The sequence below is a fragment of the Scyliorhinus canicula genome, chromosome 9 (genome assembly GCF_902713615.1).
Source record: "Scyliorhinus canicula chromosome 9, sScyCan1.1, whole genome shotgun sequence".
In the NCBI taxonomy this organism is placed as follows: Eukaryota; Metazoa; Chordata; class Chondrichthyes; order Carcharhiniformes; family Scyliorhinidae; genus Scyliorhinus; species Scyliorhinus canicula.
The window spans coordinates 71,693,390-72,259,295 of NC_052154.1; the positions used below are offsets into that span (position 1 = coordinate 71,693,390).

The 565,906-nt window shown below is 47.2% G+C and overlaps 2 protein-coding genes across 3 annotated transcripts; one reads left to right on the top strand and one right to left on the bottom strand.

Annotated features, from left to right (window-relative positions):
• The first annotated feature begins 6,759 nt into the window (after window positions 1-6,759).
• On the top strand, window positions 6,760-85,512 carry LOC119971414 (probable D-lactate dehydrogenase, mitochondrial). 2 transcript variants are annotated; one of them, XM_038806900.1, is made up of 11 exons: window positions 6,760-6,914; window positions 10,438-10,550; window positions 13,241-13,382; window positions 19,347-19,488; window positions 29,578-29,737; window positions 40,038-40,237; window positions 48,381-48,509; window positions 72,374-72,501; window positions 72,591-72,681; window positions 75,406-75,517; window positions 84,852-85,512. In XM_038806900.1, exons 1-11 carry the CDS (start codon window positions 6,840-6,842, stop codon window positions 85,015-85,017), a joined length of 1,458 nt encoding a protein of 485 aa, XP_038662828.1. In that variant the 5' UTR covers window positions 6,760-6,839; the 3' UTR covers window positions 85,018-85,512. The 2 variants fall into 2 exon arrangements, with proteins under 2 accessions (XP_038662828.1, XP_038662830.1); XM_038806902.1 differs by lacking the exon at window positions 6,760-6,914 and adding an exon at window positions 6,971-6,990.
• A 35,988-nt stretch (window positions 85,513-121,500) lies between these two features.
• znrf1 (zinc and ring finger 1) lies at window positions 121,501-455,103 on the bottom strand. Its single transcript, XM_038806903.1, has 5 exons — window positions 454,511-455,103; window positions 295,033-295,128; window positions 175,715-175,820; window positions 144,128-144,226; window positions 121,501-124,553 (listed from the first exon to the last, which is right to left on the bottom strand). The coding sequence occupies exons 1-4, from the start codon at window positions 454,953-454,955 to the stop codon at window positions 144,169-144,171; spliced, it is 705 nt and encodes a 234-aa protein (XP_038662831.1). The 5' UTR covers window positions 454,956-455,103; the 3' UTR covers window positions 121,501-124,553; window positions 144,128-144,168.
• Between the last annotated feature and the right edge of the window lie 110,803 nt (window positions 455,104-565,906).

Genomic DNA, 565,906 nt, shown 5'->3' on the forward strand with positions numbered 1-565,906 from the left:
CACCACATCAACTGCTCTACCCTCGTCTACCTGTTCAGTCACCTTCTCAAAGAACTCGATAAGGTTTGTGAGGCATGACCTACCCTTCACAAAACCATGCTGACTATCCCTAATCATATTATTCCTATCTAGATGATTATAAATCGTATCTTTTATAATCCTCTCCAAGACCTTACCCACCACAGACGTTAGGCTCACCGGCCTATAGTTACCGGGGTTATCTCTACTCCCCTTCTTGAACAAAGGGACCACATTTGCTATCCTCGTGTCCCCGTTATGTTTGTCTTCATCGCAAGGGCATTGGAGTAAGAGATTAAGGACGACTTGCCGCAGTTGTACGGAGCCTTGGTGAAATTGCACCTGGAGTATTCACCCACTGAAACTGCTCTGACGCTCTGAAAGAGCACTCCACCCAACTCACTGCCTTGCCCTATCTCTGTAACGCTATCTAACCTGCACATCTTTGGACACTAAGGGGCAATTTAGCCTGGCCAATCCACCTACCCTAAACATCTTTGGACACTAAGGGGCAATTTAGTATGGCAAATCTACCTACCCTGCACATCTTGGAACACTAAGAGGCAATTTAGCATAGCCAATCCTCCTAACCTGCACATCTTTGGACTATGGGAGGAAACCAGACACGGAAAGAAAGTGCAAACTCCACCCAGACAATCATCCAAGGCCGTAATTGAACTGCTGTGACGCAGCAGTGCCAAGGGGCCGAATGATCTACTCCTATTTCCTATGTTCCTCTAAGCAAAGATGTTGGAAATTAATGCTCAGCAGGTCCGGGAGAACCTGTGGAGCCAGAAACAGGTAATGTTCCAGTTCAATCACCTTTCATGAGAACATTCATCAGACCCGAAACATTCATTGCTTCTCTCTCCATTGATGCTATCTGACCTACTGAGCACTTGGAACATTTCTGCTCATTCCTTACCATAACTCCAATCAATGGCTTACTTAAAAGCCCATCTCAAAAAGCTACACCATGATGTGCAAGGATTTGGCCAGAGGAAAGGTTCCCTTTGAAGCACTGCTCTTCTCAGGGGTTCTCCAAGTGGCACTGTGGCTCAAGAGGGTGTTAATGTAGGCATTGATGGGGCATTGATATGGGTAGTGTGGGGGTCACCAGGTCAGATGGGAGCAATGGAAAGGCACCAGTAGGAAGGCGACTGGTACGGAGGTGACGCACCAGGTCAGATCGAGGCGTGAGGAAGGGGAACCAGTTTGGGGTGGGGGGGGGGGGGAGGGGTTAATCGCAGGCGTGGTAATGTTAGGAGTATGGTCATCTGCTCCAAGGGCGTTAGTTCCCTAGAGAGGATCAGTGTTAAAACTGGAATCTCCAAGTCCTAAGGGGATCCATTCAGCCACGTGACTTATATATCTATTCAATTCCTAGAATGTCACTAATAAGTATAAATGTTCTCCACTCTGCTTCCATCTGGATAGCTGGTTAATATATCTCAGAAATATATTAGCCAATTCAGTACATTTCACCATGATATCAGTGAACAACTCAGCATACTGAATACGACATTGGCCACCAGTCCTGATCACAATATGGCTGAACACTTGTGCTCCAGAACTATCTAAATTGCTCGTCAAGCTAATACAGTACTGCTACCACACTGGCATGTATCTGATAACGTGGAATAATGCCCAGATATGTCTGTCCACAAAAAACAGTACAAATCTAATCCAACCAATTACTGCCCAATTCCTTTCAATCATCAGCAAAGTGATGGAAGATCTCATTGACGTTGCTATCAAGCAACACTTATGCAGCGATAATCTGCTCACTGGTGCCCAGTTTGGGATCTGCCGGGGCCACTAAGCTCCTGACACTACCTTGATCTAAACATGAACAAAATTGCTGAATTTGAGAGGTGAGGTGAGAGTCACTGCCCTTGACATCAAGGCCTCCGCCGGCCGGTCCGAATTGCAGCATGCACGGGAGCGCCAGCGTGTGCTGGCGTCATCCCAGCGCATGCGCAGGTGGGTTCTTCTCCGCACCGGCCATGGCGGAGGTTGACAGCGGCCGATGCAGAGGGAAAGAGTGCCCCCACGGCCTATATGAGCATCACCATTTTTTTGTTTCATACATACCACGGAATTTATCCTATTGGTAGGTTCTTCTATCATCGTGATAACTTGTGGTTTTGTATCTGCTATAGGTGGTAGGGTAGAAATGAGAATGACATGCAGATCTACGTCTTAAGCAATTTTTACTACTAATAGTTTGTATCGGTGCTTTAGATAATGCATCTTCTTGGAGGTGGGCCAAGCAGACACGAGAGGTGATGTGGGAAGGCACTGATATTCGTATGTACCAGGATTTTATAGTGGACCTGGCTAAGAGGCAGGGCAAAGACGGCACTGTACAAGAGTGGAGTATGCTTCGCAGTGGTCTACCTGGCGAAATTAGGGCTACGTACAACTTGAAGGACCATTTCTTTGATACAGCGGAGGAGACAGAGGCCTTCATAAAGGCAGAAGGACTGGGACTGGATTGGGTATGGTGGAAGAGAGATATTGTTGCTGTTGGGGTGGCTGAGGACAAATGTTTGGTAAAGTCACATTTTCCTTTATTTTTCTGTTAGTCGAGGTGTTTTGATGCCCTTGCTCTGAATAGGGGCATTTGGTGGGGGTGGAGGAGTGTGGGGACAGTGAGGTGCATCGTGGCGGCAGGGTAGTTGGGTGGGGTGGAGAAGTTGTGATGTTTTTGTTTGAGTGGGGGGAGGACTCTGGTGGCTAACAAGCTGCAGTTCTCTAGTGAATGGGAGCGATGTAGGGGGAGGCTTGCTGAACATGTTCAGGAAGATTTTGGCATGCTGAGGAGATATGAATGGGGGGGGGGGGGGGTGAGGTGATTGTGGCGCATGAGATGATTTCAAGAGGGAATGGTTGGGAGATTTCTGACAAGGGGAGTGGAGGGAGCAGTGGGCTGACAGTGACTGGGGGCCAGGGATGAGTCCACCTGTTGGGTGAGGCCCGGCGCCATCCTGTGTGGACTTCAGACTGCGGAATTCAGGGTGGTGGAAGGGGTGGGAGCATCCCCCGGAGGGTTGATGACAGAGCAGGATGAACCGGGGGGGTGGGTGCGGTGAAATCCTCCCGATCTGGCTGGTGACATGGAACGTTCAAGAATTGGGAGGCACGGTGAAATGGGTGAGCACATTTAAAGAATCTGAGGGCTGATGTGGTGCTGTTGCAGAAGACCCATTTGCGAGTGACGGACCAGGTAAGGCTCCTTTAAATTGGCTACGTCTATCAAGATTTGGTAGTAGGGCCGGGAGGTGGCATTCTTGATTAATAAATTAATTTGGCTCCAGACGAAGAAGGTGGTGGTAGACTAGGGGGGGGGGGGGGGGGTATGTTATGGTTAAGGGGGTATTGGAGGGTAAGTAAATGGTTTTGGCCCAAACTGGGATGACATATATTTTATGAAGAGGATCATGGCGGCAATCCTGAGCATGGATACAAGTTGATCTTAGGGGAAGGGGACGGGAACATGAATATGGTCTTGTACCCGAAAGTGGACCGTTCCAAGCATTTTAAGGTGGGGGGGGAGGTCGAAGATGACTGATTAGGGACAATCATATGTTTGAACCAACTAGATTGGATGCCAAGTTTAGGAGGATATAGGGGATACAGTAATGGGCGATTTATTCCTGGGGGAGGTGGTTTACGAGTCTGGAATTAGTGGAGAATTATTGGTTGGTCTTTCAGATACTTGCAGGCTCGGAATTTTGCTAGGATATTTCCAGCCTTCCTGGTGTTTCCGCCATTGTCGTTGGTGGAGAGGGAACTGTCGTTGGCAGGGGCGGAAGAGGGGAGTACTTCTGAAATTTGTGGGAGGATTTTGGCGGGGGACACCATGATACTGGAGGGAATTAAGGCCAAGTGGGAGGAAGAACTGGGGGGGGGGGGGGGTGGGAAGTGGAGTGGGGGCTGTGTTGTGAAACCCCGCGGAGGGTGAATGTCACCTCTTCATATGCAAGGCTCGGGCTCATACAATTAAAGGTGGTGCATGGGCACATTTAACGAGGGCTAGAATGAGTTGAGTGTTTGAGGGGGTAGAAGATAGTTGTGTGCGGTGTGGGAGAGACCCAGCCAATCACATACAAATGTCCTGGGCATGTCCTAAGCTACTGAACCTCTGGAGTTCCTTCTTCAGCACCATGTTGGCGATCTTACAAAGGGAATTGGAGCCAGGTCCACTAAAAGCCATTTCCGAGATGTTGGACCGGCCGGAATTGCAGACGGATGTGAGGGCAGATGTTTTAGGTTTCACCTCGCTGATTACTCGCAGGGGGGTTCTGTTGGAGTGGAGGCAAGCTTCTCCATCCAGTGCCTTGGCGTGGTTGAGAGATCTCTGAGTTTTTGTACCTTGATAAAATTAAATATACGTTGAGAGGTTTCATTGGGAGGTTTTACATAAGATGGCATCCATTTGTCATGTCTGTCAAAGAACTGGTCATCATCAAATGCTAGTAGGAGTGGGACAGAGGTGGGGCATGTTTGTTTCGGGGTTGTTTATTTGTTTCATATTCTTATATTTATATATTCAGAAAATGTTCAATAAAAATTTTTTTTTTGAAAAGAATTCCAGGTGGCAGAAAGACTATAATGTAGGTAAATGTGAAGCTATGCACTTTGATAGGAAGAATAAAGGAACTGAATATTATTTAAATGGAAACAGACTGCAGAAAATGGCATCACAGGGATTTGGGGATCCTCGAGCGTAATCAGAAAAAGCTAGTTTGAAAGTTCAGCAGGTAATAGTAGCACAAGTGGGTAACACTGTGGCTTCACAGTGCCAGGGTCCAAGGTTCAATTCCCCGCTGCATCACTGCCTGTGCGGAGACTGCACGTTCTCCCCGTGTCTGCGTGGGTTTCCTCTGGGTGCTCCGGTTTCCTCCCACAGTCCAAAGACGTGCAGGTAAGGTGGATTGGCCATGATAAATTGCCCTTAGTGACCAAAAAGATTAGGAAGGGTTATTGGGTTACGGGGATAGGGTGGAAGTGAGGGCTTAAGTGGGTCGGTGCAGACTCAATGGGCCGAATGGTCTCCTGCACTGTATGTTCTATGTAATAGGGAAGGCAAATGGAATTTTGGCCTCTATTACAAAGGGAATGGAGTATAAAAATAGGGAAATCCCTCTAATATGGCACAAGGCACCAGTTAGACTACACCTGGAATACTGTGAGGAGTTTTGGTCCCCTTATCTAAGTAAAGATATACTGGCATTGGAGGCAGTCCAGAGAAGGTTCACTCTGTTCATCCTGGGTAAGAGAGATTTTCTTATGAGGAGAGGTTGAGTAGGTTGTGCCCATATTCATTAGAGTTTAGAAGAATGAGAGATGACCTTATTGAGACATACAGGATTCTCAGGGGGCTTCACAGGGTAGATGCTGAGAGGATGTTTCCTCTTGTGGGAGAGTCTAGGACCAGAGGGCATCATCTCAGAGTAAGGGGTCACCCATTTAAGACAGAGATGAGGAGGAATTTCTTTTCTCAAAGGATACTGAATCAGTGGAATTTTTTACCACAGAGCTCAGGAGGCTGGGTCATTAAATATGTTCAAAGCTAAGATAGACACATTTGTAATCAGTAAGGAAATGAAGGGTTATGGCTATAAGGCAGGAAAGTGTAGTTGAGAATTACCATGTAAACCATTATAATGTAAACCATTAAACCAGGGGCTGGTTTAGCACACTGGACTAAATCACTGGCTTTTAAAGCAGACCAAAGCAGGCCAGCAGCATGGTTCAATTCCCATACCAGCCTCCCTGAACAGGTGCTGGAATGTGGCGACTAGGGGCTTTTCACAGTAACTTCATTGAAGCCTACTCATGACAATAAGTGATTTTCATTTCATTTTTTCATGTCAGGTCAGTCACAATCTCATTGAATAGTGGAGCGGCCTCGATGGGCTGGATGGCATATTGTTGCTATATCTTATGGATCCTGGGGTTCAGAAACCGAACTGGATCAGTCATGTAAACACTGTGGCTATTACAGCAGGTCAGAGATTGGCAGCTCTGGGGTGAGTAACTCGCTTCCTGACTCCCCAATGCTTTTCCACCAGGCACAAGTTAGCAGTGAGGGTGGCACGGTGGCGCAGTGGTGAGCACTGCTGCCTCACAGCACGAGGTTCCAGGTTTGATCCCAGTCCTGGGTCACTGTCCGTGTGGAGTTTGCACATTCTCCCCGTGTTTGCGTGTGTCTTACCCCAACAACCCAAAATATGTGCAGGGTAGGCCATGCTAAATTGGCCCTTAATTGGATACTCAAATTTTTTAAAAAAGTCAGCAGTGTGATGGGGGAGTGCTCCCCATTTAGATGAATGCAGCTCCCACAACACATGTCATGTGGTACCATCCAGGACAAAACGGCCCACTTGATTGGCACCTCTTCCACCACATTAACGTTCATTCCCTCCACCACTGGCACAGTTGGAAACAGTGTCCCACCTACAAGATGCACTGCAGCACCTCGCCAACCTGGGACTTAATTCCAATTGTTCTAAGGAACATGTGGACATCATCATGGCCAGGTATCCACTCCAAATCATATTCAATCCTGACCTGATAATGTGTCTCATAGTTCCTTCATGTTTGCTGGCTCAAAACCCTGAAACTCCCCTCCCCCTCCCAACTGGACAGTAAAAGATTGGGGGGGGGGGGGGGGGGTGGTGGTGAGGCAGCTCCCGTTCCCTGGATGTCGGTTCTTCCTCCAGGGGCGCTGCAGTCTCCTCTCCGCACCCAGTGGATTGTAATTTGTTACATGGTGGCGTGAAGTGTATCCATCTGCCCTAGGATCTAGTTCCATGGCTCTGCGCAGCGCTCTTCACTGGCAGCTCCCGGCTCTCAAATACTCCACAACCTGCTGGAGAAAACCCCAGGTACAGGGTGGATGAGAATTCAGTCCCGACAGTATGTAGCTGGCTATCGCGGTGCTTTATTTCCGAGGGACATTAAGTACGTTCTTCCGGGTGACAGACACCGAAACCCCCCCCAGGCCACAACAAATATCTCTAATCTCCTTAAATCCGGCAGATTCTGAGGCTACTGTTTTGTAATTAATGCAAGTTTAGTCGGTTCATTTGACTTGTAATCCTTCATTTACAATTAAAATCACAATTGTTTCCTTTGCGACCTGGCGAGCCAAGGTTAAAGTAATCGTGCAATACTGCCAGGTTAACTAAGTGGCATTCAACCTCCAAAAAGTCCCTCCTTGGTCGCTGCAAACCGGTTCACATTGAGTAGGTACAGAATAGTCCGGAGATAGAGCTGGACTAAACATTAAATCGAGTTAGACTTTCGTGCTTTTAAGTTCAGATGTTGACATCCGAATTCTACTGACTGCCAGTTTGAAAGTGATACTACTTTGCGTCGAATCTCAACTTAGATGACATTTAGTTATTTTTAGGTTCACTCAAAAAGAAACACAGTTCGCTCTGAGTAAATAGGTTTGCGACGTGTCCCTTTATTGCAAATCATAAATGCCCCCCTCACATGTCCAGTCCTCCTTCATTATACCCCTTGGTTCACCAGCGGCGAGGACAGCATTGATTGGTCAGTACGAACACATCAATCATGCTCACTGCAACATGACAGCAGCATAAACAAGCGGCTCATAGTTACATTGCAACTCTTGGCTTCTAATTTTCTAAATCAAAGTCTGGGATTCATCCAACCCAACATAAAAACAGACACAAGGAGTAATAAAAACAACACTTTAAACGTTTAACTGATCACACCCACCATAAATTCCTAAAATATTCTCCTTACTTGCTTTTCATCTCTTTAAATATATTACAGTGTCTGAATATATTTGTTAATTGTCCCTTGCTGATTTAGTCTGTCTCTCTTCCTCATCATTCTTTCTATGCTACTTTTTCCTCCTTTGCTATATTCTTTCTACTCTATTATGTCTCAGTCTGTTTTGTTTACTGGTCTCTCTGTAAAAAAAAACCACACACTAGGGTGGCACGGTGGTGCAGTTAGCGCTGCTGCCTCATGGTGCCAAGGACCTGGGTTCGATCATGGCCCCAAGTCATTGTGTAGAGTTTGCACATTCTCCCTGTGTCTGCGTGGGTTTCACCCCCACAACCCAAAGATGTGCAGGGTAGGTGGATTGGCCCTTAATTGAAATTGCCCCTTAATTGAAAAATATAATTGGGTACTCCAAATTATTTTTTAAAAACACACACTGAGCTTCAATCAGCGTCTTGCAGCTCTAGGCACAGGCTCCCCATGGCTCTTCTGTGCCACAGTTCTTCAATATAGTGATGAATTGTATTTAATTAGGACCCGGTAATCTCGCTCTCTCTCTCTCACCCCAACCCCCCCATAGCTCCGCATATTTTGGATCACTGAGTACCTGCACTGCCAATGTGACAATGAGACCTGCTGCAGTCCCTTTATCATTTTAATAAGGTTACACTTAATTCTCTTGGATTCAGTGAAGTCAATGACAGCCCTTCCTCATATCTGTGCCACCTTCGGGCCTAGAAACATTCTGGTGAATCTATGCTGTATATTTCCCATTGTTTTTATACCCCATACTGTCATGGGACATGTAAATCTGCAATTAATAGCACAAATTCGGACGAAATAAGATCTTGTTTAAATTCAACATTTCCTTCCTGTTTTTGTATGCGACCTCTGGACAATAAACAAAGGATCCCGTTTGTTTTATTTGGTGGCCTTATCAGTTGAATTTAAAACCATTGTAAAGGTTACTCCCTTAATTTGCCTCTGGCACATAGGCCTCCCATCCTTTGAGCCTGGATGTACCCTCCTGCAGTCCTCGTTATAATTTGCTGGACTTCTCAATTGTCACCTTCACAAAACCAACACTTCCCTCAATTCCTGAACCCAGATTATTTATCTTTTCCACAAGTAAGTGGGGTCACACAGACGCTGAGAAATGCTATTCGCCACATTGCTCCAGTTAGAGAAACTTGCCTTTTGTCCCATCAGGCATTTCTCTATCTGTGTTGTCACATTCCCTGTAATTCCATGCGCCATCATCTTTACCATAAGTATTTCATGTGCTACCTGAGTAATCCCTACAGTGCAGAAGGAGGCCAATCTGCCCATCGAGTTGGCATTGACCGTCTGAAAGAGCACCCTACCTAGGCGCAATCCCCTGCCCTATCCCCGTAACCCCACCTAGCCTTTGTACACTATGGGGGCAATTTGGCATGGCCAATCCACATACCCCTCACATCTTTGGACTGTGGGAGAAAACCGGAGCACCTGGAGGAAATCCACACTGACACGGGGAGAATGTGAAAACTCCACACAGTCACCCGAGATCAGAATCAAACCCGTATCCCAGGCACTGTGAGGCAGCAGTTCTAACCACTGTGCCACCCCTTATCAAATGTTTTTTTCAAAATCCATGGATATCATATTCATTGTATTTTATTTCGCTTCAAAAGATTGCCAGGAACAGCCAAGCTGCGAGGGATCTAATTTACACATTCTATGTTAGGTGATTTGGACACTCTAAATTCTCCTCTGTGTACCTGAACAGGCTCCGGAATGTGACGACTAGGGACTTATCACAGTAACTTAATTGCAGTGTTAATGTAAGCCTACTTGTGACAATAAAGATTATTATTATTAACTCACTAACCTGGGTAATGGTATCACACTCCCATTTCCCTTTGTGACTGAATGCCCCCTCACCTTGGAGTACCTTAGCAGTGAGCCAGTGTGTGTAGGGGAGATGAGAGAGTGGCTTTGCTCTCACAACTTCTGGAAGATAACTCAGGAAATATTGGTGTAAGATGTAAGATATCTATCTCCAGTAAACACTGTGCATTTAATTGGCAACAGTCAGGAGATAGTAGAAGGGGGGGGGGGGGGGGGGGGTGAAGATATTTGTGTTGTGCTGTTTAAAATGAGTGGACTGTATCAAGTTCAACATCTGGAAAGTATGGAGTTGGAACTGTTACTTTTAAAGGTTTTTTTTGTTCTCCTGAAGGTGCTGACTGGATTATGGTTCAACAATGCCAGTTCATGTTCTGTACCTTTGCCAAGGTGCCATTTGTCACATGAGCACAGACAATGGCTGTTCAGCTTGGGACCATCACAGCTGTCCCTGATGCAGACTTGTGAACCACTGTTTAGAGAACCAAACATTTGGTGCTCAGGGGTCATTTATTTGATGGCCATCAACTAAATGAGCACAGTCTGCACATCACATCAGTTTCAAAGTGGACAGTGCATTTACCAACTGTTACATTGGAGCATTGGTGTTTTGAAATTGCAGTGACAGTTCCAGATACAGAAGCTTACCTCAGGAAAGAATATTGTGAATCAGTTGAGGAAATAGTGGGAAAAAAATATATGCACTGTCAACTAATGATTTTTGAAAGTGATTTGACCAAATGTTTTGTTCTCACTCCTCAGAGGGGATTGCATCGTAATATAATTGAGGCTCTGCAAGCAGCAGCAGGGTCTGAAAACGTTTCCACGACAACAGCTGTCCGGGAACAGCATGGAAAAGATGAATCATACCATAGGTATGAACTTTGATTTTAATGTTGAAGAATATTGTAGTTTTGATTCCCTCTAAGGTCACCTTAACATGATTTGAACATCAGAGCAGTACAATGGTGCAGTGGTTAGCACTGTTGCCTCACAAAGCTGGGGTCCTAGTTTGATCCCGGCCCCGGATCACTGTCCGTATGGGGCTTGCACATTCTCCCCGTGTCTGTGTGGGTCTCACCCCACAACCCAAAAAGATGTGCAGGGTAGGTGGATTGGCCATACTAAATTGCCCCTTAATTGGAAAAAATATGAATTGGTACTTTAAATTTTTTTTTTAATGACTTGGACATTAAAAGGCTTCCATTGGGATCTTGCCTCATTTCCTTACGATGCTCCGGAAGATCCTGTAGAGGAAAGGGCCAGAAAATCCAGCCTGTGGTGTTATACAGAGATTCACAACATATTGTAATAAATTTTTATTTTGCAATGTACTATATATTCCTTAAATCTAACCTGTATTAGACTGTAAGGAAATTAATTATGCATATATTTTTATTTCTATTGTACTATATTGCTTTTCAATTGTGTTCTGGGACTAGAGACAAGATTTGTTTATACGGCGAGTGGTTGAGATCTGAATGCACAGATGGAAATGGTTTTGGAAGGTTCAATCATAACTTTCAAAAGAAAATTGGATAAATATTTGGAGTGGAAAATTTGAAAGCCTATGGGGAATGATCAGAGAAATGGGACTTCTTAAAGTTTGTTTCACAGGATGTGGGTGTTGCTGGCTAGGCTAGCATTTTTATTACCTACGTCTATCTGGATAAGGCTACCAAACAACAGCACAGGCATGATGGGCTGAAATACCTCCTGCAGTATTGTATAATTTTATGATCTTCATGGGGAAAATTAGACTCACTCTGACAGGGGCTTCTGTGTTCATTATATTTATTTCATGTCACACATTAGGATGAGTCCTTTGATAGTCACTAGAGTCAGGTCACAAGCTGTGCGCCTTTCAACTCTTGACATTAAATATGACATCAGGGCTTTGTATGTTTCCCTTTATCATCTCCCATTGACATAGGTTGCAAAGTTTGCAGTGGTCAGTGAGTGACCTTGATGAAGCCAGGCTTGAGGTGCCAATCATTTGACCAAAATGCTGCAAGTGTACCAATATCAAGAGTGTGAGCTCCATGGCTCGTTGTTTCAGTTAAGTGTTATGGGAGTGGCGTTTTCAGAACCCCATAATGTATCATGGAGTTCAACCAACCTCTCCCTTTAATATATTGTTGCTTTTGAAGCACACGGCTTGGTCTCCAGGTGTGGTATTACAATTATGGACACAGGGGTTTTTAAACACAAAACAATGTTTATTCCATGAATTCAACTTAACCTTTTTAAATAAACATTGGATCCTTTAACACCCCTTACTTCAAAGATAAAAATACAACACTAAATAATCCCTCAAAATGTTCCTTCAAACCTTCAAAAGACTTAACACCTTTAAACAGAAACACATCAGGTTAAAGGCATTACTATTATGAGTTTAGATCACCCAAATAATTCAGAGATAGTCTTTCCTGGCAGAGATCACCGCAGACCCAGCTTACTGCAAACACAGACACACCCAAGCTCTTTTCCTCAAAACTGGCTTTTCCTTTCAAACAGCTCACAGCAAACCAGCCAGGCACTTTTCAGCTGCTCTCTCTCAAACTGAAACTAAACACTGCAAAATGGCTAAGCTAAAAACCCAGCTCCACCCACACTCTGACATCACTTCAGTTCGTATGAGCTGCTCATTTCTTAAAGGTACATTGCTTAAACATCCATTTCTTAAAGGTACTCTCACATGACATAAGGAAATAGGCCCTCATCTGTTCAAATCAAAGCTCACATTGACCAGGTTAAAGCTGGTTTTACCTTGCACCAGACCTACAATTGGGGTACCAGTTCCTTGCAACAAAAGCAAACTTGGTGCAATTCATTCAAGTAGGTGACCAGAGTGTTTTCTCCAGACCATATTTGTTGCTCAACCAACTAAAACAGATTATCTGGTATTTCTCTGTTTTGTTAGTGAGTTCCTGCTCTATACAAATTGGTTTGGGACATTCTGAGGTCATTAAAGGCACTAACTAATTGTAATTCCTTCTCATGCCTTCACAACTGTTTTAACAGGCTGCCCTGTAACTTGAAAAATGGCCTCCGCTGATTTTGCGTTTGATACATTTCAGGCATTCCTGAGGTTCAGGGCATCAGTTCCTGAAATTGCATCTCACTGCCCTCGTTTAAACCCTTCCAAATGGGCGCAATGAGGGCCTGTGCCTGTAGCTTCTGGACCATCTTTCTTATGGTTTAAAGGGTCTTTACAACAACATCTTGCCATTATAAAACACCTTTAATACGAGTAGACATCCGAAGGACACTGAGCCAAAGGAGATATCGGAATAATTAAGTGATGCCTTCAAAGAGAAGAGATTTAGGGGGGTTTTCAGATTGAGGTTTAGCCTGCGAATTCTGTAATATCTATACTGGGACTAACCACATAAGGGCATATCAGGTTGTGTTTCCCTGAAGGCAAAATTATTTTATTTCCTCCTGAAATGTAATATCTGTCAATATATTAAATTGGATTGACAAGATAGCTTTGATTAGTATTTGAAGTATTGATCTGCAGAAGCCACGCAACATAATCCACGATATTCCATTCTGTGTGAAGGTGCAAACCTCCTGACGCAGTCGTGTGGCCACAGAATGTGGAGCAAGTGAGTAGAATGGCTCGGATCTGCTTCGAGAACAATGTCCCCATCGTCCCTTTTGGTACAAGCACAGGGCTGGAAGGAGGAATCCTCGCCATGAAGGTAGGTGCAGCTATGTTGTTCTCAAAAACAAAAATCCTTTCCCCTTTTTCAGGTTCATGGTAGCTCATAAAGCCCTGATGTGGCATTATGTGATAGGTAAACATTGAGGTTTTGTTTTCTCTGGGTTGTTTAGGTGCTAAAGAGCCTCCAAGAGAAGTCAAGCTGGGTCTGGGTCTCCAATGTTGGCTTGCCTGGGTTTGGTTGATGAACGCCATTTTGGTAAAGGAGTTAAAGCTAGTGCTAGGAATGGCCTCCCAGAGAATTGATAAGAGGTCTGATTGCCACTGAGCTCGCCAGCTGGCTTTCATTAAAGAGGCTGCATTGCATTTTGCTAGATAGTACATGAACTATTGCCCTCAATGACCAGCTAAATGGGTCTTTTGCTGAGGATTTTGAGTCCGGATGTAACTTTCAGTGTTCACTTGATAACACTCCGATACTACCTTCTCTGATACTTTGCCAAAACCTCCCCAATATTCTGTCAATGTTTATTCCAGAAATTCCATGTGAGGAGAAAGAGCATGTGCTGTATGACTTTAACTTGTTGGACATCCTGTAGGAATCAGTAGGCAAATGCCTCCATCATGGCCATCCTGCTAGGGATCACTTTGGGTCTGCAGGAGGAATAGGAGGAGGGCAGGCAGAGCAGACCATGATGCTGTAGAGCAGGGGGAGGAAGCAAGAATCTCCTCTGGACTTCCACCACCAAGATCTCCAGTGCTGCCTCTGAGAACCCGTGTGGGTGCGTTGGTCCCTGAGCAATTCTGAAACATGCCATTATACATTCCAGTGGAAATGGTGCGTGCAATCCATGTATATTGGTGTGTGGAAATTGCTTTAACTCAGGGCCTGAGCACTAAACTTGCAGCCGCCTGCTTTAGTGCCTCCAGGAAGAATTAAATTTAAGGTAAACAGCAATCAGGCCCAAAATTGTGTTAAAACCAGACTTTCAAACAGACATGTCTTATTCACATAGCCTCCATTTCACCCTTTCAACAAAAGAAGGCATTAACCAAAGGTATAATTTCATTACAGCATTCCATAGAATCACCTGAGCTCCATTACTGATCCTTAATTGTTGAATTGTAGGAATTGTTACCATTTCTATGAGTTTTCTAACATTAATGAGCGCAGTAGTATAGCGGTTATGTTACTGAGCTAGTGATCCAGAGAACATGGGTTGAATTCTACAGGTCCTTGCCCAGGAGAGGGCTGCCAAGCCAGATTGGTTGGGGGGGGGGGGGGGGGGGGGGGGGGGGGGGGGTTGGAGGTTGTCGAAATTGGGTGCCATGGTGGTAGTACCTGCCCGTCGCCAACCCACCTCCATTGGTATTTTACTAATGGCCACTCGTGCTTCCAATGGGCTTTTGTCAGCAGAATGAGGTGTTAACGGGCTGAAAGGATAGTCCCGTCCATGTCCGGGTACCCTGTGCCCAGTGGAGTATCCCATGGCTCTCCGTGGCTCTCTCCCTCCATCTGTTTCCAATCGCTGTTGCTATTAACTTCCCAATGGTCATAAAATCAGCTGGGGTGACCCAGCCAAGTGGAGGTGGGCTCCACCTCAACATAGAATTCAACTCCGTGGGTTTGAATCCCATCATTGCTGTATGAAAATTGGAATTCAATGGATATTTGGAATTGAAATAAAAATGAGTATCTGTAAAAGTCACCCTGAAGCTGTCAGAATGTTGTAAAAAGCCAACTGGTTGATTAATGTTCTTCGGGGAGGGAAACCGCCATCCTTAATCAGACTACCCAATATATGTTAGTTACTGTGTTTCCTATTTAACACCGTAAAACGTTCTGGCTATGAGGTGCTCTGGGATGTCCAGAAGTTATGAAAGTTGTTACGTAAATGCATGGAGTTTCTTGTTTGTCCCAGAGCTTCCTGGCTTTGGAGCACTGCTGGATAATTGATGACTTGTACATCAGGCCAGTTGTCTAATCGACCTCTTCCTTTCAGAGGGCATGCACACTTTATCTTACTGCATACTTTAAACTTCTGAAAGGAGATGCTTCTCTGACTATTCTTCTCAGAGTAATCAAAGCAAACCTGTCAGTACAAAACTAATGACTATATAGACACAGGACTGAGGAACTTACAGACCGAGGACTGAGGTCCGTACAGACACAGGACTGAGGACCATACAGACACAGGACTGAGGACCATACAGAAGCAGGACTGAGGAACGTAGAGACGCAGGACTGAGGACCGTACGGATGCAGTGCTGATGACCATACAGAAGCAGGATTGAGGAATGTAGAGACGTAGGACTGAAGACCGTATAGATGCAGGACTGAGGAACATACAGACCCAAGATTGAGGACTGTAGAGAGGCAGGATTCAGGAACACAAGGACGCAGAACTGGGAAAGCACAGATGCAGGATAGAGGCCTATATAGATGCATCACATCACAGAGGCCCATAGAGATGTAGGACTGAGGGCCTTACAGACGCAGGACTGAGGGCAGTACGGACGAAGGACAGATCTCCATAAAGTCAGGACCATACAGTCGCAGGACAGAGACCTGTACGGACTCCTCATGGAGGCCCATATGGACGCAGGACTGAGGGCCGTACAGCTGCTGGACTGAGGGTAATACGGACGCAGGACTGAGGCCTGTACAGATGTATGACTGAGGCCAGCACAGACGCACGACTGAGGCCCGTATAGACACAGGACAGAAGCCCGTATGGACGCAGGACTGAGGACCATACGGACACAGGTCTGAGGGCCGTACTGATGCAGGACTGAGGGCTGTACGTATGCAGGACTGAGGCCCATATGGACGCAGGACATAGACCTTTACAGATGCATCACAGAGAACCATACAAATGCAGGACTGTGGAACATACAGATGCAGAACTGAGAAACGTACAGACACAGGACAGTGGTCCTTACAGATGTATTACAGAGAACCATAAAGACGCAGGACTGAGGAACATACAGGTGCAGAATTGAGGACCATACAGAAGCAGAACTGAGGAATGTACAGACGCAGGATTGAGGAAAGTACAGATGCAGGACTGAGGAACATACAGATGCAGGACTGAGGACCATACAGACACTGGATTGAGGAATATACAGACCCAAGATTGACAACTGTATAAACACAGGACTGAGGAACTTACAGATGCAGGACTGAGAACTGTACAGACGCCGACTGAGGAATATACAGATGCAGGACTGAGGAATGTACAGACCCAAGATTGAGCTGGCGAGTGTATTCGCAGACATCTTCCATACCTCACTCCTCCGCTCCGAGGTCCCCACCTCCTTCAAGAAGACTACCATAATACCAGTACCAAAGAAGAACAAGGTAGCGTGCCTCAACGACTACCGACCGGTGGCCGTGCCGTCTGTTATCATGAAATGCTTTGAGCGGTTAGTCATGAGTCGGATCAACACCAGCCTCCCTGACGGTCTCGATCCACTGCAGTTTGCCTATCACCGCAACCGTCCACAGCAGATGCTATCTCCCTGGCTCTACAATCAGCCCTGGAACATCTCAACAACAAGGACACCTACGTGAGACTGCTGTTCATAGACTACAGCTCTGCCTTCAACACCATTATCCTGACTAGACTTATAACCAAACTCAGCAATCTTGGACTTGACCCCTCCTTGTGCAGCTCGATCCTTGACTTCCTCACCAACAGACCGCAATCTGTCAGAATAGGCAACAGCACCTCCTCCACAATAGTCCTCAACACCGGGGCCCCACAAGTATGTGTGTTCAGCCCTCTACTGTACTCCTTTACACACACAACTGTGTGGCAAAGATTTAACTCCAACTCAACCTATAAGTTTGCAGGTGACACGACTGTGGTGGGTCTTGTCTCAAACAACGATGAATCAGACTACAGAAGGGAGATACCCATATTCATGGCTCCGAAGTGGAGATGGTCGATAGCTTTAAGTTCCTGGGCGTCACCTTCACCAACAGTTTGTCCTGGTCCACTCTTGTTGATGCTACAGTCAAGAAAGTCCAATAATTTCTCTACTTCCTACGGAAGCTAAATAATTCAGCATGTCCGCATCGGCCCTCACAAACCTCTACAGATGTGCCATAGAGAGCATCCTATCTGGCTGCATCACAGTTTGGTATGGCAACTGCTCGGCTCAAGAACGCCGCTGAACTCAGCCCAGTGCATCACACAAGCTTCCCACCCTCACATTGATTCTGTATACACCTCACGCTGCCTCAGGATGACACAGCATTATCAGAGACCCCTCCCACCCAGGCTTTGCCTTCTTCCAGACCCTTCCATCAGGCAGAAGGTACAGAAGCCTGAAGATCTGCACATCGAGACATAGGAACAGCTTCTTCCCCACAGCTACTCTCCCTCAATGACTCTCCCTCGGACTGATCTTTTCACTATAAGAACACTATTCACGATGCCCGATGGTGCTCTTGCTCATGTATTTGCTTTGTTTGGCCCCTTGTTCCGCACTGTAACCAATCACTGTTTGTCGATGTACCATTTGTCAATGTACTCTGTTGATTGTTCTTTCTTTGTCTACTATGTACGTACTGTGTACATTCCCTTGGCCGCACAAAAATACTTTTCACTGTACTTCAGTGCATGTGACAATAAATCAAATTGAATCAACTAGCAAAGAGAGATTGATGACCGGGTTTGGGATTTAACACAGATTAATTTCTCCTTTGTAGGCAGGGTTTTGTGGCTGCCCATCTTATGCCTTCATTAGCTGCATGCCATGAATGTAGGGCATGTAAGGAACCCTCTTGTGAATCCTCATTGGACTCTTGTTTCTGTTTTAATTCCTGTTCTTTTGGCTGTTATAATTCCTGCACCTGGGCATTGTTGGGGCCTACACCTTTAATTTAAAAAAGCAGTAGCTGTATATGCTGACATCAGTGGTTACACGTCTTGACAGACTTGGCTGACAGCTAATCGGCTCCTTTCATTTCCCAGAACGTGGCAGATTCTCGATGTGGATCGGTCTGGATTATTCTAGAATGTCCTGCTAGTGACTGTTTTTGCTTTCAGTTTGTTTGGGAACTGCAGAGCTCCTTTTTAAGCAGAATCCTTTTTAAGTCTCTCTCCCAGAAGAGAGGAATTATCTCTGAAATCTTAGCTAGAACTTCCTACAGATTCACAGAGCAGTTAGTGAGTACTCAAAACCTGAAGAGAAAGCTGGGGAAGGGGAACTTTCCAGAATACTGTCCCATTAAAAGTACCAGACCACTCAAAGATCTCCCGATAACTGCCGCTCTGATATTTTGTTTAACTGATACAAGCTGCTGATGAGTCTGCTGAAGCTGACCACATATCAAGAACTGAGCAGTCCTGACGTGTATCTTTCAAGGGTAAGGCTCAGCTCAACACAAATTAGAGTGTGCCCCAAAGGAGATCCCATAGCCTGAGAGTCCGGCCTGAGTGGTCCAACGTGAAGATCCAAACCAACCAATGGTTCAAACCTCACATTCTGAAGGCATCATCGCTTCCAAGGACATCAACCCCAGCAGCAAAGATCCTCAAATCTTACAAACCTCTTATCCCTGTTATATTTGAACCATTCCTACCCCTTCTGTGTGTCTGTCTTCTGTGTGTCTCGGTGGAGGCTTTGACAGGGTTTTGGGAATAGTTAGACTAGTAGACCATTGTTTCCATTATATGTTCATCTTTTACTCTTGTTATAAATAAACAGTTAATGTTTTATCTATACGTCTGGTGCCTGTAACTCATTGGAGAAGTCAAAGGTTAGAGACCTCAGGAAAACACACAAATTATTGGTCAATTCCCCTGTGTTGGGACTCCAGGGTCTGTGAGGCTGGAACTGACCATGCACTCAGCCAGGGTGTATGCAATATAAACCACTCTTGCTTCTGAATGCAGCAGTGACAACAGGCTCTAGGAGGTGGATAACTGAAGGTTAATGGAGTTAATCTGACCATTACTTTCTGGGTTCTTATGAGTGTTTACTTTCTCATCAGGGAGGCGTGTGCTTCGACCTCACAAAAATGGATAAAATTGTGGAGCTGAACACGGTAGACTTTGATGTGACTGTTGAACCAGGTGTCACCAGAAAAGGCCTTAATGACTACCTTCGAGGCAGCGGCCTCTGGTTTCCAGTTGGTAAGTTTGGTGAAACTGGTTCCAAGACACTAGCAGAGGACACTTGACCTCACTGCCTTGTGCAGTTCATAGCAATCTGTAGAACTATAGAACTGATAATGCTCCAATGACCGGTCTCACTAACCCCCCCCCCCCCCCCCCCCCCCCCCCCGCCCCAATCAAGCCTCCTACCCGGCTCAGGCTTGGAGGGCCGAAGGACCTGTTCCTGTGCTGTACTGTTGATTGTTCTCCCTAGATTAAGGAGTAGTCCCTCTGGATTGGAAAATTGCATTTTTAAGACAGTTGAAAGGTTGAAACCAGGGAATTACAGACCGGTTAGCTTAACATCTGTGGTGGGCAAATTGCTGGAGTCTATAATCAAGGATAGGGAAACTGAACACAATTAAACATTTTGGTTTCAGCATGGATTCATGAAGGGAAGGCCATGCCTGACAAATCTCATTGAAATTTTTGAAGAAGTAGTGGACAGGGGAATGTCTTTGGATGTTATTTAAATGGACTTCCAGAAGGCATTTGATAAAGTCCCCCAGAACAGATTGTTAACTAAGGTGGAAACACACAGAGTTGAGGGCAAATTATTGACATGGTTAGGAAATTGGTTGAATGGCAGGCGACCGAGAATGGGGATAATGGGTAAGTACTCTAATTGGCAGTATGTGATGAGTGGTGTATCACTGTCTGTGGGGAGTCTGCATGTTCTCCCCATGTCTGCGTGGGTTTCCTCCGGGTACTCCAGAAAGACGTGCTGTTAGGTAATTTGGGCATTCTGAATTCTCCCTCTGTGTACCAGGCGCCGGAATGTGACAACTAGGGGCTTTTCACAGGAACTTCATTGCAGTGTTAATGTAAGCCTACTTGTGACAATAATAACATAGAACATATGGTGCAGAAGGATGCCACTCGGCACCGACCCACTTAAGCCCTCACTTCCACCCCATCCCCGCAACCCAACAACCCCTCCCAACCCTTTTGGACACTAAGGGCAATTTAGCATGGTCAATCCACCTAACCTGCACATCTTTGGACTGTGGGAGGAAACCGGAGCACCCGGAGGAAACCCACGCAGACACAGGGAGAACGTGCAGACTCCGCACAGTGACCTAGCAGGGAATCGAACCTGGGACCCTGGCGCTGTGAACCACAGTGCTAGCCACTGTGCTATTGTGCTGCCTGCAGCTTATCCTCACCAGTCTCCAATGTTCACTGTATTGGCACTTTGAATTCAGAATCCTTTAACAAAACACACCATGGTCTTTCCCAGATATCTGATTCCTTCTCCTTCACATTCCTGTGCAAACCCTCTTCTCCTCTCCATCTGGTCTTCCCTTCCCACTCCAACTGTTTTACTATTGGTGCCAGAGCCTCCAGTCATCTAGGACCTGTGCTATGATGCACCAGCCCAGGGTGGCAATCCCGTCTCTGAATCAGGACGTTTTTGGTTCAAGTCCCACTCATAACACGAGTGTGCAAGCTTGGCTAACACTCATACAGTACTGGTGGAATGCCGCACTGTTGGAGAGGTACTACCTTCAGATTCAATGTTAAACCAAATATCTGATCTCTCAAAGGATATATCAGATTTCACAACACTACTCAAAGATGACTCAAAGATGGAGGAGCTGCCCCAGTGTTCTGAGCAATAGTTATCCCTCCACAACTGTAAAAAGAAGTTATTGCTATCTCATCTTATAATAATCTTCATTGTCACAAGTAGGCTGCAATGAAGTTACTGTGAAAAGCCCCTAGTTGCCATATTCCAGTGCCTGTTCAGGTACTCAGAGGGAGAATTCAGAGGGAGAACAGCGCATCTTTGGACTGTGGGAGGAAACATGAGCACCCAGAGGAAACCCACGCAGACACAGGGTGAACGTGCAGACTCCGCACAGACAGTGACCCAAGCCAGAAATTGAACCTGGGACCCTGGAGCTGTAAAGCAACAGTGCTAATCACTGTGCTACCTTCTGCAGAACTAGGAAAGGGGAGTATTTGAATAGCTCTTTTAAGACTCAGCACAAGCATGATGGGCTGAATGGCCTCCTGAGCTGTCAGAGTCTATGATCTCATTGCTGTGTGAACTGCAGTATTTTCCCACATTATAATGGTGGCTGCAGTTCAAGGAGCACTTCATCATACAGTATCTTCGGACATATTTGATTGTGAAAGGCATGAATTCAAGTTCTTTCTCGATATGGTACAGTGGGCCAGTCCTTACAAATGACCACAGTCCTGTCCTACACTGTGCACTGATACAGGAGACAGGGCAGTGATTAGAAAAACATTCCAAAGTACACCTGACACACTACACTTTGTACAAAAATGCCAGTAAACTATAGTTCAACTATTTTAAGCAAGGATACAGCAAGCCAGCAATCTGCCTTTAATCGACCTCAGGATATACATGTGGACTTTGGGGACTTAAAAGAGACAGATAACATTACACGGAGCATTAGCTAAATAGCAGTATAATATACTGTGTGTTACCTGTTGTGATGTCCCTTTCATGTCCCAGTGTCAGCCCTGGATTAGTTTGTAGTGCTCTCACCCCAAATCAAAAGTATGACGCCCTTCAGAAAACAAAATCGAGACTGATGTTCTAGGAGAGTTTTGAGAGAGCCAGTTTCAGATGAGATGTTAAACAAGGTCCCCATTGCCCTCTCGGGCGAATGCAAAAAACCTCATGGGACTAGTTCAAAGAATCATAGAATCCCAACAGTGTAGAAGGAAGCCATTCAGCCCATCGCGTCTGCACCGACTCTCTGTAAGAGCACCTACCTATCCCTGTAACCCAGTAACCATGCCTAACCTTTTGGACACCAAGGAGCAATTTAGCATGGCAAGTCCACCAAAATTACACATCTTTGGTCTGTGGGAGGAAACGGGAGTACCCGGTGGAAATACACGCAGACACAGAGAGAAAATGCAAACTCCACTTAGTCACCTGAGACTGGAATTGAACCCGGGTCCTTAGTGCTGTGAGGCAGCAGTGCTAGCCACTGTGCTACACTGCCGCCCAGAATGAGCATTACCTTGCCCATTATCACCATCCTGTTTGTGGAAGCTTGCTGTGCACAAATTGGCTGCTTTGCCTCCTACATTACAATAGTCACAACACTTGGAGAAATATTTCATTCTGAAGTGCTTTGAGGTGTCCTGAGGCACTACATCAATGCAAGTCTTTTATTCAAACAAATTATCATCCCACTTACAATGGGTAGAACTACAGAAGATTTTTTAATACAGTCACAAAAGCAAGTCTAATTTAACACAAAACAAAACAAATTTATTTGCAAATGCACCCTCCTGTCATTACTGGAAAAGCTACTAAATTATCTTGTTTGTGAGATTTTTCCAAATACTGATCGGATAGTTTGCAGTCATTGGGTATTTACACAACGTATGGCTTTGGTCTGCTTAGTGTCCAAAGATTTACACTAACTAATCTCATTTGTCATAATAATATAGAGACATTTACAGCAGAGATTAATGGCTGCTTCTTTTTTCTAAAAAATAAACAAACTAGTAACTCTTCTTTGGCATTTCCTTCTCGTTTATTTCCTTGACTCAATCTCAACCAGCATTAAATTATCATCAAACTTGTAGTCCTTTGAGAAATAAAAATGCAAAAGTCCTTCTAACTGTCAGCTGTTCTGTGTCAAGACGGGTAAACAATCTGTGGCCCACCTCTGGCCTCGGAAGTTCATGCAGAGGTCAAACTCAATACTGCCTGGGTAATAAGTACAGAAAATGCTGGATAAACTCAATAAACGGGTGGAGGAGTGAGCTTATATAGGGTGTTCTTTCAGAGAGCCGGTGCAGACTCGATGGGCTAAATGGCCTCCTTCTCCACTCTAGAAATTCTATGCTTCTAAGCCTGGCAGCATTTGTGGAGAGAGACCTGCTTGGTTTATCCAGCAGTTTCTGTTTCCATTTCAGATTTCCAACATACGCTGAATTTTGCAAGAAGCAAAATATTTAAGAAGCAAGTGAAGTATAATTTATAAATTTGTACTGATGCACTTTCAGAGATTTCATTTGTGAGCAACAAATCATTTATTTACAAGGATCTACAGGAGCAGCAGCATGCCTCTGCCAGAGAGAATCCTCCTCCTGGGTCATATAGGTGAGATGACCCTTACTCTGCTGTGTTGCCCTTAAAGGGACAATCACCACAAGTTTGTTTGAGAATTAATATAAGAACTAGGAACAAGGAGCAGAAGGAGGCAATTCAGCTCTTCAATCCTGCTCCGCCATTCAATCAGATCATGGCTGATCTCTTCCTGGTCTCAAATCCTCCTCACCACGTGTTGCCCATTTCGCTTCAACCCGTTTGTTATCAAAAATATATCTATCTCTTTCGTTAAAACATTTAAATAACTCAGATCCCACCATACTATGGGGCATCAGTTCAACAAATGCACCACCCTCTGCGAGAAGTAATTCCTCCTCAGCTCAGTTTAAATATATTAAATATATAAGGGTACACTCAGTCTCCTGGCGAAGAAGGCAATGTTCTGCTATTGTACAAATGGCAGTGAGACTGTCATATAATTCGATGTAAAAATAGAGAGGTCTGCAGTTGTTTTAAGTGCTGCAGACTGGATCTGTCAGCAGCAATTGGAATAAACTTACCAGACTCACCCTGCAACAGTTTAACGGCAATCCTTTATAATTATGATGTCTAGTTTTTGGCTAATGACGTTAAAACTCCAGGAATAATCAATTCAAGGCCAAACAGTGCACATAGAACACTAACACGTTGACCGTTGATAGCTCAACGGTAGCACCAGCGGCAACTTGCATTTATACAGTGCCTTTAATTGCCCGAAATACTTCACAGGAGTGTTATAAAACAATAATTGATGCTGGATCACATGCGGAGGTTTAAGCGCAGGTGACCAAAAGCTTCATCAGAGAGGTAGGTTTTAAGAAGCATCAAAAATTAAAGTGAGGAGACTTCCAGTAACAGCGATGTGCTGAGCGGACACACATCAGGTGGCTCTCCTCCAAACCAGAACCAAAAAGGGCACTTTTAGTCGCATTTTGCCCAAAATTCGAAGACCGATCTATCTCAACGGCAAACGAGAGCTCGAGGGGCCCCAAAGATAGCAGAAGTGGCGGAAAAAGCCATGGGCAGCAGAAGGGCGAGGCGGCAGACCAACGAAGCAAAGGAGCCCCAGCCGCCCAGGAGAGAGAGACCAACTACCCGAGCATCAGCTCACCCGCACCACCTGGAGGCGGATGGAAGAACTTCCTCATGAAGGAGCTGACTGCCATGAAAGAGACGATCAGGACAGAAATCAGGTGGCAGTCAAGGTTGTGGCGGCAGAGGCGATGGCCACCATGCCAAAGGCTACGATGGGCTGGGGGAGAAAGTGGAGACACAGGCAAAGACAATCCCTGACCTTGAGACGGTCAACGATGGACCAGAGCGACAAAATCGTCGCCCTGAAAGATGGAGTGAAAAGGTTGGTGGCGGCCCAGGGAAACTTAAGGGGAAAGTTGAAGACCAAGAGAACAGGTCCCGACGACAGAACATTCAGATCGTGAGCCTGCCGGAAGATCTCAAGAGCAGGGATCCGACGGGCTATGTTGCCCAAATGCTGGGCGACTTAGTCGGTAGGAACAACCTCCCCAACCCCCTAGAGCTCGGATCGCTTAGGTTGAAACCCAAAGCCTGGGGAGCAGCCGAGCGATCATCGCAAAGCTCCAACGATACCAGGACCGTGAGAGGATCCTGCGGTCGGCGTGTCAGACAAAAGCAAGCAACTGGGTGTGATGATATGTATGAAGCAATTCTGTGCAATTGTACATGACCTCCGACCACCGGATGGCAGTGTAAACCCACCACGTGACCCTGTGTCTGGGGAGTTGAGAGTAAGTCGTGTTGGTGGATAGACGTATTTTGCAGTAGCTCTATAATAGTTAGTATTAGTATTTTGTTATTTTATTTATTCTGGTTATCTTTACCACGCAGTTTTATAATAAATTATTTAAACTAGATGTTCTGCAGTGCATCATTCATATCGGCCAGTCTACAGAACATGACACTGGGAAGGACATAAAATCCGTATCTACCAGGACATTGAGGCAGACCTAGCAAAATGAAGGGCCGAGTTCAATCAGGCAGCGGTGAGGATTGTGCAGAGAAGGACTGTGAGAGGGAAAATCAAAGACTCATAGGACTGTAAGCATGTTTGCGCGGGATTATGCTGCCTCGCTCTGATAGTAAGGGGAAGACTGAATCGCAGAAGGAAGCGAGGACATGAAGGCAGGTGAGAGGTTTGGCAGGGAAAACGGGCAATCAGCGGGCATAAGGTAGGGGCTAGCCCAGCCCTGGGAGGGGAGCCACCATACTAGCAGAAATAGCTAGCACAGGAAGACCGAAAGCAAGGGGGACCGCAACACACCTCCCGGCGGGGAGGGAACGCCTGGTCAGGGGGAGGGGAAAGCACAGGGGAAGACAGGGAGATGGCAACCTAGGAAGGGGGTTGGGGGGCGGGGAGAATAGCACAAAAGAAATAGAACTGGGAAAATGAGTTGATTTTCGCACGGGTTTTGGCTGGTGAGGAACGGGCTGAGGAAACAAGACTTTGGAGGGTCCCTGGGCAAAGGGAAACCCCGAAGTGCAGGTGCACACCCACGTGGCGTACACACAGTTGGCAACCATGTTGGGTGCCCCCTGGACAAAGGGAAATCCCGGAGCGCAGGGGCCCGATCTCATGATGAGAATGGTGACCGCAACTATTCTGGACAGCCCCTAACAAAGGGAAATCCCGGAGTGCAGGGGCGCATCCACCAGGTATGTATGGTTAATCCCACATGAGCGGGGGGACTGAAACTGGGATTTAATTACCCTGTGAAAAGATCCAGAGTCATCGCCCACCTAAGAAGTTTGAAGGCCGACAGTCTTCCTGCCCAAGACACACCTGACGGAGAAGTCCGACTGCGGGTAAGAAAGGGCTGGGTGAGACAGATGTACCATTCATGCTATGGGATGAGGGCTAAGGGAGTAGCCATACTGATTAATGTCGACCAGGATGGTTACAGACCAAAGGGGACGGTACCTTATGGTCAGCGGTGTCCTGGTCGGGATACCGGTAGTCCTGGTAAATGTGTACGTACCCAGCTGGGATGACACAGATTTCATTAAAAAAACCATGGTGGAAATCCCCGACACTGATACGCACCAACTAATCATGGGGGTGGGGGCGACTTTAACTGTGTACAGGACCCGCTGACGGACCGATCGAAACCCAGATCGGGGAAAAGGACGGGTATGACTAGGGACGGGCAGCACGGTGGCGCAGTGGGTTCGCCCTGCTACCTCACAGCGCCGCGGTCCCAGGTTCGATCCCGGCTCTGTGTCACTAGTTATAGAATATATATATAGAATATATATATATTCTATAACTAGTCACACAGAGCCGGGTTGTGGAATTTGCATGTCCTCCCCGTTTTTGCATGGGTTTCACTTCCCCCAACCCAAAGATGTGCAGGCTAGGCGGATTGGCCACGCTGAATTTCCTCTTAACTTGAAAAAATGAATTGTGTACTCTAAATTTATAGGGGCTGTTTAGCACAGGGCTAAATCGCTGGCTTTGAAAGCAGGCCAAGCAGGCCAGCAACACGGTTCGATTCCCGTAACAACCTCCCTGAACAGTCGCCGGAATGTGGCGACTAGGGGCTTTTCACAAAGCCCCTAGTCATTTGAAGCCCCAAGCAACAACTGATCGACTTCATTTGAAGCCTACTTGTGACAATAAGCGATTTTCATTTTTCAGGGAGCTGGGACCATCCATGGAGCAGATGGGGGCGGTGGACCTTTGGCGGTTCTTACACCCCGTTGAGAAGGAATTCCCATTCTTTTCACTGGTCCACAAAGCGTACAAGGATAGACTTCTTTGCAGTGGGGAAAGAGCAGAATATTCCACGATAGTTATCTTCGACCACGCTACACACTGCATGGACGTGAGGTTGGAGACAGGCCGTGCCCAACGCCCCATGTGGAGGTTGGACACGGACCTACTGACCGATAAGGGCTTCTGCCAGAAAATATCACAAGCTATAGGTGAGTATATCATAAATAACCAGAACGAGGAGATCTCACCTTCCACATTCTGGGAGACACTGTAGGCGGTGATTACAGGAGAGAGTATAGCCAACAAGGCACATAGAGACATGGAAGAGAGGGTGGCCAAGCAACAACTGATCGACTTCATTCTGGAAGTCGACAGAAAGTACTCCGAGACCCCAGCCATAGAGATTCTGGGTTCCTTCTATAAGAAATTTGCCGATTACAATATCGGTGTCGTGCAACAGAGAATTCCGCCCGGGATGCACTCATGGTTTCCCTGGCGGAGTGGATGCAGACGATCAAAATTAATGGACTGCCGAAGTTCCTGTGCCTGTTTAGATCCATACCAATCTTCATCCCCAAGGCTTTTTTCCACAAAGTTTGTGTGTTGGGGGGGGGGGGCAGGAACCCAAGAATCCCCAAGACAACATTTCAAAGGAGGAAAAACATGGGCGGCTTGGCCCTGCCGAACCTACAGTATTACCATTAGGCAGCCACAGCCGAGAGGGTGAAGGGATGGATACGAGAGCTAAAACTGGAATGGGTAAGACTGGAGGAATCCTCCTGCAAGGGAGCGACCCTCCAAGCCCTTGCCACGGCGACACCCCCCCCCCCCCAACAAAGTACACATCCTGTCCAGTGGTGGCTGCCACTCTGTAAACATGGAACTAAATGAGGCAGCATTTCGGATTAACCGGGATGGCCCCCATGGCCCCCATCTGCGGCAATCACAGATTCCCACCACCCATGCTTGACACCACATTTTAAAAATGGATCGGAGGGACACTAGTTGTCAGAGACTTTTACATAGGGTAGAGACTCATGACCTTGGATCTGCCGACAGGACAGAAACTCAGACACCTCCAAGTTAAACACTTTCTCTGCAAGGAGACAGCAAGTGCTCCAAGAGACCTACAACTGGAGAAACTAATAAACACGGACTGTAACGAGGGGGGAAACTGCGGGAACGTATACGGACGGTTACTAGATAGGGAAAGACTACCACTGGATGAAGCCAGACGAATATGGGAGGACGAATTGGGGACGGAAGTGGGTTGGGGACTCTGGAGCAAAGCACTGAATGAGGCCAACTCCATCTCCTCCTGTGCCAGACTAAGTCTCATGCAGTTTAAAGTGGTGCACAGAGACCACCTAACCAGAAATCGAATGAGCAGGTTCTTCACAGAGGTGGAAGACATGTGAATGTAATGGGGGAAACCATATGTAAAAAGTGGTGTAAATAAGAAACAAATTTATTTGTAATTATCAGACACACTTGAGCCGTTACTCTATCCAAATTGGAAAATACCAATAAAAACACTTTTTAAAAAAAAAATGTAAGTGAGAAGGATGAGTTTAGCTAGGGAACTCTGGAGCAAATGGCCTGAGCAGCTCAAGGCATTGCCACCAATGGTGGAACGATGAAAATTGGAGTAGCACAGAAGGCCAGAACTGGAGGAGCACAGAGACGTTGGGGTATTGTCAGGCTGGAGCAAGTCATAGAGAAGGGAGGGGCGAGGCTATGGAGGTATTTGAAAACTGCTTTAAATTTTAAAATCCAATACCACTCGGGTGTCATTCTTTTTTAAAATGAGTACCCAATTCATTTTTTCCAATTAAGGGACAATTTAGCGTGGCAAATCCACCTAGCCTGCACATCTTTGGGTTGCGGGGATGAAACCCACGCAAACACGGGGAGAATGTGCAAACTCCACACAGACAATAGCCCAGAGCCAGGATCGAACCTGGGACCTTGGCTCCGTGAGGCAGTGGTGCTAACCACTGCACCACCTTGCAGCCCTCTTTTGGTGTCATTCTTGGCTCAGCTGCTGAAGCTGCAGCCAATGTAGGACAATGGGTACGGGCCTGGTGGGTGAAGGGGACTTGGTAAACATCCCGACTGGGATGTTGCTCTGAATACTGGAACTTCATACAAGAGGAGGGATAAAATTAAAATGATTGGATGATGAGGGTTCTTCAGGTGACTCCAGAGAAGACTCTGATTTGTTTTACAGATCCAGGTGCTGATGCCTCTCTGTGTGGAATGGCTGCCACCAGTGCCTCGGGTACAAATGCGGTGCGATACGGGACCATGAGGGAAAATGTGATAAACCTGGAGGTGGTGCTTGCAGATGGCAGGATAATGTATACAGCAGGACAGCAGCGAAGGTTTAGGTATCAAACACGGTGTATCCCTCTAATACCAGTTCTTATTATGACTTTCAAAATATAATTTTACATTATATTTTATAACATTAAATGACATTCCTGCAGTTCATCTCTGAGAACTTTGGAACATTTTTATTTTATTTATTTTTCAAAAATGTGTTTTTGTTGGTTTTCAAATTTTTATGTCACACATTTCAGCTCATACAATAAATTGCAAGTGTCATAACCATGCATAATATCAAACAAAAGCAACCCAAGGAGAAATTTAAATTTCAAAATAATGATAGACCAAAACAAGAGAAAAGCAATGTACACACAAACAATGATCACTATAACTGTTTGTATCTACATTTCCTGCCCCCCCACACCCCCATGGCTGCGGGCTCCATTTGGTCAATCTGCCTCAGTTGCACTGCCCAGTGTTAACTCTAGTGTGTATTACCTAGCGTGTTGCTGCTCCCTCTGGTTTTCCGCTTGCCCTCCGGCCTGTCCCCTGTGGCTGTGCCTCTTCTACAAACAGGTCTTGGAACAAGTTGGTGAACGGCTTCCCCGTCTTGTCTGGTCGGACAACCAGTCTGCAGCTTTGTGTGTTGCTGCTGATCGCCAGCCAAGCAGGATTCTTCGGCAGGTGATTAGGGAGGCTAGGGCGTCAGCCCCCCTTCCCATAAAGAGTTCAGGCTGATTTGAGACCCTGAAGACCGCCACTTTTGGGCATGGCTCCACCCTCGCCCTCCACAATCTTGGACATTGCCTCAAAGAAGGTCATCCAGAACCTGACAAGTCTGAGGTGTGGTTGGCTGGGCCTCCCTGGCACTGTTCACATTTTCCCTCCACCCCAGGGAAGAACCTGCTCTTACCGGTTCTGGTTAGATGCACTCTACGCGCCACCTTTAGCTGCATTAGGCTCAGCCCTGTGTATGTGAAGTTGGAGTTCGACCTGTGTAGTTCTTCGATCCAGAGTCCATCCACCCCCCCCCCCCCCCCCACCCCACCCCCCAGTTCTGTGTCCAGTTCCCCCCCCTCCCCCACCGCCAGTCCTGTGTCCAGTTCTTCCTCCCATTTTTCCCTTGTCTCATTCAGCGGGGAGTGTCCCTTTTCCAACAGTCGCCCGTATAGGTCCCCACAATCCCCCTACCCTAGGTCGCCCGCGTCCAACAGTTCCTCAACTGGTAAATGTCCTGGTGTCTGAGGATACTTTGTTGTTTCCCTACGGAGGAGGTTCTTGACCTGTATATACCTCAGTTTGTTCCCTTTCGGTAGTTGGAATCTCTCCATGAGTTCTTCCAGGGTTGCTATTCTGTCTTCTGTATACATGTCGTTAATCGCCAGGGCCCTATCGTCCTGTCTCCACCTTTTGTAGGTGGCGTCCATTGTGCGGTCGTGAACCTGTAGTTGTTGCAGTTGGGAGCCATTTGGGACATTTCTGTTAGGCCAAGATGTTGTCTCATTTGATACCACATTCAGAGCGTGGCTACTACCACTGGGCTTCTTGAGTGTTTCGTCGGAGAGCATGGGAGTGCGGTCGTGACTAGGACTCGGAGGGAAGACCCTATGCAGAAACTCCCCTCCATCCTCACCCATTCTGCTCCTAGTTCCTTCACCCATCCTCTCACTCTTTCTGCTGTGGACGTCCAGTAGTAAAATTGTAGTTTGGGCTGGACCTCCCATACATCTTCTCCTTTGTAGGACCCTTTTTTGTATCCTTCCTCCCATCCCCACCTAAACGGCATGATTAGTTTATCGATCGTGTTGAAGAAATCCTTTGGGATGTACATCGAAAGGGATCTAAAGAGAAAGAGGAACCTGGTCAGCACGGTCATTGTGATCGCTTGTACTTGGGGCAGCACGGTGGCGCAGTGTTTTGCACTGCTGCCTCATGCCGCTGAGGAACCGGGTTCGATCCCGATCCTGGGTCATTGTCCGTGTGGATTTGCACATTCTCCCCGAGTTTGCATGGGTCTCATTCTCACAACCCAAAGATGTGCAGGCCAGATGGATTGGTCATACTAAATTGCTTCTTAATTGGAAAAAAATAATTGGGTACTCTAAATTTATTTTTTTTAAAGTGATCGTCTGCACTCTGCGCGTTCCCTGCCATTGAGAGTGGGAGTGTGTTCCACCTCTGCAGGTCCTTTTTTACTTCCTCCACCAGACTCGTCAGGTTCCATTTGTGGATCCGTTTCCAGTCATGGGCTCCTTGGATCTCCAGGTAACAGAATTTGTTTTGGGCTTGTTTGAACGGTAGTCCCTCCAGCTCTGTCCCTCTCCCTAACGGGTTCATTGGGAAGACTTCGCTCTTGCTCAAGTTGAGTTTGTTTGCCAAAAAGGTTCCAAACTCCTTTAAGAGTGTCATGATCCTTTCCAATACTGACTTGGGGGTCCGAGATGTCGAGGAGCAGGTCATCTGCATAGAATGAGACTCTATGCTCTCTGCCCCCCCCCTCTGGATACCTCTCCAGCCTTTTGCCATTCTGTGGCTTGATTGCCAGGGCTAACAGCAGCAGCGACAGTGGGCATCCCTGCCTCGTGCCTCTGTGTAGCTGAGTATATAGAGCTGGTGGTGTTTGTCCATCTGCTCGCCATGGGAGCACTGTACAGTAGTTTCACCCAGGAAGTGAACCCTGGTCCATGCCCGAACCACTCCAGTATCTCTATGATGTACTTCCACTCGGCTCTGTTGAAGGCCTTTTCTGCGTCCAGGGAGACGATCACTTCTGGTCTTCTCTCCCCGGATGGAGTCATTATCACATTCAGCAGGCGCCTGACATTCATTCTTAGCTGCCTGCCCCTTGACAAAGCCCGCCTAGTCTCCTGCGGCTACCTCTGGTACACAGCGCTCCAGCCGCCTAGCCAGAGCTTTTGCCAGGACTTTCACATTGAGCATCGAGATGGGTCTGTAGGACCCGCATTCAGTTAGGTCTTTGTCCTTTTAGAGTATCAGCGATAAGTAGCTTGTGCCAGTGTCGGTGGCAGGATTCCCCTTACCAGCGAGTCTGTGAACATCTCCCTCAGGTGTGGGGTCCATGGTGGCACTGATCTTTTGCAGAAGTCCGCCAGGAATCGGACCGGCCCTGGCACCTTCCCCGCTTGCATGGAGTTAATACTGTCCATGTGTGCCCCAGTTCTAATGGTGCCCTGTCTTCTATCTTCCTCCAAGACTGGCATTTCCAGTCCGCTGAGGAACTGCTTCAGCCCCGAGTTCCCCTCGAAGGCCTCATTGACCCTTTCTGGCTCAGCGACTAGCCTGCCACAGCCGCCCCTAACCTGGGTTATTTCCTTCGTGGCTGCCCGTCTTCAACCTCACATCCACGTAGTGTGGAGCGTGGTCAGAGATTACAATCGCGGAATATTCCTCTCCTACTACTGCTGGAGGCACCGCTTTCCTCACTGTAAAGAGGTTGATCCTAGTGTAGACTCCGTGTACCTGAGAGAAAAAGGAGAACTCGGTCTCCTCTGGGTGCGTGAACCTCCATCTGTACCGCCATGTTAGATTTGGGGTATGATCCATCTGTCCATGAGTCCTGTACACAATTAAAGTCATCGTCGTCCCCCATGGTGAGTCGGTGTGTGTCTATGTCAGGGATGTCCTCCATGATCCTTTTCATGAATTTTGCATCGCCGCAGTTGGGAGCATACACATTAACAAGGCCCACTGGTGCCCCTTCCAGGATACCGCTGACCATGACGTACCATCCCCCTTAGTCTGTAACCGTCCTCGTCGTTGTGAATGCTGTCCTCTTGATGTGCAGTATGGCCACCCCGCTAGCTCTCGACCCGTAGGAAGAATGGCACATTTGTCCCACCCAGCCCTTTCTTACCCGCAGTCGGTCCTCTCTCAGGTGTGTCTCTTTGAAGACTATGTCAGCCTTCATACTTTTCAGGTGGGCGAAGATTCTGGATCTTTTCATTGGGCCATTAAGTCCCCTGACGTTCGAGGTGACTATTCTGGTGGGGGGTTTCTGTCCCCCCACTTCTGCAGGATCAACCATACTTACCTTGAGGATGTGCCCCTGCACTCTGACGTTTCCCTTTGTTAGGGGGCCATCCAAGATGGCCAACAACTATGTGTACGCCAGAACTTTGGAGCTTGGCGGTAGGAGTGATGTGAGTAGGTTGTAGCAAAGGTTCATTTTTTGACAATGAATACCTTTACCTCTTTCCTCCTCACCAAAGCATAGAACATCTTGGACACGAGCTATCGGCTGCACCCCCAAACGAGGGAGCTGCGCGGGTGGTAGATGCTTGGAGATCCCTCTTTGGGGATCTACCCGGCTTGCCATGCCTAGCGAAATCTTTGTTTTAAAATCTTTTAATTGGTATTTTCAAGAATTATAAACAATTATGTACATTGCTGGTCGTGTTCATTCACTGCAGGATACAGAAAGGTTTGTATTTTCCTTCCCTTGAGTTTTCCTACATGCAGCCTGCCACCATCTGGCTCCCCCACCCAACCCTCCTTCTCCCCCCCATCCCCCTCCTTTCTTCCCCCGTCGGCTTCGGCCGTGTTTCTCCAGTGTTTGGGGGGAGGGGGGTTTGCCCTCTCCCTCCCACATTGTCTCTTTTATGTCTCTCCAGCCCTTTCTCCTCTTTCCTCTCCCCCCGGATTGCGCGTTCCTATGGTTCCCGCTTGTCTTTCTTTTCTTTTTCCTCTCTTCTTTCTATGTTTCCCGTATCCCAGTCTATTCATTGTTGCTGGCCTCAAACAGGTTCTGGAACAGGCTGGACAAACTGCCCCATGCATTTAGGAAGCCTTCCTCCAACCCTCGGATGGCATATTTAATCTTCTCCAGGTGGAGAAATTCCGAAGGGCCAGCGAGGCAGTCTGCAGCTGTGGGTGGTGCTGCGGATCGCCAGTCGAGCAGGATTCTCCGGCGTGCGATTAGGAAAGTGAAAGCGAGGGTGTCGGCCCTCTTCCCCAGGTGTAGCTCTGGCTGGTCCAATACTCCGAAGATTGGCACTTTTGGGCATGGCTTCACCCTCACCCCACAACCTTGGACATTGCCTGAAGGCTGTCCAGAACCCAGTCAGTTTGGAACAAGCCCAGAACATGTGGGTGTGGTTGGCCGGGCCTCTCTGGCACCGTTCACATTTATCCTCCACCTCTGGGAAGAACCTGCTCATTCAGGTTCTGGTCAGGTGCGCTCTGTGCATCACTTTGAACTGCATGAGGCTGAACCATGCACAGGAATCGGTGGAGTTGGCCTTGCTCAGTGCTTTGCTCCAGAGTCCCCACCCCACTTCTGTCCCCAGTTCATTCTCCCATTTCCAGTGGTGTTCGGGCTCTGTCCAGTTGCTGTCCATACATTTTCCCACAGAATCCCCCTTCTTTACTGTCTGTGTTTATCAAGTCCTCTAATAGTGTGATCTCCAGGGCCCAGGGGTACCTGACTGTCTCTTTGCAGTGAAAGTGCTTTATTTGCAGGTCTCTCATTTCCTGTCCTGTCGGCAGTTCCCATTTCTCCGTCAGTTGGTCCAGTGTCGCCAGTCTGTGCCCTACGTAAAAGTCCCCAACTGTCAGCGTGTCCCTGTCCCGTCTCCATTTCTTAAAGGTGGTGTCTAGCATGGCTGTGGGGGAATCTGTGGTTGCTGCAGATGGAGGCCATGGGGGACATCCTAGTCAGCCTAAAGTGCTGTCTTAATTGGGCCCACGTTTTCAGTGTAGCTGCTACCAGTGGGCTTGATGTGTATTTTGCCGAAGTGGATGGGAGTGCTACTGTAGCCAAGGCCTGGAGGGTTGTCCCCTTGCAGGATGCCTCCTCCATCCGCACCAACTCTGAATTGGGTTCGTTTACCCATCCCCTCACTCTTTCCACCATTGCTGCCCAGTGGTAGTACTGCAGGTTTGGTAATGTCAGGCCACCTTTGATTTTCCTCCTTTGCAGTGTTGATATGGGAACTCTCGGATTCTTACCCCGCCACGCAAATGCCATGATTAAGCTGTCTACGTTTTGGAAGAAGTCCTTGGCGATGAAGATCGGAATGGATCTAAACAGGAAGAGGAACCTCGGCAGCATGTTCACCTTGATCATCTGCACTCTCCCCGCCAGGGAGAGTGGGAGTGAGTCCCACCTCTGTAGGTCCTTTTTAGCTTCCACCACCAGGCTAGTCAGGTTCCACTTGTGGATCTGTGTCCAGTCTCTGTCTATTTGGATCCCCAGTATCGGAATCTGTTTTGGGCTATTTTAAATGGGCATGCCCCTCCCCCATTTGGGTTCACTGGGAATGCTTCATTTTTGCCCAGGTTGAGTTTGTAACCCTTGAAGGTTCCAAACTCTTTCAGGATCTGCATGATTGCCTTCAGTCCTTTCTGTTCATTTGAGACATACAAGAGCAGGTCATCCGCATAGAGTGAGACTCTGTGCTCCCTGACTCCTCACGGTAGCATGGTGGTTAGCATCAATGCTTCACAGCTCCAGGGTCCCAGGTTCGATTCCCGGCTGGGTCACTGTCTGTGTGGAGTCTGCACGTCCTCCCCGTGTGTGCGTGGGTTTCCTCCGGGTGCTCCGGTTTCCTCCCACAGTCCAAAGATGTGCGGGTTAGGTGGATTGGCCATGCTAAATTGCCCGTAGTGTAAGGTTAATGGGGGGATTGTTGGGTTACGGGTATGCGGGTTACGTGGGTTAAGTGGGGTGATCATGGCTCGGCACAACATTGAGGGCCGAAGGGCCTGTTCTGTGCTGTACTGTTCTATGTTCTATGTTCCTCTCCGGATGCCCTTCCAGCTTTTCACCACTGCAGGGTTATCACCAGGGGTTCAATTGCTAGCGCGAACAAGAGTGGGGACAACGGGCATCCTTGCCTTGCGCCTCTTTGTAGCTGGAAGTATTCAGAGCTGGTAGTGTTGGTTCGAACGCTCGCCTTGGGAGCATTGTATATGAGCCTCACCCAGGCGGTGAATCCCGCTCCTAGCCCAAACCGTTCCAGTACCTCGAGGAGGTACTTCTGTTCGACTCTGTCGAAAGCCTTTTCTGCATCCTGGGAGACATTCATCTCTGGTGTTCTCTCCCCAGGGAGGGTCATTATCAATTTCAGCAGCCGCCTGACTGACACCTTCCAGGACACCTCTGACCATGACGTATCGTCCCCCTGGGTGCATAACCGTCCTGGTCTCAGTAAATCTCGTTGTCTTGCTGATCAGTATGGCTATTACCAGCACTCAACATGGCTGCCAACTATGTGTATACCAAGTGGGTGCGTCCCTGCACTCCAGGGTCTCCCTTTGCCCAGGTGCCCTCCTGAGTGATTGGTTGTGGTGCCATCTTAGTTCCTTGCCCTGTTCCATGCCTGCCGAGGCCTGTGTCTGTCTTGTTGCCTAGCCATTCCTGTCTCTTTGTTCCTTTTCTGTTCTGCGCGTCTTCCCCGTCCCCGTTCCCCCCTTCCCCTCCCTGCCCCCCCCCCCCCGCCCCGCCCTGTGTTCTCCCCTGCCTTCTGCCCTGCCCCCCACCCCCTTTGGCCAAATGCTCCATTTCCCCTGAGAGGTGCGCCGCTGCCTCCCTTGCTGCCTGTCTTCCCGTGCTAGCCTTCCTCGCTAGCACCATGGCTCCCCTCCCAGTGCTGACCTAGTCCTGGCCCCATTCTGCCTCCCCGTCTCTATCCCGCACCTCGCCCCCTTAACTGCTTCCCCTGTTCTCACTCCCTTCTCCCTGTTTCCCAACTTCAAACTGAAAACAAAGGCGAATACGAGGCAGCATAGTCCCGCGCAAAAACATTGTCCACATTACAGTACTTGTTTTCGGTCCGATCTGCACTTTCGTTCCCTTTCTTCTGTTTTTTTTCCTGCCCCTGCTGCTTTCTCCACTGCCGTGTCTGTTCTCCCTCCATGTTGTTCGTTTTTACGACCTCGCGGCCTCCGCCGGGGTGCCAAAGTAATGTTCCTTCCCCTGGTTTGTTATCCAGAGTCTGGCCAGGAACAGCATGCCAAATCTCACTCTTTTTTGTAGAGCGCCGATTTCACTCTGTTAAATTCAGCCCTCTTTTTTGCCAGGTCCGCCCCATGTCTTGATAGACCCTGATTCTGTGCCCTTCCCCATGAGCACGACTTTGTCTGTCGGGCCCACCTCAGGATCTTTTCCTGGTCCTGGTATTGGTGCAGCTTTGCAATTATGGCTCTCAGCTGCTCCCCAGTTTTGTGTTTAGGCCGGAGCCCAGTGTGCTCTGTCGTGTTCTGGGGGGTTTGGAAAGCTTTCCCTCCCAACTAAGTTGCCCAGTATTTGGGCGATGTAACTTGTTGGGTCCCTTCCCTCAATCCCTTCTGGCAGACCCACGATGCGGACATTTTGCCGCGTTGACCTGTTCACCTGATCCTCGACCTTCCCCTTTAAGTTCCCCTGGGCCGACACCAACCTCTTCACCTCAGCCTCCAGCAGAGCCACAATCCTGTCACTCTGGTCCGTTGACGCATTCTCCAGGTCCAGGATTGTCTTCTCCTGGGCTTCCACCTTCCGTCCCAGGTCCCCTATCGTGCGCTGAAGGGTGGCTATCACTTCCGACACCACTACCTGGAACTCCATTTTAATCGCTTCCTTCATAGCGGTCAGTTCCTGTTTTTTTAAACGCTCCTCCATCCGTCCCCCTGTATAAGGGGGGGGGGGGGGGGGGGGGGAATGTCGTCTGCTCCTGCTCTGCTGTGTTCGGGTCGCCGATTTTCCCCTCTCCTGTTCGGCTGGGCCTCTGCCTCGCCTCATGGGGCCGCTGGTCTCTCTGCCCGTTGCTCCTGCACCTTTCCTCCACTTCTGCCTTCTCGTCGTCTCTTCGAGCTGCTGTTTGCCTGCACGTTCCCTCACCCTTGTCGCTGTTTGTGCCTTTTATGCTTGGGGGAGTTTTAGGTGGCTTTTTGGGGTAAGAATGCAAAGAAATTCGCGATGTTGGATCACGTGATGTGCGCCCGCTCAGCACATCGCCGCCAGTGGAACATGCCTCGCAAAATCTAATGGGATCTTGTGAGATGTCGCAGTCGGAATCCTGTGCCTGGCTGGCAGTTCCCCCTGGATGCGAGCCTGACACTACCAAGGTGCCCAGGTGGCACTGCCAACTGGCTGGTCATTGCCAGGTCAGCAGTGCCAAGGTGCCAGGCTGGCATTTTCCCGTGCTGGGGATCGTTCCCGGGGGTGCCCTGCCCATGTGAGATTGGAAGCAGGTGAGCTGAGGACCCCCTTATAGATGAGTTGGGGCTTTAGGGGGATCCAGTGGTCATCTTGTGGGGTCCAGAGATCGGGAAACCATTCAAAAATGGGGTCCCAATCTCCTCCTCCAATGAGGAGTGCCAGCGAGCGCAGCTCCTCAGTGCAGGAAATGGGACGGCTCAGTAGCACAGTGGTTAGCATAGTTGCTTCACAGCTCCAGGATCCCAGGTTGGATTCCCAGCTTGGGTCACTGTCTGTGCAGTGTCTGCACGTTCTCCCTGTGTCTGCGTGGGTTTCCTACGGGTGCTCCGATTTTCTCCCACAGTCCAAAGATGTGCAGGTTAGGTTGGGTTACGGGGATAGGGTGGCAGTGTGGGCTTGGGTCGGGTGCTGTTGCCAAGGGCCGGTGCAGACCCGATGGGCCGAATGGCCTCCTGTACTGTCCATTCTATTGTAAGTGCGACCTCAGTCGGGCATTCCCTGCTGGACGTTAGATAGCGTGGTATTTCTCGGCACTGTGAGCGCAGGGAAAGGAACTCGACATGGTACTCTGTTGCAATTTGGTTAGAAGTATCGAAGTATCACTTGGACATCAACCGTGGCTAAGTTGGTGGTTCACGCTCCACTCCAGAGACCTGAGCATGTGCTGTAGGTCAACACGTCAGTGCAGTACTGAGGGAGTGCTGCACTATCTTTTGCACGCGGCACTAAACCAAGGCCCCATCTACTCACTCAGGTGAACCTAAAACATCCCAATCTGATGAGGAATAGGGGAGTTCCTCCCTCAATGTCTTGGCCTATACTTATCTCACAAACAGTAACTAAAATCAGTTCACCCCATTGTTATTGCATTCCAGTTAGCCTGGCTTGGCTATACCATCCTGTCTTTACTACATTACACTCTTGCTGCACTTTAAAAGTACCTCATTGGCTGTGAAGTGGTTTGGGATCCGCTGAAAGTTGCTTTATAAATTCAGGTGTTTACTTGTTCTACTTCAGTCAGTGACTGATCTCAGAGTGTAACAAACTCAGGTAAATGAAGCAAGTGAGTCTTCACGGTGAGCACTCGCACGACTCAAAGCCTTGACTTTCCCAGTGTTCAATCTGTCAACATGTTTGCCAGCGCGGAGAAACGTGACATTGAGTTAATGAAGGATAAAACATGATAATACTCTCTGCTACAGGAAGACGTCTGCTGGTTACAACCTGACCAACCTCTTTGTTGGCTCTGAAGGAACTCTGGGAATAATCACCAAGACCACCTTGCGTCTCTATGGAATCCCAGAAGCTGTGGTGTCTGCAGTCTGCTCATTCCCAACAGTACAAGCAGCTGTGGATTGCACTGTGCAAATATTACAGTGTGGCATCCCCATAGCAAGGATAGGTAAGCTTAATATTTAAAATATAATGTTCTACCTAAAGTACTAATAAAAAGAGTGAGAATCAGAAGATGTGAATGAGTGAGATTTCTGTCATTTTCAAATTGCAAAATAAGTAGGATGGATAAAGCCACCAATGAGTTACCATGGGCGGAATTCCCGGGTCGGTGACGCCGAAATCGCGTTTGGCTATGGGCTCGAGAATCCTCGCTTGTGCTGAAATCAGGGGTGGCGCCGCTTTTGCGATGCTCCGCCCCCTCGAAAACGAGCATGCCGTATGGACGGCCTCAGGACGTCACATGAGGTGCTCCCCGATGCTCCGCCCCTGATGGGCCGAATTCCTGACGGCGGGGTCACTCATGCTATTTCTTTTCGTGAACCCGACGTGGCGGCTGCGGACTGGTTCCAGCACTGCCACAGTAGGGGGGAAGCCGTTCCACGGGCTGGGGGGCTTTGGCGGGGGCTGGGGGTATTGGTGGGGGGTGGTCCGGGGATGGTGAGAGGGGTTACTGGGGGACAGTATGTGGCAGGCCGCCGCCGTGCGCATGCGCTGCCATGGACTCGGAAATTCTCTGGCCGTATCTGCAGGTAAAGCTGGGGGCTTTATGCAGCGTGTCTGCTAGCCCCATACCAGATGGAGAATCGGTGCAGCTTTTATGACATTTCTTCTGGCGTAAAATCCACTGTTCCCATGCTGGCGTCAGCACTTAGTCTTCAAATCGGAGAATCCAACCTTTTGTCTTTCCTGCTGGAGTGGTTTGACCCATCCATGGTCTGTATGTGGTGAGGCACGACCTTTACATGAGCATAATGCGGTTTATACACTTGTACACAGGCGACGTATGACATGTATACAGGTATGGGATGACTTATACGCAGATGTGTTGTGGCTTGTATGTGGGTGCGATTCAACTTTTACACGGGTGAGATATAACTTGTGCATGGGCGCACTATGACCTGTATGTGGGTGCAGGATGGGTGGTGTTCTCAGGAGCCTCTACAATGCACAATTTTAATGGTCCACCTGACAAATAGATTGGATTTTGAGTTGAATGGAGCTATGTGTCTCTTGCTTTTCAATCTAAGATGTTAGTTACCGATGTAAAATGGAATCTACAATCAATGTGATAGGGGAGGCAGTGGCATAGTGGTATTGTCACTGGACGAGCAAACCAAAGCCCAAAGGTAACGCTCTGGGGAGCCAGGTTCAAATCCTACCACAGCAGATGGTGAAATCTAAATTAATAAAAGTCTGGAATTGAAGTCTCTAACGAAGACCATTAAATCACCATTGATTATCGTAAAAACCCATCCGGTTCATTGATGTCCTTCAAGGAAGGAAATCTGCTGTCCTCACCTAGTCTGTCTTATATGTGATACCAGAGCCAAAGCAATGTGGTTAATTCTTAAAATGCACTCTTAGTTCAAGGGACAAACAATAAATTGTTTGGCCCAGCCAATGATGCCCACATCCCATGAACAAATGAAAAAACAATTCTCCATCCACTCTTCCTTTGGTGATGTACCACCTCAATTTTTAAAAATAAGACGGCAGGCAATTGAGGCGTCTTCATTTCTGTTTGCTACACTGGTTCAAATTGGGCCCTTCATTAAGTTAAGAACTAAGCCTGTGGGCGCGATCTTCCCAAAAGGGAACAGTGTTCCCGAGCGAGCTCATTTATCTGTGTTTATCGACACTCGTAGTGCCGAGAACACATGGCTATTCAAGGCGACTCGCTTTGAATGAGGGGCCTAAACGGGAACGCGCGGCCAAGGCCGCTGGAACTCCCCATTGTAACGAGAGATCGGGGCGCTATTTTTGAATGACATCCTGATCTCCGAGGCCCAGAAATAAAACATTCGACGACTTCGGGTGGCGGCCATGGAGTGAGTGGTTGTACATTTGGTGGCTCCCATTCATGGTGGTATTGTTGGACCTTTTCCCCGGTTATCGGTGGATGTGTTGAGCAAAAAATGTGCAGGAGTGGAAAGAGAGGGTGTCCCACTGGTGGATGAATTCGTAGACCAGTCGTGTTCTTTAAAGAAAGAAGCAGCTGGAGCGAGTAGCTGTACCTGCAACAGGGGAAGATGGCGGAGAGTCCGGGATCAACCCTACCATCTGAATGGTCGACGGCTTCTTGAATGAGAAGTTCACCCAGCAGAGGAAGGAGAATCTGGAAGACCTGGCGAAGGTGGTGGATCCGATTAAGGCAGGGATCAACTTCCTGGAAATGAGGTTGGAGGCCCAGAGCCAGGCGATGCAGAAGGTGGAGGAGACGGTGGGGGAGCGCAAGGAGCAGCTTACCTCGATGGCGGCCGAGTTGGGGATGATGCCGGATACTCAGAGGCGGCGGCAGAAGATGGAGGACTTGGGGAACCGGTCCCGGAGGCAGAACCTGAGGATGCCAGGGCTGCTGGAAGGCAGCGAGGGAGTGGGCGCCGGCTCGGATGTTCAAGAAGTTGCTGGGAGAGGGGGGGTCTTTGAATGACCCTAGAGGTGGACCGGGTGCATAGGGAACCGATGAGGAAGCTGCAGGGGGACAAGCCGCACGAGAGCGATGGTGGTGCTGCTGCACCGGTTCCTGGATAAGGAGCGCATCCTGAGGTGGGTCAGGCAGACGAGGCGATGTACCTGGGAGGGTAATGAGCTGCGAGTGTACCAGACCTGGTTGCAGAGCCGGCCAAGAGGAGAGTGGGTTTAAATAAGATGACGGCCGCCCTCTTTAAGAAGGAGGTGAAATTCAGAATGCTGTACCCAGCACACCTATAGATGTTTTGTGGTGGTGGTGGTGGGGGGGGGGGGGACTGCTGACAGAGGGGGTCGTTTGAAATGTGGTATGGAGAAGGGCAGGCCTGAGGAGGTGCGGGCTGGAGGCTGGCCAGGAGGGGATATGGTTGATTGGCCTGGGGGGGGAAAGGGGGGCTGGTGGGTGGGGGGCGACCAGGCTGATCACATGGAATGGGAGTGCGTTGAATGGGCCGGTCAAGAGGGCTCGCACAGTGGGAGGAAGAGTTGTATTCACACATCTGAGAAGTTTAAAGGCGGATGTGGCTTTTTTACATGAAATACACTTGACGATTGGGGATCATACTTGGCTTCGGAAATTTAATAATAATCTTTATTGTCTCAAGTAGGCTTATATTAACACTGCAATAAAGTTACTGTGAAAAGCCCCTAGTCGCCACATTCCGGCGCCTGTTCGGGTGCACAGAGGGAGAATTCAGAATGTCCAAATTACCTAACAGCACGTCTTTCGGGACTTGTGGGAGGAAACCGGAGCTCCCGGAGGAAACCCACGAAGACACAGGGAGAACATGCAGACTCTGCACAGACAGTGACCCAAGCCAGGAATCGAACCTGGGACCCTGGCATTTTGAAGCAACAATGCTAACCACTGTGCTACCATGCTGAACGGGTGGGTAGGACAGGTATTTCATTCTGGATTAGACTCAAAGACGAGGGGGGTAGCAATATTGATCAATAAACGGGTAGCTTTTGAAGTGGGGAGTGATGTACCATCAATTGGACGCGAGACACGATGAAGATCCAGACTGCGGCTTTAATCAGCTAGTTGTTAGTTGGTCGACTACAGAGAAAGGCCGACCGCCGGGAAACCTGGGTACTTATACCCCGCCTCGGAGGCGGGGTGTACTTGCCTCTCGACGAATTGGTGAGCAGTCACATGACTAGTCCCAGCCAATCAGATGAGAGGCACATGACCAGCCAGAGCCAATGGGAAACCAATGCTCTGCATCAATGGCAGTGCTCCCACTCATATCACCACAGGGAGTATATCATAGACTCTGGGGGGAGGTATGTTATGATGGTGGGAAATTGGAAGGGATGTCCATGGTATTGGTGAATATTTATGTACTGAACTGGGACGATGTGGAGTTCATGAGGCATGTGTGGGGAAGATCCCGGACCAAGACTCACATCAGTTGATAATGGAAGGGGACTTTAATACGGTTCTGGATCCAAGGTTGGATTGGTCGAGTCTGAGGTCAGGGTGGTAGCGAAGGAGCTGAGGGGGTTTATGAAGCACATGGTGGGGGGAGGGATCCTTGGAGGTTTGATAGGCCACGGGCGAGGGATTTTCGATTTCTTCCATGTGCACAGGGTGTACTCCCGAATTGACTTTTTCTTGATGGATAGGACGCTGTTGGCAGGGGTGGTTGGTTCAAAATACTTGGCAAGTGTAGTGTCGGACCATGCGCCGCACTGGGTGGACTTGCGGGTAAACAGAGGAGTGGGTCAGCACCCGCAGTGGAGGTTGGATGTGGGGCTTTTCCGGGTGAGGGCGGCCATTCGGGGATATGTGGAGCTGAACGACATGGAAGAGATTTCAGCGGCCACGTTGTGGGAGGCATTGAAGGCAGTGGTATGGGGAGAGTTTAGTTCCATACGGGCGCACAGGGAGAAGGCGGAGCGGGCGGAGATGGAGAGGCTAGTGGAGGAGATTTTGCAGATGAACAGGAGGTATTCAGAGGCCCCAGAGGTGAGGCTGTTTAGGGAGCGGCAGAAGTTGCAGGTGGAGTTTGGGCTTTTATCCATGGGGAAGGTGGTAGGGCAGTTGAGGAGGGTGAAGGGGTTGGTCTACGAATATGGGGAGAAGGTGAGCAGGATGCTGGCGCATCAATTGATGAAACAGAAGACAGCAAGGGAGATTGGGAAGGTGAAGGACAGGTGGGGGGGATCACGGTCTTGGACCCGGTGGGGGTGAATGGGGTATTTGGGGATTTCTTCAAGAGGCTGTATGAGTCGAAACCTCTGGCCGGGGTGGAAGGAATGAGGCATTTTTTGGAGGGGTTGTAGTTTCCGAGGGTGGAGGATGACCTGGTGGAGCGGCTTGGGGCCCCCATTGGGCTGGTAGAGGTGATGGAGGGGCTTGAGACGTTGCAGACGGGCATGGCCCCGGGCCCGGATTAGTTTCCAGTGGAGTTTTACAAAGGTTTTTGGAGGTCCGGGGGCCTCTGCTGGTGGGGGCGTTTAACGAGGCGAGGGAGCTGGGGGTGCTCCCCCCGACATTATCACAGGCCTCAATCTCCTTGATTTTAAAGAGGGACAAGAATCCGGAGCAGTGTGTGTCCTACAGGCCGATCTCGCTATTAAATGTGGACACCAAGTTATTGGCCAAGCTCTTGGCTTCGAGGATTGAGGATTGTGTGCCAAGGGTGATAGGGGAAGACCAAGCGGGGTTCATGAAGGGTAGGCATCTGTCGGCCAACATTAGAAAATTAATTACTGTGATAATGATGCCCCCGAGGGACGGGAGGTGGAGATGGTGGTTGCCATGGACAGGGAGAAGGCCTTCGATTTGGTGGAGTGGGACTATCTGTGGGAGGTTCTGAGGCGGTTTGGGTTTGGACAGGGATTGTTACTGTACCAAGCACTGGTAGCGAGTATGAGGACAGACCGGGTGAGCTTGGATTATTTCAGCCTGCATCAGGGGATGTGGCAGGGATGTCTGATCTTCCCATTGCATTTTGCCTTGGCTATAGAGCCATTGGCGATGGCGCTGAGAGCGTCAATGGACTGGCAGGGGATAGTACAGGGGTGGGTTGGGGGGGTGGCGGTGGAGCACAGAGTCTCGTTTTATGCGGACGACTTTATGCTGTACATTTCGGACCCGCTGGAATGTATTGGGGGATTATGGGGATCTTAGAGGAATTTGGCCGGTTCTCGGGGTATAAATTGAACATGGGGAAGAGCGATGTTTTTCCGAACCAGACGAGGGGGCAGTAGAAGAGATTGGGGGAGATGCTGTTTTAGGTGGTGAGGGGGAGCTTTTGGTACTTGGGCATTCAGGTGGCGCGGGGGTGGGATCAGCTGCAGAAGTTGAATTTGGCTCGGCTGGTAGAGCAGACGAAGGGACACTTTAGGAGGTGGGATGCATTCCTGCTGTCACTGGCGGGGAGGGTTCAAACAGTGAAGACGATGCTCCCTCCCGAGGCTCTTGTTTGTGTTCCAGAACCTCCCGATTTTTATTCCCAAGGCCTTTTTTAGGAGGGTGAATGCTGTGATTTCAGGATTTGTGTGGGCGGGTAAAACCCCACCGATGAAGAAGCGGGGATGAGTGGAGGGGGGGGCTCTTCCGAACTTCATGGATTACTACTGGGTGGCAAATATAGTGATGGTCAGGAAATGGATTGTGGGGATGGATCGGAATGGGAGCAGATGGAGGCAGCCTCATGTAAGGACACGAGTTTGGGGGCATTGTTAACAGCGCCTCTGCCTTTCCCGCCCGCCAGGCACTCCACAAGCCTGGTAGTGGTGGCGGCCCAGAAGATGTGGGGGCAGTGGCGGGAGTACCTGGGCTGGAGGGGGCTTCAGTTTGGACACCGATATATGGCAATCATCGGTTTGTTCTGGGGGATGGGCTGAATGGGGGCTTCGGGAGTGGCAGCCGGCGGGGATCAAGCGGTTTGGGGATTTGGTCATCGACGGCAACTTTCTGTGCTTGGAAGAGTTGAAGGAGGAATTTGAGCTGCCCGTCGGGAATGGGTTTCGGTATTTGCCAAGTGAGGGACTTTGTGCGGAGGCAGGTATCAACCTTTCCGCACCTGCCACCGCAGGGGCTACAAGATAAGGTGGTGTCAAGAACGCAGGGAGGGGAAGGTGTCGTAAATTTCTAAGGAACTGATGGACTGGGAGGGAGCACCGATAGGGGAAGCGAAGCGTAAGTGGGAGGAAGAGTTGGGTACGGAGTTGGAGGCTGGGCTGGGCCACAGCTGGGCTGGGTTGCGGGAGAAGGCCCTGAGGAGAGTTAATGCATATTCATTGTGCAATATGCTCAGCCTTATCCAGTTTAAGGTGGTCCACAAGGCACATATGATTGTGGCCAGGTTGAGCAGGTATTTTTGAAGGGGTGGAGGATAGGTGTGGGCGGTGCGCGGGTGGACCTGCGAACCATGTCCACATGTCCTGGGCGTGTCCAAAGCTTGGGGGATTCTAGCAAGGGGTTATGTCGGAGGTTCTGAAGGTGAAGGTGGTCCCGAGTCCAGAGGTGGCATTTTTTGGGGTGTCGGAAGACCCGCGAGTCCAGGGGGCGAGAGAGGCCGATGTCTTGGCCTTTGCCTCCCTGGTAGCCCAGAGATGGATCTTGTTAGAATGGAGGGTATTTGAAAAGGCAAAGCTCAAGACGCGATCCTCCGGCCACGCTGCGCTGGAAAAGCAGCTCGCCTCGGCACAGCATGGCCGGTGAAAGCCAGGAAACCTGGAAGGGTTTCTCAGGCTAGAGAAAATAAAGTTCGCCTTATCACACAGGTGAAAAAAAATGCCAGCCTGGCACCATGGCAGTGCCAACCTTGCAATGCCGCTGCCATGTGGCAGTGCCACCTGGGCATCTCAGTATCAGGCTGGCATCCAGGTGACACTGCCAGGGTGCCTGGATGGCACCAGCAGTGCCAGGACACCACCCCGCCCAAAGGGCATGTAGCTGGTGCCTCTGAGCCCCGTGGATACCCTCAGGAGTGCCGATCCGTCTGGTCCTCATTTGTGGGCGAAGGGGTTGAATCCCAAAGCCTCAGGTACCTCGGGAAGCTGCACGTTAGAGTAAGGCCTACTGCCTCGCTCTAATATGCAGATTTGCCCAAAAGTGATCCCATCCATTGCGGGCGGGATCCCCTTGCAACATCTTGTGAGATTGTATTAAATCTTGCGAGACGAGTAGATCCTGGGAACGGGGTTTCCTAGCTTTCACCGGCCATGCTGCATCGAGGCGAGCTGATGTTCCAGCGCAGCGTGGCCGGAGGAGGCCTTGAGCTTTGTCTTTTCAAATACCGTCTTCTGTGCCAGTGTTTCTCTATCTCCCCCCATTAACTCCTTTGCCAACTTGTTTGGATATCAATTCACTTTTTATGTGAAACATTATTTACAACAATGTCACCAAATTAATATCTTCTATTTTGATGATATATTATCTTAACAAAAAAGCAGCAGCATCGCTTTACTGTAGATAAAATAGAACAGGAATGGAAAAGGACCCCAGGCACAGCGAATGATCTTCACAAGGTCGGTTTTTGTTTGGAAATGACTGCTGCATTGTTGAATATGCTGGTTAGGTCTGGCATACAGAACAGTAACTGTGTTCAAACAATTGGACCACAACAACAACTTACATTGGTGTACAAACATCTATTCCTCAGAGTTTCTGGACGATGTGATGATGGATGCCTTCAACAAATACAGCAAACTGAGTTATACTGTCTCATCAACATTATTCCTGGAATTTCATGGCACTGAAAAAGGTGTGGAAGAACAGATCGAGGCCGCAGGTAGGCTCCCAGTCTCTTTTAGAAACTTTCTTCTCTCTATTTCTTTCCACACCCACCCCACCCCATTTGCACAGGTTGGATTTTGGTTTGCAGCCGCTGACTCTGACCCATCATTTTATCTCACTGACAAATCAGACAAGATCAGAAAAACATGTCAGCAACATTAAAGGGAAGTGATGTGAGATGAGCGACCATAAATGGCCTTTGTACACAAGGCAGAAATGGAATCCATTGTCTCGACTATAAGAACAGAAAATGGAATTGGAAAAGGTTCAGACTTCCCCTTTCTACCAAGCACCTTACCAGAATCTCTGCCCTTTCATTGTGCATTTACACTGCATGTTTTCACACTGCTGTGAAGTGAGTTGCACTTAACATCAGTGCTAAAATGCAGTGTAAATTCAGCGTGTGGACCCTTTGGAAAGAGATTCCTGAATATATTAGTCTCGTATCACTTTTGCTGACATTGTGGGTGTTTCGTGACCACCTTTTGAAACCTTATTATCTTGATCCTAAGGTTATAGAGCACCAAACTCTAAAAATTTCCATTTCTAACATTGTTCTGTCATTCATAGGAACATAGGACCAGCTCCTCAAGCCTGTTTGTCAATCAATTAATCGTGGCTGATCTGTACCTTAATCTCATCTGCCTGCTTTGGTTCTGTAACCCTTGATATCTTTGTTTAACAATAATATATCTTTTTTTAAAATTTCAATTGTCCCAAATCCAACAGCTTTTTGGGGAAGAGAGAGTTCCAAATTTCCGTTACCCTTTGCATGAAGAGTAGCTCTCATTTGGAGATTATGCCTCTTTGTCTGGATTTTTCCATTAAAGGAAATAGTTTGAATTTAAATCTTAAAATTATCTTAAACACTTCAATTAAATCATTTGTAATATTCCATGCAGGCTGCACTTGTATTTGTAATCTTTTTTAGTCACGGTGCAATACTGGTAAATCTGCACTGCATCCTGTTCAAGGCTAACATATCCTTGCGTAGGTGTGATTCCCAGATCTGAATGTAATACTCCAGCTGGGGTCTAACCAGAGATTTGCACTGCTCAATCATAATTTTCATCCCTTTATATTTCAGCTTTATTGAGATAAAGGCAAACTTCCTATTCATCGTTTAAAAAATATATTTTATTAAGGCATTTATATAAACAACGAACACAACAAATAAGAGCAGAAGCAAAATTGTACAACGTAATAAATAACCAGCACCCACACTCCCTGTCCTTTCCCATCTGCTGCCATCTGCTGACACCTCAATCCTCCTTAAAGAAGTCAATAAACGGCTTCCCCTTTCGTGTGAACCTATCAACTGACCCTCTCAAGATGTACTTGACCTTCTCCAAACTCAGGAATTCCACCAGGTCACTCACCCACACCCCCGCTTTCGGCAACTCTTGAGTCCCTCCACCCAAGCAAAATCTGTCTCTGGGCTAACAGGGAGGCAAAGACCAAGACATCGGCCTCCCTCGCCACCTGGACTCTCGGGTCTTCCGACATCCCAAATCGTTACCTCTGGACTCAAGGCCACCTTTACCCCAACACCTCGGACATTATGTCCGCAAACCCCTGCCAGAATCCCTTCAGTTTCGGACATGCCCAGAAAATGTGGACATGGTTCACAGACCTCTCGGCGCACTTGCCACCATCATATGCATCCTGTGAACTACTTTATACTGAGCCTCGCACACGACAAGGATGCATTAATCCTCTGCAGGGCCTCTTCCCACGTCCTGGCCTCCACCTGGTCCCGTAGGTCCTCCTCCCACTTCCTTTAATATCTCCTATCTTGCAACCCCAAAGGCCGCTCCTGCCTCCTCACAAAATCCATGACCTGTAAGTACCTGAACCCATTCCCACTGGGCAGCTCATATCCCTCCTCCACGTCCTCTAAGCTTGCAGAGCTGCCCTCTATGAACAGATCCCCAAACCGCTCAATCCCCACCTGCCGCCATCCCCAAAAACTCGCATCCAACCCCCCCCCCCCCCCCCCCCCCCCCCCCCCCCCGGGTGAAAACCTGTGGTTATCACAAATCGGTGCCAAACCGAGGCACCCTCCAGTCCCAAGTGCTGCCTCCACTGCCCCCATACCCTCAAGGCCGACACCACCACTGGGCTCGCGGAGTACTTGGCCGGTGAGAACGGCAGAGGCGCAGTCAACAATGTCCCTAAACTCTTTCGCCTGCAAGAACCTGCCTCTATCCACCTCAATACCGACCCACCCCCACATTACCCATTGCCTAACCATAGCGAGGTTAGCCGCCCAGTAATAATTCATTATATTCAGCAACGCCAACCCTCCCCCTCCTCGCCCCCATTCCAAAAGCGTCCCCTTGACCCATGGGGCGTTCCATGCCCACAGAAACTTTGAGATATGGCGACGCGGTGGCACAGTGATTAGCACTGCTGCCTCATAGCTCCAGGGTCCCAGGTTCAATTCCGGCCTTCGGTGGCTGTCTGTATGGAGTTTGCACTTTCTCCCCATGTCTGCGTGGGTTTTCTCTGGGTGCTCCGGTTTCCTCCCACAGTACTAAGATATGCATGTTAGGTGGATTGACCATGCTAAATTTTCCCTTAGTGTCCAAAAAAGGTTAGGTCGGGTTACTGGATTATGGGGATAGGGCGGAGGCTTGGGCTTGGGTAGGGTGCTCTTTCCAAGGGCCGGTGCAGACTATGGACTGAATGGCCTCCTGCACTGTAAATTCTTTGATTCTATGATCAATGCATTGACCTTTTTGAAAAATGACTTTGGAACAATGATCGGGAGGTTCTGAAATACAAACAAGAACCTTGGGAGCACCGTCATCTTCACTGTCTTCACCCATCCTGCAAACGACAATAGCAGCACATCCCATCTCTTAAAATCCCCCTTCATCTGCTCCACCAACCGAGCCAAATTCAACTAATGCAGCTGTGCCCAGCCCCGCGCCACCTGAATGTCCAAATACCTGAAACTCGCCCCTACCATCTTAAATGGTAGCTCCCCCAAACCTCCTGTCCTGCCCCCTGGTTTCAATTGGGAACACCTCGGTCTTTTCCATGTTTAGCTTGTATTCGGAAAACTGGCTAAAGTCCTTCAAAATCCCCATAATTCTGCCAATGCCCCCCAATGGGTCTGAAATATATAGCAACAGGTCGTCCGCAAACGGCGAAACCCTGTACCCAACCCCGCCCCGCACAATCCCTTTCCAGCCTCTCGACGCTCTAAGCGCCATTGCCAATGGCTCTATTGCCAAGGCAAGAAGTAACGAGAAGAGTCAGCACCCCTACGTGTCCCATGGTGCAACCCAAAATATCCCGAACTCACCCGGTTCGTCTGTACACTTGCTACCTGCGCCTTACACGGCAACCAGACCCAATCCACAAAGTCCTGCCCATACCCAAACCGTCCCAACACCTCCCACAGATATTCCCACTCCACCCGGTTGAAAGCCTTCTCTGTATCCATTGCCACTACCACCTCTACTTCCTGCCCCTCCGAATGGCATCATAATCACGTTAAGTAACCCCCTCACATTTGCCGACAACTGCGTCCCCTTCACAAAGCCTGTTTGGTCCTCACCTATCACTGCCGGGACACAGTCCTCGATTCGCGAAGCCAACACCTTCGTCAGCAACCTGTCATCCACATTTAACGATGATGTTGGACGGTAGGATCTGCACTGCTCCGGATCCTTATCTTTCTTCAGTATCAGTAAGATGGACGCCTGTGATAGTGTAGGGGGATCGCCCTACACTATGCCCTCACCAGCAGAAGCCCCAGATCCCCCCCAAACTCTTTATAAAACTCTGTACTGGGAATCCGTACGGGCTCGAGGCCTTCCCTGCCTGCATCGCCCCCATACTTTCCATCACCCCCCCTCAACCCAATGGGGGCCCCCCAGTCCCTCCACCAGGCCCTCGTCCACCTTGGGAAGCTCCAAACCATCCAGGAACAGCCGCATTCTCTCTCCCCCGGCCTTGGTCTCCAACTCATATGGCTTCCTTTAAAACTCCTCGAACACCCCATTCACCCCACTGGGTCTCGTACCACCCTTTCCACCCCAGCCTTCACTCTTCCAATCTCCCTCACCGCCTCCTGCTTCCTCAGTTGGTGGGCCAGCACCCTGCTTGCTTTCTCCCCTTACTCGTACATTGTCCCCTGGCCCTCCACAACTGCCCGCTTATTCACCAGCACCTCCACCCCCTCGTCTTCATGTCCCATCCCGATTGGAACACCTGCCCCGCTCATCTTTTCATCAACCTTGTCTGATCGCCGATCATTAAATGCGTCTCTGGCAAAAAAAAGTCACGTCCGTCTTCAGACTCATCAGGCACGCGAACATGCATGACCGTTTGATTGGCCCATTCAGGCCCCTCATGTTCCAAGTGACGAGCCTGGTTGGGGGGCTCCCCGCCCTCTTCCCCTGCCGATCAACCATATCCCTTTTTGGGCCAGCCCCCGGCCCATGTCATGCGACCCTCCAGGCCTACCCTCGGATGTTCACCATCATCACTCCCTTTGTTCCTATTCACCTTTGTAACTATTTTTTATACAAGCACCCTTAGCTTTTAGTGATTTCTTTAGTTGAATCCCTAAATCACTTTTCCCATCCATAGGTCTTAGCTTCCCACCATTAAATACAATCTGTGGTCAATCTCTCAGATGTGAAGTGGATGCCGTTACACTTATCCACATTGAAATCTATCTGTCACAGTTCTGCCCACCCACTTGTGCTGTTAATAGTCATTTACAACCTGCTGCTTTCATTTACATTATTTACTGCACCACCTAACTCATATATACTGCGGTAACATGAAAGCACAATACTGCGGAGGTTGGAATACCCAGCAAGTCAGGCAGCGTGTGTGGAGAGTGAAACAGTTAACGGTTCAGGTTGGTGAACCTTTGTCAGAGCTGGAGGAAGTTAGAGCTGTAACAGGTCTTAAACAGGTACAGAGGCAGGAAAAGGGAGAGGGGCAGAAAGATCAAAAGGGGAGGTCTCTGATAGGGTGGAAGGCAGGAGAGATTAAGCGACAAAAAGGATGATGGTGCAAGGGAAAAGAAGATGGTATTGGAACAGGAAAAAAAAACAAGTGATGGGTGGAGAGGAAGTGTGAATAGGAAAGTACAAAATCCTCACTATTTAAAAAAAAATTGAGAGTATCCAATTCTTTTTTTCTCCAATGAAGGGACAATTTAGCGTGGGCAATCCACCTCTTTTTGGGTTGTGGGGTGAGACCCATGCAGACGGGGAGAATGTGAAAACTCCACACGGACAGTGACCCAGGGCCAGGATCGAACCTGGGTCCTCAACACCATGAGTCAGCAGTGCTCCCACTGCACCACCGTGCCACCCAGAATCCTCACTAATAGCTACAGTGTTGTCTGAAAAAATTAAGATGTGGAGATGCCGGCGTTGGACTGGGGTAGGCACAGTAAGAAGTCTTACAACACCAGGTTAAAGTTCAACATGAATCATTCACCTGAGGAAGGAGCAGTGCTCCGAAAGCTAGTGTTTGAAACAAACATGTTGAACTTTAACCTGGTGTTGTAAGACTTCTTACCGTGAAAAAATGAAGCCAGAGGTTAAAATGTGAAATTGTTGAACTGAATGTTGAGTTCTGTAAAGTATTGTAAAGTAGTGAATGCATTCGATATATGGCTCTCTGTTCCTTCATCTGTGTCATTTATGCAGTGAAATGTTATGGCCCTGGAGAAACCTACTGGACCCATCCTGCCAATCTGATTTCATACCCATTCTCCCATCTCTATCTCCCAATCCAAGCTAATCGTTTGCCTCCATTTCCATGTACTGTGATTTTAGTTCACAGTTTCTTAATGTGGAGCCTTGTCGAATGTCTTCTGAGATTCCATACAAATAACATGCACTGACACACTGTTACCTATCATGCTAATTACCTCCTGAAAACATTCAACTTAGTACATTAGATATGACTTAATTATTATAAAATCCACGCTAGCTTATTCCAATCAGCTCATAATTGTCCAAGTGTTCAGTCACTCTGAGCCTAATAACAGGTTTTAGTAATTTTTCCAGAACTTTTGTTAGAATAATATACCAAAATGTTCCTAATTTGTCTCTTGTATCCATCTTAAGCAATCGAGTGGCATCTAAGTGAGCAATGTTTGAATTGAGAGTTTTGGAAGATCATGACGAACCCAGCAAAAGTTTTCTGACCTATTTCTTTCAGTATGGTCTTTAATAACATTAGCTTCTCCATCACCATTACAAAACATATTTGGCGCGATTCTCCGGAAAAATTTCCAAGTGATATAGCGAGTGGGAATTGGCACAAGTTTCCCGGCGCTCAGCCCAGCGAGACCAGCAATACTATTCAACGTTATTTGGTCCACTTAACAAGGCCTCACTGGCTTCTCACCCTGAATGGCAGCTCGCCAGCTGATTAGCCGGGACCGTGCTCGCCAGCCCCCGCTAACAAGGCCGAGCAGCACTTAGGCTGCACCTGCTCATCCAACCCAAACCAGCTCGCAACAATGGCGCCGAGGAGACCGGACCCAAGATTCAGCGATGCTGACCTGGGGAGCTCCTGGATGCAGTGGAAGCCAGTAGGGATGTCCTGTTCCCCCGAGGCTCCCGGAGGGTGAGCCACAGGGCAGCTACCGCTGCCTGGACAAGGTAGGCAGCTGGCTGCCTCCACCTCTGATGTACATCTTGGGGACACAACAAGACGTAGTGGTAGAAGCTAGGATGGCAAAGCGAGGATCACTGAGGGCTGGGGGGTGGGTGGGTAGGTAGGTGGGGTGGGGGGGGAGTTGGGGGGTGCACCATCAGGAGAGTGGGGCCATATGTTGAACAATAAACACCCTTGTGCACAACCAGTAGGGAGCTTCTGTCACTTTCTCCTTCAATGCATTGCCGCGTGCAGGTGATGTGTGTGAGCGAGCACTCTGCAAACAGACAGGGGTCAGATTATAGCATAGATTGAGGAGCATTAGTGCCCATCTCTCTGCAGGTTATCATTACCCTCCTGCCCTTGACAGTGACCTGCGGACAGTGCCGACACAATCTCACCACCCTGGAGTGATGTGACACACACCCTGGGAGGGTGGGAAATGGGAGTGATAGGTGGGTAAGAATTTGACGATGGACCAGGCCACATCCTAGGTGAATCGGGCCAGTATGAGGGCCATCCTGGCCCTCAGCAGTGCCTCCTGCCTTGCAGTCTCCAGCTGGGCCTCAGGTTCCTCCCCGGCCTCGTCCTCCAGCTCCTCCTCAACCCCTCGTCATCCTCATCCTCCGAGGTGGCCACATGTTTCTCATCAGCAACCTTCAGCTCGTCGCCCCGCTGCTGTGCGAGGTTGTGGAGGACACAGCAGACCACAACAAAGCGGGTGATGATCCGGGCTGTGCACCTCCGGAGCACTTGAGGCATCGGAAACGCATCTTGAGGATGCACCGCTCAGTGACAGTCCGGGTGGCTGCATGGGCCTCGTTGTAGCGGGTCTCCGTTTCGGTCTACGGCCTCCATACTGGCGTCATTAGCCAGGTCCTCAGCGAATATCCCTTATCCTCCAAGAACCAGCCGGCCATCCTGGGGTGCTCCTGAAAGAGGGCAGAGATGTCTTAGGATGTAGCTGTCATGCACACTCCCCGGTAAGTAGGCACACACGTGCATTATCTGCATCTGCTGGTCACACACAAGTTGTATGTTGAGTGAGTAGAAATCTTTTCGATTAACATAGGACACCCCAGGGCAGCACGGTGGCGCAGTGGTTAGCATTGCTTCCTATGGCACTGACCCGGGTTCGAATCCTGGCTCTGGGTCACTGTCCGTGAGGAGTTTGCACATTCTCCCCGTGTCTGCGTGGGTTTCACCCCCACAACCCAAAGATGTGGAGGATAGGTGGATTGGCCACGCTAAATTGCCCCTTAATTGGAAAAAATAATTCGGTACTCTAAATTTAAAAAAAAACATAGGACACCCCCAGATGGACCAGTGAGCGCAGGGAAGCATGCGTGGCATCTATTACCCCCTGGACCTGGGGCATCCCAGCGATGGTGGAGAAACCTGCTGCCTTGGCATCCTTTTGGGCCTGTTCCATGTCAAAAATGATGTAGTCTTTCGCCCGGGCATACAGGGCATTCGTGACCTGCCGGATGCTTGTGCAATACCACACAGGTCCTCACTCGAGCCCTGGAATGATACCGTGGCATAAAGTTCAGAGCTGCAGTGACCTTGACGGCCACTGGGAGCGGGTGTCCTCCTCTTCCACGTGGTGCCAAGTCCTTGAGGATATGGCACAGATGTTGCACCTTCTCCTTGAGGCAGAGCCTCGTGCGGTATGCGCTGTCCGTCATTTGTTCGAAAGACCAGCTGTGGCTGTACAACCTGGGCCATCGCGGGACTACGCCTCTGGGTCCCTCCCTTGCCTGATGGGCGGTCGGGTCCTCAGGGTATGGGGCGGAGTCCGGCACATGGGCCACTGCCTCCAGCATCTGCAGATGCTGCTGCTGCGCCTTCTCCGGCATCTGGCCACATCGCGTAGCACCAGCATCACTCGGGCAACTTCTGCGTTCAACATCTCTACCATAGCGTTCACTATCTATAAGGCATTGGGAGAGGGTGTTCAACTGACAAACAGCTGTGGCTCCCACCCCGGGATCCTCCATTCCCTCATTCATTTCCCCCCACACCACCCTACTCCGAATGCCCTCCCCACGTACCCAGACCGCAGCGGGCCTACTCACCGGGTCCCAGAACCTGTATCCCAGTCACCCGCTCACAACTACCCGGACCAGGTGATGGCCCCCTCCCTGTGGCACTCACCCACCCTCCGGCCGTGGACACGTCGCTGGAGCTGTGCCCCATCCACTGGGTGGTCAGATGTTGACTGCTGCATGTGTGGTGTTGCCTCCCACAGTGTTCAAGTATACTGTCCAGGCAAATTGGTCTGTTTGGGATGCCAGGCAATGACTCCCGCAAGGGATGGGACAAGGAGGTGGTGCCTCCTTTTTGGGCACCTTGTGCCCATCAGAGACCCCAACATAATTCTTTCCTCTGAGTTCCCCCTTCCTCTCCTTCTGCTTCCGCCTGGACAATCATATCCCCTCTCCCCCACCGCTCTTGCCAATGCCTGTCAGCCTGACCCCAGAGAGACCCTGGACTTACCTTTAAGCCCAGGCTCCATTGGTGTCTTTTCTTTGGAGATGCTTGCAGTTCCAGCAGTGGCCACTGCTCCGTGTGGCACTGCTGGGCCAACAGATCTGCCAGCCTTCTGATTGACCAGCAGTTCATGGAGGCGGCACTTCTTCTCCAGTAGCGTTGTGGCTATGATGACATGTATCTTAAATTACTGTCAGTCATTACACATTGAATCGTCCCTTGACATCACTGAATCCATAGAACCATAGAATCCCTGGTTTGCAGAAGGAGGCCATTTGCCCATTTAGTCTGCACCGACCCTCGGAAAGAACACCTCACCTAGGCACACTCCTCCACCCTGTCCCTGTAAACCCACCTAACCTGCACATCTTTGGATACTAGGAGGCAATTTTGTACAGTGGCCAATCCACCTAACCTGCACATCTTTGGACTTTGGGAGGAAACCGGAGCACCCGGAAAAAACCCACACAGACACGGGGAGAACATGTAAACTCCACACAGTCACGTAAGTCTGGAATTAAACCCGGATCCCTGGTGCTGTGAGGCAACAGTGCTAACTACTGTGAACCGTGACACTCCATCCACAAACATTCACTCCTCCACTGACACACAGTGGCAGCAGTGTGTACCATTGTGGATGATGCACTCCTTCAATGCTCCTTAGGCAGCACCTTCCAAACCCACGCCCGCTTACATTTAGAAGGACAGGGGCAGCCAGCAAACACATGGGAACACCACTATCTGGAAGTTCCCCTCCAAGCCATTCACCAGCCTGTCTTGGAAATATATCGCCGTTCCTTCAATCCCGCTTGGACAATATCCTCTCGAACAGCACTGTGGATGTACTTACACCACATGGACTCCAGCAGTTCAAAAATACAGCTCAACAACACCTTCTCAAGGGCATTTAAGGATGGGCACTAAATGCTGGTCTGGCCAACAACGCCGACATCCCAGGAATGAATAAAGAAAAAGTCCTCACTTTGACCGGATGTGATGTATTAGTCACATGACTTGTAGTCAATCTGCAAGCAGCAGTGTTAGAAATCAGATATACAAAACAGTGTCAACACTATATTTTTCTGTTTATAAAGAACCCACATTATTGTTTTACCAATCCTTGTGTACAATTGGTATGTTCCTGTTGAAGAGACAAAGAACATAACATACAGGTGAGAAAAGCCCATCCCAGGCCGTGTAGTGGCCTGACAGCTGCTGCAGGTGAGGTGACCAATCAGAGGTGAGCTCACCACTGGGGGCTTCCACCCCCAGTGTATAATTCAGCCTTTCTTCCAGAAAACTGACCCGAATTCTCTCAATTCACTGCTTTTGTGACTTGAGCTGTTCTGCTTCTCCTAGTCTCTATGAAAATGAAAGTCTCTCATTATAACGACTCTGTTTTGGAACAAGCTTCTCTGAGTTCTATGTTTATTTATCCACTATTTCATCCAAGATCTCTGGACAGCTATAAACAACTCCCATCAATGTCCGGCCTCCTTTTCCATTCCTCAATTCTGTTCATAGGGCCTATGATTCTATATTTACTACCCTGTGAGAAAAAAATAATACTGATGCTCTTTACTCCGGCTTGAGGCTTCTTAATATAAACATGCAGAGATGTTTTTGTTTTTGTGTCCTCGTACTCTCTAATTGGAGAATAGTGACAGGACTTAGAGGCTGGTTCAAAGTTTTGCAAACGGCATTGTGAATCCTCCTTCCGTGTCTGTAGCGTCTTCATATCAATCGATAGCGTGATTAGTCCTACACAACAGGAGGGATTTATACGCTCCTACGATCAGCACGGTAGCATTGTGGATAGCACAATTGCTTCAGAGCTCCAGGGTCCCAGGTTCGATTCCGGATGGGTCACTGTCTGTGCAGAGTCTGCACATCCTCCCCGTGTGTGCGTGGGTTTCCTCCGGGTGCTCCGGTTTCCTCCCACAGTCCAAAGATGTGCAGGTTAGGTGGATTGGCCATGCTAAATTGCCCTTAGTGGCCAAAATTGCCCTTTGTGTTGGGTGGCGTTACTGGGTTATAGGGATAGGGTGGTGGTGTTGACCTTGGGTAGGGTGCTCTTTCCAGGAGCCGGTGCAGACTCGATGGGCTGAATGGCCTCCTTCTGCACTGTAAATTCTATGATAATCTGATCTGTGTGATGAAGAGTTGCCACATCTATCCATCAGACGCAGGTATCCCAGAGAATGTCAACCTCGCATTCAGATCTTTTAATTCTAGGTTGTCCTCCCAGATATATGTCACTTTTTTAAAAAGTATTTTTATTCAAATTTCTACATTTAACACACATAGTATTGCAAAACAAAATAAACCCAGCACCAACCCCTGAATCCACACCCAACCAACCTCCCCACCACGCCCCCTCCCCTCCGCCTAGCAGTTGGCGGTAACCAGCTCTGTGAAAATGTGGTATAAATAAACCCCACCTTTATGGAACCCCTCTCGAGCAAATGTCACCTTTTCTAAGTGCGAGAACTCCATTGAATTCCCCAGCCATACCGAGGCACAGGGTGGAGAAGCTGACCTCCACGCTAACAGAATCCACCTGTGAGAGATCAACGAGGCAAAGGCTAAAACATCTGCCCCGCTCCCATCTCTGCACATCCGGCAAGTCTGACACCCCGAATATGGCCTTCACCTGGCCAGCCAACGATGAGGGAAGACTGTCCCACCTCAATAACTCCGCCTTGAATCTGCCCACCAGACTCCAAAAGTTCAACTTACGGTACCGGGCCCAATTCTGAGCCACCTGCACTCCCAAAGACCTAAAGTAGGTTGTTGCCACCCGAAATGGCACTCCAACCCCTGCCACTGGAGAAGACACCACAAAACGCTCACTTTTTCCCAAATTTAACTTATAGTCTGAAAAAGCCCCAAATGTCCCTACTGAAGAGCCTGGGTTAGAGATATACATCAACAAATCATCCGCATACAGGGACACCCTATGCTTCACCCCCCCCCCCCCCCCCCCCCCCTCACTATCCCCCTTCATTTATCTGAGCACCTGAGAGCAATGGCCAAGGACTCTGTGGCCAGCGCCAGGGGGGGGACAAGGGACACCGCTGCCTCTTTCCCCGATGCAATGGAAAGTACCCTGGATTCATCTAATTTGTCCGCACCAAGCCATCGGATCCATATCCAGCAATTTCACCCATGTCACAAACTTAGGCCCAATCTCAAACCTCTCCAACACCACAAATAAATAGCTCCACTCGACACGCCTTCTCCTCATCCAGTGCAACCACCACCTCCAACTCTTCCTTTCTGCCGGAGAAATCACCACATTCAACAGACATTGCACATTTGACAACAACTGCCTGACCTTTATGAACCCCATCTGATCCTCCCCAATCACCTTCGGGAGGCACTCCTCCAACCTAAACTATATCTTTTTTTTTTTAAAATAATTTTTATTGAAAGAGTTTTTCCATACAGACATTTACCCCTACTAATTTTTAAATTATTTACAACACAATCCCTCTAGGCAAATGTCCCCTCCCTCGCCCGCCCTCTCGCGCGCACCAGTCCTCCCCCCCACCCCCCCCCCCCCCCCCCCCAGGCAACCTTAACAACCAAGGCAGCCTACAGTTTCAGACATGAGCAGCGAGCAGGCTTGCCCGCGTTACAGTCGTGCGTGTCCCCCCACGACCCTTGCTGCCCCCCCCTCCCCTCCCCTCCCCCCCTCCCTCCCCCCCCCCCTCCCCCCCCCCTCCCCCCCCCCTCCCCCCCCCCGGGTTGCTGCTGCCACGACCCCGAACGTCTATCTATCTAAAAAGTCAAGGAAAGGTTGCCACCCGCCTGGCGAATCCCTGTACCGACCCTCTCAGGGCAAATTTGATCCTTTCTAGCTGAATATAGCTAGCCATATCGTTAATCCAAGTTTCAACGCTTGGAGGCCTCGCGTCCTTCCATTGAATTAATATCCTTCGTCGAGCCACTAGGGACGCAAAGGCCAGTATTCCGGCCTCCCTAGCCTCCTGTACCCCCGGTTCTACCCCGACCCCAAAGATCGCAAGCCCCCATCCTGGTTTGACCCTGGACCCCACCACCTTCGACACCGTCCTTGCCACCCCCTTCCAGAACCCTTCCAGCACCGGACATGCCCAGAACATATGCACATGGTTCGCTGGGCTTCCCAGACATCTGACACACCTGTCCTCACCCCCAAAGAACCGGCTCATCCTTGTCCCCGTCATGTGAGCTCTATGCAGCACCTTAAATTGAATGAGGCTCAGTCTCGCACACGAGGAGGAAGAGTTGACCTTCTCCAGTGCATCCGCCCACGTCCCGTCTTCTATCTGCTCTCCCAGCTCCCCTTCCCACTTGGCTTTCAGCTCCTCCCCCGATGCTGCTTCCGCCTCCTGCATTATCTTGTAGATGTCTGATATCTTCCCCCCTCCGACCCAGACCCCCGAGAGCACCCTATCACTCGCCCCCTTACTGGGGAGCAGGGGAAACCCCTCCACCTGCCGCCTAGCAAATGCCTTCACTTGTAAATATCTGAACATGTTTCCCGGGGGGAGCTCAAACTTCTCCTCCAGCCCTCCCAGGCTCGCAAACCTCCCCTCTATAAACAGGTCCTTCAGCTGCCGTATGCCCACCCTGTACCAGCTCTGAAATCCCCCGTCGATGTTCCCCGGGATGAATCTATGGTTCCCTCTTATTGGCGCCGCCAACAGACCTCCCATTTCACCCCTATGTCGCCTCCACTGCCCCCATATCTTGAGGGTGGCCGCCACCACCGGGCTCGTGGTGTACCTCGTGGGGGGGAGCGGCCATGGTGCCGTTACTAGGGCCCCCAGGCTTGTGTTGCCACAGGACGCCCTCTCCATTCGTTTCCAAGCTGCCCCCTCCCCTTCCATCATCCACTTGCGCACCATTGACACATTTGCCGCCCAGTAGTACCCCGAGAGATTGGGCAGTGCCAGCCCTCCACTGTCCCTACTCCGCTCCAAAAAGACCCTCCTCACCCTTGGGGTGCCATGCGCCCACACGTAGCTCATGATGCTACTCGTCACCTTTTTGAAGAAGGCCCTAGGGAGGAAGATGGGCAAGCACTGAAATAAAAACAAGAACCTTGGGAGGACCGTCATTTTGATTGACTGCACCCTCCCCGCCAGCGACAACGGTACCATGTCCCACCTCTTAAACTCCTCCTCCATCTGTTCCACCAGCCTGGAAAAGTTCAACTTGTGGAGGGTCCCCCAGTTCCTTGCCACCTGCACCCCTAAGTACCTAAAGCTCTTTCCTGCTCGCTTGAAGGGGAGTCTCCCAATACCCTCTCCCTGGTCCCCCGGGTGTATCACAAAAACCTCGCTTTTGCCCAAATTTAATTTGTACCCCGAAAAGTCCCCAAACTCTGCTAATAGTTCCATTATCTCCGGCATTCCCCCTTCTGGGTCTGCCACGTACAGCAGTAGATCATCCGCATACAGCGATACTCGATGTTCCTCCCCTCCCCTAGTCAGTCCTCTCCACCCCCCTGAACCCCTCAGTGCCATCGCCAACGGTTCAATCGCCAGTGCGAAAAGTAGGGGGGATAGGGGACATCCCTGCCTGGTCCCTCGGTGGAGCCCGAAATACTCCGACCTCCTCCCGTTTGTCACTACACTCGCCGTCGGGGCCGAGTAGAGCAACTTCACCCACTTAATAAACCCTTCCCCAAACCCAAACCGTTTCAACGTCTCCCACAGGTACTCCCACTCCACCCTATCGAATGCCTTCTCCGCGTCCAGCGCTACCACTATCTCAGCCTCCCCCTCCACTGCCGGCATCATAATTACATTCAGCAATCTCCGCACGTTTGTGTTGAGCTGCCGCCCCTTCACGAACCCCGTCTGGTCCTCATGGATTACCCCTGGCACACAATCCTCTATTCTAGCTGCCAGGATCTTGCCAGCAACTTGGCATCCACGTTCAGAAGCGAGATAGGCCTGTAGGACCCGCACTGCACGGGGTCTTTATCCCGCTTCAATATCAGGGAGATCAGAGCCTGCGACATTGTCGGGGGCAGAACCCCCCCCTCTCCGCGCCTCATTAAAGGCTCGTACCAGTACCGGTCCCACCAAGTCCACATTTTTCTTATAGAATTCCACCGGGAACCCATCTGGCCCCGGCGCCTTCCCCGCTTGCATCTGACCTATTCCCTTGACTAGCTCCTCTAGCCCTATTGGCGCCCCCAGCCCTTCTACCAGCCCCTCCTGGACCCTTGGGAACCTCAATTTGTTTAGGAAGTCCTCCATTCCCCCTCTCCTTGTCGGCGGCTCAGACCGATACAACTCCTTGTAAAAATCCCTGAAGACCCCGTTCACTTCTTGCCCCTTCTGCACTACCTTCCCGCCCCTCTCCTTCACTCCCCCAATCTCCCTAGCCGCATCTCGTTTGCGAAGCTGGTGTGCCAGCATCCTGCTCGCCTTTTCCCCATACTCATAGACCGCGCCCTGTGCCCTTCTCCACTGCGTCTCTGCCTTCCTGGTGGTCAGCAGGTCGAACTTGACCTGCAGGCTGCGCCGTTCTTCCAGCAGCCCCTCCTCTGGTGCCTCCGCATATCTCCTATCCACTTCCAATAGCTCCCCCACCAGCCTCTCCCTCTCCTGCCTCTCCTTTCTTTCTCTATGCGCCCTTATGGAGATCAGCTCTCCCCTGATCACTGCCTTCAGGGCCTCCCAGACCATCCCCACCTGCACCTCACCCGTGTCATTCAAGTCCAGATAGCTCTCAATGCTCTTCCGGACCCTTTTACACACCTCGTCGTCCGCTAACAGCCCCACATCCAGCCGCCACAGCGGGCGCTGGTCCCGCGCCTCCCCCATTTCCACATCCACCCAATGCGGTGCATGATCAGAGATCGCAATGGCCGAGTACTCAGCTTCCCGTACCCTCGGGATCAGCCCCCTGCTCAACACGAAGAAATCGATTCTGGAGTACACTCTATGGACGTGGGAGAAAAAGGAATACTCCCTCGCCCTCGGCCTACCAAACCTCCATGGGTCTACTCCTCCCATCTGCTCCATGTACCCCCTCAGCACTTCTGCCGCTGCCGGCCTCCTATTGGTCCTTGCGCTCGATCTGTCTAGCCCGGGGTCCAGCACTGTGTTAAAGTCCCCCCCCATGATCAAGCCCCCTGCCTCCAGTCCCGGAATGAGGCCCAATAGGCGCCTCATAAAACCCGCGTCATCCCAGTTCGGGGCATATACGTTGACCATCACCACTTTCTCCCCCTGCAGCTTACCCTTCACCATCACATACCTACCCTCCTTATCCGCCACCACCTCCTCCGCCACGAACGACACCCTCTTTCCCACCAGAATCGCCACCCCCCCGGTTCTTTGCGTCCAATCCAGAGTGGAACACCTGTCCCACCCACCCCCTTCTCAGGCGAACCTGGTCCACTACCTTCAAATGGGTCTCCTGTAACATTGCTACATCAGCCTTCAGTCCCTTCAGGTGTGAGAATACCCTTGATCTCTTGACCGGCCCATTCAACCCCCTCACGTTCCAAGTGATCAGCCGGGTCGCGGGACGACCCGCCCCCTTCCCCTGCCGATTAGCCATGTCCTGTTCCCTGCTCGCCCCGGGTCGACCCTCCCCTTCTGACCCGCTCCCCATGGCGATGTCCCCCTCCCCCCACCTCTCCAGTCCTCCACTTCCCGTTTCTGGTCTTTTCAGCAGCAACCCGGTGTCCCTCCCTAACCCCCCTCCCCCCCCCCCAGGCTAGGACCCCTCCTAGCCGCGATGTACCCTCCATCGTACTCCCGTAAGTCAGCTGGTTCACGCTGACCCGGCTGCTCCTGCCCCACTCCGACTCCCCCCGGCTCGGGGGGGGGCCTCCCCCCCCCTTGCCACTCCTCCCTGGCCCCGCTCCAGCGCGGGAAAGGTCGCCATTGCTAGCCACGCCCCGCACTCCTCCCCTCCCCCCTCCTCTGCCCCGCGCGCGGGAAAACAGAGGAAAGCCCGTGCTTTCGCCCTGCCACACCCCACCCCGCCATCTTCAGTTCCACCCCCGTCCCCGTCCATGCCTGTAAAAGAACCCCCCCTAGGAGCCCATATCCCCGGTCTGCTCTCCCCCCCGTCCCACCTCCCCAACTTAACATTATAAATAACAGATAAATAACAAATAACAATGTACTTAACAGTCGCCCTCTACCAAACAGCATAAATAACCATAAATAACCATGAATAACCACAATAACAATAACTAAGGGAAGTTGGCAAAGGGGGAAAAAACATCAGAAGAAATACCACAGCAAGAGTTCAAAATCCAAACAAAGAATTCAGCTGAAAGTACCCGAGCGGCTACGGCCGCCAAGTATCCCCTGGGTCTAATTCGAGTCCAGTTTCTCTTCCTGTACAAAGGCCCACGCCTCCTCTGGGGACTCAAAATAGTGGTGTTGGTTCCTGTAGGTGACCCACAAGCGCGCTGGCTGCAGCATTCCGAACCTGATCCGTTTTGCATGTAGCACCGCCTTCGTCCGGTTGTACCGGGCCCGCCGCTTTGCCACCTCCGCACTCCAGTCCTGGTAGACCCTCACCGTCGAATTCTCCCACTTGCTGCTCCTTTCCCTCTTGGCCCACTCCAGCACTCTCTCACGGTCGCTGAGTCGCTGGAACCGCACCAGCACCGCCCTCGGGGCTCATTTGCTCTTGGCCTCCTAGCCATGACCCTGTAGGCCTCTTCCAGCTCCAGGGGCGAAGGGACGGCCCCTGCCCCCATCAGGGAGCTCAGCATTTCTGCTACATATCCCGGGAGGTCTGACCCCTCCAGGCCTTCTGCCAGGCCCAAGATCCTCAGGTTCTTCCGCCTCATTCGGGTATCCAGCTCCTCAAAACGGCTCTGCCATTTCAGGTGGAGTGCCTCGTGCACCTCTACCTTTCCCACGAGGACCGTGGCCTCCTCCTCCCTCACAGTCATCTCCTGTTGCAGCTCCCGAATCGACGCCTCTTGGGTCGCCTGGGCTCCCATCAGCCTGGTGGTCGTCGCATTCATTGACTCCAAGAGCTCCATTTTCAGCTCCGTAAAGAAGCGCAGGAGAGCGGCCTGCTGCTCCTCCGCCCATTTCCTCCATTCCTCGGGTGCTCCACCGGCCGCCATTTTGGTCTTCTTCCCCCGCTTTTTTTTGGGAGCTGCTGTTGCTTTCTTTACCACCCCACTCCGGGTACCGACCATAAAGTTGGTCTGGTTCTCTTCAGGGAGCCTTCCCCCACCGGGATTTGTCCTTACAGCGCCGTTGGGGCCCTCCAATCGGCCCGAAAACACCTTTGTAGCAGGAGCAGCCAAACGTGCGACTTAGCTGGTCATAGCCGCAACCGGAAGTCCAACCTAAACTATATCTTGGCATCCACATTCAACTAAGATATACGATCCACACTTCACCGGGTCCTTGCCCTTCTTAAGCAGCAATGAAATGGATGCCTGTCCCATTGTCTCTGGCAGTGCCCCCCTTAGCCACCATTTCCACAAACATCTCCACCAACAATGGCGGCAACGTATCCATAAACTTTCTATAAAACACTACCAGGAAACCATCCGGCCCCGGTGGCTTACCTGTCTGCATTTTCCCTCTTGCCACCTGTACTTCTTCCACCCCCACTGGCTCCTCCAATCCTGCCCTCTCCTACTTCTGGACACTCCAATCCCCCCAAAATCTCTCTTATGTCTGACTCAATCCGGAGGCTCTGATGTATACTAGTTCTTATAGAACTCTTCAAATGCCTTGTTCACCTGCTCCGGTGCCACCACGAGCTCTGCTGTCCCATTCCGGACCCGAACAAGGGGCTGCCCTTCTCCCCATTTTCATACACGGCCCCCTTGCCCGCCTCAACTCCAAACCGCCTTTCCCGTGGATGCAATGTCAAACCTCCTTCCTCCTCACCAGAAGATCCGGAGTCGGATCCTCGGCAAACCTTCCCATCCACCTCCAAAATCTTCTCTAACAACTGCTGCCGCTCCTCTCTTGCCTCTCTGCCCACCTGAGCCTTAAATGAGATGGCCTCGCCCCTCACTACTGCTTTCAACACTTCCCATACCACTGATGGCGAAACCTCCCCATTCCTACAGAAATTTGACTCCGCCAACAACCCCACGTCCAACTTCCACGCAGGCCTCTGTGCCTGCCCCTTCTCCAGGACCACATCCACCCAATGTGGAGCATGGTCCGAGGTAACGATCGCAGACTATTCTGCCTTCCTCACCCTGGTTAACAGTGCCTTCCCTCTCAAAACAAAAATCAATCCTTGAATACACATTGTGTACTGGCAAAAAGAATGAGTACTCCCTATCCCCTAGGTGCAGAAACCTCCATGGGTTCACCCATCCCATCTCCCTCATAAACGCAGCCAACACCTTCACCTCTCCTGAGGGGCTCAGCAAACACGACCTGGACCTATTCACCTTAGGGTCCATCACTGTATTCAAGTACCCCCCTCGGTATTAACTGGTGCATATGCAGATTTGGTATGGCAGCCAACATCTTCTTCATAAATCCTACGACTTCCCAATTCGGGCCGTATACGCTAACCAACACCACCAACCTCCAAAGCACCTGTTACTATAACATACCCAGATGCCCCCCCTCCCGATCGGCCAACACCTTCGCCATCTGGAACCTCAACCTCTTACCCATCAGAATCACTCCCCCCCCCCCCCCCCCCCCCCCCCCCCATGTCGGCTTTCAAGCTCTTCAAATACGAGAAAACTCCTTCTCACTTCATACCGGTTCCCCCAGCCCTCACACGATCCACGTCGCCACTTGAGCTGGGGGGTCTGACGTCTCCACCACCACCCCCCCCCCCCCCAGCCCCTCGCATCAGTCATAACCACTACTCCTGGCCTCGTCCAACAGGCGGGACTCAGCCCTACCCATAGTCACCATCCGCCCCTATCCCTCCCCTCCTTCTAATAAACCTCCAGCCACTTCCGCTCGAACCCCCTCACCCAGTATCATCCTCATTCCCGCACACCAAACCTTCCAAACTCCCAGCACAGTAATCTCTCAAACCCAAAAGAAGCAAATCCCAACCAATCACTCCAAAGCCCCCAACCATCCCTTCCCAAATACAAGTTAAGCAGAGGATAAACAAACAAAAAGAAAAATTAGAAGAAAAATAAAAAAAAGATTAACAGCATCAAAGTCTAAACTTTAATGGGTGGAACGGTAACAGAGTGGTTAGCACTGTCGCTTCTCAGCTACAGGATCCCAGGTTCGATTCCTGGCTTGGGTCACTGTCTTTGCAGAGTCTGCACGTTCTCCCCGTGTCTGCGTGGGTTTCCTCCGGATGCTCCGGTTTCCTCCCGCAGTCCAAAGATGTGCAGGTTAGGTGGATTGGCCATGCTAAATTGCCCTTAGTGACCAAAAAGGGGGTGGGTGGAGTTGCTGGGGTGCTCTTTCCAAGGGCCGAAGACTCGATGGGCCAAATGGCCTCCTTGTGCACTGTAAATTCTATGATTCTATGAAATTCATTTCAGTTCCAGTCCTTCAGCTTTCACGAACTCCTCCGCCGTCCTTGCAGTTGAGTGTGACTCCCAGCTTTGCCAAGTAGACTACCCCAAACCTCAAGTTGCTTCTTTACACCGCCACTTTCGCCCGACCAAATGCCAACCGCCTTCTCACCAGCTACGCTGTAAGATCCCGGTATATATGAATACCATGGCCTCTCCATCTCACCTCTCGATTGAGCTCCACCCATCTTAGCACCATTTGTGTCACCTGATAGCAGTGGAAGAATACTAGCTCTCGGTGGCTCAATCGCGTTTAGTTTCAGCCGGAGCGACCTGTGAGGCCTGTCCAACTCATAGAGGGAAGGGTCCTCCTCCTCCCCCATCAACTTGCCGAACAACTCCGCAAAATACTCCATCGGTCTCCAGCCCCTCAGGCAGTCCCACAATCCTTAAATTCAGCCTTTGTGACCTGTTCTCCAGGTTCTCCACTTGGATTCTAAGCCCTTTGTTACTCTCCACCGCCCTCCGCAACTCCTCACCCATTGAGGTGAACTGGTCGTTGTGCTGCGACAATGCCTCCTCCACTCCCTCCAACACCTCTCCTTGCTCCCACACCTCTGTTGACATCTTTGCCAAGCCTCCTTCATCTCCATGCGACGCTTGTCAAAGTGCTTAAAAAACAACCGCTCCAACTCCCCGCCTTCACTTTGGCCACCATATCCACTGTAATGGGCGCTTGATAAACCTGCACCCACCATCTTTCCTCCCGCTGGACTCCCCACCAAACTTGCCGGCAGACTTTTGTGCGTCCTCTTTTTTTAAATAAATTTAGGGTATCCAATTATTTTTTTTCCAATTAAGGGGCAATTTAGCATGGCCAATCTACCTAACATGCACATCTTTGGGTTGTGGGGGTGAAACCCACGCAGACACACGGAGAATGTGCAATCTCCACATGGACATTGACCCAAGGCCAGGATTCAAACCTGGGTCCTCAGCGCCACAGGCAGCAATGCTAACCATTGTGCCATGCGCCACCCTTCTCGCCCTCTTTTTCCCCTGTTTCTTTTTCTGGATTTTCAACATCCTTTGGTTGCCTTAGACTTGCCCACAAATAATCACACCAAATTCTCCCCAAAACTGGATGCAAAGAGCCAAAAACCAAAAGCTCCAGCAGGAGCCACCCAACGTGTGACCTCCACCCACTTGTCGCCACTGGAAGCCCGGCATATGTCACTTGAAGGTTTTTTCTATGTGCTTATTTTAGCAGTGATGGGCTCCTTGAGATTTAATTGATAGCTGCACTCCATGGAGTCATTTGCTTGCAGAAGATACAGAACCAGAACATGAAGGGCAGAATTGTGAGTTATGAGGAAGGTGCAATGAGGCTTCAAGGTGATTTAGACAAGTTGAGTGAGTAGGAAAATGCATGACAAATGCAGTACAATGCAACTAAATGTGAAGTTAGGTGTGAAAAACAGAAAGGAAGAGTATTATTTAAATGGTATATATTGAGAAGTGTGGATGCACTTAGGGATTTAGATATCCTTGTACACTAGTCAATGAAAGTGGAGAGACAGGTTCAGCAAACAATTATGAAGGCAAATGGTATGTTGGCCTTCATTGAAAGAGTATTTGAGTTCAGAAGTAGGAATGCCTTCCTGCAGTTATACAGGGCCTTGATGAGACCACACTGGGAGTATTGCATGCAATTATGGTCACTACCCGAGAAACACTATCCCTACCATAGAGGGAGTGCAGCTGAGATTCACAAGGCTGATATCAGGGTTGGCGGGACTGTCCTCTGAGGAGAGATTGCTTCTACTGGACCAATATTCACTAAAGTTTATAAGGATGGGCTGAGAGCTGATTGAAATATATAAAAGTTTTATAGGGATGGACGGACTGGATACAGGGAGAATGTTTTCCCTGATTGGGGAACCAGGGGACACAATCTCAGAATACGGGCTAGACCTTTTAGGACTGAGATAAGGAAAGATTGTTTCACTCAAAGAGTAGTGAACCTGTGGAAATATTTATCATAGAAGGTTGTGGAGGCCAAGTCACCGAATGTATTCAAGAAAGAGATAGATTTTTAAAAAATGTTAATAACATCGAGGGGTTTGTGGGGAAAGCGGGAATATGGCATTGAGATCGAGGATCAGCCATGATCGTATTGAATGGCAGAGCAAGCTCGAAGGGTCGCCTGGCCTACTCCTCCTAATTTCCATGTCTCCTGACAATGGAACACTCCAAAACGTTTGAATTATTCCATTGGAATTTCTGATCTAAATCTTGTAAAACAATTTTTGTCAACCATTGTAAGCATGGACAATCCTTTTTCTTTGAAAATGCTATGAAGGAAACCTGGAATGTTTTGTTCCGATTTCATCCACTTTTCATTAGAAAAGTTATACAACCTTAGCCATAGCCATATCTCTGTTATATTTGTACCTCCTCAATGTCACATAAACACACTCGCCATTCAAACGAGGTCACGATTTTTAAGCATACATCACCACCTGCTCCTACAAAATAATTGAAGAATGAATCACTGAAGTGAATGTGGGATAATGCTGAAATAAAACTTTTCCTACATCCTTTTTCATTTGATTTCTGTCTCCACAATGTTTCCTTCACTTGAGCTGAGTTGCAGAAGGCTTTGTCACACTTTTAATATTCAGTTATACGAAGCCCCACCATAATATTCATCGTTGGTAAACGGGATTTCTTTACATTATGTTGATAAGCATTGAGAGGAAGTGGGGGTGAGCCGATGGGTAAAATAGATTTTTAAAAACACACCTATTTTCCTAGCAAGTCAAACTGCAGCGACACAGGAAGGGATAATACCAGCGGCACTAAGTCACCACACTGCCATCTGTTGCTGCTTACAAATATAGAGCAAAATAAAATATTTGCTTTGGTACTGATCCAGTGTCCACATCCATTGTACCAGCGGCTTTATTGTTCAATGTAACCCCCTTCTGAGCTGACAAAGACTGTTCAAACTGTCTGAGGCAGGTTTACACTGGAGACTGCCACCAACAGGAGACTTCCTGTCCCATTAATGGGACTTTTACAAGGGTTTGTAAATTTATCTAAAGCTGTGATTAGGGGTCTGGATGTATTTAATGTTTTTGCTTTTTCTTCTATTAATATAAAGTCAAATAGGGCAATAAAACTACTCTTCATCCCTTCATCCAGTTTGGTATTTCTGCCCATATTTCTTTGTTGGATTGCCACCCTGATTGATTTTGGTTCCCTTACAGAGGAAATAGTGAAGATGAACAGTGGCTCCGAATTTGCTTGGGCAAAGGATCAAGAAACCCGGAACAAACTGTGGCAAGCACGACACAGTGCGTGGTACGCTGCTCGGGCCCTGTACCCAGGCTATGAGGTAAAGTGGCTCTGGCCTTTATTTCAAGAACTTCAAACAATCTTTTCAAACTAGTTGCACTAAGAGACAAAATCTCCTTTATTCCGAAGGGTTATTCCACAGATGTGTGTGTCCCACTATCTAAACTACCTGAAATCATCGTGGCTACAAAAGAAGACTTGGTGAGGTCAAATCTTGCAGGTTAGCTGTAACAAACGATAGGATTTACCTGTACTAACCATTGTGATTCCCGCATCTGTTGCTGCAGTTTACATCTCAGCTGGGATCAGTTTGAGCTACTACTGGGCCGCACAGTGGGACAGTGGTTAGCACTGCTGCCTCATAGTGCCAGGGACATAGGTTTGATTTTGACATTGGGTGATTGTGTAGAGCTTGTACGCTCTCCCCGTGTCTGCGTGGGTTTCCTCTGGTTTCCTCTCACATTCAAAGATGTGCAGGTTAGCTGGATTGGTCATGCTAAATTGCCACTTAGTGTCGAAGGGTTGGGTGGGATTACAGGGATGGGACAGGGGAGTAGGCCGGGGTCGGGTGCTCTTTCAGAGGGTCGTTGCAGACTCAATGGGCCAAATGGCCTCTTTCTGCACTGTAAGGATTCTATGATTCTATGTTGGTACTCAATGTCACATTGGGTGCTGCATGTTTTATCTCCTGGGTCATCTGTGACTTTATTTCAGCAGATAATCTGTTAAATAGACTGACTGACGACTCTCAGTACAGTGCAGAATAAGGGAACACACTTCTGTTTCTCAGATTGTTGCTGATTCTTACCAGACATTTGCACATATCTGTCAGGTACTCACATAATGGCATTGGTGATGAAACATGCAGTACAGACTATCTCACTAGCTCAGGAGTGGGAGGCAGTATAGCCACAATTGCACATTAGAATGTGTGAAACCTAACGTTGGGCAGCATGGTGGCACAGTGCTTAAGCACTGCTGCTTCACAGCACCAGGGACCCATGTTCAATTCCAGCCTTGAGTGACTCTGTGGAATTTGCACATTCGCCCATATTCACCTTCTGTGTGGGTTTCCTCTGGGTTCTCCGGTTTCGTCCGACAGTCCAAAGATGTGCAGGTTAGGTGGATTGGCCATGCTAATATTGCCCAAGGGTTGGGTGGGGTTGCGGGGACAAGAGCGGGGAATTGGGCCTAGGTAGGGTGCTCTATCGGAGCAAGGGCCCGTGCAGACCCGGTGGGCCGAATGGCCTCCTTCTACACTGTAGGGATTCTATGATTCTAATACCTGTTTCATTTTTTAAAAAGAAACTTACATTGATCAATGTTGTAATAAAAAGAGGGGGGAAACATAGAAAGTAGCAACTTCCCCATCATTTTATTGATATTTTGAGAGTTGATCAAATTGAGGTCTTTAAAATGATGAAAGGATTTTCTAGAGCAGGTACACTGAAACTATTTCCTCTGGTGTGGAAATCCGGAACAAGAGGGCTTTATTTTAAAATTAGAGCTGGGCCCTTTGTGACCAAAATCAGGAAGCACATTTTCCACAAATAGGATATTGGAAACCTGGAATGTATTCTTCAAAAAAGGATAATGAAGGCTTCAAGAGTGAGATGGGTAGACTTCTGTTCGTTAAGTAATTTCAATAGATAGATAGAAAAACAGTAAGAAACCTTGAGGTAATTTTCATGATATAACTGAATGCTAGAGTGAACTCGAGGGGAATGTTTCTGTGTTTTAAGGGAATAGCAAAGGGAAGAGAAGTGCTTAGACTTCCGACCGCCATGGTTTCAACTGTGGCTCCTTTCGGTAACTTTTATTCTAATTGGATTTTTATTCTTATTGGATATGATTGCATGTGGTTAGGGGCGGAATTCTCCGCTCCTGCGATAAATCGGGAAGGCTGTCGTGAACTCGGCCGAGTTTCACGACGGCCTCGGAGGCCACTCCTCTCACCTTATTCAACCCCACCTGGGGGGCTAGGAGCGGCGCTCTGTAACTCTCGGCCGCCGGGCCTTGATGCTTGCGTCAAGGCGGCGCGCCGAGAATGACGCGACGGCGGCACCTAAATGACGTCAGCTGCGCAGGTTGGCTGGCTCCAACCTGTGCATGCGCGGCTGACGTCACGACGGCTGATGGCTCAAACCCGCGCATGCGCGGTTGCCGTCTTCCCCTCCACTGCCCCGCAAGACGTGGCGGCTTAATCCTGCGGGGCGGCGGAGGGGAAAGAGTGTGTCGCTTTGAGACGCCGGCCCGGCGATCGATGGGCACCGATCGCGGGCCAGTCCCCTCCCGAGCATGGCCGTGGTGCTCACTCCCCTCTCCACCCCCCACAAGCTTCAAACGAGCATTTGGCGCCCATGTTCACGACGGCAGCGACCAGGTGTGGTTGCCGCTGTCGTGAACCGTTCGCGAACGGCAGGCCGCTCGGCCCATCCGGGCTGGAGAATCGGCGGTTGCCGTGAAAAACGCGAGCGGCGATTCTTCCGAGCAGGGGGTGGGAGAATCGCGGGGGGCGCCAGGGGGGCGTGTCGTGAGTCGCCCGGCCCTCCCGCGATTCTCCCAACCGGCGTGAGGAGCGGAGAATCGCGCCCTAGGTCTTCAAATGGCCAATGTTTTAAATGCATAATAAAAACAGGAAATGCTGAGAAAACGTAGCAGATCAGGAAACGTCTGTGGAGAGAGAAACAGAGTTAATGTTTCGAGTCTATATGACTGCTCTTCAGAACTTCTTCAGTTTCATACGGACTCGAAATTTTAATACTCCACAGATTCTCTCTCCACAGATGCTGTCAGACCTGCTGAGTTTTCCCAGCATTTTCCGTTTTTATTTCAGATTTGCAGCATCCGCAGTATTTTGCTTTTATAATTAAATGCATTCTTGTTTTCTAGAATCTGTTCATTACATCTGTTCTGAAACACCATTTGTTTTGTTCAACTCAAGGACCTATTGTCGGCCACGTAGGAGATGGCAACTTCCACTGCTTCATGTTTATGAACCCAGAGAGTGAGGATGAAGGGAGGAGAGTGAAAGAGTTCACGGATAGATTAGCCAGGTACAGTGATATTGTCTTCCAACATATGCAACAATAGTATCGGCAAGGTCGAATCTAAATACAAGCGGCAGATGTCATTGGCCTATTTATCTCAATCATTTTTAGCAATAATAAAAACTTTGCAATTCTGTCAGGTCATACAACTGGCCCTTAAATTTATCAAAGCTTTTTGCCTCTTACCCTCCCTGGGAGCCCATTTCAAATATTGGTCACTTTTTGCAGAAAAAGTCATTTATAAATTAATCTTTCACGTGTTTTAAGCTATGCGTCCTATCCAACTGTCATAATTAAGTATCTTGTACTAACAGTTGACCTTATCTGTACTATTTAGATCTTTCTCTCACACGCAACTTACATTTATACAGCATCTTGAAGGTAGTAAAACATCTTGAGGCACTTCACAAATAAATTGGCAAAGAGCTAGAGAAGGAGATCTTAGAACAGATAGCTAAAGCTTGATCAAAGGTGCAGGTGAAGGAGGTAGGAGAGGTGGAATGCAGAGATATTTAGAGAGGGAATTTCAGAGCTTAGGGCCTAGACAATTAAAGGCATAGCAGGTGGGGCAAAGACAATCAGAGACAACTAGAGGCTAGCGCTGGAAGAGTGCAAGGTTTTCGGAGTATTGTGATACTCTGGACCAGCATCCTGGTTCTATACGCTATCTAAAACAGGACACAGCACTTAAGGTGATTAGAGCACTGTTTATATTCTATTTATTTAGCAATAACTCTCTTTGCTTTGTTTATTGATGAACCTGTGATTTCACAATTTGCACCGATTCGATTAACACCCCAAATCTAATGGTTGGAGTATATAGAATGATCATCGGCCCTTCTAACTTTTCAATGCCATTAATTTACTTATTGAATTTTATCTGCCACTGTTGGGCCCATTTATGGATTTTACTCAACCGCTCACACTCAAGGTGCCACTGGAAGCACTTTCCTGACCTCATCCTTAGTCCAACCTCCTAAAATGGGAGTTGCACATTCGCAAATAATTTGTTTTCATCATTTCAACCCTGCTTAGAAATCTCTGTTTCATTGATGTCAAAACTAGCATGTCTGCTCGGATCGTCTCTGTTAATGTAGAGCCCGATATCATAGTAATAGTCCCCTCCATCAAAGGAGAGGATCCAATCAGATTCTCTTAGTGGATGCTGAAAGAAGATTGAGTCGGTACTGTAGCCATGCTGGCCACGCAAAATGGACACTGAGCCAAACTAAAATGGATGACTGCAGGGAAAGCCTGTTTAGTGAGAACAGACAGCCTGCTCTCAACTAATTAGCATTTTGCAAGCAGCAAACCATTTTTCTGGCCAGGTGCAGATCTCCAAGCCAAAGGTGTTAATGGCAAAGCGCTTAACATCCTGATGAGGCGGCCCAGATCCAGGCACACACACAATGGCAACATTTCCATCTCAATGTAGCACTTAATTGGTGGAGCAGACAGGATGGCACCAGAGTAACAAATATCGAAACCACCCCCCAACATCGAGGAAAGCCCCGCATTGGAGGATTTCGAAGGTAGCCGTTTGGAAACGTTCCAATCGGTACCGAAAGGTAGAGCCCGCCTAGAAGGGGGCAAGGACATGAGAGAGGGGTATAAAAGCAAATCCCCCACAGAGCCCCGGTCTGTTAAACCCGTGCTCCGGCTCTGACTGACATCTTGCATCCTGACTCCAGCCGTTGAGCACCAGCCGCCGAAACCGTAAGTTCAACGCTCGCTACGCGATCCAAGCCCACTAGACTCCCAAGTACCAGAACGCTTGCTGAAGGCTGCAGACAAAACCAGGACGAAGGCCTCGTTCTCTGACCTTGCCTGTTCCTGTTAGATAAGTATTCTGTTCACTTAAGTTTAGTTATAGCTTAGTCTCTTAGTGTGCGCATGAGTATTTATTATAACTGTATAATAAATATTGATCGTTTGAACTTTACTAATCGGTGTATCGTCTTTATTACTTTGAACTTGACCTTGGAATACTTGTGACGTTGCCTATACGGCAACTGGCGACTCCAGAGCTAAATAATTACATAGAACAGAGCCTAGTAGTGTTAAGCACACGTCGAACTCGGAGGCGTGTTAATACACTCCAATAAACGCGTTTTACGCCCATAGTAAAACGTGCAACAGTACACAATAAGTCACCTTGTCTCTGATGTTGCAGTACTTGATTCCCCTCAAGAGAACAAAATTGCATTTTCCAAAGTGTGTTATGATCTGTTGAACTGTGATCTCAGTGTTGAAGTGGATTACTCCAGTTCAGCAATGGACACAGTGGCGGAAAGTAATGGTTTGTAAAAATAATCCCAAATAATCATAGGTTGAATTTCACAAGATGATCTGTGCTTCAGCTGCTTGGAGCTGGGATGAAAAGACTTATACAATGCCAATGATGCAGATTGTTGGGCTCTGCTACATGCAATTTCAGTTTGACTTTCCCCCAAGACGCTTACAATATGAAATGTGCATATTGGCTGTAGAGGTGCCCAGGTTTGCCAATTCCCGAAATCTGTGTGCTTTGATAGTTATTAGTTTTTTTTCATAAATTTAGTGTACCTAATTTTTTTCCATTTCAGGGGTAATTTAGCGTGGCCAAACCACCTTCCATGCACATCTTTGGGCTGTGGGATGAAACCCATGCATACACGGGGAGAATGTGCAAACTCCACACAGACAGAGACCCAGGGCCGGGATCCAACCTGGGTTCTCAGCACCTTAGGCAGCAGTGCTTGCCACTGTGCCATCCATTTGATATATATTAGCGTGTGACAGGGGAGTGACCACATGTAATGATGCACTTTCACAAACTTCATCAGAAACGCAGAGGGATTTTTTTATTTAGAGTATCCAATTCATTTTTCCAATTAGGGGACAATTTAGCGTGGCCAATTCACTTAGCTTGCACATTTTTGGGTTGTGGGGGCGAACCCCATGCAAACACGGGGAGAAGGTGCAAACTCCACACAGACAGTGACCCAGAGCCGGGATCGGCGCCGTGAGGCAGCAGGGCTACCCACTGTGCCACCGTGCTGCCCTGCAGAGGGATTTATTAATAAGAAGAATTATACAGCAGTACAACAGCCATATGGCTGCACCTATTCCCCTACGTATCTCCTGCCTAGGAGCAGAATGTGGGGGTATGATTAGCATAGCTGCCTGCCATTGGTGCAGAACACCGGCTTACCATTGGCCCTGGTCGATCATGTGCCTCTCGACCGATTGGTTGAGACCAGTCATGTGACGGCTCCCCGATTGGTCGAGAGGCTGAGTTAACCCCGCCTCCAGGGCGGGGTATAAATACCCAGTACTCCCGGCGGTCGTCCATATACTGTAATCGACCGCAGGGCTAACATCTAGCTGATTAAAGCCATACTTTTGTACAGCAACTCGTCTCGCGTTCAATTGATGGTACATCAATTTAATCAGCTAGAATTTTGAAGATGGAGCTCCGGATCAACCCCGAATGCCTCCGCATCAGCCCGCAAACTCAGAACGCATCGGAAATCTTCAAACATTGGCTGGCGTGTTTCGATGGTTACCTGGCGTCCGCAAGCAGCCCCCCCACCATGGCACAGAAGCTTCATATTCTCCATTCCAGCATGGGCATGGCGGCCTACGCGATGATAGGGGAAGAAAAAGATTACGGCGCGGCCATGGATAAGCTGAAAGGACCGTTTCTTAAGCCGGTAAACCGAGTGTTCGCCCGACATCTGCTGGCTACCAGACAACAGCTCCCCGGTGAGTCCTTAGACGATTTTTACCAGGCCCTCGCTGTCCTGGGGAGGAATTGCACCTGCCTCCAAGTTTCAGCCACTGAGCACATGGAACTTTTGATTAGAGATGCTTACGTGGCTGGGATGCAGTCTGCCGCTATCCGCCAGCGGATGCTGGAAAAAGACGACCTCAGCCTAACTGAGGAACGGACTCTCTCCACCTCCCTGGAGGTCGCCGACTTAAACGCCCGCGCCTATGTCCCCAGCCATGCTGCAACGCCCTGTGCCTCCTGGCACGCTTCCCCACTGCCATCCGCCGCTCCCGACCCCCCTCAGGCCTATGCCGCGGGACGCCCCGACAAGTCCGTGGGGCCCCGCTGCTACTTCCGTGGGTTCGCCAAACACCCTCGCCCGCGCTGCCCGGCCCGCTCCGCCCTTTGTAAGAGTTGTGGGAAGACGGGCCATTTATCATCGGTCTATCAGGCCAAATCGGTCGCTGCTGTGCTGCGCAGCGACCGGGGATCCCCCCCTCCGGGCCTTTCCGGGCCCTTCCAGCGCACCGCGCCACTCCCCCCCCCCCCCCCCCCCCCCCCCCCCCCGGGCGCCTCTCCTCCTCCTCCAAGCCCTTCCAGCGCACCGCGCCAATCTCTACCCCCGGGCCCCTGCGCCCGGCCTGCGTGCCTCTCTGCCCCCGCTCTCAGCCGCTCCGATTGGCCCGCTGGCACAGCTATCCCCGCCCCCAGCAACCACGAGGGTCCCACGGGCGCCGCCATCTTGGGCCCCGGACGCCACGTGCGGGTCCTGGGCGCCGCCATCTTGGGGCCCCGACTCCACGTGCGGGTCCTGGGCGCCGCCATCTTGGGGCCCCGACTCCATGTGCGGATCCTGGGCACCGCCATCCTGGACTGGCACACAAGGTCCTGCCAGCACCTACTCGGCCGACGACGACTACGACAATGGATCTTCTCCACGGCTCGCGGCCATTCAACTCGACCAGTCACGTCCACGCACGCTCGCCAAAACGACAACGCTAATCCACCTCAACGGCCACGAGGCGGGCTGCCTGCTGGACTCCGGGAGCACGGGAAGCTTCGTACACCCTGACACGGTAAGACGCTGCGCGCTCCCTGTCCACCCTGTAAAACACAAAATCGGGTTAGCCTCAGGTTCGCACTCCGTCCGCATCACCGGGTGCTGCATCGCGGACCTCACGGTCCAAGGGAAGGTTTTTAAACATTATAAACTCCTTGTCCTCCCCGACCTTTGCGCACTGGCACTCCTAGGACTGGACTTCCAGTGCAACCTGCAGAGCTTGACCTTCCAATTCGGCGGCCCTATACCCCCCCTCACTGTCTGCAGCCTCGCGTCCCTCAAAGTGGACCCCCCCGTCTTTGTTTGCTAATCTCACCCCCGATTGCAAACCCGTCGCGACCCGGAGCAGACGGTACAGCGCCCAGGACCGGACCTTCATCAGGTCCGAGGTCCAGAGGTTGCTGAAGGAAGGGGTCATCGAGGCCAGCAACAGTCCCTGGCGCGCCCAAGTGCTGGTGGTCCGGACTGGGGAGAAAAACCGGATGGTCATCGACTATAGCCAGACCATCAATCGGTTTACGCAACTGGACGCGTATCCTCTCCCCGGTATTTCCGCCATGGTAAACGAGATTGCGAAATACAAAGTCTTCTCCTGGACCTCAAGTCCGCCTATCATCAGCTCCCCATCCGTGTGAGTGACCGCAAGTACACCGCGTTCGAGGCTGATGGGCGCCTCTACCACTTCCTCAGGGTTCCATTTGGTGTCACAAATGGGGTCTCGGTCTTCCAACGGGAGATGGACCGAATGGTCGACAAGTATGGATTGCGGGCTACCTTCTCGTACCTCGATAATGTCACCATCTGCGGCCACGACCAGCAGGACCATGACACCAACCTCCGAAAATTCCTCCAAACCACAAAACTCCTTAACCTAACTTACAATAAGGATAAGTGCGTGTTTAGCACCGACCGTCTAGCCATCCTCGGCTACGTAGTGCGTAACGGAGTGATAGGCCCCGACCCTGAACGCATGCGCCCCCTGATGAAACTCCCTCTCCCCAATACCCTCAAATCCCTCAAACGCTGCCTGGGTTTCTTCGCTTACTACGCCCAATGGGTTCCCAATTACGCCGACAAGGCCCATCTCCTCATTCAGTCCACGACCTTCCCGCTGTCGTCAGAGGCCTGCCAAGCCTTTAGCCTCATCAAAGCGGACATCGCAAAGGCCATGATGCGCGCCATCGACGAGTCCCTCCCCTTCCAGGTCGAGAGCGACGCATCAGAAGTAGCTCTGGCGGCCACCCTGAACCAAGCGGGCAGACCCGTGGCCTTCTTCTCCAGAACCCTCCAGGCTTCCGAACTCCGCCACTCCTCAGTGGAAAAGGAAGCCCAGGCCATAGTCGAAGCTGTGCGACATTGGAGGCACTGTTTGGCCGGCAGGAAGTTTACCCTCCTCACAGACCAACGGTCAGTGGCCTTCATGTTCGATAATGCACAGAGGGGCAAGATTAAGAACGACAAGATCTTACGGTGGCGGATTGAGTTGTCCACGTACAACTACGATATCTTGTATCGTCCTGGGAAGCTCAATGAGCCTCCTGATGCCCTGCCTCGCGGTACCTGCGCCAGCGCGCAGATAGACCGCCTCTGCTCCCTCCACGCGGACCTCTGCCATCCAGGGGTGACCCGTTTCTACCATTTCATAAAGGCCCGCAACCTGCCCTTCTCCATCGAGGAAGTCAGGACAGTAACCCGTGACTGCCACATCTGCGCAGAGTGCAAATCGCACTTCTACCGCCCCGAGCGTGCACATCTGATCAAAGCATCCCGCCCCTTCGAACGTCTCAGCATTGACTTCAAGGGGCCCCTTCCCTCTAGCAACCGCAACATTTACTTCCTGACGGTAATCGATGAATACTCCCGCTTCCCCTTCGCCATTCCCTGCCCCGACATGACCACATCGACCGTCATTAAGGCCCTCCTCTCCATCTTCTCCCTGTTCGGCTACCCCGCGTACAAACATAGCGATCGGGGGTCCTCATTTATGAGCGACGAGCTGCGTCAATTCCTGCTCAACAGGGGCATTGCCTCTAGCAGGACGACCAGCTATAACCCTCGGGGTAACGGACAGGTCGAGCGGGAGAATGGTACCATCTGAAAGACCATACTACTGGCCCTCCGGTCCAGAGATCTCCCGATGGCAAGAGGTTATCCCCGATGCCCTACATTCTATCCGCTCACTCCTCTGTACCACAACAAATCAGACACCTCATGAACGTCTTCTTGTTTTCCCCAGGAAGTCGTCCTCCGGATCCCCTCTCCCGACGTGGCTGGCCGCCCCCGGACCCATCTTGCTCCGGAAGCATGTGCGGGTGCACAAGTCCGACCCGTTGGTGGAACAAGTCCAGTTACTCCACGCTAACCGGCAGTATGCGTACGTGGAGTACCCCGACGGTCGGCAGGACACGGTCTCCCTCCGGGACCTGGCACCCGCCGGCGTGCGGCCCTCCCCCCCTTCACCACAGACCCCCTCCCTGTTCTTTTTCCCCCAGCGCCCCACCCAGGCCACCCCTCCCCCAACCATCGCGTCTCCATCACCAGCCTGGGTTATGGAGACAGTTCAAGACCATCGCCCCCGGAGTCCAGGACATCAGCGGAACCACCACCATCGGCTGAACCAACGTCACCAACTCCACTGTGGCCGTCTGCCAGGACGTCACGGGCAACGAAAAGGCTGATCGAGTCCATTTAACTTTCAACACCACCATGGACCTTGTATGGACAGTATGTACTGTTGTTAAATGTCTGGGCCAGTGGGAAGCCAAGGATACTTTTTTTTTTCCTTCTCCCACTACTACTTATACTACCAGTTCTCCCCCCCCCCCCCCCCAGCTCTCGTTGACCCCCCCCCCCCCCCCCCCCCCAGCTTCTTTCTCCGCAAGGGGTGAATGTGGTGGTATGATTAGCATAGCTGCCTGCCATTGATGCAGAACACCGGCTTACCATTGGCCCTGGTCAATCATGTGCCTCTCGACCGATTGGTTGAGACCAGTCACGTGACGGCTCCCCGATTGGTCGAGAGGCTGAGTTAACCCCGCCTCCAGGGCGGGGTATAAATACCCAGTACTCCCGGCGGTCGTCCATATACTGTAATTGACCGCAGGGCTAACATCTAGCTGATTAAAGCCATACTTTTGTACAGCAACTCGTCTCGCGTTCAATTGATGGTACATCACAGAAGCCACTCCCTGGGGTGATTACCTACTCTCCAACTCAGTTGGTTACCCAAGCCTGGTGACCCTTACTCTGCTGTGTTGCCCTTAAAGGGACAATCACCACAAATCACCACACCACTTGTTGGCAAAACAAGGAGATTGTGGCCTATTGATTAGCAGATGCTCTGGGCCCTAAGCAGCCTCAGTATTATCCATCCCTACACTTGCTCTGCCTTTCTCGCTATATAAGCTAGAACATGTTCAGAGGAGCAGATCGTTCTGTCCTCTCTATTGCTCCCAGCATTGAGAAGTGAGTGCCACCGCTGTATGCGCAGGTAGGAACTTCAGTTCTTGGAAAAGTTCTCCACAGCATGATGTGAGGAGCATTGAGAAGATAGAGCCACAGTTCTGATGCATTGGATGTGAGAAGAAATGCCATTGCAGAATTGCCCTGGCTTTTGTCTGCAAACACAGACACACTGATCAAGCTCTCTAAAGACACTGCCAACTGGCAAGGATACATATCCAAGGACGCATTGGAAGGAAGAAACAGAGTGTCAAATATGTTGAACCAACTTGTTGGGCCGAAACTAAAGGAAATCTGGTCTGGGACTGGTGACAATTAACGTGTCCAGTCTTGGCAGGGCACTGAAAAATACCAACATTGAACTCTGCCAAACCAAGGAAAATATAACTTTGAGACTGAAGCTGCACAATGCACGAGTCACAATGCATCTCCAGATTAGAGAGTCATAAGGCGGAATATTTTGAAAAAATGGCAAAGTGTCAGGTTCTGTCTGAAAAGAGGCATGTTTCCCCCAGGAACAGAGTATGGTAATCTTCCCAGATATTCTGACACTTTGTCAGAAAAATAATTGGTAGGTGTGTTTAGCACCATTCCTCTGGTGGGGAGGGGCCTCATACAGCCAGCTTCATTGCAACTTGTTGTCAAAGCTCACCTGGTCTGGTTGTGAAAGAGAACCTACTTTGGACCTAAATAGTAGAGAATATTTTTCAGAATCCAGCAATCTAAGCAAAATGAGATGTGGAGGTATTTTTTAGAGACTTCTAAACAAATGCTCTTGTGAGTCTTATGCATTGCTATGCCAGTTGGAAGGATGGGAACAGTGTGTAGCCAATCCACTGTTTGGTAAGAAATCTTGATACGTTGTTGATTTGTCCCCTGTTTCTCAGTCCATGGGTCTGTTGGGAACTGACAAAGTTGCCTTACTAAAGATTCAAATAGATTTGTGTGAAAGTTAATGCTTTACCCTTAAGCTACTTAAGCTGCAGCACCAGACAGAATGGGGAAATACTGTACTGTAATAGGTTAGCTGGCTAATTGGACTCTTCCCCTTCTTTCTCCCACAGAAGAGCTCTGGCCATGCACGGTACCTGTACTGGGGAACACGGCATAGGCGTGGGTAAGCGACATCTCCTGACTGAAGAAATTGGTGCTGTCGGCATGCAAGTAATGAGGGAAATTAAGGCTGCGTTAGACCCGAAAGACATCATGAATCCTGGCAAAGTGGTGTAGAGCACTCGAGTGAGGGTATGCATGCCCCTTTTTCTGTCCAAAGATCTCCACTTCCCTATAATTTGCAAGTATGCGTATGTCATTGGGAACAATGAACTGAAGTTTAAAATCTCCTTTGAAAGGAAATACGTGAGGAAGTTTTACAAGGTAGTGTTACACATCAAGAATGTACTGGACATTAGATTTGAAAGAAAACACATGTGCATGACAGATAAAGGTTACACCAGTTTTAACTTAAGTAATTTATCAATTGATTTGCTGAAAATTATCTGACTCCTTACAAATGGTAGGCTTGTTGGATAAAATTATAAAATACACATGAATCATAAAATAGCAAGGAGCACTTGAAAATGAACAAAGTAAAGTACAGCACAGGAACAGGCCCTTCGGCCCTCCAAGCCTCTGTCGACCATCCTGCCCGTCTAAACTAAAATCTTTTACACTTCCGGGGTCCGAATCCCTCTATTCCCATCCTATTCATGTATTTGTCAAGATGCCCCTTAAACGTCACTATTGTCCCTGCTTCCATCAGCTCCTCCGGCAGCGAGTTCCAGACACCCACTACCCTCTGTGTAAAAAAACTTACCTCGTACATCTCCTCTAAACCTTGCCCCTCGCACCAGAATTCTGGTGACCAGAATTGAACACTATACGCCAAGTGTGGCCTAACTCAGGTTCTATACAGCTGCAACATGACTTGATAATTTTTATACTCAATGCCCCGGCCAATGAAGGCAAGCAAGCCGTATGCCTTCTTGACTACCTTCTGCACCTGCGTTGCCCCTTTCAGTGACCTGTGGACCTGTACACTTAGATCACCCTGACTGTCAATACTCTTGAGGGTTCTACTATTCACTGTATATTCCCTCCCTGTATTAGGCCTTCCAAAATGCATTACCTCACATTTGTAGAATCCATTGAACATTTTACAAAAAGATGAAATGAATCATGATGTTTTTATCCTCAGATGTTACTATTTAATTTTTTTAAATTTAAAATTTCCTTCAGTGAGGAGGATGTATTATGTGTGTCACGTAATGATTATATTGTGATAAATGTGACTAAGAAAACTGTTATCTCCAGTGCAGTGTCTTTCTTATTTCTTTGGTGAAATTGCAGCGTCCAAATGCAAATAGGAACCATCAGACCCTATCATGGGGAAGAATATTACTCCGGGAACACTCTCCCTTTAAAGAACATCTTGGCCAAGTTGAGTTCCACCTTCCTTCCCTCCCATCTCATAGAAAAGCTTTTGTTCTGAAATGCAACCAGAATTCCTAAAAAATCAAGAGACAGATAAGAGTACAGCATGGGTTCAAGCACTACCATGTCAGGAAGAGGATTGAGGATTGGACTATTGGACTGGACAGGAGCATTTATAACTGGAGTTTGAGTTTCACACTGAAATTAGTCCAACATTCTTCCTAATTTGCCGAACATTCACTTGCAATTGGAAATATACCAAACTAAGGCAAATAATCGAGATGGCAACACTTAGGAGCTACACCTTTGGGCTGTTTTGGAACAGGTAAAGAGTAAATTGCCAAGTGAAAGCAAAGGGTTTGATCAGGAATAATGCGCTGTATGTGACCCATGAGGCCGTCACTACATTAAACGGTCATTACTGATTTCCCCTGGTAAGACCTGCTTTATCATAGACGAAAATACTTCACAATCTATGTCATTCCTTCTACTTCTTACTCATGGGTAAATGTGCTTTTATGACTTGTTTTTCCTTATAGTTCATTCCCATAAGAAACAATTACTAATGTTGGTGCAATATTTCAGTCGTGCGTACAGAGAAATCCAGGGCGGTATTCTAGGTTGCCCGATGCCAAAATCAGGAACGGCGATCGGGTGGAGAATGGCTCCCAACGGCAAAATCGTGGAAGATGCTGGTTTGACGCTGGATCGCGATGCTCCGCGCGCCCCCCCCCCCAAATCAGTGTCATCGGGATGCGCACCGCGCGCAGTCGCAACCCCGTTGGAATGTTATTAGCGGGCCCACCGCAATGCTATACCTCTGATGGGCCGATTTCCCGATAGTGCGTGCCACGTGTGGTCTCAGTGGTTGTGAGCTTGGTGTGGCGGCTATGGAGAGAGAGAGGGCATGCTGACAGTGTCCATCACCGCCACAATCGGCCGGGATCCGTGCCGCTGGCTGAGGGGCTTCTGCCAGGCTGGGGAGGGAGTGGTGGCGGGGGCCAGGAACCGGGCTGTGGGGTCAGGATGGGTGGGTATGCAGTCCAGCACAGCCACGCCATCTTTATCGTGCACATGTGCAGGGTGTAGGCTTACACGTGGCTGCAGATTGTCAGCCCTGCGCATATGCAGCATGGATCCGGCGATTCTCCAACTGTTTTCCATGCATTTCACGAGTGTTTCACGCAGCGCCGGTGCTAGCCCCTCACTGGTAGCGGAATCGGTGCAGGTTTCGCGGCGATTTTTCAGTCGTGGAACACCACGGATCCTCCGTTGACGTCAGCATTTAGATACAGTAACGGAGAAGCTAGTCCCCAGTATGCCCCGCACATCCATCGCGAGAATCTTTGAATGTAAAAATGGCGGACTATAATCTTCAGTGCCATGATTCACAAAGAAAACTCTGATCCAAAAAGATATGAGGAAAAAAGGAATGTTGAGAACAATTTGAATATTTTCTAGAATATTCCTGAGTGTAGTTTAAATTGTGGTTTGCAAAAAATACAGCCCGGGGTCTCTCTGCAGCTCAAGAAGCCAAGCTGGGACAAAACTGTATTCTGGATGATATCATATCATAGAATTTACAGTGCAGAAGGAGGCCATTCAGCCCATCGAGTCTGCACCGGCTCCTGGAAAGAGCACCCTACCCACGGTCAACACCTCCACCGTATCCCCATAACCCAGTAACCCCACCCAACACTAAGGGCAATTTTGGACACTAAGGGGTATTTATCATGGCCAATCCACCTAACCTGCACATCTTTGGACTGCGGGAGGAAACCGGAGCACCCGGAGGAAACTCACGCACACACAGGGAGGATGTGCAGACGCCACACAGACAGTGACCCAAGCCGGAATCGAACACGGGACCCTGGAGCTGTGAAGCAATTGTGCTATCCACAAGGCTACCGTGCTGCCCGTGCTGATCTTAGTACAAAAATGAATTCATTTATTTGAAAGCCAATACCTTATCTGCAATTGGAATGGCAGTGATTGACTTCAGTCCAATACAAAAATATCTCAAAAATCACATGGAAATATACAACATTTTGTTTAATGTAAAATCTTGCGCAATAACTGCAGTGGTGAAGGCTCATGCTGCTTTTATGTCACAGGACTACTTGCTATTGAAGCTGCCATATAATTAATTTGTTTCCTGTTGTGGGAGCTCCATTTTATTTTTCCTTAACAGCCTTTTTACTGCCAAACCTGCACTGCTAAATGAAGGGAAACCGCCCAGACTCAGGGCCTGCTTCATCAATCATCTTCGTCACTTCCTCGAAAAACTCGATCAAGTTAGTGATACACGATCTTCCCTTCATAAAACCATGCTGCCTCTCGCTAATACATCCATTTGCTTCCGAATGGGAGTAAATCGTATCTCGAAGAATCCTCTCCAATAATTTCCCAACCACAGATGTAAGGCTCACCTGCCTGTAATTTCCTGGATTATCCTTACTACTCTTCTTAAACAAAGGAACACCATTAGCTATTCTTCAGTCTCTTGGACCTCACTTGTAGCTAGTGAGGATGCAAAGATTTCTGTCAAGGCCTCAGCAATTTACTCCCTCGCCTCCCTCAGTATTCTGATGTAAATCCGATTAGGCCCAAGGATTTACCTACCGTAATGTTTTTCAAGACGTCTAACACCACCTCCTTTTTGATCTCGATGTGACCCAGACTGTCTACACAACCCTTCCCCAGTCTCATCATCCACCAACTTCTCTTTTGTGAATACTAATGCAAAGTACTCATTCAATACCTCACTCATTTCCTCTGCTTCCACGCATAGATTCCTTTCCCTGTCCTTGAGTAGGCCAACCCTTTACCTGGCTACCCTCTTGCTCTTTATATACATTTAAAAGCCTTGAGATTTTCAGTATTCCTGTTTGCCAATGACTTTCCATGATCCCTTTTAGTCCTCCTGACATCTTGCTTAAGTACCTTCTTATTTCCTTATATTCCTCACGGGATTCGACTGATCCCAGCCTTCTAGCCCTTATAAATGCTTCCTTATTCTTTTGGACCTGGCTCACAATATCCCTCGTTATCCAAGGTTCTCAAAATGTGCCATACGTATCCTTCTTCCTCACAGAAACATGCCGCTCCTGAATTCCTACCAACTGGCACTTGAAGGCCTCCCACATGCCAGATGTTGATTTACCCTCAAATACCTGCCTCCAATTTAGTTTCTTCAGTTCCTGACAAATATTGGTATAATTTGCCTTCCCCCAATTTAGCACCTTCACCTGAGGACTACTCTTATCTTTGTCCAACAGTACCTTAAAACGTACTGAATTATGGTCACTGTTCCCGAAATGATGCCCTACTGAAACTTCGACCATCTGGCGGGGCTCATTCCCTAATGCACGATCCAGTATGGCCCCTTCCCTAGTTGGACTGTACATATTGTTTCAAGAAGCCCTCCTGGTTGCTCCTTATAAACTCTGCTCATCCAAGCCCCTAGCACAAAGTGAGTACCAGTCAATTTAGTGGAAGTTAAAATTACCCACCACAACAATCCTTTTGCTTCTACACCTTTTCAAAAATTGCCTACGTATCTGCTCCTCTATCTCCTGCTGGCTGTTGGGAGGCCTGTAGTAAACCCCCAACATTGTGACTACACCCTTCCTATTCCTGAGCTCTACCCATACTGCCTCACTGAATGAGCCCTCTGAGGTGTCCTCCCGCAGTACAGCTGTGATATTCTCCTTAACCAGGAGTGCAACTCCCCCACACCTTTCACTTCCCCCTCTATATCGCCTGAAACATCTGTATCCTGGAACGTTTAGCTGCCAATCCTGTCCCTCCCTCAACCAAGTCTCTGTAATGGCAACAACATCATAGTTCCAAGGACTAATCCAAGCTCTAAGATCATCTGCCTTACCTGTTACACTTCTCACATTGAAACAAATGCACTTCAGTCCACCAGACCCCCTGTGTTTGCCAACATCTCCCTGTCTGCTCTTCCTCTGAATCATACTGGCCCTGTTCTCTTTCAGTTGTTTCACTTCTGGCAAACAAAATCCTGCCACTGTGAGGAACACCCAATCTGGATGTCCCAAGACGTTGTGGCAGACGCGGCCAAGTGCTGGGCAGAGTTTAACAGGGCCAAGGCAGCCCTTTATATGAACAGTGTAAAATCTGGAATGCTGTACCCAGCCAGGCTCTGGGTGACTTTCCAGGGCAGGGAATGCTATTTCACTGCACTGACGGACGCAGACAAATTTGTCCACAAACACAGACTGGGAAGACAGCAACAAAACCGTCAATGAACCGAATGCCCCAAAGACTGGGACAATGTGAAACTGTTTTGCGTGGGACTGTACCGCCTGGCTTGGAATGTTAGAGCCAAGACTCAGAGAGGAGGGGCCAGAACAGCAGAGTGCAGGAGGGGGTGGAGCAAAGAAAAGAGGAGGGATAAAGAAACACAGCGATCGGGGGGGGGGGGGGGGGGGGGGGGGCATCACACTAGCGGTAAGCTAGCTCCAGGAAGTATGAGCGAAGTGGTGACTGGGGGTGGGGGGAGAAGGACTGGGGGGCACTCGCAGGGACAGGGAGGGAGGGGAGAAGGGAGAAAAACTCATGGGGATAACAGAGGCACAGGAGGGGGTAGGGTGCAAGGCTGGCTACGACGGATCGCACATGGCAGCAAGGGACACAGGGCCACCGCATGCAGCCACTTTGGAGTGTCCCCATACAAAGGGAAACCCGGGAGTGCAGAGGCTCACCCACAGGGTGTGCACATAGTTGGTGGCCATCTTGGGCATTTCCTAGACAAAGGGAAACCCCAGAACGCAGGGGCCCGGCCTCATGGTGGGTACGGAGACCGCATCCATTTTGAATGGCCCCCTAACAAAGGGAAATCCCAGAGTGCAGGGACTCATCCACAAGGTAAGTAAGGTTGATCCCACGGGGGGGGGGGGGGGGGGGGGGGGTACAGAAACCCCATCAGAATAGTCACCTAGAACTTCAGGGTCTCAACAGCCCAGTGAAAATATCCAGAGTCCTCACCCAGGGGTAGGGATGGGGGGGAAGGGGGACAAGAGCCCGGGAAAATGGCCACGGTCATGACTGCAGGGAACGGGGTCCGAGGGCAAGCAGAGAGCTAAGGGAAACAGCAACAAGCGAGGCAACTCATGCTGGGGCCAGCGTCAGGAAGAGTAGCCAAGGCAGAACAACCGTATGGGGCAACAGTGGTGGCGGGCACAAGGAGCTCCTGGGCCAGGTACAGCATCATCCCGCGGTCCACCCCAGTCTTTGGCGGGCACACAGAGCTCCTGGGCCGGGTGCAGCCTTGACCCACGGTCCCTTTGGTCTTTGGCGGACACAGGGAGTTCCTGAGCCAGGTGCAGCCTCGACCCACGGCCTCCTCGGGCACAGGGAGTGATCTGTGATTGTTTGTATGTTTTCTCATTGTACTTTAGTCGATATCATTTGTGTAACATCAGTCTTAGTTGTCTTCCCAAACACTAGGTGTGGCTATGAAACCAGTAAACTAATCGTACAAACTGAAATATGTGACATTAAAATTGTGAAAACCAATAAAAACATTTTTAAAAACAAAGAAGCTGAAATCTGGAACAAAGCAATATCAAGGTGATTTTTAAGGTATGGCTTTATTAATTGTGCTAATGCAAATCTCATTGCAAAGCCTATGTGTGTTATATGCAGGGAAGCACTGGCAAATTAAAGTTCAAAACCCTCAAAACTTCAAAGACATGGCATGGCGAGCTTGAGGACAAACCTCTTGATTTTTTTCAATGGGTGCAGTGAGATCTTAAATCATCAGCTGAAGTCCTTAGCAGAAATGTAACATTGAAAGACAAAGCAAGTGAGATTGTGAAGACAAGCAAGCTTTCCTGTTACATTAAAGGTAAGTGAGAATGGTGGGTCGTGAAGTTGGGGTGGCATGGGTCGCGAAGGTCAGCCGCCGCGGGTCATGAAGGTCAGCAAGCATGGGTCCCGAAGGATGGCCGGTTGGTAAAAATGGCTCCCGGGCACAAAAGGTTTTAAAAAGACTGGTCTAGCCCGTTCTGTGCACAAACCAGCTACTTACCTTATCTCACATAAGACAATGGGTGCGGTTTAATGGTTGCCTTGAGCAAGAGCGCAATAATGGCATTAGATTGTGGAGGGGCCAAAATCGGGATCCTCTCTGGGCGCCTATCGGTTTGTGATCTTACTGGCCTGCTCCCTTTGCTGAAATCAGGATCCCGCCATGGCAGCGAGAAACCAATAATCACCACTTCAGGCCAACCTCCATACAATTAACAGGAGTAACCCTACCTAATAGCCACTCCAGCAAGTGGTCACAAAGACGCAGATTAGTACTCCTTTTTAAAACCGCCAAGCTGGCGTAATGCCTGCTGCGGGGACCCCTGGAGTTGAATAGCCATCTTCGCTCCCAGGCAATGAGCCTGGGGCACTGGGGTTGCTGCCCTGGTGCCTGTGTGGGGGGGGGGGGGGGGGGGGCATAGGGGTGGGGTAGAGTGGTGGGAGAGCTCCTGGGGGGCCAGCCTCGGTTGGGATGGGCCACCAATGGTGGGGATGGGGTGGAGCCCATGGGCTAGGGAGGGTGGATGTCTCAGCGCCCACGGGTCTGCCATACCACCCCCTGGGGGCAACTTCAGCCTGTCTGCCCCACTGCCAACCACAACTCCCACTGACCGTGGAGGCCTCTGGCCATGTAGCTCAGGTTATTACTAATTGAAAATTGGCAATCGTAGTTAAGTGAGTACTTAAGTGAGTAAACGTGCCATGCAGCATGTGGGAGTTATTGCCTGGCATCCTAATCAGACCGTGATGCCTGAACACTGCAGAAAGCAACTCCACAGACGCAGCGGCCAATATCCGAACACGCAGGGGTTAGGCCCCAGCACCGAGGATATATTCGCGACCAGAGGGTGGGTGTGTGCACCGGGGAGGGGACCAGCGCCTGGTACAGGTGTACCAGGTGAACTACATGTGGGTAGTTCTCTGGGATATTGGGGCCGCTGTTGATGAGGACATTCAATGAGGCAAGGGAGCGTGAGGTGCTTCCACCGACGATGTCACAGGCCACAATCTCATTGATCCTGAAGCGGGACAAGGACCTGGAGCTACGTGGGTCCTACAGGCCGATATCCCTATTGAATGTGGACGCCAAACTGTGGCCAAAATCTTGTCCTCTAGGATTGAAGACTGTGTTCCGGACGTGATTGGGGAGGACCAGACGGGGCTTGTTAAGGGTAGGCAGTTGGTGGCTATGCTCGATCAATGACTCCAGAAGCGAGATTGGACGGCAATTGAAGGCTTTATTGTACTAGATGTTTCCCCCAGCAGCGCAGGTACAGAATGCAGCTGCTGGGGGGACACAGGCTCTTATACTCCACCTTACTGGGCGGAACCAGCAGGCAGGCTTCACCAATGATACAGCAGTCTCAGACACCTCCCACACCAATGGTCTTACAGCATTGTCCCAGTGTACTGTAATACCCCAAATATTAGTATATTAGGGGTATACCCCTAATATTATACCCAATATTAGTGGCCAATGTAAGAAGGTTGTTAAATGTGATCATGATGCCCCCAGAAGCTAGGGAGGTGGAGGTAGTGGTCACAATGGATGCAGAGAAGACTTTTGATCGGGCGGAATGAGAATATCTGTGGGAGGTACTGGGACAGTTTGGATTTGGGCGGGGCTTTATCGACTGGGTCAGGTTGTTGTATCAGGCTTCTGTCCCGAGCGTACAGACGAACAGGACAACATCAGACTATTTCATGCTGCAACGGGGGACGAGACAGGGATGCCCCCTCTCCCCATTGTTATTCGCGTTAGCTATAGAGCCACTGGCAATTGCGCTGAGAGCCTCAAGGGGCTGATCCGGGGGGGTGAGTGGAGCACAGAGTCTCGCTTTACGCAGACGAACTGCTCCTGTATGTATCGGACCCACTGGAGGGGATGGAAGAAATTATGAGGATTTTAGGGGAATTTGGCCGGTTTTCAGGGTATAAACTAAATATGGGGAAAAGTGAGATGTTCACAGTCCAGGCAAGGGGGCAGGAGAGGCGATTGGGGGAGTTGCCATTTAGAGTTGTAGGGGGAAGCTTTCGGTACCTAGGTATCCAGGTGGCATGGGAATGGGACCGGCTACACAAGTTAAATTTGGCCTGATTAGTAGACCAAATGAAGGACGATTTTCGGAGGTGGGACGCACTCCCGTTGTCACTAGCTGGGAGGGTGCAGACAGTAAAAATGACGGTCCTCCCGCGATTCCTGTTTGTGTTTCAGTGTCTCCCCATCTTTATTCCAAGGTCCTTTTTTAACGGGCCAATAAGGTGATCACTGGCTTTGTATGGGCAGGCAAGACCCCGCGAGTAAGAAAGGGGATGCTTGAGCGGAGCCGGGGGAGGGGGGGGGGGGGGGGGGTGGCGGGCTGGTGCTGCCGAACTTTAGCAATTATTATTGGGCGGCGAATATAACCATGATCAGGAAATGGGTGATGGGGGAGGGTTGGTATGGGAGTGTGTGGAGGCGGCTTCATGCAAGGGGACCAGTTTGGGGGTATTGGTAACGGCGCCTCTGCTGTTCTCCTCTGGTGGTGGAGGCCCTGAGAGTCTGGGGGCAATGGAGGAACATGTGGGGGCGGAGGGAGCATCGGTCTGGTCTCCAATCTGTAATAATCACCGATTCACCCCAGGAAGGATGGATGGAGGGTTCCGGAGATGGCAGAGAGCAGGGATTGAGAGGATGGGGGATGTTTATGGAGGGGAGCTTTTCTAGCCTGAGGGAGCTGGAGGAGAATCTCAACCTCGCTCCTACCACCAAGGGGGATACAGGTCAGGGTAATTTCTAGACTGTGGGTGGGAGAAAGGAGGGTTTCTGACATTTACAAGGAACTCATGGGGTCAGAGGAGATGCAGACCGAGAAGTTGAAACACAAATGGGAAGAGGAGTTAGGAGGAGAGATAGAGGATGGTCTCTGGGCGGATGCATTGAGTAGAGTCAACCCGTCCACAACATGTGCCAGACTCAGCCTGATACAATTTAAGGTCGTTCACCGGGCCCACAGACAGTGGCCCGGATGAGCAGGTTCTTTGGAGTAGAAGATAGGTGCGCAAGATGTGCGGGAAGCTCAGCAAACCATGTCCATATGTTCTGGGCATGCCTGAAGCTCAGGGGATTGTGGCAGGGGTTTGCGGACTCTCCAAGGTGTTAAAAACAAGGGTGGCACTGAGTCCAGAGGTGGCGATTTTCAGGGTTTCGGAAGACCCGGGAATCCAGGAGGAGAAAGAGGCAGAAAGAGAAGCCTTTGCTTCCCTGGTAGCCCGGAGACAGATTCTATTCGCTTGTAGGGACTCAAAACCCCCGAAGTCAGAGACCTGGCAATCGGACATGGCTAGCTTTCTCCGTCTGGAGAAAATCAAGTTCTCCGTGAGAGGGTCACTGTTGGGGTTCATCCGGAGGTGGCAGCCGTTCGTTGACTTTTTGCGGAACATTAACCGTCAGCAGAAGGAGGGGGGGGGGGGGGTGCTGGGGGTTAGCTTAGTTTAGAGTAGGGGTTAGTAAAGGTGGGACATGTAAGGGAGGAAGACGGCTTTTGCACTATGTTTATAATTTCATGTATATTGTTTATTTTGTTGTTGTAAATCCATAAATACCTCAATAAAATGTTTATTTTTAAAAAACTTTACGTGTGGGTGTCTGGGGTGCAGGCTGTGGGAACTGGTGACCAGGAGCCCCCACTGCGGGCCGGGTGTGCCTGGGCAGGGCGTGTCGGATGGCAGGGGATGTGAGGGAGGGGGGAGCATTGGGGGAATTGTTATGGACCAGAGTTTAGAGAACCCCAAAGTGTATTATGGAGTTTACCTGTCCCACAACGTTTAATTGATTGTGGTATGGGGAACACACGGCCCACTCTACAGGTGTGGTACAGCAGAAATGGAAAAGTATTTTTTAAAACAGAACAATGTTTATTCTATGAACTCAAGTTAACCTTTTTAAAACATACTTGAACATCTTAGCAACCATTAATTCAAATATAACCCCCAAAGAATACAACACTAAGTAATTCTTAAGCTGTCCTTTTAACACCCAGAAGACTTTTTAAAAAACCTTTCAGCAGAAGCACAAAGTCACTACTAAGAGCAGTTATTAGTTTTAAATCACCAAAGGATCGATTTACAGTTTTTAGATTACAGAGAGAGAGACTAATACCCCTTCTGGCTGTGACTGCAGCTATCCAGCTCTGAAAACGAAACTAAAACACACCCTGCAATAAACAGCCTAAAACGAAAGTAAAAAGCTGACAGACAGCCCAGCTCCACCCACACTGACATCACTTCAGTAATAAACACCCATTTCTTAAAGGTACTCTCGCTACAGATACTTATATACACACCCATTTATAAACACCCATTTCTTAAAGGTACTCTCACATGACAGAATGGCTTGTTGTCAGTCTCACACCCTCTCTAATTTCTTGCAGATATTACATTGGATGGATGATATCTTGGACCCCGCGGTGCTGGCCGGTTAGACACTGGAGAAGGTGGCGGCAGCAGCGTGACAGAGGCACGAAGCGGTGGCCCATGTGCAGGGCCCCGCCAGGTGTGTGCCGCAGGAGTCTCCCCCTCAACAAGGGGACAATGCAGCATCTGTGCCATGTCCTGTCAGACTTGGCACCACGTGGAGAAGGAGAATACCCGCTCCAGGTGACCGTCAAGGTCACTACAGTCCTGAACGTTTACACCTCAGAATCATTCCAAGGTTCGAGCGAGGACTTGTGTGGCATCTCACAAGCTGCAGCCCCAAGTGCATCCGTGACGTCACGGGTACCCTGTTTGCCCGTGTAGCGAACTACATAAGCTTTGACATAGACCAGGCCCAACAGGATGCCAGGGCAGCATGATTCTCCACCATTGCCTGGATGTCCCTGGTCCAGGGGCTAATAGATGGCATGCACTCACCAGGCCATCAGGGAGTGCCCAACATCAACAGTAAGGGGTTCCACTCCCTGAACATCCAACTTGTGTGTGCCCACGACATGAAGATCATGCATGTGTTTGCACGCTTCCCAGGGAGTGTGCACGACAGTTACATCCTGGGGCAGTCTGGACATCCCTGGTGTCTTTGAGGACCACCCCAGAATGGCCGGTTGGTTCTTGGGGGATAAGGGGCACCCGCTGAGGACCTGGCCAATGACACCGGTGTGGAGGCCGGTGACCGACGTAGAAATCCGATACAACAAAGCCCACGAGGCTGTAATTGAGCAGTGCATCCGACTCCTCAAAATGTGGTTCCAATGCCTCGCCCACTCTGAGGGTTTCAGAGGGGCGCCCCCTTCGTGCTGGTCTGCTGTGCCCTGCACAACCTGGCACGGCAACAGGGCGACGTGCTGGAGGTGGAGGAATATATGGCCACCTCAACGAAGATTGACGAGGAGGCGCCAGACCAGGAAGGGCTGGAGGACGAGCCGGTGTGGACCCATAGGACCAGCCAGACGGTGGAGGACAGGCGGCTGCGGCGATGGTCCAGCAACCCAGAAGATGAGGGAGGCCCTCATCGTCGCCTGCTTCACATAAGACATGCCCTCGCCTGTCATCCCTCCCCCTCCCCTCATCTCCCCCTCTCCAACTCCTTCCCATCCCTTGCATCCTTCCCTCCCCCTCCCCTCCCACCTCACTCCCTCCCTCCCCTTCCCACTCCCACACTCCCCTCCCTATCCTCCCCCCCCTCCTCATCTCCCCCTCCCCCATCCCTCTTCCTCCCCCTCTCTTCCCCTACCATTTACTTTCCCGACCCACCCTGTTCAACGTTCCCAGGGTCTGTGTAACATCACTCCAGGGTGATGGGGCTGTGTCAACACTGTCAGTGGGTCAATGTTGAGGGCAGCGGGCCGCTGATAACCCGCAGAGAGCTAAACTCTGTTGCTCCTCAATCTATGTCATAGTCTGACTCCTGCCTGTCTGCTGAGTGCTCGCTCACACCCATCACCTGCATGTTGTGTACCTGGGGTGGGAGGGACATCCAGGCCCTCCATGCCTGGCGGGCTGGGCAGGGGTTTGGTGCTCAGCTGCATTGCGGAAGGAAGTGCCAGAGACTTATATTTTTCGAGTGCAACGTTTTTTAATGCTGTACATATGTGTCCCCCATCTGCTCCTGTTCCCCAATGGAGCCACCCTACATTTCCCACTCCTCCCAGCCCCTCCACCCACTCCTTTCCCCCCTCATCGCACGATCGCACACTCCCCGCCTTAGCCTCTACCCCCTCCCAGAGCCCTCTCACTCATCATTGACCTGCTTAGCCTTCCGTTGTGCGAGATGTGTACCCAGGATGCACATCAGAGATGAAGGCGGTCTGCTGTTCATTCGTGGCCTTCATTGCCTCTAGACAGCATTCTCTGGGGGCCCTGGGGCCGGAGGGCGCCGGTCCACTTGCTGTTGGCACTTGCGCCGCCGTACCATCCTGTTCCGAGTGTTGACTCTGAGATGCACCATTGTCAGGGGTGGGTCTCAGGGGAGCCAGTGGCCGCCGTCGCCACTCCATAGGGTGGCTCTGGGTTGGCACCCAGCGCCCCTTCCACCCTGTCTGAGGTTCACCTCGCGACAGAGGGGCAGCTGGTTCGAGTCCCGGCTGCCCCTGCGACATCTGGCTCTGCCAGCCCTGGTGGCTCCCCAATTTCTGAAGCATGGTGTCGCCACCCTCAGTGATGCTCTTCAGCAGTGCCTACCTGCGACTGGGATATATTCCCCAGCGACCAGGACATGCACTGGATGGCTCAGCAATTCCCATGGGGCGTATGGGTGGTTGGGGAGTAAGGTGGGGGGATGGGCTGGCCGTAGGCGTGGGCAGCCCTGTTGGACATGAGTGGGCTGGGGCATGGTATGATGCTAGGCAGGGGCAGTGCCAGGCATATGCTCATGTGGGGGTGGGCAGGGTAGTGCCAGGGGGCTGGTGTCAACCCACTTGTGCAGCCCAGTGGAGATCGTTGATCTTCTTACGCCACTAGATGCCAGTCCTCCTGGTCACGCTCCCCAAGCTGATGCCCACTGCCACTTTCTCCCAGGTGGCATTGGCTGCCCTGTGGCTGACCCTCTGAGATCCTCAGGGGAACAGGGCATCCCGTCTGATCTCGACCGCGTCCAACAACCTGGCCAGGTCGGCATCCCCAAATCGTGGGGCTGGTCTCCTCGGTGGCATGGCTGTGAATGTGAGGTTTGATCTGCAGGGTCGGTTTAAGTGCTGCTCCTCCTTGTTAACGGAGCTGGTGGGCACAGTCCTGGTGAATCAGCCGGCAGGACTATCATTTGCCGTGGGGCCTCGTTAAGAGGTCAAAATAACGTTTGATAGCGATGACAGCATTGCTGGGCTGAGCATCAGGAAGCTCGCGGCAGTTCCCGCTCGCAACCAGACTTAAAAACTTTTCCATTAAATTGTGCCCAATGGGTGGTATTTTCCGGCTGTTCACATCGACGGGATGTTCCGTCCCATCGACGGTGCACCCCTGCCTCAGGTTTCCCAGTCAGGAGGGGTGCATTCAACAGGAAATCCCGCTGACAATGGCAGGACCAGAATATGTCGCTGGTGGCCCGCCTCCACCGCCAAAAGACACTTTGGTCAGAAAATCCCGTCCACTGGCTATATTTTAAAATATTTTTTAAAAATAAATTTAGAGTACCCAATTCATTTTGTTCCAATTAAGCGTGGCCAATCCACTTATCCTGTTCATTTTTGGGTTGTGGAGGCGAAACCCATGCAAACACGGGAAGAATGTGCAAACTCCACATGAACAGTGACCCAGAGCCGGGATCGAACCTGGGACCTCGGTGCCGTGAGGCATCAGTGATGCCTTTTTAAAATAAATTGATGATTTGCGATTTGCTTTGGGGGTGTCATGAGGATCTGAAAGACAAATAAATGCATATTATTTCTCATGAAGGTTACATACTTGTGAACACAGCATATTTAACTCACATTACCCCAGAAACTGTGAATCTTGCCAAACGGTTTAGTCTAACTATGCATGTGCGGAATTTCTCTGTCTCGAAGTTCCTATTTCACTCAGAAACGGAGAATCCAGACGATTATATTCGAAAGACACTCATTTAATGCTACCAATCAGAGGATGAATCAATTCAGTGATATCAATCACTGATCAATCAACTGATATTGAACCAGGGAAGTGGAGGAGGAGGTGACCTTCGCCTCTCTGATTGCACAGCGGCACATTTTGCTGGAGTGGCGGTCAGCATCACTACCGGGGGTAGCGGCTTGGTTGGGTGATCTGTAAGACAGCCTGCGATTGGAGAAGATACAATATGAGTTCAGGGGAGAGGTTGAGAAAAGGTGGGTGACGTTTTTGACTGTGAGGAGCTGTTCATCATGCCGGGGGGGGGGTGAAAAAGGGGAAACAAATTTGCACAGACTGTAGTTGATTGCTGGAAAGTATGTTTCCCGGGGTGTTTATGGGTTTCAACCTGTTTTGATACATGTCTGTAATAACATACATTAAAAAAAAAATTTTTTGTGCTGTCATGTGGGGGTGGATGGGGGCAGAGGAGGTGAGCCAGCACTTAACCGCCCGCAGGCCATTTTCCCAGGGACAGGATCAGGGGCAAAAAGCTATCCGTTCGCAAGAGTTAGGTAGTCAATTAAGGTTAGATAAATGGCCAAATAAGGCCAATTTCCAACGGTCGACTTGGATTTACCAGTGAGCGCCTCTGTGCCCCTGACGATATCGGGGACTAAGCCAGAGGCCTGCAGGCAGCCTCCTGATGGGAGACCAGGTGGTCAGTGCTTCAGGCAGACTTCGATGTCCTTTCCATTTACCTAATAACAGCTGCAGCTGCAGTCCATCCTGTTGGGAGGCCCCCATCCAAAAATGGCACCATTCTAGCTACTGCCATAAATGGAAAGATTTTAAACTTTACTGGGGAAGGACTCAAGCTGCAGGCACACTCTCTTTCTCTTACCTGAAAGGGCAAGCTACAGCCCCAGGTTGTTCCCTTCCATTAGCCTCCTATTGACCCTCCAGTATCAAGAGCTAAGATGACGAAAATGCCTTCATGGAATCACAGAATTTACAGTGTAGAAGGAGGCCATTCAGCCCATCGAGTCTGCACCGGGTCTTGGAAAGAGCACCCTACTTAACCCCACATCTCCTTCCCCGTAACCTTGCAACCCCATCTGACCCAAGGACAATTTAACATGGCCAATCCACCTAACCTGCACATCTTTGGACTGTGGGAGGAAACCGGAGCACCCGGAGGAAACCCACGCACACACGGGGAGGATGTGCAGACTCCACACAGACAGTGACCCAGCCGGTAATCGAACCTGGGACCCTGGAGCTGTGAAGCAATTGTTCTAACCACTATGCTACCGTGCTGCCTCTGGCCAGTATTTGGCTATTTCAGGAAATTCACTGCCAGCCGACTGTTTCCAGTGCACGTGGGCCCCCTATTTGCCCCTGATGTTAGGATCCTGACCCAACCTCAAAATCCTGCCCCACACCTCTCCTCCACCCAATCAGGACCTCTCCCTATTTTTTAAGTTGCCCCTTTTGCCCTGGCTTTGTATTTGTTTAAGAATTGTTTATCTCTAACATCTTCCACTTCTGATGAGAAGTCACCAACCTGAAACGTTAATTCTATTTCTCTGTCCACTGATGCTGTCTGGCTTGCTGAGTATTTCCAGAGCTCTCTGGGGTTTTTTATTCACTCCACCCAAAGGTGTTTGTGGTCTGTTGGGCCCACAGTTTGGAATGGTTCAATCCTGCAAGCTTTGTAATAGTGCTGTGATATGTCTGCTGTCTTGTTATGCTCTCGGCGTAGCATAAGCGGCTTCCTTGATGTGCACTCTGACAAAGGGAGGTTCAGACGTTTGGGACAGTTCAGCGCCGACGTTTCAGCGCCGCCGTTTCAGCGCCGCCATTTCAGCGCCAGGACGTTTCAGCGCCAAATATTTCAGCGCCAAATATTTCAGCGCCAGGACGTTTCAGCGCTCATTCATTCAGAAATCATTCTTGAGTATGGTCACAGGTATGACACAGATATACCAGCTTTTACACTTAGTTATTTGGTTGTTTCATCGTTCTAACTGTCTTTAGATTTTGTTGGAGTTTTATTATGATTACTGTTTAGATAAAGTTAGAGTTTTGTTAACAAGTTTTTATACTTACTTAGTTATTTGGTAAATTTCTTTTGGTAAATTTGGTAAGTTCCATATCTTTAAACCCATGGCTGAATCAGTGAAAAGCAAGCGAGGCAGAGAGAAGTTCTGTCATGAAGGTTTTATATATCGTTTTGACAAAGAAAGCAAGAAACAAAAGCAAGTTAAGTTTTGGCGATGCCATGAGGATGGTAGGTACAAGGCCCGCATTCACACGTTAGAAAGAGAGGTGATCGAAAAGATCAACGAACATACTCATCCCCCATCTGCAGTTGCTATCGAAGTGGGAAAGGTCATAACTGATGCGAGAAACCGGGCTGAAAAGACTTGTGAGCCTCCAAGTACGATTATCAACAAGTGCATTGAAAAAAATGTCCGTGGCAGGTATGGCACAGTTACCAAACAGGCAGGCAATGCGAAAAATTATTCGTAGAAAACGAGACGAAGTTAATCAGGTCCCCAATAATCCAAGATCGATTCAAGAGCTTCAGTTACCTCATCAATACATGATCTATAAACCCACCACAGAAACCGAGGAAAATTTCTGTTTAAAGGATAGTGGTACGAACAACGAACGGATTATTATATTTGGGAGAGAGAGTTGGTTAGAACACATGGCAACTTCCACGACTTGGTATGCTGACGGAACATTTGCGGTAGCACCACACCTATTTTATCAAGTTTATATCATCATGGTTAGGAAAAATAACGGAGTTCACCCTGTATTGTACGCGCTGTTACAAAACAAACAGTATGCGACCTATATGATGTTATTTGCGATGGTAAAAGAGATGATTACAAATGCAGGACCTGCCATTATCAATTGTGATTTTGAACGCGCTGCTTTTACTGCCATGAAAGACTCCTTCCCCAACATAGAAGTAAGAGGCTGCCTTTTTCATCTGTCTCAAAATATACTGAGGCAGATAACTGGTTTTGGTCTCATGCGTTTATATAAGAGCAATCCCGATTTTGCATTACATTCGAAAATGATAACTGCCCTATGTTTTGTGCCAGTTGCCGACCTTGACAGTCACGTGGATTCTTTAGCAGATAATTTACCGGAGGAGTTAATTCCGGTTTTAAACTATTTCGAAGACAATTATATCGGCCGTCCTAATCGCCGAGGAGCAGGCAGACAAAGTCCTTTATTTCCTACCGAGATGTGGAATATGTATCAAAGAACATTAGATGGGGATGACAGAACAAATAACTATGCTGAGGCGGCCAACAGGAGATTGAAAAGTGAACTGTTAATGTCACACCCAACTATCTGGAAGTTCATTGATGTCCTTAAGCATGTTCAAAAGGGAAGAGACGAGCACTTCGAGAAACTTTTAGCTGGCAATGAACCTCAATTAAAATTACTTAAATATAGAAACGCTGATGAGAGGATATTGAGAATTGTTTCCGAATATGGTAGCAGGAATGAAATTGACTACCTTCGTTCAATAGGGCACAATTTAACAAACTAAATGCGTTTTTTCCAATGAATATCCAATGAATGTCCAATGAACTTTCCTTTTAATGATTGATTTTATGAACTTACAGATTTGTAAATTGTTTTAATGTACTGTTTTTGGATCTTTATAAGTGGATCTTTTACAATAAAAACATTTAGTTAACACTTGAGTTTTATTTCATTTTATGAACTTACAGATTTGTAAATTGCTTTGTGCCAAAAAAGTTCTGTCATAACTATATGACAACATTGGAGAATTTTTTTTTTCTGGCGCTGAAATGTCCTAGCGCTGAAAAGTCCTGGCGCTGAAACGGCGGCGCTGAAACGTACCGCACCCCCGCCTGTGGTAGTGTCACCTCTGTGTGTATCGTGAATGCCCATTGGTCGTGTCCTATCTTACTGACCTATTGGTTGAGTGTCTGTGTGTCATGTCTCTGGTGCTCCCTCTAGTGTCTAGCTAGTTTATGTGTACTTACATTAACCCCTTGTGTATCTATAGTGATGCATATCACCACATCCGCAACCATAGCACATTTCTGCTTTTCATGCTGTTACAACCCTCACAGGGGTCACAGGGTGTGAACTATTAGGTTCCCCCTGACCTTGGCAGAATATGAACCTCCCCGCTAAGCATTCTGGGCTTTCCTTAACAAGGGAATATGTTTCTATGGATATAAAAATTCCAACCCGGATGTGGGGTTTGACCCGGAGTTTGTATACTGCGTGTAAAATTAAACCTTTTTGTTTTGCCTCCATCACTTCCTGTGGTTGCTCTGTCCAGATTCAACACTGGCAACAAGGATAAAGTGGAGCTGCTGACGGCTCCAACTTCTTCAACCTCCGCCTACTTTTCATAGGCCTCAAGAGGCCGTTTTACTGACGGCACACATGCCACACACAGGGAAGCTACAAAATATTGATGCAGGTAATGAGAACTGTTCCAATACTTGGAGCGAATGCAGTATTTATTTTCGTACTAATACCATTATCAGGGCCGAGCGGCAGATGAAACACCCCGACGCACCTCATACACCCCGACGCACCACATACACCCCGACGCACCTCATACACCCCGACGCACCTCATACACCCCGACGCACCTCATACACCCCGACGCACCACATACACCCCGACGCACCTCATACACCCCGACGCACCTCATACACCCCGACGCACCTCATACACCCCGACGCACCTCATACACCCCGACGCACCTCATACACCCCGACGCACCTCATACACCCCGACGCACCACATACACCCCGACGCACCACATACACCCCGACGCACCTCATACACCCCGACGCACCTCATACACCCCGACGCACCTCATACACCCCGACGCACCACATACACCCCGACGCACCACATACACCCCGACGCACCTCATACACCCCGACGCACCTCATACACCCCGACGCACCTCATACACCCCGACGCACCTCATACACCCCGACGCACCTCATACACCCCGACGCACCTCATACACCCCGACGCACCACATACACCCCGACTCACCTCATACACCCCGACGCACCACATACACCCCGACGCACCTCATACACCCCGACGCACCTCATACACCCCGACGCACCACATACACCCCGACGCACCACATACACCCCGACGCACCTCATACACCCCGACGCACCTCATACACCCCGACGCACCTCATACACCCCGACGCACCACATACACCCCGACGCACCTCATACACCCCGACGCACCTCATACACCCCGACGCACCTCATACACCCCGACGCACCTCATACACCCCGACGCACCTCATACACCCCGACGCACCTCATACACCCCGACGCACCTCATACACCCCGACGCACCTCATACACCCCGACGCACCTCATACACCCCGACGCACCTCATACACCCCGACGCACCTCATACACCCCGACGCACCTCATACACCCCGACGCACCTCATACACCCCGACGCACCTCATACACCCCGACGCACCACATACACCCCGACGCACCTCATACACCCCGACGCACCTCATACACCCCGACGCACCTCATACACCCCGACGCACCTCATACACCCCGACGCACCTCATACACCCCGACGCACCTCATACACCCCGACGCACCACATACACAGTCCTTCACTGACTTGGTTAAATCGCATATTGTCACAAATAGGCTTCAAATGACGTTACTGTGAAAAGCCCCTAGTCGCCTGTTCGGGGAGGCTGGTATGGGAACCGTGCTGCTGGCCTGCTTTGGTCTGCTTTCAAAGCAAGCTCTCTAGCCCTGTGTTAAACCCCTTTGGGCAAGCATTTTAACCTCAGGCTACCCATCATAGTTAGGAGCTCCAATTTCCATACTCGGGGGAGTCCGTGACCAAATTCTTGGCCCAGCTAAGGAAGCTTGTGGAGATCTGTGAATTCAGGGCATCATTGTCCAAAACATTGCGAGATAGGCTGGTTTTCGGTTTCCGCAATGCAGTGACGCAGAGAAACCGGCTGAATATTTGGACCTACACAGGCCGTTGAAATAATCATTTCCCACTAGAGCGGGGATCAAGGAGAACAGCAGGTGCAGGGCATGGAGGTCCTCAACCTGGGACACCCGACCACCCATCGCCTAAATCCAATTATTCAGGCCCACGACCCTGGGGGCGCTACTGCAGAGTGCCGGACCGACATTGGCGAGGCCAGGGAGCCTGCCGAGTGTTTTCCCCCAAACCAGAAGACCGGATGGCAGGGGCCGGTATGCATATGGTGCAAGGACCGTGGTGAATGGCGCCCATAAAAACAGGGCCTGCCATCCTACTGTTAAGCCAGGCATGACACACCACCCCTCCACCCACCCGGAACAGACATAGTTTTTGTATGCAGATGTTGACGACCGCCAGCGACTAAATTGCATCGCTGTGCTGATACACTTCATGCTCCGCATAAAATGGACACCCAATCCTGATGGCTGCTATCTCTGTCATCAGTTCGCACAATTTCGACTGCATAAATTCTGGGATCCAAACTTTGGGATTAAAGGACATGGATGCTCAATTCGCCATATAAATGGTAGAGCAGTTAGCGATTGCGGGTACCTTGGTGGTTCCTGTCAAATACAGGCAGCAGTAAGGGCAGCACGGTGGCGCAGTGGGTTAGCCCTGCTGCCTCATGGCGCCGAGGTTCCAGGTTCGATCCTGGCTCTGGGTCACTGTCCGTGTGGAGTTTGCACATTCTCCCCGTGTTTGCATGGGTTTCGCCCCCACAACCCAAAGATGTGCAGGTTAGGTGGATTGGCCATGCTAAATTGCCCCTTAATTTGAAAAAATGAATTGGGTACTCTAAATTTGTAAAAACAAATACAGGCAGCAATCCGCTTGTTTACCACTGGCTGTGGTACATGGAGGAAACCCTAGTTTGCCGGGGCGAGATTAGTTGAAGTGTCTCCGCCTTGACTGGCAGTGAACTTGCCAAATGTGCCTGGAAGGGCTGAATGCCGTACTGCCAAAATTCCAGTAGGTCTTCCAGAAAGGTTTAGCCACGATCCAGGGTCGCCACGGCCAGGATCTGGGTTGAACTGTTGGTACAGCCACGTATCTCCGTGCCCAGCCGGCCAAAGGTAGTCGCTGAGCTCGACCGTTTGGAGAATTTGGACATTGTTCGCCCTGTGCAATTCACGGATTGGGCGGCGCCAGTTGTACCCATGCTGAAACCCAATGGCACCATATGTTAACTGCGTTTCCATTTTGACGCTACCCCGTACCTCGGATAAAGGACCTTTATGCAAAATACAGCAGAGATCACACCTTCACGAAGCTCGACATGAGCCATGTGTATCTTCAGCTGATTTTGGACCCAGGCTCCCAGCGATCCATGACGGGTTTACCGTGCATCGTGGTTTACCTTGACGACATGTTGATTACTGGGATGTCGGTCCAGGGGTATTTAAGAAACCTCGATGAGCTGCTCCGATGTTTTTTTGGCCACTGGTGTTCGGCGTCACAGGGAAAAGTGAGTGTTCCATGCCTGGGAAGTCACATACCTTGATTGCCTTGTGGACCTCAATGGACTTCACCTGGTCAAGGACAAGGGCGATCCAGAAGGCCATTGTTCCAGACAGACAAATGCAGCTCGTTCTTTTCTCGGGCTGGTCAACTATAATGGGAAGTTCAGTCTGAACCTCACAACCCTGCTGGCCCCCTTGCACCGGTTCCTGAAAACGGGCCAAGTGTGGACATGGGTCAACTACAGCGGGCAGCCTTCGCCAAGGTAAAAAGGCAGCTCTCCTCCTCACAGCTCCATGATAACATACTCTGTATCAGATTATCTTACCACACGAGGCTCAATAAAAGATTCTGGTTTGGACAAGTTGAAGTGTTTGGTGAGTTCATTCATGAAGTACAAAGGACCAAACACAACATGGTACCACGAGTGCTGAAGATTTAAAGATAGCGACGGCAGTGACAATGTTGGGCATTTGACTTGAAGACCTGTCTGGTGAACTGCAGCCTGAGGATACCCAACGCATACAGAAGTGCTGAAGCTTCAGATGTTCGGTAACGTAGGTGAGAACTGACGGCTGTTCAAACTTTATATTGCGACCACGGGCCTGCAGGCCCAGCCTGATGAAAGGTGAATCATGTTGCTAACAGTGGCAGGTCTACAAGCGCTCGAACTGTAAAGTCACTTGTGTTTTATAGTGAGGAGGATCACAAGAACTTTGATGAAGTGATGAAGCACTTCGATCAGCATTGTTCCCCTAAGAAGAATAAAACGTTTGAGCGCTACATGTTCTATATGCGTACCCAGAGACCTGGTGAATCATTTGACAGTACTGTCACGGACTTGAGGCTGAAGAACCAGTCTTGCAGCTTCAGTGACCTGAAATCTTCATTAATCCGTGAACAAATTGTCTTTGATTTATTTGATGACAAACTTCGGATGATATTATTGTGAGAGGAAAATTTGGTACCGGTAAAGGCAGTGAAGACTTGCTTTGCGAGCGAGATTGCTGCATCAAGAATAGGCGCACTCTGCTCAAAAAATGTTGGTGGCAACATGGATGAAGAAGCCATCGCCATTAGTGCTATGACACACGCCATGACGAAACGTGGTCTCAGTGTGGGCGGGCATTTTAAGCAGCCAACAGGAGCCGCCACTGCTATGTTGTGCCAAAAATGTGGCACTTGACATGCCCCATGGCAATGTCTGGCCTATGGAGAAGTTTGTTCCAGGCACGGCCATGTTGGAAACCTTTCAAAACAATGTTTTCCGCGTTCCACCATGGATCATGCATGAGTGATGCATGCAGATGAGATAACACGGTAGAACAGTTTTTAAAAATACATTTAGAGTACCCAATTCAGTTTTTCCAATGAAGGGGCAATTTAGCATGTACAATCAGTTAGGGCACTTGAGAGTTACAAGTTAGCCAGGAAGGACCTAAAGGGAGAGTTAAGAAGAGCGAGGAGAGGACACGAAAAGTCGTTGGCGGATAGGATCAAGGAAAACCCTAAGGCTTTCTATAGGTATATCAGGAACAAAAGAATGACTCGAGTAAGATTAGGGCCAATCAAGGATAGTAGTGGAAAGTTGTGTGTGGAATCAGAGGAGATAGGGGAAGCATTAAATGGATATTTTTCGTCAGTGTTTACACTGGAGAAAGACAATGTTGTCGAGGAGAACACTCAGGTTCAGTCGACCAGGCTAGATGGAATTGAGGTTCAAAAGGAGGAGGTGTTAGCAATTTTAGAAAATGTCAAAATAGATAAGTTCCCTGGGCCAGATGGGATTTATCCTAGGATTCTCTGGGAAGCCAGGGAGGAGATTGCAGAGCCTTTGTCCTTGATATTTATGTCGTCTTTGTCGACAGGAATAGTGCCGGAAGACTGGAGGATAGCAAATGTTGTCCCCTTGTTCAAGAAGGGGAGTAGAGACAACCCTGGTAATTATAGACCTGTGAGCCTTACTTCGGTTGTGGGTAAAATGTTGGAAAAGGTTATAAGAGATAGGGTTTATAATCATCTTGAAAAGAACAAGTTGATTAGCGATACTCAACACGGTTTTGTGAAGGGTAGGTCATGTCTCACAAACCTTATTGAGTTTTTTGAGAAGGTGACCAAACAGGTGGATCAGGGTAAAGCTGTTGATGTGGTGTATATGGATTTCAGTAAGGCGTTTGATAAGGTTCCCCACGGTAGGCTATTGCAGAAAATAAGGAAGTATGGAATTGAAGGTGATTTAGCGGTTTGGATCAGTAATTGGCTAGCTGAAAGAAGACAGAGGGTGGTGGTTGATGGCAAATGTTCATCCTGGAGTTCAGTTACTAGTGGTGTACCGCAAGGATCTGTTTTGGGGCCACTGCTGTTTGTCATTTTTATAAATGACCTGGAAGAGGGTGTAGAAGGATGGGTTAGTAAATTTGCAGATGACACGAAGGTCGGTGGAGTTGTGGATAGTGCTGAAGGATGTTATAGGATACAGAGGGACATAGATAAGCTGCAGAGCTGGGCTGAGAGGTGGCAGATGGAGTTTAATGCGGAAAAGTGTGAGGTGGTTCACTTTGGAAGGAGTAACAGGAATGCAGAGTACTGGGCTAATGGCAAGATTCTTGGTAGTGTAGATGAACAGAGAGATCTCGGCATCCAGGTACATAAATCCTTGAAAGTTGCCACCCAGGTTAATAGGGCTGTTAAGAAGGCATATGGTGTGCTAGCCTTTATAAGCAGGGGGATTGAGTTTCGGAACCACAGGGTCATGCTGCAGCTGTACATAACTCTGGTGCGGCCACACCTGGAGTACTGCGTGCAGTTCTGGTCACCACATTATAGGAAGGATGTGGAAGCTTTGGAAAGGGTTCAGAGGAGATTTACTAGGATGTTGCCTGGTATGGAGGGAAGGTCTTACGAGGAAAGGCTCAGGGAATTGAGGTTGTTTTCGTTAGAGAGGAGAAGGCTGAGAGGTGACTTAATAGAGACATATAAGATAGTCAGAGGGTTAGATAGGGTGGACAGTGAGAGTCTTTTTCCTCGGATGGTGATGACCAACACGAGGGGACATAGCTTTAAATTGAGGGGTGAGAGATATAGGACAGATGTCAGAGGCAGTTTCTTTACTCAGAGAGTAGTAGGGGTGTGGAACGCCCTGCCTGCAACAGTAGTAGACTCGCCAACTTTAAGGGCATTTAAGTGGTCACTGGATAGACATATGGATGAAAATGGAATAGTGTAGGTCAGATAGGCTTCAGATGGTTTCACAGGTCGGCGCAACATCGAGGGCCGAAGGGCCCGTACTGCGCTGTAGTGTTCTATGTTCTATGTTCTATGTTCTAATCCACCTGATTTGCACATCTTTGGGTTGTGGGAGTGAAACCCACGCAGACACAGGGAAAATGTGCAAATGCCACAGACAGTGACCCAGAGATGGGATCAAACCCGGGTCCTCAGCACCATAGGCAGCTAACCATTGCACCACCGTGCCGCCCTAGAAGAACAGTTTTTCATCGATGTCATTGTGGCGAGTACCCAGACACCTCTCAGAAACAAAGATGAAAGGAAAATCGAAACAAAGAATGAAGATAATAAGAACGCTCCGAAAACCTTTATGTCCGTATGGAAATCGAAGGTAATGCTGAATTATGCTTTCGCTCGTTGTGACTTTGACCTTAAAGCAACAGCCAATCTCGTGAGTCGACATGCTTTGCAAAAGCTAAACGTGCAGCGAGAGTTTGCTGATCAGCCTGGGCTGATGATAGACTTCGGAATAAGAACTCTGGAGCCCTTTGATGTTTGTGAACGAGTGCTCTCAGTGGCAGGCATGAAGCACTCACTACTCTTTCACAATGTAGGCATGGGTGTGGACTCAGTACTTGGGATAAAATCGTGTGAATCCTTGAATGTAGTCGAGCGGCGAAATATCCTAGAAGATGACTGGTCACCTGAGCACAGTGAATCACTGCAAGGCATTACGGTGTGCACGGTGTATGAGGATTCAGAAGAAATCACACAAGACAGTGTGATGTGAATCCTGCCCATTGTGGGCGGGATCACATTTGAGCAAATCTGCATATTAGAGTGGGACAGCTAGTCTCACTCTAATACCACTCGCTCAAATGCCCAAAGCATAGGATCTGACCACTTTACCTTGGAAATCTGAGGTGAGTGCTGTACGGTACTGGTCTGTACATATGGGGACCAGATGGAATGTACTCATGGGATTGCAGGCCCCAAGGTGTTTGCCCTCTGGGCAGAGTGGCACCCTGGCACTGCTGGTGCCACCCAGGCAGTGCCAAATGGATGCCAGCCTGAAGACCTGCACTGATAGGTGAGTTGGGGTTTGGGGGGGGGGGGGGGGGGGGGGTGTTTAGGGTCACGTTGGGGGGGAGGGGGGGGTTGAGAGATCGGAATTCCATTTTAAAATGGTGCCCTGGTCAACTTCTGCATCAAGGTGTTCTGGTAAGTGGAACCCCTCAGTACAGAAAACGGAACTAAGTGCGGCCTCGTTTGGGTGTTCCTCGCTGAGGCCCGTATCTACCCGGCATTCAATAGCATGGTGTTTCATGGAACTCCGAGTGTCTGGAAATATCCAACTAAACGTGCTCGCTCCTGGTTCCTACTCAGGTAAATCACACCCAGAAAACAGCAAGTCAGCTTACTTGTTTGGAAAATTAGATTAAAGATTGATTTGAGGATAGCCTGGAGTGGCTACATTGTCATGGAGGTGGGTAGAGTTTAGGAATGTTCATTTGTTTCAATTTATCTTGATGTTTGCTGGGAGAGGTTTTTAGTTGTGGTTTGGACCTCGTGTGGTTTGCAGCTCCCCGAGAGAAGTTAGCCAAAGTAAATGACAGTTAGAAAGAATCTGCAATTTAACCAGAGTAAAACACTAACTTCACCATTACCCATGTGGAAGGCGGTTGAGGCGTAATCTCAGCTGGAAGTGTTCCTCATTTGAAGGTTGAAGGTAGTGCGTAAATCTAAAGCGAGCCTCACAGTGTTTTATTGCAAAAGAAAGTAATCAACTGAATTAGCTTGGAAGTATTGAAATGTAACTAGAAGAAGAGACTGAAGCATCCAATCAAGAGATGGTAAATTAAAGTTTTACCTCGAGAATAGCTAGAGCTATTCTAGGGGATTGCGTCATAATATTGGTGGCCCCTGCAGATATAAATAACTTTAAGATTGATGTCCTACAAGAGAATTCTTTGCGTTGGGGGTGGGGGGAATGGGAGTAGGAAGTATGTCCGAGTGCATAACATGACTGTCTGCGTGGAGTTTGCACTTTCTCCCCTTGTCTGCTTGGGTGTCCTCCGGGTGCTCTACTTTCCTCCCACAGTCCAAAGATGTGTAAATTAAGTGGATTGGCCATGCTAAATTGCCTTGCAATTGGGAAGGGGCCATATCGGACCTGGTATTGGGGAATGAGCCCAGCCAGGTGGTCGATGTTTCAGTAGGGGGGCAATTTGGGAATAGTGACCACAATTCAGTAAGCTTTAAGGTACTGATGGATAAAGATAAGTGTTGTCCTAAGGTGAAGGTGTTGAATTGGAGGAAGGCTAATTACAACAATATTAGGCAGGAACTGAAGAATGTAGATTGGGGGCAGATGTTTGAGGGCAAATCAACTTCCGGCATGTGGGAGGTTTTCAAGTGTAAATTGATAGGAATTCAGGGCCAGCAGGATTAAGGAAAACCTCAAGGCTTTTTATACATATATAAAGAGCAAGAGGGTAGCCAGGGAGAGGGTTGGCACACTCAAGGACAGGGGAGGAATCTATGTGTGGAGCCAGAGGAAATAGACGAGGTATTAAATGTGTACTTTGCGTCAGTATTCACCAAAGAGAGGGACTTGATGGATGATGAGTCTTGGAAGGGTGTGTAGATAGTTTGGGTCAGGTTGAGATAAAAAAAGAGGAGGTATTGGAAGCCTTGAAAAGCATTAAGGTAGACAAGTCCCCAGGGCTGATGGGATATACCCCAGAATTCTGAGAAATAACAATGATTAACTCCCTGCCTCAACATTTTATAAGCCTTGATGATCTCAGCTTCAGGTAATCAAACATCCAGATATTCCTGGTCAAACCAAGGAACAGTGCAAAGAGATGCAAAGTGTAAAACACACACAACACCCCATTGTGATAAGTTCACAACAGTCAGATACACCGCCCCTGTTTTACAGATTCTTGACCCTCATACACATCATGCCCATCTCAAGGATGAAAATAAAACTTAGAAATGAACTGAAGATAGGGTGGTGGAATGTTGTGTAGATTTTATTTTCCATAATTTTGAAATACATACTATACATCAACATACAGGGTAGTCATTTAAAATGAGCTTTTTTTGGTGTTAATCTCAGATCAACTTCTACTCAGTAAGTTTAATATAAAAAGCATAATGTGCCTGTAAACATTTAACATTTTTCAAGAAACTGCATTACAAACAAATTCCATCTGTTCCCACTGGAACCTGGTGAAAGCCTGCTGATGGTACAGTGTAAAATACACTAGGACAGCTGCAAGATTACCCCCTTTAATTCAAGTCTTTAAAAAAATTGACTTGTAAATTAATGACACATCAACGGTACAGTATTTCTTTCATCTTTGAAAAGTCTGATTTTGTTTAGCTGTGCTGATTTCTTTTCAAATACTGATTACTGCTTTAAAGTTCCAAGGGTCCATGCCATAGTTTATTTATTCACTTACTGAAAAAAGCTAGGATTTACATTATAATCAGATGCAGACAATCACATTGGGTCATTCCCTCCAACCACCTACAGTAGCTCCGTCCATTTTATGGCAATGTCAAGACAACCCATCACATAAGGCAACATCCCAGTCACATAGAAATATTGAACAGAGAAAGTAATATCCACACCATTTGTACTTCTATTTATTCAGCCAGATAAAGGCCAACGTGCACACCTTCTCTTCCCCCACCCGCGGCTCCGACCAACTAACTGGTGTCCCAGCTGTGCCGTCACAATAGAGGATTTGGATTTACCTGACAAACTTGCATATATACAGTGCCGCCATCAAGACAAGCTTTCTGAATGTACACAACGCCTATAAGATAAGCTGATTAGATAATATGCTTTCATTTTCTTCACTGTAACTGAAAGCCAAGTATATTGTGTCGGAAGGGTGGGGTAAGGAAGAAGAGGAGAGACAGCTGTTTACAGCTGCATATATCCACTGTTATACAAAAGGAATTATTTATTCAAATATCAAAGCACCAGGACAAAGAAATTACAAGCTGCAAAGAAATACAAAAATAAAACCTGCAACAAACATAAAAGCTTCATACTAAGAGCAAGAGTGTCTAAGGGAAATGTGGACCCATTAATGACAGACACATTTGGTACTGTCATAGACACTAAAGAAATAACCGATTTATTAAATGAATATAGATATAGATTTTTTATAGATTTTCACATTAGAGGAGAGGAGGAGGACCAGTGATCAGAAAGGAAACAAAAAATAAATTCAGAAAAGAATCTTATTGGATTCATACAAGAAACAAACAAAAAAGGTAATGAAGAAAATAGGACAGATAAACATCCAAAGCCTAATGGTTTCCACCCCAGTGTGTTAAAAGAATTGTTGAATTATATAAGTGTTATCTTTCAAATCTCTCTTATTTTGGTAACTGGGCAGTTATATTGGAAATGTGCCAATTTTAGTCCATTATTTAATTGGGAAACAGGAACCAGGTAAACACAGGGCCTGTCACTTTAATGTTAGTTACAGGGAAGTTACTGCTCTGTCATTGAGGATACGATGACTAAACAATTTAATACATATAAGCTGATCAGGAATCTAAAATAGCTTCAAGGACAAGTCATTTCTGACTAAGATAAAAGTGAGTCTATGGATGTAACCCGTGGACTTTCAGAAGACATTTTGATAAGATTGCACAAAAAAGAAAGAGTACGCAGAATGGGAAGCAGCCTTTTAACTGGTGTTGGAGAATGGTTGGGAGATTAGTGGGGTAAAGGGAAGGTACTCGGAGAGGATGTGACCAGTGGGAATTCTCAGACTAGTCTATCTATACCTAACGATAGATGCAGCAGCTTGGATCAGTACTGCAGCTCCATGTTTTCACCATACCTATTAATGACTTGAAAGAAGGATCAGAGTTGTAAGTCAAGTTGATAGATAACATTACATTAGGAGGGTCAGCAATGCATGTAAATGGGACAAGGAAGTTAAAATGGGACATGGAATGATTGAGTAACCAAAACTATGCAAATGGAGTTCGATATGGGCAAGGGTGAAATTATTACCTTTCGGCCCGAGAACCATAAATTGTGGTATTTCAAGTTCAAGGGTGTTCAAGAACACAGGTCATTAAAAGGTAGTAGATGGATACAAAATGCAGTCAAAAGTGGTAATATAATGTTTGCCTCTATCACTAGAGAGTTGGAGGATAAATAGAAGAGTTTATTTTTCAGTTGTATACAGCCTTGGTCAAAATCCCATCGGAGTACTGCATGCGTTTCGGAGGTATTCCATTACAGCAACTTATTTTCTTTTTTAAAAGCATATTTTTCAAACTTGTTTCAAAGTAGGTTACAGCAAATTAACACCCTGGGAAACATTCTTCCCAACAATCAACTATACAGTTTGCACAGATTTTTATCCTTTTTCACCCCCCCCTCCACATCCCCCCCCCCCCCCCCCCCCCCCATCCACACCCTGCGACGAACAAATCCTCAAACACGGTCACAAACATGATTCACTGGCCCCCACCCACACCTCTCACACTCATCTGCTACCCCCTGAAAGAATCCCCTCATTCTCGCCCGTGTCATACGCACCCTGTGCACCACCTTAAACTGTATCAGGCTCAACCTTGCACAAGAGGAGGAACCATTTACCCTTCACAGTGCCTCACTTCATACTTCCCAATTGATCTCCATTCCCAACTACGCTTCCCATTTCTCCTTTATCACCACCCGCTGGCTTCCCTGCTCCCCCAGCCACTTATATATATCCCCACTTCTTCCCTTCCCTTCCACATCCGGAAGCAGCAGTTGCTACAGCAGGGTATATCCCAGCAATCTAGGGAACTCCTTCCAGACCTTTTGTGCAAAGTCCCTAAACTGTAGATACCTGAACTCACTACCCCTCGGCAGCTCTACCCTCTCCCGAAGTTCCTCCAGACTGGTGAACCCTTCCTCCAAAAACAAATCCCTCACCTTGACCAGCCCCACTTCCCTCCACCTCCTGTATACACTATCCATCCCCACCTGGCTCAAACCCATTATTCTCGCACAGCGGCGTTAGCACCGACATCCCTTCCACCCTAAAATGCCTCCTCAGCTGATTCCATATCTTCACCGTGGACTGCACCACTGGGCTCCCCGAATACCTACTCGGAGCCATAGGCAATGCTGCCGTCACCATAGCCCTCAAACTAGACCCTTTACAAGATTCCTCCTCCATCCTAACCCACTCTACCTCTTCTACTCACCACTGCCGCACCTTGTCCACATTCGCCGGCCAATAATAATGAAGCAAGTTTAGCAATGCCTCTGTAGCGGGGTCCTCCCCACCCTCTGCACCTTCCCCGCCAATACAAAGTCAGAAATGATCATGTCCACTTTCCGAAAAAAGGCCTTTGGTATAAAGAACGGGAGAGCCTGAAAGATAAACAAGAACCTCGGCAGAATATTCATTTTCACCAATTGGACCCTCCCCGCCAACGTTAGTGCAATGTATCCCACCTCTTAAGATCCTCCTTGGCCTGTTCCACCAGCTTTGTTAAGTTCCACTTATGGAGCCCCGTCCATTCCCTCGCTACCTGAATCCCCAAGTACCTAAACCTATCCCACGCTACCGTAAATGGCACCCCCCCTAAATTAGCCCGCTGTGCCAGCTCATTCACCGGGAATGCCTCCCTTTTCCCTACATTCAGCTTGTATCCCGAGAATCCTCCAAACCTCCCCAACAGGCCCACAATCCTTCCCATTCTCTCCAACAGATCTGAAACATACAGCAGGAGGTCATCGGCATAGACTGACACTTGATGCTGCCTCTGTCCCCATATTATCCCCCGCCACTCTGCCGATCCCCTGAGAATCATCGCCAACGGCTCTATGGCCAGCGCAAACAGCAGCGGCGACAGCGAGCACCCCTGCCTCGTACCCGTGTAAGTCAAAGCTTTGTCAGCTCATATCATTCGTCCTCACCCTCGCTCTTGGCACCACATACAGCAACAACACCCATGCCACAAATCACGGCCCAAACCCAAGCCTTCCCAAAACTTCGAACAAGTACCGTCACTCCATCCGATCAAATGCTTTCTCCGCTTCCATGGACACCACCACCTCCGGTACCAGAGCTCTCGACGGATTCATCACCACATTCAACAGCAGTCTTATATTACTCGCGAGCTGCTTGCCCTTCACGAAGACTGTTTGATCTTCTGCAACCACCCCCGGGACACAATCCTCCATCCTCCCCGCCAACAGCTTAGCCAATACTTTCACATCCGTGTTCAATAGTGATATGGGTCTATACGATCCACATTCCACTGGATCCTTCCCTTTTTTCGGGATTAGTGTGATTACTACCTGCTTCATCGTCTCTGGCAACTCCTCCTTCTCCAGTGGTTCATTAAACACCCCCAACAGATGTGGTGCCAGGTCCGCTGCAAATTCCTTGTAAAATACTGCCGGGTACCCATCCGGCCCAGGGGCCTTCCCCGACTTCATACCCCTGATACTATCCAGCACCTCCCTCTGCCCCAGGGGCTCGTCCAGCACCTGCCTCTTTGCTCCCTCCACCTGGGGAAATTCCACTCGTCCAGAAACCGCCCCATGGCCCCCTCCTCTCCTCCTGGGTCTGCCTCATAAAGTCCCTGGTAATACTCTCTAAATGCCTCATTTATCTTCCCTGGCTCTGACACCACATCCCGGATCTTCAATATTTCCCTGGACGCAGACTGCCTCTGCAGCTGGTGTGCCAGCATGCAGCTCGCCTTCTCCCCATACTCGTATTGCACCCCTCTTGCCCTACGCAGTTTCCCTACCGCCCTCCCCATTGTTAGCCTGTCAAATTGCCCCTGAAACATTTTCCTCCTCGCCACTCCCTCCACGGTGGGCACCCTCGAATACTCCCTGTCCACTTCCATTATCTCGCTCACCAGACGGTCATGTTCCGCCTTTCCTTATTCGCATAAACCGTAAATGAGATAATTTCTCCCCGGACCACTGCCTTCAGTGCTTCCCAAAAAATGCCCGCCGACACCTCCCCATTCTGATTCAACTCCACGTATTCCCTAATCGCCAACCGCACCTCATCACAAAAACCTCCATCAGCCAACAACCCCGAGTCAAACCTCGACCCTGGCCTCCGCTCTCGTCCCGTACTGAACCGAATAGCCAGCCAGTGGGATGCATGGTCCGAGATAACTCTCCCCGCATACTCTGCCCCCTCCACCGCAATCAAAATCTCCCGACTCACTACGAAGTAATCAATCCTCTAATACACCTTATAGATGTGTGAAAAGAAGGAATACTCCCTTCCTCGTGGATTCTGAAAGCGCCATGGATCCACCATACCCATCCTCTCCATAAACGCCCCCAACTCCCTTGCCATTCGTACCCTACCCATCGACCTGGGGCTCGATCTATCCATCCTCAGCTCCAGGACACAGTTAAAATCTCCTCCCATGATCAACTGGTACGTGGCCAAATCCGGGATTGCTGCCAGGAACCCCCTCATAAAACCCACATCATCTCAATTTGGGGCATACACATTTACCAACACTACCAGTGCCCCTTCCAATACCCCACTCACAATCACATATCTCCCACCTCGATCCCTCACCTCCTTCGCACTTACGAATCCCATTTTTTTGCTCACTAAAATCGCCACACCCCTCGATTTCGAATCAAATCCCGAAAATCCTGCCCAACCCACCCCTTCCTTAACCCCTGGTCTTTCACACGGAGGTGTGTCTCCTGCAAAAAGACCACCCCCGCTTTCAAGCTCCTGAGGTGAGCGAACACCCGCGACCTTTTAACCGGCCCATTCAGTCCCCGGACGTTCCACGTGACCACCTTTACCGGAGGCGCTCGTCTCCAATCCCCTCTACCGTCCGCCACCTTCCCCACTTAACTCCTGACACTTTAATTCCACTCTGTACCTAGCCCACCCCAGATGGGCCCTTTCTTCGCCCTTGACCATGTATTTCAGCAACTTATAATGGCTTTAGAGGAGTTGCAATAAAAATTCCCAGAGGTTTAAAGAGTCAAATTATGTAAACCTGGCTTGTATTTCCTGGAGTATAAAAAAGTTAAGTGCTGATCCAATTGAGGAGCTTAAAAAGCTAAAAGGGTTTGATGGTTTCTCTACAGCTATTGTTTCCTCTGGGGATGTCAAATTTTTTTAAAAATCTTTAAATTAGAGTGAGGTTATTATACAAAAATATCAGGATATGGAGCAAAGACAAATGCTTGATATTGAGGAAAGATCAGCCATGCTCTATCTGAATGGAGGAGAAGGCTTGAGGATCTGAATCATCTTCTAATGGAATCAATATTCAACAAAGTAACTGCAATAATCAGAAATGTAACATTTGTAGTGCCTGTACTTTGCTTTGAAAAATGTTTTGAATTGTACCATATTAATCTCCTGAGTGGAGGTCTTGTGGTGCAGTAAATAGCACCCCTATCTTTGAACCAGCTCTGGGTTCAAATCCCACTCCAAAGCCATGGAAGGTGCATTCATAACATGGCCAAACAGGTTGATTCTCAACCTGAAAATCCTTTCAATATGTCAGTAAGAACAGGAGAGTCTCCTGGTCAGTGAGAACCATGTTGTAGCTGCAGCGCAACAGTATCTCCACATTAAAAGCCACCACTTGCAGATTTTCACCATGTGTTGTACTCTTGGACAAGCATCCTCCTTACTTTGAGGGACAACCAGAGAGGGAGAGTTCCCTGAGTGCAATGTGTATATGTAGTTTGGACCAAGATTGCGATGTTCAGCTGTTAAAGTGGAGCAGTATTAATGAGACACAATTCCTTTAAATCATTGCTCTTATACTCCCTGTGGAAATGTAGACCTATGGCAAAATCAATTGGCGGATATGGCATCTGAAGACATACATGTCAACACAAGTATATAAATTCCATTGATAGGATACTGGCATGGGAAGCTAATAATCTGGATCTTGCTTGCCCTTCAGATCGACAATCAGAACATCTTCACTTTTAAACTAACATGAGACATTATAGAATTATTTTGCAATCTCCATTAGCAAATAAATGTAGTGTTGTACATTATATTGGGGGTAAATGTTTGAGCAACAATACATCTTAATTATTTAGGAAGAGATTGTCCTTTCCCAATTTAACTGATCTTTCCTCTCCACATGCCATATACCATTCATCACTCAAGGCTGTCAAAATAATCAGTTACTCCCAGGCCTCTCCACTGAAGCAGTTGCTTAACTGTGTGAGTCATCGTGATCTGCAACAGCTCACCTGCTACCTGCTGAGCTGCACTTCCTGCCCGAGGGGAAACGATCAACGCCTGCCTCAGTGAAAACAACCTCGGTCAACTGCATGAGAAATAACAGGCGCTAACCCACATCCTGCAGGACAGCATCTGGTGACTACCCTGTCTGATAGTAATTTTAATCAAAACAAGGAGAGAAAAAAACAGGCACAACTGTGGAATCATGCAGCTTTAGGATAACTTCCTTTTTATTGCAGCCATTTGTAAGGATCAACAATTGCACAAATGCCCCCAAATTCTTTATCATCTTAAGAATTGAGTAGGTTTTTCATACTACAATGTTACGGTTAAAATGTTTTCAGATATGGATGAAACAGCTGAGTATTTTCAACATTTTCCTTTCATTTTCAAAAAATGCATTTAAGTTTTATGCAATATTTGTTGAATTAGGCTGCTTAGTACTGAGCCACTAGGTGGCATCCATGCTTGACACAAGCAGTGAAACACTGCATGCAGCCACAACTGGACTAGGTACAAACTGGATAGTGCCCTAAACCACAGTTGTACTGTTGAGAAGTGGGAACAGCAGTCAAACATCGATCACAGATCAGGTGCTCAGCTAGCGAGCAGAAATGGGACTCAGAATTTTATGAGAATGGGGAAGAGAGTGTCGATGTAGTTTTAATGTAGATACGAGGCTCCATAATTCCTTCAAACACATTTGAAGGAAAAAGTATTTTTCAGAATTATTACTGGATATGGGATTTGTGAGGAAAGAAGAAAATATAGCTGCGCTGTTAATTTCCTCAGGTTCCTCACAACTACCAAGAAAAAAGGCTGAAAACTGGTCAGCTCAATGGGAGCATGAAAAATGGTTTAAACTCAAGGCACTATGACAGGATAACGCAAAGTAAAAATTACACAAGAGGCATTCAAAATTAAGTAAATAAGCTTTGACTTTGATATACTTTTTACAATGCTCGACTTGAAAAATAGGACAACAGTCCAGGTGAGAATCTGTATCAGATTAAAGCAGTGCAAAAGCATCCAGTAAACTAAAAAAAATACATACATACACAGAAAACAAAAAGTGCATTACTTGAAGTCATTATGAATGTGCTGTGTATCGTGCAACATCTTTAAACCAAACTTTTTTTTAAAATAAAAAGCGCAAGTTCGTGTGTCACTGGCTCTCTGTACCCAAAGTGTGAACAACTTTAAATCCTTTAGATTACTTTATGAGGACCTTATCATTGACCTCTGTCAACTCATTTAAAGAATCAGAGCGCACAGTGAAACCATTACAAAAGTAGAAGGGAAACGTAAAGCTGATGCTGGAACTAAATGCACAGTAAAAACAGCAGCAACACAATCCTTCTATGCAAGTCAATCGCTGTACACATGGGAAAGCCCGTAACCCACCACATCAAAACATTAATTTCACAATGACTGTACACAGTTCCAGGAAGTGCCAAGCCTACTCACATTTCTGGGAAAAGCACAATTTTCTCGCAGTAATATATCTTACGCTCAAACTCAATACCCGTCATGCAGTAACTTGAAGTACCCAAAACTGCTAGCAGCATGGTTTCAAATGGTTTTTTTGACCACTAGTGCAATTTGTCTTGATTCCGAAAGTCGCCAGCAAACACCAATTTTAATGTAAAAGCTGGTGTGCGTGGTCCTCATTTTCCTTTTGAACACTCATTTTCCAGATGTAACGTTCATTCCTTGTAAAATATCATCTCTGGCCTCTTTCTCATTTGTCTTGACTGTTCGTCAACAATAAAACACTAGCTTTCGGTTGGAAAAAAAATGACCATTTAATTTACTAGTAAATGCTACAGCAGGAAATCAACTCCCTGATATTCTGACTGCCTGCGCCCAGCAAATTCAGCTTCCTCGTAATGTTTACAGTGATCAGCGTACTGGCTCTGCTTGGGAGTTCTGAATGGCCAGAGAACGAAGGGCTATGAATCCTAGTTTAAGTTACTCCTGCCAACTTACAGTTGCTGTAAACACATCACTGAATAGTCCATAGCTCTGGGCAAACATCACAATGCCCTTGCTGCTATAAACTGGCCTTCCAATGTAATTACAGTCCCCAAAGAAAGTGGAAAACTACTCACATCTGGGTCACATGCAGGTCCATTGCATTTCCTGAGACTTACTAGAAGCCTACTTCAACCAAATTAGTAAAAATATCTTTATACCATGCTGTCAATTTTTGTGTGTGACGATATTTGTCAAAATTAGAAAAGGGAAGTCTTAACTTTCGGTTTATCTAGCACAAATTATTGTAAATGTTCATTCAATAGTTTATTGAACATCGTGATGGTACACCATATCAAAACACCTTGACAAACAAAAAGGAGCATCTTTCTCCAGCTGTTATAAATACAACAGCCTGATCATTCAGGCTACAGAATAAGCTGAAGTAAAATTGATATCTTTAACAGCAGGACAGATTCACTAGTCTCTAGAGGAAATTGCAGCCATAAAAAATCCCACAAGGGCCTTGGGTGGAGGGCAAAAAAGAGATTCAACTGTCTCTTTAGAATGCCTGTGTCATTTTGTAGCACTGACCTGAAGAGCTCGAGAAGGCAGAATTCCAGGTTTAAATGTTAGTGCAGAGAACGCTTCTGGCAGAAAATTGTCGACAAGGAACAGATCCTTTCGATACAAGAGGGAGGTCTGTTTATGTGTTAAATTTTTGGCAACATTTGTCACAAAGTGGGATGGGAAAAAACCAGGAGTGCTCGTGTCTGTACACACATTATCAAGAACACGCTGGCTACACTGGACACTGTGTAAACACATCATGGACACAACTACAAGCCCACGGACACTCAACGCTTTACATTCTGGCATTTTCAGAACTTGGTCAATATACGTGAATTTCCACTCTCCTTTGCTTTTATAACCTGTTGTGGTTGTCACCTTGAAATCACATCCCAGAGACAAGACTTTTGCACAGCATTTTCAAACCTAAAAAGCAATCGTGCTCTGTTTGGCTAGTCCTTTTCCCCCTTTTTTTCCATAGTCTTTTCAAATAGAATCAGTCGTTCCATTATTCTGGGGCTGATGTGATCGATCTACCAGCTGGCGATCTTCCCATACTTCCTTCTTTATCCAAGTTTGCGATGCAGAAATTTCATTTGGTGCTTTAGTTTCTCTTGTTCCAAAACTGGTTGCTGGAATTCAGTTTAAGGGTAAACGTCCGAGTGTATCAGATTCTTAACCTCCAGGTAAGGGTTTAGCCAAAGTGAGCAAAGTGCCCTTTAGGGGAAAAAAAACAGAAAGTCAAAGTTTACTACTCAGAAACTGTGGCCCACGTAAAATTAACAAACATGCTTCCTCTTAGAGACATTTTGCTGTTTGTTTTCTTTAAAATAGCTAAAAAGTACAATTTAAAATACATTTGTTAAAGTTACAATTTTACCAACTTATTGCATAATTCAAAAATAGTTTGAGAATATTAGAACAGGTTTTAAAGGCACGGTAATATAGGAGATTGTTGTGCCTTCAGTCAATATATTGGCCCAGATTCTCCTGCAACTACGAGATTGATGATGAAGACAGCAAATGTAGCCGTTTAGTTAGCCAATCTCATTGTAGATAGTGAGTGCACTCTTTACTTTGATGCTTCAATTGGATAACAGGAGTTTTTGTGGCGCGGTGGATAGCATCCTGACCTCTGGGCTAGAAGCTCCGGAGTTCAAGTCCCACTTCAGGACTTGATGACCATGGAAAGAGAATGCGTAATGTGGCCAAACAGAGCAATCAGCCTGTAAATCCATCCAGTATGCTTCATGATAGACTGTAAAGTGCGGGAGAGTTTCCTGGTCAGTTATACTGCAGAAGACAACGGCAAATCACTGCAGTACTTTGCCAAACATAATGATGGACCAATCAAATGGATGTCCATGACCGTCAATAACATCTCAGGGCATGAAACTTGGAGGAGGAGGACTTGGGTAACACGCAGCAAACATACAGGCACATTAGAAGGGGTGCATCCAATAGTCAATGCAAAAATGTATTGATTTTCTTTTCTTTTTTTTTTAAATTTAGATTAGCCAATTATTTTTTTCCAATTAAGGGGCAATTTAGTGTGGCCAATCCACCTACTTTGCACATTTTTGGGTTGTGGGGGCGAAACCCACGCAGACACAGGGAGAACGTGCAAACTCCACACGGACAGTGACCCAGAGCCGGGATCGAACCTGGGACCTCAGCGCCGTGAGGCGGTTGTGCTAACCACTAGGCCACCATGCTGCCCTAAAAATGTATTGATTTGATGTTCAGTCTTGCTATCCATCTCTTAGCAGTCACTAATTGTTCATTGCTAGGTGTTTAGTACATTCAAAAATATAGATCTTGGTGTCTCCAATACAGAAAATAAGTAAAATAACCTAGATTTACAGCCATCTTGAGAAAATAAGTTATTTTTTATTGTCACTTGTAACAGTGATACCAGCACCATCTGAAACTCCATTGCAGTTGAGGCAGAATTGTTTATTTCCAACACAAAATGTAATAGGGACAATAATAGTAACCTTTATAATCTTTATTATTGTCACAAGTAGGCTTACATCAACACTGCAATGAAGTTACTGTGAAAATCCCGTAGTCACCACACTCCGGCACCTGTTCGGATACACCGAGGGAGAATTCAGAATTTCCAATTCACCTAGCAAGCACGGCTTTTGGGACTTGTGGGAAGAAACCGGAGCGCCCGGAGGAAACCCGCATAGACACAGGAAGAACATGCAGACTCCGCACAGACAGTGACCCAAGACGGGAATCAAACCTGGGTCCCTGGAGCTGTAAAGCAACAGAGCTAACCACCGTACTACTGTGCCACCCACAAAGATAAATAATTACAAAAAATTAGAGCTGGAATGACAAGGTTAGGAATTTTAAATATTAATTTAACACATAATGGGCGGTATTCTCCAATAATGGCGCTATCCCCACGCGAGCATCAAAACGCGGGCGTTTCACCCTGGTCTTTCCTTAAGAAAGTCCAGAGTGATTCTCCTACCTGCAGGGAGCTGGCAGGGCCCCGGAGTGCTCCTCGCAGCTCTGGCTGCGGATACGGGGCCCTGCATTTCCATCCGGATTCTGCGCATGAGCGCGGCGGTGACCGCCCAGTCCAACATGGCGGACTCCTGTTGAACAAAGTAGGTCCCCCCCGAGATTGCGCGTCCCTGCGGATCGGTGCCGCCCGATCGCTTGCCTGGCCGTCTGTGAGCCCCCCCCCCCCCCCCCCACCCCCGGAAGGATTCCCTCGCCCCCCCCATCCCCCACCAGGGCGGCCGTTCTTGACAGGCAAAGCGTGGTTAGAGCCACACCGTCGGGAACTCGGCCAGGTTTCCTGGGAGAATCGCCACGGGGGCCTCTGTCAATGGCCCCCTACCCGCGCCGCGTAGACCGCATGCGTGATTCTCCGGGGACCGGCGAATCATGGGAGTAGCATCGGACCGGATTTCGTCATTGTCGCCCATGCTCCGCCGCCCCGCCGATCGCAATTTCGATACAGAGGCTCGGAGAATCCAGCCCCATGTCCAGATTCTAAAATTATTGTACTAGAGATTAGTATTTCCGTCTCATCTTTTGTTGTAACATCCTCATTGTTCCCTTAACAATCGAAAGAGGGCATCCATTGTTAAGCAGATTAAAGCTTCTTCTTTGACCCTCATCAAACATGGAATCTGCTGTTGAAAGCCATGGTTTGATAATAATCATGATTACGCACACATAGAGGCCGTTCAGACGTTGTGCCCATGCTGGCACTGGTAATTCAGCCAGTCCCACTATCCTATCCTTTCCCTGTAGCCCTGCAATATGATCACTCTTCAGGGGCGAAATTCTCCGACCCCCAGCAGGGTCGGAGAATCGCCTGGGGGCGCCTAAAATCCCGCCCCCACCGTGGCAGAGATTCTCCGCCACCCGGGAAGTGGCGGTGGCAGGAATCTCGCAACTCCGATCGGAGATGCCCCTGCGGTGATTCTCCGGCCCGGATGGGACGAAGTCCCGCCGCTGGGAGGCCTCTCCTGCCGCCGAGGTTTAAACAACCTCTGGAACGGCGGGCTCAGCGGCGCGAGCAGGCCCCCGGGGTCCTGGGGGGGGGCGGGGGGCGATCAAACCCCGGGGGGTGCCCCCACGGTGGCCTGGCCCGCGATCGGGACCGTCCGCCCAGACTCCACCATGGCGGAGGCGGAAGAGAACCCCATATCGCGCATGCGCCGGCAGTGACGTCAGCGGCCACTTGCCGCTGACATCACTGACGGCGCATGCGCGGACCGGCAAAAGTCTTTCGGCCAGCCCGGCTGCCGGGGGCGCCGGGTTTTTGCTCCGGTCTTCTGGTCGCAACCGCTCCGGCGCGGGGCTGGCCCCCAAAGGTGGGGAGAATTCCCCACCTTTGGGGAGGCGCGACCCCTGAGTGCTTGGCGCCACTCCCCTACTCCAGGACCCTCCGTCACGCCGGGTAGGGGAGAATGCCGCCCCAGGTGTTTAGCCAAATCCCTTTTGAAAGCCATAACTGAATCTGTCTCCATCACACTCTCAGGCAATGCATTCCAGGTGTTGCTTATTTTTCCTCAAGTTACTAGTCACAGGTCAATGAAAGTTTGGATGTTGTGCAGGGATTTTGGCAAATATTTTTATTAGTTTCACCAAGTTGAGGCAATGGAAACCAAAGTAATAAATCACACGAGACCCAGGGCACTGGGGCTGCACTGGGCCATGTTTTACTGTGAGCGATGGAGGAAGACCACCATTACATTTACTATAGATATGCTTTGGGATTTTCCACAACACGTACCTTCAACAGTGAAGCCTGAGACATTAACTTGTCTTTCTCCTTTACATACTGTCTGACATAGTCTGCATTTTATTTTTTATTACAAATTTAAAAAACAGCAACAGGCCTTTGCATGCGTGACTGACTGCAGATTATATGTTGTGAATTGCAAATTAAATATGGATAATTAATAACTACGTACTAACCATTTGACAGACACGACTTATTTAGGAAAAATCAGTTGAGTGCTGAAATGTTTCTCATTTTTTTAACAGTTTCATTTTGAGTGCACAGGAAAAATATGTTCAGATTCTTACATTTACCCAGCACTCCTCTGAGCAGAATGTCTCTTTACAGAGGGAAAGGTAGATACTGAACAGAAAATGAAGGGAGTAACATTTGAAGAGAAGGTACATTGGAAAAAAGAATATCAAGAAGGTTATTTGAAGCAGACGAGATGAAGAAGTCTTGAGAATAGAATTGCAGTGGGCAAAGATACAGTGCAGAGGATGGATCTGATAGAGGAGCAGAATAAGTGGGAAGCAACCAATAATTCAACCCTGGAGGAATGGAGAGTGGGGGTCAGCACGTGATTTGGCAGATAGGGTGAACTGTTGAAAGGATTTGAAAATGAGAACTGAATCCAAGTTTACTGGCGCCCAAGGAGCTTGAGGAAGAAAAATATTTTGTCCAAAAATGTAAATCATAATTTAGGGAAGAGAAGAATGAGGCTCATTAATTCCATTTAGTCAAATCCCTCCACCGCCCCCCCCACCCCCAAAGTTAACTGCATTCAAAAATCAACAGAAGTACACCCTTAAAGAATGATGAGGTTTCTTTGTAAAGTGAGATTTCTTCCACTTAAATGTGGTTTTCTAGCCCTTTTCTCCGCAAAGTTGACAGAATGGGTTGCTGACTCACATAGCTCAAATCAAAAGGATGAGAGTGACTATTCCAATGTTTATCCATCACCCACTCACAAACGAGCTGTTAACTGCTGAGTGCCACCTCAAGGTGTCAGCATTTAAATTCACATTTCAGTATGTGGAGACGCTGCCCTCAGCTGAAGCAGCGCACGGTGAAACAGTGATTAGCACTGCTGCTTCAGGGACCCGGGTTCAATTCCGAACTCGGGTGACTGTAGAGTTTGCACTTTCTCCCTGTGCCTGCGTGGGTTTCCTCCGGGTGTTCCAGTGTCCTCCCACAGTCGAAAAGTGGATTGGCCATACTAAATTGCCCCTTAGTGTCCAAAAGGTTAGGCGGGGTTACTGGGTTAGAGGGATAGGGTGGAGGCATGGGGTTATGTAGGGTGCTCTTTCCAAAGGCCGGTGCAGACTCAGACCGAATGGCCTTCTTCGCACTGTAAGTTCTAAGATTCAACCAGCAGAGCATACCAGAGTTCTTTTCAACTAGTCAAATTTGGAAGGACAGTAATGAAGAACCCTTTCAAAATGGCCAGCAAAAGTGAAGGAGAAATAAATGGGGATTCAAACACAATGGTATGGAAAAATATGACTCACAGGCTTCTGCATGTAAATTCTATGTAAAATTTAAAATGTGCTAAATACTGCAGCTCTGTAATCACCCATGTGCTTTTAATCTATCAATATTGATTTCCCATGAGCAATTCACAAAGTGATCCATCCAGATACAATGTAGACAGCACTTATACCAAGTAGGTCATCTACTTTTGCAGGAATCTAACCAGATAGGAATACTGTGAGAAATAATGTTCTAAAATATATTAAATTTAGCTAATTCACATTAGTCACAATTCACAAAATGGAAAATGTTATTTAATTCTATGTGTTCCCTCCAAGTTGTGCAGCACAAAGGCTCCCAAACAGGCTGCACACAAGTTGGCCGTTGAAAGTTAACTGTGCACGCAGCTGCACAATCCTTTTAAAGGATCTGTTCACCTAAACAAATTGGCCATGCACTACAATGAATATTCGGGGGTACATTATCGTGTGCATCTCTTTTGCCCCTCATTATATCATTTTGTGTAAGCTGACACTACTCTGAGCTGCGCAAGGAATACCAAGCAATCAAAAAAGCAGGCCAGTAGCGGACTGACCTCACCGAATGCTGCACATAGCCTATTAAGTTTCAAATGCTGCAGCAAACATTGTGGGGTTTGATGATTCATTGTAATTTGTTTCACCAAGTGTTACATTGATTTAAGACACACATTCATGAGACAAAACTAATTTCTGCTCGGATAAAAATGGTGGAAATTGATACGAAAGGCATTATGAATCACCAAAAAAGCCAAGAGCCATTGCAAAAAATCCATTTAGATATACTTAAAAGTCAGATATCCCTTTAGGTCCTATCTCCCCACTCCACCCCCAGATTTTGATCATTTTAAATTACTTTGTCAAGATAAAAAACAGGGCTGGTTTGGTTTTAGAGTCAGAGTAGAGTTATTAGATTATTTCTAACATTGGGAATAATTTTAACCACAAAATTGGTTGAGCTGGAACTGGGTGGGATGTTAAAAGTCCCAAACATGACCCCAGCCGACCTACTTCCAGTTTTAATGAAGGTGGGACAGGATAAACAGGTGGGTGGTTTATTTAAATACAATAATGGGGATGCCCCATATTAACATGTCTTCCCAATTTAACCCTGGCTGCCCATTATTCCCTGGCCTCAGGGAAACCCAGCAGCTGAAACGAGACTGGACAGCTTTGGGGAAAAGAACAATGAATTTCTAGCACTGCATTTGGGGGACCAGCCCACAAAATTTATCTTCTTTCACCATGAGATATATCTGCCACTGTCACTGAGATCAAGGAGGGGAAGAGGGGAGAGGAGACGAGAAGGGGAGCAGAGGAGAGGAGGGGAGGAGAGGGGAGCCAAGGAGAGGGCAATGTAATCTCAGATCAAATATGTGGAAATTAGTCAAGGTGTGCTAAAAGAAAAAATGGACTGGATTTAAACTAAATGATCTGTTTGAGTTGCTCGCAGAAGCATACACTGTACCTCGGAGCACATGACAATAAACAAATTGTTCTGGAAAATACAGAAAAGGTGTCATTTGAAACATTGAAGTCTGGCAATATCTGGTCTGAGAGGGTACAGGGAAAGAATAAACATTTTAAATAAGACACTTTCCCTGCCCTTGGCGCCTGTCTGTCTCCCGCCCCAGCGCTCAGGTTTTAACAGAAGAGGAAAGTACCCGAGCCACAACAGACATATTTGAGAATAGATTGAATAAATTATTGGAAGAAAAGGAGACCATTTTACATAGAACTGCTGCACCAAATTTGAGAGCTGTTGAAAAACTGCAAAATGTGTGGGATAAGTTTCAAGAGTCAGTATATGCATTTGAATCAAGCAGAAAGAAAGCTAGGATAAGCAGACAGGATTTTGAATATGTCAAAAGAAGAAGATATGGTTTGTTTAACCAGTGCTTTGAGCATATCTCAGTGAAAATTGATCAGATCTACAAGATGATCTGTCAAAATACCAGCGCTCAGGCCCTCCCCCCACCATGCCCCTTTAAGCCCCGTAGCCCATCCCCTATCGGAGGTCCCGATCTTTCCCGCCAAAAAGGTATCAAGTGCGGGCTCCTCCTTCCCCCCACCCACGAGGCAGCAGCAACGAGGAGAGCAGAACGCGAGGGAGCAGCAGCTGGAGAGGTCAGAACGGAGCACAGAGGAAGGAGGACAGAAAACAGAGAACCAGCATCAGGAGAGAAGAGGAGGAGAGAGAGAGAGAGAGAGAACTCGGTCATGGGAAAGGCAAGGCAAGCAGCCGAGTGTAAACTGTAATAGATCTAAAGAAGGCTAGGATTTAAAGTTAAAATGTTAAGGTGGGTCTGAAGGTCCCTACAACCAACCAGACAGCATCCAGAATCACTAATCTTTTTACCTTTCTGTAAAGAGAGTGTTTGCAACTTTAAAAAAAAGTATAATAATAAAATAACAACCTGAAAAAGTGGTTTCTAGTGCTCTGCTGATTGGCTGAGAAACTTCCCTGTTTTTAAAAAAGGGGCAGCACGGTAGCATGGTGGTTAGCGTCAATGCTTCACAGCTCCAGGGTCCCAGGTTCAGTTCCCGGCTGGGTCACTGTCTGTGCGGAGTCTGCACATCCTCCCCGTGTGTGCGTGGGTTTCCTCCGGGTGCTCCGGTTTCCTCCCACAGTCCAAAGATGTGCGGGTTAGGTGGATTGGCCATGCTAAATTGCCCGTAGTGTCCTAAAAAGTAAGGTTAAGGGGGGGATTGTTGGGTTACGGGTATAGGGTGGATACGTGGGTTTGAGTAGGGTGATCATTGCTCGGCACAACATCGAGGGCCGAAGGGCCTGTTCTGTGCTGTACTGTTCTATGAAGCTTACTTCACTTCCTTAATAACGCAGGACCCAGGATATCGATGCTATTAAGGGGTAAGTAGGTAAAATTCTTCGGTGAAGGTATGGGTTATACCGGGGGATAACTTGAAAAGATAGTTTGACCTGAATAGCACCCACCGAAGCCTGCATCGGAGTCAGGGAGTGAGAATCCCTGTTCACCATTTAGAATATTTGCCCTTTTTGGTATAGGGTTAATTTTAAGAAGAGTGGTGAATTTGCAAAAACAAAATCCAAATCTCATATATTACCCTTTCCATCAGACTTTCTTTGCGACTTTGGATTGGGATGTACTGTGATTAATGGGTCAAAACAGCACAGCATACCACTCTCTACAACACATTTGTATGAACATGGCAGGAAACTGCACGTTCTCCTTAACCAATCACCTTGAAAATCATTAGTGAGCAGCATAGAGTCCGAACCAGGAAGTATCAGTTGGAATATCGAATTCAATGTCAAATCAGGCAAAGAAAGCAATCTATGAGGTGGAAGCAAAAATTGGTTTGTGAAAGAGGGAGATAAATGGGACAGATTGGAAGGAAGGAATTGGAAACACTTTTAACTTTAATTTTCAGTGTCAGAGAAGTTGTTTGGCAGTAATTAAGATTTTTCACATCATTAAAGATTTAATTATATTGGAATAGACAATCCCAACCTTTTGGTAGGTTACAGATCACTAGCACAGTAATGTCATATTGGATTGGATTAGTTTGTCACGTGTACCGAGGTACAGTGAAAAATATTTTCCAGCGTGCAGCTCAAACAGATCATTTAGTACATTAAAAGAAAATACTTAAGTGGGCAACACAAGGTTTACATCGGGTGAAGTATATAGGAGTGCAGTATTAATCAAGTAAGATAAAAGAGAAAGGTTAGTGTTAGTGTTAGAATTAAGTTTTAAGAGATTAGTATGGTTATACGAGATGTAAGAGGATCTGTGTGAGAGAGCTTGCAGAGAGTCGCCACGCTCCGGCGCCATCTTTGATCTGCGTTTGTTGCAAGTATTTCAATACGGAGTCTCTCAGCGAGATACCATTCTTGTACTTAAGGAGGAGCAAAAGGCAGCTTGGACAGCAACTTCCCAATTTTTGCATTTTAATTGGGTTATGTGATAGCTGGAAGTTTTTGCCTAATTTACAATTTACCATAAAATCGAGGTCAATAAACAGAATGTTTTAAAGAGTGAACATGAGAATAGGAGTTCAGAAGAATGAGGGGAGATCTCAAAAAAACCTATAAGATTCTAAGAGGATTATACTGAGTAGATGCAAGAAGGATGTTCCCGATGGTGGGGTATCAAAACTAGAGGTCACAGTCTGAGGATACGGGGTAGACCATTTAGGACAGAGAGTGGTCAGCCTGGGGAATTCATTACCAGAGGAAGTAGTTGAGACCAAAATATTGTGGGAGCGGTCGAATGGCCATGCTGTGCCCGAAAATCAGCGTGGCTGATAGAAGCTGGGAGACCCTGCTCCCGGGATCTACCCGGCTCACAACGCCTCGCGACAGCTAACACAATCTCATAAGACGTTGTGATGTAAACCCTTCCCATTGTGGGCGGGATAACTTTTTGGCAAATCTGCATATCTAGCGAGACAGCTAGTCTCACTTCAATATGCAGCTTCCCAAGGTATCCGAGGCATTGGGATCTACTCCCTTCGCCTCGGAGACCTCAGCGAGTGCCATTCAGTACTGGTCTCTACAAATAGGGACCAGATGGAACGGCATGTGAGGGTTTCCCATGGGATCTGAGGTCCACAGGTGCATGCAGGGTGGTGCCCTGGCAATGTCACCTGGGTGCCAGCTTGGCACTGCCAAGGTGCTCAGGTGGCACTAAGCTGGCTGGGTCACTGCCAGGGTGCCAAGCTGGCATTTTTTGCGCAGTGTCAATCGAGCCAGGGGTGCCCTGCACGGATGTTTCGGGAGGACGGGGATCCTCCCATAGTCTGTTGGGGATTGGGGGTTGTGCCATTTAAAAATGGCGTCCCAATCTCTAGCTACACTGAGGAGTTCTGGCGAGCGGAGCTCCTAACTGCAGATTGCGGGGCTACCGGCGGCCTTGGCCGCGCATTCCCTGTTGAGGCCCCGTATCGAACCCGAGTGCTATTTACTTGGTGTTTCTTGGCGCTGCGAGTGCCGGGAAACGCGGGGTTAAAGATGCTTGCTATGGGACTTGGTTCTCATTTAGTAAAATTGTGTCCTATATGTTTTCAAGAAGCAGTTAGATACAGCACTTGGGGCAAAGCGGATCAAAGGATGGGGGGGTTTGGGGGAGAGGAAATATTGGGAGTAGGCTATTGAGTTACATGATTAGCCATGATCGTAATGAATGGTGGAGCAGGCTTGAAGGGCCGAATGGCCTCCTCCTGCTCCTATTTTCTATGTTTCTATTCACAGCTGTAACACATGTTCATACCTTATTCCATAACAATATCCACGGTGTCAATTCACATCTACTTTAATATATTGTATTTGTTATTCTGGATTCATTCTCTTGGACAGATTGGGTTGGCACTTTGCTGAACATCTGCTCTGACTACAACTTCTACCTCCCCTCACATTAACTCTCCCAGTCATTCCCACTCTGACCTACCTGCACTGCTCCAATGAAGTTTAATGCATGCTGTAAGAACAGCACAGACTTCATGAAATTCAGATTTTTACTGTAACCATGATTTTTTTCCCACAGCAGTGTGAGGGTCTTGTCACAGGTCAGGGTAAAGAGGATGGAGCAAACTGCGTTTGGGTAGGAGCTACCTTCGTTAGAGTAAATGGGAGGAGTTTCAGTCTATGGTGTGGCTTTGTACTTCTGCTCATCTCATGACTGGTGAATCTATTTTGTTGCTAGCATTTTAAAAAATTTATATCTGCTGCCGTTGCAATTTGGATTTTTTTTGTTTATTCTCCCTTATTTTCTCTCAATAGTGCCAACCAACAATTTATAGAGCGTTTTGTCCTTATATCACGGCAGCATTTCACTGACAATCTTTTTTATCATTTGAATTTTTCTATTAAAACAACTGCAGATTATTTAACTCAATCCCCTCCAACTTTACCAAAGTGCCCATCCAGCTTGCAGTCTTCAGTGCTGCCCCTCTGTTCACACAACTAACTGGTCATTTCTCTTTCCAGGTCCCACTGGTCTGTTGGGTATTTCTAACATTTTTGGATATCGGAGTTTTGACTTATTTGTTCAGCAGCTACCTTGGTTGTTTGCTCGGATCCAGTCGAATACCCAATGTGTCATATCCATGAAGCTCCACTATATACAAAGTGCACTACACTGGACTCAGAATACGCTACATTTTCTGCTGCCAGAATAAAAGCTTGCAGGATAATCAGGTCTTTCCTTTTTAAAAAAAATATATTTATTCAAGTTTTCAGTCGATTTTCAACAAATCCCCCTACAGGAAAAAAGAAACAAGAACACAACGTGCAAGAATTATACATAGGGATTTCCCCAAAATACAATAGCCCCCATATAAGAACAGGAAACACCCCAACGCTACCCCACGAGGAAGCCAAACTCCCCCCCCCCCCCCGGTTGCTGCTGCTGCTGACCTCCTCCTAACACTCCGCGAGAAAGTCTAGGAACGGTTACCACCGCCTGAAGAACCTCTGCACAGACCCTTCAGGGTATAAACGCTGATATACCCCCAAACTCCCTAAGGATCCGCATGACCTCCGTCATCCCCTCCACTGGGTCCGCAACATATAACAACAGGTCATCGGCATACAACGACACCCGGTGTTCCTCTCCCCCCCCGAACCAATCCTCTCCAGTTCCTGGACCCCCTCAGTGCCATGGCCAATGGCTCAATTGCCAGTGCAAACAAGGGGGATAAGGGACACCCCTGCCTCGTCCCCCGGTACAACCGAAAGGACTCCGACCTCCGCCGGTTCGTAGTCAAACTCGCCACAGGGGCTTTGTATAGTAGCCTAACCCAACCTATGAATCCTTCCCCGAACCCAAACCTCCGCAGCACTTCCCAGAGATACTCCCACTCCACCCGATCGAAGGCCTTCTCCACATCCATAGCCGCCACTACCTCAGCTTCCCCCTCCACCGAGGGCATCATAATCACATTGAGGAGCCTCCGCACATTAGTATTCAGCTGCCTACCCTTCACAAATCCCGTCTGGACCTCATGAATCACCCCCAGGACACAGCACTCAATTCTTGTGGCCAAAACCTTCACCAGCAACTTAGCATCAACATTGAGGAATGAGATCGGTCTATACAACCCACATTGCAATGAATCCTTGCCCCGCTTCAAAATCAAAGAAATCAGCGCCCTGGACATTGTCGGGGGCAAGATCCCCTCCTCCCTCGCCTCGTTAAAAGTTCTCACTAGCAACGGGCACAGCAGGTCCACGTATTTCCTGTAAAATTCAACCGGGAACCCATCGGCCCCGCGGCCTTCCCAATCCTTTAACCAGCTCCTCCAGCCCAATCGGTGCCCCCAGCCCAACCACCTGCTCCTCCACCCTTGGGAACCTCAGCTGATCTCGGAATCGTCACATCCCCTCCTCCCCAACCGGGGGCTCAGACATATACAGAGCCTCATAGAAGTCCCTAAATACTTTGTTTATTTTCACCGCACTCCGCACCGTGTTCCCCCTTTGTCTCTAACTCCACCAATCTCCCTCGCCGCCTCCCTCTTACGAAGCTGATGTGCCAGAATCCGACTCGCCTTCTCCCCATACTCATGTGCCGCCCCTTGCGCTTTTCTCCACAGTGCCTCTACTTTCTCCGTAGTCAGTAAGTCGAATTCCGTTTGGGAGTTCCGTCGCTTCCTAAGTAGCCCTTCCTCGGGGCCTCTCCATAGTTCCTGTCCACCCTTAATATCTCCCTCACCATTCCCTCTCTCTCCCTCCTCTCTCTCTTCTCCCTATGGGCCTTAATGGAAATGAGCTCTCCCCTAACCACCGCCATCAATGCCTCCCAGACTACCCCCACCTGCACCTCCCCATTGTCATTGGCCTCCAAGTATCTTTCGATACACCCCAGAACCTGCCCGCACACCTCCTCATCCGCCAACATTCCCACATCGAGGCGCCACAACGGGCGCTGGTCCCTCTCCTCCCCCAGCTCCAGCTCCACCCAATGCGGGGCATGGTCCGAGATGGCTATGGCCGAATATTCCGTTCCCTCCACTTTCGGGATTAGTGCCCTACTCATGATGAAAAAAATCTATCCGGGAGTAGGCTTTATGAACGTGGGAAGAAAAGGAAAATTCTCTGGCCACCGGCCTAGCAAACCTCCATGGATCCACTCCCCTCCATCTGGTCCATAAACCCCCTAGGCACCCTGGCCGCAGCCGGCCTCCTACGCATCCTGGACCTAGAACAGTCCAGTGCTGGGTCCAGCACCGTATTGAAGTCTCCCCTCCCCCCCCCCCCCCCCCCCCCCTCCCATTATCAAGCTTCCTATCTCCAGATCCGGAATCCGACCCAACATGCGTTTCATAAATCCGGCATCATCCCAGTTCGGGGCATATACATTCACCAGCACCACCCACACCCCCTACAACCTACCACTCACCATCACATACCGACCTCCATTATCCGCCACGATATTCAGTGCCTCAAACGACACTCGCTTCCCCACCAGAATCGCCACCCCTCTATTCTTCGCATCTAACCCCGAGTGAAAGACCTGCCCAACCCACCCCTTTCCCAGCCTAACCTGATCTGCCACCTTCAGATGCATCTCCTGGAGCATAACCACGTCTGCCTTCAGTCCCTTTAAGTGCGCGAACACCCAGGCCCTCTTGACCGGCCCGTTCAGGCCTCTCACATTCCAAGTTATCAGCCAGAGCAGGGGGCTTCCACCCCCCCCCCCCCCCCCCCCCCCCCCCCCCCCAACTAGCCATCTCCTTTTTTAGGCCAGCCACGTGCCCGCGCCTCCCGCGCCCTCCAGTCTCCCAGGCGGCGGACCCCCGCCCCGACTCCCTCTCCTACCTCCAGCTCTCCTTTGGCCAATGCAGCAGCAACCCAGTTCTCCCCCCCCAGCTAGATCCTCATCTAGCCATTTTGCTCCCCGCATGGCACTCCCGTAAGTCAGCTGACTCCTGCTGACCCCGGCCTTTCCTGCCATTCCAACGACCTTCCCAGTGTGAGAATCCCCCCACCTCCCCCTGCGCTCCTCTCCAGCGCCGCCCTTCCCCCCCGGCCCCGCCCCCTTTCTTCCCTAGCGCGGGAAAGAGCCCGCGCTTTCCACCCAAGTCGGCCACGCCCCCTCTGGCGCAGCTCCCTTTTTTGCGGCCTATCCCCAACTCCCCATCCCCGGGCCTCCAACCCCACTCTTCCTCCGCGGGGCCCTGCCCCTCCAACTCCGACGCCCACCCTCTCACACAGCACTCACATCAAATCCATTCATCCCACCCCACCCAGCACCAAACAAAGATAGAACATTCCCAAAACACAGTAAACCCCATAAGCCCCCCCCCCCCCCCCCCCCCCCACGACAAACCCTCAGTTCAGTTCAAGTCCAACTTTTCAGACTGAATAAAGGTCTATGCCCCATCTAGCGTCTCAAAGTAGTGGTGTCGATCCTGAAATGTGACCCACAATCGTGCTGGCTGCAGCATCCCGAACTTCACCCCCTTCCGATGGAGAACCGCCTTAGCCCGATTGAAACCAGCTCTCCGCACTCCAGTCCTGGTAGATTCGGATCTCCGTATTCTCCCACCTGTTGCTCCGTTCTTTTTTGGCCCATCTGAGGACGCACTCCCTGTCCATGAAGCGGTGGAACCTCACCACTACAGCCCTTGGCGGCTCCTTGGCTTTGGGTCTCCTTGCCAGGACTCGATGAGCCCCCGTCCAGCTCCAGGGGCCTTGGGAGAGCTCCCGCGCCCATCAGCGAGTTGAGCGTCGTGACCACATATGCCCCGGCATCGGACCAATCCATTCCCTCAGGGAGACCCAGAATCCGAAGGTTCTTCCTCCTTGACCGATTCTCCAGGTCCTCAATTTTTCTTGCCACTTCTTGTGTAGCGCCTCGTGCACCTCCACCTTCACCGCCAAGCCCAAGATCTCGTCCTCGTTCTCTGAGACTTTTTGCCGCACCTCCCGGATCGCCGCCCCTTGGGCCTTCTGGGTCTCCACAAGCTTCTCGAACAACGCCTTCATTGGCGCTAGCATTTCTGCCTTCAGCTCCGCAAAGCAGCGTTTGAGGAACTCTTGCTGCTCCTGTGACCATTGCGCCCACGCTGCCTGGTCTCCTCCCGCCGCCATCTTGCTTCTCCTCCCTCGCACTTTTCGCTGCACTGAAATCACTTTCTTGACTGCTCCACTCATGGTCCAATCCATAGTGCCAGGGGAACCATACCGTCACCTTCCCACACTGGGAACCATCGAACAAATGCCGTTGGGGCCCCTCAAAAGAGCCCAAAAGTGCGTTCCTGGCGGGAACTGCCGAACGTGCGACCTACCTCGGCATAGCCGCAACCGGAAGTTCCGATAATCAGGTCTTTTCAACAACCAGACTCTGAAAACCTCTTTGAGCTTCTGTTCCACAAATGGGCGTGGACTTTGCACTTGCAGCGATACTGCCAGCGCAATCAGATGCTATTTTCTTTCCTCGGGCGGGATTCTCCGACCCACCGCCGGGTCGGAGAATTGACAGGGGGCGGCATGAAACCCGCCCCGCCACCGCCCCCCCCCCCAGCGCTTCTCCGCTCCGCAATGGGCCGAGCGGCCGCCCGTTTTCAGCCAGTCCCACTGACGTAAATTACACAAGGTTCTTACCGGTGGGACCTGGCTCTGCGAGTGGCCTGTGGAGTCCTCGGGGGGATCTGGCCCCCGGGGGGGGGGCACGGTGGCCTGGCCCGCGACCGGGGCCCACTGATCTGCCGGCGGGCCTGTGCCGTGGGAGCACTCTTTCCCTCCGCGCCGGCTGCTGTAAAGCTCCGCCATTGCCGGCGCGGAGAACACCCCCCGCACATGCGCTGGGATCACGCCAGCGGTTCTGGGAACACGCTGGCGTTCCTGCGCATGCGCCAACTTTCACCGGCAGGCGGAGGCCCTTCGGCGCCGATTGGCGCGGCGCCAATCACTCCAATCAGCGCCGGCCAAGTCCCTGAAGGTGCGGAGGATTCCGCATTTTCCGGGCGGCCCGATACCGGAGTGGTTCTCACCACTCTTAGGCACCGGTACGGCCCGCCCGCCGGATTCCGGAGAATCCCGGCCCTCGTTTATTCATGGGACGTGGGCTTCACTGGCTGGGCCAGTGTTTACTGCCCTCTGAACGGAGTGGCTTGCTGGGCCATTTCAGAGGGTATTTAAGAGTCGACCACATTGCTGTGGATCTGGAGTAACATGTAGGACAGACCAGGCAAGGATGGCAAATTTCCTTCCCTAAAGGACATTAGTGAACCAGATGGGTTTTTACAACAATCAGCATGGTCATCCTCAGACTTTTTTAATTTCAGATTTTTTTATTGATTTCAAATTTCACCATCTTGCTTGGTAGGATTTGAACCCGGTCCTCCCCAGAGTATTACCCTGGATTGATGGATTACTAGTCTAATGACAATACCACAACACCACCTCCTCCCCCAAAGTAATCGCTCATAGGTTGTCTGCATGACTTTTGATGTAAGCTGGCATTTTTGGTAGAGGGCTACTGAAAACCATAGTGCCAATATTGAATGTGCAGCACTGCAACCGCTGGAGACATGGTACATTTGTTGAGCTGGCTGTCCAATACATCTTAGAAGTCAAATAATTAGCCATATGTTTTCTGGTCAGTGCTTTTCTCATTTTACACTGTAAGACTGAAGAATTATTACAATAAACGGTTAAGAGATTACATGTTTCCGTTTACATGAGGTATGATACCGTCTAAATGTTTTAAGTCTATTGCAATATTCTGCACTTTGAGCACAATTTCTCAGACTGTAGTTATTAAACTGGATTGTCATCACTGATTAATGCAACACCATTTTCTTGGATTTCACTGCCATTTTATGGCCATTTCATAGCACATGGCTGTATCTCACAGTGAAGTTCAATAACATTAAACCAATTTGAGTGACAAACACATAATAAACAATTAAAACAAATGGCATTTAAATTGAGGCCTCTGAGGTAATCAGATTTGTGTCGGTCTACAGCCAGTAATCCTCCATATCACAAATGCCTTGCCTTTTCACTAACATGTTACATCGGCTGCTGTGCATATTTTTCTTTTGATTGTAATGTATCGTTAGGCATTTGCACTTGTGTAAAACCCGTAGTACCACAGTGCTGAATGTAGGTTAAACGCGAAAGAGTAGGGATATGCCAAGACTGGCTATGGGAGGGGGGTGGAGGGGTCTATTTTTGACAAACTATCCTGGCAGCCCAGGCATTTTTATGTTTGTCTGAAAGCCCATGTAAATCCCATGGTAACACTAGCTCAGTATGAGAGAACACCTAGGTACTGACATGGTCATATCAAAGCTAAGGGTCCGTAGCAGCTCTTACCCACAAGATGTTGTTTGAGGACCACTATTGTAAAGCAAATAAATGAACCCACTGCTGTTGATACATTGTACATTGTGCAGCACGGTAGCATGGTGGTTAGCATAAATGCTTCACAGCTCCAGGGTCCCAGGTTCGATTACCGGCTGGGTCACTGTCTGTGTGGTGTCTGCACGTCCTCCCCGTGTGTGCGTGGGTTTCCTCCGGTTTCCTCCCACAGTCCAAAGATGTGCGGGTTAGGTGGATTGGCCATGCTAAATTGCCCATAGTGTCCTAAAAAAGTAAGGTGGGGGTTGTTGGGTTACGGGTATAGGGTGGATACGTGGGTTTGAGTAGGGTGATCATGGCTCGGCACAACATCGAGGGCCGAAGGGCCTGTTCTGTGCTGTACTGTTCTATGTTCTATATACTGCTGGCAAGCATGAACTTTCTTTTCCATGTTTTGCCCATCATAACTAATCTCATGTCAGTTATAATCTAGCAGTTAAATTAGAAACCTAGGGCGTGATTCTGCCAAAATATTTCAAAGTTAATCAGTGGCGGTTTTTTCAGGGAGTTTAGCCCACAAGTAGAGGGTGCGATTCTCCAGAAGCGTTGGGCTCTCGCTTGAGTGCAATGCAGCCAGAGAATGCTGGGAGGGCCCTCCAGCGAGCCTTCCAACAGGCTCCGCGCCTCCCAGAAGATCCGCAAGACGTTGGAGTCGGGCGGGACCAAATGACGCTTGTGGAAGTAGGTCGTAAACAAAGTACGACCTACCTGCGCGACATCCACCGGCCTCCTCAGTGAGCCTGCAGCCGGGCACTGATCAGTGCTGGTCCACATAAACGTGGACGATGCAGAATGGCACCCGGGGATCTCCTGGGCCACTGGAAACCTCTAAGTGCAGAGTTGCTCTCTGGCCCCTCTTCAGGTCCCCAAGCCCCCTTACAGCATCTCCCTCCTCCCATCTAGGACCCCCACCCATCACTCCCCTAACCTCCCGGTGGCCCCTACTTACCTTCCCTGCACTCCTCCACCATTCAAATCCTCCCATTCACCCTTGTTTCATGGGCATGGCACCCCCTCGCCCACTGACCCTTGGCAATGCCACCTTGGCACCTTTCACTGCCACCCAGAGTGTGCTCCTACCAGGGTGGCAGTGCCCAAGGTGCCAGCTGGGCAGTGCCAAGGGGGACTTGCACTTACCCCGATCACCCAGGGGCCTCCGATAACCCGGGAGCTGTTCCACCTGGTCCACGTCTGTGTGGACCAGCAATGATTGGCGCCTGGCTGCAGCTTCCCTGGGGAGGCCAGGAAATCAAGGGAGACCGGTGGATGCCAGGCAGATAGGTTGTAAGTAGGTTTACGACCTACTTCCGCGAGCGTCATTCGGTCCCACCCATTTGGAGCAGAGTTCCGACTCTGACATCTCGCGGGACTCCGGTGAATCTTGCGAGGCGTGGAGCCTATCGAGAAGCTCGCTGCAGGGCTCCAGGATTCTCTGGTACTTTGTGCTCTCGCTTGAGAATCACGCCATAGAAAATAGGGGCAGGAGGAGGCCATTTGGCCCTTAAAGCCCGCTCCACTATTCATTATGATCATGGCTGATCATCCAACTCAATGGCCTAATCCTGCTTTCCCCCCATATCCGTTGATCCTCTTCGCCCTAAGTGCTATATTTAACTGCTTCTTCAAAACATGTAATGTTTTGGCCTCAACTACTTCCTGTGGTAATAAATGCCACAGGCTCACCAATCTCTGGGCCAGCATGGTAGCACAGTGGTTATCACTGTTGTTTTACAGCTCCAGGGTCCCAGGTTCGATTTCTGGCTTGGGTCACTGTCTGTGTGGAGTCTGCGCATTCTCCCAGTGTCTGCGTGGGTTTCCTCTGGTTGCTCCGGTCTCCTCCCACAAATCCCGAAAGACGTGCTGTTAGGTAAATTGGACTTTCTGAATTCTCCCTCTGTGTGCCCGAACAGGCGCCGGAATGTGGTGACTAGGGGCTTTTCACAGTAACGTCATTGCAGTGTTAATGTAAGCCTACTTGTGACAATAAAGATTATTATTATCTCCGGGTGAAAACGTTTCTCATCTCTGTCCTAAGCTTGCTCGAATATCACCTTCGGGAAAACATCCTTTCACATTCACTGGGCTGTATGGGAAAAATATTGGCAAACTGAACAGTTTTTTTGCTATGTCATGATAATGGAAAGATTAATTTACAAATCTATCTTCTTACCTTTTAACAGAAGGCTATAAGCAGCTGCAGGCCAGGAGGGGTCAGTCTGAAGGGTGTTCTGGACATGATCTGTTCACTTCAAACCATGAATCTATACAGCTGAGGGGAGGAAAGAAAACTTGAATAACTTAAAATGTACAGGTTTAACAAATAAGCCATGCTCACAAATGTCTTCAGTAATGGAGAATGCGCAATATGCTGCAACAAATATTAGAATTAGCATTTAACACTTATTTCCAGATACAAACTGAATTGCAAAGAGCTTGAAACCAAAACCTAAACTGGTGCCACAAAGTATATTTAACCAGCATTATCTGATTATTTAAAATACATTTCCACTGTCCTTCAGCACAACCATTTAAACGGATAACATGTTGGAAATTGTCACGTAACAGTTTTATGTATGTACACATAAGGCGATTTTAAAATTTTCTTGGGACTGTACATAAAAGTCACAGAAAGATAACTATTCTGAGGTGGGGGCTGCCGGGTGGTCAATGAGGGATGGGGGGGGGGGGGGGGGGGGAACGACAATGGGGACTGGAAGGGTGCTCAGTACTACAGTTGAATGTGGTTTTAATTCTCGTAACATTTTCTGGGTTACTTTTACTGTAAGATCACCCGAAAGTTGGTGATTTTAATCTTTTTGGAAGGTTCTCATTGCAGGAAAATTGCCCAAAGGAAGTTTGCATTTCCCAGGCAATCGTTACCTGGAGAAGGAGCCTGGAAGTTACAGGTTGTTATTCCAATACGGATCATTGATCCTTCTGGTCAGGACTGTCACCTTTTGCAAGATTTGGAAACCAGGGTGGGGTATGACAGAATTGGAACCTTGGCTTCAGGGCTGAGACTTACTTTGTTGCCAATGAAAAGTCACGTTAAACTTTAACACGTTAATGTCGCCACGTCACGCAAGAGAACATCTTGTCTGATTTTGACGAATGCGAGTCTGACTGAGATAACTAAACACTGCTATGGAATTGTTTGTAGCATATCTCTTTATATGCTACACTCACTCCTCCAAATTCTTCAATAGGGCAGGAGATACAAAAGTATGAGAATACGCATGAACAGACGCAAAAACAGCTTCTTCCCCGCTGTTACCAGACTCCTAAACAACCCTCTTATGAACTGACCTGATTAATACCACACTCCTGTATGCTTCACCTGATGCCAGTGTCTATGTATTTACATTATGTACCTTATGTTGCCCCATTATGTATTTTCTTTTCTTTTCATGTACTTAACGATCTGTTTGAGCTACTCGCCGAAAAATACTTTTCACTGTACCTCGGTAGACGTGACAATAAACAAATCTAAATATATTTCTTTTTTTTAAGTAAATTTAGAGTATCCAATTATTTTTTTCCAATTAAGGGGCAATTTAGTGTGGCCAATCTACCTATCCTGCACATCTTTGGTTTATGGGGCGAAACCCACGCAAACGGGGAGAATGTGCAAACTCCACATGGACAGTGACCCAGAGCTGGGATCGAACCTGGGACCTCGGTGGCGTGAGGCAGCAGTGCTAACTACTGTCCCACTGTGCTCTAAATCCAAATATTTTTCTTACAAAGGTTCAACAGCAGAAGAAAATCACTTTTTCCACAACCATGTACAATACACAATCACAGATTTGACTTAATTTATTCTGAGAGGGGAAGTCTATAGAAATATCACTGATGGCTGTCCAGTGACACTTCAGAATATTTGTTCATACCCAATGCTTGCATTCTTCAATCCCAGCCTGTTTTTCAGACAGTTGTTACAGGCACTCAAGTCTCATGCAGTGACCGATCCTCTCAATCTACACATTTCACTACAACCTATCGACTTGACAACCTGATATGTACGCAGCTCCTTTCAAGAAGTTAAATTAACACAGTAGTAACATCTTTTATAGGAAAGTACACCTTAAATAGTAAGATGTCAAATGGAGTAGAGGAATAGAAGGACGTTGGGCATATTGCAATGGATCTGATCTAGTATGACAAAAATGGTTGTTCATGATGGCAGATGGTTATTAATAACTAAACGCTGCATCAATGCATTCCACACATTACATCTGAAACTTCAATTTGAAAACAGGAAGCCAGGTCACAATGCTAATTTAGATTTTATTTTACAAAGTGCTGGATAAGCTCAGTAGATCTGGCAGCATCTGTGGGGAGAAACAGAGTTAGTGTTTTGAGTCCAATACGACACTTCTTTGGAACAATGCTAATTTCCTGATTTTAAATTACACACTCAGTTTCTCCAAGATATTTGGTAAAAAAACATTCATCTATGTTGTGGCCCGGACTGGACATCTGCAGTGCAGTACTACCTGGATACATTGCATCAGTGTTAGTTTACAGATTTAGCACATTATTACGCAGGGGAGTTGTACCAACAGAGTGGTATATTACATAATGAGGCATATGGGCAAAACCATTGATCACAGCTACTTATTGACCTATATAAGCAATCTTTTAAGATTAAATGTGCAAATCAGGCTAACAGATAGTGAATCACAGTTGCAAAATAATATGGTGCTTTGGTAGAACATTCACATAAACACAGTGCATTGAAACTTGGCTGTGACAAAGGTTTGGAATAAAGATTTCTGATACTGTACCTATAATGTATTAAACAATTTACAATATTTGGCTTCCACAAGGTCCAACTTTAACAGGAAAAGGGTGCGGTGGCAGATGTTGTAGCCTTCGCCTCATTGATCGCCCAAAGGCGGATCCTGTTAGGGTGGAGATCAACCTCTTCACCCTGTGCCCTGGCGTGGCGGGGGGGCCTGCTGGAATTCTTGACTCTTGAAAGGGTCAAATTTGAACTGATGGGAAGGATGGAGGGGTTCTACAATTCATGGGCGTTATTCATTATGCACTTTCGAGAATTGTATCACATCGAACATTAAGGGGGCTGGGAGTCCAAGGTGTACAGGAGTTGGTGGTCTTTTGAACAGATGACAGACAGCATGTGCTTCTGGAGGTTCCACCTCAACAAGTGGGCCATATGCACCTTGTGCCACGACCTCGCAGACTGGGCACCACGTGGAGGAGGAGGATATCTGCCCCGGGTGGATGTCAATGTCACCGCAACACTGAACTTCTACACCTCAGGATCATTCCAGGGCTCGAGCGGGGCTTGTAGAATCTCACAAGCTGCAACCCACAAGTGCATCCATGGAGTCATGGATGCTCCGTTTGTTCTGGCAGCGAACTATATAAACTTTGACATGAACCATGCCCAACAAGATGCCTGGGCAGCAGGATTCTCCGTCATTGACAGCTATATCCTGGGGCAGTCGGACGTCCCCAGCCTCTTTGAGGACCACCCCAGGATGGACGATTGGCTCTTGGGGGAGAAGGGGTACCCGATGAGGACCTGGCTAATCACGCCAATATGGGGGCTGGTGACCGATGCAGAGACTCAATATAACAAGGCCCATCCGGCCACCCAGGCTGTCATTGAGCAGTGCATCGGACTCCTCGAGATGGAGTTCTGATGTCTCAACCGCTCCGATGGTGCTCAGCAGTACACATTTCAGAGGGTCTCCTGATTTGTGGTGGTCCGCTATGTCCGCCACAATCTGGCACAGGAACCGGGCGACGTGCTGGAGGGCGGAGGAGAAGTAACATGTGGCCACCTCGGAAGAGGAAGTCGCGAACGTGCAGGACCGTGATGGGCTGGAGGACAAGCCCGGGGAGGACCCACAGCATATGCCAGTGGATGGAGGGCATGCGGCAGCTGTGAGGGTCTGACAAGGTTGGAGGACCAGGGAGGCCTTCACCCTCACCCGCTCCACATAGACATGGCCTCATCCCCTCATCCCCCCCCCGCCCATCCCACCATGATGTAACTGCACTTCAGGGAGTGTGTTGGTACTGTCAGTGGGTCACTGCTCCTCAATCTGTGCCATAGTCTAACTGTCTGCTGAGTGCTCGTTCACACCTATCACATGCACATGATGTCCCGGGAGGGTGGGGGCATCAGGACCTCCAGGTCCGGCGAGCTGGAGCATGGGATTGGTGCTCAGCCTGTATTACGGATGAAAGTGTCAGAGGCGTCATGTTGATTGAGGTCAACTTTTTAAAATTGTATACACGTGTCCCCCAACTGCCCCAAACCCGATGGTGCCGCCCCACCTTCCCAACCCCTTCCCCCATCCTTCCCAGTGCCCTCTCAGTGATCCTTGACCTGCTTAGCCTTCCGTGCTAGGTGTAGCCACAGGATGCAAATCAGAGGTGGAGACAGCCTGCTGCCTACCCCGTCCCGTGGCCTTCGATGCCCCTGGCAGGCGTCTTCTGGGGGGCCTGGATGGGACATGCCTTGCTGTGCCATCCTGATCCGGATGCTGACACCAAGACGTGCCGTTGTCAGGGAGGGGTTGATCTCTGGGGAGTTGGTGGCCACCATCGTAACTCCCTGGGGTGGCTCCGTATTGGCACCCAGTAACCCCATCTCCCGGTCAATGCCCATAGGGCCCTGGGGTTCACCTCGGGGCCCTGGGGTTCACCTCGGGGCGGAGGGGCAGCTGGATCGAGACCTGGCTGCGGGGATATCAACCTACACAAGCCTGAATCCTGCATATCTCCGCATGATCAAGGAACAGTGATTTCTTCCCACCATTCAACAACCCACCACATCCCACAACCCACAAAAAGAAAAAGTTTTGTTTAAAACCAATGAAAATAACGAATATTGTTGCGACACCCTGGGTAAGTGTGCGGTCAATTCCAGCCCCATTTGACCCGGAGTCACAACACTAGTGAATTAACCAATAATTCTTAGAAAAATACCCAAAGTCTTTGGCCCTTGATTGCCCAATAATTATAGTCACCAGGTTTGTAAATGTAAACACAACTACTTTTCATTAATAACAAGAACTGTAATGAAATATGCAGCAAATACAACTGGTTAATTGTTACCTAATTCCCCACTCTAACTTTCCCCCTACACTCTACAGACACATACAAAGCACAGGTGGGAAAGAAGGGGTAAAAAAAAAACACAAGTTATAGCAGGAAAAAATATCTTTGTTTCAGATGGTGGTTTCTAGCACTGTACTCCTCTTTAAATTTTGCTTTCAGTTCGAGGTTTTATAGTAGATTCAATCAGCTCTCTGTAGTGTCAGAGATATAGCACTCGCAGCCTTGCTGGAGAGAACATGGAGGATAAAGAGTAGATCCTTGTCTTAGTTTGTAGCCTGCAATGGTTTCATTCACGTTCTCTGCAGCTTCAGAAATACAGCACTCACAGCCTTTCTGGTGAGAACACGGAGGAGAGAGAGTGGGCCTTTGCCCCGGTATGCTTCCACCAGTCAAACTGAGCTCCTTGGGCCTCAAAATCATTGCACTGAGATAAGAGCAAATCTCCACCTGTTATCAGGCAGAGTGTAGCCACCTGGGGTGGCCATGTCCCGATTCCAAAATGGACACTCGCAAAGAGTGCAGGGAAAAATGGACAGCACTAGAAAAACAAGCAGGTGCAAGGTTTTCTGTGGATTAGGACTTGCAGAACCCAGACAGAACTGAAACTACTAGCCATTAGCCTAGTAATGAGCTATCTCCGGGGACAAAAAGAAACACTGAAACAATCGGTGCCAGGACAGACTTCCCGGCGCCAGTGGAAGCTAAAACAAAGGCAGGCCAACGGTTACATTGGGCCCGCCCAACGATCAGGGAACAACCCCGTTATTGGAGAGAATCAATACGAACAATTGGGACATGGTCCAATTAATTGGGACCAAGTCCAGGGTCCGTCCCGAAGGGCGCGAAAACCCTGGGGGCTATAAAACAGAGTCCTCAAGGTCAGTTCGCTCTCTTGGAAGATGTCTTACTCCTCTTCGTCACCTTCACCTTGGCATTTGGCTCTCAGCGACGAGAGGCCGCCAAGCACCAGCCAAGTAAATCTACGGTCAATGCACGCTACGAGATAGGCGCTCCTAGCTACTATTCTATACCAGTTCGAAGCCAGCAGTATCAGAACCGGACAATGGCCATTGTTCCTCTGACTGAGTGGGCCACTCGAAGCTAAGTATAGGCTTTTAGTAGTAGTTGTAGTTTAGCGAGTAGAGTTTATGCATGAGTAATAATTGACTGTGTGTGTAAATAAATGTGTATTGATTTCAAACTTATTAACTGGTGTATCGAGTCATGGATCAGTATTCGGCTTTGAACCCTGTGGTGGTATCAGAAAGATACCTGGCGACTCTTGAGCAAAGGTAATTAAAACAGAGCAAATTAAGGGAAAGCATAACGAGCAACAAGAGTATGACCTGTTGGCCAATTCATTGGCCACCAGCCAATCAATCAAACAAGAGTCCTACGCCACGTCTCTCTCTGTGGCCGAAATGTCTGAAACTAGCAGAAACTAGCACAGTGTTCTCTCCTGTAACTTCGGAATTCCTCGCTCCTCTTGCTGCTTGACTTAAAGACACATGTCCATTAATCATCCATGGATCAAAAATGATAACAGCAAAATAAAAGAAAGGGGGAAATAAGGAATAAACAGGAAGGATCCTTACAATATACACATCGTCAGATGCAATCGTACTTACATTCCCTATTTATACAGAGCAATCTTTCTCCAGTCGCATTGTCAAAACGTAAAAGTTACAGAATTATCTACAAAAATCCTCTCTCTATTACTGATTTACCTCACGAAGCACTCGGACAGAAAGAAAGGCAAATTCATGTGTGAACATATATAATTAAGAAAGTGTTAAAATGTTAGAACTGCCAAGCTCTCCTTTATGTGCCACATAGCACGTAACTCTATGCCATGTCAACATTCAGAACCCTTAAGTATTTGCTCATTTTAAGTATTTTATTCATTTCAATTCCCTGAGAAGCACAGTAGAATTTAATTTGGCAATAAAAACATACAAGGAGAATGACATTTCTATCTATTCCTATCTGCCACATTTATGAATTTATATACAGTCCAAAGATGTGCGGGTTAGGTGGATTGGCCATGATAAATTGCCCTTAGTGTCCAAAATTCCCCTTAGTGTTGGGTGGGGTTACTGAGTTATGGGGATAGGGTGGAGGTGTTGACCTTGGGTAGGGGGTAGGGTGCTCTTTCCAAGAGCCGGTGCAGACTCGATGGGCCGAATGGCCTCCTTCTGCACTGTAAATTCTATGTAATTCTATGTAATAATCAGTGACATATGTTGACATACCCAAATCTCCAGGACTTTGTGGATTTAAAAAAAATTACAAACCTGAAATTCCAGGGGGATTTTCCTGAATACTGCAGTTACTTTGGCAGCAGACTGGGAGAACTCCCACAAAACAAGTCACTTTAAATGAACTGTGAAGTTCACCATTTCATTCTTTTAATCTCACTTTCAGTTTTACATACTTTAACCTCTTCAGTCAGGAATCCACAAACACCAGTTATCTGGAGTTTTTCAGCTGAGGAGCGCCAGAGATGTTTTTTGGGGTCGCAGGTTCCCTCTCCTCCTGCATGAATGAAACTACAGTCAGGACGCTACCCAGTCTGGAGGCACTGGTGGGACATCCTTGGATCCACTGGATTGATGTCGCTGCCAAACAGCAATTGGTGGATGATGAGATCAGGGTACTCTAACTTTGCAAATTCCTTCTCTGAATGAGTGCCGAGCGAGCGAGCCTGACATGTTTGTGTACTGACTTGGTGCAGGTAGAATTGGCAAGTGTAACCTAGTGGTTGACTGATGTGTCTGAGTGCAGGACAAACTGGAGGTCATGAGGCTGAGCCGGAGGCTTTGAACATTACTTTGTTTCTGCCAACGTCTGTCTGTTGTACAGGCTCCTTAGCTCAGACTGGAGACTCCAAATCATAGGCACTTGTTTTGAATTGGGGTGAGGCGGCGTTCAATCACATGTGCATAGAAACAGTGAAAAGCACTACTCTTGTACAGCGTCATAGAAGATGGAGCCAGATACCTCAGCTAGTCAGTACTTGATGGAAGTAGGCAAGCATATAAAAATACAAGTTTTAGAGATTAAAAATAAAACTTGAAGGCAATAATACTCCTCAACCTGATTTAAACCCGAGGCAACTGAGGTACTTCAGAAGAATTGCTTTTCTATTCATTTTGGGTCATCAGCTTGATTTGTAAAAACACTGTTAGCTAGTCCTCATTCAGCTTGCATGTCCAACCTCTTTTAGTTCCTGTGAATACAGGGAGCAGCTGCATGACTCAGACATTTCCCAGTGGCCAGAAGTCAATATGCTACGTTACGATCCAAGCTGATCTTACTGGACAGCTCAGATCCCAGAGTGAACCCTGGCTTGATAGATCCTAACGTTTATTTTATTAATTGCAGACCTGTAGTAGGTCAACTGTCAGCTTAACCAAGTTGGTAGCATTCTCCTTTCCAAGTCAGAAGTTCATGTCTTCAAGCCCCATTCCAGGACTTGAGTCAATGCAGACAGAGTGCCGCATTGTCACAGCTGATCTTCAGATGAGATGTTATTATATTGAGGCACCAAGTGCCTGTATCAGTGGATCAGGCGAATACTAAAATATTCAAAGAATAGAAAGCTTTCATAGTGGTCTGAATAACATTCTTCCATCAATCAACATCACTGAAAAATCTGGCTTGTCATCTCATTACCATTTGTGCATTGGTGTGAACAAAATGGCTTGCGTGCTCATGTTCGTAACTTTTTCAAATTAACTACTATATGTGGGAATATTCTGAGATTATAAAGAACACTACAATGTTTTTCTTTTTAACTGCTCAGAACAGTGTTTTCCTTAGAATGACAGCAGATGGCAGTATACAACACATTTTCTGACAACTTCAAGTGATCCACTTTGACCAACACTCTGATGCAAGAGCATTGGGAAATAAATCACTTACTCTCAATTGCCACTTTAATCTTTTATAGAAAGTAACTAGATTGCCCAGAGATTCAGAGATTACCTTCCTCCACCTAATATCGTGACCCAAATTTCCCAAAAGTGTTATAAACTCACTGTGTCTATTTATCTTTTCATCCATTAGTTTTCCTGTTTTGTCTTAATTCTTCCCATTGTGGTTTCTTCTTTACTGTAAACTGATTCTGTCCCATCATTCTCAATCCATTTATTAATTTTCACTCACATACTTTACATCTTTATTCATGGCTCATATTGCCCGAGACGCTGGCCGTTTGAGAATTCAGCAATTGTCCCTAATTACAGGTAGCTGTATCACGTCATTACATCATTTAGTGGTCCTATTTGATAGTAAATCAGATGCCTTGGCTCCAGATTCATTACACCCTCGGTCCAACCATGAACACAATAGCGGAAACCCAGAACTGTTGTGAGTGACTGCTCTTGATATTAAGGTAGGATTCAACCAAGCGTGGCACCAGGCAGCTCTACTAAAAGCAAAATCAATGGGATCAAGTGGAAAACCTCTCCAGTGACTGAGTCATATACTTCACAAAAAGTAAGATAGTTATGGTTGTCGGACGCCAATCATTTCAGCCCCAGAAAATTGCTGTGGGAGTTTTTCCAGGGAAGTGGCCTAGGCACAGCCATCTTCAGCTGCCGCATCAATGGCCTTCCTTGCAGTATTGTGTCAGAAGTGGGGTTGTTCGCTGATGACTACACAATGTTCAGCTACACTCTCAATTCCTCAGAGAATGAAGCAGTTCATGGCTGCATGAAGCAAGACCAGGAGAAAGGTCAAGCCTGATCTGATAATTGGAAAATGGCAGTCAATGACCATCTCCAACAAGATGCTTAAGCACCTCCCCATGATATTCTCATTACCAAACCCCCTCAGCAAAACCCCGAGTGTCACCACTTACCAGAAGGTGAACTGGTCCAGCGGCTATCAGGCAGGTCACACTCAGTATTTTGCACTGAGTGGCTCACCACCTGACTCCTTAACACCTTTCCATAATCTATGTGGCACAAGTCAGGAGTCTGGTGGGATGTTCTCCACTTGCCTGGATGGTTGCAACTGCATCAACAGAAGTTCAGGATCATCCAGGACAAAGCATACCACTTGATTAGCATCTCTTTCAGTAGGGTGAACATTCACTTTCTCCACCACCAGCCTACAAACCATGCATGTATTATCTACAGGAGGTACTGCTGCAAGTGGCCAAGGCTTCTTTGGCAGCAGCTCAGAAATCTAAGGCCTCCAGCACATAGATGGACTAGGGCAGCAGGTGCATGTGCCAGCACCATGTCCAAGTTCCCTTCCAAGTCACATAGCATTCAGACTGGAAAATATATGGCTGTCCCTTCATGGTCATCCTACCTAAGAACATTAGAACATTATGGGAGACCCTTCACCATATCGGCTGCTGTGGTTCAATGAGGACTATAACACCTTCCCAAGGGCAACACAGTCTTCTTTTCAATGTAGGTTTAAATTATACCTCATCAAAAATGCACACGAGGGCTGGAATCTTCTATTCAAGCTTAGTGGCAGCATGCAAGTGGGAGTGATTGGGCAGGGTGGTGGGTGGGGTTGGAGTGCAGTGTGGGTCAGCTGACCATGTGCAGTCTTGCACTGTTCAGTTCATCAATATGCATTCGCTAGGAGCTTGCCGATTCTTGAAGCAGGGTCAGGCAGGAGTAGCCCTCGTGCCGTTGCCTTACGGGGTCAAAGATTCGGGCATCATATTTAAAGGGCATCCAGACAGTCTGCATTATCCCTTCCACATTTGCCCGATTACCAGGCTCACCATCCTCATTAATCCTTCCTTCCTTGGTCATCCTCCACACACACTGCCATCACCATTCTCAAGAATAAACTAACATTTATAGATGCTCCCTAAAGAGGACAGGTGCATGCTGCTGAGGTGCGGTTGCAAAAGTCAAGAATTTTTTGCTGCCGAGGAAACTTAATTCTGGCGAGGTAGCCGTTTAATAAGCATGTCGATTTGCTAATGCATGCAAAAGAGCTACATGACATTGTTCATCAGGAAGCTGAACTGTAACCTACCTTTAAAGCCCAATAAATTCACTCCTAAAGCTTATTCCACCATTTAGATCCGGTTTTTGGCCTTGTGCCAAATGAGGGCTTCCTGCCTACCAAGCTTCTGTTGCTGGTGGGACTGGAAGATTCTGTCCTGACTACCACTGCAAACAACGTTGGTGCAGTTTAAAAATCAACCATTCTTCAGGCTCTGGGCATTGCCGGCAAAGCCAGCATTTATTGAACCTCCCTAATTGCACTAAAGGGGATTTGATAGAGATTCAAAATCATAATGGGTCGGGATGGAGTTGATAGGGAAAACCTACCCCCACTACTGGAGGGATTGAGAATGAGAGAGCGCAGATTGAAGATAATTAGCAAAATAAGTGACAGAATCATGAGAAGAAACGTTTTCACACAGCAAGTGGCTAAGATCTGGAATGTATTGTCTGAGAGCGTGGTGAAGGCAGGTTCAATCAGGACTTTCAAGAGGATTATTATCCGGAAAGGAAGAATAGGAAAGGTATGGGGAGACACGGTGTCACAGTGCTTAGCACTGCTGCCTCACAGTTCCAGGGACTCAGGTTCAATTCCGGCCTCTGTGGAGTTTGCACTTTCTCCCTGTGTCTGCATGGGTTTCCTACGGGTGCACTGGGCCGGGCTTCTCCCCTACCCGGCGGGGCGGTGGGTCTCGGGGTAGCGGAATGGCGCCAACCACTCCGGCGTCGGGCCTCCCCAATGGTGCGGAATTTTCCGCACCTTTAGGGGCGAGGCCCGCTCCGGAGTGGTTGGCGCCACACCGACTGGCGGCAAAAAAGGCGCCAACGGCCTTTTTCGCTGTCGGCCGGTGTCGGGGCTGGCCGAAAGGCCTTCGCCGGTTCGCGCATGCACCAGCGGCCGCTGACGTCACCACTGGTGCATGCGCGGTAGGGGGGTCTTCCGCCTCAGCCATGGTGGAGGCCGTGGCGTCGGCAGAAGAAAAATAGTGCCCCCACGGCACAGGCCCGCCCACCGATCGGTGGGCCCCGATCCCAGGCCAGGCCACCGTGGGGGCACCCCTTGGGGTCCGATCGCCCCGCGCCCCCCCCCCAGAACCCCGGCGGCCCGCTCGCACCACCAATCCCGCCGCCACCAGAGGTGGTTGAAACCACGTCGGCGGGATTGGCCTGTCAGCGGCAGGACTTCGGCCCATCGCAGGCTGGAGAATCGCCGCGGGGGGCACGCCGATCGGCAGGGTGCGATTCACGCTCCCGCCGATTCTTGGGTGGCGGAGAATTCCAGCCACGGCGGGGGCGGGATTTACGCCGGCCCTGGGCGATTCTCCGACCCTGGTTTCCTCCCACAAACCAAAGATTTGCAAGTTAGGTGGATTGGCCACACTAATTGGCCCTTATTGTCCAAAGGATTAGGTGTGGTTACTGGGTTATGGGGATAGGATGGAGGTGTGGGCTTAAGTAGGGTACTCTTTCAAAGGGCCAGTGCAGACCTGATGGGCCGAATGGCCTCTATGTGCACTGTAAATTCTAGGGACTGGCACTAGGTGAATTGCTCATTTGGAGAGCAGACATAGACATGATAGGCCTAATGGCCTCCTTCTGTGCTGGAACAATTCTGTGATTCAGGGCTTGGCTGGTGTGGTAATGTGGCAGAGTGCACAGAGCGATGGTATTCATCATCCTCCCTTGTATAGAATTAATTTATTTGAATAATTTAAATAATTTGCACTTGCCTAGTAGTTGTTGAGCCTTGCCGCTATTACACTGGTGACAAGGTAAATCAAGACCGTAGTTGCCAGCTCCTGGAATCGGGGGGGGGGGGGGGGGGGGGGGGGGGGGGAAATCTGCCTTCAAATTTATATTTAAAAAAATCTCTGCAGCAACAATAGGTAAAAAAAATGTAATATCCCAAGAAATTCCAGATACTAAGGGCAGGATTCTCTGCCCGTTCATGACAGCGGTATTCTCTGGTCCCGCTTCAGTGAAGGGGAGGTTTGGCTGAGCTTCAAATTCTCTGTCTTCAGTAGCAGCGGTTGCGGGGTGCACTAGGATCCCGGCCCAGTCTTTTGACCACCTTGTAACATTGGTAAAGAATGATTATAACCCCAGACTGTCTATGATCATGCAGTGGTTGAAATTTAACTCTGCTGTAAGGGATCCGGGGAAATGCCATACGAATTTGGATCATTGCTGAGTGACATGCTGCAAGACAGATTAATTTGTGGCATGAATAACATAAACACGCGGAAAAAGCTGCCATCAGAGAACATTTCCCCGTATAAAGCCATGGGAACAGCTCAGGTGAGAGTACGGACAAACAGTGCAGGCAGTGCAGGCAGACAGGTGTGGTGAATCAGCTATGGCCCAAAACTTTTGCAAGTCGGGAGAGCAGAGTCGAGTGTGTAGAAAAGACAGAGAATTTCAAAGAGCAAGGGAGGGGACAGAAAAAAAACACACATCAACAATCCAGAAATTCTGATGGATGTTATAGGCGCGGTGGAGAAGACCCCGAGGAAAAATGTAAATTCCGGGGTTCTATCTGTTCTGGCTGCATCAGAGGCCACATCCAAATTAAATGAAGAGCCAGAATGAACCTGGCTTAAATAAAAAAAATCTCGACTCCAGTGCATATTCTGGAACATGATTCAGAACAGGAATCTGACATGTATCAATTGAATGTCAAGATGAATACATTGGTTCCTATCGTAATAGTACCCCAGGTAAATGGGCAGCCATTATGCATAGAAGATACCAGTGCTTCTGCCACCATTGTCGAGTCAAGGTCAAGTTTATCCCCTTAAGTTATTTATACATCTAAATTGGCCACATATACAGGGAAACCCAAAACATTTTGGGAACTACATCCATGTCAGTGACTTATCAGCACCAGTCTGCCCAACTACCGGTCGTTGTTGGAGCCTAGTCTTGTGGAATGAGATTGATAACGTCAAATAAAACTGGATTGGCTAGAGATCTTCAGTATAACCGCTGGCAGTTTACAAGAAGTTTTAAAAAATATCCCGAGGCCTTTCAAAATGAATTAGGCAGAATTTGAGGCGTCCAGGTTAAAATCCACATAAATTTGGGTGCTACCCCCAAATTCCATGGAGCTCGCCCAGTGCCATATGCCTCACATCAAAAAGCAGAGGCTGAACGTAAGCATTTGGAAAATTAGAGAAGTCATGAGGCCAGTACAGGGCAGCACAGTGGCTACTACTGCTGCCTCACAATGCTAGGAACCCGGGTTAAACTCTGACCTCGAGTGACTGTCTGTGTGGAGTTTGCACTTTTTCCCCGTGTCTGCGTGGGTTTCCTCCGTGTACTCCGGTTTCCTCCCACAGTCGAAATATGTGCAGGTTAGGTGGATTGGCCATGCTAAATTGCCCCAAAATAGGTTAGGCGGGATTATTGGGTTATGGGGATGGGGAGGGGGGCATGGGCCTCGATGGAGTGCTCTTTCAGAGGGTTGGTGCAGGCTCAATGGGCCGAATGGCCTCCTTCTGCACTATAGGGATTCTATGATTCTTGTATGATAGTTTTCTGACTGGCAGCCTCCAATGCACCCACACTGAAATCGGACCAAACAGTCTGCATTTGTGGGGGGTACAAATTGACAATCAATCAAGCAGCCAACCTAGAGAGGTATAGAATTCCAAAGATTGAGGCTCTTTATGCGAAGCTAGTGAGAGGCCTAATGTACACAAACCCAGACAATGGGAATTGGATGAGAATTCAAGATCATTTGTAATGATGAATACCCACAAGGGTTTGTTTCAATACACCTTATTATGCTTTGGTGTGTCTTCAGCACGTGCTATTTTTCAGTGCACCATGGAAAGCTTATTGCAAGATATACCCAAAGCAGTGGTATACCTAGATGATGTCTTACTCACAGGATATTTCAAGAAGAGCATTTGGCAAACCTCACTCACAGGATATTTCAAGAAGAGCATTTGGCAAACCTCAAAGAGGTGCTTAAGAGATTCAAAGAGGCTGGGGTGCGGCTTAAAAGAGGGAAGTGTACCTTTCAGGCCTACAAAGTCACTTACTTTGGATTTAAAGTCAGCATTAAATGGCTACACCCTCTAGAAGTAAAAACTATCAAGGAAACACCAGCACCTAGGAACATGTCAGAACTAAAATATTTTTTGAGTATGGGTAGTTACTAAGGCCGGTCTATACAAAGTCTCTCAACATTACTGGCACCGTTAAATCTGCTTTTAAAGCCCCTAAAAGAAACCTTTGAGAATGTCAAACTTGCTTTGCACTTTTCAGACTTGCTAGTCTGTTTTGTCCAAAGAGAGGAATAATCCTAAACTGCGATTCTTCACCCTTATCGTAGGAGTAGTGTTATCTTAGAATAGAAGATGACATAGAATAGCCAGTGGCTTTAACGTCACAAACCTTATTAACTGATGCCGAGACAAAATACTCCCAAATTGAGAAAGATGGCCTCATCATCACTTACAGGATTAAAAAATTCTACCATTGTGTGTATGGGCGTAAATTCATGATCATCAACAATCACAAGCCATTATTAGGGTTATTTCATGAGGACAGGTCTAATCCTCCTTTTGCAGCAGAGTCCAGTGGTGGGATTTACGTCTCGAAGCTTGCATCTATGTGTTCCAACACTGATCAAGTGCCCAAATGTCAAATGCAAATGCCCTGAGTCACCTTGCAGTGCCTTGAGCCATACCACCACCCACAAGAAATAGTGTTAGCCCTCAATCTCTTGGATATGCTGCCAGCATCATTGAAGAAAATTCAAAATTGGACTCGGGACACCCAGCACTAATCCGAAGTAAAGCATATGTTCCTCCACGGATGGCCCTTTGACAATTTGGACTAATTCAAGCCATTCCACAGAGTATTACTGTAGGGATCTAAAGTAGTGGTTCCAGGCCCAGCAAGAGAAATATTGCTGCAGGAATTACACAATGCTCACCCAGGCATTAATTAGGATATTGAAAATCTAGTCAGTTGTTCTGATCAATGCCAATTGCTATGGGCCAGGGTTTAGAAGACTCCAAAGTGTATCATGGAGTTCACCTGACGCACGACTTTTAATAGATTGTGGCTATGGGGTACACAAGGACCTACCTTACAAGTGTGATGCAACAGAGAGCTAAAGTACTTTTAAAACAGAACCATGGGCGGGACTCTCCCATCTGAAGGCAGAGTGTTGATGCCGTCGTAAAAACTGGAAAGTTTAACGACAGCATCATCGAACCGCTATGTGTAGCAATCCTCTGCCCTACTGGCAGCCAGCACAGCACTGGTGTGACCCACGCTGCTCCAGCTGCTGATACCGGCGTCAAATGGGCGGCGCGGGTCTGCGCATGCGCACTGCGACTGGCACGAATGCGCGCAGCGAGCGCCGCAAAAGCTCCCATCTCCACGCCGGCCCCGACGCATCGTGGCGTAGAGCTACAGGGGCCGGCGTGGAGCAAAAGAGGCCACCACCACGAGAGGCCGGCACGCCGATCGGTAGGCCACGAAGCGGGCCAGGGAATGGTGGAGTCCCCGCCCCAGACAGGATGAATGCCGAGGTCCCGCCGGGTAAGACCAGATCTGAATGGCGTGGCGGTACTCTGTCTTTTTTGGGCGGCCACTCGGCCCATCCCGGGCAGAGAATCGCTGGGGGGACTGCGTAGAGCTGCCCCCGACCGGCGCCGCGCTGGCGCCAATTCTCCAGTGATCAGAGAAACGGTGGACCGGCGTCGAGGCGTCGACCCGCGAATCGCGCCCGGCCCGGCGATTCTCCGACCCGGTGTGGGCTGAGAGAATCCCACCCCATGTTTATTTATGAATACAGTTAACACTTTATAAACACACACTAAACATCTTAACAACTATCTATACCAATAATCCCCACAGATACAATATTCTATAAGTAACCCTTCATAATTTTCCTAACATCCATAAGTCCAAAAGACCCTTTTTACAGAAAGTCAACAGGTTTAAATTCTCTCCAGAAACAGGTATTACTTTGAAATCACCCAAATTAATATTCTTTAGCTTGTAGAGGTATCCACACACATCTGCTTGCTTTCACTGCAGCTCTCCACTCTGAAAACAAAACTAAAACACACAGACACACACCAGCTTTTTCCTCAAAGCTAAAGTAAAAGCAGTGTCACAGCTCAGCTCCACCTACACACCAACATCACTGCAGCTATTTGATAAACACCCATTTCTTAAAGGTACATCCACTACAGCTATTTGATAAACATCCACTTCTTAAATGGACTCTCACATGACACAATTGCAATAAACATTGCCTCCTTCGGCTCACTTGCACCCATGGAGGTGGCTTGGCCAACCTTGGGCATGGTTACTGTGGATTCCGCAGGTTCTTATATGGGCAGGTGGGTTAGGTGGATTGGCCAGGCTAAATTGTCCTTAGTGTCCAAAAAAGGTCAGATGGGGTTATTGGGTTACCGGGATGTGGTAGAAGTGAGGACTTAAGTGGGTCGGTGCAGACTCGATTGGCCAAATGGCCTCCTTCTGCACTGTATGTTCTATGTTCACTATGCTCTTAATTATTGTTGATGCCCATTCCAAGTGCTTGATATTCATCAATTGAGAACAACGTCGTCGTCCGAAACAATCATAAAATTCTGACAACTCTTCACTACGCATGGCCTGCCAGAAGGTTTACTCTCCGATAACAGCACTGCCTTTACTGGGGCAGAGTTTCAGCATTTTATTTTATTATTTATTTATTTTTGTAATTTAGAGTACTCAATACTTTTTTTTTTTCCAATTAAGGGCAACGTAGCGTGGCCAATCCACCTAGCCTGCACATCTTTGGTGTCGTGAGGGTGAGACCCCCGCATACACGGGGAGAATGTGCAAACTCCACACGGACAGTGACCTGGGGCTTGGATCGAATCCGGGTCCTCGCCGCCGTGAGGCATCAGTGCTAATCACTGTGTCACCGTGCTGCTCCGAGTTTCAGCATTTTCTCCAAATTAACAGAATAAAATGTTTGCACAGCGCCCTATTCTCCAACCTTGTAAGAGCTGTCCAGACATTAACGACAGCGATGAACAAACAGCCAGCTACACGCTTATGAATGAAGCATGCTAGATTCCTCCTAACGTACAGAACTACACCTCACATTACTGCAGGAGTATCCCCGCAGTGCAGACTTGACTTTTTGTTCCCCAATTTAGCAGGGAAGGTGGAGGCGAAACAAGGTACAGAAAAGAGATATCACAATTTGGTTAAAGGTGATATGTCTTTTGAGGTGAACGGCTTAGTATTCGTCTGGAACTTCAAGGTTGGCCCAACCTGGGTCCCCGGGAAAATCATCACAAAAACAGGCTCCATTACCGATCTGGTTGACCTCCAACAAAGGAAAGCAAGGAAACATGTAGATTACATAAGGAAGACAGAAACTAATATAACATAAGCAGAACAGGCTGATCCAGCAGCATCTACTTGCCTTCCTCCAATTGTGCCAAGTTCAGTGGGACGTGTTACACCAGACAAAAGGCCTTGTGTTGTTCCAATGAGAACTGAAGCCGATGTCTGCACTATCACACCTCCTGAAACTGCAAACCACCCCCCTCCCACATGGACATTGCCCAGACACCCCCCCCCCCCCCCCGACCAAGTGATGGCACCCCGTTATGGGGCCACTGAGGGCCCCCCTTTGGTCCCCTCTTCCAGGACACCCACCCATCATACTCCCCCTCCACCCTCCTTTCATGGGCACAGCCCCCCTCAGGACTGACCCTTGGTAATACCAACCTGCGAGTGGTCCTACCAACTCTGTGATGCCACCTGGGCAGTGCGAAGGTTCATGTTCCAGAGGGAGGGCCAGGGGGCCACGCTGCCCTATCCCTGACCACCCTGGGGCCTCCGATGGCCTGGGAGATCCACCAGGTGCCATGATGGCCACATGACAGCTCACTGGGGAACTGGCTAGATGATTGGAGTCCGTTAGATAGGGCATCCTTCCCGTTAATGGGATGGAGGTTGGCCGTAACTGGTTATTATTGGTTTCTCATCAATAATTGCCTATTCATAAATAGGGTAATAAAGAACTTGAAGGGGGAGGGAGATGTGGTACCGTGGCAGAGCACACAGAGCGGCAGTTGTGCACATGTCCAGGCTCGGAGGTTGAGCGCTGGTCAGTTGACGGCCAGGGAATCAAGGAGTAAGATGGCATTCATCGTCCTCTCCCGTCTCTAGTTTAATTCAAATAAACTGTCACCTTCCGTGTAGTTGTTGAGCCTCGCAGCTATTACAACTGGTAGATACTTGGAGGGTGTTTCACCTGCTGAGCTGTCTAGAACTGCATGTCATTGTGTCAGGATAAGGGTTCTGGCATTATCACACCTCAATTGATTTACCTAGCACTGACACCACGGGGCTGAATTTTGCAGTATATTTTAAATGGAGGATATAGAAAGCACTTCCTAATAGGACAATGGACACTGATTTAAACATAGCCTTCAAAAAGAAACTGAATAAATACTCACCCAAGAAAAATTCAAAGCAGATGGGGAAAGAATGGGTGGAGTGAGACTAACGTGAATTGGCCAGTATTTACTTGATGGGCCAAATGGCCTCCTTCTGTGTGTGCTCTATTATTCTACTTGGCTCTATCAGAGCAGGCTTGGGTGGCAGAAGGATCTATTTTCTGCTCTGAAATTTTTATTTTAATGTAAAATAGATTTTATATTTCCATAGCCTCTTCCTGATTATCTTACTTCAACCAGAGCTGAAAAGGATAAGTAAGTTGTGGTGAGCCCTTCAAAGGCATAAACCAGGCTGTAATTCCACACCTGCTTCAATTTATTTTAATTCTCCTCTAACCTGTGTTGGCAGCTACACAGAGCATGAAGAAGTCCCCACTGACTTACACTGTAGCGCTAACAACATATCCAAAACCAGCACCGGTTCACCTAGAAGACTTATAATCACAGCCGAATAAAAATTTTCCGTAAGCTTTAGTTCCATTTTTGTTGTGTACTAGGCCTTTAATTCACCTCATTATTGCTGTGCAGAAGCACCTTAAGAGTCTGCTGTAGGGGACTTTAGGCATGGGGTCACTGCACCCACTGTACGGAATGAAATGGCTACTTTTAACAGTTTTCACGTTCTGTATATTTCTAATTGATTTTCAAGGTAACTCCATTAGGTACACCATTAAAACCAAATTGCATCATTACATATGGCAAGAAATAGAAGGAATTTGTGGGATACCACTTTCGGCACTTTTTATATTTAACATACATTTGTAATATAACTTTTCTCACACACAAGGCTCTTATTTCATGATTAATGCTGCCATTGCTTGGAGAAAAATCTTTAAAGGGAACACAGGACTGCAGGTCTCTGATTTCATCTAGTCTTCAGAAGTTATCCAACCTTATACGACCTGCCTGGCATCCTCAATATTAAAGTGGCTCCTCATTTTTACAAGAGCATAGGAAACACTGCTGCAGGTTTACATTTTTAGAATTTGAGGGAGACGTTGGCAGGATCCAGAGGTTTAAAAAAATAATCACAGATGGTCCCTTGTTTTATTAATGCTTCATTTTACGGACAATAATGGCTAATCCACAATAGTTAATGGTTGCACATTCCATTTACTATTAAACAAGTCTTAATTGAAAAGGTAGAAAATTTAGAGGTGCAACTAAAAGGCTGGGATTTATTTTAAATTTCACCTCTCTTTCCTCCTTGAAGACTCTTTAAAACTCAACCTCTTTGACCAAGCTTTTGGTCACCTGACCCAACATCTCCTTCTTTGGCTTTGCGCCAATGCTTGCCTCACTACGCTTTTGTGAAGCGTCTTGAGGTTTTTCAGTTAAATATGCTACATATTTATTTGTGGGATTCTTGTTAAATTAATAATTAAAGTCAATGATACTGCATGAATAAAATTTTGAAAAAAATACTCAGCCAAATCTAAATGATGTTGGTCCAAATTTCCTGTTTAAATGAGGAATTGGTTCACTATTCCAACACATTCTGCTTCCATGCTGAGAAGGTAGCACAATTTTTGGTTCAAAACTGCACTTTTGTGCTTGCATCAATTGTTTCAATTATGAACAATACCAATGGAAAGCTCCCTCTGAAGCAAGTTAATTGGGCACTGCTAATATGTACAATTCAACTTCATTATAAATCTGAGATTAATCTGATATGTATATGGAAGAGCTGTCTAGCAGTGATTAGAAGGTAATAATCCAATTGAGGGATTTGGAGGACATGAACCCAGGCAGTGAAACACGAGTAACTTAACTTGCAAGCTTGAAATTATTCTCAGATACCCATTGTTCATGTCATATCTCCAATTTTATAGTGAGGTTTATCTGATTTTTTTGTGCTGTTTTCATGTCAGCAGCAGCACCTTCTCATGGAAGGTGCTGTCACTGAATTAAGTCTTCTTACTGTATCATGACATTCGCATGAGAGGATTAACTAATGTGACGGCATTGCTGTATGTTTAAAATTGATAGGTTGGAGAGGTCAAGTGAGCGGGAGGAATGGAACAAAGAGAGGATGTAGAAATGCAAATAGAAATCACAATTCATCAATTATGATTCAGCTTCTTTGAAAAGTGTTATTACATGAATATTACATTTAAAAAGGTAAAGAACAAAAAAACAAAGAACAAAGAAAATTACAGCACAGGAACAGGCCCTTCGGCCTTCCCAGCCTGCGCCGATCCAGATCCTTTATCTAAACCCGTCTCCTATTTTCCAAGGTCTACTTCCCTTTGTTCCCGCCCATTCATATACCTGTCTAGATGCTTCTTAAATGATGCTATCGTGCCCGCCTCTACCACCTCCGCTGGTAAAGCGTTCCAGGCACCCACTACCCTCTGCGTAAAAAACTTTCCACGCACATCTCCCTTAAACTTTCCCCCTCTCACCTTGAAATCGTGACCCCTTGTAACTGACACCCCCACTCTTGGGAAAAGCTTGTTGCTATCCACCCTGTCCATACCTCTCATAATTTTGTAGACTTCAATCAGGTCCCCCCTCAACCTCCGTCTTTCCAACGAAAACAATCCTAATCTACTCAACCTTTCTTCATAGCTAGCACCCTCCATACCAGGCAACATCCTGGTGAACCTCCTCTGCACCCTCTCCAAGGCATCCACATCCTTCTGGTAATGTGGCGACCAGAACTGCACGCAGTATTCCAAATGTGGCCGAAGTAAAGTCCTATACAACTGTAACATGACCTGCCAACTCTTGTACTCAATACCCCGTCCGATGAAGGCAAGCATGCTGTATGCCTTCTTGACCACTCTATCAACCTGTGTTGCCACCTTCAGGGTACAATGGACCTGAACTCCCAGATCTCTCTGCACATCAATTTCCCCAAGACCCTTCCATTGACCATATAGTCCGCTCTTGAATTTGATCTTCCAAAATGCATCACCTCGCATTTGCCTGGATTGAACTCCATCTGCCATTTCTCTGCCCAACTCTCCAATCTATCTATATTTTGTTGTATTCTCTGACAGTCCTCCTCGCTATCTGCAACTCCACCAATCTTAGTATCATCTGAAAACTTGCTAATCAGACCACCTATACCTTCCTCCAGGTCATTTATGTAGATCACAAACATCAGTGGTCCGAGCACGGATCCCTGTGGAACACCACTAGTCACCCTTCTCCATTTTGAGACACTCCCTTCCACCACTACTCTCTGTCTCCTGTTGCCCAGCCAGTTCTTTATCCACCTAGCTAGTACACCCTGAACCCCATACAACTTCACTTTTTCCATCAACCTGCCATGGGAAACCTTATCAAACGCCTTACTAAAGTCCATGTATACGACATCTACAGCCCTTCCCTCATCAATTAACTTTGTCACTTCCTCAAAGAATTCTATTAGGTTTGTAAGACATGACCTTCCCTGCACAAAGCCATGCTGCCTATCACTGATAAGTCTATTTTCTTCCAGATGTGAATAGATCCTATCCCTCAGTATCTTCTCCAACAGTTTGCCTACCACTGACGTCAAGCTCACAGGTCTATAATTCCCTGGATTATCCCTGCTACCCTTCTTAAACAAAGGGACAACATTAGCAATTCTCCAGTCCTCCGGGACCTCACCCGTGCTCAAGGATGCTGCAAAGATATCTGTTAAGGCCCCAGCTATTTCGACCCTCGCTTCCCTCAGCAACCTGGGATAGATCCCATCCGGTCCTGGGGACTTGTCCACCTTAATGTCTTTCAGAATACCCAAAACTTCCCCCTTCCGTATGACAACTTGACCGAGAGTATTTAAACATCCATCCCTAGCCTCAACATCCATCTTGTCCCTCTCCTTTGTGAATACCGATGCAAAGTACTCATTAAGAATCTCACCCATTCCCTTTGAGTCCACGCATAAATTCCCTCTTTTGTCTTTAAGTGGGCCAATCCTTTCTCTAGTTACCCTCTTGCTCCTTACATACGAATAAAATGCTTTGGGATTTTCCTTAACCCTGTTAGCCAATGATATTTCATGACCCCTTTTAGCCCTCTTTATTGCGCGTTTGAGATTCGTCCTACTTTCCCGATATTCCTCCAAAGCTTCATCAGTTTTGAGTTGCCTCGATCCTATGTATGCTTCCTTTTTCATCTTAGCTAGTCTCACAATTTCACCCGTCATCCATGGTTCCTTAATCTTGCCATTTCTATCTTTCATTTTCACAGGAACATGTCTGTCCTGCACTCTAATCAACCTTTCCTTAAAAGACTTCCACATTTCAAATGTGGATTTAACCTTAAACAGCTGCTTCCAATCCACATTCCCTAGCTCCTGCCGAATTTTGTTATACTCTGCCTTTCCCCAATTTAGTACTCTTCCTTTCGGACCCCTCTTGTCCTTGTCCATGAGTATTCTAAAACTTACGGAATTGTGATCGCTATTCCCAAAGTAATCACCGACTGAAACATCAACCACCTGGCCGGGATCATTCCCCAATACCAGGTCCAGTATGGCCCCTTCCCGAGTTGGACTATTTACATACTGCTCTAAAAAAACTCTCCTGGATGCTCCTTACAAACTCTGCTCCATCTACGCCTCCAACACTACACAAATCCCATTCAATGTTGGGGAAGTTAAATTCTCCCATCACAACCACCCTATTGCTCCTACATTTTTCTATAATCTGTCTGCATATTTGTACCTCTACTTCATGCTCGCTTTTGGGAGGCCTGTAGTAAAGTCCCAACAATGTTACTGCACCCCTTCCTATTTCTCAGCTCCACCCATATTGCCTCAGTGCTCGAATCCTCCATCGTGCCCTCCTTAATCACAGCTGTGATATCATCTCTGACGAGTAATGCAACTCCTCCACCCCTTCTACCTCCCTCTCTATCCCTCCTGAAGCATCTATACCCTGGGATATTCAGTTGCCAGTCCTGCCCTTCCCTCAACCAAGTCTCAGTAATACCAATAACATCATATTCCCAGGTACTGATCCAAGCCCTTACCTGCTACACTTCTCGCATTAAAACAAATGCACCTCAGACCACCTTTGCGTTCATCATCTCTTCCCTGTTTACTCTTCCCCTTAGTGACATTGAGTTTATTGTCTCGTACCTTACTGGCTTTAGTTGCTGCTTCTTTACTGACCTCTAACTTCCTAACCTGGTTCCCATCCCCCTGCCACATTAGTTTAAAACCTCCCCAACAGTGTTAGCAAAAGCTAACCCCCTAGGACATTGGTTCCAGTCCTGCTGGGAAAGTTGACCTGGCTACATGCAGTGCCATAAAAAGTCAAATTACTTCACACAGGTGGTCAAAGTTAGCAAATGTAATCTTGAAAGCATTTTCCTCTGCTGGAACTTGACATGTCAAACATGTTTAGACTCAAATTCTTCATATATACTGGGTGCTTATCTGCACGCCACCAATCTGTCACTGCTCAGTGTGTCACTGCCCACCAGTTACCCGACAGCAAAAGGGAATCATGCCTGACATTCAGACACTCCATCTCATCCTCACATTCTTAACACTTTGCTAACCTCACATACCCGATAATACCCAATTCCGGCGTAAACGGGTATTCTCCGGCTGACCGCCAAATGCGATTTCGGCATCGGCAATTGGCGATTCACGCCCAAATGCTCTGCTTTGTCAGACAGTGCAGCCTCACTATGAAGAGTGATGAAGGTGCGCTATCAGCTGATCGGACACTCACAACCATTAGCTCAGTTACAGACATTGCACATAGTTTAGAGGACAATATAGAATTGGGAAGAGCACGTGGTGAGTAATGAGGCATTAGTTGGCCAGAGCACGGCCAAGGTGAAAGAATAGCACATGTATCAGCTCTCCAGACGGTGAGGTCGCTGACAAGTTTTGCTGTAGAGGGCTCAGCTATTTTATGCCACCATTCACTCAGTCTTCATGTTTTTAGCACAAGCATAGTTTGCTTGCACTAATACCCTTACAGTCAGGACATGTTACAAGTGGGAAGTAGCAGTGCCACTGAAATTTTTTAAGTTTCAGGCTTCTATAATAGTGGCACTATGGAGACAATTTTTTGCCAAAAACGGTTTAAACTACCAAGTAAATTGGTGCTCTTTTGAAACCAAGCGTGTAATCTTGAAAGCATTTTCCTCTGCTGGACATGTCAAACATGTTTAGACTCAAATTCTTCATATATACCGGGTTCTTCGTATATACTGGGTGCTATTTGGAAGTGGATCTTGATCTCACCAATCCGACTGCAAGATTTGTGTACATTTGTAGTTTATTCTCACCCACGACTTAAACTAATCAAAACTTCATCCAGATTTCAGAAGAGGTCAAGGGAAAATGGCTAAAGTTTAGTTACAAGGAGTTGAACAGTTTGGTACAGTTTCAAATGTGACATTAATCAGGAGTAAGCAAGGTTCAATTTTGAGACCGTATCTGCCTCAAAGAGACTTCAGGAACGTGAAATTGATCAATGCCCAGAAACGTTACGGGCAGGAGTGAAAATAACCTAAATTACGTACTGGAGTGGTCATATAAGGAATCCCAAATTTGATTAATTATAATTTAACTTGTGGAAGGTTGTTTCTTTGACCAGTAGCCTTTTCTAATATAGAATTTGTGGCTTCCCTAAGCCGTACACATTCTGCTGTCTATGAGCAGAGTATCCAGGTGACTGCAGCCAGATGGACAAGATGGACAGCGATTCTGGAAGCTCCCAATCTCCACATTATCTGAGTTAGCCCCGTGAACCATCATCTGTGCTCCCGCTTCCCGAGGAGCAAGAGAGGAGAGGTGAGGGGCATGACTGGAGAAATTTAAAAAAATATATAAATTTAGACTATCCAATTCATTTCTTTCCCAATTAAGGGGCAATTGAGCATGGCCAATCACCCTACCCTGCAGACTGTGTGGAAACCTTGAACGGAATGGAAAAATCGAGATTCGCGGCTGAGGAACCATTGCACAACTCGGACCTGATCCTGTTTACAGACGGCTCCTCCTTTGTTGACAATGGCATCTGAAAATCAGGATGGGTGGTCACAAGCCTACACTCAAACGTCAGTCCAACATCCTGAGTTATGGGCCCTGGTTAACATCTATACAGACTCAAGATACAGCTTTGGAGTTGCTCACGACTTTGGCCAGTTATGGCAGAGAAGAGAATTTCTCACTGCCGCCGGTACACCTGTCCGAAATGGGAAGGAGGTACGAGGCTTTCTAGAGGCCACACAACTACCCCGTGAAGTGTCCATTTTGAAGTGTAAGGCTCATACAAAGGAAAATACCACAGAAGCACAAGGAAATGCCTCAGCCAAAGCCTCAGCCTATAAGGCAGTCAAAGTAGCAGCCTCATAATTCCCTTCTCCAGAGGAATTAACTCAAACAAGCGAACAATCTGTCTGACTTGAGACCTACAGACAATGCAAGGCAACTGCTCGAGAGGAAATGTGGACATGGATTGAAGCAGGAATGAAGCTAGACGATGAAGGCATCTGGAGACAGAGGTACCGAAAAGCCAGTTGTGCCACAAGCACTGATGTCCTATTTAGTCCAACAAATCCATTCAGAGGGACACTTGCCCCAGCAACAAATGACGGCACGTTTCCAGAAAAGCTGGTGGGGTCAGGAATTCAAGAAACATGCCCAGTTGGTAGCAGACCGCTGTGTGGTTTGCCAGACAAATAATCGTGGACCTGTCATGGTAATGCCCCTGTAGCCATCTGAGATGGCCACTTTCAGTATACAAAATGGACATTCGCAGAGCTTATAGGGAAATATGGACACTACAAAGCAACAAGCAGGCACAGAGCCTGAATGTATATTTGGAAGGCAGTTTGCAGACGGAATGGAAACTCTGGGCCGATTTACGTATTGATGGCCCATCTCTGGGAAACAAAGGACGAGTGCTCAGGGAGCCGATACTGTTTCAGACAGACCGGCGCCACCACCCCAACCAAACGACACAAACAAAGCAAGGCCAATGGCCACCTAGGACACGCCCAGCCATCAAGGCATCCACCCCTTTATTGGTTTAGAGCGATGACAATGATCAAGAAGCTGCCCAATTAATTGGGACCAAGTTTAAGGCCTGCCTAAAAGCGCGCAAAGCCCCTCCAAGTATAAGAAGGAACGCCCGACAAAGATTCAGCCTCTTGGATTCGTTAGGTATAGGTGTTAGTGATAGAGATAGTTTAGCTTGTAGTGTTATTGTGCATGAGTAGATCTTACTGTGTGTAAATAAAGTAGTATTGACTTTGAACTAACTAACTGGTGTATTGGCTCTTTGATCGGTATTCGGGTTGAACCTTGTGGCGGTATCGAGAGATACCTGACGACTCTGAAGTGTATACTCATAATTAGGATTAAGAAAGGCGACTTTATTAACCACCATATTTCTAGCAAGTAAACAGAGCAACACCCCAACTGAGGTCTCCTGCCGGACCATTCCAACATTTGCAGTTCGACTATATCTCTCTTCCTCCATCTCACAGAGACACCAATGTTCTTGTGGTGGTCGACAAGTTCTCAAGGTGGGTGGAAGCCGTTCCAACTAGAAGGGCACAGTCAATCAGACGGCTAAGGTCCTGTACAAGGACCACATTCCCCGATGGGAAGTCCCAACCAAGGAACCCACTTTACAAATGCTGTCTGCCAAGAAGTCTGTAGATTACTAAACATTGCTGGGACTAACATTGTCCTCATCATCCATAATCGTCAGGGCAAGTGGAATGAATGAGCAGAACTCTGAAACAACGACTTGCCAAACATCATCAGGGAGGAATGCCGTGGCCCCACGCACTACCAATAGTCCTGTGCTGTCTTAGAATCCTAGAGATGTACAGCATGAAACCAGGCCCTTCGGCAGAACTTCTCCATGCTGCCCAGTTTTTAAACCACTCAGCTCATCCCAATTGCCGGCATTTGGCCCATATGCCTCTGTAAAGTCTTTCCATTTAACTGTCTAAATGCTTTTTAAAAGACAAAATTGTACCCGCCTCTCCTACTGCCTTTGGCAGCTCATTCCAGACACTCACCACCCTCTGTGCGAAAAATTGCCCCTCTGGACCCTGTTGTATCTCACCCCCCCTCACCTTAAACCTATGCCGTCTAGATTTATTATCCATTACCTCTGGGAAAATATGTTAACTATCTACCTCATCTATGCCTCTCATTATTTTATTGACCTCTAAAAGATCACCCCAAGCCTCCTAACGCTTCTGGTCTCACCTTATAATTCAAACTATCAAGTCCCGGAGGAATCCTAGTTGAATAATATCCTTTCCATAATAGGGTGACCAGAACTGCACACAGTATTCCAGGTGTGGCCTTACTAATGTCTTTTATAACTTCAATAAGACATCCCAACTCCTATATTCAATGTTCTGACCAATGAAACCAAGCATGCCGAATGCCCTCTTCACCACCCTTTCCACCTGTGACTCCACATACAATAGTAATAATAATCTTTCTTATCACAAGTAGGCTTACATTAACACTGCAATGAAGTTACTGTGAAAAACCCTTAGTCGCCTCATTCCGGCGCCTGTTTGGGTACACGGAGGGAGAATTCAGAATGTCCAATTCACCTAATAGCACATCTTTCGGGACTTGTGGGAGGAAACTGGAGCATCCGGAGGAAACCCATGCAGACACAGGGAGAACATGCAGACACGGTAGCATAAGTGCTCCGGTTTCCTCCGACAGCTCAAAGACGTGCAGGTTAGGTGGATTGGCCATTATAAATTGCCCTGAGTAATCAAAAAGGTTAGGAGGGGTTATTGGGTTACGGGTTAGGGTGGAAGTGAGGGCTTAAGTGGGTCGGTGCAGATTCGATGGGCCGAATGGCCTCCTTCTGCACTTTACGTTCTATTTTCTATGATAGTGGCACAAGCCGGGAATCGAACCTGGGATCCGGGCATTGTGAAGCAACAGTGCTAACCACTGTGCTACCGTGCAGGAGCTATGAACCTCTACTCCTAGATCTCTTTGTTCTATAACTCTCCCCAACTCCCTACCATTAACTGAGTAGGTCCTGCCACAATTTGATCTACCAAAATGCATCACCTCACATTTATCTAAATTAAACTTCATCTGCCATTCATCGGCCCACTGTCCCAATTGATCAACATCCCGTTGCAATCCTAGATAACCTTCTTCACTGTCCACTATGCCACCAAATGTGGTGCCACTGCAAACTTACTAACCGTGTCTTCTAAATTCTCATCCAAATCATTAATATAAATAACAAATAACAGTGGACCCAGCACTGATCCCTGAGGCACTTCGATGGTCACAGGCCTCCAGTTTGAAAAACAACCCTCTACAATCACCCTTTGTCTTCTGCTGTCAAGCCAATTTTGTATCCAATTGGCTACCTCACCCTGGATCCCGTGAGATTTAACCTTATGCAACAACCTACCATGAGGTACCTTGTCAAAGGCCTTGCTAAAGTCCATGTAGACAACGTCAACTGCACTGCCCTGCCCTCATCTACCTTCTTGGTCACCCCTTCACAAAACTCAATCAAATTAATGAGACATCCCTGCGCCTCAGCGATTCCATTTCCTCGCCCGTACATCGTACTAGACCGTACCATCTTACTTTCACCGTTGGTTACTGGATCAAGGTTACGAGGTGATAAATCCAAAATTCCAATGGGGAGGAAATGAGCAATGGCCTGACTCCATTTATATTGCCCAATTATTTTAAGTATGTTCTTTTGTTTTATGCCTCGTTTCCTCCTAATCACTTCACCAGATGCTAGACGTTTGAGAAAGATACACAGAAAAATGAGGGTTCACCCCCAAGTTTTATTCTTGTCTCGTCATCATTCTGATTGCTTTTTCTGTGTCCAATTTCACTCATTGCATGTTTTAAGGCTGGACTTTGCTGCTTTATGCACGTAAGGTGCCTATCTTGGGAGAATCTATGTTCTTCGACCTCTATATAAAAACAAACTTTCGATTGCCCCTTGGTACCAATTTCTTGAACTGTAGTCCATCCACGGTTATGCCCATGATCTCACATAGTAAATAGCTCTTTTAAACAATCAACCCAGAGACAAGGAGGCAATACTGGATAAAAATGGCTAGCTCCACAACCTGCCAGTTTACTTGCCTTCATTCTTCTCTCCTAATATTTAACAAAAGAAATAGGAGCAGAAGGCGATATGGCCCTTGAGCTTGCTCTGACATTCCTGCAATAAGATCATGCGCTGAACTTACTACTTCAACTCCACTTTCATGCCCTATCTCTATTTTTCTTTATTCCCTCAGTGCCCAGAAATCTAGCAATCTCAGTCTAGAATGTCTTCAATTCCATAGCCCTATGGGGCAGTGAATTCCAAAGATTCACAAACGCCTGACTGCAGAAATATCCCCAGTACTAAATGGCTGACTTCCTATCTTGAGACTATGACCCTAAATGCTAGATTCTACAGCCAGGGGAAATAGCCTCTCAACATAAGACCATAAAATACATGAGCAGAATTAGGCCATTTGGCCCACTGAGTCTGCTACGCCATTCGATCATGGCTGATGTTTCTCGTCCCCATTCTCCTGCCTTCTCCCCGTACCCCTGATCCCCTTATTAATCAAGAACCTACCTGTCTTAAAGACGCTCAGTGTCTTGGCCTCCACAGCCTTCTGCAGCAATGAGTTCCACAGATACACAACTTTATCATAATTAAATTCATAGCTTCATCATGGCTCTGTTGTTTCAACTAACCTATGCCCAAGTAAGGAAGAGTCAGTGGCTTCACAAACAGATTCTGCTAAAGGCATAAAAAATAAATTCTGTCCTGACCCACAAAATAAGTCTTTTAGCTGGTAATTGTGTGTTCTATGTTTGAAGTAGATAAAAATTAATCTGCTTGCCTAATAGGATTTATTTGGAAGATCGTCACACCTCAACAGTGATCAATATTCAGAACTCATTTCTCACACACATTTGCCTTTCGCCCTCGTTTGGGATTCTGTGATTCACAAGAAGTAGAACCCTCAATATTGAAGCTCAACTTTGGAAATATAAACAAAAGAATCAATTGCCCTTGTTGAATATCTTCAGAAAGAATGTTGATTGTGAGAGCTTATGAAATCTTTTATCTTAGTTTATCCATCCAGCAAGATACAATTATTTAGCAGTGCAACGGTGTAGAATAGAATGATAAGAGAGAAACATTTCAAAGTCCAACCAATGCGTATTGCTTTTGAGTGTCTACATACCTTTTATGGTAGATACAAAGACAAGGAAGTCGAGCTATTGTGTCTCCTTGCAGAAGTTCCTCCAAACAGATTACACATTCTCCGGCATCTTTACTCAGCACATCATCTGTAAAGCAAAATTTAGTTTTACAAATTTAAAAGAAATTTCTCGTGTACATCTTTGTTTCTATATCACACTGAATGGATCACACATGCAGAGCTCCTTTAATTTTCAGAGGTTTACACATCCAACAGCAACTCAAATGGATGGTTGTATTTGGAAAAATTAATTATCAAAAAGCAAAAAGCTTTCAGGGCTATGGGGAAAGGGTGGGAGTGATGGAGTGGAACTAGCCGAGTTGATTTTGCAGAGATGGCACAGGCATGACAGGTCTCCTCCTCTGCTGTAACCATTCAAGAGTCAAGGCAAACTGCTTCCTTAAACAAAAATTTTTTTATAAATGTTTTTTATTGGGTTTTTCAACATAGTATATTTACCGTATGTACACAGGATAAGAGATATATATTACACACACATATATAGAAGAGAAGGTCACACCCAAACATACCAAAGAAAAGAAAATAGTATTTTTAACTAACAGATTAATTACATGAGATTGTTGTGTCCAATCGCTCAATGCGTTTATTGAGTAAGCAGCTGTAATACACAGCTAAGGAAATCTTGCAGATTTAATTCTTTGTCCTACAGAGTTAGCTACCCGATGGCTCCAAAGCAAACATGTATGAATGCCCATGAAGGGAAGATTAGGTTAGGATGCAATGCTATCCCAAATTAGTGAAACAACCTTCTCCTGATCTAAGAAATTAGCATTCCCAGTGAAGAAAACTGGCCTCAAAGCATCCTTGAGATTCACCCTATTTGACTGACCTGGACATGAGTCACGTTACAGGGGCTTTGTCCTCGGTACTAACTAATTTACTTGCAGCTAACCCATTAACAGATGATAAAGACCTAAGTAATCTGAGCATCTTCACACTGTGGCATGCCTAGTATTTTCTACCTTTATCGAAGAATCAAGCACCTTAGCAACCATGTGATGCCTTGCAATCAATACCAAAATCAGGGGGACATTTGTCAATCCAGAGCATTTCATAATTTTCACAGCAAATAAATATAAAGCAGGCTTCAGTTGATTAGAATCCCAGATCTTGAGCAACAATTCACTCCCCACCCTCACCTATGTGGCTTGGAGGGGAACTTGCAGATGGTGGTGTTCACATGTATCCTCTGCCCTAACCCTTCAAGGTGGTAGAGGTCACGGGTTTGGAAGCTGCTGTCAAAGTTGCTGCAATGCATCTTGTAGATGGTACATATTACTAGCACTGTACGTCAGTAACAGAGGGAGTGAATGCTTTAAGTTGGTGGATGGGGTGCCAAGCTGTTTTGGCCTGAATGGCAAAAAGCTTTTTGGAATTTGTTTGAGCTGCACTCATCCAGGTAATTGGACTTGTGTCTTGTGGATGGTGGAGAGCCTTTGAGGAGTCAGGAAGTGAGTTACTCTCCACAGGATTGCCAGCCTCTGACTTGCTATTGCAGCCACAGTATTTATATGGCTAGTCCAGTTCAGCTTTTTGTCAACAGCATCTCCAGGGTGTTGATAGTGGAAGATTCAGTGATGGTAATGCCACTGAATGTCAAGAGGCGATGGTTAGATTCTCTCTTCTTGGAGACAGTCATTGCCTGGCACTTGCATGACATAAGTGTCACTTGCCATTTATCAACCCAAGCCTGAATGTTGTCCAGGGCGTAGTGCATACGGACACAGTCTGCTTTAGTATCTGAGGAGTCACAAATGGTATTGAACATTGTGTTATCAGTGAACATCCCTACTTCTGACCATTATGATGGGAGGAAGATCTTTGATGAAGCACCTGACGATGATTGGGTCTGGGATGATTGGCTTCCAGCAACCACAACTATCTTCTTTGTGCTAGATATAACTGCAACTGGAGGTGGCACGGTGGTGCAGTGGTTAGTACTGCTGCCTCCCAGTGTCGAGCACCCAGGTTTAATCCCAGTTCTGGGTCACTGTCCGTGTGGAGTTTGCACAATTTCCCAGTGTTTGCGTGGGTCTCACCTCCACAACCCAAAGATGTAAAGGCTAGGTGGATTGGCCACGCTAAATTGCCCCTGAATTGGAAACAAAGTAGTCAAGTACTCTAAATTTATTTTTAAAAAGATATGACTGCAACCATTTGAGAGTTTCCCCCTCCTGATTCCCATTGACTTCAATTTTTCCAGGGCTCCTTGATGCCATACACAGTCAAATGCTGTCTAAATGCCAAGGGCAGTCATTCTCATCTCCCCATTTGAGTTCAGCTCTTCTATCTGAGAGATCAGGAACAGAGTGGACCTGATGGAACCCAAACAAAGCATCAGTGAGCAGCTGTGTAAGTGCCTGCTTGACAGCACTGTTGATAACACTAACCATTACTTTGCTGATGACCAAGAGGAGACTTGATTGGGTAATAATTGGCCAGACTGGATTTCTCCTGATTTTTATGAACAGGACACTGTTGGGTAGATGCCAGTGTTATTGCTGCTCTGGGACAGCTTGGGCATGGCTACTTCTGGAGCACAGGTCCAATAGCCTGGATGTTGTCCGGGTCCAAAGCGTTTGCAAAGTGCTTCATATAACGTGGAATTAATTGAATTAGCTAAAGATTGGCATCAGTAATGACAGAGACCACAGGAGGAGGCAGATCCATTTGTGCTTTGGGCTGAAGCTGGTTGCAAATGCTTCAGCTCTTACTTTTGCTGACCTGTTGGGCTTCACCAACTTTGGGGATGGAAATGTTCCTGAAGCCTCTTCCGCCTGTTGTTTAATTATCACCATTTACTAGTAAATGCAGCAGGACAACAATGCTTTGGTCTGATCCATTGGTTGTGGAATCATCCAGTTTAATCACATCTGGCATCATTCTTATATTGCAACGTCACCAGGTTGACAACTCATTTTTAGATATGCCTGATGCTGCTCCTGGCATGTCCTCCTGCACTCTTCATTGAATCAGGGCTGATCCCTCGGCTTGATAGTAATGGCAGAATGGGGCATATGCCAGGCCAAGGTCACTGATTGTGGTTAAAAACAATTTTGATACTGGTGATGGCACACTTCATGGTGCTCAGTTTTGGGCTGCTAGGTTCTGAATCAACACCATTTAACAAACTGCTAATACCACACAACATGCTTAATGTGAAGATGGAACTTTTTCTTCACAAGGATTGTATGGTGATCACTCTGATGCATCTGCTACAAGTAGATGGACATGGTCTAGGAGGGTTTCTCTTGTCAGTTCACCACAAGACATATGAGCAGAATTAGGACACTCGGTCCATCGAGTCTGCTCCACCATTCAATCATGGCTAATATTTTTCTCATCCCCATTCTCCTGCCTTTTCGCCCATAACCACCTGCTGCAGGCCCAGTCTGGCAGATATCTACTGCAGGACTCAACCAGCTCAGGCAGTCGTGGTGCTATGGAGGACAATGAAGACCACACCCAGAGTATATTCTGTGCCCTTGTCACCATTAGCTTCTTCCTCCTCCAAGTGATGTTCAACATGGAAGAGTGTTGATTCAACAGCTGAGGGAGGGCAGTATGTGATAATCAGTAGGTTTCCTTCCCAAGTTTAACCTGGTGCCATGAAATTACATTGGGTCCAGCGTCCATGTTGAGGATTCCCAGGACAACTCTCTCCTGCCTGGGACAGGAAATACCCAGGGATGATGGTGATGGTGTCTGGAATATTGGTTGGGAACTATGACCTACTGGCTGTGTCAGGTTTTTAAAAAATAAATTTAGAGTATCCAATTTTCTTTTCCAATTAAGGGGCAATTTAGTGTGCCCAATCCACCTACCTTGCGCATCTTTTTGGGTTGTGGGGGTGAGACCCATGCAGACACGAGAAGAATGTGCAAACTCCACATGGACAGTGACTTGGGGCCGGGATTGAACCCATGAGGCAGCGGTGCTAACCACTGCTCCATCCTTACTGTGTCAGGCTTTTGCTAGACAAATATGTGGGACAGCTCTTCCATTTTTGGCAAAGCCCCCAGATGCTAGCAAGGAGGACTTTGGAGGGTCAACAGGGCTCTTTCTCAATTTGCCACAGTCTCTCGATGCCGGGTTTTATTCCACATGGACTTCTTTGAAGCGATGTGGTACAACCAAAAGACTTGCTCTGCCTTTTCAGAGTGCTGTTGCTGTGGAATCACATATAGGCCAGATCAGGCAAGGAGGGCAGATTTATTTCCCTAAAGGACATTTAATAACAATTGGTAATAGTTTCATGGCAGCATTACGGAGATTAGTGTCCAATTCCAATTTTGTTTTATCAATCAACTTAATTAATTAAATTTAAATTCCATCAGCTGCTATGGTGGATTTCGACCCAAGTCTCCAAAGCATTGGGCCTCTGGTTTCCCACTCCAATGACATCACCACTACGTCACTGTTCCCCCAGCTGTATGCAATCAGCACAGGACAAAAGTGTACGGAGAAAGTTGAACTGTAACAGCACAAAATCAAAACCTTCAGGAAAAGGAAAAACACAAGAATATTTGCAGACATACAGTACCCATCACCTTCCAAGTCTTTGGGACATCTAAATTGCTTCACATAGATTACTCCTGAAATGTAGGCACCGTGACATAGACAAACTGAAACTAATTGGCGTACAAGGTTCCACACTCCAAACACAGGAATAAGATGAATAACCAGGCCATCTGTTTTTTGTTGATACTATTTGTGGAATGGATGGGCTGAATGGCCTTCTTCGGCACTGTAGGGATCCTATTCTATTCTATTCTCTTCTAATGAACGTATCCAGGATACCAGAAAATTTACCTGTTCATCTTGAGTGCCATTGGGATTCTTAATATCACCTGATTTGTGGCCTTGGTCCAATGTCTCACCATTAAGCATTACCTAACCAGCTAGAGTACCAAAGCAGGCTGATTCAGCAGAAGTACACTCAGGAACTGTTAAAGCTTATATACTTTTAGGAAATAAGCGACAACTTGACAAGATAGTTTTGCTTATTGACCTCAAATGCCTGACGTTTCGATTTAATATTACTGCCTTACAGCAACCTTGGCGAGAATTTCGCTGACAGATACAAGTAGTTCATCATGCTTATCATAATGTCACTGAATTGATGAGGAACTTGGCCTTTGATATCATGTCTGGTGGAGTAACAGGAATTTGAAAACAGACATCTAGGACTTTAAAAATAAAAATCAATGCTGTTTTGCACACTGGAAGTAAAATTCAACAAACCAAACCACGGCAATTAGCTTTTCTCACTTATCAGGGCCATTTGCCCAAGCAAACAGATTACAGGGCAGGGTTTGATCACTTGAAGACAGTGCCAACTTGACATTGGCCTTGAATCAAGGTATAACATAGTATCACTGAATGGAAACAGTGTGCAGATACTAAAAACAACAAGCGATATAATCCTACTTGCAAAATTTAGTCAAATAATGAAAATGTTGCTCATTTTGAACACTTGACAGGTTAATGTTTTTAGAACTCTCTCTTTTTGGAAGATAACATTCTTATATTGAAGGCAAAGGCCAAAAATTTCCACCTTGCGTTGCCGCCAGCGGAGTTACCCATGTGGCAGAGAATCCAGTGCCGCCAACGGAGTTACCCATGTGGCAGAGAATCCAGTGCCACCAGCGGAGGTACCCATGTGGCAGAGAATCCAGTGCCACCAGCGGAGGTACCCATGTGGCAGAGAATCCAGTGCCACCAGCGGAGGTACCGATGCAACGGAGAGTCCAGTGCCGTCAGCGGAGGTACCGATGCAACGGAGAGTCCAGTGCCGCCAGCGGAGGTACCGATGCAACGGAGAATCCAGTGCCACCAGCGGAGGTACCCATGTGGCAGAGAATCCAGTGCCGCCAGCGGAGGTACCCATGTGGCAGAGAATCCAGTGCCACCAGCGGAGGTACCGATGCAACGGAGAGTCCAGTGCCGCCAGCGGAGGTACCGATGCAACGGAAAGTCCAGTGCCGCCAGCGGAGGTACCGATGCAATGGAGAATCCAGTGCCACCAGCGGAGTTACCGATGCAACGGAGAGTCCAGTGCCGCCAGCGGAGGTACCGATGCAACGGAGAGTCCAGTGCCGCCAGCAGAGGTACTGATGCAACGGAGAGTCCAGTGCCGCCAGGGGAGTTACCGTTACGACGGAGAATCCAGTGCTACCAGCGGAGTTACCGATGCAGCGGAGAATCCAGTGCCGCCAGCGGAATCCAGTGTTGTGAAGAAAATGGAATTAGCGGCGGGGCCCATCCGTTTCTGATGCTCCAGCCCCCGCTAGCGTCAGGATCGAGGTTCGCGCCCCGCGCCAGTGGGACAATGCAAATGGGTTATTCAGATCCATTTGCAACCACTTAGCGGGCTGGGCACCACATTCTCCAGGATCGCGTGATTCTCCGGTCCTCTGGGCCGGGGATCATGTGGGCGAGAATCACTACAGGTATAAGTACATAAGAACTAGGAGCAGGAGTAGACCATCTGGCCCTTCAAGCCTGCTCCACCATTCAATGAGATCATGGCTGATCTTTTTTGAACTCAGCTCCACTTTACCGCCCAAAAACCATATTCCTTAATTCTTCAAAAAACTATCTATCTTTATCTTGAAAACATTTAATGATGGAGCCTCAACTGTTGCACTTGGCAGGGAATTCCATAGATTCACAACCCTTTGGGTGAAGCAGTTCCTCCTAAACTCAATCCTAAATCTACTTCCCCTTATTTTGAGGCTTTGCCCCCTAGTTCTGCTTTCACCCGCCATTGGAAACAACCTCCCCACATCTATCCTATCTATTCCATTCATAATTTTATATATTTCTATAAGATCCCCCCACATCCTTCTAAATTCCAACGGGTACAGTCCCAGTCTACTCAACCTCTTCTCGTAATCCAACCGCCTCAACTCTGGGATTAACCCAGTGAATTTCCTCTGCACACCCTCCAGTGCCAATAGGTCCTTTCTCAGGTAAGGAGACCAAAACTGAACACAATACTCCAGATGTGGCCTCACTAACACCTTATACAGTTGCAGCATAACCTCCCTAGTCGTAAACTCCATCCCTTTAGCAATGAAGGACAAAACTCCATTCGCCGCCTTAATCACCTGTTGCACCTGTATAACAACTTTTTGCGACTCATGCACTAGGTCCCTCTGCACAGCAGCATGCATTAATATTTTATCATTTAAATAATAATCCCTTTTGCGGTTATTCCTACCAAAATGGATAACCCCATATTTGTTAACATTGTATTCCATCTGCCAAACTCTAGCTCATTCACTTAAACTATCCAAATCCCTCTGCAGACTTCCAGTGTCCTCTGCACTTCACCACTCATCTTAGTGTTGTCTGCAAACTTGGACATTGCATTTGGTCCCCAACTCCAAATCATCGGTGTAAATTGTGAACAATTGTGGGCCCAACACTGATCCCTGAGGGACACCACTAGCTACCGATTGCCAACCAGAGAAACACCCATTAATCCCCACTCTGCTTTCTGTTAATTAATCAATCCTCTATTCATGTTACTACTTTACCTTTAACGCCATGCATCTTTATCTTATGCAGCAACCTTTTGTGTGGCACATTGTCAAAAGCTTTCTGGAAATCCAGATATACCACATCCATTGGCTCCCCGTTGTCTACCACGCTGGTAATATCCTCAAAAAATTCCCCTAAATTAGTTAGGCACGACCTGCCCTATATGAACCCATGCTGTGTCTGCCCAATGGGACAATTTCCATCCAGATGCCTCGTTATTTCTTCCTTGATGATGGATTTCAGCATCTTTCCTACTACCGAAGTTAAGCTAACTGGCCTATAATTACCCGCTTTCTGCCGACCTTTTTTAAATAGTGGTGTCACATTTGCTAATTTCCAATCCGCCGGGGACCTCCCCAGAGTCTAGTAAAGTTTGGTAAATTATGGACAAGAGTGGCCCTGATGTGGTGGATCTTGCGGTGGGCCAAGAGGGCAACTCTTGGAGAGAGTTGCCCCCAAAGTCCATCTGAGGTCCACCTCCCCCTCATAATGCAAGACCTGCCCACTCCACCCCCACCAGACTCCCCCCCTCCTCCAGAAAAGTGACGCCCGGTCAGGAAGCCCCCCCCCCCCCCCCCCAAAATTGAGACCCCTGTCAGGAAGCTGCCCCCAGAGGAGAGACTCCTGTCTGGAAGCTGGACAGCAGTCCAGACAGAGGCAGTGAAAAAATATACTGCCTTAACACTCACCTGGACAATATGCCTGCTGGCTCAGACACAGGAAGCAGCAACTGTCAATTTATGGAAAGACAAAACCAGCATGGCTGAGGATTGGCAATTGCTTCCTGATTTGCACTCCCAGTGTGAGCACAAATCAGGTGCAATTCAGCTCCAGCAGGAGAACATAGTCTCCCAAACGGTTAATTTTGTCCAGAATCTAACCAAAGGTCACAAGCTGCTGTGTCACTGATAAACAAAAGCAATGTGACTTGGAAGAAGATGGGAGTAAAAGGAAAATAAGACATTTAACAGAATGCACCCTGTACAATCTAACCCCATCGCGGAATATATCATTCATTTAATCTTGAGGGGAAGTACACTATCCTACAAAAGAATGGATACAGTTCACACTTGAATGGGAATTTGTCTCTCTGCCCCCAATATTCAGAATCTGGCTGTTCTTAAATAGAATTATGCATGACTCTAGTTACAGATCTATATGTATTTAAGTGCAGCACTAGAAATGGTCATCACCTGCATATCAATTAGGAGTAAATTTTATTCAAGTGATGGACATTAACTAAGGATTCCCTATGATCATAGCATATAAGTGCAGGCCAAAGCTTCTTGTTGGATTGGAGGTGCAGGTTATGTAATGCGCGCGACCGTAAAGAAAACCTTGTAAGCCTATAGACTTACCTCCTGTCTTCTATCCTTCCCCGTCTGGTTATGTGTCTGCTAACAATAGCAGCTGAATAGTATAGAATATCACAATGTAAGGACAATCATCCGAAAAACTTTGGAATGGTTCAAAATGCATCAACAATCTAAGAGCAGAGTTTGCAATACTGAAGAGGCAGGGAATGAATGGACGAAAAGGAAGACGCGGGTGTGGGTTTTAAAAAATAAAACAGCAGGCCAACACCTGGCTCCCCATTTGGAGGGCTGTGGAATTAAAGGTGACACAAGAGGTAGAAATTGGAGTAGGCCTTTGAGGTTGCTTGACTTAAATAAGACACTCTTCTACTTCAACTTCACTTATTGGGGGCGGCACGGTGGCGCAGTGGTTAGCACTGCTGCCTCACGGCACCGAGTACCCGGGTTCAATCCCAGCCCTGGGTCACTGTCCGTGTGGAGTTTGCACATTTTCCCTGTGTCTGCGTGGGCATTACCCCACAACACAAGGTGTGCAGGATCAGTGGAATGGCCAAGCTAAATGTCCTCTCAATTGGGAAAAAAATAATTGGGCATTTTAAATTAAACAAAAACTCCACTTACTGTACCTGCCTATCCTCTTATCCCTTAGGTTGCATTCCCTCTATCCTTCCTTGTTAAAGAGACCAGAACTGTGTTCAGTCCACCAGGTGAGATTTGCCCAAGCTCCTACATAACTGCATCAGGATTTCTTTATGTTTATACTCCATCCTTTGGAGTAAATGTTAACATATAATTTGATTTTCTATTTGCTTGCTGTACCTGCATGTTAAGTTTCTGTAATTTATGTACAAGGATCCCTAAGTCGCCCTGAATACCTGCATTTTCTTGTCTCTCACATTAAATAATTAAGGTGGATAATTTAACAATTCTCTGCATTATATTCCTTCTGCCACATTCTTGCCCACGTTTAACTTATCAATGTCCCTCTGAAGCTTCTTTGTGCCCTCCTCACAATTTAGGTTTCCCACCTAGTTTAATATTAGTAAACATGGATACCTTACATTTGGTCTCGTCATCCAAGTCATTGATGGTAAAATGCTCCGATGGCAGGCTGGCAATTCTCCGGAGAATCGCCGGCGCGGTGCTGGTCGGGGGCCGCTCAATGCGCCCCCCCCCCCCCCCCCCCCGGCGATTCTCCGCACTTGACGAATGCCCGAGTTTGGCTGCGTGAAGCGCTCCAGTGTCCTGCTGGCCCCCTGTGCGGCACAGGATTGCTGCTCTTAGCGGCCAGATGACGCCGTCATAAAACGCTCCGGCGTTTACGGCGGCGTCAACACGTAGCCCCATTATTGGAGAATCCCGCCCCTGATCTTTACACACGCCACTAGTTACAGCCTGCTAACCTGAAAAAGTGGTACAATATGCAAAGTGGTTGGGGAAAGGGGTTCCCTGTGCGTCACTCCACAACACCAGCATACTTACAAAAAGATGGAGCTAAAATTGAGGTTGTGGCTGACCATGACAGTCATTAAATATACCAGTTTCAATTACTTTTGCAGCAGATGGCACCGTTTTGCATCTGGCACACTGACTACACAGGTTCTGTTTATTCAGTTCCCCATGGTAACTGCCACAGTCTGCTATTGGTAGTATTTTAATGAGACAGGGCCAATCAGAGCCTCCAAGCTGTTCCTGGCATGTCTTCTTTCATGTGGTGCCGCTAAAATAAAACATACTGTGACTGGGCTGCTTCTCAGTATGAATAGTCAGATATTTACGTAGGCAAGTCTGCTGACTCAGATTTCTCTGGCAACAGATGTCAAGGTATGTATTAATTGACTATGAAAGCGAAGTATTTTCATGTCTGTGGCAGACATGGACATGCTGATACCTGTGATTGGGTACAGCACCACTCGGAGCCTGAACTATCAGACATTCCTTGGTCCCCATCTCCTCTGGACCTCCTCCAAAACCAAAACGAAAAACAAAGAACATCTCAAAGTGCTATGCAGCCAATAATGAAGTGGATGTAGGAAACACAGCAGCCAACGTCCCTAGAGCAAGCTCCCTCAAACAGCAACATGATAATAGAACATAGAACATTACAGCGCAGTACGGGCCCTTCGGCCCTCGATGTTGCGCCGACCTGTGAAACCATCTGAAGCCTATCTGACCTACACTATTCCATTTTCATCCATATGTCTATCCAGTGACCACTTAAATGCCCTTAAAGTTGATGAGTCTACTACTGTTGCAGGCAGGGCGTTGCACACTCCTACTACTCTCTGAGTAAAGAAACTGCCTCTGACATCTGTCCTATATCTACCACCCCTCAATTTAAAGCTATGTCCCCTCGTGTTGGTCATCACCATCAGAGGAAAGAGACTCTCACTGTCCACCCTATCTAACCCTCTGACTATCTTATATGTCTCTATTAAGTCACCTCTCAGCCTTCTCCTCTCTAACGAAAACAACCTCAAGTCCCTGAGCCTTTCCTCATAAGACCTTCCCTCCATACCAGGCAACATCCTAGTTAATCTCCTCTGAACCCTTTCCAAAGCTTCCACATCCTTCCTATAATGTGGTGACCAGAACTGCACGCAGTACTCCAGGAGCGGCCGCACCAGAGTTATGTACAGCTGCAGCATGGCCTTGTGGCTCCGAAACTCAATCCCCCTACTGATAAAGGCTAGCACACCATATGCCTTCTTAACAGCCCTATTAACCTGGGTGGCAACTTTTAGGGATTTCTGTACCTGGATGCCGAGATCTCTCTGTTCATCTACACTACCAAGAATCTTGCCATTAGCCCAGTACTCTGCATTCCTGTTACTCCTTCCAAAGTGAACCACCTCAAACTTTTCTGCATTAAACTCCATCTGCCACTTCTCAGCCCAGCTCTGCAGCTTATCTATTTCCTTCTGTATCCTATAACATCCTTCAGCACTATCCACAACTCCACCGACCTTCGTGTCATCTGCAAATTTACTAACCCATCCTTCTACCTCTTCTGACCTCTTGCAGGTCATTTATAAAAATGACAAACAGCAGTGGCCCCAAAACAGATCCTTGCGGTACACCACTCGTAACTGAACTCCAGGATGAACATTTGCCATCAACCACCACCCTCTGTCTTCTTTCAGCTAGCCAATTACTGATCCAAACCGCTAAATCACCTCCAATTCCATACTTCCTTATTTTCTGCAATAGCCTACCGTGGGGAACCTTATCAAACGCCTTACTGAAATCCATATACACCACATCAACCGCTTTACCCTCATCCACCTGTTTGGTCACCTTCTCAAAAAACTCAATAAGGTTTGTGAGGCATGACCTACCCTTCACAAAACCGTGTTGACTATCGCTAATCAACTTGTTCTTTTCAAGATGATTATAAACCCTATCTCTTATAACCTTTTCCAACATTTTACCCACAACCAAAGTAAGGCTCACAGGTCTATAATTACCAGGGTTGTCTCTACTCCCCTTCTTGAACAAGGGGACAACATTTGCTATCCTCCAGTCTTCCGGCACTATTCCTGTCGACAAAGATGACAGAAAGATCAAGGACAAAGGCTCTGTAATCTCCTCCCTGGCTTCCCAGAGACCCCTAGGATAAATCCCATCTGGCCCAGGGGACTTATCTATTTTGACATTTTCCAAAATTGCTAACACCTCCTCCTTGTGAACCTCAATTCCATCTAGCCTGGTCGACTGAACCCGAGTATTCTCCTCGACAACATTGTCTTTCTCCAGTGTAAACACTGACGAAAAATATCCATTTAACGCTTCCCCTATCTCCTCTGATTCCACACACAACTTTCCACTACTATCCTTGATTGGCCCTAATCTTACTCGAGTCATTCTTTTGTTCCTGATATACCTATAGAAAGCCTTAGGGTTTTCCATGATCCTATCCGCCAACGACTTTTCGTGTCCTCTCCTCGCTCTTCATAACTCTCCCTTTAGGTCCTTCCTGGCTAATTTGTAACTCTCAAGTGCCCTAACTGAGCCTTCATGTCTCATACTAACATAAGCCTTCTTCTTCCTCTTGACAAGTGCTTCAACTTCCTTAGTAAACCACGGTTCCCTTGCTCGACAACTTCCTCCCTGCCTGACAGATACATACTTATCAAGGACACGCAGTAGCTGTTCCTTGAAAAAGCTCCACATTTCGATTGTACCCATCCCCTGCAGTTTCCTTCCCCATCGTATACATCCTAAATCTTGCCGAATAGCATCATAATTGCCTTTCCCCCAGCTATAATTCTTGCCTTGCGGTATATACCTATCCCTGCCCATTGCTAAAGTAAACATAACTGAATTATGATCACTATCACCAAAGTGCTCACCTACATCTAAATCTAACACCTGGCCGGGTTCATTACCCAGTACCAAATCCAATGTGGCCTCGCCCCTTGTTGGTCTGTCTACATACTGTGTCAGAAAACCCTCCTGCACACACTGCACAAAAACTGACCCATCTATAGTACTCGAACTATAGTATTTCCAGTTAATATTTGGAAAGTTAAAGTCCCCCGTAACAACTACCCTGTTACTCTCGCTCCTGTCGAGAATCATCTTTGCAATCCTTTCCTCTATATCTCTGGAACTATTCGGAGGTCTATAGACAACTCCCAACAGGGTGACCTCTCCTCTCCTGTTCCTAACCTCGGCCCATACTACCTCAGTAGACGAGTCCTCAAACGTCCTTTCTACCGCCGTAATACTTTCCTTGATTAACAATGCCACACCCCCCCCTCTTTTACCATCTTCTCAGTTCTTACAGAAACATCTAAATCCTGGAACCTGCAACAACCATTCCTGTCCCTGCTCTACCCATGTCTCCGAAATCGCCACAACATTGAGATCCCAGGTACCATCCCATGCTGCAAGCTCACCCACCTTATTCCGGATGCTCCTGGCGTTGAAGTAGACACACTTCAAACCAGCGTCTTGCTTGCCGGTGCTCTCTTTCGAACTTTTAACCCTATCCCTGACCTCCCTACTCTCAACATCCTGTACACTGGGACTACAATTTAGGTTCCCATCCCCCTGCTGAATTAGTTTAAACCCCCCCCGAAGAGAACTAGCAAATCTCCCCCCCCAGGATATTGGTACCCCTCTGGTTCAGGTGAAGACCATCCTGTTTGTAGAGGTCCCACCTACCCCAGAATGAGCCCCAATTATCCAGGAAACCAAAACGCTCCCTCCTGCACCATCCCTGTAGCCACGTGTTCAACTCCTCTCTCTCCTTATTTCTCACTTCGCTAACACGTGGCACGGGTAACAACCCAGAGATAACAACTCTGTTTGTTCTAGCTCTCAGTTTCCACCCTAGCTCCCTGAATTTCTGTCTCAAATCCCCATCTCTCTTCCTACCTATGTCGTTGGTACCTATGTGGACCACGACTTGGGGCTGCTCCCCCTCCCCCTTAAGGATCCCAAAAACACGATCAGAGACATCACGAACCCCGGCACCTGGGAGGCAACACACCAACCGTGAGTCTTTTTCGTTCCCACAGAACCTCCTGTCTGTTCCTCTAACTATGGAGTCCCCAATGACAAGTGCTCTGTTCCTCTTCTCCCTTCCTTTCTGAGCAACAGGGACAGACTCTGTGCCAGAGACCTGTGCCCCATTGCTTACCCCTGGTAAGTCGTCCCCCGCAACAGTATCCAAAACGGTATACTTGTTATAGAGGGGAACGACCACAGGGGATCCTTGCACTGCCTGCCGGTTCCCTCTCCCTCCCCTGACGGTAACCCATCTACCAGGGGCTGATTTAGCTCACTGGGCTAAATCGCTGGCTTTTAAAGCAGACCAAGCAGGCCAGCAGCACGGTTCGATTCCCGTATCAGTCTCCCCGGACAGGTGCCGGAATGTGGCGACTAGGGGCTTTTCACAGTAACTTCATTGAAGCCTACTCGTGACAATAAGCGATTTACCTGAGGTGTGACTACCTCCCTATAACTCCTCTCAATAACCCCCTCCGCCTCCCGAATGATCCAAAGTTAATCCAGCTCCAGCTCCAGGTCCCTAACACGGTTCTCGAGGTGCTGGAGTTGGGTGCGCTTCCCGCAGATATAGTCAGCAGGGACACTCGAGGTGATCAGGAAAACTGCGTTTGTGATGTTGAGGAATAAATATTGGCTAGAACTGGGGACAACACCCTTGCTTCCCTTTGAAATAGTGCCATAGAATCTCTTACAGAAGTGCAGTCCTCAGATTAACATTTCACCTGAAAGCCGGCACCTCCAACAGTATAGGGCCACCTCAATACCAGGCTTGAGTGTCCGCCTTGATATTTGGGTACTTGACCCCACAACCTGACTCAGATGCGAGAATGCTATCAACTGAGCCATAGCTGAAAAGCAAAGAAAAAGGGACTGCCGAATGGGAAACTTAACTCTGTCTCATTGGATACCGTTGGAACGAGTGGGGTAGGGAAAGATGAGAAAATTGCCTGACAACAAATTACACAAAGCACAGGGACTTGGCTTCAGAAAAATCTTTTCCAAAAAAAAAGTCAGAAATGACATAGCAGCTGTTACTATGAGTATAACTGCTAGGTTCTTGACAGGCTTTCACTTTCTACAATGTGCTTAGAAACGCTGAATGCCAGTTCTATATGCCAAGAACAGGAAAAAATGCAAATTAAGTAGAAATGACAGAAAATGAAGCACACCATGTAATTTTCATCTTATTTACATATTACCACTTTAAAAATGTCTGGGTACATCCTGCAGTCTTTTGAAATTATGGCGGACCACAAAGGTGGCAGAGACCAGTTAACGCTCAGTCTCGACCTCATTTTCCACTTTAGGCACAAATGTGACAAACCCAGTTAGAAACTTAGAATTCACCTTTTCTAAAAATAAAAAAAAAATCACATATACTAAGCATATTGTAATTATAATAAAATAAAATGTGCAAATTTTGACATGTTTCTTGCTCATAAACACCAGAGGATCCCAATTAGTTTTGAAACTCTCTCTATCTTACACATTCCAACCGGTTTAAAAATATATTACTTGAGAAGATCTTGAAGATTATTTTATTCTAGGCTTGTCCTTTGTCTAACTTTTGTTAGTCATTGATGCCAGAAGGCCATAGGTCCTATTTTCACCCATGATGTAAACACTGCGCCCTGTGTTTGAAATGAAGTAATGAGAGATTTAATTTTTATTCCTCAGTATTTTGAATGTAGAAACGGCATCTGAATTTCAATGGAATCCCAACATGAAGAGATGAACAAGCAAATCCTAATAGATTTGCTTCCAGTCGCTTAAGTTAAAAACAGTCCTGGAATTCAGCAGTAAAGGTACCACAGCTTCACTTTGTGATTAAACCACGGTGGCGCAGTAGTTAGCACTGCAGCTCATGGCGCCGAAGTCCTGGGTTTGATCCCGGCCCTGGGTCACTGTCCGTGTGGAGCTTGCACACTCTCCTCGTGTTTGCGTGGGTTTCGCCTCCACAACCAAAAAGATGTGCAGGGTCAGTGGATTGGCCACGTTAAATTGCTCCTTAATTGGAAAAAATGAATTGGGTACTCTAAATTTATATTTAAAAAAAACACCATTACTCCGGCATGAATTTCAATCTGCATTCTACTACATATGTTTGTGTGGCATTTAGAAATAACTGTTCTACATTTGGGACAGAATTCATACATTATCCCTTTTTTTAAACAATAATGTTTTTGAAATCACCGGTACATAATCGTGAAAGTGAATCAGGGGCATGTGGATGAATGATGAAGGTATATTTCTCCCCTCCGGTATCATTAGGAGCCCTGAGAAATTATAAACTATCATATCATATGATCACGGCACAAAGAGTGTTATCCAATTGGATGATTAAAAAAATATAGTAAGAAGTCTTACAACACCAGGTTAAAGTCCAACAGGTTTATTTCAAATCACTAGCTTTCGGAGCATTGCTCCTTCCGCGGGTGAATGAAGAGGTAGGTTCCAGAAACATATATATAGAAGGTTCCAGAAACATATATATAGACAAAGTCAAAGATGCCTGACAATGCTTTGAATGCGAGCATTTGCAGGTAATTAAGTCTTTACAGATCATTAAAAAATATAGAAAGCAAAGACTGCTTCATCCAAAATAGTAATAAACTAAAGAAAAAGTTAAATCTGCTGACTTTCCATATATTTTAATTCAAATTCAATCTTTTTTTAAACAAAAAAGACTGAATTATCAGTGGCAATCATTATCACATGGCCTGACTATGCTTATTTATTACCGGAGTATGCTCTAATTTATTACCATAACGTCAAGGTAAACAAATCAAGACATTGACTGTTCAATGAAGTTAAATTACTTTGATTAATCAGTTCCACTTCAAAAATGCTAATTGAATCATTTGTTTTCATGAACACTACTAACATGTATGTTTTGTTATTTAGTTTGAATTAAAACAAACATTACATCACGCATACCAGAGGATAAACACAAGAATTTGTGAAAATTCAACATGTGCAACTGAGCTAAACTGTCATTTCAACAATTGACTCACTCGTCCATGAATGCTTCCTCCAAATAGATCCAAAGTATCTACCTCTGGATACAACAGCTGTCTAGCCATATCTTATTTTAGCCTGACCACTTGACAGATTCCATTCCCCCTTCACATAACTTGTTCTTGAAAGTCTTCAAGGCTAGACAGCCACCTTCCCACCCATCCTAGGAAGTCAGGAACAGAAGCCTGTCAGTTCCCATCAGGATTGCTAATGGTTCAGTGCTAATTTGTTACATTACCCACTTGTAGATGTGATCTGAAGTGATTAGTGTTAGACATTACGACCAGATATATGTCTGATATACTCTTTGGATTACCAAGGTCACTGAGCTGTTGGGCTGTAAACAGCTCTGCTTTCCTAATTGAAAGCTTGCAATGGGTTACAGCTTTTTTCACTTAAGGTAATGATTATTTTTTTTAAACCAGGAGCCATTATTGTTGCCTTTATGCTTTGAGTCTAACGGGAAGCCTAGCGTCAGTAAGATCAAATACCACAGGTGACAGGGGAGTTTTGGCCCAAGTAATTCAATCACATTATAATTAATAACATTTAAATATATCAGTACTATCATTAGAACAACCTAACCATTGTTATTGTATGGTAACACTGTTCCCTTGGAGAATTGTGTGAAGTAGTGGAAGGTTTCACAGGTAGGTTAACAATCTGAAAGGCACTTCCATGGCAGAACATAATGGTGAAGCACCTTTATTGGAAATATTTGTATACCAATATTTTCACAATTGTACTGATTAAAAAGTTTTTAAAAACTAGTATACAGTAAAGACGACATGACATCCTTGTGCCTAAACATTGATACTGCTGGCAAGAAAATGCAATTTTGCAAACAATATACATTACACCCACATGATACAAGAATAAACAAAACTTCGTCCACAAACAGCAACTGATGCAACTGATGGTAGGTTAATTATTAATTTTAATTCTCACATTTATAGATTTTGTTGGTCATAGTATTAAGGTTTATGGGCAGCGATGGGTAAGTGCAGTTAGCTCACAGAGCAGTCATGACCTCACTAAATGATAGAACAAGTGTAACGGGCTAAAGGTCCTATGAAACTTACCTTTAACGTGAAAAACAATTGCAAGTGTGATGAATGTAGAAATGGTTATATATCATATTTTATATTCTGTTTCAATAATGTTATTTAAAAACCCCGATTTAAAATACATACAGGCAGTGTGTCTATTAAAGCTGTAATTTAGAAGTCCTAAAAGGTAAGGTAATTATTGAATTTAACCAGTTACTTGGTTATAGATAAAAGGCTAATGGAATCTTGTTTTGATTGCTGGAGATTCCCTGGAGTGTAGATAATTTGAGGGAGTAGTGTATCCTAGCTAAGCAGGTCATGGAACTTACTGGGGTACAGATGATATAAATAATAGAGGGATCCAGATTTGTCTGTCGGTTTGCAGTATTTTATAGGAGGTTGAACAGCAGTTTTGCCAAATGCTGCTAGGCTCAGCTGAAGTGTACTGGATCTGCTCCTAAAAGGAACTCTCTCCAAATGTCTGCACAGCTAAACAAGTAGCCTGTTTTGTTAGCTTTATTTATTAGAGGCATTTGAACTGTAATGGGTTGCTTAATTGGAATTAGTGGTAAAGGTAGATAGTACGTTCAAGTTTTTCCCTTTATTTAAAAAACTGTTTCGCTGATAATTGGAAAGCCATTTCTTTGATGTTAATGTGGTTAATTCAGTGTTTCTTTTAATAGAATCATTACAGTGCAGAAGGAGGCCATTTGGCCCAACGAGTCCACACTGACACTCCGAAAGAGTAACCTACCTCGGCCCACACCCCTGCCCTATCCCCGTAACCCCAATTAACCTTCTGGATACTAAGGGACAATTTAGCATAGCCAATCCACCTAATCTGCACATCTTTGGACTGTGGGAGGAATGGGAGCACCCAGAGGAAACCCACGTGGACACAGGAAGAAAGTGCAAATTCCACACAGTCACCCAAGGTCGTAATCGAACCTGGGTCCCTGCACTGTGATGCAGCAGCGCTAACCATTGTGCCGCACTCTTTACATTAAAGTTTGTTTTAACATAAAAGATTCCTATTGGTCAGAGTCATCACTCCTGGGGTGTAATATCTTTGCCTCTCAGTTTTACAAATTGAAAAATGTTGTGTGCTATTCTAACAAAGGCTGGGGTCTGGTTTGGTACCCGAACAAAGGTGCTTCACAAATAGAAGTAAATTAGAGAACACACATTATGTCACAAGTGAAATTAAACTTCTTAAAACAAAAATCATTTGTTTTAAGAATTTTTCTTTCAATGTGAAAGTGGAGAGGCCAAGTGTTTCGGCAAGGAGAATGCACAAAGGCCAAATAAAAATAATTCAGTCTTGAACGGAGAAAGGGTTTTGGCAGCAGACAGGCTTAAGAAGAGGTGGAGGTTGATAATGAATGTCACTAGAGTTGGAATTGTCTTGGTGACATATCGAATGCAACGTTTTAAGTTCAGCTCTGGGTCTAACTGATACAAAGCTTTGCACAATTTTGTTAAGTGGCATGATGCCAAAGTGGTTAGCATTGCTGCCTCACAGCATCAGGGACCCAGGTTCGATTATTGCCTTGGGTGACTGTCTGTGTGGAGGTTGCACAATTGCCCCGTGTCTGTGTGGATTTCTTCCGGGTGCTTTGTTTCCCTCCCACAGTCCAAAGATATGCCGGTTAGGTGGATTGGCCATGCTAAATTGCCCCTTAAGTGTCCAGCGTTGTGCAGATTAGGTTACGGGGATAGGGTGGGGTGGCCAGGCAAGTGGATCTGGGTAGAGTGTTCTTTTGGAGGGTCGGTGCAGACTCGATGGGCCGAATGGCCTCCTTTTGCACAGGAGGGATTCTATGAAGCCTTAATGATGATGGTGACAATCAATGGAGTTCACGCAGGTGATTACAAACTGAGGCTTTGGTCTTATGTTTAGCTGGGAGAGGTTGCAACTCATCTATGACTTGAATGTTGGATACACACAGCATAGCATTTCTGTGCTCAAGACCAGTGGTTGAGAATTACAGTTGATAGTCATTGGCAGACATAAGGAAACATATATGCCTGCACATGAAGTTACAAAGGACAGTATGCCAATGTGGAAGCAGGATCTATCCAACGTGACAATGTGGAAGTGGGAAAAGAAGCCGTAGATGTGTTCAGATAGACAGGAGTGCAACCATTTGGGGGCAGTCTCACAGAATTGGGCAATGGAGCAGAATGGTATGGTCAGCCACATCAAACACAGCAGAGAAATTGAGTATGAGGAGGAACAATATACCATAGCCAATATCAGAAAATGTCATTCATAACTTTGACCAAGGTCAATGCTATGGGAAGGATGCAAGTTGGACTAGAGGCAACCAGGCATGGATTTGAGAGGTAATGTTACAATCATCCACGTTAACTTTGGGATAGATGCAGGGGTTGAATAGATCAAAAATACTTTAGGTTGAATTATTCCATGTTGAAGAAGGGGGAAGTGATGACAGTTTTGTCATGGAGAAGAATGGTTGCTGAGTGAGCCATAGGCAATATCAGATAGCACAAAGGGTATGGTGGTGGTGGTGGTGGGGGTCGGGGTGGGAGCAGGAGAGAGAGTGGGTTATGAGTTGAATGGGAAGGCTATTAAGAACACAGGAAATAATATTTCTGGGAGAATTTTGTGGGACCAGAATGAGCTGAAATCTGACAGGTTCCAAAGAATAGTGCTGGCTACTGCCAATTCATGTTTGGTCCGCAGTGGGAATGAGACCCACTGCGCCAGCCGCCAACTAGTTCAGTGTTGGTGCCAGCTAATTTCCTTCCTCCCACAACTACCCAGCAGCAGAGGTTTGGTACCTAAAGCTCACGAACAAAGTTCGTGGTTCGAGCCTCTCGACACTGATTTTGATTGGTGAGTATTCGGTTTTACACTGAAGTAGAAAATCACCCCAATATTTTTAAGGGTCAGGAAGAAAATTGGCGAGAAGCAGAAATAAATAACTGTTGCAGCACAGGGTAAAGAAATACAACTTCCGTCCTGCACTCATTTAAAAATAATAATTTATTCAGGCATGGGATGTAATATTTGCTGGCTAGGCCAGAATTTATTACCCATCCCTAATTACCCTTCGGAAAGTGCTGGTGATCTGCCATCTTGAATCACTGCAATCTAAGTGGTGTAGGTACACCGACTGCGCTGTTAGGGAGTTCCAGGTCTCTTGACTCAGTGACAGTAAGGAACGGCGATACTTTTCAAGTCCAAATGGTGTTTAGCTTGGATGGGTATTTCCAGATGGTGGTGTTCCTATGTCAGCTGCCCATATCGCTCTAGATGGTAGTGGTCATGGGCGTGGAAGGTGCTACCTAAGCAGTCTTTGTAAGTTCCTCAGGCCAGCATCCCCACCATTGACTGTTTGATGAGCTCCACTGGGCGGACCACAACATCCACATGCCTGACAAAAGAATCCCGAAACAAGCTCTCTATTTGGAGCTTCGACATGGCAAGAAAGCTCCAGGAGGGCAGAGGAAGTGCTTCAATGACACCCTCAAAGCTTCCTTGAAAAAGTGCAACATCTCCACCAAAACCTGGGAATCCCTGGTCCAAGACGGCCCGAAGTGGAGGAAAAGCATCCAGGAGGGAGCTAAACACCTCGAGTTTCATCACCAAGAGCAAGCTGAAGCCGAGTGTAGACAGCGAAAGGAGTGCATGGCAACCCCGGACACCCAACACACCCGCTCCTCCAGCCACTGTCTGTCCTGCCTGTGACAAAGACTGTAGGCTGTGCATTGGACTCCTCAGCTATGCGAGGGCAGCAGGGTAGCATGGTGGTTAGCATAAATGCTTCACAGCTCCAGGGTCCCAGGTTCGATTCCCGGCTGGGTCACTGTCTGTGTGGAGTCTGCACGTCCTCCCCCTGTGTGCGTGGGTTTCCTCCGGGTGCTCCGGTTTCCTCCCACAGTCCAAAGATGTGCGGGTTAGGTGGATTGGCCGTGATAAATTGCCCGTAGTGTCCTAATAAAAAAAGTAAGGGGGGGGGGGTTGTTGGGTTACGGGTATAGGGTGGATATGTGGGTTTGAGTAGGGTGATCATGGCTCGGCACAACATTGAGGGCCGAAGGGCCTGTTCTGTGCTGTACTGTTCTATGTTCTCTATGTTCTAACTCATTTTTAGTGTGGAAGAAAGTCATCCTTGGCTCCGAGGGACTTCCCAAGAAGGTGAGTTCCTGTAGTGCATCTTATAGATGGTACACACTGCTGCTACTGTGCAGTGGTGGAGGGAGCGAATGTTTGTGGATGGGGTACCAACGTATGGGGTGCTTGTCCTGGATGGTGTCCAGCTTCTTGAATGTTGTCAGAGCTACATTCACTCTGGGCAAGTGGAGAATATTCCATCACACTCCTGACTTGTACCTTGTAGACAGTGGTGGACAGGCTTCAGGGAGTCAGGAGGTGAATCACTCACCAAAGGATTCCGAGCCTCTGACCTGCCCTTTGTAGCCACAATATTTATATGGCTAGTCCAGTTCAGTTTCTGGTCAATGATAGCCCCCAGGATATTGTTAATGGGGGAGGCAGTGATTGTAATGCCATTGAATGTCAAGAGGAGATAGTTGGATTATCTCTTGTGCCAGGCAATGACCATCTCCAGTTGTTACTTGCTACTAATCAGCCCAAATCTGGATGTGGGTCTTGCTGCATTTGGACATGGACTGCTTCAGTATCTGAGTTGTCACGAACATTCTGCAGTCATCAGCGGGGCAGCACAATAGCACAGTGGTTAGCACTGTTGCTTCACAGTGCTAGGGTCCCAGGTTTGATTCCTGGCTTGGGTCACTGTCTGGCGGAGTCTGAACGTTCTCCCCATATCTGCGCGGGTTTCCTCCGGGTGCTCCGGTTTCCTTCCACAAGTCCCGAAAGACGTGCTGTTAAGTAATTTGGACATTCAGAATTCTCCCTCTGTGTACCCGAACAGGCATCGGAATGTGGTGATTCGGGGCTTTTCACAGTAACTACATTGCAGTGTTAATGCAAGCCTACTTGTGACAATAAAGATTATTATTAATAATAAATATCTCCATTTCTGACCTTATGATGGAAGGAAGCTCATTAATGAAGCAGCTGAAGATGGTTGGGCCTAGGACACTACCCTGAGGAACGCCTGGAGTGATGTTCTGGAGCTGAAAAGATTGATCTCCAAGCACGGTAGCATTGTGGATAGCACAATCGCTTCACAGCTCCAGGGTCCCAGGTTCGATTCCAGCTTGGGTCACTGTCTGTGCGGAGTCTGCACATCCTCCCCATGTGTGCGTGGGTTTCCTCCGGGTGCTCCGGTTTCCTCCCACAGTCCAAAGATATGCGGGTTAGGTGGATTGGCCATGATAAATTGCCCTTAGTGTCCAAAATTGCCCTTAGTGTTGGGTGGGGTGACTAAGTTATGGGGATAGGGTGGAGGTGTTGACCTTGGGTAGGGGTGCTCTTTCCCAGAGTCGGTGCAGACTCGATGGGCCGAATGGTCTCCTTCTGCACTGTAAATTCTATGTAAACCACAAGCATTTTCCTTTGGGATAGGTAGGACTCCAACCAATGGACAGTTTTCGCTCTGATTTCCATTGACATGAATGTTGCTAGGCTCCTTGATGTCACAGTCAGTCAAGTGGAGTCACTCTCACCCTATGCCTTGATTTGCTGATAATATGAACACCATACCTGGTTGTTAGCCAAGAGTGGGGAGGGAGACCTGTCTCCATTAGATGGCTCCTATGCATTTCCTAAAGGTTGATGCATTGCTGTAAAGAGTTTTGCTTTTCTAAACCCAGTGATTCAGCTGTATTCCAGCTACATTTGCATCGGAAAAACTCACTCAAAAAAATAATTGACAAGATCACTATGCAGCGTAGCTGTCAGCTTCACAAAATAGACAAGGAAAAGATAGGAACATTTTGACATTAAAATTCCATCCTATTATCTATTCAAGTACTCTAAATCAACAGAATGACTCCTGCCACTGACAGATAAACTGGGGGAAATGTAATCTGGGTGAGCTGTGGGATTGAGTGCAGTGGGGGTTTAAATAGGCAAAATCTCCGAGTGCATCAGGAAGCCAGCTTCACTCCACCCACTATTGGGTTTTACTGAAGTGGGATCAATGAAGAGGAAGATTGGCAGCTAAATATGTTGATGAGGCTAGCAAATTCCAATTCATCCTATTTTTCAGATTTAACTGTGGCCGGCTTGACATGGCATGCTCTGCCGTCAAACCATACTCCCATTCCCACCCTAAATGAGGGATTCCGGATCCCATGTGGTATCAGACTTCAACTCCCACCCCACTGGATTTGAAATGGGAACCGTCACCAAGGTTGGGGATCAGACCTACCTGGTCCTGTGGCCTCCTCCAGGGTCCTCTCAAACCAACTAGAACTTGACAATCATGCTGGCTTCTGGGTGGAAAACCTCGCAGAACCATATGCTCTTATTCCAGACCTCTCGGTTTCCCAGGCACTCAGATTCCACCCACAGCCAATGTGGCAGCAAGAACTCCCTGCACTAGTTGTAGTTGGAGATTTTTACCTGCTCTTATTTATATGAACATAGGAAAAGCATTAGACCAGTTAGGTCCTTAAACACATTCCTCCATTCAATCTGATCATGATTTGTAACTCCATTTTCTCACAGTTTCATAATATCCCTTAATTCCCTTAGTAAACAAAAGCCTATTGATCTCAAGTTTTGAAAATGTCAATTGACTCAGTACCCACAGCTTTTTAGGGACGGCGTTCCAAATTTCTATTAGCCTTTGAATTAAAAAAGTACTTCCTTATTTCAGTCCTCAATGGCTTTGCTCTAGTTTAAAGATCATGTCCCATTGTTAAGGATTCCCCCACCAGAGAAAGTTTATTCATTAATAACTTTATCATTGTAAACACTATGATTAGATTACTCCTCAATGTTCACAATTCAGTGGAATGTGATGCATGTTTCAAACGAAAAGGAAGATTTGCATTTACATGTCCTCGAGCCTGCTCTGCCATTCACCAAGATCATGGCTGTTCTGCTTGTAAACAGCCCCACATTCCTGCCTACAACCGAGAGCCTTGTCATGCCCTTGTTAATGAAGTATCTATCTAGCTCTGCCGTAGAAATATTCAAAGACTCTACTTCTGCTGCTCCTGCCTTTTGAGGAAGAGAGATCCAGAGACTCTCAACCCGCAGAGAAAAGATTTCTCCTCATGGTCTTAACTTTTTGTGGGGATTTTGTGGGGAACCCGGGTTTGATCACAGCCCTGCGTCATTGTCCATGTGGAGTTTGCACATCTCCCCTGCGTGGGTCTCATCCCCACAACCCAAAATGATGTGCAGGGTAGGTGAATTGGCCAGTTTAAATTGGCCTTTAATTGGAAGAAAATAATTGGATACTCTTCAATTTATATTAAAAAATAATCAGTAAAAGATATGGGGCGGGATTTTCCGAGCCCACGCCGGGTCGGAATATCTTGGGGGAGGGGGGGGGGGGGGCGTGGGCGTGAATCCCGCCACGCCGCTCCAACGCCAAGCCGCTGATTCTCCGGCATTGGTGCCCTCAGAGCCCCGCCGCCGTCATTCGCTTATGGTCCTACGTTCTGGCTGTAGGGCCCTTCCTGGTGGTGGTGGGGATGACTTGGGGGGGGGGGGGCACGGTTGGCAGGCCCGCGATCGGGGGCAGCCGATCGGCGGGCGCGCTCGTTCCAAGGGGTGGCTATGTTCATCCGTGCCGGGCCCCTGTAGGGCTCCGCCATGTTGCCCGAAAGTCAACACGGGGACGTGCCCTGTAGGGCCAGCTTTTGGCTCTGGAGCAGCGCACAGCACTCCGGCACCGTGCGAGCCCCCGAGGAAGAGAGGAATAACGGCCTGGAGGCTCGGAATACAGCTGCTTTTCTGGAGAAAACGCGAGAAAGGGAGAGGGAGAGGAGAGACTCTGCTTTTCTGGAGTCTCTGCAAATTATCCCACTCAGGCTGGGTCCAATCACCACCTGTTACTGGGCAGAATATTGCCTATAGGCCAATTTATTGGCCACCAGCCAACCAATCGAACCGAGTCCCACCCCATCTCTCGGGTGCCACAAAGTCTGAATTCTGTTATTCGGAAAGCAGCATCAATATTATGTTGCAACTTTTTGAATTCTTCATTCTCTCTGCTGATTGACTTAAAGATACATGTTCATTAATCACCCATGGACGAAAATAACTTGCCATATGAGGAGTGCTTGAGGACTCTAGGTCTGTACTCAATGGAGTTTGGAAGGGGCAGCACGGTGGCGCAGTGGGTTGGCCCTGCTGCCTCACGGCGTCGAGGTCCCAGGTTCGATCCTGGCTCTGGATCACTGTCCGTGTGGAGTTTGCACATTCTCCCCGTGTTGCGTGGATTTCACCCCCACAACCCAAAGATGTGCAGGTTAGGTGGATTGGCCACGCTAAATTGCCCCTTAATTGGAAAAAATGAATTGGGTACTCTAAATTTATATTTTAAAAAATGGAGTTTGGAAGGATGAGGGGGATCTCAATGAAACTTCCAGAATACCGAGAGGCCTAGATAGAGTGAAAATGGAGAGGATGTTTCCACCATTAGGAAAAACTATAACCCGAGGGCACAGCCTCAGACTGAAGGAATGATCCTTTAAAACAGAATGAGGAGGAATTTGTTTCTTGAGCCAGACGGTGCTAAATCTGTGGAACACATTGCTGCAGAGGCTGTATCAAATTACTGAGTGTCTTTAAGACAGAGATAGATTGGTTCTTGATTAATAAGGGCATCAGAGATTATGGGGAGAAGGTGGGAGAATTGGGATGAGAAACATATCAGCCATGACTGAAAGACGAAGAAGACTCGATGGGCCTAATGGGCTAATTCTGCTCCTATGTCTTATGGGCAACAGTAAAAATAAAGAAAGGGGAAATAAGAGATTAATCAGGAAGGAACTTTACACATGATTCTGATAAATCAGCTCTGCATCCCTTCCAAAGCCAATAATATCTCGCTTGAGGTTTGGTGTCCAAAACTAAACTGGAGTGTCATCAAGATTCTGTACTGAACTGAAGGATCACATCTTCCTTTTTATATTCCAACCTCTTTGAGATAAAGGCCAATATTCCATTAGCCTTTTTAAATTTCTTCATGTAACTGCATAATAGCTTTTATCAATTTGTGAACATTGACACCTGAATTCCTCTCCTCGTCCATAGATGGTCTCCCTTCATTCAGAAAATATTCCCTGTAGATACTAGTTTCCATCAATTGTCAGCCAACACGAATTGATAAACTCTTCAGAACACAGAAAAAGGGAAATTTAAAAAAAGGTAATTCAAATCAATTACAAGTTGAAAGGAAGTAAAGACCCATTTCATCCTGAAACCACCAGGTAACACAGCAGAGAAAGTTAGTTTGAAATTCCCAGTTGAAAATTGGTTCCTTTTATTAATCTTCATGATTTATTTTGGTTATACATGTTTATAATAAAAAGCACACATTAAGTGCAATTTAATCTGAAAAATATCCATTTTCGTTCTACTAGACTCAAAAGAACAGAATCAGCTGAGGCGAATAGACACTAAATACAAATATGATCTATGTGACAAGAAATATCGCAGCTGATAAGTGTATATATCCACTCTGTGAGTATATTTCAATTAATTGTTAGACGTAATGTACATCCCACCCTTTTCTCCAACACCATCCCCTCTCCTCCACCACCACCCCCTGACGACTTTGCATTTTTGACATGTACAAAAAAATTGCATTTCTCTTCATCATACTTTCCATCTTGCTTTACCCCCTGCCCCAGTCTAATTTACGATTCCATAATCAAAGGGTGATTTTCAGCCCTTGCATAATCTAGAATGTGCACACTAAGTAGCCACAGGCAATTCAACTGTGATTTTAGTTTTCTCCCAAGGAGCCTTGGCAAAAACAACTCAGTTAACCCAACAGCAAAAAGGAGATTAAAAGGTTACTTCTGTAGAGACAGCAGCAGGTGATCAGAGTCCATTATGTTACAACACTGCATAGCATCTCAGAGTCATCAAGATAGAACCTTATTAAACTTCACAGAAGCTGAGTGCCAACCTTCCTGCCTTCCCAGGACCGTGACCCCCACCACCGAGCATCAAGGTATCGTTTCCAAGACTGTCACTAACCTCATCTCCTCTGGAAATCTTCCATCCACATATTCAAACCTAATAGCCTCCCAAGCCCAGACCGTCCGCTCCTCTCTAAAATCCATAAATAGGACTGTCCCGGTAGACCCATCGTGTCAGTCTGTTCCTGCCCCACTGAACTTATTTCTTCTCATTTTGACCATATTCTCCTCTTGTCCAGTTCCTCCCCATCTATATCTGCGATTCCTCTGATGCCCTCCATCAGATCAACATCCTCCAGTTCCCCGGCCCAAACCGCCTCCTGTTTACCATGAATGTCCAATCCCTCTATATCTCCATTCCCCACCAGGGTAGTCTGTGGGTTCTCCATTCTTCCTTGAACAAAGGGCTGAACAATCCCCATCCACCACCACTCTCCTCTGCCTGGCTCAACTTGTCCTCTCACTGAACAATTTCTCCTTTAACTTGTCTCACTTCCTCCAAACAATTGGTGTAGCGATGGGTATTCCTATGGGTGCCAGCTTTGCCCGTCACTTTATGGGGTTTGTGGAACATTCCTTGTTCCAGTCCTACTCTGGCCCCGTCCCACAATTCTTTTATCAGTATCTCGACAACTGTTTTGGTGCCGCTTTCTGTTCCCATCGGACCTGGAAAAATTTATCAATTTGCTTCCAATTTCCACCCTTCTATCATCAGCACATGGTCCATGTCCGACAATTCCCTCCCTTTACCTCCCTATCTCTATTTCTAGGGGATAGATTGTCCACTAGTATCCATTACAAGATCACTGACTCCCACAACTACAGCTCTTCGCACCCCACGGGCGGGATTCTCCGACCCCTTGGCGGGTCGGAGAATCGCCGGGGGAGGGGGGGGGGCAGCGTGAATACCGTCTCCACCGGCTGCCGAATTCTCCGGCGCCGGGGTTTTGGCGGGGTCGGGAATTGCGTTGGCAGCGGCCCCCCCGGCATTTCTCCGGCCCGCGATGGGCCGAGAGGCCACACGTTATCGGCCGGTCCCGCCGCCTTAAATCACAACACGTCCTTACCAGTGGGACCTGGCTCCACGGGCGGCCTGCAGAGTCCTTGAGGGGGCGCGGGGGGATCTGGCTCCGGGGGGTGCCCCCAAGGTGGCCTGGCCCGCGATCGGGGCCCACTGATCCACGGGCGGGCCTGTGCCGTGAGTGCACTCTTTCCCTGCGCAACAGCCGCTGTCAACCTATGCCATGGACGGTGCGGAGAAGAACCACCCTGCGTATGCGCTGGGATGACGCCAGCACATGCCAACTTGCATTGTCCGGCGGAGACCCTTCGGCGCTGGTTGGCATGGCGCCAAGCCCTTCCGCGCCGTCTGGTGCAGCGCCAAACACGCTCACCTTCGGGGCGGCCTGAAGCCGTAGTGTTTCATTTCACTCCTTGGCACCAGAGTGGCCTGCCCCGCCGGTTCGCGGAGAATCCCGAACCACATCTTGTAAGGACTCCATCCCATTCTCCCAGTTCCTTCGCCTCTGTTTGGATATCACTTTCCAAAATGGTGCTGCTGACATGTCTTCCTTAATCGTAGTTTCCCACACACTGTGGTTGACAGGGCTCTCAACCATGCAACCTCTGTATTCACCTCATCACCTCCCTCCCAGAGCCAGGATAGGGTCCCCCAAGTCCTCTCTTTTCACCCTGCCAGCCTCCATATTCTTCTTTTTTTTTTAAATTTAGAGTACCCGATGAAGGGGCAATTAAACGTGACCAATAAAGCTAACCTTCAACTCACCGTCCTGCTCTCATGTCCATATGTCTGTCTTTGGCATGCTGCACTGTTCCAGTGAAACCCAACGCAAACTGGAGGATCAGCACCTCATCTTCCGATTAGGGACGTTTCAGCCTTCCAGACTTAACATTGAATTCAACAACTTCAGACTGTGAATTCTCTCCTCCATCTTCACCCCATTTTTATTTCCATTTCTTCTATCGATCCGCTTTTCCCTCACCATTGCCTCTTCTTCCTCCCCCATCCTAACCCACTATGGCCATCTGTTCCCTGCTCCAAGTTGTCCTTTGACACACTGCTTACCTCTGTTCTGCCATTAGCACATTCTGATTTCTTAATGCGCTACTATCAGCACCTTTCTTAGTCAATATCACCACCATTTACATTCCCTCTAGACCTCTCTCCAGCCCCACTGCTCCATGCACACCACCCCCCTCCCCATCACAATAGTTTTAATCTCATCTTATTTCCAGCTCTCTTTAGCTTTGACAAAGAGTCATCCAGACTCAAATAGTTTACGCCGTGCTCTCTCCACAAATGCAGTCAGACCTGAGATTGTTCAGCATTTTGTTTCAGATTCCAACACTCGCAGTAATCTGTCTTTTTCTCAAATAACTATATATGGGCTCGATTCTCTGCAAATGCGGCGAGTCGTAAAGGCTGCCGTGAAACTGCCCATGTTTCACGGCAGCCTCCGTGCCCCCTCCCGGGACCCGATTCTCCCCCCCCCCGGGCGAGGCTAGCAGCGGGGCCCCGTGAAGCACGGCATCGCGGCCTTAGCGACCGTCGCTAGGTCCGCGCGCCAAACGTCACGCCGGCTGACGCGCACGATGACGTCAGCCGCGCGTGTGCGGATTGGACGGCTCCAACTCGCGCATGCGCGAGGCCGTCATCTCCCTCGGCCGCCCCGCGGACTGATCCTGCGGGGCGACGGAGGGAGATCGCGGGCCCATGCCCCCCTTGGCATGGCCGTGGTACAGCCGTGCCAAAAGGGGCCCTGGATGCCCAGAACGGGCATGTTGCGGCCGTTTTTACGACGGCAGCAAGCACAACGGCCGTAAATGCCTGTGAACTCGGCCCATCGGCCTGGGGAGAATCGCTGTTCGCCGTAAAAACCGGCGAGCAGCGATCCGTGTCGTTGGGGGGGGGGGGGGGGGGGGGGGGAATAGCGGGAGGGCGTGAAAAATGTCAGGGACGCCCTCCCGCTATTCTCCGATCCATCGTGGACAGCGGAGCATCGCGCCCATAGTCTTTATTGTTCAAGATTACCATTAACCTAGCATTCTATTTGTAATTCACAACATTGATGAATCTCTAAACTGCCACTGAGGACATCAGGAACATGAGCTAGTTTGTTGCAAATTCCTGCATAAAAGCACACAGGCACACTGTTGTATTTGTATATACTTCCCTGACCAATCCCATCATCTACATCAACAGGTAAGCTTTCCACTCTCTCAATGTCTACCTCATCTGCAACTAGCAGCAACACCACATCATGAAAGTAAATGTGGCAACTGCCTAGAAAAGAATGGCTTAATTTTAATGCAATCCAATATGGAAGCCCTTTATGACCTAAAAAAGCAAATATCAGAGTGAATCCTGGGGCATTCTGTATGCTGTACAACCTTCGCCATTGGAGCCCACGAGTTTTCCCTAAACATTAACTGACCACCATTACAATAAGTGCCATTCTTCTGATCAGAGTTACGATAGAGGATGCATCCGTTTGAGGGTCTCCTCCCACAACTACTGCTATATTACTAGCAGCAGAAAGTGCCCACGCCATGTGGCCAACAGTTATATCTTGGTAGCCTGAATATATGTTGGTAGATGGATGAAGTGGTCCCTCCTGTTCACCCTTTTCCCTGCTCTCTACCCCCCCCCCAATATAGAGGGGGCCTACTTCAGAAAGAGCCACACAACTTAATCATCACCATCCCCTCCCTCACCAGACTCCGCTCTATTGGCCTCAACGAATCCAGCCTACTAACCTGTTTCTCCTGCCTCCATCGCTCCTCCTGTTCAGGGACCAGATACAGTCCAAGCAACATTCACTGGTGGACATCTGATTGGCAAAAAAGCTCTTGGAGGCAGAATACCCTGCCGTTTGGGAAGGAAGAGCGGGGGGGGGGGGGGGGGGGGGGGGGGGGTCAGAGCCACAACCTCAGGCAATTGTTTGATGACCATAAAATCTGTGGCTTGTGGAGGCCTACTTGCCCCAACCCTCCAGTCCACTGTCTCCGTATTAAATCCTAGCCACCATTTTGATACCAGGTAGCCTTTATATGGCTATCATGCATGACAATGGTTTGTGCCGTGTTGGTTAACTATGTGTTAAGCACTACTGCCTCACGGCACCAAAGTCCTAGGTTCGATCCGGGCCCAGGGTCACTGTCTGTGTGGAGTTTGCATATTCTCCCCGTGTTTGCGTGGGTTTCGCCCCTACAACCCAAAGACGTGCAGGGTAGGTGGATTGGCCATGCTAAATTTCCCCTTAATTGGTAAAAATGAATTGGGTACTCTAAATTTATTTTTTTAAAACTCTGTGTTAAGTATCGCCTGGTGTGACTCAGGAATACCCCTCTGCCAGCACAGTCCCTGACGCGTTTGCCACAGATGAAGAGAATAGAGAAGGTGCAGGATTCACTGGCCTCAGTTTTGTCTGGGGCCTCTTCTTGGCCAGCTTGCCTCTCCTCATCCCCTCCCAAACAGTCATCCTCCAGAGGTTACGGCCATCAGCAACTATCTCACAGTTATCAATATCTGCCATCTTCATATCTCACTTGGAGTATTTGTAACAATGAATTGGGTGCTCAGATGATCCTGACCCAGAAGCCAACTCACCATATAGATCTTTCGGTATGCGGCCTTCAGCTAGCCGATAAATGTGGCTGAGCTGCGCAGACAATGTCGGTTTAGCAAAGTGCGTATGCTGATGGAATTAGCACATTCCAGGAACTTGGTGACCTTGTCCTGCCAGGAGATGCATGGGTATGTCTGAGGCAGCGAAGGTGGAAACTGTTTAGTCTTTTCTCCTGTCTACCATATTTTGTTCTCGGTTCACTACTGAGAGGATTGTGATGAGTGTCATGATGGGGAGATATTAAGAACTTGGGTCCAGAAATGGGATCCAAGATGTAGCGGGCAATTTAGGGGTTAAACAGACTGAGGGAAAAGACTGCTAGCAGCAGAGTCAAAAGGATTCGGCCACAGCCCGAGTTACCTTGTCCCATTCAGACTTAACCTCATTAGCGGGAATACACAGGATGCCCGGTTCAGCCAGGATTATCTATTCAAGATCCATTGGGGCCAATTCTCCACTGGCCGGATTCTCCGTTTTGCCGGCAGCGCAACCCCGCCTGGGGTTTCCCGGTGGCGTGGGGTGGCCACAATGGGAAGTCCATTGGCTGGCAGCGGGAATGGGGGACTCACTCCATTGTCATTCAGGACAACCTTGTTTGACCAACCATCAGCCCATCACAAAGTCTGATGACCTATTTATCCATAAATGGATGGTTAGTTGCATATGAATGGCACAGCAGTGTTCTTTTGTATAAACAGGCATGGGCAGTCAGCTAACTTAATGATGATAGGTTCAAGTCTGAAAACCCGGGTGAATCTTTGTCGGAGAGGCTGGGCAGAGCTTCGAGAAAGAGCGAGAGAGATAGCGAGAGAGAGGAAATGTTTTGAACAGTTTCAGAGAGATGCCTGTGGAAATTGACCAGAGAAGTTATGAATGTTGCCACCGAGGCAAGTTTTGGAAAAGGGTTCTGAACAAATGCCCCTACCCGAAGGAAAATTACTTTGTAGATGCAAGTATTGCATTTATCTGTCTGTGAAAATGGTACGAGAGTTGCATGTTCTGTTACAGTGTTGTTTAATGGAAACTAGTGTGTTAAGGTTAAGAAACTTTAAATATTGTTTTTTTTTTTGTTGTCATAAAGTTTATTTATAAAATAACCAAGCTTTTTTTCTTATATTATCACCCCTGGAACCAATTGATCTTTCTGCACCGCATTAAAACTTTGGTCCAGTCTCTTAGCCACTGTTGCCAGCTGACCAGGCATTCGTAACAATGAGGACACAGGCTTGGTCCTCATAGTTTGGTGTTGTTTGTCAGATAGCTGTTGCTCCACATACTCTTACTCAATTTGGTCATTACAACTTTTGTGATGTCGGAGTTGATTTCAGCATCAAGTGACAGATTGATGGCAATATGGCAACATCCTGGACCATGACACTGTCTTCCTGATATTGATGGTCAAATGTTTTAGAGATGCAAGAATGTCTGTCAGTTAGCCGAATGTTTGTGCAGCATAGCCAGTGTGGAGCAACTGGCTGGTGAGGACTTTGAGCACCTTTGTCTTAGAACTCAGATGAGCATGGCTAAAAAGCTTTCTAACAGTTCTGGTATGGAAATAGATGCCCCTTGTAGATTATATGAAGGCATATAGTGGCAGCAAAGAGAAGAGTATGCAAGAGTGCTTGTGTCAGAAAAAACCTATTTGAGCCCAATGTGGATCTGAAAGAGTTCCCCGTCATGGTTGGCCAGTCAGCAATTTTCCACTCTTGCTTTCCATATATTCAGAGTACAGTATTATGGATATGTCTTGAAGTTTGTTATTGTTTCTGTGCTCTGTGTGGGAACGCCAGAGAGCACCTGTTCAATTGAGTCACTGAACAGTTTTTTTTTATCTGGGTAGGCAGTATGGTTGCTGTTGATATGAGGATTACTTTGAATGAGAAAATGAGAAAGCTTCAAGGGTTGTATTTTCACCCTAGTGCGTACCAGTCAGTGCTGTGATAGCTGCATGTGGTGACAATGCTGTTCAGGTAGTGACGTCTTGCCACAACCAGATCAAGCTGGTCCCAATGCCCTGATCTTGGATGTCTCTCGGACACCTTGTGGCATGATTTGTTCTGAAAAACAATATTTGGTACATAAAGCTTGTGGAAGCAGAAAAGCTCCAAGTAGTTCCTGTCCATTCTCATTTATCATTCCAAGGCCATGATGCCTAAACTGGAGGTTCGTTCCTCATGGTCTGTGCCCACTCCAGAGTGGAAATCAGCCAGTAGATAAAGTTGTTCTAACTTAGGATTCTGTTGATAGCAGTGTCCACATGAAACTGCTCTTTAGCCTTTGTGGTGGAGCACAACATCGAAGTATAGATACTGATGAAGTTAACTGGCCCCGTTTGGGGATTTGAACAGGCTAAGTGAATAGGCAAAAACAAGGCTAATAGAAAAACAGAAAGGCAGAGTATTTCTTAAATGGAGTGAGGTTATGAAGCGTTGATGTCCAATGGGATCTGGGTATCCTGTTCTCTAAAAGTTAGCAGGGAGGTGCCGCAAGCAATTCTGAAGGCATATAGTATGTTGGCCTTCATCTCAAAGGGATTTGAGTGCAGGAGTAATGATGTCTAAAGACTAAAGAAAAATACAGCACAGGAACAGGCCCTTCGGCCCTCCAAACCTGCACCGACCATGCTGACGGTCTGGATTAAAAACCCCTAAACTTCCGGGGACCATATCCTCCTATTCCCATCCTATTCATGTATTTGTCGAGGCGCCTCTTAAACGTCACTATCGTACCTGCTTCCACCACCTCCTCCGGCAGCAAGTTCAAGGCTCCCACCACCCTCTGTGTAAAAAAACGTGCCTTGTACATCTCCTTTAAACCTTGCCCCTTGCACTTTAAACCTATGCCACCAAGTAATTGCTCTTCCACCCTGGAAAAAAGCTTCTAACTACCCACTCTGTCCATGCCCCTCATAATCTTGTAGACTTCTATCAGGTCGCTCCTCAACCTCTGTCGTTCTAGTGAGAACAAACCAAGTTTCTCCAATCTCTCCTCATAGCTAATGCTCTGTACCCTCTCCAAAGCCTCCACATCCTTCTGGTAGTGTGGCAACCAGAATTGAACATTATATTCCAGTGTGGCCTAATTAAGGTTCTAGTCTTGCTCCATTTGTATAAAAGTCTTAGTGAGACCACAACTGGAAATAGTGCACAGTTTTGGTCTCCTTATCTAAGGAAGGACATATTTGCCATAGAGAGTGCGCAACCCAGAGGATCACCAGACTAATTCCTGGGGTAGTCGGATTTTCTTCCAAGGAGTGATTGAGGAAACTCAGTCTGTATTCTCTCGAGTTTTGAAGAATGGGAGGTGGACTCACTGAACTTATCGGGTAGAAGTGAATAGGGTGCTTCTTCTAGCCGGTGTGTCTGGAACCAGGGGATCTGGCCTCAGAATATGGAGGTCATTTAAGGTTGAGATGAGGAGGAACCTCTTAATTCAGAGGACGGTGAATCTTTGGCATTCACAATCCGAGGAGTATGGGAATGGCGCAGGTAAAAGGCGTAGGAGGTAGACGATCAGCCATGATCTGCTTGAATGACAGAGGCTCTATGGGCCGAATGGCCTACCCCTGCTCGTACTTCATACATTTAAGTTTAGAAACGACTAGAAAGAACACATTCTGAACCATTTGGGGGTGGGGGTTGATTAACGAGAGTCGGAAGCTCCTTACAGCGAAGCCTCCACCTTGCTCATACGATTCCTCTGATCTTTTCCCTGACAGATGAACCTGTAATGCTTTTCTTTCAATGATTCGCTCTGTGAGTCAAGTCTCCTGTACTGAAGCCAAGTCAATGTTCAGCCTATCAACTTCCATGTCAACCACAACCACAGCTGCCTTGCACAAATTATCAACCAGCTGCAAGCTGTCTGTCCATCCTGTGCACATTGCCCTAATGTTCGAGCTTATAATCTACTTTCTTTATATTTGTTTTCAATTGTTTGACTGGTGCAATGGAGCCCATCCAGTTGCTTAGCAAAGGCTCTAAGCTCCAAGCACACATTGAAGCAGATGCACTGTGGTAGGTCAGCACCTTACTGTCAAAGGCTGTCAGATTGGAGGTGAACAGCAACTGATCATTGTGACATTATGGTCCCTCCCACCATTGGGGGTAGCTCTCTACGCCAAAAGAATTGGGCTTATCACTCGTAACTGCTATCTCCCATCTCATATTAGCACGCTGCAGTGAAACTAGAATGCTCTCTCCTGGCGCATGCCTGGGCAAAATCCATGGAGACTCTGAGCTGTCCAAATGTCAGGATCCCCCTCTCAACCTCTCCGGTTGTGTCCAAAGGAATACAAAGCACTACATTTGTCACTGACTTGGTTGCAGGAGTTATGGAAAGATGACATGTTTAGACATTAGCTTTTGGGTTCATTTGATGTCAAGATTTACTCCCTTAGCCTTCAACTCTCCTAAGACCCGAGGTATCCAGAATGCAGTGGAGCTATATGCCCATAGTTGGGAGTCTGGTTTATGAGAATTAGGGTGTGTCCATATGCTGGTGGGCTTGCATACTGCATATCTGAGGGCCAAGCAACCTTGAGTTACTCTGAAGCTTTAGCTTGGGGATGCGAGGGACACAGTTTCCATGTGTTGTCATAAGGAGGCCCAGCTGAAGACTTGTTGATAGAGAGGCTGTATACTGACAGGGAGAGATTTAGTGTGCGATTCTCCCAAAAGGGAACAAAGTCCCCTAGCGAGCGCGTTTAGCCGCTTGCTTCCCGGCACACGCATTGACTTGCATTGAATATGGGGCCTGAACGAGGAACACGCTTCTGAAGCCGCACATAGCCCCGTCTTGAAGAGTGGGGAGCTCCGCTTGCCGCAACTCTCCATTGTACCCATTTTTAAATGAAGGTCCGATCTCCAAGGCCCCCAAAATAATCCCCGACATCCCCCCCCTCAAACGCCCACACCAGGCAACCCCGACCCAATCACGCACATGGAAAAAAAATGCCAGCTTGGCACTTTGGCAGTGCCAACCTGGCAGCACCAGCTAGCAATGCCACCTGGGCACCTTGATAGTGCCATGCCGCCACCCAGGTGACACTGCCAGGGTGCCAGGCTGGCACAACCAGGGTGTCCAGGTGGCGGCAGCAGTGCCAGGGCAACACCCTCGGGGTCTCCGGTCCCTTGGGAAACCCGCACAAGTGCCATTCCATCTGGTCCCCATTCGTGGAGACCACTGCTGAGTGACACTCGCCCGAGGTCTCTGAGGCGAATGGGTTGAATCCCAGAGCCTCAGGTACCTCGGGAATCTGCACATTAGAGTAAGGCTTACTGCCTCTCTCTAATATGCAAAATTGAGATTGTGCTGAATCTTGCGAGGAGTTGCGAGCCGGGTAGATCCTGGAAGCGGGGTCTCCCGGCTTTCAATGGCCAGCTGCTTTCCAGGCGCAAAGTGGCCGCTGGATTACGCCCTTACACATTTGGCTCTCCTTTTCGCACTGTTGAAAATGAAAAGCAGAAAGCAAGCTAAATATCTTCACCCACACACAAGATGACCTGTTGGACACATGACGACCATTTTATAAAACTAAAGAGTCAATACTGAAGCTGCACATTCTGATTTTAAATAAATGATCACTAAATGATGAATACTGATGAAAAGAAGCACAAGTTACTAGAAAGATAATGCTTCCTCTGTAAAACAGTACAAGTAGAATTAATCTTATAAGAAAAGGCAATATGCAATTGTCTTATATATCAAGTTCTATACCCACAGAGACACAACGTAACGGTTTTAAAAATAATTAGCTTAATAATAAATGGAAGAAACACTGATGCTAATCAAACCAGACTGCATGTATAATACAATTCATTCCCTCATGTCAAATCCTTTTTTCACATGGTAGAGTTGGATGACACTGAAATGGTGTGGCAGCATGAACTTGAGAGAACATACGTGCAGAAGGAGGCCATTCGGCCCATCGGGTCTGCACCGACCCACTTAAGCCCTCACTTCCACCCGATCCCCGTAACCCTATAACCCCTCCTAACCTTTTTTGGACACAAAGGGCAATTTTAGCATGTCCAATCCACCTAACCTGCACGTCTTTGGAGAACCGTAGGCAGTAGAGGGGTAATGGATACCTTAAACAAGGGGGCAATAGAAAATAAGTAAATATATTATCAAAAGGGTCTGGATTGTATTAAATTTAAAAATGGGGTACACTTAATAATTGAATAATAAATGGGAGTATGAGGCAAGTAAAATGATGGAACTGCTGAAATCCATTATCTAAACTTCCAGTTGCATGTATCTGGATAACCCGGTGGTGAGATCCAACTTACCTTCTCATGGTGTGGGGGGTCCAGGAACTCCAAGCTCTGAAAGACCTCATGTGTTTTGCACATGCTTGCGCTAGGAGTGGGCACCACATGCGCAATCCGGCAGTTAAAGAGCTTGGTCATCCTGACAGCATTGCGCTTACATAAAAAGAGAAAAAAAAATAAAGAAGCAACGTTTAGAAACCCCAGTCAAGTGACTGGGAGTGGAGCAGCGTAATTGAGACGAGTCCCCAGCAGGCGATAGGGAGACGTCCCAAAAAGAGGTTCCCCAGAGGAAAGAGGCTCCAAGCAGAAAAGGGGCTGCGGTTGGCAAACCTTAAGTTGCAACGTCTCAGAGGAAGCCCAGGCATTCGAAGGAAGGAGAAGTTCGGTGACTTTATGCTGCGGTCCACTGGGGAAAAGGTAACTATTGGAGCAGGAGAGTTCTGCTTGGCACAGCCGAGGAGCTGAACTTGTGTTTGTGAGTTAGTGCTCGAGTGCAGACTTGGGAATCCAGCAGAATGGAATCTTGGGAGACGAGACTGAAACCCTGTGAGGTGGGCCATCACTGACACCATTAGAGTTGAAGTGACTTTTGGAGAAAATTCCAAGGTGAGATCTTTGAAGGTGATGACTGGAATTGCTCAGAGAGACAGAGTTTCAATGAGATTCATTGACTCGGTGTTTACTGATGTCTGGGTGGGTTGTTGAGTAATCTGTGGAATCTGGCTTGGTTGCACCTGCAATTTATTGAGCAGTGTGGTACGCTCGACCACAATTTGCCCGATACTTTAGATGTACTTCCTATTAACTCTGAGTGTTAAGAGCATTAAATAGGTATAAATTGGTTTATCTTTCTGATCTTGTATAGTAAAACTTATTTTTGTTTTTTTTTTTCCAAAACCAGTGGAATCTTGTGGCTTTATTTTCTTAGCAGGTGTCTTGAATCTAAAACTGCTTACTTTAAACAAAATACAATTGATTCTTATCCAGATCGTAATTAAACCTGGGAGTCTGGTCCAGGATCATAACGCCATATACAGAGGAAATATCTCCCATCGTTCAAGCTTAAGGTTTCTAAGCTTTAGGAGCAATTGGATTCACTGCAGGACACATGGTAGAATTTCCTAGAGCACATGTTTCAGATGGCAATTAAGCAACTACAGACAGCTCAAAAGTATATCAAGTGGGTAGCCGTTTGACAAGGCAGGCACTGCCAGAAATTTGGAAGTGAGGCATTCCCAGGCTGGAATAAAAACAGAAAATACTGAATTAACTCAACAGGTCTGACAGCAGCTGTGAAGAGAGAACAGAGTTAATGTTTCGAGTCCATTGACCCTTCTACAGAACTGTAAAGGGCTAGAAATGTGATGCATTATATACTGGGGATGGTTGGGAGGGGGGGGGGGGGGGGGGGGTAGACTGGAAAGTCAGAGATAGATTGGAGCTAAGGAGAGATTGGCAAAGATGTCATGGACGTGAGACAAAGGGGCTGTTAATGGTGCCATTCGAGACTGAAGAGTTAATAGTGGCAAAGGTGGGATAACAGAATGAGTTATAGGAAAACAGAGGTCAGTGCTTAGTGGGAGGAAAACTAAACAACAAGGGACAGTGGCCATGTGGGAGCAGGTGTTGGGACAAGCCAGGGAAACGGAATACAGAAAATAAAAAAGGGGGAGGGGGTCCAAGAAGGAGCACTCCCAAACTGGCAACCAGCGAGAGGAGGAGGTCATCTAGTGCATATCCACAGAACTGAGACACAAATGACTGAACAGGGGGCATGGAAAGATGTAGAAATGTTGAGATCACAGAGGATTTGGTAGGCAGATGTTTCTGCCAATATGGGTCTTGTGTGGCATATTACTTTCCTGCTGCCAGGGAAAAGGACCTCACATAAAGGATGCAGAACATTTTGAGGGGGAAGGTAAACAGCTGGAAGCCCTGGTCATTATGGAACCAATGACATAGAAAATAAAGGAGTCGAGGTTCTTCAGCCAGAATTTCAGTACCATGTGAGTTTGGAAATAGAAGAACAAGACAGATGAATGCATGGTTGGAAAAATGGTGCATACGGTGGGGACTTCAGATTCCTGGGGTATTGGGAACACGTCCAGATCTGTTCAAGGCAAACAGATTGCAACTCAACAGAGATAGGACTAATATATTCATGCGAAGGTTAACTAACACTGTGGGCGAGGGTTTAAATTAATTTAACAAGCGGGTGGGTATCAACATGAAACACAAGAGAGGAGAAACAGTATGCATGGAGGACTGAGAGAGAGAAATAGATTAGGATAAGGTCTAGTTCCAAAATAGGTGGGATTGGAGGACAAATGCAAAGTAGTTTAAAGATGGTCACCGAAATGCACAGAGCATGGTTTAAAAAAAAAAGGTTGGCGAGTTGCAGGCACAAACAGAAATCTGCTTCAAATGGTGGCAGCAGCAAAGGAAGCAGTGTTGGATCTGGATCTGGGGAATGAAAAGTGGGGCAATCATGGAGCATTTGGGGAACAGTATTTAAGAGATTCAGAATGTGTATGAAGAGACATACAACAAACAAGCATAAAAATACTTCGAGGAGGGCTAACCTCAAATGAATTGAAAAGGGATCGGAATCAACAATGACCACTTTTCCTACCAATTTAACAATGGGAGATTTTCAGTTTAGATAGAGAATAGACTCATCCCCATGAAGGGGCCTGGAAAGGCATCCAAAACAAGAGCTCCCTAGCTGACAAAATATATAAAGATTAAACTGAGACAGAAAAAAAAAAATACATCTGACAAGTAAGCTTAATAAGATTGGAGAACCGAGCAGATGATATAAAGTACAGAGAAGATCTAAAAGAGGAGGAACATTTAAAGTGGCACTCCACCACACTGTGCTTACTCAACTTTATTACAATTAAACAGCTCTTTCTTGAGACTTTGCCCTGCGTGGTTGATGCTCTGTAACTATAAAGAGGAAAAAGAAAATCTCACTAAGACGACTTCAGGTCAATCCCTATCCAATAACCTGTTCTGAAAACTATGCTCACATTTTGCCACCTGTGACAAATTACACCACAGTAGCTGAGATCATCCACAATATTCTAAATCAATTAACATTCTTTGCAAAAATTAACCAGCTCTTCCTTGATCCATATACTATGTACCAGGTATTGTTGAAATCTGCCCACTGTTTGAGATATACTGTTTACAGACAAACAGGTTAACAGGGGTGAAAACATTATTGCCACACACCTTCAGTGACAAAGGGAAGAGGAGGCAAGGGTATGAGAATGGATTAGCAGCCAACATGGAAGGGAGCCATTTTTTACATACATAAAATTGAAAATGGTAGGGGCGATTAGGGACCAAACATCATTTTCTTGTAAAGGCAAACGGCATGATTAAGATATGAAACTAGAACTTGCCATCTGTCTTGGCCAGAGATAGGAGTGCTGCCAGTGTAGCAGTCAATAAGAACTTAGTCATGACATTGGATACGATAGAAGTAGATAAAGAAGAGACATTTAAAAGGTTGGCAATCCTCAAAGTAGCAAGTCACCCAGTCCAGGTAGCATGCACCTAGGTTACCAAAGGCAGGAGGGTTGAAATTGGAGAGGTAATTTTCCAGCTCTCATTAGATATTATGGCAGTGCCTGAGGAATTAATGATGTAAACATCAGACCCCAATTTTAAAAAAGGGAAGAGGGACAAACCTGGCAGCTGGTCACCTTGATGTTGGCGGTGCGGAAGACCTTTGGAGGCAGTATTACAGGACAAAATTCACTGGCATTTGGAAAAATATGGGCAAATAAATGAAAGAGCTTGGATTTGTTAAAGGCAAACTGGGCACGATTCTCCGCTCCCCACGCCGGGTGGGAGAAATTTCACGCCCCCCTGGCGACCCCCGCGATCCCCCCCCCTCCCCGAATCTCCGACCCGGATGGGCCGAGCGGCCTGCCGTTTGCAGCCGTTTCACGACGGCGGCGACCAATGGGAGTGAGAAGCCTGTTTGGGGCTTGTATGTGGCCTAGCAAGGAAAGAGCACTACGACTGTGCTCAGGAGGGGACAGGCCAGCGATCGGTGCCCACCGATCGTCGGGCCGGCGTCCAAATCGGACGCACTATTTCCCCTCCGCCGCCCCGCAAGATCAAGCCGCCACGTCTTGCGGGGCGGCTGAGGGGAAAGACGGCCACCGCGCATGCGCGGGTTCGTGCCGTCAGCGTCATGACGTCAACCGCGCATGCACGGATTGGAGCCGGCCAACCTGCGCATGCGCGGCTGACATCATTAGGCGCGCCGGCCGCGTCATTTTTGGCACGACACCCCCGCGGCCGAGAGTTACGGAACACCGCTCCTAGCCCCACTGGGAGGGGAGAATAGGGGGTGAGGAGCGGCCTCCGAGGCCGTCGTGAAACTCGGCCGAGTTCACGACGGCCCTCCCAATTTTTCCCGGGAGCGGAGAATTCTGCCCACTGTGTTTGACGAACTTGGTTGAGTTCTTTGGTGAAGAAATGGAGAGCATTAGTGAAGGTTGATGTTGCGCTTTTATGGACTTTCAAAAAGACATCTAATGGGAAGTACCAGGTAACAGACACATTAGCAACATTGAAGCCCATGGGATTAATGGAAGAGTGGCAGTTTGAATATGAAATTGGCAATTGAACAGGAAGCAGAAAGTAGCAGTGAAGGACCATTTTTCAAACTATAGGAAATTACATAGTACTCCCCAAAGGGACCCATTGCTTTTTAAAATCTATATATCAATGACCTGAAGTTTTGCATACAGGACATAATGTCAAAGTTTGCAGATGACACAAAATTCAGAATAGCAGTGCTTAGGGCCCTTTACTGTGAGAAGGGAGAAGATAAAAAGAGCAGGTTCTGCACCTCTGACAGTGCCTTCTCCCTTCCAACCATTCTGTGCCTCACAAGTATTCCTTCCAGCAGAAACAGCGATTTGCCTGTATCCTTCAATTTAGTACATGGGTTCACAATTTACAATGTGGTCTTCTATGTCATGATGTGGAGATGCCGGCGTTGGACTGGAGTGAGCACAGTAAGAAGTCTCAACCTCAAACAAATCATTGTTTGCAGGAAACTACCCAGCCTTCAGAACAGTGACCACGACACCACACAACCCTGCCATGGCAATCTCTGCAAGACGTGCCAGATCATCGACATGGATACCACCATTACACATGAGAACACCACCCACCAGGTACGTGGTACATACTCTTGCGACTCGGCCAACGTTGTCTACCTCATACGCTGCAGGAAAGGATGTTCCGAAGCGTGGTACATCGGCAAGACTATGCAGACGCTGCAACAACGGATGAATGGACATGGCGCGCCAATCGCCAGGCAGGAATGTTCCCTTCCAGTCGGGGAACACTTCAGCAGTCAAGGGCATTCAGCCTCTGATCTTCGGGTAAGCGTTCTCCAAGGCGGCCTTCAGGACGTGCGACAACGCAGAATCGCTGAGCAGCAACTCATAGCCAAGTTCCACACACATGAGTACGGCCTCAACCAGGACCTTGGATTCATGTCGCATTACATTCACTCCCCACCATCTGGCCTGGGCTTGCGAAATCCTACCAACTGTCCTGGTTTGAGACAATTCACACCTCTTTAACCTGGGGTTACACCTCTCTCTGGATCTGTAAAGAATTAATTACCTGCAAAGACTCACTTTCAAAGTATCGTACTGCATCTTTGACTTTGTCTGTATATATGTTTCACCATAGGAAGGAGCAGTGCTTTGAAAGCTAGTGATTTGAAACACACCTGTTAGACTTTAACCTGGTGTTGTAAGACTTCTTACTGTCTTCTATGTCAGGTAGACAAAACACTGATTGGTGACTGCTGTGGAAAACTCTCCCTGTTGACCTGCATGCATGACTCTGAGCTTCTGGTTGCATGCCATTTTGCTTCTCTGCCCAACTCCCATTTTGACCTCTCTGTCCTCAGTCTCTTTTTTTTAAATTTAGAGAATCCAATTATTTTTTCCAATTAAGGGGCAATTTAGCGTGGCCAATCCATCTACCCTGCACATCTTTGGGTTGTGGGGGTGAAACCCACGCAGACACGGGGAGAATGTGCAAACTTCACACAGACAGTGACCCAGGGCTGGGATTCGAACCCGGGTCCTCAGCGCCGGAGGCAACAATGCTAACCACTGTGCCACCGTGCTGCCTGGTCCCCAGTCTCTTAAACTGTTCAATGAAGCACAGCCTAGGCCCAATTATGGAACTTTCCAGCCTTCTAGACTCACTGAGTTCAACAATTTCAGATCATTGCCTCTGTCTCCATGGCAGCTACTGACTCTGTTATTCCCATTTACACCACCTCCAGACCTTTCTTTTGTGAATTATTACTTGTTACCATCTTCCTTTGTCTTGTCCCATCACCCCTTTGTTATTTAATCTCTCCCACCTTCTGCTCTGTAACAGACCTTCCCCTTCATTCCAACATCCCTTCCTCCTTTCATTGTCTCTGTAATTGCTTAAAGGCTGCATTTTCTGCCATCACTGTGCTTGTGCAGCTCTCCTGCCTTACTCTGTGACGTTATTGTGAATGGCAGAGTAAGCAGCGGTCAGGAGCAGAGATGCTCAAAGTTAAAGACAGTGATTTAAAAAGCCACGCTTCTTCAGTCAGTGGGCAGGAGGGGAGAAATGGAGCAGAGGATCAGGATGGGGAGGGCAGGCTTTTGATCTACGTGGGGATGGCCACAATCCCGGATTACAACACCAATCTGTAATGTTTGAAGCTCCAGGGCTTCTTCCCAGGTTAATTGGAAGAGGCTCTGTAGCGGGAGACTCAGAAACTGCCAGGAGACAGCACCCTGACTGCCACCTGGTGCGGGAGTCCAGAAACTGGGTGAACAGCTTCAGAATCCAAATAAGTTTCACCCAGCACAGTGTCTCCTGAAGATGATGTCATTGGTTCTGTACCATGTGTGGACAAGTGCACATAGGCATGTATCGGTGGCCATCTTGCATTGCAGGAGAAACAGTATTGCTTAAAACCTGTTACAGCTCTAACTTCTTCCAGTTCTGCTAAACGGTTATCTTTTTATAAAAGTATTTTCATTGAGCTTTTCACATTTTATATCAACAGTCACAGGACAAGGCAAAACCAACACCTGCATCAAAAATTACTGAAAGCCCCTAGTCGCCACATTCCGGCACCTGTTCGGGGAGGCTGGTAGGGGAATTGAACCCGCGCTGCTGGCCTTGTTCTGAATTACAAGCCAGCTGTTTCAGCCCTCTGTGCTCACAGGTAATCACAGGTTAAGGAGGTGTGAATTGTCTGAAACCGGGACAGACGGTAGGATTTTGCAAGCCCAGGCCAGATGGTGGGGGGTGAATGTAATGCAACATGAATCCAAGGTCCCGGTTGAGTATTTCCAGCAGTCTCAGTTTTCAGCAGACTGGAAACTTGTACACACCTGCCCACGTGATGGTCAAATCAATGGAAGATTTCTGCTGTTCATTATTAAAAGCTGAGTCCTGAAAGTATATATGCAGAATACATTCACAATTTTGAACTAACAGTGGAAATCTTGCCCCATAAAAGAACAATACTCACAAGGTAACATGGGATATATGCCACAGAAACAGGCCATTTGGCCTAACCAGTCCCATGCTAGTGTTTATGCTCCATTCAAGCCTTCTCCCATCTTTTCTCATCTAATGACCTCCCTAACCTGTGGTGCAACCTTTAGTGATGGAAGCATTTGTACTCCCAAGATCTCCTTCTTCTTATAAACCACCTAGACTTACACCTTCTAAGTAACGTGAATTCCCCCCTACTCTTCCTACCAAAATACACAACCTCACACTTATTGGTATTGAACTCCACTTGCCAATCATTTGCTCATTCTGCAAGTTTATTAACATGCTCTTATAATTTATTGCAGTCCCTCTAGAATTGACAGTCCATGTCCAGCCATTACACACACACACACACACACCCTCCCCCCAACTTGGTGGTCATCTGCAAGTTTAGAAATTGTGTTTTTGATTACAAAGTCCAAAGTTTTGGTATAAGTTGTGAACAGCAGTGGCCCCAACATTGATCCTGGTGAAACATGGGTTCTCTGTTTTTGTTACTCTGAATAACTACCTTTTATTCAAACTCTCTGCTTTCTCTCTTGAAATCAGCTAGCAATGAATTCTGCCACTTACCACCAGTGCTAACCACCACCACCATGGTGCCCTGGCTCTACATTATCTGACCTATTATGGGGCACCTTATTAAAGGTCCTGATAAAAATCCAGGCAAGTTGCATTTACTCTTTGTTTACTCTCGCCGTGAACTCCATAAAATATTCATCAAGGTTGGTCAAGCAAGAATTTTCACTCAAATGCATGTTGACTATTCATCACATTTCTCATTTTCAGATGTTCTTCTATTCCCTACTTTAGAGGATTCTATTATTTTCCGACCACTCATGTCCAGGGATTGTAGCCCAGACAGCTTAATATGTTCTTTTTTTAAAATTTAAAGTACCCAATTCTTTTTTCCCCAATTAGGCGCAATTTAGTCTGGTCAATCCACCAAGCCTGCACATCTTTGGGTTGTGGGAGTGAGACCCACGCAAACATGGGGAGAATGTGCAATCTCCACACAAACAGTGACCCGGGGCCAGGATCGAACCTGGGACCTCAGCGCCTTGAGGCAGCAGTGCTAACCACTGTGCCACCCTAGCTTAACATGTTCCGTCTCCCTTCCTCAATATCAGAAAAATAAACTCCAGCATTTTGTGGTGAATCCTGGCTGTAAGGAAGATGTACACTACTACACAATTCATTTATTTTGTTCCATCCTGCCTTTATCTTAAAAACATGTTGCCTGAACTTCAAAAATCCAATAGATTTGCCATATGTTGCTACAGAATTCTTGTCCTAGACTGGCGATTTTCCAGATTTCAAATTTATCTGACACATGAAGCACATCCAAACTCATACGTGAAGGCAGTATTTCGTGGCATAGCTAGAAGTTGATTCCATTCTCATGCATTGTTTCCAGTGCCGCATAATGATGACAGTAAGACAAAACCAAGAAAAGCTGGACCTTTTGGGAGATTTATTAGAATGGTTTCAGGAAGGACGTTATTCCAGTTACACAGATACACTGAAGAAGTTGAGGTTGTTCTCCTTAGAATAGAGAAGGACAAAAGGAGTTGATTAAAATCAGTGAAATTTGAGATTGGGTAAATAAAGAAGGGTCAATATTCAGAAGGCACAGATTTAAGTTGAACCGGAGGTGAACTAGGGGCAACACGAGGTTAAACCTTTTTTTTAAGCACAAGGGGGTGCTTAGGATTTGAAATACAGTCCGTCCAATCCAGTCCCTCCTTGGACTTGCAACACAATTGGTTTCTGGAAACCATGTTGTTAGCTGAAATGTTGTAAATCGGAACCGACGCCCCATAGGAACAATGTTAAAAGTGTCGGGTTGGTTCCTTGCATGGGACAAGACATTTTTACTGGCAAATTGTGACCTAATTTCCCGTTTTTCAAACACAAGATTTCATTTTCTGGCTCTAGCTTGGTCAGGCAGCATGCTACTGCTGGGCCACAGCGATCATTCCCCGTAGCAACTTTCCAGCCCGGAGTTAGGGCCTGGTGAGTGAAGAGTGCAGAGCACCCGGTGCTTCAGCGTTTTACAACTTTCCCGGGCTCGTTCAAAACATATCAAATTTATGAACCATATTTCTAAAAATATAAAAGATGAGCTGTAAACTCAAAACAGACGGTGTAAATTTGAAACAGGGTGTCAATTTTTAAACATCATAAGTGCCATAACTCAAAGGTTGTAAAGTCGAAGACTGCCTGTACAATGATTGATAGGTTGGTGGATACAGATTCAATAGCAGCCTACAGAGGCAATTAGATAAATTGAGAAGAGAAAACTTTGCAGGGAATTGGGAATAGACAAGGAAGTGGGACTGCTCTTTTTGCTCTTTGAAGGTGCCAGCACAGGATCAAAGGGCCTCTTGTTGTGCTATCTACGATTCACGATACTCGCTGGTCGGGAGACTACTTGGACTCTCATCCACCCCAAAATTAAAGCTATTAGAAAGCATTGGATGCTAGACTAGTTAGCTCTTGGAAAAAATACAGGAACTCAATTTCTGTGGATCCTGTGCGATCTACAGGCCCCATGCTCTCTTGTCAGGCTTTGAGGGGAATATCAAGAATGATCCCAATCATATTTACAATAATGGAGGATTGTCTTATTTACAACGCAGTGTAGGGGGAAAAAATGAGTAACAAACATTCTGAAATGTGGCAACAATGGTCATACAGCTTGTGGCAAATCGAAGAAAAGAGAAGATTCAGAATATATTGTCCCATATGAAAAGTGAGGAAAAATTGTTTGACCAAGTAAGATATCACAGCATGAATTCCTGAAAAGGATAGGATCCTTGATCCTTTTTCCTGTTGTTTGCAAGATTGCAGTTGAGGCAGGAAACCTCACAATCTTTAAAAAGTATTTGGATGAGCATTTGAAATGTCATAACATTAAAGGTCATGGGCCAAGTGCTGGGAAGTGGGATTAGTGTAGATTAGAGTAGCTTTTTTTTGTCGGTGCAGACTTGATGGGCCGAAGGGCCTCTTCTGTATTGCATGATTCTATGCCGCAACTGCAAAGCTCATATGCTGCTATCTTGAAATGTAAATACCCTAGATGGGCCAAAGAGAGCTTAGCACCCAATCAGCTGTGTGAGCATAACCAAGAGGCAAGAGCTGCCTGCAGAGTGGCAAAGGCCACCATGATGGGGCCTGTTGATGCCTTTCAGAAGAGAGCATAGAATACATCGGAGGGCCGGCCTCACCAGGCATAAAGTGGCGAAAATGCCTAAGGGAAGGAAAGCACAGGATCCGATGCAAGATCCTCCAGCTCCTGAAAGTTTTCAACATAAAAATAAAATTAACTCCTGTCCACTCTGAACCTGACAGCTGTGCAGCAAAAGCACCAGACAATTCGGGTTTGATATTTCAACTTTGAAAATTTCCTTCTAGTCTCAAGAGCTGAATGGATCATTAATCCCCACTGCCTTCCCTTTGAAAACTGCATTGTGTTCTGGAGGCCGAGGGATCCAGGAACGCCCTCCAGGGACGGGATTTTCAAATTGGACTCATACCCCATCCCTACCCCACCACCAACTGAAAACCTCAGTCACAGCTTTCCCATAGCCTCTCCCACGAATCATGGCGCCATGAACAGTTAAAAACAAAATTCTGTGAATAACTTGCTCAGTCGTATCATACATGAGCTAACTTTACTATTTATAACTCGGCATTTTTTAGATGCATTAAAGATCATAGTCAGGCTTTTGCGTCAAGATTAAATAACACTGCTCTAGAGTAATGAATGCCTGATTCACCTATAATAGTCCATAGCTGACAGAATATTTCATGAAGCTATGATCACGCGCACAGTATTGGTTATCATAATAAAGGCGAATTTAACAAACTCTACTAAATCATTATTTATGGCTATTTCCTTGATCATTTCAGTGCTGAGCAGTTACTGAGTTTGTTGTCCTTGGGGCTTTTCACAGTAACTTCATTGCAGTGTTACAGTAAGCCTACTTGTGACAATAATAAAGATTATTATTATTCAGACCCAGCACGGTGGCCTAGTGGTTAGCACAGCTGCCTCACGGCGCTGAGGTCCCAGGTACGATCCCGGCTCTGGGTCACTGTCCGTGTGGAGTTTGCACATTCTCCCCGTGCCTGCGTGGGTTTCGCCCCCACAACCCAAAAATGTGCAGAGTAGGTGGATTGGCCGTGCTAAATTGCCCCTTAATTGGAAAAAATAATTGGGTAATCTAAATTTTTTTTAAAAATTATTATTCAGACCCTGTCCTAATTAGAAAGTTCCCTGATCACTCTTTTTTCTCAAACAAGCATTGGGGTAAAGTTTTGTGGATACTGGCTGTCCTCTGCTGCATTGTCCACATGAATATGATGTATCTGTGAGCCTTTTGAAAGGGTATAGACAGGCTACTCAAAACGCAACATATTCTGGCTTCCTCCTGCTTCTGTTTTCTATGTTTCCTTTTCAATAAAAGCACCATATAAAGTCACCAGTTGGCATTCAGTGAAGGAAAGAACTTAAATGTATTTTCCTTGCTTGTCCTTTTGGAACACTGAAGCCAAAATAATATCCACCACCCCACTGCCCAAAATCAGTAAACAACACAATTGAACTTGGTACTTTACTCATCTGTGCGGTTCAGGAAAATGTCAGTTAGTGCACTGATCCAGTCACAGCAGTAATTACCTAGTTTTGATCCCATGGGCTGCATACTAAGGTTTTGTTTTTAATATTTCCCTGTCAATGAATAATTCCTCACTGGCCCAGAATGCTTACGGGTGGAGCGCAATGGATGGAGGACAAGGGTTTTCCCATTTCTTACATAAGGAAGACACATGCCAAATTTGAGTCTTGCTGGTTCCTGGTTACTGCGCTACGTGTATATATCAGGATGATCATAATTAATTACCAACGTGAAAGCAATTCACTCTAAGTACAATACACAATTTGCTCTGGACACCACTTTTGGATATTTAAACACATGCAGCTGTAATAAATATTTTTTTAAATATTTTTTATTCTCCTCCTTTTTCACATTTTCTCCCAAATTTACACCCAACAATAAACAATAATCAGTAACGAATGTGGGGCGGGATTCTCTGTCCCGCCGTGGGGCCGGAGAATCGACGGGGTAGGCGTGAATCCCGCCCCCGCCGGCTGCCGAATTCTCCGGCAGCGGGGTTTTGGTGGTTGGGGGGGGGGATCGCGCCACGCCAGTCGGCGGCCGCTGGAAGCGGCCCCCCGGCGATTCTCCGGCCGCGATGGGCCGAACTCTGCGGGCGGCCTCCGGGGTCCTCGGGGGACTGCGTGGGATCTGGCCCGAAGGGATGCCCCCACGGTGACCAGGCCCGCGATCAGGGCCCACCAATCGTGGGCGGGCCTGTGCCATGGGGGCACTCTTTCCCTCTGCACCGGCTGCTGTGGCTCTCCGCCATGGCCGGTGCGGAGACGTAACCCCTGCGCATGCGCTAGGATGACGCCAGCATGCTCTGGCGCTCCCACACATCCGGCAACTCACACCAGCTGGCAGAGGCCCTTCGGCGCGGCACCAAGCCCCTTCTGCGCCGATTGGCGCGGCGCCAACCCCGTTGGGAACCATCTGCCCTGCCGGGTAGAGGAGAATCCTGCCCGTAATGTTAATCCCCATATCAATAACAACAATCCCATCCTCCCACCAAACCCCAGACATTAGCCCGCATGTTAACATAAACAAATGACAAAAAGGAATCAGGAATCACCCAAGTCACCATTAACACATACAGTCCCTCTCCCCCCAACCCATCTGCTTCCGCACCCGTTTCCAACCCCGGCTGATCCAACACCCTGAATATGGCCTCCCGAGGGCCCGGGTCCAGTTTCGCGTGCACCACTTTAGAGGTTACCCTAAACACCTCCTTCCAGTAATCCTCCAGCTTTGGACAGGATCAAAGCATATGAATGTGGTTTGGGGGGCCGCCCCTCCCACAACGTTCACACACATCTTTTACCCCCTCAAAGAACTGGCTCATCCGCGCCCTTGTAAGGTGCGCTCTATACACCACCTTCAGCTGTGTCAGCCCCAACCTCGCACACGAGGTGGAGGCGTTCAATGAGGTATATTTTTTAATTATTTTTTATGTGGACGAGATCATACTTCCATGCCGGCAGGGAAAATGGTGTAGAGATCAACGATGGTCATTTAAATTATGGTATAATGCCCCTGCTGTGTTTCCCACAGGTACAAACAACACTTGGAAGGGCGTGGGTGAGGAATATGTTTTGCAAGAATTCCTAAAAGACTGTTAACTGTTGTGGTGGAAGAGGATGAAGTATCAGCGTGAAATAAACACCAGAACTGCCATCATCAGATTCTGGGCATATTACTGGTAAGGTACTGAGTGATTAGGGGGAGAAACAAAGAAAACTGAAAATGAGCAGCAGCAGGCCAGAATACAATGCTTGGACCATATGTGCATCTGTTGCAGAGTATATTTACACTTTGCAGGATGTGTACAAAGTTTGAACTTATTAATCAGCAGAAGCATATCATATAATCCTCTGAAAATCCACAGGTTTCCCAAAAATTGAATGGCAAAAAATCTGCACTGGTACAGCTCTTAAATTTGTGTGGGCATCAGAAAGGGTCCTGCAAACCTGGGGCGAAATTCTCCGACCCTGCGCCTGGGGCCGCCGAAAATCCGGCCCCCGCAGTGGCAGAGATTCTCCGCCACCCGGTAAGTGGCGGCGGCAGGAATCTCACCTCCAATCGGCGAGGCCCCTGCGGTGATTCTCCGGCCCGGATGGGCCGAAGTCCTGCCGCTGGGAGGCCTCTCTCGAGGTTTGAACCACCTCTGGAACGGCGGGATCAGCGGCGCGAGCAGGCCCCCGGGGTCCTGGGGGGGCGGGGGCGATCGGACCCCGGGGGGGTACCCCCACAGTGGCCTGGCCCGCGATCGGGGCCCCCCGCTCAGACTCCGGGCCAGTGCCCTGGCTGCACTCTTTCTCTTCACCATGACGGAAGCGGAAGAGAAACCCACATCGGAAGAGAAACCCACGGCAGCTGGCCGCTGACGTCACCGCCGGCGCATGCGCCAACCGGCGAAAACCTTTCGGCCAGCCCCGCTGCCAGGGGCGCCGGTTTTTTGCGCCAGGCGTCTGGTGCCAACCGCTCTGGCGCGGGTCTGGCCCCCAAAGGTGGGGAGAATTCCCCACCTTTGGGGAGGCCCGACCCCTGAGTGGTTGGCGCCACTCCCCTACGCCGGGACCCTCCGTCACGCCGGGTAGGGGAGAATCCAGCCCCTGGTGTCCATTATGGAATAAATGGTCATCTACTGTTGAGCTTCCAAAGACAGGGGGTCAAAGTGCAGGTGCAGTTTAATTAGCCTGTGACTGCTTCGATGGAGACCTGGGATTTCTGTTTCGTGGAGATTGTAGTTCCGACCTAGAGGCAGGGATTAGATTGAGAGAGTCTTAATGGTGGGTTTTAAGTCCTTATTGACAGCCAAGCTTTGAAAGGCTTGCAACAGCCTCTACATTGGGACAATTGGAGATAGAGATTCTCCAGAAACGTAACAGCTTTAGGTTTGCAAAAGACAGACCAGAAGGATCAATCACTACTTTACGCAGTAGGTGCCAGAGCAGATAATGTTATTGTGAGACAGTGTGTCAATGAGACCTGGAGGTCATATAAGGATGTTCTCCAAGCATCTGACTCATACTTCAGTGTCCGAAAAATTATCATTGAGCGAGCAAAATTTAATTGGAGGCAGGAAATCTGGGCAAATACATGGATTTATTTATAAATGATCTGTACAGACTCGCAAAGAATTGAGAAGGGCAGCACGGGGTGGCACAGTGGGTTATGCCTGCAGCCTCACGGCGCCGAGGTCCCAGGTTCGATCCCAGCTCTGGTTCACTGTGTGGAGTTTGCACATTCTCCCCGTGTTTGTGTGGGTTTCGCCCCACAACCCAAAGATGTGCTGGTTAGGTCGATTGGCCACGCTAAATTGCCCCTTAATTGGAAAAAATGAATGGGGTACTCTAAATTTATTTTTAAAAAGAATTGAGAGAAAGAGTAGGCCCACTCAAGGGCAATGGAGGGAAGTTATGCGTGGAACCACAGGAAGTGGGTGAAATCCTTAATGAGTCTGTTATGGGCCAGGGTGTAGAGAACCCCAAAGTGTATCATGGAGTTCACCTGACCCACAACTTTTACTAGATTGTGGTATGGGGAGCACACGGCCCACTCTACAGGTGTGGTACAGCAGAAATGGAAAAGTACTTTTTAAAGCAAAACAATGTTTATTCTATGGACTCAAGTTAATCTTTTTAAAACATACAGTGAACATCTTAGCAACCATTAATTCAAATACAACCCCCAAAGAATGCAACACTAAGTAATTCTTAAGCTGCCCCTTTAACATCCAGAAGACTTTAAAAAAACCTTTCAGCAGAAGCATATCAGATTAAAGTCACTACTAAGAGCAGTTATTAGTTTTAAATCACCAAAGGGTTGATTTACATTCTTTAGATTACAGAGAGAGACTCTAATACACCTTCTGGCTGTGACTGCAGCTATCCAGCTCTGAAAACGAAACTAAAACACACCCTGCAGCAAACAGCCTAAAACGAAAGTAAAACAGCTGACAGACAACCCAGCTCCACCCACACTCTGACATCACTGATAACACCCATTTCTTAAAGGTACTCTCACATGACACCTCCCCCCAAGAAAAAAAAAGATACCATCAACTTCAAGATGTTTTCATTTTTCACCATTTCACTATCCTTTAAGAAATGCATGCAATAAAAAACGTTTTTGTTTCAAAAAACAACACATGCAAACAGGTACAATAATATAGTCCATTTTGTTTTTGTTCTTCTTCCTCCAACTGAAACTGCTTCTGTTCATCACATTCGTGACAAAGCATCGGCAATCACGTTTTCTCGTCCTGCCACATATATTATTTTTAAATGAAATGGCTGCAACAATAAACTCCAGTGAAACAGCCTTGCATTGTTATTCCGGAATCGCTCCAAAAACAACAACGGATTATGATCAGTATATATAATGGTGTCAGACGGATTGCTGGTCACATAAAGGTGAAAATGTTGCAAAGCTAGCACCAAACTCAACGTCTTCTTCTCAATCGTTGAATACTTTTTCTGGTGAAAATTCAATTTCTTTGAAAAATAACCAATAGGCCACTCTAGCCCTTCATCGCCGTCTTGTAGAAGCACCGCACCGACACCAACATCACTTGCATCCACAGCCACTTTGAACGGTTTTGTACAATTTGGGATGGCTAACACAGGAGCAGTGGTTAACACAGCCTTCAGGCCGTCAAATGCCTGTTGACACTCCGCTGTCCACTGGAATTTGTTACGTTTCTTGAGCAAGTCCGTCAGTGGAGCGGCCACACTGCTGAAATTCAGTAAAAATTTCCGGTAAAATCCACTCATACCAAGAAATCGCATTCTTTCCCGTCGTGTCGAGGGTATTGGAAACTCACCAATAAATTTTGTTTTCTCATCCCGTGGGACCATTCGACCCCGTCCGATTGTATGGCAAAGGAAAGTGACTTGGACTTTTCCAAATTCACTTTTGGATAGGTTTATCACTGAACCTGCCTCCTGAAGTCGATCGAATAACTCCATCAGATGTTTTAAATGTTCTTTCCATGTCTGGCTGAAAATTACCAGATCATCGATGTGTACCGCACAATTGAGCAATCCTGAAAATACTTTGTTAGTTAACCGTTGAAATGTGGCTGGGGCATTTTTCATGCCAAATGGTATAACTTTGAACTGGTATACACCACCTGGAGCCACAAAAGCTGAAATCTCCTTTGCCCTTTCGGATAAAGGTACCTGCCAGTAACCTTTAAGTAAATCCAGTTTGGAAGTAAAAGCTGATTGTCCCACTTTCTCAATGCAATCCTCCAAACGAGGTATAGGATAAGAGTCCATTCTTGTAACTGCATTAACCTTTCTACAGTCAACACACAACCGTCGGGTACCGTCTGGTTTTGGTACCATCACTATGGGTGAGCTCAATTCTGCCATTTTAAGCATACTCTCAATCTCTTTGTTAACCTGTGCTAATTTTAAAGGGTTAAGTTTGTATGGATGTTGTTTGATTGGAACAGCATTTCCCACATCTACATCATGTACAGCCATTTTAGTACTTCCCAATTTATCTCTCCAAACTTGCCCACGTGATATCAATAACTCTTTCAGGTCAGTCTGTTTTTCCTCTGGAAGGTAACTCAACAACTTATCCCAATTTTTTAAAGAATATCCTCGTTTTCCAATTTAATTTGCGGTATATCAAATTCACAGTCATCTGGATTTGGCTCGTCACTTTTGAGTTAGAATCAATAAAATATCCTTTTTCTCTCCTTCCCTTTCAAAATACCTTTTAAGCATATTCACATGACACACTCGGTGAGTTTTCCTTCTATCCGGCGTTTTTACCACAGAATTCACCTCACCTAATTTCCTTTCAAACTGAAAATGTCCACAAAACCTTGCTTTTAAAGGCTCACCTACCACTGGTAACAACACTAAAACTTTATCCCCACTGGCAAAACTACGAACTTTGGATTGCTTGTCCGCTACCCGTTTCATCACATTTTGTGCACCTTTTGAATGCTGTCCAGCCAATTCACCTGCTCTATTTAATCGTCACCAAAAATTTGACACGCAATCCAATAATGTAAGTTCCGATTTCTCACTCACCAATTTTTCCTTAACCAATTTAAGTGGTCCTCTTACCTCATGACCAAAAATTAGTTCAAAAGGACCAAATTTGGTTGACTCATTAGGTGCATCCTTAATTGCAAACAGTACGAATGGAATTCCTTTATCCCAATCATCTGGATAATCTTGACAATAAGCCTTCAACATTGTCTTTAATGTCTGATGCCACCTTTCTAACGCTCCCTGCGATTCTGGATGGTATGCAGTCGATTTAAATTGTTTTATTCCTAAGCTATCCATAACTTCTTTGAATAACCTTGAGGTAAAATTTGATCCTTGATCTGATTGTATTTCTGTGGGTAGTCCATATCTAGTAAAGAATTTAAGTAACTCCTCCACAATCTTTTTAGCTGTAATATTACATACTGGGATGGCCTCTGGAAACCTAGTAAACACATCCATTGTAGTCAAAGGATATTGATTCACACTTTTTGTTTTAGGAAGCGGTCCTACGTAATCAATTAGGACCCTTGTAAAAGGTTCCTCAAATGATGGAATGGGTATTAAGGGCACTGGTTTTATCACTGCGTGAGGTTTCCCTATCACTTGACATATGTGACATGATTGACAAAATTTAACTACATCTTTATGTTGTCCAGGCCAATAAAAATGTTTTTGTATTTTAGCTTCAGTTTTCCTTATTCCCAAATGACCTCCCACTGGTACCTCATGTGCAACTCACAACACCTCCTTTCTATACCCTACCGGCAATACTACTTGATGAACTGCTGCCCACTTTTCATCGGCCTGCATATGTAACGGTCTCCATTTTCTTATCAAACATTACTTTTACGGTAATAACACTCTGGTATACACTCAGATTCCTCTTCCGTGTATGCCTTCTGATACATCCGTTTTATTTCCACAATTTTTTGTTGTAACTCCACCAATTTTCCTGAACTAAAAATATCCGCCTCATCCTCCCCCTGTTCTTGTTCTTTTTCAACCATCTGATCAAAAATCGTTTCTGATAATTGCACTTCAACTTCATCTTCACTCTTTGATTTCTCCTTGTCTGAACCTGTGACTTTGCGACCTTGTTACTACACAATCCGGAAAAATCCCAGGATATTCGTTCTTCAACATTTCAGTTGTCTGATTTTCCATTGGCTTATCAACCACAGTAGGTATAACTACCACCTGCGATCCAGCTATACATTACCCAAGATAAACTGTATTCTTGGACAAGATAGTTTCTTTATTACTCCTACTACCACTTCACCACTCTTCACTGGACTTTCCAACCTTACCTATATAATGGAACACTACTCTTCTGACCCTGAATTCCACACATTACCACCTTTTCTGGCAATATTCTTCCCAGACTACATAATTCCTCATCTCTTACCATTAAAGATTGACTAGCTCCCGTATCTCTTAAAATTGTGACTTCTTTACCGGCTCCTCCTGATACACATGAGTAAACTTTACCCACACAAGTAAATTCTTTAAAGGCATCTGGAGCCTTCTTATAAATCACCTCTTGATCAGGCTGTACAATCTTTTGCACCTCCTTTGCTTCACTTGGGCTTTCCTTTCCCACTTCTTTTCTACCCTCCTGGCTTTCTTTTTTAATCTGAGGTACACTCTCCTTATTATTTCCCATCAGATCACCTTTACCTTTACCACTTGAGTATTTCTCATATCCCCAGTTTCTATCCCTCACAGGCTGAAACTGAAGTTGGAAACCAAGATTTGATTTATGAACTAATTCATAATCATCTGCCATCTCTGCTGCTAACCTCGCAGTTTTAACCCTCTACTCTTCCACATGAGTTATCACTATATCAGGAATTGAATTTTTAAACTCCTCCAAAAGTATAATTTCTCTGAGAGCTTCATAGGTTTGGTCTACTTTCAAAGCCTTGTCCACCTATCAAAATTACTCTGTTTGAGCCTTTCAAACTCCATGTATGTTTGACCAAATTCTTAAATTTCTAAACCTTTGTCTGTCGGCTTTTGTCTGTAGGCTTCAGGCACTAGTTCATATGCACCTAAGATGGGTTTTTTCACTGCCTCATATGTCCCAGATACCTCCGCCGGTAGTGATGCAAACACTTCAGTAGCTCTACCTACCAGCTTTGTGTGTAACAGTAATACCCACATGTCCTGTGGCCATTTCATTTGTTTAGCTACCTTCTCAAATGAAATGAAAAAGTAGATGCCCACCAAGCCTTCGACTATGACACTCTTTCTCACTATCCTCATCACTATCCACCAACTGTACTTTTCCCTTTACACCTGCCAATTTTAACTGACTGTCATGTTTCATGGCCATTTTCGGAGTTCAAACTCTCTCTCTTTATACTTTTCCCTGATCTGTATCTCCCTTTATCTTTCTTTTTTACTACTAGGGCTATTCTTTCTGTTTTCCTTTCCTCTCTCTTTTTCGTCTCTCTCTCTTTCTCCTTCCTCTCTCTCTTTTGTATTCAAGCTGCTTTAATTCTTTCTCATGTTCCATTTGTTTAATTTGGAACTGAATTTTTGCCATTTCCAATGAGTCAAACTGTATCTCGGGCAATTTTAAATGCTTAACCTCCACCATAATTACCTCATCTTTCTGCATATTGTCAGGTAATGTCAACTGCAATGTTTTTGCCAAACCTAACAGTCTGCTTTTAGTCTCTGTCTGTAAGGTACTGTGTGTGACCGTCTCCACCCCCAAAAACTTCAGAACTTCTGAAAGAGCCATTGTCCACAACACACTCCCTACTTAAACTAAAATACCACACCTGAAAAGCACCCACAATATGCTCACCCCTCACTGTCTTTAAGTTCACAAAGCCAATCCAATAGATAGACTTTAATCCCCCTCGAGCTCCCAATTTGTTATGGGCCAGGGTTTAGAGAACCCCAAAGTGTATCATGGAGTTTATTCTATGAACTCAAGTTAACCTTTTTAAAACATACAATGAACAATTTAGCAGTCATTAATTCAAATACAATCCCCAAAGAATAAAACACTAAGTCATTCTTAAGCTGTCCTTTTAACATCCAGAAGACTTAAAAAAAACTTCAGCAGAAGCACATCAGGTTAAAGTCACTACTAAGAGCAGTTATTAGTTTTAAATCACCAAAGGATCGATTTACATTCTTTAGATTACAGAGAGAGACTCTTAATACACCTTCTGGCTGTGACTGCAGCTATCCAGCTCTGAAAACGAAACTAAAACACGCCCTGCAGCAAACAGCCTAAAACGAAAGTAAAAAGCTGACAGACAGCCCAGATCCACCCACCCCTGATAAACACTTATTTCTTAAAGGTACATTTCTTAAACACTCATTTCTTAAAGGTACTCTCTCATGACAGTACTTTGTATTTGTATTAACCTGGGAGAAGGACATGAGGGATGTTGAGGTCAGTGATGTGTGTGAACGCTCTTGAGAATTTCAATATTTCAAAGGAAGAAGTGTTGAGTATCCTAAATTGCATTAAGATAGACAAGTCCCTGGGGCTGGATGGGATGGGAGGCAAGGGGAGAAATAGCTGGGGCCTTAACAGATATATTCACATCCTTTTAGACCACAGGTGATGTTCGGAGGACTAGAGAATAGCCAACGTTGTTCCCTTGTTTAAGAAAGGAAGCAGGGATAATCCAGCAAATTATTGACTGGTGAGCTTGACATCAGTGGTGATGAAAGTTTTGGAAAAGACACTGAGCGACAGGATATATGTACATATGAAGGAAAATGGCCTAGTTAATGACAACCAGCATGGTTTTGTATGGTGAAGGTCATGTCTCACCAACTTATTTTTTTAAAATTTAGAGTACCCAATTCATTTTTTCCAATTAAGGGGCAATTTAGTATGTTCAATTCACCTACCTTGCACATCTTTGGGTTGTGGGGGCGAAACCCATGCAAACACGGGGAGAATGTGCAAACTCCACACGGACAGTGAACCTGGGACCTCGTCGCCGTGAGACTGCAGAGATGTCTCACCAACTTGATTGTGTTTTTTGAAGAGGTGAGAAAGATAATTGATGAGGGAAGAGCTGTGGATGTAGTTTATATGGACTTTAGCAAGGCATTTTACAAGGTCCCACATAGCAGACTGGTACAAAAACTAAAATAACATGGGATTCGGGGTGGGATGGCAGATGGATACAGAACTGGCTTGGTTATAGAACACAGAAAGCAGCAGTAGAAGGGTGCTTTTCAGAATGGAGATTTGTAGCTGGTGGTGTTCCACAGGGATCAGTGCAGGGACCTCTGTTGTTTGCAGTATATATAAATAATCTGAAGGAAAATATAGGTGGTCTGATGAGTAAGTTTGCGGTTGTTGCTGATAGTGCCGAGGATTGTCAGAGGATACAACAGGATATAGATAGCTTGGAGACTTAGGCACAGAAATGGCAGATAGAGTTTAATCCGGACAAATGCGAGGTGATGCATTTTGGAGGATCAAATCCAGGTATGAATTATACTGTAAATGACAGAACCCTTAGGAACATTAACATACAGAAGGATCTGGGATCTGGGTGTGCAGGTCCATGCTTCCCTAAAAGTGGCAACACAGGTGGCCAAGGTGATTAAGAAGACATATGGCATGCTTACCTTCATCAGCCGGGGCTTTGAGTACAGGAGTTGGGAAACCATGATGCAGCTATATAAAATCTTGGTTAGGCCACATTTGGAGTATTGCATGCAGTTCTCGTCACCACATTAGTAGAAGGATGTGGAAGCTTTGGACAGAGTGCAAAGAAGATTCACCTGGATGTTCCCTGGTCTCGAGGGTGTTGGCTATGAGAAGAGGTTGAATAAACTAGGATTGCACTGAAAAGACGGAGGCAGAGGGGAGACCTGATGGAGGTCTACAAAATTATGAGAGGCATATACAGGGTGGATAGTCAGAGCTTTTTCCAAGGTTGGAAGTGTCAATTACACAGGGGCACAAGTTCAAGGTTAGAGGGGGGACGTTTAAGGGAGGTGTGGTGGGTGCCTGTAACACGCTGCCAGAGGATGTGGTGGAAGCAGGCAAATTAGCAACATTTAAGAGGCACCGGGATGGGTACATGAATAGGCAGGAAATAGAGGGATATGGACTGAGTATGGGCAGAAGGTTTTTTTTTAGTTAGGGCATCATGATCGGCACAGGCTTGGAGGGCCGAAGGGTCTGTTCCTGTGCTGTACTTTTCTTTGTTCTTTGGTTATGGGATCCTCAGAGATTAATTATTATCATTATGATCATAAAGTGGTTGGGACCTTAGATTAAACCCTTCAAATCTTAAGCAAATGAGGGAAGATTTAATCCTCACAAAAGGCAGCACGAATAGTGTTACAGAGCCAAACTTGGGAAACAAAACATAGCAGTTGTTCATGAGGAAATTGATGTCCCTTGGAGAAACATAAGTAAAGCCATTCAATATGTCAGACAGAAAAGAAAAAGTACAGGGACACACACAGGGAAAGACAGAAGGGCAGTCAGCATGCATCTACCACAGAATGAAGGAAAAAGTTCTGAGCTAGAGTAAGAAATCCTGCAAGCCCGCTGGGGAATTGAGCATAGGACAGTGTGTGTGCGTGCCGTGGAATTGCTTGTCTCATTGAAGACTGTTATGCTGCTGAAAAGACTGGGAACCATTGGAACTCGAATTGTAGCAATAATTAGCTTGGACTGCGGTTTTTGGGTGTCTCAGGGAGTGATATCAGCTGGGGAAAAAACATCCACTAAATGCTCAGAAATCAACTGCTGGAAGATAACAATTTACAGCTGGCCCAATCAAGAAGCCTTGGTGTGGGACAGTGGTAAATCTTCAGAGGTTTGTGTCTGTATTACTGGGATAAAAGGAGTGCGAGTTTGAATCATTTTCTGGTGTTTGTATTGATATCTTTACAACATTCATGTCTAATGTAACATAGTTTATTTTTCATGTTTAATAAACATTTTATTGTTTGCGTTAGAAGTCCATTGGCAAGACGTGAAGGGAGGCCGGCAAATCATGTCTGCATGTTTTGGTCATGTCTATGATTGGTGGGATTCTGGGGCCCGATATTTGAAACTTTATTCAACTGGGCTAAATCGCTGGCTTTGAAAGCAGACCAAGGCAAGCCAGCAGCACGGTTCGATTCCCGTAACAGCCTCCCCGAACAGGCGCCGGAATGTGGCGACTAGGGACTTTTCACAGTAACTTCATTGAAGCCTACTCGTGACAATAAGTGATTTTCATTTCATTTTTCAGATTAAATTCACTCTTCAGGACTCGGAGGAGGAGTTCTAGGCAAGATGGAGGCTGTTCATGCCCCTGTTTGAGGACGTGTTTGTTGCCAGTTGGTGGGGATCAAGGGGAGAAAATGTCAAATTATGGGGATTGTTATGCTTTTGATTGCTTATGTGTTTATGTATATCCTAGTTTGAATAAAAATATATATTTTTTAAAGTACATTGGCAAGCTCTTATGAAACACTGGGACGAGATGACAATAAATTAAGTAAGCACAAAGGCAGAATGACGAGTGCATCAAATTAAAAGAGTATTGTCAGAGTATTCTCCAAGTACTTCACCAATATTTTGAACAATGAAAACATCTTACAATTATCGACTATTTCTTAGCTTTTAATGATTGACTAGTCTTCCCAAAAACATTTCACTCAACCTTCTATAGTAAATCCATCATGGTGACTTGGAAATAGCAAAATGCAGAGCAAAAGTCCAACAATCATGTTTGGTGGCCAGGCATCAGTCGCTTCATTGAAGAGATTTTTTTCTTTTTTTATAAATTTAGAGTACCCAATTATTTTTTTCCCAATTGAGGGGCAATTTAGTATAGCCAATCCACCTACCTTGCACATCTTTGGGTTGTGGGGGTGAAACCCACGCAGACATGAGGAGAATGTGCAAACTCCACACAAACAGTGACCCAGGTCCTCAGCGCGGTAGACAGCAGTGCTAACCATTGTGCCACAGTGCTGCCCTTCATTCAAGAGTTAACTACAAATTGCCACGCCTGTGTGGTGCATACCCACGAGCAGAACAAACCAATTGCACCATGTAGCTTCTCTACAAAGCCATGGGGATGTCTAGGCTTGGATTCATTCAAGTTCAAAGGCCATGTTTTCATCGTTGTCATTGATTGCTACTACACCTAGTCCTGTTTCCTACACCGAGGAGCCCCTGCTCGCCAGAACTCCTCAGTGTAGGGAGAGATCAGTGTCCCGATCTTCGAGCCCCCAAAGCGAACCCCAAATCCTCAACTCACATATAAGGCCCACCGGCATCCCAACTCACGCCCACATGGCACCCAGGACCTGATCTGGGTCACTGAAAAAAATGCCAGCTGGCACCTTGGCAGTGCCAGGCTGGCACCCCAGTGGCACTGCCAGGGTACAAGGCTGGTGGTGCCACACCACCCAGATGGGCAAGCACCTGGGGGCCTCCGATCCGATGGGAGATCCCCACGAGTTCCGTTCTGTCTGGTCCCCAGATCTCTGAGGTGAAGGGGATATCAAATGCCTCGGCTACCTCAGGGAACTGCATATCAGTGGGAGACTAGCTGTCTCCCTCTAATATGCATGTTTTCCAAAAAGTGATCTCGCCCATAATAATGAGATTCACATCGCCACATCTCGTGAGATTGCATTAGACCTCGCAGGGGGGAACTAGCCGGGTAGAGTCTGGGAGCGGGGTCTCCTGGCAACGGGTCACCGACTTTCACGTGCAATGTGGCCGGTAGATCGCGCCCCATATTCTCCCGCCAGAGATGAATTGTAACTGGTTTACAATCCCCGGGAGCGCAAACCAGCACGCAATTCCACATTCCTTGCCATGCAAACTTATGCTTGGCATGGAATACGAGGGTTCCGGATATTTGGCCACCATTTTGAGCAGGCGGCATGATAGCGAGGTCCCGTGGCCGACCACCTCCCCCTCACAACAAAGCAGCCCCGCTCTCCGTGCCCTCCTTCACAGCAGTCTCCTACCCCAGATTGCTTGGGTAACCCCTCACTTCCCCCAAGTACCTGACCCCGCCTCCTTCCCGGGTCGACCCCTTTAATGGTCAGACCCTCCACAGGAACACCTGTAATGGGACACACATGCCAGGAACCTGTTCTAGGGAGATTCCCCCACCCCCTGGGGACCCCTGTAATGGGATGTACACCCAAAGAACCTAAGTAGGTCCCCCTCCCCCGGGATCCCTGTACTAGCGGGATTTTCCCCCGGGGACCGCTGTATTAGGGAGCTCAATACCAAGGAACCCATGTAATAGGGAGATCCCCCCCCCCAGGGATCCATGTAATGGGATATCCCCCAGGATCCCCTGGAATAGGGAGGCCCTGTGTAACGGGACACACCCCCAGGAACCTCTGTAATAAGGAGATCCCCCCCCCGGGGAGCCCTGTACTAGGGAGATCCTCCCGCTATGGAATTTGTATTTGGGAGATTTCCCCCCCCCCCCCCCCCCCCCCCCCCCCCACTCCCAGGGACCCCATACTAGGCCCTGTGTAATGGAACACACCCCCAGGATCCCTGTGATGGGGAGACTCCCCCGCCAGCGACCCCTGTAATCTGGAAGTGTTCTCCCCCAGGATTCCTCTAATAGGGAGGCCCTCCCAGGGACCCCTGTAATAGAGAAGTTCCCCCCTAGGATCCCTGTAATAGGAGGACCCCTGTAATAGGGAGCACCGTCCCCCCAGGACCCCTGTAATAGGGAGACCCTCACAGGGATCCCTGTAATAAGGAAACCCCCTGCAGCAACTCCTGAGGTTTGAGGGGGGGTGTCTCTTTATGCAGGGGGTCCCTGTAGGGGGAGTCTTCCTATTACAGGGGTCCCTGTGGCCGATGGGGGGGCGAACCTTGGTTGGGCTTGGATGGTCTCTATCAGCCTGACCCTGGCGTGGTGGACTTTCTTGGGAGTTACTCCCCTTGGCCCACCACGTCGGGCCACGATAGTAGAGACAAGTGATCAACACCCATGTGATTCCAGTGGCGGGGACCAGAGAATCATAGAGGGTGGGAACATAGGGCGCATTAAGACCCATTTGCATTTGTTTACATGCTTCCGCTGGCGCACGTCATAGACCTTGATTCTGGAGGTTGGGGCACTGCGTTCGGGTTGGCGCCTGGCGTCAATCCCGATTTTGTCCCGACGCCTGATTCTCCATCTCATCAGGGAACGTCATCTGGGCGTCCTGGGATGGGGAATCCCCCCCGCCATTAATTTAGTCCTTCTTAACTAGAGAACCTCACTGGTAGGAAATGGGTTCTCGCCATCAGAACTAGTGATAGGAAGATGGCTGTGAACACAACTCCTAGCTGTACAACAAACACCACAGCTTAACATTACCTCAGGTGATCGTAAGAGAGTTTGGAAGCGTGAGGAGCAAATAGACAGTCAAGCTCCTAATTCTAACTTCAGACACACACAAGACTTAAAATTGCGACAGCCTGGGTAAAGCCTGTGGATACAACATCAATAGAAATAGAATTGAAATAGAAAGAGCTCTAGAGCCGAGATCTTGTCGAATAAAAAAAAACATTTAGAGTACCCAATTAATTTTTTCCAATTAAGGGGCAATTTGTCGTGGCCAATCCACCTAGCCTGCACATCTTTGGGTTATGGGGGCAAGACCCACGCAAACACAGAGAATGTGCAAACTCCACACGGACAGTGACCCAGAGCCGGGATCGAACCTGGGACCTCGGCACCGTGAGGCAGCAGGGCTAACCCACTGCGCCACCATGCTGCCCTTAGATCTTGTAGAATTGAGATAAATCAGGGCAGCACAGTGGCGCAGTGGTTAGCACTGCTGCCTCATAGCGCCGAGGTTCGATCCTGGCTCTGGGTCACTGTCCCCGTGTGGAGTTTGAACATTCTCCCAGTGTTTGCATGGGTTTCGTCCCCACAACCTAAAGATGTGCAGGGTAGCTGGATTGGACACGCTAAATTTCCCCTTAATTTGAAAAAATGAATTGAGATGAACCAGGGAAATATCAAAAGGATCCAGAGTCCTAATCATTGGGAAGGAAACCTATGGAATCTCGGGCATACTGTTTCGATCTGGATGGAGGCAAGGAATCAGAAACATGCATAAACACATGCAGAAACACCATAACCACTCACATACCTATAGAACGACAAAGAGTGCACTTCAACCTCAACCTCAAATCAGGGAGATTGGTCAAGGCCCCACATAGGATAACCCCTGTGAAGTCTGAGATTCTGGGGGGAGTTGTAGAGTCTGTATATAGTCGAGATGATGACTTGGAGGGAGATATAAAGGATTATCAAGAGCATCTGAAACTGATATAACTATGATTCAATTTTACATGACTAAGACAGAGATCTGGTGGGAATCAGAAGCACCACTGAGATGCGTATATAGATCTGTAAATAAAGAATGGTTTTTGCAAAGAACAGTTTATGGTTGCATTCTTAGGGTAACAGGCAAATCCTAACAAAACCCCATCAAGATCCCAAACCCATGCAGAAACAGCTAGTGTCATCTTAGAGATTAATCAATTTATTGAGTTACAAGGTCACTGAGGGGTACCAGCAGCATGAAACATTCTTGCTCCACATGTTGATGTTTTGATTCTTTGAAAAATAATTTTCAAGGCCAAAGAAAGTTTGCAAGTAAATGCTGACAAGATGCTAGAATGAACAAAAACAGATGGAAGCAGGAATTCAATGTCAGTAAATTTGAATAGGTTAAAGTTTTAATTATACTTTGAACGGCAGAAAGCGGAGTAAATTGGCAGAGCAATATCTTTTCACAATGTCTTGGAACAAGGAACAGAGTCGTATATCCAGATCACACTAGGGGCCTCCAACGAGCCTCCCGACAGGCTCCGCGTCTCGCAAGATTCACTAAAGTCCCACGACATTGGAGTCGGAGATCCACTACCGGAAGTAGGTTCGGAGAATAGCGGGCCGTGCCGATTTTCACGGCAACGCCGGTCCGACGCCCTCCCGCTATTCTCTGAACCCCGCACAAACTACACGTCAGCATTCCCGGCAAAGGCCTTGACAGACCCCCCGACACGACCAGAAGCCGACTTTTTGGCCCCCCGCTATTCTCCGGCCCAGATGGGCCGAAGTCCCGACGTCATCACGCACTGTTTACACGGCGTCCAACACACCTGCTTTTCAAGTTCGTCAACCAGTCGTGCTGGCTGACGAGAGCTTCAAGGAGGTGAGCGCACCGCTCAGCGCACTGCTGGAGTCTGGCCACAACGGGGAAGGCATCCCCGAGAACGGGAGGGGGGTCCAGAGCGGGGGGGATGGTGGAGATGGAGGGGGGAATGTGGGAGACTGAGGGGGTGAGTGGGAGACGGAAGGGGGGAGTGTGGGAGGCTGAGGCAGGGGGGGGGGGAGTAGGAGATGGAGGGTGGTGTGTGGGAGACGGAAGGGGGGGAGTGGGAGACGGAGGGGGGGGAGTGGGAGACGGAGGGGGGAGTAGTGGGAGACGGAAGGGGGAGTGTGGGAGACGGAAGGGGGGAGTGTGGGAGACGGAGGGGGGAGGGAGTGTGGGAGACGGAGGGGGGGGAGTGGGAGACTGAGGAGGGTGTGTGGTAGACGGAGGGGGGTGTGTGGGAGACTGAGGGGGGAGTGTGGGAGACTGAGGGGGGGAAGTGTGGGAAACGGAGGGGGGAGTGGGACGGTAGGGGGCAGTGTGGGAGACTGAGGGGGGAGTTTGGGAGACGGAGGGGGGAGTGAGGGAGACTGAGGGGGGGGAGTGGGGGAGATGGAGGGGGGAGTGTGGGAGACTGAGGGGGGGGGAGTGGGGGAGACGGATGGGGGGAGTGGGAGTTGGGGGGGGTAGGGAGAGAGTGAGCGAGTGACCCGTCCAACCCTGGTTACAAAGTGTCTGCCACCATGCCATGGTGTGCCGGTCACGAGGACACGGCCGCTGGTTGCCCTGTGGCTTACGGCCACAGGCCACTGACGCACCGGTGAAGAGGACGTAGTTAACTGCCCGTTGGATGCAGAAAGTGACCAGGGGTTAGGCTGCCCGCGTGTCAACAGCGCGACCAGGCCACCGGGACACACAGGTATCCCGTGGCAGGCAGCTGCCGAGGTGTCGACTAACCTCCGTCTAACATGTCCCGTTTCTCTGCCCCCACCACCCTTCTGTAGGTTAGCACGATGTATGGGAACAGAACGGCTATGTTCTGCGCAGTGGTTGGGGCCGCTGCACTGCAGTTGGAGATGGAGCAGCATCCACAGCCACAACCCGCAGTGGATGCAGGGCCAGCTGCAGCAGCAGAGGGAAGGGCCGAGGAGTTGCCAGTCGTCGAGCAGCATGGGGGGGGGGGGAGGAGGAGGAGGGGGAGGAGGAGAGAGTGAGGGTGCAGCCACGGCGCCAGAGGCGACGACCGAGGCCGAGGGTATACTGCGCCCGGATCTCTTTCCTAATAATGACGGACATCACCTGCAGGAGGAGACTCCGGCTGAGTAGGCAGACGGTGATACATATCTGTCACCTCGTGGCGCACCTCGCCACACTGGAATGGGGGGAGGACACGCGATCCCGGTTGCCATCAAGGTGACGGTCGTTCTTAACTTCTATGCGACCGGCTCCTTCCAGTCTCCGAGCGGGGACCTCTCCGTGATCTCCCAGTCATCGGTGCACAGGTGCATCCGGGATGTGACCGACGCCCTCTATGCCATCGCGGACCTCTACATCACCTTTCCCGAGGACCGAGCAAGTCAAGATTCACGAGCTCGTGGATTTGCCAGCGTGGCCGGTATACCGAGGGTGCAGGGGGCAATCGATTGTGTTCACGTCCCCATGTGCCCGCCTGCAGGGGACAGGGAGGTCTTCACAAACAGGAGGGGGTCATACTCCATGAATATCCAGGTGGTATGCGACCCCCACATGGCGTTCATGAACGTCTGTGCAAGGTTCCCAGGGAGTGTGCATGACTCCTACATACTGCCGCAGTCGTACATCCCTGCGATGTTTGAGGGACATCCCCCCTGGCTGAGGGGCTGGTTGCTAGGCGACAGGGGTTATCCGCTGAGTTCTTGGCCGATGACGCCTATACGGAGGCCTCAGACCAATGCGGAAACCCGATACAACGAGGCCCATGCAGCAACCAGGGGTGTGGTGGAGCGCTGCCTTGGCCTCCTGAAGATGTGATTCAGGTGCCTGGACCGCTCCGGAGGGGCCCTGCAGTACCAGCCCGACAGGGACGCTCGCATTGTTGTGGTCTGCTGTGCGCTGCACATCGCGATGCAGAGGGGAGATGCCCCGCTGCAGGAGGCGGAGGGAGAAGTCAGTGGCAGTGGTGCCAGCACAGAGGAGGAGGAGAAGGAGGAGGAGAGGGAGGAGGAGGAGGAGGCGGCTGGCGGAGTGGCAGGCGCAGCACGCAGACACGACCCAGGTGCTGGTGATGTCCAGGAGGCGGCACGACGGACCCGGCGAAGACGGCGGGCACGTGACGCCTTGGTGGCAGCACGGTTCACGCGTCGCATGCGACGTCCCCGCTGAACACCAAACCATCACCTGCATCGCCAGTCGTGCAGAGGGTCAACACACAACTGCCACCACCATAACCCCCCTCCCCACACACATCCCCTCTCCGTGTACACTGCTCCACTTCGACATCACCTTACCACTGGGTCCAGACGGTATGGCACAACATTGATGGCTGTGTCAGCGGGTGTGATCAGTGCCATGTGGAATGATGACAGCCCGCTCTGCGATGAGCTGTGAGCTCAGAATCGTTAGAGAGAGTCTGACCCATGGCAATAGCTGAACCATCCACCTTGGTGGCCCCTGAGATCGTCACGGACACTCTATCACGTGCCCGCGTGGGGTAGCTGTGGGAGGGGGTGGGGGGAGGGGCAGAGACTGCACACCCGGCACCGAAGTTTCACCGCTCGTCAACCCCAGTGACACTCGGTCACCATCACGATCCCTGTGGCTGTGGAACAATCACACGGTATTACAAGTAAGGTGGAACAGTGCGTTTAATGTTAACAATAATTTACAGATGCCCTAGCCCCTACAACTAAACTGTGCCCTTCACCCATGCCAACTTACTCAGTGTCTCTCTTTGTTGCCTATGGGCCCTACCACTACGTCTAAGTGATTCCCCAGATGATACAGCAGGAGTGGAGGAGGACTGCTGCGAATCGCCCCCTTCGACTTGTTTCTCCTTCGGCAAGCGTTTCCTGGGGCGACCCGGCCTTGATGGGCCAGGCTACTCTGCGGGCGTCTCGGGTGACGTTGTGCCACCCTGCTCTGCCTGCTGCCCACCCGATGCACCAGGGATGGGACAGGGGAAGGCCGAGAATTCCGGGACGTCCCGTGATGGAGTTAATGGGACGGGCCCCGAAACCTCCTCCTCCCTCGGGGAGCCCAGTGGCCCCCGGGCCTCACTTTGGGACAGAGGTGCGAGCGGGAAGGTGCCCCGTCGTGCCACCGACAGCTGGCGCTGCCAGTCCTGGAGGCCTGCAACGGTATCCACCAGGATCCGAAGGTTTGCAGAGACGGAGTCCAGGGAGTTAGACATTCCCGCCAGGGACTGTGCGATCTCAACCTGTGAGTGCACGACGCCATCCAGCACGTGTGTCAGGCGGTTGATGCTCTCCGCGACTGACTGCTGGGACTGTGCCATTGACTGCTGTGACTGTGCCATGGCGTGCTGCGACTGGGCCATGACCTGCTGAGACTCGGCCAAGGCCCGCAGCGCGCCGGCAATGTCATGTTGGCTCTGGCGCATTGCTGCCTGTGAGAGGGCAACCCTGTCCAGGGCTGAGGATGACGCGTGCACATTAAGCCCAACGCCTTGCATAACCTGACCCATTGCCTCCACCACGGATGCCACCCGTGCGGTGTCGGCCTGGGTTGCTGCCGTGAGCGACATCACTCCCTGCTCGTGGACGCTGTTCGTCTCCTCTAACAGCGTCTGCAGAGTCTGGAAGACAGCCCTCATCCCATCATTGTGTCCCTGGGTTTCTTGATGCATCGGCTGTGCGGGTGGGTTGAGAAACTCCAGGAACTCGGAAAACGTCTGGGAGCCAGCTGGATGCTGGGCCTGGCCTGCCCTCCGCCAGTCCGGGCCCTCGGCTGCTCCGACCTCCACCTGCTGTACCTGCTCAGCTGTGATGTGCGACCCAGACTGTGACCCAGGAGCCTCATTGCTAAATAGCCCACCCGGGGTGAGTGTCTCTGGGATGGTGGATGGTGTGGGAGATAGCTGTGCCGCAAGCTCGAGGTCGTCTTGGGTGCACGCCTCCTCTATGTCATCGGCCCACTGAGAGGCTGCAGGGCGTTCACGGGCCATTTCTCTCTCTCTTCCTCTCTCGCCGCCCTCTGGGCGTCCTGCTCCACAGATTCGGTTGGGGATGATGGGACTCCCCGCTGATCGGGCACCCTCTGTCGTGCGGCCCTGGGTGTGGTGGGGGCAGATGCCTGTCTCCGCCTGGGGGCAGACGGCCCTGGTCATTCGGCATCACGTCCTAGGGAAGAGAATGAAACGGGTTATTTAGAGACGCTCGGCCGGGCGCTGGACCGTCCCAGTGGGCAGGGTGTGAAGGGACAGAGGATGGGGGAGGTGTTCCAGTGGGCAGAGTGTGGAGGGACAGAGGATGGGGGAGGTTTCCCAGTGGGCAGGGTGTGAAGGGATAGAGGATGGGGGAGGTGTTCCAGTGGGCAGAGTGTGAAGGGACAGAGGATGGGGGAGGTGTCCCAGTGGGCAGGGTGTGAAGGGATAGAGGATGGGGGAGGTGTCCCAGTGGGCAGAGTGTGAAGGGACAGAGGATGGGGGAGCGGGGTGTTTGTCATGCAGGGTTGTCTCACTTGTTGCACCTCCGCCAACCTCGCATTGCGCGATCTCCCGGTTGGCAGATCCCCCAACAAGGTGCAGGATGGGCGAACCCCCTCCAGTCTTGTTCCGCTCACGAGTGTTGTGAGCGGTCTTGTCCTGTTGGGGGAGGGGGCATAGGTAGATCATTACAATACGGCAGGCCGTTCAGATACTGGCACAGGTTGGGGGTCAAGTTGTAATAAGACCATTGCATCTCTCCACAGGGGCCAGAGCGCTGGGTCTGTGACTACTTTGTGAACCACCCTCCACTCACTCTGCCCCAATCCCCCCCCCCCCCCCCCCCCCCCCGTGCCGGAGGTGGGGGAGGTGATTAAGTAAAGGGTGGGAGGGATGGTTGTGACCCGGGGGCACCCTCTTGGCACTTACCCTGGCAGCCCTGGTGAGGTTGTGCATCTTCTTCCTACATTGCTCTGCAGAGCGAGGGGTCTGCCCCACAGCACTGACGGCAGCAGCCACGTCACGCCAGGCCTACCGCGCTGGCAGGGTGGCGATGCCCTCTACGCGGGCAGATGATGCCCCTCCTCTGCTCGATTGAATCCAGCAGCGTCTCGACGTCAGCCTCCAAGAATCGCGGGGCTGCTCTCCTTGGCTCCGACATCTTGGCCTACAGTTTCTGTGCTCGCCCGCGCCTTTTTACGGCGTCGGGCAGCCTCACGTGGGTGTGTTCGTGTCGTCGTCGCGTTCCGCCGTCATTGCGCACGTGATTTACGCGGCCCCGTTCCTAGCCCATTTCCCGGACGTGAATACGTCGGGAACAGGGTCGTGTCGGGCCGTCGCAAAAGTCGGCCATTCGCGGTTTTCCGCGGGTGCGGAGAATCGCGCCCAAGCTTCTTTTTGTCGTTGATAATGCTTTCCAATATTTCTCCATCACCAATATTATGCTGACTGGCCTGCAGTTTCTTGGTTTACCCTATTCCCATTTCTTGAATAGTGGTAGAAAATTAGCAACCTTAATCTCTAGCTCTCTCCCTGTGTCCAGTGATGGCTGAAAGATTGTGATCTCGGCTGCTCCTACTTCGACCCCTGCTTCCAATACCAACCAAGTTAACTTACCAACTTTCAGTAATATGTTAGCCTTTATAGTACATCTTATTACTCTGCTGTCTACATCTTCCCTCTACTTTTAGTGTCACTGTCACATCCTATGTACTCCTTATGCAATTTCCTGTACACATATCGGAAGCTTCTTCCTGGCCATGGCAACATATTTTCCCCTCACTATTTATTGGTAATTAAAGTCTCCACTAGTACTACTCATTTTTCGGTTTACAATTGAAATTTGTCACAAATTTTGTTATCTCTTTCCTCCTTACCATTTGCAACTCTATAAAAAAAACTTCCCAGCAATGTAATAGCTCCCCCTCTGCTCCTTAATTCAAGTAAAATAAATTTCATCTGAGAATCATTTATACTTTCTGTTTGGAATTGCAACATCAACCTTAAAAAAAATTCAACAACTTCTCTGATTATTCCTCGTTAGCAAGTGCTCTGTTCTTCCTGAAAAAGAACACTTTCCTGGCTCATCTCCATGAAGTCAACTGCATCATAATCTCATGAGGCAATTTATACCTGCAGCTCTTCAACACTGTTAGTTAAACTACAGACATTGACGTACATATAATGGAATACTTCCTTAGGCACTTTTGCTATTTTCCTCAATCTGGTTCATGCAATGTTTGGAATATTTCAAATTTCCCTGTTGCTTATATTGCTGTCCTCTGATCTCCCTGATGAGCCTTTCTGCTAATTTATCCTCGTCCCCCCCCCCCCCCCCCCCCCCCCCCCCGAGAACTCCGCAGGCCGCCCACATAGCCAGGTCCCGCTGTTGCTGACCAAATTTGATTTACACCGGCGGGACTGGCTGCAAACGGGTGGCCGCTCGGCCAATGCAGGGCGGAGAATTGCCGCCGACCGGCGTGGCGCGATTCCTGCCCCCGCCAAAACCCCAGCGCCGGAGAATCAGGCAGCCGGCGTTGGGGCGGGATTCACACCGACCCCCGGTGATTCTCCGACCCGGCGGGGGGTCGGAGAATCCCACCGACAGAGTTTCACTGCACAGAAATGGCCCCTCCAACCAATTATGTCTGTGCCAGTCATCAAACACCTATCTGTTCTAGTCCCATTTTCCAGCACTTGGTCCGTAGCCTTGTATGCTATAGCATTTTAAGTGCTCATCTAAATGCTTCTTAAATGTTTAAAGGTTCCCACCACTTTCAGGCAGTGAGTGCCATATTCCCACCATCCTCTGGGTGAAAAAGATCCTCCTCAAATTCCCTCTAAATTTCCTGCTCCTTACCTTAAATCTATGCCCCCTGGTTATCGACCCCTCCACTAAGGGGAAAAGTTCCTTCCTATCCACACAATCTATATTCCTCCGTTTTGTACATCGCGATGAGGTGCCTTCTCTGCTCCAAGGAAAACAACCCTAACCTATCCAGCATCTCCCCGTAGCTGAAATGCTCCAACTCCTCCCCATAGCTGAAACGCTCCAACCCAGGCAACATCCTGGTGAATCTCCTCTGCACCTTTTCTAGTGCAATCCTTCTTTCTATGTGTGGTGACCAGAACTGTACACAGTACTACAAGTGTTTTATGTAGCTCCATCATGACCACCCTGACCTTATATTTTATGCCACGGCTAATAAATGCTAGCATCCCATGTGCCTTCTTAACCACCATCTGTCCTGCTGCCTTCAGGGACCTCGGAACAGACTCTCCAAGGTCCCTCCGGTTCTCTGTATGTCCTAGCATCCTGCTGTTCATTGTGTATTCCCTTGCCTTGTTAGTCCTCCTAAAATGCACCACCTCACACTTTTCAAGGTTAAATTCCATTTGTTCTGCCCATCTGACCAGCTCGTGTATTTCATCCTATAATCACTTTCCTCCTCGCTTGTTACCAAAATACCAATGTTAGTGCCATCTGAGAATTTACTGATTATACCCCCCCCCCCCCACATTCACATCTAGATCATTAATGTAGACTACAAACATCAAGGGATCCAATATCGATCCCTGCAGTATACCACTGGACAGAGGCTTCCAGTCACAAAAACAACCTTCGACCATTACCCTCTGCCACCTACCAGTAGTCAAAGCCAATTTTGAATCTAATTTGCCAAATTGCCCTTGATCCCATGAGTTCGTCTTTAAAAATAAATTTAGAGTACTCAATTCCTTTTTTTTCCCCAATTAAGAGGCAATTTTGATGATCCCGGTGGTGGGATCAAATCAGCCCCTGGGTTGGTTGGTGGGCCCCTGTTGCCCGCCACACTCAGTGTGGTGGAGGATTCGGGCCCGGAGGGCGACTGTCCGAAGGCTGTCAGCCGCCCAGTGTCGGGAGTGGAGGGTGCACGGGATGCTCTGTAGCAGGGTGCGGGTCTCATATCTGACACTGTGTCGCCCCGCACCCCCTCTGGAGAACTCCCAGAATCCGGCACATCATAATTGAAGGTTCTTTTGTTTTTTTGCCTCTGTAGATAGTTCCAGCAGTGCCCCATTTGGCCCCCCCTTCACCAACACTCCGACTCCCTCCTTCCCCACCACCCTCCTTTCCCATCTCTCCCCACCACCCCCTTTCTTTCCCTTCTGTTGGTACAGAGGCAAGGGTATCTGGTCTCTCCAGCGCAAAGTTTAGTGCTTGTACCATTTGTCTTTTGTAGAAACATGCTGTGAACTGTTTTAATAATCAGAGTATCCAACCCCCTCCCCGTACATTGGTACTGAGGGGAGGGTATCCTGTTTCTCCAACACAAAATGAGTGTTTGTACCGTTTGGCCTTGTATATATTTTTTACTGTTTTAATAAAAAGATATGGCCAATTCATCTGCCCTGCACAACTTTGGGTTGTGGGAGGGCAGCACGGTGGCCTAGTGGTTAGTACAACCGCCTCACGGCACTGAGGTCCCAGGTTCGATCCCGGCTCTGGGTCACTGTCCGTGTGGAGTTTGCACATTCTCCCCGTGTCTGCGTGGGTTTCGCCCCCACAACCCAAAAATGTGCAGAGTAGGTGGATTGGCCACGCTAAATTGCCCCTTAATTAGAAAAAATAATGGGCTAATCTAAATTTATTTAAAAAAAACTTTGGGTTGTGGGGGTGAGACCCACGTAGACAGAGGGAGAATGCAAACTGCACACGGACAGTGACCCAGGGCTGGGATCGAGCCTGGGTCCTCAGTGTCATAAGACAGCAGTGCTAACTACTGCGCCAACGTGCCACCCTGGATCCCATGAGTTCTTACCATCTTGATCAGACTCCCATGCTCGACCTTCTCAAAAGTCTAGGTCAGCTCCATCAATGGCACTGTCCTCATCTGCTTACCTAGTCACCGCCTTGAAAAATACAATCAAATTTGATGGGCATGACACCCCCGGAGAAAGCCATGCTGACTATCCTTGATTAATTCTGGCCTCTCCAATGGAAATTAATTCTGTCCCTCAGAATTTTTCTTATACCTTCCCTACCACTACTGTTGGAAGTAAGGACTGAGGACATCTGCAGGTGGGGAGGATAAATACCAAAGTAGACTGGTTGGACCAAATGGTTTCCATTTTGAAATATCAACATAACAAATAATTGTGAAGCAAAGCAAACGGTAATACATCTCCTGTTTAAAGCACATTCTAATAGCATGTTTTTCTTCTAGCTTGGTTTTTGAATTAGGAAGACTCTCTGATTAGCATTGCCTCCATTTTCATTTTAGCGTTGTTACTGAGCATGCCCAGTCTATTTTTTACAAACAAATTGCTGCTTTAATTGCCACTTCCCCAATGCGCCATTCAGCACTTCCCTGGCTCAGTCCACATCTACCCCCACCCCACCTCACAGACTGGTTCCCTCCCTCAACCCCTCCAGCTCTGATCCAGCCACCCTCCCCCTCCCCTTCACGGCCAGCCTCCCTCCCGCAACCCCTCCCGTGAGAATGCATCAAACCAGTTTTCACTCTGGGGCCTGACTTGTTGAGTATTATCAGCTGGGATCATAACAATAGGCAATAATATTGAACAGTTACGACTGTATGTGGATGTTAAAGGGAATAGCTGTTTACCAAAATTCACTTACAATTATTTTAAAACATATAGAGGAACTAGCCATTTTAAGACCACACAGATCGATAGTGATTCACCTGGAAACCCAACCAAATACATTTAAAGCCAAATTTTGGGATTCAAAAGTGATCATCTAAACAACAAACTTTTAATATGCATTCCTAAAGCCCAACGATAAGAATTAAACCATCCAAAGAACCAGCAAAATACACATTTTGTTAGTAAATGTTCTTTTTTAAAAAAAATAAATCTTCAACATCAATATGAAAAACAGAATGAAAGTGCATGAATCGTGTTCGAATTTCATCATTACATCTTAAAGAAGTGACCAATTTGCACTCAATGCCTGGTGATTCCCGCTGTTCAACGGGCTGGCAGGTGAAAATTAGCAAAGACACACAGCTGCCCGGTGATAATTTGTTCACTGTTGACTGTACGTGGTGCATCTGAGAAGTACAGTTTCATGTTTCATCTATTCACCTCAGAAAGCTGTGTGTTTGTTCTGTATATGTTCAAGATGGTGAACTAATATTCAATATCTATTGTTAAATATACACCTGTTAGTCTCTTTTTGGTAAATACTGCTTGGTGACAAATTGCAAGAATCAAATGGAATTTTAAAATCTCACATCTTTTGAGTCAATTGATTTGGATTTAATCCAATGTTTAATCATGAATAACAAAACCAGCTGCTCGAAGATTACCCAAAAAAATCAATTTGTAATCCTGGAAGGATTCTGAATACATGGGCAGTCAGCTGGCTAAAGGAAAGCCATGCACTGCAACCACAGGGTCTCAGAAACTATAAACAGCTGCTAACACGATGTACCTAATCAACAGCATTCTGGAGTCTGATGGATAATCCTTAGGGAACATGATTCGTCTCACAATTCCTCATAAATTCTCCTTGCAGCGCTTTAAACCCGCAACACATCTAGATTGATACGATGAAGAGTTATTTGTCAGTGAGTTAGCAATCCCAGCTGCGCTTCGATGGCTAGATGTTATAAAGAAGTCGGATTATTGGAGTATAAACAAACAGAGAGAAAGTCACTTCCCAGTAATTAATGGAAGCAAGACTAAAAATCAGTTTTAATTTCTGGGACACATTGGAGACGAAAGGAAAATAAATTTTCAGAAATATAGCTGCACCTGTAACGAACCTGTGCTCCTTGACAAATTAATAGCGTCAAACTGGCATTGTGCTTACAGACTTATCCAGAGTCTTTCTGTGCGCCTTTGCACTGTGACTTGTGGTAATTAGGGGGATAAAGCAAAGCAGCGCATTCTACACGAGATCTGGGACCTGTGTGAACGCGTAAATTAATGGTGCATCTCCTTGATCAATCAGATTGAAGAATCCATTATGAGCCACTGAAAGTCTGAAATGCAAGTTAGGATACTTTTTTAAAAAAATAATCTTTATCGTCACAAGTAGGCTTACATTAATACTGCAATAAAGTTACAATCCGGCGCCTGTTCGTGTACACGGAGGGAGAATTCAGAATGTCCAATCCACCTAACAAGCACGTCTTTCGGGACTTGTGGGGGGAAACCGGAGCACCCGGAGCAAACCCACGCAGACACGGGAAGAACATGCAGACCCCACACAGTCACCCAAGCCGGGAATCGAACCTGGGACCCTGGAGCTGTGAAGCAACAGTGCTAACCACTATGCTGCCGTGATACATAATTCAATGCCAAAGTACAAAAGATTAAATAGATAGGGGAAAAGTAAAATAGCATTGAGAGAGATTTTAAAAAAGTTTTTTTCATGTTTTAAATCTCCCAACAATTAAAATCTGAAGATCAAGACTCCAAATGTGTGTGTTAATTTTCTGTGTCAGAAGTGCTATTTAGCACCATTTAAGGCTTAACATACATTTAAAAGTTCACTTGCTCCTGAATGGACAGGTCCTAACTTTTTCGAGCAAGTTTAGTGTGTCTCATGGGAGCATAGAGCGACCTCATGCCCTTCAGGTATTTCAATGCAGTCACTCTGCCAGTACCAGTGTAGCGAAGCATGGGACAGCAGGATAAATCATACAACAATCTCCCAACTACAGCATTTACATGTGCATATGGGGAAGCTGGAGGTTGCTGTATGATTTGTTTCTGAATGAAAGTGAGAGCTGATAGTCTCATCATCATTCTTGCCTCAAAATCCAGGCCATGTATTTTTGTAAAATATAATCACTGCATTCTTCAAAACAGCACAATACAAAAACCCAGAGAAGGAAGAAAAAATAAGAAGAACAACGTGTACTTGGCACATTGTTAAACTGCATCACTTATAGGGCATGATTCTCAAAACCATTTCTACGTTAATTTGTGGTGGGTATTTGAGGGAGATTCCGGCCGACTCTGCCGACGTGTTCCCCACCGCTATTCAATGACACTTAAGTCACTTTTTTGGGACCTGGGGAGTTTCTTATCGGTTTAGCACACACTTAGAATTTTTTTTCCACACTGGGGAACAAAACTCAGAGATCGGGTTGCCAATTTCGTACGGGTGCCCTGATCTCCAAGTGAGCTTGTGGGTGCCCCACACACCTCCACCCATGGACAATTTCACCCCCCCACACACATGGACATTACCCCATACCCCCAAGTGAAGACACCCCCGCCCCTCTGGGGCTGCGGGGGTCCTACCCTCTTCACCCCTCCCCCCCAAACCCCCTTACAGTACCCCTCCTTTTCGGACCCCCACCCATCACCCCGCCAACCTCCCAGAGGCCACTACTTACCTATGCTGCATTCCCCCACCCGTCAAACCTCCTCCACCCTCATTTCATGGCCCCCTGACACTTGGCACCCTATCACTGGCACCCGGGCAGTACTCCTGTTAGCTTGGCAGTGCCACCTGGGCACTTTGGCAGTGCCAAGGTGCCAGCTGGACAGTGCCAAGGTGCCCACGTTCCAAGCAGAGGGTCAGGGAGCCACCCTGCACTTACACTGACCTCCTAGGGGTCTCCGACGGACCACCTGTGTGCAATGTAGATTGACAAAAATTATACCCGGACTGTAGGGTTAAGATATGATGAGAGATTACACAAATTAGGCCTGTTTTTGCTGGAACATTGAAGGTCAAGTGGTGATCTGATCGAAGTATTCAAGATGGAAACAGGAAAAGACAGGGTAGCTAAAGATGAACTATTTCTACTGGTTAGAGGTTCGAAACTAGGAGCACAGTTTAAAAATTAGGGCCAGACTGTTCAGGAGAGATGTGAGGAAGCACTTCTTCACACAAAGGGTGGTAGATGTTTGGAACTATCTCCCACAAACAGCAGTTGAAGCTAGATCAGTTGTTAATTTTAAAATCTGACAAAGACAGATTTTTGTTAAACAAAAATATTCAGGCTATGGGCCAGAGGTAGGTATATGGATTGGGCCATAGATCAGTCATGATCTCATTGAATGACGGGACAGGCTTGAGGGGCAGAATGGCCTATTCCTGTTCCTACATGTGTAACCTGGAGAGGAACTTGTAGCTCATGACGTTCCCATGCACCTGCTACCCTTGCACTTCCAGGTGGTAGAGGCATTGTCAAAAGGAATCTTAGTGAGCTATTGCAGTTCATCTTGTAAGTGGTACACACTGCAGCTTTGGTGCATCCATTGTGCAGAGGTGAATGTTTAGGCTGGTGGCTGTGTTTTCTGGATGATGTTGAGCATCTTGAATATTACTGGAGCTGCACTCGTCCAGGCAAGTGGGGAGCATTCCATCACACTCCTGACTTGCATATGATGGTCAAGCTTTGAAGAATCAGGACGCAAGATACTATGTGCAGTATTCCTAACTTCTAACCAGTCACAGCATTCATATGGTTGGTCCAGTTAATTTTCTGATCACACTGAAATATTTTGAGTTTTGAGCCTATAATCTCCACAATGGACTTAAGTACCATCTCTGCAATGCTGCATCTATCAAATAAGCTAATTACCATTTCTTTTATGGAAAACGACCTTCCAGAGACCATTGCAAAGACAATTCAATACAATGATCACAATGCCATGTTTAAAGGATTTTCAAGTTGAATTGCTTTGAAATAAGCACCAAATCATTGTGTTACTTCTCAATTCTTAAAGTTAGATTTTTGAGGGACACAGATATGTCAACTCAAATTAGTTTTGACGTTTTGCCATTAATAATGCCCAATTCTATGCTGCTTAATTGCTACATCCAAATCTGCACTACTAAGAATGGATTTTGGGAATAGACTGCCAAACTTTCATGAGCATTCTTTTTGAGTTTTTGATTTACATAAAGCATCAAGATGCTAATTACTTGCGATACTAAAATAATATTTGGAAATAAAGCAGACGCCATGACAAATGATTCATGTACTACGTAAAAAACATCAATCCCGCCAATTAATTTAATAAACATCTATTTCCTTCAGTTTAGACTCTGCTCGACAAGTATGGGTCTCAAATCATAGCAGAGCGTTTATATAATTGAAAACTCAAATAAATGTAATCACTGCTCCTTATTTTGTCCAAACTATCAAATGAGGAAGTTATAACATAAAACAGGAAATGCAGTGTTTCTCAAACAGCATCTGGAAAGGGGGAAAAAAAACTACTTTGGCTGCAGATCATTCACCATAACTGAAAATAGAAATTACACCAACTACTTAGAGAACTGATCAAATGAAATGGAGTGGGAGAACAGGGTAACAGGCTAAATACTCGTGCAAAGAATCACCTAATGTGACCTCCCCAATCTTTCCTCATGGCTAGAGTTCTCCACACCAGTCAACATTCTCGTAGCCGGGCAGCACAGTGGCGCAGTGGGTTAGCCCTGTTGCCTCATGGGGCCGAAGTCCTAGGTTCGATCCCGGCTCTGGGTCACTGTCCGTGTGGAGTTTGCACATTCTCTCAGTGTTTGCGTGGGTCTCGCCCCCATAACCCAAAGATGTGCAGGCTGGGTGGATTGGCCACGCTAAATTGCCCCTTAATTGGAGAAAATGAATTGGGTACTCTAAATTTATTTTTAGAAACAACATTCTCGTAGCCTCTCTAATGCAATTGTATCTTCCCTGTAATGCGTGACCACAACTGCATGCAGTGCTCCAACTGTGACCAAACTAATACCTTTCTGACATAACCTCACTTTTTTTATATTCTACGCCGTGGCTAATAAAGTCAACTAGCCCATATGCCTTCTTGACCAATTTATCTACATATCTAACCACCTTCAGTGATCAGAGGATATGTACTTCAAGGTGTCCTCTGTTCCTCTAATACATTTCAGCACCTTACCATTTAATGGGCACAATTCTCCAGAAAAATTAAAAATAAATAAATTTAGAGTACCCAATTCTTTTTTCTCCAATTAAAAGACAATTTAGCGTGGCCTGCCCTGCACATCTTTTTGGGTTGTAGGGGAGAGACCCATGCAGACACGGGAAGAATGTGCAAACTCCACACGGACAGTGATCCGGGGGCGTAAAACACCAGTGTTAACCAGTGCTACCCTGGTCAGAAAAATGTCTAAGTGTGGTAGTGAGCAGGAACTGCGCAAGCTTTCCAGCACTCAGCCTGGCAATGTTAATTGGTCCACTAAAGGAGGCCCCACGGGCTTCATGCCACAAATGAAGGCTTGCCTGACGATTTGCCAGGACAGCGCTTGCCAGCTCCCCATTAACAAGGTCGAGCAGCACTTAAAGACACTTGCACAGCCAACCCCAGCCAGCTTGCAGCCATTGCACCTAGACGACCGGCCCCAAGATTTAGAGACATGGATCTGGGGAGGCTCCTCGATCGTGCAGAGGCCAGGAGGGATGTCCTGTTGCCCGAGGGTTCTGGCTGGGATGAAGTGGCAGCAGCCGTCAGCTTAGGCAGCGGGACCAGGAGGACTAGCCTCCAGGGCTGCAAGACGGTCAATGACCTACACCCGGCCACACGCGTGAGTTGACACCCCCCCCCCCCCCAAAACGTTCCCACCTCCAGGCCCCCTCAACCCTCCACTAGCACCCCCCCCCCCCTTCAACCCCCGCCCCACCCCCCACTGCAAACTATACGTGCGGCTAATGATGACCTCTCTGTGTCTCCACAGGAGAAGGGAGAGGGCCTATCGGCCGAACATAAGAATCCTCACTACCTTCAAGGAACGGGCTCTGTGGGTGATGGGGGTGGTCGAGGACAGAGCGGTCACCAACACGGAGGTCGGTGCATGACCACCAAGGTGAGGATCCACCACGCCCCTGTCAAACGTGAGTTGTCAATGCCATTCAGACTGATCAATCCGTCCCACTGTCCACATGTTCATTCTCCCGCAGGACCTCCAGCCAACGGCACCAGCCCATGCATGGTGAGGCGAGCACCACACAGTTGTTGGTGCACATCAGACGGAGGAAGTAACGACCCGGCAAGACAGCAGTCGGAGGGCTGCTGGATCCCAGGATCCAGCTGGGTCCCTCAGCTTCTGGAGCAGTATCGGAGCTCATGCAGACGTTAGGGTTAGGCTGGGACATTCAGAGGGAGATGTCTGCGACACTCCAGCAGGTCCACAGCCGATTGGCGGAGTCCCAGGGGCTACGGGTGCAGGAGATGGCACTGGCAATTCGTGGCACCGAGGCTGCCACTGCGAGGTTGCCGACCGCAGTGAAGAACCTGGTGCATGACATCAGCAAAATTAGGGGAGGTGTCCAAGGCATGGCGCAGTCAATGCAGGCCTCGGAAGACTGTCCAACTTGCTACGGGACGTGTCCCAGCACCAGGCGGATCTTGGATGAGGCGCTACGAAACATGTCCCAGTCTCGACGGGAATGGCCAAGACACTGCAGAGCTGGTCCCAGTCGCAGGTGGATATTGCCGAAGAACTACAGAACGTGGCCCAATCACTGAGGAGCATTGTCGAGGGTGACAACGCTGTAGTGCAGACGTTTGGAAGCTGCCACGGCTGGCAGGGCCAGATGATGCAGGGCAGCCGGGGCTCAATCCAGCTGCCGCTCCGTTGAACCCCAGGGCCCTATGGGCATTGATCGGGTGAAGGGAGCACAGGGTGTAAACCCAGACCCCTCTTATGGAGTGGCGATGGAAGCCACTAGCTTCCTCGGGGTTCACCCCTCTGACAAAGCCGTGTCTCGCAGTCAACATCTGGAACAGGATGGCATGGCTGTGCATGTGCTGCCATCAAGTGCACCGGGCTCTCTGGCCCTCGAGGATGCCTGTCAAAGGCATCCAAGGCCACGGGAGTGGTAAGCAGCTGACTATCTCTACCTCTGATGTGCATCCTGGGGATATACTTGGACGTAGCGGTAGAGCAAGTAATGCCAAGCATGCCGGGGTGGAGGGGGGGCATGCCGGGGTGAAGGGGGGGGGGTTTAGTAGGTAGACGGTAACGAGGGGAGTGTGCATGGGGGGAGGGGGGGGGGGCGCACAGTGAGGCGGCACTATCGGGAGAGTGGGGCAATCCTGTACGCTTGTACGAGAAACATTAAAATACCCTCACCACAACCAGAATGTCACCTCTGGCTCTTAGTTCCGCAATGCGGGCCAACCATCAATCTCATGCTCCATGTGGGGCGGACATGTGCCCGGGGCTGGGTCCCATCTCCTGGGTGTTCGGAGGTTGACTGCTACTTCTGTGGTGCTGCCTCCCGCTGTGTTCAAGCACAGTGTCCATGTATCAAGGTGTGATTAGGATACTAGACAATGAGCCCCACATGCTACATGGCCCTCCCAACCACTGGGATCCACTTGGGATGTATGAAATGCTTATTTAACCCCAATTGCCAATTCCCTATAAGCAATAGCCTTCAGCTGCACGTCCAGTGGTCTCTGCAGTCAGTGGGAGTTATGGGTGGTCAGTGAGCGAAGATGGCTACTTACCTCCTCGGGACCCCACGGCAGCCCTTCCGCCTGGTTCACGTTTTTCAAAAGGAGTACCAATCGGTACCAGTGTGACCACTTGCTGCAGAGGTGGCTGTATCATGGGAGGCTATTGGATATGGGGTAGCTTCCGTTATTTGTATGGAAACAGGGCTTAAGGGGTTATTATTAGTTTCTCGCCACATTGCAGCGGGATTGCGATCACTCCGTGGAGCGAGTTCCACATTCTTACCTCTTTGGGTAAAGAAATTACTCCTGAATTCACCATTGGATTTCTTGGTAGTCTCAAATGTCGACACTGGCGAATATTGATAAATCTCTTCCCCAAAGGAGGAAACATTCTTTATCAAAGCCTTCCAAAATATGAAATATCTCGATTAGGCCACTCCTCAACCTTCATGTTTCCAGAGAAAAGAGATCCAGTCTGTCAATGCGCTTCTGATATGTACACTCATGGAAATATCTGGATATTTCCAATATCATCCTTGTTGATCTTCTCTGTACACTCACATATGGTGACAAAAGCTGCACACAGTATTTTAAGAGACGGGTACTCATGGAGTCATGAAGACTCTGCATACCTTTAAAAACAGAAGGCAGGACTCAGATGCAGAAGTTTCACCCCCAATTCCGACAGATAAAATTTTTGCCAGCAGAGAAAGGAGGCAGGATGTGATTCACACAGGTAGGGAATCCAAAATCATCAGTACCATTTGAACTCCATGCTGAGTTCAAACAGATCCAAATTTGGTTATTGCAAGTGCTTTAACCTGCGATGTGAGTCACAAAGTGATGGAGTAGATAAACACACTTGATGGGCAAATAAAGTCTGCATAACTATTATGATCTGAAATTTTAAAAATACCTTTTAAAATAAACAGGTTACAGCCTGTAGTTAAGAGTTTAAAAAAATCACCCACTGCTGGGCTGTTTTGAATGACAGGCATGGGTTAGGAACAAAAGTAGCATTGGGCCATGAGGTTTCAATAGAGCTCTTCATTGATATTTCCCCAAAGATTATTATGCCATCATGAATGCTTGGCTGACTTTCAACGGCTACAAAAAAAGGGGGTTCTGAGTTTGTGTTTTGATTCACAGCTTAAAGAAGTTATTAAAGTACGAGCTGCCTTTGGTGTGGCTACTGAATAACCTTCTTGGAATAAGAGGTTAACCATTTGAGAAGATTTAAAAGTTTGAATGATATTAATGAATGGGAGTGTTTTCAGTAACTTGTGTGTCGGCTAAGAGCTGTATTTGATTGTTGGTAGTTTATTCTTTTTCAACTCTACGTGGCTCCTGAAATCTGCCCATGGTGGATACTAGGTGAATGGCTGTGGAGTGGCATGGAGAGTATGAGGGATCATGCTGGATGAATAAGGGCAAAAGCTGGCATGCAGGATATGGGGGCAATGGACTGGTGGTGCATGTATGAAGAGTGGGGCTTGAGGGCCTAACAATGTCTAAAACAAATAGAATAGAATAGAATCCTTACAGTGAGAAGGCCATTCGGCCCATCGGTCTGCAAGGACCCTCTGAAAGAGCACCCCACCTAGGTCCAATCCTAGGCCCCACCTAGGGGCAATTTAGCATGGCCATTCCATCTAACATGCACAACTTTGGAGTGGGGGAGGAAACCGGAGCACCCGGAGAAAACGCACGTAGACATGGGAAAAAGGTCAGAAGTGGCGATGTTTGCGGATGACTGCACAATGTTCAGCATCATTTACAACTCCTCAGATAATGAAGCAGTCCATGTCCAAATGCAGCAAAATCTGGACAATATCCAGGCTTGGGCTGACAAATTGCAAGTTTAAATTCAGGCTACACAAGTGTCAGGCAATGACCATCTCCTACAAAAGAGGATCTAACCACCGCCCCATGACATTCAATGGCACTACCATCAGTGAATCTCCCACAATCAACATCTTGGGGTTTCCATTGATTAGAAACTGAACTAGACTAGCCACATTAATACTGTGGCTACCAGGGCAGGTCAAAGACTAGGAATCCTACAGTGAATAACTCACCTCCTTACAACCCAAAACCTGTCCACCATCTGAAAGGCACAAGTCAGGAGTGTAATCGAATACTCTCCACTTGCCTGGATGAGTACAGCTCCATCAACACTCAAGACGCTCTACACCATCCAGGACAAAGTTTGGGTGGCAATGAAGCGACAATTTAGCGTGGCCAATTCACCTACCCTGCACATCTTTTGGGTTGTGGGTGAGACCCACGCAGACACTGGGAGAATGTGCAAACTCCACACGGACAGTGATCCGGGGCCAGGATTGAACCCAGATCCTCAGTGCTGTGAGGCAGCAGTGCTAACCACTGAGCCACTGTGCTACCCTCTCTGCCCACTGCCCTCGAGAGGAGTTGTTGTCAGGAGTGGAGGGTTCGGAGGAACTGAAGACCTCCATCGTCTCTTTGGTGGCAGGGCCCAGGTTGGCCTCCAGCACCTCTTCCTCCTGACGGTGCCCATAGGGCCCTGAGGTTCTCCTTAGGAAAGAGGGGCAGCTGGACTGGGCTCGGAGTCATCAGGCTCTGCCAGTCCTGGCAGCTCCCCATTGTCTGCACCATAGTGCAGACACCCTCAGCAATGGTCCTCAGTAATTGGGCCGTGCTCGACAGTGCCTTGGCAATGTCCACCTGTGTCTTGGACATGTCCGCCAGCGATTGGGACATGATGTCAAGGCCCTGAGCCATGGCTGTCATCTGAGCTATGCATTGGGCGCCACCACTCAAGACATTAATGTCGAGCTCCAGGTTTTGCACTGCAGTCGCCACCCTAGCAGTGTTTGCCTCGGTTGCCACTCATTATTGGCTTCATCTCCAGCGCCCGTAGCCTTTGGGACCTCTCTAATCGGCTATGCACTTGCTGGAACGTCACTGATATTCCCTCCTAAATGTCACGGCTGTGGCTCCCCTCCCTTTTTCTTGTCGACTCCAGAAGGCGACAAAGTACCTCATTAGAAGTTAAGGTGGGCGCTCTTTCTCAAGCTTGCGTTGGACTTCACTGTAACACTGCAGCAGACCAAGGACAGGAATGTGAGCTTGGGAACAAGATAGTGAATTGAAATGGCAAACGACTGGAAGATCGGAATCATGCTTGCGAACTGAGTGGAGGTTTCTGCAAAGCGGTCACCCAGTCTGCATTTGATCTCTCCATTGTAAGGGAGAATGCTTTGTGAACAGTGAAAACAGTCGGCTAAGTTGAAGGTACAAGCAAATCGCTGCTTTACTTGAAAGCAGAGTTTGGGGCCTTGGACAGCAAGGAGGGAGGAGACGGGCAGGTGTTACACCTCCTGTTATACATGGGCAGGTGCCATGAGAAAAGGCTGAGTAGTTGGGGGTGTTAGAGGAGCAGACCGGGGTATTGTAGAGGGAATGGTTTCTTTGGAATGCCGACAGGAAAGGGAAGGGGGAGCTGGCAGTATAGAGATGAAGAGGGCAGCAAGGTGGCACAGCGGTTAGAACTGCTGTCTCACAGCGACTGGGACCAGAGTTCAATTACGGCCTTGGGTGACTATCCGTGTGGAGTTTGCACATTCTCCCCGTCTCTGTGTGGGTTTCCTCCGGGTGCTTCGTTTTTTTTTACTGGATTACAGGGATAAGGTAGGGGCCTGACCATGGGTAGTGTGCTCTCTAAGGGTTGGTTCAAACACGATGGGGCAAATGACCACCTTCTGCATAAATAGCATGGTAGCATAGTGATTAGCACAATTGCTTCACAGCTCCATTGTGCTCTGGTTTCCACCGACAGTCCAAAGATGTGCAGGTTAGGTGGATTGGCCATGCTAAATTGCCCTTAGTGTCCAAAATTGCCCTTAGTGTTGGGTGGGGTTACTGGGTTATGGGGATAGGGTGGAGTTGTGGGCTTGGGCGGGGTGCTCTTTCCAAGAGCCAGTGCAGACTCGGTGGGCCGAATGGCCTCCTTTTGCACTGTAAATTCTATGATTCTATGATGGATCTATCAGGAGAGTCCTGTTTGTGAACGTCGAGATGGAAGTAGAAGTGTACTGTAAGAGGTTTGGGGACTATGAGGTTGGAAGCTGTGTAGGGAATATTTCCAGGAGAGACGAGGTCAGTGACAGTCCTGGGAACAATGGCTTTATGTTTAGCGATGAGGTCATGGTCCACGGGAGGGAAGAAGATGTTTCTGACAGTTGGCACTCAGCGCCTGCAAGGTCACTACACTAGACAACAAACAGCACCATCCATCAGCAGGGTTGGACCCGAGAGACTGGAGTGAAGTAAGTTCAGAGAGCGACAGGTTGGAGTGGGTGAGGAGAACAGAGAATTAAGACAGTCAATGTTACCCTCACAGTTCTCAATGAAAAGATCAAGACTGGGCAAGAAGCCAGAGGGAAAGATTCAGGTGGAGGGAGAGGTTGAAAGGGTCCAGTAAGTGGGGAAAGACTTCAGCCCAAAGTAGTGATCCATCTAATCTGTACCCAAAATAGAAAAAAACCACAGTACCAGCTGCAAAAATAGTACACTCAAATGGAAAAAAAGTATGCAAACAGTAGTTTCACTTTGCAAGAACCTTTTGAGGCCCCAGACAATAGTACAAGTGGAAACAAATGGAAAGATGATGCATTGGCTATAGTTTTTGATTTCAGTCATTTACAGTATTTTTCTTCTTTATTTCTAATGACAAAATCCTTCATTTTGCCCACACTATACTGCATTAAAATTTAAAGCCATTTTATCTCGAGGAATCCTGCCTAAAATGAAGCTATGCAGGTACTAATGTCTTTTCTTTTGCAGCCATTGGAGTGCAGTAATATTTTTCTTATGCAATATTCACCCAATCTCTTTATGTAGAATGACTGCAAGCTAATGTTCCTTCTTTTCTGAAGCCTAGTTCCCCTTTCTGCCAATACACAATTAATCTGTACTTGCTCAGCCAGCTCACACAAATGTCGCCGAGGAGACCGGCCCCAAGATTTGGAGATGCTGACCTGGCGAGGCTTCTAGACGTGGTGGAGGTCAGGACGGATGTCCTGTTCCCCCGAGGGTCCCGGACAGTCAGTCACAAGGCAGCCAGTGCTGCCTGGGATGAGGTGGTGGCAGTTGTCAGCTCGGGGAGTGCGACCAGGAGGACTGGCTTTCAGTGTCGGAAAAAGGTCAATGACCTACATCAGGCAACATGAGTGAGTAGATACCAGCCCCCCCCCCAAAAACTCCATGCGACACACAATCCTTCCTCCATCCCTACCCACTTCAACCCCCCTAGGTTGGTCCCAGTCTGATGCTGAGCCTATGGTACAGAGGTACCCGAAGCTGATGGAGACGATAGGGAGCGGCCGGGACGTTCAGAGGGAGATGTCAGTGTCACTCCAGCAGATCCGTAGCCAATTGGCGCAGTCCCAGAGGCTACAGACGCAGGAGATGCCGCCGGCAATGCGTGGCACTGAGGCCAACACTACTAGGATTCCGACCACAATGGAGAGCCTGGTGCATGACATCGGCACCATGAATGAAGGTGTGCAAAGCGTCACGCAGTTGGTGATGGCCATGGTTGAACGTCTCAGGAGAATGTCCAACTCACTGGGGGATATGACCCAGTAACAGGTTGACCTTGATGAGGTTCTGTGGGACATGGCCCGCTCTCAGATGGGCATGGCCGAGGCGCTACGGAGCTTGTACCAGTCACAGGTGGAAATGGCTGAGGCGCTGCAGATCATGTCGCAGTCACTGAGGAGCATCACTGAGGGCGTCGACACAATGGTACTGTCCATAGGGAACCACCAGGGCTGGCAGATAAGGCAGGGGCAGCAGGGACTCGAACCAGCTGCCCCTCCGTCCATGCCTCCCGCAGTGTTCAAGCACAGTGTCCAGGCATCAGGGTGTGATTAGGATGCTTAGCAATGACTCCCACATGCTACATGGTCCACCCACTCTCAGGAATCCACCTGACATGTGTGAAGTGCTCACTTAACCACAATTGCCTATTCGCTATTAGCCTTCAGCCGCGCAGCCAGAGGCCTCAGCAATCGGTAGAGGTTATGGCTGGTCATTGGGGCAGATGGGCAGGGACAGAGGTTGGCCCTGGAACAGGTACACACGATGCAGAGGTTGGAATGGTGGTGCCGCACGCGATTTCTCCCCAGTTGCCCCCCCACCCACCGATGGCGGCCGACCCCCGTGGAATCTCCCCCACCCGAGGGTCCCCCAGCCCCAGACAAGGGTCCCTCACCCCCCCACCAAGAACTGGGGCGGCAATGCCAGTGCCCTTGGCCTTTTTGCCCATGAACAAAGATGGTGACTCACCGACTCGGCTCCCCACAGAACCAGGTTCACGTTTTTCAAAAGGAGTACTAATCGGCGCCAGCTGCTGAATGACAGGAGGCTGATGGATCGGGTAAGTTCGCTGAAGTCAGTTTAAAAGCGGCTTCAGCACACGCCACTTGGTCCGCCCCTTGTGGCCGTGTTTCTGACTCCGATGCCTCATGGGACTTGGATGAATCCCATGAGGCGTGAAGACTCGAGCGAGAGCACAACGCGGCCGGAGAATCTCAGGAGAGTCCTCTTGTGGGCCTCCCAGCAGCCACTGTGCCTCGCGGGATTCACCCAAGTCCCTTGAGACATTGGAGTTGGAACTCCATCCAACAGGGGTGGGACCAAAAAGTGCTCCCAGGGGTAGATCTTAAAACCTATTTTTCCGGATGCACCAGCTTCCCTCAATTCTCTGACCTCCCCAGAGAGACTGCAGCCGGGTGCCGATCAGTGCAGGTCCACACAAATGTGGACCGGGGAGGGAACAGCACCATAGGGGGGTCTCCCGGGCCATCAGAGACCTCTGGGTGGTCAGGGTAAGTGCAGGGTGGCTCCCTTGCCCTCTCTCTGGAATGTGGGCACCTCGGTACTACCCAACTGGCACCTTGGCACTGCCACACTGGCACTGCCAAGCCAGCAGGAACACTGCCTGGATTCCAGTGCAAGGGTGGCACTGCCAAGGGTCAGGGGGCGAGGGGGGCCACACCCATGAAATGAGGGTGCAGGGGGTTTTAAGGGTGGGGGATTGTAGGGCAAGTACAATAGGATTCTGGGAGGTTGGGGGGGTTGGTAACGAGTGAGGGTCCTGGAAGGGAGGGGGGGGGGGGGGGGGGGGGGGAGTGCTGTAAGGGGGTTTGGGGGGACCAGAAGAGGGGGGACCCCATAGCGGGGTGTCCTCACTTGGGGGGGGGGGTAGTGCCCATGTGTGTTGAGGGTGACATTTTTCATGGGTGACAGGTGTGGGGAACCGACAAGCTCACTTAGAGATTGGCACCCTTTCAAAATGGTGGCCTGATCTCCAAGGTCAACTCCCCAGTGCTAAAAAAAATTCTACGGGCTGGATTTGTCCCCGCCCTCCGCAAAATCGCCACGGGAAAGTCCACTGACCTTAGGCGAAATTTTCCGGTTGCCGGGCAGGCGTGGCCAGAGAATCCCGCCCTCAGTGTGGACTACACCGGTGAGAAACTCCCCAGGACCCGAAACAACGACATTGTGAAGCGGTGGAGAACCGACCACAAATGAACTTACAAATATTTCCGGAGAATCGTGCCCATAGTCTCCCAAACCGAGAATCCAGGCCACTGTACTTGACTTAGTCGAACAAGCTTTGGATGATCATTGTGTAAAATCAGCTAAAGCTATTGAAATCAATACCACGAGTTCCAGTTCAGAGACTGCTGCTGTGTTTTGGTGAAGGTAATACATTTCCAATATGTGATGAACATCAAAGGCATGTGCATAGGAAAAGTCCGTCCTTGAATCAATCATTGAAGAATTTTAGTCGGCAGTTCAAATAGCGTTTGAAATGCATTGTAAATGCTTAAAAAGGTATTACATTTTCAAGTCCAAAGTTAAAGCAAAACATTTCCATTTGGGAAGCCATAGTTTAAACTGGGAAGTGTTAAACTGCTTAAGATTCCATAGTCCTGTATATTTAGAGGGAATGGAATATATTACCTATTAGATTCTACACGATAAGGTCAAATAAAGCCTAATGTTACCACAGTAGCAGCAGCTGTTCCCATAGCACAACAGCTGTATCGGCAGGCATCCTTCATGCATCACTACACCCTGGTAGGTTTGTACAAGCTCCAGTTCCTTATACTTTGTGCAGAATAAATGGAAACAAAGCTTTACACAGGTTATCAAAGACTTCAAAATAGAATACTGACTTCAGATTCTATTAAAAGGGAGGCACTGCTGTGAAGGGAGAATAAGTACTTTAAATTCGAAGACCTTGGATTAGTGTGCAGACCAAAAAAAAAGATCCATGCTGACTTTAATGAAGCAGTCTGTGGATAAATCCTCTCACTGGTCTCATTAGTTCAACTGTTCTTTGCTTACTGCTGGGTATCTAAAGATAATCTAAAATCAGATAGGAAATCTGAAGTGCTTTTAGGATATTAATTATTTTTTGAGAGTGGGAGAGCAGTATGTTGCATTGAAAATATTCCTCCTTGAAGTAACAATGAAATGCTAGGTGGCCGATTTGCTTGAGGGGAATAGGAGTCAAATCCAACAGACTAACTCAACCACAACCTAATACTCAGATGGTACTATCCTCAACAGGTGAGCTCCATTAGTTCTGTGCAGGGACAGTATATACCAATGGAAAAGCACCTCCACGAGAGGCAGTCTGGCACTCTGAACCAAGGCTAAACAAGCACAACACCTGGTGGTCCATCTTCTTATAGCATTGATGGAAGCCAGCGAGTCTGTGGCCAAGCTGCAGAGCTGGCTGAAGGGTCGAAATGTGGTTTGGATATTAAGGAATAATTAATAAAAATAAGCAGCTTTCTTCTGAGAGGACTATTGGCCATTTGGTGATTGCTGGTTTAAAAAATATATTTTATTCAAAACATATACAACATAGGGCAGCATGGTGGCACAGTGGTTAGCACTGGGACTACTGCGCTGAGGAGCTGGGTTCGAATCCTGGCCCTGGGTCACCGTCTGTATGGAGTTTGCACATTTTCCCCCGTTATCTGCATGGCTTGCCGCCACAACCCAAAGATGTGCTGGTTAGGTGGATTGGCCTCGCTAAATTGCCCCTTAATTGGAAAAAAAAATCAAAACAATCAAGCAGGAGAAGGCAATGACCCCACCAGCAGCTAAGCACCTCCAACACCCCAAAGATCTCCACCTTGGGGCCGGCTTCATCTCAACCCCTACAATCGTCGCTAAGGTCCCGAACACCGCTTCCCAAACATTCTCTAACTCCTCACCCTCCCAGAACACATGGACATAGTTCGCTGCCTCCTCCCATACCTGTCCACTACCCCCGGAAAAAACCCACTCATTCGAGCCCGAGTCATGTGGACCCTGTGCACCACCTTAAATTATCATAGATTATCATAGAATTTACAGTGCAGAAGGAGGCCATTCGGCCCATCGAGTCTGCACCGGCTCTTGGAAAGAGCACCCTACCCAAGGTCAACACCTCCACCCTATCCCCATAACCCAGTAACCCCACTCAACACTATGAAAAATGAAAATCGCTAGTCGCCACATTCCGGCGCCTGTCCGGGGAGGCTGGTACGGGAATTGAACCGTGCTGCTGGCCTGCTTGGTCTGCTTTAAAAGACAGCGATTTAGCCTGGTGAGCTAAACCAGCCACTAAGGGCAATTTTGGACACTAAGGGCAATTTATCATGGCCAATCCACCTAACCTGCACATCTTTGGACTGTGGGAGGAAACCGGAGCACCCGGAGGAAACCCACGCACACACGGGGAGGATGTGCAGACTCCACACAGACAGTGACCTAAGCTGGAATCGAACCTGGGACCCTGGAGCTGTGAAGCAATTGTGCTATCCACAATGCTACCGTGCTGCCCTTATATAAGACTCATTCCTGCTTGGCACATTACCTCACACTTGCCCCAATCCTATTTCCCTCCCCATTTCCACCTCCCACTTTCACATTATTTTTTTCACTATCGTCATGCCCTGCTGCCCCAACCACCCACATATATTCCCAATCCTAACATCCCCACCTCATCCAGGAGCAGCATTTTCTCCAGAAGCGTATACTCAGGTACCTGAGGGAACGAAGGCAGCTGTTTGTGCGCAAAGTCACGCATTTGCCAATACCTAAACTCACTCCCCTTTGGTAGCTCAAACCTTTCCCGCAGTTCCTCTAGCCCAGCAAAGATCCCTTCTGGAAACATGGGTCCGTCACAAACAACAGGTCATAGGCGGACAATACCTGTTGCTCCCTGCCCCCCCCCCCCCCAACCCCTTCAATCCTCAGCCACTCAGCTTGAGAGTTTGCACATTCTCCCCGTATCTGCGTGGGTTTCACCCCCACAACCCAAAGATGTGCAGAATAGGTAGATTGGGCACTCTAAATTGCCCCTTAATTGGAAAAATAATTGGGTACTCTAAATTTATTTTTTAAAAAGGAAGAAAAAAAATAGCAGCAATAGCATTCTCTACAGCATGACACCATTATAGAACATAGAACAGTACAGCTCAGTACAGGCCCTTCAGCCCACGATGTTGTGCCGACCATTTATCCTCATCTAAGATCAACCTAACCTACAGCCCTTCAATTTACTGCTGTGCCTGTCTAAGAGTCGCTTAAATGTCCCCAATGACTCTGACTCCACCACCTCTGCAGGCAGTGCATTCCACACACCCACCACTCTCTGTGTAAAGAACCGACCTCTGACATCTCCCCTATAAGTTCCTCCAATCACCTTAAAATTATGTCTCCTCGTGACAGCCATTTCCACCCTAGGGAAAAGTCTCTGGCTATCCACTCTATCCATGCCTCTCATCACCTTGTACACCTCTATCAAGTTATCTCTCTGCCTTCTTCGTTCCAGTGAGAAAAGCCCTACCTCCCTCAACCTTTCTTCATAAGACATGCCCTCCAGTCCAGGCAGCATCCTGGTAATTAACATCGAAACAGCTCATCATAGTGTACCTACAAGAGTAACAGGTGCAATGCACACTTAAACTAGTATTTGAATGAAATACTGGCTCCTTGAGACAAATTCAATGTGCAATCTTTTGGGTGGTACGTTAGCAATGATACTATCCTTTTGCTGGTTTGATTTAGGTTTGAACTCAACCTAACCAGTCACACAAGAGTATCCTCCCACCATCAGCCATAAGTCACCCCACGTGAAATGATTGAGCACCCTTACCACATTTGCCAGTGAGTATTGGAACACAGCATAAAGCCATGCACAAGGCAACACTAAATTACCAGTCTTATCTGCAATAATAATTTTTCTCATTCATTCATGTGATATGGACATCGCTGGGTAGACCAACATTTATTGCCCATTGCTATTTGTCCATGAACTGTTCTTTAAAATGTAATTCTTTTTTTTTCCCAATTAAGGGACAATTTAGCATGGCCAATTCACCTACCCTGCACATCTTTGTGTTGCGGGGTTGAGACCCACTCATTACCAGGGAGAATGTGCAAACTCCACACAGACACTGACTATGGGCCGAGATCGAACCTAGGTCCTCAGTGCTGTGAGGCAGCAATGCTAACCACTGCACCACCGTGCCACCTATTTACCATTGAACTGAGTGGATTTTAAAAAGTCAACCACATTGCTGTGGATCTGGAGTCACATCCCTCCCACCCGGCTTATTCACTCTTCCAACTTCTTCCATCGTGGAGGAAATACAAAAGTCTGAGAACACGCACTAACAGATTTCATTTCATTTTTCAGTTTATTTTTAATTCAAAAGCAACTTCTTCCCCACTGTCACCAGACTCCGAAACGATCCTTTTGTGGACTGGTCTGATCTCTCCGCACATCTTCTCTACTGAGTAGTACTACATTCCTGTATGCTTCACCCAATCTCTGTGTCTATGTAGTTACATTGTGTATTTCATGTTTACCGATGTATTTTCTTTTCATGTATAGAATGTTGTTTATACTGTACACAGAACAATACTTTTCACTGTAGCTCGGTACAGGTGACAATAAACAAATCCAATCCAATCCAATATAGGTCAGAGCAGATAGCGATGACAGATTTATTTCCCAACAGGACATTAATGAACCAGATGTGTCTTTATAATAATCGGCAATGGTTTAATGGTCATTATTAGATTAGTAACTCCAGGGTTACACGAGGGCTGCACGGTAGCACTGTGGGTAGCATTGTTGCTTCACAGCTCCAGGGTCCTAGGTTCAGTTGCCGGCTTGAGTCACTGTCTGTGTGGAGTCTGCACGTTCTTTCCGTGTCTGCATGGGTTTCCTCCGGTTTCCTTCCACAAGTCCCGAAAGACCTGCTGTTAGGTGAATTGGACATTCTGAATTCTCCCTCTGTGTACCCGAACAGGCGCCGGAATGTGGCAACTAGGGGCTTTTCACAGTAACTTCATTGCAATGTTAATACAAGCCTACTTGTGACAATTGAATTCAAATTTCGCCATCTGCTGTGGTGGGATTCTAGCCAGAGCATTATCCAGGGTCTCTGGATTGTTAGTCCAGCAACAATGCCACTACACCACCAGCACGGTAGCATTGTGGATAGCACAATTGCTTCACAGCTCCAGGGTCTCAGCTTCGATTCCCCGCTGGGTCACTGTCTGTGCGGAGTCTGCACAACCTCCCCGTGTGTGCGTGGGTTTCCTCCGGGTGCTCCGGTTTCCTCCCACAGTCCAAAGATGTGCAGGTTAGGTGGATTGGCCATGATAAATTGCCCTTAGTGTCCAAAATTGCCGTTAGTGTTGGATGGGGTTACTGGGTTATGGGGGTAGGGTGGCGGTGTTGACCTTGGGTAGGGCGCTCATTCCAAGAGCCGGTGCAGACTTGATGGGCCGAATGGCCTCCTTCTGCACTGTAAATTCTATGAAAAAACCTTGCAATAAGAATGAAAATTAAACTATTCTGCAGTAATATGTAGACTATATATCAAGTTAATCAAAACTAACTATTCAGGCAGCATATCATTATGGTCTGGACATTTATTACTTCCTTTACATTGAAAAATTAGGCATTCCACTTCTAATGTAATCATGTTTGCAGCATACTTTGATCTTAAACCAAGTTGGATAGCAGTGTTCTACTAAAAGCATTAAAAGAGTTTTTATTGAACAATTCATACAGTGGCTAAATAATAAATTACATTCAGTTGATGTTAATTATGAGCTGGACAAACTGCCATCCATCGGCAATAAATGTAAAACGAAATGAATTGAACTCAACATATTATTGGGCCAGTTTTTTATTGAAGTTAGTTCAATTAACTCAACCTTATTCAGTCTATTCTTTTCAGACTTTTAAAAAGTGGTTACACTTAAGTCAGAAAACAAAATAGATAAATTAAATTTTCCCAACATTAATCAAAGACAGAATTTACATTCCCAATTGGTACGGAGGTGAAAGCAGGAGGAGAAGGAAGACGTTTCCCAGAATGTTTTTATATTATGCTAAAGTACACGCATCTGCAGCTAACAAATATTGGATAAACAAAAAAATATTCAAGGGTATAGGGATGCTGAAAAGTGACAACAGATTTATAATGTTATGCATTATTATAGTCTTGAAAATACTTCACTTCTGAACACGACAAACAAATAAAAGGGGACACGACTAACAAATAAACGGGAGCCTGCAGTTTTCTGTGGACTTTCAAAAGCAGAGACTGATGTATGAAGCACTACGTAATATTCAGTCTGCATAAACCGGATATAAAATTTCGAATGGACATGTTTTCCAATCAAAAGTTGTTTATGAGCCAAGGTTTATTTTCTTTTTTAACATGACTAGTTTTCAAGAACTATGGGCGGTATTGCACCCCCCCCCCCCCAACACCGAGTGGGAGAATCGCCGGCGCGCCACGCCTTTTGCGGCTATTCTCCGGCCCGGATGGGCCGAGATGCCGCTATGACACAACAGGTTCCCGCCGGCGGCGTCCACACCTGGTCGCTGCCGGCAGGAACTGTGCGGGAACGCTGGGAGGGCGGCCTGTTTGGGGGGTTTCCTTCACCAGGGGGCGGGGGGGCCTCCAATGGGGTCTGGCCCACCAATCGGCGGGCTGGCCTCTCTAAAGTCAGACCCCCTTTCCTGCGCCACCCCACAAGATCCATCCGCCATCTTCTTGCGGCGCGGCCTCTGGGAGGACGGCAACCGCGCATGCGCGGGTGACATCATTTACACGACGCGGCCGTGTCATTTACGCGGTGCCACTTTTTATGCGGCACCAAGGCCCAGCGCTCGTAAAAGATGCGACGCCGCTCCCAGCCCCCCGGGGGTGGGAGAATAGGTAGCTGGGAGCGGGCTCCGACGCGAAGTGAAACCCTCCAGTTTTCACTCCGGCCCCGGGACATTGTCTCCTTTTAGGAGAATCGCGCTCCATAATTACTATAGATGGCAAGTATTATTCTAAATAAATAATTTGATAATGGATTTAACAATCTTGGTTGGAATTTCTCCTTCAATGTAAAAAAAATTTTTTTCGAGTACCCAATTCATTTTTTCTTTCCAATTAAGGGACAATTTAGAGTTACCAATTCACCTAGCCTGCATATCATTGGGTTGTGGGGGCGAAACCCACGCAAACACCAGGAGAATGTGCAAACTCCACACGGACAGTAACCCAGGGCCAGCATTGAACCTAGGTCCTCAGCGCTGAGGCAGCAATGCTAATCACTGAGCCACTGTGCAGCCCCTAATTTTTAATTAATAGACAAAAATGCCATGTCCACTTGTGAGAGATGTATTAAGGTCATCTGACGGATGATCATTGCACACCGAGGGAACTTCTCACGGCACGCGTTATAGTGTGCTTTTTGTTCTATCGTCATCATTAAATATCTGAATCTGGTTTTGGTCAGTAAAATCAATCTATAAACTGTGCAATAGAACTCTAAATTAAGCAAATCAATTCTGCAAAAAAATGTTTATTCAGTTGCTGCAACATCATACAGAGAATTAATAGATTTCTGGCATCATTAAAATGTTACGGTATTGGGCTGGATTTACTGGCTGGTCACGCCGGCGGGAAATTCTGGTCCCACGCAGTGCACAGGTTTGCTGGCGACGAGGGGCGCTGTCAACGGGAAATCCTGTTGACAACAGTGGGATCAGTAGCTCCTGCTGCCGAGCCCCCTCCCCCACTGAAAAACTCGCTGCGAGGTGGTCGGTAAATCCCACCCATTTTTGATACAACCCTGTAAAAGGAGACGACTAATGAACTTTGCACAAGAGCCAACACCTCTGTTATATCTACATTGCAACTGGATTACCAAATGGTTCCTCCCTGCAAATCAGAATGGACATGTATAACAGATCCATGTATCAAAATGCATGCTAGACTATCAGCCCAGTGACCCTTTTCTAGTGTTATTACTGCAACTTGTGAAGCTAAACTACCCATTGATTTACTTAAAATATACTGCAACACAATGTTATTGCGATTGGTTCTTTAACTACTTGAGTAACTACTCAATCACACATCGGAGCTGATTGGATTGATGTGGAATGTATATATAATGCAGCACCTAAAGCCATTAACTGTTCCCAGCTTACCTTGGGTATTGGAAAAATATTACTTAAAAAATACGCGTTTTGCTGTGGGACCACAATTCAATAAGCTTAGCATGCAAGCATGACTTCTCTTCAGTCACCTTGCTCATTCCATTTACATAGAAGCAAAGTTCTCTTCAAAATTTATAGTTGTGTCAAAACCAAAGTGGGTAGGTGTAAAGAAAGAAAATGAAATTTAAATACAATGTTTGTTTAGAATCAGCTCTGAAGCAAACATGATTGAAATCAGGCAAACATAACAAGTCCATTGAAATCTTTTCACACTTGTTTCAGATTTTCATACCAAAATAAGTGCTGAAAATTAAATTTTATTCAGTGCATGAGCTGTTCTATGGTTGGAAAAAGTAAACTATGAAGAAAATTGGATTCTGTTCAATCAACCTGTAAACTAAATCTCAGAAACTTAGTGAAATTGAAATAAAAGACTGAATGAAGTGAAAGTTCGAGAATGTCAAGGAAAGAAATGCTGAACTCCCTTGTACAAGAATAATAAATTCGAATTTAAGTTTGTGTGTAGCTTATTTGTTTGTAATACCTAGTTTTGTTTAAATTATCTCATGTTGACTAATTTCATTAAACAGATTTAAATTAACACCTGGCTCCTCCCTTACATGTCAAGTACTAAATCTGCATTTCCAATCATCTTGCATCTCCCTAGATTCTAGCCTTCTTCCAGGCAGAGCTTCCCAATAGACCACCCTTACTAAACATGTCCAGGAAGCATACCACCTACTCTTATCCTCCACTTCGCAATTCTGACCACCTGCGCTGATATCATAGCTCAACATTACCGTACGCTCTCCTCTTGGTCTTCAAAACTCCAATTCTCAAAAAAAAAAGAATTCCTAATTTCCTTCACTATAGTCAACCATTCTGTCAAAAGTTACAGAACACATCAATGCCATAACTACTTTCCCATCTCTTCTACCTTACCTACCAAGTTGACAATGCACTGACTAAGATTGTAAATAGCATCCTCAGTAACACAGATTGTGGCTCATTCTCCTATAGTCACCAACCTTTCTCAATGCCTTGCATAATGCTACCTAATTGACCGGCAATCAACCTTTTCTCCTAACTCCAATCATAACAATCGCATTGAAGATCTTCCAAAGATTTCTCTCTCCTGGTCAGGTGTGGTGCACCTCTGGATTCCATCCTTTATTTTGTTTTAATCATTTACGTGCTGTCACCATTTGAAACCATGGAATCAGCTTCCAATTGTACACCAAGTTTTTTCTCCATATCTCCACCACCATTCTGAGGTTGTTCATATATTCCAATGGTTTGAAAACATTAAGACATGGCTGATAAATTTCCTCTAATCAATAAAACTGAAGCTAGCTTTCAACTCGAAACACCCACACTGCTCTTGTACTCAATGCCTCTATTTATAAAGCTTAAGATACGGAATGATTTATTAATCTATGTGTGCTACATATAGAACTTATGCAAACTGTCACAGCTAGTGTCCTCTCTATCGATGTTCTACATAACCCTCCAAATTGATTTTTAAAGTTTTTTGTTCCCACTAACTGCATAGCTGTTTCATCACAATTGATTTTGTAGTCAAAGAGAAATGGTTAATTCAATAATCACAAACAGAATATCTTGATTTTAGAATCATGCCAACTGTATAAATCAGGTCAAAATTACAGTAATTTGTTATGTTGTTTCAAGTGTTACAGAAAATACTTCATAAAGTAAGCCTTTTTCAGTTTATATGTTGGAAGACAACAATAAGTAAGAATATTTTCCCATGTAACTCTGATTTGATTTGATTTATTGTCACATGTACCAAAGTACAGTGAAAAGTATTTTTCTGCGGCCAAGGGAACGTACACAGTACGTACACAATAAACAAAAGGACTAATCAACAGAGAGCATTGACAAATGGTACATCGACAACAGTGATTGTTAACATTGCGGAACAAGGGGCCAAACAAAGCAAATACATGAGCGAGAGCAGCATAGGGCATTGTGAATAGTGTTCTTACAGGGAACAGATCAGTCCCAGGGAGAGTCGTTGAGGAATCATGTAGCTGTGGGGAAGAAGCTGTAGCTGTGGGGAAGAAGCTGTTCCTATGTCTGGATGTGTGGTCTTCAGACTTCTGTACCTACCTTCTGCCTGATGGAAGGGTCTGGAAGAATGCAATGCCTGGGTGGGAGGGGTCTGTGATAATGCTGTCTGCCTTCCTGAGGCAGCGGGAGGTGTATACAGAATGAATGTGAGGGTGGCAAGCTTGTGTGACGCGTTGGGCTGAGTTCACCACACTCCGCAGTTTTTTGTGATCTTGGGCTGAGCAATTGCCATACCAAGCTGTAATGCAGCCGGATAGGATGCTCTCTATGGCACATCTGTAGAGGTTTGAGAGAGTCGATGCAGACATGCCAAATTTCTTTAGCTTCCATAGAAAGTAGACGTTGTTGGGCTTTCTTGACTGTTGCATCAACGTGAGTGGACCAGTACAGACTGTTGGTGATGGTGACCCCCAGGAACTTAAAGCTATCGATCTTCTCCACTTCGGAGCCATTGATGCAGATTGGGAGGGGGGGGTTATTAGTCTTATCGGGATAATGGTGTTGAAGGTGGAGCTGTAGTCTATGAACAGCAGTCTCACATACATGTCCTTGTTGTTGAGGTGTTCAAGTGTTGATTGTAGAGCTAGGGAAATAGCATCAGCTGTGGACCGAAGAGAAAATGCTGGAAAATCTCAGCAGATCTGGCAGCATCTGTAGGGAGAGAAAAGAGCTAATGGTTCGGAGTCCAGATGACACTTTGTCAAATGCTGCCAGACCTGCTGAGATTTTGCAGCATTTCATCGTTGGTTTCAGATTCCAGCATCCGCAGTAATTTGCTTTTATGTGCTATGGACCGATTGCGGTGATAGAAAACTGCAGTGGATCAAGACCACCTGAGGAAGGAGCAGTGCTCCGAAAGCTAGTGTTTGAAACAAACCTGTTGGACTTTAACCTGGTGTTGTAAGACTTCTATCTGGGAGGCTGGCATTGATCCGTCTCATGACAGGGCTAACCCACTGCGCCACCATGCTGCCTTGGGGCAGGAGATATGTTGATGGATTTTGGGTAGAACCTTCCGGAGGTTGGCCTGGTTGAAGTCTACGGCCACGATTGTCAGGGCTTCAGGGTGATTTGTTTCTTGGTTGTTCATGGCGGAATGTAGTTCGTCGAGTGTTTTCTTTACTTCTGCCTGAGGTGGGATGTAGACTGCTGTGATGAGTACTGAGGTGAATTCACGTGGGAGGTAGAAGGAATGACACTTCATGGTTAGGTATTCTCGGTCTGGGGAGCAGTGGCACGCTAGGGACACCACATCCGAGCACCAGGAGGTGTTGATGAGGAGGCAAACACCCCGCCCTTCGACTTGCCTGAGGCCAATGTGCGGTCCATATGGTGGATTGAAAAACCTTCGGGTTTTAGCACCTTAGTATGCAAATTAGTAACTTTTTGATTGCTACATCAAAAGGAGTTATTCTTTTTGGGAAGTCCGCTAGGCCCATACTTTAAAATCATATACTGGCACGTCATGAGTCTGCTTATTCTAGTTTCAAATTAATACTGGCCATGTGCTTTTACAGGATTTCAAATTCTCCAAAGACTGTTGGGCTATTTTCTGATCTCAGTTGAGGAAAAAAAATGTAACTTTTCTCCTGAATTAGTTATTTTTTCAAATATTCAGACTTCTGTCATTCAAATTTAAACTTTAAACAAAAGCTTCAACTTCCGGATGCTATGAATCCGAGAAACCTTCATTCCCCTGTCAAAGCAGGCATTAGGCTGCGTTGTAAACTTTCAAGACAGCTAGGTCACAAATCCTGAAGAACAAGTCAGAACAAAATACTGCATTTTAATTGACAGTGATGAGGATTCAGTCATACCCTTCAATGCGAATACATGGAGTTGTGTCAATGGCAAACTTAGTACATCTAGTGAGTAGTTAAGTCTACAGTGCCAGAAGGTCCACGTTGGTCTTCAGTCAATGTTGAGTTAGCCAAATTAAACCAGAGGGTAGTAGGGAGCACCCTGATGGAATGCAGTTCTCGTGCTCCTGATTACTAACTAGCAATCCTCATTGTGAGCCCATACTTAAAAGTTGTCAGGTGATGACAGTTGAAGCAGCTGTGTTGTCTCATGTAGTTAAATAGCCTGTCGACATGCACCATCAAAGAAACATCAGACATGAATAATGGCTGTTGGTTTAAGTTGTTGGAAACAGCCCACTAAAACCATACCACAACAAGGAATCTGCACCATGAAGAAAAGGAAAAATATGAGAGCTTTTTAAAAAAAATTGAATATGTTACGCCCTTGTTCAGGAAGGCTGTAAGGATAGCCCCAGCAATTAGAGGCCAGTTAGTTTAACATCAGTATTGGGCAAGCTTCCAGAAACAATTATTCAGGATAGAATTAGTGGTCACACGGAAAAATGTGGGCTAATTAGGAAGAGCATAGATTTCTACAGGAGAAATTATGTTTAACTCTCTACCTAGAGTTTTTTGAGACGGTAACAGAAAGGGTCCATGAGGTAATGCTGTTATGTGGTGTACTTGGCCTTTCAGAAGGCATTCGATACAGTACAACAAAACAGACTTGTGAGAAAAGTTATAGCTCATGAAATAAAAGAGACAGTAGCAACATGGATACAAAATTGGCTGAATATTAGCAAGCAGAGAATAATAGTTAATAGAGAAAGGTTTGTAGTGGTGTTTCCTAGGGGTTGGTATTGGGACCCTGGCTTTTCCTGATGTATACTAATGATATAAATCTTGGTGTGCAGGGAACAATCAAAGTTTGCAGATGACACAAAATGTGGAAATATTGTAAACTCTGAAGAGGATAGTGTAGAACTAAAAGCAAGCAGGAGCAGAGGGATCTGGGTGTATTTGTGCATAGATTATCGAGGGTGGCAGTACAGGTGGCGAGAGCATTTAATAAAGCATATACTATTGTACGCTTTATTAATATGGGCATAGAGTACAAGAGCAAGGAGGTTATGCTGAACCTATACAAGACACTAGTTAGACCTCAGCTGGAATATTCTGTACAGTTCTTGGTGCCACACTATATGAAGCATGTGAACGCACTGGAGAGAGTTCAGAAGAGGTTTACAACAATGGTTCCAGGCATGAGAAACTTCAGTTATGGGAATAGATTGGAGAGGTTGGGACTGTTCTCCTCAGAGAGAAGAGAGGAGATTTGGTAGAGATGTTCAAAATCATGAGGGGGCTAGACAGAATAGATAGGGAGAAACTGTTCCCCCTCTTAAAAGGATCAAGAATGAGAGGGTACAGATTTGAGGTGATTTGCAAAAGAATCGAATGTGATGTGAGAAAAAGCGTTTTCTCACGTGTTGTTCGGGTCTGGAACACACTGCCTGGAAGTGTGGTGGAGGAAGGTTTAATCAAGGCATACAAGAGAGCATTTGATGGAGACTTCCGGTGGCGGCGATGTCCGAGTGAGCCGCACATTCGGTGGGCTCTCACTCCGGCGGGACTGAACAGCTGTTTCCCCGCGATAGCGGGACCACGGAGGCGGCAGAAAGGCTGCCGGGAACAGAAGAGGAGAGCGGGCTGCAGAAAATGAAAGTGTGGGAGGCCAGCAGGTGAGGAAGAAAGAGAGAGAGACGGAGGCAAGGAGGAAGCTGACCTGCAGGGTAAGATGGCGGACCCACGGACCTTCCTTCCTCCAGGACAAAGGGAAAAAAAAGTTTGGAGTTGCTGAGGAGGGACAGCTTGGACCCACTTCAGATGCCCAGGAGGGGGTAAAAATTTAAGGTGCTGGGCAAAGGAAAGCGGCAGCGAAGGCGCTGAGGAGCGGGCTGCGGCATATGGAACAGCGGGATTCCAGAAGGCAGAAGAAGAAGGAGAAAAAGGGACAGAGACAAGGACCTGAAGAAAATTACCTGGGATCTAAGATGGCGGACACACGGACCCCGGACTCAGCAATCCAGTTGGCGCTGGATAACATGCTCCAGGTAATGAAGTCCAGTTTTGAAGCGCTGAAGCGGGACAGCTTGGACCCAATCCAGAAAGCGGTGGATCAGCTGAACCAGAGGATGGACGCCCAGGATGTGAAAGTTGAGGAGCTGGGAGAGGCGGTGGAGGAGCAGGCGGATGCGCAAACGGTTGCAGCGGTAGAAGTGGACGGCCTGAAAGAGCGGCAGAGAAGACTGCTGGACAGAGTGGAGGAGCTGGAGAATAGAATCCGCAGGAACAATCTGAGGATGGTCGGCCTCCCGGAGGGGGCGGAGGGAGCTGATGCTGCAGCGTTTGTAGCAGACCTGCTGAAGCAGCTGATGGGAGCCGAAGCCTTTCCACGACCGTTGGAGCTGGAGGGGGCACACAGAGTGCAGGCAAGGCAGGGGCGGCCGGGCGGACCCCCCCGCCCGATGGTGATTAGGTTCCACAGGTTCGTGGACAAGGAGCGGGTGCTGCAGTGGGCAAAGAGCACCAGGAGCAGCACGTGGAACAACAGTGTTCTCCGCATTTATCAGGATCTAAGCCAGGAGGTGGCTCGGCGGCGAGCAGCCTTTAAGAATGTCAAGGAGGTGCTGTTCAAGAAGCACGTGAAGTTTGGTCTGCTGTTCCCAGCCCGGCTATGGGTCACGCACCAGGGTCAACACCACTACTTCTCCGAGCCCGAAGAAGCGATGGATTTTGTGAGGGACCTGGGGCTGGTCCCGAAAGGAGGCCCCAAGGACGCGAGTTAGGGCCCGAGGATTTTTGTGGGAAGGAACGCCGAATGTGCCTGGACCGCTGCTCAACGGTTTGCTGGGCCAAAGGGGCCAAGCGGAACATTTGAGACTCTTTCCTTTGTTCATGGACATTTATGTGCTTTTTCTCTTTTTTCTGTGGTTTTTTTCCCTTTTTATGGGTTTTTTTTATTTTTTTTTTTTATTTTTTTTTTCCTGTTTGGGCTTTTTGTGCAGCTCGTGGAAGACACTGGAACCGGCTTGCCCCAGTGGGTGGGGAGGAGGGCGGGGAAACAAGGGGAATGGGACAGGAAGGCGCCGGAGTGTTGAGTCACCGGGCTAGCAGATTGGCTAGTCAAGGAAGTCAGATGGGGGGGGAAGTAACAGCCAGTAGATGGCGGGGGTGGGGGTATCGGGGGATGGGGTTAGGGGAGGGGGGGGTTGTTCTGCTGACGGGAGAGGGACTTGAAATAGGCACTGGAAAGGAGGTCGAGGGTGGAGGCAGCCAAAGGGCGGGCCAGGAATGGCGCGACGCACGGGTCAGGGGCCGGCCCGAGAAAGGCTATGGCTGACCGGCGGGGTGGGGGGGGGTGGGATGTGCCCCCCGACCAGGCTGATCACCTGGAACGTCAAGGGACTGAATGGGCCGGTTAAGAGGGCGCGGGTGTTCGCGCACTTGCGGGCCCTGAGGGCGGACGTAATTATGTTGCAGGAGACACATCTGAAAGTGTCAGACCAGACCAGGCTAAGGAAGGGCTGGATTAGCCAGGTCTTCCACTCGGACTTGGACTCGAAGTCCAGAGGGGTGGCAATCATGATCAACAAGCGCGTGCAATTTGAGGCAGAGGGCATATCTGCAGACAGGGGGGGCAGATACCTGATGGTACGGGGCAGACTGGAGGGGAGAAGGGTGGTGCTGGTGAATATATATGCCCCGAACTGGGATGACGTGGACTTTATTAAAAGAGTGCTGGGGAAGATCCCGGACTTGGATTCTCGCAAGCTAATAATGGGAGGGGACTTTAACATGGTCCTTGACCCGACTTTGGATCGGTCGGGTCCCAGAACGGGTAGACTCTCAGCAATGGCAAGGGAGCTGAAAGGGTTTATGGGGCAAATGGGGGCAGTGGACCCCTGGAGAGAGGGACAGCCAACAGGAAGGGGCTACTCGTTTTACTCGCACGTCCATAAAGTATATTCCAGGATAGATTTCTTTGTAATAAGCAGGGACTGTATGGGGGAGGTAAAGAACACGGAATACTCAGCAATTACCATTTCAGACCATGCCCCGCATTGGGTGGACCTGCAGTTCGGGGGAGCGAGTTATCAACGCCCGCAATGGAGGCTAGATGTGGGACTGCTGTCGGAGGAGGGGATCTGCGAGAGGCTTCGGAAATGTATAAAAAATTACCTGCAGGTGAATGACACTGGGGAGGTCTCAGCGGCGACCGTGTGGGAGGCGCTAAAGGCAGTAGTTCGGGGGGGAGCTGATTTCAATTGGGGCCCACAAAGCCAAGGCAGACCGGGCAGAGATGGATAGATTGGTCAGGGAAATGGGCCGGATAGATGAAGAGCACGCGGAGTCCCCGGGGGAGGTTTTACTCAGGGAAAGGCGGAGGCTACAGGCGGAACTGGGGGCACTATCCACGAGCAGGGCCGTGGAACAGCTTAGGAAGGCGAGGGGAGTGGTGTACGAGTATGGGGAAAAGGCTAGCAGGCTGTTAGCGCAGCAACTCAGGAGGAGGGAGGCGGCCAGGGAAATAGGTAGAGTGAGGGACGAGGGGGGGCGCAAAGTGGAGGATCCGGCAGAATTGAATAGGGTATTCCGGGACTTCTATCGTAAGCTGTATACTTCGGAGCCGCCGGAAGAACCGGAGGGGATGACAAGGTTTCTGGACGGGTTAACATTCCCAACAGTTGGGGGGGGGCAAGTGGAAGAGCTGGGCGCCCCGATTAGAGTAGAGGAGGTATTGGGGGGCCTAAAGGCCATGCAGTCGGGGAAGTCCCCGGGGCCGGATGGATACCCAGTAGAGTTTTATAGGAAGTTCTCTGAGCTGGTGGGCCCGGTCTTGGCGAGGGTTTTCAATGAGGCAAGGGACAGAGGGACCCTGCCGCCGACAATGTCACAAGCCACCATATCTCTGATATTGAAGCGGGGTAAAGACCCGGAGGTGTGCGGGTCCTACAGGCCAATCTCCCTGATTAATGTAGACGCCAAGCTCCTGGCAAAGGTACTGGCGGGGAGAATGGAGGACTGTGTACCGGAGGTGATTGGGGAGGATCAAACTGGGTTCGTTAAAGGTCGGCAGCTGGCGGCCAATCTGAGGAGATTGCTCAACGTGATAATGATGCCCCCGGCGGGTAGAGATGTGGAGGTAGTGGTGGCAATGGACGCCGAGAAGGCCTTTGACCGGGTAGAGTGGGACTATCTATGGGAGGTGCTCGGACGGTTTGGGTTCGGGGAGGGATTGGTGGATTGGATCAAATTATTATATCAGGCCCCGAGGGCCAGCGTCAGGACTAACAGAGCAGTGTCGGAGTACTTTAGGTTGTACCGAGGGACCAGGCAGGGCTGCCCGCTCTCCCCGCTGCTGTTTGCGCTGGCCATAGAGCCGCTGGCGATGGCGCTGAGAGCCGCAGAGGGTTGGAAGGGGATGGTGAGGGGCGGGGTTGAACACAGGGTTTCTCTTTATGCAGACGACCTGCTCCTGTACGTGTCGGACCCAGTGGCCGGGATGGGAACTATACTGGGAATGCTGAGGGAGTTCGGCCAGTTCTCAGGATACAAATTAAATACGGTCAAGAGTGAAATGTTTGTGGTCCAGGCAAGGGGCCAGGAGAATAGATTGAGAGGGCTACCGTTTAGGCTGGTTGAGGAAAATTTCCGGTATTTGGGAATCCAGGTGGCACGAGACTGGGGCAGGCTGCATAAGTTAAATTTGGCCAGGGTGGTGGAGCAAATGAAGGGAGAGTTTCGGAGATGGGATGCACTCCCGCTGTCGCTGGCAGGGAGGGTGCAGACTGTAAAGATGACAATCCTCCCTCGATTTTTGTTTATTTTTCAGTGCCTCCCGATCTTTATCCCACAGTCCTTCTTCAAAAGAGTTAACGGGCTGATCATGAGCTTTGTCTGGGCGGGAAAGTCTCCGCGGGTAAAGAAGGCGATGTTGGAGAGGAACCGCAGCGAGGGAGGGCTGGCTTTGCCGAGTCTGGTCAATTATTACTGGGCGGCCAACATCGCTATGATAAGGAAGTGGATGGTGGGTACGGGGTCTATTTGGGAGCAGGTGGAGGCGGCTTCGTGCAGGGGCTCCAGTTTGGAAGCCCTGGTCACGGCTCCTCTACCGCTGCCGCCGGCCAAGTACACCACCAGCCCGGTAGTGGTGGCGACCCTGCGGATATGGGGCCAGTGGAGGAGGCATGTGGGGGAGATGGGGGCGTCTGTCTGGGCGCCAATCTGCGACAACCATCGGTTTGCCCCCGGCAGTATGGATGGGGGGTTCCGAGTATGGCGGCGAGCAGGGGCGGGAAGGGTGGGTGATATGTTCCTGGAAGGGAGCTTCGCGAGTTTGAGGAGCTTGGAGGAGAAATTTGGGGTGGTAAGGGGAAATGATTTTAGATACCTACAGTTGCGGGACTTTGTTCGTAGACAGGTCCCATCTTTCCCGCGCCTCCCGCCAATGGGGATCCTAGACAGAATAGTCTCTGGGAGGGATGAAGGGGAGGGTAGAGTCTCGGGTATTTATAAGGTGCTCATGAGGGAGGAAGGGTCCCAGACAGAGGAACTGAAACTTAAATGGGAGGAGGAGCTAGGCGGGGAAATGGAGGATGGGCTGTGGGCAGAGGCCCTGAGTAGGGTAAACTCGACCGCGACATGTGCTAGGCTCGGGCTGATCCAATTTAAGGTCGTTCACCGGGCCCATATGACGGTGGCTCGGATGAGCAAATTTTTCGGGATAGAGGACAAATGCGCTAGGTGTGCGGGAGGACCAGCGAACCATGTTCACATGTTTTGGGCATGCCCTGAGCTGAGGGGGTACTGGGAGGGATTTGCGGGGGTCATGTCCCAGGTGCTAAAAACAAGGGTGGTGATGAGCCCAGGGGTGGCAATTTCTGGGGTTTCGGAAGACCCGGGCGTCCAGGGGGAGAAAGAGGCCGATGTGCTGGCCTTTGCTTCCCTGATAGCCCGGCGACGAATACTATTGGCGTGGAGGGACTCAAAGCCCCCGAAGACGGAGTGGTGGCTTGCGGACATGTCGAGTTTCCTGGGGATGGAAAAAATCAAGTTCGCCTTGAGGGGTTCTGTGCAGGGGTTCACCCGGAGGTGGCAACCATTTATTGACTTCTTTGCGGGAGAGTGAGCGTCAGCAGGGGGGGGGGGGGGGGGGGGGGGGGTTAGAGTAGAGTAGGAGGGAAAATATGGCGGGTAGTACCGATGGGAGGGGAGCGGGCTTGTGCAATATGTTACGGTGGAAGTATTGAAAGAACGTGGATGTTTGCACATTTTTGCCTTTTTTGCTTCCTTTCTGATGATGTCTGTAACTGTTTATAAAGCCAAAAACTACCTCAATAAAATTGTTTATTAAAAAAAAAAGAGAGCATTTGATATAATTACTTGAACAGAAACAATATGCAGGGGTACAGGGAGAAGGCAGGGGAATGACAAAGCCATAAATGCACGTTTGGAAAGCTGATGCAGACACAATTGGCCAAATAGCCTTCTTCTACGCCATAACAATTCCGTGATTCATGTGAAGATCTCACCAGCACTTTTATTACTGTAAAGAATAGTCCCATTAGATTTGGGATAAAATAAAATTGGGGCCATGGTTTTCCTGTATCCAGAAATGGCATCTTGAACCATCCATCGATGCTCAGTGAACGTGTAACCACAAAGTTTATTTCTTTCCCAGTAAGCAGTTACTAGGATAATTACTCTCTCCTTAGATCTTATAAATATTGCTGGTGTTATGAAAGGAGGCTTAAGAAAAGCATAAAAACACTTTTAATTCCGAAAAATGAAAACATCTAAAATGCACAGCAAAAAAAAACCTTGGCAAACTGTTATTCTCAAAACATTTTCACAAGATCTATTTCTGGACACTGTTGGAAAGATGCACTGTCTCAACACACTCTTCATTTAACACACATGGTCTGGAGCAGAAAGGACTGCAGGTTTTCCCTACATAAATACCGTTTCTCACTGGAATTGATTGTGTTCCATGTGGCGCGAAAGCTGGCTCCTTAGCTGAATCGGTTTAGTGCGACACCAGTTTTGGTGTCATAGAATTCCACGAATCCTGCGTCGGTGTCAACACTCAAGTCTCAGAAATAGAGAATCCAGCCCCATACTTCACAGATTGAGACTTTGGTTAGGAATGAACTCAAATGCTTTTCATTCATAGACAATGCTCATGCAATCTGACCAGACCATATTATTGCAAACCTAAACCTTTTCATATGCTAACAGGCCGACAGCATCCAAATGCATGCTTGCATAGCTTATGTAGATGACCCCTCATTTTCCCTAACACATCTAGTTCAAATAGCCTGCCCAGACACAGACATGGCACGTTTTAACTAAATGGGAACAAATTCCTTAGTGAGCACATTTAGCCACTTGTTTTCTGGCGTGCACGGCGCCAAAAAACATCCACTATTTAACGTGCCCCCGATTAGAACATAGAACATAGAACACTACAGCGCAGTACGGGCCCTTCGGCCCTCGATGTTGCGCCGACCTGTGAAACCATCTGAAGCCTATCTGACCTACACTATTCCATTTTCATCCATCTGTCTATCCAGTGACCACTTAAATGCCCTTAAAGTTGGCGAGTCTACTACTGTTACAGGCAGGGCGTTCCACACCCCTCCTACTCTCTGAGTAAATAAACTGCCTCTGACTTCTGTCCTATATCTATCACCCCTCAATTTAAAGCTATGTCCCCTCGTGTTGGTCATCACCATCCGAGGAAAAGGACTCTCACTGTCCACCCTATCTAACCCTCTGACTATCTTATATGTCTCTATTAAGTCACCTCTCAGCCTTCTCCTCTCTAACGAAAACAACCTCAATTCCCTGAGCCTTTCCTCGTAAGACCTTCCCTCCATACCAGGCAACATCCTAGTAAATCTCCTCTGAACCCTTTCCAAAGCTTCCACATCCTTCCTATAATGTGGTGACCAGAACTGCACGCAGTACTCCAGGTGCGGCCGCACCAGAGTTATGTACAGCTGCAGCATGACCTTGTGGTTCCGAAACTCAATCCCCCTGCTTATAAAGGCTAGCACACCATATGCCTTCTTAACAGCCCTATTAACCTGGGTGGCAACCTTCAGGGATTTATGTACCTGGATGCCGAGATCTCTCTGTTCATCTACACTACCAAGAATCTTGCCATTAGCCCAGTACTCTGCATTCCTGTTACTCCTTCCAAAGTGAACCACCTCACACTTTTCCGCATTAAACTCCATCTGCCACCTCTCAGCCCAGCTCTGCAGCTTATCTATGTCCCTCTGTATCCTATAACATCCTTCAGCACTATCCACAACTCCACCGACCTTAGTGTCATCTGCAAATTTACTAACCCATCCTTCTACACCCTCTTCCTTTAGATAGGGGCCTCAGCAAGAAACGCTCAACGGAAGCCGCATAGAGACATTTAAAATGGCATCTCCATCTCTGGAGCCCCAATTCCAACCCCCCGCCATCCCCCAAGCCCCAACACCTTGGCAGAGCACCGCCGGCCCGATCACCATGGAGCGAAATAAGCTAGCTTGGCATCTTGGCAATGCCAAACTGGTAGCCTTGGTTACCTCAGGGAACTGCATATTAAAGTGAGACTAGCTGTCTCGCTCTAATATTCAGATTTGCCAAAACGTGACCCCGCCACAATGGGCGGGATTCACATCGCTAGATTTCACAAGGCATTGCAAGCTGGGTAGATTCTGGAAGCAGGATCTCCCGGCTTCTATCGGCCACATTGTGCCACGGCTTAAGTCTCAGCATCATCATTTTGAACATTTCAATTAAGTATCCCCAAGTTTAAGATTTTTCAAATTAAAAAGACCCAGCTCCTAGGCCTATAATGATAACTATGAGCTTTTAAATGAGAGATCATTCTCATGGCTTTGCTTTGAACCTTTCCCTGTATCAACAAACAGATGAAGGGACTAAAACTGAACACAATGAGGAGAATTTCTTTTTCGTTCCTTTTTAAAAATAAATTTAGATTACCCAATTCTTTTTTTTCCACTTAAGGGGCAATTTAGTGTGGCCAATCCACCTACCCTGCACATCTTTGGCTTGTGGGGGTGAATGTGCAACTTCCACACTAACAGTGACTCGGAGCCGGGATCGAACCAGGTCCTCAGCGCCATAGGCAGCAGTGCTAACCACTGCGCAACCGTGCCACTGCTCAATGAGGAGAAATTTGTGTCGGAGAAGAAAGGTTTAAAAAAAATGACTACTCTTCACAGAAAATTCTGTGAAAAGGATAAGCCTTTAATGATCCTCAGGGATTAATCTGCATAATTGATGGAATTGTGAATCCACCCACTCCTGAGTGAAGGGAAGCTGGGCATAGGAAGCAGAACATCTGGAAGGATCTGCTATCAGGACAGCACTACTGCAGTTCTTAAACTCTTGTTACCAGTGATTGCTAATACTGGCATAATACATTTAGAATTTTATTTGGGAGAAGTTATGTTAATCCAGTGCAGTTGCAAGTCTGCCATATATAGAACTAAAAGTGGCATCTGTTGTTGATGGAAGATAAAAGAACTGCGAGGGGTGGAGAGAGAGAGGGGGGGGGATGCTGTTCAGAATGTCTCTTATATGCATCATTGAATTGGGGAAAAAAACTCATTCTCAGATGATTAGCGCATAATGCCAAACTCAAAGATATACCTCAACGTGCTTTCTTCCGGTGAATCTTAAAACTTATAATATAATATAATAATCTTTATTGTCACAAGTAGGCTTACATTAACACTGCAATGAAATTACTGTGAAAAACCCCGAGTTGCCACACTCCGGCACCTGTTCGGGTACACAGAGGGCGAATTCAGAATGTCCAATTCGCCTTTCAGCCCGTCTTTCGGGACTTGGGGGAGGAAACTGGAGCATCCGGAGGAAACCCACGCAGACACTGGCAGAACGTGAAGACTCCACACAGACAGTGACCCAAGCCGGGAATCAAACCTGGGACCCCGGAGCTGTGAAGCAACAGTGCTACCCACTGTGCTACTGTGTTGCTTACATAACACCATAATGATGGTCTGCCATTGCAGCCTTACCACCAGCTTCTACGGCTGCTCCCTTGTGTTATACTTGAATTGCTGCCACAGGGCTGAAGACTGGTGTGCCATCGTTTCCAGTTGTTGAGGCCATGTCTCATGTAGAAGAACAAGTGTAAGCTGTTGGAACTGTAACTGGAAAGGCAGTTTAAAAACTGCAATACTGCGGTCATTCTTTTCGCAGAATCTCTACACTGGCAGTCTTCAGATGTCATTACGGTACCCAAGCATCTCTGTCTTTTTGCCAGTGCTAATCAATTTCCCTGCCACCCAATATCCTAAAATTCTCTTTGCACAGCACATTTTAAAAGCATCCAGACACTGCTTTCATTAGATTCTAAGCTCCCAGCAATTGGAGTAAGGTTTGATATTGTAGGAATATTCCACTTGTTGGCTAATTAATATCACACTTGAATATCATCAGCTCATCTTAATGATCATATTTCATGGTTAAAGCAGATTTTCCTGTTATGAAGTAACTATTTATGTACTGCAGAAATCAACTAGTTTCTATTAAGCCAATAAAAAGTGTCTGTTTAGGATTCTCTAATTAATAAAGATTTGGTGCAATGATCCACTGACAAGAAAGTGGTTCAGGTTCTGCAGAATTGACTTCCATCTGTCAGCTATTATCCTTGCGTGATGTGTTTGATTATATCTTAGCATGTGCTTTTGGACACTGGTAGTATTCTTTCTCAAGAGAAGTACAAATTGTTGTTTCTATATACTGGCGAGGTTAGGAATTGCAGTCACAGAACTAAGTCTCAGACCTTGTCAATGCTTAAAGTGAACCTTTTGCAGACACTTGCTTTATCAATTTTTAGAGTTGTCCATAGAAACACATTATGGCACAGCAGTAATTGTTTGCAATATAAAACTTATCATAATGATTGAAGAAAAATAGATTTCATCAGCATGCAAACATTAGCACAAGCACATTTCCCAAATACCAAGTGACAGTGAAAAACTGCACGCATCAAGGCTTCAACATATCAATATCTTGGCACTCGGGCCAGTCTCATCCGTTTGACAATCCCACTGAATGTACCTGCATGGGTCTTAAAACTGATACAACATGTGCACTATAAATTGTGTTAATTTCACATTATTTGTCATCACTAACGTGCTGCTTTGCTCCCTCTATCTCCCTTGTTTAAGCTTAGTTTCCAATCATGTCAGTAAGCAATCATCCAGGCTATACCTTCAACCACAGAGAGTTGCTGTCACGCAAAACATGGCAAAGCCTAACAAAGCACAAATCAACATGCCTATGCTCTGTAAGAGACCAGGACCAGGAGCAGGAACTATTTCGAACTAGCCAATGAGTTTGCCTGCTTCAATTTTCGTGGCGGTACCCAGAGGCAGAGGAAACATCAGTTCTGAGTGTTCTTTCATTGATGGGTTATTCCCCAGCAGAACAACAAAATCAGCAGTATAGGTAGGAATAATGCTGACTGTTCCAATTATCCGTCTCTTGCATTGACACCTCTGCATACTGACCTTGAATTAAACAATGGCAAATTGGAGTTTGAGAGTAATGCGTGAAGCTACCACAGAATTCACAGCAAACATGTCAGTCCAGTTTTATGCAAAGTACAGATATATGGGGCAAGCTGGAATAATGGGAGATAAGCGAGAGTTAAAGAGAAGCAGGATAAGACCTGCAGCAAATGGGTGGGACCACAACACTGCCTTGCCATTGGGCTTTTGCTGTAATAAGCTGATTTGAAGTTCATTGTAATTTTATCCTCGAGACATATAACATGTCCAAATTTTGATAAACCAACATTCAAAATATCAAAAAGTCACTGCACTGCAAATGATAGGCTGTGTACTGCAGTATTATTTCTTAACAATTTAAAAAAGGGAGCCACTGTTTTATCAGTGTTTAGGTAACTATAACAATAACTGCTTTCCTCTAGAAAAATTCTTCTCTGCTCTGCATATTTGCCAAATTATGAAGTCAACTGCTCCACGTAGCTTCACCTATTCCACTCTAAAGCCACTCCAGGAGTCACCTCTGAATGTTTAAATTAATGAGAAAGGGACAAAGGTATGGCCTAGAAAACCACTGGAAATCCACCACAAGGGTTTGAAACTTCTCTCAAATTTTCCCTTCCGCTCAAGAGCAAAAAATACTACGCTTCCTAAGCAACTTCCCACATCAACATGACAAGGATCAGAAACTCAACAAGTGACATCTCAAAGCACTTCACAGGATAATGTGCTGTACTTTCACTGTCAAAACTCTTAAAGAAACAGCAACGCAATAACTGCAAGCATAGAGGTAATTGGTACAGTACCGTTGTAGGAGAGCCGTGGTTTGCTGAGACACATTATAAAGTGCATCTCCATCTCGTCGGAAGCTACAGATTTTGAACAAATTGGGCACTTGAAACCTGAAAAGAAAAAGAAAATTTATCAATATTTAGATTAATGAGAAAAAAACAGCAGCTTATATTTTCCACTCAGGAATTTTACTGTTTCTGCAGCTTCGGCTCCAAAAGTATATGTAGACAATGACTGAAATTTTGGCAAATCATCTCCCAATTTAGGCAAATGCAACATGTGGTTTTCACTAATAATCCAGTTCAGTTTTACTTTCCTCATCTTTCATTAAAGAGTTTATACATTAAATGATCAGTCAATACTTTTAACTTTTAAACAGTAATTTTCCTTTACCACTTATTTCAAGAAAATGCTCAAGGAAGGTGCTGATGTAAATGATGGATAATTAGAATAACTGAGACTCTAGAGCTTAAATTAATCAGGGTAATTTACTGAATGGTTTGAAGCATTCATTTGGGGTGCGGGACAGAGGAGGAAAATATTTTTTTAATGCTTTGTTAAATTTATGCATCTCTCGTTTTAAGAAAGTACAAACGTTACAATTATTACTAAACCTAAAAAGGGTATCCCAAGAGCATATCCATAATTTAACATTTCTTCTTATATCTTCAGAATATTTGAATTTGCTCCAATTGCAGGTAATCTAGGATGACAAAGTAAAACGACTATCCCAGGAGGCTCATCCCTCATTTTATAGTCAAGAGATTCACAATCTGCATTAAACCTAATGCTTCAAACAATCAGCACCATAAAATGTTTTCCACTGAATTAATCACCATCTTGTTAGTTCTTAAAGGTAGATAGTTTATAAAAATTATATGGCTCTCAAACTTGGGGCGATGGTCAATATAATACAGCATTTGGCAATCCAGTTTTGCAGTAGTAATTTTGCGGTAGTAATTATGCATGCAGAAGCATAAATTAGGCTATTTAGGACAAATCTGTTAACAGGATTAATATTTTAGACTCATGTTAAAATTTACATATGAAAATTATAATTAAACAATAGATTTTACATAATTAAAAACCACACCTCATGCATTTATTAAATGTAAAATACTGCTAAAAATAAGTCATTAATTAGCAGCTCATAACAAATATAATTTATATCAATAATCCTTGATGTTTTTGAAATACTGAATAGGAGCAGAATGTTTAAGATTACCAAAAATTCAAACTCAAGAAACATTATTTCCATCCGTACAGATTACTCCTACAATTTGAAGTTAATTTTCAAATTTAAGATTTCAATTCTCCAATTGGAAATAATGCAAATTAGATAAGAAAGTGCAAATTTAATGCTGAAAACAGGAATAATTAAAACAATGGATCAATTAATAGTAGGGAGTGTGTTCACAGACTGTAACCCTGGATCAGGAGTGCACATAATCACTGTACTACTGCATCTCTGATTCCATCATTATGTCTGCTGGCAGTGTCCGAGGGCCAAGCTGAAATACAGCCCTCAGCACTGCCATCCACAACCAGTGGAGTAGTACATGAGCACTTTGTGTTGTGGCTGCATGTGTGTCCAATTGGAGCCTGCGCCCTGAAGCGTGTTTCCTCCCAGCTGTCAGCTATTTTGCCTCAGTTACTGCTTGCCTGAAGGGAGTTAGGAGAAAGGAGATCAAGGCAGGGTGGGGTGTGAGTAGGAGTGAAGAGATGGGGGTTGGGATGGAAGGTGAGAGTTTGGGGGCTGGGGACGGAGAGGATATCAATGGAAGTTTGAAAGAGAGGGGAGATTGAGGAGAGTTGGAAGAAGAGGGGAGATCTGGGAAGCAGAAAGGTAAAGGAGATGGGGGAATGTGGATGTTGCGGGGAGGGGGATAAGAAATCAAGACTGATCTGCTTTCCAATAGCCCCTCCCTGTAATTTCTTTAAATGCCTCTATTCCCTCAATATCAAAAGTCTTCTCGACCTCCACTTTAATGTGCTAAATGATGAGCATTCATTATTTGTAAGGATCTCCATAAAGAGCAATAACTTTTTCAAATAGTTTCTTTAATTTTTTTCCAATTAAGGGGCAATTTAGCATTGCTCATCCACCTACCCTGCACATTTTTTGGGTTGTTGGGGTGAGATCCACGCAGACAAGGGGAGAATGTGCAAACTCCACACAGACAATGACCCAGGGTTGGGATCGAACCCGGGTCCATGACACGGTGATGCAGCAGTGTGCCGTCTCTGCCATTTCCTTATTCCCGATTATAATTTCTTTGCGCCAGTGGTGGAGGCTGTGAATGTTGAAATTATAGGTGGGGTGCTTCCCTGAAGTGAAAATAGTGTGACCCACTTGCACTATTTTCACTCCTGGAAGGTGGGGGTGGGATTGAGTCTAGCCCACTGACCCCCCCAAAGCAGATTTGAGACGGCCACAATGAGCACCGAGTGCCTCGATGGGCTAGTGAGAAGGCCCACCTCAGTTCTCTGGAACTTCAGTCCAGTTGTATGAAAGCCTTTTAGGCTGTGAAGTCTTCATTCCTTCAGCCATTCTCCATGGGTCCTCCCATGTGCACTCACCAAGAATGCACTATGTACAGAACAAATGAGCTATATTATCACATGAAATACTCATGACCCCCCCCCCCCCCAAAAACTTCTTTGAAGAAAACTGCTGTTCTTACAACCATGTAGATTAATCAGACACTCCAAAGTTTCAATAACAAGTTTCACCCCATTTCACACCTCTTAATCTTGTATAAATCAACATAGACATTGAAAAAACAGAACAAATAATAACTTATACAAAATTCTCTCTAACTTTGAAAGAGTCATCCAGACTGAAAATTATAGCTCCCCTCTCTCTCCAAAGATGCTGTCAGACCTACTGAGATTGTCCAGTATTTTCAATTTTTGCGTCAGATTCCAACATCCGTGTAATTTGCTTTTAATAACTTATTATAATCTCATAACACCAAAGTTAAGATTCCATTTCAGTCTCTGTAGACAGCCACCTGCTGAGATTAATGAGCGTTGAAGGCAGCTCTCAGCATTCATAAAGATGACATCTGGCAACTGTATCAACAGAAATAGATGGCCAGATGTTGGTACTTACCCCCACAATGGAACTAGTCAGTTCGGGTGCATTGCTGCTTTCTGCACCCTTATCCTCTGCCATCGAGAACTACTGGTGCCAGGGATGGAGGTGGGAATTAGGGTCCCATCCAATATTTCTAAAGGCCTCATGAGTCCCCAACTCTACAAAAATCTGGGGCTATAGTACTCTTATAGGTACACCTTACAGGACATAGAAATGTGTACATAGAAGTCTGAAAAAAATGCTTGAATGCATGGAACTTTCTACTTAGGATGGGTGATAAAGTATGTGGATTCCCAAAGGACCATTTTCAGAATACAAGCATCTAGCTGCAGCACTTGAATCCAACAGAATTTTGCATGGATACAAACAGCAATTTTGGTCATTTCTCGCTTCTCTCATTTAATTATTTCTACATTCCTGATCAGATATCGAGTTTCTATACAGCCCAACAGTATTTATCCTAATTACTAATTTCTTCAGAGATCATTACCTCTTGTTGTCCAATATATTCGTACTTGTGCAAAGTGGAATACTCAGATAGAGTAGAAAGCTGATACAATCTGTCTGGGAATTCCAACCTGTCTGGGAATTCCAACCTGTCTGGGAATTCCAACCAAGCAACTGACTTGAGAATTAGCAAAACGTACAACTTATCCTTGGTTGGATACCAGTATGAATGTGATCAGCATTTAAAGGATTAAAAATGTAAAGCAAATTCACTGGGCAAGTTTATCTCAGAATTATAACAATGCTGGTCATGAGGCAGTGGAGTTTGCTTCTTTATTGAACAAGGTACAAATAATAGATTCTGCATAATAATGGGCAACATCAAATTATCCGTCAAGAATCAAAGCTCCAGCCATAATTCATGATTTTTCAGGTCAGTCAGCACATGTACATACAAACGTACATGAAAAATAGAAGCAGGAGGAAGTTATTCGGCCTTTTGAACCTGCTCTGCTATTCATTATGATCATGGCACCATTAAATTCAACACCCTGATTCTGCCTTCCCCTACCATATTCCTTCAGCCCCAAGAGCAATATCAAATTTTTGAAATTACACAATGTTTTCACCTCAGCTGCATTTTATGGTAGTGAATTCCATAGATTCATCACTCTCTAGGTGAAAACATTTCTCCTCACCTCAGTCATCAAAGGTTTACCCCTTATCCTCAAACTATGACCCCCAATTCTGGACACCCCCACCAACGGGAACATTCTTTCTGAATCTACCTTGTCTAATCCTGTTCGAATTTGATAAATTTCTACAATATCCCCTCTGACTCCTCTAAACTCTAATGAATATAATCCTAACCGACCTAGTCTCTCCTCATATGACAGTCCAACTTCCCAGGAATCAGCCTGGTAAACCTCCGCTGCACTCCCTCCATAGCAAGAACATCCTTCCTCAGATAAGGACACCAAAACTGCACACGATACTCCAGGTGTGGCCTATAGAGTTGTAGTAAAACTTTCCTATTCCTATAATCAAATCCTCTCGCTATGAGGGCCAACATACTATTTGGCTTCTTTACTGCCTGCTCTATCTGTACACTTAACTCAGCAGCTAATGCACGAGGACACCAAGGTCTCACTGAGTATCCATCTCTCTCAATTTACACCTATTCAAATAATAATCTGCCTTCCTACTTCTGCTACTGAAGCTGATAACCTCACATTTATCCACATACTTCATCTACCATGCATATGTCTGCTCACTCAGCCTGTCCAATCCCGCCGAAGCTTCTGTACATCCTCCTCACAGCTCATCCTCCCACCCAACTTTGTATAATCTGCAAATTTAGAGATAATACATTTAGTTCCCTTGTCCAAATCATCAATATATAATGTTAATAGTTGGGATCCTAGCACAGATCCCTATGGTATCCCTACTAGTCACTGCCTGCCAATTGGAAAAATTATTCCATTTATTCCAACGTTTTGCTTCCTGTCTGCTAACCGGCTTTCCAGCCACCTCAAGGCACTACCCACAGTCCCATGCGTTTTAACTTCACATAGTAATCTGCTATGTGAGACCTTGTTGAAAGCCTTTTGAAAGGCTAAATAAATCACATCCACAGATTCTCCCTGGTCATCTCTACTTGTTACATCTTCAAAGAATACTAGTAGATCTATTAAGCATGATACCCCTTCGTAAATCCATGCTGACCTTTTCTGATCATACCACTGCTTTTCAAATGCCGTGCTATGAAATCCTTGATAATAGATTCTAGCAACTTCCGTACTACCGACATTAAGCTCAATGGTCTATGATTCCCTGTTTTCTCTCTACCTCCCTTTCTAAATATTTTCTCTCCACCTCCCTTTCTAAATAGTGGGCATATATTAGCTACCCTCTAATCTGTAGGAATCATTCCAGGGTGCAAAGAATATATGAAGAAAACAGCTTTAAAATGTTTCAGAAGCAGAACCAATTCATCAGCTTGGATGATGGGTATACATCTGAAATGCTTAATTTACCTTTTCCAGTCATAGCTGCTGACTGGTCTGCTAAGTGTTTCCAAAATCTTTGTTTTCCAGCATATGCAACCCCTTGTTACTGCATCACTATATTAAGAATTGACAGAGGAAGAGTAAAATACTTTTATTGTTTAAACAACTAAAGGCCCATCAGCAATTTGTTCTTAAAAAGTTCCAATTTTAATATTATTCCAAAGAGGTGATATAAAGTGATCCAAGAATACTTCTTTAAAATCACCTTTAACTACTCTATTGCTCTGCTGGCTGGCCTCTTATTCTAAACTCTCTAAAAGTCTACAACTCTTCTGCTTGAATCCCATCCCCCAACTGCTTATATATTTCCCTTATGCTCATGGACCTATAGTGACCACCAGCCCAATGTCTCAAAAGTTCTCAGCTTAAATCCCTTCATGACCATATCCCTCTCTAGTTCGGAGTATCCTCCAGTGCTTCATGGCCTCCAAACTCAGTTTTTCTGCCTCTGACCACCTGTGCATCACCTGCTCTTTTCCCCTCCATTGGCGACTCTGTTATAGCCACCTATATCACACTATCTGAAATTTCCACTGCAATGTCCTCCATTTCTTCACCACCCAACTTTCAAGAGAAGGAAAGAGAGACGTAGGCGAAGAATTGACTCTGAATATTGCACTTGTGTAAGATCTGGTGATCTTAATAACTGGAATGTCATTGTGACCACGATCCGCACTAGGGCTGCAGTTAGATGATGACGAGGTAAATGATAAACAGCTACGGAAGACATTGCAGAGAAACTGCTTGGCACTAGATTCAATGACAACCAGGGAGTTTAGCAAGCTTCATTAGGTTTCTGTAAGGGCACTGTCAGAGATGATCCATAATGTAACCTGGCAACTGTATGTACACTTCAAATATCCTAGCAACAACTCATGCACCTAATTAAACTAGATCACCATCACAAATAATCTCTGCTCAACAGCGCATATTGCCCTGAGCATTACTTTTTTTTTGCAATTAGATAATTTAGAGATCCAAGCTAATGAGCTCAGGTTCGTTATGAAACTCTGTTCACCGAGGTGCAATGTAAAGATGTTACCAGTATTTGGGAGTAATTGACTTGCATGATATTGTAAGACAAGACCTAGATGGCAGTTATTTTAAAATTCATACTCTTTATTCATAAACCATACCACAGACATTGATGGAAGGGGAATACTGTCACCCAATGATTCTACCTTATTGTTTATCTTAAGAAACTGAACGTATCAAGCATTACCAAAAGGACCATACTCGTTTGGAAGCCCTGTAAACTATCAAAAAGCCTTATGGTGCTAATGGAGATTTTTATCTTCATAAATATTGCAAAAATCATCATAAGCATTTGATTCAGAATACAAATCCTTTTTTCTTCTATCTCGCCAAAAAAATGCAGATAATCCACCCCATATGGCTGAAACAAAAATGCAGATTTGAAAAATAAGTCTCTGGAAAATTGGCAGTAAACCAGTGCCGTTGTCTTATTATTTGGTCTTATAACTTTATATTTTTTGATAAATTTAGAGTACCCAATTATTTTTTTCCAATTAAGGGGCAATTTAGCGTGACCAATTCACCTACTCTGCACATCTTTGGGTTTGCAGCATGGTCGTCACAAGCTTGGAGGGCCGAAGGGCCTGTTCCTGTGCCGTACTTTTCTTTGTTCTTTGAGACCCACACAGACACGGGGATAATGCGTAAACTCCACGCGGACAGTGACCCGGAGTATAACTTTATAATTTTACAGCAATTAGAGGTTGGATATCAATTGCGCAATTGATAATAAATACAGCTTTGCAGCTTGGGACCATTTATTTTTTGTCCCTTTCAATATAGAAGTCGCCGGAGGATCAGGAAACCATAGGTCAGTACCCCAACGTTCCATAACTCCCTGGAAACAAAACCTTTTACAAATTAACTATTTTTGTAAAACTGATTTGAACATTTAAAATGCAATCCAATTCACATTCAACAGTCTTGGATTGACCTTCCCTAAACTCCTTCAACACCTTTATCTCCCTCTCTTTTGTTAAAAAACCAACCTCTTGACGAAGTTTTTGCTTATTCCCCCATTTCACTGCTGTTTTGACTCTACCTATTTTTTTCACTTCATGTCTCTGTATCTGCCTTGGACGTAAACATTAGGGTTGTACAAATGTACACGGTTGTCATTTTTATTGTATTTAAAGCACCCTTCAGTTTGTAAATAGTTGCTGCACATAATTTCAGCAATTATGTTTCTTCGCACTTCATTAGAGCAGGAGGGTACAAACATTCAGTTCTGGATCTCCAAGTTGCTGGTTACAAATCAGCGGGGAGTATGCAAGAACACGAGACATCTCACTACTTTTCAGTTTTGTTGCCATTATTGGTTCTCCGTTCCTCTGTAATTGGAAAGGGTGGGGTGGAGCCACATGTTAATAACCCAGAGTCACAGGGCAGCACGGTGACCAAGTGGTTAGCACAGCTACCTCACGGCGCTGAGGTCCCAGGTACGATCTCGGCTCTGGGTCACTGTCCGTGTGTAGTTTGCACATTCTCCCCGTGTTTGCATGGGTTTCGCCCCCACAACCCAAAGATGTGCAGAGTAGGTGGATTGGCCATGCTAAATTGCCACTTAATTGGAAAAAATAATTGGGTAATCTAAATTTATATTTAAAAAACCCAGTCACATCGATTGAGAAAGCAAAGTAATACTGGTCCTATTAACTTTCAGCTTCTCCCCCCATCCCCTCCCACAATCAGCTCCAGGATGCTCTGCACGATTTTACAACCCAGATAGTGAGCTGATAGCCAGGCTAATTAATGATAATTAGAAGAATTAGCTGAAAAATACCTATCAACATTTTCTATCAATATCAGAGGTATTCTGCTTAATTAAATTGAAAAATAGGCTATGCTCCACATCTACATAATTTGTTACTTTTATCAAGTTTCAGCTGACTATCTGAACAACTCAAGGACGCCGTCAAAAGGGAACAAAGCCAGGTGTTTCTTGGCAAAAATGCTACTCTACTGAAACAAAGAAAACTGAACACTGCTGGCAATGTGAGCTGCAATTAATTGATCATTTATTAGGACAATATACAGTGCCAAATAAGAGCAGCATTTTGATGGGTTCAGCAGGAGCTATTAAAATAATAAATCACTGAAGATTGAATCCAACAGCAAATTCTATACTTCAAGTCACTTAACATTGTTAATGCGTATGTTTTCCACAGAACTCTGCTTTGCAAATTGGTAAAGTTAATTTAGTTTATATATTCCCAATATGGGATGTTTTGTGATGGATATTCCTGAAATTCAACAGTAATCTTCACTTAACTGCAACAAGTCAGGTCAAATAAAGGAAAGTTTCTAAATCAGGTAAAGTCTCAAAGTTGCTTAACTGTCTAATTAACATTAACAGAAAACAAATAAATATTATTCATCGTAATTCTTGTTAAATACACACAAATGTAAACCTGTACAGAGGTAACAATCCAAAAATGTTGGGGTGTGTATATATACACATGGGCCTTTCCAAATGATTCAACCATATTGGAATAGCCACTTGAAGCAATGCACTTCACATAAAATTGATCTACAACATGTTTACCAAACGTTCTGCAAACTTCTTTAAAACAGTAGAGCCACCTATTTAGCACTAGAGAATCCCTCCCCCCCCCCCCCCCCCATCCCCTGAACAGTCACTCAGTAGTAGAAATTGAGAGTTTTTTTAAAAAACTTTCCTCACACATCATCTCCATTACGCTTGCCATCATTGTTACTCTACACTTTTGTTGGCTACACATCAATTTTTAGTGTGGCACTCCAAATAATGCGCAATATTCCAAGTGTCGTCGTATAATCATGTTATGCAGCCTCTATTGAGTAGTTTTCTATTACATGGTTGTAACTTTACATCTCAGCCTTTAATTTTAAAGTGCGTTACCACAATGTCTGGACATTATTTGACTTACTAAGATAAATGTTCAAAAATATGAGGATTATTGAGCTCAAATTATCAACAAAATTCATATGGATGCTTCAAAGAGTAACTCTCACAATGTCAAAGTGCCTTTATTTCCATATTCCAGTCTAACAGGAACCCACACAATCCCTTCAAAATATTTGTCTTTGACTTTGCTCCAGTAAGCTTGCAGCATATGACAAATGTTTGCTCTGAACTTGCGATGGGGTTCCTTATTGGATCAGATTGTTGCCAGGAAATTAATTTTCTTTTGGGAAAATAGGTCCCAATGGAAATGTCCTGAAGTACCAGTTACTGAATCAATTCCCATCAGTGATGTATTGTGACAATGCTAAAATTTATAGTAAATGATGCACATTTGAGCCAACACTGAGAAAAAATTCTAGTTGTTCGTAAACATTTAAGTTAGTAACACACAGCCAGCAAGCTACAAGTCACGAGCACAGAATCTTTCTGTAACTTCAATGCTTCATCTGTGTTAAACAAGCAGGATGTCTCCAAGGTTTGGATTTTCAATGCCAGGTGCCAAAATAATGTTGGCAATACGAATGGAGCTTTTTATTGTAATGCATCCTGTTCAGTTACTCAGCACAAGGATAATGTAAAAATCATTGATAAAGAAGTCTTCAGTGAGCATACAAAGAGATTTCAATGGGGAGTTTTTTGTTAAAAAAACACATATTCCATTTCCTCTGCACCTGGTCTTGTCAGTCAACCATCACGCCTACACTTCTGGAGTTAGGGCTGCCAGATTAGCTGCACAAACCTCAAACTTACTTGCACTGTACGAGGGTCTGTGGTTTCAACAGGTGCATCTGATCCCCTCCTCTGAACAGTGCTTTTCAAATTGGTGTGTGTGTGTGTGTGTGTGCTTAAATAATGAAACACTCCCAGACACCTACTGTAAATATTCACTGGCAAGTCTTGTTTTAACCTCTGAACAAGGGCCTCAGTTACCCAAAAGGAAAGGATGAGTTTCTTAAGCATTAGCCAGGATTTTATTGGGGCAGTGATGACCCCGATATCAAGCCTGAAAACCAGGAGCTCTGACCAGGTTTTATGTCCGTACGAGGGGAGCTTTCTGTCCTTTTAAGGTAAGAGGCAGAGGCTTAGTGGTAATTGTTTGGATATCATGGTTGTGTTGTAATTCACTGACTGATCACTAGGAGTCTCCTGAGTATATCAGTGACTGTTACAGTCAGGTGACCCCCTCCGACTGGCTGGAGGAAGTTGGGGAGAGTTGCTTGTGCTTGATCATACAGTATTCATCTCGGGCGGGATTCTCGCGTACCCGGCGGGGCGTGGGGTCCCGGCGGGACGAAGTGGCGTGAACCACTCTGGCTAGGCCCGCCCCGGAGTGGTTGGTGCCCTGCTGGCCGGATAGGGGTCTGGCGCCACGCCAACCAGCGCCGAAGGATCTCCGCTGGCCGGCGCGAGTCGGCACATGCGCGGGAGCGCCGGAGGGTGCTGGCGTCATCCCCGCACAGGGATTCACTTCCGCATCGGCCATTGCGGAGGACTACAACGGCCGATGCGAAAAGAATAGAGTGCCCCCATGGCACAGGCCCCGACCGCGGGCCAGGCCACTGTGGGGGCACCTCCCTGAGCAAGATCCTCCCGCGACCCCCGATCCGAAGTGGGCGGCACGACTCACACCACGCCGTTTTTTGGGGGGTGGGGGAATTGGGAGGACGGCGGGGGTGGGATTCACACCGATCCCTGGCGATTCTCCCACCCGGCGGGGGGGGGGGGGGGGGGGGGGGGGGGGGCGGAGAATCCTGCCCCTGTTGTTTTGTATTTAGTTTACCCACAGTTAATGTTAATAAATTATTTATAGCTTTAGCTACAAGTTTTCTTGGAATATAAATCAGGCCATCCGACAAGAATAATACAGTAATGTCACTGGACTGGTAATCCAGAGGCCCTGGCTAATGGGCTCTGGGGACACGGGTGCAATCCCACCACGGGGATATAAAGCTAGGCTCAGTAATGGGAACCATGAAACCATTGTCGTAAAGACCTGTCTGGTTCACTAACGTTCTTTATGGAAGGAAAGCTGCCATCCTTACCTGGTCTGGCCTGCAGGTGACTCCAAACCCATAGCAATGTGGTTGACTCTTAACACCCTCCAACATGTCCTTGCAAGCCACTCTGTTGTATCAAATTACTACAGATTAAGGAATGAAACCAGACAAGCCACCCGGCATCAACCTCGGCACTGGAAACAACGAGTGCAAGCCCAGTCCTGTCGGCCCTGTAATGTCCTTCTTACTGAGGGATTGTGCCAAAATTGGGACAGCAATCCCACAGACTAGTCTTCCTGCTGGTTACCACCTACTGTCCCCCTCAGTTGATGAACACCACTTAGAGGAAGCATTGAGGGTGGTAAGAGCACAGAATATATTCTGGGTGGGGGATTTCAACATCCATCACCAAGTTTAGCTCTATAGCACCACTACTGATTGAGCTGGCCATCTCCTAAAGGACATAGCTGCTAGGCTGGGTCTGCAACAGGTGGTAAAGGATCCCAATAAGAGGAAAAAACCTACTTGACCTCATCCTCACCAATCTATCTGTTGTATATGTATTGACAGTATTGATAGGAATGACCAGTATTGGAGACAGTTTCCTCTTCACATTGGACACCCTCCATTGTGTGACACTACCAGCCTGCTAAATGGGATAGATTTCAAACTAATTTAGCAAATTAAAACCGGTCATCCACGAGGGGTTGCGGGCCATCAGCAGCAGCAGCAATCACAATCTAACTTCATGACCTATCATATCCACCACTCCACCATTACCATCAAGCCAAGGGATCAATACAACAAAGAGTGTAGGTGGGCATGCACTAGACATTCCTCAAAATAAAGTGTGCCAACCTGGTGAAGGATACAACACAGGACTATTTCCATGTCACACAGCGTAAGCAGCATGGGGTAGACAGAGCTAGGCAATTCCACAACCACAGATCAAATCTTCACTTGACATCAGGTAGCATTTGATCACGTTTGGCATAAAAGAAGCCCTAGCAAAACTAGAGTCAATAGAAATCAGGGGGTAAACTAGCCACTGCTTGGAGTCATACCGAGCATAAAGGATGATGGTTGTGTTGTTGAAGGTCAATCATCGCAGTCCTGGCACAACACTGCAGTAACTCATCAAGGCTCATTGTAACAGCACATTCCAAACAAATGAACTCTACCATCTGGAAGAACAAGGGCAGCGGATGCATGGGGACACCATGACCTCTGGAAGTTCCCTTCCAAGCCACACGCCAAAAAGACTTGGAACTATATCACACCTCTTTCACTGTCGCTGGGTCAAAATCATAGAACTCCTTTCTTAACAGCATGTTGGATGCACCTACATTCCATGGACTGCAGAGATTCGAGAAGACACCCAACACCACCTCCTCAAAGGCAATTAGGGGTGGGCAATAAATGCTGACCCAGCCAGCAATGATGACATCTCATGGGAGGACACATTTTAAAAATCCCACCTCCAAGAACTGCTGACCAATCAAAGACTAGCAGTTGTTCAGTAACAGCAGCACCACAGGGGGCAATGGCCGCTGCAGTGACTACATCCAGACAGGAAAAGCAGCATGGACACCACCCTCAGAACGAGGCAATAGGGATCGATGTTGCTGGGATTGCCGGGGACAGGATAGAAGACTGAATTAGCAATTGTCGCACAATCAGGAAGGTTTAGGTTTTGTCTCCATTTGGAAGTCATGTATTTTGTCCTTGTTTTTATGTTTCAATTATGAATAAATACATTCACATTCACTATTTGACCGAATATTCTTTCAGTTACTGCATTAGAAATCCTGCATCTTTACACATTTTTTCGGGGCAACACGTGGCGCAGTGGGTAACACCGGGATTGCAGCGCTGAGGTCCCGGGTTCGAATCCCGGCCCTGGGTCACTGGCTGTATGGAGTTTGCACATTCTCCCCGTGTTTGTGTGGGTTTCACCCTCACAACCCAAAGATGTGCAGGTTAGGTGGATTGGCCACGCTAAATTGCCCCTTAATTGGAAAAAAAATAATTGGGTACTCCTAAATTAAAAAAAAAATTAGAATGCTGAAAGGGTCCATTGCCACATCAGGTCAGTGCCCTGACCATGGCAGCGGCTAGAATGTAGCATAACCAAAGAAAATTATTAAAATTTGCCTGCACTTCAAAACAAAGGGAATGTGTGGGCTATGCTCTGGTACTGCAATTAATACAATATGTCAAAATATGTATATCTTAGTTTTTAAACTGGAAAGAAAAAGTGTGGAAAATGTACAAAAATTAGGATACAGCTATCAACCAATGCCATATGACTCTCATATCAAACTGCAGGATACTGCGCAACAATAATTTTGCACCAGAAATGTCTACCTCGGTCATTCACATATTGTACTCTGGTTATCTTCAATGAACCGCACGCATCTATATTGTGAAACCAAATGTTTCTGGCTCCATGCCCAGTCTGGTGTGATTCATGCACATTCCTTTAACAAGTACAGCCAGAAAGAACTTTATTCAGTTTTGCAGAGTAATACAATGATGCAGAGAGACATTTTATGAAAATTACATTTTCCAGTGTATTCCATTATACTATCACCTATAATATCCTAGTCTGTGGTCCAGAATGCATTTCAAGTTATAGAAGTTTATTTCCCTTAAGAAATGAATTGAAAAAATGATCTGTAGTTAATGAACTTAAACATCTGAAGAATCTAACATCTTTTCCTGAAAGGAAGATAAATTGTTAGCATTTTACCAGGTTTGCCAGGTCAATCATGCAAACTTTCACATCAACAGATCTACATTTATAGGAAGACAGTCTGTCTCATATTGGCCTTGGTAAATGAGACTTAGTGCTACAAAGTGATGTGTTGGGTATGCTGGGTCTGCGAGGACTGTGTTTACCATAGCAGTGAGAGAGACAGGCTTCCAACACTTGGAGAAATGCAACTCTATTTTATTGAACTCTTAACTCATACATACTTAAACTGTGGGTTGACACTATGCTGAGTTGACTGGAGACCTGAAGCTAACCTGGCCAGACTATCTTACTACCACATGGTGGATGTTCGTGTTGTTGCTCACAGGCTCTGGCTGTCTCAGAGGCTGCATCCCAAGAGAGCGGGAAAACTAGTGCCCTCTGGCTTTATAGTGGCCATGTCCTGTCCGGTGATTGGCTGCTGTGTTCTGTGTGTTCATTGGTCATCCTGTGTGTCAATCAGTGTCTCTCTGTGCACCATCATATACTTGTGTGTATATTATGACACAAATCAAGCAAACTCACTGGATATCAAGTGACACAAGCAACTACGATAAAATACTACTCCCAAGAATCAATGTGATTCAGTTAACAGTAATCTACATACTGCTTAGAAGTAATTGAACCTTTGTGACCAGAGTATACAACAAACATCAATGAATCCAAAATAAATGATTTAAAATGAGTAATTGATGACAGCAGAGGCAATTCCTTACTAATAATCAGAAAACTAACCACAGGTAACCAAAAGTGAAAGGACATTCCTCACTAATAACATAAACCTAATGTACAAGACATTTCCATCAAGCTAACCTCTCGCATTTGGAAGGCATCAGAAGAATTTTAATATATTTTGTGTGTACATAGTAGAATGCAGTCAGAGCCAGGAATTGTCTTGCAGTTCAGATACAACGGGCCCAATTTTAACTCTAAATGAATCAGTTTTTAGGTGTGGAAAAAATCAAATCAAATGCACCATCATCAGCCATCCTCAAGCTTGTCTGAATGTCATTTAGTTCCAAATTTAGAGGAACTGTTATGCAGCAAGCTCAGATTGAAACAGCACCCATGTTTTGACATGGGATTCTGACAGCCAGCAAGCGAGATTTTCATCCAAGCAATCCTGGCTGGATTGAATCCAGGCTAGTGCGAGTTCAATGATTAATCCGTTACACAACTCCACTGGGGTCTCCAATCAGTTTACTATAAAATCCACAGCTACATTTTGTGATTACACAATAAGGATTGCAGAATTCTCCCCCATGGGGACACATTCCAGTAGTTAAATCCAGAAAGCTTGGGCATCAGTTAATGAAACTAAGACATGGGACAGTGTTCCCTCAAGCTGCGCAGTCCCTCAACAGTACACCACATGCTACCCATTTAATTATTACCACTGCCCACATCCTGATGGTTAAATCAAGTTTAATCACACCCTCATCCACAAGCAAAGAACTGGTAGACAGGAAGATAATAGACAAGAGTCAAACATGACATGATTAATCAGGTGGAATTAACAACCAAAATTCATTTGTCAGTTCCAGGAGCCCAAAGCTAGGTCAGCACTTATTTTTCCTGTGGCCCGCTCTCCAACCCTCTCCTCCCTTCTGCTCACCACTTTCCTCCCACTTGCCACTTCCCTCCCTGACAGCACGATAGCACAAGTGGATAGCACTGTGGCTTCACAACACCAGGGTCCCAGGTTCGATTCCCTCTAAGTTACTGTCTGTGTGGAGTCTGCACGTTCTTCCCGTGTCTGCGTGAGTTTCCTCCGGGTGCTCCGGTTTCCTCCCACATTCCAAAGACGTGCAGGTTAGGTGGATTGGCCATGCTAAATTGCCCTTAGTGTCCAAAAAGGTGAGGAGGGGTTATTAGGTTATGGGGATAGGGTGGAAGTGAGGGATTAAGTGGGTTGGTGCAGATCGATGGGCCGAATGGCCTCCTTCTGCACTGTATGTTCTATGTCCTGACCCTCCTGCTCGCTGCTTCCTTCTGCCTGCCACCTTCCTCTCCCCAACCCTCACTTGTGACTGACAAGCATAAGTTAAGTTGAAAGAGGTTGTAAGTTATGAAGAGCTACTGAGTTATCAAGAGTGTTACGACACCCTGGGCTACTGCGCGGTTAATTCCAGCCCCATTTGATCAGGAGTCACAACACAGTTGAAATTAGCTCTTTTTTGAATATAAATTTAGAGTAACCAATTATTTATTTTTTTCCAATCAAGGGGCAATTTAGCGTGGCCAACCCACCTACCCTGCACATTTTAGCGGTTGTTGGGGTGAGACCCATGCACACACTGGGAGAATGTGCAAACTCCACACGAACAGTGACCCAGGACCGGGATCGAACCTGGTACCTTAGCGCCGTGAGGCAGCAGTGCTAAACACTTGGTTGTAAAATCCCTTCATCAGGTCTTTCCCTTTGACAGTGACTTTATTCCGACAAGATTCCAGTTAGATCCCATCTGTCTTCCAGGAGGACAGTCACTACTGCGTCATTTGTCAATGAACAAGCATAAGATTGAGCCCCTTGTTAGTGAAGAACAGGGGTGGCATTCTCCGAGCCTCCGTCCCAAAATCGCACTTGGTGTGGGGGCTTACAATGGGCATTAAATTCTGTATCGGGTCCGACACCGTTCCCGCGATTCGCCGGTCCCCGAAGAATCGTCACCAATCAGGCGAGCGCCAGTCAGGAACCATTGAAAGAGACCCTGCTAGCCCCCTGCAAATCACAGAATCACTTTGGACTTTCTCCAGTTAAGTCCAGAGTGATTCGTGCGCGTTTTTTCACAGGCGTGGGGACATAGCCCCATTATTGAAGAATCCCGCCCAAGGTATCCAGTGCTCCTTAGAGGTGATATGGCCAGCTGTACAGCTCACCACTAAATTCTATTGTGCATTAACAGCAACAACAAAACATCAATATGCCTTTCCGTAGCCCATTTAATGTAATTAAAAGTCCACTTCTTCGCAGTAGCAGTATCACATAAAATCGACACCAAGCCAATCAAAGCGATATTAGGGCAGATAACAAAAAAATAGATGTTATAGAATGTCTTAAGGGAGGAAAGAAGTAAAGAGGCAAGAGGTTTTTAAAAAATAAATTTAGAGTACCCAATTATTATTGTTTTCCAACTGAGGGGCAATTTAGCGTGGCCAATCCACCTACCCTGCACATGTTTGGGTTGTGGGGTGAGACCCACGCAGGCAAAGCAAGAATAGACAAGAGGTTTTAGAAGAGAATTCCAGAGCTTAGTGAAGGAGCAGATGAAGACATGGGCACCAGATGAAGCAAAAGTACAGCTCAGGCTCAAATACAAGAACAGCATCTTGCTGATTATAACACTGGCACACTGATGCTAAGGATGGAAATTCCTTCTGCTCTGCAATCTGGACACTGAATAAGACACAGGGGAGCCTCTGCCCAGTATCTTCAGCAGCTGGTCACCCCAATTCTCAGAGCTTCTACCAGCTGTGTAACACAGATCTGTCTTCAGCACGGTGCAAGCACTTAATTGATTGCTTTAAATATGCAAATCACCTTGATCTTCTATAAGTACACATCGAGGGCTGCATGCTAGCCTTATTCCATCAATTATTTTGTATAGGTTCTTACATAAAGTTTGTTAAAGAAGTGTATCAGCCTGCTACTTCCCTCTCCAAACTTCTCAGCAACAGGCTGGTGTAGGGGAAAACCCTCCCTCAACATTTTACCCGATCTTTAGCTTGGAGATATTGGATGTAATGGTTTACTTGAGTCACCATTATCCCTTTTGCTGAAGGATTTAGAAGGGGAAGCAATGATGCACAGGATATCACTGCCTGGAATCCTTCAATTCAAATACAATTCGTCTAGATTTGCGCGCCACTAAAAGATATTTTGGAATTTTTCAAAACACTGGGTGTTGATTAAGTGTTAACATTACATTGGTGCCTCCTATTATTGGGCTGCCAATGCAGCGATGGTGCGTAAGTGGGTAATGGACAGGGAAGGGGCAGCATGGAAGAGGGTGGAGGTGGCGTCCTGTGTGGGCACGAGCCTGGAGGCGCTGGTAACGGCGCCGCTGCCGCTCCCTCCAACGAGGTATACCACGAGCCCAGTGGTGGCGGCTACCCTCAAAAATGTGGGGGCAATGGAGACGGCACAGGGGGGAGGTGGGGGCCTCGATGGGGTCCCCGATACGGGGGAACCACCGGTTTGTCCCGGGGAGAATTGATGGCGGATTCCTGAGTTGGCACAGGGCAGGTGTTAGGAGGTTGAGGGACCTGTTTGTAGACGGGAAGTTTGCGAGCCTGGGTGAGCTGGAAGGGAAGTTCGGGCTCCCCCCAGGGTACACCTTTAGGTACATGCAGGCAAGGGCGTTTGTCAGGCGGCAGGTGGCGGAGTTCCCTCTGCTGCCACCGCGTGGGGTTCAGGACAGGGTGTTCTCGGGTGTGTGGGTTGGAGAGGGGAGGATCTCGGCAACGTACCAAGTGATGCAGGAGGTAGACGAGGCCTCGGTGGAGGAGCTGAAGGGTAAATGGGAGGAGGAGCTGGGTGAGGAGATTGAGGAGGGGACGTGGGCGGACCCCCTAGGAAGGGTGAACTCCTCCTCTTCTTGTGCGAGGCTTAGCCTCATATAGTTTAAGGTGCTGCATAGGGCTCACATGACTGGGACAAAGATGAGCCGGTTTTTTGGGAGCGAGGACAGGTGTATTAGGTGCTCAGGGAGCCCAGCAAACCATACCCATATGTTCTGGGCATGCCCAGCGCTGGGGGAATTTTGGAAGGGCGTAGCAAGGACGGTGTCGAGGGTGATAGGATCCAGGGTCAAACCGGGCTGGGGGCTCGCAATATTTGGGGTTGCAGAGGAGCCGGGAGTGCAAGAGGCGAAAGAGGCCAGCATTCTGGCCTTGGCGTCCCTAGTAGCCCGGCAGAGGATTCTTCTTCAGTGGAAGGATGTGAGACCCCCCAAGCGTGGAGGCCTGGGTCAACGATATGGCGGGGTTTATTAAATTGGAGAGGGTGAAATTTGCCGTAAGGGGGTCAGTGCAGAGGTTCTTCAGGAGGTGGCAACCTAGATTTCCTAGATTTCCTGGCAGAACGATAGAAAAAGGCCAGCAGCAGCAGCAACCCGGGGGGGAGGGGGCCGTCTCTTTGTTTTGGGCTGAAGAGACGTGTATATATATGCTTTGCTAATGATGGGCGTTAATTTATTTCATCTTTTTTGTATACATGGGGGGGGGGTTTGTTCTTTCTGTTCTTAGTATTTTCTGTTATTGATATTGTGTGAAAATTTGAATAAAATTTTTTTTTTTTTTTTAAAAACATTGGTGCCTCCATTCAACTCAAGATCTTTTTAAAGAAAAAAAAACCCTTTTAGCACTTGAGAAAGTTTCCATTTTCCAGCATTCTCTGTTGTTCATCTTTCCAAAGCCACCAATTTACTGATTAACTATAGTCATTACCAATTTAAATTTAGAGTATCCAATTCTTTTGTTTTAAATTCAGTGGCAATTTAGCGTGGCCAATTCCTCTACCCTGTACATTGTTTTGGGTTGTGGCAGTGAGACCCACACAGACATGAGGAAAATGTGCAAATTCCACACGGAAGGTCACTGTCCGTGTGGAGTTTCCACATTCTCCCCATGTTTGTGTGGGTTTCGCTCCCACAACCCAAAGATGTACAGAGTAGGTGGATTGGCCACGCTAAATTGCCCCTTAATTGGAAAAATGAATTGGGTCATCTAAATTTTAAAAAATAAATTCCACACGGACAATGACTTGGGGCCGGGATCGAACCCAGATCCTCAGCGCCATGAGCACTATAATCATTATGACACAAAATGAGTTAATTCAGCCCATCATGAGTAATTCTATGGAGGAGCAGAGTGGTGTAGTGGGTAGCACTGCAGCCTCATGGCGCCGAAGTCCCAGGTTCGATCCTGGCCCTGGGTCACTGTCTGTGTGGGTTTGCATATTCTCCCCGTGTTTGAGTGGGTCTCGTCCCCACAACCCAAAGATGTACAGGGTAGGTGGATTGGCCACGCTAAATTGCCCCTTAATTGCAAAAAATGAATTGGGTACTTTAAATAATTTTTTTTTTTTTTTTTAAAGAGTAATTCTATGGGTAGTTTGGCCTGTGGGCAACAACCATTTAGGGACATTTTTGATACTGCTCCGATTAATTACGTGCACAATTCTCGAAGCCAGCGGAGAAAACATCAATATGTCTCAGCTACATTCAAACTTGAGTCCTAGACTTGAAAAGACCTGGGGCGGGATTCTCCGGGAATCGGTGGGGCAGACAGAAACGGCACAGTGGAGTGGTGGGAACCACTCTGACGTCGGGCCACCCCAAAGGTGAAAAATCCTCCGCACCTTCAGGGGCTAAGACTGCGCCCCTTCAGGGGCTAGGACGGCACCGGAGTGGTTTGCGCCCCGCCGACCAGCATGGAAGGCCTTTAGCGCCTCGCCAGCCGGGGCCGAAGGGACTCCGCCGGTATGCATGGTGTACTATTGGGCGGCCAATGTGTCAATGGTGCGTAAATGGGTGATGGGGTGGGGGGTGGGGGGTGGCGGCGTGGAAAAGAATGGAGATGGCGTCATGTAGAGGTACGAGCCTGGGTGCCTTGGCAATGGCGCCGTTGCCGCTCTCTCCTAAGAGGTATACCACGAGCCCGGTGGTGGCGGCGGCCCTAAGAATCTGGGGACAGTGGAGACGGCATAGGGGGGAAACAGGGGGCTCGATGGAGGCTCCACTGGGTGGAAATCATCGGTTCATCCCGGGGAACACTGATGGGGGGTTTAGGGGGTGGCAAAGGGTGGGCATCAGTGAATTGAAGGACATGTTTATTGGCGGGAGGTTTGCGGGCCTGGGGGAACTGGAAGATAAATTTGGGCTCCCCCAAGGGAACATGTTCAGAGACTTGCAGGTAAAGGCGTTTGCTAGTCGACAGGTAGAGGAGTTCCCTTTGCTGCCCTCGCGGGGGGCGATGGACAGAGTGCTTTCGGGGGTGTGGGTCGGAGAGGGGAAGGTGTCTGCCATTTATAAGGTAATGCAGGAGGTGGAGGAGTCGTCAGTGGAGGAGCTGAAGGCTAAATGGGAGGGGGAACTTGGGGAGCAGATAGAGGACGGGGCTTGGGCGGATGCCTTGGAGAGAGTCAACTCTTCCTCCTCATGTGCGAGGCTTAGTCTCATCCAATTTAAGGTGCTGCACCGGGCCCACATGTCCGGGACTAGGATGAGTAGGTTCTTTGGGGGTGAGGACAGGTGCACCAGGTGTTCGGGGAGTCCAGCGAATCATGCCCATATGTTCTGGGCATGCCCGGTACTGGAAGAATTCTGGAAGGGGGTGGCGGGGACGGTGTCAAGGGTGGTTGGATCCAGGGTGGGGACTCGCGATTTTTGGAGTTTCGGTGGAGCCGGGAGTGCAGGAGGCGAAAGAGGCCGGTGTCCTGGCCTTTGCATCCCTAGTAGCCCGGCGGAGGATCTTGATGCAGTGGAAAGATGTGAGGCCCCCAAGTATGGAGACCTGGATCAGTGACATGGCGGGATATATAAAATTGGAGAGGGTCAAATTTGCCCTGAGAGGATCAATACAAGGGTTCTATAAACGGTGGCAGCCTTTTCTGGACTTCCTGGCTCAAAGATAGGTATCTTGGTCAATAGCATTTTTCTATGGTTATGTAACTTAACATTGTGTTAATTTAAGTTGTTGTTAATATGTTGTGTTGTTCATTGAGGAGGGGCGAATGTTTATGATTGCTATTATTATTGTTATTGTTGGTATTTTATTATGGTTCGATGTTGTATAAATACAAAATTTTTCAATAAAAATTTTTTTTTTTTTTAAATGCTCATTACAGTATTAGAATTCTGCATTGAAGGATGTTTTAAAATAATTTCAATATCAACCAAGAGTGACAACTCAAAACAGTTAATATTGAAAAAATCATTAAATGAAGCTCCTTCAGCAAAGTGAATGCAGAAAAGATTTTGGCAACCTATTGTTAAAATAACCATTAGAAATCACTCGCTATTTTTCATGTTCTCATAAAGAGGCTGTACCAATAACTGATTAAAATTCAAAAGTCGCCTAAAATGAATTACATTTACTGTTGGCAGATGAATGAACTCCCTAGCATTAAAACAAAGGTGATTAATTCTAAATCTGATTCAGATATCCATAAATACAGGTTGATCGAGAATTTAAAATTTGACATCATCCCAAGATTCACCACCATAATAAACCCTGGCTATTTCCTATAAAACATGATACTAAGCAATAATAATAATAATTATCATCATCATCATCATCATCGTTATTAGTCACAAGTAGGCTTACATAAAAACTGCAATGAAGTTACTGCGAAGATCCCCTAGTCGCCACACTCCGGCACCTGTTCGGGTACAGATAGCGAATTCAGAATGACCAATTCACCTAACAAGCAAGTCTTTCCGGACTTGTGGGCCAAAACGGATCAGCCGGAGGAAATCCACATAGACATGGTGAGAACGTGCAGGCAGTGACCCAAGCTGGGAATCGAACCCGGGTCCCTGGCCCTGTGAAGCAACAGTGCTAACCACTGTTCTACCGCGCAAATGCAGCCGCCATACAGGAATCCGCTAGGTGGTGCACGTGGAGTGAAACTCTAATGCAAATTTGTTGGATAGAATGGCCGGTTCATGTATGTCAATTAGAAAGCTAGCAAAAGCTGAAGAGGTACAGGCTTTGTATGAGAACAGGGAAATTTGCGTGGGTTTTATAATAATTAAGATTGAATGGCCTCTGTTTAATAAAGTTATTTTCCCTAAGTTTCATAAACTGTTTTGACTTGCCACACTTGGTGTATTGTATTTAAAAACATTCTCCAGTGCAGAGTTATAAAAAACTTTCAAAGTAGGTTGTTTTATGACATAATGAGGAGGAGTGCAGTAAAAGTCCAATGGGGCATTGGCAAAAAAATTTATTTTTTTTAAAATAAATTTCGAGTACCCAATTATTTTTTCCAATTAAGGGGCAATTTAGAGTGGCCAATCTACCTACTCTGCACATCTTTGGGTTGTGGGGGTGAAACCCACGCAGACACGGGGAGAATGTGCAAATTCCACACGGACAGTGACCCAGGGCCGGGATTCGAACCTGGGTCCTCAGCGCCGTAGGCAGCAATGCTAACCACTGTGCCACCGTGCTACCCTTGGCAGCTAATCTTAACTGCAGATATACGAATCATTTGATCCCTCTTCTTGCAGGTTCACAAAAGCACGGTCCACATCTGCGGTGACCATAGAAATGATCAAAGGTGGTTGAGTGCCAACGTGAACTTTCTAGGGAGATCTGATGCAATGTCGTTCACCCAAGGTTCTAATTTTTGACTCTTTTGCAACCTCCACTATTTTTAGATCCTACTATAATTCTACGTTTCAAACCAAAAACAGGTTTTTCTGGAAGTAGTTTGGGGATTTTAAATAAGAAAACGTAAATCACTGTGCAATTTTCAAAATGATGGCACAGGATAGAATTATGCAGGTTAAAAACCTCAAAAATAACAAATAAATACTACAGCATGAATGAGTACAGCATTCATCCTCTATTACCATTGCATAATTTCTAGTCTTTTAAATAAAATTTCCAATTAAGGGGCAATTTAATGTGGCAAGTCCACCTATCCTGCACATCTTTGGATTGCAAGGGTGAGATCCATGCAGACACATGGAGAATGAGCAAACTCCACATGGACAGTGACCCGGGCCATAATCGAACCCGGGACCACGGAGCTGTGAGGCAGCAGTATTAACCACTGTGCCACCGTGCCTCCCCTGTAATTTCTACTCTTGAATGTTTTTTGAACTGACAAAATAATTGGTTTACTTCTACTGGCAATAAAATGTATTGTGCATTGTGACCATTAAAAACACTGGTATCCTTTGTGACTTATTTGCGTTTAAATAAGTTCATCATTACCTTGTAACATGCTCTTTAACTCCAAACCTGGCAACTCCACTAGTACAGCCACAGAAATACGGAATAAAGTAAGCTAATACATTCACACCAGGGAACACCATCTTCATCTCAAAAATAATAAAATAAGCCTTCATAACAAGACAACAGCCAGATGTACATCAGCAAGCTCCTTTGAGAAAGATTTAAAATTTTAAAGACCGCATTTTAACAACAGTTTTTAATGTAACTTATTTGGGGAGAAGTATAAAATAAGAACTGCAGCTGTCTCTCTCGGTTATTATTTGCTGCCTAGGTTTCTGAGCAAAGGAGAGTGGGAGGAAAACAAATAATTCAACAACTCTTAGGTCTCCTTTCAGTGATGTGATTGGTTTAAACTGATAACTTCCAATCCCAGTGGAAAGAAAGCACTGGAAAGAAAGCAGTGGAGTGCAATGAAAAGCTGACATGTCAGCTTGAAATACTTTGCACGTTCGCTTTTTTCTAGGTTGTACAGTTCCACGACTGAGTGCCAGTAAATATGTAGAAGGAGCAAACTAAGGGGGAGAAAAATTACCTAAGGTGGTTCCCATTTTTACTCCTAATCTTTCTCAACGTCATTTCTGTATATTCTGGGCAGCACAGTGGCGCAGTGGGTTAGCCCTGCTGCCTCATGGCATAGAAGTCCCAGGTTTGAATCCCGGCCCTGGGTCACTGTGCGTGTGGAGTTTGCACGTTCTCCCCGTGTTTGCGTGGGTTTCACCCCCACAACCCAAACATGTGCAAGCTAGGTGGATTGGCCACGCTAAATTGCCCCCTTAATTGGAAAAAAAAATGAATTGGGTACTCTAAATTTATTTTTAAAAATAATCATTTCTGTATATTCTCTGAATGAACCATTGCTGTGCTGATTTCACATTTCCTTCAATTTTCCCCTTATATTCCTCCTACTTCTCTGCTTATCTGGATTAGTCTCATGTTTCCATTGAGCTGGTGGCATATTAATAGAGGGGAGGTGAATAGCGAAGTAGAAATAATAGCCATGCGAAGGAAAGGGCGAGGCACACAGTGCACAGCTGTGACTAAGATAGGCTGAACTTTTAGTAATAGCTGTTTTAGAACTAGAATTATATTGCATCTTCCCGCAGCACTACTAAACACGTAAAAGACATGGGTAGGGATTCTCCGAGCCCGGGAATGCCCACCGAGTTCTGTCGAAACCCGCCAGCGTGGTTTACATATGGTCCCATCCGGCAGGGCCTCGGCGTTCTGGCTGCGGGGGCCCTGGCGCACATGCGCAGTCCTGCGCCAGCCATGTAGGGTTGGCTTTCAGCACCGGAGCAGCGCACAGCACTCTGGCACCATCTAGCCCCCGAAGAGGAGGAGAATTATTGGCACTGGAGTCCGATTGACGGCAACGTCGCTCGCGCCGGTTTTGGCGCCAGCGTCAACACTTGGTCATGGGCCAGGATTCTCAGAGCCTCTGCGCCACAATCACGCTCAGCGCGGGGGCGGAGAATGGGTGTCAGAACCGCGATCAGGTCCGACGCCGCTCCCAAGATTCTCCGGTGACCAGAGAATCACCGCCACTCGCGCGAGGTCGGCGCGCCGCCGGTCGGGAGCCATTGAAAGAGGCCCCTGCAGCAATTCCCCACCGATAACTGGCCGAGTTCCCGCCGGCGTGTTTCACTCATGGTTCCACCCGGTGGGAATTCGAAGTGGCGGCTGCGGACTCAGTCACCGGGTGGAGGGGCCTCCAGGACGGCCAAGCTCTCGATCGGGGGCCGCCAATCTGCGGGTGCGTGCGATCTGGGGTGGGGGCCTATATTGTCGGTGTGTGGGAAGGCCATGTTGCGGGGCGCCGCTGCCACAGGCGGCCGTCGTGCGCATGTGCGGACCCGCGGCTGGAAGTGCGAGGAGCACTCTGGGGCCCTGCTAGCCCCCTGCAAAATGGAGAATCACTCTAGACTTTCTCCAGGAAAGTCAAGAGTGATTTGCGCTTGTGTTCTGGCGGGCGTGGGGACACAGCCCCATTATCAGGGAATTCCAGCCATTAAGTCAACTTTGTTAGTTTCGGCAGCACGTGGCACAGTGGTTAGCACTGCTGCCTACAGCGCTGAGAACCCGGGTTCAAATCCCAGCCCGGGGTCACTGTCCGTGTGGAGTTTTCACATTTTCCCCATGTCTGTGTGGGTTTCACCCCCACAACCCAAAGATGTGCAGGTTAGGTGGATTGGCAATGCTAAATTGCCCCTTAATTGGAAAAGAAATAATTGGGTACTCGAAATTAATTTTTTAAAACTTTGTTAGTTTCTGGGGTGGCACGGTGGCACTGCTGCCTCATGGTGCAGAGGACCCGGGTTTGATCCTGGACCTGGGTCACTCTCCGTGTGGAGTTTACACATTCCCCCGTGTCGGCGTGGGTCTCACCCTCCACAACCCAAAGATGTGCAGGGTAGGCAAATTGGCCACGCATAATTGCCTCTGAATTGGGAAAGAAAATTGGGTACTTTTATTTTTTTTAAACTTTGATAATTTCTGCTCTCATCAGAAGCATTTTTCACTTTGCAATAACCAAACACCAGAAAATCTAGTGGCAACAAGAATCTGTTTGACACTATATCCAATATTGAGGCATTGTTCGGCAATTTCCTGTGGTATCGCTCACCGACAAAAACTGCTCATTTTCCTGTAACATCGTCTTGAATCTCACTAATTACTTATGCCCTCCTCTTTTTTTATCCCCAGTGCACTCGATATTAAACAGTCAATGCTTACTTGTTTTTTTGATGCAAGCGTTGCTATGTTTTTTCGATGTAAGCGTTGCTACCAAGGCCAGTATTTATTGCCCATCCCATTTGTGCACTATATGCAGAATTATTCACATGCATAAAGATACAGGGCGGGATTCTGTGATCGTGAGGCTAAGTGTTGACGCTGTCGCATTTCTCGACGGCATCAACACGGCCTCAGGATCAGCAATTCTGGCCCCTACAGGGGGCCAGCACATCACTGGAGTGGTCACGCCGCTCCAGCTGCTGATCCCAGCGCGAACTGGGCGCCCCGGGATTCGCACATGCGCAGTGTCACCGGCACCAATGCGCGTATGCACAGTGGCTTCCTACAAAGCGCCAGCCCCGGCGCAACATGGCGCAGGACATCAGGGGCCGGCGCGGAAGAAAGGAGGCCACCCCGCAATTGGTGGGCCCCGATCGCAGGCCAGGCCACATCGGAGCACCCCCCCCCCCCCCCCCCCTCGGGGTCGGAACCCCCCCCGGACCCTTCCACGCCGAGTTCCCGCTGGCTGAGAGCAGGTGTGGACGGCGCCGGTGTGGTACTCGGCGTTTTTACGACAGTCCATCCCGGGCCGAGAATCGGCGGGCTGACCGCGTAGAGTGGCCCCCGACCGGTACCGCGCCAACCACACCGATTCTCTGCTCTGCGGCGTGGAGAGATTTGCGCCGGTTGCAGGTTTCTGCTGCCTGGCCCCGGGCTGAGAGAATCCCGCCCACAGCTTCTCTCTCTGATGTTCTGTACTTGTAGAGACCTTTGTACTTCCCCCAAGTAAAGTAGTCTTGCAACATTTCTACCAGCCATTCCCACAGGATAGCAAATCGTAAAGTCTGTTGACCAAGATTGTCTGTAATTTAGTGACCACAGACTGAAAAAGAACGCCCCATCACTAATAGGGTGATTTTATTACATATAAAGGTTAGGTTTTAGTCATCTAAATGCCCGAGACTTTGTTGTTGTGGTTTGCCAAATGCAGACTAAATGTTATAATGGGTGAAACCATAATGGATTTATTCCCTGCGGAAGATCTTTTCCCAACCTCGCTCAAGGGAGAACCAACAATACCTCAACTACTTTACGGACTAATCAGAGTTCAAGGACAGCCAAAGATTACTCTTCTCAACCCACGATTGGATAACATATGCAAGTAGTGGCACAACTTATTCTTCTACAATCACAAAAGCTAATGGACAGTAAAAGAATCAAATAGGAATTGCAAAATTCAATCAAAATGTAGATCTCAGTCCCAAACCATGGTACTTGGGGAGAAAGAGCAAGTTTAAAATTAGAAACTTTACAAAAATATCAGTAATGTTGTTTGCTCCTTTCAATAAAATTTGCTGCACCCAGAGCAGCTGTACTTACATAACAACTTGAATGTATATGACGCCTTTATATAAAAAAAAAATCACAAGGTGTCTCATGGGGGAAATATAAAAACAAGGACAGCGAGTCATGAAAGGAGATATTAGGGGAGAAGAGCAAAAGATTCAAAGAGGTACATTTTGAGGAGTGCCTTAAAGGAGGAAAGCAAGGTAGAGAGCCAGGGATGTTGAGGGAGGAAATGCTATTGCCCAGGCCCTAGGCAGCAGAGGCACAGCTACCAATGTTGGAATATATTAAAAATCACGATGTGCAAGAGGCTAGAATTAGTAAAGTGTAGATATCTTGGAGGAGATTGAAATAGGGATTTAAAAACAAGATTCAGAATTTTAAAATTAGAGGTGTTATGTGACCGTGAGCCATGTAGGCCAGTGAACACAGAGGTGATGGATGAACGGACATGTTGAGTGTACAAACATGGGCAACAGTTTTTTGGGTGACCTCGGTTTATAAGAGGGTACAATGTGGGAGGCTGGCCAGGAGAGTGTTAGAATATAGCAGTCAGTCTGGAGATAACAAAAACATGGAGGAGGGTTTCAGCAGCATATGAGCCGAGGTGAGGCGAGGCGAGAGTGGTACCTGGCAATATTAGAGGTGGAAGCAGGCAATCTCAGTGATGACGTAGATGTCCGACAGGTAGGATAGAAATCTAATGCAATGTTAAAGACTGCTGACATACTATACTACATAAAGTAGTGGATGTGCACAAAATTTCCTCCAATTAAATAATGGGAAGACTTAAGCCATTGTTTTTATTCCATCGCCAAATCCTGTTGCCTAACCACCAACTCCATTCCTCTCTCGTGTTATGGGAGCGGCGTTTCAGAATCCCAAAATGTACCATGGAGTTCAACCAACCTCTCCCTTTAATGGATTGTTGCTTTTGAAGCACACGGCTTGGTCTCCAGGTGTGGTACTACAATTATGGACACGTGGGTTTTTAAACACAACACAATGTTTATTCCATGAATTCAACTTAACCTTCTTAAATAAACATTGGATCCCTTAACACCCCTTACTTAAAACAATACAACACTAAATAATCCCTCAAAACGTTCCTTCAAACCTCCAAAAGACTTAACACCTTTAAACAGAAACACATCAGGTTAAAGACATTACTGTTATGAGTTTAAATCACCCAAATGATTCAGAGATAATCTTTCCTGGCAGAGATCACCGCAGACCCAGCTTACTGCAAACACAGACACAGCCAAGCTCTTTTCCTCAAAACTGGCTTTCCCCTTTCAAAACAGCTCACAGCAAACCAGCCAGGCACTTTTCAGCTGCTTTCTCAAACTGAAACTAAAAGCAGAAAAAGCAGAAGTGATCTCAGCTCAGCTCCCCCCTCTGACATCACTTCAGTAATATGAGCTGCTTCATTTCTTAAAGGTACATTGCTTAAACATCCATTTCTTAAAAGTACTCTCACATGACACTTGCAACATTCTGAGATTAAGTCAGACTGCTTGGAACCTTGGTGTCACAAGCTCAAGAAGCCAAATGTTCTACTACTTCTCCTACTTTTTAGGATCCCCCACATCCTACCCTCCTTTAACTTGACGCCATCCAAAACTTTGTTCCCCGATCACCCGTGTTTGCTAACTCACACTGACTTCCAGTCAATCAACATCTTGGCTTTAAAATGATCAGCCTGGTTTTCAAATCCCTCCATGATCTTGTTCCTCTCCATCTCTAATCTCCTCCAACCCCACAACCCTCTGAGATAATTGCACATTTCTAAGTCTGACCTCTTGTACATTTTCAATTATGGTTGCTCCATCATTAGCGGTGACCGTACCTTAAATTGTCCCGACCCCAAGCTCTGGAACTCCCCCTACACTTCTCCACCTTTGCTCCTTTAGGTCATTTTTTAAAACCTACCTCTATGAGCAAGCATTTGGTCATCTAACCTAATATCTCCTTATACTGTTCAGTGGCATACTTTTGTTTTATAATGTTCCTGCAAAGCACCTTGCTTTACCTCTCATCATGGTAAAGACAATATTTGTTGTTCCAGTTATCGGTGAAGCTTTCGAAAATATTCATCAGCCTTGAGAAACCACAAAATGGTTATCTCCCACCCTTACATTTCCCTACGTTTGTACAGCAGCAACAGAGGCAGCTTAGTACATACGGAAATGAACTGCTATCTTCTTGGTGCCTAGACACTACCATTAATGTTAGGTAGATCTAGACACAATAGGATAGCATGTAATCGCAATACATGCCAGCATATTTTATGATATTAAAATTATTCATGATATGATGACAGCATTAACCCTAATCTGAAGGCTATCTGGGAGCTTGGAATTCACCAACCTATAATGCTGTCACGTTCCATATTGGATTCACTTTGATTTGTGGTTGGAATAGTAGGAGAAAATGTAAATTTGTCAGTTATTGAAGGGACAAATTTAACAATGTGAACTCTGTCCAAAAAAAACTATTTAAGGTAAAATCAATAATTTATTCATATTTTGAATTCAAGCATTTACATCTGTGACATGCATTGTAGCCAAGCAGTCAAGTAAATACAACACTAAAGAGTTTGAACGCCCATGTGGTATTGTTGCTGGAGGCCCATCAGAGGGTGAAGGACCGGAAGAGGCTGAGGGAGGGCTGGGTGAGCCAGGTGTTTCACTCGGGCTTTGACAGCAAGGCTGGGGGTGAGGGGGGGTCGTTGGCTGGGTTTAAGGGTGATGGGAGTGGTGGACCCTTGGAAGTTCTTGCGTCCGCGGGTCAGGGAGTACTCCTTTTCTTCGCCTGCGCACAAACTGTACTCGAGTTTCAACTTTTTTGTAATGGGAAAGGAGCTATTAGCCGGGTTGAGGAAAGCAGAGTGTTCGTCGATTGTGATCTCGGACCATGCTCCACATTGGGTCAGTCCAGAGGCCGGCATGTTGGTTGGATGTGGGACTGTTGGCGGACCCAAATTTTTGTACTAAAATGTGGAAGGTGATCGAAGATTATGGAGTGTGGGTCATATAGACCCATATCTCAGTTGAAAGTGGATGCCAAGATATTGGCAAAGGTGTTGGTGTTGAGGTTGGAGGAGTGCCTTCTGAAGGTGACTGGGAGGATCAGACTCTTAAGGGTTGGCAGTTGTCACTGAATGTTCAGCAACTGCTGAATGTGGTGCTTTCTCCAGCTGAAGGAGGTGGAATTGGATGCGGAGAAGGTGTCTGATCAGGTGTAGTGGAGCTATCTGTTTGCAGTGTTGGAGAAGTTTGGGGTTGAGCCTAAACTTGTGGCATGGGTGAAATTGTTGCACAAGGATCTGATGACATGTGTGCAAACAAATGATATGAATTCAGAGTACTTTCCGCTGCATCGGGCAAGGAGGCAGGGATGCCCCATTTCCGCCTTTCTGTTTGCGCTGGCAATAGAGCCCTCGGCCATTTCGCTGAGGAGATCAGATATATGGAAGGGGATAGTGAGCGGAGTTGGGGGGGTTGGGGGGGGGGGGTTTGGGCGGGCGTGGTGGAGCACAAGGTGTCTGTGTAAGCAAATGATATGTTGTCATATTTCGGAATCGAGTTCTTCATTGGGGGACATAATGGGTCTGCTTAAAGAATTCAGGGGCATTTTCGGAATAGAAGTTGGATTTGGGGAAAAGTGAGTATTTTGTGGTGTCTTCCCCGGAAGGTGGCAAAAAACCATTTGAGGTATTTGGGAGTGCAGGTGGCCCGGGATTGGGCGTGGCTTTGTAAGCTGAACTTGATGAGTCTGGTTGGGTGGATGAAAGCGGATTTACTGAGGTGGGACAGACTTTTCCTGTCATTGGCAGGTCGAGTGAAAATTTTGCTGTGTTTCTTATTCTTATTTCAGTGTCTGGCGGTCTTTCTGCCAACGTCGTTATTTAAGGGTGTGGACAGGTTAGTTTTGTCATTTGTTTGGGCAGAAAAAGTGGCCAGGATAAGAAAAGTGGCACTTCAGAGGGGCCGGCAGTTGGGGGCTTGGGATTGGGCCTTCCGAACTGGTATTATTTACTTGGCAGCCAACGGGGAGAAGGTGAGAGGCTGGAGTATGGAGGCAGGGCTGGAGTAAGGAGGTAGAGGCTTTATGGATGAGTATGGAGGCAGGTTCTCATAGGGGATCGGAGTTGCAGGCACTGGCGACGGCGCTGCTTCTGTTTGGCCCAGGGAAATATTCGGGAAGTCCTGTGCTGGTTGCCACATTGAAGATTTGGAGGGAATTTTGGCAGCACTTTAGGTTGGGAGCAGGGTTCGAGACTGATACCGATCTGGGGGAATCATGGATTTGAGATGGAGAGGATGTATGCGATGTTCGGGGATGGGAAGAGACAGGGGTGAAGGAAATTAAGGATTTGTTTTTGGAGGGGCGTTTCGCAAGCTAGGAGTCGCCGAGGGGGAAATTTGGGTTTCCGCGCGAAGAGGGTTTTTGATATATGCAGGTGCAGGTCTTTGATTGAAGGTTTTTCTGACCTTTCTGATAGCACTTGCCTCCTTGTTGGTGGAGGAGGTGCTGTCAGTAATGGGGATGGAGGGTGGGGCTGTCTTGGCGATTTGTGGGAGGATTTTGGAGGAGGATAAGTTGTCGATGGAGAGGGTTAAGACCAAGTGGGAGGAGGAGTTGGTGACGGTGCTGGAGGAGGGGTTGTGGTGTGAGGTGCCGCGGACTGAAGTGGGGGCAGATGTTTTAGCCTTCGCCTCATTGATCGCTCGCAGGGGTTTCTGTTGGGGTGGAGGTCAGCTTCTCCTACCTGTGCCTCGGTGTGGCTACGGGACCTAATGGAGATCTTCCATCTTGAGACAATGAAATGTGCCCTCAGGGGGGCAAATGAGGGATTTCACAAGAGATGGGGTTTGTTTATTTTGCATTTCGAGAGCTAGTTGCTGTCAACTATTGGGGACTCGGGGTGGGGGGGGGGGGTGGGGGGGTTGGCGTAGAGTTTATTGCATTTGGGTGTGTAATGTTTTAGTTTTGTAAAATCTTAAAAATACTTTTTTTTTAAAGTTAATACAACATAAAATGGTCTCTGCTGCTGTCTTCAGGATTGAAAAATGCACACTTTAGAGTACTCCTGATGTCACCAGCCTACCGACATTGAAAAGCAGTAAGCAAACTTGTTGTCAACCCACAATATTCAGGCTTAACACCTACCGAGAAAGATTCTCAGGGAAAACCCACAATGCAGCAAGATTCGTGAAAAATGCGTGAGTAAATGTGTGAATGTGTTAATGAAATTTTGAGTTTCATGAGTTTTCACATAAGCAACTGAATTCATCTCATAAATAAAAACGATTATCTGAAAACAACAATGGCAATTGAAATGGAAACAAGGTACACATGTGTAATAAAAACAAAATGCTGAAAATACTCAGCCAATTTGGCGGCATCTATGGATAAACATAAATTAGCCTGGCACTGCCAAGGTGCCCAGGTGGTACTGCCAAACTGGCATTTTCTGCACGGTGGCAATCAGGCTGGGGGGATGTTCCCCACGGAGGCCCCCATCTAGCGTTTAATAGCTTTGTTACTCACGCCCAGATGGCTAAAAGCACTCGTTAAGGGACTTTGTTCCCTTTTAGTTAAATCCCGCCCTAAGTCACATCACCAAAATCTCTGAATGAAACATTCATATTGCAGCAAAAATAATCCTAATTTTATATTTTATCAAGGCATTTATAAATAAACATCAAATAAACATCAAACACAACCAAAATCAAAGATAACAGGAGATCACATCATAAGTAAATCAGTAACAGGGCAGCACGGTGGCCTGGTGGTTAGCACTGCTGCCTCACGGCGCTGAGGTCCCAGGTTCGATCCCGGCTCTGGGTCACTGTCCATGTGGAGTTTGCACATTCTCCCCGTGTCTGCGTGGGTTTCGTCCCCACAATCCAAAAATGTGCAGAGTAGTTGGATTGGCCACACTAAATTGCCCCTTAATTGGAAAAAATAATTGGTTCATCTAAATTTTTAAAAATAAATAAATAAATAAAAAATAAGTAAATCAGTAACCAACAACCGCAATCACCCTCCCTATCTTGCTCCCCCCCCCCCCCCCCCACCCTTTCTGCCTCCACCTTTTCTTAATATCCCCCAAACCACCCCCCCCCCCCCCCCCCCCCCCCTCCCCTACTCCCTGCTGACTTAGCTGTCCTGGAAAAAAAAAATCAATAAACGGTTTCCATCTCCGGGCAAACCCTACCACCGACCCCCTCAAGGCGACCTTAATTTTATCCAGCCTAAGGAAATCTGCGACATCGCTCACCCACATCCCCGGATTCGGCGACCTCAACAGGATCCGTCTCCAGATTATCAGAGAGGCAAAGGCCAGAACGCCAGCCTCTCTTGCCCCCTGGACTCCCAGGTCCTCCGACACTCCAAACACTGCCAATTCTGGACTTGGAACCCACCTTCACCCTCAGTACCTCTGACATCACGTCAGCAAACCCACGCCAAAATCCCTTCAGCTTCGGGCTGGCCCTAACCATGGTTCATAGACACCCCGCCCCCACACACACCTGTCCTCCACCCCTCTGAGCCTCCTCACACAATCCAGCCTTCAGCTATCTTTCCCCCCCTCCCCTGCCAGCTCCTCTTTCCACTTTCACTTAACTATTCCTAACGCTGCGCCTTCCCAATCCATCATTCCTTGTATATCTCTGACACTCTGCCCTCACCAACTTCACCTGTTTTCTCACACAATTCCACACCTGAAGAATCAGAACCCTTTTCCGCTGGGCAACTCATACTCCTCTACCAGTCCCTCCAAGCTCAGGGAATTGCCACCCAGAATAAATCCCCAAACCGCTCGATCCCCGCCCGCTGCCAACCCTGAAAACCCTTTCCAGTCCCTCTGGAGCAAACCTCTGATTCCCGCAAATTGGAGCCCAAACCGAGGTCCCTTTAAGCCTCAAGTGCTGCCGCCACTGTCCCCACACCCCCAGGGTCGGCACCACTACCGGACTGTGGAGTATCTGTCCGGCGAGAATGGCAGAGGTGCCGTCAACAGCGCCCTCAAACTAGTACCCTTCCACGAGACTGCCTTCATCCACTAAAATACCGACCCCTCCCCCATTACCAACTTCCTTACCATGGCTATATTTGCCGCCCAGTAGTAATTTATTACTACTGCAAGGCCAGTCCCCCCCCCCCCCCCCCCCCCCCCCCCCAACCTGCTCCAATAGCGCCTTCTTTACTCATGGGGGCTTTCCCACCAACACAAATCCCAATATCAATGTGTTAACCTTCTTTAAAAAAGGCACGAGATAAAAGTCGGGTGGTTCTGGAATACAAACAAAAACCTCGGGCGCACAGTCATTTTCCTGGACTGCACCCTCTCCGTCAGTGACAACGGAAGCACATCCCACCTCTTAAACTTCCACTTCATTTGCTCCACCAACCGGGTCAGATTCGACTGGTGCAATTGTTCCCAGCCCACGCCACCTGGATGCCTAGATATCTAAAACTCACCCCACTATCTTAAACGGCAGCTTGCCAAGCCTCCTCTCCTGCCCCTTCGCACGAATCGGGAGAGTGAGCATCCCTGTCTTGTCCCACAATACAGCCTAAAGAACCTAGAACTCATCCGATTCATTCTTACACTTGCCACTGGCGCCTGGTACAATTGAATCCAATCTACAAACCCCCGCCCAAACCCGCACCGCCCCATACCTCCAACAAATACTCCCACGCAACCCGATCAAAGGCCTTCTCTGCGTCCATCGCGACCGCCACCTCCACATTCCGTTCCACCGAGGGCATCATTAAAAGGAGCCTGATGTTGGCCGACATGTGCCTCCCTTTTACAAACCGCGTCTGGTCCACCTCTGGCACACAGTCCTCAATCCGCGAGGCATCCATGTTCAATAATGATATCGGGTGGTAGGACCCACACTGCTCCTGGTCCTTCTATTTCTTCAGGATCAGAGATATTGAGGCCTGTAATTTGGGGGGGGGGGGGGGGGGGGGGGGGGGGGGGGGGGGGGGGGGGGGTCAGCCTTCCTCCTTACCTCATTTTTTTCTTTTTCTTTTCCCTCCCAGGTGCATTCCCTCGTCTGCCTCGCCCGTCCCAGGATCTTTTCCTTATCTAGGAACCGATGAAGATGCACCACCATTGCTTTCGACAGCTTGTTCGACTGCAGCCTCCTCATTAGTGCCCTGTGTGCTCGGTCAACCTCCAGGGACCGGCCAACTGTCCGCTCTCCCATCAGCTTTACCAGCATTCTGGTCACATACGTGGCAGCGTCCACTCCCTCGATGCCTTCAGGCATCCCTACAATTCTCAAGTTCTGCCTCCGGGAGCGATTCTCAAGGTCCTCTAACTTCTCCTGTAGCCGCTTCTGGGTCTCTTGCATTACTCCCACCTTGGCCGCCAACGAAGCCAACTGCTCCTCGTGCTCCCCCACCACCTCCTCCACTTTCCGGATGGCTTGGCCTTGGGACTCCAGCCTCTGCTCCACTTGATCGATTCCCAAATTCAACAGATCTACAGCCTTGGCCAGGTCCTCATGGGCCTCTCTCCTCTGTTGGCTGAACTTCTCATTTAAGAAGTCCATCAGTTGGTCCATCGACCATTGGGTAGGCAGCGCAGGCCCTGTACTCTCCGCCATCTCAAGCTGTGGGGTACGAAGATTCTCCTGCTCCAGCTGCTTCCTTCTTCTTGATCCACTTCTGGTCCATGGATCCATCCACCAGTCCCACCAGTGGAGTCAGACTTCCCTCTGACAAGCCCTACACCTTTTTCAGTTACACATCCACCCTCCGAACAGGGAAAAGGTCCAAAAAATACAGCCTCCAGTGGGAGCTGCCAAAAGTGCGACCGCTCACACCATGGCCACCACCAAAGTCCAAAAATAATCCTAATCAATACTAGATACACAAATTACATTGAAAATCTTTGTGGGAAAGAGAAAACGGAGCTTCAAAAAGCACATATTTCCTCTTAGGTTTTACCCTGAATAGAAGCTAAAGGTACAACAAAAACATGAAACTATGTGACATTATAAAAGGGAAAAATAAATCTAAACCAACTTTATATTGCTTATCCACACACATCCTCCCACTCCCCACCTGATCCCAACTACCTCCACCCCAGTATCTTTATGTCTGCCACTGCTCCTTCCTTTCCTCCTCATCAGATGATCAAAGTCTTGATCTTCTCCACGATTCTCCTCCATACAACTCAGCTGACACACAGCATACTTCCAAATGATGGAAGAAACAAATTATTTTCCGCTTTCCCAAACAGAGACCAACTCTTATACAACTCAATTCAACAAGAAGTGTAATTCAAATAGCAGTCCATACAGAGTCTCAGTTCATAATTCTCTATTATGTAGAGTCCACCACAGTGTCTAAATTCTAGCTCTCAATTTAAACTGCAGCATTTGCTTTTAGAAACCTAAATACAGTGGCGTCCATTTCTATTTTTAACCACGATAACCTTGATTCCAGTCTGGAAGCTTCTATTTTTGGCCGCACTGGCCTAGATTTCAAGCCATCAGCATTGACGAGTGTTTTGAGACTAATCGCATGACTTGCATTGTCACATGGAAGTTGCTTGTTCATGATGGCTATGCCACAGCCAAAACATCCATCTCAATTTAATACTTCTTTGTGGACATGGACTATGCTGTTCAATTAAGAATAACTCAAACTTTGGCCAAAGTGAAAATCAAAAGCAAATCTAATTTTCATGAGCAGGCTTCCTTCTTTCCCCCACCTCCACCATAACTGTTGCCGAAAGTAGGGCTGTTAGCCATGTCAACTATTAATCTGTTGCGAAAATGACAATGTAAGCAGTTTAATGTCAGCAAACATCTAACCATATTGATGGGGAAACTGACACAAAGGAGTTTAAATTCATCTCAGATGGCTGCATTTTAACATCAATATTGGACACAGTTAGGGACGGCACGGTGGTGCAGTGGTTAGCACTGATGCCTCACAGTGCTAAGGTCCCAGATTCGATCCTGGCTATGGGTTACTGACTGTGTGGAGTTTGACATTCTCCCCGTGTTTGCGTGGGTTTCGACCCCACAACCCAAAGATGTGCAGCCTAGGTGGATTGACCACACTAAATTGCCCATTAATTGGAAAAAATGAATTGTGAACTCGAAATTTAAAAACAAAAAAATTGGACACCGTTTATGGGGGCAGGGGGTGTGTGCAATCAATACCACCTATTTTGCAACAGGACTCACAATGAATTCCCACCCCAAAGTATCTTCATTTCTCTAACATTGAGTGTGTAATGACACTTAAAAGTGCAGATTATAGCGTTCCAATTATGACTTGAAACAAAAAACACAGCATCAGGAGTCTAATTTCTGAAGTAGCAAGCAGCGATATAATCAAAAAGGTGATGTTCCATCAGTAGGCACTGCAGCCAAATGTACAATCATATGAATGACCCATTGTTAATTATGATATTAAAGTTTCTTGAAGTAATAGAGAACTGACAGCTAAGCCCGAGAAAGTAATGGAGCATGCGTTCAATCTGTATGCAAAAATGATCGGATTTCTAAATGAGAAGTTACATAGCTGGTGAGTTCCACATTTTATTTGCAGGTCTGGCTATTCTGGTTGATTTAAAAAACTCAACAAATTGAATCTCCAAAAATAAGCCACAAATACAGCTCATTTGAATGTGTTTTCACTTTTGAAGCTAGCTGAAAAAGTGAACCATAAGACCATAAGACACAGGAGCAAAATTAGGCCACTCAGCCCATCAAGTCTGCTCCGCCATTCAATCATGGCTGATATTTTTCTCCTCGCCATTCTCCTGCCTTCTCCCCATAACCCCTGATCCCCTTATTAATCAAGAACCTATCTATCTCTGTCTGAAAGTCACTCAGTGATTTGGCCTCCGCAGCCTTCTGCGGCAAAGTGTTCCACAGATTCACCACCCTCTGGATGAAGAAATTCCTCCTCATCTCGGTTTTAAAGGATCGTCCCTTTAGTCTGAGATTGTGTCCTCTGCTTCTAGCTCTTCCCGCAAGTGGAAACATCCTCTGCACGTCCACTTTATCCAGGCCACGCAGTGTCTTGTAAGTTTCATTAAGATCCCCCCTCATCCTTCTAAATTCCAATGAGTACAGACCCAGAGTCCTCAGTCGTTCCTCATACGACAAGTTCTTCATGCCAGGGATCATTCTTGTGAACCTCCTCTGGACCCTATCCAAGGCCAGCACATCCTTCATCAGATACGGGCCCAAAACTACTCACAATACTCCAAATGGGGTCTGACCAGAGCCTTATATAGCCTCAGAAGTACATCCCTGGTCTTGTATTCTAGCTCTCCCGACATGAATGCTAACATTGCATTTGCCTTCCTAACTGCCGACTGAACATGCACGTTAACCTTAAGAGAATCATTAACAAGGACTCCCAAGTCCCTTTGTGCTTCTGATTTCCTAAGCATCTCCCCATTTAGAAAATAGTCTATGCCTCCATTTCTCCTTCCAACGTACTTAACCTCACACTTTTCCACATTGTACTCCATTTGCCACTTCTTTGCCCATTCTCCTAGCTTGTCCAAGTCTTGCTTCCTTATTACTACCTGCCCCTCTACAGATCTTTGTATCATCTGCAATTTAGCAACAGTGCCTTCAGTTCCTTCTTCCAGATCATTAATGTATATTGTGAAAAGTTGTGGTCCCAGCACCGACCCCTGAGGCACACCACTTGTCATCGGCTGCAATCCTGAAAAAGACCCCTTTATCTCCACTGTCTGCCTTCGCCAGTCAGCTAATCCTCTATCCATGCCAGGATCAACACGGGCAGCACGGTAGCACAGTGGTTAACACAGTTGCTTCACAGCTCCTGTGTCCCAAGTTCAGTTCCCGGCTTGGGTCACTGTCTGTGCAGAGTCTGCACATGTTCCTCTGTTTGCGTGGGTTTCTTCCGGGTGCTCCGGTTTCCTCCCACACAGTCCAAAGCTGTGCAGGTTAGGCGAATTGGCCATGCTAAATTGCCCTTAGTGTCCAAAAAAATTAAGTGGGGTTACTGGGATAGGGTGGCGGCGTGAGCTTGAGTAGGGTGCTCTTTCCAAGGACCGATGCAGATCCGATGTGCCGAATGGCCTCCCTCTGCACTGTAAATTCTATGATGATTCTATGATGATCTTACCCTAAACACGGGTAACATGGGCTCTTAACTTATTTAACAGTCTCCTATGCGACACTTGTCAAAAGCCTCCTGGAAATCTAAATAAATCACGTCCACTGGTTCTCCTTTGTCTTCATCTTCCTCAAAGAACCAAAAAAAAACTGAGCATTTTAATAGCTGGAAAAACAATCGTGGAGTCTGTCAAACCTATCAAATCAGGCACAGACTTAGTGAAACCTTTAAATTAGGGGCACCTAAGCAACTTGCATCAAGTGTCCTTTATTTGAAAATGGTTGTTGTAATATAATAAACCAGATGAGCAAAGTATCCCAGGATTGGCAGCATCTCCTGCAGTATTCCTACTTTTAATCGCTCTCACCTGGGACCATTTCTGCAGCCAGATCAGCTGGAAGTGATTACAGTTCTTTTCCCATTTCTTGGGTTTCCTAGCTCATTAACATCCTGGGGTCCTTTTCCATTGAGACACACAGATCCTGGAATCAGTTTTCTTGGTAGCATGGTAGTTAGCATAAATGCTTCACAGCTCCAGGGTCCCGGGTTCGGTTCCCGGCTGGGTCACTGTCTGTGCGGAGTCTGCACGTCCTCCCCGTGTGTGCGTGGGTTTCCTCCGGGTGCTCCGGTTTCCTCCCACAGTCCAAAGATGTGCGGGTTAGGTGGATTGGCCATGCTAAATTGCCTGTAGTGTCCTAAAAAGTAAGGTTAAGGGGGGGGTTGTTGGGTTATGGGTATAGGGTGGATACGTGGGTTTGAGTAGGGTGATCATTGCTCGGCACAACATCGAGGGCTGAAGGGCCTGTTCTGTGCTGTACTGTTCTATGTTCTATGCTCAGGGTGAGGCGGTTGCTCTGGGACTGGAGTGCCTGGTAGACCCCAGGTAAACTGGGGGAGGAACGGATTGATGACCTGCCGATCTCAAACCAGGATCTCCTCCTTCCACTTGTAGCAGCTGTTTCTGTCTGAAATTCTGCACGGTGCTCAGGGGTCTTTTAGTAATTAGCTAATGATGTGGTGGAGTGAATATGATTCTCCACACACAGCTTTACTTTTTCTCATTCTCTCCAGTCACTTGCATGTGTTTTTGAGTGCTTGGTATGTACATCATGCCCATCGCTCACAGTTGGACTGGATCTTTTCTCTTCTCCATTGCTTTCATACTCTGCATCTATGCTCTTCTACTCTGGAACCTAATACACAAAATTTGAAATATGGAGAGATGGATCCGACAGTCGATAGCCTCCAATTTAAGAATATTTTCTTTCTTTACGCAGTGAGACTTTCACTTTTATGGCTGCTTCTCTCAGTGGTGTTGCTATACCCTGGGCAGTTTTCTGGAGGTTTCACCCACCAGTTGGCGAGCCAGCAAGACTCTGGTGTTGCCTCCTTTGGGAAAGCCCAAGCTCATTAAGTGCCATTTAGGCATTTAACTGGGCAATGGTGGGCCCTCAGTGGGGGCAGAAGTTCTGTCTGCTGAGGACTGCTGGCCAACCAGAGGCCTGCAGCTCTTCATTGCTCAGTATCGCACTGGGTATATGGTGGCTGCCACTCAGAGGCACCTGAGATCCAGTATTGCCAACAGACACAGGCACTAAGAGGTGACTGCAGGGCAGGAGTTTACGTAGGAACAAGCAAGTTAGGAGGAATAGGCCACTCGGCTCCTTGAGCCCGCCCTGTCATTCAAGAAGATCATTGCTGATCTGATTGTAACCTCAACTCCACATTCCTGCCAACACTGATAACCTTTCCCACCTTCTTGCGTATCAACAATCTATCAATCCTGAGCTTAATCTCAGAGAAAACGGGGCTTCTCTGCCGCTATAGATATTGGGTATCAAAAAATCATTGCATAAAAGTTGTTTTCCTTCTCTCACACCTATTGCTACCTCACAATTAGCTGTGGGTACTTGTTTCAGTTGTGAATAAACCTGGTTATTTGAATTTTAAGAATTGGGGAAAAGATTAAAGAAATGCAATTGGCATTAAATGAAACAGTGAGTTGATTTTGAGATGTGAATTAGCATAACAGTATGAAAAGCAAATGTTTACCTATTTGATCTGGAAATAAATAGGGTATAGAACAGGTAACTTCAAAGTGGAATTAAGGAAATTGGTATAAGCCTACTCCATAGGGTGGATTACATCAAAGGGAAATAATGATATACCATATCACTATGACGATGGAAAGGGACATAGATACAGCTGCCGCTACAATCACAGCCATTCCCAGCTGCAGGAACAGTCTCCCAAAAAAAGTAGCAGGTTTCGCCTTTGCTGAAACTGAAGACCGCTTTCCCAAACTTGGCAAGTAACCCGTGTGTGGTAACCATGGCCAGGATTCTCTGATCCTCCACACCGCAATCACGGAGACCAGAGAATCGCCGCCAATCATGCGCGTAGTCGATGTAGCGCCGGTCAAGGGCCATTGAAAGAGGCCCCTGTGGCGATTCTCCACTGACAACTGGCCAGGTTTCCGCCGGCGTAGTTCACTCATGGTTCCACCCAACGGGAGCTCAGAGTGGACTGTGGATTCAGTCCGCGGCCGCCTTGGTTGGGGGGGGGGGGGTGTCACAGGGGGCAGCATGCACGATCTCGGGGGGGGGGGGGCTATAATTGTCAGGGCCGGCACGCAGTGTGGGTCCGCCACCACACGTGCAGGCCCCGTATTGGCAACCGGAGCTGCGAGGAGCACTCCGGGACCCTGCTAGCCCCCTGCAAAAGGGAGAACCACTCTGGACTTTCACCAGGAAAGTCCAGAGTGATTCACATCCGTTTTCTCGCAGGCGTGGGGACATGCCAATTATCAGAGAATTCCGCCCCATGTGCTGGATTTAGCTCAGAGTTATGTAATATTGGATATTGAGGGTGGCGCAGTGGCAAACACTGTGGCTTCACAGCGCCAGGGACCTGGGTTTGATTCCTGGCTTGGGGCACTGTGTGTGGAGTCTGCACGTTCCTCTGAATCAGCGTGGGTTTCCAGCGGGTGCTCCGATTTCCGATCAAAAGTCCCAAAAGATGTGCTTGTTAGGCAAATTAGGCATTCTGAATTCTCCCTCAGTGCACCCGAACAGGAGCCGAAGTGTTGCGGCTAGGTGATTTTTACAGTAGCTTCTTTGCAGTGTTAATGTAAGCCTACTTGTGACACTAATAAAGATTATTATTAACAAAGAGGGGCAGCACGGTGTCACAGTTCTTAGCACTGCTGCATACAACTCTGAGGACCCGGATTCAAATCCCAGCCCAGAGTCACTGTCTGTGTGGAGTTTGCACATTCTCCCCGTGTCTGCATGGGTTTCACCCCACAAGCCAAAGATTTTTTTTAATATATGAATTTAGAGTACCCAATTATTTTTTTTTCCCAATTAAGGGGCAATTTTGCGTGACCAATCCACCTAACCTGCACATCATTTGGGTTGTGGGGATGAAACCCACGCAAACACGGGGAGAATGTGGAAACTCCACACGGACAGTGACCCAGAGCTGGGATCAAACCTGGGACCTCGGCGCCGTGAGGCAGCAGGGCTAACCCACTGTGCCACCGTGCTGCCCAGCTTCACAGTATTAATGATTCATTATGACAACTGATTGATCTTCATTCTCAAAGATCAGGTGCAGTGGTACGCTTTGCTGGTTTCCTATAGATCACTCCATGTAAATAAAGGTGACGTAATTTACACAATAATTTAGTACCTGTAACCGCTTTGTTATTTACACCAACAAAATACCTGCAGGGTAAATTCAATCAGCACCAAATCCGAAGCGACCCTCCGTGGAGGCAGCAGTATCAAATTGTCCCAGTTGGACACTGTATGAAGTGTAAATCCAGTTAATGGTTACAAAGTACTCAGCTGGATCTCGTGGGAGTTTTATTAAGCTCTTTGACCTCAATTCAAATGTCAAGAGGACTGGAAAATTGTTCTCAGTGATCTCTCAGCAATTTAATGTCTAACTATTGAGGGAGCATTTTGAGAGTGTGCATGTCACCAGGTACACACCAAACTCTAGTTAAAAATTGGATTGGTTTATTGCCACATGTACAAAGGTACAGCAAAAAGTATTTGTTCTGCGTACAGTCCAGACAGATCATTCCATACATGAAAAACAAACATACGGAAAACATAAAATGCGCAATGTAAATACATAGACACAGGCATCGGATGAAGCATTCAGGAGTGCAGTACTACTCAGTAGAGAAGATATGTGAAGAGATCAGTTCAGTCCATAAGAAGGTATTTCATGAGTCTGGTAGCAGCGGGGAAGAAGCTGTTTTTGAATCTATTATTGTGGTGTTCTCAGACTTTTTTTCTCTCCTGTCCGATGGAAGAATTTGAATGAGTGAATAAGCTGGGTGGGAGGGGTCTTTGATTGTGCTGCCCGCTTTCCCAAAGGCATCAGGAGGTGTAGTCAGAGTCAATGGATGGGAAGCAGGTTCATGTGATGGACTGGGCTGTGTTCACGACTCTCTTTAGTTTCTTACGGCCTTGGGCCAAGTAATTGCCATACCAGGCTGAGATGCAGCCAGATAACATGCTTTCTATGGTGCATCTGTAAAAGTTGGTAAGAGTCAATGTGGAACTGCCAAATTTCCTTCGTTTCCTGAGAAAGTATAGGCGCTGTTGCACTTTCTTAATAATAATAATCGCTTATTGTCACAATTAGGCATCAATGAAGTTACTGTGAAAAGCCCCTAGTCGCGACGTTGTGCACACCGAGGAATTTGAAGCTGTCAACCATCTCCACTTCTGCACCAGTGATACAGACAGGGTTGTGTACGATGTTTTGCTTCCTGAAGTCAATGACCAGCTCTTTAGTTTTGCTGACATTGAGGGGGAGATTTCAGTCAGACAACTTGTATTTCCAACTTCTGACCCAAATTTAGACTAGTATCTGCAGTGTCAATGTAAATGCAGCTTAAAGAATCTAAAATAGGTTCTACATGTATTCACTGTTTCAGAACTGTTTGCAAGCACTTATCACTAGATAATTACAGGTAAGAAAGGATCTTCATCTCATCAGAGTTTATCCACCCAGAGGCCCTACATTTCCCTCCACTGTAGTACTACTTATTTCATAAATGGTCCAGAGATTTGTTTTCCTTCATTACCACATCTGAATTTCATTCAATGTACTGATAGCTCCAGGTGAAGAACATTTTCACCTTCATTAAAGTAATAACACAGATTTACCCTCACCATACCTTAGCTTCTACAAGATCTCCTCTCAGGCACTTGCTCAACAGGATGAAAAAGCCCAAGTTTATCCAGTTTCATGATATTAGGGATAAACCATGGAGCTTTTCTTTATAATGTTTTCAGCATTGGAATGCCTTCTCTCTTTTTTTTTGAAGGACCATAATTGGAGATAATACTCAAGGTAGGTAGAGCTGACCAAAATACTGTAAAGTTTAATGATAACCTCCTTGAAAATAATTGACATCCTGCTTCACACCAATTACAATTTAGCACTCTATTGACTGATTAAATAAGATAATTTAGTTTAATTTAAGCAGGTTTAATAAGTGACAAGCGTGGTATTGGCTACGACAAATATTCCTTGAATTCAATGTAATTGTTTTTATGTAGCTGTGAAAAATAAGAAAATCATCCTGTTTAACGTCATATTCTGCTGCTATGCTGTTAAATCTACTAAGACTTGTGATGGTACTACTGAAAACTGATGACTTAAGCATCTGGTTCTCCATGTTAGAAGGGAGTGATTATTCTTGCATTGCCTGAAGACTTGTTCCATTATTTATTGAGAAAATTAAAATCGTGTTCTGTTTGGCATTGGACAATGTTACCAGATACTATGCATATAGTGCCTTAGTGAACAAGGATTTACAAGTGCTCCCTCGCACTGAACATACAAAAGTTATCTTGTACAGGCACGCATTTGCAAAGGCAGCAAGTGGACTGCAAGCATCCAAAAGAGACACTGACAGGATGTAAAGTATCAAGTATTCAAAATTTCAACAGCAAGAGCCGACAGTAGACTTCTAGTAGATTGCTTTGCATCTACGTAGTTAAAAATGTCAGTAAACTGATGGAGCTAAAAGTAGTCATTTGAAGCATAAATAATTTCCTAATAATAGTAGATGGCAGCAACAAATATTATTCGCACATGATTTCAGCTATATACAATACCAGCTGCTAGGTCAAATGAAGGATTACCCAAGCCACATTTTAACTGGACCAACTACATGTAATCATCAATTAATTTTTTTTTTTAATTTAGTGTACCCAATTCATTTTTCCAATTAAGGGGCAATTTAGCGTGGCTAATCCACCTATCCTGCACATCTTTGGGTTGTGGGGGTGAAACCCACGCAAACACGGGGAGAATGTGCAAACTCCACACGGGGACAGTGACCCAGAGCCGGGATCGAACCTGGGACCTCGGCACCGTGAGGCAACAATGCTTAACACTGTGCCACCGTGCTGCCCTTGTAATCATCAATTATGCCACAACACCACCAGATCTTCATGAATCTTTCCAAACAAGGTGGGGCGACACAGTAATAATAATATTTACTGTCACAAGTAGGCTTACATTACAACAAAGTTACTGTGACAAGCCTCTAGTCGCCACATTCCGGTGCCTGTTCGGGTACACAGAGGGAGAGTTCAGAATGTCCAGATTACCTAACAGCACTTTTTTTTAAGACTCATGGAAGGAAACCAGAGCACCCGGCGGAAACCCTCGCAGACATGGGGAGAACGTGCAGACTCCACACAGACAGTGACCCAGCTGGGAAACAAACCTGGGACCCTGGCTCTGTGAAGCCACAGTGCTAAGCACTGTGCTACCATGCTGCTCGTGGCACAGTGGTTAGCAAAGCTGCCTCACGTCAGGAGGACCTGGGTTCAATTCCAACCTTGGGTGACTGTCTGTGTGGAGTTTGCACTTTCTCCCTGTGTCTGTGTGGGATTCCTCCGGGTGCTTGGGTTGCCGTCCACCGTTCAAAGATTTGGAGGTTAGGTGGATTGGCCATGATAAATTGTTCCTCAGTGCCCAAAGATGTGCAGGTTAGGAGGGGTTACGGAGATAGAGTTGGGGAGTGGGCCTAAGTAGCGTACACTTTCAAAGGATCAGCGCAGACTCAATAGGCTGAATAGGCTCCTTCTCCCCTCTAGAAATTCTATGGTTCTACGGTTCTGTTGACAATCTTCATCTGATCATTGCGCTAAAGTGAGTCACAAACTACCTACCAGGATTACTCTGCTATTTGTATATAGTACTGAATCACAAAGTGCCAAAAAGTGATATCAATTATGTGCTCTTAGACTATCCAAAACCGTTCCAAGTTGGTCGACTAGATTAAAAATATAATCATAAAACTGCTCAGAAATGATTTTAACATTTACCAAAGATGCTAAAACGGTACGGCAGAACTTTTAAAAAACAGCCAATTGTATCTAAATGCAAGTAGAACAAAAGTCCAAATAATTTGGGATTTCATATCCCGAAACTAATCACACAGTAGGAATAGGGGCTGTAGAATGTGCATCTGTTACCAAATGACCTGTATTAGTAATACGCGAGATGGGGAGGGTGCCAGAAGTTACTCCCATGTGGCTGCAGGCACGGTAAGGACATTCAAAGACTTTTGTGATAAACTGTTGGTCATTACCGGTGTCATCATTCCCACACAACCACACAGTAATACAGGGTTAATTTACATATATAAAAATGTAAATCACAACTATTACCCCTTCAGGTGCGGTATTAGAAAATGCAAAACAGATAAACTAACATTATTGTGACTGGTGTGTTCACTTGCCAAACTTACTCTTCTCCTATTCCAATTCCAGCAGTCAATTTATCATTCACAAAAACCCTTCCCACGGTGGTGTAAGAAATTATGGGCTGGATTCTCCATTTGGGAGGCTACATTCTTCTGCTAGAGCTGAATTGCACCAGTTTTATGATCCTCTTGCAGTCATAAAGCGGGATGCAATTCATTGTTCCAGGCCATGCAAATTTATACAAGGGATTCCCAGGGAATCCTGCTATCGGGCTGACACCCCGGGCTGGATTCTCCATACCCCAACGTGAAAATAGTGCCCGGCGCAGGGCCGAAGAATCTAGTTCCACGCATGGAATCGGGACCGGCGCTAGTTCCTCGAAAGTGGCGTACTTAAGGAGTACGCCACACCACATATCCCCTACCTGGGGCCATTGACAGAGGCCCAGCCCACTATTCTCCGCCCCCGTCCGTCCCAAGTCCCGACGGCGTGGATCACTCATGGTATTGACCGGGGACCAGGGCACTATTTGCGCGGTGCAGCTCCACGGTCAGAGTCCGCCATGGAACATGGCACGGCTGCAGGAGGCCGCCACCGTGCACATGCACAGCCTCTGACCTGGAAGTGCAGGAGGCAGTCTCTGCAGCTAGAGCTGCAAGATTCAGAACGGCTCCCTGCTAGCCCACTGCAGGGCTGTGAATAGTTGACCTTTTGGCGCCAGTTTGTCTGGCTAAAAGGCCACAATTTTCACGACAGCATGGGGACATAGTCCCTGAAATGGAGAATCCAGACCCCCATTCTCCAAGGGACCCCTGTGATATGGAGACTCCTGACAGGGAACCGATATGATAGGGTGACCCCCACGACAGGGGACCGATGTGACAGGGAGAACCTGACGACAGGGGACCCTATATGGTAGGGTGACCCACCCCCTGCCCCCACTCCACCCTGCCCCACCCCCCCACCCTGCCCCCACCCACATGTCCGCCCTTGGCCTGCTGCAATGTTCCAGTGAAGTCCAATGTAAACTGCAAGAATGCCACCTCAACTTCCGATTAGGCAAATTACAGCCTTCTGAACTACAACAAGTTCAAACAACTTTAGACTCCATTTTGACCCCTCCTTGTTTTTGTTTCCTTGGTTTGCCCAATACAACCCCACACCCCTCCCTACTGGCATTTGTTCTTCAGTTTCTCTTTCACTGAACTCTTGCCTATCTCCATCACTCGTACTTCTTTAGTCCTTAATGCGACCATTAACATTCCCTTTGTCTTGTGTTCATGACATCTTTGTCAATCTCTCCTTAGCTCCGACCTATCCCTGACCTTCTAATCTGTCCCACCTCATCAACACCGTCTACATCCATATAATCCATTACATTTATACCCTTTATACCCTCTGAAGAAGTCATATGGACTTGAAACACATGACTTTCCCTCTCCAGAAATGCTGAGTTTATCCAGCATTTTCTGCTTCTAATTTGAAATGCCAGAGGAGTTGGGAAGTGTACACTCTTTTAATTATCTTCTGCTGGGCTGCTCTTAATAAAAAAGTGAGACATCAGCTGCTGGACTCAATTATTATTATTTTTTAAGTCTACTTAGTTGTCTAGAACCTGTTTCATGTTTATATTCTCATAACAGATTCAGAATTTCAGCTATTGCTCTATAGTGACCAACCGTCACATGGTTGTGCTAGAAGACCTCAAGCATGGAGCCAAGTGCAGATATAAATGGAAGTGTTAATAATAATCTTTATTATTGTCACAAGTAGGCTTACATTAACACTGCAATGAAGTTACTGTGAAAATCCCCAATTCGCCATATTCCGGCACCTGTTCGGGTAGACTGAGGGAGAATTCAGAATGTACAATTCACCCGCGCAGATACAGGGAGAATGTGCAGCTTCCGCAAAGACAGTGACCCAAGCCGGGAATCAAACCTGGGACCCTGGCGCTGTGAAGCAACAGTGCTAAGTGACCATGATGAATGCGTTGTGAACACCCTGGCTATTGATAAGAGGCTAAATGGAGTATTTTTGTACTGATAAGTATGCTTTTTGCAACTCAACTAGCAAAGCATCCAGCAGTATTCTCCTCTATGGAATTTGAATCCTGTCCTTCCAGACAATGTCACCATTTAATGTCTGTAAAGTAATACACTCAAGCATGAGAAATTGGAGACTTTGGTTTTGACACTTAGATGATAATAGTTCTGACATGCAGAAATGGATATTTCACTGCAGAAAAACCAGTGCAATGGTACAGATAAGAGTCCTATATAATTTAAGACTGAGAGACAAGGAATGCTTGCGTTCTACCGCCAATTAACAACCTGCATTTACATAGCACCTTTAATACAATAAACTGTCCCAATGTGCTCACAGAAATATATCTGACAATATTTAACACCAAGATATTAAGGCAGGTGACCAAAAGCTTAGTCAAAGAAAGCAGTTTCAAATAGAAGGCAGGGAGAGAATCGCAGATCTTCAAGTATAGCCAGCTAAAGCATAGCTGCTGATTTAGAACAACAGAAATTGGAGATACACAAGTTCAAAACTGAATGCAGAGTTCTCAGGGGGTTCTAGAGCGGGAAGATATTATACAGGTAGGAACAGGCAAGGTTTTGAAGAGATTAGAACACAGCAATGAGGTTTAAATTTGAGATATTGCTGACTGGGAGCTACTATAGGTCAGTAAGCAGAGGGGTGATTCATGAGCAAAATGGTGCAAGTTAGGGTCCGGAGATTTTGATGATCTGAAGTATATGAGGGTGGAGGATGGGGAGCCTGGTCAGGACACCACTGGAATATGAACCTACATATTCATGAGAATGAGGAGAAGTCAGCCACTCAGTCCTTTAAGTTTGTCCTGCCATTCAATTAGATCATGGCTGATCGTAATAATTGAGTCTGAAGTTATGCATGAAGGTGAGAACAGCAGAAAAACTGAGGCAAGGTCAGAGATGGGCAATTTTACAAATGTAAACATTGGGTGGCCTTAGTGATAAGAGAAGTTTTTGAAGTCGGACATTCAGCTTAGAGTAAAGTAGCTGGTCCAGTATCAGAAGAGGGATGGAGTTGGTGGGTAGGGAGCAGGCTTTATGGTTGGGGTGGTGGGGGAAAGGAGAAGAAATGAGGCACTAACTTTAGGCTTCACAATACTTAATTGAATAAAATTGTGCTCGTCCAATACTGGATGTTGGACAACAGAGGGATCTGGGCATTCAGGTCCAGAGTTCCATGAAAGCAGCAATGCAAGTGGATAAGATGGTCAAGAAGGCATACAGCATGCTTGTTTTAATCAGCCGGGGCACTGAGCACTGTTACTCGGTGTTCTGTATCCATCTAGCTGGCACACCCCGAAACCCATGCAACTTTACCTTTTGTACCAGTTTGCCATGAGGTACCTTGTCAAGCGCCTTACTAAACTCCATGTAGACGACATCCACAGCCTTTCCCTCATCAATAAATTTTGTCATCTCCTCAAAAAGCTCTATCAAGTTGGTAAGACGCAACCTTCCCGCACAAAACCATGTTGCTGATCACTAACAAGCCCATTCATTTCCAAATGTGAATAAATCCTGTCCCTCAGTATCTTCTCCAACAGCTTCCCCACCACTGACATCAGGCTCACTAGCCTATAATTACCTGGATTACCCCTGCTTCCCTTCTTAAACAAACGGACAACATTGGCAATTCTCCAGTCCTCTGCAACCTCACCTGTGGTCAAAGATGATGCAAAGGTATCTGCTCAGGCCCCAGCTATTTCCTCTCTTGCCTCCCACAGCAACCTGGGGTATATCCCATCTGGCCCAAGGGACTTGTCTACCATAATGCATTTTAAGATATCCAACACTTCCTCCTTCATTATGCTTTTAATAAATAAAAAAAAATCTAGAGTATCCAATTATCTTTTTTCCCCAATTAAGGGGCAATTTAGTGTGGCCAATCCACCTACCCTGCACATCTTTGGGTTGTGGGGGTTAGACCCATGCAGGCGAGAATGTGCAAACTTCAGACGGACAGTGACCCAGGGCCGGGACCTTGGCGCCATGAGGCAGCAGTGCTAACCACTGCACCACCGTGCCGCCCTCTTTATTATGCTGACATGTCCTAGAGTATTCACACACCCATCCCGAACCTCAAAATCTGTCATGTCCCTCTCCTTGGTGAATACTGATGCAAAGTACTCATTAAGGATATTTGAATACAACAAAGTGATTAAAGCCACTGCTACAAGCTTGAAAACTTGGAACTCCACAAAACTAAATTTGGCAACTGAATTTTAAAAAAAAATCAAATGCATAAATAATTTCACATGCACTTCAAATTGCAACTTCCTGTCTGTCAGTAGCTCCTCATCAATAAACTAGGAGAATTTCAGTTCCAGTAACTACATCTGATCCAGATAGAGAACAGTATAAGACTAGTACACTAGAGAAGACTAGTCCAAGACAATATATAATAAAAGCAAATTACTGCGGCTGCTGGAATCCGAAATCAAAAGAGAAAATGCTGGAAAATCTCAGCCGGTCTAGTAGTATCAGTCAGGAGAGAAAAGAGCTAATGTTTCGAGACCAGATGACTCTTTGTCAAAGCTTTGACAAATGCTGCCAGACCTGCTGAGATTTTCCAGCATTTTCTCTTTTGGCACTAGTCCAAGACATGACTATATCAGAACTTTCAAATTCCCCATCTTTCAAAAACAAAATCCACTCACATTGTATAGTGCTGCAGAGATTTCTGACGTTAACGCACCATTACAATTTATTTAACAACCCCTGCAGAACTTTAATATTTTCTGTCGAAGTTGACAACAGTCGCAAAGGAGATTGAGATTTTCACCATAATGTGAATTAATTTTGTTTGGTTATTGACTTTTTTGGTCAGTCTGTGTTTGTGCATGGCTATTGTCCAAAGGAAGAAATTCATTTTGGCCTGGTTATGTCCAAATATAAACAGCAATCACTGAGGAATGGAAGTTTGTGCTCCACTGTGACCTGCCATTCAAATCAACAAACACTGTTGAGTGGTGTAACAGGTAGCAATCAAAAGCTAGTTTCCTAGGCATTCAAAAGATCCTTACAAGCAGGACCGATCAAGTTGATCAATTTGCTTAGGATTGATCAAGGTCCCTTTAGCCTATTTCACTTGCCACTCTTAAAAACCTTGCATTCAATCTCAACTTTCACAGCTAGAGATAGGCTTCAAATTGACTTCTGGTATAGAGTGTAACATAGATGGAATTATCTCCTGCTGTTAACAATCCCAGATCAATAACGTTTTCCCCAACCAAAATTGATTTTCACACTTTTGAGGCCATGTACTGAAAGACTAGTAACAGTGAAAAATTACTCTAAACTCTGCAGTATACTTTAAGCCACAGTTGACTAAAAGTTACTTTAAAATAAGTCTTATCCAATGAAATCTGAAGTTTTACTTTTTTGCTTAAATCATCTTTAGAATTGTAAACTGATAAACACACATAATTATGTCAAATGTTAGATTATATCCCTTGGTGTATTCTTTACAAGTTCAAACCCACATACAACCAGTGCTTTCCAACTTTCCAAGGAAAAAGGGGAAATAAAATAATACCGTACGTACAGTTTATTTAAGAGATCCGCAAGACAGCGCTCCTTTTTTGGCAGGGTGATTTACTGCATCTTCATTATAGACAAGGCCTGAATTTGAACACAAGCTTTAATTCTCCAACGGAATAGGCAGCAATCACTATTATATTACAATGTTGTAATGTATATATTACTCTTTTTGTCCAGCCAAGTTGTTGAAATATAGCCGTAGTCTTCCAGTGATGATAAATATGAATAATATAAAATAATCTTGTGAGTTCTTTTTACTTAATACTAAACTAGTAAACATACAAATAATTGTAGATCAAACTATTAAATAAGATAAAGATAATTACTGATATCTAATAACTTCTTCTCTCTAGCTCTGTACTCTCTGCACTCCAGACATACATTCCTCGAGGAAAGAGCGGGAAAACATTTATATAGGTCCTGATAGTGTGGCCATCTAGTGTTCAGTTGCCTGTACTAGCTTAACATAGCCTGATCATGTATTACTACATACAGAGATCACTACAATCACAACATGAAACGCTTACTCAACAGATTGTAAGATCATATAACACATCGATAATTATTATTTAATCTGTCAGCAGAAGATAGACGGCCAAACGTTCACACCCACCCGCCACACTGCTATTGGCAGGAACTCTAGGAAGTTTTAATTAAATACAGGTCTTGCTGTTAAGATCGGGAGAATCCATTCCAGGTACGCTGTTCATTGTTGGGCTTGTGCACACTATTCTGCAAGATGACACTTTGAATGTGAGTCTTTGCAGGTAATTAAGGCTCCCAAAGTTCGCATTTAAAGTATCATCTTGCGTCATTGACTTTGTCTATATGTGTGTTTGTGGAACCCACCTCTTCACTCACTTGATGAAGGAGCTGCCCTTGAAAGCTACTGATTCCAAACAACCTATTGGACTTTAACCTGGTGTTGTAAGACTTCTCACTGTGCCCACCCCAGTCCAACGCCAGCATCTCCACATTTTAGAAGTCTGATCTGGTAACCTTTGTAATTTTTATTCTACAGATAAAGGCAGTTTCCTTTGCCAGTAGGATAGGGAGTGTGGTAGTCGGTATTAGGGGTATTACGGTACCTAGGTTGGAGGTACCTGGTGCTGTAAGGTCATTGGTGTTGGAGGTACCTGATACTGTAAGATCATTGGTGAAGCCTGCCTGCTGGTTCCGCCCAGTAGACGGTGTACAAGAGTCTGTGTTCCCTAGCTGCTGCATTCTGTACCTGCCCTGCTGGGGGAAACATCTAGTTCAATAAAGCCTTCAATTGTCCGACAATCTCGCTTCGGGAGTTATTGAACAAACAGTAATAATATTTTAAAAGCAGAGCAGTCTTTTCTGGCGACAAGGAAGAGGCTGAAACAACCCAGTTGAAGTAACATTTGAAGATATTCAGCAAGGAGACAGAGGCCGCGATTCTCCGCTCCCACGCTGGGTGGGGAGAATCGCGGGCCGCCGTTTTTCATGACGACCCGCGATTCTTCGACCCGGATGGGGCCGAGCGGCTTGGCCGTTCCCGACCGGTTCACGCCTGCGGCAACCACACCTGGTTGCTGCCGGTGTGAACATGGCGCAGCAGCTGTTTTGTGGCTTGTGGGGGGCAGAGAGGGGAATGAGCACCACGACCGTGCTCGGGAGGAGACCGGCCTGCGATCGGTGCCCACCGATCGTCGGGCCAGCGTCTCAACGGGACGCACTCTTTCCCCTCCCGCCGCCCCACAAGATCAAGCCGCCACGTCTTGCGGGGCAGCGGAGGGGAAGACGGCAAACCGCACATGCGCGGGTTTGAGCCGTCATCCGTCGTGACGCAGCCGCGCATGCGCGGGTTGGAGCCGGCCAACCTGCGCATTCGCGGGCTGATGTCATTAGGCGCGCCAGCCGCGTCATTTTCGGCGCGCCGGGCCTTGACACCAGCGACAAGGCCCCGCGGCCGATATTCACGGCACGGCCCTCCTAGCCCCCCGGGCTGGGGGGAAATAGGGGCCCGGAGCCACCTCCGACGCCGTTGTGAACCTCTCGGGTTTCACGATGCGTCGGGCCTTGCGGAGGAATTCCGCCCAGAATCTATTATGCATTGCATCACAAGTATTACTCTGTGGTCTGCTAATTTTTAGGTGGATTAAAAGCTGTATGTTTATTTTCTTGTTGTTTAATGGGAAATTGCACTGTTGTGTTAAGGGGTGCTTGTAAGCTGTTCTTTTCAGGTGTGAAGTTAAAAATTTAATATTGTATTCATAATAAAGCTTTGTTTTAGAAATAACAAAGTCTTATTTTACATGCATTAAAATCAACTAAAAAAACGGAGGTTTTGGTGCAATATCCTAGCCACCCTTGGGGCCTGGGATGGGATAGTAACACATTTCACAGTAACTGAATGTAATATTGGAGGCCGTGGGGGGTTGCTTAGAGTTGACATAGAAGAATGGCAATCAAATAAAATAAATTAACAAATTAAAAATATACCATCACTGTGCCAAGTTTTTGTAATAAAAGAACAGAGCCTGATTGTCACATAGTGTCAGCTATGGCTCTGTTCTTTTATTACAAAAACCAAAAGGTTTGGGGTTCAAGTTCCACCCTGGGGCTTGAGTGCATAAAAACCAAGCATGACACACCAGCGCAGTACTGAGGAAGCACTGCAGTCTCTGAGGTATCACCTTTCAGACGAGATATTAAATCAAGGTCCCATCGGCCGGTTCAGGTGGATGTAAAAGATTCCATGCCATTATTTTTTTTAATATAACTTTAAAGTACCAATTCATTTTTTTTCCCCAATTAAGGGGCACTTCTAGCGTGACCAATCCACCTATCCTGCACATCTTTGGGTTGTGGAGTGAGACCCACTCAGACATGGGGAGAAGGTGCAAACTCCACTCGGACAGTGACCTGGGGGTCGGGATCGACCCCGGTTCCTTGGCACGTGAGGCAGCAGTGCTAAACACTGTGCCACCTTACCTCCCCCATTATTTCAATAAAAGCAGAGTTATCCCCTGCTTCCTGGCAAATATCCCTCAAATCAACATCACAAAACATGATTATCATTTCAGTATCATGGGCGCGATTCTACATGCCGCGCGTATGGAAGAATCGCCGTTCGCGCCATTTTTTTCCCCGCGGCACCAGTCCAACGCTGGCAGGCGATTCTCCGAGGAGTGGAGAATTGGCGCCATATACGTGGCGTGTTTGGCGCTGCGCTGGTCGCGGGTCCTGTCTCGCGGGCCGGGCCACCGATTCTCCCGCCTTGCGGGTGAGCAGGCCGTTCGAAAATGGCAGGCTCGCCATTCACACCTGGCAGATGCCGGCAGGAACTCTGACCGCGAAATGGTCGGGGGCGGGCCTTGGGGCAAGGACAAAGAGCTCTCACTGGGGGGGGGGGGGGGGGGGGGGGTGGGGGTGGGGTCCTCCGATTGTGTCTGGCCCACGATCGTGCTCACCCGGCCTCCCCACCCCTCCCGGGCCTACTTTGTTGCGCTTCCGGCCCCAGACCCCGCGCCACGGTGCGTCCGAGGTGGGAGCATTCCGTGAGTCCTACCGCGCATGCGGTCGGTTGGACGGTTCGCGCATTGCGCATGCGCGGTTTGGCGCCGCCCCCAGTCCGCGCCAGGATATAAGGTTGGAGCGGCGAGAACCGTTCCAACGCTACTGCCCTTGCCCGTTTCGCGCCGTCGTGAATTGCGACGGCATTCACGGCGTTGCGGACACTTAGTCCCGCGATCGGTGAATCGCGCCCCATATTTTGTTTTCTCTCTTTTTTCTTTTTTTAAAAAAAATAAACATAAATTTAAAGTACCCCCATTAATTTTTCCAATTAAGGGACAATTTAGTGTGGCCGATCCACCTACCCTGCATATCTTTTTATGTTGTGGGGGTGGGACCCAGGCAGATACGGGGAGAATGTGCAAACTCCACATGGGTAGTGACCCAGGGCCGGGATCGAACCCAGGTCCACCGCGCCATGAGGCAGCATTGCTAATCACTGCACCATCATGCCACCCAGGTTCAGTATCTCATTGTTAACCACATTCATAATGTTGTGAAACTTGGACATTAGTCTCGGATGTCAACACAACCAAAGCAGAATATACAATCATACTAAACTACCCATTAAAATGTGAGAAAGACAAAACGTACAAATTACACATTCAACTAAGTATTTCATTATCATTTCAAACTATTTTTCCATGAAGTAGCAGCCTGTAGAAAAGTTGGGTCCAACAATTTTCAAATGGATCAGCCATCGTAATTGAACAAACAATCCATTTTAAACAAAAAAGTGTCACTGACAGTGGGTCGTATAAGACCAACTAGCTTTCCTGTCACATTGCATGATATTTTGGGCATATTTCCCCCCACGGAGAAGAAAAAGGGAAAAAAGTTGCCTTTAAACTTAGCATTGGGGGGAAAACATAAATGAAAGATGGCGTACAAAGTTTGGCCAACCATAATAATAATAAGAATCTTATTGTCACAAGTAGGCTCACATTAACACTGCAATGAGGTTACAGTGAAAAGCCCTTCGCCGCCACATTCCGGCGTTCTGTTCGGGTACACAGAGGGAGAATTCAGAATGTCCAATCCATCCAACAGCACGTCTTTTGCGACTTGTGGGAGAAAACCGGAGCACCTGGGAGACAAGGGGAGAATGTGCAGAGTCCGCACAGTGACCCAAGCCAGGAATTGAACCTGGGACCCTGACTCTGCTATGCAACAGTGCTAACCACTTTGCCAATCATGCTGTCCAGAATGAGACTAGCCATTCACTCTAATATGCAGATTTGCCAAATACTGATCTTGCCCATCACGATGTCTCGCACGATCCCAATAGATCTTGTGAGGCGCGGAGAGCTGGATAAATCCCGGAAGAGGCCTCTCCTGGCATTTACCAGCCCTGACGCAGCCGGTTCGGCAGGATGTGGCCACTAGGTCGCGCCCTTGTTTTTTTGAGTTGAGCAGACTAAAGTTGGTATTTTCATCTTCTCTAAGATCCTACTCTAGAGATCCTACTGTGAATCAAATTCTTTTAAATGCAGCAATGAAGACACGATCAGAATTAATTAAATTAAAGGGGGGAATGGTGACACAGTGGTTAGGCACAGCTCCAGGAATCCAGATCAATTCCAGCCTCGGGTGACTTTGTGGAGTTTGCACTTTCTCCCCGTGGCTGCGTGGGTTTCCTCCGGATGCTCAGGTTTCCTCCCACCATCAAAGATGTGCAGGTTAGGTGGATTGGCCATGCTAAATTGCCCTTAGTGTCCAAAGGTTTAGGTAGGGTTACTGGGAAATGGTGGTGGCGTGGGCTTACGTAGGGTGCTTTCCCAGGTGGGCCGAATGCCTCCTTCTGCACTGCAGGGATTCTATGATTCTATGAAATTAGACTGTTGCCTTCTGACGGCGACCTTGCGGCCTGTCCAGGCGGCACGGTAGCACAGCGAGTAGCACGGTTGCTTCACAGCTCCTGGGTCCCAAGTTCAATTCCCGGCTTGGGTCACTGTCTGTATGTATGGAGTCTGCACGTTCTCCCAGTGTCTGCATGGGTTTCCTCCGGGTGCTCCGGTTTCCTCCCATAAGTCCCGAAAGACGTGCTGTTAGGTGAATTGGGTATTCTGAATTCTCCCTCAGTGTACCCGAACAAGCACCGGAGTGTGGCGATTAGGGGCTTTTCACTTCATTGCAGTGTTAATGTAAGCCTACTTGTGACAATACAGATTATTATAGAATAAAGGGTGAATATTAGAAACGCCTGATACTGATGTCACATGATTAAGTAATCGATCTGGATGGATCCAGAAGTGCAACCTTGTATAGAGTTATATATAGAGTTCACATCTATAGAGATGTCTATAGATGTGAACGTAAACAGGGGTGGATTTTACAAACTGCATTCTCAAGTAGCTTTATTAGGGAAACAGGCAAACCCTGAAGAACCCAAAATAATTCCAAACACAAGAAGAAGCATAAGACAGGGCTCAGTTGTTAGATAGCTCAAAGTTTCCGTTCATTCATCTGCTTCTGGTATTCAAACATGTGCTTCAAACACTTACAATTTGGTTGGCCACATAATTTCTCTCGAATTGCCAGTATTTCAAAACAATTGTGATAATGCTCCAGACAAGCTAATCAAGTTATCTTTTTTTTATCAATGTCTTTCTTCCAAGCAATTAACATTTGAATAGCTTATTTTCCATTGCAGGCTACTGTGGATGCCTCCATAGATATCATAGTTAACCTATCAGATTGATGATCTGAAGGGGGATGCAGAGGAAAGACATGTAGAATGGGTGGAAAGTAGGACCCATTAAATGAAAAAAGGTTCATGCTACAAGGCAAAATGTAGCAGTAATGGAACAAGTAGAGAAACAAAAGATTTGTCTCGAGGAAGTGCCAACTAATGACAAAATAAGACAAGAAATAAGTTAATTCTATCCACAGATGCTGCCAGACCCGCTGAGTATTTTCAGCAATTTCTGTTTTTACTTCAGATTTCCAGCATCCACAGTATTCTGCACCTGAATATGTAACTGATCCCAACAACAGTACATTGAAAGGACACATTGCACAAAAATGGGATGGCAACGTAAACTGGCAGATCATATCATAAGAAAAGGCAAACACACAACAGTGCAAAATGCTCCTGATGTAGGGAGGAATAGTCAAAAAGGCTAGTTTCCTTGAAGCACAGCAGGAAAGCTGAAGCACAACAGAGGCATATATGTGCAATGATTTGGTTAGTAATATTTTTATGTTTCTTATATAATTTTTTTTAAAGAAAGAGGTTTTTAAAAAAAAATTTAATAAGCCAAATAATCAACTGAAAACATTTTTTCAATATTTTGAGCAATTATATTGTTTGGTTCTCTGCCATTTCCTGCCTTTTTATTTTTGTTTCTTAAAGACGGTTGCTTACCTGCTAACTACTACTTCCTGTGGTGGTACTGGAGCCATCCAACGTCATTCACTTAAGATTAGTTTGTTAAGGGGGGGGTCTGGGACTCGGGCCGTCTTTTGGCACATGTGAAGGCTATTTTGACCTTCATGCCTGTTCTGGCTCTTTGAAAGAATTGTTCAATTCTCCCACTTTAATCTGTCTTTAATGTTTGAGCCACAATTATAACAACTTTCCTCCAACAGACACTTGGCAAGTTTGACAAAGTCACAGGTGACTAGGTGAATACACTTGGAAGTCTGGCATGTAGTATAAACAGATAAATCCAAACCATTACATTCATTCTGCGCAGGCAATGTATAGAACGTGTTTTCACTTCCTGAAGTATTTCTGACAAGCAGCTAATGACAAGCTCCTGTGGATAATTTTCCTCTTCAGGCGAGATTGAAGATTTATAAACAATTATTCCGTTTGATTTAGTTCCCTTCTATAATGCACCACTAGTCAGAATGGCTGAACCGGTAATGACTTGACATTTAAGTGAGGTCATAAGGGATCTGATCGTCAAGGCTGCCAACAGTGCCATTTGCTATTCGGAGAAGATTTAAATTACAACTATACATGTCTTTTCACAAGATGAAATGCAAGATGAAACTCATGCTGCACGTTTCAAGAAAGCATACAACTTCCAGTAATCTCTGACGGATGCATGTATCTTTCAGGATTGAGAACAAACATTCTCCAATGATCCATAACTTCCTCAGAATGGCAATTTCCTGCGGACTGCCACTCTCAACGGACTTGCCCACTTTGTAATTGCAAAGCCCATCTCACCAAAACCTTCCTCCCTCAGGCTGGGTGAGACAGGAGCAGCAAAGCTCGCACCTGGCTACATCTGCGTGGAGGTACTGGAATGCAGAGGTAAGAAATGCCCCATTTTATGGCACTAGTTGCTGTAAAGGAGGTTTTTACAGGGAGAATTTAAAAGGAGATGGTTAGTTTCAAAGGTAAATGGTCCAATCAAAGGGGGGGGGTGAATTAGGTGGTGTGTGTGGCCCCTAGGAGGTTGTGTGTGTGTGTGTGCGCGCGCGTGTGGAGGGTGTCCCGTGCGAGGCCGAGTCTGGGTCTCTCCGGACCTAGACGTGATTTTTTTTTCCCCCCTCAAACTCTTTCAGATTAACTATCAGGGTAAAACTGGCAGAACAATCCGAAGTTAACGATTTAAATCACTTCAGTCGGATGGTTCCCTGCCCAGTGCAATTGTCCAGAGGAAATTAGCACTTCTGGGCAATTGCCGGGTACTTGGGAACTTCAGAGAGGGATTCCCCAGCCCATCATTGGCGTACTCCCTAAATGAGACACTGGGGAACTGTGACGTTATGGCCCAATGTGTTTTGGAGGCATACACTTCCGAGTGTTCAAAACAGTATTTCCGTACGTTTAGTAATAATTCCACGACTTTTCAAGAAATTCAGTGCATCCCTACTCTCGACATGTAGCACCATTTTCGAGATACACCTTCCATCAGTCATTCTCAAACCCAGGGTTGCAACCCGCGGGTGGATCGTGGACGGGTGTCGAGAGGTTCATGGGGCCATGCGGCGTGGTGTTCCCGATCGAGAGAAGTAGTGCCTTAAGGCGTGACAATGCTGGCCGTGATCGGTTTTCAGAATGACGGCCGTTCCACACATATGTGCCCCCTCAGCAGTGCACAGGCCCGGAGCCCAGCAGTGCACAGGCCCGGAGCCCAGCAGTGCACAGGCCCGGAGCCCAGCAGTGCACAGGCCCGGAGCCCAGCAGTGCACAGGCCCGGAGCCCAGCAGTGCACAGGCCCGGAGGCCAGCAGTGCACAGGCCCGGAGCCCAGCAGTGCACAGGCCCGGAGCCCAGCAGTGCACAGGCCCGGAGCCCAGCAGTGCACAGGCCCGGAGCCCAGCAGTGCACAGGCCGGAGCCCAGCAGTGCACAGGCCCGAGCCCAGCAGTGTAGAACGCCTCCGCCTGACATCAGCCTACTGACCCAGGAGCAGATTTTTTTTGAATTGCTGGAATCATCCTGTCTGGAATGGTGGCTGAGAGCAAGTCATCCGCCCCGTACGCTGATGTCAGGTGTTCTCTGGGCGCAAGTGAGATTCCTCATTTTGCAGCTGCCAGCAGTGCTGGTGTAAGCTCCAGGGCCTCAGGTGAACAACCCATGAAGAAGCTGAAAACAGGAACAAAGCAGCATAAAGATGATTACTTGAGGTATGGGCTTATTAATTGTTCCACTGCAAATCAGAGTTCAACGTTCATGTGTGTTATATGCAGGGAAGCACTGGCAAATTAAAGTTTAAAACCCTCAAAACTTCAAAGACATTTGAAGACTAAGCATGGCGAGCTTGAGGACAAACCTCTTGATTTTTTCAACGGATGCAGTGAGATCTTAAATCATCAGCTGAAGTCCTTAGCAGAAATGTAACATTGAAAGACAAAGCAAGTGACATCACTAAAGCAGCAATCACCAGTAATAAACAGTAATAATCAGACAGGAGAGCAACACCTGTACTGGATTTCAGACATAACAAAGCAAAGCTAATGATTCCGAAAGGGAAGGAGGTGTTAGAAAAACAATGGAAAAAGTTGGAATGCCATCTAAAGTCAGAAATCTCTCTTCTTTATAAAATTCCATTACTTTTATATGACTTTAGGCTTTTATCTGAAATTTCCATTTTTTCCAGATGTGGAAAAAGTCAATTACAAATGACTTTTCCGGATTTTCTAGGACCCTTGGGAACTCTGACAAAACAGCCTCATTATCAAATTTATAATAGGCTGAAAAAACAGGACAGAAAACCAACTGAAAATCATTGTGCTAGTTAAAAACATTACTGCGCGATACCTATTTGCTTGCATTTCAGTCAATGAGAAGTTACAATATCGTCAAAGACAGGCTTTCTGGCCCTAGTTGAATCTTCGTAATCATTCTTCTCTAACATTTGTAAAGAGTGTATCCTGATTGTTCATTAGTTTCATTTACTTTCAAGGAGGGGTGTTTTTAAATAAATTTTTCCACATTACACCAACTGGCTCACTCTGACTAATACAATACTCTAATTTAAACTGTCCATTTCCCTGACATTAAACTTCAGTCTGCATCTGATAAGAGGTGAATTCTGCTCACTGGTTCCAAATGACGTTTCTGAATTTGTTCTAATTAACCCAAAAATGCTCGTCATGGACAGAATGACTGTCAAGTTGGTGTTACTTGACTATATAAAACCAGAGTGTTGATGACTGACTTGAACAGCTATGGAAGGAAGTAATTACAGTATTTATTACAGCCATCATTTATAAATATGAATATATTCAAGCAGTTTAGTTAGACTGACACATACATGGTAGCACAGTGGTTAGCACTGTTACTTCACAGTGCCAGGTTCCCAGGTTCGATTCCCGGCTTGGGTCACTGTCTGTGTGGAGTCTGCACGTTCTCCCTGTGTCTGCATGGGTTTCCTCCGGGTGCTCCGGTTTCTTCCCACAAGTCCCAAAAGACATGGGGCTGAATTCTCCGCTCCCCGAAATCGCATTCGGCGACGGGGCCGCCACAGTCGAGGGAGGGCCGAACCATGGGAAGGAGGGTGGGCTTAATTCGGGGCTGGGGGCACTGTGGGCGGGCGGTCTGGGACGCGCGAGTGGCTGAAGGGGGGCACTACTTTAGCGGTCCAGGTCCGCTGGCCAAGTCCGCCATGGAGCATAGCGTGGCCGCTGCAGGCCACCGCCGTGCGCATGCGTGGCCTCGGAACCGGAAGTGCTGACGGCCATATCGGCAGCTAGAGCTGCAAGCTCTACGCTGCCTCCCTGCTAGCCCCCAGCAAAATGGAAAATTGGTGGTTGTTGTACGCCGGCGTGGGGTCTCAGTCTCCCAAACGGAGAATTCTCCCTCTTTGTACCCGAACAGGTGCCGGAATGTGACGACTAGGGGCTTTTCACAGTAACTTCATTGCAATGTTAAATGTAAGCCTACTTGTGACAATAAAATTATAAAAAAATATTATTATACATGAACTGTCTAGCACACAGGATACAACTCTAATATGATTCTTTTAAGCAACGTAAGTATGGGAAATATTCTGATTGTGGATGAAGATTTCAAATGAGAAAAAGGGTCAACCTTCTGGAGGTTATTCATGCACCCAGTATAATAGAACATCCAGACATAACAATGAGGGAACAGTAATCATGATAAGGCAATGGTTATTTTCTATTCAAACAACAAAATAAAAATCTCAACAAAGATGGCAATGTTAAAATGCTCCTCAAAATCAATCCATCCAGTGAATAAATTTGCTGACACCAACAGTTAAACACCTGAAAAGCAGTAAAAATATGGAAAGAGAAAGGTAAGTTGCCCTTTGATTCTTTCTACATACCACACCCATTCAATCTTCAGTGAGAATTGTCTCAATCCCAGTTCTCCATCCACAAACTGGGGCTGGTTTAGCCCAGTGGGCTAAGACAGCTGGCTTGTAATGCAGAACAAGACCAACTGCGCGGGTTCAATTCCCGTCCCAGTCTCCCGAACAGGTGCTGGAATGTGGCGACTAGGGGCACTTTCATTGAAGCCTATTTTTGTGACAATAAGCAATTATTATTATTACCCCACTTTCAAACTTCCCGTTCCGTTAGAATCATAGAATGGCTACAGTATAGGAGGCCATTCAGCCCTCGAGCCCATGCTTCCTGCTCTGCAAGAGCAATTTAGCTAGTTCTACTCCATAGCCTTTCTCTATCGCCCTGCATTTCTTTTCTCCTCAGATCCTTACTCTTTTTTAATATAAATTTAGAGTACCCAATTATTTTTACTCCATTTAAGGGGCAATTTAGCGTGGCCAATCCACCTAACCTGCACATCTTTGGGTTGTGGGGGTGAGACCCACTCAGACATGGGGAGGATGTGCAAATTCAACACGGACAGTGACCCAGGGCCAGGATTCGAACCCGGGTCCTCAGCTCCGCAGTCCCAGTGCTAACCACTGCACCACATGCTGCCCCAGATCCTTACTCTTTTGACAATCAAGACTGAAACTGCCTCCACCATCCTGAGAAAAGTGTCAACGATCCTCCATGCTAATTGTTGTCAGAATGCTGTAAAATATAATTTTAAAAAACAGCATTTTGTACAAGTATGGATGACCACTGGTGGATAAAAAAAAAAACCTTGTAGAATTTGAAGGTCTTGTATTTTTTAAAACAACTTCAGTTTGTAATTGCAGAATGTCAATTTTGAGCTTGGTTGGAATCAAGTGAAGCCTAACTTACAAATGTCATAACCTGGAGTTTTTGAACAGGATGAAAAGAATGTACATGCAGATATATGGAATCATATTCAGAAACTGCAGTCAGTAACTTGGGTACATTTTATCCCCATTACGAAGACTTGAGCTCCCTGTGAGTACTTGAGATGCAATCATTTAGCTCCCAATTTAATAAATACCAAAATAAATGGCTAGTTTGATGAAGTGCCATTGGAAGTTTGGCAATTTAAATGTGTGATGAAAATTAAGTGTACATGCACAGAATATTTACAGATGGTTAATCAAAGTAGATCGTTCTTTAGTATGCCATCTCCATCCCTCCCCCCCAAGTATGTGTATAAGAGGGGAAAAATCATGTTGGTAAAACTCAATTTAACTTTTAATTCAAGGAATGGCATCCTTACCATAATAAAATATAATTCACGGAGGGAACTGAAACAAAATGTCACAGCGAGACACGAGATATTGGGCACGATCTATCAGCCGCGTTGTGCTGCGGCCGCATTGTGCCAAATGGGAGCCAGTAGATCCCGGGAGAGGCCTCTCACGGGCTTCTGGACAGCAGGTACACCTGGCGGGATCCCGTGAGGTGTCACGATCAGAATCCCACCCACAATGGGCGTTAGAAGGCCTCGCGTGCCTAAGTAGGTTTTCACAATGTTAAGTCAGAGTACAGGAGGGAGATAGAGAACCTAGTGGTATGATGTAACGACAACAATCTATCCCTCAACATTAGCAAAATTAAGGAGCTGGTCATTGACTTCAGGAAGCAAAGTATTGCGCACACCACTGTCTGCATCAATGGTGCCGAGGTGGAGATGGTTGACAGCTTCAAATATTTAGGTGTGTATATCACCAACAATCTGCCTTGGTCCATCCACGTCGCCATTACAACCAAGAAAGCATGACAGCATCAATACTTCCTCAGGAAACTAGGCATGTCCACATTGACTCGTCAACTTTTACAGGTGCACCATAGAAAGCACCTTATTTGGCTGCATCACAGCTTGATATGGCAACTGCTCAGCCCAAGACCATAAGATACTACAGAGAGTTGTGAACCGTGACCCTCCTCCTTGCACTGGTAGCACTGCAAAGCTGGCAGCAGCACAGACAGGGTGGCACTACCACTGGTCAAGGCCTGAGGGGGGCCATGTCCATGAAAGGAGGGTGAAGTGGGGTATGAATGGTGGGGTGCAGGGCAGGCATGAAGGGGCCTCTGTAAGGTTGGGGGGGGGGGGTCCCGGAAAGAGGGGGGGTTCTGAAAGAGGGTGTGGGAAGGCTTGAAAAGGGGGTCCCTTAGTGACCGCATAACGGGGTGTTTGGGGGGGGGGGGGGGCAGGCAGTGGGGTAGTGCCCATGTGTGTGGGAGGGGTGAGACATTGCCCGTGGGTGGGAGGTGTGGGGGACCCTCATGTTCACTTAGACAACGTTGACAACGGCGGGACAAGAAAATCCCGCTGGCGGGCCGCCTCCACCTCCAAAAAACATGCAGCAGACTGGTCAGTAAACCCTGGCCTAAGTGTGGGCTAGCCCGGTGAGAAACTCCCCAGGTCCCAAAAAGTGACAAGTGTGGTTTGATAGTGGTGGGGAACTCACCGACAGAGCCGGGAGAGAAACTCCCAGCAAAACCCACCACAAATGACAATTCGGGCGGTATTTTCCCATCAGCTCGCAGTGTGTCATTCGGCAGCGGAGGCAGCCCGCCAGCAGGAACTACCGGTCCCGCTGTTGTCAACAGGATTTCCCATTGACAGCATCCCTCGCTGGAAAACCCAGACGCTGGCATAGACCAGAATTTCCCGCTGGCATGAATGGCCGGTAAATCCCGCCCTTAGAAACTTTTCCGTTAGATCACGCCCATGAGGAATGCTTAGTCAAAGAGATCTGCAAATCAATGGAAGCAGAGACGCAGGTTAATAAGGCCATAAAGAAAGAAGAGTACTGAGGTTCAATTTTAAGAGTGGCCCATCTGAAGAGCAAGGAGTTTTGTCAAACGTTTATAAAACTCTGCTTACACTACATTTGGAATACTGTGAACAATTCTGGTCTCCATTTTATCAACAGGATACATTGGCACTCAAGAAGTTGAAAAGCAGTTTTATTAGAAGAATTATAGAATGAGAGGTTATACATATAAGCAAAGACTAAACAGGTTGGGACTCTTCTCCAGAAAAGATTAAGAGTTCGACAGGGTAGATGTGGAGAAGATGTTTCAAATTACAAGATGACCAGAACCAAGGACCATAAATGTAAAACCCACTAATGAATCTAATGGGAAATTCAGGAGAAACCTATTATAGATAGACATAGAATTTACAATGCAGAAGGAGGCCATTCGGCCCATCGAGTCTGCACCAGCTCTTGAAAGAGCACCCTACCCAAGGTCAATACCTCCACCCTATCCCCATAACCCAGTAACCCCACCCAACACTAAGGCCAATTTTAGACACTAAGGGCAATTTATCATGGCCAATCTACCTAACCTGCACATCTTTGGACTGTGGGAGGAAACCGGAGCGCCCGGAGGAAACCCACACAGACACGGGGAGGATGTGCAGACTCCGCACAGACAGTGACCCAAGCCGGAATCGAACCTGGGACCCTGGAGCTGTGAAGCAATTGTGCTATCCACAATGCTACCGTGCTGCGGTAAAGTGTTTAGAATGTGGCACTCATGACCACAACAAGGAGACGAGGGAACCAGTTTACAGGCATGTAAATAGATTCTAGTAGGGAAAAAGACTATTTTGATGGGATTAGCAGGGAGAAAGAAGAATATTTTGATGGGATTAGCAGAAGGGGTAAGAAGGGCGATGTGACACATAAACACTGCCATGAACCTGCTGCACCAAAAGTACCCGTGCTTCTCAACTACCCAGAAACCTAACCGTTTCATTTTAATTAAACTTGAACTTTCTTTCACTAATAAATGAATGAGCACTGAGTAATTAACAGTATAACCATTCCTTATGAAATCACAAGCTCCTTGGGGTAGGAGGGGCCACTGTTCAATAAACCTTAAGCTGGTGAGTCTTCACACATTGATTCATATCACTCAAACAAAAGCATATACATTTGCTTCTGCCTTTAAGAAACAAATTCGCTTAGTCTGAAAAACTCTATTTTTAGTTCAAAAACTGTCAAGGGTGAAAGTTGTCAGTTTGCCACACCACGTGATTTCTGACATTCAACATCTCATCACGGTTTTATCATCGTGTACAGCACTAGGGCAGTATTATCTAACCAAATTTATACTGGAAAGGAATTCAGCTCTGCATCCGGATTATCTTACATCTTTCTTTGGCATTTACAGTGGCAGTGAGGGAGAAACAACACACCAGTAAAATGGAATTTTGTGACATTAAGTGTAATATTGGGCTTTGACGAGCCAGAGAACAACTGCTCAAAGCTGTTCAAGGCATGCAGTCATTATGTTGCAAACATTAGAATTTAGAAAGAAATAAAATACCGCAGATGCTGGAAATCGGAAATAAAAGCTGAAAATACCCAACTGGTAAGGCAACAGCAGTCAGTGATCGTTCATTAGGACTCGAATAAGTTAAAATCTTTAACTATTTCTAAGTAAGTGCATAGTTAGAGTGCACGGGTTTGAGGTAAGCAAAGAACAAAGAGGAAAGTAAAGGTCAAGAAATCCATCTTCTTCCCATTTTTATTTCTATCAATTTACTTTCATTACTTCCATTCATCCATTTTTCCCTCATCACTTGTCTCCTGCTCACCCCGCCCCACTGAGGCCATCCATTCCCTGTTCAAGGTAAACTGCTTACCTCTGTTCTGCCATTAACGCATTCTGATCTCTAAATGTGTCACTATCAGCTCCCTTCTTAGTTATTATCACCCCATTTTACATTACTATTGTCTTTTTGTCCAGGGCATCTTTGTCAATCTCAATTTATTGCTGGCCCTCTATCTAGCCCCGCTGTCCACACACACACACACACACAGTATAACAGTATAAATCTCATTCTATTTCCAGTTCTCTCCAGCTTTGGCAAAGACTCATCCCAACTCAAAACATTACTTCCATTCTATCTCCAGAGATGCGGTCAGACCTGCTCAAATTGACCAGCATTTTCTGTCTGTGTTTCAGATTCCGGCATCCGCAGTAATTTGCTTTTAACTCAATGTCTATTTGATCTTTCCAATATAGAGACTACATCACGAAGCAGTGAATATATTATGTAGATTTGAAAGTAGTACAAATAAATTGCTGGTTCACCTGGAAGAGGTGTTTGACGAGAAGGGAGGCAACGAAGGGCAGGTGTTAATCTCTTGCACTTGCTGGAAGGTGCCATGGAAACAAAGGCAAGTGTCGGAGCAATTGAGCAGGGCATCGCTGAGGGACCGGTCCCTTAAGTTTGCTGAACCAGGGCAGCACGGTGGCCTAGTGGTTAGCACAACTGCCTCACGGCGCTGAGGTCCCAGGTTCGATCCCAGCTCTGGGTCACTGTCCGTGTGGAGTTTGCACATTCTTCCCGTGTCTGCGTGGGTTTCGCCCCCACAACCCAAAAATGTGCAAAGTAGGTGGATTGGCCACGCTAAATTGCCCCTTAATTGGAAAAAAATAATTGGCTAATCTAAATTTATTTTAAAAAAAGATTGCTGAACCTATGTTAAGCGGTGGCATCACACTGGAATGGCTGAGGATGAATCGTTGAATGTGCGTACATGAGGGGCAGAAGATGGGTTCAAGGAACCCCAATACATAATCTAGAAAGGAGTGGGGAGGGGGGGGGGGGCAAAATTAGAAATAGGCAGAGTTTAGAAGTGATGGAGAGAAGATATGTTGCATATTATACAAAAACATTTTTTCCATCGATAAACTTGATGGAGGAAGAGTTTCTTCAGGGGGGTTCACCAAACTCTCCTTCATTACTTTGGAACAAGTCTCATGGCAACCCTAGGAATACAATGCAATTGGCAGCACGGTGGCGCAGTGTTAACACTGCTGCCTCACGCTGCCAAGGACCCGGGTTTGATCCCAGCCCTGGGCCACCATCCTTGTGAGGTTTGCACATTCTCCCTGTGTCTGCGTGGGTCTCAGCCCCACAACCCAAAGATTTGCAGGGTAGGTGAATTGGCCAGGCTAAATTGCCCCTTAATTGGGAACAAAAAAGAATTGGGCATTTCTTAAAAATGCAATTTTAAAAAAGGAATGCAATGCAATCCATTTAAGTCAGCATGCAGGGGCTTTCATGGCTCTTCAGTCAGTTAGGGTCTACTGTCAAGAGAAACTCCATAGATATTCAGCCATGATGTGCACATCCGCCCAAACAAGTTATTTTAAAACTGCACAAAATGCAGAATATATAATTGAGGGGTGAAAGATGATCTCCAATTTTGTTCCAATGCTGCATGTTAAGGGGAAACGTTGCTTAACATGAGTTACAAAGTACCATAGAATTCCTACAGTGCAGGAGGCCATTTGGCCCATCAAATCTGCACCGGCCCTCTGACAGAGCACCCTACCTAGGATCGCCGTCCCCCCCCCCCCCCCCCCCCCCCCCCCCGATAACACCACCTTACCAGCACACGTTTGAACACTAAGAGGCAGTTTAGCATGGTCAATCCACCCAGCCTATACATCTTTACTGTGGAAGGAAACCTGAGCACCCAAAGGAAACCCACGCAGATACTGGGAGAATGTGCAAACTTCGCATAACCATGTACGGCCAGAATATAACCCATCTCCTAACCACCTAACCACCATGTCATCCACAATTAGAGGAAAGAAAGAATACATACTTTTGGATTCAAACCAAGGTAATTTTATTCAATTAAAGCTAGTTTTAAATAATTCACCGCTGGCAGTTGTACACAGCAGGGTGCTTTTAAAGCACTGCTCAGATTCTGCTGCTAATGTGCACGGTGACAAATACACACACTTGTTTGCAAAGTATCTGTTTCTTTCATACATGTTTGGTGCAGACCTTTTCACTCGAAGAACGAAAGCTGACTTGTGTTGCCTTCTGGAAGAGATTTTTTTAAATTAATTTTTCCAATTAATGGGCAAATTTAGCATGGCCAATCCACCTAGCCTACACATGTTTGGGTTGTGGGAGTGAGATCTACGCAGACACAGGGAGAATGTGCAAACTCTATATAGACAGTGACTCCGGGTCAAGATCGAGCCCGGGTCCATCGGTGCCGTGAGTGAAACAGTTTTAACCACTGAAAAAATGAAAAAAAAGAAAATCACTTATTGTCACGAGTAGGCTTCAATGAAGTTACTGTGAAAAGCCCCTAGTCGCCACATTCCGGCGCCTGTTCGGGGAGGCTGGTACGGGAATTGAACCGTGCTGCTGGCCTGCCTTGGTCTGCTTTAAAAGCCAGCGATTTAGCCCAGTGAGCTAAACCAGCCCTGTGATACCATGCCACCCTTCTCTTATGGAAGAGATGCACTGACAGACTAAACAATCTCTCAAACAGTCCAATATTCCATGTGCTCGCTCATGAAGGAAATCATCACCACTTAACAATAATTGTCGCTATAGCACACTGACAATAACTGCAAAAACTCACGATTCACCTGGTTAAACTTCCCTTTTTTACTCGCACTACACTCAGCATGACCTTGGTTAATAGTTTTGCTACATTAGAAAGCACAAGGAAACAAACTTTGTGTGGGTGACAAACCACTTGAGCAACCGAGCAGCAAGTAGGCCACTGCAAACAATTTCTACAGAACCTCCATCAAAATCATTTTCATCAATTCACAACGTACGTACTGACTCCCCAGACACTTGCCACCATCAGTAAGGTGCCAGGCATAACTTTGATGAAATACTTCTACTTGCCTGATCAGTGCAGCTCCAACATCACTTCAGAAGCTCGACACCATCCAGGACAAAGCAACCTCCATGTTCGACACCTCATCCATCGCTATAAACATCCACCCTCCCTCCTTCATGAATGCATAGTTGCAGCATCAGCACGTACCATCTGACAGACACGAGGCAACTTGCCAAGGCCTTTTTGACAACACCTTCATACCTGCAACCTCTACCACCTAGAACAAGGGCTGCAGACACATGGGAACACCACCACCTGCAAATTCCCCCCCGCAAGTAATACAATATCCCGAATGCAAACTGTCCAAATTTTGGAATTCTCTCCTTAACAGAACCGATACCACATGGACTGCAGGAGCATAAGAAGGTAATCGAACCCACTCCTCCTCCGTCCATCCATCTCAAGGGCAATTAGGGATGGGCAATATAAAATGCACAATGTCATCTTGCATTTAGTGTTTAATAGAGTATCTTATAAACATTTGGTACAGTAATCTGTCGAGCTTTGAAATATCTCTGCATACAATAGGTATAGTTCAATATAATCTTCAACAGTTCTTGGTGTCAGACACTATGGGGGCGATTCTCCGAGCCCCCCCGCCGGGCCGAAGAATCGCCGCAACTGCGGCATGACACCCCGACACCGGCACGCAATTCTCTAAGGTGCGGAGAATCGGCGCCATTTGCGGAACACAGTTCAAATTAATATAAATTTAACATTTCTACTTAGCAGGAAGGATTTGTGCTCAACGTAATCTCTCAAATAGTTGTCAGATAGTAACAGTAATGAATAGAGTGGCATGGTTGAATTGAAGACGAATGTCTAACAGGTATGGTACTGAAATAGCAGTGGGCCACAACAAACAAAATGGTCACAGGTTGGTGAGTTAATTGATATCTGGAAGAGATAAAAGGCAACAATTGACTTGTGCTTGGGGCTGTGTTAGAGAGTAACAATGGGTCTGTGTCTGGAACAAAAAGCTACAAGTGATCTATCCGGGCTGCAGTGGAGAGCATCAATGGACTTGTGCCTTGGGATGCAGTGAAGAGTAACAACAGGTCTGCGTCTGAGATTGGGACAAAAAGCAATGACTGACCAGTGTCTGGGCTCCAGAAGAGAGCATCAATTGACCCACGACTGGGCTTCAGTTGAGGGCAACAATTGACCTATGTTTTTTGGTCTTATCAGGGGTTATGGAGAGAAGGCAGGAAAATAGGGATGAGAAACACATCAGCTATGATTGAATGGCAGAGTAGACTCGACGGGTCTATTCTGCTCCTATATCTTATGGACCTGTGTTTGGGCCACAGATGAGAGCAACATTGGACTTACATCTGGGACCGTGGTAGAAGACAACAAGTAGGTAGGTTCCCAAATCTGTGGTGGAGAGCAATACATGGCCTGTGCCTCTGAGGAGGCAATGAAATCAACCAGAGTTAATTCTTCACAATGAATGGCTCCTCCTAGAAATCCCATGGGGGACAATAGGAGAAGGCTTAGAGACACACATCCTCGTGTTCAAGTTCACGGATACAGAATAGCCACTGTAAAACTGAACATATCCCCGATTATCTGTCCTGAACAGAGTTTCTTTATTTTTTAAACACTTTGCTTTCTAAACAAAATCCAAATAAAAACACTTGATAGATAAACAAATTGCTCCAGAAAAAATGAGATGTCAAAACTCTCCTGTCGTTACATCTCTCCTGGACAGCACGGTGGCACAGTGGACAGCACTGGGACTACGGCGTTGAGGACCTGGGTTTGAATCCCGGCCCTGGGTCACTGTCTGTATGGAGTTTGCACATTCTCCGTGTCTGCATGGGTTTCATCCCCACAACCCAAAAAGATGTGCAGATTAGGTGAACTGGCCATGCTAAATTGCCCCTTAATTGGAACAAAAATAATTGGGTACTCTAAATTTTTTTTTTTTAAATTACATCTCTCCTGCCTTCCATTCGATCACAGGCACTTTCTTTAGTTCTTTCCTTGATCTATACTTACCTAAAACCAGTTACATCTCTAACTTCTTCCCGTTCCAATGAAAGATAATTGACCTGATACATTAACTTAATTTCCCTCTCCACAGATGCTGCCTGACCTGCTCAGTATTTTCTACTTATTCTCCTTTTATTTCTGGCTGCTCTGCCACATTGGTCAGTGTGAGCAAAACAATGAACTTTATTAGGTTCAAAGGCAGCCTCTCAGTAAAAATCATCTATAACAGCAAGCAACCCAGTGGGATACAGAATTTTATCTGGATAAAATAAATCTACTGTAAAACAAAATAAATTGGGTGACTAACAGCATTCTATGATTCTCTATACACTGTATGCAAAAAAAAAGCTCTGTTTTAATCAAATGCTCAAATACATTCTATCACACCTCCTTAAACAAATATAGCAGCAAACATAATAATAATAAAGTCGTGACCATGGTTGTTCTACAGTGCTCTCAATTGCAATGCAATGTGCTGTTCCATTAAATGCACTAGAATAAGCAATATGATTATTGCTCATCAATAACAGGGCCAAAATGTGTGGTCCACCGTGTTACATCAAAATGAAATCTAACAACATATTAGGTACAGCAGGCACTTTACACTGCCTGAGGGCAAGTTGTTTAGCACTACACAGTGACATAAAACAAGATACAGTATTGCACTACATTGTCAACAATCTGTAACTCTGGAAACTGCATACGGTCATATTTGTTGTCAGTCTTAAACTTGACTTTGTTACTGAGAAAACAGCATTTCAACACAACAATCAAGCAGTGCATCCCATGAGCAATTGTTCAGCATCCTCAAATGCTGAAAAGTGGATATTGTCATCAACATGGGGAACAGCAAATAAGTTGTAACCAGAACGGCACAGCTATAAATTGGAAAGTGTATAAAACGTACTACTTGTGTGGGCGAGAAGTTATGTAAATGAGGAACACCAACATGGAATCATAGCTTTAACGGGAGATGAACAAGATATCATATAAACAGGTATAAATTCAAATTAATAGAACAAATAGCCATAGAAAAAGTATAATATAGAAGACTTGTCAAGGAATTCAACTATCACATAGCAAGAAAGAGATTAGGAGGTGTGACTAAGAGTTGAAGCAGAAATGTACATTCAGAAAGTTTTAAGTGTTGAGATTAAGAGATTACACAGATAATAACATGAGACATGGGAGCAGAAGCAGGCCATTTGGCCCATCAAGTCTGCTCTGCCATTCAATTAAATTATGACTGATCTGATAGGATAATCCTCAACCTCGCTTTCTCACCTTAACCCCAAAACCCTGGTTCCTTTACTGATTAAAAACTCTGTCCATCTCAGCCTTGAACATAGAATATCCAATTATTTATTTTCCCAATTAAGGGACAATTTAGTGTGGCCAATCCACCCACGCATCTTTGAGTTGTGGGGGTGCAACCCACGCAGACATTTTTGTTTATAAATTTAGAGTACCCAATTCATTTTTTTTCCAATTAAGGGGCAATTTAGCATGGCCAATCCACCTACCCTGCACATCTTTGGGTATGAGAGGGAAACCCACGCAGACACGAGGAGTATGTGCAAACTCCACACGAACAGTGACCCAGAGCCGGGATCGAACCTGGGACCTCGGCGCCGTGAGGCAGCAGGGCTAACCAACTGCGCCACCGTGCTGCCCCCAAACTCACGCAGACATGGGGAGAATGTGCAACTCCATACAGACAGTGATCCAGGGCTGGGAATCGAATCCGGGTCCTCAACACCGCAGTCCCAGTGCTAACCGCTGCGCCACATGCCGCCCATGCCTTGAAAATACTTGATGAATCAGCCTCTATAGCCCTCTGCAGCAAAAGGCAAGACAAGGTCATGGCAGGTCATATGGAGGAAGAGAAGGATTTAGAATTGAGTTGGAAACGAAGAGAGTCAATATAAATCAGTGAGATGAAGGATGATGGGGTGGGGCTAACTGGAGGATAGAATACATGCAATGGAATCTTGGACAACAACTTGGAGTTTAACTTAAAGGGTGGAGGATGTGAAGTTGGCAAGGAGTAGGTTGGTGTAGTCAATTCAGCATTTAAGAAAGAATTTCAGAAAACAAATGACTGATGTAGTGGTAGAGGAGGAAAATGTTGCAGGGTTGCAAATAAGCAACTTAAATGATAGATATGACTCAGGATTTAATGCTTAGTTTGTTCTAACGGGATGATAAGATAACAAGTTGGTTCAGTTAGAAAGAGCACTAAGGGGAGTAATGGGGTAAGCTGAAAAGGAGAAGGTATGACAACGATCAAAACATTTTTTAAAAATTTGTCCAGGGGTTGCGGGCATCATTGGCTGAACCAGCATGTATGTTCCATCCCTAATTGCCCTTGAACTGAGCGTTTTGCTCGGCCATTTCAGAGGGCACGTGATGGCTTCTGTCTTCCAAATATTGAGCTGAAGGAGGCTGTAATTTATCCAGGACTTGATGCCAGTTAAGGAGCTTGATGACATTGGGATAGTGGAGGATTAAGACCTTGGTGTGACCAGCATACAAATGAAAGTTGACTCCAGGCTGGAATAACATATTTACTTAACAAAGCAGTGTACAAACTGGGCTTAAAAACAAAAAATGCAGGCAGACTGGGAACCGAACCAAAAAAGGTCAACAAAGCATTCGAAGCCTTCTACCGGGGATCGTACACCTTCGAGCCCCCCAACAGGAACTCGGGGATGAAACGGTTCCTCGATGTATCGGACACGTCAGTCCATGGGGAATGATACACGGAGGGAGCTTGAAGCAACACTAGGACTGGGAGAGGTCATGGAGAGCATCAACTCCATGCAGATAGGGAAGAGACCCGAACGTTTCCTGGCGAGCTTTTACAAAGATTTCACGCCAACAACTCGCGGGGGATGTTTTCACACTCACTAGCGAGTAGTACCATGCCTACAATGCAAACACAGGCCACCATTTTGCCAATACCAAAATAAGACAAAGACCCAGCGAAGTACAGACCATGCAATCCATTTCGCTGCTTAATATGAAATGAAGATACTTGCAAATGTCCTTGCCAAGAGACTAGAGAACTGCGTACCATAGGTGTTCGCAGAAGACTAGACAGGCTTTGTTAAGGGTAGACAGCTAACTGCGAACATCAGACGGCTGCTGATCGTGATAATGACCTCATGCAGGGAGAGCACACTGGGGATGGTCGTCTGCCTGGATGCAGAAAAGGCTTTCGACAGAGTCGATTGGAACTACCTCATGAGGTAGAGGGTGGGGGTGAGGGATGGGGCAGCACCATTGGGAGGGTGGGGAATTGTCAAACACAACAAACACCTTTGTGTATAACCAGTATTATGCTGCTGTCACCTTCTTCCACAATGCGAGCTGACCTCTGAAACCATGGCCCATCTCCACAGACATCGCTCCCTCCACGTGGCACCCACCCACTCTCTGGCCATGGACATGTCTCTGGAGCTGTGTCTCATCCCCTGGGTGTTCGGATGTTGCCTGTGTGGTGTTGCCTCCCAGAGTGTCCCGGCATCATGGTGTGATTGGAATGCTAGGTAATGACTCGCACATGCTACATGGCCCACCCACCCACATGAATCCACTCGAGTTGTGTGAAGTGCTCACTTAACCATGACTGCCAATTCCCCATTAGCAATAGCCTCCAGCCGCTTGGCTAGAGGTCTTGGCAGTCAGTGGGGGTTATGGGTAGGGCGGACAGGCAGGGACATGGGTTACCCCAGGAACAGGTTCACACTTTCCAGGGGTTGGCATGGTGGTGCCGTGAGTGGTTATCCCCCGGCTTTCCCCCCAGCGTACCGCCCCACCCTTCCATGGCAGGCTACCCCTGCAGAGGGTTCCCACACCCTCTGCCAAGGGTCCCCCATCCCACACTGAGCATTGAACTGGCAAGCCCAGCAACCCCTAGGTATTTGCCTATGAGCAAAGATGGCTACTCACCTCCTCGGCTCCCCACAGGAGCCCTTCCGCCAAGTTCACGTTTTTTAAATGGAGTACTAATCGGCACCAGCGCGACCACTTGCTAGGGAGGCCGCTGAATGACAGGAGGCCGTTGGATATGGGGTGGCTCTCGTTAATTGTATGTAAATGGGGCTTAAGTGGTGATAATTGGTTACTCGCCTCGCTACAGCGAGATCCCAATTTCGCCTAGGGGAGCAGGTCGTTTGCATCGCAAACTGTTTGACGCCTGGCATAATTCTCGTTTTTGGCCTCACACGCTGTTCACCGGCCTCGTTTCGCTTGAGTAAGAGCGTAACGAGGCCAGAGAATCGTGTCATTAGAACCCCCGCTATGGGGTCCCTGGGGCCCTCCCACTTCAGGCACCCCCCCAAAACCCCTTACAGATCACCCTCCATTCCAGAACCCCCACCTGTCACTACCCCCCCCCCCCCCAACCAACCTCCCGGAGGCCTATACTTACCTGCCATGCACACCCCACCCTTCATACCTCTCCTACCTCCTTTGGCCCCGACCCTTGGCCACTGGGCATCCTTGCACTGCCACCGCGGCACCCAGGCAGTGCTCCTGTCAGCTTGGCAGTGCCATCCAGGCACCTAGGCAGTGCCAACGTACAAGGTACCCACGTTCCAGGGAAGCCAGCCTGCACTGGCCCTGACCACCCAGGGTCACGTTTGTGTGGACCAGTGTTAAACGGCGCCAGCTGCCGTTTAAAGCTGGCTTCGGCACACGCCATTTGGCCCCTCGAGATTCTAACTCTTTTTTAAATATAAATTTAGAGTATCCAATTCATTTTTTCCAATTAAGGGGCAATTTAGCGTGGCCAATCCACCTACCCTGCACATCTTTTGGTTGTGGAGGCAAAACCCAAGCAAACACAGGGAGAATGTGCAAACTCCACATGGACAGTGACCCAGAGCCGAGATCTAACCTGGGACCTCGCTGCCGTGAAACTGCAGTGCTAACCACTGCGTCACCGTGCTGCCCTGGGATTCCGACTCTTGATGCCTCACGGGACTTGGGTGAATGGCGTGAGGCGTGAAGACTATCGGGAAGCCTGCAAGAGGGCTCTCCCAGCGTTCTTCACCATGGCGGAGGCGGAAGTGACCCCCCTCCCCTGCGCATGCGCAGAGATGAAGTCAGCAGCCGCTAACACTCCAGCGCATGCGCGGACCTCCGCCGGGCGGCGACGTCCCTTCGGCCCCGGCTGGCGTGTCGCCAAAGGCCTTCCACACCAGCCGGTGGAGCGCCAACCACTCCTGCACGGGCCTAGCCCCTCAATGTTAGGGTTTGGCCCCTAAAGGTGTAGAGTGCGGAGACTTCCGCACCTTTGGGGCGGCCCGACACCGGAGTGGTTCACGAGAATCCCGGCCATGATAACTTTTCATTGAAACCTGTTACGTTTTTGCAGATAATGGCGAGACAATTGGAAAAATAAACGTACCTCTTCCAGAGCTGCTTAGGAGTGGTACCAAATTTGTGATCAAAGTTTCTACCAAAGGCGTGTTTGGGCAGCATGGTAGCATAGTGGTTTGCACAATTGCTTCACAGCTCCTGGGTCCCAGGTTTGATTCCCGGCTTGGGTCACTGTCTGTGTGAAGTTTGCACGTTCTCCCCGTGTGTGTGTGTGGGTTTTCTCCGGGTGCTCTGGTTTCCTCCCACAGTCCAAAGATGTGCAGGTTAGGTGGGTTGGCCATGCTAAATTGCCCTTAGTGTTGGTGGGGTTACTGGGTTGTGGGGATAGGGTGGGGGATGGGCTTGGGTAGGGTGCTCTTTCCAAGAGCCGGTGCAGACTCGATGGGCCGAATGGCCTGTCTGCACTGTAAATTTATTCGCCAGCCACGCTGTGCCGGAAAAGCAGGTCGCCGCGGTGCAATGTGGCCGGTTTAAGCCGGGGGACCTCGCTCCTGGGATTTACTCGACTCGCAACATCTAGAGATTCAACGCAATCTCGCGAGATGTTGCTAGGGGAACCCCGCCTACAGTAGGCAGATTAACATTTTAGCAATTCTGCATTTTAATGTGCAGATTCCCGAGGTACCTGAGGGTTTGGGATTCAATCTCTTCACTTTGGGGGCCTCGAGCAAATGCTGTTTGGTACTGGTCCCCACAAAGGGGGACCAGATAGATTAGCACTCATGGGGGTCTCCAAGGGGTTTGGAGGCCCCAGCTGCATGCCTTTTGGGCAAGGTGGTGACCTGGCACTGCTGGTGCCACCTGTGTAACCTGGCAGTGCCAGCCTGGCACCCTGACCATGCTACCTGGGTGCCAGGCAGACTGCCATGGTGTCCAGTTGGCACTGCCAGCTGGCAGGGGCACTAAGTGCCACACTGGCATTCTTTGAGCACGTGAGCACAATCGGGCTGGGGCTGCCCAGTGTGGTTATTGTGTTGGGGGTTGCAGGGCCGGGGGACCCCCATGTGTGTTCGGGCTGGGGGGAAAAGAGAAAAAAAAGAGGACAGGGATACTTTTCGGGACCTCGGAGATCAGGGCACCATTTAAAAATGGCGTCCCAAGCTCTCACAACAATGGAGATTTCCGGCGAGTGGAACTCCCCATTGTAAAAACCGAGGCTTGCGCGGCCTCAGCCACGCGTTCCCCGTTCAGGCCTCTTATTCAAAGCGAGTTGCGTTGAATCGCCATGTATTTCTCGGCAGTGCGAGTGCCGGGAAACATGCGGCTAAATGCACTCGCTCGGGGACTTTTTCCCTTTTGGGAAGATCGCCCCCAAAGCGTTTCCAATGAAGCAACTTGGGGGTGAAAATACAGCAATTTGTTTGACATTCTGTCAACTAAAGTGGTCAATCCCGCTCTTTGCACCCCATCAATATGCCCGTACCAGCTGGCCAATGGTAAAGATCATGGCTACTTTCTAAAGCCCTGTTTAACAGCAGGCATGATTTTACAATAAAAGCTAAACACACATCAGTATTTCACAGCACAGTTCGAAACTCAGTAGCCTCGCATTGCTACTGTTTGACAGAATAAAAGGTTTTTCAGAATTTCATTAACCTACAACAATGGGGCTAATTTCTGCTTTCATCAGGTAATAGAAATTCCAGTGTCCTCAGTTTTCTTTATTGTTACAATCTACTATAAATATAATCTACACACTCTTTTGACAATGAGAGATCCTATCCATCTCACACTTTATGCCCAATGTCCTATGTTACATGACTAACACTGCATGTCCTTTGCTCCTGATTTGTAAGCACCTGGCTGCATCTACTCGCACTGATGCAAGAATTATTTAAACAGAGAGAGAGAAAAAATCATTTTTCATTTTGAAATGTGCAAGGATTTGGAATGGATTCTCTAAAAACATTGTTTGGTTGGTTCAATGTTAAAGCTAATTGTGCTGTCAATCCCAATTGTATGCCTGTCCTTATCACATTGTAGGAATACAATTTTAAATGTGTTAGACCACTTATGAATTATACATATGGGGTTGTTTAGCGATTTGTAGTTTAGATGTTTGAACACTCCTTAATATTTTGTCCCTCATTTTCTACCAGAAAGTGTGCAGCCTGAAATGAAGACAACATATCTCCATTCTGGAACTCTTGACCACAAGAGAAGGATGAGGAGAGGTTATGGATGGGTTTGATTGGGTAGATGTAGGGAGGATGTTGCCATTTCTGGGAGAGTCTTAAATTAGGGGTCATAATATAAGAAAGCCATCAATGATCCAATAACAAATTCAGAAAAACTTCTTCACCCAGCTAAATACTTTTCAAGACCACCAGACATCTCAAAGTGCTTTGTCGCCAATTAAGTACTTTTTGAACTGTAGACACTGTTGTAATGTCAGAAATGCAGGAGCCAATTTGTGTACCAGCTGCCACACATTGTAATCGGATAACAACCAGGTAATCAACATCACAAAAACAGATTGAGGGAAAAATATTGTCCAGGACACCAGGGAAATCTCCCTTGTTCTTCTTCAGAATATTGCCTTGTGATATTTATGTCCACCAAGAAAGCAGACAGGGCTCCCAGTTTAACATCTCTGTCAATAGACAGCACCTCCAACAGTGCAGTACCCTCTCAGGACTGCACAAAAGTGTTAACTTTGACCTCTTGTGTCAAGTTCTGGAGTGAGACTTAAATCCAGAACATGTGACTCAGGAGGGGAGAATGCTGCCAACAGAGCTGCTTTGATGCACTCCTTGCACAAAATTCCCACCAGAATCTTGAACTCTTGGTTGCCATGAATCGTGGTGCAATTAATGCCTCACTGTTCTGGAAGAACTGGGTGACAATGACAACCTCAATGACTCATGTTAGAAGTTGTCAGCATCTGCCTCACCCCCAAAAAGATATGCAGGGTAGGTGGATTGGCCACACTAAATTGCCCCTTAATTGGGGAAAAAAAAAGTTGTCAGCATCTGCTAGAAATTCCAGGGATCCAGCTCAAGTGCAATTTCCAAATCAGGCTTCAGCTCCAGACAGCAAAAGAAGCGTTTGTAGGAAACCTTCTGGCATGCATTTCCAACGTGAAACAACCAACTTTGTGGATGTGCTCAGTATTTTCTTTATTTCACAATTGAGAATGTAAACTACATTTGTCTCTCCCTGCAGCCCAGGTGTCACATGTGGCCCATCAGGGCATGAGACATATTGTTAACAGTTGCCCATGCACAGAGTTGCCACATTCCACTGGTTTCCATCCACGTAGATTTCCTCCTGCCACTATGATAGAAGTGATACACATGTAAAGCAAAGTGAGGTGAGTGGCGATTACACACAACATTGACTGTGGGAGCCATGCCCTCCCTCTGCGTACAATCAAGCAAAAATATTTCTTTTGTTTTTACCACTTGTTGACAGTTCTATTAATATATGAATGACTATGCATTTTCTATACCTTATGAAATATTTGGCGTGTATTAAGCACATTCAATCTTATTAAAAGGTTATTGTTAGTGAACATGCCCGATTTCAATCTTGTGGCCCACTGAGATGAAGGAGGGCCACTCACACGGCCCACTCATTAGTCTAGGTTGCCCATCACTGGCCTAGAGCATAGAAGGTTATGGGAAGATTTGACACAGGTGTCCAAAATGTTAGGAATGTGGGAAATTATTGAGCTTAACAGTGAATTTGAGATGAAAATCTAATAACAGACAAGTAACACGACTAGCAGGCATCTAGAGGAATAACGAGACGAGATTTGCCCAGTAGAGACATTGAGGTGTGAATGGCCATATCAAAAACATTGCTTACCAGAGATCAGTGGGACCATACAAATGAAAACTTCTTAGGGCAGCACGGTGGCGCACTGGTTAGTGCTGCTGCCTCACGACGCCGAGGTCCCAGATTCGATCCCGGCTCTGGGTAACTGTCCGTGTGGAGTTTGCACATTCTCCCCGTGTTTGCGTGGGTTTTGCCACCACAACCCAAAAAAGATATGCAGGATGGATGGACTGGCCACGCTAAATTGCCCCTTAATTGGAAAAAATGCATTGGGTACTCTAAATTTTTTTTTTAAATGATACCCGATTATTATTTTTCTCCAATTAAGGGACAATTTAGCAGGCCAATTCACCTACCCTGTACATCTTTTGGATTGTAGGGGTGAGACCCATGCAAACACGGGGAGAATGTGTAAACTCCACATGGATAGTGACTTGGGGCTGGGATCGAACCCAGGTCCTGAGCACTATGAGGCAGTAGTGCTAACCACATCACCACCGTACCGCCCTACAAACATTAACAGCAAGGAATTTGAGCGAGGTAGACAACAGAATCCACAAAGGGAAAAGTATAACTTCAAGCACTCTCATTGGAGAAGCAGGCTAGTTCTCCATCCAACAGTCAGACAGACCAGTTTCATCTGTGATCCGAGCCACAGAGACCTGTTCTATCTCACATTTAGAGCCACGGCAGATTGCAGATACCCTCCTCGAAAAGATTAGTTTTGTGCCTTTGCTGTATCGGGAAGAGGCAATTTCCCAGACCGGCTCACCCAAGCAATATTCTGTATTAACTATTAACTGGATTTGACCTATCGAATTACTAAAATTGGATGTTGCCTGTGAAAAGGGGTGTGTCTCAGGGATCGTGGCTAGATTTTAGTAACACGAAGAAACTTCAGATTACATGTTGTGTTTTGTTACTCATATACTCCTGACATAGTGTATGTTAGTCTTTTGTTGTGCGTTTTCTTCTTTTAATAAAATATTCTTTATTAATTTTTTTTTTATAAATGTTTTTATTCAGTTTTCATATTTTATATTGAACAAATTACAAATTGTTAGGAGAGAAAAAGAACAAAAAAAAAAAAAAAAAAAAAAAAAAAAAAAAAAAAAGAAAAAAAACAACAAACAAACACGCAAAAATTAACATACATATTTACAGGTAAGCATCTTCGTAGTAGTAACTGCGCCCGCCCCCCCCCCCCCCCCCCCCCAACATGTTTATTTAGTTTGGTTTTGGGCCTTAGCTAGCCATCGAACCCCCGTACCGAACCTGTAGCCCCTCCCGCTACCTTCCCCCGACTATTCTTCCTCTTGTACATTGGCCACAAATAGGTCCCGGAACAGTTGCATGAATGGCTCCCACGTTCTGTGGAAGCCGTCGTCCGACCCTCGGATGGCAAATTTGATTTTCTCCATTTGGAGAGATTCCGAGAGGTCGGACAGCCAATCCGCAGCTCTGGGCGGTGCTGCTGACCGCCAGCCAAACAGGATTCTACGGCGGGCGATCAGGGAGGCAAAGGCAAGGGCGTCCGCCCTCCTCCCCAGGAATAGATCTGGCTGTTCTGAAACCCCGAAGACCGCCACTATCGGGCATGGCTCCACCCTCACTCCCACCACTTTGGACATAACCTCGAAGAAGGCTGTCCAGTACTCCACGAGTCTGGGGCAAGACCAGAACATGTGGGCGTGGTTGGCCGGGCCTCTTTGGCACCGTTCACATCTGTCTTCCACCTCCGGGAAGAACCTACTCATACGGGTTCTTGTTAAGTGGGCTCTATGTACCACTTTTAGTTGCGTCAGGCTGAGCCTTGCGCACGTGGAGGTGGAGTTGACCCTATGCAGTGCTTCGCTCCAGAGTCCCCACCCTATCTCCATCCCCAGGTCGTCCTCCCATTTCCTTCTTGTTGCGTCCAGTACGGTGTCGTCCCTATCTACCAGTCGGTCATACATGTCACTACAGTTCCCTTTCTCTAGGATACTTGCGTCCAGTAGGTCTTCCAGTAGTGTCTGTCGTGGCGGTTGTGGGTACGTCCTTGTCTCCTTTCGTAGGAAGTTTTTGAGCTGCAGGTACCGTAGCTCGTTCCCCCCAGCTAGCTGAAACTTCTCTGTCAGTTCGTCCAGTGTTGCGATCCTGTCGTCCGTGTATAGGTCCCTGACTGTCAGTGTCCCCCCGTCCTGCCTCCACCTTTTGAAGGTGGCGTCAGTCAGTGCTGGTGTGAACCTATGGTTGTTGCAGATGGGAGCCCTGTTCGACATTTTGGTCAGGCCAAGTTGCTGCCGCAGTTGGTTCCAGGATTGGAGGGTGGCTGTCACCACTGGGCTGCTGGAGTGTTTTTTGGGTGGGGATGGGAGTGCTGCCGTGGCGAGGGCCCGGAGGGAGGTTCCCATGCAGGAGGCCTCCTCCGCACGCACCCACTCAGCCTCTGGCTCCTGGATCCATCCCCTTACTCGCTCGGCTGTTGCTGCCCAGTGGTAGAATTGTAGATTCGGGAGGGCTAGCCCTCCCCTGGTTTTTGTTTTTTGTAAGACCTTCTTTGGGATCCTAGCATTTTTACCCCCCCATACGAACGCCATGATGAGTTTGTCCAGCGCTTTGAAAAAGGCCTTGGGGATGTAGATCGGAATGGATCTAAACAGGAAGAGGAACCTGGGCAGTACGTTCATTTTGATCGTCTGAACTCTCCCCGCGAGGGAGAGCGGGAGTGTGTTCCATCTTTGCAGGTCCTTTTTAACTTCCTCCGTCAGGCTGGTGAGGTTCCATTTGTGGATCCCTTTCCAGTCATGGGCTATTTGGATCCCCAGGTAGCGGAATTTATGTCGGGCTTGATTGAACGGCAGCCCCTTTAGTGCTGCCCCCCCCCCCCCTTGCGGGTGTACTGGGAAGATCTCACTTTTGCTCATGTTGAGTTTGTAGCCCGAGAAGGCTCCAAACTCTTTCAGGAGCGCGATGATTCCGTCCATGCTGCTTTGTGGGTCCGAGATATAGAGGAGCAGATCATCCGCATAGAGTGCGACTCTGTGCTCTCTACCTCCCCTTCGGATCCCCCTCCAATTTTTTGCTGCCCTGAGCGCGATTGCTAGCGGTTCAATTGCTAGTGCGAACAGCAGCGGGGACAGTGGGCATCCTTGTCTGGTGCCCCTGTGCAGCTGGAAGTATTGGGAGTTGGTATTGTTGGTCTGTACACTCGCCATGGGTGCGTTGTACAGGAGCTTTACCCAAGCGGTGAACCCTGTTCCAAGCCCGAACCGCTCCAGTACCTCTATGAGGTATTCCCACTCGACTCTGTCGAAGGCCTTTTCTGCGTCCAGGGAGACGATCACCTCTTGTGTTCTCTCCCCGGAGGGGGTCATTATCACGTTCAGCAGGCGCCTGATGTTCGCGGTAAGCTGTCTACCTTTGACAAAGCCCGTCTGGTCCTCTGTGACCACCTCAGGTACACAGTCTTCTAGCCTCTTGGCTAGGATTTTGGCCAGTATTTTGGCGTCTGCATTCAGCAGAGATATGGGTCTGTATGACCCACATTCCGTTGGGTCTTTGTCTTTCTTAGGTATCAGCGAGATTGAGGCCTGTGCTAACGTGGGTGGCAATGTGCCCCTAGCTAGCGAGTCTGTGAACATCTCCCGCAGGTGCGGGGCCAGCGCTGTCGCAAATTTTTTGTAGAAGTCCGCCGGGAATCCGTCCGGTCCCGGCGCCTTCCCCGCCTGCATGGAGCTAATGCTGTCCATGATCTCTCCCAGTGCTAGTGGTGCTTCCAGATCCCGTTTTCTGCCCTCTCCCACAACTGGTATGTCCAGTCCGTCAAGAAACCGGTTCATCCCAGCCTTCCCCGTTGGGGGCTCTGAGGTGTACAGCTCTTGGTAGAAGGCCTTGAAGGTTTTGTTAATCCTCTCTGGTTCTGTTTCCAACGTGCCTCTGGTATCTCTGATTTGCGCAATTTCTCTGCTGGCTGCCTGCTTTCTCAGCTGGTGGGCCAACAGGCGGCTGGCTTTGTCTCCGTGTTCGTATAGGGCCCCGCGTGCCTGGCGGAGTTGGTGTACTGCTTTCCTGGTGGAGAGCAGGTCAAAGTTCCTTTGTAATTCTTTCCTCTCCGCCAGGAGTTCTACGGTCGGGGCCTCGGAGTATTTATGGTCTACCTCCAGTATGGAGTCGACCAGCTTCTGCCTAGCCACCCTTTCCTCCCTATCTCTTTGCGCTTTGTAGGCTATGATTTCCCCTCTTAGTACGGCCTTAAGCGCTTCCCAGAACGTGGAGGGTGAGACCTCCCCGTTTTGGTTGATCTCAGTGTACTCCGCTATGGCCCGCGCTATCCTTTCGCTGAAGGCCTTGTCAGCTAGTAAGGCACCGTCCAACCTCCATTTGGGGCGCTGGGCCCTTCCCGTCTCTAGCCGCACATCCATGTAGTGTGGGGCGTGGTCTGATATCACAATTGCGGAGTATTCCACCTTGTCTATCTCTGGAAGCACCGTTTTCCCCACCACAAAGAAGTCAATTCTGGTGTACACGTTGTGTACTGGGGAGAAGAAAGAGAATTCTTTCTCCCCCGGGTGGGCGAATCTCCAGGGGTCTACTGCTCCCATCTGCTCCATATAGTGACTGAGTTCCCTTGCCATGTTTGAGGTTTTCCCCGTTCTGGGGTTTGATCTGTCCGTCGTTGGGTCCTGTACACAGTTGAAGTCCCCCCCCATGATTAGTCGGTGCGTCGCTATGTCCGGGATTTCTGCCATGGTCTTTTGGATGAAGCTCGTGTCGTCCCAGTTGGGCGCATACACGTTAACTAGGACTACCGGCGCCCCATCCAGGTATTCTTTATTAATTGATGAGAATGAGGGATACAGATCCCGGAAGTGTAGAAGGTTTTAGGTTAGACAGGCAGGGTGATCGGGGCAGGCTTGGAGGGCTTAAGGGCCTGTTCCTGTGCTGTACTTTCCTTTGTTCTACTTGTTTACACAACGACTGGACTGGTTTCTTACTGAGGTTACTCACATTATTCCAAACAAAAGTACACCAAGTTATCCTTTGAATACACCACTAAGGTGGGAGGTGGTGGCAGAGTGGTATTGTCACTGGACTAGTAATCCAGAGAATCATAGAATATACAGTGCAGAAGGAGGCCATTCGGCCCATTGAGTCTGCACCGGCTCTTTGAAAGAGCACCCTACCCAAGCCCACGCCTCCACCCTATCCCCATAACCAGTGACTCCACCGAACACGAAGGGCAATTTTTGAACACAAAGGGCAATTTAGCATGGCCAATCCACATAACCTGCACATCTTTGGACTGTGGGAGGAAACCGGAGCACCCGGAGGAAACCCACACACACACACGGGGAGAACGTGCAGACTCCGCACAGACAGTGAACCAAGCCAGGAATCGAACCTGGGACCCTGGAGCTGTGAAGCAATTGTGCTAACCACCATGCTACTGTACTGCCCAGAGATGCAAGGTACTGCTCTGCGGTCCCAGGTTTAGATCCCGCTACTGCAGATGGTGAAATTTGAATTCAATAAAAAGAAAATCTGGAATTAAAAATCTTGTGATGACCATGAAGCCATTGTTGATTGTCGTAAAAACCCATCTGATGCATTATAATGTCTTTTAGGGAAGGAAATTTGCCATCCTTACCTGGTCGGGCCTGTATGTGACTCCAGACCTACAGCAATGTGGTTGACTCTTATTTGCCCTTCAAGGTCAATTAGGGATGGGCAATAAATGCTTGCACAGCCTGCGACGCCCATGTCCCATCAACAAATAAAAAAAAGAACATGTTTCAAGTTATCCTTTGGGATTTTGAGACACTCTCGCATGTAACATCAACGGGTTCTTAACAAAAGTTTTATGGGGTTTTTAAACAGCGAGAAACAGTTTCCATTGACTGGACTGTAACTGGAAGGCACAAATTTAAGATAATTGGCAAAAGAGTCAGATGCGAGATTAGAGGCAGTCCATTGTGGTGTTGAATTTAGTGCTTGAAAGAGGGGTTCAATAGTAAAATTTCAAAAGAGAATTGGATGTATGCTTGAAACGGAAACATTTACAGGGTTGTGGGGAAACGACAGGAGGGCAGAGCTAACTGAATAGTTATTTCAAAGACCTCCTTCTGTGCTGTAAGATTCTGTCATCATTTATGGATGGATTTTGAGTTTTATTCTGGGTTTTTATATTTACCCTGCAAAAGGAACGTGTGTGTGAAAAATCTGACTTGTTTTATGATACTTGCTGCTTAATTTTGGAAAAACTCTTTGGGGAAAAAAAGAGCATTTTCTGCTGGTTGCCCATTCCCCATTAGCATTTAGTTGCTTTTTGTTCATATTTGATCAAATACGAATAAATCAAATGTCTCGTTGGCTGAAATAACCAGAGTCTGATAAATGACCAATCACTATGTTCTCGCTTTGAAGTGTGAATTCTGAGACTCGGGACGCAATGAGTCCGCTAAGTCTCGCAAGAGTCTCTCGCAAGATTTACGTAGCTCATTACGCTGCAGGAGATTTAACAATTTGCATATTTAGGTGTGCAGTTAAACTCACATAAATATGTTCGTGCCAGAGTTACCAAGGCCTCACCTCGGGGACCCTGAGCGGACGTCGTTCAGCACTAGTTTCCACAAGCGTGGACCAGGCATGTCAGTATTTAAAGGGTTCTCACAGGTGATCAGGAGCCCCCGGGTAGTCGGTCGCTGGGTAGGGAGGTAATCTGGCACCCGGATGCCACCTGGGCACTGTGGCACTGCCAGTTTGGCACCCTGACAGTGCCAACCACGTGCCATCCTGGCAGTGCCAGGGTGCTCAGGTGACATCTTGCCCATGCCAGTGATAAAGCCCGGGGGTCCCTGTCCTTATGAGTTGGGCTGCGGGGGACTCGAAGACACCTTTATTGTTCAGTTGGGGGCGTGGTCCGGAAGTTGTATTGCGGTTTTGAGTTAAAAATGGCACCCTATCTCTTCCTGCACTGGCTCGCTGAGCACGTTAGTGCAAGAAATGAGCCTAAGTTGGGCCTTGGCAAGGTGTTGCACACCGAGGCCCAAAATGAAGCAGAGTATCCTTTGATAGCAGGATCATCCTCCGCTCTACAGGCACCCAAAACAGAACTGTTTCATTGCCATTAAATCACACCCAGCACCTCTCGAGAGAAATACAACAGGTACCCATCAAATGCAAAATGTATAAAACTATATATGAATGTATTAAAGCAAGAAGTCAGGAAATACTAAAGAGCCTAAGCTGACACCGTTCAGTGCAATTATAATTACCACACAAACTGTACATGAAAAAAAGATAGTATTTGATCATATGTCATAAAAAATAGAAGCAAAAATGAATGTCAAGAAATTAACAACGTGAAGCTCAGTAAACATAGTAAAGTGGACAATTGAGTAACATAAGGAGGTTAGATTTTACAAAGACAAGAGTTTAAGATTGGAAAAGGTGAATGAAGAGAAGGAAGGGAAATTTAAAACATTGAAGAGGGATAATTTGCCCAAAATTATTTGATAAACAGAGAAGATGCATGTTTGTCCAAATGTTAAGACTGTAACGGGCACTCAAGTGGATGAATCACATCAATCATTTTTGCACAAAGGTTTACAAAAATCCACATGAAACAGCAATGATAATCTTGCAATGCTACACATTGCTGACCAATCAAATGAATTATCACAAATCAACACAAATCTAAATTAGGCATAACTATTTTTATTCTGATCATGGTTTCCAGTTAGGTTTGGACATTACCAGATGGCAGTATAGGTTTCCCAATTCTATTTTATTCGGCAGACTATTGATGGCATTTATTTTAGATGTAGAAATACCCTACAAGTATGATCATCTTCCAAACATTTACATGGCCAACTTGATTTTATTCTGAACTCAGCCATCACTGCTGGACCAGGAAACCTAAAGCTGGATCCAGAGAAAAAAGGGTACACAGAGGTGATGGTTGCACTTGTGGGGGAGATTAAAGCTAGTGGCCATGGGCTAAATTTTACAGGACGCAAGAACATATTGCTCACTCCTTTAGAAAGGTCAGTCGCAAACCAACCAACTTTAAAAGGGCTACCGTACAGCGATATTATGCTACAGATGGCCTTAACAACAATAAAGTGGAACTTCCATGTCTCAGGAATAGGAAGGCCCACCCTCCAGAGCTGCCGAAGAGTCAATAGGGAATGTTGTTGGAACTTAAAACAGTCCCACGAAGAAGATCAGGCTGATTGGATCCCAAGTAAGACCCGGGCATTTTGGGAAGGGGCAGGATCGGGCACCCTGGGGAGAGAGTGGTAAACCAGAAAGTGTGGCAGGGAGATCCAGTCTTAGGGGGTTAGCCCTGATGCATACAGTGCAATCATAAAGGATGTCCACCCAGCCTTTGGTGAAAGATTTCCCTTTCCATTCTCCTCCACAGTAGCACAGTGGTTGGCACTGTTCCTTCACAGGTCCAGGGTCCCAGGTTCGATTCTCAGCTTAGGTCGATGTCTGTCTGGAGTCTGCTCGTTCTCTCAGTTTCTGCATGGGTTTCCTCCGGCTGCTCGGTTTCCTCCCACAAGTCCCGAAAGATGTACTGTTAGGTGAATTGGACATTCTCCCTCAGCGCATCCGAAAAGGCACCGGAACGTGGCGACTAGGGTCTTTTCACAGTAACTTCATTACGTTGTTGATGTAAACCTACTTGTGACAGTAAAGATTATTATTTACTTATTTCATCCGTCTCCCACTGCCCTGTGTATTATGGCAGTGATGGCAGATTGAGATCCTTTAATCAGCCATTGAAGGGCCTTAATAGGCCATAGGGCAGACAGGCGAGTGGGCTCTCCATAAATCATGTTTTCTATCCGTTTTTGGCAGGGTGTGGGCACATAAAACATGACGAATAAGCTTGTACGTGTTAGACCAAATGGCCCTTTTCAATGCTGTGCATTCTCTGAAATGCCATGTAAATGTTTTGCATACTCAGTCAAAATGTTCAATTATTGTAGACAGCACAGAACTAATGGCAATTTTTTTTAAAGCACAAATATTGGGAAATTACAGGGAGCTGCAAGAACCTTTAGAGTAGAGCTAATGGGGATAATTATGTTAACATATATATTGGAATAACAATAATGTAAAAATGAAAAGAGGGGAAGAGTTTCTGAGATGTTTTCAGGAGAATTCTCTTGATCAGTATGTTTCCGGCTCTTTTCATAGAGTTGACAGTGCAGGAGGCCATTCGGTCCATCGAGTCTGCACCGGCTCCAGGAAAGAGCACCCTACCCAAGGTTAACACCTCCACCCTATCCCCATAACCCAGTAACCCCACCCAACACTAAGGGCAATTTTGGACACTAAGGGCAATTTATCATGTCCAATCCACCTAACTTGCACATCTTTGGACTGTGGGAGGAAACCAGAGCACCCGGAGGAAACCCACGCACACACGGGGAGGATGTGCAGGCTCCGCACAGACAGTGACCCAAGCCGGAATCGAGCCTGGGACCCTGGAGCTGTGAAGCGATTGTGCTATCCACAATGCTACCGTGCTGCCCCATCTGAGGGAGAAGGCATTGCTGAATTTGGTTCCGGGCAATGAGGCGAGTCAATCCAGAGCAAAATTACTAACTCGGAGGGCCAACTTCGGTGGGGTGAAAAGGGAACTTGTCCCAGGTAAATCAGTAAATCGGAATGAAAGACTGGCAGATTGTAACAGAGCAGCAGGTTGTACAGAAGAGATGGTTTGAGTACAGATGAGGGTACATTCCCAAAGCCAGAGCTCTCTGGATGACAAAAGAGATAGAGAGTGAGATGATGCAAAAAAAAGGGTATCTACGACAGATGTCAGGTTGGTAATAAAAGCAAGAGCCAGGCTAAAAGAAAGTTATGGGGAAATGAGAGGCAAAGATGGAATATAAATAAAAGACAAGTAACACAATGGAATCCAAATAATTTTATAGGCATATAAATAGTAAAAGGAATGCAAGGGGAGGGGTGGAGTCAATCAGGGACCATAATGGGGATCTAAGCATGGAGGCAGAGGGGTTGGCGGAATTCTAATTGAGTTATTAGAAATTGTCTTTGCCAGAGAAAATGTTGCTGCCAAAATCACAGTGAATGAGGAGGCAGCTGAGAAACTGAATGGGCTAAAAGCTAATAAAGAGGGGCCATTAGATACGCTGGTTGCACTCAGTTGCTAAATAACGATGACCAGATTGGATGCAGCCAAAAATGTTGAGGGGAGTATGGGTAGAAACCACACAAATACTAGCTATAATCTTCCAATATTCCTTAGATACAAAGGATGTTGCCGGTGGACTGGGGGACATGATTTTTAAAAAGGGTACATGATAACCCAATCAGTTTCAGCTCAATGGGAAAGCTTTTGATAAAAATAATCTAAGACAAAATTAAGAGTCACTTGGATAAAGGTATATTAATTGAGAAACGCCAGTATATTGTTTAAAAGTCTTTTTCAACTAACTTGATTGAATTTTTTGATGAAGAAAGAGTTGGATGAGAAGGATAAATGCAGTGAATGTGGTCTATATGGACTTCCAAGAAGTACTTGATGAAGTGTCATACAACAGGCTTGCCAGCAAAGCTAAAGCCCATGAAATAAAATGGGTAGTAGCAGCATGAATATAAAGTTAGTTGAGCGTCAGGAAACAGCAAGTAGTGCAGGTGAGTTGTTGTTTTTCTTTTTTAAAAATATTTTTATTCTCTCTTTTCACATTTTCTCCCGAATTTACACCCACCAACAACAAACATTAATCAACAACAAATATGTCAAACCCCATAACAATAACAACAATCCCATCCTCTCACCTACCCCCAAATATCACGCCGCATGTTTACATAAACAAATGACAAAAAAGGAATCAGGGATTACCCATAGCCATCTTTAATAAACACAGCCCCCTCCCCCCCCCCCAACCATCCCTCCCCACCTAATGTTCGATGTTATCCAGTTCTTGAAAGTGCATAATAAAGTGCCCATGACTTGTAGAACCCTTCCAAGCTTCCCCTCAGTTCGAACTTAACCTTCTCAAGGGTCAAGTATTCCAACAGGTCCCCTCGCCACGCCAGGGCACATGGTGGAGAGGCTGCTCTTCATCCCAGCAGGATTCGCCTTTGGGCGATCAACGAGGCAAAGGCTATAATATCTGCCTCTGCACCAGTTTCCAACCCTGGCTGGTCCTGACACCCTGAATATGGCCTCCCGGGGTCCCGGGTCTAATTTCACATGCACCACCTTGGAAATTACCCTAAATGCCTCCTTCCAGTACTCGCCTAGCTTTGGACAGGACGAGTTGTTGTTTTTCAGACTGGAAGATGGTATACATTGGGGCTTCCCAGAAGTTCAATGCCAGGACCATTGCCTTTCTTAATTTTGATGACCTAGACTTAGATGTACATGACACAGTTTGCTAATTGTCCTCTGGAAGTCTCCAGCATTACAGCTGCCAGTCTACAGCTAATTCAATTCATTCCAGATGATATCAAGGAACGGCTAACAGCACTGATTTTGCAAAGGCTATGGGCCCTGACAATATTCCAGCAACCTATGCTCCAGAATTTGCCATGTCCCAAGCCAAGTTGTTCAAGGACAGCTACAACACTGGCATCTGCCCAGCAACATGGAAAATTGCATGGTCCAACATGTGGTTATTACATGTCCTATACACAAAAAGCAAGACAAATTCAACCCTGCCAATTGCCACTCCATCAGTAAAGTGATGGAAGGGGTATCAATAATGCTATCAAGAAGCACTTGCTTACCAATAACCTGCTCACTCACGCTCGGAATGGGTTGCAGCAGGGCTACTCAGCTCCTTTCCTCAAAACAGCCTTAATTCAAACATGGACAAAAGAGTTGAATTTCAGAGGCGAGGTGAGATTGGCTGTCTATGACATCAAGGCAGCATCTGACCATGTATGACATCAAGCAGCTCCAGCAAAACTGAAGTCAACGAAAATCGGGAGGGAATTCTCCGCTGGTTGTGGTTATACCTAGCACAAAGGAAGATGGTTGGAGGTCAGTCATCTCAAGAGTTCCTTGGAATAGTGTCTTAGGTCCAAACATCTTCAACTGCTTCATCAATGACCTTCCTTCCATCATAAGGTCAGCAGTGGGAATGTTTGTTGATGAATGCACAATGTTCAGGAGCATTCACAACTCCTCAGATACTGAAACGGTCAATGTCCAAATGTAACAGGACTTGGACAATATCCAGATTAGAGCTGACAAGTAATAATTCACACCACACAAGTGCCAGGCAATAATCTCCAACACGACAGAATCTAACCATCACCCCGTGACATTCAATGGCTTTGCCATCACGGAATCCCCCATTGTAAGTGCAGTCGCCGTAGTCCTAGATGACCACAGACTGCTCTCCCCTTTGAGGGGGAAAGCTGACTGGTGGTGATTTAGCCAGAGGGTCACCACACCTCAGACGAGGGGCAAGGTTGAGAGCAGGGCTTTCATGAATAACCTCACGCCGGTACTGGAATTGAACCATGCTGTTGGCATCACTTTGCATCACGAACCAGCTATCCAGCCAACTGAGCTAAATCAGCCCACTAACAACATCCTGGGGGCTTACCTTAAACATTTAGAGACCCAATTCTTTTCTTTTTCTCCAATTAAGGGTCAATCCACCTAGCCTGCATATCTTTGGGTTGTTGGATGAGACCCATGCAAACACGGGGAGAATGTGCAAACTCCACACAGACAGTGTCCCGGGGCTGGGATCAAAACTGGGTCATCAGTGCAGTGAGGCAGCAGTGCTAACCACTATGCAACCCATCTGGGGCTTACCATTAACCAGAAACTATACTGGACTAGCCATATAAATACTGTGGCTACAAGCACAGGTCAGAGGTTAGGAATCCTCTGATGAGTAACTCCGTCCTGACTCGCCAAAGCCTGTCCTTCATCTACTAGGTAAACTTCAGGCGTGCGATGAAAGACTCTTCACTTGCCTGGATGAGTGCAGCTCCAACAACCCTCAAGGAGCTCGACACCATTCAAGGCAAAGCAGCACACGTGATCGTTTTTGGAAGGGGTGCCATTCACTCCCTCCACCACAAACGTACAGTAGCAGCAGTGTGCATCATCTACAAGATGTTTTGCAGGAACTCAGGAGGTTCCTTAGACAGCACCTTCCAAACTGACGACCAGTGACATCTAGAAGGACAAAAACAGCAGACACAGGGTGCACCATCACCGAGATGTTCCCCTCCAAGTCACTCACCATCCTGATTTGGAAGATATATTGTCATTCCCTCAGGTGTCACTGGGTCAAAATCCTGGAACGTCTTCCCTAACAGAACAATGGATGTACCTACACCACATGGACTGCAGTGATTCAAGGCAGCAGCTCACCACCATCTTATCAACGACACCTAGGGATGGACAATAAATGCAGGGCTAGCCAGCGAAGCCCACATCCTGTAAATTCATTTTAAAATTAAATTTCCAGGTGGCAACAAACTTGGAAGCATTGTATACCGTTAGGATATAGGCAAATGGAATAGGTAGACACATATCAGTTAAATTATTGCAGAGAAGTGTGAAGTGATAGAATTTGGTCTGAAGAATGAGAGGGGGAATATAAACTAAAGTGCACAATTGAAACTGATATGAAGAAACAGAGAGACCTGGTGGTATAGTTGCACGAATCACTGAATGTGACAGGGCTGGTTCAGCAATGTTTAAAAAGGGCTTTATAAATAGAGCCATAGAGTACAAAGCAAGCAAGTTATTATGAGCTTTTGAGAAAAACTGGTGCATTGTGTCCAATTCTGGGCAGTTCATTTTAGGAAGGTTGTGAAGGCTTTAGAGAGGTTGCAGAAAACATTTACCAGAATAGTTCCTGGAATTAGGGATTTCAGGTATGAGGATGCATTGGAAAAGCTGGGACGATTCACATTAGAGAAGTAGGTGGAAAAGAGATTTGATCAAGATGTTCAAAATCATGAAGGGCCTACTCAGAGTAGAGAGAGAGAAATTATTCTGAGTGGCAGAAGGGTGGAGAACCAAAGCGATTTGCAGAAGGTAACCAACTCGCAGAGAGCTGGCAGGGACCCAACAGGCCAAACAGCCTCAATTTGTGCTGTAACCAGGGCAGCACGGTGGCGCAGTGGGTTAGCCCTGCAGCCTCACGGCGCCGAGGTCCCAGGTTCGATCCCGGCTCTGGGTCACTGTCTGTGTGGAGTTTGCACATTCTCCCCGTGTTTCCGTGGGTTTCACCCCCACAGCCCAAAGATGTGCAGGGTAGGTGGACTGGCCATGCTAAATTGCCCCTTAATTGGGTACTCTAAATTTATTTATTTTTAAAAAGAAAAAAGAAAAAAAGAAAAAAAAAATTGTGCTGTAACTAAGCTTTGATTCTAACTGTGTCATACCTGAACAAACTCTCTGACAGCTGAGTAGAATGGACTGTGATAGAGCATTCCAGCTGTAGTACATGGTCTACTACAGTCCCTGAACTATGCCCATCCAGGCAATTTAGTCCCACTTGAATTTCTATTTCTCTTTTGCTAGCTTACCCTGTTTGGATTTTGTGTATCTGGAGATTTGAACAGGATTGTTAGTACAGTGCATGAGAACACCAAGATGTGATGTTAGCAAACTGCAACATATGCAAATTCATAGGAAAGCCAATTTAAATTTTATCCATGGTGCCCAAGATTTCATGACATGCACCTACACAGTCCATGAAAACAAAAGGTTTGGACACACTGGTACTGTATATCAATTACTCTCTTATTGCACTTCAAATAAATACAACTAATCCATCATAAATCTGAATGTGCTGTACAATTTTAACTGCAAGTGGCTACTTGGCTGGAGATTCAACCAGGTTACTGATTGAACTGCGCTAACTCATGACGCTAATTGAAGTATCACAAAAAGAGGAGGACAAGAGGGCCTGTGGGAGCTGCAGGCAAATAGAGTTGAACGGCATTGTTATTAAAATCCACGTCTTTGTTACTCCACGTGTCTCAGACTGATTAATAGAACCCAAATTACCACAAAAGCTGCTAACAAAATTTGCCTTTCTTGCTCTGTCATCCAACCAGCAGGGGTACGTCAAGCGTTCATTTGTTTCAGTTCACTGCATATTAAAGAGTCAAATAATGTCAGTCAAGCATGAACCCTAAATTAAAAAGAACATATCTGAGAACACCACAAGCAATTGTATTGTGCTCAGAGCCTGACATGAAAAGTGAGCGAATGTCAGCCCCTAATTTACATCACAGTCACTTAACAAGGACCCCCAACACAGCTGCTCAAAGCATATGGCACATGTGCCACAGGAAGCATAGCAAATATCCATTACACAACAGACAGAAAGAGGGTGTATAGTGGTAATTGATGATCATTTTCGTTCCCCAGTATTGATTTTTCTCCCTAAGCATTACTGTACAGTTGGAGCTACAGAACTGCAAACAATACTACATTCTGTCCGTTTTTTCTATTCTTTCATTCATTGAGAGTCCGTCACCATGTCTGTTTACATTCAGAGCAATTTAGCAGTTAAGCAATCTGTAGATTACCGCAACACCTAAAAGTAAAACTAATTGCCAAGTGAAAAATGTAGTCTCAATGTAGACTCAATCCAGAAATTTTAGGAGAGGTTAAACAAAATTACAATTGTCATTACCATTATTTGCATAGCTTCTACTTGAGGGATGAGTGCCCCACCCAAAGCTCAACCTCAGTCAGTCTGAACTTGAAGCAAACCGAATTTCCAAAGCTCAGCTACTTTACTCATCCCATCAGGAAAAAAAAACTGACAGCAAATGTATCACATTGAACTGCAGTACGTCACAGCCCGTTTGACGGATGATTTTTTAGTGTCTTCATCGCAACACGTATCTTAAACTAGAAACTGTTACATCAGCGACCAAAATCTTTTGCTCTTGCACATAATACCATTTTTTTTACATTGAATTTGAAGATTAATCTCTCAACTTTCAGTTGCACTACACATTCTGCAAGAAGCTGAAAAACACAGAAAAACGTTGCCTGCTTTTGAAACACAATATTGATCATTATTCATTTAATTGGCAGCAAATGCATCATTCCTAAAGATGTTTAACTGCATTAAACAGCAGTCGGGTTTGAAGCTTGATAGATGAAATATTACTCTTTATTAAGAAGGCAGACTAATAATGTGAGCTAATAATGTGAGTTCAATTGATAACATGGCAGTTTACGAATTTGAATACAGTTTTAACAATCTGTAAATAAATAAGTTGGTGTCGTAGAAGTTAAATAGTCGTAAAAGTCAAAGAGATTCACTACCGTCCTTGCCTTGCCTAGTCTACGTGCAACTTTAATTATCAACAAAAATTGTTGATAAAACAATTTTGAAACAAAAATAATTTGTAGTGAAATTATCAGAGTAGAATCTAGTTGAAATACCATTTAAAAATTGGCACAAACTCTCGGTGATAAAATTAACAGTCTCGATGACAACCCATCATTAAATGTTGTATATGCATTTATTATGGGGCAGCACGGTGACACAGTGGTTACCACTGGGACTACGGCGCTGAGGACCTGGGTTTGAATCCCGGCCCTGGGTCACTGTCCGTGTGGAGTTTGCACATTCTCCCCATGTCTGCGTGGGTTTCACCCCCACAACCCAAAGATGTGCAGGTTAGGTGGATTGGCCATGCTAAATTGCCCCTTAATTGGAAAAAAAATACAGTAATTGGGTACTCCTAAATTTATAAAAACAAACAAAAAAATAAGGTGACAAATTGTGGAGCCATCTCAAAGAAAACTTCTACTTTCTCAATCATCCAAGTATTTCTGTTGGTTATAGTTAATAGGTAGGATACACCATCCTATCCTCACAGTTAAAGGAGAAATAAATGGCAATAAGAAGCTTCGGCAGCAGAAAAAAAAAGGAAAAAAAATAAAATGCAACTATATATAAAAGATACAAGGATTGCAAATTGAAATCTCACTAAGAGCTCAGTGATAAGTGGCAAGCGCATTGCTGGAGATTTAGAACTGTCAACTGAATCGCAAGGCGATTAATTAGCAGTCGACTGCCAAGAAATAACAGGTAATTTTACAACAATTATAGTCTATTCATTTAAAATGTTAATTTTACTGCACTTCAGTAGATAATATACATATTTTGCTTCCCTTCACTGTTCTATAAATTCAATGAGGGATTACAGCAATTTCACAGGTTTTTCAGTAACAGTCATGTTGATAAGACATCACCCTTACCACTTCCCTTCTCACAGCACCTTCCTCGGCAAACATTGGAGTTAAACCACCTGCCTCTTTACTTCCTCCGTTCCCGCCATCCAGGGACCCAAAACATTTTCTGGTCGAAACAGCAATTTACTTTTACTTCTTTCAATTTTGGATACTGTATTCAGTGCTTGCAATCTCATCTACCTTGGGGAGCAAGCACAGATTGGTTTTCAGAACACCTCCATTCCTGTGCCAAAGCACAACCCCATTTTAATTCCCCACCCTACTCCCACACTGACATCTCTATGCTTGGTCTCCTACACCATTCCAATAAATCGCAACAAAATTGTCAACAATCGCACATCTTTCGAGTAGGCACTTTACAGCCCTCTGAACATGGGAGTTCAACAATTTCTGATCCTAATCACTACTCCCAATTTGCAGATGGCAGCTGCTGCTGTTGTCATTTATATTTCTTCTTGACCTATCTCTTTTCATTATTTGTCCCATTATCACTCATTTTGCCTCGCACCATCATCCCTTTTGTAAATTATATTACTCCAGCCTTCCAACCTAACACAGACCTTCACCTTTGTTCTTTACTTCCCCCCCCCCCCCCCCCCCCCCCGACCATCCTTTTCCTATGACATTTCTAACTATTTCCAGTTTTTATAAAGATCATTGACCCGAAACGTTAACCCTGGCGCTGCTGGACCTGCTGAGCCTTTCCAGCACTATTTATTTCCGATTTCCAGCATACATGGCAATATGCTTTGGTCTCCACACATCGGACCTGGTTATAGATTATATTCCTGCAAATTGCAGGGGGGGGGGGGGGGGGGGGGAGGAGCAAAATACCTGGAATATGGGCTGTTTACTACAATATGGATTTTTGTGGTAGTCAAATTAATCCTGCATTTAAAAAAGACTTGTTGGGAACTGGAATGCATCCAGATTCACTGGCCTAGATTTTCATCCTTGAGGCAGGTAGCGGGAGTCAGGCAAATTCCCGGCTTGGCCCACCTCAGGAGAAAGTACCTGCAAACGGTGGGACCTTCATTGCCAGGGGCAGGTGCAGGCTGGAGTCGGGCCAGCCAATTCGGGAAAAGGTTTGGCGGCAACCACACAGGCTGCTAGGTGCAAAGGCAGACTGTTTAACAGATTCCACCTCGGTGAAAGAGGACTCCAGCATAGGTTAACAGAAAGACTTTCCAGCCCTCACATCTGCTCACCCTCCCAACAGCCCCCCCCCCATGCCCCTCCCAAACTGCCCCCTCCCATGCCCCTATGCCAAATTATTTCTACAATTAAAACTCATCTACCTAGACAAAAAAAAAAGTAACTGCAGCAGGATGGGATTCAATTTACACTTTGCAAAGAGGTAGGAATAGGGAGCAGCTTGTTGATGCAATTACTAGTCAGCTCAGCAATGAATGCCACAACTAGATGTTTGAATAATTGGTGTTTTTTTTTAATTCTTAGATTATCTCACTTAAACTGCATCCAAAATAACTGCAACACTATTACAAGACATTGGCCGTGGTGGTTTTGGGGAATATTGAATACATCAACAGATTTTCTACTAAACCAAAAATGCATGTTCCAGCAGATATAATTCAACAAGTTGGATGTTGTAATGATTTGCTGGCAAAAGCCGTGCACTCAACTGGATTTCACAGCAGTCAAATTCAAATAATGCACACCCATACATTGCTTGTCATCTTTCACCAACTATCTTGCTGAAGTACTATGCCACACAGACCAGAAGTTTCTGGTTCAATCCTTGGTCATGCTGCATTAACAGAGTACAACATGGGCTAGTACTTTTCTTTTTTTTTAAACAGACAATTTTATTGAGGTATTTTTGGCATTGTAAACAGTAACAATATACATTAGCGTGCAGATACCAATTACAAAAAACATAGTGCAAATAACAGTACCACTCTCAAATAGACCCGCCTAATCTTCCCCCCTACTGTACACTATTCTACCATCCCCCCCCCCCCCGAAGATTAGTTCCCCACGAAGAAGTCGATGAATGGTTGCCAACTCCGGGCGAACCCCGATAGTGATCCTCGTAAGGCGAACTTGATTTTTTTTTCCAAGCCGAGAAAGCTTGCCATGTCCAACAGCTATACTTCAGTCTTTGGGGGCTTTGAGTCCCTCCAGGCCAACAGTATTCGTCACCTATCAGGGAAGCAAAGGCCACAACGTCTGCCTCTATCCCCTCCTGGACTCCCGTGTCTTCCGACACCCCAAATATTGCCACCTCTGGGCTCATCGCCACCCTTGTTTTCAGTACCCGGGGGCCAGTATTTGTCAAAGTGGGAGGCGCAACCTCGGGTCTCGGGATGATGTAAAATGGGTCGCCAAAAGGTCTCAAATGATCTCCGGGGATCGGCTGACCTTATTCCCCATTTTTCTCCCTGGGTGAATTCTGTTACAGTGCAGAATGTGGCCACATTAGGCAGGTAGAGGCCGGTGCCGTGGACTTTCTGCCTCCCTGTGTCACTCTATAGTTACCGCCACCGATACAGCCTCCAGCAGCCACTCCCGTTTCTGCAGCAGCTGATCAGCCAATTTAGTCAGCACCTGCACATACAACTGAAGAGTTTGAAAGAAAAAATCAATTATCTTTAAATTCATTTCCTGCAGATACTCCTTCTGCACGTTAGTTTTCAGCAGTGCTTCGCACTTTTTCTTTCAGGCCTGCACCCCCACCCAACAACTGATTGCCAACTGGAATATCTATCCACAAGTACCCCAGTCAGTAACTCATAGCCAGAGTACTCCCTTATACGGGATCTAGCTAGAGCAGATAATTCCTGTGTCTCCTGTGGGGTTCTCCCCACCTTTCAATTGGTCCACTTTCACAATGCTGATTTATATTTGCCCCATTCTGAACCCGCTCTGAGGCAATAGGTGTGGGTTTGGGAACTCCAACCATCCCAGTCAGGGGGGGAAATACATCTGTTCAAGTGTAGATCATAGGAAGCACAGAGTCAATGATCACACAGAGAGACCAATTTCAGGGTTAATGTTCTGAATCGGATGCATGATTAATGTCTGCCATTGTTACCACTGTCAATGAATCTTGAATTTCTGTTCCCATTAACGTTGTCAGTGTTGGTTCAATTTAAGCGACAGTCAATCTTGTTGATGTCTGTTGAGTTTCAGTTACTCTTAATCTTGTCAATCAGATCTATGTTTAAAGTTGTGCTGTATGTGCATAAGGGGTTTGATGTATATTTAAAATGGGGAGCCGCTCTCCGCTCACTTTCCGAGACCAGTCGCTCTCTCAGTGAAACGGACTTTGCGGTCAGTGGTGAGTTTCCTTCCTTCCCCATCAGCCCCAAATCCAGCAATTTCCAACAACTGTCTCATTCCCCCTTCAAACACCTCAGGAGTCTGCGATCAAAAGTCTTGCTGACTGATCTGTGCAGAGATTTTTATTACAACTTATTTAGATCTCCGAATAACAACAAAAATAGAAAATATATTTTCATTTACAATTTTTTCCATTCAATAATACAAGGGTGCCAACAATGAACGTGATGTTTTAAAAAGTAACTGTGGAGAATCTATTGTCTGTTGAATCCATAACGTGGCGTGGGTCGTGAGAGGCAGCCATTTTGCAAAACTGGATCGCCAGAAAAAAAGCTTGAAAAACACTGACCTGGGCAACACCTCCGGCTTCAGAATCTATGGACCCAGCTGGAAATCAGCCAGGGGTCCAGTTACTGACTGTTATCTAATGACAAATACATGGACATCGGACTGAATTTTTGCCACAAAGCAAGAAACAAAAAGAGGTCTTTAGGAGTCAAAAACACACCTCGAGTGAGAAACAGATTACAGATTGGAGGCCAGAGGGAAGCAGGATGTCACAAGACAGCCAGAGCAAAGAGACTGGTCCTCTTCGTGAAGCCCCTTTGTCAGGCATGGCAGCGTCATCTTCCTCCACCTCGAATTTCTCCTCCTCTCTCATCACTTCCAAACAACTGTCGCCTTCAAGGGGTCTCATTGTCCTCAAGAACCACACCTCTCTGGTGACCAAGTTATGGAAATCGCAGCAAATCACCACAATGACCACGATCCTTAAAGGAGGATATTGGAAGGTGCCAATCGACCGGTCAAGGCATTGGAACTGCCTTTTCAGAAGCCCAATCGTCTGTTCAATGGCTGTTTTACCGAGGAGGTGACGCTGGGATGTGGAGGGGTGAATGTTGATCTCTTCAAAGGATCTCCTTTATCCTTTAGAATTCATCTAGACAATCCAGGGGTTGGAGTGGAGATCTGAGGCAACCTGGGCTGGTAAAAGATGAAGGAGTAATGGCAGCCGGCAAGAAAACCATGGTGGAAGCTGGTGTTGTGGTCACAAAGGAGCTGACCATTAGGACAGTGTAAGCTTTTCCTGTTGGTGGGTCTCAGTGGCCAGTCACTGGGTGATGTATGGCCACATGGTTGCAATTGGTGATGCCTTGTACCTGGAGGAATTGAGCAACGGAGGCGAAACCCAATACCTAGTAACCCTGCAAGATCATGCCTGTTATTTGAAAAATATACTGTCCAATCCTGGTAGAGGGCTTCAGTAACCAGTGGTGTGCAACCATTTTGGCCCACAGCTGAAGGAACCAGAAGCACAGAAGTTTAATGGCATAGTGACCTTCAACAACTACGGGCAAGGCATGCAAGATCTTCAACAATGAGGGCACAAATATCTGTTCCCAAGTCACAGTGTCAAACAATGAAATGCCGCAGAATCTCAATCATTTCAAGGTACCTCCTTCATCATCAGCAAGATCCTATTTTGAGGGTTTTGCCTTCATTGACCTCCTGCCCTTCTTTCCTCTTCCATGTCCTCCAGATTATGGAGGGTGTCACTGATGTCCCACTGTGTACCTATTTGCCTTCAACTGCTCAGTTCCTGAAGGCGCAGGTAGGCTGTACAGCTCTCTAAAAACAAATTTCATCAGCCCAAATGAGCTCTAAAGCCGCAAGTTAACATTTTTAATTGGCCTGAATGGGGATGAGAGTGGGATTCTTGTTCATCTCAATCACCCCAGCCACACACTCGTGCTCATTGCTTGGGGCAGGGTCAGCCTTTTGAAATACCGCCTAGCACTATTTTATAGAGTCTCAAAAATTCAGCTCATCGGGTCAAACCAGGGACTGACTCAGGTGTGGTAACCACAAGTTGAATGACTTGATATTTTGCGGTCCATATTAACTATGAGCGAGGTTGTGAGCTGATGCACAATCTGAAAGATTGTGGGAATGTCAGATTTCAACATGGGACGCTTCATTATAATTTTACCTCTGTGCTTTGCGTTTCCAATGCTTGTGGGTGCATATGATGTGAACTGGCATAGCATGATATTCTTTGACAGCTTAAAGGGCCAGTGAACAGATGGATGGGGGATCTAAACCTTGCTGTGTATTAACGAGGCACACAACTGTCTCAATGTACAATTGGGTACATCAAGGGTGAGGAAGGAAGTCCTAATTTCCAGTAAAGCGAAAAGGCAGTTAGTTACTGGCTGAAGAGGTCAGTTGTAGGAAGGCTGTGTTGAGGATGAAGTTCCTGTGCTGGTAATGTTTTAATGGCCCAATCAAGTCAGAAAAGTTGAGCAAAATGGCAGATTCACCGATACCCTGAAGTGCATCACCACCACTCTGCTACCTTGTCAAGTGCACTCCATCACATCACCGCTCACTGGCCGAGAGGTAGAAGTGATTTGCTGTTCACCCAAGAGGGACAATCATGACAGGGGAGATGCAAGTGGAAACTCGTCACAAAGCATTTCCATGTCTCATTTGTAGCTCTCCTCACCTTAACCAGTATCTGACATGCCTCCTCGCCCATTGTTGTAATATTTGGAGCTGTCTTTGACAAGCCCCAAACTTCATCCAATACTCACGGGGTTGTCAACCACACAATGACTGGACAAAAAACAGGGCAACCTGCCACTAACTCTGTTGAAACCAGAGGTTGCACACAGGTAGGCATGTCAGAGAAAGAAAATAAAAGCTTGAGGCATGATCATGGGTGCTTTTAAATGTTTTGGAACTATCTTTAATTTATTGCAACGCATTAAAGATGTGATCGACCGACTGCGTCGCGCTCGAACGGGAGTGCGATGTGGCCGGTGTATGGCGGGTGAGGCCTCCCGGGTGGCATTGCATAGCCAGGAGCACTCAGATGGCAATGCCAGGATACCCAGGTGCCAGGGTGGCACTGCCATGAGTCTGGGCCTGAGGGGAGCTATGCCATTGAAAGGAGTTTGGAGGGAGCTACGAAGGGTGAGGGGTGGGGGTGCAGGACAGGTAAGTAGAGGCTTCTGGGAGGTTTGGGAGGGGGGTCCCCTAAGAGCGAGCCCTCTGGGACCCTCATAGCAGTAGCGGAGTGTCCTCACTTTTGTGGTGGTGGTGGTTGGGGGGGGGATGCCCATGTGTGAGGTTGTTTCCCGAGGCTTGCCTATGGGTAGGGGTGAGAGGGACCCTCAAGCTCACAGAGATCGGGGAACGCTTTCAAAATGGTACTCCAATCTCCGAGGAGTTGGAGTGGCCAGTGAGTTCATCTAAGTGTGGGCTAACCCGGTGAAAAACTCCCTCAATCCCTTAGGGGGCAGCACAGTGGTGCAGTGGCCGGCACCACTGCCTGAAGGTGCCGAGGACCTGGGATCGATCCCGACCCGGGGTCACTGTCTGTCTGGCGTTTAAACATTCCCCTCAACCCAAAAATTTGCAGAGTAGGTGGATTGGCCACATTAAATTGGAATTTTTTTATTTTTTTTTTAAAGAATTAACTCCCCCAGGGACCAAAAAGTGCCTATGTGTGGTGATATAGCATTGGGGAACCCAACAGCAGAGCCAATGGGAAACTTCCAACAAAACGCATCACAAATTACACTTAGGGTGCGATCAAATGGAATGTTGCGCCGGAAGGACAGAGCGACGATAGATGCCGGGAGACCCCTCTTCCAGGATCTACTGGCTCACAACACCTCGCATGATCTAATGCAATCTCGCAATCCGATGCAATGGGAATCCCATCTATTGTGGGAGGGAAAGAGCGAAACAGCTAGCCTCACTCTAATATGCTGTTTCCTGAGGCTTCGAGATCTATCTCCTTCACCACGGAGAACTCGGGCGAGCGCCATTTAGTACTAGTCTCCACAAACGGGGAAACCGGACAGAACAGCATTCCTGGGGGTCTCCCAGGGGATCAGAGGCCCCCATGTGCTTGCCTTCTGGGCACAGTGGCATCCTGGCACTGGTGCCACCTGAGTGCCAGCCTGGCACTTCCAAGGTGCCACCAGGATGTCCTGTGCGGGTGTTGGGGTATGTCAAGGGGCCCCTCATAGTGAGTTGGGAGGGTCAAGGGTTGCGTCAGGGGCTCGAAAGATCGGGATGTCATTTTTAACACTTGAGGAGTTCCAGCGAGCGGGGTGTTTCTCGAGCTGTGAGCGCCAGGAAACACACAGCTAAACGCGCTTGCTATGGGACTTTGCTCCCATTTTGTTAAATTATGCCCATAGAAATGTTTCTGTTAGAACGTGCCCTAAATCTATAATTTGCACCACTCCCCAGTATTCATCTTTCTTGCATCATGTTAATTCGAGTTCTCAGTTGTGCTGAATGCAAGGGCATGGAGTAATTGAAACCAGTTGGGACAGGTGGGGGGGGGGGGGGGGGGGGGGGGGGGTTCTCATTCTCACTTGCAAATCCATTCACGGCTTCACATAGCTTTATTTATGTGGCTCCCTTTAGGCCAACGAGCTTCACATCTCTGCGCTCCTTCAATTCTGGCCTCTTGTGCATCCCCTATTTTAATCATTCTACACTGGCTGATGTTCTTTCAACTGCCATGGGCCTGAACTCTGGAATTCCCTCTCCAAATCTCTCTGCATCACACCGCTCTCCAGGCACTCTTGAAATTCTACCTTTTCGACCAAGCCTTTGGCTATCTGATGAGATCAAGCAACTTGAGCCTTTGTTGGAGACCCCATCAGGTGTGTAATGCCCCCTACAAACTTGACTCCGGTGTTGCTTCCCTTTCTTCTGGTGACCTGCAGCTCTGTTCACAGCATGCACTTGCTGCCTCTGATGGTCTTTGGACTAGGAAGTCAACCCAAAGCAGCCATGCTGTCACCAATCTGGATGTTCTCGGTGACCCTCTCCAGATATGTCACTCAACAATTACACTCAACAAACCATTTCAGAGCGAGAACTGAGAAAGCATTCATGAGCACGGAGCTCTCATCCTCATCAGTATTCCTGACTTTTAAACATCTCCATAAAGCTGCTCAATTTTACCTCTATTTGATGGATGAGTTTTCCAAACCCTGGGAAATGTGCTCAGGTGCTGGTAATTCCAAATTGTTGCCAAATTGTCATGGGTTTAAACTAGTATGGCAGGGGGGTGGGTACCAGAGCAATAGGTCAGAAGGTGAAAGCATGGAGGGAGAACTAGGGAATAGGGCCAATATACCTCGGAGGAAGAGCAGACAGGGAGATGTTGCCGAAAACAGCGGGTCTGGTGGCCTGAAGTGCATATGTTTTAATGCAAGTATTACAGGTAAGACAGATGAACTTAGAACTTGGATCTATGATGTTGTTGCCATTACAGAGATCTGGTTGAGTGAAGGACGGGATTGGCAGCTAAACGTTCCAGGATTTAGATGTTTCAGGCGGGATAGAGAGGGATGTAAAAGGGGTGGTGGAGTTGTGCTACTGGTTAGGGTGAATATCACCGCTGTACTACGGGAGGGCACCTCAGAGGGCAGCGAGGCTATATGGGTAGAGATCAGGAATAAGAAGGGTGCAGTCACAATGTTGGGGGTTTACTACAGGCCTCCCAAAAGCCAGCGGGAGATAGAGGAGCAGATAGGTAGACAGATTTTGGAAAGGAGTAAAAACAACAGGGTTGTTGTGATGGGATACTTCAACTTCCCCAATATTGACTGGGACTCACTTAGTGCTAGGGGCCTGGACGGGGCAGATTTGTAAGGAGCATCCAGGAGGGCTTCTTAAAACAATATGTAGACAGTCCAACTAGGAAAGGGGCTGTACTGGACCTGGTATTGGGGAATGAGCCCGGCCAGGTAGTAGAAGTTTCAGTAGGGGAGCCTTTTGGGAACAGTGACAACAATTCAGTAAGTTTTAAAGTGCTGGTGGACAAGGATAAGAGTGGTCCGAGGGTGAATGTGCCAAATTGGGGGAAGGTTAATTATAACAATATTAGGCGGAAACTGAAGAACCTAGATTGGGGGAGGATGTTTGAGGGTAAATCAACATCTGACATGTGGGAGGCTTTCAGATGTTAGTTGAAAGGAATTCAGGGCCAGCATGTTCCTGTGCGGAAGAAGAATAAATACGGCAAATTTCAGGAACCTTGGATAACGAAAGATATTGTAGGCCTCGTCAAAAGGAAAAAGGAGGCATTTGTCAGGGCTAGAAGGCTGGGAACAGACAAATCCTGTGTGGAATATAAGGAAAGTTGGAAGGAACTTAAACAAGGAGTCAGGAGGGCGAGAAAAGGTCACAAAAAGTCATTGGCAAATAAGGTTAAGGAAAATCCCAAGGCTTTTTACACGTACATAAAAAGCAAGAGGGTAGCCAGGGAAAGGGTTGGCCCACTGAAGGATAAGCAAGGGAATCTATGTGTGGAGCCAGAAGAAATGGGCGAGTTACTAAATGAATACTTTGCATCAGTATTCACCAAAGAGAAGGAATTGGTGGATGTTGAGTCTGGAGAAGGGTGTGTAGATAGCCTGGGTCACATTGAGATCCAAAAAGACGAGGTGTTGGGCGTCTTAAAAAATATTAAGGGAGATAAGTCCCCAGGGCCGGATGGGATCTACCCCAGGATACTGAAGGAGACTCGAGAGGAAATTGCTGAGGCCTTGACAGAAATCTTTGGATCCTCACTGTCTTCAGGTGATGTCCCAGAGGAGTGGAGAATAGCCAATGTTGTTCCTTTGTTTAAGAAGGGTAGCAAGGATAGTCTAGGGAACTACAGGCCGGTAGGGAAATTACTGGAGAGAATTCTTCGAGACAGGATCTACTCCCATTTAGAAGCAAATGGACATGTTAGTGAGAGGCAGCATGGTTTTGTGAAGGGGAGGTCGTGTCTCACTAACTTGATAAGAGTTTTTCGAAGAGGTCACAAAGATGATTGATGCAGGTAGGGCAGTGGCTGTTGTCTATATGGACTCAGTAAGGCCTTTGACAAGGTCCCTCATGGTAGACTGGTACAAAAGGTGAAGTTACACGGGATCAGGGGTGAGCTGGCAAGGTGGATACAGAACTGGCTAGGTCATAGAAGGCAGAGAGTAGCAATGGAAGGGTGCTTTTCTAATTGGAGGGCTGTGACTAGTGGTGTTCCGCAGGGATCAGTGCTGGGACCTTTGCTGTTCGTAGTATAGATAAATGATTTGGAGGAAAATGTAACCGGTCTGATTAGTAAGTTTGCAGACGACACAAAGGTAGGTGGAATTGCAGATAGCGATGAGGACCGTCAGAGGATACAGCAGGATTTAGACCGTTTGGAGACTTGGGCGGAGAGATGGCAGATGGAGTTTAATCCGGACAAATGTGAGGTAATGCATTTTGGAAGGTCTAATGCAGGTAGGGAATGTGCAGTGAATGGTAGAACCCTCAAGAGTATTGAAAGTCCGAGAGATCTAGATGTACAGGTCCACAGGTCACTGAAAGGGGCAACACAGGTGGAGAAGGTAGTCAAGAAGGCATACGGCATGCTTGCCTTCATTGGCCGGGGCATTGAGTATAAGAACTGGCAAGTCATGTTGCAGCTGTATAGAACCTTAGTTGGGCCACACTTGAAGTATAGTGTTCAATTCTGGTCGCCACACTACCAGAAGGATGTGGAGGCTTTAGAGAGGGTGCAGAAGAGATTTACCAGGATGTTGCCTGGTATGGAGGGCATTAGCTATGTGGAGCGGTTGAATAATCTGGGTTTGTTCTCACTGGAACGACGGAGGTTGAGGGGCGACCTGATAGAGGTCTACAAAATTATGAGGGGCAGAGACAGAGTGGATAGTCAGAGGCTTTTTCCCAGGGTAGAGGAGTCAATTTACGAGGCGGCATAGGTTTAAGGTGCAAGGGGCAAGGTTTAGAGAAGATGTACGAGGCAAGATTCTTTACACAGTGGGTAGTGGGTGCCTGGAACTCGCTGCCGGAGGTGGTGGTGGAAGCAGGGACGATAGTGACGTTTAAAGGGCATCTTGACAAATAGATGAAAAGGATGGGAATAGAGGGATACAGACCCAGGAAGTATAGAAGATTTTAGTTTAGACGGGCAGCGTGGTCGGCACGGGCTTGGAGGGTCGAAGGGCCTGTTCCTGTGCTGTACTTTTCTGTGTTCTTTGTTCTTTGAAAGGAGCCTCAGGGCAGCATGGTGGTGCAGTGGGTAGCACTGCTGCCTCACTGCACCGAGGTCCCAGGTTCGGTCCGGACTCTGGGTCACTGTCCGTGTAGAGTTTGCACATTCTCCCCGTGTTTGCATGGGCTTCGCCTCCACAACCCAAAGATGAACAGGGTAGGTGGATTGGACATGCAAAATTGCCCCTTAAATTGGAAAAAATGAATTGGGTACTCTTTAAAAATAAATAAATAAATAAATAAATAAATAAATAAATAAATAAATAAATTAAAAAAAATGAAAAGAGCCTCATTTAAGTATTCCATCACCCTCTAGATTATTTCCTTTTCCAGTGCCAAAAGAAAGAATGTGGATTTATACATCACATTTCATGACTGTAGGACATCCCAGAGAGCTTCACAACCAATTAAGCAGTTCTGAAGTTGGTCACTTTAGTCATATGGAAAATATTATACTGCCTTGGGCTGGACAAGTTGATCCATACATGGTTTTTAATAATGCATCTGTGCAGCTATGCAAATCTTAGAAAACAAATCCCCTAGAAGCAACCACACATTTTAAATTGGCAGGAAATAGATCTTCGTCTGCCCATCTAAACAATTACTTCAATCCAGCCTGCAGTTGACCAGATATACATCAAGAGTAACACAGTGGTGTTCGCACCTACATTTATTTCCTTTCCGAATTTACTGTTTGATGTAAAACAGTTCACATTTTAGATATTGAATGAAGTCTGAAAGATTAAACAATAATGGGCAGCCTTGCCTGGTCAGTTGTTCCATCAAAAGTTATTGCAAAGGAAATTAAGGATAGAGTAAGAAATATGGATCAAAATTAATTGTTCAGCATTAGTTGAAAATGAAGATAATTTTCCATTTCACTGTGGGGGGGGGGGGGGGGGGGTCAATGGTGGTGAGTGGGTTGGTGAAGTGAATCATCCAATCTTCTTGAGAAGACCTGTTCCTATTTCATAATGTCTATAAATTTAGATGCAAAACAGAAGTGAGGCAGAAATTTCACCGTAGCTGCAAGCTCTCAATTGTTACTGTGAATTAAGTAAGAAGTCTTACAACACCAGGTTAAAGTCCAACAGGTTTGTTTCAAACACGAGCTTTCGGAGCACGGCTCCTTCTTCAGGTGAATTAAGTACTTTGACCACATATAAGTAGGGAACTGCCCGGTGGCTTTGGAGAGGGAGCATGTGGCATCCACTGGCATGCTTCAGGCCTTTCGTGACCAGTGGGGGCTGAGGTGCATCATCAACTCTGGGAATTATATTTTGGTTTAGTTGGTTAAGGTTCCTTTGACATTTTGTTTTAGTTGCAGTGCCCCACCAGGTGTTGTCACCCCTGTCTTTTTGTTCAATTTTATGGTTATTGTTTATTGTTAAAAGATTACAAATCAGGAACTTGGCATTTTGTTTTAGTAGGTGCCCCACCAGGGGTGGTCACACCTCTTTAATTTATTTTATTGATTATTTGCTCTGTTCATAAGAGTTCATAAATAGGGGACAACTGGGACACTGGGTGTGAGGGCAGAGCTGTGAGACTGAACAGAGGCAATGAAACTCTCTCAGTAAAGAAAAGCTGTGTCTTGGTTTGACTTCACCAATTGGCTTGGATTCTATTAACAGCCTCCTCTGGTTTAAAAAAATAATTTATTTTCAATTAAAGAAAACTCTGGGTTGATTTTTTTCTCTTCATAGATGAATAATGACACCGTAGCAGGCCCCTCAGAGGAACTTTATCTACCCTATCAAATTTTTTCACATTTTAAGCACCTTGAGTAGATCACCACTCAATCTTCTATACTCCAAGGAATACAAGCCATGTTTATGCAACCTATCTGTATAATTAGACCCATTAGCCCTCTGGTATCATTCAAGTGAATTTATGTTGCACCACATCTAAGGCTACTATATCCGTATTGAGATGTGGTGCCCAGAACTCAATGCAGTACTCCAGAAAGTTTGACCAAGGCTCTAAACAAATGAGGCAGAACATTCTAACTTTTATATTCCACATCTATTTTTTATATTCCATTCACCTTTCAATAAAGGCTTTTTATTTTATTGTTTTTGTTTTTTGCAAAGGTGCTCCAACATTTAATGACTTGTTTCTATGGACACCCAAATATTTTTGCTCTTGCATAGCTTCTAGTTTCTCACAATTTATAAACACTCAGGTCTTTAATCCATACTGGATGACCTCTCACTTCTTCTCAATGAGCTCCCATTTACCACTGTTTTGACTACTCGCATGTCATCTGTATATATCCGTTTTGTAACTTTGGTTCCCATCTGCACTACTTGCTGTCACACCCAACTTAGTGTCATTTGCAAACTTGGCTGAAGGGATTGTTGTATATCCACGTTTTTGAAAAATGAGGTGAGAAACTAAGGACCAAGTATAGATCCCTGGGATATATCACCTGGGAGTGTTTGCCTCTTGGTGTTCTGACAGGAACAAGTGCAATATTTTAATCATGGGCAGATGAACTGGGTGGTACAGGGTTAGCACCGTTGCCTCACAATGCCAGGGACCTGTGTTTGATTCCGGCCTAAGGTGACTGTATGGAGTTTGCACACTCTCCCTGTGTCTGTGTGGGCCTGCTCCAGATGCTCCAGCTGCCTCCCACAGTCCAAAGATGTGCCGGTTTGGTGGATTGACCATATGCAGTGGGTTACAGGGGTAGGGTGGGGGTGTGGCCCCAGGTATGGTGCTCTTTTGCAGATGAATGCCAACTCGATGGGCCGACTGGGCTCCTTCTGCACTGTAGTGATTCTACGTACTATTGTGATTTGGTTACCAATGGTTATAATCCTCATATTAGTGAGCTGCTTATTTCTAGTTTGCCCAAGCTGTTTGCGTGGAAACCTGTTGAGCTAGCCTGCAGTCAGGCTTCACAGAATGTAACCAGATATGGTAATTTTACTCATGCCTGTTGTGTAGGTGCCCACAGGGGCTGTTATCATGTTTGTTTTCATTGTTTTGGCAGCAGGTTTTGTTCGACCATTTAATTGTGAAGATTCTGTTTCACCTTTTAAGCATGTATTAGTGTACATGGGTATGTTATATTTGAATTGCTGTTGGTTGCTGCATGTGCTGTTTGATCTGTAGAGAGTATTCTTTCATTGTCTATCAAAGTGATCTTGAAACTACCTTTGGTTATAATGACATTAGTTTTGTGTATGGCGTATTGCAATAGATTTGAATGAAGAAGAAGGAGGTCCCTGGCATTGTGAGGCAACGGTGCTAACCCTGTACCACCCAGTTCATCTGCCCATGATTAAAATATTGCACTTGTTCCTGTCAGAACACCAAGAGGCAAACACTCCCAGGTGATATATCCCAGGGATCTATACTTGGTCCTTAGTTTCTCACCTCATTTTTCAAAAACGTGGATATACAACAATCCCTTCAGCCAAGTTTGCAAATGACACTAAGTTGGGTGTGACAGCAAGTAGTGCAGATGGGAACCAAAGTTACAAAACGGATATATACAGATGACATGCGAGTAGTCAAAACAGTGGTAAATGGGAGCTCATTGAGAAGAAGTGAGAGGTCATCCAGTATGGATTAAAGACCTGAGTGTTTATAAATTGTGAGAAACTAGAAGCTATGCAAGAGCAAAAATATTTGGGTGTCCATAGAAACAAGTCATTAAATGTTGGAGCACCTTTGCAAAAAACAAAAACAATAAAATAAAAAGCCTTTATTGAAAGGTGAATGGAATATAAAAAATAGATGTGGAATATAAAAGTTAGAATGTTCTGCCTCATTTGTTTAGAGCCTTGGTCAAACTTTCTGGAGTACTGCATTGAGTTCTGGGCACCACATCTCAATACGGATATAGTAGCCTTAGATGTGGTGCAACATAAATTCACTTGAATGATACCAGAGGGCTAATGGGTCTAATTATACAGATAGGTTGCATAAACATGGCTTGTATTCCTTGGAGTATAGAAGATTGAGTGGTGATCTACTCAAGGTGCTTAAAATGTGAAAAAATTTGATAGGGTAGATAAAGTTCCTCTGAGGGGCCTGCTACGGTGTCATTATTCATCTATGAAGAGAAAAAAATCAACCCAGAGTTTTCTTTAATTGAAAATAAATTATTTTTTTAAACCAGAGGAGGCTGTTAATAGAATCCAAGCCAATTGGTGAAGTCAAACCAAGACACAGCTTTTCTTTACTGAGAGAGTTTCATTGCCTCTGTTCAGTCTCACAGCTCTGCCCTCACACCCAGTGTCCCAGTTGTCCCCTATTTATGAACTCTTATGAACAGAGCAAATAATCAATAAAATAAATTAAAGAGGTGTGACCACCCCTGGTGGGGCACCTACTAAAACAAAATGCCAAGTTCCTGATTTGTAATCTTTTAACAATAAACAATAACCATAAAATTGAACAAAAAGACAGGGGTGACAACACCTGGTGGGGCACTGCAACTAAAACAAAATGTCAAAGGAACCTTAACCAACTAAACCAAAATATAATTCCCAGAGTTGATGATGCACCTCAGCCCCCACTGGTCACGAAAGGCCTGAAGCATGCCAGTGGATGCCACATGCTCCCTCTCCAAAGCCACCGGGCAGTTCCCTACTTATATGTGGTCAAAGTACTTAATTAAACAATGCCCTTCCCCCATGTGTCTGTATCTTGACAATATAATTATCATACCATTAACACAGCCAGGAGTAAAATCTGGATGCCCTCCTTCGCACAAAGGGTAGAACAAATCTGAAACTCTCTTTCCAAAAGTCTATGGTCAATTGGAGGTTTCAAGACTAAGATTGATAGACTTCCATTAAGGGCGACAAGGCTTATGGAGCAAAGGCAGGTTAAAAAGATTGAGCAGAAGATCAGTCTGATTTAACTTAATGGAGGAATAGGTTAGAGCAGGGTTTTTCAAACTTTTTTGCCCGGGACCTATTTTTACCAACCAGCCAACTTTCATGACCCACGCTGACTGAACTTTGTGACTGACTTTTTTGCTTACCTTTTAATGTGACAGGTGAACCTGCTTTATCCTCAAGATGGCACTTGCTTTGTCATTCAATGTTACATTTCTGCTTAAGGGATTCAGCTAATGATTTAAGTTGTTTCCGATTTCAGCTTCTTCTTAATGGGTTGTTGATCAGAGGACCTGGAGCTCACACTAGCAGATTCAGTTGAGAGATCCTGGCCTGTTTGTGTCTCTGACCCTCTCTTACAAACTGATCCATCTTCAGTTCATCACAGTCCTATTGCTTGCTTGCTGCCAGCTACAAAATGAAGGAATCTCTCCTTCAGGATTTCATGGCCAAAGCATGGATCGTGTGACATCAGTGTACATGCCGGGCGGGTGACCTGCTCTCTCTCACCACTTCTAGTGTGAAGACTGCCGTTTTTAATAATAGATTTGGTGTCCTGGGACAGCGTGCTTACGAAGGAGCAGGCGGTACCAGGACAGCGTGATGATATTAGGATGAGACAGTACTGGGATAGTGCGCTGTCGTCAGAGGGTGGCAGTCTGCTACACTGGACACCGAGTCTGTGCACTGCGGAACTGCTTGAGGGGGCTGCATATGGATGGCACTCTCTTTTTTTTTAAAAACAACAGATGAGGCGGGATTCTCCAGCATCCGGCGGGCGGGCCATACCGGCGCCAAATAGTGGTCTGAATCTTCCACACCTTCGGGGGCTAGGCTCGCGCTGGAGTGATTGGCACCACAACAATTGGTGCCAAAGGGCCTCCGCCGGCCGGCACAAGTTGGCGCATGCGCAGGAGCGCCAGTGTGTTCCCAGAACCGATCGCAGTACAGGCCACCGTGGGGGCCACTCCCCTGCCCCGGGCCAGATCCCTAACCCCCCCCTGCCGATAAGAACCTTCTGTTATTTACGCAGGCGGGACAGGCCGAAAACAGGTGGCCGCTCGACCCATCGCGGAGCGGAGAATTGCGTGGGGGGGGGGGGGGGGCTGCCAACGGCCCCCGACTGGCGCAACTTCCCGCCCCCGCCAAAAACCCATGAGTTTTATTTGTGAAGACTGATAAACTTATAATACACCATTATAGTGACAGAAATGCAGAAGTTTCAAACGTTCACACAAATTTCACATGCTGGTGCTTAAATTCCACTTGCCCTACCCCAGAGGAGAAACACACAATTTATTTTCTGTGGTTGCTGCTGGTGCCTTCATCGTGGATCTCAGTTTGAAGAACAAACAAATTGCTTCAATCCCTGTAGCTGTCATATAATTCCCTTTCTCTGTGATGGTGTAGGCATTGAAATACAAACTTCACTTAGCCTCTCTCCATGGCTTCACAGGTCCCGAGCTCCAACAGTCCCATAAGACCAAAAGACGTAGGAGCAGAATTAGGCCACTCGGCCCATTGAGTCTGCTCCACCATTCAATCATGGCTGATATTTTCTCATGGTAGTGGCAGTAGGTTTGGAAGGTACTGTCTAAGGAGGCTTGGTGATGCTACATGTCACCCATTGCATTAAAAAATCAATTTGCAAAGACAGAACGGACAATCAATGAGACCAATGAAAACTAGCTTTGCAAACATGGAGGTGTAAAATCAAGAAAAAAGCTTACCAAGGAACAAGGAGAACATTTGACTAGCAATAACATCCCTGAGGGCTTGCTTATTAAGCCAAAGTTTCTTCAATCCAAAAGCAAATACTATGGGTGTTGGAAATCTGAAATCCAATATTAGCATTACCACTGGATACCACACACTGGTCATATAATCTGTTCCTGTGGAGGTCTGAAAATCAGCAGAGAAAACAGAGATACAGAAGTCAGGTGAGAACTCATAACCCATTTATAGCTCATCATAGCAACGTTGAGAACATTATGCAACCAACAGGATTTATACAGCAGCTGCCTCTGGTCAGGGCATGCACAATAACAGATATAATGTGACCTGCTGGACCCATCTGCTGATATTTTACTAAGTGCAACAGGCAGGAGCTTGGCATAAAGTATGGTTTTCACAGTACAAAACATTCTGATTCCCCTACATTCATTTTACAAATGTATAAAATTATAATCTTTCATGTGGATTCACGGTCACTGAATTAATAGGACACGTGTCCATATTCTCCAATTTCACTGTATTCAAGGTCTCTTCAGACAAGGAACTATTCTTTAGATCAGAATATTCTATCCTTTGCATCACTTGGTCATGTGGGAAATAAGTGATCATTTTTTTCCTTCCCCCCACCTTCGTTTACACCCCAATGTGCTGCCATATACTCCTCTTTTGTCAGACAAGTGATGAGCAGGAAATTCTCCTTAACTTTAGCATTTTTTAAAAACAAACCAAACAGTATTGTCCAAGAGAATCTCTCAATGGTTGCCTTCTCACTTTGTACTGCTTAATCAATAAGAAAAGAAATGTTCATCAAGAAAGAAACTAGGGTTCTGGTGTGACGTGCTCTGAAGGGTGAACCGCCTCCACCTCGTGTGCGAGGTTGGGGCTGATACAGCTGAAGGTGGTGAACAGAGCACCCCTTACAAGGGCGAGGATGAGCCGGCTCTTTGAGGGGGTAGAAGATGTGTGTCAACGTTGCGGGGATCCCCGCAAACCACGTTCATATGTTTTGGTCCTGTCCAAAGCTGGAGAATTACTGGAAGGAGGTTTCTAGGGTAATCTCTAAAGTGGTGCACGAGAAACTGGACTCAGGCCCTCGTGAGGCTATATTTGGCGTGTCGGACCAGCCGGGGTTGAAAACGGGCATGGAGGCAGATGTTGTAGCCTTCGCCTCATTGATCGCCCAAAGGCGGATCCTGTTAGGGTGGAGATCAACTTCTCCACCCTGTGCCCTGGCGTGGCGGGGGGACCTGCTGGAATTCTTGACGCTTGAAAAGGTCAAATTTGAACTGAAGGGAAGGATGGAGGGGTTCTACAATTCATGGGCGTTATTCATTGTGGACTTTCGAGAATTGGATCACATCAAACATGGCGGGGGGGAACTGTATGTGTTAATGGTGACTATGAGCGTTTCCTGATTCCTTTTTGTCATTTAATTATGTTAACATGCGGGCTAATTTCTGGAATTCGGTGGGAGAATGGGATTGTTGTTATTGACATGGGGATTGACATTGCGTTCATTACTGATTATTGTTGGGTGTAAAGTTGGGAGAAAATGTGAAAAAGGAGAATAAAAAATATATTTTTTAAAAGAAACAAACTAGGAAAAATTGGAACCACTCATTAATTCACTTATTCCATAAAACAGTAGTTACAAAACATTTATGTGATCCTTTTAACAGGCGCAGCAGACAACAAAGCTACAGCAGCACTACCAGCATGCAAAGTTTAAATTAATTTCAAGTTGCACGCATTAACATTACACTGGTTAGAACCACTAGTCTTTCTCAGTCTAGTGGTTGAAATTCTGCACTTTCTTTCTATCCCTTTTACATGCTGTTGATGTGAAGGTGACATATGCTGCAATGTCACCCATACAAATGTCAGTCAGCCAAGAACTGAGATAGGAGCGTCTCAGCAACATTAGCATAACTGACATTCCTTTACAAAATTATATTCCAAATTTATATTCTCACTGAGCTGGAAGTTACAACACAACCTCTTAAAATGACAAATGGATTCTTAGGTTCTTAAAGTCCCAACATGGAAAGAGAAGAACAAGATACATTTAGTTTTAATCAAAATAGGCCTTTTCAGGCAGACATCATTCCCCAAACCCTTCAGTATGGCTCGAGAAAGTCAACTTCAGAAGTAAAGAAACTCAAAGCATTTTTATTAGTGCTCCTTTAAAAAAGTGCCTTTTAGAATGTTTCTAAAGACAAAGGTGGACATCAAGCAAAAACTGAAGTGAGGAATCTAGGCAGCATTTGACCAAGAGTGGCATCAGGGAGCCCTAGTAAAGTTGAAGTCAATTGGGATCAGGGGAGAACTCTCCACTGATTGGAGTCCTACCTAGCACAAAGGAAGAGGATTGTGATGTTGAGGCCAAATGCCTCAGTCCAGGACATGGTTGCAGGAGTTCGGAGTCCGAGACCCAACCCTCGGCTTCTTCATCAATGACCTTTCCTCCATCATGAAGGTCAGAAATAAGGATCATCACTGATGATTCCAACATACAGCATTACTCATGACTTCTCAGATAATGACGAAGTCAATGCCCACAAGACCAGGACAATATTCAGACTTGGGTTGATGTGAGGAAAATAACATTGATAACACTAATAAAAGGCAACAACCATCTTCAAAGAGAGAATCTAACCATCTTCCCTTGACATCCAACAGTACTACCATCGCTGAATCCCCACCATCAACATTATGGGGGTTACCGGACCAGACATATAAATACTATGGCTACAAAAGTGGGTCAGAGGCTAGGAATTCTGCCACTAAAAGAGGATGACTTGAGCACAAATTCCATTCAATTGTTTGGCAATTTCAGCCTGTTTGTGCATTTCGATGTTCAAACCATACGACTTGTCATAATACATGACATATGGCGTTGCATTTCTGTCTTTTCACTGGCCAGTTTGTCACATTCCAACTTGAAGCTGTGATACTGTGCTTGCAAAAACTGAAACTCATCTTTGATTCAATCACAGGAGTCCGAGGTAGTAAACTTCAACTGTTGTGTTGTGTTGTGATAAATTTATTGCACAATTCCGGAGGCTGCAAAGCCTGTCCACCATCTACAAGGGCAGCACGGTAGCACATTGGTTAGCACTGTTGCTTCACAGCGCCAGTGTCCCAGGTTCGATTCTCAGCTTGGGTCATTGTCTGTGTGGAGTCTGCACATTCTCCCAGTGTCTGCGTGGGTTTCCTCTGGGTGCTCCGGTTTCCTTCCCCAAGTCTCAGAAAATGTGCTGTTAGGTGAATTGGACATTCCGAATTCTCCCTCAGTATTCCCTGACAGGAGCCATACTGTGGAGTCTAGAGGATTTTCATATTAACTTCATTGGAATGTTAATGTATGCCTACTTGTGACACAAATAACAATTATTATTAACTAGAGAAGATCACTCAACTAGAGAAGATCACGCAAATACAATGGAGCAAAGTCACAGGAATTTGAAAACAAGAATAATCTTAAAGTTGAGGGACAGGCCATTCGAGGCAATAACAGGTGCTGGATAATTTGTGCCATAGAGCTGATGATTAGCTGAAGTATGATTATGATTGTAGGGAGGCCAGGAGCATGTTTCAGAGATTGGTCCTCAAGTTGATGAAGGCACAAATGAGGGGTTTGGTTGAGGTTTTGAAGAGATTGGGGCAAAGGTCTTGGTAACAGATGTGGAATAGAGAGCTCAGCTGAAGATTATCCAAAACACTGATTTTGGTGTCATCCTGCATAAACAACCAAGGATGTTCATAGACTCAAGAAGCAATTGGATTGTAGTAACAGCCAAATAATGTGGCTGTAGTTTTGACCTTTTAAAGCATTATGTAGGATACTAGTTGGTTAAATAATACAGAAAATTATCTTGAGGGAGGGAGGATTCGATGTCATCAACGCACGGATAAAAATCAGTGCTTGTAGATATCAGTCACTAATATGGGGCGAAATTCTCCGACCCCAAGCAGGGTCGGAGAATCGCCCGGGGCCGCCGAGAATCCCGCTCCCGCCATGTCCAGAATTCTCCCACCCGACAGAAGTCGGCGTGCCGCCAATCCCGCCGCCTGCCTCGGAGAATGGCTGGGGCCGGCGGGATGCAACGGTTTTATGTGCTGCCGTTATATCTCAGATGGGCCGAAGTCCCGCTGACGTGACCATGGGTCACGTCGGCGTTAATCAAAGTAGGTATTTAACGGCGTCAACCAGTGCTGATGGTTGACACCGTTCAGCGTGGAGGTGGGTGACAGGCCAGGGAGAGAGATAGAACTGACAAACTGCGAGTGCCGGTGGGTTGGGGGCTCTTTATGTGATGTCTCGCCGGGCGGCGTTGAAGAAGTCGCCCGGCGTCAACCGACGCGCCACCTCCGCAGCGGGTGAAACCGACGTGAATTGCGTAACACCGCTGCTGGCCCATTCGGGCCCGGAGAATACGCGATGTTTTGCGGGGCCCGACGCCGGAGTCATCACAGCCGCTTTTGGCCACCGGTCCTGGGCATTGCGACAGACATCGGAGAATTTCGCCCCTGATATGTAGCACTAGGCCCAAATTGAACCCCGTGATTATTGAGGGCAAGGTGTGGAGAGAGGTATCATTTGAAGAGTTACGGACAGGAGACACAAAGAAACTACGCCTTTCCTCTCACCAACTGTCTTCTGTAAGCAGAAAATTATTTTTAAAGTATGATGCAGCAGGTCTTCCCAAAGGCTCAGGCCGCGATTCTCCGCTGCCCACGACGGGTCGGAGAATAGCGGGAGGGCCTTCCCGACATTTTTCCCGACCTCCCGCTATTTCCCCCCCCCCCCCCCCCCCCCCCCCCCCCACGACACGAATCGCTGCTCGCCCTTTTTACGGCGAACAGCGATTCTCCCCAGGCCGATGGGCCGAGTTCCCAGGCCTTTAGGGCCGTTTTCACGAACGCAAACACACCTGCTCTCACCGTTCGTGAAAACGGCCGCAAAGTGCCGTCCCGGACAACCATCGCACCGTGGTGCGGCCGTGCCAAGGGTGGCATGGGCCTGCGATCGGTGGGCACCGATCACGGGCAGCGGGTCCGATACCCGCGCACTTTTTGTTCCTCCGCCGCCCCACAGGATCAGTCCGCGGGGCGGCTGAGGGGCACGACGGCCCGCGCATGCGCGGGTTTGACGCATATGCGTGATGACGTCATCCGCGCCTGCACGGGTTGGAGCCGTCCAACCCGCGCATGCGCGGCTGACATCATCGTGCGCGTCAGCCGCCGTGATGCTTTGCGTGCAGGCTTAGCGACGGTCGCTAAGCCCGCGATGCCATGCTTCACGGGGCCGCGCTGCTAGCCCCGCCCGGGGGGGGAGTATCGGGTCCCGGGAGGGGGCGCGGAGGCTGCCGTGAAACACGGCCAGTTTCACGGCATCCTTTACGACTCTCCGCCTTTGCGGAGAATCGCGCCCTCAATGTCTGTGATACAATTCACTAATTGCTTGCAGCAAACCTGCGTTATGATTAAATCAGGAGACTAGTTTACATTCAAAATCTGGGGAAGTAATGTTCACCATGGGTGGGAGATATAGGATGTATATCAGAGGTAGGTTCTTTACTCAGAGAGTGGTTAGGGTGTGGAATGGACTGCCTGCTGTGATAGTGGAGTCGGACACTTTAGGAACTTTCAAGCGGTTATTGAATAGGCACATGGAGCACACCAGAATGACAGGGAGTGGAATAGCTTGATATTGGTATCGGACAATGCTCGACACAACATCGAGGGCCGAAGGGCCTGTTCTGTGCTGTACTGTTCTATGTTCTATGTAATGCATACACATGCGCACATAGGTTTACAACTATAGATAGTAAAAGTGCAAGAACCACTGAAATAAATATTAGTTCACGTGATTATCAAACTCCAGTCAGAGTCAAATGAGCAATTCTTGCATGTAGAAGATCAAATTCACCTGGCTGAAGACAGGGCTAGTAGTGTTCTCTTTACATGGTACTGATACCAGGAAACCTTCCAGAAGACATGCTTTGTGGAGCAGGCTGTTGTTTAGCGTAGGGTTCTGCTTCTTTGTGGTTTACTGATTGGATGTTAACAGCAGACTGAGTACTTCTCAGTTTTCAAAGGAATAGAGATTTCAAAATAGTCACTCAAGTCATGTGGGATTCTTTCTCCACAATGATTTTTTTAAAAATGCTTTTAACATTTGATATTAAATTACCAAAGGCACGAACAAATAAATATCTTTAAAACAAGAGAAAACAATTTTTTTTAAAGTACAGAAACCGTGCTGTGCCCCCCCCCCCCCCCCAACCCCTTCCCCACACCACCATCCCCAGGCACCCCTAACAGCCAAAAGAAAGCTGGTTAGTAGACAGGGCTAGTGGATTACCGCAAGGATCTGTGCTAGGGTCCCAATTGTTCACATTATATATATATTCCAAATTTGCAGATAATTATAATACAAAGTTGGGTGGGAAGGTGAGCTGTGAGGAGGAGGCAGAGATGCTTCAGCAGGATTGGACAGGCTGAGTGGGTGGGCACATGCATGGCAGACGCAGGAAAATGTGGAAAAATGTGAGGGTATCCGCTTCAGTAGCAAAAGTAGGAAGGCAGATTATTATTGGAAGATGTAAATTGAGAGACGTGGATACTCAGTGAGACCTTGATGTCCTCGTGCATTAGTCACTGAAAGTAAGCGTGCAGATACAGCAGGCAGGAAAGAAGACACATGGTATGTTGGCCTTCATAGCGAGAGCATTTGAGTATAGGAATAGAGATGTTTTACTGTAATTGTATAGGGTGTTCATGAGGCCACACCTAGAGTATTGTGTGCAGTTTTGGTGTCCTTAATGTGGTGGCTGACAGTGGCGGGAGATATGTGATGGTGAGTGGCAAGCTGCAGGGGGAGCGGGTGGTGTTGGTGAATGTTTACGCCCCAAATTGGGACGATGCGGGGTTTATGCGGCGTATGTTGGGCCGCATTCTGGACCTGGAGGTGGGGGGCCTGATCATGGGGGGGCGACTTCAACATAGTACTGGATCCCCCACTGGATCGATCCAAGTCCCGGATGGGTAGGAGGCCGGCGGCGGCAAAGGTGCTGAGGGGCTTCATGGACCAGATGGGGAGAGTGGACCCCTGGAGGTTTGCGAGGCCAAGGGCCAGGGAATACTCGTTTTTCTCCCACGTACATGAGGCTTACTCAAGGATTGATTTTTTTGCCCTGAGCAGGGGGTTGGTGTCGAGGGTGGAGGATGTGGAATACTCCGCTATTGCCATTTCAGATCATGCCCCGCACTGGATGGACCTCGGGCTGGGGGAAGAGAGGGACCAACGTCCGCTCTGGCGTATGGAGGTGGGGTTGCTGGCAGATGAGGAGGTGGCTGAGAGGGTTCGGGGTGTATCGAGAGGTACCTTGAGGCCAATGATAACGGGGAGGTTCGAGTGGGGACGGTCTGGGAGGCATTGAAGGCGGTGATGAGGGGGGGATTGATCTCCATCCGAACCCATAGGGAACGGGGGGAACAGAGGGAGAGGGTGAGACTGATAGGGGAGATGGTGCAGGTGGATAGGAGATATGCGGAGGCCCCAGAGGAGGGATTGCTGGGGGAGAGGCGTAGCCTTCAGGCCAGATTTGACCTATTGACTACCAGAAAGGCGGAAGTTCAGTGGAGGAAAGCACAGGGGGCGGTGTATGAATATGGGGAGAAGGCGAGCAGGATGCTGGCACACCAGCTCCGAAAGAGGGACGCGGCCAAGGAGATTGGGGGAGTGACGGATAAGGCTGGGAAGGTGGTGCAGAGGGGAGTAGATGTTAATGGGGTCTTCAGAGACTTCTATGGGGACCTGTACCGGTCGGAGCCCCCGGTGGAGGGGGGTGGAATGGGGCGCTTCTTGGACAAGCTGCGATTCCCGAGGGTGGAGGAGGAGCAGGTGGAGGGACTAGGGACGCCGATCGAGCTGGAGGAGGTGGTCAAAGGGATAGGGAGCATGCAGTCGGGGAAGGCGCCGGGGCCGGACTGGTTTCCGGTGGAATTTTATGAAAGGTATTTGGACCTGTTGGCCCCCTGTTGGTCCGGACCTTTAATGAGGCAAGGGGGGGGGGGGGGGGGGTGGCTTTGCCCCCAACTATGTCACGGGCGCTGATTTCCTTGATCCAGAAGCGGGCCAAGGACCCTCTGCAGTGCGGATCATATAGGCCGATTTCGCTGCTGAACGCCGATGCTAAGCTGCTGGCAAAGATCCTGGCCACTAGAATAGAGGATTGCGTGCCCGGGGTCATTCATGAGGACCAGACGGGGTTTGTGAAGGGAAGGCAGCTGAATACAAACGTACGAAGGCTCCTCAACGTTATTATGATGCCGGCTGTGGAAGGGGAGGCGGAGATAGTGGTGGCATTAGATGCGGAGAAGGCCTTTGAAAGGGTTGAGTGGGAGTATTTGTGGGAGGTGTTGGAGAGGTTTGGGTTCGGGGAGGGGTTTATCCGGTGGGTGAGGCTGCTCTACGAGGCCCCGATGGCGAGTGTAGCCACAAATAGGAGGAGGTCGGAGTACTTTCGGCTGTACCGGGGGACGAGACAGGGGTGCCCCTGTCCCCCTTGCTCTTCGCATTGGCAATTGAGCCCCTGGCTATGGCATTGAGGGAGTCAGGGAACTGGAGGAGCCTGGTGCGGGGTGGGGAGGAGCATAGAGTGTCGCTGTACGCGGACGACGTGTTGCTGTATGTGGCGGACCCGGTGGGGGGGATGCCGGAGGTGATGAGGATTCTTAGTGAATTCGGGGGTTTCTCGGGGTATAAGTTGAACTTGGGCAAGAGTGAGGTGTTTGTGGTACATCCGGGGGATCAAGAGGAGGAGATTGGTAGGCTCCCATTGAAGCAGGCGGGGAAGAGCTTCAGGTACCTAGGGGTCCAGGTGGCGGGGAGCTGGGGGGCCCTGCACAAGCTCAACCTCACAAGGTTGGTGGAGCAGATGGAGGAGGAGTTTAAGAGGTGGGATATGTTACCGCTGTCACTGGCGGGGAGGGTGCAGTCCGTTAAGATGACGGTGCTCCCGAGGTTTTGTTCCTGTTCCAGTGCCTTCCCATCCTTATCCCGAAGGCCTTTTTTAGGAGGGTCAACAGGAGTATCACGGGATTTGTGTGGGCGCATGGCACTCCGAGGGTTAGAAGAGTGTTCCTGGAACGTGGCAGGGATGGGGGGGCTGGCGTTGCCCAACCTCTGTGGGTGCTATTGGGCTGCCAACAGTAATGGACAAGGAGGGGGCAGCATGGAAGAGGATGGAGGCGGCGTCTTGTGTGGGCACGAGCTTGGAGGCGCTAGTAACGGCGACATTGCCGCTCCCTCCAACGAGGTATACCACGAGCCCGGTGGTGGCGGCTACGCTCAAAATTTGGGGGCAATGGAGACGGCACAGGGGAGAAATGGGGGGCTCGATGGAGGCCCCGATACGGGGGAACCATCGGTTTGTCCCAGGGAGCATTGATGGCGGATTTCTGGGCTGGCACAGGGCAGGGGTTAGGAGGTTGAGGGACCTGTTTGTGGATGGGAGGTTCGCGAGCTTGGGGGAGTTAGAGGGGAAGTTTGGGCTCCTCCCGGGGAACATGTTTCGATACATGCAGGTTAGGACGTTTGCCAGGCGGCAGATGGAGGGGTTCCCCCTGTTGCCCCCACGTGGGGTACGGGACAGGGTGCTCTCGGGGGTGTGGGTTGGAGGAGGGAGGATTGCGGACATATACCGGGTAATGCAGGAGGTAGACGAGGCCTCGGTGGAGGAACTGAAGGGTAAATGGGAAGAGGAGCTGGGTGAGGAGATTGAGGAGGGGACGTGGGCGGATGCCCTGGAAAGAGTGAATTCCTCATCTTCCTGTGCGAGGCTTAGCCTCATACAGTTCAAGGTGCTGCATAGGGCCCACATGACTGGGACGAGGATGAGTAGGTTTTTCGGGGGCGAGGACAGGTGTGCTAGGTGCTCGGGGAGCCCAGCGAACCACGCCCATATGTTTTGGGCGTGCACATCGTTGGGGGAGTTTTGGAAGGGGGTAGCAAGGACGGTGTCGAGGGTGGTGGGATCCAGGGTCGAGCCAGGCTGGGGACTCGCAATTTTTGGGGTTGCAGTGGAGCCGGGAGTGCAGGAGGCGAAAGAGGCCAGTGTTCTGGCCTTTGCGTCACTAGTAGCCCGGCGGAGGATCTTGCTCCAATGGAAGGATGCGAGGCCCCCAAGCGTGGAGGCCTGGATCAATGATATGGCGGGGTTCATTAAATTGGAGAGGGTGAAATTTGCCCCGAGAGGATCAGTACAAGGGTTTTTCAGGCAGTGGCAGCCTTTCTTGGACTTCCTGGCGGAACGGTAGGGAAATAGGCCGACAGCAGCAGCAACCCGGGGGGGGGAGAACTGTGTACATGGGTATGTGGGATGTGGCGGGTGCTATCTCTTTCCCTTTTGTTGTTTGGGTGATCTGGGTTTTTTTCCCCTTTTGTTTGAAGTTGCTCTTGAAGTTGGGGGGGTATTGTTCTTGGGGTGTTACCGCGGTTGTTTGTTAATAGAGTCAAGATGTTTATATTTTGTTTATATTTTGTCAAAATTTCAATAAAAATTATTTAAAAAAAAAAAAGTTTTGGTGTCCTTATCTGAGGAAGGATATTCTTGCTATGGAGGGAGTGCAGCGAAGGTTTACCAGGCTGATACCTGGGCTGGCGGGACTTTCATATGAGGAGCGACTAAATTGGTTAGGATTATATTCATTGGAGTTTAGAAGAGTGAGGGGAGATCTCATAGAAACTTACAAAATTCTAACAGGATTAGACAGGGTAGATTCAGAAAGAGTGTTACCGATGGTCGGGTAGTCCAGAACTAGGGGTCATAGTTTGAGAATAAGGGGTAAACCATCAAGTCAAGCCCATCAGTAAAGGGACACAACTGGCCCAGAATCCCCAGTTCAAGAAAAGAAAATCTACTCAGGTTTTCAATCCCCTGTGGTTAGCATCGCTGCCTCATGGCCCCGAGGACCCGGGTTGATCCCGGCCCCGGGTCACTGACCGTGTGGACATTCTCCCAGTGTCTGCGTGGTTCGCACCCCCACAACCCAAAGATGTGCAGGGTAGGTGGATTGACCACACTAAATTGCCGCTTCATTGGAAAAAACAATTGGGTACTTTAAATTTATTAAAAGTAAGGTTTTCACTCCCGACTTCCACCCAGCCTGGAGGTTGACAGGTGGGGCAGGGGGAGGGGGCTCTGTGTTTCCTCTCATCAGGTTGAGTGGTTCACCAAACTGATGCGCCAATACAGCAATGACAACCAGGAAGCAACAGAGTCTTTCCTCCCCGCCTCATGAAGCAGTATCCACAAGAGAAAAAGTGGCCAGCACTGAAAGGTTTGTCATGCAAAGAGAAAAACACAAATAGCTCAACCCAATAACCTTAAATATAAATGAGGAAAGTTCAATCTAATTATTGCTCCATTTACTGGGATACCAACTATCGTTAATATCAGTTACACAGAGTTTTGGATACTTTACTAGTGTAGTTTCACATTTCAAAAATCAATATTATATATATTTTCTTTTAATTTAGAGTACCCAAAGATGTGCAGGGTAGGTGGATTGGCCATGCTAAATTGCCCCTTAATTGGAAAAAAATGAATTGGGTACTCTAAATTTTACTTTAAAAAAAAGTGTTCCTTGGATGCACACAGTTCCAGTGTGCCAACATTTCCCAGAACATTTTCATCACTAACCAGTTTGAGCAGAATCAAATTGTCACATTAATGACAAATCCAGCATTTGCAGATTAAAACAGTTGTAACTTTAGCCCAATGTAACTTTGAGTACTCCAGGAAGGTTAGGGAAACTGCAATATTTAAAATAACAAGTTGACATTCTCAGGCGTCTAATAATTACACAAACACTCAACATTCCTAGTATGCGGTTTCAAAAAGGTCTTCCAATTAGATCAGAGCAAGCAATTTTGGTGAAATTTTAATAAAGCGGGTTATTACAGAGGAACAACCATGAAGACACAGCCTAACTAACATTCACGCATTCACAGTTCAAAAACGTATGCTTTTTTCACAAGGGTGGTGGTGGGTGAAGTGAACTGATGAGTGTTTAAAAATGATGCATAAAAAAGGTATTTTTGCAGCAGATCGCCAGAATACTTTGAAAGCAACAGCATTTGGAATATTGCCAAGAAAATTATGAAACATTTATAAAGGACATAAAGAAATGGGTTTCCATTTTCCCATTTCTTTTACTCAATATAGTTTTCAAAAATTCTTCAGTTTAAATGGAGGAGGAAGAGGTAAAAATGTAAATTCAATTTGATAAATTTGGAAGGATTAGGGAGGTAATTTACCCTGCCTCAAAGTTCTTACAATTAATAATAGTGAATCAAGTCTGAAGCCTCAAATGGAATCAGGATACTTTCATAGAATCCCTACAGTGCAGAAGGGGGCCATTCAGTCCATCGGGTCTGCACCGGCCCTTGGAAAAAGCACCCTACTTAAACCCATACCTCCACCCTATCCCCGCAACCCAGCAATCCCACCTAGCCTTTCTGGACAGTACGGGGCAATTTAGAATGGCTGATCCACCTAACCTGCACATCTTTGGACTGTGGGAGGAAACCGGATCACCCGGAGGAAACGCACACAGACACGGGGAGAAAGTGCAAACTCCACCAAACTGTGACCCGTGGATGTGATGGTTATCCTCAGATTCTAATGGTTAGTCTCAAGAGTTTAAACTGCCATTATTCAAAATACTCTCAAACAGTTTCAGTAGAGAGGTCCTTCTGCATTAAATTTAGTCCTTCAATTAATATTTAGTTTCTTCCCTAGTCTTCTGAAGATACTGACTCCTGCTGATGTACCAGTTCAAAGATTCCAGCAGCCTGCAATCCTTGCCAAAACGAATAATCCTCATACATGACCCTCAACAGGGAGGGTCAGCAGGTTTTTTTGAAAGAATAAAACATCTTCACAGCCAAGCTCAAGCCTGCCCTTACCTGACCAAATAAACATAGATGCGTACATAACTGCAGATCTCGCCAGATGGCAGTCATCTTGGCAGATTTCCTCACTGCCTAGCCCAGGGGAACTAAAGCCCAGTTAATGCTTCTCGGGTTCAATTGATGTAGCCAGGATTAACCCTGTGACCTTCTGCTCTGTAAAGTTTCGCGACACAGTAGGCATTTTCCCCATTGCGCCAGGAGCAGCAGGTCATAAGTATAATTTATTATTGTTTCTGGCAGCACAGTATCTAGGAGATTAGATCACTGCAACTTTATTTCCATGTAACTTAACATGTGCAGTTATCACAAGTACTTTGTGGTCTTTCTGCAAGACCTGGCCAAAGCGGCAACCTCTTTTGGGGCCTTTTAAAGTTCATGCTGTAATCTACATTTGTAAAATAAACTAATGCTCTCCTGGACAAAAATTCAATGTTGCCTTCATCGCCAGAAGGACTATCTACAATTTTGCCACACTAAATAAAAAACAAAATGCCATTTTTTTTTTAAATTGCAAAATTTTACAACACAGGACGTTATTCAGCTCATTGCATGGGTTCTGACTCTCTGATATTTAGTCACATTCCCATGCTCCACACCATTTAAATGCCCTTTTAAAATGTTTATCTGAGTTTCATTCCATTTGCACTACTGATTCCAGGAGGATATACCTTGCCTTAAGAAACTTCTACATATATTTAAAAAATTATCAGTCCTTTATTCTTAAATTTATGGCCTACAAGTTGCCAACAAATTAGTGGAAATACTTTTTCCACTTTTTTTCCCTCCGGGATTTCATTCTATTCCCCTTTCCTTCAACCCCGGGCGGGATTCTCTGTTGTCAGTCTGCCTTGCTACCACTGCCAGCGAGGACGGAGACTTTGATGCTCAGACAAATCTCCCATTCACGACAGCGGGAACGGAGAATCCCGCAGGCATGAAGGAGTGAAGAATCAAAGTCCCCATGTATAATCCATTCTTAAAGGCTAAAAATAAAACTTGTACTTGTTGTCTAAATCTCTCTCAGTTAACCTTATACCAATGTTCCCAGAAACACTGGAAACAGTCTGTTGCTATTAACTCTTCTTTCCAAATTTAAACATCTCTATAAGATCACTATATCCCCTCAGTTTATGTAACAATCCCTAATTGGGTTTGACCTACGTGTGACTTCAGACCCACAGCAATGTGGTTGACTCTTAACTACCCCCTCAAAGCCAATTAGGGATGGGCAATAAATGCTGGCACAGCCTGAGATGCCCATGCACCATGAACAAATTTTTTTTTAAATTCCAGACTGCATCATTGTAAATCTACACCGTACACCCTCTGCTTTTTCAACATCCTTCCTATACTCCTTCCTATATGTGAGTGACATGGTAGCATAGTGGCTAGCACAGTTGCTCCACAGCACCAGGGTCCCAGGTTCTATTCCTGGCTTGGGTTACTGTCTGTGCAGAGTCTGCGTGCTCTCCCAATGTCTGTGTGGGTTCCTCCGGGTGCTCCCGTTTCCTCCCACAAGTCCAGAAAAACACGCTTGCCAGGTGAATTGGACATTCCAAATTCTCCCTCAGTGTACCCGAACAGATGCCGGAATGTGGAGACTAGGGGCTTTTCACAGTAACTTCATTGCAGTTTTAATGTAAGCCTACTTGTGACAATAAAGATTATTATTATTAACGTGGAGTACAAAACAGAGTTCAGTAATTTACCCTTGGTTTTAGTAAAGCTTCAGTTCAGACTCCTACGAAACCCAGGATTGCGATGGTTTCCTTATGGTCTTAGGAATGGAATGTTTGAGGAATTAAGAGTGGGCTAGAATTCTAGTTTGCCCTACATATTTTTTTAAAATTTTAAACAATTACTGGGACTGGCCATGCTTTGAAGAGGTATGTAAAGTAAATAAAGAATGTGGATGCCAGTGTGTCCACTTTACCTAATCTGTCGCACCGATGGGCTCAGAAAGTCCAACCTCGGGCAGCACGGTGGCGCAGTGGTTAGCCCTGTTGCCTCACGGCGCCGAGTTCTCAGGTTCGAATCCTGGTCCATGTGGAGTTTGCACATTCTCCCCGTGTTTGCGTGGGTTTCACCCCCACAACCCAAAGATGTGCAGGGTAGGTGGATTGGCTATGCTAAAATTGCCCCTTAACTGGAAAAAATAATTGGGTACTCTAAATTTTAAAAAAAGTCCAACCTCCACAAACAAAACTGGAGTGTAGAAGATCAAGGTGTGATTTGATTGAAATTTTTAAAACTGTTCAGTAAGATTTGATAGGGTAGAAATGGAGAAACTATTTCCTCTAGTGGGGGTGAAACCAAAAACAAGGAGTGATACCCTTAGAATTGGAAGCTAATGATTCAGGAGCACTTTTTAAAAAAATACTAAAGAGTAGCAAAGGAATTGAAACTCTCTTCCATTTAAACTTGCAAATACTGGGAAACTCTCTTCCATTTAAACCTGCAAATACTGGGACAACAGAACATTTCAAGACTTGAATAGATAGATTTTTGTTAGGCTAGGCTATCAACAGATATGGTGCTAAAACAGGGAAATAGAGTGTACGGTGGAGATCAGTCAAAATCTACCTGAATGGCCTACTTCAGTTCCTAACAAAAGTGCTTAAATTAAATTATTATTAGAGGCTTGAATGTTAACAGTCCAAATGTGAAGCCAACATTCATCCCATCACGCATGTCGATACACATGTTCAAATTCTTCCCACAATAATATGCGTTACTGATTGTAATCGAAGCTCAGGATCATTTAAAGAAAAATCAATGATTTGTTATGGTGATCATCTTACAACTGAGGTTAAGGTTGTCAACAGAGGTATAGTTTGACAATGAAATTAATCTTACAACTGAATTTCTTGGGTTTCAAGCATCAACGTATTCTACCGTGGTCAGTGATTAAATGCACAAAATACAATAAGTGATGAACAATATCCGCTGTGAATAGATTTACAAAAATATTTCCCATTCTTTACAAGTCAAGACTATTGAAACCAGTTTCTTTTTATCAACACAACAAAAATATATTGTACTAATCAAGTATTCCCTGAGAAATAACGACACAAATTAAAACATCCGTGCAGTCACAGTACAACAATAACCAGCTAATTTCAATGTTGTGTTCTCACTGTTTACAATCATAATCTTGTGGAATATTTGCAGTTTTGGTCTTCTTATCTGAGGAAGGATGTTCTTGCTTGCTCTAGAGGAAGCGCAGCAAAGATTTACCAGACTGATTCCTGGAATGGGGGGGCAACTAATTGTATATGCTGGAGTTCAGAAGAAAGAGGAGGGGATCTCATAGAAACCTATAAAATTCTAACAGGACTAGGCAGGGTAGTGCAGGGAGGATGTTCCTGATGGTGGGTGTATCCAGAACCAGGGAACACAGTCTGATGATACAGGGTAGACCATTTATTACGAGAGGAGGAGAAATCTCTTCACTCAGGGAGTGGCCGGCCTGTTGAATTAGTTACAACAGGAAATAGTTGAGGCCAAAACATTGCATGTTTTCAAGAAACAGTTAGATATTGCACTTGGGGTGAAAGGGATCAAAGGATATGGGGAGAAGGCGGGATTAGGCTATTGAGTTGGATGATCAGCCATGGTCATAATGAATGGTGGAGCATGCTCGAAGGGCTGAATGGCCTCCTCCTGCTCCTATTTTCAATGTTTTTATAATCTATGGAGAGACTGACTGACTCCTCTTAATCTATATTTATTTTTTGCATTTATTTCCACAGAGGCCAATCATAGATCATAGAATTGACAGTGCAGAAGGAGGCCATTCAGCCCATCGAGCCTGCACCGGCTCTTGGAAAGAGCACCCTACCCAAGGTCAACACCTCCATCCTATCCCCATAATCCAGTAACCCCACCCAACACTAAGGGCAATTTATCATGGCCAATCCACCTAACCTGCACATCTTTGGACTGTGGGAGGAAACCGGAGCACCCGGAGGAAACCCACGCACACACAGGGAGGATGTGCAGACTCCGCACACACAGTGACCCAAGCCAGGAATCGAACTTGGGACCCTGGAGCTGTGAAGCAATTGTGCTATCCACAATGCTACCGTGCTGCCCTCGTTTGAACACAACATACAATGCACATAAAATAAACTAAATAATACAATCCTGACATCAGAACATATTTACGACTCTGATATTCTGGCATACATATGAATTTAAAAAAAATAAATTTAGAGTACCCAATTCATTTTTTCCAATTAAGGGGCAATTTAGCGTGGCCAATCCACCTACCCTGCACATTTGATTTGTTTTGATTTATTATTGTCACATGTATTAGTATAGAGTGAAAAGTATTGTTTCTTGCATGCTGTACAAACAATGCATACCGTACATAGGGAAGATAGGAGAGACTGCAGAATATAATGTAACATTGTTAGAGAGTTTAAAACAGTTAGAATGAAGTTTTAGAAGCATAGAACAAGAGTAAAAGATAGAACTAGAGGGTATGCTGTGCACAGCTTGCAAGAAGTCACCTCGCTCCGACGCCATCCTGGATTAGCCCACAGTGGAGACATCTTTGGGTTGTGGGGGCAAAACCCACGCAAACACAGGGAGAATGTGCAAACTCCACATGGACAGTGACCCAGAGCCGGGATCGAACCCGGGACTTTGGCGCTGTGAGGCAGCAGTGCTAACCTCTGTGCCACCCATGCTGCCCTGGCTAATCGAATTTTGACATCAACTTCACATTCCTGCCTACCCCGGATTACCTTTTACCCCCTTGCTCTTTAAGAAGCTAATGAAGTTGAAGTGAAGCTAAGATTTAAACAAATATTAAATTCAGTCATCCAGTTCATTTCATTGTTGAGATGATAGCAAATTGACAACCCAGCCAACATACAGTAATCAATAAAGTTTGTTCAACAAATTATATACAGACAGGACAACATCAAATGGCACTAAATGTCAATGGCAAACTTCAAGCACATGTCATCTTAATACCAGTGTTCTCTAGGGAAGGAAATCTGCTGAGCTTATGTGGCCTGGTCTATTTGCGACTCCAGACCCACAGCAATGTGGCTGATCTTAACTGCCCTCCAAAACAGCCTAGCAAGCCAATGAAGTTGTATCAAACCGCTACAAGTCTAAAACGAACTAATTCCCTTCCTAACAGCACTGTGGGGTGTACCTACACCAAATGGACTTTATGACAGCAGCTCACCGCCAACTTCTCTAGCCCAATTAGGGATGGGCAATAAATACTGGCCTAACCAGCAATGCCCACATTACACAAACAAATAAATTAAAACACTGTAGCTAAGATGCTGATTTCTGAGAACTAATCTGCTATTTAAGGACAAGAATTCTTATAAAAAATGAATGGTGAGATGATTGTTTTACTGAAAATACATACGGCAGTAATTTATCTTCCTTCAACACGAGAGTTACATTTCTTACTCCTGACTTCTTAATTTCACAGCTTACACCTGTTTCTTTACACAGTTGAGCTCTATGATTTCTACACAATTGCAAAATAGAAGATCATTTGCTTTGTGGACATATTAGCCAAGGTCATTTTACTGGGTCACCATTTTCAGGATACAACCTAAAGTTCAGCATTGTTCCGTTGTCCAACCACTAAATAGTGTGCAGCGGAAATTCAATAGTATGAACCATATACTGCAACAGTTCAAACCATCAAAAACTACCACATACAGCATTCAAGTTATACTCTGATTAAGACCGGGGTGCGGTACAATATGTGCATACTGCCCAAACACTGCAGTTGCTGAGGTATTTGTTAGCAATATTATGTTTTTTTTTAATAAACAATTTTATTGAGGTATTTTTGGCGTATAAAACAATGACATTGTATAGTACCGTACAAAAGGAAAAGCAAATAACACAGTGCAAACCACAACTCCATTCTCCCAAGGATCTGCCTAAACCACCCCCTACTCTTACACCCCCCCCCCCCCCCCCCCCCCGACGATTAATTCTCTGCAACAAAGTCAATGAATGGCTGCCACCTCCGGGCGAACCCCGATAATGAACCTCTCAAAGCGAACAACCTTTTCGAGACCGAGAAAGCTTGCCATGCTTCGGTCTTCAGGGGCTTTGAGTCCTTCCATGCCAACAGCATTCGTCGCCGGGCTACCAGGGAAGCAAAGGCCAAGGCGTTGGCCTCCTTCTCCTCCTGGACTCCCGGGTCCTCTGAAACAACCCAAAGATTTCCACCTCAGGACTCATTACCACCCCAGTTTTCAAAACGGCGAATCCCTGCCAGTACCCCCTCCCAAGTCTAGGCACGACCAGAACATGTGCACCAGAACATGTCCACCGTCATGGGGGCCCGGTGAACCACCTTGAACTGAATCAGACTGAGCCTGGCAAATGTTACGGTCGTGTTTAGTCTGCCCAGAGCTCCTGCCCAGATACCGTCTTCCATCTCCCCCCAAGCTCCTCTTCCCACTTAAGCTTCTGGTCCTCAGTCTGTGTATACTCTGCTGCCATTAGTTCTTTGTAAATATCTGAGACTCTACCCTCACCTACATCTCCCCTAGAAACTACCCTGTCCTGTCTCCCCTTTGGCGGGAGGCATGGGAAGGATGGCACTAGTTTGCGCACGAAATCCCGCACCTGTAAGTATCTAAAGTTATTCCCTCCCGCCAGCCCAAACTTCTACTTCAACGCCCTCATGCTCGGAAAGCTCCCTTCCAGGAACAGATCACCCACCCTCACAATCCCCGCCCTCCGCCACAGTCGATACCCACTGTCCATGTTCCCCGGAGCAAATCGGTGATTGCCACAGATTGGGGTCCACACCGATGCTCTCACTTCCCCTATATGCCTCCACCACTGGCCCCAGATCCGCAAAGCCGCCACCACTATAGGGCTGGTGGAGTATCGCGCCGGCGGGAGCGGCAGAGGCGCCATAACCAGAGCCGCCAAACTGGTGCCCCTGCACGAAGCAGCCTCCATCCGCTCCCAAACCGACTTCATGCCCACCATCCATTTCCTTATCATCGCTATGTTGGCCGCCCAGTAGTAATTGCTAAAGTTCAGCAACGCCAGCTCTCCCCCCCCCTCCCCTCTGTTCCTTTCGAGCATCACCTTCCTTACCTGCGGGGACTTCCCCGCTCAGCCAAATCCCAGGATAATTTTATTCAGTCTCTTAAAGAAGGACCTCGGGATGAAAATGGGGAGACACGTATCTTAACAGTCTGCACCCTCCCGGCTAGTGAAAACGGGAGCGCATCCCAGCTCCGAACCTCCTCCATCACTCGTTCCACCAATCGGGACAGATTGAGCTTATGCAACCTGCCCCAGTCCCGTGCCACCTGTATCCCCAAGTATCTAAAGCTTTCTCCTACCAGCCTGAACGGCAACCCCTTCAGCCTACTCTCTTGCCCCCTCGCCTGAATTACGAACAACGCGCTCTTAGCCATGTTCAATTTATATCCTAAAAACTGGCCAAATTCCCTCAGGATTTCTATGACACCGTCCATCCCTGCCATCCGCTATGTATAACAACAGGTCATCCAATATTATGTATCTTTTAAAAATAAATTTAGAGTACCCAATTCATTTTTTCCAATTAAGGAGCAATTTAGCATGGCCAATCCATAGATAGTTCAGGCTGTGCCCTATTGGGCCCCCCCTCCACCAACACCCTTACTCCCTCCTTTCCCCTCTCTCCCCATCACCCCCTTCCTTTCCCTTCTGTTGGTACAGAGGCGAGAGTATCTGGTCTCTCCAGCGTAAAGTTTAGTGCTTTTACCATTTGTTTTTTATAGAAATGTGTTGTGAACTGTTTTAATAATCAGAGTATCCAACGCCCCCTCCTCCCCGTACATTGGTACTGAGGGGGGGGGTACCCAATTTCTCCAACACAAAATTTGTATATATATTTTTTACCGTTTTAATAAAAAGATATGGCCAATCCACCTTGAGTGGCTGCAGTTGCTCTCTCTGTCCCTGTTGCTCAGTTTGCTGCTGTGTCCAGAGCTGGTGGTTGCTGAATTGCCTGGATGAAGGAGAGAGAGAGGATGACATTTGCTGCTGCCTGGTTTATCTGAAACTCACTGGATGAGCTTCCAAGAGAGGGAAAGCAGTCTTTTCAGGTGAAGATTTGGCCTGGCCTGGCTTAGATAGAACTCCAGCCTGGAACTAGATTGAAACACAGCCTGCCTGCCTCCCTGCATTTCCAGAGCAGGGAGAGTAGGGGCCGGGACTGTTTGCTGCCTGTTCCATCTACAGGGCCCTTGGAGCTGGGACTGTTTGCAGTTTGCTGCCTGTTTCATCTACAGAGCCCTAGAGCCTGACGCCGCACAGCAAACAGGAGGTTTGGAAGGAGATGAAGAGGAAAAGGTTGGTGCAACTGGACTTTATCTGGTTTTCATCTGCCGATAACGTTGAGACGGGATAATATCCACGGACTGTTTTGCTGGGCCCTTGCTGGGCTGAAGACCCTGTCCCCCAGCCACCCACCCGCTGCTGAATCGAAGACCTTTTGGGGGACCAACCCGCAAGACTTTCCTCGGCACCAGCCTGTACTTTTGTGGCTTAACTTCCTGCTCCTCCCTCCCCTTTCCTCCCTTGTACTTGGGGCACACCGCGGTCAGTCCCCCTGTGCCCCAAGTACAAGGGAGGAAAGGGGAGGGAGGAGCAGGAAGTTAAGCCACTTCCTTAACTCCCCCTCCTGTGCCTCCCCCTGACCTCCCCTTCAGTTACTCTCTCCCTCCTCTTTCTCCTCTATCATCCACCACTGAACGGGATGGCAACACCGCCGCCTATGGCGGTGGTGGGGTCCTCTACAGCTACCTATGCGGGAGTGGTGGCCTCCACCCTCCCCACTGTTACTGTTACCGTTAGGTCACCGTTTCGCTTCATGACCCAAAAACGTAAGGTGAAGTGCTACGCCCACCCCACCATGTCAATCGAGGCCTTTGTCTGTGCTATGGCCGAGGTTGTTGGCCCTTTGGCCATAGCTGCAGCCTCAAAGGTGTATGGCGCAGCTAGCTGTCTTCTTTTTGAGAACCGAGCGGGCGGTCCACCTCGCCCTGTAAAAAGGGCTCATGGTGGGCGAGACCTACCTGGCGATGGACATGCTGGAGGCCACTGACGAGAGAGTTATCCTCTCTAATGTCCCGCCTTTTATTCCCACGGAGCCCCTCCTCACCCACCTCCTTCAATTGGGGGAGTTACGGTCAGGGGTGATACCGCTCGACCTCAAAGACCCCATCCTCAAGCATATGTTCTCCTTTCGGCGCCAGGTCTTTGTTTGTCTGGCCCGGGAGGAGGCCCTGGAAGGGACTTTTGAGCTCCCTTTTGGGGACAAAACCTACTGCATCTCCTGGTCCGTGGGTGGCATGCGGTGCCACACCTACAAGAAGGTGCGACATATGAGAAAAAAATTGCCCCACCTCTAACACTGCCACTGATGGTGCCGCCGCCCCCTCTACTTCCACTGGCGTGGAGGTGAGGGGACAGCCGCATGGCCGGAAGGCTGAGAGTAAGACCAACAGGGCGATTCGCCAGCATTCAGGTTTGGATCCTTCTGACCCTCTGACCCAGTGTCCCTGGCTACTGACTCGGGTGCAGCCGTTACGCCTCACCCCACCATCACCCAGCAACACCCTCAGCTCGGTGACATTTCGCCATCGGATGCCGGGCTCGGCGACACTTCTGTGCAGGCCCCTCTGGATGGCGGTAGTGAGGTGTGCAACCTCGAACTAGAGGGTGCTCTGTCCCAACCACAAATTCTGGAGAGAAGCGTTGAGGGACAAGGGGCGAAATTCTCTGACCCCTAGCAGGGTCGGAGAATCGCCTGGGGCCGCCTAAAATCCCGCCCCCGCCGTGGCAGAGATTCTCCGCCACCCGGGAAGTGGCGGTGGCGTAATCTCGCCACTCCGATCTGAGAGGCCCCTGCGGTGATTCTCCGGCCCAGATGGGCCGAAGACCCGCCGCTGGGAGGCCTCTCCCGCCACCGAGGTTTGAACCACCTCTGGAACGGCGGGTTCAGCGGCGCGAGCAGGCCCCCGGGGTCCTGGGGGGGCAGGGGGCAATCGAACCCCGGGGGGTGCCCCCACAGTGGCCTGGCCCGCGATCGGGGCCCCCCGCTCAGACTCCGGGCCAGTGCCCTGGCTGCACTATTTTCCTCCGCGGCCGCCACGGCGGAAGAGAACCCCACATCGCGCATGCGCCGGCAGCAATGTCACTGCCGGCGCATGCGCGGACCGGCGAAAGCTTTTCGGCCAGCCCCGCTGCCGGGGGCGCCGGTTTTTTGCGCCGGTCTTCTGGTGCCAACCGCTCCGGTGCGGGGCTGGCCCCCAAAGGTGGGAAGAATTCCCCACCTTTGGGGAGGCCCGACCCCTGAGTGGTTGGCGCCATTCCCCTACTCCGGGACCCTTCGTCACGCCGGGTAGGGGAGAATGCCGCCCAAGGAGTCAGCCTGAAGGGGCCTCCAGTGACAGAGGTCTCCCCGGTGTGTGATCCTCTCCCCCGCAAATGGCGTCAATCCAGGTTCTTTTCCATAGATGTCACACCCAATCCCCGAAAGAAGAGAGGCGGAGGATAGTGAGGAAGCTGCCACTGTTCCCCGAACAGGGTACTTCGGGGTCGGACAGGACCAGAGAGGGCCCGTTCCACCTAGTACAATTTAGCACCCCGGACTTGTTCAATTTCTCAAAGGATGGGGTCAGCGATAACCCCCTGTCTTAGGTTCTTAGCGGTTTATAGTTTGGAAGATCCTCTGTCACCAACACTGTCTTCGGACACCTCTGCCACCATCCCGGACCTGTTTCCGGAGTTATTTTCGGGGCCTTCCGGTGACCAGGCGACCGGGGTGGAGCAGGCATCTGCACCACCACCTCCCGCTGGCATGGGCCCCGGGAGGAGCCTGAGCAGATCCCGCCTGTCAATGATCCCAGTGGTGGGATCGAGGCAGCCCCTGGGTTGGTTGGTGGGCCCATGTCGCCCGCCGCATTCAGTGTGGTGGAGAATTCGGGCCCGGAGGGCGACTGTCTGAAGGCTGTCAGTCGCCCAGCGTCGGGAGCGCAGGGTGCACATGAGGCTCTCTGCAGTGGGGTGCTGGGCTCACTCGTGCCTGACACTGTCGCCCCTCACCCCCTCTGGGGGACTCCCAGAATCTGGCCCATCATAATTGAAGGTTCTTTTGTTTTTCTGCCTCCGTAGATAGTTCAGGCAGTGCCCTATTGGACCCCCTCCACCAACACCCCGACTGCCTCCCTCCCCACCACCCTCCTTTCCCCTCTCCCCCCCACCACCTCCTTCCTATCTCTTCTGTTGGTACAGAGGCGAGGGTATCCGGTCTCTCCAGTGCAAAGTTTAGTGTTTGTACCATTTGTTTTTTGTAGAAATGCGTCGTGAATAATCAGAGTATCCAACCCCCTCCCCGTACATTGGTACTGAGGGGAGGGTACCCTGTTTCTCCAACACAAAATGAGTGTTTGTACCGTTTGGCCTTGTATATATTTTTTACTGTTTTAATAAAAAGATATGGCCAATCCACCAACCCTGCACATCTTTAGGTTGTGGGGGCGAAACCCACGCAAATACGGGGAGAAATAGCAAACTCCACACAGACAGTGACCCAGAGTCAGCATCAACCCTGAGACTTCAGCGGCGTGAGGCAGCAATGCTAAGCAATATTATGTAATGAAACATTTAGTTCAATGTTGCCAAAACCTATTCAGCATAATTCTTGGGAAACAATCAGATAAGCACATACATAGTACATTCCCAGTAATCTGAAATTGCTTAATTTAAATTTGAATGTTGCTGAAAAATAGAGACATGTTGTTGAAGCTTTACATCTTTCATGATTCTGTACCAATAAGTTAAGATGAAAAGCTTCGATGGCAGGTCTCTTTTTTTCCAGCACAATTCAAGTTCTATATGTTTAAAAGGGCTACTGAGCCGTTTTAATGCAGGCGCTTAATTCAAATTAATTGGGAATAATAAACTGTCTCAAAGGTGACTGAATTATCACTAACAGACTACAATTTGGCAGCAAAACAGTGCAACTGCTCATTTCCCTAGTCTTATATTAAATGAGCCAGAGGACTAGTAATTTCATACCATACCATTCTCTACAGCCAGTGTTCTTCAAACACTGGGGTGCGACCCGCGGGCAGGTGTCGGGAGGGTCGCGGAGCCATCCTCTGCGGCACTCCCGATCGCGCAAATCCCCGCGCAGCAGCCGGCTTTTAATAACGCTGGCTGCAAGCGGCCTTTAAAATGACCGCGAACATGTAAAAAAAATTCAGCCTCATTGCTCATGCACGCACTATCATCGGCGCGCATGCACGCCGATGATCGGGCATGCATGCGGAGTGCGGCTGCTATTTTTTTAAAAATGGTCGCAGCTTTTTGTTTTACAAGTTGATGGGTTTTTTATTCATTTAATTTTTATTTTTTCCATTCATTTTATTTTTGTTACAAGTTCGGGGGGGTTTGTTTGATAAAGTTTTACAGGGAAAAAATGCAGAACTTCGGACAGATGGAGACTCCATACTTTCCAACACCGGAAGGCTTCACCTTCATCCATTGGAGGAGCGTGTACGAGGGCCAAAGGGACCCAAAACCATTTCCTCCATTTTTATCAGCAGCAAACAAGGCAAGAGAAAATGGTGGGTTGCTCAGGTCGGCCGGCGTGGGTCGCAAAGGTCGGCTGGGTTGGGTGCCGACGGTTGGCCGGTTAGTTAAAATGGGTCCCCCGGAAAAAAAGTTTGAAGAACACTGCTCTGCCGCTATGTTTGATCTTAAATCCCAATATCAACTGTCAAACTTAGGAGCATCTTCCAATGCAAAAACTATTCACAGCAGAAGCACGTTTTGGTACTCCTAACTATGCAAACAAATAACAATCTGTTACTATACACCCAGATGCACACTAATGGGGCACCAAGTACTTTTTTCTTCGTTTCCAACATCTTTGTTCCATGGAGGCTTGTTACTTAACTGTATACAGTGTACACATTTTTACACTGGCATTGAAGGTATTGAACAGAATAAGGAAAGCTGTCCAAATCATAGTCAATGCATTGTCAATGCCACTACTCTCTCCAAAGTAAATCCTATTTTTTTTAAATAGAGCATTTCAATTACAGTTCAAGTAGTAACTGTAATATTTAATGCTGCCGAACACATTAGGATGTTGCAATTAATCTTCCATTATCCGACTAACTTTTGAAGAGCAAATGCAAGCAGAGTGCTTTTCATGCTAGCAATTAAAATAATGATAGAAAAAGTTTGAAGGTGATTCATTGCTGACCATATGGTCAGCTCTTTTTTTTAAAAAATCAATTCATTTGTAAATTTAATCATTCTGATCTCAACACCGTGGTTGTGCACTGTAACCGACTTCAGGACTCCGGACTCATGGAATGGCCAGAATTAAGAAAAGAGAAAGAAAAATCAGCAATGATTCCATTCCTCTGGTGCGACCTGCTGAAAACGCATCCTGAAAAGATTAGGAGAGAGTTGGCAGCCACATTCTCCTGTTCAGAGAATTTTGGCAGTGGTTCACCTGCCGGTCTGCCATTAGGGCCACAGAGGCCCCAGGAAAGAGCAGAAACACCATTTGGGGTATAATGGGGAGCTATATCCTGACATAACTCAATGACCTTGAGGTACAGCAGGATAATGGAGAAACAGCATAAATCATGAAAAATAATTTGTTGTCTTTGATGCTATTGCTATCAAAATACTAATCCAGGTTGTAACAAGATACATGGACATGCATACTATGCATATGTTAGAATAATAAGTATGATAGATACATGAGTTTAAAACCTTTAGATGCACTGCAGAGATCTGAATTCTAATTATTGTGCAGTTTCTACTTTGCAGATTATTCAGGTGAGAGGACTTTGGAATCATTTCCGACACTTCATCAAGCCCCAGGAGGGCTTCAATCAATGCCTTAGAAACAGTGCACTTTAATAACTTATTTCAGTGCTAGCCGAAATTTCTATTTGTATGACTCAATGTTACTGTCAATAGAACAACCTTTTCCAAAAATCATGTCAGGAAGGAACATAAGCTGGGAGTTGGTTCATTACCAGCAATGCTTGATGCAAATCATGCTTTTTTTTTAAATTACATTTGTGTAAATTTCAGGAAATGGGAAAAACAATAGAATTGGAAGTTGAACACTATGATGAACATGAATTATCAAAACATAGGGGTTATCTCAACTGTACTAGCCTATACATTCTAATTTTAATCCACATTAAAGAGATTTTTAACATGGCAAGTAAAACCCATTACACAACGACACTGGAGATTTAAACATAATTATTGTAACCTGATTTTTCTTATTGAAAAGGTAGCAACTAAAAATTAACATTTGGTACTCCTCCTTTTGCAATCAAAACTCAATTTATTGTAAAGAGATGGTAACTTGTGACCAGCAATGAGATGTGACAAATATTTCCATATGAATGAAGCTGATTGACTCTTTATTAACTATCTAAAATAGTTACTTTTTAGGGAAATTGTAATGCTATGAAATGGCATAGTCTTTTAATGTCATACCTTAAAATGTGTTTCATTTCAGTAACACAAATGTCTACAAAACCTAGATGAAAGTCATGAACCACAAAAATTTTTAAAATCTAATTCTAAAATTAAAACTAGCAACAACAATTCCAGTATTCTACAAAAATCCAGATGGAAAGATCGAACGTGTAAAGATTTAATTTAAGAGAAGCAGTTGTCAGGCCCAAAGAAATGCAGGTTCTGCCGTCTGTGCGGTTATAAATTTACATTTGTCTCAAAGACCAGGGGGGTAGCGATCTCGATCAGCAAACGAGTGGCATTCGAGGCAGGGAGAATCGTGTCAGACAAGGGGGGTAGGTACATAATGGTGAGTGGGAAGCTGGCGAGGGTGCGAGTGGTACTTGTGAACATATGTGCTCCGAATTGGGACGACGTGGAATTTATGAGGCGGGTGTTAGGTAAGATCCCAGGCTTATATGAAATGAAAATTGCTTGTCACGAGTAGGCTTCAATGAAGTTACTGTGAAAAGCCCCTAGTCGCCACATTCCGGTGCCTGTTCGGGGAGGCTGTTACGGCTGTTATAGTCACATAACCTGATCATAGGAGGAGACTTTAACACAGTCATTGATCCGGACGTGGACCGGTCAAAATCCGGACAGGGAGGAGGCTGGCTGCGGCAAAGGAATTGAAGGGTTTTATGGAACAGATGGGGGGAGTAGACCCATGGAGGTTTGCACAGCCGAGGATGAAAGAGTTTTCCTTTCTTTCACATGTCCACTAGGTATACTCTCGCATCGACGTTTTTGTCCTGAGCAGGGGGCTAATACCAGAGGTGGTGGATACAGAGTATTCGGCAATTGCAGTGTCAGATCATGCCCCGCACTGGGTGGATCTATGAGTTAGTGTGGAGAGAGGGCAATGCCCGCAGTGGAGACTGGATGTGGGGTTGCTAGCGGACAAGGCGGTCTGTGGGTGGGTTAACAAATCCATCCAGAACTACCTGGAAACAAATGATACGGGGGAGGTCTCTGCAGCAACGGTCTGGGAATCTTTGAAGGCAGTGGTCAGAGGGGAATTAATCTCGATACGGCCCACAGAGAAAAGGCAGAACGGGCTGAGATGGATAGGTTAGTGGAGGAGATACTCCAGGTGGACAGGAGATACACGGAAGCCCCGGATGCGGGGCTACTGAGGGAGCGGCGGAAGTTACAGGTGGAGTTTGGGCTGTTTACCACAGGGGGGGGGGATCTATGAGTACGGGAAAAAGGCAAGCAGAATGTTGGCGCACCAGCTCAGGAAAAGAGAGGTGGCCAGAGAGATAGGTAAAGTAAAGAGTAAAGACAGTAATACTGTCCTGGACCCAGCGGGGATGAACAAGATGTTTAAGGACTTTTACAGTAAATTATATGAATCGGAACCCCCGGCTGGGGTCGAGGGGATGAGGCAATTTCTGGATCAGTTGAGGTTCCCGAGGGTGGAGGAGGACCTGGTGGAGGGGCTGGGAGCCCCAACTGAGATTGAGGAAATAATCAAGGGGCTGGAGGTCAAGCAGTCGGGCAAGGCCCCGGGGCCTGATGGCTACCCGGTGGAATTCTATAAGAAGTTTTCAGAGATACTGAGCCCACTGCTGGTGAGGACATTTAACGAAGCAAGAGAAAAGGGAATCCTCCCCTCAACAATGTTGCAGGCCTCGATTTCATTGATCTTGATACGGGAGAAGGATCCGGAGCAATGCAGGTCATACAGGCCGATTTCTCAGCTGAATGTTAATGCCAAACTGCTGGCTATGATACTGGCCACAAGCATAGAGGACTGTGTCCCAGGGGAAGACCAGACAGGCAGGCAACTCAAGGCCAATGTTGGAAGGCTTCTAAATATTATGATGCCCTCAGAAGGAGAGGAGGCGGAGGTGGTGGTAGTGTTGGATGCGGAGAAGGCTTTTGACCCGATGGAGTGGAATTACCAGTGGGAGGCGCTGGGAAGTTTTGGGTTTGGTGAGGGCTTTAATTGACTGGGTGCGGTTGCTCTATCAGGCACCAGTAGCGAGTGTGCTTATGAACCGGCTGAGGTTGGGGTATTTTCAACTACACCGAGGTACGAGGCAAGGGTGCCCCCTCTCCCCTTTACTGTTTGCTCTGACCATAGAGCCATTGATCATGGCTCTTAAGCCTCTAGGAACTGGAAAGGGCTGGTTCGGGGCGAGGTGGAGCACCCCAGGTCTCGCTCTACGCAGATGACCTGCTCTTGTACATTTCGGACCCGTGGCAGGGGATTGGGGAAGTAATGCGAATCTTGGGGGAATTTGGCAATTTTTCAGGGTATAAATTGAACATGGGGAAAAGAGATGTTTGCGATCCAGGCAAGAGGACAGGAGAAGAGATCGGGAGTGCTGCCGCTTAGGATGGTAGCGAAGAGCTTTCGATATCTGGCAATCCAGGTGGCCCGGAAATGGGAGGTATTACAGAAGTTAAACCTATCCCAGATGGTAGAACAAATGGAAGGGGACTTGCTCCCGCTATCACAGGCGGGGAGGGTACAGACCATGAAAATTACGGTCCTCCCCAGATTTTTGGTTGTCTTTCAGTGCTTCCCCATCTTCATCCCCAAGGCCTTTTTCAAGCGGGCTTTGTGTGGGCGAGTAAAACCCCGCGAGTGAAGGAAGTGTTGCTGGAGCGCAGTCGGTGGGAGGGTGGGTTGGCGCTGCTGAACTTCTGCAATTACTACTGGGCGCCTAATATAGCCATGATCAGGAAGTGGGTAGTGGGCGAGGGGTCAGCATGGGAGCGGATGGAGGCGGCGTCATGTAAAGACACCAGTCTGGTAATGGCATCTCTGCCGTTATCGCCGGCCCTATTCTCCACAAGTCCGGTGGTAGTGGCGGCTCTGATGATCTGGGGGCAATGGAGGAGATAAGAGAATGGAGGGAGCATTGATTTGGACCCCGATTTATAACAACCACAGGTTTGTACAGGGTAGGCTAGATGGCGGGTTTCGGAGTTGGCAGAGGGCAGGAATTAGAGGGCAGGAATGAGGGCAGCACGGTAGCATTGTGGATAGCACAATCGCTTCACAGCTCCAGGGTCCCAGGTTCGATTCCGGCTTGGGTCACTGTCTGTGCGGAGTCTGCACTTCCTCCCCGTGTGTGCATGGGTTTCCTCCGGGTGCTCCGCTTTTCTCCAACAGTCCAAAGATGTGCAGATTAGGTGGATTGGGCATGATAAATTGCCCTTAGTGTCCACAAATTGCCCTTAATGTTGGGTGGAGGTGTTAACCTTGGGTAGGGTGCTCTTTCCAGGAGCCGGTGCGGACTCGATGGGCCGAATGGCCTCCTTCTGCACTGTAAATTCTATGATTCTATGATTAGAAGGATGGGGGGTCTATTTATAGATGGGAGCTTTCCCAGCTCGAAAGCTTTAGAGGATAAATTTAAATTACCAGCAGGTTTATGCATTTGTAGGTGCGCGATTTCTTGAGAAAACAGGTGCCGGCCTTTCCGTTGCTGCCACCACGGGGGATACAGGATAGAGTAGTTTGCACCTGGGTGGGAGAGGGGAAGGTATTGGATATTTACCAGGGGCTTTTGGAGGTGGTGGAAACTCCGGTGGAGGAGCTTAAGGGCAGGTGGGAAGACGAGCTAGGAGGAGAGATAGAGGCAGGTGTATGGATGGATGCCCTAAGCAGGGTTAATACCTCCTCATCGTGCGCCAGGCTTAGCCTGATACAATTTAAGGTAGTCCACCAGGCACACATGACAATTTAAGGTAGTCCACCAGGCACACATGACAGCGGCTAGGATGAGCAGGTTTTTCGGGGTAGAGGATAGGTGTGCAAGGTGCGCAAGGTGCGCGGGAAGCTCAGCAACTCATGTCCACATGTTTTGGGCATGCCCGAAGCTTAGAGGGTTTTGGCAGGGTTTTGCTAAGGCAATGTCCACTATGCTAAAAACACGGGTGGTGTCGAGTCCGGAGGTAGCGATCTTTGGAGTGTCGGAAGATCGCGGAAGTTTGCGGATTGTTGTTGTACGGTTGAGGTGTGTGAAGATTGAGATGGGGGGGGAATGTTTATTTTACCATGTTGATGTCATCGTTTTTGTTACTGTTCTAAAAATTTTCAAATAACTTAATAAAATATTTTTTTTTTTTAATTTACATTCATCGCCAGTTGTTCAGGCACTGTTCCACAAAGTTCAGCACCGTCCTCGGGTACTGTACTACCATTTCAAACAATTAAAAACTATGAAGATTTCTTCCTGTACTCCTTCACAAATTTCATGCTCAAGATTATAACTTGTACAATTTTTTAGTTACATCATGATCATGTGTAACCATTATAGGTCTAACAACAGTAGTGATGGTGGGTTGCTTTTACAATAGGGTTTTACAAAGGCCATAAGAGGCAACAGTAAGCAGGTCAGTTCGCCCTGCACATACACTTGGCATTTTTGTACGTACATGCTTTTGGCGTGAAGTCACTTAGAGGTGAGCTTCTTTCACTTTCGAGCAAAGCAAGGAGACTGTGAACATGGATCGTTTTGTCACAAGAAAGAGATGGCCAGAGACACAAACATTCCGCCCGATATCTTTGAGGTATGGTTTTGTTAATTGTGCCAATGCAAATCAGGATACAAAGCCCATGTGTGTGTTATATTCAGGGAAGTACTGATGAATGAGAGTTTAAAACCCTCAAAACTGCAAAAGCATCTGAAGACTAAGCATGATTGATTTTTTTCAAAGGATACAGCAAGAACCAAAATCATCAACTGAAGTCCTTAGCAGAAATGTAACATTGAATGACAAAGTACAATTACCCTCTTATATGGCAGCTTACCATGTAGCTAAAGACAAAATACCCCAGTGGCAGAGATTAATTCTCCCTGTAGCATTAGATGTGGCTTGTACGATCCTAGATTAGAAGTCAGCTGAAAAACTGAAGTACACCCCACTTAGTTATAATGCAGTGGCTCACCAAATTTGTGATATTACTGAGAATTTAGAAGTACAGCTTATTTCTTGTTTAAAGTCAGCACAGGAGGTCTCAATGCAAGCGGATGAAAGTCCAGACGTTTAAGATTGTGCAATCTTGCTAGTTTACATTTGGCATGTTTGGCACAATAAAATTTGCTGAGGATTTTCTGTGTTCCTTGACATTACTAATCAGAACGACTGGCGCACAGATCTTTGAACCGTTGGAATAGTTACGTGGTTGGAAAGTGAGGGCTTGGCTGCATTAATTGCAGAGGAATCATAAGCGATGCGGCAGCCAACATCACTGGGAACAACAAGTGTTATAATAAGGATTAAGGAAGCAGCTGGTCAGGACATGTTTAGAATCAGTGATTTATTCACCATGAGGAAATGGCATCGAAAGGAATTCCACCCGATCTTGAAGTGGTGTTGAAAGGAATTGTGAAAGTAATGAATTTCATTAAATGCAGCGCACTCAATACCAGGTTTTTCGAGGCTATGTTCCAAAATGGGGGCCCGAGCGCACGCATTTATTGTTCCACACAGAGGTACATTGGCTGTCAAAAGAGGTTGGGTACTTGCAGACATCTTTTCAATTCTAAACAAACTGAACCTCAAATTGCAAAGAAAGGATAATGATTGCTTTTGGCACTGAAGAAATAAATGCTTTCCAAAAGTCATTGAAAGTTTGAATGGTGCAAGTGCAGAATCAAAACTACTACATGTTCCCCACACTGTTACAGCACATAGAATAAAACAGTGTTAGTAAGGGAACTGTCAATAAGCTGACAGGCCTTATTCAGTCGCATCTGGTTGGACAGATCAACAGTTTTTGTCGCTACTTTCCAGAGGAGAAGTTTCAGATTGCGAAAGAGGAGGTGGGTGAAAAATGCATTCCGAGACCCCAGAGTCAGTTATTAACTTACAGCTGACACCAAATCAGGAGACTTGAGCTGATGCACCTGACCTGTGATAGCACATTAAGGTTGTCAGCATTCTGGAGTAGCATCTCCCAAGAGATGCGGCGTAAAATTAGAATTTTGTTGCTATTACCCTTCACGATGACCTACATGTGCGAGGTTGGATTTTCCGCACTCACAAAGATGAAGATAGCACAAAGGAACTGGCTGAATAGTTTTTAAAAAACACTTTTCCAGTGAGATGCTTATTTGCTACAACAAAATATTGATGTCCACTGCATCATGACATGTTGTGTACAACAATTAATAGTTTCATACAATAAATAAAGTATCAGGGCCATCCAGGTTCAATAAACTTTATTCCACCTAAAACTGCTGTAACCTTGAACTAATTCAGACAATTAAAGCACACTTCAGCCCACAGAACAACCTTTTTTTTTTAAAATTTAGTTTGTGGACTAATACTGATGAAACAGTTGCTTCACAAAATTTTCTATCTTCCGACTGGTCATTTCCTGTAACCAAGGAGTATTTCCAAATTTAAATGTAAAGTCTGGGCCCACATAGGTTGAAAAGAGTATCAAGGAGGACAAAGTGAACCAGGAAGGAGTAATTGACAACTCCATTTTGAGGTTCAGAAACCAAATTTGGTCATTTCAACACAGGGAAGAGGAAGAGGAATGTGTAGGACAGTTGCAGCATTTGCAACCGAAAAACAAACAAACAAACAAAAAAGGGTCATTACAGTTGATTAGAGAATGCAAAAGGATGAGAGCACAAGAGGAGAAAGGTAAGTGCATGAAAAGAGAGAGAAAAAGGTGTTTTTTTTATTATTCTTTCCAATTAAGGGGCAATTTAGCATGGACAATCAACCTACCCAGGGGCAATTTATTGTGGACAATCCACCTACCCCTGGACAATCCACCTACCCTTCACATCTTTGGGTTGTGGGAGTGAGAACCACGCAGATATGGGGAGAATGTACAAAATCCACACAGACAGTGACCCGGGACCGGGATCAAATCCAGGTCCTCAGCACCATGAGAAAAATACTATAGATGAGAGAGTCTATGTCTAGACATCAAATAATAGCATCCCGGCTATGTCCGTGCTCAGTTTTCGAACCAATTATGGGTTTTATCAAGAGTTAGGTTCTTGGTAAGGAGAAGAATGCGTGAAAGAGGAAAGAGGAGCTTCATGAACACAGCTTTGGTAAAGGAGGCCGGCAAGTTTCCTTTGAAGATCACAGGGACAGCAAGTTCATGCACATCAATAGATGGTGTAAATGTGGAATCATCAAATCCTTGAGGTGGTAGCTGTTGGTTCAATTAACAAATACTGGGAAGATTTTTCAAAACAAAAGTTCTGTTAGTCTGCAGAGTGCCACATGGCTGAAGCCTCTATTTGGCCTAAGACACATTTTCAACTGTTTCCTCTGATCCAAACAGTGCTCAGACCATCATGTATCAGCTGGTAGCAATTTATTTTCACATCATATTAACTAATTTGGCAGTCACTCTAGGTAGTTTTCTTTTTCATTGAAATGGAGCCTCACTAGAGGCAAACTCTACTTTGCAACTCAAGTCACATTTGTAATTATTATCCTGAAAAAAAATGTCATTGCAGCTTTGTATTTTCCTGGCCTTCATCAGTGTCTTTAATAGTCCTGTCAGTATTCTTTCCAATAAATTACAGCTCTAAAACCCTCCAACCAAATTTAAAACAGGATCCGATAATAGACTCAAACTGTTCTTGTAAAAAAATATTTGGCACATTAACTATCCCATTATGATTGCAGGAATGTTACTTACTGTGATTACTTACTGTATTTCTCTCACTTATTAGATCTTTCTCCAAATAGAGAACACACTGAAAAGGTTTGAGAGCTAGAACAGGTAAACTTATCCCAATAACTGTGAGCGAAGCAACAATTTTGGTTTCCCTCATGCCACCTTAACAAGTCCCAAACACTTTGAACTAACCATCACGTTTGACAATGATCCTTATGAAGCTGATAGCTGGATTCCAAATACATTTCTACATTGCACCTGTGACTACAGTTCAAAAGTACTTTATTGGTGATAAAATGCAATAAGTAGTCATGAAAAGCACAAGACAAATGCAAGGCTTCCTTTCTTTTCAACTCCCTTGAAGCTACATAAACAATAGCAAATCAATTGATAACACACAGCCTTCATAACTCGGCATAAATTATATTTTTTTATCTGCCTTATTTGCATTACTACATTTATTTTCAGTGTTAAGCTATGCATTATTCTTTGATCAAGTGAGCAGGCCTCAGCCTGCTTCAAGGCCATCACACTTCGCAAATAGTCAAGACATGCACATCAGCAATTCGTTGATGCAGCATTTCAGTTTAGCCCCCATCGGAATGAAGTAGTAACTAAAGTCCACCTTCCACCAGGCCCAGCAAGACCATAGCTGACCTTGTGACAACACAACCGGTGCCCCACCATTCTATGTGCACCACTAGATCAGGTTCTACATTGACAGCATGCAGGTTTCAACCCAATGTTAAACCCAAGTTAGCCTGCTTGGCAGTAGGTGACCAAACTGCAAAACTGTCCAAGAGTTTTGCTGGTTAATATACAACTCAATTCAGACAATGTTGCTTTACATTCAATGGTAATAATTCAAAAACAAAATGCTGTCCTCATTTTTTCAAGATTATTTCCTGCTCAACACCACCAGTACTGCCAAAAAAAACAAAGTATTGTCTAGCAATTACTCCAGAAAGAGTGAGATCATTTCTGAATTTCCTTCCCACAGGGCAAAACTATGAAATATTGCACTGAACCAAAGACCTATGAAACATTATCTAAATCACTTTTCCAATATCAAAGCCAATTTTTTCTCCAGCTTAATGCTGGAATAAATAAAACCATTCTTTTTGGCTGCCTTCAACACCTTTGTGCGTCAGGTCTCAACTCAATCAACCTCCTACCACCTCAGTCTTAGGAGGTGCATGCTGCTCAACTCAGCACAGCTTCCTCCCCCACATGCCATTGTAATTTTGCTCAACTATCATTGAAACTAGAGTCTATCATCTCACAGTCCAATTTTACTAACATTCTCCTGGTCAGCACCCCATCTCAAATTGCACCTCATCTAATACTGAGTATACATCCTCATCACTGCCAAGTCCGCTAACATTACATCATGCTCTCCAAAGTTTTAATGACATCCTACCCTGCAAGAAGTTAGCAATTCTCTCACATCTTAGGGTGGTGCAATGGTTAGCACTGCTGCCTCACAGCACCAAGGACCCGGGTTCGATCCTGGCCCCGGGTCACTGTCCGTGTGGAGTTTGCACATTCTCCCTGTGACTATGTGGGCCTCACCCCCGCAACCCAAAAAAAGATGTGTAGGGTAGGTGGATTGGCCATGCTAAATTAGAATCTTAATTGGAAAAAAAAATAAGTGGGTAATTTATAAAAAAATTAATTCTCTTTCATCATTTTATCTCTAACTGAGTTTTGTCAACCTGTCTGGGGTCACCATCACCAACAGTCTGTCCTGGTCCACTCCCGTTGATGAAACAGTCAAGATGAAAGAAGACAGAGAGTGGTAGTTGATGGGAAATGTTCAGAATGGAGTTCAGTTACAAGTGGCGTACCACAAGGATCTGTTCTGGGGCCGTTGCTGTTTGTCATTTTTATAAATGACCTAGAGGAGGGCACAGAAGGTTGGGTGAGTAAATTTGCAGACGACACTAAAGTCGGTGGAGTTGTAGACAGTGCGGAAGGATGTTGCAGGTTACAGAGGGACATAGATAAGCTGCAGAGCTGGCAAATGCAGTTTAATGTGGAGAAGTGTGAGGTGATTCACTTTGGAAAGAATAACAGGAATGAGGAATATTTGGCGAATGGTAAAATTCTTGGTAGTGTGGATGAGCAGAGGGATCTCGGTGTCCATGTACATAGATCCCTGAAAGTTGCCACCCAGGTTGATAGGGTTGTGAAGAAGGCCTATGGTGTGTTGGCCTTTATTGGTAGAGGGATTGAGTTCCGGAGCCATGAGGTCATGTTGCAGCTGTACAAAACTCTGGTACGGCCGCATTTGGAGTATTGCGTACAGTTCTGGTCGCCTCATTACAGGAAGGACGTGGAAGCTTTGGAACGGGTGCAGAGGAGATTTACCAGGATGTTGCCTGGTATGGAGGGAAAATCTTATGAGGAAAGGCTGATGGACTTGAGGTTGTTTTCGTTAGAGAGAAGAAGGTTAAGAGGTGACTTAATAGAGGCATACAAAATGATCAGATGGTTAGATAGGGTGGACAGCGAGAGCCTTCTCCCGCGGATGGAGGTGGCTAGCACGAGGGGACATAGCCTTAAATTGAGGGGTAATAGATATAGGACAGAGGTCAGAGGTGGGTTTTTTACGCAAAGAGTGGTGAGGCCGTGGAATGCCCTACCTTCAACAGTAGTGAACTCACCAACATTGAGGGCATTTAAAAGTTTATTGGATAAGCATATGGATGATAAGGGCATAGTGTAGGTTAGATGGCCTTTAGTTTTTTTCCATGTCGGTGCAACATCGAGGGCCGAAGGGCCTGTACTGCGCTGTATCGTTCTATGTTCTATAGCCCAACAACGTCTACTTCCTACAGAAGCTAAAGAAATTCGGCATGTCTGCATCGACTCTCACAAACTTCTACAGATGTGCCATAGAGAGCATCCTATCCGGCTGCATTACTGCTTGGTATGGCAATTGCTCGGCCCAAGATCGCAAGAAACCGTAGAGTGCAGTGAACTCAGCCCAACGCATCACACAAGGTTGCCATCCTCCTTTTGATTCTGACTATACCTCCCGCTGCCTCAGGAAGGCAGACAGCCTCATACCCAGGCTTTGCCCTCTTCCAGACCCTTCCATCAGGCTGAAGATACAGAAGATACCCGCACATCCAGTCATAGGAACAAGTTCTGCCCCACAGTTGCGAGACTCCTCAAATGACTCTCCCTTGGACTGATCTGTCCCCTGTAAGAACACTATTCACGCCACCCTATGCTGCTCTTGTTTGGCCCTTGTTCCGCACTTAACCAATCATTATTTGCTGATGTACCATTTGTCAATGGACTCTGTTGATTATTCTTTTGTCTACTATGTACGTACGGTGTACATTCTCTTGGCCGCAGAAAAATACTTTTCACTGTACTTCGGAATATGTGACAATAAACATCAATCAATCAATAAATCTTAGTGAGCTCATCCATGCTTCTGTGTGTCCTCAAAACTTTGACTTACCCTTTACATAAAACACCAACACCTCTTCAGGCCACAAGGAGTACTACAAAGATACATTGAATTCCAATACTCAGCATTTGTCAAGAACATTTTGCCTTTAACTGACGTACATGCCAAAATATGGGCACAATAAAGCAGGATCACATTAGAGCATCATATGATATGCAAGCAACTTTTACATAACACAACATATTGCCCGAAAATCAAACAGAATTACCATTTTACTGGCAAGTGGAAGGTTTATTCTACAGCCTACTTGTTGGAACGTAACAATGGTGCCATTGAACATGGTGGATGGAAAATGGTCTTTCAGATGGGAAGTATTTTCAACATTAATCCAATCAATTCTTGGAGTTTTTGCAGCTTCTGGAATTTATACCATCATTTAGGAATGGCATTTGATGATTTTTATGCAGGCTTCAACATGCGAACAATGCCAGCTACTCATTCAAGACTTTGAACATTCACAAGTTTTGTTTTTACGAATGGTAAAAACGTAGGGGCAAAGAAGTGTAAGAATATTAATGGCTTGCTCCTAGAACTCCACTCAAAAAAATATGACTGATGGGATGAAGGACAGAAGTAGCTATTGTTACCAACTACCCATGTGCAATAATAATTCATGAAATTAAAAAACTGTAGCTTTAATAAACAATAAATCTTAAATTGGAATTGGATAGGGGAAGCTTAAAAATAGGGGGAAATCATTTTTTTTAACAGGAGTCAAAGTATAAGAGAATAAGTTATTGTAAACCAAGCAAACTGGTTCTCAAGTAACAATTAATTGTGTTACCAGAAACACCATAATTAAAAGTTAGCTTTGATAGTTCTGTCGATAATGGTGATAACCAGAGCACGAGTTATTAATGAAGTACTGCAATGTTACCCAATCTGAAGGTAGCACTGGTACAGCCATATTGGTTTCTTTCTGTTCTGAAATCTATCATTCTATAGTGCCAACAATAACATTTATTATGATACTAGGAATTGTTATCACTGCAATATTGTGATGTACTTACCGATACGAATATTGTAACCAATACTATTCATAAAAGCAAGAAGATGATAATTACACTTGCTGATTTATGTTAAAGCCATAAAATATTTATGGCCTTTATGACAACTGATAATAAACCATCAATAAGATATGATTGCTAGCACAAATCACGAATGCATTCACTGGCAAAAGAATGATCGCAATTGATGCCAAAAGATTTTTGGTAATCAAGGGACACAAGCAATTATGACTGAGTTGAAATAGCCATTTTCTATCCACACCTCAGGAACATTTCTATTAACTGATGCCAATTAGAAGGAGTTTAGATATTAACAACATTAGGGGACATTAACATGATTAATTGGGGCAGATTATTAATGCATGGGATTAATTCACTGATTGCACTAATTGATCTGAGGCAGGGTGTAATGGGGGGGATTGATTAGCAGTATTGGAGAGGAGATTGATTAGCAGTATTGGAGAGGAGATTGATTAGCAGTATTGGAGAGGAGATTGATTAGCAGTATTGGAGAGGAGATTGATTAGCAGTGTAGGGCAGGTTTCTGGTTTGGTGCTGGGTTAGTTTGTACTCACCGCTGTGTGTGTTGAACCAGCGTGGCGCCAGGTGAAGCGGCAGAGAGTCGGACAGTGATGCCGCCCTCGAGCCCAGGTAGAGCTGCAGTTCTCGGGCGCCCGGCCCGCCGCCTCCTCCGCCCGTCTCCTGGTAACCGTTACCCGCCGAATCAGGCCCACTGCCGCTGCCGGGACCTCCTGCATTTTCCCCGCTGCCGTGCTCGGCCCCATCGCCCGCCCTGCTGCCGCCGCCGCCGCCTCCTCCCCGGCCTCCTCCGTACAGCCCGAAAGAATGAGGCGGCTCCATGCCGGCCACGCTGCTGACCGAGCGAGTCCTGAGCCCCATGGCGGGGCCGCCACTGCTTCGGTAATGGCCGTAGTGAGCCGTGTGGACGGCGCTGTCATCGCTCGAGACGCCGGGGAAAGCGGTCCTGGAGCGGCCCGCCGTACTCTGCTTCCCTCCCATCTGGGCGGCCCACCGGCCGGCAGCAGAAATAACCCCCACCCCCGGCCGGGGGTGCAAGAGGAGCCGAGGCCGCCGCTTCCAATGGAGACGGGTTCCGGGACGATGCTGCTGCCCGCCACCCCCTGGGGGTGGGGGGGTTCTGTCACTGTCTCCCCCGGTGGGGTGGGGGGTGGGGGGGGGGGGGGGGGGGGTTCGGTCACTGTCTCCCTCTGGGGAGGGGGGGGTTCTGTCACTGTCTCCCTCTGGGGAGGGGGGGGGGGGTTCTGTCACTGTCTCCCTCTGTGGTGGGGGGGGGGGGTCTGTCACTGTCTCCCTCTGTGGTGGGGGGGTCTGTCACTGTCTCCCTCTGTGGTGGTGGGGGGGGGGGGTCTGTCACTGTCTCCCTCTGTGGTGGGGGGGTCTGTTACTGTCTCCCTCTGTGGTGGGGGGGGGGGGGTCTGTCACTGTCTCCCTCTGTGGGGGGGGGGGGGGTCCTGTCACGGTCTCCCGGGGGGGAGGGGGGGGTTCTGTCACGGTCTCCCTCTGGGGGGTGGGGGGTTCTGTCACTGTTTCCCTCAGGGGGTGAGAGAGGGGGGGGGGCTCTGTCACTGTCTCCCTCGGGAGGGGGGCGGTTCTGTCACTGTCTCCCTCAGGGGGGTGGAGGAGGAGGGTTCTGTCTCGCTGTCTCCCTCAGGGGGTGGGGTGGTCTGTCACTGTCTCTCTCGGGGGGTTGGGAGGGTTCTGTCACACGGTCTCAGGGGGTGGGGGAGGGTTCTGTCACGGTCTCAGGGGGTGAGGGAGGGTTCTGTCATACTGTCTCTGTGGGTGGTGGGGGGGGGGGGGGGGGGGGGTCTCTCTCTTCCTTTCACTCGAGCGCTCCCGTTTCGGACATTCGCCCTCGGTGTGAGGAGGGGGGACAGGGAGCGGATCTGTTGTCTAACCCAGGCGGGCTCTGCCTCCCATGGTGCCGGCCATCCCTCGACTTCTCTCTATTTTCCCCCCTCACACTCTCCTTCTGTCTATCCCCGCTCTCTGTCCTCTCTCACTCCCTCTTTGCTCCCGTTAGCCAGGTGCGCATGAGCAGCAGCTGCAAACAAAGCCAGAGCCACTCACTTCGCTGTCTGTCACTCTTCTCTTTATTTTCAATTAAAAGCAGGATGTGTCATGCAGGAAGCAACATTTTTTTTCTCTCAGTAGTTGTTTTTTTTTCTCGCAATTTCCCCGCCCTTTTTCTATTGTTCACAACTCGGTTTTCAGGTATTTCCCAAGACCCGTTGCAGAATATGTGAAACCAATTTTTAGTTTGGGTGCCAGACTCCTCTCTCTCTCTCTCTCACACACACACACACACAAATCGCTAACTATGACTTCCCTCCTGAAAATGTCAAGGTTAGACAACAATGGGTTCAGTTCTGTCTCACGGACCCGCGCCCTTTGTACACATTGCTCTTTGCCCGACCAAAGTTCTGTTCTGTCCAAAGTTAAAACTGATCAGGACACGATTATTTCCAGAATAGTTTATTTTGTGACAATCGATCACATAAAGCACTTTGTCTTGTATGTTTCATATTCTGTGGCACGTATACTGCGTGTTCGCTTCTTGTTGAGATTGGAACGAATTGGGTTTCCAGGAGGTGTCTGAGATATGGTGAGCAATGCTGATGGACGGCCGTATTACTGGCAATGCAGCAAATGAGGACGTAGAATGCAGACTGTTCTGAATATTCACGATGCCCAGAGCCCAATCATTCTCAATCCATGATGTGGTGATGCTGGGGTTGGGACTGGGGTGAGCACAGTAAGAAGTCTTACAACACCAGGTTAAAGTCCAACATGTTTGTTTCAAACACTAGCTTTCGGAGCACTGCTCCTTCCTCGGGTGAATGAAGAGGTATACCTCTTCATAACTCTTCATTCACCTGAGGAAGGAGCAGTGCTCTGAAAGCTAGTGTTTGAAACAAACATTAACCTGGACTTTAACCTGGTGTTGTAAGACTTCTTGCTATTCTCAATCCAGCTCTGGCTAGCACAACTGATTTTCATGTATTCCCCTCCACACCAACCCCACCGGCTGTCTACATCGAGCCTCCTTTACTCCAGCAAGCCATCCTTCACAATCTTGGAAGGTTAAGATTTGCCTAACAGAAGTATTGTATCCAGATGAACCGAATTCGTGGTGAGACTGTTCAGTTTTAAACCCGTGGGAGCATCAATGTATGCCTCAGGCAGGGAGTAAAGGGACATTATTCCCAGTTCATCCCAAAGAAAATAAATCCTTCCCAGGCAGAACCCTAGCAAATGGAATAATTGATGATTATATTGGATTGTACAAAACACATTTCTGTTAAAATACTGGATCCACCACTGTGAATCAATCAAAGGTGTCATCTCAGACACACTTTTGCCTAGTTGACTGCAGTAATTACAACATACCCCTAAAGAGAGGAAGTCATCTAATTATGGGGCACCCTCAATTATGGAAAATAAGTCTGAAGTAACTTACCATGAGACACAATTGGAGAAATTCTTGCCTACTTGTGAGAATCTACATGCTAATTTTTCTTTCACTGGCGAAGCTAATTAGAAACTAATATCATCCAGTGCAAAGCAACCATTTCTGTTTTCATCTAATAAGCAGCTAAATAAAGAACATAGGAGAAATTAAGCACAACACGCACAGTTACTTCACAGTTCCAGGATCCCAGGTTCGATTGTAGCTTGGGTCACTGTGTGGAGTTTGCATGTTCTCCCCGTGTCTTCTTTTTAAAAATATTTTTATTTTCCTTTTTCACATTTTCTTCCAAATTTACACCCACCAACAATAACAAATAATCAGTAATGAATGTCAATCCCCATATGAATAACAACGATCCCATCCTCCCACCAAACCCCAAACATTAGCCTGCATGTTAACATGAACAAATTACAAAAAGGAATCAGGGATTACCCATAGTCACCATTAACACACACAGTCCCCCTCCTCCCAACCACCCCCCCCCCCCCAACTAATGTTTGATGTTATCCAGTTCTTGAAAGTGCACAATGAATAATGCCCATGAATTGTAGAACCCTCCATCCTTTTCCTCAGTTCAAACTTCACCTTCTCGGCTTAACCTTCTCAAGAGTCAAGAATTCCAACAGGTCCCCCCACAACGCCAGGGCACAGGGTGGAGAGGCTGCTCCCCATCGCATCAGGATCCGCCTTCGGTCGATCAACGAGGCGAAGGCTACAATATCCACCTCCACACCCGTTTCCAACCTGGGTCCAGTTTCACGTGCACCACTTTACCACTTTAGAGATTACTCTAAAAATCCCCGAGGCCTAGTTTCGGGAGCCATTCAGAGGAGGAGGAGCAGTCTCTGGGTGAGTATAAAAACTCACTTTAACCCGGGGATCGAGGCCTAGTTTCGGGAGCCGTTCAGAGGAGGAGGAGCAGTCTCTGGGTGAGTATAAAAACTCACTTTAACCCGGGGATCGAGGCCTAGTTTCGGGAGCCGTTCAGAGGAGGAGGAGCAGTCTCTGGGTGAGTATAAAAACTCACTTTAACCCGGGGATCGAGGTACAGTTTCGGGAGCCGTTCAGAGGAGGAGGAGCAGTCTCTGGGTGAGTATAAAAACTCACTTTAACCCGGGGATCGAGGCCTAGTTTCGGGAGCCATTCAGAGGAGGAGGAGCAATCTCTGGGTGAGTATAAAAACTCACTTAAACCCGGGGATCGAGGCCTAGTTTCGGGAGCCGTTCAGAGGAGGAGGAGCAGTCTCTGGGTGAGTATACAGACCTAACGGTAACTTCCTGTTTTCCACTTTTTTTTCAAAAGTCACGTCAGAGGGAAGCTGTGATCTGATTGGTTGATAACCAATCTGCCCCAAATTTAAAACTCGTAAACTTAAATTAAACAAATTAATTAATTAGAGATGGCTGGTCAGGTGATGTGCTTAAGCTGCTTGATGTGGGAGCTGGCAGATCCCATTGCGAGCTGCAGCGACCACATCTGCAGTAAGTGTTGGCTGCTCGAAGAACTCCGGCTCAGAGTTGATGAGCTGGAGTCTGAGCTTCACACACTGAGGCACATCCGGGAGGGGGAGGCTTACCTGGACACTTTGTTTCAGGAGGCAGTCACACCTGCCAGAGTAAATAGTTTAAATCCTGCCAGTGGCCAGGGACAGCAGGGTGTGACTGCAAGTCAGGCAGGTAAAGGGAACCAGCAGTCAGGAACTCAGGAGCCTCAGCCCTTGACCCTGTCCAACAGGTACGAGGCACTTGCTCCTTGTGTGGATGGCGAACAGGGCTACAGGAAGGATGAGTCAGCTGACCAAGGCACCATGGTTCAGCAGGCCATTCAAGGGGAGGAAGTAAATAGGCAAGTTGTAGTTGTAGGGGATTCTATTATCAGAGGGATAGATAGTATCCTTTGTGAGCAGGATAGAGGGTCCCGCATGGTATGTTGCCTGCCCGGTGCTAGGGTGCGGGACATCTCTGACCGGCTTGAAAGGATATTGGAGAGGGAGGGGGAGGATCCAGTTGTTGTGGTCCATGTCGGTACCAACAACTTAGGCAAGTCTAGGAAAGAGGACCTGTTTAGAGATTATAAAGAGTTAGGATTCAAATTAAAAAACAGGTCCTCAAGGGTCATAATCTCCGGATTACTGCCCGAGCCACGTACAAATTGGCATAGGGAGGCAAGAATAAGGGAAGTTAACACGTGGCTGAAAGAGTGGTGTGGGAAAGAGGTGTTCCTTTTCATGGGACACTGGCATCAGTTTTGGGACAGGGGGGACCTATACCGTTGGGATGGTCTCCACCTGAACCGAGCTGGGACCAGTGTTCTGGCGAAAAGAGTAAATAGGGTGGTCAATAGGACTTTAAACTAGAGATTGGGGGGGAAGGGAAAGTCAGGGAACCAAGAGGTGAAGGAATCAGTGGGAAGCGTAGCTGCTTAGGATTACAAAAAATCACGAAAAGACAGAGCTCAGGAGAGGTTACGATAGTCCCCATCTCACAAAATATGACACAGTGTATGGAAAGGCTCAATAAACCAAGGTCCACCACACTAAGAAAACAAAAAGGGACAGTCAATAGGGAATTAAAGGTGCTATATTTAAATGCCCGCAGTGTACGGAACAAGGTAGATGAGCTTGTGGCCCAGATTGTGACTGGCAGGTATGATGTGGTAGGCATCACAGAGACGTGGTTGCAGGGGGTTCAGGACTGGCAGTTAAACATCCAGGGATTTACAACCTATCGAAAAGACAGAGAGGTAGGTAGAGGGGGCGGGGTTGCCTTGTTAATTAGAAATGAAAATAAATCAATAGCACTAAACGACATAGGGTCAGACGATGTGGAGTCTGTGTGGGTAGAGTTGAGGAACCACAAAGGCAAAAAAACCATAATGGGAGTTATGTACAGGCCTCCTGACAGTGGTCAGGACCAGGGGCACAAAATGCACCACGAAATAGAAAGGGCATGTCAGAAAGGCAAGGTCACAGTGATCATGGGGGACTTCAATATGCAGGTGGACTGGGTAAATAATGTTGCCAGTGGACCCAAAGAAAGGGAATTCATTGAATGTTTACAGGATGGCTTTTTGGAACAGCTTGTGATGGAGCCCACGAGGGAACAGGCTATTCTGGACTTAGTGTTATGTAATGAGCCAGAATTGATAAAAGATCTTAAAGTAAGGGAACACTTAGGAAGCAGTGATCATAATATGGTAGAATTCAGTCTGCAATTTGAAAGAAAGAAGGTAGAATCAGATGTAAAGGTTTTACAGTTAAATAAAGGTAATTACAGGCGCATGAGGGAGGAACTGACGAAAATCGACTGGAAGCAGAGCCTAGTGGGAAAGACAGTAGAACAGCAATGGCAGGAGTTTCTGGGAGTAATTGAGGACACAGTGCAGAGGTTCATCCCAAAGAAAAGAAAGGTTATCAGAGGGAGGATTAGGCAGCCATGGCTGACAAAGGAAGTCAGGGAATGCATCAAGGCAAAAGAGAGAGCCTATAATGTAGCAAAGAGTAGTGGGAAGTCAGAAGATTGGGAAGGCTACAAAAACAAACAGAGGATAACAAAGAGAGAAATAAGGAAGGAGAGGATCAAATATGAAGGTAGGCTAGCCAGTAACATTAGGAATGATAGTAAAAGTTTCTTTAAATACATTAAAAACAAACGGGAGGCAAAAGTAGACATTGGGCCGCTCCAAAATGACGCTGGTAATCTAGTGATGGGAGACAAGGAAATAGCTGAGGAACTTAATAAGTACTTTGCGTCAGTCTTCACAGTAGAAGACATGAGTAATATCCCAACAATTCAGGAAAGTCAGGGGGCAGAGTTGAATATGGTTGCCATCACAAAGGAGAAGGTGCTAGAGAAACTAAAAGGTCTGAAAATTGATAAATCTCCGGGCCCAGATGGGCTACATCCTAGAGTTCTAAAGGAGATAGCTGAAGAAATAGTGGAGGCGTTAGTTATGATCTTTCAAAAGTCACTGGAATCAGGGAAAGTCCCAGAGGATTGGAAAATCGCTGTTGTAACCCCCCTGTTCAAGAAGGGAACAAGAAAAAAGATGGAAAATTATAGGCCAATTAGCCTAACCTCGGTTGTTGGCAAAATTCTAGAATCCATCGTTAAGGATGAGATTTCTAAATTCTTGGAAGTGCAGGGTCGGATTAGGACAAGTCAGCATGGATTTAGTAAGGGGAGGTCGTGCCTGACAAACCTGTTAGAGTTCTTTGAAGAGATAACAAATAGGTTAGACCAAGGAGAGCCAATGGATGTTATCTATCTTGACTTCCAAAAGGCCTTTGACAAGGTGCCTCACGGGAGACTGCTGAGTAAAATAAGGGCCCATGGTATTCGAGGCAAGGTACTAACATGGATTGGCGATTGGCTGTCAGACAGAAGGCAGAGAGTTGGGATAAAAGGTTCTTTTTCGGAATGGCAACCGGTGACAAGTGGTGTCCCGCAGGGTTCAGTGTTGGGGCCACAGCTGTTCTCTTTATATATTAACGATCTAGATGACGGGACTGGGGGCATTCTGGCCAAGTTTGCCGATGATACAAAGATAGGTGGAGGGGCAGGTAGTATTGAGGAGGTGGGGAGGCTGCAGAAAGATTTAGACAGTTTAGGAGAATGGTCCAAGAAGTGGCTGATGAAATTCAACGTGGGCAAGTGCGAGGTCTTGCACTTTGGAAAAAAGAATAGAGGCATGGACTATTTTCTAAACGGTGACAAAATTCATAATGCTAAAGTGCAAAGGGACTTGGGAGTCCTAGTCCAGGATTCTCTAAAGGTAAACTTGCAAGTTGAGTCCGTAATTAAGAAAGCAAATGTAATGTTGTCATTTATCTCAAGAGGCTTGGAATATAAAAGCAGGGATGTACTTCTGAGGCTTTATAAAGCACTAGCTAGGCCCCATTTAGAATACTGTGAGCAATTTTGGGCCCCACACCTCAGGAAGGACATACTGGCACTGGAGCGGGTCCAGCGGAGATTCACACGGATGATCCCAGGAATGGTAGGCCTAACATACGATGAACGTCTGAGGATCGTGGGATTATATTCATTGGAGTTTAGGAGGTTGAGGGGAGATCTAATAGAAATGTACAAGATAATGAATGGCTTGGAAAGGATGGACGTAGGGAAGTTGTTTCCATTAGCAGGGGAGACTAGGACGCGGGGGCACAGCCTTAGAATAAAAGGGAGTCACTTTAGAACAGAGATGAGGAGAAATTTCTTCAGCCAGAGAGTGGTAGGTCTGTGGAATTCATTGCCACAGAGGGCGGTGGAGGCCGGGACATTGAGTGTCTTTAAGACAGAAATTGATAAATTCTTGATTTCTCGAGGAATTAAGGGCTATGGGGAGAGAGCGGGTAAATGGAGTTGAAATCAACCATGATTGAATGGTGGAGTGGACGCGATGGGCCGAATGGCCTTACTTCCACTCCTATGTCTTATGGTCTTATGGTCTTATCTCCTTCCAGTAATCCTCCAGCCTTGTACAGGACCAAGACATATGAACGAGATTTGCGCACCCCCACCCCGGCAACGTTCACACACATCTTCTACCCCTTCAAAGAATCGGCTCATCCTCGCCCTAGTGAGGTGTGCTCTATATACCACCTTCAGCTGTATCAGCCCCAACCTCGCGCACAAGGTGGAGGCATTCACTCTCCGGAGCACCTCACACCAGAACCCCTCCTCCATATCCTCTCCCAACTCTTCCTCCCACTTAGCTTTGATCCCTTCCAGTGGTTCCTTCTCCTCTTCCAAAATAGCTCCATAAACCTCTGACACTACCCCCTTCTCCAGTCCTTTTGTCGTCAGCACCTCCTCCAGCAATGTGGAAGCCAGCTCTACTGGGAAGCTCTGTGTCTCCTTTCTGGCAAAATCTCCAACCTGCATGTATCTAAACATTTCCCCCTGCTCCAGCCCATACTTCGCTTCCAGCTCCTTCAATCCTGAAAACCAACCCCCAAGAAACAAATCTTTTAATGTCTTAATCTCCTTCTCCTCCCATCTCTGAAAATTTTGTTCCCACTTCCCTGGCTCAAATCTGTGGTAAATTGGCATTTCCCTTGACCCTGCCCCCAACCCGAAGTGTTGGTGGAACTGCCTCCAAATTCTCAATGAAGTTATTATTACCGGACTCCGTGAGTATTTCCTCAGGGCCATCGGAAGCGACGCTGTTGCTAGTACTTTCAATCCCCTGCACAAACTCTCCTCCATTCTGACCCACTGGGGATCAACCCCTCTGACCCAGCTCCACACCTTCTCCACATTCGCCGCCCAGTAATAATACATCAGGTTCGGAAGACCCAAACCCCTTGCCTGCCTTCCCCTCTGTAGTAGCACCTTTCCAATTCTGGCCATCTTCCCTCCCCATATAAACAAAGTAATCATTCGTTCAATCTCTCTGAAAATACCGTTGGCAGGAAAATCGGCAGGCATTGGAAAATAAACAGAAATCATGGCAACACGTTCATTTTAACCGCCTGTACCCGACCCGCCAGTGACAGAGGGAGTCCATCCCACCTTGCCAAATTAGCTTTCACTGTCCCCACCAAACTAGAAATGTTGTACCTACAGAGCTCTCTTTCCCCCCCACCACTCCCGGGCAACCTGCACCCCCAGATATCTAAAGTGAGTCCCTGCCCTAAGGAATGGCAGCCCCCCCACCCCTGCCCCCACCCGAGACACCACAAAATACTCACTCTTATCTAGTTTGTATCTCGAGAAAGACGCAAACCCCGAAGCAGCTCCAATATCCCTCTATTGATACACTCGGTTCCGACACATATAACAGCAAGTCATCGACATACAAGGACACCCTATGCTCTGGTGTCCCCCCCCCCCCCCCCCCCCACCCCCCCCCCCCCCCCCCCCCCCCCCCCCCCCCCCCGGCACTATTCCCTTCCAAAACTTCTCTTTTTTTTTCTTTTTTTTAAATTTAGATTACCCAATTATTTTTTCCAATTAAGGGGCAATTTAGCGTGGCCAATTCACCTACTCTGCACATTTTTGGGTTGTGGGGGCGAAACCCACGCAGACACGGGGAGAATGTGCAAACTCCACACAGACAGTGACCCAGAGCCGTCCCGAACTTCTTAATGCGATGGCCAATGGCTCAATCGCAAGTCCAAACAGCAGGGGGCGACATAGGACATCCCTGCCTAGTCCCACGGTGGAGAGAAAAGTATCTAGAGCTGATGGTATCTGTGCGGACACTCGCCCTCGGCTCTTTATATAGTAGCTTTACCCAGTCCACAAATCTTGGTCCAATCCCAAACTGCTCCAGAACTGCCATCAAGTACCTCCATTCTACCCGGTCAAACGCCTTCTCAGCGTCCAATGCCACAACCACCTCTGTTTACCATGTCTGCGTGGGTTTCCTTCAGGTGCTCCAGTTTTCTCCAACAATCCAAAGATGTGCAGGGTTAGGTGGATTGGCTATGCTAAATTGCCCTCGGGTTAGATAATGTTGCTAGGTTACGGGGATAGGGTAGAGGTGTGGGCTTAAGTAGGGCGCTCTTTCCAAGAGCCAATGCAGACTCAACGGGCCGAATGGCCTCCTTCTGCACTGTAGATTCTAACAAGGGTGGTCAGCCTGCTGTTTCACACAAACTGACTGACCTCTGTAGTTCCAGGATGTCATGCTTGCTTGACCCATTTTTACTGTGCTTTGAGGGGAGGGGTTTCATTTGTGTTCAGCTACAGGAAATCAGCCCCTGGAATGTGACATTTGTTAGAAAGAGTTATAGCACTGGCACTCAAACCATTGGTGGGATGGGATAAGCTGAATGGAAAATTCAGCCTTTCTTTAGATTGAAGAGTCTTTCAGTCAATGAGCAAACTTGCTTCCAGTTCAGTCACTGTAATTTAACTTGCGTTCTCCATTTTATCAAGTCACAAGTAACATTTAGTTAGCTGACCTCTTGATCTGGCGATACCCTGATAGAGTGAAATATTGTTGTGACAGATAAACGTGACTGGATACAGAATGCACCAGTCATCTTCATTTTAAACCTCTTCTAAAAAGATAAATGCAAATGTTAATCAGTAGTTCAGCACTATCGACCTTGTAATGATTCTGAAACCTGAGTCTCGCACACGAGAACAGCATCACTAGTAAATAGGAATGATAGACTGAATGGGCAGAGTGTGTGACAATTGGCAATTTTTACTATGCAGACATAGGAGTATGGATAATACGGTAGAATGCATCAAAATGAATAGTTAACAGCTTTAACTACAGGGTTTCAGAGATACAAAACCTTTTGAGATCTCAAAAGCATGATATTGGTAAGAATGGCCTGGGGAACATGGGAGTTAAAAAGGGAACTTCAGACATAGAAAAGGGGTTATGAGAGCCACTGAGTGTGTGGGCAAGAGTGAGTCTGGAGGCAGGAAACTGAGAACAGATCACAATGACAGAACATTACCACTATAGGGCACAGGCTAGAACAACTATTTGGCCTCTTTTTTTAAAATTAAGTTTTAGAGTACCCAATTGATTGTTTCCAATTAAGGGGCAATTTAGCGTGGCCAATCCACCTATCCTGCACACCATTGGGTTGTGGGGGCGAAACCCACGCAAACACGGGGAGAATGCGCAAACTCCACACGGACAGTGACCCAGGGCTGGGATCGCACCTGGGACCTCGGCGCCACCGTGCTGCCCTCACTATTGGATCTCTTCCTGTGCTCCCCACTCAGTCTGAATTGCTGTATTTTCACACAGATTCTAAAAAGTGTTCTATAAATTGTGAATGTATAACTACTGTGCATTTAAATATTTTATAATTTAGTTAATTATTACAGTAATTGGCAATCCAAGTTCATGGAATCAATAAGTAGCAACAAAAATTGCAAGGCTCCCTTGATGCACGACGATACTTTGAATGCATGCATTTGCAGGTAATTAAGTCTTCACAGATCCAGAGAGAGAGGGGTAAACCCAGGTTAAAGAGGTGTGAATTGTCTCAAATAGGACAGTTGGTAGGATTTCGCAAGCCCAGGCCAGATGGTGGGGGATGAATGTAATGCGAATGAATCCCAGGTCCCGGTTGAGGCCGTACTCGTGTGTGGAACTTGGCTATAAGTTTCTGCTCAGCGATTTTGCATTGTCCTGAAGGCCGCCCTGGAGAACGCTTACCCGGAGATGAGAGGCTGAATGCCCTTGACTGCTGAGGTGTTCCCCAACTGGAAGGGAACATTCCTGCCTAGCGATTGTCGCGCGATGTCCGTTCATCCGTGGTATTGATTAGTGGAATTGGCAGCGTTACATAATGACTAATGCCAACTGGGGAGCTGCAGTCAGGTGGAGGGTGGAGAGGAGGGTTGACTATCAACTCTCTTGGCAGTTACTGCATCACACAACACAAAGTATTAACAAAAGTAAAATGACAAAGTAAAGTGTTACAATAGAATTTGCAAAAAACAGATTGAAAATGAAGTAATACAGCAAAATGTTTCTAGTTACATAAGCAAGGACAGATAGTGTTGCTGCCTTGAGCTGCCTGATTATGCTAACGCTGTTAATGTGACAAGTATCCATTTTCCTAGATATAAAAAAAATCTTATAACCAACAAATATAAGAGCTTTATTCAATTTTGCAGTGCAGTTTGAGTGCAGGTCAAACCACTGCAGTTTATTAAATGGGGTGATGATTCGATCCCGGAGATCTGGCAGTAATGTAATGAGGTGTCAAAGCCAAAAGAGTAGTGGGAACAGGGGGCTCAGGGACATTGGTAAGACCGTCTCTGGAAGTACTGGGCACATGGTGACACGGTGGTTAGCACTGCTGCCTCAGGGACCAGGGTTCAATTTGGCGTTGGATGACTGTTTGTGTGGAGTTTGCATGTTCTCCCTGTGTCTCCGTGCAATGCCTCCGAGTGCCCCGGTTTTCCCCCCTCAGTCCAAATAAGTGCGGGTTCGGTGGATCAGCCACTCTTTTGAGGTCGATCAACAAACAGAAGAAAGGAAACAAACTGAGAGACAAAGCAAAAAAAAGGCCGGTGCTGTTAGGGGCAATGCCCGAACATAACAAAGATCAACAGAAACTTAAAAACATCAAATTAACATGCAATTAACGAGGTCAATAAAGCACCCCAACCCCCGCGGTGCCCACTAGGGCATGGAAGGCAGGTGGATTGGACATGCTAAATTGCCCCTTTAATGTCCGGAGTTTAGTTGGGGTTACAGGGATTGGGTGAGGGAGTGGGCCCGTGTAGGGTGCTCTTTTGGTGGTTCAGTGCAGAATTGATGGACTGAATGGCCTTCTTCTGCATTGCGTAGGGATTTTATGATTCACAGATTAACGGTTGTACTTACCTTGTGACTGTTGGCATTGGAGTTTATACATTACTGTAGAAAGGAATTTACAATGGAAAAAGTTGACAACTGAATGTGACACAGGAAATAAGGTTTTGTAGACAAAGCTTGCAGGCGTGAGATTTTTAATAGACAGAGATTAGCAAATCTCCCTTGCTGCTGCTTATCAAAGTTAGATGCGCTGTTTTATAAAGGCAGGAAAATGGAAAATATTGGACAGTTTATTTATTCTGCGTGCTTGGTATGAATGACAAATTCACCTGGAAATCAGCTTGCAGATGAGAATTCTGGTTTTATTTGATTGCAAATCAGTTAATATTATGTGGATATTATGCAACAAATTAGTTCTCAGAGAGGAAACTGAAGTAAATGTTCATATATTTTAGCACCCTGTTAAGAAAGAAGACATAGTTACACAAGGTGAAATGCTACTTATCCTAATTATAAGATTCATTGTTCTATTAGTTATGCCTTTCCTTCATTTATAACTAACTAGGGGTTGTTCGGGGGCTGGCTAATGCAGTTGGATAGACAGCGAGCATGTGGATCAGAATGACACAAAAACATTCTGGGGTTGACCCCTGTTCAGCTGTGGTAGACTTGGGGCTTGCCTCCTCACCCATCCCCTTAAAACCCACGGCATGGTGACCCTTAACTAATTGAAGATGCTACCAGGGGATTTTCTTTGTCTCACCTGTTGGGTGGGATAGGTGGCCATTTTAGGTGGGCCTGGGACCTTAGAACTGGTGGTGAAGGTGTAACCCATCAGGATGGTAATGGCTGATTCGAGGGTGAGGGGGATTGAGAGGCCCCCAACAAGGTTAGTCACCTGGAACATGTGAGGCCTGGGGGGACCTGTAAAGAGGGTGAGGGTTGTTTGCTGATCTAAAGTGTCTGGGAGCCGACATGGTGTGTTTACAAGAGATTCACATGCAGGAACGGGATCAGACTAGGCTCTGGAAAGCCTGGATGAGCCAGGTGTTCCACTCGGGCTTTTATAGTAGGGCCCGGGTGAGTTGAGATCTTAAGAGAATATGATTCCGGTTGGAGAGGGTTCTGGCTTTCCAGGGTGGGCGATAGTAATGGAAGGAGGAGTATTCGAGGGGAAGCAGGTGGTTTTAGCGAATGTGTATGCCTCGCATTGGAACGAGGTGTCATTCATTGGGCTACGCGGTAGCACAGTGGTTAGCACTATGGCTTCACAGCTCCAGGTTCCCAGGGTCGATTCCCGGCTTGGGTCACTGTCTATGCGGAGCCTGCATGTTCTCCCTGTGTCTACGTGGGTTTCCTCCGGATGCTCCAGTTTCCTCCCACAAACCCTGAAAGACGTGTTAGGTGAATTGGACTTTCTGAATTCTCCCTCTGTGTATCCGAACTGATGCCGGAATGTGGCAACTAGGGGCTTTTCACAGTAACCTCATTGCAGCGTTAATGTAAGCCTACTTGTGACACTAATAAAGGTGATCATTATTATCAGTCGGACTCTTGCGGGGGTGAAGTAGGCTGAGTCCTCAGCGGTGGTCTTTTCAGATCATGCTCCACATTGGGCGAACTTGGTGTTGGAGGTCCGTCTGCAATGCGGTAGGGGGTGGGCAGTTGGACATAGGGCTGTTATCGGACGAGGTTCTGTGTTTCCAGGGCCGTATGGGGGTATGTGGAATGTAATGATACCGGGGAGGTTTCGCCCTCAATTTTATGGGAGGCGCTGAAGGTGGAGATCATAGCATTTAAGGTGCATGTGGACAGGGAGGCGATGGATGGCAGGATGGGAAGGTTAGATGCCACATTTGTTACATGGTGGCAGAGAGGGGTGGAGAGAGTGGGGATTTATTTTTGGAGGAGCAAGGGTTGCATGTGGCGCAGTGGTTAGCACTCGGACTGCGACGCTGAGGACCCTGGTTCGAATCCCGGCCCTGGATCACTGTCCGTGTGGAGTTTGCACATTCTCCCCGTGTCTGCGTGGGTTTCACCCCCACAACCCAAAGATGTACAGGTTAGGTGGATTGACACACTAAATTGCCCCTTAATTGGAAAAAAAAATAATTGGGTACTCTAAATTTTTGGATGAGCGGTTTGCGAGCTTAGAGGAGCTGAAGGGGAAATTTGGGCTGTAAGGCTCGGACATGTTTATACCTCCAGGTGCAGAACTTTAAGAGGGTTTTTTCTGATTTCCAGGTGCTGCTGCCATCTTCCTTATTTGGAGAGGATTCTCTCCTGTTCGGGGTCGGAGGAGGGCCGTATGCCTGGCATATATGTGCGGATTGTAGGGGAAGAGTTGAATTTGGTGGAGAGGGCGAAAGCTAAATGGGTAGAGGAGTTGGGGCTGTTACTGTCGAAGGAAGCATGGAGTGAGGGGCTGTAAAGAGTGAACGCCCCGTCATTGCGATTGAGCCTTATCCAGCTGAAGGTAGTGTTTCCAGTGCACCTCACTGAGGCTAGGATGAGTCGTTTAGTTTTTGAGGGGGTGGAGAATAGGTGTGAGCATTGCTCGAGGTGGCCCCCACACATGTTCTCAGCTTCTGGAGATCCTTGTTCTGCACCATGTCGGCGATCCTAAATATTGAGCTAGAGCCTTGTGCCCTGGTGGCTATTTTTGGGGTTTTGGATGTGCAAGAGCAGTGGGCTGTTTGTGGGGGGTGGGGCTGCGGACGTCCTGGCTTTTGCCTTGTTGGTGGCGCTGGGGGATTTGATGGAGTTTTTGCACCTCAAAAGGTCAAATACAGCATGAGGGGGCCGATAGAGGGTTTTTACCGCAGATGGTGGTTTTTTGTATTGTATTTCAGAGAGTTGGTCACTCTTGGTTGTTTGGGAGAGGGTTAGAGGGAGGGATGAGTAGCTGGGGGTTTTCTTTTTTTGTTTTTGTTTCACGGGTTAGGCTGTGATGGGGGGGGAGGCTTTGTATGGGGTTTGTGTTCGGTTAAAGGTACTTATTTATGTTTTGTAATTTTGCATAAAATGTTAATTTAATAACATTTCCCGAATAAAGTAATTGAGGATGCTGCATGAAGAGGAAGGAGCTGTTTGGTGTGTTTAAGCCTGTTTTGAACACGTTCAAACTCAAAGAAAGACACGTTTTTTGCCCATCAGGAAGTGATAGCATTGTTTCAGGTAAGAATACATCCCTTCCTTTACTTGTCAGATACCTCAATAATGTGACCCTGAGGTGGCCACATAAGAATTGCTGTAGGAGCGACTACCCTCCATGGAAAACTAGCACTTCTCAGCAAATGCTGCAGTGAACTTGGGCTCTCGGTGCCCCACTTTCACAAAAATCATATGGGAATGAACTTGTCATATTAAGTCTCTTGCAATCTGTTCAAGATTATGCCCCAATACACCAGAAGGGCAGCTCCTAGTATAAATAACAAATGTGTAATTTAAACTGGGCTTTTCATAGTCACAAGACATGGCCAAGGCCTTTGTAGCCTGTGATATATGTTTAACATGCAAGCCCTGCTGTAATAGGAGGTGCACAGTGTGCTCCCACAATCAGCACTGCAAGTGTTTATTTTAGCAATGCAAGGTTGGGGATAAATGTTGGCCGGACATCAGATGAATTGACTGCTATTCTTTACATAGTGCCTAGTGTCCGTTTACTTCGACAGAGCCTTGGCTTAATAACCTCAGACCATCCACCACACCTTCCGGGCTGTGCCAAAGCGTTAATGTAGATCACGTGTCCGAGAGTAGGGCTTGACCAAAGATCTCTGACTCAGGTTGGAGGCTAACACCTCGTCCTAAACAAATGGGCATGTTTTAGACCTCATTGTCATTTGGTTAGGGATCGGCCAGAAAATTAAATGCAGTTTCTGATGAAAGGAGTTCCAGTAATGGCAGGGACAGAGTTCTCATCACTGAGATGCACAGATCTGGGGACACCCAATAGCATCCGAGGTCAACATTTTCCAGGGCGCTACAAGCTGCTGATAGTCTCAAGTTGCATTCTTGTGGCAAAATGTTTTCAGGAGTGGTGTCACCAGTACACGATCAGCGAGTGCAACATAAGGAGCTCAAGGGTCTGTTTTAAGTGCCATTCTCCTGTAACTGTATAACTAATGTAGTCACAACAGAGTGCTGCTGGAAAAGACTCTTAAACTCTTTGTGTTGCTCTTCCCTCTGGTGTAGACCAGAATAATCCACCACAAATCTTCTGCATTTTGAATGAATTCGAAGCAGCCTATGGTCATCCGAGACTATGGCGACTTTAACACTGTTGGGTACACATCGGATGGAGCAGAAATTCACCATTGCTGTCTCTGCACACAATGGACTCCTGCACAGTGAGTGATTTGTCTATCAAATCTAATTGGGATGAGGGTGGGGGGTCTTCGTTTAGCCTTTGAAGCATCAGCCATGACTCCGTAGGTAGCACACTTGCCTCTGAATCACAAGGTTCTGGGTTCAAGTTCCACTCCAGGACTTGAGCCTGAAAATAAAGGCTGACTCTTCAGTGCAGTGCTGAGGCAGCAGGACACTGTCAGAGGTGCTGTTGTTTGGTTGAGGCAATACCTACTAAGACAAAAATTCCATAATACTATTTTGAAGGAGGGCAGCTGAGTTATTCCATGTCCTGGCCAGTATTTATCTCTGTCAACAGCATTAAAAAAACAGTTGTTTGTAGCAATATGCTGAGAGTTTCTTACATCATAACAATGACTACAGTTCAAGGTGAACTCTGTTGACTGGAAAGAGTCCAGTGGTTGTGAAAAGCAATATATAAATGCAAGTCCTTATTTCTTTCGACATCCATAGTAACAGGACGGAAAAGGCACCTTTAGGTGCAAAAAAACACGCTATTCTATTTGATTTGTCATATAGGAACCTTAACTCTGAAATATAATTTTTTTTTTTATAAATTTAGATTACCCAATTATTTTTTCCAATTAAGGGGCAATTTAGCGTGGTCAATACACCTACTCTGCACATTTTTGGGTTGTGGGGGCGAAACCCACGCAGACACGGGGATAAACTCTGAAATATAATTAACCATCATTAAGTTAGTCAAGACAATCAAAGGACTGACAACACTGTTCCAGTGCAAGATTAATCTCTTCAGAGACCAATTTCATCCAAACAATAAGCCCCTGCAGTTAGCAGGGTCAGTGCCTGAACAGCATAAAACAAATCCTATAGACTTGAATGAATCACCCAACTTTGGCAAAGAGCCACCCAGACTTGAAACTTTAGATCCGTCCTCTCCACAGATGCTGTTAGACCTGCTGAGATTGTTTCAGATTTCCAGCACCCGCGGTAATTTGCTTTCACCCAAGCAAGCATCTGTTTGGTCACTTGTACATCTTTTGATTCCTGGACATAGACATTGTTATTTTCAAGACGAGAGAAGATTTTGCAGTGTGGCTATCTCCGAGACATCTTTGTGCAGCAATGATTTCAGCACATATCACGCGTCTATACTGTGCAGTGCTTCTGTTTCAGCACCACGATGGAGGTAGGATTGAGCTGGCAAAGAACTCCCTGAAACCACTACATTAACCCTCTGGTGCCTGGTGCTCAGTCAAAAAACAGTAGGTACATCCCCTCCCTGGTACCAAATCATTTTCCACTTTAGTCAGTAAAGACCTCCATGAAGAAGAACGCTGATAAACACTTCAATACATGTCTCCACGGGTTTCAAATAATAGCATCTGTTTTGTCTCCTGCTCCTGCTGCACTTGCTCAACCTGCGCCATCTGGTGGCCTTTCGGAGAGCTTCTAGGCCAGCTCCAACTCCGGCTGATCAGTTCAATTGGTTGTTTAAAAAATATTTTTTTTTAAATGATGGCGGGGTCACAAAAAATGCGGGGGCTTCACTGAGACATAGGAAATTCATTTAAAACTATTTGCATTCAAATGACAACCTGCACGAAGCAAGTTTAATGACCTGCTGTGGATATTATATTTTTTATTCAGCTGTAACAGGTGCATACTTAGAACAGTGGAGAGTCTCTCACTTGAACCTGCGGCAAGGGGCATACACTGATGTAGCAGCAATCAACCACAACTTAGATTTGGGCAACATGGTGGCACAGTGGTTAGCACTGCTGCGTCACGGCGTTGAGGACCCGGGTTCGATCCCTGCCCCAGGTTACTGACTGTGGAGTTTGCACATTCTCCCCGTGCCTGCATGGGTCTCACCCCTACAACCCCAAAAAGATTTGCAGGGTAGGTGGATTGGTCACGCTAAATTGTCCCTTAATTGGAAAAAAAGAATTGGATACTTTTTTAAAAAATTACTTCGATTTTATACAGCAACCGTAATGCTGTAAAATGTCCAAATGAGCTTCGCTGGAGTGTAAATCAATTGTTAAAAACCGGCACTTGAGAGATATTGGGGCAGCTGACCAAACGCTTGGTAAAATGTTTGGAGTATCTAAAAGGAGGGAAGCGAGATAGAGAAGCAGAGTTTACAGAAGGAATTCCAGACCTTGTAGCCTTGGCAGCTGAAGGCATGGCTGCCCGGTGCTGGAGCTATTAAAATCAGTGATGCTCAAGTGGCCAGAATTAGATGGGCGCAGATGTCTTGGTGAGTTGTAGGGGCTGGAGGCGATTCCAGAGCTAGGGAATGGCAAAGCCCTGGAGGGATTTGAAAACTAGGATGAACGTTTTAAAACCAAGGCGTTGCTTAACTGAAAGCCAATGTAGATCAGCACACACTGGATGATATATGCGAGTGGAATTCTGGAGTATGTTAGGACATGGGCAGCAGAGGTTTGGATGACTTCAATTTACAAAGGGTAGAATGTGGGAGACCAGCCAGGAGTACATGGCATGGTCAAGCCTATAACAAAGGCATGAATAAGGGTTTCAGCAGCAGGTGAACTGAAGGAGGGGCAGAATTGGGTGATTCTGTGGAGGTTAAAATAGGTGATATTAGTGATGGCATGAATATTAAGGTTAGAAGCCGAATGGGACACCAAGGTTGCAAGCAGGCTGGTTTAGTCTCAGACCATTGCCATGGAGAGGGATGGCCTGTAGTTTATGGCTGGGCTAAGAAAAATAGCTTTGGCTTCCAGGTGTTTAATTGGAGGAAATTTCTGCTCATCCAGTACTGGAGGTCCAATGAGAAGCCTGATTATTCCGAGACAGGTGGTGGTGAGGTAGAGTTGGGTTCCATTGACATACATGCGGAAACTGACGCTGTGTCTTCAGATGTTGCTGAGGGGCAGTATGTAGGTGAAAAATAGGAAGGGGTCAAGGAAACCAGGAGTAATGGCACAGGAGCAGGTAGAGAAGCCATGGTAGATGATTGGATAGGTCTGAATGGAAGGCCAAAAGCTGGTGAGTTGGGATTTTGGAAATGCTGTTGTAAGTGAATCAAGGCTGTTACAGGACAAAATAAGGATGGGTTGTGGGAGGAGACCCAAACAATGACCAGAGATCTCCTTCGCGATGATTGGTACGATTGGAATAATGTGACCATATGAGATGACAAGGCGAAGGAGACGATGATGATGATCTGGCTTGAGAAGTTATATGGAGAAAGAGATTAAGGGAGGATAAGAGGGCAGTGAACACATATGAGAGAGCACGGTGAGTGGGATGAAGATGAAATTGCCAAGGACAGGAAATCGCTTCAAGCAGAGCTTGTGGGAGAAAATCAGTGAGGGTATCTCTGAAAACATTTTCATACAACTTGGGGATTGGTTGGTGAGGATTTTAGTTGAGTGGTGAGAGAGGGGGAACAAGGTGAGATGAGGTAGCCAGGCAGGGAGGCTTTATTCAGGGACAAGGTGTCTTCACTCCTCGTCCAGATTTCTGACAAGGCCATGATGCCAATGTAATAGTCTGCAGGAAGCTCCTGGGTTAGAAGGACCTTGGGGTGAATTCTCCGCAGGTGGGATGCTCCGTTCTGTCGGCAGCCATTGCACCCCCGCCTGCGGGGTTCCCAGCAGCGTGGGGTAGCTACAATGGGAAATCCCATTGGCCAGCAGTGGAATGGTGAATCCCGCTGCCAGCAACAGCGTGCCGCCAAGAAACACGTGGCCTCGGAGGCAGAGAATTCACCCCTTGTTTAAACAAATGAACAGACATTCTGGAGGGAGATATGGAGAGGGGCAGTGAGAGCTGATCTTTTGGCGGAGCCCATATGGTCAGTACTCGGAGGTGAGTTGGACAGGACGAGATTGGAAAGGTTGGCAATGTTAGCAGCGGGAAGGTTGGCAAGGCAGTTTGGGGTGGTTGTTTCTAATGAGGCAGTCACAGCCTTTGGGCTATTGGGAGAATGCCAAGAGTGGGATCTGTCGGCCGATCTACGATGATGTCATGTCTGGGATGGTACCAGAATGGAAGCATTATAATGTTGCTGGACAAGTAATTCAGGGATCCAGACCAATTCTCCAGAGTTGTGAGTTCAATTCCCAATGCAGCAATTGGGGGAATTGAAATTCAATTAAATACATTTTTAAAAACTGGGAATAAAAAAGTATCTCCTTAATGATGACCTTGAAAGAATAGATTATTGTAAAATTATATCCAGTTCATTAATACCCTTTTGAGTAGGAAACTGGCAGTCCTTGCCTTGCCTCGACCTACATGTGACAGCCCAAAATAATGTGGTTGATTTTTAATTTTATAGAGTACCCAATTATTATTTTTTCCAATTAAGGGGCAATTTAGTGTGTCAATCCACCTAACCTGCACATCTTTGGGTTGTGGGGGTGAAACCCACGCAGACACGGGGAGAATGTGCAAACTCCACACGGACAGTGAACCAGGGCCGGGATTCAAACCCGAGTCCTCAGCGCCACAGTCCCAGTGCTAACCACTCCGCCACATGCCACCCTATGTGGTTGATTCTTAACTGCCTTCTGAGGTGACCTAGCTAGCCACAGAGATCTACCACACCACAACCGAAAAGTCGAATAAAAATGTTACAAACCACCCAGCATCAACCTAAGCACGGGAAATGACAAAGGTGTACCCAGCCCAATTGATCCTAAACAGTCCTCCTCACTAACATCTCTGGACTTGTGCCAAAACTCATGACTTGTCCATCAACAATCTGATTGCCATAGACATAATCTTAAAATCACACCTTACAGCAGTGCTTCCCAAACTATTTTCCAATGTGACCCCATTTTAACACTTCAAAATTAATATGAACCGAGATGGCAATAAAAACAAAACAACAATTATGCAGCATAGTGACATTTGGCATATAATTATTAAAGTGTGTGTATTATGGATCAGCACATAACACATCATATGAAAATCTGTGTTTTGAGTACTTAGAAGAAATGTTGTTATTTTTTGTACTCGTGTAGGTTTTAGCCAAGCTTTGTATTTCATTTGGTAACAAAAAACCCAGTAAAGCCCCTCTCATCCCACTCCTGCACACACTTTGTAATCACCCCCCCCCCCCCCCCCCCCCCCCACACACACCTTTTGGCCTAGCTACACTTGATGCCTGCAAAACTAAAGTGGCTAGCCTGGGATAAGGAGCCTGTACAACAAGCAGACATGCAGACATGAGTTGAAACACTATAAGATTTGAAGCCGTCATTCATCTTCCCAGCTCAGCTGCATGATCTCCGGGTTTTTCCTGTACCCCGGACACATCATTCAATCACTGAGTTGCATTTGCCTGTCACTGTCTGCACACAAACACCCTGGGACAGCTTGGCACGCCACTTAAAAAGTCTTCTGAAGTTAACACTTTTGGTTCATTGTCTGGCCTGTGCTTTTGGGCAACGTCAATCCAATGCATCCAGGACTGTCCCCGACAGATCCCTCTGAATGACTCAGCTCCTCTCCACGGTTGCCATTGCTGCCTTGGAGGTAGGGGAGCCCACAATGCTAAATGTGGCCTGTGGGGTCCATTGGGGGTCGTGACCCACAGTCCCTGACTTGGAGAGTTCCAGTGGCGACATGTAGGTGGAGGTCTCATGTTGGGTGGCTTCGCCAAAGTTCTCACTTTTTGGCCCTATTCACCTAGGTTTGGGAGGAGAGTTTAGTGGGTGGCACGGTAGCACAGTGGTTAGCACTCACCGAACCAGGAACCCGGGTTGCTTCACCGCATCAGGCTCTTGGAAAGACATGGGAGAGGGTGTGGGAACATGTTGAGGTATTGAAGGGGGTGTGGGAGGCCTTCTCGCGGCACAGTGACCAGCTCGCCTCGATGGGAGAGGAGCTGCAGAAGGTGGAGGACCTGGAGAACCGGTTTCGGTGACAGAATCTTCGGCTCGTGGGACTTCCTGAGGGGCTGGAGGGCCCGAAGCCGAGAGAATTCCTTTTCAGGGATGTTCGCCAAATTATTGGGGGAGGAGGAGAACACCTCCCTCTTTTGGCTGGATCGGGCTCATTTGCCGCTCTGGCTGAAACCAAGGGATAATGATCCACCAAGAGCTGTGATAGTCTGGTTTCACAGCTATCAGATGAAGAAGGTCTTGAGATGGGCCAAGGAGGATCAGGAAGTGAGGTGGGAAGGCAATGATATTCGTAAATACCAGGATGTCATAGTGGAGCTGGCAAGAAGGCGGGCGGCCTTTAACCGGGTGAAGGCAGTGCTTTACAAGAGTTTGTTGTGAAGTTTGCGTGGTCTACCCGGCAAAGCTGGGAGTTATATATATCTCCAAGGACCATTTCTTTGAGATGGCAGAGGAGGCCGAGGTGTTCAGGAGAGCTGAAGGACTGGGACTGACTGAGTTTGGAATTTGATTTCTTATGTTGTGGTTGGGAGGGGATGGTTTGGGGACAGTGGGATAACGTGTCGGGGCTTTTTACCCCTTTGTTTGGTGCTTAACATGGTTGGTTGTTCAGAAGGTTTGGTGTGGGGGGGGGCTTCTCTGGATTTTGTGTTAGGTATGTAGGGGAAGGGGGTTGTGGCAGGGGCCACATCACTAGCAAATTTAAGTTGGCTGGTGAACGGGGCAAGGTGGGGGAGGGGCAGCGGCCGGCCGAGCCTGTGTGGCCAAGTTTTGACTGGCCCAGGAGGGGTGAATGGTGGGGGGAGGGGGGGGGGCGGGGTGCGGTATGGGGAGCATACAGAGAGGGGCGGTTTCGAGAGAAAGTGGTTGGAGGTTTTGTGAATGGGTTGGAGAGGGGAATTGGGGAATAAGGGGTGTGGAGAGGTAGTTGGTTGACAGTGACTCGGGCCAGGGCTTGGTTCCATTCATGGGGCGGGGCTAAGGGCATTTTGGGTGGATGGTGGGCCTAAGAAGTTGGGGGTTGGCCAGGTATGCCCCACGGGGTGGTTATGGCTGATGGGAGGGGTGGTGGTGGGGGGGGAGGGGGTGCGGGGGGTGAGAGACTCCCAGTCCGAATGGTAACGTGGAAAGTGGGTTGGGTGGACCATTGAAGCGGGTGAGAGTCTTTTCGCATTTAAAGGACTTGAGAACCAATGTGGTGCTGCTGCAGGAGACCATCTGAGGGTGAAGGACCAGATGCTCCCTGTCCCCTCATAATGGGCAGCACGGTAGCACATGTGGCTAGCACTGTGGCTTCACAGCGCCAGGGTCCCTGGTTCGATTCCCCGCTGGGTCACTGTCGGTGCGGAGTTTGGACGTTCTCCCCGTGTGTGCGAGGGTTTCCTCCGGGTTCCTCCCACAGTTCAGAGACGTGCAGGTTAGGTGGATTGGCCATGCTAAATTACCCTTGGTGTCCAAAAAGGTTAGGAGGGGTTATTGGGTTGTGGGGATAGGGTGGAAGTGAGGGCTCAAGTAGGTCAGTGCAGACTTGATGGGCCGAATGGCCTCCTTCTGCACTCTTAAGTTCTATGTTCGGCTTCGAAAGGGTTGGGTGAGCCAGGTGTTTCACTCAGATTTGAAACAGGGCACGGGCGGAGGGTACTGGTGGGTAAGAGAGTTAGGTTTCAGATGGAGAAGGTGCTGGGAGATCAGGGGGCAGATACGTTATCGTAACGGACGCTTTGGAGGGGAGGTTTGTGGTGTTGGTTAGTCTGCATGCCCCAAATTGAGATGATGTAAGGTTTATAAAGAGGGTGTTGGCAGCCACCCCGAGCTTGGACAAGCATCAGTTAATTTTAGATGGGGAGGCTCGGGGGGAGTTGATCTCCATTCGGGCTCACAGGGAGAGAGGGGAGCGCAGAGATTGGTGGGGGAGATGGTGAGGGTGGACAGGAGGTACGCGGAGGCCCCGGAGGAGGGATTGCTGAGGCAGCCTTCGTGCTGAGTTCGACTTGTTGACCACCAGAAAGGTGGAGGCTCAATGGAGAAAGGCTCAGGGTGCGGTGTACGAGTATGGGGAGAAGGCGAGTAGGATGTTGGCACACCAGCTCCGTAAGCGGGATGCGGCTAGGGAGATTGGTGGAGTTAAGGACCGGGGAGGAAATGTGGTGCGGAGGGGGGTAGACATTAATGGGGTCTTCAGGGACTTTTATGAGAGACTATATTGGTCCGAAACTCCGGCGGAGAAGGGGGGAATGGGGCGCTTTTTTGACCGGCTGAGATTCCCGAGGGTGGAGGAGGGACGGGTGGAGGGTCTGGGGGCGCCAGTTGAGATTGAGGAGCTGGTTAAAGGGATAGGGAACATGCAGTCGAGGAAGGCGCCGGGGCCAGATGGGTTCCCGGTTGAATTTTACAAGGCGTATGCAGACCTGCTGGGCCCCCTGTTGGTTAGGACCTTCAACGAGGCGAGGGGGGGGGGGCTTTGCCCCTGACGATGTCTCGGGCGCTGATCTCCTTGATCCTTAAGTGAGACAAGGATCCCCTGCAGTGTGGGTCATACAGGCCGACCTCACTCCTGAATGTGGACGCCAAGTTGTTGGCAAAGATCTTAGCCACGAGGATAGAAGATTGTGTGCCGCAGGTTATCCACGAGGATCAAACGGGGTTTGTGAAGGGGAGGCAGCTGAACACTAATATACGGAGGCTCTTGAACGTTATTATGATGTCGGCCGTGGAAGGGGAGGTGGAGATAGTGGTGGTGCTAGATGCGGAGAAGGCCTTTGATAGTGTCGAGTCGGGGTACTTGTGGGAGGTGCTGGAAAGGTTCGGGTTTGGGGAGGGGTTTGTCAGTTGGGTGAGGCTGTTGTATGAGGCCCCGATGGCGAGTGTGGCCACGAATAAGAGGAGGTCGGAGTATTTTCGACTATACCGAGGGACGAGGCAGGGGTGTCCCCTGTCCCCCCTACTTTTTGCGCTGGCAATTGAACCCCTGGCTATGGCGCTGAGGGAGTCAGGGGATTGGAGGGGGCTGGTCCGGGGTGGGGAGGAGCACCGAGTGTCGCTCTATGCGGATGACCTATTGTTGTATGTGGCGGACCCGGTGGGGGAAATGCCGGTGGTGATGGGGATTCTCCGGGAATTTGGGGATTTCTCAGGGTATAAGCTTAACTTTGGGAAAAGCGAGCTGTTTATGGTACACCCGGGGGACCAGGAGGGGAGGATTGGGAGGCTCTCACTGAAAAGGGCGGAGAGGAACTTCAGGTACTTGGGGGTTCAGGTGGCCAGGGGCTGGGGGGCCTTGCATAAGCTAAACCTCACAAGGCTGGTGGAGCAAATGGAGGAGGAGTTTAAGAGATGGGACATGCTGCCGCTGTCTTTGGCGGGTAAGGTGCAGTCAGTCAAGGTGACGGTGCTCCCGAGGTTTGTGTTCCTGTTCCAGTGCCTCCCCATCCTTATCCCGAAGGCCTTTTTCAGGCGGGTTAACAGGAGCATTACGGGGTTTGTGTGGGCACAAGGGACTCCCAAGGGTGAGACGGGTGTTCTTGGAGCGGAGCAGGGATGGGGGGGCTGGCGTTGCCCAACCTCTGTGGGTATTATTGGGCTGCCAACGCAGTGATGGTGCGTAAGTGGGTAATGGATGGGGCAGGGGCAGCATGGAAGAGGATGGAGATGGCATCCTGTGTGGGTACGAGCCTGGAAGCGCTTGCAACGGCGCCGCTGCCGCTCCCTCCGTCGAGGTATACCACGAGCCCGGTGGTGGCAGCTACCCGCAAGATTTGGGGGCAATGGAGGCGGCACAGGGGGGAGGTGGGGGCCTCGATGGGGTCCCCGATACGGGGGAACCACCGGTTTGTTCCGGGGAGAATTGATGGCGGGTTCCTGAGTTGGCACAGGGCAGGTGTCAGGAGGCTGGGGGACCTGTTCATAGACGGGAAGTTTGTGAGCCTGGGTGAGCTGGAAGGGAAGTTCAGGCTCCCCCCGGGGAACACCTTTAGGTACATGCAAGTAAGGGCGTTTGTCAGGCGGCAGGTGGCGGGGTTCCCCCTGCTGCCGCCACGTGGAGTCCAGGACAGGGTGCTCTCGGGTTTATGGGTTGGAGAGGGGAGGATCTCGGAAGTGTACCAGGTGATGCAGTAGGTAGACGATGCCTCGGTGGAGGAGCTGAAAGATAAATGGGAGGAGGAGCTGGGTGAGGAGATTGAGGAGGGGATGTGGGCGGATGTCCTAGGAAGGGTGAACTCCTCCTCTTTGTGTGCGAGGCTTAGCCTCATACAGTTTATGGTACTGCATAGGGCTCATATGACCGGGACAAGGATGAGCCGTTTTTTTGGGACCGAGGACAGGTGTATTAGGTGCTCAGGGAGCCCAGAAAACCATGTCCACATGCTCTGGGCATCCCCAGCGCTGGGGGAATTTTGGAAGGGTGTAGCAAGGACGGTATCGAGGGTGGTGGGATCCAGGGTCGAGCCAGGCTGGGGACTCGCAATATTTGGGGTTGCAGTGGAGCCGGGAGTGCAGGAGGCGAAAGAGGCCGTTGTTCTGGCCTTTGCGTCCCTAGTAGCCCGGCGGAGGATTCTTCTTCAGTGGAAGGATGCGGGGCCCCCAAGCGTGGCGGCCTGCGTCAACGATATGGCGGGGTTTATTATATTGGAGAGGGTGAAATTTGCCCTAAGGGGGTCAGTGCAGGGGGTTTTCAGGAGATGGCAACCATTCCTAGATCTCCTGGCAGAACGGTAACAACAAAAGGTCAGCAGCAGCAGCAACCCGGGGGGGGGGGTGTTGTCTCTTTGTTTTTGTTTTGGGTTGAATATCTATTTTTTGCCAATAATGGGCGTTAATTTATTGTTTCTCTTTTGTATTTACGGGGGGGGGGGGGGTTCTGTTTTTTTTGTTCTTAGAATTTTCTGTTATTGTTTTTTTAATGAAAATGTGAAAATTTGAATAAAAATTATTTAAAAAAAACAATTTTAGATGGGGATTTAAACAGTGTTTCATCTGAAGATGGATTGATCTAAGCCACGTTCGTTGACCCCTTCGGGGGACAGGTCGGGGTGTTGGCGGCATTTATAATGGAGATGTCGGGGGGGGGGGGGGGTGGCATGTGAAGCAGTGGTTAGCACTGGACCTGCGGCGCTGAGGACCCAGGTTCGAATCCCGGTTCTGGGTCACTGTCGTGTGGAGTTTAAAAAAATATTCTTATTCTCCATTCTCTTCAAAATTTACACCCCACCAACAAACAGTGAACAGTAACGAATGCAATGTCAATCTCCTTATTAACAACAATGATCCCATCCTCCCACCTACCCCCAAACAACGGCCCGCATGACAATATAAGCATGAAATAAAACAAACCCTCCCAAGGTGGAAAAAAAAAAGGAAAAAATAAAAAGGAATCCCCGAAATTGCCTATGGTCACCATTGACATATATAGTCCCCCCCCCCCCCCCTAATATTCAACACCATCCAATCCCTGAAAGAGTACAGTGAATGACACCCATGAATTGTAGACCCCCCCCCCCCCACCACACGCATATTCCTCCACTCCACTTCCTCTTGTAAACTCCTCCAGCCTCGGTTCCTTCCCCCAACTTTTCACCCCGGCTAGACTCACCAAAACCTGTTCTACCAGGCTCCGATGGCCGCAGCCCCTCCCCCCACCTCACTCACGTTCACTGGCCGGCTTACACCGGCCAGCGTGGAGGTCCCCGCCCGGGTCACTTTCCCCCTTGCCCGGTCCCAGGAAAGCCAAGAAATCCCCTTTAGCACACAAACCCCACATACACACCCAAGCTCCAAAGAACCATCGTTGCAAATGAGTCCCCTCTCTTCCCTTGTCCAAATATACAGCGTTGACTCATTTAGTATTTACACCAACACAGTGAAAAAATAAAGTTACATGAGGCTACATCGGTACAAGACCCGCTCTCAGTCCCATTTCTCAATTCTGCCACATTCCTTCTACCTTTGTCCATGTGGAGTTTGTACATTCTCCCCATGTCTGCGTGGGTTTCACCCCCACAACCCAAAGATGTGCAGGTTAGGTGGATTGGCCATGCTAAATTGCTCCTGAATTGAGAAAAAAATATTGGGTACTCTTTTTAAAAAAAAAAAAAAATTTAAAAATTTTTTTAAAAATAAAGACGATGTGGAGAGCGGACTTGTGGTGGTTCTTCCATCCAGGGGGTAGAGTATTACTTCTTTTCACCAGTGCATAATGTATACTCGAGGATTGATTTCTTTATTACTGGGAGGTCATTGCTGTCGGGGGTGAGGAAAGTGGGATACTTGCCGATCGTTATTTCAAATCCTGCTCCACACCTGGTGGATGTGGTCTTGAAGAAGGAGCCTGCACAGAGGCTGGTGTGAGAATGGATGTGGGCTGCTTGTGGATCAGAGTTTTTGTGTGAGGATGGCAAAGGTGATTGATGATTATGTGGGGTTCAATAAAAATGGGGAGGTCTCGCCATCGGTGGTATGGGAGGCGCTAAAGATGGTGGTAAGGGGCGATCATCTTGTATAAGATGCAGGTGGAGAGGGAGGCAAGAGAGGAGCGTTAACAGCTGGTAGATGAAATTTTGGAAGTTAATGGGAAGTATGCAGAAGCTCCCACTCCGGAACCTTTGGCCAGTAGAAAGGAACTGCCGACACAGTTTGACCTTTTGTCTACAGGGATAGCGGTACACCAGTTGAAGCGGGCAAAGAGTGTGCTTTATGAGTACGGGGAGAAGGCCAGTCGCTTGCTGGCGCGACAGCTCTAACAGCAGGTAGCCTCCCAGGAGATTGTTCAGGTCCAGTTTGGGGTGAGGTGGCGCAGGTGAATGGGGCATTTGAGGAGTTTTATAAGAGGTCATATAGGTCAGAGTTCCCAGGGGATTAGTGAGATATGAGGAAGTGTTTGGAGGGGTTGGAGTGTCCCACAGTGGAGGAGGAGGATTGGGCAGGGTTGGAGGAGCCAGTGAGGATTGAGGAAGTTCGCACGGCGGTAGGGAAAATGCAAACGGCTAAAATGCCGGGGCCGGATGGGTTCCCGGTGGAATTTTATAAGAGGTTTCGGACAGGCTGGCGCCACTGTTGATAGAGATGTTTGAGGATGCAGGGGCTAGGGGGGTCTTCCAAAGACGATGGGACAGGAGTGTATTTCACTTTTGTTAATAAAGGATGAGGACACAGTGGAGTGTGGGTCGCATTGGCCAATATCTCTGAAATGTGGATGCCAAGATTCTGGCCAAAGTGTGACACTTAGGCTGGAGGAGTGCCTTTCACGAGGTGGTTGGGGCGGATCAGACAGCGTTTGTAAAGGATAATCAGTAATCCTCAAATGTGGAACACGTGTTAACAGCGCCGGCCCTAGGGTTGCTGGCGCCCCGGGCAAGCTGAACTTCGGCACCCTTCGGGGGGGGGGGGGGGGGGGGCGAGGCGGCGGGGGGGGGGGGGGGGGGGGCGGCGGGGGGGGGGGGCGAGGGGGGGGGGGGGGGGGGGGCCCGAGGGGGGGGGGGGGGGAGGCGGGGGGGGGGGGGGGGCGGGCCGGAGGGGGCCCAAGGGGGGGGGGCCGGAGTGACCACCGGCGAGCCTGGATCCATCCGCCATGTTTGTGCGGGGCGGCCTGAGGGAGGGCGGCCACCGCGCATGCGCTGGTTGGCACCGGCCAAACTGCGCATGCGCGGGACCCGAGTCTTTTGCGCGGCGCCCCTAGCACATGGCGCCCCGGGCGACTGCCCGAGTTGCCGGTACCTTGAGCCGGCCCTGCGTGTTAAACATGGTGCTCTCCCCATCAGAAGTGGGGGAGCAGGAGCTGGTGGTGGTGCTGGATACAGAGAAGGCGTTTGGTCGAGTAGAGTGGAATTGAATAATTTGTTTGCGGTGTTTGGGATTGGGCTTTTCACAGTAACTTCATTGAAGCCTACTCGTGACAATAAGCGATTTTCATTTCATTTTCATTTCATCCAGCTTTGAACGGGCTGGCAGAAAGGGTGTGCTGACGTTCAAACGTGGAATGAGAAAACAGTCTTTGGAGTCCATCGACTCAAAGCTGACCAGGTTTCTGTTCTGGTACACACCACGACCAGGGTGGATGGGCCAGAGGCTTCGGACCCGCCTCAGTATGGTTTTCCCTGATATAGGAAGGAAAGTGTGCCAGAGGAGGAGTTGCAAGGACGTTTCCATAAGACCATAAGACCATAAGACATAGGAGTGGAAGTAAGGCCATTCGGCCCATCGAGTCCACTCCACCATTCAATCATGGCTGATGGGCATTTCAACTCCACCTCCCAGCATTCTCCCCATAGCCCTTAATTCCTCGCGACATCAAGAATTTATCTATCTCTGCCTTGAAGCCATTTAGCGTCCCGGCCTCCACTGCACTCTGCGGCAATGAATTCCACAGGCCCACCACTCTCTGGCTGAAGAAATGTCTCCGCATTTCTGTTTTGAATTTACCCCCTCTAATTCTAAGGCTGTGCCCACGGGTCCTCGACTCCTCGCCTAACGGAAACAGTTTCTTTGCGTCCATCCTTTCTAAGCCATGTATTATCTTGTAAGTTTCTATTAGATCTCCCCTTAACCTTCTGAACTCCAATGAATACAATCCCAGGAACGCCAGCCGTTCCTCATATGCTAGACCCGCCATTCCAGGGATCATCCGTGTGAATCTCCGCTGGACACGCTCCAGTGCCAGTATGTCCTTCCTGAGATGTGGGGCCCAAAACTGGACACAGTACTCCAAATGGGGCCTAACCAGAGCCTTATAAAGGCTCAGTAGCACATCGCTGCTTTTATATTCCAACCCTCTTGAGATAAATGACAACATAGCATTCGCTTTCTTAATCACGGATTCAACCTGCATGTTTACCTTTAGGGAATCCTCGACTAGCACTCCCAGATCCCTTTGTACTTTGGCATTATGAATTTTCTCACCGTTTAGAAAGTAGTCTATGCTTGGATTCTTTTTTCCAAAGTGCAAGACCTCACATTTTCTCACGTTGAAATGCATCAGCCATTTCCTGCACCACTCTCCCAAACTGTCTAGATCCTTCTGCAGCCTCCCCACTTCCTCAGCACTACCTGCCTGACCACCTAACTTCGTATCATCAGCAAACTTCGCTAGAATGCCCCCAGTCCCTTCATCCAGATCATTAATATATATGGTGAACAGCTGCGGCCCCAACACTGAACCCTGTGGGACACCGCTGGTCACCGGCTGCCATTCCGAAAAAGAACCTTTTATCCCAACTCTCTGCCTTCTGTCAGACAGCCAATCCTCAACCCATGCCAGTAGCTCACCTCGAACACCATGGGCCCTCACCTTACTCAGCAGCCTCCTGTGTGGCACCTTATCAAAGGCCTTTTGGAAATCCAGATAGACCACATCCACTGGGTTTCCCTGGTCTAACCTACTTGTCACCTCCTCAAAGAATTCTAACAGGTTCGTCAGGCACGACCTCCCCTTACTAAATCCATGTTGACTTGTTCTAATCCGACCCTGCTCTTCCAAGAAATTAGAAATCTCATCCTTAACGATCGATTCTAGAATTTTACCAACAACCGAGGTTAGGCTAATTGGCCTATAATTTTCCATCTTTTGTCTTGATCCTTTCTTGAACAAGGGGGTTACAACAGCGATCTTCCAATCGTCCGGGACTTTCCCTGACTCCAGTGATTTTTGAAAGATCTCAACCAACGCTTCCGCTATTTCTTCAGCCACCTCCCTCAGAACTCTAGGATGTAGCCCATCGGGGCCAGGAGATTTGTCAATTTTAAGACCTTTTAGCTTTTTTAGCACCATCTCTTTTGTAATGACAACCATACTCAACTCAGCCCCCTGACCCTTTATAATTTTTGGGATATTACTAACGTCTTCCACTGTGAAGACAGACGCAAAGTACTTATTAAGTTCTCCAGCCATTTCCTCATCTCCCATCACTAGCCTTCCAGAATCAGTTTGAATTGGCCCAATGTCTACTTTGGCCTGACGTTTGTTTCTTATGTATTGAAAGAAACTTTTACTATCATTTCTTATATTACTGGCTAGCCTGCCTTCATATTTGATCCTCTCCTTCCTTATTTGTCTCTTTGTTAACCTCTGTTTGTTTTTGTAGCCTTCCCAATCTTCTGATTTCCCGGTGCTTTTGGCCACTTTATAGGATCTCTCTTTTTCTTTGATACATTTCCTGACCTCCTTTGTCAGCCATGGCTGTCTAATCCCTCCCTGGATAATCTTTCTTTTCTTGGGGATGAACCTCTGTACAGTGTCCTCAATTATGCATACAAACTCCTGCCATTTTTGCTCTACTGTCTTCCCTGCTAGGGTCTGCTTCCAGTTGATTTTCACCAGTTCCTCTCTCATGCCCTCGTAATTACCTTTATTTAACTGTAACACCATTACATCCGATTTTGCCTTCTCTCTTTCAAACTGCAGACTGAACTCAACCATATTATGATCGCTGCTTCCTAAGTATTCCCTTACTTTAAGATCTTTAATAAAGTCTGGTTCATTACATAGCACTAGGTCCAGAATAGCCTGCTCCCTTGTGGGCTCCATGACAAGCTGTTCCAAAAAGCCATCTTGTAAGCATTCCATGAATTCCTTTTCTTTGGATCCACTGGCTACATTATTTACCCAATCCACCTGCATATTGAAGTCCCCCATGATCACTGTGACCTTGCCTTTCTGACATGCCTTTTCTATTTCCCGGTACATGTTGCGCCCCTGGTCCTGACCACTGTTAGGCGGTCTGTACATAACTCCCATTATGGTTTTTTTGCCTTTGTGGTTCCTCAATTCTACCCACACAGACTCCACATCATCCGACCCTATGTCGTTTAGTGCCATAGATTTAATTTTGTTCTTAACTAACAAGGCAACCCCACCCCCTCGGCCCACCTCCCTGTCTTTTCGATAGGTTGTATATCCTTGGATGTTTAACTGCCAGTCCTGAACCCCCTGCAGCCATGTCTCTGTGATGCCTACCACATCATAATCATTCACGATGATCTGTGCCATTAGTTCATCTACTTTGTTACAAATGCTACGAGCATTCAGGTAAAGTGCCTTAATGTTAACTTTCTTATCAGTACAGATATTGGAAGTCCTAAGATGTCCAAAGTTATCCTTCCTTTTTGTTGCATTCCTAGTCTGCCTCAAGCTTAAATCCACCTGCCTACATGTTATCCTCCTGCGTATCTTGCCATTTAACTCCCTGCTCCCTGTCGCTTTCACTTTCCCTTCCCCCCAACTCAGAAGTTTAAAGTCCTACTGACCACCCTATTTATCCTCTTCGCTAGAACACTGGTTCCAGATCGGTTCAGGTGGAGACCGTCCCAACGGTACAGATCCCCCCGGTTCCAAAACTGATGCCAATGTCCCATGAAGTGGAATCCCTCTTTCCCACACCAATCCCTTAGCCACGTGTTTACTTCCCTAATTTTCCTATCCCTATGCCAATTGGCACGTGGCTCGGGCAGTAATCCAGAGATTATGACCCTTGAGGACCTGTACTTCAATTTTCTTCCTAGTGCTTGATAGTCCCCGAACAGGTCCTCCACCCTAGCTTTACCTATGTTGTTAGTCCCAACGTGGACCACAACAACTGGATCCTCCCCCTCCCGCTCCAGTATCCTTTCAAGCCGGTCAGAGATGTCCCGCACCCTGGCACCGGGCAGGCAACACACCATGCGAGACTCCCGATCCGGCTTGCATAGGATACTATCTGTCCCCCTAATTATAGAATCTCCTATAACAACTACTTGTCTTTTTACTCCCCCCTCTTGAATGGCCTTCTGCACCATGGTACCGTGGTCAGTTGGCTCATCCTGTCCAGAGCCCCTTTCCTCATCCATACAGGGAGCAAGAGTCTCATACCTGTTGGACAAGGTCAAGGGCTGAGGCTCCTGCACTCCTGAACTCAGGTTCCCTCTGCCTGCCTCACTTACAGTCACACTCTGATGTCCCTGATCAGTTACTGAATGTGAATTACTTAATCTCCCAGGTGTGACTGCCTCCTGAAACAAAGTGTCCAGGTAACTCTCCCCCTCCCGGATGTGCCGCAGTGTTTGAAGCTCAGACTCCAGATCATCAATTCTGAGCCGGAGATCTTCCAGCAACCAACACTTGCTGCAGATGTGGTCATTGCCATTCACAAGGGGAACAGCCAGCTCCCACATCATACAGCTACAGCACATCACCTGCCCAGCCATCTCTGATTAGTTAATTAATTTATTACTTTGTATAAATTTCAGTTAAAAAAACTTGGAGACCTCTGCTATAGTCTTTTCCAACCTAGTTCTGGTTAACAAATAAGAAAAAGAGAAATAATAATGTAATAAGGCACTCACCTGCTCACCCCAATGGGTCTTATTATTAGGTTAGAGGAGGAGGGCGGGTGGGAGACACTACACGTGTAGTGTCTCGGGTTTCCTCTCCACCAGAATTTATTAACTATTCCATATTTGTCAACAACCGGCCAGAGTCTTGTCGCAGTAGTGTGTACCATCTACAAGATGCACTGCAGGAACTCACCCAAGGTACCTTCGGCAGCACCTTCCGAACTCACGACCACTACCATCTAGAAGGATAAGAGCAGCAGATAGGAACACCACCACCTGGAGATTCCTCTCCACGTCCCTCACCATCCTGACCTGGAATATATCTCCATTTCCTCACTGTCACTGGGTCAAAATCCTAAAATTCCCTCCTAACAGTGCTGCTGTGGGTGTGCCGACTCCTCCGGGACTGCAGCGGTTGAAGAAGGAAGCTCACCACCACGACAGTTAGAGATTGGTAATGAATGCTGGCCTAGCCAGGAATGCCCACAACCCATTTTTTAAAAAATAATAAAATAAAAATCTCAACAAGCTCAGCAATCCCAGACTGCTAGCTGTTTAATAACTCAGTGTAGATAGTTCACACAACATCTTCATTTTGGGTGAGAGTATTTCATCCTCTTTGCTTGTAAATAATTTACGTATGTAAAATCATTGGGTTCGTAATATCATCACATTATAAGCCCATTGTAATCAATGGGAAGTGCAGTATCATACATCCCTCAGTGATTGTAATTGAGAATGGACGACACCAATGGTAACACTTAACACTTACTGGTTTGAATTCCTCCAGAGGGTGGCGCTGTTTAATAAGCACTGTTAAAAGAAAATTAAAATGAAAAAAGTACTGGATATACAAAGCAGGGTCTAGATGTTCCATTGTGGTACAAATTTCTTCTCACCGGGATCTCGCCTGCTATATCTTTTTTTCAATAACTTTCTGCTTTTCTATTCATTTAATATAAAGTAATGAGTTAACGTTGCTTGCTTTCTTCAAAGATGGTGCCAGAACCTCCAGCGACATATGTAGCTAAGCAACAGGCTGACCATGTGACAGAAGACCCTGCCATTATTGTTGTATATTCATGTTGGCCACGTTAAGAGTTTGATCATGTGTTGTATTGATAACATCATTGGCAGATTGGGCGGGCTAACAGTCAGTCTTGTCCAGCAGCCTGTTGAGTAAACATTTCTAATAAAGCTCTTCTTTATTTGCACCTTCGTGGCCTGCTGGGCTATCCTTTAAAAATACCACAAAGAAAGTTGGTGACAAGGAGTTCGGAACCATGCGGACAGACTCCTGGAGAAGTAAAAACATTTTAAAATCGTCAATCTGTGCACAGATATCCAGAAAGATTAAGAAGATAAAAGTATTGCTACACCAAAACTGGCAATGGAGGGGGTGCCCGAAAATGGCAGCAATCATCGAAGGGACAAAATTTGAACAATGATTTTGCTGAAAACAGCATCAAAAGAAGTTTGCCATGTGCTCTGTCTGGAACATTCTGGAACATTACTCCCTCTACTGTGAGGACTAAGTAAAGTAACAAACACCCAGCAACAATAGTTTAGAGCTGGGGTGTTCCAAACTTCCAGGATTTTGGAACACCCCCAGGAGGAAACCAGCTTGTTTGGAAAAAAAGAACTGCTAATATGGTGGCATATTTGTGTTTGCACTAATTTTCCCATAATAAAATGGCAGGAGTTTCTGGCACCGTGGCACTGTATGGTGAAAGCATTGATTGCTGGAGCTCATACACTGAAAGATTCAAACACTTTGTCCAGGCGATCAACATTTTGGTGGCCATGGTAGTTCTGACTTTTGAGCATGGTGGGGGGAGGGGGACGAGACACTCAGCCTCCTGTGGAGTCTGGTGCAACCAGAAAAGCAAGGCTCAAAAACCTATGGTGAGATTGTGGAGATATTGCAGGCCACTTCTCACCAAAAACCATGGTCGTGGCCGATCCACCTAACCCGTACACCTTTTGGCTGTGGGAAGAAACTGGAACACCCAGAGGAAACCCACGCAGACATGAGGAGAATGTACAAACTCCACACAATGATTCAAGGCCGGAATTGAACCCAGGTCCCTGGTGCTGTGAGGCAGCAGTGCTAACCGCTGTGCCACCGTGCCGCCCATATCACAAAGCCACGTGTCAATCCATGCCCTTAACTCATCAGTCTTACCTACAATACTCCTAGAATTAAAGTAGAGGCACCCCGGGTCACTGTCCATATGGAGTATGCACGTTCCCCGTGTCTTCCTGGGTCTCACTCGCACAACCCAAAGATGTGCAGGGTAGGTGGATTGGCCACGCTAAATTGTCCCTTCATTGGAATTTTTAAAAAACAAATTAAAGCAGAGCCCATCCAGCCTCGCCTTACTCTCTTGGAACGCAACATGGCTGAATTTCCTCTGCCTTGGTTTCTCTACTATACTATATCCCTATTGTACTAATGCGTGGGAATACCGTGGGTAGCATGGTGGTTAGCATAAATGCTTCACAGCTCCAGGGTCCCAGGTTCGATTCCCGGCTGGGTCACTGTCTGTGTGGAGTCTGCACGTCCTCCTCGTGTGTGCGTGGGTTTCCTCCGGGTGCTCCGGTTTCCTCCCACAGTCCAAAGATGTGCGGGTTAGGTGGATTGGCCATGCTAAATTGCCCGTAGTGTCCTAAAATGTAAGGTTAAGGGGGGGTTGTTGGGTTACGGGTATAGGGTGGATACGTGGGTTTGAGTAGGGTGATCATTGCTCGGCACAACATCGAGGGCCGAAGGGCCTGTTCTGTGCTGTACTGTTCTATGTTCTTGTGTTCCCTCCCCTGCTTAGCTAGTTTAAAATCCTCACAACAGGATTAGCAAACCCACACGCAAGGATGTTGGTCCCATTCTGGCTCAGGTACAGACCATCCCACTTGTACATGACTCATCTTCCCCAGAAATGGGCCCAATGATCCAGGAATCTGCACCAACTCTTGAGCCATGCATTCATCTGCCCTATTTTCCTATTTCTGTACTCGCTAGCACATGGGACTGGGAGTAATACAGAGATTACAACCTTCGAGATCCTGCTGTTTAATCTGCTGCCTAGCTCCCTGAATTCTTGATGCAAGACCTCTTCTTTCATTCTACCTATATCTTTGGTACCAACGTATATCACAACCTTCTGACTTATCATCCTCCCCTTTTAAGGACGCTCTGGAGCTGTTCCTTGATATCCTGACCCTGGCTCCAGGGAGGCAACATACCATCCTGTGTGAGGGACAAAGTTTAGAAGGCAGGGCCTTCATGAATAGCCTGAACCAGTTTGGGATTGAACCCGCACTGTGGCACATCTGCACATCTTTGTGTTGTGGGGATGAGACCCATGCAGACACGGGGAGAATGTACAACTCCACACGAATGGTGACCCATGACCGGAATTGAACCCGGATCCTCGCACCGTGAGGCAGCAGTGCTGCCACAGTGCTAACCACAGTGCCGCCCCGGGAAACTGCATATTAAAGTGAGACTATCTGTCTCGCTCTAATATGCAGATTTTTCAAAAAGTGATCGCGTTAGTGTCTCTTGTCCTGATATGGCAGTATATTGGGGGAATGTTCTAGGTTTTGTAAATCCATAGACTGGGTTGTGTGTGCACCGTACTTACAGTCAAGTACAAAGATGTTGGTATTTAGAGATTGGCAACTTTGGCAGAGTCCATTTTCTGTTGAAAACTATAGAGACATATTTGAGGCTTGTTGTTCTTTTTAGAATTCAGACAAACCACATCCTTCTGATGGTTTTGTTTTGAAACTGAGATTAGATCCCAGTTGGTTGTTGTGCCTGAGCGGGGAAATTCCAGTTTCTTAGTCTTATCCACACAAAGTTGGAGCAAATTAGCAACATTCACTGTCCCTGATGCACAGTACAGATAGCACGGCCAGGTGGACCAGTGGTGTTACCTCTGAGCTTCATGTTGAGTCTTGTTAAATTCTTCTTTTTAACTGGGGAGTGGCTTCTCCCTATGAATTACAGATTTGTTACTGACTGTAGGCTCCACAACCCTTCAGACCTGTCCACAACCCACACTTTAAAAAACCCCAAGGACAGCCCGAGGGTGCGCCTGGGTAGGTAAATCCTCTGTGCGTATTTGCTGCAGCATATTTTTGGGAGGTCAACTCGAGTTGTAAATACGCGTGGCTCATATCGAGTTCAATGAATGAATGTCCACCTGCCAACTTCACGCAAAGATCCTCAATGGAAGGCATGGTGTAGCAGTCCGACCTTGAGGCCGTATTCACAGTGAGCCGATCGTCCCTGCATAAACAGACTGCCTTGTCTGGTTTTAGTACTGGCATCACGGCGCTGTTCAATCCGCAAAGCGTACTGGCCTAATGATATGTAGATTTTCTAGTAGACAGAGTTCAATTTCCACTTTTTCTAACAATGCATAGGGAACTGGGCGAAAAGACTAAGGTTGGGCTCCCACATCGATATGAATGCAAGTTATGGCCCCTTTTATCTTCTCCAGTAGGGGTTGAAATACATCCAGGCACTTCGCTAAAGCCCCCATGCCCCATCTGGAGGATGCACTACCAACTTACTTGCAAATGGCACAACCAATCACAGTCCAACAAGCTGGGGCCTTGTCCTCGGACCACAATAAGCAGGAGGCTTGCCAACCATAATCTACCGGAGACATGGTGGTACCTGCAATTTCCAATGGCTCACCAGTATAGGTGGCCAACCTAGCCTGGGTATTGGTCAGGTCCAATTCCTGTATGCCCTGTCTGATGCGGTACAATGTCTTCCATCCCACAACAGAAAAGGCTGTGCCAGTGTCCAGTTCCATGTCCAGTGAATGCCCGCTTACCTGCACTATGACCCAGGGTGCAGCCTCTCAATTTAACTGCATGCAATCATCTTTGCCCGGAAGATACGGGTCGAGGTTGAGGCCTACCTCTACGAAGGTGCCTGGATTGCTGGTTGGTCTGCGATCTGCGCTCTTGCCTGGGCCGGCGACCACACACCCGGAATGATCCAGTTTTCCCTCAGCGAATCCTGGGGAAGTCTCTCGTTGGGACATCTCAGCCTTCGGCCAACGGGTCGGGCCTTTATGGCACTCAGTCCAGTGCAGGGTAGCCATCTGGGGAGGGGTCTCCCGCTGGGAGGGGGTGCACCCCAAGGCATTTATCTCCATGCCTTGTATTTCCTGCACTCCTTGCTCTGCACTTTCCCGAGACATCAAAATTGATATGGCTTTACCTAGGGTCCGCCACATAGTATTAAAACAATACCGCTGTATGAAAATGGGTGGTGTTGGGTTAAAGTGCTGTCTCACTAAAGTTACTAGTTGGTCAAAGCTTTGTGTGCCAGGTGCTGCTGGTTAGGTAGGCTTCGTATCACTCCGAACATATGTGCACCACAGGCAGTCAACAAGATGACTGCCCGACAGTCATTCTTACTGATATTGTTGGCCCTGAAAAAGTAGCGTATTCGCTCCACTAATTAATTCCTGTCTTCCAAGCTGGCGTCAAATACATCTAACTGCAGACTTCCGGTGGTGGCCATGGAGTGAGTGGTCGCATATGTGGTCGCTCCCGCTCATGGTGGTCTTTTTGTGGCCTTCACCCTGGTTTGTAGCAGGAATTTTGGAGGAAAAAGGTGTAAAAGTGTGAGCAGAAGAGAGTGAATGGAGCGGCGGACCAGAAGTGCCCAGAAAAAAGCAAACCAGTTGGCTGAGACGGGCGAGGTGAGATTAGAGATTAGAGAAATACAGCACAGAACAGGCCCTTCGGCCCACGATGTTGCGCCGAACTTTTGTCCTAGGTTAATCATAGAATTTTGGACAATTTTTCATGGCCAATCCACCCAACCTGCACATCTTTGGACTGTGGGAGGAAACCGGAGTACCCGGAGGAAACCCACGCAGTCACGGGGAGGATGTGCAGACGGGGAGGTGCTGGCAACGCACGCGGAGATGGGAGATGGGCAGGGGTAGGGTCTGGCCCTGCCGGCCCAGTTGTCGATGGAGCAGTTGGTGAGCTTCTTGAACGAGAAGTTCACCCAGCAGCAGAAGGAAAGTTTGGAGGACCTGGCCCTGGCAGTGGACTCAATCAAGGCGGTGGTTGATCACGTTGAGACGAGACTGGCCCAGGGACAGGCGATCTAGAGGTTGGGGGAGCTGGCGGGGGAGCATGAGGAACAGTCCACCTCGATGGCAGAGGAGATAGGACTGATGCGAGACCAGCAGAAGTAACTGCTGCAGAAAGTGGTGGACCTGGAGAAACATTTTCATAGGCAGAGCATCCGGATCGTAGGACTGCCAGAGGGGAGCGAGGGAACGGATGCTGATGCATACGTCGGGAAGATGCTGGAGAAGCTGCTTGGGGAAGGTGCGTTTGACCGGCCATTGGAGGTGGATCGAGCCCACAGGGCATTGATGCGCAAGCCCCATGGGGGGCGAGCCACTGAGGGCGACAGTGGTATGGTTGCATCGGTTCCTTGATAAGGAACGTATCATGAGGTGGGCCAGACAGACGAGGTGATGCAACTGGGAAGGTGGCGAGATCTATGTGTGCCAGAACCTGGGGGCAGGGCTGACGAAGAGGAGGGCGAGCTTTAATGAGGTAAAGTCGGCCCTGTACAAGAAAGGTGTAAAGTTCGGACTACTGTACCCGGCTCTCCTATGGCTATACCTATGGGGGCTGGGAGTTATACTTTGGCTTGGCGGAGGAGGCAGTGGACTTTATGAAAGAGAACGGATCGGCAGGAGAAGGACCTTGAACTTTGATGCAAGAGAAATGGAGTGAATGGACTGTACTGTGAAAACTTTGGGTTTTTGATGTTAGGGTTTCTTTCATTTTTTCGTTTTTCTGTTGTTTTTGGCTTTAGGCTTGTTTAAAGTTCTTTGTTAAGAGGTGAGGGGTGGGTCTCTGTGTTCAGACATTGGGAGGGATTGTTTGTTTGTTTTTACTTCTTGCCTTTGTTCCGACGATTTGCACTAAGAGCAGGGGGAGGGGAATCAGTGGGGGGTAGGATGTTAAGCGCCATGGGCGGGGGCTGCCAGGCTATCACAGATCAGTGACCACACCGACATCCCCTGCAGTCCTGTGTGCTGCCTCCATTGTCCCCACACCCTCAAGGCTGACACTACCACCAGTAATCGTTGATAAAGTTCGGAGGGGGCATCCCCCCCTCCCCGCTCAAGTAGGCCCTTCTTCACCCGCGGGGTTTTTCCAGCGCAAAGAAAACCCGAGATCACCGAATTCATCTTCTGAAAACACACCTATGGGATGAAAATTGGGAGATACTGAAACACAAACAACAATCTGGGGAGGACTGTCATTTTCACAGTCTGTACCCTCCTCGCCAATGACAGCGGGAGCACGTCCCACCTTCGGAAGTCCCCTTTCATTGCTCTATCAACCTGGCCAAATTTAGTTTATGAAGCTGACCGCAGTCTCATGCCACTTGAATACCCAGGTACCTAAAACTCTCTCCCACCACCTTGAACGGCATCTCCCTCAGTCTCCTCTCCTACCCCCTTGCCTGGATCACAAAAACCTCGCTCTTTCCCATATCCAGTTTGTAACCTGAGAACCGGCCAAATTCCTCCAATATCCCCATAATTCCTGCAATCCCCCCCAATGGGTCTGTTATGTAAAGGAGCAAATCGTCCACATAGAGCGAGGCCCTATGTTCCAACCCCCTCTCACTATCCCCCGCCAAATGTTCGATGTTCACAGCGCCATTGCCAAAGGCTCAATGGCCAGGGCAAACAGTAGTGGGGAGAGTGGACATCCCTGTCTTATCCAACGGGGACTGAGGGCGGCACGGTGACACAGTGGTTAGCACCGCTGCCTCACGGCACTGAGCATCCGGGTTCAATCCCGGCCCTGGGTCACTGTCCGTGTGAAGTTTGTACATTCTCCCGTTTCTGTGTGGGTCTCACCCCCACAAACCCATAACATGTGCAGGGTAGGTGAATTGGCAACGCTAAATTGCCCCTTAATTGGAAAGAAAGAATTGGGCACTCTAAAGTTTAAAAAGAATCCGACAGAGACAGGGAGGTGGCTTATCCGATGGTGTAGCAGCGTCAATAGTTATCCAGTTTGATCCTCGCCATTTTTATAAGGCCACAAAAGAGTCCACACTGATTAATTCAAAAAAACTTTGTTTATTTACAATAACTATTATATGCATCACATGATAGATCTCAACTGGGTCTGCCTTGACGGTGCCAAACTGGCCAGCTTTATATACCACACAACTACACATTGTTTAGAGGTCCCCCGCCACCTTAATGGGAGGGCTCATATTTTGCAAGGTTCATGGGGAAGTTAATGGTTCCCAACTCATAAGGTACTTGCCAGTTATACCAAATGGTAGGTTGTTCAATCAGGAGGATGGAATGCAGTGAGGGATGGTTTGCAAATTCTTTTGGAGAAACACATTTGGCCAACTGAATCTTTGGTGTGCACAGGACTAAAGCCAATTTTGTGCAATAATGTAATGAAAATGGCCTCAGGATGGATTGAAACCCGTCATGTTGAGGCCACCTGCCCATATTCTCCGAAAGTATTGGACAAACAATTCGAATGGCCCTTGGCAATGCTACATATTAAATAACAGACTTTCAGTATTGTAATAGTTTGGCGAGGCACTGGGTATTTTAAATATTTAATTTTGCACCAAGCGTGCAATCGAGTGCTCACAGGTTTATCAGCAGGCACAGATTTGTGGCATTCATCACTCAGATTAATATTCAAGGCACTGGGGTGCATGAGCTTCAAAAGCTGCAGAGGGAGAACTTGAATTAGGCCGACCGGCTGCAAAACAAATTGACATCCAAATAATGGTGCTATTACAATGTGTCATGACAGTATTATAATGACAACATTGCAATGATAATATTACAATTACAGTATTACAGTAATGTGTCATAACAGTATTAGAAACTGCATTTTAAAGGTTACATTTTTAAAAATGGATTCACTCAAAAATGGATTTTGAGGTAACATGACTTCTCTTGTGGCTTTCAAATATTTTCTCTTATCTTACATGGAGACAAAAAGGATATATTTACAACCATCAATAAACATTTGGAAGTCAATGAATGCGACAAATGTAAATAGACGCCATTGATTTTGGTACTTTCCCTTCACGCACAATGACATTGACTGATAAGAACGTTTGAGGCATGAAAAGCCATCAGATCAGACTGTAATTAAAACTTTTATAATGCCTCCTTTGGAAAATGACTTGGAATTTGTTACATGATACAGTGACCATCTTTTTAAAAATAAATTTAGAATATCCAATTAATTTTTTCCAATTAAGGGGCAATTTAACGTGGCCAATCCACCTAACCTGCACACCTTTGGGTTGTGGGGGTGAAACCCACGCAGACACGGGGAGAATGTGCAAACTCCTCCCAGACAGTGACCCAGGGCCGGGATTCGAACCCGGGTCCTCAGCGCCGTAGGCAGCAATGCTAACCACTGTGCCACCGTGCCGCCCATGACCATCTTTAATAGCTGTTAAAGATATAGCTACAAGGGCACAGAACCCCATGATCGAACCTCATCATGCACAAACGGACTTGGGACTCCTTGTTCACGATTCTCTTAAGGTTAATTTGCAGGTTCAGTCGGCTGTTAAGATGGCAAATGCAATGTTAGCATTCATATCAAGAGGGCTAGAATACAAGACCAGGGACGCACTCCTGAGGCTGTATAAGGTTCTGGTCAGACCCCATTTGGACTATTGTGAGCAGTTTTGGGCCCCGTATCTAAGGAAGAATGCGCTGGCCTTGGAAAGGGTACAGAGGAGGTTCACAAAAATAATCCCTAGAATGAAGAACTTGTCGTATGAGGAACGGTTGAGGACTCTGGGTCTGTACTCGTTGAAGTTTAGAAGAATGAGGGGGGATCTTATTGAAACTAACAGGATACTGCGAGGCCTGGATAGAGTGGACGTGGAGAGGATGTTTCCACTTGTGGGATAAACTAGAACCAGAGTAAACCGTCTGAGACTAAAGGGACGATCCTTTAAAACAGCAATGAGGAGGAATTTCTTCAGCCAGAGGGTGGTGAATCTGTGGAACTCTTTGCCGCAGAAGGCTGTGGAGGCCATTTCACTGATTGTCTTTAAGACAGGGATAGATAGGTTCTTGATTAATAAGGGGATCAGGGGTTATGGGGAGAAGGCAGTAGAATGGGGATGAGAAAATATCAGCCATGATTGAATGGCGGGGGCGGCATGTGGCGCAGTGGATAGCACTGGGACTGCGGCGCTGAGGACCCGGGTTCGAATCCCGGCCCTGGGTCACTGTCCGTGTGGAGTTTGCACATTCTCCCCATGTCTGCGTGGGTTTCACCCCCACAACCCAAAGATGTGCAGGTTAGGTGGATTGGCCACACTAAATTGCCCCTTAATTGGAAAAAAAATAAAATAATTGGATACTCTAAATTTATATAAAAAAAAAAAAAAAAAATGATTGAATGGCGGAGCAGACTCGATGGGCCGAGTGGCCTAATTCTGCTCCTATTTCTTATGGTCTTATGCTAAGCAAAAGGGATCAACAGGCATGGTGCAGTTTAATGGAAAAAAATCTATGTCCGGTTTAGCAAGGTGTTTCTCAGCCGCTGCGGCTGCACTTTTGTCTTGTTGTTGGCCTCACGGAGTTTCTCTCCGCCGAGGCTGTACTTGAGTCATTTCCTGCTGCTGAACCCAGCAGGAAAGGTTCCTTGCAGATCAGGGTGCCATTTGGTCTGGTTGCCCTGATCTTCTCCCCCCACCCCCCGCACCTTCAGTAACCTCTTCCCCATTTACGACCCGCCCCAACCACGGGGAGGTCCCTGGGAACACCCCTTCCTTCACCTGGTAAGGCCCCCCTGATCAGGATCGCCTGATCCCTGGCGATACCAACCTAGCACTGAGGCACTCTGGCATTGCCAGCCTGGGACCCTGGCTGGCACTGCCATGGTGGCACAGTCAGGGTACCAGGCTGGCATGCCAAGGTGCACAAGTGCGAGAGGGAGTGCCAGGGTGCCACACTGCCCTGTCCCCGAACATCTAGGGATTTTTAATGGCCTGGGAGACCCCCCTCAAGTGCCATTACAAGTGATCCATGTTTGTGGAAACCAGTATTAAACAGCACCCTGACGAATCTCCCAGGCACGGTCGTTAGTCCTGGGTGCCAGGAGAATTCCACGAATGCATATTTAAATGAGCCTAATGGCTTATTCAAATATGTTGATCTGTATCATGCCCAGTGACGGCGAGATCCAGATCTTGTTAAGTCTCGCGAGACGTTTCGAGTGTCGCAAATTTCACAAGATTCCTCTCGCGAGATTCCACGACCATGTCCCAAGACACCAAGTCAGGGACAGCGAAGCCACTGAATTGCCCCCATGGTCATTGAATTGCAGTAATCGGCCAGGCTGAAAAATAACCACACCACAGTTCTTTGAAAGAGAAATAAAAGGGCCGGCGCGGTGGTGCAGTGCTGCTTTACAGCGCCGAGGACCCAGGTTCGATCCCAGCCCCGGGTCACTGTCCGTGTGGAGTTTGCACATTCTCTCGTGTTTGCGTGGGTTTCACCCCCACAACACAAATATGTGCAGGCTAGGTGGATTGGCCACGCTAAATTGATCCTTAATTGGAAACAAAATGAATTGGGTACTTTAAATTTTAAAACATGAAAGAGAAATAAACAACTCCCTCTCTTCTCCCATAACTCGTTCCATCTTCAAGCTTACCTGAGAAAACCAGACTCCTGCAGATTAACTATGGGAGCCATCACAACTTCTGTGGCATTTCCGCAATTTCAAATCCATTGCTTCAGACAATGTAACAACATAACTATGAAATAACGGCCTGCATCGAAACAGAGACCGAGATCAAACCCATATTTAAAAGTATTGTTTTTATATTCATCTATACCTAGTTTTCTCTGTGTGTGTGTGTATGTGTGTGTGTGTGTATATGTATGTGAGTGAATAAGAGAGAGAGTGAGGTCTAACTTTGTTTAGTAACATTCATGGTATGAAAAATAAACCAACCTTTTCCCCTTTATAAACACCAGAGGGAGGCTACTGGGTTATTTACTCACTCATTCCAAGGGGTGTTGGCATAATTACTACCATGTTTCCCACTCTAAACATGTAGCTGTATTCCAAATTGATTCATCCTTAGAATGCATTTTAAGGTTTTTAACAGATAAAATAAGCAGTATTTAATGTTAGTATCACCGTCCACCAACCTCACTGAGGACAACACAAAGTCTACCTCAGGCTGTTGCTGAGGCCTTTGAGGCTGGGTTCTTACGTTTCTACTAATATTCCTAAATATGCCTTTAATAAGGATACGGGGAGGCCACACCGAGTAAAATAGAAACACTTTACACAAACCATATTTACACTAATCGGTAGGTCCCTACCAGGTTCCAAATGAGGTTGATGCCCCACTGGCCAACCAGTGGGTTAATTGAGATACGGTTCCCCTAGAGGGGGAGCTCATCCTCCGCATGGACCATGGGGAAGACAAGCATTCACATCCCTTAGGTTTGTGCAGGATATTACACAGCCTCTATGCTCCCTATCAAAATACCACAATATTCTTATTTACAGTGTACACCAGTGCGCCATTGCTACTACATCTCTGCATATTTTCACCTTTGTAATATTGTAACCAGCCTCAGCCTTTCAAAAAGAAATGTCATCACCAATGTAACCATCTTTCACCAGAGTATTTCCACCAACTGATGTAACCACAGCAAGTGTGCATATATGCTGGCTACGGCTAATCTTTAGAGGTCACTACTGCTGTCAATAAATATCCCTGTCTCTATAGGGGCACCACGGTGGTGCAGTGGTTAGCAATGCTGCCTCAGGATGTCGAAGACCTGGGTTCAATCCTGATCCCAGCCCCGGGTTACTGTCCATGTGGAGTTTGCACATTCTCCCCGTGTCTGCGTGGGTCTCACCCCAACAACCCAAAGGTGTGCAGGGTAGGTGGATTGACCACCGCTAAATTGCCCCTTCATTGGAATTTTTACAAAAAAGTTTCTATAATCTTGTCCTGAAGTTATTGAAATTGTTCCTGCCTGTCTCCACCAACCTCCTTCGCCTATCAACATTTCCATACAAGAGATGCTTTACCTCGCAGATATTAATACCAAGTAGCACTTCAGCACCATGAGCTGTGACTCTTTATAGGACGTTCCCTTCCATCCTTCAAAACATAGGGAAGCCTGGAAAAAACATGTCAGTGTATCAGTTGACTCAAGTGGCATCACCTGCTCCCCAGAGAGAAAGTTTTGCAATCAGGTCACACGGCAAGATTTAGGTGCGTATACAGGAGCTAACACTTCAGTTCAGTGTGCTGCACCGTCAAGTCTTTCGGGTGGTGTTAAAATATCCCAGTGCGTGATATGAAGAGCAGGGAGTTTCCCTGTGTCCTTGACAACAATCTACCCTTAAAGCAAAACCAACAAAATTGGAGGAGCTAGCCATTTCATTTATTTTTCTTGGATTGTGTGGTGTTCAAATGATTTTCCTGTTTGCCTCCATCAATACAGCTCTATAGTTAAAAGCATTTAATTGTCTGTGAAATGCTTTTGGACATTCCAAGGTGCTATATAAATGCAAATTCTTTATCCAGCAAAATCTAATCATTGAAACTTTCAAACAACTATAAACCTTTTAACTATTTCCTGAAACATTGCTAGAAATTGATTTTATGTTTTAATTTGGGGAAATGGTTACATTTAACACTGCCCGTGAAGATTTAATCTGCATCGTGGATGTCTCGTTTATATTTCATTAAGTTTCACTTTCAATATAAAGCTTTAATTTTTATATGAGTATGTTATGGACTTGTATTACCGTTGTCTTTTATGCACTTCTCCCTCTGAGTGTCTTTCAAATTTATTAAAATGCTTCATGCCATGATGATATTATAAAGTTTCAATTATGTTTCTGAAATATTACTGATCCTTTCTGAAGCAGAGTAGATAGACAATCACGTTAAATCTTATACAGAGTAAGATTGTACTCATATGTTCAGGAGAGATTCATCAAAATTAAAAGTATAGAAGATAAGAGCAGGGAATAGGCCATTTGGCCCATCGAGCCTGCTCCACCATTCAATGTGATTATGGCTGATCCTCTCTCTCAATGCAATATGCCCGCTCTTACCCAATACCACTGATGCCTTTAGTGTCCAGAATTCTATCTATTTCTTTCTTAAATATATTCAGTGACTTGTCATCCACACGCTTTTGTGGTAGAGAATTCCACAGATTGACCACCTCCTGAGTTAATAAAAGCCATAGAATCATAAAATCTCTACAGTGCAGATGGAGGCCATTCGGTCCATTGGGTGTGCACTGACCCTCCAAAAGTGCACCCCGCCTAGGCCCACGGCCCCACCCTATCCCCTTGACCTTACCTAGCCCTTGAACACTAAGGGGCAATTTAGCATGGCCAATCCACATAACCTGGACATCTTTGGACATAGAGAGGAAACGGAGCATCCGGAGTAAACCCACGCAGACATGGGGAGAACATGCAAACTCCACACAGCCAGTCACCCGAGGTTGGAATTGAATCCGGGTCCCTGGCACTGTGAGGCAGGAGTGCCAACCACTGTGCACGCCTTTCTCATTTCCCCTCCAAATTTCTCTTCATCTCAGTCCTAAATTGCCTACCCCGTATCCTGAGACTGTGACTCCTTGTTGAGATATGGCCATGTCCTTCAGTACCAGCGGCCCAGCTCCAAATTTACACGTGTCATCAAGGATGAGGCTCAATCACCAGGTGGTTCCTGGTGCTCGCTAATCTACAGTGACTCCCAATGTCATAATTAGAATATCTTCACTTTTGTTTTCAAATCTCTCCAAAGCCGCGCTCCTTCTTATCTCCTCCTTGAAAATTCTTTGAGATTGTTGGAACCAACAATTCTACGGACACGTGCTTGTAGGATTAGAATAATGGTTTTAATATACTTACAACAGAGCCAGCCTGTTAGCCGTTGAACTTTCGGTGAACTGGCCGGCTGACCCTGTGGCACTGATCTTTATACTGCAGCGGAGGAGTCCTGGGCGGAGCCAAGGGAGGAGCCCCGTACAACTCTCGAGCATTCCCAGAGCTACTCCCCCTAGAGGTCAGGTAGTACAACTGCACTTACAATATAGACACATGTATATACAGATTATAATCCGGTGTGAATCACATTCACCACATTCACCCCCTGTGAAAAAAATAGAGTCCAGCGGGGGTGGTGGCTCACAGAGTTAGTCTGTCCGGTGGACGAATTGTTCTTTTCGATCTGCGGAGCACCGGGGTTGCAGCCTCTTGCGGTGGCTGGGTGGGTGTTGAGAGCTGGGGTACGATGGCAGACTACAGGGCGGGTCTCGTCCGAACTTTATACACCTCTGGCTCGACCGGAGACTGGGGCCACTGGGGGTGGGCTGGTTCCGGCGCGTGGAACCGGTGGGGTGAGCTCGCGGAATTGGGGGCGCGAGGGGGCGGCAGCATAGGGAATGGGGTAAGGGGTTCCTCGGGGATGGATCCAGCGGGTGCCAGGTCCCGAAGGGATACTGTGTCCTGGCGACCGTCCGGGAACTCCACGAATGCGTACTGGGGGTTGGAATGGAAGAGGCGCACCTTTTCCACAAGGGGGTCAGTTTTGTGCCCCCTGACGTGCTTCCTCAGGAGGACCGGGCCTGGTGTCCTCAGCCACGCCGGAAGTGAGACTCCCGTGGTAGTGCCCCTAGAAAAATGAAGAGTCGCTCGTGAGGGGTTTGATCTGTAGCTGTACAGAGGAGGGATCTGATAGCGTGGAGCGCGTCTGGGAGGACTTCTTGCCATTGGGAGAATTGGAGTTTTCTAGACCGGAGGGTCAGTAAGACGGTCTTCCAGACCGTCGCGTTCTCCCTCTCCACCTGCCCGTTCCCCCTGGGGTTGTAGCTGGTAGTCCTGCTCGAGGCGATGCCTTTGTCGAGCAGGTACTGACGCAGCTCGTCGCTCATAAAGGACGAACCCCGGCCGCTGTGCACGTAGCTGGGGAAACCGAAGAGGGTGAAGACACTATGCAGGGCCCTAATGACTGTGTGGGAGGTCATATCAGGGCATGGAATGGCAAAAGGGAATCGGGAGAACTCGTCGATGATGTTGAGGAAATAAATGTTCTTGTTAGTGGAGAGGAGTGGCCCTTTGAAATCAATCGCGAGGCGTTCAAAGGGCCTAGAAGCCTTGACCAGGTGGGACCTGTTTGGTCTATAGAAGTGCGATTTGCACTCCGCACAGATCGGGCAGTCCCTGGTGACCGCTTTTACCTCCTTGTTGGAGAAAGGCAGGTTTCGGGCTCTGATGTAGTGGGCGAGCCGGGTGACCCCTGGATGGCAGAGGTCCACGTGGATGGCTTTCAGACGGCTGATCTGCGCGCTGGCGGATGTCCCGCGGGATAGGGCATCCAAGGGCTCGTTGAGCTTCCCCGGTCGATATTTAATATCGTAACTATAGGTGGAGAGTTCGATCCTACACCGAAAGATTTTATCATTTTTTATTTTGCTCCTTTGCGAGTTGTCAAACATAAAGGCAACCAATCGTTGGTCGGTGATAAGGGTGAACCTTCTACCTGCAAGGTAGTGCCTCCAGTGACAAACAGCCTCCACGATGGCTTGCGCTTCCTTCTCGACTGAGGAGTGTCGGAGTTCTGAAGCGGATAGGGTACGGGAGAAAAATGTAACGGGCCTCCCTGCCTGATTTAAAGTGGCTGCTAGAGCTACCTCTGAGGCGTCGCTCTCAACCTGAAAGGGAGTGGATTCATCCACCGTCCGCATGGCTGCTTTGGCGATGTCCTCCTTGATGCAGCTGAAGGCCTGGCGCGCCTCAGCAGACAGGGGAAATCGTTTGGCCTTAAAGAGTGGGCGGGCTTTGTCCGCATATTGAGGGACCCACTGGGCGTAGTATGAAAAGAACCCCAAGCACCATTTGAGGGCCTTGGGGCAATGAGGGAGGGGGACTTCGAAGAGGGGGCGCATGCGGTCCGGGTCTGGGCCCAGGACTCCGTTCTCCACGACGTAGCCGAGGATGGCCAGTCTGTTTGTGCGGCAAACGCATTTCTCCTTGTTATAAGTGAGATTTAATTTCTGTGCCGTTTGGAGAAAACGGTGGAGGTTGGCGTCGTGGTCCTACTGGTCATAGCCGCAGATGGCAACATTTTCCAGATATGGAAACGTAGCCCACAGCCCATACTGGTCTACCATTCGGCCCATTGCTCGTTGGAACACCGAAACCCCGTTGGTGACTGTTGCTCGTTCTGGGTGAGTGTGCTTAACACTCAATTTGGCTCTGTTTCTTGTTCTAAGCTCTGGAGTCGCCAGGTGCCGTTAAGACACCGCCACAAGCTTCAAGGTGAAGTTCAAAGCAATAAAACCGTACAACAATTAGTAAATCCAAACAACTAGAGTTTATTATAATACAATTATAATAACTACCCATGCACACGCTAAAGGATTAAACTTACTCCTACCGCTAAACAACTAATACTTATCTCGAAGGAACTGCTGGGTCAGGGAACAAGGCCTCTTGCTCTACTCTGGTCCGCAGACTTCAGATTGTTATCAATTGAAAAGGGGGTCAGGAGTGCCTATTTCTGGTAGCGGTCGTCGTTAGGCACTTACTTGTTGGTGGCTGCTGCTCGACGGCTGGAGTTGGAGACAGGAGCCAGGAGACTGAACCATGTGTGGGACCTTTCTTTTATAAGTCCCAGGGGGTCCGCGCCCCTTTGGGCGGACTCCCTTACCTGCTTGGAATCGATTGGGTCTCTTCCCAATCGATATGTTTGAATCCCCCCAATCATAGGGAAGTTCCTCGGTCGCTGGGGAGGTTCTTGGGACCTATTGTTTTGGGCTTCTCTGGCACCACAGGGTCTGGCCTTCCATAGAATGTATCGATTTGTGCTTAACTTGTGTCCATTGTATCTGGGACTCGCCCGGTATTGCCTCATTAGTATGTTAACTGGTTTCTTTACACAGTGCTGTCTGGTTTCTGCAACAGTCAAAACTGGTTTCTGCAACAGTCAAAACTGGTTTCTGCAGTCGTCCCAATGTACAATCGCTTTGCAAGCTGTTTGCTTTCCAACATGTCCATTTTCCCTGCATTCCTTGCAATCTTCCATTTTGTGTTGGGCAGTGGCCACCCCAGGTGGCTACACTCCCTCCTTGTGATCCTCATGAGAAATCATGAAGGATCACCCAAGTTCGGTGTCTTTGTGTTCCCTGAACTCAGCGAGTTCCATGGCTTCTATTCTTTCCTCAACTATGGCAAAAAAATTTTAACTAACATTTTCTGATTGGCGCTATGTCAAAGGGGACATGCATTACCAATTCGAATCGGGAACCTCTAACTATCGCAATAAACTATTCTCATCTCACGTTTAAACATCCTATAACATTCTAAACCCTTACTCATTCATACCACAGTATCTTTACATTTCGTTTTCTGACTCGGCAGTCGAGCGCAGAACATTATAATACATCCGCAATAATCTTTATTTACAGATCGTATTAAATTCAATCTTTTATTATACATCAAGGGGTTGGGGGGATTGGTGGAATCCGAAAATAGGGGATTGTACTCTGTAAATGGTTGAGGCGCAAGAGCGGGAGGCTCTCCTTCTCCATTTCCTCATCCTGAGGGTCTGCACTATGATGCAGAGAACTGCAATCACCAAAAGTGATTCAATGACATGCGAAAGTGAGTACCAGTTCATGAATTTTGTGCACCAGGTCTGGTCCTTGCTGTTCATTACTGGGCTTTGAGAAGTCGGTGTGTGGGAAACATTAACGGCGGGGGTCATAGGGGAAAAATGGTTTGTGTCCACGCGCAAAAATACAAAAACACTAACTAAAAGCATGTAGTTCTTCATCGTGGTCTTCTTCCTTCTCTTCCTTCTGTCCTTTTGTATTGCTGATCTTGCTCTGATCCTTCCTTTGAACGTTCGAAAGCTATGGGATCAAGCACAGTATCTGTCAATAATTTGTTTAATACCTGTAATGTTAGTGTATCTGTCCTCTCATTCCAATTGTCCCTTAAATGAATGGCCAAGTCACACCCTGTGACTCCCCTCATTTTTTTATTCAAAAAGCGAATTTAGGACCAGACATACACCTAACAACTTTGCCACTGCGAGCCGTCTCGCAGGTTTTGCGATTTACCATCCGAATGTTCCTGGATGTAAATAGCATGTGGGATGGCTGCCGAAGGGCTACCTTAAACAAAAATGAAACCAAAGTTTAGAAATGAGATATCCGAATGGGTTGCGTGTGGGCCGCTACGGGTAAGATTTGAATGGGATCCCCGGGTAGGGCATGCTGTGCTGTACCCGAGCTTAGCTGACCAAAGGGGGATCCTCAGACAGGGCGGGTCCTCAATGCCGTTTCTCCACTGCCTGAGCAACCGGAAATGAACGGGCAAGAATGTAGTCGTAGTGGAATTGCAGCCTCTGTTCCCAGAATAGAGGGGCACCTAAAAAAAAAGCCAAGATGCTCCAACATCTGTAAACAGAAGACAAGTCGTGAACATTGTCGGTTCTGCAGAGGACATTTCAATTGAATGAAGTTCTCCGAAATTTCGGCGGACAAACTAACGTGCATGTGAGGTGGTCACAAGCTTTTCAGCTGAAAAGTAAGTGGCCAATCTCCAATCAAACATTTAACATACAAACAAACATACATACGTGCAGGTTCCATCAGAAAGGACATCGCTTCTCTCAAGCGGTTCCTCTTTTACATCATCTGGACACCTCACTTCTCCTCATTCTCTGCGAACAGGGTCGCAAAGGGGTTGCCGTGTCGGGAGTCAGACATCAAGTCCTCCTCTTCTCCCGGATCTCATACCCTTGTATGGATCAGGTATGCAATCTTTGCATTGTGTGACCGGGGGTCACTCTCGTCATTGCGGACAAGTCGCCAAGAATTGTCCCTGTGCCAAATCGTGGGGTCTAAAATTGAAGGAGCATTGTCGGGGTCGTCAGTGTTGGGTGGTGGGTTTGGATATTTAATGTAGGTGATCTCCATGGGGTCACTGGAGTCGGGGTCGTAGTCGCTGAAGTGGGGGCTGTAGGGTGGAGTTCTGTGGCTGTCCTCAGTTTCACAGTCACTGTCTCTGCTGTGGCAGCTTGTGGGCGTTCTGGGGCGTGGTCTGGAGTCAGTGGGTGGAGTCGAGGTCGAGTCTGATGAGGAACTGGTCTGTGAGGGGGAGGGTGGAAATGTGTCTCTTGTGGGCGGGGCGAGATGTTCTGTTGCATCGAGTAGGACATGGTACGAGTGGTTTGACTGTGTTCCATAAGCCTTCAGTTGGTTAATATGAAACCACGCAGTCTTACCGTTGGGATACTTTATCCTATAAACTGAGGGGCTGATTTTGTCCGAAATTGAGTACGGGCCGGAAAATTTAGGAGCCAAAAACGTGCTGGGGTTCTAAACAGATAGCATAACCTGTTGCCCAACCTGAAATTCTGTGGGGTGTACATTCTTGTTAAAACAGGCCGTGCTCTGTTTTCGTCGTTTTCCCAATGTTACTGCGGCTGCTAACTGTGCAGACCTCACAGTTTCAACTAATTCTTTGACTGCTTTCTCGTGTGTGAGGGCCGTCACTTCTGGGCTGGTCATGTCCAGTCCTAAAAGGAATTCTGATCCTTTCATAGGGCGTCCGGTCATGAGTGTGTGTGGGGTGAAACCTGTAGATGATGAAACTGTATTTCGGATGAACATTAGTGCGAATGGGAGCACTGAATCCCAAGTCGAATTGTTCTCCTGTACCATCTTCCTAAGGGTCGATTTTAGGGTCCAATTCATGCGTTCTACTATCCCGCTTGACTGGGGGTGATACGCAACGTGGAAATTCTGTTTTATGCCGAATATGGTCAGGACGTTCTTCATGACCCGTCCTGTAAAGTGAGATCCCTGATCTGACTCTATACTTCTGGCGAGACCCCATCTCATGAAGATGTGGTGGGTCAGGATCTTTGCAGCTGTCTTTGCTGTGTTGGTGCGTGAAGGGAATGCCTCTACCCATTTGGTAAAGGTATCTATGACCACCAGAACATATTTATAGCCATTCCTGCAAGGGGGCAATGGTCCTATAAAATCAATCTGGAGGTTTGTCCAGGGGCCATTAACAGGGCGTGTGTGGCTGAGTTGTGCCTTCTTTGAATACCTCTCCGGGTTATTCTGTGCGCAAATCAAACAATTCTCTATGTAATGGGTTACATCTTGTCGTAAGTTGGGCCACCAACAGAGTTGTCTAAGGTGTGTTGTGGTAGGGTCGATCCTTTGGTGTCCATGACTGTCATGGAATAAGGTAATCATTTGATTCCTGTCTTGTTCAGGAACCACATACAATTTATCTTTAATGATCACACCCTCATGTGTGGTCAAAGCGTGTTTGAATCTATCGTACTGGGCCACAAAGTTTCCTTTAAAAATCTCCCGGAGATTTTCGTCCTGCTTCTGTGCCTGTACTAAATCTTTGATTTCTGTCTGTGAGACCTGAACTGCACTCACATGGGCGCTAGCTGGTGCGCGAGCTGGGGGTGTCCAAAAGTGACCTCGCCTGGAACCTGCTTTTGCCAGTGTGTCGGCTTTTACATTTCCAGGGGGGGATGACCTATGGTGACTCCTAACTTTAACTATGCCATACGTCCTATCCTTTGCCTTCTCTAGGATATAGCGGAGTAATGGGGCTAATGGAAGGGGCTTCCCGCCTGCGGAGACAAAACCTCTTGTCCTCCACGGGGGTAGAAAATCGGTCAGGCTGTTACAGACATATAAGCTGTCCGAATATATGTCTGCTGGGCTGGGGAACGAATCTGGGTGGTCCATTATATATGCAATGGCCGCGAGATCTGCTGCCTGCGCGCCTAAGTGACCTGGTAATTTTAAAGCAATTTCTTCTAGTGCGCGACCCTGCGCATCCTCAACATAGATCCCGCATCCAGTGATGCGTTCTCCAGCTAAAACTGTGGATGAACCGTCCACATATATCTTCAATGGGGCACATTCAATACAGCCTCTGTATGCTGCGGAAGCCATTCCCAAGGGGCTCCTTTCTTAAGGAGGTCTGAGAGTGGGGCTGCCTTTGGCGCAAAATCATCGATATGGTTCCGACAGTACCCAACCAGTCCTAAAAACGACCGGAGGGCTGAAACATTCTGGGGAAGCGGCAATTTAACAATCGATTCAATTCTTTTGAACTCGATCTCGCGTTTGCCGTGCGTGATGACTGTACCCAAATACATCACTTGATTCTCCAATATCTGGGCCTTTCTGGGGTTAACTTTACATCCAATGTCTTGTAAAATTTCCAGGAGCTCGGCCAGAAGCGTGATGTGCTCTGCCTTGGTGTCTGTCTTCAGTAATAGGTCGTCCACATACTGTACCAGACATTCGGGTCGGGAAAATCTGGCTAATCCATTTGCCAGCTGTCGGTGGAAAATGGAAGGGAAATTGTGGAATCCTTGTGGGAGGCATGTCCACGTATACTGCTGCCCTTTAAATGTGAAGGCAAATTTGTACTGGCACGCCTTTGCCAATGGGATTGACCAGAAGCCATTGCTAATGTCCAATACCGTGAAATATGTGGAGTGGAGTCCCTGCTTGAGCATAGTCTCGGGACTTGTTGCTACCGTGGGGGCTACTGCTGGGGTTACTTTGTTGAGTTCCCGATAATCAATGGTCAGACGCCATGATCCGTCGGGCTTCCTCACTGGCCAAATAGGTGCATTATTAGTCGAGGCTACTGTCCTAAGTACACCCTGCTCTAATGAGCTCTCTATAACCTTTCCAATTTCTCCCTCTGCTTCTAGGGGAAATCGGTACTGTCTCTGTGGTCTCGGGTCAGGTCCAGTAACTTGAACTTGTCGAGTCATTCTGCCGCAGTCGTGCCGGTGACTGGCAAATGCTGTCCAGTGTCGGTTCAAAACTGCCCTAACCTGTTTGTCCGTGCTAAGCGTGGTCGGGTCGAAACAATAGTCGCCTACTGCGCTAATCCTATTTGCATACTCTCCTACTGTGAGAGTTGCGGGTGCTCTGTCCGATTTTGCCATTCTCCAGACACACTAATTTACTGGATCGAACGACAGGCTGTGGGCATTCATAAAATCAATACCCAGTATGTGTTCTGCTGTGCGGGGAAGATTAACTAAAACAATGGGGTGTCTGGTGGAGATGTTCCCTAGCTGAATTGATACAGGGGCTGTAATGTGTCCCTGCTGTGAGTGACCTGTAAATCCGCTGAGTGTAATTGTGGTTGTGGTCGGCCACGTGTCTGCTTGTGCTGTAATGGTGGAATTAATTGTTGTGCGGGACCCTCCTGTGTCCCAAAGTAATTCTATGGGCTTCCCTCTAATCTTTGCTGTGACCACCGGCCTTCCGGATCGGTCCCAGAGGGTGTCACAGACCCAAGTGGGGGAGCCCGAATTCCGTCAGTCCGTTCCGTCCACATTGGTCTGTCCTGACTGCGTCCCTATACTGTGGATAGGCTTAGCTTTGTCCCTGTTCAGAGTGCCTGTCTGCTGGCCTCTCTGATATCTCTGTGGGGCGTTGCATTCTTTTGCAAAATGTCCTAAATGTCCACAGTTGTAACATTCCTGCGACTTCTGTGGGGGGCTGTTCTTTCCCTCATTTACCCATGCGGGGTTTTGGTGCGCTCTTACTGCCTGTATCTGCTGCAGCCTGAGCTTCTTCTGGGGTCTTCACTTTAACCTTGCCCTGGATGGATTGTTCCCAAACGCGGGACAATCTTTTCAAAACCCATTTTTCATTATGGGCCTCTTCTGAGGGGTCATAATTACTGCAGACATTCTGTCCTGCATCTGTGGCGTGGGAGATTATGGTGCGGGTCCATTTAACCATATTATCGCGGGTTAAATGCGCTCGGTCTAAATCGCCAAAAACTGCAGTGAAATGAATCCACAGCCTTCTTGCGAATGCTGTGGGATGCTCTGTCCTTTTCTGCCTACACTTATTTAGGCCTTCGAATGGGTCTCCTCTATTGTACCCTATCGCGTCTAAAATAGATGTATGCATCTCTTCTAGTGTGCCTCCTCCAACGTTCTGTGGGTCGGGGAGGGCTGCAACTACCGATGAGTCTAAACTCAAAACTGTGAGCTTCACTTGCTCTCGCTCATCCAGGCCGTACATGGTAGCCTGCTGTTTCACTTTCGCGAAAAATTGGTGGGGGTCTGCGGTGGGGAGGAACGGGGTGATTTTCTCACACGCGTCCCTGAGTTGTGTTATGGTTAAGGGGGTTGTGTAGGTGATGTCGGGTGCGCCTTCTGTGGTTGCCTTTCTTTGGGTGGTGACTGGGTTCATAGGTGCGGTAACTATCTGATCTGTGGGGGGTTGGGGCGCTTTCCTTTTCTGCTGCGCTGCTGGTGCACATGTTCCCTGAACATAACGCTGCGCGGTTTCACTCAGTTCCTGCCAGTCTGGGGCATTCTCCTCATCTAACTGTGTTCCAAAGGTGCTTTGGAACCCATTCTGTACGGAAAGCAGAGATTGCAGCTCCGCAATCTGCTTCCTACACTTGGCATGATCCACTGTGCTTTGCCTTTGCTCAGTGGTGGCAGCATGGAGTGCTCTTAAAGCTGCCTTTAGGTCAGAGCATTGCCTTTGCAGTGCCTCTACCTGCTTTTCTGACTCTTCTCTTATCAGGACTGCACACTGCACATCCTGATAGGCTTTTTCGCCTATCAAGGTATTGGGTTTGGGAACTGCTCAGATGGGCTAGACAGGACTTGGCATCATCCACCTCTCTATCCTTCTCTGCCAGCTTCCTTCTTAACTCTAGGTTTTCCTTTTCGATGTCCCTGACATCCACTTTGCTCATCCTATTCCTTTCCCCTAATTCTGCTCGGAGGGTCCGAACGACCTCCTCTGTGCCTCGCAATTGTGCCAAGCAGGACACAATTGCCATCGGCTTGCGTGCTTTACTTAAATTCTTCCTGTGAATTTGAGAAAGGTTCTCCCACCAAGTATGTCCTATACTCCCGGGACCTGTCTCCTCATTCGAACAAAACTCACTCCAAAGGGGCCATCCTTTCCCTTTGAGATATTTCCTGAGTTCCAGCTCCCATATGGGACACTGGCCTACTCTGCTACTGCTGGTCGCTGCGAACACGAACTGCTCTGGGTTCATGAGCCGTTCCATTGCCTGCATGGCCATTTCCTCTTTCTCTCTTTAATTTGGAACAGGGGATGATCAGGTAATGCTTTTAAATACGGGTACGGCTTTTGCTATGTTCCAATTATAAAACTCCCGACAGTTTGACGCAACAAAAATCTCTCAGTTTAACCTTACAACCCTGTTAGTTACGTATGCAAAAACATACTTCCGAATTATCGTTATTGATTTGAACTCCTTGAACACTTGTGGTTTTTCCTTTTCCCAATTGGATTTCAATTCAAATTTCTGGGTTCTCTCGGAGTGGGGGGCCACTTCTAATCGAGTCCCGGCAGAGTCTGCCACTAAATGTTGCTCATTCTGGGTGAGTGTGCTTAACACTCAATTTGGCTCTGTTTCTTGTTCTAAGCTCTGGAGTCGCCAGGTGCCGTTAAGACACCGCCACAAGCTTCAAGGTGAAGTTCAAAGCAATAAAACCGTACAACAATTAGTAAGTCCAAACAACTAGAGTTTATTATAATACAATTATAATAACTACCGATGCACACGCTAAAGGATTAAACTTACTCCTACCGCTAAACAACTAATACTTATCTCGAAGGAACTGCTGGGTCAGGGAACAAGACCTCTTGCTCTGCTCTGGTCTGCAGACTTAGATCATAGATCATAGATCATAGAACAGTACAGCACAGACCAGGCCCTTCGGCCCTCGATGTTGTGCCGAGCAATGATCACCCTACTCAAACCCACGTATCCACCCTATACCCGTAACCCAACAACCCCCCCCCCCCCGTAACCTTACTTTTTAGGACACTACGGGCAATTTAGCATGGCCAATCCACCTAACCCGCACATCTTTGGACTGTGGGAGGAAACCGGAGCACCCGGAGGAAACCCACGCACACATGGGGAGGACGTGCAGACTCCACACAGACAGTGACCCAGCCGGGAATTGAACCTGGGACCCTGGAGCTGTGAAGCATTTATGCTAACCACCATGCTACTGTGCTGCCCCTATTGTTTGGGGGGGGGGGGGTTCAAACATATCGATTGGGAAGAGACTTCAGATTGTTATCAATTGAAAAGGGGGTCAGGAGTGCCTATTTCTGGTAGCGTTCGTCGTTAGGCACTTACTTGTTGGTGGCTGCTGCTCGACGGCTGGAGTAGGAGACAGGAGACTGAACCATGTGTGGGACCTTTCTTTTATAGGTCCCAGGGGGTCCGCACCCCTTTGGGCGGACTCCCTTACCTGCTTGGAATCGATTGGGTCTCTTCCCAATCGATATGTTTGAACCCCCCCCCAATCATAGGGCAGTTCCTCGGTCGCTGGGGCGGTTCTTGGGACTTATTGTTTTGGGCTTCTCTGGCTCCAAAGGGTCTGGCCTTCCATAGAATGTATCGATTTGTGCTTAACCTGTGTCCATTGTATCTGGGACTCGCCCGGTATCGCCTCATTAGTATGTTAACTGGTTTCTTTTCACAGTGCTGTCTGGTTTCTACAACAGTCAAAACTGGTTTCTGCAACAGTCAAAACTGGTTTCCGCAGTCGTCCCAATGTACAATCGCTTTGCAAGCTGTTTGCTTTCCAACATGTCCATTTTCCCTGCATTCCTTGCTGGTTTCTGCAGTTGTCCCAATATACAATCGCCTTGCAAGCTGTTTGCTTTCCAACATGTCCATTTTCCCTGCATTCCTTGCAATCTTCCATTTTGTGTTGGGCAGTGGCCACCCCGGGTGGCTACATGACGCCAAAGGGAACCCGGAGGAAGTGGAAGAGGCGGCCATCGGCCTCCAACGCCGTGTAGTGGCGGTCCTCCGGGCGGATTGGGAGCTGGTGGTATGCAGACTTCAGATCCACCGTGGAAAATAGCCGATATTGGGCGATCTGATTAACCATGTCTGCAATTCTGGGAAGGGGATACGCATCTAGGAGCGTAAAGCGATTTATGGTCTGGCTATAGTCGACTACCATGCAAAATTTTCCCCCGGTCTTGACGACCACCACCTGAGCTCTCCAGGGACTATTACTGGCCTCTATGATCCCCTCACTGAGCAGCCGTCGGACCTCCGATTGGATAAAGACCCTATCCTGTAGGCTGTATCGCCTGCTGCGAGTAGCTACTGGCTTGCAATCTGGAGTGAGATTGGCGAAGAGAGAAGGGGGGCAGATGCGCAGCGTGGCTAGGCTGCAGATAGTGAGTGGGGGCAGGGGCCCGCCGAAGCTGAGGGTGAGGCTCTTGAGGTGACACTGGAAATTCAGGCCTAATAAGAGTGGCGCGCAGAGGTCGGGCAGGACGTAAAGTTTAAATTTAGAATAACTAGCGCCTCGAATTGTGAGCGTAGCGACGGTGCGTCCTTGGATTTGGACTGATTGGGAGCCCGAAGCGAGGGTGATAGTTTGGCTCACTGGAAAAATAGAAAGCGAACAGCGTCTTACCAGCTGTGGATGTATAAAGCTCTCAGTGCTCCCGGAGTCAAAGAGGCATGGCGTGCTGTACCCGTTGATCTGGACCTCCGCCATCGAACTTCGTAGGTGCTTGGTGCGGGATTGATCTAGGGTGACCGCGTTGAGTTGCGGGCCGCGTGGTGAGTGCCCGGGGAAGTCGTATTCTTCAAATGAGCTTTTTGAGCATGCCGATGCAGATGGGGCCCGTGGATCGCACGTGGTGAGCGGCGAGGAAGATGGCGGCCCCCATGAGTCGCACGTGGCCGGCCGCATGGTGGGGATTTGCCAAGATGGCGGCCCCCATGGATCGCACGTGGCGGGAGGGGACGGAGTCGGGGCGTAGGCCGCAGCATTTCGGGCCCCGCGGGCCCGCTGGTGTTGGGAGCGATTTGTTCTCTCTGCAGGGGAGTTAAAAACTGGGGCCCTTTTCGTGAGGCACACTCTGGCATAGTGGCCTTTCTTCCCGCAGCTGCTGCAGGTCGCAGATCGGGCTGGGCAGTGCTGCCGCGGGTGCTGGCTTTGGCCACAGAAATGGCAGGCTGGGGCAGCTGAGTAGCTGGCTGGAGCAGCTGAGTAACTGGCTTTGGCAGCGTGGTAGCTGGGGGGGGCCGTGCGGCACAGGCCTGGGGGGGACTGTTGGTCGGGGGTCCACGATGAGGCTGCGGAAGGAAACTTCCATAGTGGTAGCAGCCTCCACAGTAGTGTCTAAGTCCTGGGCCCTCTTTTCTAGCAGCCTTTGGCGCACATAGTTAGACCACATAGTTAGACCTAAGGCCCGCTACGAAAACGTCCCGCACAGCAAGCTCCCTATGTTCGGTAACGGCTTGATAATTACAGTCATTGGAAAGATTGTTCAATTCCCTTACAAACTCTGTAGGCCGCTGACGGCGAGTCGTAAACACGTGGTGTGCATAAACCTCGTTAATGGGCCTAATGTACATTTTGTCCAATATTGCCAGCGCTGCGGTGTAAGAACCGGCCGGATTCAGCTGTGTGGAAATTCTGTGGCTTACCCTCGCGTGCAGTAGGCTGAGTTTTTGTTCCTCCGTTGTTCCGACGGTGCTGGCTTCTGCCAGGTAGTCTTTAAAACATCTCAGCCCGTGGGAAAAAATTTCCTTAGCCTCTGCATCCTGTGGGTCGAGTACTAGGCGTCCGGGCTTGAGGGCTGCTTCCATGATTTCTTCGACTGTTTCCTAAGTATATTAAATTGTTGGAACCAACAATTCTACGGACACGTGCTTGTAGGATTAGAATAGCGGTTTTAATATACTTACAACAGAGCCAGCCTGTTAGCCGTTGAACTTTCGGTGAACTGGCCGGCTGACTCTGTGGCACTGATCTTTATACAGCAGCACCTGGGGGAGGAGTCCTGGGCGGAGCCAAGGGAGGAGCCCCGTACAACTCTCGAGCATTCCCAGAGCTACTCCCCCTGGAGGTCAGGTAGTGCAACTGCACTTACAATATAGACACATGTATATACAGATTATAATCCGGTGTGAATCACATTCACCACAGAGATGTCTGCACTTTTCTAATTCTGGCCTCATGAACGTCCCCGATTTTAATTACTCCACCATTGGCAGCCATGTTTCCTGCTATCTTGGCCATAAGCTCCAGAATTCCCATGCTAGCCCTCTCCGCCTCTCTCTGATCTCCTCTTGGTCCCTCCTTAAAGCTATCTTAAAAAGCACGTCTTTCGGGACATGTGGGAGGAAACCGGACCATCTGGGGGAAACCCATGCAGACACAGGGAGAACGTGCAGACTCCGCACAGACTGGAAATCGAACCCGGGTCCCTGGCACTGTGAAACAACTGTGTTAGCCACTGTGCTACCATGCCACCCATTGAAGTTCTGGCTGGTCCAATGCCCCAAAGACTGCCACTCTTGGGCACAGCTCTACCCTCATCCCCACAACCTTTAGGGTGCTAGGATGCTATCTAAAACCCATCAAGTCTGGGGCATGAGGGTGGAGGGTGGAAAATGACAACAATAATCCTTTTTTAATGTCCTGATTATTTTTCTCCAGGGTCGCATACAGCAGTGTCCTGGAGATTGATCTTCAATTCCTCAATACTAGAGGGTTGGCAACTCCACTAGGAGTGCATCTCTCTTCTAATCGCTACCTCAGTATAACTCACTAGAGGGGGAGGGGCAATGCAAGGAGGTTGATGGTGCTAATTGCGATACTGAACATCAGTGGTTCACCTCTATTCACTCAGGTTGCTTCTGAACTTTAATATTTATCTCCAGTATCTATGGAAGAAAGTGGAGGCACAGAGCTATGTTCATTTCTGTAATGTAGAACAGAATCCATCCACATGGCTAATTGCGATTCTCTGATTTCTGGTCTGTCACTTTAGTTAAAACACCACATTCATTCAAGGGTTCACCTTGTATATTCCTCAAATTCATCGCCATAACATTTAATATATTGGGAAAACAAACTTTGCAAAAAGCATGCGTGGTTATTTGAGATGCAAATTGTGAAATTAAATCACAAATGGAATTTATAAAAGTATAATCTAAAAGCAATGTGAAGCAATGGTGGAACAAACCAGATTAACATCTGTGGTTTGAAATGGTTTAGTTCGGCAACATTACCGTGTTCTTTTGTTCTTTTTATCTATGCAAATAGTAGATGGCCCTTTTTAAACAGAAAGCAGCTCTGTCTTTTCAAACGATTTGTTTTGCATTCTTTTTGTCCAACTTTCTGCACAAATTCCATGTTGATAAACAGAAATGTTCTATTGCTATGCAGATTGCACATGGTTCATTAATATTGTTGTTATAGGGAAGATGTGCATGGGGCAGCTCCCGCCACAGAACTAGGTTTTCAGGGTTTTTTTTTCTCTTGTTGTGTGCTTGTTTTGGCCGGGTTTTTTTTTTCTCTTCCTCCATTCCATGTGGGGTTTTTATTTTTGTGCACAAAAAAGACGGATTGAAGGAAAAAAAATAAAGGACCCATGCAGCGCGCACCCGGAGGTACGAGCAGGGGAAAAAGAGAAGAGGCCGCAAGGGACCAGACCGCTAAGCTGTGGCCCATGGGAGGAAAGGAGGGAAAGGTGGGCGGGAGGAGCCGGGGCCGGAGACTTGAAAGCGGCTGGGGAGTGTCACGCCCCCCCAAACGGAGCTAGCGCATCGGAGGGCGGGCCTGTGAGCCGGCCCGACCAAGCCAACTCCCCCCAAGGGAGCCAAAGCAGAGGGAGAAAGGGCATCAAAAGCGAGCCCGCTCAGACGAGCTAATCGGCGCACAAAGCGGGGGAATGGAAGCCTCGCTGCAACAATAAGACCTGGTCAGACAGGAGTATTTCTCCCCTGGGCCAGGGGGGAACTGGAACTGGAAGGCAGCCTTTGCCGAGGTGCTGAGGGATCATCAGCAGGGAAACAAGGCAGAGGCCAGAGCGGACATGGAGGCTGCAGTGCAGGCAGCAATGGCCAAGGCCCTGGCGGAGGTGCAGCTCGCCCTCGGCAAAGCAGAGAAGAAACTGGAAGCCCAAGGAGCTGGAAAAAGCCCGATTGACATAAGCAACTGGATCACGGCCCTGGAGAAAGAGGTGGCGAGACTGGGCACAAGCCAGGGGAGCCTGAAGGACAGGGTGAACGACCAGGAAAACCACTCAAGAAGACAAAATGTCAGGGCCTACCAGAGGGGATTGAGGGTAGAAACCCCACGGCCTACGTGGCCGAGATGCTGGGCAACTTAGTGGGGAGGGAAACTTTCCCCAACCCACCAGAAATGGACAGAGTACATCGGTCGCTGCGCCCGAAGCCCAGGGCCCAGGGGGACCACCTGAGGGCAGTTATAGCTAAACTGAACCGGTACCAAGACAGGGAAACAATCTTGTGCTGGGAAGGACACTCCATTAGAGTTTACGAGGACATTGGGGCAGACCTCACCAGGAGACGGGCTGAATTCAATACAGCAAAAGCAGCTCTTCACAACAACAATGTGCGTTTTGGTATGCTGTACCCAGCGAAACTCTGGGTCACATACCAAGAAAGAGAATATTACTTCACAGCCCCCGCCGACGCAAACAAGTTCATCGAGGAACATGGGCTGGAAAACCAACAACGAGGGTAGACAAACGGGGCTTCTGGCAAGGGGCAGCCACATGCCGAGGGGGGTAGGGGTGAGGCAACGCCAGGGCCCCCGTCCCCACCATGGCGAGCGCACCTTGAACGAAAAGCAATCCACTACCCGAGGGACCGCCACACGTGGGAGACCAGGCCCGAGCACGAGGGAACGAGAGTAGCGGAGAAGGGAGAGCAAATGAGGGGAGCGCAGGGCAGGATGGGGAAGAGCGGGTAGAAAAACGCAGAGGCCGGGCAGGGGAGAAGCGAGACAGTAAGCCTCGAGAGGGGGGTCACCGCACTAGCAAGAAAGCTAGCACCGGGGGCATGCAAAAAAGCAGGGCCACAGTGCGCCCCCAACAGGGGGTAAGGCACCAGGCAGGGGCGGGTGAGCAAACGGGGATAGGAGCAGGGGAAAGAGGGACAAAGGAGGGATGTACGGGAGGGGGGAGAAAGGGAGAAGAGAGGGAGGGACCGGAGGGAGGGCACAGGAAGGGAGGGACCGGAGCACAGGAAGGGAGGGACCCGGGGGCGGGGGGGGGGGGGGGGGGGGGGGGGACACAGGGATGGAGGGACAAACAAGACTGGAATAGGGCTTCAAAATGCCACAACCAAGGGCTCGGAACAAGGAATGGCTGCAAGCATCCACCCAGTAAGGCCTCTGGGCGAAGGGAGGCCCCAGAGCGCAGGGGGCTACCCGCGTGGCGGTCGCACAGCGGACGGCCATGCCGGGGGCCCCTGGACGAAGGGAAACCCTGGAGCGCAGGGGCCCGACCGCATGGAGGGAGCAGTGACAGCGGCCATCCTGGACGGCCCCCTAACCCCGGAGAGCAGGGGCGCATCCACCAGGTAAATATGGTTCGAAAGGGAAAATGCTGGAAAATCTCAGCAAGTCTGGCAGCATCTGTAGGGAGAGAAAAGAGCTAACGTCTCCAGTCCGATGACTCTTTGTCAAAGCTAACAGACAGAGAGAGTGGGAAGTATTTACACTGTGGAGTGAGAATGAAAGATGAGTCATAGCCACAGAAACCCAGGGAAATCGGGTGCTAATGGCCACAGAAACCAGGGGAAAGAGCGCTAATGGCAGTCCCCAGAGAGAACAAAAGATGTGAAAGGTCAAACAGCAGAGTAACTAACATCAGAAGATAGACTGTAGGTGTGGGGGGAGGGGAAGGGGGAAGCAAAGGGGAGAAAGGTGCAGGAAAGAAAGAAATGGTAAAAGACAACTGAAATGAAAACAAATGGGTTAAGGTGGGGCTGATCATCTGAAGTTGCTGAATTCGATGTTCAGGCGTGCCTAACCGGAAGATGAGATGTTGTTCCTCCAGTTTGCGTTGCGCTTCACTGGAACATTGCAGCAGGCCAAGAACAGACATGTGGGCATGGGAGCAGGGTCTTTTGTTAAAATGGCAAGCAACGGGAAGGTCAGGGTCCTGAATGCGGACAGACCGAAGATGCTCAGCAATGCGATCACCCAGTCTGCGTTTGGTCTCTCCGATATAGAGGAGACCACGGGCGGAATTCTCCGCAGGTGAATTCGGCCGAGGTTCACGACGGCCTCGGTGCCCGCTCCCCGCACCTAATTCACCCCCACCCGGGGAGCTAGGAGCGTGTCTCCGTGCTTCTCGGCAGCGACCTTGTCGCGCCGTGAATGACGCGCGTCCGGCGCATTTGTGAAGTCATCCATGCATGCACGTGTTGCCGGTTCCATGTGACTTCATTCCCATGCAATCGCAGAAGGTGTAACACCTGCCCCTTTATCTCTTCCATGCTTAACATTCCAGGCCCAAAACACTAATTCCAGGTTAAGCAGCATTACACTTGCACCTCTTTCAATCTGGTCTATTGCATTCCCTGCTCTCAATGTGGTCTCCTCTATATCGGAGAGACCAAACGCAGACTGGGTGATCGCTTTGCTGAGCATCTTCGGTCTGTGCGCATTCAGGATCCTGACCTTCTGGTTGCTTGCCATTTTAACAAAAGACCCTGCTCCCATGCCCACATATCTGTCCTTGGCCTGCTGCAATGTTCCAGTGAAGCTCAATGCAAACTGGAGGAACAATATCTCATCTTCCGGTTAGGCACGCTACAGCCTTCCGGCCTGAACATCGAATTCAACAACTTCAGATGATCAGCCCCACCTCAACCCATTTGTTTTCATTTCATTTTAACTGTCTTTTACCATTTCTTTCTTTCCTGCACCTTTCTCCTCTTTGCTTCCCCCTTCCCCTCCCCCCACACTTACAGTTCACCCTCTGATGTTAGTTTCTCTGCTGTTTGGCCTTTCACATCTTTTGTCCTCCCTGGGGACTGTCATTAGCACTCTTGGTTTCTGTGGCCATTAGCACCTGGTTTCCCTGGGTTTCTGTGGCTATGACTCATCTTGCATTCTCACTCCACAGTATAAATATTTCCCACTCTCTCTGTCTGTTAGCTTTGACAAATAGTCATCGGACTGGAAACGTTAGCTAATTTCTCTCCTGACAGATGCTACCAGACTTGCTGAGATTTTCCAGCATTTTCCCTTTCGTTTCAGATTCCAGCATCCGCAGTAATTTGCTTTTATCCAGGTAAATATGGTTAATCCCACAGGAGCGAGGGGACCGAGTCCCCCAGCATGATAGTCACCTGGAACATAAGGGGACTCAACGGCCCAGTGAAAAGATCCAGAGACCTCGCCCACCTAAGAAACATGAAAGCCGACATAATCTTCCTCCAAGAGACGCACCTGAGAGAGCACGACCGACTGCGGGTAAGAAAGGGCTGGGTGGGACAAACCAACCATTCCTGCTATGGGACAAGGGCCAGGGGGGTGGTGATACTGATCAGCTAATGGACGATGTTTAGGGCAACAAAGACGGTTACGGACCCGGGGGGGGGGGGGGGGGGGGGGGGGGGGGGTGCGGTACGTCATGGTCAGCCTGGATGGGGCGCCGGTAGTACTAGTTAAGGTGTACGCGCCCAACTGGGACGACACGAGCTTCATCAAGAAGACCATGGCAGAAATCCCTGACATAGCGACGCACCGGCTAATCATGGGGGGGGGGGGACTTCAACTGTGGACAGGACTCAACGACTGACAGATCAAACCCCAAGACGGGGAAAACCTCAAACATGGCAAAGGAACTGGGTCACTTTATGGAACAGATGGGAGCGGTGGAACCCTGGAGCTTCATCCACCCAGGGGAGAAGGAGTTTTCCTTCTTCTCCCCAGTACACAACATATACACCAGAATTGACTTCTTTGTGGTGGGGAAAACGGTGCTTCCAGGGATATACAAAGTGGAATACTCCGCTATGGTGGATATCAGACCACGCTCCACACTACATGGACGTGTGGCTAGAGACGGGCAGGGCCCAACGCCCCACATGAAGGTTGGACTTGCCCGACTAGCTGGCAAGGCCTTCAACGAAAATATATCGCGGGCCATAGCAGAATACACGGAGAATAACCAGAACGGGGGGTCTCGCCCTCCACGTTTTGGGAAGCGCTAAAGGCCGCACTAAAAGGGGAAATCATCGTTTTCAAAGCGCGACGAGATGGGTAGAAAGGGCGGCTAGGCAGCAGCTGGTCGACTCCATACTGGAGGTAGACCGTAAATACTCCGAGGCCCCGACCGTAGAGCTCCTAGCGGAGAGGAAAGAGTTACAAAGGAACTTTGATTTGCTCTCTACCAGCAAAGCAGTGCTTCAACTCCGCCAGGCAGGTGGGACCCTATACAAACACGGAGACAAAGCCAGCCGCCTGTTGGCACACCAGCTGAGAAAGCAGGCAGCCACCAGAGAAATTGCACAAATCAGGGATACTAGAGGCACATTATAAACAGAGCCAGAAAAGATCAACAAAGCCTTCAGGGCCTTTTACCAAGGGCTGTACACCTCAGAGCCCCCAATGGAGGAGGTTGGGATGAACCGGTTCCTTGATGGACTCGACATACCAGTCGTGAGGAGGGAAGGGAACGGGACCTGGAAGCACCACTAGCACTGGGAGAGATCATGGAGAGCATTAGCTCCATGCAGGCGGGGAAGGTGCCGGGACCGGACGGATTCCTGGTGGACTTCTACAAAACATTTGCGACAGCGCTGGCCCCGCACCTGCGGGAGATGTTCACAGACTCGCTGGCTAAGGGCACACTGCCACCCACGTTAGCACAGGCCTCAATCTCGCTGATACCTAAGAAAGATAAAGACCCAACAGAATGTGGGTCATAGAGACCCATCTCACTGCTGAACGCAGATGCCTAAATATTGGCCAAAATTCTAGCCAAAAGGCTGGAGGACTGCGTGCCAGAGGTGGTTGCAGAGGACCAGACGGGCTTTGTCAAAGGGAGACAGCTTGACTCGAACATTAGGTGCCTGCTGAACGTGATAATGACCCCTTCCGGGGAGAGAACACCAGAGGTGATCGTCTCCCTAGACACAGAAAAGGCCTCGACAGAGTCAAATGGAAATACCTCAGAGAGGTACTGGAGGGGTTCGGGCTTGGAGCAGGATTCACCTCCTGGTAAAACTTCTATACAATGCTCCCATGGCGAGCGTACGGACAAACAACATCAACTCCCGATACTTCCAGCTGCACAGGGGCACCAGACAAGGATGCCCACCGTCCCCGCTGCCGTTCGCCCTCGCAATCGTGCAACTAGCAATTGCGTTCAGAGCAGCAAAAAGCTGGAGGGGGATCGAAAGGGGCGGCGGAGAGCGCAGAATCTCACTCTATGCAGATGACCTGCAAAGATGGAACACACTCCCACTCTCCCTCGCGGGGAGAGTCCAGACCAGGGGTGGGCAAACTACGGCCCGCGGGCCGCATGCGGCCCGCCAAAGGTCTTTATGCGGCCCACCAAGATCAAGTCATTAAAAAAAAAATTGTTTAATGGGGGGGGGGGGGGGGGGGGGGGGGGCGCTGTTGGGTTACTGGTATAGGGTGGATACGTTGACTTGAGTAGGGTGATCATTGCTCGGCACAACATGTGTTTCATGTGAAGTTTCTACTTTACAATATTAATTAATAAAAATTAATTGCTTTTTTTTTCTTTAAAAACCTTTTATTTTGGCTATATTAAATATTAATTATTTTACTTAATATACTATGCGGCCCTTTAAAATTGTGAATTTCTGAATTTGGCCCTTGCACGGAAAAAGTTTGCCCACCCCTGCTCCAGACGATCAAAATGAACGTACTGCCCAGGTACCTCTTCCTATTCAGATCCATCTCGATCTACATCCCCAAGGCCTTTTTCAAAGCAGTAGACAAATTAATAATGGTGTTCGTATTGGGGGGAATAATGCTAGGATCACAAAGAAGGTCTTGCAAAAAACAAAATCCAGGGGTGGGGCTAGCCCTCCCGAATCTACAATTCTACCACTGGGCGGCGACGGCCGAGCGAATAAGGGGATGGATCAAGGAGCCAGAAACCGAGTGGGTGGGCATGGAAGAGGCCTCCTGCAAGGGGTCCACCCTCCGGGCCCTCACTATGGCGGCGCTCCCATCCCCACCCAAAAAACACACCAGCAGCCCGGTGGTGATAGCCACCCTCCAGTCCTGGAAGCAGCTACGGCTGCAATTTGGCCTGACCAAAATGTCTGACAAAGCTCCCATCTGCAACAACCATAGGTTCACACCAGCACTGACAGACGCCACCTTCAAAAGGTGGAGACAGGACGGGAGGACACTGACAGCCAGTGACCTATACACCGATGGCAGGGTTGCAACACTGGACGAACTGACAGAGAAATTCCAGCTAGCCAGGGGGAACGAGCTAAGGTACTTGCAACTCAAAAACTTCCTACGAAAGGAGACAAGGACTTACCCACAACCACCGCGACATACATTATCGGAAGAACTACTGGACGCAAGCATACTAGAGAAAGGAAACTGTAGCAACATGTATGACCAACTGGTAGAAGGGGCCGACACCATACTGGACGCAACAAGAATGAAATGGGAGGAGGACCTGGGGACCGAAATAGGGTGGGGACTCTGGAGCGAAGCACTGCATAGGGTCAACTCCACCTCCACGTGCGCAAGGCTCAGCCTGACACAGCTAAAAGTGATACATAGAGCCCACTTAACAAGAACCCGTATGAGTAGATTCTTCCCAGAGGTGGAGGATAGATGTGAACGGTGCCAAGGAGGCCCAGCCAACCACGCCCACATGTTCTGGTTTTGCCCCAGACTTGCGGGGTACTGGACAGCCTTCTTCGAGGCTATGTCCAAAGTGGTGGGGGTGAGGGTGGAGCCATGCCCGAAAGTGGCGGTCTTCGGGGTTCAGACCAGCCAGATCTATTCCTGGGGAGGAGGGCGGACGCCCTTGCCTTTGCCTCCCTGATCGCCCGCCGTAGAATCTTGTTCGGTTGGCGGTCAGCAGCACCACCCAAAGCTGCAGACTGGCTGTCCGACCTTTCGGAATCTCTCCAAATGGAGAAAATCAAATTCGCCATCCGAGGGTCAGACGACGGCTTCCACAGAACGTGGGAGCCATTCACCCAATTGTTCCGGGACCTGTTTGCGGCCAACAAACAAGCAGAAGAATAGCCAGGTACCCAAAAACCAGGGGAAAGCAGCCAAAGCATGTGAGGGAGAGATAGACCGGGAGGGGGGACAGCTAAATCTAAGAGGAAGGAAAAGCAAACCGCGGGCGGGGGGAGGGGGGGGGGGGGAGAAGAGGGAAGAGACAGGGAACAACAGAGGAGACCAGGAAGGGGGGGGCAGGGAAACGTTATCAAACTTGGCATCCACAGGTACAGAGAAAAAGGAGAATCCAGGCAGAGGACGGGAGGTCGGCTTAAGTGGTAGTGAGCACGAGACGACAACGGCAGTGAAATCCGTCCAGGAGAAGCAAGGGACAACTCCAGCACCAGACCCATTCGAGGATTGCCCTTGGGAATTGTCTCTCCGGCACCCAATTGTATATCTACCCCCCCCCCCCCCCCCCCCAACAACACACAAACAGATACCTACTTGTGTGTAAATAATTTTGCCAAGTGTACAGAGTTGCTGCTTTTGGGCGGGTGCATAATACCCTACCAGTTACATTATTTGATTTTGTACATCTCTCGTGTTGTTGCTATATACTTTTTCTTTTCTCCTCTCCCTTTGTGATTTGTGTGTGTGTGCCCTTCTCTTCTATATCTATTATATCCTGTGTACATAACGGCAAATATACTTTGTTCTAAAATCCAGTAAAAAACATTTATCACAAAAAAATATTGTTGTGATAAATATCATGGGCTAGGGCGCGGTCAATTCCAGCCCCCCCTTGACCCGGAGTCACAACACAATTCAAGTAACCAATAATTCTAAGACAAACAATCCAAGTCTTTGGCCCTTGTCATCAGGTTTATAAATTTGAACACATTTACTTTTATTAATAACAGCAAATATAATTGGTTAACTATTACCTAAGTCCTACTCTCTCACTTTAACTTGCCCCCACCCTCTATATACACACACACACTGCACAAGACAAACAAACACAGAGGGGTAGACGGGGGTGAAAATAATAAGTAAAAGGATACAGAGTCTTTGTTTCAGATGGTTATCTTGAAGAACACCTTCCTCCAATCTAGGTTTTCAGGTTGAAGTCTCTGTTTTCAGTCTGTACTGGTTTTCACAGGGAGGAAACCGGAACTCCCGGAGGAAACCAACACAGGGAGAATGTAATCATTCCACAGAGAGAACAACCTGAGATGGGAATTGAACCCAGGTCCTTGGTGCTGTGAGGCAACAGTGCTAACCACTCTGTCATTGTGCAGCTCTATGTTGCAACTTTTGATTTCCTTATTCTCTCTGCTGCTTGATTTAAAGATGTATGTCCATTAAGTTTCATGGATCAAGGGCAGCACGGTGGCCTAGTGGTTAGCACGGCTGCCTCACGGCGCTGAGGTCACAGGTTCGTTCCCGGCCCTGGGTCACTGTCCGTGTGGAGTTTACACATTCTCCCCATGTCTGCGTGGGTTTTGCCCCCACAATCCAAAGATGTGCAGGGTGGGTGGATTGGCCATGCTAAATTGCCCCTTAATTGGAAAAAATAACTGGGTAGTCTAAATTTATTTTTAAAAAAGTTTCATGGATCAAACATGAGAATGGAAAATAAAGAAAGGGAAAATAAGGAAATCAACAGGAAGGATCCTTACAATATAAACAAAAACTAGATTGTTGCGTTGGTAATTATCTCCTTATCTTAAATGAATTCTCGATAAGTAATTTTGCAAAAACCTTTTCCTCATTTTTCACTCTTTAGTGTATTGGTGAAGAGAGCAGGTGTTGGGACACCTGAACCCATTTTCACCTGGCGTGAATGTGGCTTCGGAACTCATAGATGAGCTTGAGTCATTATTTTCTAAAATGTCTGGATGTGATCTTCCCAGCACCCCCCATGTGATTTCCATCTCTTCCCACTGTCCTCCCTGCCTAGGCAATCAGAGACCACTGCCAGTGAGGTAAGTAGCCCAAAATTCTTTCCTGTAAAAGTATGGCGCGCCAGTGAAGGCCTAGATTATTTAGGCGAGGCCTGAGGCCCAAGTCTGGGTCCGTGCAACTGGGCAGCTGCATCACTGCCTGAAACTGGATGCCAAAAATCCCATGCAGTCTGCAGAGATCTGGCATCAAAACCAAATGCAGAGCGATCTCCCTGTTTATTTTTAATGGTGATTAGTCTGGGAACTCAGAAAAGTCTATTTGCACTGTTATCAGGGGTTGTGTGACATGCTTCATTTTTGATAGTGTGTGGCGTATAATGCAACAGATTGAATCTGTTGGCAAATGCTATTCAGTTAATTTGCAGATCACATATAAACTAAATCAGCTTGGCCTCACCTCATTTAAGGTGTACTTCAATGTGTTTTTTGGAAGATAGAGGAAAGCATAGGTGGTGACCACACTCCGCTCATGCAGCAATGAGTTTTCATTGTTACAATCTTTGTTTACATTATGGCATGATTAAATATTGTAAAGATAAAATCCTGATTGTAATTGCCACAAGGGTGACTTACCGGACAGGTCAGCAGCACTCAAGTTGAATATAGATGTAAAGTCTCAGGCAAGCGACCACTTTGACTGCAGAAATGTTTTGATTTATTCTCCTTACTATTTACACCTCCTATTCCCCGAAGGGTCTTTCGTGCCCAGCCCACCTGGGCCAGGGTATTTATGTCACAGCAGTCCTAGGAAAAGTGGAGGCATCTCCACCGCTCCCCCCCACCCACCCCCAGCTGGGTAATTTGTACTCAGGTGAGACTACAGGGACTCTGAGGTTACTGATCCCTGGGCCTACTATAGGGCTAGAATAATAGAGTACAGAAATCTGCTATGTCGCAAAATATCACAAACGTGTACATAAATCAGCCAATTGAAGAAATTGTTCCTCCTGCTGGTGAGTTGGCCCTTCAGACGCAACCCAGTCATGTCAAATATCACTGAATAAGTGGTGTCTTTTTGTGCCTAGCATTAGGTAATACCTTCAAGTGGCCAATTCTCTGGGGTTTTATCTTATAGGATTGCGAACTCTGGCTGGACATATGCTGGGGGAAGTCAGCACAAGTGACACCATGAAGAGCTGCTAGTGTAGCAAGAGCAGTTTCCAAAGAGAATGTGATTGGAAAACAGGTAACCTTTAATTCACGCAAATTGGACAAATTTGCACTGAGGGTGATTAACGATTGAAGTTTATCATAGATCATAGAATTTACAGTGCAGAAGGCGGCCATTTGGCCCATCGAGTCTGCACCGGCCCATGGAAAGATCACCCTACCTAAGCCCGCACCTCCACTCAATCCCTGTAACCAAGTAACCCTATCTAACCTTTTGGACACTAAGGGGCATTTTAGCATGGCCAATACACCTAACCTGCACATCTTTGGAATGTGGGAGGAAACTGGAGCACCCGGAAAAAATTCACGCAGACACGGGGAGAGTGTGCAGACTCCGCACAGAAAGTGACCCAAGCCGGGAATCGAACCTGGGACCCTGGAGCTGTGAAGCAACTGTGCTAACCACTGTGTGACTGTGCTACCCACTTAGAGGGGAAAAAATGCTTTATTCACTGTGAAGGGCTCAATGCACAATCCAACACCCGGGATATTAAGACACTTTGAAAACTGTTGAGAGAGTAAATATCTTTTTTCCTCTCTCCCGATCTCTGTTTTTAAAGAAAACATGGGAGGTGAAGCGATCCCAATCTCTACGCCATGCCAGCTCCACTTGTTGTTCACACCTGACCCCTCGATAAAATTTAAACACCACCAATCCCATTCCATCCTGCCAAAACTCCAGTCAATGGGAGACCACCTGGCTTTTTTTTGTTCAGGTTAACGTTTGGATTTGATTGGGCAGTGCTGCGCTGGATGCGTAATGCCTCACGATGATTGGAACGGTAGTGTCTTTCCCCCTGATGACTTAGCTGTTCCAGATATGGCTCGGCACTCTGCACATCAGTATTGGGTTACCTTCAAGTCAGCATGCTGCCAAGTGCACATTCAGATCACTGTTCTTCAATAAATGATCTGATTCTGTATGATTTATGTGCGTTATATTAATTCATTTGCTTAAAATACTGTTTTAAAATCTACAAGATTGCTTTCGATAGCTGCACTACATACTTGCTTACCCTGAACTGTTTAATCCAGCTCCTCATTTCCCTCAGGAAAGCTGGGAGTACTCAGCAGTCTCACAGCATTTGTGGAGATTGAGGGAAACAGAATTAACGTTTTTAGGAAGGGTCACAGACTTGAAGTATTAACACTGTTTCTCTCTCCATAAATATTGCCAGGGCAGCTCAGCACTTGTGGCATTTTCTGTTTTCAGTTCAGATTTCCAACACCTGCAGAATGCTGCTTTGACCACATTGACCACAGGGGCTGGTTTAGCACACTGGGCTAAATTGCTGGCTTTTAAAGCAGACCAAGGCAGGCCAGCAACACGGTTCAATTCCCGTACCAGCCTCCCCGAACAGGGGCTTTTCACAGTAACTTAATTGAAGCCTACTCGTGACAATAAGCGATTTTCATTTCATTTCATTTAAAGGGCTTAGGACAGAGGCAGGTCAGCTGTGGTATAGTTCGGGGTAGAATAGTGGATGAGTGCAATCTTGGTACTGAACTGAACTTTGGTAACTTCCAAAATGCACATGAGGTATACTGCCCAGTGACAATGGAGAGGTCATCCTGCAGCAATAATAACCAGAGTGAGTTAATTAGGCCGACGTACAGCCAATCTATAATAAAAACTATAAATGTTCAACATTATTATGAAGTGGTTCTTGAATGCAGGTGACATTCAAGTAAATAAACCATCAATAAAAAGTGAACAATTTACAACCTTCACCACTGTTCCAAGACACTGGGTGAATAATTCCCAATACTGACTTTTGGGATTGAATCCCGAGAAAGGCTAAACTGTCAGCAAAGCTTTCATAGAATCGGCAGGAGTTGCCTCTCACAGACTTTAAATGCCTTAATTCTGGCTCAAACACCCAAAATGTTTGTAAATGGGTTAATTTAACTAGTGCTCAGTATGAGGAAAGCTTCAACAGAGGGGAGGCACGGTGACACAGTGGTTAGCACTGTCCCTCACAGCACCAGGGACCCAGGTTCAATTCCGATCTTGGATGGCTGTCTGTGTGCAGTTTGCACATTCTCCCCGTCTCTGCGTGGGTTTCCTCCGGGTGCTCCGATTTCCTCCCACAGTCCAATAATGTGCAGGTTCGGTGGATTGGACATTCTAAATTGTCCCTTAGTATCTAACGGTTAGGTTGGATGGCGGGTATTGAGCCTGGGTAGGATGCTCTTTTGGAGGGTCAGTGCAGACTTGATGGGCTGAATGGTCTCTTCTGCACTGTAGATTCTATGAAATCTTGCCTATGGTATAATATGTTGTCAATTAGAGGTCAAAGCACAGTGCTGATGATGCATGTCATTTTATCTGTTCCTTCGGCAGAACGTTTCCTTTCCTTATAATACTTCAACCCGGGACTAGAAGGGCAGCACGGTGGCACAGGGGTTAGCATTGCTGCCTCACGGCGCCGAGATCCCAGGTTCCATCCTGGCTCTGGGTCACTGTCCGTGTGGAGTTTGCACATTCTACCCATGTTTGCGTGGGTTTCGCCCCCACAAACCAAAGGTGTGCAGGATAGGTGGATTGGCCACACTAAATTGCCCCTTAATTGGAAAAAATGAATTGGGTAATCTAAATTTATTTTAAAACGAGGAACTAGAAAACTGACAGGCAAGTATGAGTCACAGTCACTAATAGTTCTTGCAATTCATAGACCTTATAGTGGCAGGTATACATTTTGGGGTCTAATTATACAAAATGGCTTCCTCATGTAGTTGGGGCACTGCAACACAACTAAGTACATCCAGTCCACATTTTTCAATAGTCGCATCCATTCAGTCAATATTAAGTACATAGAAAAAGCCTGATGCTGATTTAAAGACATACACATCCTGTGTCTTTTAAACAATGTGGAGACAAGGGGCAGAATTTTCCGATCCCCCGCAGGGTCGGGGGGGGGGGGGGGGAAGCAAGGGAGGGGAGGTCAAGGGGGGGTGGGAAGGGGGTGGGAAGGGGGAGGGAGCATAGACCGATCCAGAGGACGGCAAAATGTATATAGGGTCAATTAAATGAAAGACAAAATAAACCGTTCTGTGCAATACAATAAAGTAAATTAACGTGGGTAAGAAAAATATGATGTATATATACAATTGTTTATAAATATGGGAAATGCCAATAAAAAGATTGCAAAAAAAAATAAACTAACCCTTCAAATACACCCTATCATGAGTTTCCTCTGGGGTTATTAATAGAAATTGTATCATTCTAAAGTGGAAGGGTTGGGAAATACAACGCTGCCTGTAAAGGGGGAAGTAAATCAAAGCCACCTTTCTGTCTATGGAGGAGTGGTGAGAGAAAAAATCAGTTATGTTTAAATGAATCCTTCTCCTGTTCATAACACTATCTTCCTAAAGTTACTGACCTTGACAATGATAAAGCATTAGGTTAAATAGCCCCTCTGCCAGCAGAACATTGATCAGTTGAATATAAAAATCAAGTAAGGAAAAGCAGAGGAAGAAACAGCCATAATTTTGAAATCAATAAAATATCTTGTTTGGTGTCAGTAATGACAGCTAAGGGGTCAAATGCAAGAAAAACAAGGGCGGACAACAATTGAGTAATGGCCGTGATTCAGAATGGTTATTTTAACTCGCCATCAGTTTCCATCTTCCTCTCCTTCACTCCTGAAGATACTGGGCTGGATTCTCCGGTTCTGGGCTATGTCTGGAGAAAGTGCTTAGTTTTACGATGAAAAAGTTGGTGCCCCCCCCCCGCACCGATGCTCCGCCCGATAGGAGGGGGCTAGCAGCCACACCACGTAAAAGGCCCAGCGTTCCTGACAGAAACGGCCGGAGAATTGCCGGGCCCGTGACCGCGCATGCTCACGGCGATGACCTGCAGCAGTCACGCCGTACCTGCCAGATAGTGCCCTGGCCTGCCAGATAGTGCCACCCCCGAAACCCCTCTTGCCACTCCCAGACAACCCCCCACCAGTCCCCCCCCCGGTCAGCGGAACGCCCCCCTCCCCCCCCCCCCGACTATGGTGCCGCTAGACGAAAACGCAGAGCACACGTGCTCCATGCTGTTGGGAAGTTGGCCCATCGGAGGTCGAGCTTCGGGGGAGGGCCTTCAGGTGACGTCCTGAGGCCGGCCCAACAGTGTGCGGCGTACACACCGATGACACCGTTTTAGAGGGGGCAGAGCATCCGTAAACAGGCACGCCCCCGATTTCGGCTTTAGAAGGGATTCTATGCCCCGATCGGCGAATGCGCTTTTGGGAGTCGGCAATTGGAGAATTCCGGCCACTGATTTTGACTGAAGTACAATTTTCTGTATGTTAAAAACCTTCTGGTCCTTTAGTCAATTGACCAATTTGTGTGTCAGCTCAGACAATTAGTTTTCACAGCTTTTTTATACCTGAAATGCGTAACAGCCAATTCTATTCTATTGGCAGGCACATGCACAGGGCCTAAAAGTATATTACTATCAGTCAGACATGCAGTGTAGCACATTTGTGTGTACTTGTATCTGCATATATTAAACTGGCTGGCTCAGCTCAGTTGGCTGGATGGTTCATTGGAAGTTTCACTGTTTATGCCTAACCAGTGGGATTGTCCTTATGCCACACCAGTTACCCTGACTGCCTCCTACACCTGTGTGAATCTCTCTCCTGTGATGGTGAAATGTCACCCGGAAGCACCCCACTAGTGCAACTTCACAAGACAGAGAGAAAGAGGGACCACTGTTTATCCCTAACCAGTAGCCTCTCTTGAGTGAGCGTGTTCGAAGCGCTCTGATTCCTTCTGGGTCCTCGACTTCGGAATTATGCTCTGGAAATTATTGTGACTCAACCAGAGCGGACAGTGAAAGAAAGAAAGGCCCTCCACAACTCAGACTATAACACGCAAACACCAGTTCTAAAAAGACTATGGGGCGCAGAACGTGGCGCAGTGGTTAGCACTGGAACTACGGCGCTGAGGACCCGGGTTCGAATCCCGGCCCTGGGGACCCGGGTTCGAATCCCGGCCCTGGGTCACTGTGTGGAGTTTGCATATTCTACCCGTGTCTGCGTGGGTTTCACCCCCACAACCCAAAGATGTGCAGGTTAGGTGGATAGGCCACGCTAAATTGCCCCTTAATTGGAAAAGAAATAATTGGGTACTCTAAATTTATTTTTAAAGAATACTATGGGAAGCAATAAACAAAACGACATATCAAAAATTCTTACTTTTACACAAGTTTACTTAAGCACACATGAATGTATATATCCACTCACCCACCCCAACCTCAACAATCTAGCCCAATTGGGAATTTCTGTGGGCTGAGGGAACTCACGGTTCCCAGGAAAATAGTTAAACAGGCAAAAATGTTTCTTTGACTCTTCCTCAAAGCTGACTGGTCCGTTTGGCTGCTGGGCCTTTATCCTGCTGGTTGGGCAACTCCGCAGGAATCTTTCATGGTCTGTGAAGTCTGGTTTTCGTGATCTTCCACCTTGTCGTCTGGCAGAAGCCCTGTAGAAGTCTCTACTCTGCCTTGAGTCCCGTCTTCCTCAGGTCAAGGAGCTGACTGGCCCCTCCCATAGGTGAGTTCTTGGACAAAGGACTGCTAATTGCTGGCAGGCTGAAATTGATTTGATCAGTGTCATAATATACATCCAGGTATATGATGGAGTGCAGACAGGCAGTGATTGACACACAGGATGACTAGTGAACACACAGAACACAGCAGCCAATCACCAGGCAGGGCACGACCACTATAAAGCCAGAGGGCACCAGTTTTCCCGCTCTCTCGGGATCCAGCCTCTGAGACAGTCAGAGCTCGTGAGCAGCAACTAGTACAAACACCATGTGGTAGTCAGTTAGTCTGGTCAAGTTAACCTCAGGTCTCCAGTCAAGTCAGCATAGTGTCAACCCACAGTTAAGCATGTATTATAGTTAGTTGTTCAATAAAATCGTATTGCATCTCTTCAGGTGTTGGAAGCCTGTCTCTCTCTACACTGCATCAAACGCAGTCCACGTAGACCCAGCATACCCAACACATCCATCAGTTTCTCCACGAAGGTTCAGTAATGTCTCCAGAGACTGCTGATTTCTTGCAAATGGCTCACAGTTGGCGTTGGGGACAACTTTAATCGTTTTCCCATTAGTAGAGTGTGATTTCATCTGGCCAGAGCAAAAAGTATCTCCATACCATTCCGCAGTTGATTCGGGCCGTCCAGATCTTCCCACATAATTTTCCAGTTGACCCTGCATTGACTCATGGCATCTTTTGTTCCTATCCGAGATGGGTCTGGGCGGGTGGGGGGGGGGGGGGGTGCTGTATATTCTGCTGTCTGCCTGCTTGCAGACATTTGGTTTGGGCTGTTTTCTATACAGTATTTGTTCTTTTAAAATGGGGTGGTATCCTTTTTTTCAATTCTTGTCCAGTTTTGTTCAGCTGATGAGTTGCAATACCTTACACGTGCCCTTGTTAGGTGGGCTGTGGGGAGCTGGATGACCCTTTATAGGGCCGTTGTGCGGGGGGGGGGGGGGGGGGGGGGGGGGGGGGTACACTGGCGAGGTCTCGAATTGCAGCCTGATCTCTTCCTGCACTGGCGTGCGGAGCTCCTCAATGCAATCAATTTCACTAAGTGTGGCCTTGCTGGGGTTTTGAAATAAAACCGAGTCCCATTAGATAGCGGTGTCTTTCTCAGCGCTGCGAGCACGGGGGACACCCGGTTAAACACGCTTGACACTGGACTCTGTTTCATTCCTGTTAGATTGTGCCCAATATCTTTCAGAAACTCAAAATTAATGGATTTTAACATGTGTTTTCCATCGCCGAATTTTCATTTTATTCATCCATGGACATCACTGGCTGAGCGCTGAGACAGCAAATTGCCCTTCAGAGGATATTTAAGAATCACCCACCGGTAAAGGTATTATATTTCTTTCCCTAAAGAGCATTAGTGAACCAGATGGGTTTTTACAAAAATCAACAATGGTTTGCTGATCATCACGAGACTTTCAATTCCAGGTTTTTATTGAATTCAAATTTCACCAGTTGCTGTGGTGGGATTGGAACCTGAAACCTCAAAACATTACCCTGTGTGTCTGGGTTACCGATGCACTGACAATACCATCATTAGGCCATTGCCTCAGGCATTGGTAAGAGGAGAAATGATGGGCGACACAGTGGCGCAGTGGGTTAGCGCTGCTACCTCACGGCGCTGAAACCCGGGTTCTATCCCGGCCCTGGGTCACTGTCCATGTGGAGTTTGCACATTCTCCCCGTGTCTGTGTGGGTCTCACCCCTGCAATCCAAAGATGTACAGAGTAGGTGGATGGGCCACGATAGCTAAATTGTCCCTTAATTGGGGAAAAAAATAATTGGGTACTCTAAATTTAGTTAAAAAAAAGAGAGGAATGACATCTATTTTTAACAGTTCCCTCCTCAAGTCTAATTTGGATGATTCAACTTGACGATCAAGCTCTTTCATCACAAGCCTGAAACATTCAAAACATTTTTGAGTTTGGTTCAGGAGCAGATAGAGATCATCTTGAGCACTTTTGAGAATACAATCATTTCTTTGTGGGTTAAGCTGCACAAAAAACTGGTTTCACAGGTGGTTTCAACATTCTAATCCTGTCCAACAAGATGGTTTGCAAATTCCTGACAGCCAAAATCTAGCAATTCCTTGTCTTGGAGGCATGAGAGATTACTAACCTCTGATTAATACTTCAACATTCTCTCTAAGAACTGGCTGTTAGTGCTGCATACTTTTCTGAAAGAAGAATATATATTTGCCCTAACGTAAAACTATTTCTCACACAGGAAAGAGGCACGGTCTCAATTTCTGGATGGATCCAACCAATGAAATGGTCTACTTTTTTTGTCCTTTTTAAAATTTAGAGTCCCCAATACTTCTTTTTCCAATTGAGCGGCAATTTAGTGTGGCGCGTTCACCTACCCGGCACACAATTTGGGTTGTGGGAGGTGACACCCACGCAGTCACGGGAATAATGTGCAAACTTCACACGGTTAGTGACCTGGAGCCGGAATCGAACCCGGGTCCTCGGCACCGTGAGGCAGCAGTGCTAACCACTGCGCTGCGCCACTGTGTCGCTCATGAAATGGTCTATTACTGTAACTTGGCTGGGGTCCAATTGAATTCCACGCTGAAAGTATGTGATGTAATTGTAGAGTGTGACAAATTAAGCAATGAGGGTGTGGCAGTAAGCAATCATTTCTCAAGAAGGATTTAGAAGGGTAAGACGAGATAAAGCCTTAAATTGCCTAGTTACAATCATTGACAAGAGCATAGGTCGCCTTGTGGATAGATAAACTGATCACAAACGAAAGCCAACATTTGAACACTGAACATGGGGCGGGATTCTTCGCCCCCCCCTCCCCCGGCCGGGTCGGAGAATCGCCGGGGGGCGGCGTGAAACCTGCCCCCGCTGGCTGCCGAATTCTCCGGCGCCAGGGTTTTGGGGCCGTTGGCAGCGGCCCCCCGGTGATTCTCCGCGATGGGCCGAGTGGCCGCCCGTTTTCGGCCGGTCCCGCCGGCGTAAATCACAACAGGTCCTTACCGGCGGGACCTGGCTCCACGGGCAGCCTGCAGAGTCCTTGGGGTAGGCACAGGGGGATCTGGCCCCCACGGTGGCCTGGCCTGCGATCGGGGCCTACCGACCTGCGGTCGGGCCTGTGCCATGGGGGCACTCTTTCCCTCCACAAGGGCCGCTGTCAACCGCCGCCATGGCCGGTGTGGAGAAGAACACCCTGCGCATGCGCTGGGATGATGCCAGCACACACTGGCGCTCCCGTGCATGTGCCAACTCATGCCGGCCGGTGGAGGCCCTTCCGGCTGGCGTGGCGCCAAGTCCTTTGACGCCAGATGGCGCGGCGCAAACCACCCCGGCGCCAGCCAAGCCCCTGAAGGTGCGGAGGATTCCTCGGCGCCAGGACCGCCCACCCCGCCTGGTAGGGGAGAATCCCGCCCCAGATGTTGGCTGGCTGTAACATAGCTTTCATTTTCTTTTTGCTTTGTCTTTTGTTGAGTTGGAGACAACGCTTTAAAACTCCCTTTGATGGGATGGGAGCATCACTGGCAACACCAACATTATTGTTGTAGGGCACAGTGGTAAGCACTGCTGTTTCACAGCACCAGGAACTCGGGTTCAATTCTGGCCTTGAGTCACTGTCTGTGGGGAATTTGCACGTTCTCCCTGTGGGTTTCCTTCGGGTGCTCCATGATCCTCTCATAATCTAGAGATGTGAAGGTTAGGTGGACTGGCCATGATAAATTTCCTCTTAGTGTGCAAACCATTAGTTGGGGATATGGGGATAGAATGAGAGCATTGGCCGAGGTAGGTTCCTCTTTCAGAGAGTTGGTGCAGACTTGATGGGCTGAATGGCCTCCTTCTGAACTGCACTGATTCTATAATCCTTGATTTTTTTTTAATAAGGGGGTGGTGGGCTGCTTTCTTGGATGGCTGCAATCCACGTGGTGTAGGTACATTCATAGTGTTATTAGATAAGGGGCAGGATTCTCCAAACCCCTGCAGGGCCGGAGAACTGCCGGGGGACGGCGTGAATCCCACCCCACCCCCCCGCTGCCGGCCTAGCCCCTGAAGGTGCGGAGGATTCCGCACCTTCCCGGTGCCTGATGCCGGAGTGGTTCACGCCACTCCTTGGCATTGGTACGGTTCGCCCCACCGGTTGGCGGGGAATCTCGCCCAAGAGGTTCCATGATGTTGACAGAGCGCTGATGAAGTAATAGTGATATATTCTAAAGTCAGGATGTTGTGAGACTAGGACAGAAACTTGTAATTGGTAGTGTTCAAATGCACCTTATTCTACCAAATAGTAAGGTCGCAGGTTTGGGAGGTGCTATCAAAGTAGCTTTGGAAAGTTGCTGCGTACATTCTATAGATTGTACACATTGCTAGGAACTACGATGTTGTGGCCATTACGGAGACATGGATTTCACAGGGGCAGGAATGGCTGTTTGATGTTCCAGGGTCTAGATGTTTTCAGAAGAATAGGGAGGGAGGTAAAAGAGGAGGGGGAGTAGCACTGTTAATTAGGCAGTGCACCACAGCTGCAGAAAAGGAGGTAGTTGAGGAGGGTTTGTCTACTGAGTTAGTATGGGTGGAAGTCAGAATAAAGAAAGAAGCAGTCACTTTATTGGGAGTTTTCTATAGACCCCCCAATAGCAGCAGAGAGATAGGGGAACAGATTGGATGGCAGAAGGAACACATTTTTTATCATGGGTGACTTCAACTTCCCTAATATGGACTGGAACCCCCTTAGTGCAAATGGTTTGATGGAGCAGATTTTGTCAGGCGTGTACAGGAATGATTCCTGACTCAATATGTAGATAGGCCGACTAGGGGGGAGGCCATATTGGACTTGGTGCTCGGCAACGAACCAGGCCAGGTGTCAGATGTTCGGTGGGAGAGCATTTCAGTGACAGTGACCACAACTCCTTGACCTTTACCATAGTCTTGGAAAGGGATAGGAACAGACAGTATGGGAAGGTATTTAATTCAGGGAGGGGAACTTATACTGCTATAAGACAGGAGCTAAGGAGCCTCCGTGGCTCGAATCGGAGATGGAATTCGCCTGCCTGACTGTTGGATGGAGAACTAGCCTCCTTTCCCATTGAGGATGTTAGCAGTGGTATGCTTAGTCTGTTTGCTGTTTGATACTCCCCTCTATGGATTCTGCTGTCGAGAAGTTATCATTTGTATAGCCCCACTGATCTCTGGTAAACAATGTATTTGATATGGCCAGGCACATCTCAATTTCCCCAGACTCCTGCTAATCTTGTTGCTGGGCAAATAGCATCTCATTATTCCTCTAGACGTCTGCTAGTCTTGTTACTTGTTTGTTATTTTAATTTCGTCTCAAGTTCAATGTTAATCTTGTTAAATTTCCACATTCCTTATCTGTCCCTCTTTTAAAAAAATGAAATATCATCATTTGAAATACGCTTTCATTTCTCCATAATTTCTTATCGGTTCTACGTGATCAGTCATTAAAAAGATTTATGAGCATGCATTAACAATAACATTATACCCAGAGAATTTAAACTCAATGTTCCTGAAAAGTTTCTTTTATACTTGTGGTAAAGCGTCCGCAATGACATTCTCTCTCCTGGCCACATGAATTATTTAAAAATTAAATGGTTCTGGCAACAGGCTCCATCGGAATAATATTCCCCGCCGTCGGGATTTTCCATTTTGCTGGTAGCCCGAGGGTTTCCCAATGGCGTGGGCTGCCCTACAATGGGAAAACCCATTGACCAGCTGGCGAAATGGAGAATCCCCACGGCAGAGAATTCAGCCCCAGGCTATTCCAAAATGTGGTGCGGCTGGATAGAGAAACCCGCCCCTGGTGTACTGATCTCACGTTTTTCCAGAAACTTTGTTTATATGATTGTTTCTGTGGAATTACTGGTAAAGTAAATATCAAAATGTTGTAATGCCAGTATCAAGCTGGTACTTTTGCAATGGTGGAATACTTCTGATTGTGACAATTTAATTTCCTTGAGAACTCCCATACCAATGTCACTATCATCCACAGCCCGTTTAAACTGCTTGTCATTGTTTGGTGGGGATAACACCGGTTTTTTTTGTTAACACAGTTTTTAAATGTTTGAATGCTGTTTTGCAGTCCTCCATCCAATTAAAGTAGTCGTTCTTTAAAAGCTTTGTAAATGGTGCTGCCACACTGCTAAAGTTTGGCACGAACTTGCGATAGAATCAACTCATTCCCAGAAAATCTCTTTTCATGTGGTGGGTTCTGGAAAATCCCGAATGGCCTGTATTTTTGCATCTCGTGAAGCCATTTGACCATGTCCCTCGATATGTCCCCCATGAAATTTGGGCTTTCACAAATTTGGGCGGAATTCTCTGATAATGGGGCTATAGCCCCACGCCCGCGAGAAAACAGGCACAAATCACTCTGGACTGACCTGGTCTCCCAAGTCAACAGGTATAACCCCCACATCGACTTCTTTGTAGTGGGTAAATCGATGCTTCCAGGGATGGTAGGGGCAGAATACTCTGTAATAGTAATCTCAAATCATGCAGCACATTATGTGGGTGTGAGGTTGGAGGCGGGCCGGGCCTAGCACACCCTTGGAGGCTCGACACAACCCAATTTGCCGACAAGTGTTCTGCGAGAGAATGTCACAAGCCATCGACAGATGTGTAACCTGCAACCAGAAAGGGGAGGTCTCACCCATTACATTCTGGGGGGCACTGAAAGCAGTGATAAGGGGGGGAAATAATAGCATACACGGCACTCAGGGACAGGAAGGAGAGGGCAATGGCTGATTAACTCCATACGGGATGTGCATCGGCGGTACTCCAAGGCGTCGACCGTGGAACTGCTGGCGGATAGGAAAAAGCTACAACTGCAATTTGATCTGCTCTCCACTGGGACAGCAGTGAACCAACTCCGCCAGACACGGAGGCTCTTTTATGAACAGGGAGACAAAGCCAGCCACCTGCTGGCCCACCAGCTGAGAAAGCAGGCACCATGAGGGAGATAGCGCAGGTGAAGGCAAGAACGGTAAGCGAGTCACAGCACCAGGTAAGGCCTTTGCTACATTTTACACCTCTGAGCTCCTGAAGGGGGACTCGAAGATGATGCGGTTTCTTGATGGGCTGGACATATCAGCTGTGGGGGAGGAAAAGAGGCCGAGACTGGAAGCACCACTAGAACTGGGGGAAATCATGGAGAGCATCAACTCCATGCAGTCAGGGAAGGCACCACGTCCAGACAGATTCCCAATCGATATTGATTAAAAATTTGCTGTTGAGATGGACCTGCCTCTCACGCTGGCACAGGCCTCAATATCGCTGATCCCTAAAAGAGAAAAAGACCTGATGGAGTGTGGGTCATACAGACCCATCGCATTCCTGAACACTGATGCCAAAGTCTTGGCGAAGGCCTCGACGAGGCAACTGGAGAGTTGCTTGCCAGAGATAGTCGCGGAAGATTAGATGGGCTTTGTCAAGGGCAGAACATCAGATGCCAGCTAAACGTGATTATCACTCCACCCGGGGAGAGACACCAGAAGTGATCATCTCCCTGGATGCAGGGTGGCACGGTGGCTCAGGGGCTAGCATTGCTGCCTCACGGTGTCAAAGACCTGGGTTTGGTCCCGGCCCTGGGTCACTGTCTCCCCGTATCTGCATGAGTCTCACCCCTACAACCCAAATATGTTCAGAATAGGTGGTTTGGCCACACTTCATTGTCCCTTAATTGGAAAAAAAATAATTGGGTACTCTAAATTTTAAAAAAAATCTCCCTGGACGCAGTGAAGGCCTTCGACAGAGTCGAATAGAGGTGCCTCATGGAGGTATTGGAAAGGTTTGGGTTTGCGCTAGGGTTTATCTCCTAGGTGAAACTACTGAGCAGTACTCACATGGCGAGTGTACAAATGGACACCACCAGCTCTGAATATCTCCAGCTGCACAGAGGCACAAGGCAGGAACGCCTATTATCCCCGTTGCTATTCGCCCTGGCAATTGAGCTGCTGCCCATCGCTCTCAGATCAGCGAAAGGGTGGAGAGGCATCCAGAGGGGAGGCAGGGAGCATAGAGTCTCCCTCTATGCAGATGACCTGCTCCTCTACGTCTCAAACCCCCTAGCCAGCCTGGGAGGATTAATGGAAGTCCTCAGGGAGTTCGGAGCCTTCTCAGGTTACAATCTCAACAGGAGCAAGAGCAAAATCTTCCCTGTGAACCTGGGAGTGGGGATGGGATCAGGAGGGCACCGGTGGGGGGGGGGGGGGGGGGGGGGGGGGGGAGTGTGGGTGGAGATCAGACCTGGAAAACGTTCCATTCAAACTGGCTCAAACCAACTTCTGGTTCCCTGGGATCCAAATAACCCACGGTTGGAGGCACAGATCCACAAATGGAACCTATTGAGTCTGGTTGAAGAGGTAAAGAGGAACCTATGGAGGTGTGACTCACTCCTACTCTCCCTAGCTGGGAAGAGTGCAGACGCTCAGGATGAATGTGCAGCCTGGGTTCCTCTTTCGTGTTCAGGTCCCTCCTGACCTTCATCCCCAAGGCCTTCTTCACCAAAATCGACTGGGGGCCCTGACCCTTCTGAACCTCTTGTTCTACCACTGGGCAGCTACCATAGAAAAAGTACGTGGGTGGGTCAAAGAGCTAGGAGCTGAATGTGTAAGAACGGAGGAGAGCTCCTGGACTAAGTGCCGGCTGAAATGAAAAATTCACGGGCATTTTACGATGCCAAAATCGGCACCGCACCCTCACCAATTCCGGGGCCGGTGAAGGGCTAGTAGCGGCACTGGGTGAAACCCCCCCACTCCCGTGCTGAAAACGGCCGGAAAATGGCCGGGTCACTGATCGTGCATGCGCAAGCCGACAACCTGCAGAGTACTCGACCTGCCATCTGCGACCCCACAGGCCACCCACTGACAGCATCTTTGTTTACAGTGGTTAGACTGCCAGTCTCCAAAGCCCAGAAAGGTGTTGGGATGTCAGATTGTAAATACTTGTGCATTGACACAATTAACAAAGCCATGCTTCATGAAATGAACGGCAGCACGGTAGCATTGTGGATAGCACAATCGCTTCACAGCTCGAGGGTCCCAGGTCCGATTCCAGCTTGGGTCACTGTCTGTGTGGAGTCTGCACATCCTCCCCGTGTGTGCGTGGGTTTCCTCTGGGTGCTCCGGTTTACTCCCACAGTCCAAAGATGTGCGGGTTAGGTAGATTGGCCATGCTAAATTGCCCTTTGTGTCCAAAATTGCCCTTAGTGGTGGGTGGGGTTACAGGGTTATGGTGATAGGGTGGAGTTGTTAACCTTGGGTAGGGTGCTCTTTCCAGGAGCCGGTGCAGACTCGATGGGCTGAATGGCCTCATTCTGCACTGTAAATTCTATGAAATCATCTTCATACTGCTTTGTTCCCGATTTTAGTTTCTTCTTAGTAGGCTGTTCAGCAGAGGACCTGGAGCTCTGTATACAGCTCACACTAGCACTGCTGTGCCCTTCCATTTTGCACAGGACTAAAGAGCTGGATTTTAAAGCAGACCAAAGCAGGCCAGCAGCACGGTTCAATTCCCGTACCAGCCTCCCCGAACAGGTGCCGGAATGTGGCGACTAGGGGCTTTTCACAGTAATTTCATGTGAAGCCTGCTTGTGACAATAAGCAATTTTCATTTCATTTCATTTCATTTCCTGAGAAGCTCACACTAGCACAGTTTTGTCCTGCCATGGACTCCCCTGGGCAGCTTGCTCCAGAAGATTCAGTTGTGAGATCCTAACCTGTTTGTGTCTCTGGCCCTGTCTTCCTTATAATAAAACACTCCACTTTCAGTTGCTTGCTGGCAGCTAGAAAATGGAGGAAACTCTCCTCCGTAATTTTGCACCAAAAGCATAGATATACAGGGCACGTGATGCCAGTGTATGTGCCATGACCTGCTCTCTGCTATCTTTTCTGGACGGAAGACTGGGGTTCATCTGTTTGCATTTAAAATTGGTCTTGGCTAGCATTCACAAGTTAAAAAGCGGTCGTACCCATTGGGCCTTTTCCGCGCTCTGGAACGCCTCGACTGATTGTCCGTGACCCTCCTGACTCCCTCCCGACCCCTCGCAATCCGCAGTTTGAAAAGCCCTGGCTTAAAGTACAAGATGCCTATTACAATAGTGCTTAATCCCTGGTGCTTTTAGTTTGATTGTTGCAGTAAATGTCTCAAAACGTGAAATCGTGTCATGTTACCCTTTCAACTCACAACTGGAAATTTGAATTTTGTTTTTTTTAAAGTTATTGTTATCTTTCATAACAACACACATACCCAACAACAATCTAACACTTTTAGTCTTGAATGCTCCGATTATCTCAGCATTCATTGCCTTTTGGGGAGGCACATTTTTGAGAAAAAAATGCTTCGCAATTTGACTCTATTGTGAAGACTATGCCCATTTGTTTTGAATTCCTCCACTAGGAGAAATTGTTTTCTATCTACTCTATGTTGGCTGAGACCCTGCTTGATCCACTTAGACAGGCACAAGAAAACACACACTGTCTACTGTAACTCTATTTTATCGGGGTGTTATAATCTTCAAAATCAATCACATAAAATAGGACTCAGACTCACAGCTGAGCTCTAGGTATTATCTGCACTAGTGAAGGATGCTGGCCAGGCTACCATCATTTGGTGTGGATGTCTTCTTCTCTCTGGCTCCGGGTTCAGGGTTCCTTCTCCACGATGGTTGTCGCTAAGGTATGTTCCGATGTTCCATCTTTTATCCAGGTTCTGCTAGTGCTGAGACCTGATACACACACGCCAGGTCTGAGTTTGATTGTCTTACCAAGACTTAACCACATTAATAGAATTTTTAAATTTTTTTTTAGTTTAGAGTACCCAGATATGTTTTTCCAATTAAGCGGCAATTTAGCATGGCCAATCCACCGACCCTGCAAGTCTTTGGGTTGTGGGAGTGAGACCCACGCAGACGCAGGGAGAATATTCAAACTCCACATGGACAGCGACCTACGGCCGGGATTGACCCCGGGTCCTCAGCACTATGAGGCAGCTGTGCTAACCACTGCTCCACTATGTCAACCCCCCCCCCCCCCCCCCTCATTCATAGAAATACTCCTGTCTTAGCCAGGGTGATTTAATCCAAATCCATTGTCCTTTGAAATACTCATGTCTGACCAGCTTTTGTAGTTTCACAGTGCCAGGGTCCCAGGTTCGATTCCCTGCTGAGTCACTGTCTGTGAGGAGTTTGCACGTTCTCCCCGTGTCTGCGTAGGTTTCCTCCGGATGCTCCGGTTTCCTCCCACAGTCCAAAGACGTGCAGTTTAGGTGGCTTGACCATGCTAAATTGCCCTTAGTGTCCAAAAAGGTGAGGAGGGGTTATTGAGTTAAGGGGATAGGGTTGAAGTGAGGGTTTAAGTGGGTCGTTGCAGATTCGACGGGCCGAATGGCCTCCTTCTGCACTGTATATTCTATTAGCCGATTATGGAGTCTGATCCCTCTTTGTTTATTGTTCTTCCCGCTCCAAAGTTGATCTTTGCTGTCTCAAAGTTAGAACAGTACAGCACAGAACAGGCCCTTCGGCCCTCAATGTTGTGCCGAGCATTGTCCGAAACCAAGATCAAGCTATGCCACTCCCTGTTATTCTGGTGTGCTCCATGTGTCTATGGGCAATAAATGCTGCACCAGACAGGGAAGCCCGCATCCCTTGAAATATTTATTTATTAAAATTGCTGGGGAAGTCAGAATGTGGGGTTGGCACATGAAAGTGGGGTGCCACTCACTTTTCCTGTCTTCAAGAGGTCATTGAACGTCTCGATTTGAGGAGCTGGCCTCTTCCCCATTAACGATCCCTCTTCCTTCCCCCTTTCCCCACATCCCCTCCTCCCACCTCGCCACTTCAGTCAGGATTCTGCGCCGCCAGTAGCAAAGTTCCCAATGCAGCAGAGAATCTCGCGTTGGGCAAAAACACCCGATTGCAATGCTCTGGTACCCCACTGATAGTGGCATCAAGGTTCGCACCCCGTGCCAGGGGTAGGATTCAAATGGGTCATTTGAATCCATGTGCATCCCACTAATGGTCTGGACACTGGAATCTTGATGCCTCTGTGATGCTCCAGCTCTCTCAGCCGTGTTTCGCGCGTGGATTAGTGCAGGTATTTGCCGACGTAGCCCTGACACAGTGGCTCTTGTGGTCAGCCAAGTGAGTAAAGTATTTAATGCAGGTGCCCCAAATGTCCATGAGAGTGCCCCCCATAACATAAATCATTCCCAGCCCAGACCTCCCATCAGACGACCTCACCAGAGAAACCCATATCACAGAACCCCAATTTCCAAGACCTCCCCATATCAGAGACTGCCTCATATCAGAGACCATCCCAACCACAATATTTATAAACACCCAAGAGTTAAGTGCTCTTTTTCTCATCAGAAAGCACTTAACTTCTTTTGATGTGGTGAGGAGCTGTCAATCATAGTTAAATGTTTATAAACATTGAGGTTAGCTTCAAAGCAGGGTAGTGAAATTTAAGCGTGAAAATAAATAAAATAAATAATAGATACCTGGCTGCCTGGAAGCTATTACCCTGTCAATTACAGGCTATTATATGCTTTATCTATTGATGCTTTCTACACCTCTGTGTAAGGCAGCAGATGTAAGCGACAGGTGAATGAAAAACAGTGATGTTTCACTGTTCTTTAGCCTGCTCTTTAGCCCCCAGACAGGGGTGACTAATGGCGGGGAGGATCTCTGAAATGGGGGGGGGGGGGGGATGGTCTCTCTGATAGAGTGGTCTCTGATATGGAGGTCTGTTGGGGGGCCAGTGGAGTGGTTGGGCCATGAGTGTTGAGCCAGAAATTCCTCTGTTGGGGGAAAAAGGGGAGGATGCCCATACTTCAGCAGGGAGGGAGGATTTGCAGTCCAGCTCAAACTGACAGCACAATACTTTTCCCACCTTCTCTCAGAGTGCCATCCAGCAAGCCAGTTTTGCTGCCAAAACTTGCTCTGCACACACGCTCCCAGCCACATCAGGAGCCCCTGGACCCCAGACCTCTGCCAGGAACATGAGGGAGACCGTGCTCAGATGGCCCCTCCCGATTCACGCATTTAACCTTTGGTCGCAAGAAGATCCCCAGTGCTGAAGCCCTGCTCTTTAATGTTTGATTGTTGGTAGCTGCCTCTGTGCTGCTGCGGCTCCAAGAGTTCAGGTACACTGTTCAGCCAAAGTTGGCTTGACATGCTGACCGCGAGGTTTGCTGGTGTCACACGGGAGGGTTTAAACTAGTATGGCAGGGGGGTGAGTACCGGAGCAATAGGTCAGAAGGTGGAAGCATTGAGGGAGAACTAGGGAATAGGGCCAGTATGGCTCTGAGGAAGAGCAGACAGGGAGATGTTGCTGAAAAGAGCGGGTCTGGTGGCCTGAAGTGCATATGTTTTAATGCAAGAAGTATTACGGGTAAGACAGATGAACTTAGAACTTGGATTAGTACTTGGAACTATGATGTTGTTGCCATTACAGAGACCTGGTTGAGGGAAGGACAGGATTGGCAGCTAAACGTTCCAGGATTTAGATGTTTCAGGCGGGATAGAGAGGGATGTAAAAGGGGTGACAGAGTTGTGCTACTGGTTGTGGAGAATATCACTGCTGTACTGCGGGAGGACACCTCAGAGGGCAGCGGGGCTATATGGGTAGAGATCAGGAATAAGAAGGGGGCAGTCACAATGTTGGGGGTTTACTATAGGCCTCCCAAAAGCCAGCGGGAGATAGAGGAGCAGATAGGTAGACAGATTTTGGAAACGACTAAAAACAACAGGGTTGTTGTGATGGGAGACTTCAACTTCCCCAATATTGACTGGGACTCACTTAGTGCTAGGGGCCTGGACGGGGCAGAGTTTGCAAGGAGCATCCAGGAGGGCTTCTTAAAACAATATGTAAATAGTCCAACTCGGGAAGGGGCTGTACTGGACCTGGTATTGGGGAATGAGCCCGGCCAGGTGGTAGAAGTTTTAGTAGGGGAGCATTTCGGGAACAGTGACCACAATTCAGTAAGTTTTAAAATACATATTCACAGCATCATCATTTGTCCTGTTGTGTTAATGTGATAAATACTGTAATTGGGTGATCGTAAAGTTCTGTTTAGTGCTAATGAGTTTGTATGCTGACAAGGGCCCTTTGGAGTTTATTTTCAATGCCTAGAATTCCAGAAGGGTGAGTAATTACTCAAAGAGCCCTAAATGTTCCTTGCTGATTTCAGTTTGGAGGAGCAAGTCATTGCCGTACTGGAGTAAGCAGTCAGGTCTCGAGAAATGTAACAGTCCCTGGGCGAACCTTTGGTGGAAAAGTAAAGGGAAGCTTGCCAGGACATTCGAGAACTAAATCAAATTAACATAAGCGAAACATCGATATTGAGGAAATTAATGGAACTAAAGAGTGACAATTCCCCAGGATCTGACGAGAGTATTAATGGAAGTAAGGGAGAATATTGTCGATGCCCTAATTATAATCTTTCACGGGGAGGCACGGAGGCAAGGTGGTTAGCATTGCTGCCTCATAGCACTGAGGAACCGTGTTCGATCTGGCCCCGGGCCACTGTCATGTGGAATTTGAACATTTTCCCCGTGTTTGCGTGGGTCTCCCCCACACCCCAAAGATGGGCAGGGTAGGTGAATTGACCATGTTAAATTGCCACTTAATTGAGAAAAAAAAAGTGATTTTTTTTTTAAATTAGCAAACTATAATCTTTCAGAGTTCCCTAGATTCAGGAGCCGTCCCTCTGGATTGGAAAATTGCTCATGTCATTGTGCTTTTTAAGAAGGGTGAAAGAGGAAAACTAGGGAATTGCAACCAGTTAGCTTAACATCTGTGGCGGGGAAATTGCTGGAGTCTACAATCAGGGATATGGAAACTGAACATTTGGAAATGTTTCAGTTACTCAGGGAGAGCCAGGATGGATTTGTGACAGGTAGATCATGCCTGACAACCCTTATTGAATTTATTGAAGAGGTGACTAAAGTAGTGGACAGGGAAATGTCTATGGATGGACTTCCAGAAGGCATTTGATTAAGTCTCACATCAGAGACTCTTAACTCAGGTAGAAGCTCACAGAATTGAGGGCTAGTTACTAACATGCTGGGAAATTGGTTCAGTGGCAGGTGACAGAGAATGGGGATATTGAATACCTACTCAAATTGGCAGGATGTGACTAGTGGTGGACCATAGGGATCTGTGTTAGGGCCTTAATTAGTCACATTGTTAATTAACGACTTGGATAGTTGCATAGAAGTCATATATCCAAATTTGCTGATTATACAAGGTTGGGTGGCATTGTAGACAATGTCAAATTACAAAGGGATATTGATAGACTAGGTGAAGGGACAAAGCTGTGGCAGATGGATTTCAATATAAGCAAGTGTGAGGTTATCCATTTTGCATGGTGTGAAGCCAGCGGCTGATTGAGGATAAATCCACATTTATAATGTGGGAGTCTTTTAAAGACCAGTTGTGCAGGACAGGCTTGTGCCTGCGAAAATGAAGGACAGAAATGGCAGGATTGGGGAACCATGGATGACAGGGAAAATTGTGAGATTAGTCAAAAAGAAAAAAGGAAGCATACATAAGGTCTAGACAACTAAAAACAGACAAAGCTTTTGAAGAATATAGGTAAAGTAGGAACAAATTTAAAAGGGGGGTTAGGAGGGCTAAAAGAGGCCATGAACTGTCATTGCAAGCAGGGTCAAGGAAAATTCCAAGGTCTTTTATATATATATATAAGGACCAAGAGGGTAGCTAGGGAAAGAGTAGGCACATTCCAGGACAAAAGAGGGAAGTTATGTGTGGAGTGGGTGAGATCCTTAATGACTACTTTGCATTGGTATTCACCAAGGCGAGGGACATGATGGATGTTGAGGTTAGGGGTGGGTGTGTGAATACTCTAGGGCATGGCAGCATAATGAAGGAGGAAGTGTTGGATATCTTAAAATGCATTAAGATAGAAAAGACCCCTGGGTGGATTACTGTGGGAGGCAAGAGAGGAAATAGCTGGCACCTTAACAGATATCTTTGCATCATCTTATGACGGTGCTCCCGAGGTTTTAGTTCCTGTTCCAGTGCCTTCCAATCCTTATCCCGAAGGCCTTTTTTAGGAGAGTTAACAGGAGTATTACGGGATTTGTGTGGGCGCATGGGACTCCGAGGGTGAGAAGGGTGCTCTTGGAACAGGGCAAGGATAGGGGGGGGGGGGGGGAGGCTGGCACTGCCCAACCTCTGTGGGTACTATTGGGCTGCCAACGCAGCGATGGTGCGTAAGTGGGTAATGGACGGGGAAGGGGCAGCATGGAAGAGGATGGAGATGGTGTCCTGTGTGGACACGAGCCTGGAGGCGCTGGTAACGGCGCCGTTGCCGCTCCCTCCAACGAGGTATACCACAAGCCCGGTGGTGGCGGCTACACTCAAAATTTGGGGGCAATGGAGACGCCATAGGGGGTAGGTGAGGGGCTCGATGGAGTCCCCGATATGGGCGAACCACCGGTTTGTTCCAGGGAGCATTGATGGCGGATTTCTGGTCTGGCATAGGGTAGGTATTAGGAGGTTGAGGGACCTGTTTGTGGATGGGAGGTTCGCGAGCCTGGGGGAGTTAGGGAGGAAGTTTGGGCTCACCCCGGGGAACATTTTCAGGTACATGCAGGTTAGGGCGATGGCCAGGCGGCAGGTGGAGGGTTCCCCTTGCTGCCCCCACGTGGGGTACGGGACAGGGTGCTCTCGGGGATGTGGGTTGGAGGAGGGAGGATTTCGGACATATACCGTGTAATGCAGGGGGTAGACGAGGCCTCGGTGGAGGAGCTGAAGGGTAAATGGGAAGAGGAGTTGGGTGAGGAGATTGAGGAGGGGACGTGGGCGGATGCCCTGGAAAGGGTGAATTCCTCCTCTTCCTGTGTGAGGCTTAGCCTCATACAGTTCAAGGTGCTGCACAGGGCCCACATGACTGGGACGAGGATGGGTAGGTTTTTCAGGGGCGAAGACAGGTGTGCTAGGTGCTCGGGGAGCCCAGCGAACCACGCCCATATGTCTTGGGCATGCCCAGTGCTGGGGGAGTTTTGGAAGGGGGTAGCAAGGACGGTGTCGAGGGTGGTGGGATCCAGGGTCAAGCCAGGCTGGGGACTCGCAATTTTTGGGGTTGCAGTGGAGCCGGGAGTGCAGGAGGCGAAAGAGGCCGGTGTCCTGGCCTTTGCGTCCCTAGTAGCCCGGCGGAGGATCTTGCTTCAATGGAAGGATGCAAGGTCCCCAAGCACGGAGGCCTGGATCAATGATATGGCAGGGTTCATCAAATTGGAGAAGGTGAAATTTGCCCTGAGGGGATCAGTACAAGGGTTCTTTAGGCGGTGGCAGCCTTTCCTGGACTTCCTGGCGGAACGGTAGGGAAATAGGCCGGCAGCAGCAGCAACCCGGGGGGGATTGGGTTTGGTGGGAGTGAAAAGTGTGTACATGGGTTTGTTGGATGTGGCGGGTGTTATCTCTTTCCTTTCTGTTATTTGCTTTTTTTTGTTTTGGATTTAGTAGTTGCTTTTGTAGGGGGGTGGGTGTTGTTCTTGGGTTTTTACCATGGTTATTCTGTTAATATTGTTTTGCTGTTTATATTTTGTGAAAACCTTAATAAAAATTATTTTTTTTAAAAAAAATCTTTGCATCATCTTTGACCACAGGTGAGATTGCAGAGGACTAGAAAATAGCCAAAGGTTTCCCTTTATTTAAGTAGGGAAGCATTGATAATCCAGGTAATTATAGTCCAATAAGCCTGACGTCAGTGGTGGGGAAGCTGTGGAGAAGATACTGAGGGACAGGATTTATTCATGTTTGGAAGTGAATGTGTCATGTCCTGTAGACTGGCCGAAGGAAACGATGAACTACAGAACATGTAGTTTTAAATAATTTATTATAGAATAAACTGAGTGATAAGATAATTAGGATAAATTAACTAACAAACAACTAACATTAAACAACTCTTGTCGAACTACCACAAATACATCTATCTCCCAGGATGATCAACACCCAACTTCCAGATCACACGGTGATGTGATGGGTTTACAATGCCACCTAGTGGTCGGAGGTTGTGCATAACATTATGTACAAATTTACATTATGCATATCATCACATCCCCTTTCCTTTGTAAAATAAAAGTTATGTACAAGCATTAAATAACTTATTACATTTCATCATGATATGCATCAATATATACATGTTTAGATATCTTTTGTTTTACTTCACAGTCTGCTACAAGTTCAGTCTTTCTGGATTTTGCTGTATTCTTGTGGATCTTCTTCATGTTTGCTAAACTTGCACAGACTCTTCACGCTCTTTAATATTTGATTTTGATGTTGTTTATGTGTGAATGTTTCATCCTCTTGTATTATTAATTCTTCCTCTTGTTATGTTGGTTTCACCTCTTGTTGTGTTGTTCCGCGTTTTCTTGAGATGTTTCAGGACTGTTGTATTCTTGCTGTGGTAGTTGCATCACAAATGGTTTCCGTACTTTAGGGCGGCACGTGGTGCAGTGGTTAGCACTGGGACTACTGCGCTGAGGAGACAGGTTCGAATCCCGGCCCAGGGTCACTGTCCGTGTGGAGTTTGCACATTCTCCCCGTATCTGCGTGGGTTTCACCCCCACAACCCAAAAGATGTGCAGGGTAGGTGGATTGGCCACACTAAATTGCCCCTTAATTGGAAAATAAATTATTGGGTTCTCTAAATTCATTTTAAATAATAGTTGCCGTACTTGAGCAAAGCTCTTCTATTCCGTCTCAAAACAACACCTTCGTCCGTGAAAACAAGGTATGAGTTTGGACCTGCTGGTCGCAGTACCTTTGCCTGTTCAGACCATCCATTGCCTTTGGAATCTTCTACTCTCACCGTACCCTCTGGCCGTTGAAGCCTTTTGGCAGACCTATCACGGAATCCCTTCTGCCTCTTTTTCTGAGAGGTCAATTGTCTCATCAATGAATGGTTCATGGGCTCAGTAGGAAAACGAGGTAGAGTCGTGCGTACTTTCCTGTTCATTAACAGTTGAGCAGGCGCAAGGCCATTGACTAGCGGTGCCCAACGATAGCTGAAGAGCACAGGATATGTATCCTCATGACTGTCGAGTGCTTTCTTTGAGAGTTGTTTGACAATATGGACTCCCTTTTCAGCCTTGCTATTCGACTGAGGGTAATGCGGGCTGGAAGTTAACATGCCAGAAATCATCCTGCCGCGTAAATTCCATCCATTCATCACAGTCAAAGCAAAGACCATTGTCGCTCATGACCACATCCAGAATGCCATGTCACGCAAAAATTTCCATGACATTTTTTATCAGACACCTTGCCGTTGAACTCGACAACTGCGCTATCTCTGGATAGTTTGAGAAATTGTCTATCACCAGAAAGTACTCCTTTCCATTGAAATGGAAAAGGTCCATGCCAACCTTCTGCCACAGGATAGTGACTGTCTCGCCTATCTGCATATATTCCTTGCTCTGCTTGCGCTGAAATCATTGGCATATTTCACAGTTTCCCAGTTCCCAGGCCTATAGATGGTTCCCTGGTTCTCCTCTTGCACTTTTCCATCCTTAAGCGCCATTCATGTAACTTGACAAGGATCATTAACCGCAGTGTCTGTGGAATCATGATCTGCTGATATCACAACAGAAATCCATTAACGTCACTTAATTCTACTCGAATGTTATAGAAATTCGAACATGATCCTTTGGCCCATCCTTCATGGATGTATTTTATCACTTTCTGTAACATTAGGTTCTTCTTAGTTTCTTCTCTAATGACCTTTGACTAGTCATCAGAGACTGGCAGAGGCTCTGTCACCATGCTTACATGGACATCGTCCATGGTCACCATGCTTCATCGAACTAAGTACTGGAGGCTCTGGAAAGCATGTCAGCCACAATAAGATGTTTACTCGGCATGTACACCAACTCAAAATCGTACTGCTGCAACTTTATGAACATTCGTTGCTTGTCAACATCTCATTAAGATTTTTTTATGATGGCGACCAATGGCCTGTGGTCAGTCTCCACAATAAAGGTTAGAAGCCTGTATACATAATCATGGAACGTCCTGAGCACATTAATGACCCTGAGACAGTCTTTTTCAATCTGTGCATAACGTTGTTCAGTGTTAGACATCACCCTGGACACATACGCCACTGGCAGCCAGTCTCTTCCCAGATTCTGCTGGAGCAGGACCACCCCTGAACCATTCTGTGATGCATCAGCTGAGATTTTTGTATTTTTGGTTGGGTCAAAAAAACGTGAGAACTGGCGCCATGGTGAGTGAAACCTGCAATGCCTGCCAGTCTTGTTCGTGCTTGCTGGACCACTGGAATAGAACATAGAGTGCAGGAGGAGCCATTCAGCCCATCGATTCTGCACCGACCCACTTAAGCCCCACACTTCCACCCTATCCCCGTATCCCAATAACCCCTCCTAACCTTTTTGGACACTAAGGGCAATTTAGCATGGTCAATCCACCTAACCTGCATGTCTTTAGACTGTGGGAGGAAACCGGAGGACCTGGAGGAAGCCCATGCAGACACGGGGAGAACGTGCAGACTCCGCACAGACAGTGACCCAGCGGGGATTTGAACCTGGGTCCCTGGCACTGTGAAGCGACAGTGCTAGCCACTTGTATTACGGTGCTGCCCTGAATGTTACATCTTTCTTTATGGTCTCCCTCCGATGGTGGGCAGCACGGTAGCATAATGGTTAGCACAGTTGCTTCACAGCTCCAGGTTCCCAGGTTCAATTCCCGGCTTGGGTCACTGTCTGTGTGGAGTCTGCACGTTCTCCCCGTGTCTGCATGGGTTTCCTCTGGGTGCTCCGGTTTCATCCTACAGTCGAAAGATGTGCGGGTTAGGTGGATTGACCATGCAAAATTGCCCTTAGTGTCCAAAAATATTAAGTGGGGTTACGGGGATAGGGTAGAGGCATGGGCTTGAGTAGGGTTCTCTTTCCAAGGGCTGGTGCAGACTCGATGGGCTGAATGGCCTCCTTCTGCACTGTAAATTCTATGATCTATGTGTTGTTTTGGCTGCCAAGTTGGGGGTGAGCTTGCCCACAAAATTGATCATGTCTGGCATTCTTGAATGCCTTTTATACCCAATTTGACATTTTGCCCTGTTTAATTTCAGCCCATTTCTTTGGATACTCTTTATGACCCTTAGCAGACGCTTATCATGTTCTTCTCGAGTCAACCCCCGAACAATAATGTCATCTACGTACACACGGACCCCGGGATTCCTTCCTTCAACTATATGCTCTATGACATGATGGACTATCTCTGAAGCCGAGATGATGTCAAATGGCATTCGTAAAAAACAATACCTCCCGAAGGGTGTGTTAAATGTGCACATTTTGGTGCTTTCTTTATCTAGCTTTGATTGCCAGAAGCCTTGTGACGTGCCCAATTTGCTGAAGAAGGTTGCTCCTGCCATTTCACACGTTAGCTCCTTCCTTTTCGGTATAAGGTAGTTTTCCCTTTTAGTAATAAGATTCAAATCCTTCGGATTCATGCTGATTCATGCAAAAAGGAGAATCGCTCCTATCCTCCAGCTCTAGATTCTTCTCAATAGTCCCTCAGCAAACTGCAAAACTCTTTGGAATAAACGTAAACTCAAATGGGAGGCTTTTTGTGGATCAGCAATATGAAGAGAGTTGGGTGGATTCCGTATAACTATCAGACCTCATAGAATCCCTACAGATCCATAGAATCCCTACAGTGCAGACGGAGGCCATTCGGCCATGGAATCCGCATTGACCTGCCGCTGAAAGAGCACCCTACCCAGGCCCACCTCCCCAACCCTATCCCCAGGCCTACTCTCCCACCCCATCCTCTTCTCAGTGATCATAACAAATCTAGCAATCTCTTAACGCAAAAGATGTTTTTTCTTTAAGTCAGCCCCAAGGGGAATTGTGGGGAGGGAAAGTACTGAGTGACACAACATCACCATGGAAGCACATCTATAATGGCCAAACTGTACTGGAAAACTAAAGGAAAATAAGGCAATATGCTGAAATATCAGTCACCTTCAAGTTGACCTTTTAAAAAGGAGTTTAAAAAATAGGAAAGGCCTATTTAAAAGCTATCCAAGTCTGTAAAGCAGTTGCCTGAATCATCAAAATCACTTAACAAGAATAGACAGCCTGGAAACCTAACATCCCGGGAGATGTATTTCAAACCAAACATGAACTGGAGTTGTTTTCTTTATACCAAGAGGCCCCAAGGGCTTATGTTAACAATAATTTTTTTTAATGAAACAGCCTACCAATCAGGAGCCAGTTTAATAAATTATTGAACATTCCTATTGCTGATGCTTTAACCCATCAACAATTCACATTAATTTAGTCTGTCAGCTGGGCTCATTTAGTAATTCTTCTACATCCAAATCAGTGGCTGTGGGTTCAAGGCCTATTCCAGGATATCAGGACAGAATCTAGGCTGCGACTGCCCTGCTTACTGCATTGTCAGCGAAAAGGTGTTTGATCCAAGATGCTAAATGGAGATTCCATCTCCTTGTTAAAGGCACAATTCAAAATAGAATGCACAGCATTCCAGTGTCTTGGCCAGCCTTCACCCCCACCCCCCCCCCAAACTAACACAATCAGAAATAAATTAGTTTGTATTCTCTCCCATTGTTGTCTGTCAATTACTCAGTTGTGTCGTGATGAAATAGCAGTTTGTACTTTACAAATGATTCACATTTTGTGTGAAACTTATTAAGGTGTATCAGAGAGATGTGGCAAGCCACGATGCAAATTCCAGGCTTTCCCTCAAATGATGCACTGATGTTCTATCAACTTAACAGCCTTAGCCCGGAGTGGTAGTCATAATCGTAATCTTTATTAGTGTCACAAGTCGGCTTACATTAACACTGCAATGAAGTTACTGTGAAAATCCTCTAGTCGCCACACTCCGGCGCCTGTTCGGGTACACAGAGGGAGAATTCAGAATGTCCAAATTACCTAACAGCACGTCTTTCGGGACTTGTGGGAGGAAACTGGAGTCCCCAGAGAAAACCCACACAGACATGGGGAGAATGTGCAGACTCCGCACAGCCAGTGACCCAGCAGGGAATCGAACCTGGGACCCTGGAGCTGTGAAGCAACAGTGCTAACCACTGTGCTACTACACCGCCCATCAGTGCACACGTGTTAATGTCGAAAACTAGAAAATGCTGATGAGCAGCTTCAATTGGAGCCCTGTAAATAGGCCTGCAACAAATCAAGATAAGGAATTAGGCCAGTAGTTCAATGAAATATGGCTTTCAGGTGATCTACATTGTAAATTGTCCAATTTTCCATCACTTCTATTGCAGTGTGTAAATATCTTGCAGCTGCGATGTCTCAGAAGTTACAGAAAGGAGAATGTGGATGTTGTCAACATGAGGATTCATTTCTGAGACGACATATAATTTTCCCCTGCCGCCCACACCTTTCCCATCCCCAACATTTTGATTGATAACACCTGACTGAAGTATATTTATTGGCACGGTTAGTGATTAGCACCGTGATTCTGATGCAAATCTCACATTAAATCTTTCTTTAAATGAAGTAAAACACACAATTTATCCAACATTCACTCCAACTGCAACTGTTTATTTTGTCCCCTGTGCCTCAGGAATTCCACAACTACACTGGCAGCAAGTGTCAAATAAAAGAAGTTAACATAACCATCCCCTTATCTCAGAAACCCAGTTGCAACCAATGTTGAAGAAAATATACCTTCACCTTAAACAATACCAGCAATCTCCAGAAAGTTCTTCTTCAGGAAATTAAGTAATGTTTTATTGACTAAATCCATAAATTGGACTCTCAGAAACCAACAGCTCATTTAAACGTTCCTGCCCGAGGTTTGCGTCCAGTGGGATAAATTAATCTTCAGATTTGTTCCATGTCTCACCCTACAACCTCCGTGGTTTTGATAGACTGAATGTCAATCTTCCAAATTCATTATCTGACTGGTTGATACTATCTGTAACGCCAGTATAAAAATATTCTGATAAAACAATCTGACGAGTTGAAACGCTGACTGCCGCGAAGGATTTGTTGATCGGGTGAGATGGATTAGGAGGGGAAAGAGATTTGTGTGCAGCTTAATCATCAAAGTAGAACAGTTGAACCTATTTTCTATGTTGTGTGTTTTGGCTGGATAAGCTCGTTCAATGGGTGAAAAGGTACAGGTGAAATTCAACACAAAAAAGTCTAGTTCAAAGATTAGATAAAATGAGTGGGAACGTGGAGCACACGTTACTAGAGGTCGCAGTGGGGAAAAGATTTTGTATTTTTGGTGGATAGATCATCAAAACCATTATTTCGGTGTTTGCAGGAAGTCGATGGAGCAAAGAATTATTTAGGGTGTATAGACCCAGATTGTCACCATGTCGGAGTGCCTCTCCATTGTGGTGAAAATGGCGGGAATGTCTGAAATTGGAAAGTCCCGCCCCCAGACAAGGTGCCGCCCATATTCGCAGGGGCGAGGATGGGGACGGTTCACATTTCATACATGTACGTCTTGCCACCTCCAGTGAAGCCAGATTTCAGTAGCCCAGAGGTTCAAACCCCAAAATGTACAGATTAGATCAGGGAAGAGTAGGTCTGACATTGTGGATGCATTTGGATAGCCTCCCGTTTGGAGAGTAAGGTATCCCTCTTGATCTGGTCCTGGGACACTTTTAGGGGAATTAGGTGCCATTTTGTGGACTCACATGCCCTCTGGAATTCTTAAAAGTAGACATGAATGTGCACAAAAGTGCATAAACTCATTAACTGTTAAGGTCATTGGTGCTATCAATAATCTGTCAAAATCAACTGTTGAAACTGTGAAAAGCATCTGTCAAAGGGAATTATCTTACTATCAAAGCATTTAAAGTCTTGTTTATTCAAAAAACCCATCTGGTTTGCTAATGTCCTTCAGGGAAGGAAATCTGCCATCCTACTTCGTCTGGCCTGCACGTGACTCCAAATCCACAGCAACGTGATTGGCTTTTTAAAAAATGGCATTCATGTTCAAGGGTAATTAGGGATGGGCAACAAATGCTGGCCTTGCCTGTGATGCCCACATTCCATGAAAGAATTTAAAAAATCTTTGCAAAAAACTCAAGTATTATAAAAAAGAATTGATTGCTATTTCACTCTGTTTCTTGATGTAAGCCGGAGATCTTCCATTACTGGATTACTACTACAAGGACTGATTTCACAAGTGATATCACATTTTTATCACATCAATAATGCCATTGATATCTATAAGTGATTATAGATTCTTTGAAGTGGGATTATGAATTCCAATGCTTGTTGTTACAAAGGATTGTACACTTGAATGAAATGTTTGTTATTGCAAGGTTTATGCTGTTAAAGGAATGTAGATATAGTAAGTAGGCTTTTAGGATTTTTTTAATATACTGAAATCTGCAATAGTACTTTAAACCTTCATTTTATCTAATCACTGCTTGGGTCCTGAGATCTGCCCATGGTGGATATTGGGTGAGCTGGATAGTGGTTGCAGGGGCAAAGGTTGGAAAACAATGGCGTGTGGGGAGGGAGGGTTGGAATGAGTTTGCACTAAGTTGATAGAGGAGTTATAAAGGGACACAAGGGTAGGGCACAGCAGCATTGGTTGGCATGGAGGGTGTGAGGGGCCATGGGAGTGGGTACATGGGTGTAGGTTGGTGCAGAGGATATAGGGATATGTTACCTGGGTGCCGAGTATGAGGCGTCATGGGAAGGCTGTGGTGGGTAAGGGAGTGTGAGGGCTGGAGGGAGGTTTAATGTTTAATTCTTTTTAAAACAACTGTTGGACGCAGTGCCAGAGTCCTGAGGCAGACTTTCTGCCCAGCCTGCCTCCGCACCTGAAACCCTTCCCACTACTTGTGGTGTTGCCTGACCCAAACCCCTTGCACCCATCCGAACCACACCACCCAGAATGAAAATCTGACATCCGAACAGCCATTTTAAAAATTTGTCTTTGCAGAGCCAGGAATTCTCCCAAATCTGCGCATTTTCTTTGCGGATGAAGATGCAGACCCTGGTGAGAAGTGTGACTTAAAGAGATCCAATAACCGATTTCGAAACTGCATCTGACTGCTCTGAGTTTGCACCTTGAGTGCCTTGGACACTATTACAAAATAGATGTAGAATTATTGAAGGAAGCTCAGAGGTGGGCTCCAAGTGTAATTCCTGAATGTGGGAACCAAGTTAAAATGAATGCTATTCTACCCATGGGCTTTAATCGGATAGTGTCCTGGTTACAATTTATCCCTCAGTCGACATCATTAGAAAAGATGAGCTGGTCAATATTTAATTGCTGATTGTAGGACTTTGCTGTACACCAATTAGCTGCCACACCTCCCACAACAGCAACATCACATCAAATAATGCTTTGCTAGTTGTAAAGCACTTTTAAATATCCTATTTAGGCAGCAATTTTTAAGAGGGTAAGAGAATTGGGGAACAGAAATTAATTGAGTGGCAGGGATTTTGCATACAATCGGGTGACTTCTGGTCAGATGGAAGGGAAAGACGTTGCATTCATTTCTTCTTTCAGGTCATCAGGACATGCCACTTGCTTCACAGCCAATGAATTGTTGGTTTTGAAGTCAGTCACTTGTTGTAATGCGACAAGCAATCTGCGTACAGTAATCTGAGCACTGAAATTGATGACTGGACACTCTGAGGGGAAACAACTTTCTGGTGTTCACGCACATTACACATGAGTATCCAAGGTAATGAGATCCAGACTTATAGAGAGCTAGCTTTCCCTCATTGAAAATTCCAACAAGCGTTTTCAGGTATTTTGCTACCTGTGGTAGTCACCAGTGATGTATTATACTGTAAATATATATGGGTTTGACGGTAAGGCCCCTGTACTACAGGTATGGGGGTAGATCCCTGCCTGCTGGCTCCGCCCAGTAGGCTGAGTATAAATGTGTGTGCTCTCCTAGGGTTGCGAGTCTGTCCCCCATGTAAAAGTCCCTGACCGCTAGCATCTCCCTGTCCTGTCTCCACTTCTTAAAAGTGATGACTAGCATGGCTGCTGGGAATCTGTGGTCACCACAGATGGAGCGATGGTGGACAATTCAGTTAAACCAAAGTGTTGTCTCATCTGGTTCCATGTTTTTAACGTTGCTCCCACCACCGATGTGTATTTTGCTGGGGTGAGGGATGGGAGCGCTACCGTAGCGAGAGCTCGGAGGGTTGTTCCCTTCCAGGAATACTCCTCCAGCCTCACCCATCCCTTGCTTGTTTCCCTTACCCATCCCCTCACTCTCAGCTGCGGCTGCCCAGTGGTAGTATTGTAAGTTCGGAAGGGCCAGGCCGCCCGTGTTTCTTCTCCTCTTCAGCGCAACCTTGGAGATTCTTAGATTCTTCCCCCCCCCACACACACACACTCACAGACACACAAATGGCATGATCATTTTATCTATGCTGTGGAAGAAGGAGATGAAGGACGTTATGCATCTAAACAGGAAGAGGAACATTGGCAGTACGTTTACCTTGATCATCTGAACTCTCCGTGCCAGGGAAAGTGGGAGTACATCTCATCTCTGCAGGTCCTTTTTAACTTCCTCCGCCAGACTGGTCAGGTTCCACTTGTGGATCCATGTCCAGTCATGGGCTCTCTGGGTCCCCATGTAGCGGAATTTGCTTTGGGCCAGTTTGAAAGGTAATCCATCCAGCTTCTTCCCTCCCCCCTTTGGGTTCACCGGGAGTACCTCGCTCTTACTCAGGTTCAGTATGCAGCCTGAGAAGGCCCCGGACTCTTCCGGGAGCTTCATGATTACCTTCAAGCCGTTCTGCATGTCCGAGATGTAGAGGAGCAGGTCTTCCGCATAGAGTGAGACTCCGTGTTCTCTGTCCCCTCTTCGGATACTCTTACAGCAACGTGCATCTTGCAGAGTGATCACCAGAGATTTGATTGCCAGGGTGAACAAGAGCGGGGACAGCAGGAATCTCGGCCTTGTTCCTCTGTGCAGCTGGAAGTATTCAGAGCTGGTGGTGTTGGTCTGAACGCTCGTCTTGGGGGCGTTCTACAGGAGTTACACCCGTAAGGTGAACCCCGTTCCTAGCCCAAACCACTCCAGTCCCTCAATGAGGTACTTTGACTCTATCGAAGGCCTTTTCTGCAACCAGGGAGATGATCACCACTTGTGTTCTCTCCCCGGATGGAGTCAATATCACATTCCGCCGCCGTCTGATGTTCGCAGTTAGCTGTCTACCCTTGACAAAGCCCGTCTGGTCCTCTCCGACCATCTCTGGCAGTATTCCAGTTTCTTGGCCAGGACTTTCGCGAGTATTTTATCATCTCACGTTGAGAAGCGAAATGAGTCTATATGAGTCGCATTCTGTCAGGTCTTTGTCTTTCTTGGGTATCAGCGACATTGTGGCGTGTTAGCGTAGGAGGCAGGGTGCCCCTTGCTCGCGAGTCTGCGAACATCTCCAATAAGTTCGGGGCCAGAGCTCGTACAAATTTTTGTAGAAGTTTGGCAGGAACCCATTAGGTCCCGGCTCCTTCCCTGCCTGCATGGAGTTGATGCTCTCCATGAACCCCCAGTCCAATTGATGCTTCCAGCTCCCTCAGTCTACAGTCCCGCACGACTGGCACGTCCAGTCCATCAAGGAATCGTTTAATCCCAAAGTCCCCGTCGGGGGGCTCGGAGGTGTACAGTCCCCAGTAGAAAGCCTCAAATGCTTGGTAGACCTTAATTTGGTTTGGCTCCCAGTCAGCCTCTGCTATCGTCCACCTGTGCTATTTTCCCATGGCTGCCTACTTCCTCAGCTGGTGAGCCAACAGGCGGCTAGCCTTCTCTCTGTGTTCATAAAAAGTCCCTCTTGTCTGGCGGAGTTGGTGCACTGCCTTCCTTGTTCTCATACTTGCTGAGTTAGCTTATCCTGCTAGTGT

Bases quoted from the DNA above. Each gene is read 5' to 3' on its own strand.
- LOC119971414 (XM_038806900.1), top strand. From the start codon at position 6,840: ATGGCTCTGCGCAGCGCTCTTCACTGGCAGCTCCCGGCTCTCAAATAC. The intron at 10,551-13,240 runs GTATGAACTTTG...TTCTGTGTGAAG, and splicing joins AAAGATGAATCATACCATAG to GTGCAAACCTCCTGACGCAG. The intron at 72,682-75,405 runs GTTAGCTGTAAC...GTTCAACTCAAG, and splicing joins GGTGAGGTCAAATCTTGCAG to GACCTATTGTCGGCCACGTA.
- znrf1 (XM_038806903.1), bottom strand. From the start codon at position 454,955: ATGGGAGGGAAGCAGAGTACGGCGGGCCGCTCCAGGACCGCTTTCCCC. The intron at 295,129-454,510 runs GTGAGTACAAAC...TTTTCTTTTCAG, and splicing joins CTGGTTCAACACACACAGCG to GTTTCAAGTGCCCAATTTGT. The intron at 144,227-175,714 runs GTATGTAGACAC...TCCTCCCCTCAG, and splicing joins CTTTGTATCTACCATAAAAG to CTGTATAGATTCATGGTTTG.